The 576,716-nt window shown below is 43.6% G+C and overlaps 3 protein-coding genes across 14 annotated transcripts; 1 reads left to right on the top strand and 2 right to left on the bottom strand.

The window, feature by feature from the left end:
- Nucleotides 1-95,601: 95,601 nt before the first annotated feature.
- ARHGAP44 (Rho GTPase activating protein 44) lies at nt 95,602-287,298 on the bottom strand. 5 transcript variants are annotated; one of them, XM_082373281.1, is made up of 22 exons: nt 287,225-287,298; nt 279,399-286,909; nt 205,987-206,026; nt 205,509-205,613; nt 196,958-197,034; nt 190,159-190,270; nt 187,948-188,024; nt 181,566-181,683; nt 171,721-171,789; nt 169,418-169,499; nt 168,859-168,986; nt 163,033-163,144; nt 162,538-162,619; nt 158,824-158,904; nt 155,795-155,908; nt 155,096-155,187; nt 152,933-153,113; nt 146,321-146,338; nt 145,410-145,631; nt 143,767-143,912; nt 140,046-140,426; nt 132,587-134,016 (listed from the first exon to the last, which is right to left on the bottom strand). In XM_082373281.1, the coding sequence occupies exons 2-22, from the start codon at nt 279,449-279,451 to the stop codon at nt 133,880-133,882; spliced, it is 2,427 nt and encodes an 808-aa protein (XP_082229407.1). In that variant the 5' UTR covers nt 279,452-286,909; nt 287,225-287,298; the 3' UTR covers nt 132,587-133,879. The 5 variants fall into 5 exon arrangements, with proteins under 5 accessions (XP_082229409.1, XP_082229407.1, XP_082229406.1 ...); XM_082373284.1 differs by adding an exon at nt 136,228-136,276 and having other exon boundaries at nt 133,928-134,016; nt 279,399-287,251; XM_082373283.1 differs by lacking the exon at nt 132,587-134,016 and adding an exon at nt 95,602-97,834 and having other exon boundaries at nt 279,399-287,251.
- On the top strand, nt 104,657-132,613 carry ELAC2 (elaC ribonuclease Z 2). Its single transcript, XM_082373279.1, has 24 exons — nt 104,657-104,980; nt 105,543-105,593; nt 105,722-105,792; nt 106,533-106,597; nt 107,822-107,879; nt 108,691-108,759; nt 110,078-110,185; nt 111,432-111,490; nt 123,315-123,373; nt 123,462-123,534; nt 124,111-124,223; nt 124,425-124,520; nt 125,319-125,457; nt 125,537-125,622; nt 126,841-126,959; nt 127,943-128,039; nt 129,107-129,245; nt 129,497-129,535; nt 129,709-129,818; nt 130,071-130,170; nt 130,283-130,403; nt 130,547-130,625; nt 131,090-131,234; nt 131,571-132,613. Exons 1-24 carry the CDS (start codon nt 104,748-104,750, stop codon nt 131,787-131,789), a joined length of 2,448 nt encoding a protein of 815 aa, XP_082229405.1. The 5' UTR covers nt 104,657-104,747; the 3' UTR covers nt 131,790-132,613.
- Nucleotides 287,299-295,813: 8,515 nt separating the features above from the next.
- MYOCD (myocardin) lies at nt 295,814-546,573 on the bottom strand. Of its 8 annotated transcripts, XM_082373275.1 has the most exons (15): nt 385,328-385,396; nt 380,249-380,392; nt 351,719-351,784; nt 341,389-341,444; nt 339,860-339,935; nt 337,262-337,423; nt 323,984-324,156; nt 320,870-320,995; nt 317,387-317,631; nt 315,555-315,708; nt 307,346-308,287; nt 305,104-305,247; nt 303,944-304,072; nt 301,184-301,241; nt 295,814-299,083 (listed from the first exon to the last, which is right to left on the bottom strand). In XM_082373275.1, the coding sequence occupies exons 5-15, from the start codon at nt 339,873-339,875 to the stop codon at nt 298,512-298,514; spliced, it is 2,721 nt and encodes a 906-aa protein (XP_082229401.1). In that variant the 5' UTR covers nt 339,876-339,935; nt 341,389-341,444; nt 351,719-351,784; nt 380,249-380,392; nt 385,328-385,396; the 3' UTR covers nt 295,814-298,511. The 8 variants fall into 8 exon arrangements, with proteins under 8 accessions (XP_082229401.1, XP_082229398.1, XP_082229396.1 ...); XM_082373272.1 differs by lacking the exons at nt 380,249-380,392; nt 385,328-385,396 and adding an exon at nt 546,534-546,573; XM_082373270.1 differs by lacking the exon at nt 380,249-380,392 and having other exon boundaries at nt 385,328-385,827.
- Nucleotides 546,574-576,716: the final 30,143 nt, after the last annotated feature.

The raw sequence follows: 576,716 nt of genomic DNA, 5'->3' as shown, positions 1-576,716 counted from the left end.
TAGTGTTCAAGTTTCTGTGGAAATTGGAAACTGGGAGATCAATTTGATGGGTTTTGTCTATCTTACTGGGATGTCCCACTTAATTTTGTTCTCCAAAATTTTACAGAGCACCTGATATCCTAATGTTGCATTGGCCAGTGTACCCTAAGAACATGTTGTGCACACACACATACACTAAAATTCATAACTACTGTGAAAATGAAGACCAACAAGCAACATTTTTATAGAACCCAAGAGAATTCACCACTGTTGGAATTTAAGAAGCTAACCATTTATGTGCTAAACGTACAGCAGAAAATTCCTTAAAGTAGATGGAAAATATTTACTAAGTACCGGAGTAGGCTGAATAATGCCTCTCAAAGATACCAGGTCCTAGTCCCTGGAACCTGTAAATGTTACCTGATATGAAAAAAGGGTCTTTGCAGGTGTGATTAAGTAAAGGATCATGAGTTAGCGAGGTTATCCTGGATTATCTGGATGGACCCTAAATGCAGTGACAAGTGTCCTTATAAGACAGAGGCAGAGGGAGATTTGACACAGCAGAAGAGGCGAAAGCAGTGTGACCACAGAGACAGACAGGAGTGATGCTGCCCCATGCCATGGAATGCCAGTAACCTCCAGAAGCTGGAAGAGGCTAGAAATGGATTCTCTCCTAGAGCATCTGGAGGGAATACAGCCCTGTTGACACCTTGATTTTGGCCAAGTGAAACAGATTTCCGACTTCTGGCCTCCAAAACCATGGAAGACAAGTGAAACAGATTTCCGACTTCTGGCCTCCAAAACCGTGGAAGACTATAATTCTGTTATTTTAAGCCACCAAGTGTGGGGAAATTTGTTTAAAGCAGCCACAGGAAACTAATATAGGTACAGTAAAGTAGCTCTTTTACACTAGGACTCTTCCCTGAAATTGGTCCGCCTAAAAACGTCCTCTGGTAGAGCTGTAAAGTGGATCTCTTTTCTCTCTTTCCCTTTCAGTGTCACCTTCACCCACTTTTTAAAAGAAAGATGTACCTCTCCTCCATCCTGAATCTTACTGTACTACAGTGACCCAGAGTGTGAAAATACCCCAGGGGACAGACCATTCTAAATGTCAGTGTCTGAGACACTTCTTTTAATCAAGCCACCATAAACTCACTCAGGATGAGTTGTTTCCCACATTTGTAACACTTCTATTAAGGTCAAAGCATGGTGCTTTGGCCTATGTTGAGACATTCTAAATCCAGACATATTGTAGATGGAGGCAGCAGGAGGGATGGATATTGGTACTTAATGATGTTACCTCTTCTACTCCCTGACTGTAGTCCTATAGTTATCACTCCTTAGGGAGAGTTTGGTGAGAGCAAAGCAAAGAAGCTGTCAGTGTGAAATACTGTAGGCAGTGGAATTTTACCTTCACAAGGCCACAAACTGAGGGCAAGGATCCATGCCTTATCTCTTTATCTCTCCGTCATACTATTAGGACAGTCGGGATTTATACACGTGCATACACACACACGTACATCAGGGGAAAAACCGTCTGCTGCAGGCACATCTTCTCTGCATTTTCACCATTCTCAGGAAACACAAAAAGCTGAGTGAGTGTCAGGTGCATATTTTGTACCATTTTAAGTAGGAGGAAGGAAAAACTTTCAGTTTTTTCCAACAGATCATGTTGTAGCTTTGAGTAAACTGAGAATAGATCAGAAGTAAGATAGAATTTTATATCTTGATTATTTACTCAGCCCACGGAAGAAATAATTTCGTTAACTTTTACCAATTGGCTGCTGTAAATCTATATTTATTTTTTACTTGGCAACGTGTCTTTTGCTAACTGTTTTCCAACACCTGCTCATTTCTTCCTTTTGACTACACACTTCTCAGGTCTGTATTAGCATAATTGGAATATAACATAACGCTTCACAACAACCATTAATGTGCCTGTTATAAGCTCACTTGCTAGCTAACTAGTGGCCTCAGATCTTCTCTTCTTTATTTGCAGTTTATTTCCACAAGTACATTAAACTCCTCCTTCAAAGTGAGAACAACTACTAATGAATGGACATGTAGGCAAAACGTTCCAACATGCAATCTAAATGTTGCATCCATTGGGGCCCTACAGTTTAGAAAACACCTTTGTTTAATCTGAATTACTTCCTCCTCCTCAAATTTTATATATTACTCTAATTCTGTCAAATCATTTTCAACCATGAAATGAACTTGATAATATGTATGTGTTATGTGTATAAATTCTCAAGTGTCTGACTGTCATTTAAAAAGATATTTTGAGATAACATGAAAAATTAAACTTTGAGATGAATAGACCACTCATTGTTCACAGCCTACTATAAGAAAATACAGAAATGTGAGATTTCAAATTTCACGTTTTAGTTCAGCTTTAATTTTAGCTTTAATAAAATGTGACTGTCAGTACAAGAGTACCTAGTAAAATTAATACCATTTGATAAGACTCAGTAAAGACTTTCTGGTGTACCTCCTGGAAACTAAGAAGATTAATGATAAATGACTGGGTTAACAAATTTTAAGTCAGAAAATTTTACTTTATATGATTAATAATTATTTATCAAAATGTGCAATATGTTTATGTTATTTGATCTATTACCTTGTAATAACTGTGATGATTACTTAATCCAGAATAAACATTTAACATGTAAAGCCTTACAGTCAGAAGAAGGAAAAAATTAATTCAATTTACATATGTGTATAATGTGTATATGTGTATATATATATATTCACAAATTTTTTTGCAAAGAGATATGTTGGAGTGATTGATAAAACTTTCATACATAAAAATATATCATACTGGCCTGAATTTCTGGTTTCAGGTCCAACATGTAAGGAGCTTAGAAGTCATCACTCTGTCTTCACAACAATTTAAAAGCTGAACAAACTGAAAAAAATCATGACCTCTTCTTAAATTTGTCACAGAAGTGAGGTCACTCACTTATCCTTTCTCTCATGTTCTTTCTTTATGTAGATCCAAGTTTCTGACCTATATCATTTTCATTTGGGGCAAACCACTGGCCCCAAAATTGGAGAGACAGACAAGCAAATACAGAGTCACAACTAACCAGAGCAGAAAGCATGAGAACCAGTGCTGGGCTAGGAAAGCCTAACCTGTAAGTGGTGAATAGCTGGAGGGCTTAGTGTGGGCAAGTCTAGAGCAAAACCTCCCAAGTGATCCAGTCATGGGGGGATGGGGGAGACTCATGCATGAGTATGAAATACTGCAAAGTATTCTATGCTTCTTAACAAGGCCTGCCTTCAAGAGAAACTATTTTACCAGAGCCTCAACTATTGGGGCTTTTTCAGAGCCTAATTGGCTTAGGGAAGAACTCCCTCTAACCTTCCTTGCGGGAAAAGAGAAAATCCCAACTCCAGCCCATGCTAGCCATCTTGTCCCACCTAAGAGGAGAAGATATCTGAAAAGCACATGTGAAGTTCACAGTCCTGAGGCATAGGCTCACTAAACAATGCTTCAATGAGTACTACAGAACTAAAGACTGCTTCCCTCCCCTGCACACATTGCTACCGCATTACTGAAGGCTGCTTACCACAGTTCCTTTTAGCTGTTATAATACATCGCATCCAGCTATCAGGAAAATATTGGGTACACTAAAAGATAAAAAAAAAAAAAAACAGTTTAAAGAGACAGAGCAAGCATCAGAACCAGATTCATATGACAAGGGTGATGAAATTATCAGACCAGGAATTTAAAACAACTGTGATTAATATGCTAAGAGCTCTAATGGATAAAGTAGACAACATGGAAGAACAAAGGAGGAGGGTGGACAATGTAAGCAGGGAGATGGACATGTTAAGGAGGAATCAAAAAGAAATACTAAAGATCAAAAACACTAACAGAAACAAGAATGCCTTTCATGGGCTTATTAGTAGACTTGGGCATGGCTGAGGAAAGATTTCTGAGCTTGAGAATATGTCAATAGAAACTTCCAAAATTAAAATGCAAAGAGAAAAAGACTGAAAAAAAACCCAGAATATCAAAGAACTGTGGGACAGGTATGCAAGATATGACATATGCATAATGGGAATACCAGGGGGAAAAAAAAAAAGAAGAAGAAACATTTGAAGCAATAATGACTGAGCATTTTCCCCAAATTAATGTCAGACACCAAACCACAGATACAGGAAACTCAGAGAACATTAAGCAAGATAAATACAAGGAGAGAAAAAAAAAAACTACACCTAGGCATATCCTATTCAAACTGTGAAAAATCAAAAATAAAGAAAGAATCCTGAAAGAAGTCAGAGGGGGAAAATTTAAAACCTCACCTACAGAGTAGGAAAGATAAGAATTAACCTCTGACTTATTCTCAGAAACCATGTAAGCAAGAAGGAAGCAGAATGAAATATTTAAAGTTTTGAGAGAAAAAAGAAAAACGAACTAACCAGGATTCTATATCCTGAGAAATTATCCTTCTAAAGTGAAGGAGACATAGACTTTTTTGGACAAACAAAAACTGAGCGATTAGGTTGCCACTAGACCTGCCTTTCAAGAAACGTTAAAAGAAATTTTTTAGAGAGAAGGAAAATGATATAGGTCAGAAACTTGGATCTACATAAAGAAAGAAAGAACATGAGAGAAAGGATAAGTGAAGGCAAAATGGAAACTTATTTTTCTTATTCTTAATTGATCTAACAGGTAACAATTTGCTGTTTGTTCAAAATAATAGCAACAATGTAGTTAATTATTATAACTTACATAAAAGTAGAAATAACGACAAGAATGATACAAGGGACAAGATGAAGAAATTAGGAATATTCCATTATAATATGGCACTTGAACTATTCATGAAGTGGTATGGTGTTATTTGAAAATGGGCTTGGATTAGTTGTAAATGTATATTGCAAACTCTAGGGCAAACACAAAGTAAAAAAAAAAAGTGTAATTGATACGCTAAGAAAGAAGAGAAAATTGAATCATATTCAATTAAAACCACAAAAGGCAGAAAAAGAGGGGAAGACAAAAATAGGGAAAAAGGACAAGGGCAATGGATAGAAAACAGTAATAAACATGTTAGATATTAATCCAGTAATATCAAAAATCACTTTAAAAGTAAATTGTTTCAATATACCAATTAAAAGACAAATTAAAAGTCAGTGGATGAAAAAACAAGACCCAACTGTATGTTGTCTACAAGAACCCCATTTTAAATATAAAGATACATAAAGATTAAAGGTAAAGGGATGGAGAAAGATATGCCATGCTAACACGAACCAGAAGGAAGTTGAAGTAACTATATTAATTTCAAATAGAGCAGACTTCAGAGCAAGGAAAATTATCGGGATTAAAGAGGGGCATTTCATAATGATAAAAGGGCCAATTATCCAAGAAGACATAACAATCCTTAATTGTTCATTTGACAGAGCATCAAAACACATGAGGCAAAAACTGATATTGTTGTAAGAAGAAATAGATGTATCCACTCTTACAGTTGAAAACTTCAACATGACTCTATCAGGAGCAGACAGGTCCAGTAGCCAGAAAATCAATAAAGACATAGTTGAACTCAACAGTATCATCAATCAACCGGATATAATGGATATCTATCAACTACTTCATCCAACAACAATAGAATACACAGTCTTCTCAAGCTTACCTGGAACATTTACCAAGATAGACCCCATTCTGGGCCATAAAATACCCCTTCACAAATTTAAAAGCATAGAAGTCATTCACTGTATACACTCAGACCACAATGGAATTAAACTAGAAATCAATAGCAGAAAGATAGCTAGAAAATCCCAAAATACTTGGAGATAAACAACATACTTCTAAATAACACATGGGTCAAAGAAGAAATCTCAAGAGAAATTTAAAAATATTTTGAACAAAATAAAAATGAGAGTACATCTTATCAAAATTTGTGGGATGCAGTGAAAGCAGTGCCCAGAGGGAAATTTATAGCATTGAATGCATATATTAGAGAAGAAGAAAGCTCCAAAATCAATCGTCTAAATTTACACCTTAGAAAACCAATAAAAGAAGAGCAAATTAATTTCAAAGCAAGCAGAAGAAAAGAAATTGTTAAAAAAAAAAAAAAAAAGCAGAAATCAATACAACTGGAAACAGAAAATCAATAGAGAAAATCAACAAAATCAAAAGTTGGTTCTTTGAGAAAAATCAGTAAAATTGATATGCTTCTAGTCAAGCTAAGAAAATAGAGAAGACACACATTACTAATATCAAAATTAAGAGACAGCACAACAGATCACCTGCACATTAAGAGGATAATAAGGAATACTATAAACAACTGTATTCCTACAAATTTGCTAGCCTAAATGAAATGGACCAATTATTAGAAAAACACAATCTACCAGAACTCACAGAAGAAGAAATAGACCATCTTAGCAGACCAATATCTATTACAGAAATTTAATCAGCAGTTAACAACCTTCCAAACCATCAAGCACAAAGCTGAGATGGGTTCCTGGTGAATTCAACTAAATATTTAAGAAAGAGGTTACACCAATTTTCTGTGATCTCTTCCAGCAGGTAGAAACACGGGAAACACTTTCTAACTCATTATATGAGTACGGCATCACCTTAATATCAAAACGAGACAAAGGCATTACAAGAAAACTACAGACCCATATCTGTTATGAAAATAGATACAAAAATCCTCCACAAAATATTAGTAAATCAAATCCACCAATGTATAAAAACAATTATGTACCATAACTAAATGGGATTTATCCTAGGTATGCAAGGCTGGTTCAGCATTCAAAAATCAATTAATGTAATCCATCACATCCACAGGCTAAAAATTAAAAATCACATGATCATATCAATAAATGCAGAAAAGCAGTTTACAAAATCCAACACACATTCGTGATAAAAACTCTCAGCACAGTAAGAATAAAGGGAGACTTCCTCAACTGGATAAAGAACAACTACAAAAAAAACCTACAGCTAATGTCATACTTGATGGTGAGAAACAAAGATTTCCCACTAAGATCAGGAACAAGGCAAATATGCCCTCTCTCACCACTCCTTGTCATATTGTACTAGAAGTTCTGGCTAATGTAAAAAAACAAGAAAACCAAATTAAATGCATACTCATTGAGAAGAAAAAATAAAACTATCTTTGTTCACAAATGACAAAATCATCTATGTAGAAGATATGAAAGAATTGACAAACACAAAAAAATCTCCTGAACTAATAAGCAATTATAGCAAGGTTGTAGGATTTAAGGTTAATATTCAGAAGTCAGTGGCTTTCCTAACATAACAGAAATGAATAAATGGAATTTCAAATTAAATACACATTACCATTTACATTAACATCCCATAAAATGAAATACCTAGGTATAAATCTAACAAAATATGTATAAGAGCTATAGGAAGAAAGCTATAAAACTCCAATACAATAAATCAAAGGACTAAGTAAACATAAAGATATTCTATGTTCATGGGTAGGAAGACTAAATATTGTCAAGATGACAGTTCTTCCCATCTTGATCTACAGATTCAATGCATTTTCAGTAAAAATTCCAGCAAGTTATTTCATGGATATCAACAGATTAATTCTAAAGTTTATGCAGAGAGGAGAAAAAAAACAAACAGAACAGAAACCACAGTATTATAAGAGAAGAACAAAATTGGGTAATTGACACTACTCGACTTTAAGACTTCCTATTAAGCTACAGTACTCAAGACAGTGTGGTACTGTGAAAGAATAGATAAATAAATCAATGAGCAGAATAGAGAGCCTAGAAAAGGACCCACATAAATATGGTCTGCTGATCTTTGATAAAAGAGCAAAGGTAATACAATGGAGAAAAGAGAACGGAGAAGGTTTAGGAATTCTTATTGAGCCCAAATAACAGATGTCCTGAAGTAATAGAAAAAAAAATGAAAACAAAACATTCTATTGAGGACTTCCATGGTGGTGCAGTGGTTAAGAATCTGCCTGCCAATGCAGGGGACGGGGGTTCGAGCCCTGGACCAGGAAGATCCCACATGCCGTGGAGCAACTAAGTCCATGCGCCACAACTACTGAGCCTGCGCTCTAGAGCCCATGCAACACAACTACTGAAGCCCGCGCGCTCTAGGGCCCACGTGCCACAACTAGTGAGCCCAAGTGCTGCAACTACTGAAGCCCACAAGCCTAGAGCCCGTGCTTCACAAGAGGAGACACTGCAATGAGCAGCCGCACACCACAACAAAGAGTAGCCCTCACTTGCTGCAACTAGAGAAAGCCCGTGCACAGCAATGAAGACCCAACGCAGCCAAAAATAAATACATAAATAAATAAATTTTTAAAAAGATAAAATCTTTAAAAATAAGTAAATAAAATAAAATTAAAAAGGTGCTTGGGGCGGGGATTTAAAAAAAAAGAAATGCACATATTTATGCAAAAGCAAAAATGTGACTGGCAGCATATATACCAAGTCATCTGGTTGCATGGAATGATAGGTATTGTTTATTCTCTTGCACTACATGTATTTTTTTTTTTATGAATATGCACTGCTTTTGCAATAAGGCCAAAAAAATAAGAAATAAAAAAGCTAGCAGCTAAGAAACAGAATTCAAAGAAATAATTTCTATAACCAGCATAATCAGTGTGGTCCGGGGATATCTTAAAGAGCAAGCTGGGGGGAATGTGGGGACCTCCCCCATTCACCAGACCACAAGGAGAGTTCAAATATTATGAATCCTAATTCATAAGCATTGTTTCCACAATAAAATATACAGTCACAGACACCAGGACTCCCCACAGGGTGGCAGAGCATCTCATCTGCAGGCATCAGACACACCAACTGGACACATTCTCATCTCCACATGTTCCCAGAATGGCTCAGCATGTATCCCTCACCAACCTACCATCTTCCTCCAGTTTGGGAAGAGTATTTCTTGCTCTTTAATTTCACCCTCTTATTCATTTTTTTTTTTTTCATTTGTTTATTTGGTCTCTAAGTTGAGGAGGTGGGGAGAGACCCAGCAGAGTTCTCTAAGAATACCATTCCAATAAGACTTACATTTGATGACACCAACCATTTATTCTAGCCATTTAAATCCACAAAGTGAAGTCTTCATATTTGTATATAGGTTCTTATCATCCTTTTCATGTTAAATGTTTCTCTATAGAAGCAAGAGTCCTCAAGCTATTTATGAAAAAGGTCAGTAATCATTTTTCCAAGGGTGGGGGGAAAAGAGTTAAACAAGACTTCAAGATTTCCCTCTCAAGGAAGAATGGCAGTGTCATTAACATGTAAACAAATTGAAAGTGAAAACTGGATTGCAGAAAAAGATGGAATCAGTTCAGTTGAGGAGAGTAAGGTAGGGGGTACTTTCAAATGGACTTAAAAAAAAAGACAAACGGGAATAAAAATGGAACAAAGGAAAAATAACAAGACCTTCCATAGAGTTGAGTTTACTTGCTGTATAAATCCATAAAAGTGGATGAAAACCTCAAAACAATGCATAGGAACAAAGACCCAGAAGCAGAAGTTGAACACTGAGGAAAGTCTATAACTGGGTAGCAAAAGGAGAAAGGAGATTCAGGGACACCAAATGAAGCCTGATCAGAGAAAAGACACAGGACAAGAGCGGACTGGAGTATTGCTCTAGATCCACAATCATGAATGAATGATATGCAAAAGGATGTTCTCTGGTCAAATATGTGAGGGAAACACTGGGGTAAACCTAGTCAAGAAAATTTATTGACACCAAAACCTTATAGAGCCTTCGACACATGGATTTTTCTGGGGCTCTAGAGTATGTTGCAGTGTTTCCCAAACTTAGAGGACAGAGAACCCTTATTGAGAGTGAAACCTATTTATTTCTCATGGAATGAATGTCCTGAGATACAGAGTTTGGGAAACACTGGTGTAAATGTATGGCAAACAAAGGACGAAAGAATTTTAAGAGGATGTGAATGGTCATCATATAATTACACATAGAAGTGCATGGCTTAATTACTCAATGATTTAGAAGTCTCATTTCTGTCCAAACACAGCCAGAGTTCTTTGAAAGACTAGGATCTTCTCTTACTACAGTGTCTAAGAGTTATGTCTACAGTGAGAATCTGAGCCTTTAAAATATTACCTGAGGGTGTATTTGAGGAACACTGATCACAATGTAATAACTGAAGTTCTCCATTTTGCTTCCTATTGTGGCTGTTGCCCATTGTGACTAAGACATGTAGCATCTACTGGAATATAGTAGTAGCGTTTATGTGATGTTTTAGTGTTCCTAAGCCCTTTTCTCATGCAGGGAAGAAGAAAGATGAAAGGAAGAAGATAGGGAAAGTTGGGGAGGTGAGAAAGGAAGGAAAGAAGGAAGGAGGAAGGAAGGGAAGGAGAGAGGAAGGAAGGAAAGAAGGAAGAAAGGAAAGAAGGAAGGAAGGAAGGGAGGGAGGGATGGAGGGAGACTAGATTTTTTTCTAACTATGGCCTGCATCCAAAGAATAATTTATCCCCATTCAAGCCTTTGTCAGTTTCATAAAATCCCTTGAAAAGCTGGAAACAATCACTGAAGCTGAAAATATCTACATATCTTATTTCAGTGTTTTTCATTCTAGATCCCACTTAATTCTGAGGCAAGAGAAAATGTGGAGAGAGGTGAGCTCTGCTGATAATAGGGTCTCATCTCACCTCCAGAGCCAAAAGGCTGTGGGGTTTTCCCCCTGAGATTTCCCTCACAAAGAATTTGAAAAGAATAAATCTCTCTGGGGCAGACAAGTTAGCAAGTCCCCGTTGTGGTAATGAGTGGCAGGGAGCATTGATCTGAGGTAGGATATTGGCTGTCAAACTGCCACCCAGGCCAGCAGAGAACCCCAGACTGTCTTTGATATGGAAATACAGAGGGTGAGGTTCCTGTTGAATGGGCTCCTGCAGCCTCTGCACAGACAAAGGACAGACACAAACTCAATAAAGTCCTATTCTTGTTTGTGGCAGCAGCTTGGAATTCGGCTTCCTGTAGGCCAGATCCTTTGGAGTCTACTGACATCTATGGGCTGTGACTTAGCTATGCTCTTTCCTTTTCTTTACAGAGCCATTGTGACAGTGCTCCTATTTTTTTTTAAGGTTTTTTATATGTAGTTTTTTGAAGACAATGGAGTAAACCTACTGTTTGTTCAAATGTGGTGCCCCTGCCTTTCTGTCCCCCAGAGACAGGTGAGGAGGAAAGAATTCTCATCAAAAGCTGTACCCAGCATTGGCCTTTCCATGAGTATCTCCTTCTCCATCCTGCTTTGCTTCGGTCACTTATAGAGAGGGTGAGTTTATATGTACAAAGAATTCTTGGCATACAGAGAGCATGTCGTTTGGGAATACATCATCATCAGTGTCCTTCATCTACTTATTATCCAAGGTTGACTAATACTGTATCATCAACATTATTGCAAGAACCGACAGGTTCTCTTTTGGGACCTGGCACAGCCCTTGAAGTAAAATCTAGAGAGCCTTTCCAAACTTCAGTGAGGGCTAATTCTCTCAATTTTCCATTTTGAAACACATGGCGGTCCTATTCTCTCCGCTCTTTCCATCCCATGTCCACCGTCTTTGTTCCCTTCCTCTCCAACTCCTGCTGCATCTGTAACAAGGTCCCCAATCAACCCCACCAACTCCAGTCATCAACTCAGGCCATCCAGTCATTCTCTGTCCCAACCTCCATTTCCACTCCAGTCTATAGAATCACACTGGTCTTATTTTAGAGTAGACAGCTGCACCGTCTGGACACACCCTTCTCTGACTTGAGATCCCAACATTTATCTGGGAAGGCAGAACACTCCATCCCTTTTTAGAGCGGTTTACCACATGGCAACATTTAACTCCACAATGAGGAAGGAGGTTTTCTTTCTCAATCAAGCAGCTTTGCTTCTTCACTGAGGGTAGTCCCAAATCTTTCGTTCAAGGTGAAGAGAAAATTAGCAAATCACAAATAAAAATATGAACAGTAGCATGTTCCAGTGGGCTAGGCTTTAGCCAAGAACTCCGGTGGCCCACAGCCTCTAATTCAGTGCTTAGTGATGGTCAAGGACGTGTACACCAAATGGGAAGACACCTTTCCATCCTGGGGCAATCCGAAATCACAAATCACAAACACTGGAAGGTTGTAAAAAGACACACTCTTGGTTTGAAGTCCACCTAAACAAGAGGAACCATGGAACACATCATTTCCTCCTTACTTGTAAGCATGATGTAGTAGAAAGATCATGGACCCAAAGTCCGATATACCCCAAAGATCTGATAAAGCTGAGTTTGAAACCTGGTTCTGCTACTAAGTATATGAATGAGCCTAATCAAGTCACTTATTTTAACTGAGCCTTACATTCATCAGCTGCAAAATATAAAGGCAAAGGATTTGAACCATCCAAATATTTACATTTCTTACCTAAGCTACACCCTTTATAGGTCTACTAGCCATCATAAATATATCATAAAAGGAGGTTTTCATAAAAGAAAAGAAGGCTAATAACCATTTGATAGTAAGAAAGTCCCAGCCATCTTGGGACCCCCTACTGCAGTCCCTGACGGGTCCTCTTCTGCCCCACTGATATTCTACATCAGTGGTTCCCAAATCTGGCTGATGACCAGCATTAAAAGGAGAACTCATAATTATATGTCCCTGAGCCCTACCCCCTTATTATTCTGATTGGGGCTAGAATTGGGACAGGAATCTACATTTTCGATGAGTACCCCTAAGGTGATGTTGATGATCAACTAGGTGTGGGAATTACTAACCTCCCTATAGGACAATCTGGGGATCGCTTCAAGATCAGGGAGTGATTAATGCATTTACCCGAGATCTTTCCCTTAACCCCCAAGCTGCTAAAACAAGAAAACCCTCCACGACTGTCACACATTTTTGTGTATATGTCAGGAAAAACAGGCTCCATTTATGGGTTCTCTGAGATCAACAGTGCCATAGAACTGTATAGGGCTCCCTCCTTGTCCTCTGAAATTTGACTTCTAACCAGAGCTGAAAGTGAACCACTGTCACTCAGGTGGGTTGGCTGAATTCTCAGTCCAGGCCTGATGGCGTTCTGAATTCTTAGAGGAACGTTGGGTGTCCCTTACCTTAAAGACCACATCCAGGCTTGCTATCCAAGAATTCACCAGGTATTCCATTCCCACCCAGGCACAGGGTAGATGTGGCTAAATTATTTGCCAGACACTTTCCAGGTGAAGTTAGATTCAAAACATAATCCAGCCCAAACAAGTTTGGGGTATCTGCTCTAGAAATAAGCTTTTCATTGAAGAAACACATAACACATCAGCATTCCAGCTAAGTGATGAGCATTAGTCTTAAAGGACCTTGTTTGGATTTGAAACACAGGAGCCCAAAGATTAGAATACAGCACCCAAGAATGTATTTGTGACTTGTAAATTGTGTTATTTTCCATTTTTAAACAATTGTATTGAAGTATAGTTGATTTACAATGTTGTGTTAATTTCTGCTGTACAGCAAAGTGATTCAGTTATACATATATATACATTCTTTTTCATGTTCTTTTCCACTATGGTTTATCACAGGATATGGAATATAGTTCCCTGTGCTCTACAGTAGGACCTTGTTTGTCCATCCTACATATACTAGTTTGCCTCTGCTAATCCCAAACTCCCAATTCATCCCTCCCCCATCCCCCTCCCCCTCCCCCTTGGCAACCACAAGTCTGTTCTCTTTGTCTGTGAGTCTGCTTCTGTTTTGTAGATAGGTTCACTTGTGTCGTATTTTAGATTCCACATAAATTGTATTCTTACACCCAGTCTCGCTCCAGGATTTCCACCAAAGTCCCTAGAGATTAATTAATCTGTAATGGAAATCTACCTTTTCTATTCTTTCACACCACATTGCCTTCCCTCTCCCCCAAATAAATAATTAAAAGATGTTAAGTCCTATAGGAAGTTTTTAAATGAAGAGTTGTTTCAGCCTGGAGGTTAAAGGAGAGGATAAATGTACCCAGTGTGAAAGTTCTCCACCTAGAAAACTCAAAGCAGAAGTGACTTGGTGTTGGATTCAGGCCCCAGACTTTGCCCCAGGCCCCTCGGCTTCATCCCCCTTCTCTCTTCTGGTCAGAGGAGAAGTGACCGCCTCCACAAAGCCCCTGGGTGAACAAAGGACCCTTATGAGAGAAGAGTCTCAGCTGCCCCTCACCCCAGCCTCACCCCAGTCTCCTGTCCCGTAGCCCTGAGTTTCAGGTCAGGGTTATTTCATCCTCAGGAATAACTGAAGCCTGCAGCTAATGAACACTAACTCTTTAGCAGCCATTTTTTAAAATCCACCATTAATATAGAGTGACACTGAATTCCCTGGTAATCGGATTAGGGTATATTGCTCAAACTGTCATTCAGAACCGAAGCCCCTTTATCTCTTTGCTGATATGAAGCTAAGCTTCTTGACTCACTTTGCTGCTGTCTCTTCGGAGTCATCAAGAATCTGACTTTTTTAAGCCAATGATTTTATTTGCTTAATCTGGGGTGAAGAGATTAGGGATTTAGAGAAGATTTTTCAACATCCCTGCCATCCCTAGTGAGAAGGCAGATCCCTTCCTCCTGCACTCTTTCTCTCTTTGCCACCAGTACACACACGCCAACCAGAGCAATGCAGACACCTGACACACACAGCACAACACCGAGGTACAACACACTACACAACACACAAAATACAGATGCTGCACACATACACAATTTAGGAGAAGAAAGAGGAATTTAATCCTGCTGCTTGTTTCATCAAAACAAGCATTTCCTTGGATCCAACGGAGCAATTCTCAAAGTTTAGGAGGCCATTGAGATCCCCTGCCTAAAATGATGCACTTTTGTTGCACGACCTGTGAACAATGAGGGTGCTTATACCTATACACTCTGTCAGAGGCAAGCTTAAACCACAGCCTGGCAGCTTTCAGATGGGGACGCCAAGGGATTAGAATGGGAGAAAATGCAAAACTTTATATTATTAAGGTCTGTGCAGTAACACGCGGCAAATTCCCTGATATCCACGGATCCTTCAGTCACCATTTTGCATTAGAGTATGTAGGTGCTCAACCCAAACCAAGCTCTATAGCTCCACTCAGCCTCCTTCCAGGGACAAGATAAGACACCACAGCAGGAAAAAAAAACTCTCTCCCAACTCGAGGTCCAAAAGTACAATTGTTTATTCAAAGAGGTGTTTTTGAGTAGCGGGACCAGGGTGATCAGGCCTTGGTAAAGCATATTTTAAAAATGAGAATGTGAGTCAGATGAACTCAGATCCCCCGATGTGACCTGGCACAAGTCCCTTGTTCTCTCCACAACTGAGTTTCTTTATCTTTAATATGGGGACAATGACAGATTTGTGTCTGCTTTGCCTTCCTTATGGAGTTGTCTGTGGGTCAAATGGGATAACGCATACAGAGCTCTGCACACTAATAAAGACTGGTCATCAGTAACTCACACAATCATTGTAGTTATCGGAAGAGTCTAGAAAAGCAACGGTTAACTAGATGCCTGATGGCTACCTTCAAAATGTAATCGGTTATGTAGAAGAGACGATAGCTTTGTCTTGTGTGTGCTCAGGGAAGAACTACACAATATTCAAATTACAGGGAGGTGGATTTGGACTCAGTTCATCGCAACTCAATTCCATAGACACCTATTGAGAACATCGTGTGTGCCCGGCATTCTGCCAGGTACTCACCTGCTTCCCAGGACCATGTAGGAAGGGAAATTGTGGTGAGGAGAGCTGGCTTTGAGTTCGATGTAAATGATGTGTAGGACTTCCCCAGGAATACACAGGGTACGCAGTGTGCCACAGAGGGGAACGGTGTGGGTGAAAGTGCGTGGGTGAGAAAGTGAGAGCTGCGTGTGGAGAACAGTGACTGCCCTCGGTGAAACATGGAGGAGGGGGTGCTCGGCAATGGCCGGAGGACGACTTGCCAGATAAGCTGAGGTCACGTGTGAAAGGCTTTGGACATCACGCTAAGCATTCATTCTATGGGCAGTGGAAGCTACCGGAAGTTTTTAGACAATGGAGCAAAGATTAAATCTGTATTTTAGAAATTATCTGTCACCTATCACTCGCCCCTGATAAGCATTGAGGATACAAACGTGAGGAAGATACTGGGCCTTCAGAGGCAGAGGCAGACACAGTTTCTGCTCTGCAACCCCACTCCCAACCGTGAAGGGTTTTCCCAGAAAACCTCAGGTTAGAAAAATTTGAGGTATGGAAACTTAAAACCTGCAAATAGAGCAGCGGGATCACAGACACTAGCTCGTGAAAGTGCTCCTAAAAATGTTCTCGTGCACAATTATAAAGGTTTCCCACTCAATACGAAGGGTACTGATGATATTTCTCTGAAATTGGTAACGTTTAGTTTTCATTCATATTTTGTGCTTCCTAACACGTCAGTTGAGATGCGTGTAAATCCACTTTGCTTCGTTCTGATACACTGAGCTGCACCTTCCCTTCAGCACCAGTTCTGCATCTAAACGTTCAGTAACTTCAAATTTATGGCTCGGAGTGGTAGGGTCCCTCCTTCTTTGACTCTACCTGTCTCTAGGACCCAGAGTAGAGAAGTTAGAAATCCAGATATATAAACATGTGTTACTCAATGTCAGATACTCTTTCTCCACCCCTCCTTTCCCAGTGTGCAGGGTTATATCACCCAGGCACTGCCCTGGATAATGTCATGCACTGTGAACTCATCAGACATCATGCATCTCCCAGTGCTTTGTGTCTCAAAGAAGTGAGAAAATAATTCTCAATTCCTGGCTTGCTTTCCCTCAACTGCTTTTATCTCTCCTAAGCTTCCTTGCCAAAATCTCAGTGTCACTCTGCTGTCTACTTTATCTCCTGCACTTGTGTGTGAGGGAAAACTAATCTTTATATGCTAGAATTTCAAATTAGCAGACATTGGGACTCATAGTGACAATGCAATGTGATAAAAGTGCTTTAGAGACTGTTTTATGGTGTCCATAGCTCTACGAACAGGTGTTCAGGAAGCAGAATGAGCAGTAGACATGGTATCTTATCCATAAGGATGTTTTGAACTGCCAGAAACAAAATACTTGACTAAAAGTGGCTCCAATAATATTATCTCCCATAATAAGATGTCCAGAAGAAGGTGGCTGCAGGGTTAGTGCAGTGGGCCAACCATGTCTTTAAGGACCCAGGCTCCTCCCATCTTTCTCCTCCATCAGCATATGGACCTGGTCCTTAGGCTTACCTGCTCATGATCCAAGATGGCTGCTACAGCTCCAGACATCATATCTTCACCCAAAGATATTCAAAGACAATAAGAAAGCCTGTTCCTCTTTGTTCGTCTCTGTTAATTGGCTTCCCAGAAACTTCCCTGCATATTTCCCTTTGATCCCACTGACCTACATTAGATCATATGCCCAAACCCAAGTTGCAAATAAGACTGTAGAAACAAATGTCTGGTATGACCAGCTTTTATGTTAAGGGGAACCTCCATCATGAGCAGGCAACCAACAGGAGGGTGGCCAATTCCTCCAGGTTTGTCAGAACTTTCCTGGTTTTAAAACTGGAAGCTCCACATCCTGGGAAACCCCTCAGTCCTGGGAAAACTGGATGGTGTCACCCATCTGTCATGGTGGATGCCTGTAGGGTGTTGGTGGAGAGGAACAGGTGGTAGGGATATGCCTATAGCATCAGAAAGGACCTCAGGTACTGCAGGTGGCATTTGAGAGGGGAAAGAGGGGCTATTGCATGAGCTATTCTGAGTAGAATGGACGGGTCATGATTAACATTTAGATGTGAAGCAAGAAGGAGAGCAAGGGGTCACTGGTGACTCTGGGGGGTCCTGTCTCAAGTAACAAGAATGCCCACTTATTATCTCACAGTTCTGTGAGTGAGAAGTCTGGGCACACAGTGGCTCAGCTGAGTCTTCTGCTGAGGGTCTCACAAGGCTGAAATCAAAGGGTCCATACTTTTTCAAGTTGTTGGCAGAATTATGTTCCTTGTGGTTGTAGGACTGAGGTTCCAATTTTCTTGGCACATGGCTTTCTTTATCTTCAAGCAAAAACACTACATTCTACCTTTTCCTGCCTCGAATTCCTTGTTTTCCCTTACATTACCAGCTGGAGTAGGATTTCTGCTTTTAAGGTCTTGTGTGATTAGATTAGGCCTGTTGAACAATCCAGGATAATCTCCCAATGTTAAAGTCATCTGATTAGAAACCTTAATCACATCTGCAAAGTCTGTTTTGCCATGTGCAGCATATTTATCAGAATAACACCAGGGGGTGAAAGTCATGGGGGCCAAAATTCTGCCTACAGATGGTTAGGTAGAAAAACTAGGAGATCATTGGTGACATTTTGCCACAACAAAGAAGAAAAAGTTTTCTAACAATAGAAATAAGCCTTGAGGTAGATGGTCTGTCTTACGAAGCACTGAGCCCTCCACCTAGGAAAGAATTTAGAGCCACTTGAAATGCTCTTAAAGAAATTCCTACACTGAGGAAGGATCGGAATGGATGATTCCTAAGATTCCATCTAACTCTAAGATCCTACAAGTCCAGTTTTCCAAATTACTGTAGTCCTGCCAAATAGAGAAAAATATAGTAAGTTTGATTAATGAAAAGATAGAATTTTTCAGAAAATGATCAAACCATTCAAATACAGGTGTTTTTAGTTTCTCTGCAATGACTTGCAGTAAAACTTGAAAGCAAGGACTTGCAGAAACTGACCTTTCCTTTCCCATTTCATGGAGTTATTGGCTCTGAGAAAAAGCTTGGAGACACTTAGAGATCCCCAATATTGCCTGTCTTAGCCTAGACCTTGGGTGATTGGGAAATATTATGAAACACTCCCTTGGAAGAGGCTGTTAGGATATCTCACTGATTTGTAGTTTTAGGGACCTTTCCCCTTTAGGTGATAGGCAGAGTGCTGAAAGTGGAAACAGACTCTGTGGCCCACCCTGAGACCAGGCTCTTACTGATGGTAAATGCAAGAAGCGGTTGCAGGCTGGACGGAGCTTCGAAGAGCAGGAGATGACGGATCATGAAAATCTGCTTTGAAGAAAGAGAATTCCAGTGGCTCTAAAACCCTGTGAGAGTGGGAATTTAAATAGAATATCTTCTTTACCTATTAAGAGAGCACTAATACCAAAACTAGGCCCAGGAGAGGATGAAGAACAGCATGTCTTAGACAATGTAGGATGAAATGCAATAACCTTGATCATCTGGTGCCCAGATCAGACAGCAATGCGAAGTAAATTCTGATAGGAAAACTCTCGGGGGTTGGTCATGAGGGTGGGTAAATTTTGGCTCTTCATTTACCTAGAAAGGTGAACAGAAGAATGTAGGCTCTCCTCCCTGCACAGTTTTGGAGAGCATAATATTTCATCTGGCAAACCTGGAAAAGCAAGACTATTTAGAGTGAGTCAGAATGTACACAGCCAGCCTCTGAACAAAAGCCCAAGACGTCACCCATTCCTGAATGCAGTAGAGACAGTCAGGTAATAAGAAGTAAGCTGTAGAAAATGCTAAACTGAAGGAGGAAAGCTTGAGGCAATTGGGAGAGGAAGTGGTCATAATAGCTACAACGTATACATCATGCACTCACTATGCACCCAGCAGACACTCCACTCTGTGTCCATGATCTCATGTCACTCACACAACAAGGCTATGAGTAAATAACCTGTTCCATGTTCAACGGCGCTAGCAGGTGGCAAAGCCAGGACACGATCCACAACATGACTGTAGAACTTACTCTCTGAAGCATGATGTCACTCTAACGCAACTTAGAGAGAGCACACGATTCAGAAAGCGGATGCCCAGAAATGTTTTTAGCTTTGTCACAACTGTCTATTCGAGACCATGAGAATCACAGGATCTTCATGTCCAACAGGAGCACTGTGGTCACTCTTGCTCTGATCCCCTAGCCCAGGGGTCCCAAACCCCCAGGCCACGGACTGGTACCGGTCCACAGCCTGTTAGGAACTGGGCCACACAGCAGGAGGTGAGTGGCGGGAGAGTGAGTGAAGTTTCATCTGCTGCTCCCCATCGCTCCCAATTGCTTACATTACCTTACCGCCTGAACCTTTCCCCCCCCGCCCACCACCCCCCCAGTCTGTAGAAAAATTGTCTTCCACGAAACCGGCCCCTGGTGCCAAAAAGGTTGGGGACCACTGCCCTAGCCCATATGAGTTGTCGTCTATGACACCAATACCAAGTGACCCTCCTTACCTGCCTATGTCTGAAACTGAACCTGTTTCCTCACAGACAGCTCATTCCATTACCGGCCATTTATAATTGTTAGAAAATTCTTCCACGAATCAAGCTAACATAAGCCTTCCTTTTAATTTCTACTCCCCATTTTTCAAACTCCAGAGCTGTATAGAAAAAGTCCAGCATTTCTCTGTATATAAAATGCATGACTGAGTGGAAGTCAGGCATCATTACCCCAAGTCCTCAGTTCTCCAGAAAAAAATATTGTCAATTTCTTCAACCATATTGAAAGAAATGAAGACCACCAATGTCACCATTGCCACAATCATCAATGCCACAATTGCTGCTGCTACCACTAAACCTTCAAGGATGAAGAAAAAAAAAGCACCTAGATATATGAAAATATTTAATAGGGCAAAGGAAAGTACCCAATCTAAAGATTCATAATAATTTTTCCATTACAAAAGATTAGTATAAGAAGAAATGGAAAATAAATATATGAATAAATGGAAGCTCAAAAGGTTTGACAAGACATTCACCAAAGAAGATATATGAATAGTAAATATGCACAAAAGCATTAATCATTAATTTTATGAATGAGTTCTTTCAAATGGTCAAAAAATAGTGAACTCATGTCAATTAAACTGTTTAAGAGCATAGAAAAACATAGAAAACTTATCAACTCATTTTCTAAAATGAGAATGAGTCTGATAACATAAACCTGGTAAAGTATAAAAATAAAATGTTCATTTTACATATATAATTACTATCTCAGAGAGTTTCGATTCCCTCTTGTAGAATTTTGTTCAATTCCTTTCAAATTTAGAGACTGAGAAATATAGAAAACAGAATAAAAATAAATTTTAAAAGTATTTGAGTCATTCTGTTTTTACCACATTCTGTCTTAACTATTACACCATTTGTCCTGGGGAGAGGCCTTATACATTCCTTATAATTCTTGTTCTGGATGCATCTTAGGAAGCCCCAGTCTCCTTGGTGTTTTTTTCCGTCTCAGTATTTTTCTACTTTTACACATTCATGCCAGCCTCACTTTTCCATCTGTCCTTTGTATTATGCCTCTCCTTACAGCTCTTGTACGTGTTCTTTTAAAAATGTGAATTAGGGACTTCTCTGGTGGTACAGTGGTTAAGAATCCACCTGCCAATGCAGGGGACATGGGTTCGATCCCTGGTCCAGGAAGATCCCACATGCCGCGGAGCAACTAAGCCCGTGCGCCACAACTACTGAGCCTGCGAGCCACAACTACTGAGACCGCATGCCACAACTACTGAGCCCGCGCGCCTAGAGCCCGTGCTCCGCAACAAGAGAAGCCACCGCAGTGAGAAACCTGTGCACCGCAATGAAGAGTAGTCCCTGCTCACTGCAACTAGAGAAAGCCCGCGCACAGCAACGAAGACCCAGTGCAGCCAAAAATAAATAAATAAAAAATAAATAAATTTCTAAAAAAAAAAAATTTCATGATGCTGTGCCTTGGCATGGATATTAAAAAAAAAAATGTAAGTCAAGAGATTTTTTTTTTAAATGTGAATTAATCAGAAAGTCTAGCCACATTGATTTTTATGGATGTCTCCCCTTTTCTTCTTCATCAAAAAATCATTCATAATTATATCGTCAGAATTTAATTTTTGAGAGTATTTCATCCTTTGTGGATTAAAGGGGCAGTAGAGTCCCTTATAATGATTTCAGGTTTTGGAATAATGGCTCTTTTTTCTGTAAAGTTTTTGAAATATGAAGACCATGGGGCTAGGATGCGTGTTTTACTGGGTCTAGGCTTCCCTTTGGTGCCTGTGAGATGACATACTTTCTTTCTTCCAAAGCTTTCAATTCTGCTTAACCAAGAATTCCACCCAAGTTGATCAAAAATAGCAGTTTTCACTATAACTTTTCAAGAAGAGGGGTTTCCCAAATCTCGATTTTTTTAAAGAAAGTCTTCCCACTTCATATTTTTCGTGTATGAAGCAGGCCTCAGCTGGAATCCATTTCTCTTACACTAGTACTGAGAGTGTTAAACAAGACAATTCTAAGTTGGAGAACTCACTAGTCCTCAGGAAGATCTCGTACAAAACTAACAAAGCTCAAAAGGCTGTTTGCCATGTGCCAGTTTCAGTGCCTCATAGACATGTGTGATGGAGAGACACATGAGCACACAGTTCCTCCCCCCAACCCCGGGGCTCCAGTGAGCAGCAGGGTCATCGTGGAGGATGGGAGACCCCCGTGACAAGTCTTAAACACGAAGACAATGGACGAAGCACCAACCAGTCTCTGGGGTCACAGAGAGCCCGGGAGGTTAAAGGCCTAAGTTGTGAAATTGCATCCCATCCTTGCTGGAGAGAAGCTGCAGAAAACAGCAGGACGGCTGCCAAAGTAATGAGAGCAGGACATCCAGACCCCTGAGCCCAAGAGTGTGACTCTCCCGCTGCAGCAGCCTCCGAGCTAAATGACAAGTGGGGGACTTCCCTGGTGGCACAGTGGATAAGACTCCGCCCTCCCAGTGCAGGGGGCCTGGGTTCGATCCCTGGTCAGGGAACTATATCCCACATGCATGTTGCAACTAAGGAGCCCACGAGCTGCAACTAAGGAGCCTGCCTGCCGCAACTAAGACCCCACACAACCAAATAAATAATTTAAAAATAAATAAATAAATATTAAAAGAAAATAAATGACAAGTGGGTACTGGCATCATGAGTTTGATTTTTTTTTCCCTTGCCTCCTTCCTTCCCCCTGCCGGCTTCCAAACAAGTTGCTAAGCCCTTAGTGGGGTCTCTTTTAAAAAGTTTTTTTAAGGTACAAGGGAAAAAAAAGATAAAGTGACACGTCTGTGTACCCACTATCCAGAATTAGTAAATGTTAACTTTTTGCCACGTTTGCTTCCGAACTTTTTTAAAACATTAGGAAAAAAACATTATAGAGAGAGCATCCTTTGTTCCCATTTCCAATGCTTTTCCTTACCCTTTCCAGAGAAAATTACACAGATACATATAAGCATATATATACATGCACAGATATGTATGTATGAACAATATTATGCTTTGTGGGTTTTTTAAATCTACATAAATGTCCATATAACACATTCCTGTCTCTCTCCCTCACTTTCTCTCATATATATATATATGTATGTGTATATATGTGTGTGTATATATGTACATATATGGATAAACTATAGATAGATACATAGATAGATAGATAGATAGGGAGATGGATGGATGGGCAGACGGAGGGAGACACATAAATACATGCATACATAGGTAAACAATACATGTAATGCTTTCTGGTTTTACTGAAACGTGAATAAATGTATCCTATGGAACACGTACCTTCTTTTTCTCTCAGCATTGTGTTTCCGGGATGTGTAGATAATGTGGATACGTCCCACCCTGGTTCACTCACTGCTCTTCCTTTGTGGAACCCGGAGCATGAGTTACCACGGTATATCCAACCACCCCCTATTGACAGGCATTTGTGCTGTTTCCAGGCTTTCGGATTACAAACAGTGCCGTCAGGAGCTCGTCTTCCAGGACCCGTCTGGGGGAGTGAGGCATCTGGGGGAGTGAAGCGCCTGGGGGAGTGAAGGCTCTAGACCTAGAAGTGGAATTGCTCATCCAGAGAGGAGGTCAGCACACCAGATAGGAAATATTTTAGGTTTTGAGCTCTCTGTCACAGTTACTCAGCTCCGCCCCTGTGGCACGAAAGAGCCGTGGACAAAGCGAGTGAGTGCCCTCGTGCTCCAAGGAAACTGCCACCTCTGTTCCCAGCGAGAGCACCGTCAGCATCGCCCCCGATGGCCAAACAGCTCCCCAAAGCGGTGCACACATAGCCTTCCCCGCTGTCCTGCTTCCTTATGTTTTCCCTTCATAGTTTCTTGCCTTGGAGATGTTTGCAGAGCTGCAAATAGACGTTGCTTGGGTCAACAGACCCTCATGTGTTTTAGGAGCTGGAATTCATTGAAAAGATTGCAAATGCTTGGGGTTCAGAGAGAAGAGGGGTGTGTGTAGGGGGGTGGTGCGGGCAGGGGGAGCTTTGAAGTCCACCAGAACAGAAGAGGAGAGATTTTGCTCAGACTGTGGTGGGTCGCTCCTTGAGCAGGGGGCACCCTCTCAGTCCTCGGGGGCAGGACCACAGAGGGGTGGCTGGGAGGCTGCCCGAGAAGGTTCCCACCCTCCAGAAAGCACAGCACTGGCAGAGGTGCCGGACTTCAGAAACCCTGTGGACATAAGGCTGAACATCCCAGCCATCACTGGGGAGGGGATAGGAAGAGAGGGCCACACGCCACCCGCCAGCCCCAATGATCTGGACAGTTGACCGTCCAGGATTATTATACAACCTGGAGGAGGAGAGAATGAAGAATGCCCAGTTTTAAAATGTCCTTGGAAAATTATTTTCAAGGTAAAGAGAGAACTCATATTTGCACACCCGAATTTCACCCACTGCAAGGGAATTTAACTAGGAATCTTCTCCCCTGTGTCTTTTGTTTATACAAATGTTAAAAAATCCTTCAAGGCTGTGTTCCTTCCTCACCTTCTCCAGAAAGCCATCTTTAAGGATGCCGGCTACAGTTCTAACTTCTTTTTTTTTTTTTTAAGTCATTTATTTATTTATTTATGGCTGTGTTGGGTCTTCGTTTCTGTGCGAGTGCTTTCTCTAGTTGCGGCAAGTGGGGGCCACTCTTCATCGCGGTGCGCGGGCCTCTCATTATCGCGGCCTCTCTTGTTGCGGAGCACAGGCTCCAGACGCGCAGGCTCAGTAATTGTGGCCAACGGGCCCAGTTGCTCCACGGCATGTGGGATCTTCCCAGACCAGGGCTCGAACCCGTCTCCTGCATTGGCAGGCAGATTCTCAACCACTGCGCCACCAGGGAAGCCCAGTTCTAACTTCTTTTGCTGAACATTCATCAAGTATAGAATAATAGGATGGTTAAGAAGGGGAACTCCAGAGTTACCCAGGTCTGCATTACAATTCTTCTTCCTCCATGTACTGTTAAAAAACAAAATTCAAGTGAGTAAATTTTAAACATCGTGTTGGCTTTATTCAATAATTCATGAATCAGACAGCATCCTACCGAGCAGATAGAAAGAAGCTCTGAGGAGCTGTACAAAATGAAACACTTTTACGGGCAGAAGGGAGCAGGACAAGGAAGTTGTACTCAGCAAAAAGTGGGTTGGTTATCGCAAGGTCACTTTCCTTTAGGGGATGCAGGGGTCCACCAGGCAAATGGCCTCACTAGTGCTTATCAGGGGATTCCTGACTCCCTGGTTTAAGATTCCATTTCCGGGAGAACCAAAACTGTAATTAAGTCACGGTTTAGTGATGTGGGGCTTAGCATAAGTGACTCCATTTGTGACCTGTTGTCTTGTTTCTAACAATACCTTCTGGAAGGTGGACAACTTAACCTCTCTGAGCCTCTGTTTCCTCATCTTTAAAAACTGGGAGAACAATAGAATCTATCTCATAGGATATGATAATTAAATGAGAAATGTCAAATATTTAGAACATAGCTATTCCCCCCCACAAAATGATTTATTTATTCTTGGACATTATTGCACTTATTATCTGTAGCACGTATTTCAGTATTTTATTGCGTATTGCTGTGAGAGCAGTTACCTCATTGTATTATAATTACGTGTGTGTATTTGTTCTTTCCCTTCACACGATGAATAACTCCAGGGCGAAATTTTGTTTTATTCATCTTTCTATTTCTAGTGCATGGTACATAGTAGAGAGTCATTAAATGCTTGCTAAGTAAGTGACTTTATGAAAAAGTTGACTAATGTTGCCTTGTGCTTTTGGCTCATGCATCAATCAAATGTAAGGGTAAAAAAAGATTTTTCAGAATCCTAAGGTGTCAGAAAGTTTACCTCCAACAAACCTATTCTTAGAAAATTACTCGCAAAGCAAGAGAATAAACCAAGAGAGAAAAAGATGTGGAATCTATAATGAATCCAATCCAGAAGAAGAGTAAAGAGAATTCTCGAGATGAGAGCATTAAGCTGAAATCACAACCAGTTCAGGGGGAGAGTGAGTCTGAGGAGGGGGGCAGAGTAGGAGAAATTGATGGAATAATTCTTATGATTGAGAACTGGAGAAATTTTGGTAATATAATAAAGGCAATTAATGGGATAGAAAAAAAGGAGACCCCATTTGAACTTGAACTTACAGAAAGATTCTCCTTTGAGTATTGAGGTTATCATATTCTACACATATTAATGGAAATGTAATCATAGCACATTGCTTGGTTCTGCAAAGAATAGTAATTATATTATCCAGAAGAAGATAAACGCTGTGGATGAGTTTTCAACTTCTGGAATCAATTCTAGCCAAATCATGGGAGGCAACCTTGCTTACATAACAAAATGCAAACATTATAAACCTTGATAATGGAAACATAAAGCTTTTGTGCATAAAGTTTAGGAGGTAGACAGGAGCACTGGTAAAGTATGGGGAAGGCAAATTACCAGTGCAGAATGGAGATGTCTTATGGTTGCTAGAAAAAGAACTGGGAATAAGAGGATAATGTTTGAATATGCAGATGTGACTAAAGAAGGAGCTGGGTGAAGATATTAATACACTACACTTGGGGGATATGATTGGTGATGATAAAAGTGACAAAAATTCTTATCTATCAAGCAGAAAGACAACAGTCAACAATTGGAGTGGACTCCAGAATTGGTAACATAAATGTACTCTTTATCTGTATAGAGACAACACCCAAAAGAACAGATACACACACACGCATGCACGCACGCACACACACACACACGGACATATCTGTTAATAAAGGAAGAAATTAAGGTCAACCATAAAATACAACGCTTTTTAAAAATTAAAGTAGAGAACGTAAACAATATGCTGACATCATGAGTTTTGCTGGGATCCTTCCTACTTGGGTGAAAGCTACTCTTCTTCAAAATCTGGGAGTGGGGGGCAAGGGTGGGCAGAGCCAGGATTGAAAATGAGAGCACAGGAGGCAGGCGGACAGACCAAGTCAGGCGAAAGCTGCCCCTTCATGGGGAGAGGCTCGCAGCCGGATGGACCACAAGTTGAATCACGGATAAACTTTGGAATGGACGGTAACCAGGAATGAGAGGTCTAGCATTTTGTAATTTCTGAAGAATTCCAGTTAAATTCCCTTTCGCTTCAGTAAACAAGATGAAAACCGCTGCCCGCCATGTGTGTGGTCTCCGTGGCACACAGGAGTCAAGGTCACAGCCAGGACATGAAAAGGGAAGCCCAGCAGCTGCTGGCGTCCCAGGTGCTGAGAGCAGAGGGCAGTACGCCCTCTACTGGCTTCCTGGGGGGACTGCCACTCGGAGGCTTAGAGGCTGAGCCCCCAGCTTGGAGATGGGCACCTGAAGCCAGGAAAACTTGTGGACAGCAAGTTTTTCGGCTAGTAGCAAACAAGATAACGCCTTTCTCTACCAGGAAATTCCATTAGGGAAGGGGAAACAAAAAGCTGAAACCATCTTCACAGCCAACTAGAAATTTTGCAGAGAAATGATTTTTTTTTTAAATGATTGTAAAACTTGGTTAGAATCATCATCATCGTAACCTCTTTTATTTGCCGGGTGACAGGCAGTTTGCAAACACTTTGACATCATCTCATCATACCCTTAGGAAGTACTGTTTTCCTCCTTTGCAGAAAACACAGGCATCCCGAAAGCATAACAGCATTGCACAACTAAGGTCCCGCATCAACTCCAGGCATGACCTTTAGTTTTGTCCCCTCTGTACCATCCAACCCAAAGGCCCTAAGAACAGCCCAATAAATCAGGAAATGTTCGTGACCGCCCCTCAGATTCACAGCGGTTCCTGCCTGTGTAAACACAGAACCTCCCCAATGGGCTGAAACCCAAGGGTTCACCCCGTTTACTCCACCCTCGGGGAGTCTCACTAGGAAGAAGAAACGAGGCCAAGGTCTTCGGGATTTATGGATTATTCACATGCTCCCACATGCGACCCACACCTTCCCTGCTTTATGGCATCACAGGAGAGTTCATAAAAGAAGCAGGCTTTACTTCTCAGCAGAGTTGCATGTTTTGCAATTACAAATAGTAAAGGGGACCTTGCATGAGTGAATGGGCTGGCTGCACTTTTTCCCAGTACCCACAAGTTAAACTTTTGACACCCAAGTCACCCTGCTGTTTCAACCAGGAAAGCCTGGTTGGAGCTGGTGAGACAAGAACGTCAGTAGCAGATGAAGCAAAGCCCTCTTGTCTTAGCCCAGCGAGATGGTGAGCCCCTTAGCACCTTGTCAAACACTAAATTTAATCCCGGTTTTATTTTCGAATCGCTTTTTAAAAATACACTAACCATTAAGCAACCGGGGGAAAGGTCCTTTTAAAATGATTTATTACGTGTTAACAGCTAAAGAAAACCTAAACAATGTCTCCATAAAGACCCACGATCACGTTTTTAATTAAGAGCCACAACTTTTAATGGAAAGCATAATATGCCCATTCATTTCAGGGTGCTGGTGGCAGCTGGGACATCCAGCATTGGACTCGGGGGAGAACAGCAGCTTCCATTCCCACCTCAAGGTCTTCTGCTAAAGAAAATAACGATAAAGTCAGATCCCTTTAAACCTTGAGTCTGGGAATTTCAACCCAGAAAAAGGACACATTTTGTTCCACTACAGAGACGTTTATTACTGTTTCTTAAGTGCCCACAATAGCTCACTCAGTGCTCTGAGTAACTCAGACACCCCCGGAGTTTTAATATGTGTCTAGGTGGTTCTAAATGTGACCCGGGACATTCCTGCGCGTGCTCTGGGGAGGCTGTGCCCTTTGAGAAACAAATCGTCACTCTCTCTTTCTGAAACTGGCCCCTTAAATGCTTTTTCTTCTCCAGCTCTTTAATTTAAGATTAAAATTTCATATTTCTACCATATGATCCTGCAATCCCACTCCCGGTCATATACCCGGAGGAAACATGATCCAAAGAGATACATGCACCCCAATGTTCATTGCAGCACTGTTTACAATAGCCAAGACATTGAAGCAACCTAAATGTCCATCAACAGAGGAATGGATAAAGAAGATACGGTACATATATACAATGGAATATTACTCAGCCATAAAAAAGAATGAAATAATGCCATTTGCAGCAACATGGATGGACCTAGAGATTGTCATACTGAGTAAAGTAGGTCAAACAGAGAAAGAGAAATATCGTATGATATCACTTATATGCGGAAACTTAAAAAAAATGATACAAATGAACTTAATTACAAAACAGAAACAGACTCACAGACTTAGAGAATGAACCTATGGCTACCAGGGGAGAAGGCTGGCGGGGAGGGATAGTTAGGGAGTTTGGGATTGACATGTACACACTGCTATATTTAAAATGGATAACCAACAAGGACCTACTTATAGCACAGGGATCTCTTCTCAATATTATGTAACAACCTAAATGGGAAAAGAATTTCAAAAAGAATAGACACATGTATATGTTAAACTGAATCACTTTGCTGTACACCTGAAACCAACACAACATTGTTAATCAACTGTACTTCAATATAAAATAAAAAGTTTAAAAAAAATTAAAATTTCATGATCGAAGAGAACAGAGCTGTGTCTGTGTGTATGGTCCTGCAGGGAAGTGTCAATTGTACCACCAGCATCGATGGGCTGCTTCCCACTTGCCAGGTTCTGCAAGGCTCTGTGATTAGACCTCGACAGCATTATCTCACTTGATCCTGGTGACAGGGCAGTGAAAGGTTTATCACCCCCATTTGCAGGTGGGAAAACTGAAGCTTGGAGAGGGTGAGGAATTTGGTCGCTAAGCAGCATTACACACCACGGGCTGCGCATGGGTGGGGTGGGGCTGGACCAATGTACGAGACCCAGTCCTTACACTCAAAGAGTTTTAGGTCTTGTTGGAAAGGTAGGACTTGAGCACATCGAAACAGAACCAGCCATGCCAGACTGCAGCTGTAGGAACCCAATGGCAGCTAAAGGGACACAGAGCCCAGCCGCCCCTGGGTACCCATGGGGGCTTAGTTCCAGGATCCCTGCAGACCCCCAAATCCACAAGTGCTCACGTCTCATATAAAATGGTGTAGTACTTGCATATAGCCTACACACATCCTCCTGTATACTTTATTTTTTAATTTTTTATTTTTATACTATTTGTAAAGGTTACTTTCCATTTACAGTTATTACAAAATATTGGCTATGTTCCCCGGGTTGTACAATACATCCTTGAGCATATCTTACAGCCAATAGTTTGTACCTCTTACTCTCCTACCCTCATATTGCTCCTCCCCCACCACTGGTAACCACTAGTTTGTTCTCTATATCTGCGAGTCTGCTTCTTTTATATTATATTCACTAGTTTGTTGAATTTTTTAGATTCTACATATAAATGATATCATAGAGTATTTATCTTTCTCTAACATTTCATTTAGCATAATGCCCTCCAAGTCCATCCATGTTGCTGCAAATGGCAAAATGTCATTCTTTTTTATGGCTGAGTAGTATTCCATAGTGTGTTTGTACGCATGTGTGTATGCCACATCTTTATCCATTCAAGTGTTGATGTACAGTTAGGTTGTTTCCGTGTCTTGGCTATTGTAAATAATGCTGCTATGAACACTGGGGTGCGTATATCTTCTCGAATTAGTGTTTCGGGGTTGTTTTTTTTTTTGGATATATACCCAGGAGTGAAATTACTGGGTCATATCATAGTTCTATTTCTAGTTTTTTGAGAAACCTCCATACTGTTTTCCACAGTGGCTGCACCAATTTACATTCCCACAAACAGTGTACAAGTGTTCCCTTTTCTCCATGTCCTCACCAACATTTGTCACTAGTAGACTTTCTGATGATGGCCATTCTGACAGGTGTGAAGTGATATCTCATTGTGGTTCTGATTTGCATTTCCCTTATGGTTAGTGATATTGAACATCTTTTCATGTGCCTGTTGGCCATCTGCACTTTAAATCACCTCTAGATTACTTGTAATACCTCATACAATGTAATGCATATTTTGTACATATGTACATAGTTGTAAATACAGTGTAAATGCTATGGAAATAGTTGCCTGTGTGTGGCAAATTTAAGTTTTGCTTTTGGGAACTTTCTGGAATTTTTTTTTGAATATTTTTGATTTTCGATTGGTTGAATCTGCAAATGCAGAACCCACGAACATGGAGGGCTAATTGTATTGCTGAAGAAGTTCAGAGAAGGGAACACCTGCTCTCGGGTTTAAGATAGAGGGGAATTCAATCTTGACCTTTAAGGATACTCTGAATTTAAAAAAATAGAGTGGGGGCAGGTGGAGAAAAGGGAAAAGTGAATTCTTGTAGAATTCTTATATGTCAGTGTTTGCCTAACTTGGTTCTTTGTGCCACCTTGAGGATTTTTGCCACCTGGACACCCCAGGTACCAAATTCCTGCCTGGATAATCTACTACTATTTCTCAATATTTTTCTTAAAACACATTACTTTTTAAACAAAAGATTTAAAAGATTTTAAAGGAAACTTTATATCGATGCTGCAATTTGAAAAGTAGAATCATTTAGCTGAAAGTAAAGAAGTAGCCCACAACAGTACATGGGATAAAAACAAAATAATGCTCTTAAGTTTAAAAATTGTAAAATAACAATAGAATAATACTAGCACTGAGAAACCTCAATATATTTTTTTAAACCTGAAAAGCAGTCCCTGTTAGATTCCTGTCCTATGTTTTCAGAAGGCTTGGCTGGGTGACTAGTATCAGAACAGACCTAGGCTTTCCTCAGTTCACAGCAGCTTTGTTCCAGAGGCCAGGGCACACTGAAAACAGCCCGCCTTTGCTCACCTGCCCATTTTCATGCAGTCACTCTTGGGGAATCTTTCCCAAGCCATCCTCCCCAGCAGATACCTGCGATGCCCACAGAGGGAAGTTGGGGGAAACCTATTGGATGTGGGGAAGTATAGAATGGCGATTCATCCTATCATTACTTCCAAATATACTGTGACAGCAAGTTAAGTTACAGAAGGTTTAAAATGTTGATGGTGTTCTGAATAAAGTGGATATCCAAGGCTTTGTCTACCTAAACCTGAGCTTAAAAACTTCAGTGGAATCATGCACTTCAAGTGCAAGCTATATTGCTTTTTCTAAAACACATTAAAATTAATGCATAGAAATTCATACTAGAATATTCTAGATCATCATTGGTTTGTGGATCACATTTTAGGCAAATACTAGAAACAAAGTTCCAGAGGAGAATCCTCCAGCTGGTCCTGCCCCAAAGAACCCATCTGGCCTTCCCACCACCTGCTCCAAATTCTTCTTCTTGGGATGCCTGAGACTGGCTTTGCCATTTGGTCCCAGACTAACTGCATCCAATACGGCATCTGTCTTTGAATCCAATAGCCCTCAAGAAGCATCTTTGCCATGTCAACACTGCCCTAGTCTTAATGCCTGAAATGTAGACAGTGTTCCTCGCTGCAGGCAGCCTGAAGGCCTCAGAGACAAAAATATATTTGAAAGCAAAAGGAGTGGGAACAGGGGTATTTTTTTTTTTTTTGACGTATAGTTGATTTACAACATTATGGTAGTTTCAGGTATACAGCAAAGTGATTCAGTGTTTTATATATATATATATTTCTTTTTAGATTATTTTCCATTATAGGTGATTATAAGATATTGAATATAGTTCCCTGTGCTATACATTAAGTCTTTGTTGCTTATCTATTTTATGTAGTTTGTTAATCCCATACTCGTAATTTATCCTTCCCCCACTCCCTTTCCCCTTTGGTAACCATAAGTTTGTTTCCTATGTCAGTGAGTCTGTTCCTGTTTTGTATATAGACTCATTTGTATTATTTTTTAGATTCCACATATAAGTGATATACAATATTTGTCTTTCTCTAACTTACTTCACTAAGTATAATATTCTCTAGGTCCATCCATGTTGCTGCAAATGGCATTATTTCATTGTTTTTATGGCTGAGTAATATTCCAATGTGTGTGTGTGTGTGTGTGTGTGTGTGTGTGTGTATACCACATCTTCTTAAGCCAATCTGTTGATGGGCACTTGTGTTGCTTCTGTGTCTTGGTTATTATAAATAGTGCTGCTATGAACATTGGAGTGCATGTATCTTTTTGAATTAGATTTTTCGTCTTTTCTGGATTATTATCCAGGGGTGGGATTGCTGGATAATATGGTAGTTCTATTTTTAGCTTTTTAAGGAACCTCCATACTGTTTTCCATAGTGGCTATACCAACTTACATTCCCATCAACAGTGTAGAAGGGGGAACAGAGGTATTTGATCATCATTAGGATAAAATGCCTATCCGGCTACTTTCATCCTTCCCCGTTCAACCTAACTGACACATTAAATCTCCACCACATTAAGCAAAGTTTCGACCCCTATCCTAGGCCCATGTTTCAGTTTCCTTGGTCTGCTTGATCCAAGAAGGGCCTAATGAAGGCTCCAGTGGCAGCTGTCGTATAAGGGCTCTGGAAGAAAGTGAGCTGGTCGGGTGAGCAAGTGCTTCTCCCTGACGATGCCCACTCACACCCTTCCTGACACCATCCTGCCCGCTGCTGACTTTGAACTTGGTAGGTTAAGTCCTTGCAGAGCTCTGCATCGGCTACAGCTGCCTTGCCCCACCCTGTATCCCAGGGCTCTCCCACCTCCCATCTCCCTGCTAGGGAACAGCCTATTCAGAGTATGGAAGGCAAGTTCTGTAAACCCACTGTGCTCTAGAGCATTTGTCTGAAGTCCGATGCTAGTTTGGAATTTTCAGATACTGTCCTCCGACGTATCTTTAGAAGGAACTTTGGTGGTTTAATCTCATCCAATGCTGTGGGGTTTGTTTGTTTGTTTGTTTGTTTTGCCGCACGGCTTGTGGGATCTTAATTCCTCTACCAGGGATTGAACACAGGCCTGGTAGTGAAAGCACGGAGTCCTAACCACTGGACTGCCAAGGCATTCCCTCCACTGCTATGTTTTTAAACCAAATTAAGTAAACAACTATATGCCAGTTACTGCTCTGGGTGCTGAAAATACCATCCATAGCCAAAATAGTGTCTACTGTGCAGTAATTCATCATCTTAGGGGAAAAAAGGCATTTTTATGTTATTTACTTGTTTATTTGTCTAAACTACAAAGTGCCCTCAGAACAAAAAAGCAAGAGAAATTACATGTGTTTGGAAGATTCAAGTCCACCCCATGGACTTGAGGGTCCACCCCATGGCTAATGGTCCCTCTCCACAGGGAGCAAGGGGCCATGTGACCCTGGCTTCAAGGGTCACAGACCAGGAAGGGGCACACATTACATGAGAGGACGCACCCATGTTGAAACCAGAAATTATGGGTTGTTAACAGAAGGAGAGAAAGCAGTATAAACCTGAAGCTGAAGGATTGTGATGGAGGGAAGGACCACAGTGAGGCTAGTGATGGCTGTGACGGGTCGTGTGCAGGCAGAGCCCCAGAGATGAGGTCAAGAGAAAGGCAAAGATAATTATGCACCCGGTGAGAGAGGGAGAGAATTCAGGAGGGAGAGGGAGGGAAGAAGAAATTTGGAGAAAGTGGCCATCTCGTCCTGGTAGCCGTCAGCTCCTTGCTCATAGTTACCATGAATCCCACTATCACAGCCGCTCTGTCCCAAGGGACACGTGAATTTATTTAAGATATACTTTGCCTTTTCTTTCAGTAGCTTGTACCCAAAAGAACACTGCTTAGAACATAAGTCAGAGAGGTGACATTTAAACCAGATATGAAAGAGGAATAGCAGTTGGACAGGAAGGAAAAAGAGTAGCACATTCAGCCTAAGAAAACATTCATGTGCACAGAGGTCTAAAGAAATTTCTGTCCTGAGTGGTTTGCAAAGTATGACTTTCGGTCCTGGGAGGGGTACGGTCGTGGAGATCTCACAAGGTGCTTTGCACAGCTCTCCTTTGTCTGTCTGCCTGCCCAGCTGGTTCCAGAAGACAAGCTGCACTAGGGTGGGATTCTAGGCTCAGGACGGGAACCAGGGGATGATTGCACAGACAGCTGTCTGGAGCAAAGTTGTCTCAGAGTCCAAACAAAACCTTGTACACGAATGTTCACAGCAGCGGTATTCACAAGAGCAAAAGGTGGAAACAGCCCAAATGTCCATCAGTGGATGAGTGGATAAACAAAATGTGATCTGTCCATGCAATGGAATATTTCTCAGCCTTTAAAAGTAATGAAGTGCTTATACATGCTATAATATGGATGAACCTTGAAAACGTTATGCTAAGTGAAGACAGCCAGACACAAAAGGCCTCTTGTTACATAATTCCATGTATATACCCAGAATAGGCAAAACCATAGAGGCAGAAAGCAGATTAGGGGCTGCCAGGGGGTAAAGGGAGGGGAAAATAGAGTAACTACTAATGGTTAAGGGTTTCCATTTGGGACAATGATAAAGGTCTGGCACCAGATAGTGGTGGTAGTTGCTCACCATCGTGAATGGCATGCTTGAATATAGTTAAAATGGTAACTATTATGTGTATTTTATCACAGGTTTTAAAATGCAAAAGATAGTTTTTAAAGTGGGCAAGGGGGCTTCCCTGGTGGCGCAGTGGTTGAGAATCTGCCTGCCAGTGCAGGGGACACGGGTTCGAGCCCTGGTCTGGGAAGATCCCACATGCCGCGGAGCAACTAGGCCCGTGAGCCACAATTACTGAGCCTGCGCGTCTGGAGCCTGTGCTCCGCAACAAGAGAGGCTGCGACGGTGAGAGGCCCGCGCAACGCGATGAAGAGTGGCCCCCGCTCGCCACAACTGGAGAAAGCCCTCGCACAGAAACGAAGACCCAACACAGCCATAAATAAATAAATAAATAAATAAATTAATTAATTAAAATCTCTTTAAAAAAAAAAAAAAAAACCTAGGTAAAGCAGGCAAGGGGAGAACTAGACCTCACTGTGGATTCGGGGGAAAGCCCTCGGGAGCACGCAGACAGCAGAGCCACAGGGAAGGGGGTTGTGCTCCCTGATTTTCTAACCAGACCAACCTGTTTCCTGCAGCAGCTAAGCTCTGCTAAGAAGTTGTGTCACACTGGTGGAGGGACGGGTGAGCTTTGAAAGACTCAGACTTGGGTTCAATCTTCACTCTGCCCCTCTTGAGATATTTGACCTTTGACCTTTCAAAGATATCCACGCTCTCTTTGAGCCCTTAACCAATCACACAGGACGCCCCCAGCCCCCCCAGGCCAAAGGCCTCCATCAGGGCACAGACCTTCTCTTCCTCCCCCTGTGAATCCTTCCCCCTCCTCGGCCTGCCTTGGAGTCTCTCCAGACTCAAGTGCCAAGGCTACCCCCTTCCCAGGGCACGGTCAGCGTGAAGAAGAGCCTTTGCTGTCCCGTTTGGTTGGCCTTCATCACAGCCCTTAGACGTGATCTGGGCCTGAGATACCTACCTGAGGGCCACGGGCATCCTCCTCAAAGACCTCTCACCACTCCGAGTCAGGTTGGATTCTGTGAGTTCGTCTTCCTTAGAGTGCCCTCTCCTCTCTCCAAAACCAAGAAGGCAGTCTTTCAGCTCAAGATCTACGGGGCCTCCCCGAGACTCCTCTGAAATAAAAATAGAGAAGTTCAGAAAGCACTGAGACTGGAGCAATTAAAATAACAGGAGGGGAAAACCATCAGTGTCATCCGATTTCCAGACGATGTAGAAGGGATGCCAGAGTGTTGACAGGTGAAGCAGACAAACAACGCACAGCTGAAAGCGGGGGCGTGGAGCCCGAAGTGAGGGGTTCAGAGCAGATGGGAGACCCCCGAGTGGGGAAGGGTGGTGTAAAATGTGATGCCCAAAACAGAGGGGCTCATGAAGGTCTGTGTGTGACGGAGCTGTTAGCACCAGTACCCGCACCCCGTAGGCAGAGCTCAGGCAGCTGATGTTATTCCCCCAGATACAAACAAACAAAAAACAAGCAAACAAACAACAAAAAAAGCCTGAACATCTCTTTTTCTAAAAAACCAAAAATACTTGTTAAAAATATTACATGTAGTAAAAGTGTCTTTAGAAAAACCGATTTCTTTAAAATTTCTTTAAGCCCCCCAAATTTGCCTCACTCCCCTCGCAGGGGATGCTAGAATTGCAGATTCCCTCAAAGGGGGATTGATTTTAAAAGAAACCAACCTACATTTTAGGAAATGAGCTTTATGTAGGTTGGTCCCTTATCCCCAGCCTGTACCTAAGCTGTTTCTTCTACTTGGAGTTCAGGCAAGTCCAAGCACCTCTGACACAATTTAGGGGCTGCTGGTCAGAGTGGATTATCATCAAGCCCAAGGAGGGTCTCAGGTTGAAATAAATCAAAGGGAAAAGTGTCAGGGAGACAGTGTGACCTGGTGACAGAACTTCCTGACCAGCGGAGAGAAATTGTATGGCAAGGTGCTATTGGTAGTCCTGTCCTTCAGACTCATGCCTGGTTTTCAGAGACAAAGTAAATCTCCACGCTCTGTTTTCATGGAAAGCTCCCAGTACTCCCGTGCGGGAAGCACAGTTTTGCCACCCTCTGTAAAAAATTAATAAACTGAAACCTCACTTAAATAGAGCTGAGAGACCAGCAGGGGGAGCTCTCATGCCCTGTAAGGATGGCAAAGCCCAATAGGAAGAAGAAAGACTCCTCTTCCTTCCTGGCCAGGACTCAGCCAATGACAAGCCACCAACTCTGTTTACTGTCACCTCCCAACTTCCGTTCCCCTCTATAAAAGTGTTCTCCATCCCTTGCTGTGTGGGGACTTACATGTGGTTCACCATGGTTGCAGACCCCAAATGGCAATTCTCTGCTGATCCCAAATAAACCCATCTTTGCTGGAGAAATATCTGGCATTTTATTTGTTAGGGGAAACACTGACTGAAACCTCCTGTCCTGGCCAGGCATGATAGTAACCACTTGCATGAGTTCCTTTACGACAGGAGGTCCTGGTAAAGAACTGGAACTAACAAGCTACCACCAACCAGAAGAATTCGGGAAAGGTCAAAAGGAGAGAGGAGATGCCAGCCCATATGTCCTACCAACCTCCCAGAATCCTTCTCACTGGAATCCATCTTGGCTGAGTGATGCATGTGCCACCAGGAAGGACCCTGAGTCAGAATGATTGGCCAGAGACAACCCGGAAGCTAACCCCATCACCATAAAACCCGAGACTGTGAGCCATGTGGCAGAGCAGTTCTCCTGGGTTCCCTTACCCTGCCGCTCTCCGCCCAGGCGCCCCTTCCCAGTAAAGTCTCTTGCTTTGTCACCACATGTGTCTCCTTGGACAATTCATTTCTTTATTTTTATTTTTATTTATATTTCTTTTTGGCTGCGTTGGGTCTTCGTTGCTGCGCGTGGGCTTTCTCTAGTTGTGGTGAGCAGGGGCTACTCTTCATTGCGGTACGCGGGCTTCTCATTGTGGTGGCTTCTCTTGTTGTGGAGCACGGGCTCTAGGCGCGCGGGCTTCAGTAGTTATGGCTGGTGGGCTCTAGAGAGCAGGCTCAGTAGTTGTGGCGCACGGGCTTAGTTGCTCCGCAGCATGTGGGATCTTCCCGGACCAGGGATTGAACCCGTGTCCCCTGCATTGGCAGGCGGATTCTTTTTCTTTTTCTTTTTTTAGAAGGGAAGTAGTAAAACTATATTTATTCCTGGACAACATGATCACGTAGACAGAAAATTCTAAGGAACATACAAATAGCCACTACAATAAATGAGTTTAGCCAGACCAATTTACAATAATCAATTGTATTTTTACATACTAGCAGCCACAGTTGGAAAAAGAAGTGAAAAAACAATATGTACCACTAACAATAGCATCAAACAGCATCACGTTTGAATATTGCTGATGGGAATGTAATAACCCCCAATTCTACTCTCAGGTATTTGCACAAAAGAATTGAAAACATATGCCCATATGCAAATAGTGTAAAAGACATTTATACTTATATTGGCAGTAAAAAAAAAAAATTAAAAATAAACCTAAGCGATATAGACGTATATAAAAATAGAAAGTGAAAATATTGACAGGCAGATTCTTAACCACTGTGCCACCAGGGAAGTCCCCATGTCCTTGTTCTATATTCTTTTAGGCAGTTAGAGGGAAAGTCAAAGTTTCTTCCTAAGTCTTTTCGCCCTTGATTGTTTTCAACTTGAAATAATTCACAAGACAAAGAGACATTTTGGAGTGGCAAACTTTTCCCATAAAGAGATTTTTCTGGATTTTTATTTTATATTGGGGTATAGTTGATTTACAATGTTGTGTTAGTTTCAGGTGTACAGCAAAGTGATTTATTTTTATATATACGTATATATTCTTTTTCAGACTCTTTTCCCATATAGATTATTACAGAGTATTGAGTAGAGTTCCCTGTGCTATACAGCAGGTCCTTGTTGATTATCTAGTTTATATATAGTAGTGTGTATATGCTAATCCCAACCTCCTAATTTATTCCTCCCCGCTATTTTTCCCTTTGGTAACCATAAGTTTGTTTTCTAAGTCTGTGAGTCTGTTTCTGTTTTGCAAATATGTTCATTTGTATCATTTTTTTAGATTCCACCTGTAAGTGATATCATATGATATTCGTTTTTCTCTGACTTACTTCACGTATGATAATCTCTATGTCCATCCATGTTGCTGCAAATGGCATTATTTCATTCTTCTTTATGGCTGAGAAATATTCCATTATATATATATAATATATATATATATATATAAATATTCCATTATATATATATATATAATATATATATATCACATATTCTTTATCAATTCATCTGCCAATGGACACTTTGGTTGCTTCCATGTCCTGGCTATTGTCAATAGTGCTGCTATGAATGTTGGGGTGCCTGCGTCTTTTCAAATTAGATTTTTCTCTGGCCATGTGCCCAGGAGTGGGATTGTTGCAGCAGGTCTTGAGGAACAAACTGTTGTGTGTGATCAACTCTGGTGAGCCAGTGAAAGCTGGTACAAGCTGGCTCTAGCCTTCTTCAGCATATTTGGAACAGGTTATTGGGCTATTGGTTGTTGATGTGGCAACAGGAAGCAAGATAACTTGACCTGTCCTGGTGAGATAGCAATCTGAGCGGAAGAAGTTAATGATGCCATCAGCTGGCAGGCATTCAAGGAGGGCAAGGCTTCCAGATCATGCTCTAGAGGTTGAGAAAATCCATGGAGAGTGAGCTGGGATGGTAACTTCTCTCCATCTTGAGATATTTAGAAAAGGACAGTTGATTTCAGAACATCCATCTCAAGATACAAAAGGACCCTGAGGTACAGAGCCAATATGTTCAGACCACTAAAATCCAGGTTTAAAAATCCATCTTTCCTGTTGCTCAAAAACTCACTGACTAAAATTATAAGTGAACCAGAATTCTTCCTCAGTAAAATTAGTGAGTTTTCATAACTGAGAGGGGCATCTTCTGGGAAGCAGAGCTGGGGAATCTGATCCTGCATCTCATCTAAAATGCTTTCCCACTGCACTGTTCTTACCTGCTTTGACCTACCCTCTCACTAGGACACTGTTAGGGACTGGATTGCATCTGCTGGAGATTCATCTGTTGATATCCTATCCCTCAGTTCCCCAGAATGTGACCTTATTTGGAAATAGGATCTTTATATAAGTACTCAAGTTACAGTGAGGTCATCAGTATGGGCCCTAATCCAATACAATTTGTGTCCTTATAAAAGGGGGAAATTTGGAAACAGACATGCACATGGGAGTGATGGCAGAGATTGGGGTGATACTTCTACAGCTAAGAAACACCAAAGATTGCTAGAAAACCACCAGAAGCTAGGAGAGAGGCATGGAAAACATTCTCCCTCATGGCTCCCAGAAGGAACCAACTCTGCTGACACCTTGATCTTGGATTTTTGACCTCCAGAAATGTGAGACAATAAATTTCTGTTACAAGCCACCCAATTTCTGGTCCTTTGTTATAGCACCCCTACCAAACGAATAGAGATACCAGAGCCTGAACGTAGGATCTAAGAGTAGCCAGGACAGCCTGCCACCTAGTAGATATCCACAGAGATTTTATGAATAAATAAGTGAACCCATGAATGGAAAGCTGAGGCTCTTGGTGACTCAAGTCACAGAATGTATATAAATAATCTGTAGTGACTATATGTGTCTTTTCCTTTGAGGAACAACCTCTTTCCTACTTATTGTGTTTCCAACAGTTGGAAATCATGGTACCCACTGCCCTCGCACAGGGCAGGTGTGTGACCTAGGCTGGTCGGTCAAAGAGTCATTGACTCAAAGGATTAGTTCAGCGCTAAGCATGTGATTCAATCCAAGCCAACAAGACTTTTTTTTTTTTTTTAAACTGGGGCAGGCTGCCCTGATGTTCCTTTAATTATTATTTATTTATTTAGTTTTTTGCTGCGTTGGGTCTTCGTTGCTGCACACGGGCATTCTCTAGTTGCTGTGCGCTGGGGCTACTCTTCATTGCGATGCACGGGCTTTAGTAGTTGTGGCGCGTGGGCTCTAAAGCGCAGGCTCAGTAGTTGTGGCACACGGGCTTAGTTGCTCTGTGGCCTGTGGGATCTTCCTGGACCAGGGCTTGAACCTGTGTCTCCTGCATTGGCAGGCGGATTCTTAACCACTGCGCCACCAGGGAAGCCCCTAGCAAGACTTCTTTGTTGGTGATTAATAAGAAAGTCTACTTCTTATCTTGGGAATCTTGGCATGGAGAAGATGGGCAGTTGAAGCTGAGATAGCCGCCTCTCCCAGATGCATGTAGGTCCTTGGTTCCTTCAACTACATGAAGAGGGCAACTGGCCAGCCCACACTGGGAAGCATTTCTCAGGAGAGAGAAAAAGAGAGAGAGAGGAAAATCACCACAACACTGGAGCCTCTGGTCTTCACTGTGCCCAGGCCACATCAACCACTGCTTCCTGCTTATGAAAGTCAATAAATTCCCTTTTCTGCTTAAGCTAGCTTAAGTTATGTTCCTGTCACTTGCAGGCAAAAGAATACTGGGGAATTCAATGTAATTGCACTTAAGAACAGCTGTCAATAGACTGTGCATATCTAGAATGATCCATTTACTGGTAAATCCCTTCAGAGGGGCACAACGTACCTGAGTTACGAACTCGTTTTTCCTTCCAACTATTCCCACTCCACATGTGGTTCAAATGATGTACACATTCCATGGTCCTGTGCCACACACTTGGTTATAACCTCTACTGTCATTTAACAGAATGCCACGCATTGAGATTCATGCAAATTTGTGGCCAGAGTTAAGTGGTTCCAGAAAATGGAAGAAAACCCAACTGCTGGTGCCACTATAATCCTGCTTTGTCCTTCTTCCCAGGCAACACCTGCACCTCTTCTAAATAGACACGAGGAAATACTGATTTGAAGATGCCCGCATGTCTCAAAGCGGCCCTGCTTGGAGAGGACTTCAGGGGCCACCTCGAGAGACAGGGTATGTTGGGATACTGTGTCCCCACCTCCTGTTCAACCAGGAAAGCTCTTCTTTGCATTACTTTATATATTGGAATATATAATTACTTCATATACTGGAATATACTAAAATGTATTAAAAGGAACAACTGATAAAAGAAAATTGCCTAAGACCCTCTAGGGCAGTAGACCCTGAGCAAATCTTTATTGCCTTAATAAACGAACGTGTAGGCTTCGAGGGCTGAGGTTCAGGCCCCCAGCTCAACACTTCTGCCCCATCCCGCCAGCAGAGTAGCTCTGACACGGGTCTGACACCCGTGGGGCAGCAGGTGGTTAAGGGCAGGGCATGCTTCGTGAACCCCATCTCCGCTGTGCACTAGTTATGTGACCTTGGACTAGTTACTCACTCATGTACTTCAGCTTCCTAAGCAATCAGGTGGGAGAAAATAGGAGTGCCCCCATCATGAGATCATCCTTGAGGACTGATTCCTCTAAACATATAAAACGTTGACACCAGTGCCTGGCACACACACGAAACCTGAGGGAAATCCTAGGCATTCAGGGTCTTGGCCAGCTCACAATGCTCCAAAAGCCCCTCCGCACAAGGAATGTGCTGGGGAAAGGACAGTAAGGCTGGAGCACTGGGGAAACCAGCAGGAATGTCCATCCCACACATCTGTGATTTTGTACCGGGGGACAGAGTAACTTGTTCCTCCGTGCACACTTTCCATTAACAAAAAGAAAAAAAATAAAAACTCTGGCACCATGCGGTATATCCGTCCCCTGGGTTTTGTCCAGGGAATGGCTAGCAGTGACTAATCTAATATCAGAGGGGCTTGACAGCCCAGGACTTAATATATGAAGTGTTTAGTACGTTCCTGACGAAAATCGGCTCCAGTGTATGGACACACATTCATTCATGCCTTATGGTTCCCAGCTGCAACACGGCGGCCATAAACACTCGTTGTTGGAAGGCTGGGGGAGACTAGGAGTGGATTTCCAGGAAGGACTGTTTCTTCAGGGGAGCGGGCCAGAGAGCAAGGCTCCCACAAGACCAGGGGCCCCCCCTGGCTGGGGCAGGAGGAAGGCTGGGGAGGGGGTCTTGCTCCTCACCAAGGTCACCATCTCTGCAATTCTGTGGCAGACCATAGAGGGCTGGGGCAGGTGATTTCTTTCTCTCCAATTTGCAGATAGGAATGCAAAGACCTAGGACTTCGTGGAGTGAATTTGCTTAAAAAAAAGTGTCGGCCATTTAGCAGAAGTCAGAAAACAAAATGAACAAATGTGTTTTTGTTGTTGTTGTTTTGTTTTTTTAAATAAATTTATTTATTTATTTATTTATTTATTATTTATTTTTGGCTGCGTTGGGTCTTCGTTGCTGCACGTGGGCTTCCTCTAGTTGCGGTGAGCGGGGGCTACTCTTCGTTGCAGTGCACGGGCTTCGCATTGCGGTGGCTTCTCTTGTTGCGGAGCACAGGCTCTAGGCACTTGGGCTTCAGTAGTTTTGGCACACAGGCTCAGTAGTTGTGGCTCGCAGGCTGTAGAGCGCAGGCTCAGTAGTTGTGGCACACGGGCTTAGTTGTTCTGCAGCATGTGGGATCTTCCCTGACCAGGGCTCGAACCCGTGCCCCCTGCATTGGCAGGCGGATTCTCAACCACTGCGCCACCAGGGAAGCCCCAGAAGGGATTTTTGTTCAAACCCCAAAGAACCTGCTGTTGCTTTTAAATGACGTTAGGGAGGCAGAGGAGGGTTCATCACGTTACGAACTTAATCTCCTCTGAACCCCATCTCTCACCTCCTGGGGAGAATTATCTTTACTCACGTGATATTGCTGCTGCCTGAAGTTTGATTTAAAGAATGGAATGTCATCCAGAAACATCAGTTTATTTATAGCTTCTTTACATAAAAGTCTATAAATTAAGGAAGAATTAAGGAGGAAAGGAGAGATCTGGGTGGGGGCACTCAGGGTGAGCTGTGATGTCAAGTGTTGAGTCTTTGATGATTTACTGCTCATAAAACAAGAAAAGAACAGAGCCAGTAGGGGCATCAGTGCCTGGGCTGTGAGGCACTTGGGAGCCCAGGACCGCTTTTGACTAGACACAGGTTTTCCCAGTTCCATCCTCCTGTTCAAGGGTGATATCAATGGACACACCTATTTTAGAGATGGGAAAACGGAGGCCTGGGAATGACCATGGGAACTGCGAGCTGGAGGTCTCCTTGGCTGTAAATACATGGGCTAAAACCAGGACTTTAAACCACCAGTAATTTAGTAGTCGTGTATAAGGAGCATTAAAAAGACTACCTAAAAGCTGGGAGAGGAGGGTCAGAAGTCCTGAGAGGTGATGTGGAAGGAAAGAGATGCTACACTGCCTCTGCCCCTAGAGCTGACCTCAGGGTTAGTGTGCCCTAGGGTGGACCAAAGAGAGTACCCGTATCCTAAATCACAGTGCACCAGCCCTCCTGGCATGAAGGCTCCGAGGGATCCCCAGAGCCACGTGATCCAGGACGGCGGAGGCCAGGGAGTCCCGTTGGGCAGCCCTTGACGAGATTTCTTCCCAGCCCGTATCCTGTCCTGTTAACACTACCTCATCGCAAGGTAGAAGATGCCCAGTCAGCGTGGAGGAACCAGACGGGCAGACGGGTGTGGGCGGATGTAGGAACGTCTTCTATGAAACATCAAGAACTTTTTCAAGCCAGAAATAAGAACCGAGCTTTGAAGGCCTTCGCTCTGATGTGGTAAAGTTATTTTCTCGCCAAATGAAAGTTAGAGGCATCTCAAGAGCTCCGTCCCTTTTTTCGTTTTGAGTAAAGCTGAACTCTGTGCAAGTCAAATCCACGACGGGGAGGGATGCCCAGGGAGTGCACTGGGTCTCCGTGGTGAGGAGAGTTTGGCTGGTGCTCCAGCGTTCGAGTTCGGTTTGGGTTTCTCTGGTCCCCAGTTTGCTCCCGTGCCCAGGAGGCGGCTCAGACGAGTGACCAGAGCTGCTTGCTACCTCCTGCTAAGGCCTTTCCAAACACATGCGCTGGCCACATGGCAGCCAATTCTCCTGGAAATGGGGTGCAAGTCTAGGAAATGGTTCACACAACTGCCCCCCTAGTTCTTTCTTAAGGCAATCTAAGTGGCAGGGTCATAGTTGAGCTGCCGGGAAATCAGTATCACATGGTGTCGTAAGTGTGTCTCATGTAAACTTCCCCAAGCAATTAGCACACAAGGATACACAAGGATGCACATTGTGCACACACACACACACACACACACACACACACACACACACACACACACACACAGAGCCCTTTGTGGACTTCTTTGGATTCTTGGCTACCCTTTAAAGGGAAGAGTGGGTGCTAAATTGGATCTTAGCTTCCCTGACATTTATTCTTGGTAAATGCCCCATGGTGCATAAATATGCACACTGGCTTGAAGGAGAAAGCCCACTAGGAAGGAGATGGGTGGGTAGCTGAGCCGGCAGATGTGAACGCTAGTTCAGCTTTGCCTCGCTGATGCTCTCCAATATGTCTTTCTTCTGTTGGACGGCTGTCCCCAGAGCCCACATAGAGCCTCGAGAAGCGCATGAGGACTGACCTGGTTCTAGCCCTGGTCGGCCCAGCGCCCCAGGAGGGCTTGAGATGATGCTCTCTGAGAGCCCTTCCAACTCTGATGTTTTAGGAGTCTGCAACTACCTAAGATTTGTGAAACTGGCATAGGGTTTTTATGCACATAAAAAGAAACAGAGCTTTTAGCTCAACAATTCCACTCCTAGGAATTTATCCTGAAGAGATAATCTAACATGTGTGCAAAGCTGTAGGTACAGGAATGTTCACCACAGTGTTATTTATGGCAGCAAAACGGGAAACCTCAGTGTTCGGCAATAAAGGAATGGTGAACTCAGCATTTCCCAGAGTTTGTTCTGTGATATTAATGGGTATGACTGGGGGAAAAAAAAAGAAGGAGGAGGTTGTGACATTCATGGTCAACAATTTTAAAGAAACATCATCTTAATCAAAGAAAAAGATTTCTTCCATGTGGAATTTCATTGGCCCTTTATGCAGAAGATATTAAGTACTCGATAAAATCTGTTGAATGATTGACAATCTTCTGAATGATTGAACAGAAAGTGAATATTTACAGTCAGGAAAAAAGCTATTGGTTTCACTTTTTTAAAGCCGTGGAACATTATATCTTCCAGGATGGTAGAGTGGTCATTTATAGTACCTAAGGAGAGTGTACCCTCTAGATTATGTTTATTTCTGTATTTATTTTAAGCCTTTTTTTCCAGGAAAAGATTTAAAGTGGGTGAGCTGGGGGTTACACCTTATAAAGTTCCTGGAGGGGAAGAGACCCCGCCTCGGGCACTCCTTCGATGCAAGACCCAGGCCTGGAGAACAGACGCACAACAAATTATATTGTTTATGCACCCCCTCCAATAAACCCCTTCTGTTTCCTATAAAAATGATTAGTTCAGATGGAAATGTATATTTGTTTGGAATTCCAGATCTCAGAGTCTTCAACTAGCACCTACTGACACTGCCACTTTTCACAGGCAGTCTGTACATTCTAAATAAGACGAGGGGTATTTATATTATTTACGACCACAAGCCTACACTTCCAGGCTCTTCTCCAGAATCGTATTCCTGATGAGCCGGGCTGGACCACATGTGAGTTAGAAAGACTTCTTTGTGCTCCTGGCCCAAGACTTAATCTAAAAGTAAACATAGTATCTAGCAGAATCAAGAATTTATAAACATCTTAACAGACTGGAACATAAGACCCCAAGCAAAAAAAAGTTACTGGCCACAGTAATACTAGCTAACATTTATTGAGTGCTTTGGGTATGCCAGCATTGTTGTAGACAGCTTTATATGAATTAACTCAGAATTCTTACAGAAATCCTATGAGGTGGGAACCATAGTCATCCCCCATTTCACAAGTGAAAAAACTAAGGAACAGAGAGGTGAAGAAACTTACCTAAGGTCACCCAGCTAATGATAGAACTGAGGTTTAGACCCAGCAATCTGTCTACAGACTCCATGGGCTTAGCCAGCCCATGATGCTCTTAAGTGACCCTAGATTAATACTTTTTAAATAAAAAAATAAACATAAAGTGAATGATGGAAAAAAAGCCACTGAATGGTGGATAATCAGCTGTGTTGACTTTATAAAAGCCCTCAAGTTGTGCTGTAAATTTGCTGTATTTCTACAGGGCAATGTAAAAAATTATTGGGACTTCCCTGGCGGTCCAGTGGTTAAGACTCCACGATTCCACTGTGGGGGGCACAGGTTCGAGCCCTGGTCTGGGAACAAAGATCCCGCATGCCGCACTGCACGGCCAAAAATAAATAAATAAAAAATAAATAAATAAAAAGCCTGCTGTACTAGGTCAGAATAAGCTGACAGACACATTGAGGACCAGGGGCTGTCCAGGCCCAAAGAGCCAGCCACGGGGGCCACCATTCAGATCACAAAATAGAACATTAGCCACAGCTCAGAAGCCTGTCTGATTATTGTATTACCTCCCAGATAATTACTGTTTTGATCTTTTTTTTTTTTTTTAATTTATTTATTTATTTATTTATTTTTGGCTGTGTCGGGTCTTCGTTTCTGTGCCAGGGCTTTCTCTAGTTGTGGCAAGTGGGGGCCACTCTTCATCGTGGTGCGCGTGCCTCTCACTATCGTGGCCTCTCTTGTTGCGTAGCACAGGCTCCAGACGCGCAGGCTCAGCAGTTGTGGCTCACGGGCCTAGTTGCTCCGCGGCATGTGGGATCTTCCCAGACCAGGGCTCGAACCCGTGTCCCCTGCATTGGCAGGCAGACTCTCAACCACTGCGCCACCAGGGAAGCCCTGTTTTGATCTTTATCACCATAAATTAGCTTTGCCTGGTTCTGAACTTTATTTAAGTGGAATCGTAAAGTCTCCTTTTGGTGAAGCTTTCTTCACTTGCCGTTATTAACTGTGAAGTTCATCTATACTGTCGAGTGTGTGGCAGTGGTTATTTCTCTTCATTTCATTCCCAAGGAGAGGAAATGTTTGTGTACAGCCCATGAACTAAGAGCAGTCCCTTTCTTTTTCTCTTCTTCTTCTGGGACCCCTATAATTCGAATGTTGGTGCGTTTAATGTTGTCCCAGAGGTCTCTGAGACTGTCCTCAATTCTTTTCATTCTTTTTTCTTTATTCTGCTCTGCAGTAGTTATTTCCACTATTTTATCCTCCAGGTCACTTATCCGTGGTCACAAAGCACCGAGCTGATCTCCCTCTGCTATGCAGCTGCTTCCCACTAGCTATCTGTTTTACATTTGGTAGTGTATATATGTCCATGCCACTCTCTCACTTCGTCCCAGCTTACCCTTCCCCATCCCCGTGTCCTCAAGCCCATTCTCTACATCTGAGTCATTATTCCTGTCCTGCCCCTGGGTTCTTTATAACCAGTTTTGTTTTGTTTTTTTAGATTCCATATATATATGTGTTAGCATACGGTATTTGTTTTTCTCTTTCTGACTTACTTCACTCTGTATGACAGACTCTAGGTCCATCCACCTCACTACAAATAACTCAATTTCGTTTCTTTTTATGGCTGAGCAATATTCCATTGTATATATGTGCCACATCTTCTTTATCCATTCATCTGTCAATGGGCACTTAGGTTGCTTCCAGGTCCTGGCTATTGTAAATAGAGCTGCAATGAACATTGTGGTACATGACTCTTTTTGAATTATGGTTTTCTCAGGGTATATGCCCAGTAGTGGGATTGCTGGGTTGTATGGTAGTTCTATTTTTAGTTTTTAAAGGAACCTCCATACTGTTCTCCATAGTGGCTGTACAAATTTACATTCCCACCAACAGTGCAAGAGCGTTCCCTTTTCTCCACACCCTCTCCAGCATTTATTGTTTGTAGGTTTTTTGGTGATGGCCATTCTGACTGGTGTGAGGTGATACCTCACTGTAGTTTTGATTTGCATTTCTCTAATGATTAGTGATGGTGAGCATCCTTTCATGTGTTTGTTGGCCATCTCTATGTCTTCTTTGGAGAAATGTCGGTTTAGGTCTTCTGCCCATTTTTGGACTGGGTTGTTTGTTTTTTGATATTGAGCTACATGAGCTGCTTGTAAATTTTGGAGATTAATCCTTTGTCAGTTGCTTCATTTGCAAATATTTTCTCCCATTCTGAGGGTTGTCTTTTCATCTTGTTTACGGTTTCCTTTGCTGTGCAAAAGATTTTAAGTTTCATTAGGTCCCATTTGTTTATTTTTCTTTTTATTTCCATTTCTCTAGGAGGTGGGTCAAAAAGGATCTTGCTGTGATTTATGTCATAGAGTGTTCTGCCTATGTTTTCTTTCCTCTAAGAGTTTTATAGTGTCTGGCCTTACATTTAGGTCTTTAATCCATTTTGAGTTTATTTTTGTGTATGGTGTTAGGGAGTGTTCTAATTTCATTCTTTTACATGTAGCGGTCCAGTTTTCCCAGCACCACTTATTGAGGAGACTATCTATTCTCCATTGTATGTTCTTGCCTCCTTTATCAAAAATAAGGTGACCATATGTGTGTGGGTTTATCTCTGGGCTTTCTATCCTGTTCCATTGATCTATATTTCTGTTTTTGTACCAGTTTCATACTGTCTTGATTACTGTAGCTTTGTAGTATAGTCTGAAGTCTGGGAGCCTGATTCCTCCAGCTCTGTTTTTCTTTCTCAAGATTGCTTTGGCTATTCGGGGTTGTAGCGTGAAAGTAGCCACAGACAACCCACAAACGAATAAGCATGGCTGTGCTTCTAGAATCTTATTTATGGACACTGAGACTTGAATTTCATACAATTTTCACATTACAAAATGTTACCCTTTAAAAACATTTCTTTCAACCATTAAAAAATTATACAAACTGCTCTTTCTCTTTCAAATTTTTCATCATTAGTATATAGGAATGCAAGAGATTTCTGGCATTAATTTTGTATCCTGCTACTTTACCAAATTCATTGATTAGCTCTAGTAGTTTTCTGGTAGCATCTTTAGGATTCTCTATGTATAGTATCATGTCATCTGCAAACAGTGACAGCTTTACTTTTTCTTTTCTGATTTGGATTCCTTTTATTTCTTTTTCTTCTCTGATTGCTGTGGCTAAAACTTCCAAAACTATGTTGAATAATAGTGGTGAGAGTGGACAACCTTGTCTTGTTCTTGATCTTAGTGGAAATGGTTTCAGTTTTTTACCACTGAGAACGATGTTGGCTGTGGGTTTGTCATATATGGCCTTTATTATGTTGAGGTAAGTTCCCTCTATGCCTACTTTCTGGAGGGTTTTTATCATAAATGGGTGTTGAATTTTGTCAAAAGCTTTTTCTGCATCTATTGAGATGATCATATGGTTTTTCTCCTTCAGTTTGTTAATATGGTTTATCACATGGATTGATTTGCATATATTGAAGAATCCTTGCATTCCTGGGATAAACCCCACTTGATCATGGTGTATGATGCTTTTAATATGCTGTTGGATTCTGTTTGCTAGTATTTTGTTGAGGGTTTTTGCATCTGTGTTCATCAGTGATATTGGCCTGTAGTTTTCTTTCTTTGTGACATCTTTGTCTGGTTTTGGTATCAGGGTGATGGTGGCCTCATAGAATGAGTTTGGGAGTGTTCCTCCCTCAGCTATATTTTGGAAGAGTTTGAGAAGAATAGGTTTTAGCTCTTCTCTAAATGTTTGATAGAATTCACCTGGGAAGCCATCTGGTCCTGGGCTTTTGTTTGGTGGAAGATTTTTAATCACAGTCTCAATTTCAGTGCTTGTGATTGGTCTGTTTATATTTTCTGTTTCTTCCTGGTTCAGTCTCCCAAGGTTGTGCTTTTCTAAGAATTTGTCCATTTCTTCCGGTTGTCCATTTTATTGGCATAGAGTTGCTTGTAGTAATCTCTCATGATCGTTTCTATTTCTGCAGTGTCAGTTGTTACTTCTCCTTTTTCATTTCTAATTCTATTGATTTGAGTCTTCTCCCTTTTTTTCTTGATGAGTCTGGCTAATGGTTTATCAATTTTGTTTATCTTCTCAAAGAACCAGCTTCTAGTTTTATTGCTTTTTGCTATTGTTTCCTTCATTTCTTTTTCATTTATTTCTGATCTGATTTTTATGATTTCTTTTCTTCTGCTAACTTTGGGGTTTTCTGTTCTTCTTTATCTAATTGCTTTAGGTGTAAGTTTAGGTTGTTTATTTGAGATGTTTCTTGTTTTTTGAGGTAGGATTGTATTGCTATAAACTTCCCTCTTAGAACTGGTTTTGCTGCATCCCATAGGTTCTGGGTCATCATGTTTTCATTGTCATTTGTTTCTAGGTATTTTTTGATTTCCCCTTTGATTTCTTCAGTGATCTCTTGGTTATTTAGTAGTGTATTGTTTAGCCTCCATGTGTTTGTACTTTTTACAGTTTTTTTCCTGTAGTTGATATCTAGTCTCATAGCATTGTGGTCGGAAAAGATACTTGATACAATTTCAATTTTCTTAAATTTACCAAGACTTCATTTGTGACCCAAGATATGATCTATCCTGGAGAATGTTCCATGAGCACTTGAGAAGAAAGTGTATTCTGTTGTTTTTGGATGGAATGTCCTATAAATATCAATTAAGTCCATCTTGTTTAATGTATCATTTAAAGCTTGTGTTTCCTTAGTTATTTTCATTTTGGATGATCTGTCCATTGGTGAAAGTGTGGTGTTAAAGTCCCCTACTATGACTGTGTTACTGTCAATTTCCCCTTTCATGCTGTTAGCATTTGCCTCATGTATTGAGGTGCTCCTATGTTGGGTGCATAAATATTTACAATTGTTATATCTTCTTCTTGGATTGATCCCTTGATCTTTGTGTAGTGTCCTTCATTGTCTCTTGTAATAGTCTTCATTTTAAAGTCTATTTTGTCTGATATGAGAATTGCTTCTCTAGCTTTCTTTTGATTTCCATTTGCATGGAGTATCTTTTTCCATCCCCTCACTTTCGGTCTGTATGTGTCCCTAGGTCTGAAGTGGGTCTCTTGTAGACAGCATATATACAGGTCTTGTTTTTGTAACCATTTAGCCAGTCTATATCTTTTTGTTGGAGCATTTAATCCATTTACATTTAAGGTAGTTATTGATATGTATGTTCCTATTACCACTTCCTTCATTGTTTTGGGTTTGTTATTGTAGGTCTTTTCCTTCTCTTGTGCTTCCTGCCTAGAGAAGTTCCTTTAGCATTTGTTGTAAAGCTGGTTTGGTGGTGCTGAATTCTCTTAGCTTTTGCTTGTCTGTAAAGGTTTGAATTTCTCCATCGAATCTGAATGAGATCCTTGCTGGGTAGAGTAATCTTGGTTGTAGCGTCTTCCCTTTCACCACTTTGAATATGTCCTGCCACTCCCTTCTGGCTTGCAGAGCTTCCGCTGAAAGATCAGCTGTTAACCTTATGGGGATTCCCTTGTCTGTTATTTATTGTTTTTCCCTTTCTGCTTTTAATATTTTTTCTTTGTATTTAATTTTTGATAGTTTGATTAATATGTGTCTTGGCATGTTTCTCCTTGGATTTATCCTGTATGGGACTCTCCACGCTTCCTGGACTTGATTGACTATTTCCTTTCCCATATTAGGGAAGTTTTCAACTATAATCTCTTCAAATATTTCAGTCCCTTTCTTTTTCTCTTCTTCTTCTGGGACCCCTATAATTCGAATGTTGGTGCGTTTAATGTTGTCCCAGAGGTCTCTGAGACTGTCCTCAATTCTTTTCATTCTTTTTTCTTTATTCTGCTCTGCAGTAGTTATTTCCACTATTTTATCCTCCAGGTCACTTATCCGTTATTCTGCCTCGGTTATTCTGCTATTGATCCCTTCTAGAGAATTTTTAATTTCATTTATTGTGTTGTTCATCATTGGTTGTTTGCTCTTTAGTTCTTCTAGGTCCTTGTTAAACGTTTCTTGTATTTTCTCCATTCTATTTCCAAGATTTTGGATCCTCTTTACTATCATTATTCTGAATTCTTTTTCAGGTAGACTGCCTATTTCCTCTTCATTTGTTAGGTCTGGTGGGTTTTTACCTTGCTCCTTCATCTGCTGTGTGTTTCTCTGTCTTCTCATTTTGCTTAACTTACTGTGTTTGGGGTCTCCTTTTCGCAGGCTGCAGGTTCGTAGTTCCCGTTGTTTTTGGTGTCTGCCCCCAGTGGCTAAGGTTGGTTCAGTGGGTTCTGTAGGCTTCCTGGTGGAGGGGACTGGTGCCTGTGTTCTGGTGGATGAGGCTGGATCTTGTTTTTCTGGTGGCCAGGACCATGTCTGGTGGCGTGTTTTGGGGTGTCTGTGACCTTATTATGATTTTAGGCAGCCTCTCTGCTAATGGGTGGGGTTGTGTTCCTGTCTTGCTAGTTGTTTGACATAGGGTGTCCAGCACTGTAACTTGCTGGTCATTGAGTGGAGCTGGGTCTTAGCATTGAGATATGGAGATCTCTGGGAGAGCTTTCGCCTTTTGATATTACATGGAGCCTGGAGGTGTCTGGTGGACCAATGTCCTGAACTCGGCTCTCCCACCTCAGAGGCACAGGCCTGACACCCAGCTGGAGCATGAAGACCCTGTGAGCCACACGGCTCAGAAGAAAAGTGAGAAAAAAAGAAAGAAAGTAAGAAAAAAATAAAATAAAATAAAGTTATTAAAATAAAAAATAAAAAATTATTAAAAATTAAAAAATTAAAAAATAATAAAGAAAAGAAAGAAAGAAGAGAGCAACCAAACCAAAAAACAAATCCACCAATGATAACAAGCGCTAAAAAGTATACAAAAAAAAAAAAAACAGACAGAACCCTAGGACAAATGGTAAAAGCAAAGCTATACAGACAAAATCACCAAAGAAGCATACACATACACACTCACAAAACGAGAAAAAGGAAAAAAAAAATATATATATCTGTATATATATAAAAAAAAAAGGAAGAGAGCAACCAAATCAATAAACAAATCTACCAGTGATAATAAGCTCTAAGTACCAAACTAAGATAAACATAAAACCAGAAACAATTTAGATGCAGAAAGCAACCCCCAAGTCTACAGTTGCTCCCGAAGTCCACGTCCTCAATTTGGGATGATTCGTTGTCTATTCAGGTATTCCACAGATGCAGGTACCTCATGTTGGTTGTGGAGATTTAATCCGCTGCTCCTGAGGCTGCTGGGAGAGATTTCCCCTTCTCTTCTCTGTTCGCACAGCTCCTGGGGTTCAGCTTTGGATTTGGACCCACCTCTGCATGTAGGTCGCCCTCTGACGTCTGTTCCCCGCCCAGACAGGAGGGGGTTAAAGGGGGCTCTGGCTCACTCAGGCCGGGGGGAGGGAGGGGTACGGATGCGGGGCGAGCCTGCGGCGGCAGAGGCCGGCGTGATGTTGCACCAGCCTGAGGCGCGCCGTGCGTTCTCCCGGGGAAGTTGTCCCTGGATCACAGGGCTCTGGCAGTGGCGGGCTGCACAGGCTCCCGGGAGGGGAGGTGTGGACAGTGACCTGTGCTCGCACACAGGCTTCTTGGTGGCAGCAGCAGCAGCCTTAGCGTCTCCTGCCCGTCTCTGGGGTCCGCGCTGGTAGCTGCGGCTCGCGCCCGTCTCTGGGGCTCGTTTAGGCGGTGCTCTGAATCCCCTCTCCTCGTGCACCCCGAAACAATGGTCTCTTGCCTCTTCGGCAGCTCCAGACATTTTCCTGGACTCCCTCCCAGCTAGCTGTGGCGCACTAGCCCCATTCAGGCTGTGTTCACACCGCCAACCCCAGTCCTCTCCCTGGGATCTGACCTCTGAAGCCTGAGCCTCAGCTCCCAGCCCCGACTCAGCCCGGTGGGTGAGCAGACAAGCCTCTTGGGCTGGTGAGTTCTGGCCGGCACTGATCCTCTGTGCAGGAATCTCTCCGCTTTGCCCTCTGCACCCCTGTTGCTGCGCTCTCCTCCGTGGCTCCGAAGCTTCCCCCCCACCACCCCCCATCTCCGCCAGTGAAGGGGCTTCCTAGTATGTGGAAACTTTTCCTCCTTCACAGCTCCCTCCCCAGGGTGCAGGTCCCGTCCCTATTCTTTTGTTTCTGTTTTTTCTTTTTTCTTTTGCCCTTCCCAGGTATGTGGGGAGTTTCTTGTCTTTTGGGAAGTCTGAGGTCTTCTGCCAGCATTCAGTAGGTGTTCTGTAGGAGTTGTTCCACATGTAGCTGTATTTCTGATGTATTTGTTGGGAGGAAGGTGATCTCCACGTCTTACTCTTCCGCCATCCTGAAGGTCTCTCCAAACAGTTTTCTAAAGCTGGTGCTCCAGTTTACACTGTTACCAGCAACATAAGTGGTAAATTTGTTATAAATCAGGTGATTGAATATGAATGATTCTGTTTCTGGACTCTATTCCATTTCCTTGATCAGTGTGCCTATCCTTATACTGCATTAGAAAAGCACAGTCTTAATTACTACAGTTTTTTTCATAAGTCATAAAGTATAATCATCTTTATTCTTCTTCTACCTTGGCTATTCTTAGCCCTTTCTATTTCCATATAAATTTTAGAATCAGCTTATCAATTTCCACAGAAATAAAGTCTGCTGGGATTTCGATAGGGATGGCATTAAATATATAGATTGATTTCAAGAAAGAAAATAACGTAACAAGATTGAATCTTCCAATCTATGAACATGGCATTTCCTTCCATTTATGGCCAGTAAGTATGTATAGTTTTTTGTGTAGAAGTCTTGAATATCTTTCTTTGGGCATTTCCTAGGTATTTGGTTTTTTAAATATTCTTTTGAACTGCAACTCCCCACAAATCCTCCAAACCAATGAAGCAGCTCTAATCACTGGCCCCTGAGAATCTCTGAAACGTCCTTTCCAAGCCCAGCCCCAGTCTTCTGAGATGTCCTCTTTGCTTTTCCTACCTACTAGGATTTCAATTATATTTGAAAAAAAAATTCCATCTTTTGCTTGAAATCCTCTCAGACCTCTCCAATCCTGCAGTGATGCTGCATTGCCATCAATTAGTGGCTCCTATTATCTTATTGCTTATTTACTAATTAATGATCCTGTGCTACTTGGCCTTTTCTTGGGAGTAAATTGCTAGAAAACTTTTCAATATCAACACACAACTTTTGAAGTCTTGTCTCCCCCCAAAAGTACACATTCAATGAAGATAAATACGCATTATCTTTTACTTTTAGTATCCCTTAAATATTTTTCCAGAGTAGTGTGTTCAGAAGGAACTTAAAGTTAGCTCCCTGTATGATTGAATCATAAATTTATTTTCCCGAACATAGTTTAGCTGAAGATTGATGTGAAATGGTTAGCTATTTCCTATTCTTTTTATAATTGGCTCATACATCATGCACATAGTAATTCGTGGATTTAAACTTGTCTTATGCTTTAAAGCTAAACTTTTCAGTGAATTAAGAGAAACATATTTTTTGTTTTCTCTTCTTTCTTTTTGATGAAAGAGGTAGGCAGCTGGTTCAAAAAGAGATTTGAGGGTAAAAAACCACTTTATCCTTTTAGCCTTTTTAAAAAGTCCCATTGAATGAGGCCATGAAATTATAGAAGATGCAAATCTGTTATACATAATTTGAAGTAGTTGACATGCAAGACCCCCCTGTGCGGATTCAGAAATTATTTTTCCAAAATGTCAGGCAGCATTTTTTGGCTCATAAACAGCAACAGTGGCCTGTATGACCCAAATAATTTGTTTCTTCAATTGGGAAATCCTTAGATGTAGCCAGGCAAGTTCAGAAAAGAGAAAGGCAGAAATACAGAGAGAAATAAGAGGGAAATGGCTAGATTGAGACTGGATTCTATTTTACTTCTATGCTGACTTCCATGAATTGGGATCAGGCCAAATGATGAGGGAATAAAAATTAGAAAGATTGAGCTTTAGACAAAGAGGATTTTGTGGAGAGTCTATACACAGATCATTTGGGGCTTATGTTTTGTTTAAAAAAAAAAAAAAATCACATCACAACCACCAGCCCTATCCCTCAAAATGTTCCCAGCAGCTGGCAACTAGAGATAAGGCAGAGGTATTTCACAGTCTAATACTAATCATATTTGAGCACTTCAAGTAAGATTGGACAGTCTCTTTTTTTCTTTCGTACTATTTATTTTTTAAGTTCAAATCAAGGACTTGTATATATGAAAGATCCTCTCGCGTCTAAAACACAAAACAGAGGGAGAGAGAAGTGGGGATGCAGCATGAGGTGGGGGGTAGGAGTTAGAGAAAAGACCTGTGTCTCCAACAGAACCTACTCGTTAACATTGGAATTCTTATAAAATTCCAGGCTGCCCAGCTGATACCCACATGAGGGTGGAGGCTGATACCGAGGCTGTCAGACCTCTGGGGTGAGGGAGTGGAGTTCAAAGACCAGCAGCATCCTAGGATGTTCTAGGATGTCACAAAGAGGAGGACCGGAGGGGGAGGAGACCCATTCTGAATCATGATGAGCAGCTTTCTTTCTCTGCCAGCCCTGCAGATCCAGGCTCCTCTCAGTAAGCCATCCTGTAATTCTACATAATCTATGCTTCATTTGCTTGGAGGATGATTGGAAAACAAACAAACAAACAAATAAAAAAACTGTAGTCTATGCCAGAAAGGCTCATTCCTGATTATAGATTAACTCCCTTTTCTTGAAACCATTTCTTCCTGGTCTTGTTCTAGCTGTAGGTCTCATATATTTTCCCTCATGTATGTTAAACCAGGTATGAGTCAATGGCTTCAGGTTAAAAACAAACGCGCATCATTAAATTAGGTTAACCTGCAGATAACCAGCTATTGGTCATCTTTAAAGCCGTTCTGTCCCACTATTCTAGGACTTTTTCTTTCAAATTATCTCATGAAATCCCATCATTCCCCAATCCCAAATCCACATGGGATCAGAGGACGGAAAAGCCCTCATCTGCTAATCCCATTCACTGTCACACAGATAAACATCATGCATCTATACTGTTGCCTACAGTGTTCCCTTTAGGGATCTAAAGTACTTTAACTTGTGTCTCTGCTTGTTGAACTCCTGGTTTGTTATCCAAGAGCAGTGCAAACTGTTGCCTTCTCAGAAAATTCCCCTAAACTTCCTAGGAAGAAAAATCTTTCTCCACTGTGCTTTCTTAGCCTTCTTCATATACCACAATCGTGATACTTGACAAATAATCAAATATTTATAAAACAATTTGAAACCATGTATCTCAGATTGGGACTTGAACCCACGAGGCCGGGACTCAAACCCAGCCAAAACCCACAGTCTTTTAACTGAGATCACACACCTGGTTTCAGGACTTAATGAAGCTCAGGTTCTTGATGTCTCATCGCAGAAAGAATTCAGTGAGAGACAAAGTGATGGGTAAGAAGTGGATTTATTTAGAGAGAAACACACACTCCACAGACAGAGTGTGGGCCATCTCAAAAGGCGAGAGCAGCCTCAAAATACGGTTAGTTATTATGGGCTGGGTAATTTTTTTTTTTTTTTTGGCTGCATTGGGTCTTCGTTGCTGCACGCGGGCTTTCTCTAGTTGTGGTGAGCGGGAGCTACTCTTCGTTGTGGTGCGTGGGCTTCTCACTGTGGTGGCTTCTCTTGTTGTGGAGCACAGCTTCTAGGTGCGTGGGCTTCAGTAGTTGCAGGACGCATGCTCAGTAGTTGTGGCACACGGGCTTAGTTGCTCTGCGGCGTGTGGGATCTTCGAGGACCAGGGATTGAACCCGTGTCCCCTGCATTGGCAGGCAGATTCTTAACCACTGAGCCACCAGGGAAATCCTGGGCTGGGTAATTTCATACGCTAATGAGTGGGAGGATTATTCCAACTATTTTGGGAAGGGGTAGGGATTTCCAGGAATTGGGCCACTGCCCACTTTTTGATCTTTGATGTTTGGCCTGGAAATGTCATGGCGCTGGTGGGTGTGTCACTTAGCTTGCCGATGTGTTACAATGAGCATACTGAGGCTCATGGTCTAGTGGAAGTCGACTTGTCGACTTGGACCTATTTGGTTCTAATCATTTTATGTCGTGTCCTCGGGCTATGTCATTCTTTTAAAGTTTGTGCCCTGCCCCCTTCCCTGCTGTTTCAAATTCAGTGGTCACTCCTACCAGATAGTGAGCACAATAGGGGGAAAAACTACTTCAGTGACATTACTGTATCCATAAACTCTAGCTGTGGCCGGCGCATGATGGATTTGCAATAAAATATTGAACGAATAGATGGGTGGGTGGATGGATGGATGGATTGTTGCTTAGATGGAGCTAGAGGAAGATTGGTGTATTGATCTCCTATTGTTGTTGGGTAATAAAGTCTGATTCCATTTTTTGATGTTTGCTGACAGTATTTAAGCTTCACCCCACACAATTCTCTTTCTGCCCCACACCTGGGAAAGCTGATAAGAATTGGTATCATTGGGACGACGATAAGACCATGCACAGGAACCTTCACCCTGTCCCCACTTTATAACTACCACAAAACCTCCAAGCCAGTCTCCTTTTCCCACTTTCTCAAGCTATTTTTGGACCTAATTGGGAGCCATCCTGAAAGCCTCCTTTATGTGAGTAACAGTTTTTTCAGATCCTTTTGGTGTTTGTGTGGCATCATCAATCTCAACATCTGAACCAAATTTGGGGTAGGGGTCCACCCTGTCTCTGAAGGGTGGCTATAGCATGCCGCAACAAACTACCGCAAACTTAGTGACACAGCTCAGGATATTATCTATAGCCCCTGAGGAGGAACTTAAAGGTCCTTGACTTTCTTTAATGACTGAACTAGTATTATTTTGTCCTGTTTGACTGCTTTCCTTTGCTTTTGCATTTTTTGTTCCATTTCTCTGATGAAATTTATTCTTTGGCTAAAGTTTTTCTACAGACAAAAGGCAGGCGGAGGACGTGGTGGGGGGTGGAGGTGGGGTCTGTCTGGGGAAGGCCCCATAGGGCTCTGCTCTGTTGTAGAGACCTGCCGCCGAATGATATTCTGGGAGGGGAGAAGGACAGGATGGGTAGAGAAATGAAAAAACTGAGCAAATTCAAAGAAAGTTAATATCTCGTTGTTTTTACATAAAGGCCATAGAGTCTTTCAGTTCCTCATTTTGTCCCCAGTCTTTTGCCAGTGAAAGCTATATTTACTTTATCTTTGTTTTGCCCCAGTAAATAGCGTGACTATGAATATTTAACAGGGCACAACGGTTCACCTTCTCTACTCTGCTGGCCCCATTAGACCATCCAAGATATTTAAAGTATAAAAAGTGATAAAAACATTAAGTCATCACAATTATTACTGTTATTATCATTATTAGAACCAGAACAACATAACAGAGTAGAAGGAAACTTGGACCAGGCCAAGAAACCAACCACACCAATAATTCATTGGGTGACCTTGGGCACATCAGACCTCTCTCTGCCCAGTGTTCTCCACATTCAAGTGAGGAGTTAGGCCACGTGATTTCTTACAGTTCTTTCTGCTCCAAAATGTTCGTCTTCATCGCTGAATCATTTTTTCTGCATATGTGGTAGCCCATGTAAAAGGCTGCTTCTCGAGCTTGTGGCCTGAATGCATCTGATGTCCTGTCTATTTTTAGCTCTGGTGGTCTTTTTGATGTGTTTGCCTCAGCAGAAGCACATGTTAGCGGCAGTTGCTTTATCCTGGGCCTGGTTGCCTGATGAAAAGAACGCATCAAGCATGTGCAGATCTCCGTAACCACCATTTTATTGCACCGACTGCTCGTGTTCACAGAGGCAGATGTGGTCACTCCCAAAGAATATTTCTAGAGACGTCAGAATAATTTGCAAAGAAGGGGAGCTAGGGTTTGATTTCTACCCCTGCTAGGACTGCTTAGAAGATTGTCATCTTGGCCCACCCTGGAATCCTGGGCCAAGACTGAAGAATGTGTGTTTTGTTTTGTTTTGTTTGGCCGTGAGGCATGTGGGATCTTAGTTCCCCGACCAGGTATCGAACCCGTGGCCCCTGCATTGGAAGCGCAGAGTCTTAACCACCGGGCGGCCAGTAGTCCTGAAGAATGTAGGGAATGATGCTACCTAACCCACTTCCCTTCATCTCGTTTAATCCCTCCATAGCCCTGCGGGGGGTGTATAAACTTGTACATGCCACAGAGGTGAATGAGAGAAGGGTGTGATGCGGGAGGGGAGGAAGACGAAAACACATGGCCAGCTTCCACTGTTCCCTGCCCACCACCACCTGACACATTGTCTGAGTCCACTGGGTGAACTCGGTTCCATTATTTAGTGTTTCTACTGTGCTATCCACAAATTTAATGAGCCTAAAATCCACCTTCAAACTTGGCATAAGTAAAAATGCCCGATAGGGTAGAGCCCTGTGTGTCATTTTTAGAGACAATCTCCCAGATTGATGCTGATCTTTGTTCTTCATCTTTTAGACTCAGGTACTCAATAAGGTACCATTCTTCCTAATTGTATTGTCATTCAATCTACAGTTTTTTATGTACATGGAGACACTATGAATACACAGCTCAAATACCTTAACTCAAATTCAGTGAATTAGTTAAGCAGGGATTGGGGGGGTAGAGGGAGTTGGGTGAAGGTAATTAAGAGGTACAAATATTCACTTATAAGTTCTGGGGATGTAATGTACAATATAATGACTAGTTAATAATATATAGTGTATATTTGAAAATTGTTAAGAGAGTAGATTTTTTGTTTTTAATTTTTTTGGAGTATAGTTGATTTACAGTGTTGTGTTAGTTTCAGGTGTTTTGTTTGTTTGTCTCTTTGTTTGTTTTCGCTAAGAGAGTAGATCTTAAAAGTTCTCATCCCAAGGAAGAAAACATAACTATGTTAGGTGATGAACGTTAACTAAACTTATTGTGGTAATCACTTTGCAATATATACATGTATCTAATCATTATGTTGCACACCTTACACTTACACACTGTTATATGTCAATTATATCTGAATAAAACTGGGGAGGGGTGGGATAGGGAGGGTAGGAGGGAGCCGAAAGAGGGAGGAGATATGGGGATATAGTGTATATGTATAGCTGATTCATTTTGTTATAGAGCAGAAACTAACACACCATTGTAAAGCAATTATACTCCAATAAAGATGTTAAAAAATAAAAAAATAAAATAAAACTGGGGGTGGCGGGGAAGGGAAGCCAGAACAAAAAAAAATGCAAATTAAAAAATAATGCACTAGGATTGCTGTACTTTCTTGATAGAACTAGTCTAGTAATCCCATCAAAAAATGAATGGGTCTAATCTGGCATCACACTCATAACAAACAACTTTATCTGTATTTTATTGTATTTTATCTGTATGTGCTCATAATGCCATCGAAAGTCAGGCAGGAAGGTCTGATCAAAAGCCAGACACAGAGCTGGTTTAACAGCCTGGCCTCAGGCATTTTTAGGCAATGATGGTGAGCTGGCTCACAGGTCTGGTTAGAGTCTGAAGTCTCTTTTGAGAACCCGTTTCCTGCAGTCCTCCAATGTGTACAGGTAGTAGTTCCGACCCAGACACCCCTAGGAATTTCAGGAGAATAAGCTAAAGTTTCAGAACAGGATCAACCTTAAAACCTTACTAGGCACTGCATCAGGAAATTTATATACAAGAACTGAGGGTTAAGCTCTTCAACCTAAAGGTGGGGAAGATGGCAGTGGAATTTCTCAGAGATTTATTTGGTATGAAATGCTTTGCACAGATGTAAACATTGATAAAATTCACATGTTAACGATCTGACTCTCCAATTCAGTTTGCTTGAATCTTCTCAAGATGCCTTCAGTTCCAGGCAGGGAGAGAGAATTGCCTGCAGCTTAGCACATGAGAAGCGTGGCTCCTAGGACAGCCCTGGGTGTAGCTAGCTTCTTAATGATGTTAACCAGAGTAGGCTGCTGGGATCTTAGAGGATCAAAAGGAATTTAAGAAAATTGTACATGAGCCCAGAAGAAAGTCCATAAAATCACTTCCTTGTGTCTGTGGGTTCCACCCATTAAATAGCCTGCCAAACCCAAATACCTGAGAAGGAAGCAGGGTAGAGAGAGAGGAAAAAGGAGAAGCTGACTCTGGAGGGCAAATGAATCAATCCCCCGAATTCTGGATTCATTAGCATATAATAGAGGCCAAGGGGCTACATCCTGCCTGTGTATGACTTTAGGGAGAAATTTAAATAATCTTCTTCTACCCCTAGCTAATATTCTTCCTCGGTGTTATAAGAAATCCACCCAGCCTAGAAACCTGCGGCTGACTAAGGGTCTAGGAGAAGAAAAAGATAAGGATGGAAAGAGAAAAATGGAGAAACTGAGCTAATCCAAAGAAAATTAACACCTCCTGAAAGCAGTAGTTTCCTTCTGTTCCTCATTTTGTCCCCCATCTCTTCCCAGTGAAAGCTGTATTTACTTTCTTCATTTTGCTTTGCCCCAGTACATACCTTGACTAGGAATACTAACCAGGCACAATTTGTTTCCCTTCTGCTGACCTCATTAAACCATATAAGATAAGCTCTAATTTGTAGCCAGGCTTCAAATTGAATTTAATCACGAAGCCCACCTCCTTTCAGTTCCAGTTCACTGCAAAACAGGCTATTTGGCAAGTGAAGCGGTGGGCTCCAGTGTGCCTCTGTGCCTCTGCATAAGCCACGCTCAGCGTTAGCCTGCCTTTTCTCCCTTACCGCCTAGTCTCGTCACTCACCCAGCCCTGTCTCCTTCCCACCCATAACAAGCCAGCAACCCTCACCTCCCTGCACAAGCACTTCTCTAGGTCCTCATTTACGTTTGTACGTTCTTCTGCTGTGGGGCTCCTTACCCGTCTGGATTTCTCAACTACGAGTGACTCAATGGCAAGATGCCCATCTTCTTCATCTTTTTATTATTAGCACCAGTAAATGATGGTTGAATGGATGGTCTTTCATCAGAGGAAGGCCAGCCCCATTCTTTACCCCATTACAAACCCTGCCCCTCATCCTTTGCTTTTCAGTGTCCCTCCATAATGGACGGGAAGGATCATGGCAATGAACTGCACCATCACATGTGCACACGTGTGGTTCCATAGGTGGTTTATACACAGAGCATAGGTGCACTTACCTTCCGTTGTCTGTTGATTTATTTGTTTCTTTCCTCTTCATCCAATGAGTAACACCCTGTCCAAAATGACTATAGTAAGAATTGAGGCATATTAAGTGAGAGCTTTGGTGCATGCTCAACAAGTGATTGTTGAATGAATTAATTGAATCACAGAATGAATGAATAAAAGCAATATGATCAGGAGCAAGTTTGCAAGATGTTGGAGTAATTTCCTGCAGTCGTCTCTAGAGTGCATGTGCTGGATGGGGCACAAATGCAGAATAAATGTTAGTCATCACCATCATCACCATCATACCATCATCACCATCATCATCATCATCAACATTGTCATCAACAGTGCCTGGTATTTCTATTTAGCAATGAATCTCATGCCATTAAAGCCTGATGTCCACCATTATGGCTAATATTCAAGGTTCTGGGAGTTCCAGCCAACTGCAATCAGCCAAACAATAATAGACTCTGTATGTGCCAGGTACTGGGCTTTGTGCCTTATGGACAATATTTCATTTAATCCTCAGAAGATCCCTATAAAGTAGGTATCATTATCCCTTTTTACAACTGAGGAAACAGCCTTAGAAATTGGGTAAAATGCAGAAGGTTTGAATTAGTAGGCAGTACAGTATGAATTTACCCAGGTCTGTCTGTCTGAAACAGTGATGCTTTTTAAGCACTGCACTATATTGATCTATAATAAGAAAAAGAAGTCAAAATTCTAAATATTGACAAATATTTCTTGCAAATAAAATGATCATCTCTTTGCAAAGCCCAAGATATCCAACCTAGAAACTATTGCAGTATCTCAAGATATAATGGTATTTAAAGACCTCCCCCCTTTCCCCTTTGGTAGCCATAAGTTTATTTTCTATGTCTGTGAGTCTATTTTGTAAATAAGTTCATTTGTATCATTTTTTTAGATTCCACATATAAGTGATATCATATGAGATTTGAAAAAAAAAGATCTCATTCACAACAACTATTTTTTTTAATAATATTTATTTATTTTTGGCTGCATTAGGTCTTAGTTGCGGCACACGGGCTCTCTGGTTGTGGCGAGTGGGCTTAGTTGCCCCCCGGCATGCGGGATCCCAGTTCCCCGACCAGGGATCGAAGCTGTGTCCCCTGCACTGGAAGGTGGATTCTTAGCCACTGGACCACCAGGGAAGTCCACAACAACCATTTTTTTTTTTTTAAGATTTATTTATTTATTGATTAATTGATTGATTGCTATGTTGGGTCTTCGTTTCTGTGCTAGGGCTTTCTCTAGTTGCGGCAAGCGGGGGCCACTCTTCATCGCGGTGCGCGGGCCTCTCACTATCGTGGCCTCTCTTGTTGCAGAGCACAGGCTCCAGACGCGCAGGCTCAGTAGTTGTGGCTCACGGGCCTAGTTGCTCCGTGGCATGTGGGATCTTCCCAGACCAGGGCTCGAACCCATGTCCCCTGCATTGGCAGGCAGATTCTCAACCACTGCACCACAACCATTTTTTTAAAAATTAAAATATTACATCATGTGCCCCAGTCCAGGGAATTTGCTTTCTAGTGTGGTTCCCAGTGCAGTTCACCCCTGCTCCCCACCGCAGCAGCCAGGGCCAAGTTTTTGGCAAAGTGGGAGTGAAATTCGTAAGTAATGTTCAAGGCCTATAGAAAGAAAACAACTGATAAACTTTAACAAGACACGTACAAGAATGAGAATAAATGAAAAGGTATACCATATTCCTTGATGGGAAGATTTAATATTGATAAAATATCAAATTTTCACAAATTTAGTTTCATATTAACAATGCCAGTAAAAACTCTGACAGGACTATTGTCTGAAATTTCACAAAATGGTTTTAACATTCGTATTGGAGAACAAGCAAATTAGAAAAGCCAAAAATATTTTGGAAGAGAAAAGTTACAAGAAGGACTTACCACACAAATATTAACATGTAATACATAGTATAATAATTAAATCAATATGTTATTTGTACCAAATTAGAAAGACAGAGTAATAAAATAGAATAGGAAACATAACAGCAGACCCAAGTATATATATAAATGTAATATTTGATAAAGGTGAAATTTAAAATCAGTTAAAAAAAAAAGAATAATAATTCAACAAACGGTTTGAGGAAAGCTGGCTAACCATTTAGAAAGTAAACGTAAATACCAAACTCATACTACACCCTAATAAATTCCAGATGTACTAAAGTTTTAGGCGCTTAAAAAAAGTAAACTATAAAACACAGTAAATATTTATATATAATTTTTAGCAGGGTAGATCTAAGTGTCTTATCAAAAATAGAAATCTAAGAAAAAAACCGAGAGACTTGACTAAATGCAATTTTATAATGTTTGTAAGTAAACCAAAAAGAATTGACAAGCAAACGACAAACCAAAACAAGTTTTGTAAGTTCTATGGAGGAGCTTAATTCCTCGACATATAAAGATTTTGTATGAATCAATTAGAAAGGGATAAATGATTCAATTAAAAGCTCAGCAAAAGCAGGTGGCAAGAGAAATACAAGTGGTTATAAACCCAAATAAACTCTGGAAATCCAAGAACTGCAAACCAAAACCTCTTTGAGATAATGCTGCTTTGATAAAAAATTATTATCAAATTGGCAATAATTTTAAAAATTATTTGTTAGATTAGAGTAAGAGGTACTTGTGTACCCTGCTCGGGAGGAGTATAAATTTATGCAACCTGTCTGGAAGTTAATTTTGTCATAGGTATGAAAGTGACCTAAAAACTGTGCAGTCTGCTTTGGAAGTAATAGTAAGAAAGTAACCACACAGGACAATCAACAGTTAGCTCTTAGAAAGTTAACTGAATCATGGTGACAAACCAGAAATGATTTGAATTTCAACTTTAGAGAAGTGGTTTAAAAAAGTGATTGAACATGTACAAAGAGGAATACTATGCAGTCATTAAAAAGGCTACTCTTACAGTCATATTTTATGACATGAAAGATGTTCACAGTCAGTGAGAAAAGCTCACAGGACTGTATCTATGAGAGGCACTGTCCAGCAGAGCCTTCTGTGTGGATGGAAATGTGTTTTATCTGCACTGCCCAATGGCCCCATGCAGCTTATGAGTACTGGAAATGTGGCTAGGGTAACTGAGAAACTGAATTTTTTAAATATTTGTTTTAATTAATTCTAATTTGAGCGGCCACATGTGGCTATTGGCTGCCATAATTGATGGTCAGATCTATAGATCGTATTTTTATCTACATATATATGTGCATATATATTATGCACATATACATATATATATGTGCATAACATATATTATGTAGATATTTTTATCTACATAATATAGGAAAGATGTACACCAAAATGTAAACAATGGTTATCCCTGAAGACTGGCACTCTGGGTGTTTTATTTGTTTAAATATGTTTAAATTTGTTTTAATATGTGGGCAAGGAGAGTTATTTCCCAAATAGGAGTACGAAGTGCTATGAACTGGTTTGAAAACACTTTTCTATGCAGAGAGTGGTGTAAACTCTTAACCTCTTATGTGGGTCCCGGATGCGTTTGCCTGGCCACCCAGACCGGATCATGTTTAATTGGATCCCCCAGTTTTTTTCCCAAGGACCTTTCCAGATGTCACTGCCCCATATCCCAGCACACCAAGGATCACTTCCGCAGAGTCACAGCCCTGGGCTTTGGTCAATGTTACTTTCCTAACAGTTTTCTTAACTGATGGGCAGAGAGTAAGAAAAACTTGTGTGAATGATGGGGCGGGAGGCCTGGTTTTAATAGAAGTTGTGGGATCAGCCATGCACGCTTCCACTCAGCACTTCTTAGCTCATCCACTGTCAGAGCTTTTCATCACATCATGGGCCCCAATCCTGGGAGATTTGCTTCTCATTATGGCTCCCAGCCATAATGTTCCCCATCCCAGGAGTCAGGCCCAGGCATGCCTCCAGGATGAAAAATTATCCAAGCTGCTGGTACAGTGGGAGAACTAATTCTCCCACTATGGGCACTTCAATACACTTAAGAAGTCCTCTGGTACTGAAGGAATCACCACAACTGTAGCAGATGCCCATACCTGGGGCTCCTCCAGAACTGTTGAGGGCTGTCACAGAATACTCATTTTGTCTTCATTTATCACTGTTTCACCCCAAGACCAGCATGGAACAATCAGGCATGAATATAACCTTCCTCCTCTCTCCTAACTGTTGCATTTATCAGTCACAGTACGCTTCTCTGCTGAGTCCAGTGAGGCCTCAGCGTCCTTCTCAACACAGGACAGCCATCGCCCATCATACCAAAAGAAAGCTATTTGACCCCCAAAATTAAAGTCTGTCATATGATTGTTCAGTGAGAGCAGAGCCCATATTGAAGCCAGACTCTATATTTTTGGACAGTTGAGAGCAAACAGCAATTTGCTGTTGTCTTATATTTATAGACTGCTGTAAGTTTATAAAGCACTCTTGTGACAGCTGAATATCTCAATAACCCTATGAAGTTAGAAAAGGCTGGTGTTACTTTCCTGACCTGAGAAACAGGCCCTTGTTCACTAGGTAATGTAGTAATATTGATTGTTACGATCGCTAGGTTGGTACGTTGTGATGAAGGGGCGTAATCCTAGATCACGTGGCTCTAAACACAGGGCTCTTTCTGCAACATTGAGCTGCTGCTTCACTCAGACGGCAGTAGGAAAGCCCCCAAGAAACCCAGGGCTGTCCACATCCAAGAGTAAACCAGGGGAGTGGTGAAGAGTTGGTCAGCCTCTAGCACTGGGTTCAAAACTTGCCTTCACCACTTAGTATTTGTGTGACCCTGGGAAATTCCTCAAACTCTATAAGCATCAGTTACCCCAGCTGTAAAGCATGGATAATCACATTCTCTCCCTCACAGAGTTGTTGTGAAAATGAAATACTATTTAACACACTCCTGGGTATACAGTAGGCACTCAGTAGGAAAGTTCTTATCACCAGTCCAGTTTCTACATGTGCCCACGAGAACAGCCCCTGGAAAGTGACCTGTCTTCCAGGAGAGGAAGATGATCTTTGCATCTCGAATCACCAAGTAGATTCCATAAAAGACTGATAAATCACCCAGAAGAGAAGGACTGGGGATTTGATCATAGATGAAGAAGAAAGTCACTTCTTAGACTAGAGTCATGTTGAGATGGATAAGTTTGCCTTACGGCCTTGGGGAGATCAAGGCTGAGACCCCAGGAGTGAAAGGGGATCCAGCATGCTCGGAGATGTGTGTGATGTACAGTTACCACCCCAGGTAGGGTACTTTTGGATTATTTTCAGCTCTCATTGGATGATTGCAACGAACCATTGCTTTCTCTTTAGGCCCCTGCATCACACTAGGAAGAATGAAATTTCTCCCAGAAAATTTGACTTTTGACAGTATGCCATCCCACACCCACAAGTGGTCATAGCAATCTTAGGGTTAGCCAAAACATTTTTTTTTCCAGAGGGAGGTGGGCAGGCTTGAGATTGGGAAGAAAGTGGGAACTCTAACTTTTTAATCTTATAATGATGACGTTTCTAGGAATATTTTGTGGTACAAAGTAGAGATTATTTATTGACACTAGTTACTGTCTGATTGCATTCTCCATCATTTCTACATTGGCTGAGGATAATTTCTTGCTGGGAGAGGCAATTCACCACTACCACGGGCTCTGAGTGTCCCTTCATGCTCTAGCTGAGTCTGCCAAAAATGCAAGATCCTGACCACTCTCTGCCTGGTCCATTTCTCAAAATTGTGTTTGCAGCAAGCAAGATTGAGTGATGAAGTACCAAGCCCTCCTGGCCAGAGAGAGGGCATTCTTACCACTCACACCAAGCTCAGTGTTCCTCTTCTTTAGTGCAACCCACTGTTTGTGAAGGCATCCATCTAGGTTCATCTGTATCACTCCCCGGGGGACTTGGGAGCCATAGGGAATGGACATGACAGGAAACTCAAGCTGCCTGCTGTGCTATAATTATATTGTCTCTGACCCAGGAATCTCGTGTCTTCTGCCAACATCCATGAAATAATAATAGCTTAGCTTAATAGCCTACAAGTAGGATAGACTCCCAGATCCTTTATAGTTCTTGGCACTTATATATTAACAAAATTTAGCATTTTGTTGTATTCTATCCTGTACAGTTTGCTAACTGTGGGATATTGTAGTAGACAGGGTGATCATGGTGCCTCCAAGCCCACAGCCTCTTCTAAGTGGGACTGTGTCATGAAGATACAGCTTGATACAGGCCAGGTGACTATTCCCACACCTGGTGACAGCTAATTGGACCTGGAGTGGGCACTGGAATTAAAGAACAGCCAGTTTATGAGCTGGCCAGTAATCTGTGATGTGAACTGGCACAAAAATATGAGCTGGGCCAGATTCAGTGGATCAAGAAATGTACAGTTAGCAGTGAGAGCTGATCTGAGGTATCATTACAGTCATTAGCTGAAGCTATGAGGAAGCAGACAGTAAGAATGAACAAAAGCTCTGAGACAGAGAAAAGATATAAAGAATCGAGAGAAGGAATAAACCAGTTAGTAATTAGGAAGAACCAGACATGAGAATATCAGCTGAATTATGATTGATGGTGGAACACATAACAAAGATTCATCAGCTCCAGCTGTGGAAGCCCATTGACCATCTTGGATTCGAAATCACCCACCACTTCCTGCTCTTCTCGAGGCCCCCCTTGTCTGGGTCTTCCTGGGGTTCTATGCTTGTGCATACTATTAATAAACCCCCAATACTTGAGGTAACTGAAGTCCCCAGTGAAACAAACATGCATTCACCCATTCCTTGGCACGGTCTTTGTGCATACAATGGAGGCGTGGCTTGAGGAGATCGGGGTTGAATCAGCAAACTGCCTTCACTGCTCAGCAGAGCTCTCCTAGGATAGATCCCATCCCCCACCTGACACCTGCCTGAATGCCGAACCTGGGGCCCCATCAACAGGGGTCCCCCAAGGAACCAACAAACCCTATAAGCCTTCTAGACTCTTTTATTATTTCACGGTAAACCCTGGACCACTCTCAGACATAAAATAACATGGCATCAATTTAACATAAAAGAAACATAGTATATCTTCGTGATAGTGTGTTAAGTCAGTGTTAGAATACAAACACGGACAGTAATTAAAATGAAAAACTAATGATACCTCTCAATACTTGTTTTTCAAATTAACAAAGTTACATACACACACAACTTACATACAGTAAGTTGTGTGTGTGTGTATACAATTCTATGAGATTGTGTAAAGATTTGGGTAAACAACACTACAGTGATGATACAGAATAATTACGTCATCTCAAAGCCATTCATTCCCTCACCTCAACAGGAACCGCTGGTGACCACTGATTCATTCTTTGTTACTATAATTTTGTCTTTTTTAGAATGTCATGTAAATGGAATTATTTATTTATTTATTTATTTTTAAAATAAATTTATTCATTTATTTATTTTTGGCCGTGTTGGGTCTTTGTTGCTGCACGCAGGCTTTCTCTAGTTGCAGCGAGCAGGGGCTACTCTTCATTGCAGTGTGCGGGCTTCTCACTGCGGTGGCTTCTCTTGTTGTGGAGCACAGGCTCTAGGCACGTGGGCTTCAGTAGTTGTGGCGCGTGGGCTTCCGTAGTTGTGGTGCATGGGCTCAGTAGTTGTGCTTGCAGGCTCTAGAGCGCAGGCTCAGTAGTTGTGGCTCACGGGCTTAGTTGCTCTGCGGCATGTGGGATCTTCCCGGACTAGGGCTCGAACCCGTGTCCCCTGCATTGGCAGGCGGATTCTTAACCACTGCGCCACCAGGGAAGCCCCTGGAATTATTTATAACATTACTTTTTGAGGTTGGATTCTTTCACTCAGCACAAAGCCTTTTATTTTATTTTATTTTTTTTAATTGAAGTATAGTTGATTTACAATGTTGTGTTAGTTTCAGGTGTACAGCAAAGTGATTCAGTTTTATATATATATAAAAGAATATGTTTATACATATATATACAAAGAATCTGATATATATGTTTCTCCTTTTTCAGATTCTTTTCTATTATAGGTTATTACAAGATATTGAATATAGTTCCCTGTGCTACACGGTGAGCAAAAAGCCTTTTAAATGAGTGCATGCTGTTGTATGTACCGACAGTTTGGAGACTTCATTGGTGAGTAGTATTCCATTTTATGGACGTACCACAGCTTGTTAATTCCTCCACCTCACAAGGACATCCTTCCCGGTGCCACCTGGGGTGATTTTTTTTATACAAACAAATTATATATTTATAAAATTATAAATATATATGATTAACGTTTTTAAGATTATCGAACAGTAAAATTGACGGTTTTTCTTTAGATGTACAGTTCTGTGAATTTTAACACATGCATAGATTTGTAGGGCTACCATCACACTCAATACAGAACAGTGTATCACCCCAACAAAATCCCAGTGCTATTTCTTCTTCTTTTTTTCTTTAACATGGCTTCTTCTAGGTTTTGGGGTTTTTTTAAATTTATTTATTCATTTATTTATTTATTTTTGGCTGCGTTGGGTCTTCGTTGCTGCGCGTGGGCTTTCTCTAGTTGCGGCAAGCGGGGGCTACTCTTCGTTGCGGTGCGCGGGCTTCTCATTGCAGTGGCTTCTCTTGTTGCAGAGCACGGGCTCTAGGCACGCGGGCTTCAGTAGTTGCGGCACACGGGCTCAGTAGTTGTGTCTTGCGGGCTCTAGAGCGCAGGCTCAGTAGTTGTGGCGCACGGGCTTAGTTGCGCCATGGCATGTGGGATCTTCCCTGACCAGGGATCGAACCCGTGTCCCCTGCACTGGCAGGCCGATTTTTAAGCACTGCGCCACCAGGGAAGTCCCTCCTATAGGTTTTAAAATTTTTTTTTAATTGAGGTATAGTTGATGTACAACATTATATAAGTTTCAGGTTCATAGTGGTTCACAATTGTTAAAGGTTATACTCTATTTATAGTTATTATTCAGGGTAATGTTTCCTGTCATCTGCCATCTCCCATCAACTCAAGGAAGGGGAAAGCAATACGGAAATCTCAAGTGTCTGATTCTCAGGGTCATGCTGCTTCCGTGGTGCTCCTCTTCCCAGACATCACTGCTTCCGCAGCGAGGGGCAACATGTTGTATATCCTTTTGCACTTTATCCCTTTTTCTTCTGGACTCTACGTTTGTTCCTATATATATATATATATATATATATATATAAATGACTCCTATACTGGCTTGCCCTATTTCTATGTTACTTCCCACATTTTGGATCACATAGTCTAAAGAAAAGGACAGTATGGATCCAAGTAGTAGCAGCATAGGACACATTACTCATAGCCACAGTACCATTCCCTGACTGTTTTTTCACATTCTCATTTTCCTTCTTTCCAAGCTTCTGTCCTACATTTCACATCGTCTATGACAAACCACATCAGCGCGATCCAGTCCAAACCACACATCATTCTAGGGCAAATTAATAACAGCCTCAAGTAAAATAATAGCAGCGCTGAGCAAATAGTTAAGTTTAAAATGAGTTTAAGTCATTCCAGTGGAGAAAGTCAGTATGCCATCATGTGAAATCAAACCCAGGAGGAGTCCGTGAGGAATCAGAGCAAATGATTTTAAGATCATTTTCTCAGAAATGTGGACAAATCTTCCCGGTCAAGCATAGCCCGTCCCAGTCCATAATGCAGGTAACATCTGTCGAGAGTGAAATTACCTTCCAATCGCCACCGTTACCATTTCAGGGTTGACGCCAAACACGTCTCGCGCTATTTTGTAACCAGCTCAGTTCGAGATTTCCATTATTTTGCAGACTTCCCAGCCCTTAGTGGGTGAGCCGTTTTCAAGGGATGTGGTGTGCGCTTATCTCAATGTCTCCAAAGCTGTAAATTTCTCCGAGAAGTCCGTTTACTCCTCCAAATGAGTTGTTAGAAGGCTTGACTGATTGTAGAAGCAAATCGACCTTTAATGGGCCGCTGCATAATTACAAAACAAAACCAGTTACACACATGAAACACACCCGCGTTTAAAGGAGTGAGTGGAATGATTCTTCCAAACCCATACCAGCTCCTCAGTGTTTTAATTAGGTTGAAACATTCTGGTTTGGTGTCAGCTTTCTCATTGCAAGGTATCCTGCCTCTGTAAAACTCTCTGTTTTACAAAGTTTTCTTTTCCCTAAGAAACAGTACTTATTTTTATGATGAAGATGACAAGGCAGCATGCTATAGTAATATTCCATTCAAAGGCAATTTTTGAGGGTTAGTGACGGAGAATTAGCCTCTGGAAACAAACTACCTGGATTCAGATCCTGGCTGGACCACTAAGTAGCTGTGTGACCTTGAACAAGTGATTTGATCTCTCTGGGCCTCAGTTTCCTCAACTCCAAAATAGGGATAATACTATTTGCCTCATAGGATTTGGGTAAGGATTAAGTGAGTCATTCATGGGAATCCCTTAGCTTGGTACCTGGCATGTGGGAAGCATTTGGTAAATGTTAGCTGCAGCCCGCACAGAGCATTCTTTCCTGGTTTTAGCACAAAGGATCCCATAGAACCATCTTCCCCTTAAAGTGTCTTGTTGATTTCCCCCTCTATCCTGTGGAGGTTCATGGGCCCCAGAATAAGAAGAGAACGCCAGAGATGGGCTGCAGCCACTGGATTTGATAATGTTGAGATTCCCCAAGGATGGGTTTGGAACTCTGCCATGGCTGGTTTCCAGGCGGGCCCACTGCAGGAACATCCTGTGTTGCTCTGGCCAGATATCAGGGTGCTGCCCACTCCTTGGAACCTGACCTCTTGCACACTCCATGTTGTAATTAACCTTGGATCAGCAAAGCAATATCTGCTCTCCAAATGCAGTCATATTTTATGCAAGCAGTGACAAGCCAATTAAGTTAATTTTTATAACACCTATCTGTATAATGAAACTAAGGTTGGACGATTCCAGCTGCTTCTCCTTCAAGTGCCTCCCCGTGATGATTAAAAAATAATTAAATTGCACCAAAGACAGGAACGAGAAGTTAATTCAAAGACGGAGGTGCAGTCTTTTTTTTTTTTTTTTTAATTAATTTTATTTTTGGCTGCGTTGGGTCTTCGTTGCTGCACGCGGGCTTTCTCTAGTTGTGGTGAGCGGGGGCTACTCTTCGTTGTGGTGCACGGGCTTCTCATTGCGGTGGCTTCTCGTTGCGGAGCATGGGCTCTAGGCACACGGGCTTCAGTAGTCGTAGCACATGAGCTTCAGTAGTTGTGGTTTGTGGGCTCTGGAGCACAGGCTCAGTAGTTGTGGCACATGGGCTTAGTTGCTCCGCGGCATGTGGAATCTTCCCAGACCAGGGCTCGAACCTGTGTCCCCTGCATTGGCAGGTGGATTCTTAACCACTGTGCCACCAGGGAAATCCCGGAGGTGCCGTCTTAATGAAACATATCGAATCATGTTCACTGCAAGGCTCCACAACCAGATCCCTCCTCCAAATATAGGTGAACGGCCACGAACACTGGGTCTTTCTTGAGAGCATTTAGAAAACATTAACACCTCCCATTTGCTCCGCCCAGCAAACATTCTAGAAATCTCTTTTTGCCTTTTAATGAGATAAAGGAAACTCTTGTATTTATTTGGGCAGTCAGTTGGCTGAAACAAATTCCAAATCTGGACCAGAAATATTACTTTTTTTTTGTTGGGGGGGGAGCTACGTCATCAAAACTGTCATTTCTCTGGTGGTATCACAGACACCCAAACAGGAAAGCTCTATTTCCATTTTTATGGAGCGAATTGTCCTATCTTCATACAGGAAAGATTAAATAAAACGTCATGGTTGGGGAAATTTAGAACTTTACTTTGATTTAGCTAGTTCAGCGTTTACTTGTATTGCATTCCAGGCACTGGTTTCCTGGCAGAAGGGGCCAAGGATGCTTTCCCTGGCTGGCTAGGGTCCCCGAGGCCATGGCTGTAGGCAGTAGGATGACTTGTTAGCTAGGCACGTGGGCAACTAGAACAGGTGCGACGAATGTAGTCAGTGGAGAATCCCATGGCCCCAGCCACAGTCTGCCAAGTCACTTTGCTGCCTGGGTAAATGAGACTAAAGTCACTTGCAAAGGGAGGGATTGGGAATGAGCAAAGTTCTATTTTAGCCAAAATGAGAGCCAACAACCAATCCCCCTCAAAATTGGAAGACCGGGTTTCTGGATCATTCAACCCCTGAGCAATATGTGTCCTTGGACAGAATGCTTTGCTTCTTTGAGCTTCTGTCTCCCTGTTAATAAAAGAAGGAAGTAGGACCCAACCTCAAACTATGGTTCCTTTTCATGCTATCGTTCTATGGACCTAAGACATCACCTTAGTTTTTGTAAGGTTAAAATGAGGTGAAAGGGCAGGTATTATCAAGCCTGTTTTACAGGTGAAAAACCTACTCGTCATAGATCTTCCAGAATTTTGTTCAAGTTCCTCAGTCTCCTCTGAACCTCGGATTTCAGACTAAACACCAGATACTGTGATTCCTCATCAGGCGCCCAATTGTGATGCTTAGAGCAATGCATCCACCAACAGTCTCCAAGTTCTTTCCCTACAAGGAAACCCCTGCCTAGATTTGATCACAAGATCTGCGGGTCAACGAGGGCAGTGTTACTCCGTAGAGCGAAGTGAGTGGGGTGTGCTTTATTTGCTTTGTTTTCCCCTTGTGGGAAGCTCCCTACCATAGGGGAAGGGATTCTGTTAAGGGCCACATCCACATAAAAAGCGATTTAATGTAGTCGATCCAGATGGGACATCGCTACAGTAACAGATCCTGTGGCTTTCATCATTAACACCTCAACAGGCTCTCGCGGTCTTCCTCTCAGGAAGCAATTACACACACGTGCACCCCGACTCGAAATTTTATCCTGGCTTCGGGTGGCTCGGGGCACAACCGAAACCTGGCGGAAAGGGGTTTCCTTCTCATTTATTTGGAATGGGGGATTTGTGAGCTGGTGTCCCGTGAAAGGTGAAGACATTTTAGAAAGGGCTTTGGTGCCTGAAGAGGGATGGGTGAGAGGGAGAGGAAAGAGGCTGTTCAGTGGGGAAACCCCGATATCTAAATGGGATTCTGTAAATCCAGGCTGAGAAAGGCCATTGTTTTGAGGGTTGGGATGCAAAACAGCATCGCATCCTTAGGGGACCCTCTGCTCCTCCTCGGTCGGTCCGGCCCTTTCTCTTTAGAAATTTCCTGTTTCAAAAGGGCCGTGAACTGGTTTCCAGGCTCAGAGGATCAGGCCTGGGTGCTGTGTTGATTGAGTGCTGAGAAATCACACGCATATGTTCTGGGGAAGGGAGCACATGTCGGGAAGAATCTCACATTGGAAATCAAGCCTGGGTGGGCATCTCCTCAACACCCTCCCTGCATTGCACCATGTCCTGGTCACAGCAAAGAACACGCACCTCTCACAGCCACCAGCTCGTCCACACCACACACAAGTCAAACAGCTATTTTCATTATCCCCATTTTACAGATGAAGGAACTGAGGCCCAGAGAGGGAAAGTGGCTCATGGCCTATGTGTTACACAGATTCTAAGCAGCACAGTCATGACCTGAACCAGGTGTTTTGAATTCAAGCATCTCTACAGGCAGACCTTGTTTTATTGCCCTTCACAGATACTTCGTTTTTTCATAAATTGAACGTTTGTGGCAACCCTGCGCTGTCAATGAGGGTTAGCATTTTTTAGCAATAAAGCATTTTTAAATTAGGGCATGTACATTGTTTTTTATAGACATAATGCTATTATTGCACATCTAATAGACTACAGTAAACATAACTTTTATATGCGCTGGGAAACCAAAACATTCGTGTCACTTGCTTTATTGTGATATTCGATTTTTTGCAGTGGTCTGGAACTGACCCCAAAATCTCTCTGAGGTCTGCTTGCACCGGAGCATTCACCCATATATCGTTCTCTCCCTTCACCCCACCACCCCCTTCCCCTGACTCTCCAGAAGCCTGCACCTTCTGAGGCAGGAGTTCAAGACATTCAGGTATCTTTAGAACCAACAGTACTGAGTAGATTCGGCACCATCCCTGCGTCAGAGGTCAAGATAACCTGATCTGTGAGGGATGAAATGAGGGGCTTAATCATTCATCTTTGCTTCCCTGTGAAAAGCACGCCTTCCTTTCTGCCGTCCCTATCCCGCTAAGCTGCTCGGTGTGTCGACTCTTTTACATTTTAGCCTTTTCCTCCACATGGTGCATGGCAGGGTCCAGGTGGTTAGAGTTGATTCACTAAGCAACCGCCGAGCAGGGGGACCTGGGGAGGAAGAGCTTGGTCAACCCCAGGGTTCACATCCCGGCTTCCCCAGGTGGTAACCTTGGATTCTGAGCAAGCGGCTTCCTCTCCCTGCTCCTGTGTCCTCATCTGTAAAAGGCAGGTAAGAATAGTACCTGCCTCCAAGGGTTGAATGAGAGAGATGCCCCTCTGGCATACAGTAAGAGCTCAGTAAGGTTTGCTGTTACTATTACTGAAAGTGGGGTCGGGCTGCTCGCCGCTCTAAAACCAATGAAGAGGCAAGGTTGGTGGAAAGTTTGCTTTATCTTGGAGGCTGGCAATGGGGGTTTGGGGGGGAAGGGAGGGTGGACTCCTGTCCAAAGGCCGACTCCCCCCCACCACCTGACAACCGGTAGAGCAAGAACTTTCATAGGCAGAGGGAGGGGGCTGCGTGCAGAAACAGCACAGGCAGCTCTGACCATCGTCTTGAAATCAGTCCTGCGGTGGTCTGACCAGCGTCATCTTGATTGTTTTAGGAACAGTTAATCTTCAGTTCCAGGGTCAGTTTGTTCCCATTTCCTTGAGGCCAGTTCTCGGAATCGTGGCAGCTCATGTCATGGCTACAGCCTGGTCGTCATGTAGTTAACTTCTTCCACCTGGGGGCGGTTTCAGTGTCTATAAGGCAGCTCCCAGGACATGGCTCAGAATATTATCTATAGCCCTTGAGGAGGAATTAAAGGTCCTTGACTTTGCTTATGGACTAAACTATTATTATTTAGTCTTGTTGGACTGTTTTCCTTTGCTTCTGCATTTTCTCACTTCTCTGATTCAATTTATTCTTTGGCTAACGTTTTTCCACAGACAAAAGGCAGGCAAGGCTGTAGGGGGAAGGACCATAGCGTCCTGCTCCGTTTCATTACTATTAGATTTTGTACAGTGCCTCGCTCAGAGACGAAGAAGGCAGAAGTCCTGCCTTCGGGGAGTTTACAGTCTGGTGGCTGGAATAACACACACTGCAGGACACTGAGCTTGGTAGAGAAGAGCGATTCTCTAAATTGAGCCTGCATCTGAGTCCTCAGAGGGGGGGTGTTAAAACACAGGGCCCTCCTGTGTGTTGGTTTTGATTTGTATGCTGGGCTCGCCCCGCAAGTGTCTGTTTCAGAAGGTCTGGGGTGGGGCCTGAGCACTTCTATTTCTAACAAGATCCCAGGTGATGCTGCCGCAGCTCCGGGGGCACCACTTTGAGAACCACTGGTGTGGCGACCAAAGCCGGCCCTGGGAGCACACAGCCTGATCCGCCCGCCCGCCAGAGCTGTGTGATCTTGAGCTGAACTCCTGGGCTGGGAGGATTCACAGGGAGAATGAATGCAAGTGAGCCGTCAGGCGAAGGAAAGAGGGCCCTCGCTGCTGGTCCGCGCTGGACTTTGCTAGCTGGGCAAGACGTAGCAGAAAGAATAAGAGATGCTGATCCCAGCTGGGGTGGAGGCCTCGGCGAGGAAGTCAATTTGAGAAGGATCAAACGCATCTGGAAGTCATAGTGATAGTAACATAGATGCTTTGAGCCCTTGAGTAACAAACCCCGGGATACTGAGTCCGGGAGCAATTACAGGCCTATTTAAGTATATTTTGATTGACTTCCACCGTCTGGACCTTGAAATATGAGTGATGGCAGAAAGCCAGAAGGCCCCCAGTTCTTTCCACCATAATCTGCATATAAAGCCTTCCAAGTTGTGTGGCTTCACATGACATCAGGGTGGGATTTATCATCCCTGCCGCCAAGCACTACGAACAGTGGCACCACAGCAAGGAAATTATTTTTTTTTTTAATTAAGAAACAGGTTGCTTCTATTACCCAAGACTGTTCACCGTTGGCACTGTGATCCATTCATTTCACTCATTCATTGTTACCATTCAACACTTCACGTATTTGCAGTTTGAATATGTTGATGTAAAATGTGGCAGACATTTCCTGAACACACCAAAAATTTGACAGCCAGCTCCCAGGAGAGTCATTGCAAATCGCTCAGCGTACTTGCTCACAACCGAACCCAGGGCCCTGCGTTCACGCTGTGTCTCAGTGGTTACAATCCGCCCCTTCGTGGACATTCGCCTGGATCCTGAAGCCACAGAAAAAGGAGCAATTTGACATCTGGCAGCTCCTGCAAAAAGCAGAGATGTAGGCTGGGAAGCGGGGCGGGGTGTTCAGACCCACATGAGAAGGAATAGGGGCTTGGGTTGCATACGTTCTGAGCTAACCAGATAGAGCCAAGTCAGCACAGCCTTGGGGGCTTCCTGATGCTGGACCTGGGGAGCCCTGAGGCTCACACCTGCCTCTGGGACCGCAGAGCCGAGAGGGGAGGAGCTCGGACGTGACTGGAAGAAATGAGGAGTCTGGGCTTTGCTCCAGCCCACAGCCGTCAGGTCACCGCAGGAATGGTCAGCCTGACCGTGCCCCGCTTCAGGAGCAAACCGGGGTTTCTCAAACACTGTTTCCCGAAGTGCCCATGAGCAAGAGGCTCTTGGAGTGCCTGTCATTTCAAAATATCAGTATCACTGTCTGTTTCCTTGAGACCTCAAACCAGATGTCTGAAGGCAGCTACTGGCAAGTTCCTCTGTTTCCGAACTCTTTCCCAGCTTCTTCCTTCCACAGCTGTCATCCATCTCCAGTCTAACTTCTCCTTCAACCCTTATGAAAATGAGCAGTTAGGTGGATATATTCTGTCTGGTCTCTCCTCCTCACGTCCTGCAGAGCCCACAACGTAAAATGGGCAGGGCTGAGCAAAGGCATGAGCTCCGGACGCAGCACCTGCAAACCCTGACATGCGCTGGATCACTTGGGGCTCTTGTGAAAACACAGATTCTGATTCAGTGGGTCTGGGATGAGGCCTGAGCTGCTGCTTTTTGCGTAAGCTCTCAGGTGATGCTGAGGCTGCTGGTCTGCGAACCGAATGACACAGTTGAATGAATGACACAGTTGAATGAATGACACAGTTGTAGCGGATCACAGGAAAATATTGAAACCAGATCAGAGATGCAGTGCTATTCTACATCATCCCCTGGGATACCAGGGGCAAAAGTTAACGTGTGTCTCTCATCTCAGTGATGGTTTAATGCAAATGGATTTTATTTGTGCAGTAGCTGCCCGTGATCATGTTAAACTTCACGGTTATGGATGCCACTTCGGGGCATTTCTCGGTTATACTGAGAGCAGAAGGGAATTATGCAACATGACATCTGACATAGTGGGGTGGAAACTTCACTGGCCTTGGAATCAGAAGTTGACGACATGAATGTCAACTTTGCCCCATCACTAGTGGGCACCGAGTGTGCTGCTAACCGCTCGACAAATGGAAAGAAACAATAACCGTCTTACTTAACCTAACAGGGCTGCTTGGAAGGTTAAACTAGGTAAAATCTGGAAAATTTCAACGCAATTTCAAATGGTAAAGTATTGACAACGCCCTTTGGGCTCCAGGAGGATTAGCAAATGTGGGATGTAAAATAGCCTTCTTAAAAAGAAGGCGGCAAACATTTTCAGTCACACATGGTGCCACTCTATCCTAAATTGCATCTTAATACACTACCCCCATTTAATTATCCCTCTTACAGGATAATAATGGCTCTTTCAGCCAAAGAAGATATTGTATTATCCTAACGGCATTCACATAAAACATAAAGAGATCAAACAGTCCGGCTCATTTTCTTAATACCATAACAGTGAGATTTATACAAGTCTGTTTAATTCAAGCTTGGCCATCTTTCCAGCTGAAACGTCCCCGGAGAGCAGCCCTTCTGAAAAATGGTTCCTTTCGGCCTCATGTGAATTCCTTTCTAATGTCAACCCTTAAGGAAGTAATTACTGAAAGTATCCCAGCCAGCAACACATCCAAGTGTTCCTCTTTGTTTGGGAGGATGTCACATTCTTGGAAACCTTCAGGAGGACCAGAAAGGACAACTCGAAGGTGTTCATTTTTGGAATTGGCCGTCGGAAAAAGAAGTCCAGCTTCCTAAGACTGAAGTCCCGTCAGATATAAAGTCTCTATGAAAATAACCCCTGGGTCAGCATTTGCCAAAGGGCCCAAGCTTCTGCGTCCAATTTGTATCATATTTAGACAAGTGATGACACAGTCCTGGGCCTGTGTATTATACAATTAGAGAAATGTGATTTTCATTATGTTATTAAAGTGCTAGTTGTTGCTACTCAGGCCACGCTCTCTGCAGACGATCTTCCCAGCAGCACGGTTATTGCTGCCGCCACCATTGCCGAAATTTCCAGATCTCGGTGCCACATTCGTCCTGCTCTTATAGAGTCCTGTAGGGGTGAACAGGAAGTCCTCCTCAGCCCCCTGGGTTGGTTTTGATTAGACTCAACTTCTGGGAGAAACTGGACTCCTGCAAAGCCCAGCCAAGTAAACAGAACTCTCCCTCTCAGTTGTCATTAACCCTTTTCTAGGCAGGCAACACTTCACGCAAATTTAAACCAGATGGGTGAAAGAGTCTCTGCAAGAGGGAGGGAAGTCTTTTTTGCAGGCTCCACATGGAAAACCAATAGGGGTGTGTTTCATGCATTCGTCACCTGTTTCAGGAAATCTGTACTGAGTATCGTGTGAAGCTGGAATTGGCTGGAGTTTCAGACCTAGTGGGGAAGGCGGTCTTCACGAACCGTGGATATAGACGACTCCGTTGATCATCCCAACAGCCTTTGGGACCAGGACATTGAAGGTCAGACTGGGTCAACCACAAATCAAAACTTTGATAATATCAGTTGAATCACTTAGCCACTCTTTATTGTGTATATGCAGTGCAGAAGGGTCAACAGGCTTCAGACAGGGTTCAACCCCAGGATTTTAGAACGAGGTCAGGAAATGTCACCTTTCCAAACTGAAGCTAATACGAAGCAACATGAAATTGAAGCAATTTGCCACCTGCAGGGGAGTAAACCGGCTTTTGGCAATGCGTTGCAGATGAGCCTGGGGTGTGCCCTAAACCTCCACCTAGGATGGAGACCTAGGAGGTCTTCACAGTTGTTCAAGAACAATAAACTGTAAGGAACACAGGACAGCTGTTATTGTGAAACTCTCAGAACTGATGCGAGGGGCCGCCCTAACCGTGCCCCTGGCAGATGGAGAAACATCTCAAAATTGAGACGGTCAATTCATCTAGGTATCCCACCTTGAAGGAAATAACTCCTAGAAACAACCAGTGCCCTTTGATTCATTCTGTACTTGGCAAGCAAACTACCCCCACTGACTGATCCCAGGTACCTCACCCCAAATGGTTCCCACGATGAACTAATAAGTTAACATTCCAATAGGTGAGCCTTGCCTATTCTGAGGAACAAATTTATACTAATTAAGTCTGAATGTCCCTGGGTAGATTCATTCAACTGAAACCTGAGCCAGCGAGGACCATACCCCAAATCAGACAACTTCGTTCATTCATTCATTCATTCATTCTCTCACGCACGTACTCCATGAACTTACAGCAGTGCCATCTCTGTACTGGATACTGCATGAGGCATAAGGGATGCCAAGGGATCTCAATGTTCCTGCTCTGAAGAAGCTTCCATCGTATTACAGACTGTTTTTTAACCTATGGGTTGTGATCAGGTAGAGAGGTATAAAATCGATTTAGTTGGTTACAAATAGCCCTTAAAAATAAATATAATAGAACAAAAAATGAATAGAATAGAAAAAAAGTGAATAGAACAACAATGAATAGAATAGAAACTATTACTTTATGTTGCTGTTTGTCCTTTTTACAGCACCAGCAACCAATTATCTGACTCTGTCTACCAACTGGTGCCCAACAATTCAATTCAATTCTGACACTAAGTACCTGGAATTAGTGCAAACCCCACAGGTTAAGGGTTCAGCTCACGGACTGCCGCCACCTCTGATGCCAACCACAAATGGAGTCTTCAGGCACCTGCACTTTAAATGACCAACTACAAATTTGGGAGCTCCCATGACACCCCTAGGGTTCGATAAATTGTTCGAATGATTCACAGAACCTGGAAAAGTGTGAAGCTTACCATTGCAGTTTATTATGAAGGATAGAAATGAATAGTCAGATGAAGAGGTCTGGAGGGTCCCATGCAGGAGCCTCCATCCCCATGGCGTTGGTGTGCACCACCATCCCAGTACCTGGGTATGTTCACCAACCACGAAGTTCCTCAAAACTAGTAGTTCTGAGGGTTTTTATCCCATTATGTAGGCACATTTGATTAAACCATTGGCCATCGATGATTGACTCAGTTCATAACCCCCCTGCCCCCTCTCCCCTCTCTGGAGGCCAGAGGGTGGGGCTGAAAGTTCTAACCTTCATCAAATGGTTGGGTCCTCTGGTGACCAGCCCCCATCCTGAAGCTATGCAGGGTCCTGCCAAGAGTCACCTCATCGATATAAACTCAGGTATGGTTGAAAGGGGCTCCTTATAAATAACAAAAGACACTCCTATCACTCAGGAAATTTTAGGAGCTCTGTTTCTGGAACCAGGGGAAAAGACCGAATGTATTTCTTATTATATCATAGTTGCACACAGTAGGGATTAGTGTTTCCTGTGGAAGTTTTGTCCTCAGTCACTCGTATATGTGTATGTGCCTGTCCTTCTACCGGATCTTGATATAAAAGGTATTTCTTAGTATGGATTGTGGTGAAAAAGTTAAAAAATTCTAGCATTGAGACATGCCTGCCTCCCCGATTGCCCTGTGAATTCTGACCCATAAACGGTGCCAGCGTTTCAGGAGGGCTGACGGTTGATGTTTCTCTGATCCTTCAATTTCCCTTTCTGGACCTTCACTCCCCCTGTTCCTTCTACAACGTGTAGGGTCTGATTCCTATAATGAATCCTGTATTCTGTAAATTTTTTTTTTAAAGCTTGAAAAACACTTTACTAGAAGAAACATTAGAGAGTATTTATAATGATTTGCGTCCATGTCTAGGGGGTTCTACTAAAACATGTAAAACACACAATGAAAGCCCAGACAAGAAGTGACATTAACAGGCAGGAAAGGCTTCTTAGAAGAAATAACCTCAAATTAGGTCTTGAATGATGAGCAGACCTCCAACAGTGTCAAAGAAAAAAAATATTCATGACACTTGTTAAAAATGGTGAGGAGGGATTGATTCAAGGGGAACGGTCGTGATAGGCCTAGGGACCACCGCAACGGGGTTTTGCAGTGGAGGAGAGAGACTGGACTCAGCTCTGAACACAGCAAGGAAAAGTGGGAATTTATAGCTGAGGAGCTGGGGTCGCGGGGTGGGAGGGGGAGAGAGGTCAGTGGATGGAAAATTACTAAGCAGAAGTATCAGCAGTAGCGGGGATTCCGGTAAACTGACCTAACAGGGTTCTCTCTGAAGGAAGGCCAGGGTGATCAGACATCCCCTGGGGGATGCTGGAGGTTGAGGAACTTGGGCGTGAAGCCTGCTCAGATATGGAGCATGGAGGATTCTGGCTAAACTGACTAAGCGGGATTCTTGCTAAAACTGGACAATGCAGAGATGAACCCAGAAGTCCAAAAGTCAAGGCCTCACTGATAAAGACCTCAGAGGAGCCTGAGCAGAGAGTTTGGTCAAGAAGAGAATCTCTGTCACTACACAAGAGCTCTCAGCTGGCACAACAAATCTGCTTTTCTCTTCTCGCCCTATTTCTTAACCTGATCACCTAATTCCAACCCTGAGTACCTATTCTTCATGAATCACCTGAAAATTCAGCCAAATATTGGCCAAGCTAATAGAAAATCAGTCACTTTAGGGACTTCCCTGGTGGTGCAGTGGTTAAGAATCCGCCTGCCACTGCAGGGGACACGGGTTCAAGCCCTGGTCCGGGAAGATCCCACATGCTGCGGAGCAACTAAGCCCTTGAGCCACAACTACTGAGCCCCTGCGCCACAACTACTGAAGCCTGTGCGCCTAGATCCCATGTTCTGCAACAAGAGAAGCCACCGCAAGAAGCTCACGCACTGCAATGAAGACCCAACACAGCCAAAAATAAATAAAATTAGGGCTTCCCTGGTGGTGCATTGGTTAAGAATCTGCCTGCCAACGCAGGGGACGTGGGTTCAAGCCCTGGTCTGGAAAGATCCCACATGCTGCAGAGCAACTAAACCCGTGAGCCACAACTACTGAGCCTGCGCTCTAGACCCCACGAGCCACAACTACTGAAGCCCACATGCCACAACTACTGAAACCCGCATGCCTAGAACCCGTGCTCCACAACAAGAGAAGCCACCGCAATGAGAAGCCCGTGTACCGCAATGAAGAGTAGCCCTTGCTCGCCGCAACTAGAGAAAGCCCACACACAACAACAAAGACCCAATGCAGCCAAAAATAAATAAAAATAAAATAAATAATTTTATTTTTAGAATTATTTATTTATTTATTTATTTATTTATTTATTTTAAAAAAGAAAAAAGAAAATCAGTCACTTTAGCTGTACACCTGCATTGGTATTTTCATACAGGTGAAATTGACCCAGGAAGATGCCCCCAAACCCCAAACACCAAGGGCCTATCCAAGTCTGAGATTGGACCAGGACCACAAAGAACCTGTTCCCCAATATTAAAGTCTTTAAAAAGGGATCCTCATTTCTTTGGCGACAGCAAGTCCGTTGACCATAAGGAGAGAAAACCAGATGTCTTAGATTGGGTTCTCTGGAAACAGACTTTGAGATGTGATTTGTGTGCAGAAGGCTTCTTAGGAAGAGCTCTCGGGAGGGACGCCTGTCAGGAAGTGGATGAGGCGGGAACACTCAGGATGCAGTGTGGGTGCAACTGAGGCCTCGGCTGGTCTAGTGGGGAGCTCTGCATTTAGGTGGCTGACCTCATTTCATTGACCTTGGGCTGAACCTTAGGAGGGCGTGTAATCTCGGCTGAAACAGATCCCTATAGCACAGATGTGGGCAATGCTCAGTGAAGGACATAGCTACGACCATCACCCCCATGAACAATATTCCCAGGAGCTAGGAGATGGGTGCATAGGCCTTGCGAAGGGCATCTGGACACTGCACCCCAGGATCTAACACAGATCTATGTTCAGGTTAACTCTGTGTTCCTATTAAGGTTTGGCTCCAAATCTGAGTGTAGCTTCCTGGTGAGTTGGCCCGGAACACTTATGAGTTGCAGGACACATTTTGCCAAGGCTGCACCAAATTCAGCCCATGTGACTCCCCTGCTATAAGTACACAGAATTCAAAAGAGAATGAAGAAGAGAAACATCACCTCTGAGCAGGGAGATAGAGCAAAGCCCGCTGGCAAAAGAGATCTATCAGAGGCCAGTCCAGAAGGAGGAAAGCAGGCCTCCAGAATGACCAGCTCCAAGGAGAGCATATGAAAAACCACCTGTCATTTTTGGATGCCCAGAGACAGTTTCCTCTTGCTATGGTAACATCATCCCAGTTTTCCTTTGGAGGACCATTATTCCTTTGCCACCATCTGTCTCTAAGGTTCAGATGGACCAACCCTTTCCCTTCACTCTGTATGTGGGCAAGTCAACCAGTCTTGGCAAAGGAGAGTGAAGCATCCCTAACCCCTGGCAGTTTTTTTCTGCTGGAGTTGCTAAGATGATAAGACCATCAGCCTGGAGCTGTGGATGCCCATCTGCTCTCCCCTGGATAGAGCCCATCTGAGAATGAAGCCAATAAAGAGAAGCAGGCAGCTCAGAGGTAGAGAGCAGGGACAGGTTCCTGGTGACACCTTGAGAGCATCTGGATCCAGCAGAACCTGAAGATCTCTTTCCAAATCTACCACTGGACTTTTCAGTCAGTTGAGCTAGTACTTGTTCTTTTCTGATTAATTCTTTAGGTTGTTTTTTGTCACTTACAATGAAAAAAAAAGTGGGGTGGCATGTTCTGATCCCCTTCACAAGCACAGAGGAAACTGTCTGGTCCCAAGGGCGGGGCTCAGCAAATCTGGAGGTGGGCTCTGGAGAGGCAGTGGAGGATGTGCCATAGCTTCCTTCACTTCCCAGAGTTAATCCCTGCTCTTCCAAACAGCTGGGCAACCTGGGACAGCTCCTTATACTTCTCGTGTCTCAGTTTCCTCAGCGGTAAAACAGGAATAAAAATGGCACTCCCCTCCTGTGCTCACCGTGAGGATTAAGTGAGTTAGGGTCTATGAAGGGCTTAAGAAAGTGCCTGGCACATAGTAAATGCAGAATTAATGTTTGCTAGAATTAGTTTTATTGGAGCCTCTTTGGCATGTGGAGTAGAAGTGGAAAAGCAGATGTGCTGGGCAGGTGAGCAGGGGCCCCTGATGGAGGGCCTGCTCTGGAAAGCTCGGCTGTAGGCCTGGAAGTCCTTTCTGTGCGTGTGAGTGTGGTGGCTCGATAATGTCCCCCAAAGATGTCCAGAACCTGTAAATATGTCACTTCGTGTGGCAAAGGGACTTTGCAGATGCAATTAAGTTGAAGACCTAGAGACGGGGAGATTAGCCTGGATTATCCATAAATCACCAGGCTCCTAATAAGAGGGAGAGTGGGTCAGAGAAGGAGACGGGAGGATGGAATTAGAGGTCAGAGGGAAGCAAGCACAAGAGCCAAGGCTGCAGGCAGCATCTAGAAGCCAGCGGAGGCAAGGAAACCCGTGCCCCCTAGAGCCGGCAGAAGGAACGCAGCTCAGCCAACCCACTTTATTTTTTTATTTTTTTTTATTTTTGGCTGTGTTGGGTCTTCGTTGCTGCACGCAGACTTCCTCTAGTTGTGGCGAGCGGGGGCTACTCTTTGTTGCAGTGTGTGGGCTTCTCACTGCAGTGGCTTCTCTTGTTGCGGAGCACGGACTCTAGGCGCGCGGGCTCAGTAGTTGTGGCGCGTGGGCTCAGTAGTTGTGGCTCGCGGGCTTTAGAGCGCAGGCTCAGTAGCTGTGGCGCACGGGCTTAGTTGCTCCACGGCATGTGGGATCTTCCCGGACCAGGGCTCGAACCCGTGTCCCCTGCGTTGGCAGGCGGATGCTTAACCACTGCGCCACCAGGGAAATCCCTCAGCCACTTTAGACTTCTGACCTCCAGAACTGTAAGAGAATAAATGTGTGTTGCTTTAAGGCACTAAGGTTGTGGCAGTTTGTCACAGCAGCTGCAGGAAGCTGACACAGGGAGCAAACGGAGAAATGAGGCTTAAGACACGTGCCATAGGCTGCCTGGGGCCAAGAGGAGGTGTGCCCGTGAAGGTGCCCCAAGGGCCATCAGGGGAGATGGAAACGTGCTATATTCCTTTTTTTAAAAGCTGTTTATTTTTATTGAAGTAGAGTTGATGTACAATGTTATATAAGTTACAGGTGTACAATATAGGGATTCACAATTTTTAAAGGTTATACTCCATTTATAGTTATTATAAAATATTGGCTACATTCCCCATGTTGTACAACATAACCTTGTAGCTTATTTTATACATAATGTTTCGTACCTCTTGATCCCCTCCCCCCTATATTGCCCCTCCCCCTTCCCTCTCCCCACTGTAATTATTTTGTGCAGAAATGTTCCATATTCTTTTTTTTTTTTTTTTAATTTTTGGCTGCATTGGGTCTTCGTTGCTGCGCGCGGGCTTTCTCTAGTTGCGGTGAGTGGGGGCTACTCTTCGTTGCGGTGCGCGGACTCTCATTGCAGTGGCTTCTCTTGCTGTGGAGCGTGGGCTCTGGGTGTGTGGGCTTCAGTAGTTGTGGCACATGGGCTCAGTAGTTGTGGCGCACGGGCTTAGCTGCTCCGCGGCATGTGGGTCTTCCCAGACCAGGGCTCGAACCCGTGTCCCCTGCATTGGCAGGCGGATGCTTAACCACTGCGCCACCAGGGAAGCCCCGGAAATGTTCCATATTCTGACTGCAGTGCAGCCTCAGGGGTGGACCTTTGTGAAAACTCCTCAAACTTTGCTCAAAGTGGATAAAGTGGATGTATTTCTGTATGAAAATTATACCTCGATTGACTTGAAAGCAAGCGTTTTCAAAAAGAAACGTTCCTTCAGTTTCTCAGTGTCTCTAATTCTTCCTACTAAGGAGGAAAGCAAGACCACTGGATTCTGATCTTTACTGGGGAATCGTGTCCAATGTCCACACTTTACAGGTGTGGAAACAAAGGCTCAGGGACAGAAAGTGACTTGCGCCACGTCACACCTCGGTTCTGCCCCAGCAGGGACAGAGGTGAGCCAGGATTTTACTTCCCACCCAGGGCTCTGCTTCTCCCTGTCCTCTAACGCTGGGACACCCAGGAAGGGCAGGGCAGTGCTGTCCCCGCAGTGACGTGCTGCCTTCTTTCCTGCAAACCCAGAACCTTCCTGGTCCCCATGTTCTGTCCCCAGATGCTGAGACATCCCACTCGCCTATTTCCAAGGGGAATGAGGATCAAACCAACAGTTTCCTTCTCCACCCACTGCCCAGCAGCTAGCTGAGGGCATAGCAGTTACAAAGATGAAACCGGTTTCCCCTCATGGAATTCCACTTTCCCAAGTCAGGGAGCGCCCGCCTCCCGACCTGGTCACATTCCTGAGTGCCCTACCCTTTACCCACCGACCCAGTTCCTGGCTGCAGAGGGATCCCACCAGCCCATCATCACGTATATTTGGCCACCACTCCAGCTGGAAAGTCCTAGCCTCTAGGAGAGTGACGTGGTTCCTGCCCCAAGCCTTGGGACGATTTTCTCTGTCATCTGTCACCTCCTACTTTGCAGGGCCTGCTTTGCAGAGAATTCAAAGTCCTTTCACGTTTATTATTACACTTCCTGCAACAAGAGCCTCAAGAGGCAGAGAATGGCTAAGGCGCCTTTTTTTTTTTTTGCTTTTTTTTGCTCTGACCTCTGTGAGCACATTCAAAGCCCTCAGCCCAGCAGCTAGCATGCGGTGAGGGCCCAGTGGCTTTGCCCGATGATGTTTGGCTGTGTCCAGAGAGTAGCTCAGCAGAAAGCTGCAGACTGTCTCGTGGAGACCAGAAGTGGTGGGTGGACCAATGTTGCCTGTTCATAGAATTCGAGAGCCAATGTGTCTTTTTCACGGGGGTCAGAAATTCTTAGAATTGAAAGAGGATCTTAGCTATTGTTTAATCAAACTTTAGGTGCATCCAAAAGGGACACAAGGAAAGAAACAGAGTATGTCCCTTAGCACCAATCCGAGCGGCCACCATTAAGACGCTCTTCTGAGCAAATTCTAGTACAGTGACAAAAGTGTGCAGGGAGACAGGTAGTGTGCACGTCATATTGTCCTCTGATACCATTAGTCTTTGCTATGACCCTCTCCACCTCCCCAGCTGGCTTCAGATGCCAGCTCTTTGTCTTTTCACTTCTAAGCAGAAAATCACTGTCGAGTGTCCAACATGAAAAGTTGCTGCTCAGAATCTCTAAACTATTTCTGACACAGCAAAGGATGGAGGGAGGAATCACTGGCACCAAGAAACACAGTGTTTTTTCATTTGTTTTTGGAGCTGGTGAGTGAAAGCAAGAGCCCAACCATGAGTTCCCCCATCAGAGCAGAAAGTCTGAGGTCTGTTCTCGAAGTTTCTGTGTGGTCCCAGACCAGCATCTTCGGCATCACCTGGGAACTGGTTAGGAAGACAGTTGCTTGGGCCCCACCCCAAACCTGTGGAAGCAAACTCTGAGGGAGGTGCCCAGCCATCTACGTCCTAACAAGCCCTCCGAGGATTCCAGTGCAACTCAAGGTTTGAGAACTCCAGGGGACAGACTTGTCTTCCCCCTTCCTGAGTTAGAAGCCCCTTTGAGAATCTGACTCAGGCCAGCAGCTCTCCCCAAGAGAAATACACAAGCAAAGACTTTTGGGGGTAGGGGTAGGGTGCTCTTCAAGGTGACCACGAAGGTCACTCAAGAAGAGCATCGGGGACCATGGCTGAGAATGACGTACAGCCATCCCTTCATCTCCCAGGGGTTTGTTTCTGCATCCCTGTGGATCCCAAAATCCATGGATGCTCAAGTTCCTTATATAAAATGGCATGGTATTTGCCTATAACCTACATACCTCTTTTCATATACTTTAAATCATCTTTAGATAACTTATAATACCTAATACAATGTAAATGCTATGTAAATAGTTGCCAGTGTGCAGCGTATTCAAGTTTTGTCTTTTGGAACTTTGTGGAATTTTTTTCCCTTGACTATTTTCTATCTTCAGTTGGCAGAGCCAGCGGCAGGCAGAACCCAACTGTATCCTTCACGTTCATTCAGGGGCTTTGGGTCTGGACTGCAGACAGGTCAGGTGTTACTCTGTTTTACTCGGGGGACTGATCTCACCCCGCAAAGTTCCCGGCAGCAAAGCAGGGACGTGAGCCTGGCTCGCCGCTCCAGGGCCCCAAAGCACCCTCTCAACACTGCGCCCCACCCCCTTCAGTTTAACCGATTTCCAAAAGGAGAAGGAGGAGAACGGCCATCCGCGTGGCACTCTGAACCTTTTCATAACAATAGGCTTTTGGAAATCAAAACCCCAATTTAAGAAGGAAGGAAGAAGCGGGTCTCTGCTCCTGGGAAAGCAAAGGGTGCAGCAGCCCACGCTCACCGCTAGATGGCGGTCGTGGAAGCAAATGCTCATATCGGGGGACCTTCCGGGGGGGACCCCTTTCGGCTTGCGTGCATCTCCCTTTTGACCCACAAAGTGTTTGTACATATTTTTGGGAAATTTCACGTAAAAATATAGTGCACCAGGCTCACTTGCCAAACAGTCCCAGGATCTGGCATCACCTGGGCGTGCATCTCTCGGGGAACCATGGCTTGGCTCTGAGCAGAGGTGCCCCCCCAGGTGGAGCACGGGGCGCCGGGTTTGCCCGTCCTCTCCTCGTCCTGCTGGTCACTCACTCATGTCACCTCCTGGCCTCTGCAGGCTAAGAGTCTGCCACCCCAATAGCCCCCAAGCCACGTAAAGTGGTGTCTGGTGAGGTATATAGGTGTCTTTTAGACCATTACTGATTCAGAGCAGCACCATGCAAGTTGAGAAGTGCCTGCATACATTCTTCTGTTCTATTACTTTACGCTTTACTCTGGTCTTACCGTCTGCAAGCCCATTTTACTTCTGCCCAAAGCTGGGCGAGGCGCCTCTAATACGTGCCCACGGCGCACGAAAGATTCCCTACCTTAGAGTTTACCATATTATCACGGGCCCAGATTTTTACTGTCTCTTCCATTAATTTGTAAATTCTCTGTGGGCAGGGGCCAAGATAATTGGGTACCTGGCTCTTCAAAGGAATTCAATAAACAAAGAAGCAAAGAAAGAAGGAAGGGAGGGGAAGGGTGTTCTCAAACGTCCTTGGTTCTCAAGCCCAAGTGGGCATCAGAATCCCCTGGAGGACTGGTTACAGCCCCAGCAGCTGGGCCCTACCCGCAGAGTTTCCGATTCAGTAGGGCTGGGCAGGGCCTGAGAATCTGCGTTTATAACAACTTCTTGGGTGATGCTCAGCTATTGGCCCAGGACCCACATTTTTGAGAACGTCTGCTCTCGGTGACTCTTTTTCAAAACACCAGCTTCTAGAAATAGTTTACAGGTTTTTAATAATTCTCTCACCCCTGTCTTTTTATTGTAGAATATAGCAGGTACTCCATAAATAGTGGGTCCGTGACACATACATGAGTGGCTTTTACTCCCCCTTCCTGCAGTGCTCTGGAGGAAGAGGGCTGCTATGATGATTTCCTGCCCCCCCACCCCCCAAGCAGGGGAGAGAGTTCCTATTTGTAGTGAGGAAGGCCTCTCACCCTTCGGCCTTGAGCAACAACTTGCTGGATACAAAAGGTATGAAAAATGAGGGAGAGAAGGAGTAGAGGACTCTTCAGTGATACAGATCAGATTAGGATGCTATCAGGTATCAGGCATCTCCCACTGCTCTCCCCAGGTCACATGGTGAAGTGAAAGTGTGGCCAATCAAGCATCAAATTGTTGCTCTCTGAGCCTGGGCTGTGAGGCCTCAGGGTCCTTCTTAGAACTCCGTCAGCCGCTCTGAGTTGGTGCACAAGATGCAGATTGCTTTCTGCCTGATATCCTGGAAAGAAGCTGCTTTAGAGGAGATTCCAGAAACCACTGCCCTTCTTAAATCCTCTCATGTATCCAGGGAGATGGAGAAATCCATGGTGTTCTGGGGGGCGGGGGGATGGCAAACAGAACACAGTGTCACCAAAAGCCTTGGTTATCTTCAGGTCGTTGGTCACAGGGATGCAGTTGGCAAAGGAATTTTGTGGAGTAATGTATGTCAAGTGAAGCCCCCTGAGGACAAAGCCCAGGCTGGTAGGAGCTCTTCCGCCTCCCGGGAGGCTCAGCTGCAAACCAGATGGAGGAGGGGGGGGGGGGTTGTGTCTCAGCATTTTTCCTCCCCCACCCCAACCGGCGGGGGAAAAACGAGGGTACGCTGCCACCAAGTGGTCATGGCTGGTAACACGCCGTGGCTAAGGAAATAATGAAAACCAGGAAATGTCTAAAGAATGGATGCATGAGAGGATAAACACTATGATTATTTTATTTTCGTCTTTTCCAGTGAACTGAAACACACATTCCCATTTTTGCATAGAAAACACTGGGAGAAAGAAGTATCCAAGGAGGAAGTCAAACCCTTTAAAGATCCCGGGCCAGATATTGCTTGACCAAGAAAAGTGTAGATGGATAGGGAATTCAGTTCAAGCCCCTTGGATCCATCCAGATGTTCAACCAGCTGGTCACACCGAGTCCCCTCCAGTCAATTACTTTTCTTGATGTTTCTAATCAACAGTATTATATATGTGATGCTATAAACTTTTATACTTAATATTAGCTCATAACTCAGGATCCGAAACCAGATGTTTTGGGTGAGAAAGAAATTGATGACTTATCAGTAGATTGAACCCAGGCCACTGGCTGCTTTCCAGGCATTTTACCAGCTGAGCTGCAAAGCAGAGAGGTTGCTACCAGCTCCCTTCAGTAATGGAGAGAGGAAAAGAGAGAGAGAGAGAATGAAAATGCATATGAACATAAAGCAGCATTCAAGATCTTTTATGATTTATTTTCTCATAAAATAAGAGCTTGTAGTGTTAAGTCAATCCTCAGAACACATCCTCCTCCTCTTTATAACATCATGAATGTTGGGTGCTGGGGATGGAGGGGGGAAGAAAGTAAAATACGTGGCCAAGAGAAGGGGACGCCGCTGACCATCACCAATCAGGTGGGATAAGGTCTTCAAATTGTAATTGACTTTTCCTCCCAGGGGTTCCTCTCCGCCCTGGGATCCAAACAGCCATGCCCACAGACAGGAGGAATTAGGCCGAGTAGAGGGCAGAGAACAAAGAATTCTCTGGGGCTATGGTTTCAGGCTCCTGAAGGAGAGGAGGAATTCCTGCCCCACCGACCTTCTTGAAAAATACCCCCCAATCTGTGGATCGGGGAGCAGGACTTCAGGTGGGTATCAGGGAAGGAGTTTCTGTGGCTGACTTCCTGGGTTAGAGCCCTGGGTGGGTAGCAGACCCCAGACAGGGCATGGCTGCATGCGGCATCTGGCCATTTGGGGCCAGAGTGACTCCAAATGAGATAACCCATGAGGAGCACTGAGCAGATACAGAGCATGTGCTCAGAGAACTGCAGCTGTTACTGCTTTTGTGAGGATGCTCATATTTCAGATGCCTTTAGAATCACCAAAGCCAGCTCCCCGTGGGATGCTTCCTCAGCAAGGGACAGCCGACAGAGGTCCCCCTCCCTCTCCCCCTCTCCTTCCCCCTTTCTACCTTTTCTCCCCACATCAGACAAGACTACTTTTAACTCAGTTTCCTCAATGAGCCAATCTAAATCAGTATGTTACGGTGAATTTTATATGTCAACTTGGCTAGGCCATGGTACCCAGATATTTGGTCAAACGTTATTCAAGATGTTTCTGTATATTTTTTACATGAGGTTAATGTTTAAGTCAGTAGACTTTGAGTAGATTACCCTCAGTAACGTGGGTGGGCCTCATCTAATCAGGTGAAGGCACGGAAGACTCACCATCCCAGAGAAAGGAGGAATTTTGCCAGCAGATGACCTTTGGACTCAACTACAACTCTGCTGGGTCTCCAGCCTCCTGGTTCACCCTGCAGATTTTGTTTTCAACTCTTTTTTTTCTTTCTTTCTTTTCTTTTTCTTTTCTTTTTTTTTTTCATTTGGTCTCACAGCACAGCTTGCAGGATCTTAGTTCCCCGACTGGTAACCAAGGGTTGAATCCACGCCCTCAGCAGTGAAAGCACGGAGCTACAAACACATGAACCAATTTCTTAAAATAAATCCTTCTTTCAACACACACATGCACACACACGCACCCTGTTGGTTCTCTGGAGAACCCTGACGAATAGACAATGATTCCACAAGAACATTATAGAATCCACATAAATATGAGGAAATCAGGGCCCTACCCCTACACTGGTGGATTGAAAAGCAGAATACTGGGTATCTACTGGTGAAGCACTGGGAGAGTAAATCTCTCTATTAGTTATGACCTTTGTAATCTTGGGCAAATTAATCCCTTTCTGCCTCAGTTTTCTCATCTGTGAAATGGGATACTAATAGGCTAGACATGGCAGGACCCTGGTGAAGATTAGATGATTTACACATTTAAATTCATGGAGGCGTGCCCGTCACAGTCTGCACTCACTGAACTACTGTGTGTGGTTCTCTGCATACACCCCCATCTTTCGTATCTCCCTGCTGTTCCCCCTGGCTGGAATAACTTTCCTCATCTTGCCATTCTGGAAATCTCCTGTTCATTTTTCAAACTCCCAAGCATGCCACATGTTCTGTGAGAAGGCTCCTCTGACACCATCCTCTGTACCCAGAAAATAACTATCACTAACACACATGCTTATGCTCTCAGCAAAAAAATCAACTGTGCAAAAAAATTTATATATATATTTACTATATTTCTTCTACGTTTGCATATTTCTATTTTAAGCTACCATGCTGGGTTGGCAGAAAATTCAGACCTCAGGGTTTCTGAGTCCCCAGGCTCCTGAGGGGCCATGTCAGCTTCCTGGAGGTGGCGTGCATCAATGTGTTAGGCTGCCATACCAAAATACCACAGACAGGGGGGCTTAAACAACAGAAAGTTATTTTCTCACAGTTCTGGAGGCTGGGAGAGTGAGATCAAGGTTTGGTTTCTTGCAAGGCCTCTCTGCTTGGCTTGCAGACAATCAGCTTCTCCCTGTGTCCTCACCCGGCTTCTCCTCTGTCCTGGAGCATCCCTGGGGTCTCTTTTGTGTCCTAATCATCTTCTCCTACAAGGACACCAGTCAGATTGGATTAGGGCCCACCCTGATGGCTCATTTTGACTTAATTACCTATTTAAAGGCCCTAACTCCAATTACGATCACATTCTGAGTACTGGGAGCTAGACTTCAACGTGTGAATTTTGGGGGAACACAATTCAGTCCATAACATGGGGTATAGCGGCAGCTCACACATTATCAAGGCAAATGGGGGTGAGGGGAACATCTGGTCCTCAGTCATCGGGCCACGGGGCTCTTCGATGCTCACCATCTTGATCAGAAATACCCTCGGTCCACAATGCCCAGATGCCCAGGCAGCTAGTCTGCCTGGAGTCCTGCAGCCGTCAGGGGCTCTGCCAGGGAAAGGGGCACACGTCTCCCTGTGCCTCAGCCCACATTTGCCTTTCCTTCAGCCCAAGGGACTCTCCCTAGTTTCACAGAGAATCCTTTCTCCCTTCACCTTTTTGCCAGAGACATTGGTCTCTGTCCAACAAATTTATCCAACAAATCCTCTCTTCCCAGAAGCCGATGCTTTTGAAACGAAAGCAAGGGAGACTCCAGGGCTACTTTTGCCTTCATCCTGGCCACAGCCCCCTCCTGCGACTTTCAAGGGGGCTCGCCAGCTGCTTGAAGCGGCGGGCAAGGTCAGACCCAAAAAACAATCTCAAAATAATATGCCTCGCTTTGTTCGACATGCATAAAAACAGCCCAGACTGTTGGATGGATGGAGGGGTGGACAGAGGACAGATGTGTGAAAAAGCATGTACAGCAAATGTTAACAGCGGGATCTAAGCAGTGCGTGTTCAAAGAACGTTTGACATTTTTCATTATCAATTGGTGTGCGTGTAGGGAGGGGAAATACGACAGTTCACATTTGCCAGCCTTCCGCCTGTAAGCTCCTCGGTGAAATATGGGGGGGCGGGGGGTTGTTCGTTTTGTTTTTGTTTTTGTTTGTTTGTTTTTTATTGGCAACAATGTGCTCGGCACTCGGTAGCGCTAGAAATAAGCTCTAAAAGGAGCGGACCCTGACGGAAGGAGCCACCTCCTTGGAGGCTCCGCAATTCTCTTGGCTGCAGCGCCACTGCGCCCTCTAGTGGCGAAGGCGCTCTCACTCCTCGGGACGTTTCCCTGAGACCCGGCCCTGGGCTGGGACCAGTCTGAGGGCGCACCCGCCAGGCTCTGACCCGGGGACCTGGAGGAAGGGCCGCAGGGCAGGTAGATGGTGGGAGCCAACCAGAATATGCTCCACGGAGGATGTGGGATGGATCTAAACGTGCGCTGAGGGACCTCCCTGGTGGTCCAGTGGCTAAAACTCCGCGCTCCCAATGCAGGGGTCCCGGGTTACATCCCTGGTCAGGGAGCTAGATCCCACATGCCTCAACTAAGAGCCCGCATGCTGCAACTAAAAGATCCCAAACGCGGCAACAAGGACCTGGCACAGCCAAATAAATAAATAAATATTTTTAAAAATAAATAAACGTGCGCTGAGGATCTAGAAGGCTTAAGTGTTCCAGCCTGCTGTCAATTGAGAGCACCTACCGACTGGGGGAGGGGCTAGCGCCCCTCAACTGGGAAGAATATTCCAATCAGGTGGATAGGGAGTTGCCTCACGGCCTCTCTACCTCCGGGCAAGCGTCTGTGCAGGACCCCAACCCCTCATTTCAGACTCTGGTTCAGAGCTACCAGCTGGGATCATAGGAAAAGAGGGACCTTAACGTTCTCCCTTTGAAGGTCGAGGGGCAGCAGACACAGGAAAGCTGAGGGGTCCTGAGTAGAAGGGGGCTGGGGGAGGAGAGGCTGGAGTGAGCTGTTTGGGGCTGAACTGTGTCCGTCCCCCAAATTCATGTGTTGAAGTCCTGACTCCCAGTACCTCAGAATGTGACTGAATTTGAAGATAGGGCCTTTGAAGATGTGAGTCAGTTAAAATGAGGCCGTGGCAGTAGGCCCTAGTCCAGTCTGGACACACAGAGAAACACCAGGGATGCACAGCGCAAAAGCCATGTGAGGGCGCAGGGAGAAGGTGGATGTCTGCAGGCCACGGAGAGAGGCCTCAGGAAAACCCAGCCCTGCTGACACCTTGGTCCCAGACGTCCAGCCTCCAGAACTGTGAGAAAATTAATTTCTGTTGTTTAAGCCCCCCAGTCTGTGGTGGTATGTTATGCCTGAGCAAACTAATACTAGGCAGACCCTCTGTGCCCTCAGCAAACATTTCCTGTGCCCCGTCTAATGTCTAATTTAGATACTGCTTTAATGCTCAGTATCTAAAGATGAATGAAGGGGCTTCCCTGGCGGTCCAGTGGTTAAGACTCCGTGCTCCCAATGTAGGGGGCACAGGTTTGATCCCTAGTTGGGGAACTAAGATCCGGCATGCCACACAGCGTGGCCAAAACCAAACAGAAACAAAACAAACAACAAAAACATAATAAGATGGGATGAAGCCCGGGAGGCATTAACTGCGGCAGAGCTGCAGTCTCTCAGAGCCTGATGCAGCCTGAGCCACCTTTTTTTTTTTCTTTTAACATTCCTGGAATATTAAAAAAAAATACATCAGAGATTTAAAAAATGGTGGTACCTGAGTGGGTGTTGGCTGTGACTCGCTTTGACTTCCAAGCCTGAAGTCTCACTTTCAGTGAAACTTGGAAACTGACCACCATGTAAAAACCTTGGCCTGAATACTGAATGAGAAACATCTACGGGGAGGGAGAGGCTTTGTGGAGGTGAAGCGAGGCACCCTGGCTCGCAGCCCGAACGTGGAAGTGAGGCCATGGTGGATATTAAACCCACCATGGAGCTGCCCTAGTAGCCACTGCGAGGAAGGGATGAGCCATCCCCAATGAGCACAGCTGTGGGCAAGAAAATGATTGAAATGGTTTTCAAGACACTGGGTTTGAAGGTAGTTTGCACCCACAGCAGCAGACAAGAGACTCAAAGCAAGAGGAAGTGGTTGGATTCTGTTAATTGCCGGTGTCACTGAGTTCTGAAAGCCCATTTTCTCCGTTGCCTCTCTCCCTGCTGCCCTGATGTCAGGCTCCCTCCACTCCAGCAAGTCTGGGGTCACTTTTCTGTCTCTGACTCTCTGATGTACCCTTTTGAACGTACCAGACTCCTCCCTCTGATAACACCGTCTTTGGTGTCCTGATTGAATTTTGGGCCCTGTTTAATTGCAAGGCCACAGTCTGATTTAAGTTACTGGGTTCTTCCTAAATTCCTAATATTAATTGCCTGCCATAAGCCGGGCCCAGTCCTAGGAGCTAATGATACAGGAGAGAACCAGACCAAGAGAGCCCTGTACTCAAGGAATTTAATTCAAGTATAACCTCAGACTAGCTTTTGTCTTCATATACCAGGCATAAAATGTGACCCAGAGCATCAGTGCAGAAAGGCATACTGTGCCCTGAAAACAACCTGATAAGCACCCAGGCCTTCCCTAATTTCTTCATCCAGATCTCAGAATTTTATACAAGTACTTTATATAAGTGACTCACCCTATATGTAAAGGTATAAACATTCTGGGATTACCTGACAGATGTGAGTCTAGGGAACTAGTAAAACAGAACCAACATTTATTTTTTTGTGTGGAATTTAATTTTTTTTTTAAAAAGGATCAAAGTAGTCACCAAGAGGAAAAAAATCAATATTTTATTGCACTTCTGAACTTTATTTTTTAAGTTTAGTCTTGTTTCTGTCTTTACTCCAGCTTTATTGAGCTATGGTTGACATATGACATTGTGTAAGTTTAAGGTTTACAGTGTAATGACTTGATATAAGTACGTATTGCAAAATGATTACCACCATAAGGTTAATTAATATACCCATCACCACACATAGTTACCTTTTTGTGTGTGTGTGTGGTCAGAACTTTTAAGATCTACTCTCTTAGTAACTGTCAAGCATACTATACAGTATTGCTGACTATAGTCACTATGTTGTACATGACATCCCCAGAGCTTAGTCATCTTATAACCAGAAGTTTGTACAATTTGACCACCTTTACCTATTTTCTCCATGCTCCCAGCCCCTGGTAATCACTAATTTACTCTGTTTCTATGAGTTTTTTTGTTTGTTTGTTTTTTAGATTTTCTATATAAGTGAGATGGTATAGTATTTGTCTTTCTCTTACTTATTTCATTTAGCATAATGCCCTCAAGTTTCATCCATGATGTTGCAAATCTTTATGTGATATGGCTAATTTGCATTGTATACGTATACCACATTTTCTTATCCATTCATCCATTAATAGATGCTTAGGTTGTTTCCATGTCTTGGCTATTGTAAATAATGCCGTAATTAACATGGGGTGCAGATAACTCTTTGGGATAGTGATTTCATTTCCTTCATATATATACCCAGAAGTGGAATTTCTGGATCATATGGTAGATCTATTTTTTTTTTAAATTATTTTTTGAGGAAACTCTATATTATTTTCCATAGTGGCTGCACCACTTTACATTCCCACCAACAGTGCACCAGGGTTCCCTTTTCTCCACATCCTGGCCAACACTTGTTATCTCTTAAATTTTTGATAATAACCATTCTGACAAGTGTGAGGTGATATCCCATGGTGGTTTTCATTTTCATTTCCCTAATGATTAGTGATATTGAGCACCTGTTTATGTACCTGCTGGGCATTTGTATGTCTTCTTTGGAAAGATGTCTATTCAGGTCTGTCACTCATCTTAAAATCGTATTATTTGGCTTTTTGCTATTAAGTTGTATGAGTTCCTTATGTATGTTGGATATTAACTCCTTATCAGATGATTTGCACATATATTCTCTCATTCCGTAGGCTGCCTTTTCATTTTGTTGATCAAATATTTATTTTGAATATTTATGGGGATGGTAGTATCATCATCGTTTCAGGGCTTAAGCCCGTGAAATGTGTAAAGTCACAGAAATGCAGTTTTCCTGATCCTTTTGGGGAAGGTTACTTCAAGTGCAAAATATGCTTTTTACACAGTTGGGTGGTAATCTTCCAGAGAACCAGTTTCATATTTGAGTGAAACTTCCAAGTAAAGGATCATCCCCACTTAAGGAAGCTCCCTGTATTTCTAGTGGTTTAATTGAGATCTCTCACGGACAAATCCTCATTCGCTTTGTAAGGGGATAGTAGGTCTTTTTCTGGTTTTCAAAAGGCCTGTATTGGGCCATCTGCCCCAGGACATCCCTGGTAAACATTTCTTTAACCACCGTAGCTTATTTAAATATATTTTATGCGGGTTGAAACATTTTATTTCCTTTTCAATTTTACTACCATTTATTGAGCGGCTGTTCCGTGGCAGTGCCACTCAAAGAGCTGTCAATATGTTATTAGGTGATTTACAAAAAATGGGTGGAAGACCTAAATAGACATTTCTACAAAGAAGACATACAGATGGCCAAGAGGCACATGAAAAGCTGCTCAACGTCACTAATTATTAGAGAAATGCAAATCAAAACTACGAGGTATCACCTCACACCGGTTAGAATGGGCAGCATCAGAAAATCTGCAAACAACAAATGCTGAAGAGGGTGTGGAGAAAAGGGAACTCTCCTACACTGTTGGTGGGAATGTAAGTTGATAACAGCCACTATGGAGGTTCCTTAAAAAACTAAAAATCAGAATTACCATATAACCCAGCAATCCCACTACTGGGCATATACCCACAGAAAACCATAATTCAAAAAGACACATGCACCCCAATGTTCATTGCAGCACTATTTACAATAGCCAGGTCATGGAAGCAACCTAAATGCCCATTGACAGACGAATGGATAAAGAAGTTGTGGTACACATATACAATGGAATATTACTCAGCCATAAAAAGTAACAAAATTGGGTCATTGTAGAGACGTAGATGGACCTAGAGACTGTCATACAGAGTGAAGTAAGTCAGAAAGAGAAAAACATATATTAACGCATATATTTGGAATCTAGAAAAATGGTACAAATGAACACGTTTGCAGGGCAGAAATAGAGACACAGATGTAGAGAACAAAGGTATGGACACCAAGGGGGGAAGGGGGGATGGGATGAATTGGGAGATTGGGACTGACATATATACACTAACATATATAAAATAGATAACTAATGAGAACCTGCTGTATAGCACAGGTAACTCCACTTTGCTGTCCAGTAGGAACTAACACAACACTGTAAAACAACTATACCCCAATTAAAAAAAAATTAAAGGAGGATGTTCAGCTTATAAATCATTAAAATAATTTTGATAATAAAACGTATATTATTAGGTGATTTGATTCTAAAAAACCTTATGAAGTGAATACTGTGACTATCCCCACTTGACAGATAAGGAAACAAGCTCAGAGAGGTCAAGATCACTCAACTAATAAGAGACCCAGGACTCGCTTGTTCTCTTAACCCCTATTCTTGCTTTTCTTTCCACAAGCCAGTAAAAACATCTGAAACGTGTATTCATGCGAATTACAATGGAAATAAAATTAGCAAAACTTCTGTGGTAAAGCTCTAGTTTATCTCCTCACATTTAATCCTAAAAACAACCACAAAGGGGTGACTTGTCTAAGGGGACACCTCGGAGTCGGTGGGGACGGGTCGACCACCCCCCAGCCAACTCCACTCCGAGGACCAGGTCTCTGGCTGGCATTGCCGTTTCCGGTCCTGCCCTCCCAGAAGTCCCGCCCAGGCGAGGAAAGATTTCCGGAAAGAATTGACGCGGGGAAGCCGGAAAGAGACCAGGGGCGGGGCCGTTCAGGGCGCTCTAGCACTCCTCCTCTCTATGGCCACCGCCAATTGACACGTCCGGAGCGGCGAGGCTCCTCCCTATTGGACGCGCGGCCTCGCGTAGGCGGGCGGCCTGGCTGGCGGCGCGCTGACTGGCTGGGGCGCCACGCGGGCGGAGGGGCGGCGCGTGGGGCACGCGGACCGAGACCGCCGGTTGCGCACAGGAGCTGGAGGAGGGGTCGCATGTGGGCTCTCCGCTCGCTGCTGGGGTTGCGGTGCGCGGCCGGGCGCGCCATGTCGCAGGGGCCGACTCGCCGGCCACGGCCGCCCAAGGACCCGCTGCGGCACCTGCGCACGCGGGAGAAGCGCGGCCCGTCGTGGGGGCCCGGGGGCCCGAACACCGTGTACCTGCAGGTGGTGGCGGCCGGCGGCCGGGATGCAGGCGCTGCGCTCTACGTCTTCTCCGAGTTCAACCGGTCAGTGCGCCGCGCCGGGGTCCGGCCGGCCCAGCGGGTCCCCTGGCCAAGCCCTGCCCCGCCCCGCGGCCGCAGTGCTGAGCGCCCAGAGCATCGGGGCCCCTTCCTGGGCTTGGTACCCCTCCCATCCCCCCCTTCCCAGTGTGGATGCGGGAGCCTAGATCCCTTACATCCCCGTCCGTGTGGCTCCGGGAGGCCCCGCTGACCTTTAGACAGACTTGGGTATAAGCGTTCCCTTCCCAAGCCTCGGCCCCGAGCCCCCTCCCGTGCACCCCAGGACCAGGGCCTCCTAGTCCGTGTTGGGGGTGGGCAGGTCTGCGGAGGAGGTGATGGGGAAAGGACGCATCTCGCCCCAGTTCGAGCCTACTCAGGCCCCAGCTCCCTCCCTGCCTCTGCTGAGGAGGGTTCAAACCCCAGCGTCCCAACAGCAGAAATGCGGTTGGTAGCACAGCACGTGTTTTTAGTTGTTTTCCCCTGTGGTGTACAACAAAGCATATAAACGGTGGCAGAGGTTTTACAGAACCGAATCTAATGACTCTCTGGTGTAATGTTCGTCCTCTAGGTATCTCTTCAACTGCGGGGAAGGCATCCAGCGACTGATGCAGGAGCACAAGTGAGCCAGCCATTTTCCTGCGGGGTGGGGAATGACTCTGCGGCTCTGAGGCAGGAGGGTTGTTACAGCAGGAGAATGGGTCCCTGGTCCTTCTGTTTTGTCCTGCTCCAACGCTTTCTTTTTCTTAGGCTGAAGGTGTCTCGTTTGGACAACATATTCCTGACCCGAATGCACTGGTCTAATGTTGGAGGGCTGTGTGGTGAGTATATTCTTTCCCAGGTCAGGGGCTGGGGGGAGGTGTCTGGGATTTTAACCTGCCTGGCCCTTTTTTTTGCCTGACTTCGGAGTCCAGGGGCTCTGGAATTCTTTTTATGCCAGCCCCGTCAGCTGCAGCAGGGAGAATCAAAAGCTGACTCAGAAGAGTAGATTTTAACGTAGACGCTGCCCTCAGGTGTTCACCATCCACCTCATTTATTGAGTTGCTGGACCGGAGGTATGGGACGAACTGGAGAGCGTGGTGATGGTGATTACAGTCAATATATCACTATTCACCATTGAGACGGTCCGCTCGCTGCACACAGATGCCCAGGGTCCAGATTACCCCCTTGCTTACGCCCGTCAATTAGAAGGATCGAGATTGTTCTGCCGCCAGATTCTATGAGGTTCGTGGAGCGGGTAGGAGGGAGTGGAGGCTGAACCAGTCTCATTCCCAGAGCTGAGACTCAGGTGAGGCCAGGAAGCACCCAGGGTGCAGCATCTGTGGCCTGCCTCTGACTTGGCATGATTTTGCACCCGAGGTGCCTCGCCCTGGTATCAAGTCCTGCCCGTTCCAGAGGCATCTGAGTGATGGTCGGCGTCCCTCGCAGCTCTAGCCAGCGTCATTTCTGCTCTGCATGTGCGCAGCAAGCAGAAACCTAGCAAACTGAGGAAGGAGTGCGCCTCCTGGCCGCGACCGCGGGTCAGGGTGATGAGAGATGTGATCTGATTCGTCCCTTTTAGGAATGATTCTTACCTTAAAGGAAACCGGGGTTCCAAAGTGTGTGCTGTCTGGACCTCCACAACTGGTGAGTCTCTTCTGACTCAGCTGTCAAAGCTAAGCCCTCCAGTTCAGTGTGAGTAACAAGGGTTTCCAATTTTACAAATCAGCCTTCTGTCCTCCAGAGTTAATTGACAGTGGCATAAACACTTTGCCTTTCGAGTTAAAGACACCTGAGTCCATAAACCTTATTAACTCTATGACCTTGATTGAGTTACCTTCCCTTCTGCAGCCTCAGTGTCTTCACCTGTGAAATGGTTTGCAGTTGTTAAGGATTAAACGAGGTAACACGCAAAACACTCACTCTTTATCAGGTGTTTCACACCATGTGGACACAACAGATGTCAGCTTTTATCCTTATTTATTAAATTTCGGACATCTTCGTCCTCCCTTCCCAGCCAGCTTAGGACACTGTCGAGAGGTTGTGTACACATTGTTAGCATAAGGGTTCACTTCCCAGGTGCTAGGGTAAAAGGCCAGCCCTGTAAAGTCTGTCCCCAGAGTAATGCTGCATGGCCATCCCTCTGTCTTCTTCTCGTTGGTCTGTCCCTACACCTTCTACTGCCATTGCTTCCCATGTCCAATCCTGCCCCACTGTGACCGTCCAGCACCGCGGCCAGAGGGACCCCTCCCAAGCGGAACTGCAGGCGGGTCACTTCATCCTAAAACCCTTCAAGGGTCTTTGTTGTAACACCGTCCAAATGCCTTCACGTGGCCCACAGGTCCTGTCGGCCCAGGCCCTCGCCTGCCCCGGCATCTGTGCCCTGGTCACCAGGCGGGGCTGCAGGCCGGCTTTTAGCTCTTCCCGGAAGCCCCTTCCTGTCTCGGGCCTTCGTCCACGCACCAGTTCCCCTCTTGCCCCGCCTGTGTCCTTCCTTCAGGGCTCATCTCAAAGGGTGTTTGCTCAGGAGCCACCCCTGACTCTCCAGATGGGTCGGATCCCAGCTCCCTGCGTTTTTCACATCTGCAGGTCCCTCAGCACCACGGCTGCTGGTTGTCATTTGTATTGTTTTTGTCTCCTCCCCTGGATTCTAAGTTCCGTGATGGCAGGGACCCCATCTTTTCACTGCTGACCCCTTGGCATCTAACATATGGTGGACACTCAGTAAATATTTGTATGAAGGAAGTTCAAAATGCTCTCTGAACTGAGTTTTATGTCGGTACCTTTGATGCCTCTCGTGTACTTGAACGTGTTGCTGTGTCCTCCATCTGTGCAGCCATAACTGCTCACCTCCTTATTTTTCTTTCTTAGGAAAAGTACCTGGACGCTATCAAAATATTTTCTGGTCCACTGAAAGGAATAGACCTGGGTATGTCCTTGATGATGACTCATTGCCATTTCTGTCTCACGTGTCCCCGTCTCTCAAATCAGAATGCATAAAAGCTGACGAAATTAAACCTTAAAATCAAGTGCTTCATCCACGCGAGATGAATTTTTAAAATATCGCTTGCTGCACTGTCTATGCCCTCACCTCCCGCTCCTCCCCAAACACGGGCAGGGGAGGCAGGAGTGAGTTAAAAGCTGCTGCGTGCTACATGTGTGCTGGGGGGGGGGGGGGTGTCTCTCTTGGGGCCCCGAGGCTCTGCCCTGGCCCTACAGGTGGTTCTCGTCATCGAATGGCCTTGGATCCCTTGTAGGGAGAAGGGCTGTGAGCGGCTCTGGCTGGGCTGGGAGGCGCGTGGCCGCTTGATGGGGGGAGGCCTGGCCGATGTGCCGGCAGAGCCCAGTGCATCTCTGGCTTGTTCTTCTGTAGAAACACTAGTATTTTATTTCAGAACGTGTCCCGGGTCTCCAAGTTGAGAGGATCGGCTCTGGCCTCGCAGTGCTGAGCGTTTGCCTGTGTCTCTCACGTTTAAGTCTCGGCTTCGTGTTTATTTTAGCGGGTTATCGCCTATGATCGTCGTGTGTCTTCTCCTGCGGCTGACCTAAATATTAGTGGCTGATGAAAATATGTTTTCGCCGTTTCCCTAAACACTTTCGTTTCCTCAGAAATTCTGGCTTTAGCGCAGACTCGCGCCAGAATTCCAGAGCAGGCTGGTTGCTCATGGGCAGCGATGTGGACTTGACGTTCACGCCTCGTTTGCTGCTGCAGTCACTGTCCTGTGGCCTTTTCCCCGCAGCCGTGCGACCCCACTCCGCGCCGGAATACCAGGACGAGACCATGACGGTCTTCCAGATCCCCATCCACAGTGAGTGTGAAGCTGCGACTCCCAGGAGTGGGAGGACGGGGGTCCGGGGTCAGGAAGGCAGGTGGCAACAGAAACTGCCTGATCGCGGGCCTGTGTACCCAGTTTTGTGTTCTGAGCACAATTAGGAAGTTTAGCCAAGGAGTTCCTGCCCTTAAGGAGCTTATGACCTTGAGGACAGACGCGTTTACCTCGCATGTAACGATCGTGATTGCACTTTGGGGTGTCAGGTAATCAGGCTCTGCCCTCAGATCTGCCCATTTATTGCCAGGGGTCATTGCCACAGGTGTGGGTGCCCTCCTGGGACACAAGGACTTGGAGAGGTGGGCACAGACGAGCCTTGTTCATAAACGGCAGCGGCAGCCCGGCGGGAGTGCGGTTGGGGGTCAGAAGGGCTCGAGGACCTCCTCAGGTCCCGGGGCCCGAGGAGTGGTCCTGACTTGGAGACAGGCAGTCTGCACGCGAGTCACTGCCGCGTCCGCACCGCCCTGGCGTCCGCTTAACGCCCTGTGTCGGGTCTCCCGACTGTGAGCGACATGCAGGGCCGGCTCCTCGCCCGTTACCTGGTCTGAGCTTGCCGCGTGCAGACGGGGCGCAGACGAGCCCCCACCCCTGGCCGGAGGAGCCCGGGACCCGCCGGGAGACGGGCCTGCGCCGGCCCGGCCTGGCTCACTCTCCTCGCGTGCCCTCCCCCGGCCGCGCCCCCAGCCTGGTGTGTCCCTGGCCGCTTCCCCGCTCCAGCACGTGGCCCCGCACCCTCCACACGTGCGAGTGATCAGTGCTGAGCCCGCCCGGCGAGGCCTGAAGACCGGGCAGCTCAGAGGGCCGGGCGGGGCGGGGGTCGCTGAGACCAGCAGCCGTGTGCCCGCCTCTTAGGGCAGGGGTTTCTCCCGTTCGCCACACCGCGGCCTGCGGGATCTTAGTTCCCCGACCGGGAATCGAACCCGGGGCCCCTGCAGTGAAAGCGTGGAGCCCTAACCGCTGGACCGCCGGGGAAGTGTGTTTTTGACCTTGAGACGGAACTGACTGCCCGGTTATGCCGCTCCTCGTGGGATGGGGAACCTTGGGCCAAGGCCTGTACGGAGCGCGACGGCGGCGGATAAGCCAGCGGAGTGCGCGGTGCTTTCTGCTTGGCACGCACCCTGAGTCCCCGCCGCAGTCAGGCCGGGACCCGGGCAGAAACCTCAAGATGAGGAGGATGGGCGTGCGGGCCAGAGCCAGGCGGGGAGGTGGCCAGTAGAGGACAGGCTGGCATAGGGGGCCACCTGGCTGTGAGCCTGCCCTCGGCGTGTGTCACTTGCTTGTTTCCCTTCCCGACCAGGCGAACAGGTGAACGGGGAGCACCAGCCAGCGCAGAGTCCAGGGAGGCTGAGTCCAGAGCCGTCTCCAGACGCGGGACCAGCGGAAGGGGAGCAGCACCTGGCGGCCGGTAATGGTGCTTGGACGGCGGCGCGCTGGGGGGGCTGCTGGCACTGCTGGGGCTGGTGCGGGCGGGAGTCTGTCTGAATCCGCTGGCTCCTTTGTCATAAGGAAGTTCTGGGTGCAAAACAGACGCTTTTTCTTATCGCGTTAGGATTCAGCTGTGGGGCAGGTGAGAAGGTTGTCTTTAAAAGTGGCCACACGAAGCTGTAGGGGCCAGTCCGCAGCCCTGGGGAGCCCCAGGCTTTGGGTTCAGTTTAACCAGAGGAAGAGCAGGACCTGGCAAAGGATTGATTAGGAGGCTTTGTGTTTCTCTCTTTTTTTTTGGTATAAAGTTACATTGTTTATTTCATCATACAGTATAGATCATTAAGTCTTTACAATTCATTACAGTCTTTGGATTTTTTTTTTTGAATTCCCATTTCACTTGTAGTAAGTCAGTATCATCCCCAAATCAAAATCACTTCCTTATATGTGCACCCATCATATGTGCAGAACCCCACACACACAGAAGGTGTTTCAGCACAGCGTCAGCACTGCAGAGAAGGCACGATGAACTTTTTGTCTCTCGTTAAGGCAGCAGTAACGCAAGTTAATTTTTCCTGAGTGCAGAACCTAACAGCTAAGCAGACAGAACAGTCATATCAACGAGCGGATTTGCACCTTTTCTTCCAGAATGACAGCCTACTGGGAAACTGGATTAAGATTCCAGGATGAGACGTATCACAGGAATTGGGCTGCTTGAGGGTGCTGTTGTCCAGGGATGGGCAGGGTTGATAAGTTCCTGTCTCTGCCCCGAGGCCGTGTCTGTCTGAGGACCGACAAGGGGCTGGCCCTCCCTGCTGTCCTTTTTGGGTGGCTCGGGTGAGGGCTGACACCCACGTCGTTTCTGCAGGCCTTGTAGCTTTTGTGTTATTTCCCATATTCTTAACTTGTTTGTAAAGCACGCTACAACTTATTTTTCCCTCTCATCTCCACTTCTAGGTAAAATGTGTCATTTTTTTTAAACATTTCACTTGCCATTTTCTGGTTGGCATTTTGCATTTTTGTTTACTCAGATCTCAACACGAGTAGGAAAAAGAAAAGATGTGCTTGAGAAAAAATACCAGTGTTTCTTTGACCTTTGTATCCGAACAGTTCCATCCATTTAAGTTTGTGTGAAGTCAGATTAGGTATCCGACGATCACCGATCACCGATTTGTGGCACCTGGAGACATTGCCATTTACCTCGTGGGGTCGGATTTGTTTCTCCTTAGGTGCTGGCCAGAAAACGCACGGCAGGGACCCCTCCTTGGTCGTAGCTTTTGTCTGTAAGGTAAGCACCTTGCTGGACGCTCTACATGAACATGTGTCTGGTGACCTAAGGGTTTCCAGTAATTTGAAGGTAGCAGCTCCTACCATCACCTGTGTTCAGAGGAAACAGTTGCCCTGGTTCCCAGTAAACCACCTATGCTTGTATGTACTTCCAGATTCTCTTCCAGCCAGAGTCAGTCGACAGAGACATGTTTCATATTTGGCTGTGAGCCTCCCTCTTGAACTTCAGAAATAGTTGATAAGTTTCTGAAGTTAAAGACTACTTTTTTTTTTTTTAGGAATTTCTTTTTGTTTGAAGTACAGTTGATTTACAGTGTTGTGTTAATTACTGCTGTACAGCCAAGTGACTCAGTTATACACATATATACAGTCTTTTTTATATTCTTTTCCATTATGGTTTATCACAGGATATCGAAGACAGTTCCCTGTGCTACGCAGTAGGACCTGGTTGTTTATCCATCCTATATATGATAGTTTGCATCTGCTAACCCCAAACTCCCAATCCATCCCTCCCCCGCCCCCTGCCAACCACAAGTCTGTGCTCTGTGTCTGTGAGTCTGTTTCATAGATGAGTTCATTTGTGTCATATTTTAGATTCCACATATTAGTGATAGCATATGGTATTTGTCTTTCTCTTTCTGACTTCACTTAGTATGATCATCTCTAGTTGGCATCCAAGTTACTGCAAATGGCATTATTTCATTCTTTTTTATGGCTGAGGAGTATTCCATTGTATCTATGTACCACATCTTTATTCATTCATCTGTTAATGGACATTTAGGTGGTTTCTATGTCTTGGCTGTTGTGAATAGTGCTATGATCATAGGGGTGCATGTATCTTTTTGAATTAGACTTTTGTCTGGATATACGCCCAGGAGTGGGATTGCTGGATTGTATGGTAATTCTATTTTTGGTTTTCTGAGGAAGCTCCATACTGTTTTCCATAGCGGCTACACCAATTTACATTCCCACCAACAGTGTAGGAGGATTCCCTTTTCTCCACACCCTCTCCAGCATTTATTTGTAGACTTTTGAATGACGGCCATTCTGACTGGTGTGAGGTGGTAACTCATTGTAGTTTTGATTTGCATTTCTCTAATAATTAGCAATGTTGAGCATCTTTTCATGTGCCTGTTGGCCATCTGTATGTCTTCTTTGGAGAAATATCTCTTTAGGTCTTCTGCCCATTTTTGGATTGGGTTGTTTGTTTTTTTTTGGTGTTGAGTTGTGTGAGCTGTTTGTATATTTTGGAAATTAGCCCTCGTTAGTTGCATTGTTTGCAAATATTTTCTTCCATTCTACAGGTAGTTTTTTCATTTTGTTTATGGTTTCCTTTGCTGTGCACAAGCTTGTAAGTTTGATTAAGTCCCATTTGTTTGTTTTTATTTCTGTTGCCTTGGGAGACTGACCAAGAAAACATTGGTAGGGTTTATGTCAGAGAATGTTTTGACTATGTTCTCTTCTATGAGTTTTATGGTGTTATGTCTTATGTTTAAGTCTTTAAGACATTTTGAGTTTACTTTTGTGTATGGTGAGAAGGTGTGTTCTAACTTCATTGATTTACATGTGGCTGTCCAACTTTCCCAACACCACTTGGTGAAGAGACTGTTTCCCATTGTATATTCTTGCCTCCTTTGTTGAAGATTAATTGGTGGTATGTGTGTGGGTTTATTTCTGGGCTCTCTGGTTCCATTGATCCATATGTCTGTTTTTGTGGCAGTACCATGCTGTTTTGCTTACTGTAGCTTTGTAGTATCGTCTGAAGTCTGGGGGCAGGTTATGCTTCCTGCTTTGTTCTTTTTCTTCAGGATTGCTTTGGCAATTCTGGGTCTTTTGTGGTTCCATATGAATTTTAGGATTGTTCTACTTCTTTGAAAAATGTCATGGGTAATTTGATAGGGATCACATTAAATCTGTAGATTGCTTTGGGTAGTATGGCCATTTTAACAATATTAATTTGTCCTATTCAAGAGAATGGGATCTTTCCATTTCTTTAAATCATCTTCAATTTCCTTTATTAATGTTTTATAGTTCTCAGCATCTGTCTTTCACCTCCTTGGCAAGGTTTATTCCTAAGTATTTTATTTTTTGGGTTGTGATTTTAAAAGGTATTATTTTTTTACATTCCCTTTCTGATATATCATTGTTGATGTAAAGAAATGCAACTGATTTCTGTAAATCTTGTATCCTGCTACCTTGCTGAATTGGTTTATCAGTTCTGGTAGTTTCTGTGTGTAGTCTTTAGGGTTTTCAATATATAGTATCATATCATTTGCAAATAATGACAGTTTTGCCTCTTCCCTTCCAATTTGGATACCTTTAATTTCTTTTTCTTCTCTGATTACTGTGGCTAGGACTTCCAATACTATGTTGAATAGAAGAGGTGAGAGTGGAACATCCTTGTTCCAGATTTTAGCAGGAAGGCTTTCAGCTTTTCACCATTGAGTATTATGTTGGCTGTGGGTTTGTCATAAATAGCTTTTATTACCTTGAGATATGGTCCTTCTATACGCACTTTGATAAGAGTTTTTATCATGAATGGATGTTGAATTTTGTCGAATGCTTTTTCTGCATCTGTTGAGATGATCATGTGGTTTTTGTCTTTTGTTGACATGGTGTATCACATTGATTTGAGTATGTTGAACCATCCTTGTGAACTTGGGATGAATCCCACTTGGTCGTGGTGTGTGATCTTTTTTGTGTATCATTGGGTTCAGCTAATATTTTGTTGAATTTTTGCATCTATATTCATCAAAGACGTTGGCCTGTAATTTTCTTTTTTGGTGTTGTCTTTGTCTGGTTTTGGTATCAGGATGATGATGGCTTCATAGAATGTCTTTGGGAGTGTTCCCTCTTCTTCAATTTTTGGAAGAGTTTGAGAAGGATTAAAGGACTACTTTTTCACAAAAAGCTTTGTTTCCCTTCAAATGAATCAGGCCTTTATTGAGACTCCTTTACCTCTTTTAGTTTATATCATCTTACTGTAGTTGTTATACTGCAGGCGTTGGACTAGTTTTTTTTTTATTGGAGTATAGTTGCTTTACAATATTGTGTTTGTACTGTACAGCAAAGTGAATCAGCTATACGTATACATATATCCCCTATTTTTTTGGATTTCCTTCTGATTTATGTCACCACAGAATTGAGTAGAGTTCCCTGAGCTATACAATAGGTTCTCATTAGTTATCTATTTTATACATAGTATCAATAGTGTATACATGTCAATCTCAATCTCCCAATTCATCCCCCCCCGCCCCCCCCCCCAGCTTGGTAGCCATACATTTCTTCTCTACATCTGTGTGTCTATTTCTGCTTTGTAAATAAGATGGTCTACACCAGTTTTTTCAGATTCCACATGTATGCTTTAATATATGATATTTGTTTTTCTCTTTCTGACTTACTTCACTCTGTTTGACAGTTTTCTAGATCCATCCATATCTCTACAGATGACCCAATTTTGTTCCTTTTTATGGCTGAGTAATAGTCCATTGTATATATGTACCACATCTTCTTTATCCATTCATCTGTTGATGGACACTTAGGTTGCTTCCATGTCCTGGCTATTGTAAATAGAGCTGCAGTGAACATTGTGGTGCATGTCTCTTTTTGAATTATGGTTTTCTCAGGGTATATGCCCAGTAGTGGGATTGCTGGGTCATATGGTAGTTATATTTTTAGTCTTTTAAGGAACCTCCATACTGTTCTCCATAGTGGCTGTATCAATTTACATTCCCACCAACAGTGCAGGAGGGTTCCCTTTTCTCCACACCCTCTCCAGCCTTCATCGTTTGTTGACTGTTTGACAGTGGCCATTCTGACCAGTGTAAGGTGATAACCTCGTTGTTTTGGTTTGCATTTCTCTAATATTTTGTGATGTTGGACATCTTTTCATGTGGTTTTTTGTAAACGGGGTAAGTAAAACTCACCTTTTGAAATTGGCTTCTCAGGTGTCTGCCCTCTTCTGAATTCTTTTGCGATGCCCTACCTGGGGCATTTCTGGAGGGCAGATGTCTTTCCTTGACAGCCCCACAGGCCTTGTGAGTATTCAGTGCCCATCAGCATGGGTTTCAAAGTTGTTGTTACGGAAAAGAGCCACAAGGCGGCAGCACTTCTCCATGCCCCACTCTTGTTTTTTTTTTTTTCTTTTAATTTAATTTTTATTTTATATTGGAGCAGAGTTGATTTCCAAGGTTGTGTTTGTTTTAGGCATACAGAAACTTGATTCAGTTATACATTGACATATATGTATTCTTTCTCGGTTTCTTTTCCCAATATAAGTTCTTACAGTGTGTTCAGTAGCGTTCCCTGTGCTATTCAGTAGGTCCTTTTTGAATATCGACTGAATATAACCAACCTCCTAAATTATCCCTCCCCCATCTTTCCTTTTCGATAACCGTAAGTTTGTTTTCTTAGTCTGTGAGTCTGTTTCTCTTTTGTAAATTAGTTGGATTGTATGAATGTATAGATTCCACCTGTAATTGATATCTTATATTTGTCTTTCTCTCTCTGACTTACTTCACTGAATATGATAATCTCTCGGTCCATCTGTGTGGCTGGAAATGGCATTAGTTCGTTCTTTTTTTATGGGCGAGTAGTATTCCAGTGCATATATGTACCACATATGCTTCATTTATCTGTCGTTGGTCGATTCGGGTACTTCTGTGTCTTGGCTATTGTAAATAGTGCTGCCCTGAAAATAGGGGTGCTCATGTCCTTTCGAATTAGGATTTTCTCCGGATCTAAGCCCAGGACTGGGATTGCTGGATCATATGCTAATTCTACGCTTAGTTTTTTAAGGAACCTCTATACTGTTCTCCATAGCGGCTGTACCAATTTACATCCCCACCAACAGTGTAGGAGGGTTCTCTTTTCCCCATGCCCTCGCCAGCATTTATTCTTTGTAGACTTTTTTTTGACGATGACACCATTCTGACCGGTGTGAGGTGATACCTCATTGTAATTTTGATTTGCATTTCTTTAATACTGAGCGATGTTGAGTATCTTTCCATGTGCCTTTTTTTTTTTTTTTTAATACAGTGTGTGCATAATTTACCTCTTGAAATTGGCCTGTTGAAAGTCAGCCCTGTTTGAATTCTTTTCCGATGATTTACCCCAGGGCATTTCTTGAGGGCAGGTGTCATTCACAGCCCCGCAGGCCTTGTGAAGATCAAGTGCCCCTCAGCACTGGTTTTAAAGTTGTTGTTACGGGAAACGGCCACAAGGCGGCAGCATTTCTCTGTGACCGGCTCTGGTTGACCGGCTCTGGTTCCCCGGCAACCAGAGCCTGAGGCAAAGTGCTGTTCCCGGGTTGCCCGTTAGAGGGGAATGGGCCAGAAGAAACGCCCCAGGCTTGTGTCTCGTGAATTCTTCCCCTCACCCCTTACGGCCCTTCCCGCCTTCAGCCAGTCCCCACTCCGGCGTCACCACTCTGCCGAGGGTGCTGTCTTCTGTAGGTAGGTGGGGCGACCCTAAGGAGGTGTGGAGCCCAGGGGACTCTCGGAGCTCTTCCAGCCCACGGGCTCCACCATCCTTTGGGCGCACCTGCTTGGTTTCGCTGTAGGAGGGCCCGCCTGGGTCTGGAGAGGGTGGGCACATGCCCAGGGCACCAGGCAGGCCAGGTCCCAGGCGGGGCTCGTTTGCTGGCATGTCCTCCCTGGCTCCCTTAGCCCTTGACAGTCCAGCCTTGGGCCCCAAGCCTGCTCGGGCTCCAGGGATGTGACACCAGCTCAGGGCACCGAAGCCTGAGGGGAACAGATTTGGCTTTTTTTTTTTTTTTTCTTTTTTTCTATTTTAAACTTTATTTTTTATTGGCGCGTAGGTGATTTACAGCATTGCGGGTTTTGTTACCGCTGCTGTTTTTTCCTCCGTGTACAGGAACTTGATTTCCTTATACGTAGACCTATGTGTGTGCTTTTTCGGGTTCTCTTCCCATATCGGTTATTCCAGAATGTTGAGTAGGGTTCCTTGTGCTGTAGCCTGGGTCCTTGTTGATTATTTTATAAATAGTAGTGTGTATATGTTAACCTCAACCTGCTTATGTCTCCCTGCCCACCACCTTTCCCTTTCGGTAACCACAGGTTTCTCTTCTAAGTCCGTGAGGCTGTGTCTGTTTTGTAAAGTTCATGTGTATCCACTTTTAGATTCCACCCGTGAGTGGTGTCATATGATGCTTGTCTTTCCCTGTCTCACTACCTTCACTTAGTACAATCACCTCTACCTCCTTCCCTGTGGCTGGAAATGGCATTTCATTTTTTCTTTTTAATGGCTGAATAATATTCCATTGTGTCTATGGACCCCATGTTTGTTTGTTTTAAATTACAGCAGAAATATTTCTGAGGATTTGGGGATTGCTTTTTTTTAAATTAATTTTTATTGGAGTATGTTTGCTTCCCAATGTGTGTTAGCCTCCAGTGCACAACAAAGTGAATCAGCCATACACGTACAGATATCCCCTCCTTTTTGGACTTCCCTCCCATTTAGGTTACCACAGTGCATTAGGTAGAGTTCCCTGTGCTATATGGTATGTTCCCATCAGGTGTCTATTTTATAAATAGTATCAATAATGTGTATATGTCAATCCCAGTCTCCCAGTTCCTCCCACCCCACCCGCTTCCCCTTTGGTAGCCATACATTTGTTCTCTACGTCTGTGTCTCTATTTCTGCTTTGCAAATAAGATAACCTATACCTTTTTTCTAGATTCCACATACATGCGTTATTATACGACATTTGCTTTTCTCTTTCTGCCTTATTTCACTGTGTATGACACTCTGTAGGTCCATCCACGTCCCTACAAATTACCCAATTTCGTTCCTTTTTATGGCTGAGTAACATTCCATTGTATATATGTACCGCATCTTCTTTATCCATTCCTCTGTTGATGGACATTTAGGTTGCTTCCATGTCTTGGCTATTGTAAATAGAGCTGCTATGAGCATTGGGGTGCATATATTTTTTTGAATTATGGTTTTCTCTGGGTATATGCCCAGTAATGGGTAGTTCTATTTTTAGTTTTTTAAGGAAACTCCATGCTGTTTTCCATAGTGGCTGAATCAGTTTGCATTCCCACCAATAGTTTATTGAAGGTTCCCTTTTCTCCACACCCTCTCCAGCATTTATTGTTTGTAGGTTTTTTGATTATGGCCATTCTGACCAGTGTGAGGTGATACCTCATTGTAGTTTTGATTTGCATTATTCTGATAATTAGTGATGTCGAGCATCTTTTGATGTGCTCGTTGGCCATCTATGTCTTCTTTGGAGAAATGTCTGTTTAGGTCTTCCCATTTTTTGATTGGGTTGTTTGTTTTTTTGATATTGAGCTGTTTGAGCTGCTTGTATATTTTGGAGATTAATCCTTTGTCAGTTACTTTGTTTGCAAATATTTTGTCCCATTCTGAGGGTTATCCCTTCGTCTTGTTTATGGTTTCCTTTGCTGTGCAAAAGCTTTTAAGTTTAATTAGGTTCCATTTGTTTATTTTTGTTTTAATTTTACTCTAGGAGATGGGTCAAAAAAGATGTTGTTGTGATTTATGTCAAAGAGCATTATGTCTGCGTTTTCCTCTAAGAGTTTTATAGTGTCTGGCCTTACATTTAGGTCTTTAATCCATTTTGAGTTTATTTTTGTGTATGGTGTTAGGGAGTGTTCCAGTTTCATTCTTTTATATGTAGCTGTCCAGTTTTCCCAGCACCACTTATTAAAGAGGCTGTCTTTTCTCCATTGTATATATATTTTTTTAATTTTAAAAAATTTATTTATTTAATTTATTTTTGGCTGCGTTGGGTCTTCATTCCTGCGCACGGGCTTTCTCTAGTTGTGACGAGTGGCGGCTACTCTTTGTTGCAGTGCGTGGGCTTCTCATTGCGGTGGCTTCTCTTGTTGCGGAGCACGGGCTCTAGGCACGCAGGCTTCAGTAGTTGTGGCTCGCAGGCTCTATAGCGCAGTTCAGTAGTTGTGGCGCACGGGCTTAGTTGCTCCGCGGCATGTGGGTTCTTCCCGGATCAGGGCTCAAACCTGTGTCCCCTGCATTGCCAGGCGGATTCTTAACCACTGCACCACCAGGGAAGTCCTCTGCATTGTATGTTTTTGCCTGATTTGTCATAGATTAGGTGACCGTAGCTGCGTGGGTTTATCTCTGGGCTTTCTATCCTGTTCCATTGATATATATGTTTTTGTGCCAGTACCACATTTTCTTGATTACTGTAGCTTTGTAGTATAGTCTGAAGTCAGGGAGGCTGATTCCTCCAGTTCTGTTTTTCTTTCTCAAGATTGCTTTGGCTATTCAGGGTCCTCTGTGTTTCCATACAAATTGTAAAATTTTTTGTTCTAGTTCTGTGAAAAATGCCATTGGTAGTTTGATAGGGATTTCACTGAATCTGTAGATTGCTTTGGGTAGTATAGTCATTTTCACAATACTGATTCTTCCAATCCAAGCACATGGTATATCTCTATATGTGTTTGTGTCATCTTTGATTTTTTTCATCAGTATCTTAAAGTTTTCTGCATACAGGTCTTTTGCCTCCTTAGGTAGGTTTATTCCTAGGTATTTTATTCTTTTTGTTGCAGTGGTAAGTGGGATTGTTTCCTTAATTTCCTTTTCTGGTCTTTTGTTGTTAGTGTATAGGATTGCAAGAGATTTCTGTGTATTAATTTGTATCCTGCAACTTTACTAAATTCATTGATTGGCTTTAGTAGTTTGCTGGTGGCATCTTTAGGATTTTCTATGTATAGTATCATGTCACCTGCAAACAGTGACAGTTTTACTTCTTCTTTGCCAATTTGGATTTCTTTTATTTCTTTTTCTTCTCTGAATGCTGTGGCTAGGACTTCCAAAGTTATGTTGAATAATAATGACAAGAGTGGGCACCCTTGTGTTTTTCCTGATTTTAGAGGAAATCGTTACAGTGTTTTCACCATTGAGAATAATGTTTGCTGTGGGTTTGTCACATATGGCCTTTATTATGTTGAGGTAGTTTCCCTCTATGCCCACCTTTTGGAGAGTTTTTATTATACATGGGTGTTGAATTTTGTTGAAAGCTTTTTCTGCATCTATTGAGATGATCATATGTTTTTTTTTCTTCAGTTTGTTAATATGGTGTATCACATTGATTGATTTTCATATATTGAAGAATCCTTGCATCCCTGGGATAAATCCCACTTGATCGTGGTGTATGATCTTTTTTGTGTGTTGATGGATTCAATTTGCTAATATTTTGTTGAGAATTTTTGCATCTATATTCATCAAAGATACTGGCCTGTAATTTTCTTTTTGGTGTTGTCTTTGTCTGGATTTGGTATCGGGTGATGGTGGCTTCATAGAATGTCTTTGGGAGTGTTCCCTCATCTTCGATTTTTTGGAAGAGTTTGAGAAGGATCAAAAGACTACTTTTTCACAAAAAGCTTCATTTCCCTTCAAATGAATCAGGCCTTTATTAAGGCTCCTTCAACTCTGTTTTAGTTTATATCATCTTACTGTAGTCATTAAGCTGGTGACATTGGACTAATTTTTTTTTCTCTCTAATTTTATTACAACAAAGTTTAACAGTCCAGAAAAGTCACATGACCTTGGTGGGTCGACACTGGACTATTATTGATTGATTGATTGATTGCTGTGTTGGGTCTTCGTTTCTGTGCGAGGGCTTTCTCTAGTTGCGGCAAGTGGGGACCACTCTTCATCGCGGTGCGCGGGCCTCTCACTATCGCGGCCTCTCTTGTTGCGGAGCACAGGCTCCAGACGCGCAAGCTCAGTAATTGTGGCTCACGGGCCTAGTTGCTCCGTGGCATGTGGGATCTTCCCAGACCAGGGCTCGAACCCGTGTCCCTTGCATTGGCAGGCAGATTCTCAACCACTGTGCCACCAGGGAAGCCCCTGGACTAATTTTAATGTTGGCTAGCATTCACAAAGGCCTAGATTGGTAAACTGAAGTTGGTCAAATTCTATGAAAATGTTATTACAATCACATGTTTTTCAGATCTAATTGCCTACTTTCAATAGGACTTTGCATTAAAATTTTATTATACTAGAACCTGCAGCAGTTGTCTAATCTCCGGTAAAACTACATTGCTTTTTCGTGAGCTTTGATTTTTTCTTTTTTTTTAAAGCAATATATTTGATTTAAAGTCGACTTGGTAAAGTTGATTTTAAAATATATTTGTAATTTTCATCCATTTGTAAAAATTTTTAACACCAGCAAGTGAACAGTTACGAAAGGTTAGTAGTAATATTAGTTGTTAGTTGTAAGATCATTGCCAGTATAGCTTCCATCAACTTACTTAGATAGTAAAAAAGTAATATCTATATCTATAAAAATAGTTTATATCTATTTTACTTAGATATAAAAAGTACTTAACTTTTATAAAAGTTAAGTACTGTTGCCCGTAGGCTTGTTACTTCTGTGTGTCTGTATTTTTAGGCAGCAGAATAATTTTTCAGAGCAGTTTACGTGGTAATCGTTTGAGTGGCCCTGCATCAATCCTTCCTGAACAGATTACGTCGACCATGGTGTGTTCTGTGTGATCAGGGAGCTGTTTGGGGGCAGCTGTCCTGGGAGCCGAGGCGCCGACACCAAGTCGCCGCAGGCTGTGTCCTGGCCTCTGGCTCCTCCCATCTGTTGCTGCTCCTCCCACTGTGTCATCCTGCAGCCCCTTTTCCCTTTCCTGGAAATTTGCTGCTTCTCGGCTAAGGGTTCAGAAGGCGGTAAAGCAAAGCTAGTTCAAGTTCTGGGAGGTGGGAGAAATGGGCTCTGGGTGTGAGGGTCTGAGAAGCTCTTGTCTGATAGGAGCCTGGGCTTCAGGCAGCCGTCTGCTGCCCTGGGGCCTGTGAGCTGGCGTTGGGTTTTCAGACGGGAATAACTTTCTCCACGGGTTGAATTGAGCTTGTAGTGGAGGCACAGGTTTTACCGGCCTTAGGCCTGACATTCCTGTTAAACATTAGAAACATTTTGCTTCCATCCAGTTTCATCTGGGTCTGTGGTCACCACAGTGCCTGTTAATGTCGTTATCTGAAGGTGTCATCTAAGTTCTGTCATCTTTGTATTATGTGCTCACATTAAGCTGTCATCATTCCTCTAGGATAACGTTTTCCAAGATAGAAAATCCTAGAATCCTAATAAGGCTTTCGGCTCCAAACTGGAGACTTGGCCCTAAGAGTAGTTTCCTAAATTCAGGAAGTTAAAAGGAAATGCAAATAGCTTCTGAAGATCTAAGGAAGAAAATGAAATTCAAATATAAGTCAACCCTGAAAGACTTATTAACATTTTATGCCATTTCTGACTTTTTCCTGTTATTAGGTAGGAAATATGTGGATTTCTAAAACGTTGGGACATGAGTTTTTAAGTACAGAATGATTATGAGGTTTTGTGTTAGGATTATTGATTTCCCTTTTAACATAATAAGAGAATACTGGGAACTTTTTATTGTAACTTCGTATAAAAGCAACAGCACAGTTTTGCCAAATACATGAAAAGTAGAGGAGAAAAACCATCCACACGCTCTACCCTGTCCTTGTCACTGGAATGCCATGTCACTTGGTGGTTACGTGATCATTTCTGCTAGAACGTGTTCCGGTGACACTCCTTTGGCTGTTACTTGACCCGCGCAGGATAATAAAAGCAACAGTGTTTTCTCCTCCAGGTACTTGGAGGACACGTCTTATTTGATATGGAAATGGATTGCATTTTATTAGATGTGTAAGGAGTTAATGGGAAATAAAACACCTTGGTTTTAAATCATTCAGCTTTTAGTGCTAAACTCAACTGATTTCAAAACGAATGACGAAAACCAAGCTTCTTCATCAGTCACGGGAATTACATGGAGATCTCTTCCTTACAGCTCCACATGAAGAAGGGAAACTTCTTAGTACTCAAAGCGAAGGAGCTGGGCCTCCCAGTGTGAGTGGCGGGGACAGCTGGGGGGCCTCGCCGGGCGCGCTGAGCTCCCAGGGCCCCGCCCTCACCAAGGCCTCGCCTCTCGTTTCAGCGGAACAGCTGCCATTGCGCCCATCATTGCTGCTGTCAAGGACGGGAAAAGCATCACATTCGAAGGAAGAGAGGTGAGGTGCTCTGTTGCTGCAGTCTCAACAGTGACAGGCAGGGACCGGGACGCTGGACCGAGTCACTGCCTGAGTCAGGCCCTGCAGACACCACTTTTTGAGGGGACTGAACAGCTTGGATTTCAGCACTTAGCTGAGCGATAAAATAGGGTCTCTTGTCTAGGCTTGTCCTGCACATCAGAGCTGGCCGTGTCGGGCCATTTCTGGGGTTGTCTCTTTAGGATTTGGGGGTCTCCTTATAGGATGGATGCTTTCCCTTGTACTTGAGCTCAGGGTGGACCCCATAAGGGTGGAATTCGGATGTGTGGCCCAAGGGAATGACGTTGTCACAAGATGTAAGGACGTCAGGACCACACGACCTGAGAGAACCATGCGTGCCACACCGGGCCGTCTGGCCACTTCAGGTGTGAAATGCCCTCTGCCAGCCGGCGGCTGCCTGTCTGCGTGTCAGCGGAGAGGGCGAGAAGAGTGCAGGTGGTGATCTTATGTCGGCGCTTCTCTGGAGGGTGATGCGGTGTTAGCAGGTGACTCGAGGGCCTGCCCTGGGAGCACGTCCTGACCTCAGTGACTTCACAGATTCTGCCTGAAGAGATCTGCACCGCCCCAGACCCCAGGATCGCTTTCGTCGTGGTAGAATGTCCAGACGAAGGATTCATTCAGCCCCTCTGTGAGAATGCCACCTTCAGGAGGTAAGGAGGGGTCTCAGGGCGGAGAGGTGAGAGCCGACACGGCTCAGGAAGGCCGGCCTGGCACTGACCAGTCCTGCCCCTGCCGAGGCCTGGGCCACCACGGCTCCGCACAGCGCCTTCCCTGGCTGCCCGGCCCCGGATCCGCGTGTCCTGAGTTTGCACCACGTGACCCAGCAGAGCCCCTTGCTTCCTTCCTCCCAGTTTCCAAGGAAGAGCCGAAGCCCCCGTGGCCCTGGTGGTCCACATGACCCCGGAGCATGTGCTCCTGGACAGCAGATACCAGCAGTGGATGGGGAGGTAGGAGCCCCGGTGCACGCCAGCTGCGGTTCTGCCGCCGCCCCTGCCCCCCGCCTGAGCTCTCCCTGGGGTTCCTGCCCTCCTTGGATTCTGGGGGCGTTCCCGCTGTGAAGACCGTCCCCGCTTGCCTGGGGCTGGTTTCCTCAGCTCTGAACAAATCCTGCCTCTGGACCATCCCGTGCATGTTTGCTAAAGAAGAATCTTGCAAGGATAAAGCCGCAGCTTCAGTTTACTGAGCGTCCGCGACACGTCAGGCAGCGCGTTAAACACGCTTCATTTCCCTCTCCTGATCTTGCCGACAACCCACATTCAGCGACCGGGAGGACGGGTCCCACTCTCCTGGTTTCGTTGGCCGAGGCCGGTGCCGGGTGGAAGGACTTGCTGGGGTTGGATCCGGGCGCGTGGTGACGTGTGGTGATACCGCCCTCCCCCGCCGGCCCCGGCAGTCCCTCCTCGGCGCCCTGGTCCTCTGCCCCCCAGGGTCTGAGTGCTGATGCCCATCACTGTTTTCCTCTTTCTCCCCCCGTGCTCCCTGTGTTTCCAAGTCCCCAGCACTGTACCTGCTCCTGGTTTTCCTGGTGTCCTTCCCACATGCCCAGGGCCTCTGACTTTGCAGAGACGCCGGGCTCTGAGGAGGAGGAGCAGGGCTGTGTCTGGCCACGTAGGGTGACCTCGGTGGACAGGTCACTCACCCTCTTGAACACTCCCAGCACCCGGCCGCCCCGTCCCCAGTGCCGCCCCGGGGGTGGGAGTGTTCCCAGAAGGACGCCGTGCTGACCGTGTGTCCGTCCGTCTTAGGTTCGGGCCCGACACCCAGCACCTGGTCCTGAACGAGCACTGTGAGTCGGTCCACAACCTCCGCAGCCACAAGATCCAGACGCAGCTCAGCCTCATCCACCCCGGCATCTTCCCTCCGCTCGCCAGCCTCCGCCCTCAGGTAGCGGCCCAGCTCGGCCGGCCCGTTGCCCAGCCCCCAGCCAGCTGCCCCCCGCGGACCGTGGCTCCGTCTCTTACAGGAAGGAGGGCTTGCCCCCTGCGTGCCCCTGGTCCGCGGCCAGTGTCTCCTCAAGTACCAGCTCCGGCCCCGGCGCGAGTGGCAGAGGTCGGTGTGGTCTCAGTCGGCGGGGGCGGGGCGCGTCGGGCTCGTTCTGGGAGGGGCCGGGGGCGGGGGGTGTCAGGCTCGTTCTGGGAGGGGCCGGGGGGTCAATGGCGCAGGCTCCGCAGCCGCATGGTCTCCGTGTCGGACCCGGGAAGAGCCACAGACGATAGGTGGCGGACGGTGCCTGCGTCCCATTTTAAGCTGATCTGGGGGAGGCGGGGACTGACGGCTGTCCTTTCCCGAAAGTTGCCTCTGCTAACAGCTGTGTCTGTTCGTTGTTTTGGAACGTGGAAAATGAGTGAGCGTAGGGTGAAGAAAATCAGTCAGCCGTAATCCCATCACCCTGACACAGCGATGGTTAACATTTTGTGTTTTCTATCTTTGAGTACGTGGGGATGGGTTAAAATACACGTCTACACCGTGGGTTTAGGGCCTGACGCGCTGCCAGTCTTTTCCTGCGTCACGATAGTCTTCGTAAGGAGACTGTCGCCGGTGTTCCAGATACGGGTGTTGGTGCGTTGGAGGCATTTCCAGTTTTTTGCTGTTGTAGCGAAACAAGTGCCTTATATAAAAGTCCTTGAGGAGAACCGTGTTCCCTTAGGGTGATTGTGAGAGCGGGGTTAGCGGGTCGGCGTGGCACTGCCCGAGGCACCTGGTGAAAGGCGCTGCAGCGTTCACCTTAGCCAGTCACCCCAGAGGTGCTTACGGCCCTGCATCTTTAACTTTTAAAATCTCACCCTTGAATAACTGGAAGTGTCCTGTGCACGCCGTGGTGTCTGTGTCCGGGCAGACCCCGTTCTGGACCACTGCTGGGCACCAGGCACTGTCGCGGTGAATAGTTGGGGCCCTTGAAGGGCCCCCTTCCCTCCCCCTCCCCGGCCCTGGAGGATGCCCAATGCTAGTGGGTGTAGTGAGCAGAGGTCAGGGGCTGCGTAGAGTGCCCGCACCGTCCCGTCCGTCCCCCCCCCCCCCCCAAATGTCAGGAGTGCCAGGGCTGCCCCGTCCCGCTTTGAGCTGAGAGGTTCTGAGGAGCCGGAGCTGTGAGACGCCCTGAGCTGGGAAAAGGTCTGCCGGGCAGGAGAGTGGAGCCGCCCCAGGCCCCAGTCACTTAGATTTGAAAGCATTTTCTGCAGGCGGTCCCCAGGGATTGAGCTGGATGGGCAGGGTGTTTGTCTGGGGCCACACGCTCCCCTGATGCCCCGAGATGCCTTCTTCTTGCAGGGATGCCATCGTAACTTGCGACCCTGAGGAATTCATTGCTGAGGCCCTGGAGCTGCCTAATTTCCAGGAGAGCGTGCAGGAGTACAGGAAGACTGTGCAGGACGGCCCGGCCCCGGCGGGTGAGCCAGACCAGGGCCCAGCCCCAGTGTCTCCTGGCCTCTGCCCTCCTGCAGCTGTTCGCACAGCACTGAGTGGAGGGTCCGCGTGGCCCCGTCGAGCCCCGGGTACCTGTTGAAGCCATTGCTTCTCTGGCATCCGCTTAAGACCACCAGTGCCGGCCCCCGCCCGGACCGCTTGGTTAGGTTGGAGGTTAGGTGACGGTGCCCAGGCTCTCCTGGCGAGGCCCACGCTGAGCTGAGTGCAGCGGTTCTGGGGCCTCCCGTGAGGCCCTGGACAGAGCTGGCAGCCTAGTCCTGGCTTTGCCGGGAAGGGTCCACGGAAGATTCCGGCCATGTCACTCACCTTGCTGGGCTCTCACCGCCCTGACAGGAAGAGCACTCTGGGGAACTCCGTACCCTCTTTCCAGTACTTGGTTTTCCCAGTGGTGTTTTCAGCTCACGAATGAGGCGGAGAAACAAGGCTGGACCAGAGGGCGGGTTCAGGTTTAATCCAGCTGGCACCTGTCTGGTATTTCAGGAAGATGACCTCCTGGCTGCACGTGCCGTGGGCTTGAGATGGGTTTCTGGTTTGCACGTTAAAGGTCCATTTAGATCATACTCGTGAACGTGCACCCGGGGCCTGTCAGGCCAAGCGGGGCCCATCTTCAGAATCTAGGCGGCTCTGCCTCTTCTCTGGGAGCTGGCCCTCGGAACCCCTGCAAAGTGCAGCAGGGCCTGGCCGGGGGTCTGCAGCCTCGGGAGATAAATGCTGACTTGTAGCATGAAAAGGTGGCCTTTGCTGTTTAACACTTAGAGCAACTCTGCTGCAGAAAGGCCTGTGGAATTCCTTTGCTCTCCTTCCCAGGCAGCGCTGGGGCCCCTTGCCCCAGGCCCATGTGTAAGGAGGTCGGACCACCAGCCCCTCCTGTGGAGCTGGACTTACTCCAGTGCTGGCTCACTTCTGACCTGAAGAAGTGAACAGCTTGACGTGTGTCTTTCCATAGAGAAGAGAGGCCAGTATCCAGAAGTGGTCTTCCTCGGAACGGGGTCCGCGATCCCTATGAAGATCCGGAATGTCAGCTCCACTCTCATCAACATCAGGTATTAATCCTTGGCATGGGAGGCGCCCGTAATCGGGAGCCCGGGGTTTTCTCAGCAGATCCTGTTCCACCCGCCAGGCTAACCTGGAGGTACAGCCTGTACGTCCCTGGAGGCCCATCTTGGCTGGGGCCCGGGGGGAGGGGTCAGGCGGTTACGGCCTCCGTAGCTCGCTGGACTGGAGGGAGGCACCCGTAGTTACGTCTTCGGCTGAAAACCGCTGACGTGTATGCCGTCGCCCTGCCGAGGGGCGGTCTCGCTGAGTTTCCACATCCCTCCTGTGAACCCGTGACTGGCCACCTCCCGCAGCCCCATCATCAGTGCACCTGCCCCAGGCTGCTCATGGCTGGCGGTGGGGCAGACCCAGGCCAGGACTGGCATCCGCCTCTGTGTCACAGGGCCTCTCACTGGTGCCGCTGGGGTGCGGAGCGGCTTCGGGGCTCCTGCGTTCGCTTTGTGAGCCGCCTGGGTTTGCCTGGTGGTGTAGGTCCGCAGGGAGGTGGACCCGGGCTGTCTGCGGGAAGCCAGGCTCGTTTTTAAGTTTTGCTTTGTCATCCGGGTGCTGGTGGTGGATGGCTAACAGCCGAATAACGCGTTAAACGTACTTGGCAGTCGTAAGGGGCACCCCGACAACAGAAGCGCACGGGTCTGGGACGTGTTTCTCTTGTGACGGAGGAGCTGGCGGGAAGCGGCCCCGGCCTTTCCCGGAGGGCGTTGGTGCAGCCGCTGTCCCCGGGCCGCGCCAGCTAAAGCAGAGCCTCCAGGTCTCCTGGCGGCCACAGCGGCTGTCGCCACGTTCCTTCTAAGTAGAGTCTTGTGGATTTCATGTCCTCACCCTCTCCTTCCGCAGAAACTCTCTCGGGTGCCCAGCATCTGTGTAGCTCTAGGTACGCTCCGTGCACTTAACTTCACAGAGCGTCGCGACAGTATTTCGTGTCACAAGGACGGACGTGTGAGACAACCATCCCCTTGACAGCAGCTCCCGCGGGAGGAGCTGAGCGGTCCCGGGAGACGGGCACCCAGCCTCGTCCTGCCCTCCTCCCTGAGGGCAAACCTATCTCCTCCCGTAGCTCCGACGCGTCCCTGCTGCTGGACTGCGGGGAGGGCACTTTCGGGCAGCTGTGCCGCCACTATGGAGACGAAGTAGACCAGCTCCTGGGCACCCTCGCCGCCGTGTTCGTGTCCCACCTGCACGCGGACCACCACACGGTGAGCGGGCCGCCTCCCTCTTCCCGGCCGCGCACCTCCGCCCGGGCCTGGGCTCTTCTGCAAGCCCGGCGCCACGTGCGTCTCCCCTCGCCACACAGCTGCTCGGAGCCGCCCTCGCCCGGAGGCGGGCGGCTGGGTCCGCTGGGGGCAGGGGGGCGGTGGCCACCAGAGCGCCGGGCACCCAGGGGCCCCAGCGCGGGAAGGAGGTCGGGTGTGGACCTGGCTGATCCGTGTCCCCTCCTCCTTCCCAGGGCTTGTTGAACATCCTGCTGCAGAGGGAGCGGGCTCTGGTGAGTCGCGCAGGACGGGACTGCCCTGCCCTTTTGCCCTTCTTTGGAATGAGCACGCGCGCGCAGACACACGCACACATGCACGCGCGCGCACAGCCATGCCTCGGGCCACGGCACGCCGTTTTCCCTGCAACGCGCGCCGTGCGCTTGGCGCTCTGCTCTCCCCGTTGCAGGTGTCGCTGGGGAAGCCGTGCCACCCTCTGCTCGTGGTGGCCCCCACCCAGCTCCGGGCCTGGCTCCAGCAGTACCACACCCAGTGCCAGCCGCTGCTGCACCACGTCAGGTGAGCGCGCCAGGCAGGCTTAGACCGCGGGGGCAGGGTGAGGCGGTTCCCACGTCCTCTGCCCTCTTCACGTCTGTTCCCGTTTCTGGATCTTTGCCACACTTCAGCCAGACACAGTTCCAGGGCCGAGCGCCCTCGCTCCCTGCCTCAATGAGGGAATTGAATTGTTTCTTTATCATAGCGATTTCGGGGTCCTCTCCAGTCAGTGACTTGAACTTCAGATTAAGTGTTTGTATTTTTATCTTCTCACAGTATTATTCCTGCCAAATGCCTTCAGAAAGGAGCTGAGGTCTCCAACCCCACAGTGGAAAGGCTGATTAGTTTGCTGCTGGAAACCTGTGGCTTGGAGGAGGTATGGGGGGGGCCCGGGCGCGGGAGGGCCGGTGGGGGGACAGCAGCGTGTGACGTGGGGAGGAGGGGGCGAGGCGGTAGCTGGGCCACGAGCCCATCACCCGCTCCCTCAGTTTCAGACCTGTCTGGTCCGGCACTGCAAGCACGCCTTCGGCTGCGCGCTGGTGCACACGTCCGGCTGGAAGGTGGTCTACTCGGGGGACACCATGCCCTGCGAGGCTCTGGTCCAGATGGGTGAGTACGGGCAGCCACCTCTGGTCCCCCCGACGATTCTGGTGGCTGTCCTGACTCTCAGCCTTGTCCCAGGGCCCGGGGGCAAGTGCTGTGGCCACCCCAGGCCGAGCGGTATGCTCAGAGGGCCTGTGCTTACGCTCTAGGGAAGGACGCCACCCTCCTGATCCACGAGGCCACCTTGGAAGATGGTCTGGAAGAGGAAGCCGTGGAAAAGACACACAGGTAGCGGAGCCCCCTGAGCTTGCGTCAGCCGGTCCCTCCCGCTCCTCCCCGGTGATGCTGGGCTGGTCTGCTTCTCTCCAGGGGCCCTGGGGGCTTCTGACCCCAGGCAGTTGTCTCCGGAGCCTCTGCCTTTATTTCTGCAGCGCCCTCCAGGCAAGGTTCTGGGGGAGGCGCGGCTCGGGAAAGAACTGGAAATAACGCTGAATAAGCGGGAAGCCGGGAAAAGGGGGCCGGGGGTGGATCTTGCGCTATTTAAGGGAAGAGTGTGTTGCCCCAAGTCGGCAGCCCCTGCTTTTCTCAGAGGCCCTCGCTGGAGGAGGTCTGACAGCACAGAGCCTGGGCTTCCCTGGGGGCAGTGGGAAGACCGCCTCTGGGCAGGAAGTCCTGGTGCCGGAGCAGGCAGAGTCTGGGCGGGGGTCTGCGTGACTCGTTCCCTCCAGCCTTGTGTCGCCCCGTCTCTGCAGCACCACCTCCCAGGCCATCGGCGTGGGGATGCGCATGAACGCAGGGTTCGTCATGCTGAACCACTTCAGCCAGCGCTACGCCAAGATCCCGCTCTTCAGCCCTGACTTCAATGAGAAAGTCGGCATCGCCTTCGACCACATGAAGGTCCGGGACCGCCGGGGCGGCTGGGGGCGGGGGGGTGCTGAGACGCCCTCCATCTGCGAGCAGATGGCCAGGCTCGGGCCACCGCCCAGCACGACTGGCACGGGGCCTTCTGCACACAGTCCATTGAGAGCCTCTTGGAGGCCCAGTCGGTCCCCAGAGTGACATCATTTGAGCTTCTGCACAAGCCTGGGAGGCAGTGTTCTCTTGAGTGGTCAAGCTGGGCCTGTCCCACCCCTGGGCCTGACATGACAGCTGCGTCTGCTGACGGGGGTGTGGCCGGCACCTGGGAGCGGTGACAGCCTCACCCCAGCCTCTCTGCTTCGTCTCGCTTCGTAGGTCAGCCTGGGGGACCTCCCGACGGTGCCCAAGCTGATGGCGCCACTGAAGGCCCTGTTCGCCGGGGACCTGGAGGAGATGGAGGAGCGCAGGGAGCGGCGGGAGCTGCGGCAGGTGCGGGCGGCCCTGCTCGCCGGGGAGGATGCGGAGCCCCTGCGGAAGCGGGCCCCCGCCGAGCAGCCCCCCAGCCCGCAGAGCAAGAAGGTCAGGGCCCAGTAGCGACGCGGGGCCTGCGCAGCCGCTGCGCGGTGGAGGAGGCCGACGTCGTCTCCGTGCACGCCGCGTCTTCAGTCTGTCAGGCGGAGTCGGGGTGCACCCCCCCCCCCCCCCCGCTGCGGCCCAGCCGTCCCCTCTGTACCCAGAGGCAGCGGGGCCCCAGGAGCGCGTGGCTGTGGACGCAAAGCCTCCAGGAAAAGCATCTCCAAGAACGGAACACAGTGAAGGTCGCGTTTGGAACCTGAGTGCTTTGTCCCTGTGCCGCCGCTGGGGACCCAGGGTGCTCGGAAACAGCATGATCGTGGCGGGGACCTGTCCCCAGGGAGCCACCACGCCTCAGCAGCCTGGTGTTTTGGCAGAAGTTGTGCAGACCCACAGCCAGGGTAGGCCAGGCCCGGCTACGCAGGGGCTCCGGGGAAACGCAAGCCTTCCCGTTGTTCCAGCGAAAGAGGAGCCCTGTTGCTTTCTTGCCCCGTGACAAGAGCCACTCACCGCCCTACAGAGTGCTGAGAAATACCGCGTCAGGTGGCTCCGGTGCCCGCCTTTTGAGGATGAACAACACTGAGGTTAGTGTTTAGTGTTTGTTTGAAAAGTGAATTTTCAAAGAAAGATGCCTCTAGTATTTGCATATTCTTCCAGGAGACTAGAGAAGGAGCTTTAAAGTTTCAGGTGCTGGGAGACGCAGACCAAGGACTGGACTTGCCTTGCCGTGACCTCGGGGTCCCTCCCGAGGCAGCACCTGGCATCACCTCCCGTGGCCCCTTGAGCTTGTTATTAAAACAAGATAGGCCACACTCAGGGATAATAAATCTATTTTAATAACATTACCATTGACAACTATTTGTACATGTATTTAAAGGTAAAACTAACTTTCAACCCCCCGGGCTTCATTACAAATTGGGTACTGAACTGCCCTGCCAGCAAGCGAGCAAAGCTGTTAACGTCAAAAGTTTGCAAATCCCCCTGTCGGAGGAGGGTTATTTTACACTTTTGGTTGGGAAAAATAACTAAGCATTTAAGTTTCTCATTGTACACCTGTACATGGGTTTGGATTGAATGGCTCAAATTAAACAAATATAGATTTCATATATACAAATATTATATCCTGTATAGGTATGTCTATTTTAAAAGGATAAAACTGTAAGGTTGGGCTTTGCATGCATGACCCGAATCTAATTTCTCACTCCCTTCATCCCAGCTGTGACCAGGCACCCCCGGCTCTCCTCCCCGAGGGCAGGTGGGGCTTCATGGGGAGGGTGAGCAAAGCTCTCCCCGCCGCAGGGCCGAGGGCGCAGGCCTGGGGTCTCCGCGGGCTGGTTTCCCCTTCCTGTCTGAGCTTTGGGTAACAGGATTATTGCTATTCACTTGGGACCTCCAGAAAGAGGCGACCCCACATCTTCGTGCCCTGGATGCCCCTGGGCGGCTGCAATTACTGAGCGACACCTAGTGTTGGCGGGTGGGGGGGGAAGGGGGTGGCCTGAGGAGCTACCTTTGGGCCCTCCAGACATGCTCAAGGTCATTTTTTAAATTCAGAAATAGAAAACCTTAAGATAGGAAAGGGAGCTTCAGTCCACGGCGTGGAGAAGTAAAACTGTTTGTTTGTTAGATGTCGTTTTTTAGCCATTTCCTGTACAGCCCACGGATGAAGGTTCGCCCTGGCCGGCCCTCCCCTGCGAAGCAGCAGGCCGGTCAGGGCCCCGGGCTTCTTGGCTCCTGTAAGCGAGCCCCCCACCCTGTCCCCGCTCGGTACCATCAGGCTGGTCGCGCAGGACTCGCCGTGGCCGTCAGCTCAGGCGACAGGCAGCCCAGGGCGGACCGGCCGCTGGGCCCTCCACGCCCCACCCCACGGAGGACGTTTCTGAGACCCAGGCCCTTGGGTGGACGGGGCTGTCACTTGGCGTGGAGGCTGAAAGGGGGTCAAAATAGGCACAAAGTCGAAAGGCAAGATCAAACAAAAGGCCAGAGTCCCCACCCGGAGGGAACGCACAAAATCTGTGTGGCCGACACCTGCCACACGGGTGTCCGCCACGCTCCAACCTCGCGGTGGCCGTGACGGCACGGAGCCGTAGGTGCACGCGTGTCGGCGGCGCTGCTCAGAGGGCCGTGCTCTCCGACTCCTCCGAGTCCCTCTTCTCAGCCACCGAGTGCCGCCGCACGTGCTCCCGGGGACCGAGGCGCAGCGCCGAGCCCAGCTCCACGTGGATGGAGGGGACGTCGAAGTGGACCAGATCTGGAAGGCGGCAGAGAGAGGCGCTGAGGGAGCTGCCCGCCCCCGAGGCGCGGCTGGCAGGCAGGACGGCGCGAGGAGCAGGCAGGGGTTCGGTCACAGAAGGGCCAGCGCGTCTGGGGGCCACCGTGGCATCCACCACATTGCAAGGTCAGGGCAGGGCCAGCCTGCTTTGCCTGTGGACCCAGACGTCCAGATCCAGCCCGTGGGCCAGCTTGCCAAGCCGGGCCACGTGACACTTACACCCTTGAGCTTGACTCCATAAAAAAAGGATGTTCTGGCTGGGTCTCGGTGACACCTTCTGGGGAATTTCAGGGCTGCCTGTAGTTCCCTAAAGTCTGCGGGGCTAGGGTTACAGGCTGGGGAGACAGCCTTCCCCCAAGTGCGTGAATGAATGCGGGGGGACCTCGCTCAAGACCACGATTGGTACCCTTGGGGTGGCTGGTGGAGGCAGGGCGGGGTCCCCCTCAGGACCCCAGAAGTAAGGGAAGCAAACTGCTCCCTGACTGTGGGCACCCCGCCACCCGGCACTAGGGAAACCACTCACCTCCAGTTACACCCCTACTGGGGGCACTGAAGGGTCACTTCCTGGGAGACGCTCAGGAGGAAGGTCCCTGAGGCAACAGGCTCGGCGTCTGTCCAGACCTCAGCTGGCAACTCAGTGCAGCCCAGGCCGCGGGGCCTGGAGGGACGGCTGCCCCCAGGCGGGCGCCGGACAGCTGCTCCCTGACTCCTCGGGGGCCGCAGGGGGCTAAGGGGACCCTGGCATCCTTTGCTCAGGCCTGTTACTCCCTCCCGGGCCTGCTCAGCCTCTGGCCTCCACACAGCCTCTCCGTCCCCAGGCAGCGTGCTGTCCCCGGACCGAGGACATGCAGCTGGACGGGGAGCAGCCCTGGGCCAGACGGGGTGGGGCACCCCGTGTTTCTGTAAAGCAAACATTCCGCCCAAGGAGGACCACCACAAGTGGACAGACAGACGTTCAGACACTGTCCTCAAAGACACACAAACATGGAAGCTCTGGGACAAAGGTCCTTCTCTCTCCACCCACCCCCGAAACGGTCCCCCTGCCTGACCGAGCAGAGCCTAGGGGTCTGCCGGTGCCTCACCGCCGGCCTAGACTGTGAGGGGCAGCACAAGCCCTCAGGCTTGGATTTTGGATTCAAAGTTCCGTCCCTGTCGCCAGGGCAGGGGAGCGTAACCCCGGGCGGTTTCCTACCCTGCTTGGGCCTCAGCAGTCGCTGGGGGGATACAGGCGGGAAGGTGCCTGCAGGTGAAGCAGGTGAAGGACGTGCAGCCCCGAGGTGAGCTGCCCAGCTGCCATCCTGGCCGCTCCCTTGGACACTTGAGCCAGAAGGCGACTCAGGTAGCCTAAGCTTGGGGCGGGGAGAAGGCCCACTGGCTGCCGGGAAAGGGAGGCCTGTCTCTGTGTCAGAGGCCCCAGAAGGGCCTGTCCTGGGGCCCGTGTGGGCGCCGGACGCCCTGGAGCTGTGTCTGTCAGGGGTCTGCTGCCCGCAGCTCAGCAGCTTCCCTGGGGGGGACCCTCCCCTGCTTTGCTCTGGCTGCCCCTTTCTGAGTGAGGCCAAGACACTTGCTTCCTCCGGCTTCCTTCCTGTTCTTGCCTTCGTTTTCCTTTTGAGCATCTACTTACAGGAGGAGGAGACCAGGCAGAAACTGGTACAAAGGCTCTCAGAGTATTTCACTGAGTTGGACAGAAAGGCCCTGGCTGGCTCTATACACTGGGGACACACTGAGCTCAGGAGAAATTCTAGAACGAACACTACGGACACTCCCGGATTTGCCAACCGTCCTAGCCGGAGCTCAGGCTCCAGGCCCCGCGCTGGGGGATGCGGCCATGGCAGCGGGCGGGTCCTCTCCCCGGGGCTCTTCCCTGAACCAGGGGTGCACATGCATCTCCCCGACACCGGGCACCTGTCTGTAGCAGGTCAGCCAGTGACACAAGGACACACGGGATGAGGGACAGGGCTGTCACCCTCTCAATCTAAAGCAAAATGGGCGGGGGGAGCAGCTGGGATTAGGTGACTCTGGCCAGAGAAGGGGAGGGAGGCCTGTTTCTCCCCCATCTCCTCCTCAGCAAAGAAAGGAGGCGGCCAGTGAGCCCCAAGGCCGCGGAGACTGCCGTGCAGGTCGGGGCGCATGCAGAGCGCGGGGCCGCGGCCCGGCTGCGAGCGGAGGGGCGAGGCCGGGGCCGCTTACCCTGGAATCCCCCTCACGTGTCCACAACTGCGTCCCCCGCGTCACACAGCTGCGAGGACACAGCGACAGGATTCAGAGAAAGGAATAAATACGATGAGACGAATGCAACACGGACCACGCCCAGCATCACGGTCAGACGGACCACAATAAACCATCACCGACCACGGCGCTCAGACCCCCGCCCGCCCTGCGGGACGACGGGCCGGGCTGCCGCCGCCGGAGGACATCGGGACAGGACAGACGGGGCACGAGATGACTGCTAAAGGACAGCAGCTCTGAGCCAGGCAGGAGGGAAGGGGGCCGTCACACCTCCCCAGGCCCCCCCGCCCCAGGGCAGCGGCCTGGGCCCCTCCCATCCATCAAGGGCTCCTCTAGAGCCACCAGCGGGAAGTGGTGCTCACTGGTGAGAACTTTTCCTTAGCTTTTTATAAGCCTCACGGTGGGTGGCGCAGCTGGACCTGCACCGCTCGTCACAGCAAACATAAAGCAGCCGCGTCACCGGACGGCCGCTCCGCGCAGTGTACCTCTGCCCCACCGCGCATGCGCGCCGGGCAGCCCCCCCAACCCCGGCGCAGCGAGGCACTAGGCCCGCAGGCTCACCTCCACCTGACGGAGGGGAAACGGCGCGCCTGGAGAGGGACGCGGCGGTCACAGCGCGACCCGTTACAAGTCCCAGCGCACCCCGGGCCCAGGGCCAGACTGCTCTCTCAAGTGTGTGTGTGTGTATGTGTGCGTATGTGGTGTGTATGTGGTGTATGTGGTGTGTGTGTATATGGTGTATGTAGGGTGTGTGGTGTGTATGTGGTGTGTGTATGTGGTGTGTATGTGATGTATGTGGTGTGTATGTGGTGTGTGTGTGTATATGGTGTATGTGGGGGGGGTGTGTGGTATGCATGTGTGTGTGGTGTGTGTATGTGGGGTGTGTGTGTGTGTATGTGGTGTGTATGTGGTGTATGTGGTGTGTATGTGATGTGTGTATGTGGTGTATGTGGTGTGTATGTGATGTGTGTATGTGGTGTGTGTGTATATGGTGTATGTGGGGTGTGTGTGTGGTGTGTGTGTGGTGTGTATGTGGTGTATGTGGTGTGTATGTGATGTGTGTATGTGGTGTGTGTGTATATGGTGTATGTGGGGTGTGTGTGGTGTGTATGTGGTGTGTGTGTATATGGTGTATGTGGGGTGTGTGTGGTGTGTATGTGGTGTATGTGGTGTGTATGTGATGTGTGTGTATATGGTGTATGTGGGGTGTGTGTGGTGTGTGTGTGGGGTGCATGTGTGTATGTGGTGTGTGTGTGTGGTGTATGTGGTGTGTATGTGGTGTATGTGATGTGTGTATGTGGTGTGTGTGTATATGGTGTATGTGGGGTGTGTGTGGTGTGTGTGGGTATATGTGTGTATGTGGTGTGTGTGTGGTGTGCATGTGTGTGTGTGGTGTATGTGGTGTGTATGTGGTGTATGTGGTGTATGTGGTGTGTATGTGATGTGTGTATGTGGTGTGTGTGTATATGGTGTATGTGGGGTGTGTGTGGTGTGTGTGGGGGGTGCATGTGTGTGTGTGGTGTGTGTGTGGTGTGCATGTGTGTGTGTGGTGTATGTGGTGTGTATGTGGTGTGTATGTGATGTGTGTATGTGGGGTGTGTGTATATGGTGTATGTGGGGTGTGTGTGGTGTGTGTGTGGTGTGCATGTGTGTGTGTGGTGTATGTGGTGTGTATGTGATGTGTGTATGTGGTGTGTGTGTATATGGTGTATGTGTGGTGTATGTGGTGTGTATGTGATGTGTGTATGTGGTGTGTGTGTATATGGTGTATGTGGGGTGTATGTGGTGTGTATGTGATGTGTGTATGTGGTGTGTGTGTATATGGTGTATGTGTGGTGTATGTGGTGTGTATGTGATGTGTGTATGTGGTGTGTGTGTATATGGTGTATGTGGGGTGTGTGTGGTGTGTGTGGGGGGTGCATGTGTGTGTGTGGTGTATGTGGTGTGTATGTGATGTGTGTATGTGGTGTGTGTGTGTATATGGTGTATGTGGGGTGTGTGTGTGGTGTGTGTGTGGTATGCATGTGTGTGTGTGTGTGTATGTGGGGGGTGTGTATGTGTATGTGTGCGTATGTGGTGTGTATGTGGTGTATGTGGTGTGTATGTGATGTGTGTATGTGGTGTGTGTGTGTATATGGTGTATGTGGGGTGTGTGTGTGGTGTGTGTATGTGGGGGGTGTGTATGTGTATGTGTGCGTATGTGGTGTGTGTGTGGTGTATGTGGTGTGTATGTGATGTGTGTATGTGGTGTGTGTGTATATGGTGTATGTGTGGTGTATGTGGTGTGTATGTGATGTGTGTATGTGGTGTGTGTGTATATGGTGTATGTGTGGTGTATGTGGTGTGTATGTGATGTGTGTATGTGGTGTGTGTGGTGTGTATGTGATGTGTGTATGTGGGGTGTGTGTGTATATGGTGTATGTGGGGTGTGTGTGTGGTGTGTGTGTGGTATGCATGTGTGTGTGGTGTGTGTATGTGGGGGGTGTGTATGTGTATGTGTGCGTATGTGGTGTGTATGTGGTGTATGTGGTGTGTATGTGATGTGTGTATGTGGTGTGTGTGTATATGGTGTATGTGGGGTGTGTGTGGTGTGTGTGGGGGGTGCATGTGTGTGTGTGGTGTATGTGGTGTGTATGTGATGTGTGTATGTGGTGTGTGTGTATATGGTGTATGTGGGGTGTGTGTGTGGTGTGTGTGTGGTATGCATGTGTGTGTGGTGTGTGTATGTGGGGGGTGTGTATGTGTATGTGTGCGTATGTGGTGTGTATGTGGTGTATGTGGTGTGTATGTGATGTGTGTATGTGGTGTGTGTGTATATGGTGTATGTGGGGGGGGTGTGGTGTGTGGGGGGGGTGCATGTGTGTGTGTGGTGTATGTGGTGTGTATGTGATGTGTGTATGTGGTGTGTGTGTGTATATGGTGTATGTGGGGTGTGTGTGTGGTGTGTGTGTGGTATGCATGTGTGTGTGGTGTGTGTATGTGGGGGGTGTGTATGTGTATGTGTGCGTATGTGGTGTGTATGTGGTGTATGTGGTGTGTATGTGATGTGTGTATGTGGTGTGTGTGTATATGGTGTATGTGGGGTGTGTGTGGTGTGTATGGGGGGTGCATGTGTGTGTGTGGTGTATGTGGTGTGTATGTGATGTGTGTATGTGGTGTGTGTGTGTATATGGTGTATGTGGGGTGTGTGTGTGGTGTGTGTGGTGTACGTGTGCGTGTGGTGTATGTGGTGTATGTGGTGTGTATGTGGTGTGTGTGTGTGTGTTATGCTTACACACTTTCCTGGAGGAAAATAGCTCGTCTTTGACTTTAAATTTAAAGCAAAACTAAATTCCGTCCTCCTCGTGGGCTTCTCCGACCAGGAGGCCCGCATCTTTTCTGAAACTGACCCCTTTCTAAATACGTGTTGCTAGAAAAGCAGCTTTCTAACAAGGCTTCTTTAGCGCAGAGGGAACACACAGCCTCTGCTCCGCCGGCACAGTCCAGCCCCTCCCGCAGCGGCCCCTCCAAGGCCGCAGGGCGCTCAGCCCCCAGATGGAGAGCAGGATCGGCACCCCGGGCTGGCGGGTGTCCAGCTGGGAGCAATCCCCCAGGGAGCCCCTCCCCGCAGGACACCTGGCCACCAGGGCTCTCCACGGGCTCACGGGGGCGTCTAAGGAGACCAGCCCGGATGCCACGCGCCTGGCGCAGCAGGGTCCCTGCCCCGCACAGTCCCCAGAGGTCGCTCTGCGCGGCCGCCGCACTAAAGCTCACGGAGACGCTGCACGCACGGCGGTTACCTGTGGACATGCTCTCCCCGGGGGACACGCCGTCCAGCGCGGGGTGCTCAGCGGACTGCGGGCTGGAGGCTGCGAGGCCGACGGCGGGCGGCTCAGGCGGCGGCAGGGTGGGCCTCTGCCGGGGCTTCGGGGTGGGCCGCGACTTGCTGAGAGCACCCACGAAGCCGGAGGGGGAGGCCAGCGGGGGCGCCGCGGCCGCCGGAGAGAGCTGGCCCGAGGCCAGGGAGTACCCCGGGGGGCAGCTCAGTCCGTAGGGTGACGGGGTGCTGGGGGGCGTGGGGGACAGGCTGAGCGGGGACGGCTGGCCGGCGGGCGGCTCAGGCAGGGGCCCCGGCTGGCCAAAGGGGACCTTGGGCGGAATGGGTGCCAGCTTCTTGGAAACTGAAAGAGGAAGCAGAGGACACGGGGTTCAGTGACACCCATCATCCCTGTGGCTGCCAGCAAGCCCCCCCTCGCCCCCCACCTCCAGCTCCTGCCACGCGGAGAGCAGCCAACACCGTTTCTTAAAATTCACCTAGAACTGCATATCTGCCCATCTGTTCACTAATTTCTCCTCCTCTCCTCTAGATTCCTGCTATGATCAGCACACACATCCCCAGCCAAGCGGGAGAACACATTTCCCATACCCAGGCCGTGGCTGAGTTCCCAGGGTCCTCACATCACTTCAAAGTGGTGCACCTATCAGGGGGGCTCCGAGGAGGGAGGAGTCTGGGATGCAGCATCCAGGACGGGACGACTAGAGATCGGTTTGCGGCAGTGGACCCTGGACAGAGCAACTGTCCTCGGGGCAGGAAGCTCTGACTTTTGGCTGAACCTGCCCAATGGCTCCAGGATTCCGTAACAGTGACCTATGACCAAGTCCTCTGGCCACGGAGGCCCAGAGCCTCCATCACGCTGCCTGTCTTTCCCTGTGCTTCCCCTCGGTCCTGTGGGCTTGCCTCAGGGGTGTTTTCCCTTCAAGAACCCTGGGTGTAGACGTGTACGAACCTGCACTGTTTGTTCTAAGTGCATCACTGCCCCAACCCCTCTGCACTGCCTTCATTCCCCTCTTTTTATTTACTTAGTCATGCTAAAGGATGACAAACACGTTATGCCTTTAAATGGAAAGAAACTGGCAAGGACGACAAATTCTAATATTTAGAAGATCCCTTGGTGGACAAATGTCCCTTGGTGGACAAATGATCCCTTCATTCCCCTCTTTTTATTTACTTAGTCATGCTAAAGGATGACAAACACATTATGCCTTTAAATGGAAAGGAACTGGCAAGGATGACAAATTCTAATATTTAGAAGATCCTTTGGCGGACAAATGTCTCGAGAAAGCGATCACTAATCTATCAGATTGAGGGCTGGCTGTGGGTAGCACTTACTCTCGAGGAAACTGTCTTTTTAAGCCCTCAAGAAGGCATCGTTCTTCCCCCTACTCCCCAGCGCCCCCGACGGAACAGAATCTATTCCAACGATGCCGCGTGTACCTCCCTGGCTCCTTGGTGCGCGGTGTGGACAAGTAAGGGTCCCACTCTCCTGAGTCCCATCTACTTGAGTTCAAATTCCTATCCCGTCTCACCTGCTGCAAGCTGGGGGATTTAATTTAAACCTCTTGTATGGGGCTTCCCTGGTGGCGCAGTTGTTGAGAATCTGTTTGCCAATGCAGGGGACACAGGCTCGAGCCCTGGTCCGGGAGGATCCCACATGCCGTGGGGCAACTCAGCCCACGCGCCACAACTACTGAGCCTGTGCTCTAGAGCCCGCAAGCCACAACTACTGAGTCCGCATGCCACAACTACTGAAGCCTGCGCGCCTAGAGCCTGTGCTCTGCAACAAGAGAAGCCACCGCAATGAGAAGCCCACGCACTGCAACGAAGAGTAGCCCCCGCTCGCTGCAACTAGAGAAAAGCCCGTGCGCAGCAACGAAGACCCAACACAGCCTAAATAAATAAATAAATAAAATAAACCTCTTACGTGCACTTGAAAGAATCACATTTTCTCCACAGTACTGTAATAATTACATGGGATCATGTATGTCAAGCACCACACAGTCATGACTTAAAACCACTTTTCAGCCCTACTGGCTGATGCAGGCATTACGTGCTTCTCATCCAGTGGAGACTCTAGGGGTCAGTGCTTGAACACGTCTTCCCCCGAGGGAGCCGGAAGACGGAGGATGCAGTGACATCGCCGTGATGTCTGTGGTGACATTTACCACCCCAGGTAGGGACAGGCCTAGGTCATGATGTAAGGCTGTAGGCACATCGTCAAAAGACTGAGGGGGTACAAAACAAAACTCAGTGTGCCATTTGTGGGCAATGGTGTGCCTTTCAAATGATGGTGCTGAGCTGCTGAATTGTCACCTGGGAAACCCCTGCCTGGGTCCAATGGGCTGTGAAGAACGAGAGGGCCAATGTCCCACTGGCTGTGGGAAGCCGCGTGGCCTGGAACAGGAGCCCCGACCCCACTGGACAGAAGAACAGCTTAGCCATCACCCTGCCCTGCGCAGCTGGGGGAGGGTGAAAAGCCGTGTAAACTAAGACAGCCAGAGAATTCTATCAGGACCGCAAGGGAAACGTGTTATTGCTGGATAAAGCCCTGGCATGCTCAGATCCCTCCACTGCCACTTTGGCCAACCTCCTGTGTTGCAAGGTGCCCTCACATGACCCTCGGTGTCCTGAGCTCACCACAGGTGGTCCAGCGGCAACACCCTTGTACTGCGGTTCCACGTTCACCCGTCTGCAGAGGCCACGTCTGCTGCTCTGTTAGAGCCTCGGGGCTCTCTACATATAGCAGAGGCTCAACAAACATTTGTAGGGCGTATAAGGGATGAATGGGGATGAGCAGGATGGAAGGGCTGGGTGAGGGCAGGCTCGGATGATGGGCTCACACAGCAGCCCGCAGCCAGGATGGCTGGGAGGGGCCCTGTGTGAGGATAAGGAGAACCAGCCCGGTCCCACGTCCCGGAGCTAAAGGCACACCTAGAAGCCGGACAGGCCTGCACTGAGAACAAATTAGACAGTGTGCTATTTTAAGCACCTTACAGACTTCGTGATGACAGAAGGTGAAAAAAAAGGTGGTTCTGATTAATACACGTTCCATGCAGCCCCCATTTATGAAATATCACCATGGAGCATGTCTCCATGTTTTGGGGAATCATTTCAGGGAGAATAACGGAGGCTTCTGTAGTGGGTTTCAGTGGCAGAAATCTGGGGTGGGCAGCTCATGGGCCAGTGGACAGATGCTCAGGCCTCCACTAAAGAAACATCAAAGGGCAGGCCTCCTGCAGGACAGTCTCAATTCCACCTCTGTGTCCCCTTCTACAAATAACCCAGGGGTAGGCAGCTGGGCTGGACCCCAGCTGGGGCAGGGGGCTCCTGGGGAAGACTCCACACTGCATTTTAAATGGTGGTGGGAAGCCTGGCAGAGTCGATGAAGACACGTGTCATCCTGGGCGATGATTCTGCACAAAGGTCCTGGTGGACGGGAAGCGGTGCCCCGTGTCTGCCCCCGCCACACCCCCGAGCCCACTGTTCAAATGAATAAACCGAGGAATAACGATGCAATGATCCCTCTTGGGGTTGGCTAACTTCCCAAAGCTCTCACGCGCAGTAATTTTTCATGAAATCAGTTTCTAAATCTCCGTGCGAATGGAGGGAAATGTTTCCAGACGGTGTGACAGCTCTCTGGCTTGAGACCCCCAAGCCCCACGAGCCCGGCGGCAGTGACATACCTTTCCGGAGGGTGTGAGGACTCTGGTCTGCGGGCAGCTGGCTGGGGCTGACGCCTGGCTGCATCCCTGCACTGGGCGTCCCCTGGCTGGAACCTGGACTTCCTTTCTGCCCAGATCCTGGAGAAAGTTCCTTGCTTTTAGAAGTGCTGAAACACAAGCACACAGGACAAAAGAAAGCCCCTGAACTCATGTAACTTCAACATCAGCACTGTGAACTGAATACATGTTCCTCTAGGCAGGTATGGTCCTCTCAGCCCTTCTGAAAGCCTTCAAAGATGCCCACAGAGGTGACCGACCTCTCTTGGGGCTCTGAGGGCCTGGGTTCCACCCTCATCCCCGTGTGGCACCCGTGGCCAGCTCCCTCTCCTGGCCTCTGCCCTCTCTCCAGCAGGAGACCATCCCAGCAAATCTCCTATTTGTCCATTTCCTCTGCCAGCCATCAGCCGCTGCTTCCTGCTGAACTCCCTCTCCCCTCCCACATCCCTCAAAAGAAACTGAAGCCCATGAGTCCACGGCCAGAGCTGGCGACCCCTCGTCCTCTCCAGTGGAGCCATCAGCAACCACGCCATCCAGGGTCACTACCTTCCCCACCAACTCTGTCACTTCTCCATTTCTCAGGGAAAATACCTTCTACTCATTAAAAAAAAAAAAGAACCCTGCAATCCCTTCACTTAGGGGTGTGTGTGTGTGTGTGTGTGTGTGTGTGCGCGCGCGCGCACACGCGTACATGCAAAGACTGGGTTGAGAGGTTTGGCTTCCCGGAGTCTCCAAAATTTTTCCAGCGGTGGCCATGGAGGAATACCACACACCCTAACAGAAAGCACAGTGCCTCTGAGTGAAGGAGCTTTCCTGCTTCTCTGAACTGCTGCTTTAGGACAGACAGAAACAAACGGCAAAGCAGTCTCCTTGTGCAATCCCCACTCCTAGAATCTCCTCTGACCACGTCCCTTTCAAGGAAGGGCCAGGGATGGCCTCCTTCCCCTGCGCCCCTGGGTATGAACAACCACACGCCGTGACGTGTGCCTTGACGGCTTAGATTGTATTTTTCATCTTTGGAGCGACAAGGGCTGCCCTGCACGAAAGTTCATGGAACTAGCGCTGGAATGAGCGTGCTCCCCGTCTTTTTTCTTCCTCTGCAAGAACGAGATGCAGTCACACCACAGGCTGCAAAGGTCACCCAGGCCCAGCATGACCACGGCACCTCCATTCTTTACCTGATTTGCACCCATTTTAGCAGTAAAATGGTCCCTATGTGTCTAAAGGTAGAGGAGAGGAAGGGAGAAACACTGAAATTCTAAATTGCACAACAGGGAAAAGCTGTAATAGCGTAGGAGGGGGACACAGTGGCTGGGACTCAGCGTCCTCGCCTGGCCGTAGCAAGCTGCCACCTTTTACACGTGTGCCCGGGATGCTGGTCTGGGAAAGCCTGGGCGCCATCTGATGGTCTGTGAATGACTTACCTGCTGCAGAAGCCAAACCAGGATGCTTAGAAAAGGGGGGAAATGACCAATTCCAAGAGGCTTTGAGTGGATGCAGCAAACCCAGACCACCCCCTCCCAGTGTGCACCGCAGGCCAGACTGACCCAGGCCGGGGCGGGGGGGGGGGGGGTTGGTGCGGGGGAGGACGACAGCGCCCTGCTTACCTGATCCGCTCAGCCCCGGGCTGGAGGCCGAGGCCGGATGGAGAGAGCGCGGGCACCGCGGGGCCGTCGGGGGCCTGCTCCGGGAGGGGCGACGGCAAGGGCGGGGCGAGCTCCGCGGATGGGGCCGGGGGCTGCATGGTGGGCGGGGCGCAGGACGCCTTCCGGCCGGCCGAGGAGCCTCTTCGAGCCACCCACGACGTGTCCATGACCCTCACGCCCATGCTGGCCAGGGACAGAGACACCCAGGCTTAGCCGCGCGCGCCGGGCGCCGGGGTTCCCTCCCCCACCAAGCGCCCCCAGCGCAGCCCGAGCATCTGCTGGACCAGGGAAGCGAGGCAGCCGCCAGCCGTGCTCCACGGACAGAGGCGCTTGAGCGTCACGGCAGCTCCGGGCGGGGCTCCCACCAGCGGCCCGGGCACCGCGGGCCTTAGGACCACCGCCCGCCCAACAAGCTCCCCAGAATCCAAGCTTCCCTCAGAGCAGAGCGCGGCCTCACTGGGGGGCACCCACTCCTCCCAAGTGGGAGGTGGAGGCGGGCGGGACAGCGAGGGAGGGACAGCACCGGACTACACCAGGGCACCGGCCAGTAGGGGACATCTAAACGTCCATCTTTCTTCTTTTTGTCACTCGGGGGTGGAGGGCACGGGACCGACTCAGGATTCCCGCGCCAGCCCCAGGGTGCTGGCTGAGCTACAACCTCTGCAGGGTCTACACAGCAGGGAAGGCTGATCACGCCCCTGGTCAGTCCCCACCCCGACTCCACTTTAACGAGGGGAAGACAGTCAGCTTTGAGTAAATCGGCCAAAGCAACCAGCCACACACATTCGCCCCCTTGCAGAGCTCCCTACGGCATAGCTCGCTTAGTGGTCAGAGACTGAGCGTGGCCTCGTAGCTACCCAAGGATACCGTACCTTTGGATTTTCCTAAGGCTGCAGGGACAGAAACATACAGATATTAGTGTCGAAAAAACTGCGCCCTCCTTGGGACACACAGCTTGTCTCTGTCAAGGTCTGTCTTGTCTCTTGCGTCTGTCAAGGCTAAGCCTGGGGCTTTTACTGTGCCATGAAACTGTTTCCGTTTAGCTGGTCTCTCTAGTTAAAGTGACTTTTCTGTTTGTACGGGTGAAAATCATCCTACCAAGCTTGCAGGGGAATAAAGAGAGAAGCCGAAGAGCTGACACTGGTCAGGAATAAGGGAGGAAAAAGATCCGTGGAAGCAGCAGTCCACTCTCTTCTCAGTTAATGGTTTAGAAGGTGGCTAATCCCTTCCTCTGGCCTAGGAGGTAACTGGTTCCAGGGTACGCAGTCGAGGCCTCCACTGACTAAGGCCAGAGCCAATCCTTCCAGTGTGAAGGGAGACACGGACATCCACGCAGGGAGGACACCAGCCAGCACCGGCCTCCCCTGCGTATGTACACAGAGGGCCGTACTCACACCCACGCTGGTCAGAAGCAAAGAGCTATTACATCACGACATTCTAGCCACCTCACAGAGGGGCAGCAAGATCCAAAGAAAAGGTCCACGTTTGGGGATCGGTTGTAGCAGGTGGGATGTGGGTCCTTTAAGGAAATGTGCGGGGACGGACCCTCAGTGAGAAACACAGAGGAGAACGATGCTACAGCCGTGCACGTAGGGGACGGACGGCTTCTGACACGCTTTCCCCTGGGGGCGGGGACCCAGAGACCCCTTCCTGTCGAGTGTCACTGTTAATAGTTCTCATCTCCAAGGCATCTTGGGGGCGGTCAGTCTCTCTCCAGGACCCACCTTGCAAGTCATCTTGCCTCTGAGGACCCTCCACCAATAAACAAGCACCTTCTATACGAGATCCAATCACCCCTGGAGGCCACTCAAAACTCTGGGACAGGGTCCAATTGCGTCCCCCAGTATTTAAAGTGGGCTGCAGGGGAGTATCAAACTATGCCCCTTGGGCTTCCAAGTTTATCAGGCTGAAAAAGAGCAAAAAGCTTAATATTCCACTTGCGGAAGCAAACTGATACCACTTAGTTGCAACGTTGGCGAGGAGGGCAGGATTTTTCCCGTGGTGATCAACAGAAGCCCTAGGGGATGGAGGTCTCACGCTGTGCTCTCTTCCTTACCCTATTCTCTCTCACTTAGAAAGACCTTCCCCATTTGGGATGAGAGGCGTGGGCTTTGGGATCAGGGCTGGTGGGGGACACCTTCTATTTCCAAACACATCTTCCAGCACTGTTGACCCCAGATACCAGGTTCCCTGGTGATCTCCTGGTTTACCCAGGGGAGGGCACGGTCGGGGGGAGGACCAACGAGACCCGCTAAATATCATCGGCAAAGCATCAGCAACCAAGAGTCGAGAGGTGAAATGCACACCCCTGCTTTTATAAAGAGACAGCTGTGCCGACTGTAATCACCACTCTCCCAGCTGAAGTGACTTTCATATGGGAAGCAGCGTCCTCTGTGTCCAGGAAACACGCATCAAAGGTTCACTGACATTTTCAAAAGGCAATAAAAATCTTTTTTTTTTTTCAAGTCTTTGTATAGACATACACTTTTATTTCACTTGGGTAAATATCTAGGGATAGAATGGTTGGATCACATGGTGGGTAAATGTTTAACTTTTGCAGAAACTGCCAAACTGTTTTCCAAAGTGGTTGTTCTATTTTACACTCCCGCCAGTATTCTATGAGCGTTCTAGTTCCTTCATACAAAAGGCAATAAAAATCTTTACAGAGCGAATCAATCACAGTGGCAACAGCAATACTCTCAGAGGCCTCAAAGCATATTACCTTCAGAAGCAAATAAAGATTTGCTTGGAAGATTGGTAGATTTAACTGTCCGAACGTCTAGCTAGAACTTCACCCAAAGACAAAAATTACAAAATTGCTTGGCACGCTGCTGAGAGGGGGGAGCTATTCAGAGGAGGAAGAATACAACCAGAGGTTATGTAAGCAGGTCACAAGTCTCCGCTCATTGTTTTATCACATAAAGAAGCAATAGTCACCAGAATCAAAGAACTGTGTGTTATTTAAAAATAACCGGGACTTCCCTGGTGGCGCAGCGGTTAAGAATCCGCCTGCCAATGCAGGGGACACGGGTTCGAGCCCTGGTCCGGGAAGATCTCACATGCCGCGGAGGAACTAAGCCCGTGCGCCACAACTAGTGAGCCCACGAGCCACAACTACTGAGCCCACGTGCCACAACTACTGAAGCCCACGCACCTAGAGCCCGTGCTCCACAACAAGAGAAGCCACCGCAGTGAGAAGCCCCTGCCCCGCAACGAACAGTAGCCCCCGCTCGCCACAACTAGAGAAAGCCCGCGCACAGCAACGAAGACCCAACGCAGCCTAAATAAATAAATAAATAAATAATAAAATAAAATAAAAATGACCAAGTTCAATCAATCAGAAACAACCAACTCCCTTAGAAGTCACTGCACAGATACCTACATCTCGTATGGATGTCAAAGATTTCCCATGGCCACTGCTTCCGGTGAAAACGAGAGGAACTTGGTTTTCGGATCCCTTTATGGCTGAATCAAGGGAGAAGCGAGAAACCAGAGGCCAGGAAGAACCTCCGAGAAGCAAAGGGTTTGGAAGTCAATAAGCAGAAGGCAGGGGCACGTGGCAGAGTCCAGGAGGGGACCTGGGCAGAGCCTCCCTTCTGGACTTCCTGGGTGTTCTAAGGAGGGAGCAAGGTGATGGGAGGCGAGGGCCTGCAGCATCTGGGGAGCTGACCCTGAGACACATGGCTCCCGTTCCTCCTTTAGGGTAAGGTGACAAGGGGCAGGGAATTCAGGCTTCTCATACCTGCTCACCCTCAGGATTAACGCAGGGCAGGGCAGGGCAGCTGGCAAATCCTCACCTTGGCAAGGCAGCCCCGGCTGAAGTCTACTTTACCCTGTTTCACTCCTCCCAGTCTACAGGAACCTCATATTTGCAGGGAACTTACCCTAAGCTACACTTCGTATTTTCCATGAGAGACTGTATCATGGAACAGGTCTCCTTGATTCAGGAAATGGAGTGGCATTCCTGTTTTAAAGTCTGTAACCTGGCAGGCCACACAGGGAAAAGATAAGATCTAGGACCTTAAAAATTAGGAGACAAAGGCCTGCCCCAGAAAAAAAGAAATCTGAAAGTTGGAGATTCCAGCATAAGAACAGGTATCTACAGAGAGAACACATGTATTACTGAGAACAGAAGTTTGCTGTGGACCATTCCAGGTGACGAGCCGTCAGGGGTTAGTGGTTGTTTTTTGTTTTTCTTTTGGCCCCTGTAGGGTAGACATCTGTCATGCTGTTTTTATTTTATTCATTTTTGGCTGTGCTGTGCGGCACGCAGGATCTTAGTTCCCTGACCAGGGACTGAACGCGTGCCCCCTGCAGTGGAAGTGCGGAGTCCTAACCACTGGACCGCCAGGGAAGTCCCCTGTCATGCTGTTTTTGAATCCTGGTCAGGAACAGTCCTAAGCAGAGATGTCAGCCAACGTATGGCTTTGAGGAATTCAAGTCTACAGAGATCAGAAAGGTTTAGATTTTTGTTCTAGAGATCAGTTACACTTGGGAAAGACCCACCAAGAGAAAGGAGGAAAGAAAACCTGGTATCTCCCCAAAAACCCACAGAAGCTTTGGGAGTTCCTGCACCGTTTAAGGTGAACTTGGAGGTCAGGCAGCAGTGGCAGGATGGGTGCCAAGGTGAATGATAAATAAGAAGGATCCTAAAAATCCTGGCTTAGCCTTGTCTGCAGTCCCCCAGGAAGGCCAAAATCCGGTATTTGCAGCTCCTCTAGGGATAATTCCTCTCCTAAATACATAACAACAAAGTTTCTTCACCTCCCCAGTACAAATAAAACCTGGAGTCACCTGGCAACATTTCACAGACCTGGTCTCAGCATCCACAGATGTGTAAATCCTGGAAATGTGGAAGCAGAGGCAGGGCCTGGGCCAAGAATGCACCTCCCAAAGCCCCAGCTGACCAATCCAACCCCAAAATATAAGTCAAAGTTTCCCCTGGTACCCAGAACTCTCTAGGTAAGCTTGTTTTACCCCAGGTTCAGGCTCTCTCTGAAGTAAAATTCCCGCATCCCCCATCCACGACGTAACCCCTTTCAGAGTGGCTGTCTTTTGGAGGCTCTCCATCCTTCCACTAGGTCTGCAGAGGACCTCAATATCCACAACTGAAAAAAACAAGTCCCTTGGAACACGAGTCCTGTCTCATGACAACAGGCTTTATGATCTAATAAATTTGGGAAATGATGCCACAGCGCCTTGTGAAGATGCATGGCACGTCACAGCGTGTAAAAGACCCTAAGAAGTCATACACTCAAGAAAGGGTTTCGACGTGTTGAATCCTGTGTTTCAGGGACACATGAGACCCCAGATTTCCCTCTCCTTGCCTCGTGCCCCAACATAACCTAGCATCAGTGGAACTAGTGTTCCATAGAGCACTGTTCAGATCGCTCCCGAACTTCTCAATTACATGTGCTTATTCCAGATTACAGAACGTCCAGGCTAAGGTCCGGGGGCAGGGCCGCTGGTGAGGCAAGACCCCTGCAGAGCAGTTACCAGCACAGGCTGAGGATGAGTCACGCACTAAACTGAGCTCTGAGGGAGGCCGCCAGCCTTGGTGTAAATATCCTCGTGGATTCGGGGGCTGCTGTCGGCTGGCCCTGGTGGAGGCCCCCTCAGGATCAGAACGCAAGTGAACTGGCTAGAGGCACGTCAGGTTTCAGGAGTGGAAAGCGCAGCTGCACCGAGCTGCACGGGGGCAGAAAATCACTGGTATCCTTTTTTTTTTTTTTTAAGCTTGTTCTGATTATCTTTAGTTGCATAACAAACCGCCCTCGAAATTTAGTAGCTTATTAATCCAGGCCACAAATCCACAATTTTGGGAGAGTTTGGCAGGGACAGCTTGACTAGTCTACACAGCACTAGCTGAGGTGGTTTGACTTGTGTAGTTCTAGCCTCTGTAAACCCCTAAAAACCCTCTGGTGGTAAGGCCCCAGCAGCATCTGTAAAGCTGCCTGCAGCCCCTGGGGTCCCAGTGGGATGGCAGTCTGTCCACGGAAATCCCAATGACCTTGGCTTTTTATACTCAGAAGACCATACTGTAGGGGCCAGTGGATGTTGAACGCCCTGAGATTCCACAGTGATAACTTTCTCATAGAGGTCACCTGCATGGCTTTTCAGAGGGGACTGGGAATCAGACGAGGTCTGGCAGGGTGGAGCCCACCTCTGATGCAGAAACACGTGGGACCAAAGGACCAGAACTGCCCCTCCAGGGCGTCCCCCCGGCGAGAGACACTTCACACAGGAGCTGAGTCGCTTAAAACTGAGTTTTAAAGGCAAATTCCAATGCATTTGCTAGCTCTCTCGCTCTCTCTCTGTATCTCTGTCTCTCCCCACCATGAGGCAAAGATCAGATTCTAAGTATGCTTTTTTTTTTTTTTTTTTATAGATTGGCGAAATCTCCCCCTACTCCCTTTAACTTCTAAGAATTTCCAGCTTTTCTTTCCCCACCAGACAGAATACAATGAACAACAGCGCAGAGCAGAGAAACGCCCCGCACCCGCCTCTCACAGGAAGGGTCTCTGCTGGGGAAGGGAACGAGCAGGGACACTGGTCCTTGTGAACACTCCCCATCATCACAGGACACAGGTGTGGGTCTCCAGGGTCGACTCCCACTCAGAAGAGAAGAGGGGTGGAAAGTAAGACTCACGTACCTCCACAGTTCTGGGTTTTTCAACCTTTCCTCTGTAGGACACATTAGCCGATGACTCAAGCCCACGTATGTGGGTGCCAGGGCTGAGCTGACACCTCCCGTGAATCAGCTGTGCTCGTTAGGAAACCTGTTTACGCCCATTTGACTTCTTATGGGAATCACATCATGCAATTACATATTATGTGAACTGATTTAATATGGGTGCAAGAGGGTCATTCCTATGCGAATTAAGCTGGGCGCATTTATGAGTCTCATAACAACTGCATCAAAGTAGGTGTAGGTGTCGATCATAAAAGATGGGAAAACAACTCTTAGAGACTTACAAGGATTTTACACTCAGACTGCTTCAAAGTTTAGGTTTTCAATCTGTTTCAAAGAGACTGAAACTGGGGATGTTAAACTCCACACTGCAGGTGCTACTGATGCAAGAATGTTGCTGAGGGGTGCAGACGAGCAGACCCATCATCAGAATAAAACCGCTGAAGATTTGAGAACTGATGCACATTTGTAAATTTTGAGTGAAAATAAAGTGTTCAGTATCTTTTTTTTTCAGTTTCCCCTTTTGACCCACTTTTTTTTCTTTTGATGAGAACTAATCAATACTGATCACAACCGTCAGCTCGGAAGGCTGCACTTACTTCCGGCCTGAAGGGTGGGAAGCAAGCCTCGCACCCCGAATAGCACAGATGGAAGCATCAAGAATGAACTGACATGCTAACAGACACAACCCACTTAAACTGCTGCTGGTAAGTGCAGCCTTCCTGCCATCCCATCTGAATCAATCCCTCCATCCCACAACCCCCAACACTGAGAAAGGGATGCTAGTTCATACCCATCCTTTTTGTAAAACTCCAGCATCATGTTATCCGTGGCAACGCTGAGGGGCCGGCGGGCCTGCTCGGGCTGGCGCCGGTCGGCAGGGTCCATGTCTGGGGAGGGCATTGAGCTGTAGTTGGCATTGTGGTTCACGTGCACCGGACTCCCGTAATTGCCCGTGATGTTGAACTCTATCTCTGCGGGGAAGACAGAATGGGTGCACATGGTCTGTGGGTCGGCCACACCCTTCCTGGGCAGGAGGGAGATAGCAGAGGTGGCCACTTCTTTATGTGTCACCCCTGAAAATCTTGTCCCATGGTTCAGTGTTAGATCATCTATTGATATTAATTCATCTTAATATAATTCATCCTATTACCAGGTGAATACATGTGCTCACCTAGCGGGTAATACGATGGGCATTTAATAAAGCATTTTTCATTTGTGATTCACAAAACAAATTTAGCCAAATAGGAACAGATGGGTACTTTTTTCTTGAAAAAGGCAAAATAATCTATCTCAAACCTTGTCTTTAAAAGTGAAATGCCAGAGCATTCTAAATCATATCAGGAAAAAGAGCAATGCCCACTCTCAACACTGTTATCTGACACTACTGAAGAAGTGCTAGCCAATGGAATTAGTCAAGAAAAGAAAATAACAGGCAATATTATTATCTGTAGATGATGATGATGTCTTTCTGGAAAACCAAAGAGAAAAATAAATTTTAAAGGATTAGAAATAGAAAGAGATCTCACTAAGACTGTGTGCTATCAAATGGATTCTAGTCTCATCCTTTCCTGGTCACAGCCTATTTATGTGCAATGATAATGAATGAGCACAGAACTTACAGAATTATGCCTTTAACTCCTACCTCCTATATTTCTTTATCCTGATTTCCTATCCTCACCCGACTGTGTCATCAATTGAACTCTTATTTCAGAGCTGTCACGGTCAAAACACATGAAGCCAAAAGACAATCAAACTTTAATGTTAGATCAACACTAAGTGATTACTTCTGATGAACAGAGCAGAGAATTATTAATATTATATCCCCACATGAGTTAATAGTTTGTTGTTGCACAGCCGAAAGCATACCCTTAATATTTACTAAACATAAGGTACAGTACTTTTTTAAAAAGCAAACACTGAATTTAATGTAACAACTGCTGTCTGTCTCTTCAAAGCTGTCACCACTGCAAGTCATTCCCTTATCCAATGGTGCTTCCACGCTAAGAACATTTATGAAACTCCATCTTAGGGAGCTGTCTTGAGAGCTTCATTTTGAACAAGGTACAGAAAAGAATCTTGTTGCCTCTGAGCCCCATCGTTACATGTTGAGGGCAACTCCAAGGACACAGCCTAGCGCAGTGAATGGATGGCGCCCAGGTGATCCCCAAGCCCGGAATAAAAGTTCATGTTCATCTCCAAGCCACTCTCTCACTTTGTCCCAGCTTACCCTTCCCCCTCCCCGTGTCCTCAAGTCCATTCTCTAGTACCACCAAATGTAAAATAGATAGCTAGTGGGAAGCAGCTGCATAGCACAGGGAGATCAGCTCGGTGCTTTGTGACCACCTAGAGGGGTGGGAGAGGGAGGGTGGGAGAGAGGGAGACGTAAGAGGGAAGAGATATGGGGATATATGTATATGTATAGCTGATTCACTTTGTTATAAAGCAGAAACTAACACACCATTGTAAAGCAATTATACTCCAATAAAGATGTTAAAAAAAAAATATGGAAAGGAGGCATGACTATTGCCAAAAAAAAAAAAAAACAAAGTTCATGTTCACCTCAACTCCAGGTTCATCCTCTGCATCTACAGAGCACAACATCTCTCTTTTTTTTTTTCTGCTTCAGCATTTCATGATTGACAGATTTAAAGAAACTATGGTGTAGATGTTAGACCAATAAAATCTGAGGGTATGGTTAGCACAGCACCTTCAGGCCAGAATGTCCCTTGACCAGGGATGAGAGTAAGAAGTTGCCATGACTTGACCCCATTCCTGAGTGGTGTGTGTGTGTGTGCGTGTGTGCACGTGTGCTTGTGTGTAGGAGGATTAAAAACAAACCAAATATACACACACCTGTGGCCAGTGGTACTCAGAGGTTTCAAAGGTTCGGAACTCACAGCGACACTCCCATTTCCACAGAAGCCCACTCCCACACCCGGATGCTGCCACGTACCCCCGGGGAAGAACCAGTCTGCGTGCTGGATGATGGGCTCGATGATCCCGACGATCTGCAGCGAGACCGTGGTCATCATTTCCGTGATGTTCCTGTGAGCACAGGACAGAGCGGGGCAGGGCGGGGTGAGCGGCCAAGGCAGGGAAGGGGCCCCGGACCAGAAGTCTGAGAGCAAGCATCCTCTCAGGAAGGACACTTCACCTTTCTGAACCTCTCTCCCCCTCTACGGAATGGAGATACCCCAGGAGTCCTCCCTACAGGAGACGAGCAAGTAACATACTCAAAATCGCCAAGTATGAGGCACCTTTCGGTGTGAGGTATGATTCTCATAACTGCCAGATTCTTCCTTTTCCCAGCTCTGTTCTCCCTTTTGAGACAGCCCTCTGTCCCTCACGTGCTGGGATGTGTGCTGTTCACAGGGGGCCAGGGAGGCCTGGAAGAGCTTGCCGTGCCTAGTGCTGACTCAGAGGAGCTCAGAGAAGACCCTGACTGCAGGCCCAGCTCTGAGACTACCAACGGGAAAGATCTGAAGAACGCTGGGTCTCCTCCTGAGCCTAAAGAAGGAGCAGGCCAAGACAGACATATGACCTGACACACACATGAGGCTGGTGTTTATCCGGGGCCCTGGCCATCCCGCCCAGGCCCCAGCAGCCCCCTGCCCGCAACGTGACCCACACACCCCTTCCTCCCTGGACTCACCCTTCCGCTTGTGGCCACAGCAAGTTGGGTCCTAATACAATTGCCATGTTACTGGGAGTCATCTTGTTGACATCTTGATATTCTGAGAGTTTGGATAAAAACTTGATCAAGTATCTGAAAGGAAGTGAGAAGGGCCAGGTTTAACAAGGGCTCAAAACCAGCCGTGGTCCCCCAGCACCGGGTGGAAACTTCTCTTACTGATAACAAGATTCATACATCCTACAATATAATCAAGACGTGTCACGTGGCAGGACACGAGAACGCTCCAAAAACAGACGGACTCAGCTGTCACTCGGCTAGCTGTCAACATTTGCTTCGATTAACCCTGGCCAGAAAAATTCTCCATCTTTCCTTTTGACCCACTACACAATGACTGAAAGTCCTTCCTTCTTTTCAAACCTCTGTCACCTGCCATCCTCCCTGTGTGCAGAAGTGACAAGCAGTGTGTAGGTGTCATTGGTGGGGACATTTACATGCTAGGGGTGGCGCCCCCTGGGGTTAACCACAGTGGGGCTCTGAGAGCCAATGAAGAAAAAGTTAAACCTAGACTTAGCACGTGGCCCAGCAATTCCACTCCTAGAGAAATATGTCCACACGCAAATGTGGACACAAATGTTCCCAGCAGCATTATTCACCACAGCCAAAAAGGGGAGATCACCCACAGGTCCATTAAGGGATGAACAGATGAATCAAATGCAGTCCATCCAGACAACAGAATACTATTCAGCCCTAATAAGGAATGAAGTACTGACACATGCTACCACACGGATGGACCTCAGAAGCGTGATGCCAAGGGAAAGAAGCCAGACACTTTCTTCCCATGTTGAATGGTTCCATCTCTATGAAATGCCCAGCACAGGCAAATAGACACAGGACGTAGATGAGTGTCTGCCAAGGACTGGCTGGGCAGAAACGGGGAATGACTGCTACTGGGCACAGAGTTTCTCTTTGGGGTGATGAAAACGTTCTAAAATTAGACAGTGGGGGATAGCTTCACAGCTCTACAGATTTACAGAAAGCCACTCGATTGTACACTTTAAAAGGGTACAATGGTATATGAATTGTATTTCAACAAAGCTATTATTTAAAAAAAAAATCAGTAAGTGAGCTGTGCACAAATGAAGCACAAAAAGAGCTCTCACAAACCACACCAAACCTGCCAGGCCCCACGGAGGCCCCGGACTCTCAGTTACACAGGTGGCGGGTCCAGTCCCGTTCTGCCTGGACGACAGTGAAGCGGCTCCTTCAGGAACTGCTGGCTTTCCTTCTGCCCATGGAGCAGAAAGGCCACAGAGGCCCCTAAAGCTGCCACTGGGCCACCTCTACCCACAGCGTCTCCTGCAGCGTCTCCTGCCACTGGGCCACCTCTACCCACAGCGTCTCCTGCCACTGGGCCACCTCTACCCACAGCGTCTCCTGCCACTGGGCCACCTCTACCCACAGCGTCTCCTGCCACTGGGCCACCTCTACCCACAGCGTCTCCTGCCACTGGGCCACCTCTACCCACAGCGTCTCCTGCCACTGGGCCACCTCTACCCACAGCGTCTCCTGCAGCATCTCCTGCCACTGGGCCACCTCTACCCACAGCGTCTCCTGCAGCGTCTCCTGCCACTGGGCCACCTCTACCCACAGCGTCTCCCGCCATGTCATACCCTCCAAGAGGCCACACATGCCTGGACCAGGATGTGGGACCTGAGCTGAGTCAATCCACGGGCTGGCCAGTGGCCTAGCAGCACTTGAAGAGTCATACCGATCTGATTCTTGCTCTTGGGATTTTTTTTTCAATTTTGCATATATATAAATTCACCAATTTAAGCATTTTAAGTGTATAATTCAGTAGCGTTAAATACTTTCACACTGTGATGCAACCATCACCACTATCCATCTCCAGAATTTTTCATCACCCCAAAGTAAAACTCTGCACCCATTAAATGACAGACCACCTGCTGCCCCACCCCCTCAAAGCCCCTGGCAACCACCATTCTACTTTCTGTCTCTATGAACTGACTACTCTACGTACCTCTTATGAGTAGGACTGTTCAGTATTCGTCCTTTTGTGTTTGGCTTCCCTCAGTTAGCATAAAGCCTTCAAGGTTCATCCATGCTGTAGCAAGAATTAGAATGTCCTTCCTTTTGAAGGCTGAATATTGCATTGTATCTGTACTTTGTTTATGCATTTATCCATCACTGGACATTTGGGCTGTTCCCACCTCTTGGCTATTGTGAATCACGCTGCCATTAACATAGGTGTACAAAATCAAGCCCCTACTTTCAAAATCTTTTGGGAATACATCCAGAGGTGGAATTGCTGGGTCGTACAGTAATTCTATGTTTAAGTCATGAAAAGTTACTCCTGGGATTTTTAACAGGAAAACAGAAATAATCAGGCAGATGGCAGCAGGAGCTGAAGCTGAAAATCTGCATCTAAGGAAGTACCCAGGAGAGGGGGAGGACCAGGGGCAATGCTGGCACAGACGAAGTGATGAGGAAGCAGAAGGTGGGAAGGGGCAAAGCCCGGGAGGGAAAAGATCTGCAGGAGCAGCAGGAAGTGAAATCCTGGTGGTAGCAAGAAAAGTAAGAGACAGACTCGTGGAAAATCGCTGGTGAAAGGTGGAAACCACAGAATATCTCCCAGCCTCTTCTTCCTGCAGCCTAGCTCCAGGACACACCTGCCAAGTCCAGCTTCTCCACAGTGTCCACGGGCACCTATCTTTACGATAAACCCCCGATATCTGGAAACAGCCTGCATTCATCTTTGCTCCTTGCAAATCAAAGAACTTAACTGCATTAGCCAACAGCTGGTCAGGTAGCCTGCAAAGTCTCACAGCCCCTTTTAGTCTGTTTCGTCATGTGCAAAATGGTAATTCACAGCCTCCCAGGGCTGCTTGAGGTTGAAAAGAGACCCTGCATGTTAACCATGCTTTGGACACCATATAACACCATGCCTGCCAGTGACCATGCCTTTTGGCCCGGAAACGCGTGTCTGAGGCTTAAATAAGCTTGACCCAGTGTCTCCAGGGTCCACTCACCGGATGTTGTTGTAATTGGCCTTGGGCAATTTTTCACAAGCATTCCACAGAGCCTGGAGCCTCTTGTCCTGCTCCTGGATGCTGGGAAATTAACAGGAAAAGCCATTGGTTGAGCACAAATCGATGAAGTCCCACCAGGATTCATATTCACCAGCCACAGAAATATTTGAGAAAAAGAAACTAGTCGTTGTTAATGATCATATCAGTAAACTATTATCATTCAAATGTTTGGTTCTTATTATTTCCCCCTCCAAGGTCTCTTTCTGTCTTGCCTGGGCTATTTGAACAAGACTTCCCCTACACAGGTCACACGGCCCAGGTGAATGGGTGCTGGGGCAGCAGGTGAGGGAGGAAGGCAGAGGCCAGACACCTGCTCTGGAGCGGGTGGGGCTGTGGTGTCATCAGGAGGGCGATTCTGTCACAGCAAAAGGACACCAGAAACAGGTCAACCCCACTTTCACACCATGGTGGCAACTGACTGGCCAGTTCCACGGGTATTAGTTAATGCACATTAAGTGTCTTGTCATCTGGCACATAACAGATGCTCAATAAACACCTTCTGAACAAGTAAATTACATGAACTCATACAGACATAAGGACGTCTGACCCTTGAAGACATAACTCAGAGATGGATAATTTCCATGACCAAAGGATTCTCTACTCTACAAAAAGATTTGCTCTAAGGGTTTCTTTATTGATAAACCCTATAAGGATTAAAAGAAATTACTTATAGGACTACATTTTTAAATTTACTTTTCATGAAAACCTACATCAAGGCTGACACGGTTAGGAAGGCCTTATGTTCAAAGAACCTTTTCTCGGGAAAAACTAAAAAGCAAACGCCAACAGGGAGGCCCAGCTCTGACCCCTTGACCCGGGGCCCAAGGCAGGGCAGTGGCCATCGCTGGGTCCCCAGGAGTCCTCCCTCCCATCCTGACCCAGGCAAGAAAAACTCCCTTTTCCACTCCTCAACCCTTGAAAGGGCAGATACTGCCAAGACCTTCCCTTCGATAAAAATCAGCACCCACGTACTGAGGGTCTCCCGTGTGTCGGGCAGAGTCCCAAGGGCTGGGAAGCAGGATGCAATCAGAGGAGACCGTTGCCTCCCCCGCCCGCCCCACCAGCCCAGCTCACAATCTAACCAGCTACACAAACACAGCCTCGAACCCGCAGATCAGTTCTCCGCAGAGAAGGAACACCGGGGATGGGACAGATCCTGACTGCCAGCTGCCTGACATCCGGGTGCCCGGAAGGCGGGCCCGAAGAGTCAGAAGGAGCCCACCAGGCAAAGGTTTCGGGGGAACAGTCGCATGGGAGGGGATGGTCAGCACGAAGAGGGAGAAGTCCTGGGAGTGACGGGAGCCTCGGGCCTTCCTGCCGCCTCTGGGCTGCTCGGCGGGGTTCCTGCATGGAAACACTCAGCACACGTGACCAGCGAAGTCCCAGGCCACCTTGCCTGGCAGACCCCTCACTAGCGCTCCCGCTGCTTCCTGCCAGCCCCCACCCCGACTCCTGGATGGCCCAGCACGTGGCAGAGCTTCCCTGAAGGCCGAGCCCCCGTCACGGTGAGTGTGGCTCTTTGGTGAGATTCAGCTTCACCAAAGGTCAATGGTTATCAACCCAGTAGCCTTGGGAGCTTTGAAACAAAGAGAATTAAACCAGAATCTCTGAAAAGGAGGGTCAGGCATTGAACCTAGGCATCTTTTAAAGCTTCACAGGAAACTGATGCACACAGAGGGTTGAAGTCGGCTGTCCTGGGCAAAACTACCCTCGTTAGAGACTGTGGCCCTGATGGCTGCCACCACCATGCCCAGAAACTTCATGCACAACACGCATCTCCTCCAGGGGCAGAAAGAAGCCTTTGCTTTCCCTTGGTTCAAAGACCTGAGCTCTCTGAGGCATCCGCTCACCCCTATTTCCCAATGGAGCCCAGCTTTGTAAATCATCGGGAACGGTCCCTCTCTGACCCCGAAGCACCGGGCTGCCCTCTCCTCCTCCAGCTTGGTGTCACCAAGACCACCCATATATTCAGTAAATAAAAGGGGCAGTGTCCATCAAGACATGTCCTCACTCATCATCATCCCCAGGACCCCCGTGTCATTCTAGAGAGGCGTGGAGTGCCGTTAAGCACGTGGGTTCCGGAGCCGGACTCCTTGGAGTCAAATCCTCATCCTGTCATTTATTAGACGGCAAGTAACCTGCCACGAACACCTGCTCTGTGACTCGACTTCCTCATCTATAAAATAGGGAAAACAGCACAACCCCCTTCATAGGGTTGTTGTGAAAATCAGATGAGTTAAAAACATATAATGAGCTTAGAACGATGACAAGCCTCTAATAAACACTCAACAAATGGCATCACCTGTGATTATTAGTATCATCGTGGGCTCTCAAACTCACTTTCCACCACGAGATGCAGGAATACCAGGAAGTCAGCCAGCCTTTTAAAATGCATCATCTCTATTCTACCTTGATAAAAAACCAGAGGTGTGCACGGTAACCGGAGCGAGCTTTTTCTAACTCTGCACACGCCAGCCTGGCTTCACCTCCAGGTCAGCTGGGTTCTCTTGCAGCCCCAGTTCTTAAAGAAGCTCATACACACTCCAGCATCCTTTTGGAGCAGCTCAGCTGCCTGCTTTTCACTACTAAATCCCATGACTAGAGACCCCCAGAAATCATCCTTTCATGGGCACTGAGCTCAGTCCTCCCATGAAATGTTCCTCGCCCTCCTGTATCTTTTTCTCCTGGACCATCTCCACCCTCATCTCTCCCAGCCTCTCTCTGGTGCCCATTCTCCTGTGTCCTCCCTAGCCGTGTCCATTTACTCAGTAAAAACCGATTCCTCCAAACAGTAGCAAAATCAGCTCTTACTTAGGGCCAAAGAAAATACATAATACAATCCTAATCACGAATCAAGTGCGGAAGGAAGCCAGGAATCCCATGCTTTGGAGCTACACAGGTGACATGGCTGGGGCGTCACCTGCTGGGCACCAGCCCCCCGATCTCCATACCCCCATCTTCCCGATGCACGACCAGGGTCTGGGCCTCGTTCCTGCCACCTCCCTGCTGAGGCCCCCCTCCAGGCTCACCTTCAGGAAGGTGGGATGGTGTCCACTGCCCGGACATTGTATTTTGATATTAGTTATTCGTTAGTTGTTGTTAATATTTTTTGCCTATTACAGAGGAGGGTAAAGACCCCTGTCACCACTCCCTTGTCCTGCTCTTTTCTCCAGAAGGAATCACCCCCACCCACCAGTGTGAGCCTTTCCAGAACCTTCTTTTATGCAGTTACACATTTATAGAGGCACTCCTAAAATTGTATTGTTTTGAGTGTGTTGGGTGTTTTTTGTATTTCTTCTTTTTAAGACAACAGACTATCCTGTGGGTCCTTGTTAACTTTAGTTCACTCAAAATTAAATCTTCGTATCTTTACACGTGAGCAGGAATAGCTCTACCCATTTTTCGAAGTGCTGCCGGGCATGTGAGAGTGTAGCTATACCGTATTTTATTCGGTCATCCCCTTCTGCTATTCAAGGTGACCACGCGACCAACACCCTGGTACACACCTCTCCGGGCACACGTACAAGCCTTTCCCCGTGACACATACCAAGAAAGGGATTCGCTGGATCCCAGGTGGCATGCTTTCACAATTTCAATAAAGACTTCCAAAAAAAACCACAACCCAGAAGACACCCCGAAACGTGCTGTACTCACTTGGAAGCCTGAATCCACTCATCATAGAGCTCAAAAGTCATCAGAGGTTCTGGCAGCTCCCGGAGGTAAGATTTCAAAGCTCCTGGACATGAACACCATACGGTCCGTGAGCCACTGGGACACGGCAGAGACACACGCTACCAGCCAGCGTCACCATGGGGGCCACGTCCGGGGACGGTTCCCTGACCCACGTGACAAGGTCACACAGTGGCTGCCGCGTGACCGGATCCGAGGCCCTGGCGCGGCCGTGGGCCCTGGGCTGGTGGTCACACTGGCCTCCCCCCCTCATGTTTCCCACCCTCGCCCCTTGCCCCGGCAGGTGGGGGATGGGAAGGCCTCCCTTCAAGGGCCACAGCCACCAGGGCTCAGGCGGGGTCCTGAGCGGACACGCCTGGAGCATGCCGGGAAGCCCGTGGCTCGAGTGGCCCCGACACGTGGCCGCACACCCTGCACGCCCGCCCCTTCCCCCGGAGCCCCTCCAGTCGCGAGGCCCACCTGCAATGGCGTGGGGGTCTGCTGAGCACTCCTGCACATCCACCACGCAGCAATCCAGCGCAGCCTTGAGCTTCTTTAGCTTGGACGCAGATGGGGCTACTCGGAAGAGGCCCTGCCGACAGGACAGAGGGTCACGGGACAGCCTGAACCTCCAAGGCACGAAAGCAAAACGGACAGGCAGGGATTTCCCTGGTGGCCCAGCGGTTAGGAATCTGCCTGCCAGTGCAGGGGACACGGGTTCGAGCCCTGGACCGGGAAGATCCCACATGCCGCGGAGCAACTAAGCCCGTGCGCCACAACTACTGAGCCTGCGCTCTAGAGCCCGTGGGCCACAACTACTGAGCCCGTGAGCCACAACTATTGAAGCCCACGTGCCTAGAGCCCGTGCTCCACAAGAGAAGCCACCGCAATGAGAAGCCTGCGCACCACAACAAAGAGTGGCCCCCGCTCAATGCAAGTAGAGAAAGCCCGCGCGCAGCAACAAAGACCCAATGCAGCCAACTGATAAATAAATAAATAAATAAAGTAATTAATTAATTAATTTAAAAAACCTGACAGGCAGCCGACCCACCCCGTTCCTCCATGATCTCCTAGGTGCATGCTTCCCATCACCGTTTATCGATATTGGAGCAGCAGGACCCAAGCCTCGCCCACAGCTGTGTCCCCAGCGCCTAGTACGGGGTGACCCAGTGTTCTGGTTCAGTACCTCTCTGTTGGATAAATGAACCCTGGGCACTTCGACTTCCTGTTCTTGTGTATTTAAGATATATTTTGGAAAAACAAAAACACTAATTTGAAAAGATACATGCACCCCCAAGTCCACAGCAGCGTTATTTACAATTGTCAAGATAGGGAAGCAAACTAAGTGTCCATCAACAGATGAACAGATAAAGAAGATGTGGTGTATATATACAATGGAATATTACTCAGCTGTAAAAAGGAATGAAACTGTGTCATTTGCAGCAACATAGATGGACTCGGAGGGTATTATGCTAAGTGAAATAAGTCAAACAGAAAAAGACAAATACTGTATGATATCACTTATATGTGGGATCTAAAAAATACAACAAACTACTGAAGATAACAAAAAAGAAGCAGACTCACACATACAGAGAACAAACTAGTAGTTACCAATGGGGAGGGGCAATACAGGGGTAGAGGATTGAGAGGTACAAACTATTAGGTATAAAATAAGCTACAAGGATATACTATACAACACAGGGCATACAGTCCATATTTTATAGAGACTATAAATGGAGTATAACCTTTAAAAATTGTGAATCACTATATTGTATACATGTAACTTATATAATATTGTACAGCAACTATACTTCAATTTAAAAAAAAGGATATATTTTGGAGAAAACTTTGACTGAGACCTGGTCAGAGTTGGAGGTCTAGGAGGTGGATGCATGCACAGAGGTCTACAGTGTGTGTGTGCACCTGTGTCTCTGTGTGTGTCCATGTCTTTGTGTGTCTGTGTCTTTGTATGTGTGTGTCTGTGTCTTTGTGTGTCTGCGTCTTTGTGTGTGCGTCTGTGTCTTTGTGTGTCTGTGTGTCCATTTCTTTGCGTGTCTTTGTGTGTGTGTGTCTCTGTGTGTGTCTGTGTGTCCGTTTCTTTGTGTGTCTTTGTGTGTGTCTCTGTGTGTGTCCGTGTCTTTGTGTCTGTGTCTTTGTGTGTGTGGCTGTGTCTTTGTGTGTCTGTGTCTTTGTGTATGTGTCTGTGTGTCTCTGTGTCCATTTCTTTGTGTGTCTTTGTGTGTGTGTCTCTCTGTGTCTTTGTGTCTGTGTGTGTCCATGTCTTTGTGTCTGTCTTTGTGTGTGTGTGTCTTTGTGTGTGTATGTCTCTATGTCTGCGTATCTCAGGAGGCACAGGGCTACACCTTGAGGAACTCATCAAGGCCATACCCTCAGGGGATGGGCAGACTGAGGGTGGTTTACAAGGGAGCAACGCCTCCGTCTCCTGCAGCCCCTTCGTGTTTTATTCTTAAAGTTACCTTTGAGTCATTGTCACCTCTTCCACGTGAACCACTGCAAAAGTGAGCTACTACCGTATAAAGGGAGAAGGAAGCCAGGGGCGTGTGGAAGGGGAGATGCAAGCAGGTCAGAGTTGGAGGAGAGCCCCCAAGTCACGGGGAAGGTAGATGTGGGTTGAAGACCCGCTGGTTTGTTTCACCTGCTCAGCTCCTTGAATTCTATGATGCAACCCAGACACTGAGACGCTGGCAGGGTCCCCCTTGCTCCTTTAACTGTTTATGGCCACTCAGATTTCCAAGTTCCTTCAGAAGAAAACGTTCCTCATCCGGAACACTGAGTTTTCTGCCTGCTAAGACTGCTAGCCTCCTTCTCAGGATAGGGTATGTCAGATAAATCGATGTCCAAAGCTCTATGGCACCCCTGTGAGGAAGCCTCATGAGCACGTTTGGACCAGTGCATACGTAAGGCTGCTACAGCCCAAAAGCAGGCTGCACATGCACTGAAGAAGCGGGCGAGACCCTCGTCAAGCCACGCCTCAGCCCTGGGGGGAGAGCAACCACACCCGGTGATGGACGGAGTCAAAGCGAAGGGGGCAGAGTTTTCAAAGAGAAGTTTTTAGATCTCTGACCGTGTCACTGAGATGGCTGCTTCGTGCAGTGACAAACACCGGGGGTGCAGGAGTGGGAGGGTTGTTAAAATAGCTTGTGAGCCCAGTTTTCGGGGCGTGAGAGGAAAATCTGCATGGAAATGTTGAAGACGTGGCAGAAAACTCAGGACTGGAGCCCACAGCAGGAGGAGAACCCTGAGTCCTCACTAAGTTCGGGTGAAGCTCTCAGAGAGGGTGATGGTGCTGCAGCAAAGACCAGAGCGAGTGGAGGGCGGGGCCGGGCGGTGCAGATTCCCCCCGATGCTGCCCTGATGCTGCCGGGAGGGGCGGGGGGGACCCAGGAGTCCAGGGAAGAGCTGGTTTCAAGGACGACTATGTTAGCAACTTCACAGGCAGTGATGGCCAAGGAGGCTGGACTAAGTCATGGGAAGTAGCAGTGGGGATCCCTGGGGACCACTGAGGACAGCTTCAGCCCAGTGGTGGGGGCAGAAGAGACCAAAAAAAGAAGAGGAGTGAGTGAGTGAATGGTGGTGAGGATGCAGGAGCAACAGATGATGAGAGCTACTTTAGGAAACTGAGTAGCACAAGCCACTACGGAGAACAGGGTGGAGGTTCCTTAAAAAACTCAAAATAGAGTTGCCATATGATCCAGCAATCCCAGTCCTGGGCATATATCCAGAGAAAACTCTAACAAAGATACATGACCCCCTATGTTCACAGCAGCACTATTCACAACAGCCAAGACATGGGAGCAACCTAAGTGTCCATCAACAGATGAATGGATAAAGAAGATGTGGTCTATATATACAATGGAATACTACTCAGCCATAAAAAAAAATGAAATAATGCCATTCGCAGCAACATGGATGGACATAGAGATTATCATTCTAAGTGAAGTAAGTCAGACAGAGAAAGACAAATATCATAGGATATCACTTATATGTGGAATCTTAAAAAATGATACAAATGAACTTATTTACGAAACAGAAACAGACTCACAGACTTGGAAAACAAACTTATGGTTACCAAAGGGGAACGGGAGTCGGGGAGGGATAAATTAGGAGTTTGGGATTAGCAGATACAAACTACAATACATAAAAGAGATAAACAACAAGGTCTACCATATAGCACAGGGAACTATATTCAATATCCTGCAATAAATCATAACGGAAAAGAATATGAAAAATATATATGTATAACTGAATCACTTTGCTGTACACTTGAAACTAACACAATGTGTTGATTTATAAATCAATGATACTTCAATAAAAAATACGTAAAATAAAAAATTTTAAAAAAGAAATTGGGTAGCATAAAACACAAAACCAAAGTGCAAGGGAAGGAATATGAGGCTGTGGTTGGATTGAGAGAAGAGATTTTTTCTAGGCTTGGGGCAACCTGAGCCTACTTGTTATTAAAGGAGAAGAGCTGAAGCAAAGCTGGGGGGTGGGGCGGACAACGCAAGTGAGAGTGAGGCCTGGTGAGAGGCGGAAAGGTCCAGAAAGAGCAGGTGGGAGAGTCAGGAGACAACACGGGAGAAGTCGGAGGACCTGATCTTCCAGACCCTGTTCACACTGAGTAGGCATGTGAAGGCAGCAATTAATTCTTTTCACTTTTTTATAGAATAATATTGTACAGTTACATTTAGAAACATTCCTTATCTTTCAGAGACACACACACTGAAGTCCTGAAGATGCAATGAGAGAATGCCTGGGATAGGCTTCAAAACGTCCAGGCAGGGGCTGGGGCGGAAGGTGAAGGTAGAGATGGACCTGACTGACCATAAGCCAGGCGATGAGGTGCAGTATCTTCTCTTCTGTCTTTCAGTTTTTCCATAATTAAAAACAAATGATGGGGAAAGAATAGGCCAAGTTTACCTTCCTCCATGAAACCATCCCTCAGGGGCTGAAAAGACCTTACCATCTTTTCATTGGTAATATACATGAAAATGCCTGGCACTTAAAATGGGGTCAAAAAACCCATTTATTCCCATCCGTTCCAAATAGCTGAATCTAAAACACGCCTGGCTTATAGGGGGTAGCAGACATACAGTTTCATCGTTCATCAGCTTCCCCTGCTTCTGCCCCCTCCCTCTCTGCTCCCCCTGGACCTAGTGATACTTAGAGTCCTTATGGACTGTTTTGAATGAATCAGGTTTATGTGACAGATGCTAGACTCCTCTCCCCTCATAAGTTCATAAGCCCCCATCTCACTCTTTTATACTTTGGTCAGTAATAAATGCCCTAAATAAATATTGATTGGCTGATCAGATCAAATGAAGATGGAGTAATGATTTTTAAGTTGCCTGTATAAGAAGCCAAAGATGAGGTCTATCTCCCAGGAAAACATTTACACAACAAGAAAAACAAAAGTCACCGATGTCTCTTTACATGTGGCTCATATGAAATGCTTTCTAATGTCTGTATCAATCATATTTTCAGGATCTCTATAAAAAGGTTAGGATCAAAAATGTTAAAAGGTCTATTTTTTCAATTAGAGAAAGAGGAGGTGGAGGATCAGAGGGGGAAGGAGGGGGAGGGGGAGGAGGAGGGGGAGAAGGGAGAGGGGATGATGAGGGGGAGGAGGAGAGGAGGAGGAGGACAGGGAGGAGGGGGAGGAGGAGGGGGAGGAGAGGAGGGGGAGAAGGAGAGGAGGGGGAGGAGGAGAGGAGGGGGAGGAGGAGAGGAGGGGGAAGAGGGGAGGAGGGGGAGGAGGAGGGGGGAGGAGGAGGAGGGGGAGGAGAGGAGGGGAGGAGAGGAGGGGGAGAAGGAGAGGAGGGGGAGAAGGAGAGGAGGGGGAGGAGGAGGGGAGGAAGGGGGAGGGGGAGGAGGGGAGGAGGAGGGGGAGGAGGACAGGGAGGGGGAGGGGGAGGAGGACAGGGAGGGGGGAGGGGGAGAAGGAGAGGAGGGGGGAGAAGGAGAGGAGGGGGGAGAAGGAGAGGAGGGGGGAGAAGGAGAGGAGGGGGAGGAGAATGCCCCAATCACGTTAAAAATGCAGAAAGAAGGGCCAGAGCGGGGCTGTAAGATCCTCATGTCCCGCAATCCCCCACTGTCCCCGGACAGCGAAGGCTCATGGGAGAAAGCAGGACCAGTTTGAGGAGGGGCAGCTGTACCGCGTCTTCACGGGTCTGGGTTTGTGGGGCTGGGCGAGGATGGTAACAGAGGGATGAGGAGACCCCAGAGGCCCCATGTCGCGGACGAGGAGACCTGCTCAAGGCAGAGCTCGGCTGCGCCCAGACCCACCTCCTCCTGCATCCCACACTCCAGCAGCATCGTCACACACGCCTCGATGGGGAAGGCAATCTCCCGGCCGCTGATCAGGAGGTGCTCCTCCAGGGCCTTCCCGAAGGAAGGTTTCTCCACCCAGGCCTCTGTGGGGGGGAGCGGAGCAAGAGAGGGGTCAGTGGAGGTCACCCATGTGGGCATCTTCCCTTCCTCTGCTCACAATGATTCTCCTAAGGCTACCAAAGACACGGAGCCCAGCTGAGTCTCCATTCTTGTGGTTTTGGGGGATGATGGGGGGGGGGGGGTGGAATGGACGGCCAGCCCATGTGAGCAGAGCTGGTGGGCTTCCTGTCACCCACGCATGCCCACGCACACCCGGCTCACCCCCGTGGGGCAGTGTGTGTGAGTGTGCTTGGCTTCACTGCCGCTGGGGCAAGGCGCCTGCTGGGGGAGGTCCTGGGGCTCATCTAAACGTGGCCCTGCTCGGGGGGCAGCAGGTGACCCAAGCACAGGGCACCAGGCTTCTCTGGGAAGCAGGTTCCCCAGCCTCCCCGGGCCAGGCGAGCTCTGCACTCACCCTGCTGTGCTTTTATCTGAGGCAACACAGCCTGCAGGAGCGTCAGTGACTTCCTGTGGTACTCGGCCTGCACTTCTATGAGCTGAGGAAACACAAGAGCGAGCATTACCCTTTGCTGAAGGGTGGGGAGCACAGGCTGCCGTGCCACTGGGGTGCCCTGCTCTCTCCTCCATCCACCCGCGATGATGGGCATGTGTCTCCTTAGCCTCTGTAGCAGGGGAGTGACCACACATGGAAGTCTGGAAAGCAGGGGAATCGGGGAGGAAGACAGGACACCCCAGAGCTGAGCCTGCCCTCACCGTCGCCCCACCTAGTGAGCACCCCGCCCCCAGTTCTCCCGGCAAAAGGCACCGAAGAGGTGCAACAATGAATGACTATAAATGGAGAACACATTCAGAAATCCGTGTGCCTATGAGATGGTGCTAAATGCCACGAGCCTCCATATATCTTGATTTCTGCCAAAACAGTTCAAGACATAACTGGTCGGAAAACATGCTTGCTCCACAATCCTCTTCAAGTATCTTGGGAGGTAAAATTGCTTTGGTTATCGTGATGCAGGCCAAAGAACAAAGTCCTTCAAGATGTTCTACTTTGCCCATCTCACTACTAAAAAAGCTGCTGAAATGGTGATAAGAGCAGAGGAAAACCTGTGAACAATAGTCACTTCATGTATTTTCTGAATCTCTACCTCCTCCTCCTCCTCCAAAAAAAATCGCGCATGTGTGAGGGAAAAGGTGGGAGTCACTCTGCTGAGAAGTCTGGTGTGAAGAGTAGCTACTGTTATCCCCAAGGAAAACGAAAAGGGAATTTAAAAAAAATCAGAATGTTGCAATAAATGGTACCCAAATGGCAATCAGGTAAGCTAATAACGCCTGGAATGTCAAACAATGTCATTCGTTTTAGAAACTCTAAAATGAAATATTATCTTCACAAGTAAAACTGATGGAACATACTTGAAAATTACTGTGCGCGGGCTTTCTCTAGTTGCGGCGAGTGCGGGCTTTTCATTGCGGTGGCTTCTCTTGCTGCGGAGCACAGGCTCTAGGCACGTGGGCTTCAGTAGTTGTGGCACGCGGGCTCAGTAGTTGTGGCTCGTGGGCTCAGTAGTTGTGGCTCGTGGGCTCAGTAGTTGCAGCTCAAGGGCTTAGTCGCTCCACGGCATGTGGGATCTTCCCGGACCAGGGCTCAAACCTGTGTCCCCTGCATTAGCAGGCGATTCTTAACCACTGCGCCACCAGGGAAGCCAAATCCCACTATTTTAAAATAAACTTTCCAAGTTGGAAGAAATGCCTATCAGCTCAAGAAACTCTGGCCTTCTCAGCCACTGATGCCCGTGCAGGGAGAGTGCTGACGGCCCACAGCTCCGCCCCACGCTTAGCAACACATTTAAGCTTCTCAGAATTCCTCCTCCTCTTTCTTCCCTTTACCTTCCTTCCTCTTCTGTTACTTCCTTGACGATAAAGAGATGCTTTGAGATTTGAGTTTCATTCCCAACTTTAAAAGCAGGTGAGCTTATTAACTGGATTCTTCATTTGTATTTTCTCTTCTCATGTTTTTTTTTTTTTTTTTTTTTCCAGTTGCTTTGTATTTTCCCTGGTAAATAGCCAGGGTCCTAATTATCTGGGCCCCATCATTGAAGTACGGATGACTCAGACCCTGTTTCTCTACTCTCTAAATCTGCTCTCATAGATGAAAGACAGGCAAACAGGCCTCATCAATCCTCGTTTACCTACTTGCCACCGTCTTGGGCAAAAATCTAGATTAAAAAACAAATACGCGCCAGGTGGGGTTCTCTTCTTCTTCTTCTTCTTCCCAAGTTCCTTACTGATGATAGGTTCAGGTTTCTCAACCTTGGCTCTGCTGACATTTTGGGGCTGGATTATCCTCTGTTGTGAGAGTCGTCCTGTGCATTGCAGGATATTTAGCAACAAACTTGACCTCCACCTCCTGGATGCCTGTAACACCTCCCCTCAATGGTGACAGCCAAAAATGTCTCCAGACATGGCCAAACCGCTGCTGGAAGAGGAGACAGAATCACCCCTGGTTGAGAACCACTGCCATAGATCACTGAGTTGCAGTCATCTTCATGGATGAAGCTGAATTTTATTCTTGGGCTTTTGGAGAAATCCATACAAGGAGAACCAGAAGGCAGGATTTATTCACAGGTGGAACAGTCAAAGCCCCATCCATTCTCAGGACGTGCTCGATCCAGGGGTCCTCAGTTTGAGGCCAGCGTTCCTCCCTGTCCGCACCGTGATGCCTGTAAACAGACTTCAGGCAGCCTCACCTTTCTGGATCCTTACCGTTTGAAAGTAGTTTGCATAGTCAATTTCTTTGGCCACAAAACTGTACATGTCAGCCGACAGCTGGTCCTGTAGGGTGTAAAACACAAGGTAGAGAGTGGGTCACGCAGGAGTCTAGGCACCACAGAAGAAAGAGCCTTAACCGTGGTTGATCTCATTTTTCATAATACTTGGCAGATTACAAACTTTGCCCGTGGACGTTCCCATGTCTCCCAACCACGGCTCTAGAGGATGAATAAGCGGGAAAAGAACACCTATGCCAGTGTTTTCCCAGGGCGTTTATTTAACACGTGGGCTACAGCGAGAGTTAGGAAAGCTGGTATGGGGGAGTGATGTGCAAATTACTTCCCTACATCTCTGTGGCAGGCACCACCGTCTGAGGCAGCCCCGCCAGGTACAAACTGTGCTTCTGCTTTCCTCGTCTTGCCGTTGCTTCCCTTTGGTGAGGCTACCTGCCTTGCTCTCCTTCATTCTCAATGCTGATTGGCTGATCACCAGCATGTGGGAAAGAAACAGAAACACACCAAGTCGTGGGAAGCTGGGTAAGACAGGTGGGCAGGGGAAGGACTGCTGATTCCAAACTTGGCAAAACCTGGACTCGTCCAACATCACACACAAATCTCATAGTGTGAACAGTCCTCCACCACTGAGCTTCCCATGGGACCGAGAACAATGGCTGAATGCTGTGTCTGGTTCTGGAAAGTGTTCCCTCCAAGGAAGACAGCTGTCTGTTTCACAGAAACACTCCCTGCAAGGTGCGATAAAAGTGCATCTTGAGAGGATGTAGACTTTGTCAATAACCGTATCTTTGAGCATGTCACATCTCTAAACTTGTGTGTGCAAGTCACGTGATCTCTGACATCCCTCCCTATTTGGTAGCCTTGAGGTAGATCTTCAGAAGAGATGCTTAGTTAAGGAGAAAAGAGTCTATAATGTTCAAGCTGAAGTAACATGAAAATACCACCCCAATGCTTATAGCAGCACTATTTCCAATTGCCAAGATATAGAAGCAACCTAAGTGTCCACTGATAGACCAATGGATAAAGAAGATGTGGTGTATATACAACGGAATACTACCCAGCCATGAAAAAAGAATGAAATCTCGCCATTTGTAACAATGAACAGACCTAGAGGGCATTATGCTAAGTGAAATAAGTCAGACAGAGAAAGACAAATACTGCATGATCTCATAGGTGGAATCTAAAAAACAAAACGAAACGAAAACAGACTCATAGAGAACAAACAGTAGTTGCCAGAAGGGAAGGGGTTGAGGGGTGGGAAAAATAGGTGAGGGGGATTAAGAGGTGTAAACTTCCAGTTACATAATAAATAAGCCATGGGATGTAATATACAGCACAAGGAAGATGGTCAATAATATTGCAATAACTTTGTATGGGGACAGATTGTTACTAGACTTATTGTGGTGATCATTCCATAATGCATGCAAATGTCCAATCATCATGTAGCACACCTGAAACGAACATGATATTGTATGTCAACTATATCTCAGTAAAAAGGAAGAAAAAAAAAAAAACAGCACAAGAAAGCTGACCCAGATGCCGAAGGAATTAAAGCAGGCAACTACGTGATTCAGGAAGAGCATTCTGCACCGACTGCAATAACCTCAGCAGCCTCTCCAGCTGCCGATTAAGCTGTTCTCGGTGAGCACGGGGATGGGAGGAGTAATCTGCTTCCTTTTCCAGTATCCTTGACAGGCAAACAGCCTTAAAGCGTTCTTGTACACAAGACGATAGAACCAAGATCCCGATTTCAGATGAGTAGCTACCAAGAGTTCAAGGTAACTTTCCCAAAGAATAAAAGGGGCTCTAGGACCACCCACCTCAGCTCCCTTCCACCAGAGTATCCCTACCATGAATGCCTAATCTGTCAAAGGTGCAAGAGAAAGTGGTTTTGTTGGACCTCAACCTTGTCTGCCATCCCCCCAGCAGCCTTGGTCTGGAAACGTCCATCACCAGCCTGACAGGCCTAAGGGAGATATTTCAAGTCAGGGAAAAACAAAGGGTGGAGTGATAAAAATGGCTCGGCAGACAGAGGAAAGGAAGGGAGCCTCGGAAGGGACTAAATGCCATATCAAATCACCTTCAACGACTCAGCAGATGATCTTAGAAAAGTCGGGCCAACTGTGTGTGCCCTCAGGAACACGAGAGGATTTTCTAAAGGTACAATCACATTACCGTCTTAGGAAGTTAACAATATAGACTCCAAGTAAGCCACACAAGTGAGAAATAAAAGTGGAAACTCGAAATCAAATTTCTATTCATCTAAATAAATAAAATAAATATTGGGACTTCCCTGGCGGTCCAATGGTTAAGACTCTGTGCTTCCAATGCAGGGGGCCCGGGTTCGATCCCTGGTTGGGGAACTGAGATTCCACATGCTGCGCAGCACGGCCAAAAAATAAAAATAAATAAATATTAATCTAAGTTATTTATAATTATTAATAAATGTTATTAATTAAATTTATTTTATTCATAAATATCAAGAGAATAATATTTTTAAAAATAAATTCCCATTAATCTAAATCATTAGTGAATTTTCTTTATAAAGGGGGAAAAAAACCTTCCATTAATAATCACCAGAATTTTATGTATTTAAAAAATCACTTGTTTTCTGATTTTGCAACAGATCCATACTCAAAATAATACGAAGTAAGAAAACAAATTCACCTGTAATCCCACCACACAGAGATAACCGTGCAGAGATAACCACTATAAATACTGACACTTGCTCATTTTGTACTTATTTTAATCAGTCATATGATTGCCTGGTTTACAAAAAATGGGATGAGACTGCTCGGTAGCTCATTACTGCCCCCAGAGAAACATGCTTTCTATTGGCCATGACATTTACTGTATGAATGGACTCTGTTTCTGTTGCCGGTTAGCGTGTTTCTAATTTATCACGATTATAACAACACTTGAAAAAGCATCTGTTTATACAGTTTTCCACCCATCTCTTGATTATTTCTTTGGATAAATTCTGCAGTTAAAATTAATTCTGATTGTATAATTCCTTAGAGTTAACTTTAAAAATATTAGAAAGATAATTATGAGTTGGGAAATTAGATCTTATGCATTATACTGCTGAAAGATCAGAAAGATCACCATTTATACTACGAGGAGTAATCCATGAGTTTTGTTCGTTTTCTATAATAACCATTTAATTCTGTTTAATCACAATCAAATTCAGAGAGGAAATTTAAATAATGTGTTTTTAATTTGTATTTTTTGATCAAGAGCTTAACTTTCTTCTACCTTTATTACCTATTTGTGTCATCCACTGTCAATTCCTTGTGACCCTGAGTACCTGTTTTCCTATGAGAGTCTTCATCTATTTCTCATTTATAAGATTTCTAAGAGTTTTTTAGATTGACGAGACCATCACTTTTATCAAATACTGCTAGTATCTTCCCCAATTTCCTGTTTGAAACTGTAACTTTTTTTTTTTTGGTACTGCATTTTTCTAGGGCTTCTGTAAATAGTAGTATCTATGAAATTTTTCTCTTTACAACTTCCTCCTTTGGTAATCTGCTTGGTGCTTCTCAACCAACAATATAAATATCCATATATATATATTCAGTAGAGAATATGACATTTAAATCTTTAATAAATTAGGAATTTATTTTGGTACTTGTATCAGATACAGATTTCTTTTTTCAGAGAACTAACCAAATGTCTGAGAATTACTCATGAATAGATTGTCCCTATGGATTAGAAATCTCACAGATGAAACTTCTCATATACTTGGATTTTGGATTTTCTTCTGGCTGGGAGGCCTTTCTTTTTTTTTTTCCACTGATGTATTTATTTCTTAAATAGTACCTATTTTAACTATGTAATTCTATAATACATTTTAGGAGATAATAATTCAAAGCTCCAATAATTCTCCCACCATAACTTTACAAACCTTTTACTACCCTTTGAAATATTTATCGCAATTTACCACAACCAAAAATACTACAGTTGTAATCAAAATAATTTTGGGAAATTCAATTTGTATAGTATTAACTCTTCTCATCTAAAAACACCTCTCAGTTTTATAAAGCCTTCTTTGATTTCCTTAGTAATATTTTATAATTACCCTATATTACAAAATGCTATGGTAGGATTTTAGATATTTCTGTTGTTAAAAAAAAATCCCCAAGATATTTATAAATACTGGTCTCTTAAGTACTTTTTCTTGGTAAAAAGTGAAACCTTGATTTTTACTGTTGACTTCTGGTTTCCTATTTGGCACGTAGGAGCTCAGTCCTAACAAACGTAAAGAGCTGCAAAAAACTAAAAAATCAACAACTCTTTTTAGATCCATCAGAGAAGTGAGGGTACAGGGCAAACCACTGCCCCCAAACCAGAGAGATAGACAGGTGAATACGAGAATCACAACTCACTGGAGAAGAAATCCTGGGGCAGAAACCTCCCTAGTTTCAGGAAACCCTGAACTGTAATTGACAAACCGCAGGAGGCTCAGGGCGGACAAGTCTGAGAATTAAAAACTCCAGGGAATGGGGGAGACCTCACGCTTTTGCTGAGTTACGTTCTCACAGTGAACATCAGAGAAAAACCCTCTTTGGCTTTTGCCAAGGGGAAGAGGAAAGGTACCATTTTGAAATGTACTAGAGCATTCTACTCTTAACAAGACCTACCCTTAGGAGAAACTTTTTTTTTTTTTTGGCCGCGCCGTGCGGCTTGTGGGATCTTAGTTCCTCAACCAGGGATTGAACCCGGTTCAACCCCATCTCCCTGTTCATCCTAATCACAGAGCTACAGAATGCTTCCCCGGCTCCCACACCTGACTACTACATGACTAAAGGCCTACTTACCTCAGTTCCCTTTACCCAGTACACATTGTGTCCACCTTTCGATAAAACTTGCAAGGCAGGGCTTCCCTGGTGGCGCAGTGGTTGAGAATCTGCCTGCCAATGCAGGGGACACGGGTTCGAGCCCTGGTCCTGGAAGATCCCACATGCCGCGGAGCAACTAGGCCCGTGAGCCACAACTACTGAGCCTGCGCATCTGGAGCCTGTGCTCCGCGACAAGAGAGGCCGCGATAGTGAAGAGGCCCGCGCACCGCGATGAAGAGTGGCCCCCGCTTGCTGCAACTAGAGAAAGCCCTCGCACAGAAAACCAAGACCCAACACAGCCAAAAATAAATATAAAATAAATTAATTAATTAATTAAAAAAAAAAAAAACAACTTGCAAGGCATACTAAAAGGCAAAAACACAGTTTGGAGAAACTGAACAAGCATCAGAACCAGAGTCAGACGTGTCAAGAATGTTGGAGTTATCAGGCTAGGAATTTTTAAAAATATGATTAACATGCTAAGGGCTTTAATGGAAAAAGTAGGCAGCACACAAGAACAGATGGATCGTGTAAGTAGAGACATGGAAATTCTAAGAAGGAATAAAAAAAACGCTGCACCCGCCCACCTGCCCCAGGTACCAGCAGGTTCTGTCTTATGGAACCCACCTTGACTTGGTTTTCCTGATCTAAAGTTCTCTGGGTCTAAAGACAAATATCGTATATTAACACATATATGTGGAATCTAAAAAAATGATATAGATGATCTTATTTGCAAAGCAGAAATAGAGACACAGACGTAGAGAACAAGAGTTCTGATACCAAGGGGGAGGGGAGAGTGGGATGAACTGGGAGATGGGGATTGACATATATACACTATTGATACTATGTATAAAATAGATAACTAATGAAAATCTACTGTAAAGCACAGGGAACTCTACTCAATACTCTGCAGTGACCTAAATGGGAAGGAAATCCAAAAAAGCTATACGTATCTATGTATATGTATAGCTGATTCGCTTTGCTGTACAGTAGAAACTAACACAACACTGTAAAGCAACTACACTCCAATAAAAATTAAAAAAAAAAAAAAAAGCTCTCTGGGTCTAAAGATCTGGGGAGCTCTGCTTGGGCCTCGCTGTGCCTAAACACAGGGAAACCAGACTGCCACCTTGCTCACCTTCAGTCCACAAACTTTCCTTTTGCTGGGCTGCCACAGTGTGGGAGACCCAGCTGAGAGAATACAAAATCATGAAGATAGAAGGGGAAATGACCCAATTAGGGCAAACCAGAAAGGGAAGGGAGGAGGACCACGGTGGATGTTTAGAACAGCTGGGAGCCAATGAAGCAGAAATAAAAGAGTAGTCAGAAGAGAACTTTAAAGAAAACATCAGTGCCTGCTCTCAAGGGGATCTGCTCAGCACACAAATAAAGCTGCCGAGAGCACAATGCGTGGTTTTATCCACTGGATATGATCATTCTACAGTTCATATAATGAAACAGAGGCCACAGACCAGCCAAGATAGCTATGAAAGAGAGTGGGAGTTATTTTACTGAATATTATAATTGCTATGAAGTCATTAGAAGAGACATTGCACAGTATTATCCCAGGAACAGACAAGCAGATGAATGGAATACAGAGCCCAGAAATAAATTTGAGGAATCAGATGATAGGATTTCACTTCAGGGGGAGGTGGCTTATCTAATAAATGAATTACCTCTTCATATGGGGGGAAAAAACCCAAATCTCTCCTGCACACCACATACAAAAATAAATTTCAGGTATATTAACATGCACAAAATAGGTGTATATGATGCATTAAAGACATTAAAACAAAATTAAAGAGGAAAAATTTCTTAACCTTGAGGTGGAAGGTGCCTGATGGACCACCTGGGGTCTTCTCCCATACAAAGGAAATACAGGTATATGATCAAGTTCTTAATGGCAGACATCAGTATAAACAAAAAAGACAACGGCAGACTGGAAAAAGTATCTGCAGCACAGCAGATAGAAGAAAGTTTAATATCTCTAATTATACAGAGAACTTACACAAATTGCTATTAAAAACAATAGAAATACTGGTCCGATAGCCAATACAAATAGACAATTTGACAAACTAAGAATGTCTAGAAATATAGGAAGAATGTCCAATAAATACACAAAGATATACTTAGGACCACTAACATCCTGGGAAATTAAAGTTACAATAACATAGGGATAGCTTTTTTTCCCTCACTGGACGGGCAAAAACTGAAAACAGGAAAAACATACCTTACAGAGAAAGATAAAGTGAAATGTCCAATTCTGTATATTAGTGGTGGGAATATAAATTGCAATTTCCTTTTAAGAGAGGTAAACTGGAGCTTCCCTGGTGGCACAGTGGTTAAGAAACTGCCTGTCAATGCAGGGGACACAGGTTCGAGCCCTGGTCCGGGCAGATCCCACATGCCTCGAAGCAACTAAGCCCGTGTGCCACAACTACTGAGCCTGCACTCTAGAGCCTGCGAACCACAACTACTGAGCCTGTGAGCCACAACTACTGAGCCTGTGCTCTAGAGCCCTTGAGCCACAACTACTGAGCCCACGAGCCACAAGTACTGAAGCCCGCACGCCTAGAGCCCGTGCTCTGCAACAAGAGAAGCCACCGCAATGAGAAGCCCGCACACTGCAACAAAGAGTAGCTCCCGCTCGCCGCAACTAGAGAAAGCCTGCGTGCAGTAACGAAGACTCAATGCAACCAAAAATAAATAAATAAAATAAATTTAAAAAAAAAAAGAGAGAAGTAAACTGTCAATATCTATTAAAACTTAACAAGTATACGTAGTCTTCTACCTAAAAATATCACTTTTGGGAATCTATCCTATAGGGGAAAAAAGTTACCAGTGTATAAGAATATACATAAAACGATGTTGATTATATCATTTTTGTTGATGGCAAAAAACAAAGAAACAAAACACATTAGTTTGAATTATCTATCACTAGGAAAAATAGCTAAATATATCATGGTAGATACCTCCCTACTAAGGAATATTGTGCACATTATTGAGAAGACTAAGTTGGATCTACAGCTACTAACCTGGAGAAACGTCCAGGATGTATTGCTAATTGAGAGAAGTGATAGACCAATAGAAACAACATGACTGTTTTATAAACACACACATACACACAAACACAAAACAAGTACCTAGAAAAATGCTAAATATGAGGGCATATTTGTATGATTATAAAAAAGAAAAAAGGGTGGGAGGCTATGTAACAGGTCCTAACACTTACTTCCTTATCCGTATAACTTTTATGGCCACTTGGCACGTCACAGAGCACATTGTTCACAACAATTCTTAATAAATATTGTTGAGAAAGGCAAACTGGTCACCTCCTTTGCAAACGGAGGGGTTGGTTGGTGCGTTGCTGGGTAGAAAGGGAAAGAATTATTGGTGTTTTCTTAATATATTTTCAAATTTTTTCCACTGGTTTTGGTGAACATGCAATACTTTTGTAATCTCTGAAAAGGAATTTTAATATATTTTTTTGGTAAAAACAGCCTATGTAAGAAGCTACCCAAGACTGAGTGAAGCTATTAAACTTTTACTCTGATGCGTTTGGATATTTGCATTCAGCAGCTCCCCTCACCACTTTTTTTTTTTTTCATTTCTGGCCACTCCGTGAGGCTTGTGGGATCCCAGTTCCCCAACCAGGGATTGAACCCAGGCCATGGCAGTGAAAGCACTGAATCCTAACCACTAGGGTATCAGGGAACTCCCCAGCAGCCCCTCTTACCATCACCCTGCTGTGTCTAGTGAAGAAGGAATTTTGTAAGAAACAAGATTTAACTGAAGGACATGCACCCATGGTAAATGGGTAGAGAAGACACAGAGTAAAAGGGAAATCAACATGAGAGAAGAGTGATTCTTCACGAATAGCACCAGCTAGATCTTTGCCATAGACACAGGAATTCAAATGACAAACCAGCTTTACTCACAATGAGTCTTGGGTCTGAAGTACTGGTCTAACTTTGCTTGGCTGCACAGAACTGGAGGCTGAGAGATAACAAGTCCTTTCGAGATAGTTTTGATGTTTCTAACTCCAGAGAGAAATTCTATCTGACTCTGAATGTCACCTGAATGCAAGGTCAGAATCACCTGTACAGGGTGGTCATAAAAGCAGAAGCTGATGGACAAGGTAAGACTCGATAAAGCCACAAAGAACAAAGATGTATGCGTGCAAAGTGGCCGCTCTCCTGTAAAACTCTACGTTAGGAAGACAACAGATACCAGCATAATTCCAGAAACGTGGTATTTTTGTTCCTTAGATCCAAACCAAAACTGGCACATCTGCACGTATACAGATGTACACATACACAGAGCATCAAGAATGGCGTATTGCTAAGAAAGCCCCGTAAAACGTTTGTGGGGAAAGTAGATGAGAAACATTTGAACAAGCGTGATGGGTGATGAGGGGGCACCTATCACTCCCGAGGGCAGAGGCACACTTTGTAGAATGAGGTCCTCCTCTCCTGGCAAGTGGAAGGTTTTCTTTGCTGCAAGTATCTCCTTGGCTAGCATTTCAACTTCATAGATACATGTATGTCTCCCGCAAAGCAAAGGACTGATAAAGTGACTCAGGAAACAGTAAAAGGCAAACAAGAAAATAATGTAATATCAACAGGGAGTCAAGGCTCATCTATTGTCTAAACTCTCAACTGTTCTGGGTGGCCTAGAATCTATGATGTGGGGCTCAGATGACTTACAAAATCTTCGTGGAGAAACCGAGGCCATTTCCTCTTTGCCTACCACGCAGGAATATCAGTGATCACCCACTGCTGTCCCCCCACATCCAGGTCACCATGAAAGCCCCAACTCTTAGGGCTCATGCAGGGCTCTTTGGAGGTGTCAGCAGGCAAGCTTGGGGACACTGATTCAACCAGAGGCTCACTATTAGGGTTTTCATAGACCTCCAGCCCACAAAAAGGGACTCCCTTAGGGCTTCCCCATCTTTCTCAGTGGAGAGGAGCAAAGAGCTGGGTACCCTGCAAATCTCCACTCTGTTGGCAGCCTCCTCCATCTCCTCCCTGAGGGCATCCGCTTTGGCACCTGCAGGCTGTAAGCTGCTGGACAAACCCGAAGACTTGGAAGTCTGCTGCCACCTGATGGGAAAGAGGAGACAAAGAGGAGAGAGGTGTGAGACAGGTAGAGAAAGCCCTGGGGACACTGTGGGAAGCAGAGAAATAGCTGGTTATGAGTATCACCCAGGGAACGACACAGCCTCATTCCAAAGGAGAGATAATGAAAAGGTACCCAGTACCAGACCAGGAGAAAGGGGGCTCCAGTGTCCAAGTGGCAGGACTGAAGGAGGCTGAGGATAGCGGCCACTTCAGACAGAGCAAGGATCCCCCAATTTGCCATCATCCTCCCTTCTGAACACTCAGGCCAAATGACTTCACCACTGCTTCCTCTGAAGCACGGTCCATGCCATTCCCATTAGCTTCCTGCCTTTCCTGTGGGCTGTGAGTTTCGAAACATTCACCTACTTGGCTGAAGCCAATCATGGGTGCTAAGTGAGAGGACAAGTGGGTAAGATTAAAACAAATGTGAAAGCAAAAGTCTCCACTGGTAAGCACTAAGCAACCTGTGATCAACATTTCGACACCTCATTTATATTTTCTTAAACATTTATCTCTCTGCAGAGAATACTGGCCTTCTGAGGGAGCCCCTTGGGAAGCTTTAATGGGGAAGCACAAATATTTCTGGTTGCTAAGTCATTATCAAGGAATTACCAAAAGCAGGCCCTGAAAGAAGGTTCTAATTATGCTAAGACGCTAGTAGCTATAGCAGGAACAGCAGCGGACCTCTCCCCCTGAGGCTGTAAACTCAACAGCCTATAGGGCCCAGCAAGTAGGAAAAATAAGTCAAATGGGTCATTATCTTAAAATCTCATCCACCCAATCCTTTATTTCCTACTTGTGACAGGGACACGAGATATAAAGCTGTGTCTCAGCTCTAAGAAAAACAATCGCGTCATCAGGATGACAAAGGCTGCCAATGCCTGGCTGCAGTCTTGGGAAGTCAGGAGGAACAGGGAGGGGACGGGGACGTGGTGGGGGTTCATTGGAGGGTGATCAGGGCTGATGGGGCCCAGGCAGGGGTGGGTGTGGCCCACAGGTTGCTGGATGTTTCAACTGACAAGCTGCAAACTGTCAAGTGAACTCATCAGATGAAACGTGACAAGAGACTAAATAGCATCCTCTAAAACCACGCAGGCCAACAGTGTACGGACCAAACCAAAGAGGCCTGTGGGCTCCATCTGGCTCTTGGACTGTCCATCCAATGGAGAGGCAGAAAGTGCAATGTTACCCTCATTTTGAGAATCAAGAATTGAATCACTAAGTGCCTTCTCTGTACAATTCTTCTTTCCTCTTGTGTTACGTGCAGGAAAAAATTAGAGAGTGGGGCATTATAATACCAAAAAAGGGGACATTAGTTCTCTTTGCTATTAGCACAAAGTAGCGAAACGAAGGATTCTCTGTCACTTAAAAAGCGCACGCATGTGAAAATTACTTAAAAAGGCTTTAGGACATCAAGCTGGCTTGAAGCTCCAGAGATGGACACATGTGTCCTGAGAAAGATTCCTCATCCAAGATAAGAATTCAAGGCAAATTAGAAAGGATATATTCTATTCTAAAATGTTAAAAAAAAAAATCTAAGCTAACAGATAAGGATTAGTAAAAATTCCTGGGCAATTCTTTCTTATAATGGTTTGCCTTACAGAAATATTTAATTAATACCTCCCAGGCTTAGTCAAATAAAATGTGAAATGTCATGGCTGTAATTTAGATCTCAGATAATGAATACACTTCCATGGCTGATTATGGTAGATTATGGAGCTACAACCACCATCCCATTCATGCTACCTGAAGGAAAAAAAAACTAACCAATATATAAGTGTAAAAAATAAACAAAGTGGCCACAAACACTAAGCTGATTTTTAGGGTTTTATAGATCTGGATTAGATTTGTTTTTTTTTTAAATCCAAATTACACTTAATATATGTATATTAAAATGAAGACATTCTCCAAAGTTCTTTCTTTTCTTCCCTATTCCCCTTTATTCCCCCCCCCACCCCCAATTCTGTCCTGGTAGTTTAAAAACATATACCTTTCCCCTCCATTTATAAGGAATTTTACTTGTAATGGATAAGTAATCTACTTTGATATTATAAAATAGTGATAAAATGCCCCCCAAATGGTCCCTTTGTGGAGACTGAATAGCAAAATATCAAGGGAAACTTGGAAACATTTGTATAGGTAGCAACTAATTGGGAAAAGTGCCACTAATCATGAATTTCGACAAACAATAAACGCTGGAGAGGGTGTGGAGACAAGGGAATCCTTGTACACTATTGGTGGGAATGTAAATTGGTATAACCACTATGGAGAACAGTATGGAGGTTCCTTAAAAAACTTAAAATAGAGCTACCATATGATCCAGCAATCCCACTCCTGGGCATGTATCCAGAGAGAACCATAATCTGAAAGGACACATGCACCCCAGTGTTCATTGCAGCACTATTCACAGCAGCCAAGACATGGAAGCAACCTAAATGCCCATCGACAGAGGAATGGATAAAGCAGATGTGGTACATATATACAATGGAATATTACTCAGCCATAAGAAAGAATGAAATAATGCCATTTACAGCAACATGGATGGACCTAGAGATTATCCTACTAAGTGAAGTAAGTCAGACAGAGAAAGACAAATATCATGTGATATCACTCATATGTGGAATCTAATTTTTAAAAAAGATACAAATGAACTTATTTACAAAAAGGAAACAGACTTACAGGAATCAAAAACAAATTTATGGTTATCAAAGGGGAAACATGGTGGGGAGGGATAAATCAGGAGCTTGGGATGAACATACACACACTACTATATATAAGATAGATAACCAACAAGGACCTATTGTGTAGCACAGGGAACTCTACTCAATATTCTGTGATAACCTATATGAAAAAAGAATCTAAAAAACAATGAATATATGTGTATGTATAACTGAATCACTTTGCTGTACACCTGAAACTAACACAACATTGTAAATCAAGTATACTCCAATAAAATTAAAATATTTTTAAACATCATGAATTTCGAGGAAGGATGATCTTCTCATTCAGAGGCTCTATAAGTAAACTCAACAATTGTTCTGCTCTGTTAAGAGAAGAAATAAGGTTTCTTGTCCAAGAAGAGTTTGAGCTTTGAAGTTTGAAGAAAAGAAAGTTCATTTCTTCCCACTAAGGTAGCTGAGGTGACCCCATCATTCTCTGGGAAAGATGCCACCAGTCTATAATTTGGGGATGATGAAGACAGAATACAAGCTTTAAGGAAAGGCTAGTGGAAAGAAAAAGGCCAGAAATAAGGGTAAGATGTTTCAGAGACCAGGAGAAGGGTATAGAAGGCAAACTCAAGATCAGTTCAGGGTGACAGGAAGTCCGGAAGAAGTTTTGGAAGGAAACAGGAAAGGTGCTTTTGTGGGACATTTATTGTTTCATCTGCCCAGTCTTCTCCGCTCCTCTGCCTCTGGCATCCTCTACTTTTCGAGGTCCTGGCTCAGAAGGAGGATGTTACAAGGAACAGATCCTAATGTCTGCAGACTGGCCAAATGGGGAAGCGGGGTGGGGCAGAGGTGGGGGCAGTGAGAACCCAACTGCTCCTCCAAGAGTAGCTGGTGACGTTTGCATTTCAGTAGCACAGCATCTGGTCTTCCGCTCACTGCTCCATGTTGGGAAACAGTGCTCATGCTGGCTCAGGGGGAGGGTTAGAGAAAAAGGCAAGAAGTTGGGGGTGAGTTGGCTTCAGAAACAACCAAAGTTGTCAAGGGTCTAAGTTAAAGGTTAGAAGCATAAAAACTTGGAGGGGGTAGTAGATTATTTCCTTACCAAATCTCAATACACAAGAGACGATGAGATGAAGACATGAAGAAGTTTGTTAAATCATGGAAGAGAGGTCCCTGATGACACTTCTCTGTGGTTTCAGAATCTACACACCACTTGGTGTCACCATTAAAAACATAAGACAAAACTAGGTTGACCATGGCCGTCACCAGGCAGAAACTCTCTCTCCCCTAAGGGGGCTGAATGAAAATACGTAAGCGGACAAGGCAATGACAAGCTTTGGTGCTCACATCCAGCCCTCTGAGCAGAAGCTCTGGGCTGGGAACGCAGGTGTTCCTTAGAGAAGCAGAGAAGAGATCTCAGAGCTAAAACCCAGGTCCTCACAGAAGGAAATGACTCCGCAAACCCAGGAGCCCGGTGTCCACCGTCACCCGGACGGTGGGACAAGCAGCATACCCGCCATCACCTTATGTGACTCCGGGATGTGGGACTTGAACACTGGGGCTACAGGACGCGTTTACGTGGTGCACGGACACTGTAGGAAGTCATACCGCACCATTATGCCTGATGCAACCTTCTCTCTGTTCCTCCAAGGGCCCTAGGGGGAGGGCCTCAGATCTGGGTCAGAGTAACTCCAACAACTTTCTAATTCCTCGTCCTCTTCCCTTTTCAGCAGCTGGAGACAAGCTTCAGGATCACAGCCTTCCACAGGCAACAGGACCTAAAATTTAACAGCACGGGTACTGCTTTCATCCTGTCCACGTGTACATTTACCTGGTACTTGTAGCTAAGGGCACTGCCTTTCACTTTACGGTAGTGCTGTTAAGATTTCTCTTTTAAATAGACTCATTTTGAAAAAATGTATCGACATTTCACAAGGTGTGTTGGCACAGATGTCACAGATCATTCAGGTGGACTGAAGTTTGGGAAACACTAGGTGAATTAAAGAAACGCTGACGGATACACACTACCATATATACGGTGGATAAACAACATGGACCTACTGTAGAGCACAGGGAACTATGTTCAGTATCTTGTAATAAACTATAATGGAAAAGAATCTGAAAAAAATTGATAGATATAAATGTATAATTGAATTACTTTGCTGTACACCCAAAACACTGTAAATCAACTATACTGCAATAAAAAAAGAAGAAGAAAGAAACTCTGTTTCTCTGCTAATCTAGCCTGATTTATTTCTGGTCTTGGGGACTGTGCTATACTTTCTGTTGATCCAAACGCAGAATTCTGGTGCCTCAACTAGTTATAGTAGCAGCTTCCTTTTGGAAAGCTCTTGGGAAGTGCTGTGACAAACAGGATCTCATCTGACACTCCAAACAACCTCCCAGGTCAGCCCCCAAAAAATGCAAATGTTGCTACTGTCTGTGTACAGGTGAGGAGACTACTATTCTGGAAGGTTCAGTGACTTGACCAAGGTCACAGGTCTAGAGAACAGGCAACCTGGATCTTGGACCTCATCATTCACTCCTGGCTTGGGACTCGTTATCCTATAGTTCACAGCCGAAGTATTTCCAGTTTTGTCTTTGTTTTTGTTTCTTTTTCTCAAGAAAATTAAAATAAGATGTGGAGATTCTTAAACTTGACCTACAAAGGACTGAAGGTGGAACCAAAAGGTTCCTTCCGTATTATTATTCACGAGTCTGCACTGCTTCAACGTGCACACGTACGCACACATGCCACTGTAAGAAATAAAAAGGCGTTTACACACAACCATGACTTATGACGGCCACAGTCAAAGCCACTGCAGGGCCACAGCACGCCCCTGCTGGAACAGGAACTTTCCGGTAGATTCTGGGAGGCGGGAGCAGGGGAAGAGTAGCACTGTCGGAGCTGCACTTCTCCCATAATGGTCTCAGGGTTACAGAATGGCTGCAGAAGAGACAGTCACACCGTCGACCACAGGAAAAGGAGACCGGGTCCCCAGAATCAGAAATCCTCCTCTCGTGGTAAACAGGACGACACATCACGCTACCTGCCTCTCTGATCTCTGCCCCTACCACTCCCCACTTTGTCCCTTCCGCCCCTGCCATGCTGGTCTTCATTCTGTGTCCTGAATACGTCAACCTCATTCCCATCGCAGGACCTTTGCATCTGCTGTTCCTGCTGTCATGGGCAGTTCTGCACCAGATCTTTGCATGGTTGCCTCCTTCTTATGAGATCCAGTGTCATCTCCTCAGAAAAGCCTTCTCTCATTCACCCTATCTAATGCTGCAGCCTGCTTCTCCACATCTCCTGCCAAAATTACACTGTGCTCTCTTCTTGATAGGACTTATTGCTTCTGAAACAGCCTCACGTGTGTGTTCTCTTGCCTAGATCTAACTCCCAAACCAGGTGGTAGCCTCCATGAGAGCATGGTCCCAGGACCTCCAGCGCCTGACACATGGTGGGTATAAGAAACACTCGATGAATGAAAATGCTCACACACAAAACCCTACCCCTCAAACATGATCACAGCTCCTTCAAAGAGGCAGAAATGAAAGCAAAGAAATCCCACCACACCTCGTTCGTGAAGAGTCCATGTCCAGCACCAGCTTTGCTAAATGTTTCCTCTGTTTTTGGATATTTGGGATTTCCACCTGTGGGTACAGGAGAAAAAAAACAGTTGATTTGAAGCCCAAGACAGATTCTTTTTTTTTTTAAATTTTTTAAAATTGAAGTATAGTTGATTTAAAATGTTTCAGGTGTACAGCAAATTGATTCAGTTATACATACATATATATATATATATATATATATATATATATATATATATATATATATATATATATATATATTATTTTTCAGGTTCTTTTCCATTATAGGTTATTACAAGATACTGAATATAGTTCCCTGTGCTATACAGTAGGTCCTTCTTGGTTATCTCTTTTATATATGGTAGTGTGTACCTGCTAATTCCCAACTCCTAATTTATCCCTCCCTTCCCTTTCCCCTTTGGTAACCATAAGTTTGTTTTCTATGCCTGCGAGAAAAGACAGATTCTTAAAGAATTAATGATATCTTCCCAACAAGTTTGCTCGAGGTCTCCCAATCCTCATTTTCAGAGGAAATTCTTGGATCCCTTTCCTGAGCTAAACTCTGCTCTTTCTTCACTGGAATCTCGTGGAGCCCAGACGCAAAGCGAGTCTCAGCACCCAGCTCAGACCTGCCCCCTTGAGTTTGCCTGCTGCTTTGGCTGGGACCCCAGAGGACCTTTATAAAGAGCAAGAGGGCCTCTCAGGAATGCTCTAGGCTGTACCAGGATGGCATCTGAGAAGTCGAGAGCTGGCCCATATCAAAGCACCGTATCTAGAACGTTCTCCTTGAATACTTCTAAGCACTTCGGTAATTATTTACCCATTCATCTGTCCCAGAAATTGCACCAGGGGATGGGGAGGTGCTGGGAGTGGTCTAGAAAGGAAACCAGACATGGTCCAGGGCAAGGCTGCCCGATACGGTAGCCTTGAGCCACCGGTGGCTATGCCATTTCAAATACAAGGGAGCGTGGACCTCCCTGGCAGTCCCGTGGTTAAGACTCCACACTTCCACTGCAGGGGGTGCAGGTTCAATCCCCGGTCGGGGAACCAAGATCCCACATGCCGCTGGGCGCGGCCAAAAATAAATACATAAATAAATTCAAGAGAACAAAAATTAAACAGAATTAAAACTTTAGTTGCTTCGTTGCACTAAACACGTTTCAAGAGCTCTGTAGTCACAGGTGGTTAGTGGCCACCAAACAGTGCAGACGTGGAACATCTCCATCACTACGGCACCGTAGACACTTGTACGATCGATTAAAGGGGACTGGGAGGAGGTCCAGGCTTCAGGACAAATAACATCCCCCAGTGATTTTCTTTCTTGATAAAATTTCAGTTGGTTGAAGCTGGCAAAACTGTCACAGAGGCATTAAGGCTTCTTTTTAAGAAGACAGTTTTCTTTAGGGTCCTTTAAAGTAGAAAGAGAAGGGCCCTATGTAAACAGAAACAGTGAGGGGGCCTTAGAGACTCTCTTGGACACGGGTCCCCAACCCTTGTGAGTAGGGGCTGCTGTTCATTTTTTTTTTTTTTAAGTTTTTAATTGAAGTATAGTTGATTTACAGTGTTGTGTGAATTTCTGCTGTACAGCAAAGTGATTCAGTTATACATATATATACATTCTTTTTTTTCATATTCTTTTCCAGTATGGTTTATCACTGGATACTGAATATAGTTCCCTGTGCTGTACAGTAGGACCCTGTTGTTTACCCATTCTGTATATAATAGTTTGCATCTGCTAACCCCAAACTCCCAATCCATCCCTCCCCCTCCCCCTTGGCAACCACAAGTCTGTTCTCTATGTCTGTGAGTCTGTTCCTGTTTCGTAGCTACGTTCATTTGTGTCATATTTTAGATCCCACTGCTCATTTCACTGAAGACTTGAGATGGGTGGATGGCAGGGGTGGAGATGGAGCGGAGACCCTGCGGGGGACGCGGTGATGCCACCAGCCTTGCAGCTTCACCCATGGGGATGCCAGCAGAGGAGAGGGTGGGTGGGAGAAGGGGGCAGCCCGCAGCTCAAAGGGCTACCAGGCTGGGGAACCCCAGGCAGTCGGGTAGGAGCGATCCCCGGTGAAACACTGTGCCACAAAGCGGGGTGAGGGGTAGAAATAGCCATGAGGCCGAAGCAGAAGGACCCCAGCGCCCACCACTCCGCCCTCCCCGCTCACGCGGGCCCAGCCTCACTCCTGCTTCTGACCTCGGCCAGCAGAAACAGGGGCTCGATCACATCTCTCTCGACCTGCAATTCAAAATGAATCAGCTCCTGGGCCAGCTTGTCCTCCGCCTCGCCACAGAGTTTCAGCATCTTCCTGTGACAGAAGGGAAGAAAACCCATCCTGAGTACCCTGCAGAGAAAGATGTGACCCATCACCCCACGGCCAGGTAAACACGCACGAGATGGTGTTAATAAAGTAGCTGACTGCTGTGCCGTCCCATTGACCAACTGGCTGCATGTGGTTTCATTTCTGACACTGTCTACTTTCTGAAGAATGCTGAGTACCTACTGTGTGCCTGGGCTAAAAGGGGATTTGTGGGGAAAGTAAGAGAGATGTGGAGAGAACAGATTCACATATGCCAAATCCACAGGCTTAGAAAGAGCCAGATGCTTCTCCCTCCTGAGACCACTGGAGAAACCAGCTAAAGTCAATGTGCCAACAAACCAACATACCTTCAAACCATACCAAAACCTCAATGTCAGTGGGCTCTAACAGAAAGAAAACTCCTTCTCCCAAGCCATGAAAACTTATTTAATATAGGATGAGCGGACGATTTTCCAATGAAAAACTGGAATGGAAAACCATGTAAAAGTTTATTAATAATGAGCGAATTACATAAGACCTGAATGAGTAGAAAGTTATGCCATATTCCTAGATGGGAGAATACAATATTTCAAAGATGTTCATTTTCCCTGAAGGGCATACAAGTAGCCCTCCCTTTTCACGGTACCATGTTACCTGAAACTCATGTAAAAAGTTTTTACAAATTAACAAAAGTATAGAAAGCGGTAATACCATTCTAAAGTTAGTATGTACTTTTCCTGTCCATATATATTTTTTAAATTAATTAATTAATTAATTTTTATTTTTGGCTGCCTTGGGTCTTCGTTGCTACGCATGGGCTTTCTCTAGTTGCAGCGAGCGGGGTCTACTCTTCGTTGTGGTGCACAGACTTCTCATTGCGGTGGCTTCTCTTGTTGTAGAGCACGGGTTTTAGGCATGCGGGCTTCAGTAGTTGTGGCACATGGGCTCAGAAGTTGTGGCTCACAGGCTCTAGAGCGCAGGCTCAGTAGTTGTGGCACACGGGTTTAGCTGCTCCGCGGCATGTGGGATCTTCCAGGACCAGGGCTCGAACCCGTGTCCCCTGCATTGGCAGGTGGATTCTTAACCACTGTGCCACCAGGGAAGTCCCCCTGTCCACACTTTTACACTTTTATTACATATGTATGTGTTCACATGCAATACATAATACAGCTGCTTCAGCCAGCTAAATTGCTTGCTTTTTACATTCATCATTAGGTTTCAGCTAATTCTGCATGTATATCTAGATGGATAAGCCCCAAACATAATGATGAATGTAAAAAGCAAGTAATAGAAGAATAGGTTCAGTGTCAAACCATGGATGTAAAAGTTTTTAACTGGGTCATTTAGGGTCCCTCGTCCATGAAGTGTCTATTCGTATTTTTTGGTTATTTTTGTATTACGATCTTTTTATTTGTAGGAGTTCTTTATATACTTACAGGTATGTGTGTGGGTGTAGAGTAGATTTAAATTCTTTTTCAGATCTGCTGCAAATGTCAACTCCCAGGTTGTGGGTTTATCTCTGTATCTTTTTAATGGTGCCTTTTCTCTGATTTTTCTGGTTCTTAGCTCCCTATTTCAACGGCTGCTTCTTTTTAGAATTGTTAAGCATTCACTACTGACTCTCAACCATGGGAAAGGAGAATTAGCTCTATTTACATTTCCCCTTCCTCCATTTATTTCTACCAGTAGATATTTAGTATTTACACTACCTTTTGACTCCATCTGCTATTCGGAGCAAAGCTGGGTTGTGGACGATGATTACTGGTCCTTCCTGCACGTTTATTTGTTCTCTTGGGAGTTAATAATTGCCTTATTTCGGCTTGCTTGTTTAGTTTTCTGTGTACCTGACTGCACCCCAAATCCTCTGCCACTCTTCTTATTTGTCTCTTAAGCTACTGAACCACCCCGATGTGAATTCGTATTTCATCTTCTTGAATCAGTCTCTCCCAGACCCATGTCCATCTGCATTGAGTTTTCCTTCTCTCTCCAGGCACGGCGGTCTTCCTGAAATCTCCATTCACCATTTGCTGGATTCTCTCTCTCCCTGTCCTGGGCTGGAGATCCTGTTTCCTACTCCCCTACCCCTGCCTGTCTCGGTCACTGCCTCACTGTGGGCCCACCACACATCGGCTTTCTGAGAAAGTGTGTGGGAAGTCCATTTTTTGAGACCCTGCGTGTCACAACTTCTCTTTATCCTCAGGCTGAATGAAAGTTAGACAGAAGACTATATTCTATGCTTCAGATTCCCCCAGAATTTTGAAGGCATTGTTCAATAATCTTCTAGCTTCGGGCTTCCCAGATGGCTCAGTGGTTAAGAATCCACCTGCCAATGCAGGGGACACGGGTTCAAGCCCTGGTCTGGGAAGATCCCACATGCCGCGGAGCAGCTAAGCCCACGCGCCACAACTACTGAGCCTGCGCTCTAGAGCCCGCGAGCCACAACTACTGAAGCCTGAGCGCCACAACTACTGAAGCCCGTGCACCTAGAGCCCGTGCTCCACAACAAGAGAAGCCACCACAATGAGAAGCCCGCACACTGCAACGAAGAGTAGCCCCCGCTCGCCACAACTAGAGAAAGCCCGTGAGCAGCAATGAAGACCCAACACAGCCAATCAATCAATCAATCAATCAATTTATTTAAAAAAATAATAATAATCTTCCGGCTTCCACTATTACTTTTGGTAAGGCCGGAAGAATTCAGATTCCTGACCCCTCGTATATGACAATGTTTTCTCTAGAAGGTGTAGAATCTTTTATTTGTCACTAGTACTCACTACTGGTAAGTCCTGGAATAGGTTTAATTTTTCCTATTGTATTAGGAGATCGGTGGGCCCTTTCAATATAGAAACTCACATCCTTCACTTCTGGAAAATATCTTTGGATTATTTTTTTAACTATAATTATGATTTCTTCCTCTCCTCTTCTTGCAATTCCTGTTATTCAGGCCTAAGACTTCCTGGATTGGCGCTCTATTCTTCTAACCTCTCTATTTTCCATGTCCTTGTCTTTTGCTCTCTTTTCTGGATGATTTCAACTTTATCTTCCAAACCTTCTACTGAGAAGGTCATATTTTTCATTTCTGTGAGTTTGCTTTTGATCTCTGAATATTTCTTTCCTGTAAGTACTTCTTAATTAACGTCCTCTGAATATTTCTTTCTTGTATTTCTTAATTAACGTCCTGTTTTTTATTTCATGGACACATTCTCTTCTCTTATCTCTCGAAAATCTAACTACCTTACTGACTGCTACCCCTACACTCCACTGGGCCCGGTGCCCCCAGTCTCGGGATGCTCTGTTTTACCCTCCCCAGAGATAAAGCTCCAGACTTTTGCTGGGCTTGGGGGCAAGGGGATGAGAGTGTCCCAGCGGTGTGGATAAAAGCTGGGTCTGAGTGATCCAAATAGCACCTGAGTAGCTTTCAACCCCCATTTGTGATTTTCATCACCACCTCCCTGCAACGACCCACTGTTCCTGAGATCCCTGGGGCCACCAATTCCTGAGCCGTGTCAGCGTTTCATGGTATAAACATCTCAGCTCTCTGCACATCTACTTCTGGCTTGGGAGTCAGCTTTCTGGGACGTGCTGAGTCAGGTCCCAGTCAATCATATACTTTACAAAACCCTCTTGTCTTCTCTCCTGTTTTTTCCTGCCTTTGTGGGTTTATGTCTTTTCAGAAAAAACCCCCCTGGATTATAGCCCGTTTTGGAAGGGAACAAAAATTAGATAAGTGTGTTCACTCTGGCATCTTTACCTGGTGTCCTCCATCCCTTACTTTCAACCTTGCTATGTCACGTTTCAGGCAAGTCTCTCAGAAAGAACATACTGATACAACGGGATTCCACGTTTACCCACCTGAGAATCTGTATATTATAAACAGTTGAGTTTATTCCATTTGCTGTGTAAGATTTACAGGCATAGAGGCAGTAATTGTTATTACCTTCATTTTTCTGTTTTCTACTTGTTATGCTTTTCTTTGCTGACCTTTTTTTCTCTTTTAGTCCGTTCTGTGGGCTTTTTTTTCTATTTTGTTTATTCCTCTCTCCATCCTCCACCTAGTTTTGAAGTTACACGTTCTATTACTTTTCTTCTTGTGGTCGTTCTTACCTTTCTAACATGCACACTTCACTTTAAATTTAAATGCAATATCTCTATCCTCCTTTCATACAAGAGCTTGAAACACTGATGCCCTTTCCAAAGCTCCCTATCATTATTTTCTAGTATTTTAGTTTTCCTTTGCTTTAACTGCCCCCCACCCCCCAGATTATTATTATATGGCTATTTCTTAATTCAATGTTTATTTATATTTCTTTACACTGAAGGGTAGCAGGATACACCTCCCCAAAGTATGCCACTTCGGCATAAGGATTAGTTTGAACTGAAGGCAATGGAGAAGAAGCAGACACAAAAAAAGCTCTCCACCCTTCCCCTATTTGCCTAAAAGCCGGACATGAATTTGTCAAGGTGTCCCCCTCCCCTCTCCACCAGGAAAGATAGATGTTGATCACCAGAGATAATTCTAGACCCTTATCAGCCCAGAGACGGCACTAGTGGACTCTACATTACAAACCTCACCAACTAACCCTTATCTTCTACTAGTCCTTCCTTTACTTACCTTCCTACAATTCGTTGCCATAGAAACTAACATTTTTTCCTCTGTCTTGTTTGTCACTTCTCTAAAAATCACTGTTCTTTGGTTTAAAATGCTATATAAGCCCAAGTTCCAGCCACCCCTTTGAGTTACTCATCACCGAGTTCTGCCATGTGTACGCACTGCACGTTAATCAAATGTGTATGCTATTCTCTTATTAATCTGTTTTTTGTCAATTTAATTTGCAGGGCCCTGTGAAGGAACCTAAGATGGGAAGAGAGAAAAAGTCCCTTACACCACATTCACTATTTTTTTTTTTTAAAGGTTTTTTGTTTTCTGGTTCTTTTTTTTTTTATAGCCACACTGCACAGCTTGTGGGATCTTAGTTCCCCCACCAGGGACTGAACCCGGGCCCTCAGAGTAAAAGCATTGAGTCCTAACCACTGGATGGCCAGGGAATTCCCACACTACTTTTTTTTTTTTCCACACTTTTTTTTTTTTTTTTTTAGATTTTTTTTTTTTTTGATGTGGACCATGTTTAAAGTCTTTATTGAATCTGTTACAATATTGTTTCTGTTTTCTGTTTTGGTCTCTTGGCTGCGAGGCATGTGGGATCTTAGCTCCCTGACCAGGGATCGAACCCATGCCCCCTGCATTGGAAGGTGGAGTCTTAACCACTGGACCACCAGGGAAGTCCCACTACTGTTTTTTTAAAATGCTATCTTGTTACCTGCATTTCATTCTTTCCTTCTGGACATAATCTACTTCACACATCCTTAACTAGTTTTTCAGTGAGAACATGCAAGTAGTAACTTCTCTAAATCTGTGCCTGAAAATATGTTTATTTTCCCCTTATTCTTGAATAAAGATTTAGTCTATCACTGAATCTAGATATCTTACATTTTCACTCACTACTTGAAGATACTCCTCCATTATTTCCTGGCATTTATTGTGGCTCCTGAATAGTCTGTTATCAGTCTAATTGCTCTTTTATACACAATCATCTCTTTCTCTGGTTGACTTTAAATTTCTTTTTTATTAATAGTGTGTAGTTTTATGACGATGTGTCCAGGGATGGATTTCTTTTGGTTGATCTCAATCAGGACTTTTGGTGCTTCTTAAATCTAAAGACTCATGTCTGTATTCAAATCTAGAAAAGGAAAATTCAACCATAAACTTCCCCTTCTATTTTCTTCTTCAGGAGCGACTACTACACATAATGCTGTTATCTTTACATCCTGCCATCTGAGTCTCTCCATTTAATGCTGCCTGTAGCCTTACCTCTTGTACTTTATTCTGTAAATTCTAAACTCCAGATCTCTTTTAAGTTCACCAATTTCCATATCTGTGCGCAACTTCCAGTTTCTCTCAAGTAAGTTTTTAAATTATAATAAATATAATTTGAATTCTTAAAAGTTCTATTTGGTTTTTCTTTGATCCTGCCTCTTCTTTTTTTACCCCTAGTGTGTTTTGTCTTTATTAAATTTTTAAATTTCATTTTAAACATAATTACTGTCCATTTCCCTTCAGGTTGTCCATTATTTTTAGTTTTTAGGGTCTGATTCTCCCACCGACTGTGCCTGCTGACCCTCTCTCATGATGATTCTATATTTAGTTTGTTTTTATTGTGAGCTCGAAATCAGCAAGGGTTGTTCTTCTGGGAATCCTATAAGTTCTGACATCTGACACGGAGAGATTTCATATTTGCTTCTGCTGGAGCCCAAGGGATTTCAAGCGTCCTTCAACAGCCTTCCCCGCACCCCCCTCCGGGCCACACTGCGGCACGCGGGATGCAGGATCTTAGTTCCCCTACCAGGGATGGAACCCGTGTCCCCTGCGGTGCAAGTGCAGAGTCCTAACCACTGGACCGCCAGGGAAGTCCCAACAGTTTCATGTTAATTTCTCCCCTTGGGAGCTGCCGCCTGCACAGACACTATGACTCCTGGACCTGGGGGCTCAATGTCTCACTGGCAACCTTTCCTTCTTCCCCGTCCAGTCTCCAGCCAGACCACAGGTGCCCTCACTACCTCCGTGAAGGCCGTTAGTCCCCTTGTAAGGATGGGGACTCACCTAGATTCAGCACAAACCCATACACGGAACTGCCTTACCCAAGAAGCGTGTCATCTCCCAGCACAGCTGATCCTTCCACCAGACACTGAGCCAGTGTGGTCAAAGGCAACTTTTTCTGAAAAGGAAGAAAACATGGTAATAAAAACTACTTCAACAGCCACCCACTTACACTAAAATAGCAAGGAGTCAAATCCTTGCCTAGATATTACATTAGCTAAGAAACAAACTGACTTTAAAATATGAATAAAACCTAAAAATTCAGAGGATACAATGGTGGGTTAGACTCAGAGATGTCAAAATTCAGAAAATTAAAACGATTAAATTTGCTAAGTTGGAAAATAAGGCTAAGGTTTACATGCTGCATTTTTAATTTTATTTTATTTTATTTTCATTTTGTTTCATTTCATTTCATTTTTTGGCTGCGCTGTGCAGCTTGCTGGAATTTAGTTCCCCAACCGGGGATTGAACCTGGACCACAGCAGTGAAAGCGTGAAGTCCTAACCACTGGACTGTCAGGGAATTCCCTACATGCTGCATTTTAAAATAAAGTAGAATAGCAGAGGGAAAAAAGAGAAGATTTCAAACTTATGCTAAAGATTTGAGCCATGCCTTAATTTCTAAAAATCATCTCTCTCGAGAAGTATACTAGCCCCATTTTATAAATAAGGCACCTTATGGTCAAGGAAGAGAGAGAAAAATGTTCACACAGAATTACAATGCAAACAAAATAATCATCAAAATAAGGCATACTCCAAAGAAGATATAAAATGGCCAATGGGCACATGAAAAGATGCTTAACATCATTAGTCATTAAGGAAACCCAAATCAAAGCTGCAATGAGATACCACCTCACACCCACTAGGATGGCTATCATAATATTAATAATTTATATTTTAAATACAAAAAATAAATATTGGTGAGCATGTGGAGATATTGGAACCTTCATGCTTTGCCAGTAGAGATGTAAAATGGTCCAGCACTGTAGAAAAGTTTGGCAGCATTTCAAGAAGTTAAACAAAATTACCATATGGCCCAGCGATTCCACTCTTGGGTATGTACTCAAAGTAATTTGAAACAGATGGCTGAACAAAAACATGTGCATGATGTGAAGAGCAGCCCAATTCACAATAGCCAGAAGGTGGAAACAGCAAAAACGTCCATCAACGGATGAATGAATAAACACAATGTGGTCTATCCACGCAACGGAATATTATGCAGCCATAAAAACGGAATGAACTCCTGACACAGATTACAACATGGGTGAACCTTGAAGGCATCACAATAAGTGAGATAAGCCAGGCACAAATGGGCACATAACGTACAGTTCTATTTATATAAGATATCCAGAATAAACAAATCCATAGGGACAGAAGGTAGATTCGTGGTTGCCAAGAGCTGGGGGGAGGGGGAAAGGAGAATGACTGATTAATGAGTACGGGATTTCCTTTCGGGGTGATGGAAATGTTCTGGAAGTAGATCATGGTGGTAGCTGCACAATATTGTGACTGTACTAAACGTCCCTGAATTGTACCCTTTAAAATAGCTAAAGTGGTAAGCTTTATGTTATGTGGGAAGAGAGGGAGGGAGGGAAGGAAAGAAGGAGGGAGGGAGGTGGGCAGGCAGAAGGACCACAGCATGATCCATCTTCCCTCCTTAAGTGTCAACAAGCCCTCTCCTTCCTGAGCTGAAACCACCCAGCACACATGGAGAACAACAAGGTAAGAAGAGCTAGATATCTGGGACGTCCCTGTCGGTCCAGTGGTTAGGACTCTGCGCTTCCACTCCAGGGGACACGGGTTCGATCCCTGGTCAGGGTACTAAGATCCCACGTGCCACACAGCGCGGCCAAAAAATTCAAAAAAGAACAGCTAGATATCCTCGGGTCTTCCAGTCCCCACTGCCACACAGACAGATCTTCAAACAGAAAGTGATGGAGCTCCTCCCAGCCCAGAATCTCCTGTCTTAGCACCCAGAGACCCTCGGCTGTAACTCGCTTACTCCCCAGCATGAATGGGGTGCCTACCTGGGAACCACACCCATGGTGACCGAGACCAGATACTGCTCTCATGGAACGTACATCCCAGGGCAGGGAGACAGACACTAAACACACACACTTTGAAGGAGACCCTTGCGAGAGTTGGAAGTGCCATGGGAACAGCAGAAAGCAGGACGATGGGCAGAGTGGGCAGCTGTGGGGGGGGGGTGAGGAGAAAAGACTGCCCCCCACCCCCGATGGGGGACATTTAAGAAGCAACCTGAAGGGAGAGAAAGTCAGCCGTACCTCCAGATGACCTGGGAAGGAACATTCCGGGCAGAGGAAGTGCAGGTGCAAAGGCCCGGAGGTGGGCTAGCTAGCCGGCTCAGGATCCCCAGCAGACCAGCGTGGCTGGAGCACAGTGTGTGATGGGGGAGAGGTTGGGGCAGGGGGCGGAGGCGAGATGGTGCGGGGCCTCGCCAGCCAGAGGCAGGCACTGGGGTTTCATTCTAGGGGCACTTGGGGACCATTGAGGGCTTGTTTAAGAACAACATGATTGGATTAAAATAACTCAGTCCTGAGACAGGCAACTGGAGGACTTGAGAGAGGTACCAAGCTGGAGGTAGAGTTTTAGGAATCTGGTTTGAACATCCCCAGGAGACCCATGGGCTCTAGGTATCTCCGGGGAAGGTCACAGGAGGTAGACCAACCCCCAAGAGTGGTATGGAAGTTCCTAGGGTTTCTGGGGTTAGTCCACGTGCAGGGGAGCCCAGGACACCAGGTGTCCTCAACGGGTCTAAAACACAACCCCCTCCCTGCCCTTAGACACGTCCACTCCACAGAGGTCAGATCCCTTTCACTCGAGGAATAATCTTGCTACCCCATCATTTCACATAAAATGGGACATTCTTCTTGGTAAAAACGAGACCAGGCAACTAAGTACTAATATATCCAAATTCAAACACCAATTTCTAGTTGTCCTACAAAGCTATTAGGTCCAGGTTTCTAGAGACTTAATTAAAGGCAGAGGAACAGTATCTTCGGAGAGCATCTGCTCCTACCATCACCTTTCAAAAAAAAGTTACTTAAAGCACATTTTAGAAAAATGTCTAAAATGGTTAAAAAAGAAAAGGAGTTGTGCAGGTATAACATTTGTCACGCTCAGAGAAAAAGAATGGATTAAGGTATTAGAGTTCTTGACCAGGGGTAATCTTTGTCCCCCCCCCGGGACGTTTGGCAAAGTCTGGAGGTGTATGTGATTGTCACGATGTGGGGAACATCCCTGGTATCTATCTAGTGGGTAGAGGCCAGGGATGCAGCTACACATCCTACAATGCATCAGAAAGCCCCCTGAAACAAATAGCCCCCCTATAATCAAAGGCGGGCGAATAGAAGAAGTTAATGGACTGCAATTCACTACAGACTACAAATTATTTCTATTTCTAAAGAAATGCTCTGAGACAAAGGAAAAGCTGAGAGCTCGGTAGGCGCAGGGTACTGTGCTGATTTATTTAACCTAATGCCTACCCGTGACTGAGGTATTCTTCGCTCTCTCCTCCACACTCTGCTCACCCCCACTTCACGTAGACGGATACTGAATCTCTGAAGGATTCAATTGCCCACATGTCCAGAAAAGCTGCCAAAATGTGTTTCTCTTGCAGACGAGGGTCTAGGCTGAGAGAATCACCCACTATTCCGGGGACCATTAGCGCCCAGGTAAAGAGACCTTACTTAGCAAGCTTCACCCTGACCAGTGGTTTTCCGGGCCAAAGAGAAGCTATCCCTGATTCTAGTGCGCCGAGAGATCCTTGAGAGCTGAGGGAAGGGGAGACAGAACGTCTCAGGGTTTGGAAGTAGTCGATCTGACTTGTCTGAGATGAGTGCCCTCTCTAAAATTATCTTCATCAGCAGCACAGCTTGTAGGATGACTCAAGAGACAGAAGGTCTTATTCTAATATCCACTCTGTTTCCTAAACATACACACACGCACGCACACACGCCCCTCCATCTCTGAAAATGGCTGTCTACTGTCCGCTAATGCAGGCAGACTTGCTCCTCGGGGCTCAGCAGTTCTCAGTGGTGATTTTGGACTAACGGCGGGGCCCTAGTGACAGCAGCAGCTTCTATTTCTTTACTATGTATTCATGTCAAGCACTGTGCTAGGCATTTACATGCATTCCCTCACTTAACTCTCAAACCCTACTGGGTAGGAATTCATTGTTATGACTATTTTCCAAGGGAAGAAACCAAGGCATATAGAGGTAATTGACTTGCCCACTGTCAGGCAAAATTAGGAAGCAGTAGAGCTGGGCTTCCACCTTGGAGAGTCAGATCCCAGCACTTAAATTCAGAGCCATCACGCTAAATCGCTTCCGTAAAGAATAGGAACGAGTCAAACTGGCACGGTGCACTGGGCAGGTTCTGTGCCTAAAATAGGCATGGGCCATCCAGTCGTGACACGTCTATTTTTAGCGCTGCCTACATGTGGCAGGCCCCGTTCTAGGCATTGAGAATGCAGCCGTGATGGGAAGACAAGATCCCTGCTCCCGTGTAGCTCACATATTGGTGATGGGAACAGACACAGGAGCAATTGAATGAGCAGGATGATTTTAGAGGCTAACACATGCTATGAAGAACATGAAACAGGGGGATGTGACTGGGGGAGGGAGGAAGCACACATATCAGGTGGTAAGAGAAGCTGCACCGAGATGGTGACATCTGAACTGAGAATCAAACAGTAAGAAGTTGCTGGTGTGACTATTCACAACAGCGAAGACATGGAAACAACCTAAATGTCCATCCACAGATGCATGGATAAAGAAGGTCTGGTGTGTGTGTGTGTGTATGTATATATATATATATATATATATATATATATATATATATATATATATATACAATGGAATACTATGCAGCCATAAAAAAGAAGGAAATCATGCCATTTCCAGCAACATGGATGGACCTAGAGATTGTCATACTAAGCGAAGTAAGTCAGAAAGAGAAAGACAAATACCATATGATACCACTTATATGTGGACTCTAAAATATGACACAAATGAACTTATCTACGAAACAGAAACAGACTCACACAGAGAACAGACTTGTGGTTGCCAAGTGGGAGGGATGGATTGGGAGGGATGGATGGGGAGGTTGGGGTTAGCAGATGCAAACGATTATATACAGGATGGATAAACAACAAGGTCCTAATGTAGAGCACAGGGAACTATATTCAATATCCTGTGATAAACCATAATGGAAAAGAAAATGAAGAAGAATGTATATACGTGTATAACTGAATCACTCTGCTGTACAGCAGAAATCAATACATCGTAAATCAACTATACTTAAATAAAATTAAAATAAAATAAAAGGAAGTTGCTGGCCTGAAATGCTGGGTAAGAATATTCCACGTGGAGGGGAGATCCCACACGGAGGCTCCGCATGGATATGAACAAGGCAAGTTCAATCGCAGGTCAGTGCAGTTGGAGGATGATGATGGGGGCAGAGGACAGTGGGTGGGGGCAAGAGCTGAGCTCAGAGATGCAAGTGGAAGATGTACCATTAGGGACCAAGGGCCAAGCTAAGAAGCTGGGATTTTGTGCTACAGTGGGAATCCTTTGGTGGGACTGAAGGATCTGATTCCATTTTAAACACTCACTCAGGCAGAGTGAGTGTTGTAGAGACCAGATGATGAAGGGGCTGGGGGGGTCGGAGTGGAGAGCAGAGACCCCGATGGGAACACTGTTGTGTTCAGGCAACAGATGATTGTTGCGTGGACCGGGCTGATGAACGCTAAAGCAAATGGAGATTCTTTGGAGGAAGGGCCAGCAGGACTTACTGAAATGCACGTGGGGAAAGAATGAAAAGTAAGGATAAAGGATGATGCCTGGGATGTAGACCCGAGCAAGTGGGTGGATTAAGAGTACCATCCCTTCTCTGCTAGGTCCTCCTCCTGTTAGAGCTTCAAGTGCTGCAGTTCCTGGGGGGTCTTGATTCAAGGCCCCTTGTCTTCTCACCTGTATTTTCTCCCTGGGTGATCTCATCAACTCCCATGGATTCAACAAGTCCTCAAGCCAGGGACCTGGAAACCCCTCTCCCTTCCTCATACCCCACATCCATTCAACTGCCAAGTCCTGGTACCCTACGTCCAACAATCCATCACATCTCTGACCTCTCTCCATCTTCACTGGCCCCATTGCGTCCCACCTTCACTGCACCCCTACCTGTCTAACTGGACCCTGACTTCCACCATAGTCCCACCCCATTTATCCATTCATTACACAATCAACAAATCTCATCATGTTACTTCTGATTAACACACTGGCCTCCCACAGATCTCGGGGAAAAAGTCCAGATGCTGACCATGGTGAGACCGGGTCCCCTGCCATCCCATCTCACGCCCTCTCCTTGTCATTCCCTAACCTCTAGTCACTCGGGTCACCTTCGTGTTGCTCAAAAATGCCAAACGCCTTCCCGTCTCTGGAAAACCCACACATGGCGCACCCTAACCTAAAAGCACTTTTATCAGTGTCAGTGCTGCCACCTTTAGCTTGTCCTTAAAGGTCACTTTGAATTTCTTTTCAGTTTGATCATTTATTCAGTCAGATGAGAATAAGGAAAGACTGCTCAGCTCAAGAAATCATGGGCAGGCACTTCCCTGGCAGTCCAGTGGTTAAGACTTCGCCCTCCAATGCAGGGGGTTTGATCCCTGGTCGGGGAGCTAGGATCCCACGTGCCTCGCGGCCAAAAACACCAAAACGTAAAACAGAAGCAATAGTGTAACATATTCAATAAAGACTTTAAAAATGGTCCACATCAAAAGAATCTTTAAAAAAAAGAAATCATGGACAAAATCAAGCACCTGTCATCTGTGCAGTGAAATCACTGATCTGTACATGCCTGAGCTTATTTCCACCGCAGACTTCTTCCACGTCCACTGCATAGCGGTCCGGTGCATATGGTAATCACTGCACCAGTGTGGCCTGTGCCTCCTGGCGCTCCCCGCGTGGCCCACATGCCCCCTCCTCTGGGGAAGTGTGAGTAACCAACTGCCTTTTCAGTGCCAATCATCCTCTGACCTGTCGGCCTTGCCATATCCCAAATTTGCTATTGATTCATGATATTTTAGAAAACTTGGAGAGCCAAAAGCCTCCTATATAATTCGCAAGACCCTCAATCCAATTAAAAGCTTATAAATCTGGGTAACTTGACCTTATCCTCGAGAAATAACGCTAGTAGTAATCAACCTACCAACACCAAAGGTCAGTTTCAAGACTCTGGTGCCAACAGTAAGATGCTACTCTTGACACCAAAATATACAATTCCTGTTGACCAGTTATTTTATTTTATTATATCTTTGGCCGAGAGACATGTGGGATCTTAGTTCCCCGACCAGGGATCGAAGCTGTGGCCCCTGCAGCGGAAGCGTGGAGTCTTAACCACTGGACCGCCAGGGAAGTCCCTTGATCGCTTGTTTTAAAAACAGTGCTTTCTGGAACAAAAGGACGGAAGTGGGTCACAGGCAGGCCTGGCTACAGGCCCCACACCCGGACCAGCTTCTGGAGTCCCATATACGTGTTTGTTTGATGAAAGGGTTTCACGTCGAAAGCAGTATTGCAAACTCTGCCTTTAGACTGTCAGGCTCCCCTTGCTGAAAGTCCTGATATACACAGAATTATTTCCACAGGCACTTTCCAAAGCTGTAAACATTTCATTTCTACCACACGTGAGTGATTCCTGCTGGGAATATTAAGAAAGAAGAAACCAGGGCTGGGAAGAGAAAATGGAATGATTGGTAGAGCAAGCAGAGCCGTTCTGGTCCTGCAGCATGAGATGGTGGAAGTATCAGGGCACGTGCCATGATAACCAATACAAGTGAGGCCAACAGAACCTGGGGGGCTCAGGGCGACCACCGGGAAGAGAAGTCAACAAGAACTCCAGGTCAGAGAAAATCAAACAGACACCAAACACGTCGATCATAAACTCAAGGAGGAAAGAAACCACCTAGGTTGCATCTCCCCTGTAACAAAGCCAAGTGAACAGCTAAGAATAGCTTTTCAGCTCTGGTGGACTTGAGGTGGGTAGAGGGGTCAAAAGGAAGCGAATCTTCACGATTGTTCACCCCAAGGACTGCTCATTCGATGGAGTCACACGATGCAATGCCTTTAGTACTAATGCCCTTCTAGACAAAGACCCTGGAGCACTTTCATGTAGCAGGTTCTCTTTATTGCTTCATTACAGCAAAAACAATTTTCATAAGAGCCTTTATAGGCCACCTGTAACCTCCAAAACCACAGTGTAATTTTCTTCCATGTGATCTTAAGATACTATGGAGGCAAACGGAAGTTGTGAACAAACAGCAGGGGTAAGAGAAAGGCGACGCCTCCCTAACGGTGGGATCTCAGCGCGCCCCTGCTCTCCTCAGGAGTTGCCCCTGTCTGGGGAGGACAAGGACGGGGACCAAATCTTGCTTGGTGAGGGGAGGGGATGCTTCAGGCAGGGTTAAAGGGCACGGAGGGGTGGGAGGCGCTGCCACACCACAAGACAATTCTCAGATACCGCCTGGTCCATCAGCAGGCAAGTTTCACATCCCCCAGGGCTGGGAGGGCACTTACCGAGCGCTTGTCGGCCTCCGCCCCTTGCTGGCCCTGCAGACATGCCGTGAGCTTCTTGTGTGTGCTGTGGGAGACCTGCTTCACCAGCTCCAGCCGCTTCTCCACCTATGGACAGAGCAGTGGGTGGGGGTCCTGGGTGAGGGGAGGTCAGAAGTGGGGTCACAGATCTGGACAATCAAGGGACAAGACTGACCCATGTTTCTGCAGAGACAACATCCAATGCAGGAGAAAAGGAGGGGATCACAGACTCAGGGACTCTCTGCTAACCGTGCAATCAAATGCCTTCAAATGTCTCCTGAAAAACCTCACCCAGACTGGTGCTCACAATGCAAGGGGCTATCATAAAGGATAAAAGCTGTGTCTCTAAATAGACCAGATGAGGAGCAGTGGAGCAGCTTGAACAGCATCAGGAAGGGCTCGGCTGTAAAAGGGAATATGTCTTTGGCATCTATGAGCTACAGGCCAGCGACAACCTTACCTGAAGAAGGTCTTCGCTCAGGACTTCAGTCTTCTCTGCCCTAAAGAGAAAATGGAGAGAAATATCAGTTAAAAAAAAAAAAAAAAAACTAGGAATATAGTCTCATAATTACTCTCCACTCTCTCCCCACTTATAGAGAGATTAGAAAAACAGACATTAATAGCAGCTATTTTTTAAAAATTTTGTGGAAGTATAGTTGATTTACAATGTTGTGTTAATTCCTGCTGTACAGCAAAGTGACTCAGTTATACATATATATTCAATATATTCTTCTTCATCTTCTTTTCCATTATGTTTATCCCAGGATATTGAACATAGTTCCCTGTGCTATATAGTAGGACCTTGTTCTTTATCCATCCTATATACACAAGTTTGCATCAACAGCAGCTATTTCTATCAAGAGAAAATATAGACAGTACTGGAATTTACTAGGAACCTCAAGGAACCAGCATTCCAGCAAAAACATGGTAAACAAGATGGTCTGAGGAGTCTCCTGCTACAGCATGGAAATTGGATGAAGCACAACAAACACACTTCTTCTGTCTCCAGATTTTTTTTTTTTCCAAGTAACAGAATTAAGTAGTTTCCTCCACCCATCACCCTTGGTCTCCCCCAAACAAGCAAAAGTAGCTTGAATATCTGAGCAGAGATTGATCAACAGCAAACACAGAGACAGCATTGAGTCCTGGTGACAAATGCAAATGCCACCACTGAGATCTGGTCACCAGTGTGAGCCCCCCTACCCCACCCAGAAAGTGGGGGGCTGGAACCGGGGGTTAACACATTCAGGGAAAGACCTTGGACGTCAGCTGGAGTGTCCCAACCTGTTAGCAACCCCTGTCTCACATCAGAGGAGAATGCAAATCTTCTTGGAGCAAAGCGCAAAGAGATACACTCAAAAACACAACAGATAAATGAAAATATAAACTAACCCACAGAAAGGAAAGAAAAAGAACACAAGGGACTTCCCTGGGTGGCACAGTGGTTAAGAATCCACCTGCCAATGTAGGGGACACGGGTTCGATCCCTGGTCTGGGAAGATCCCACATGCCATGGAGCAACTAAGCCCGTGTGCCACAACTACTGAGCCTGCGCTCTAGAGCCTGCCAGCCACAACTACTGAAGCCCGTGTGCTACAACTACTGAAGCCCACGTGCCTAGAGCCCGTGCTCCGCAACAAGAGAAGCCACCACATGAGAAGCCTGTGCACCACAATTAAGAGTAGCCCCCACTCACCGCAACTAGAGAAAGCCCGCGCGCAGCAACAAAGACCCAATGCAGCCAAAAATAAATAAATAAATTTAATTAATTGATTTTAAAAAAGAACACAAAGCAATAAAAAACAGAAAGAACAAACATAAAACAAAAAATTAAATGGCAGACTTAAGCCTTAACATAGTCATAACTATATTAAATGTAAATGGCCTAAATATGCCAATTAAAAGATAGATTGACAGAGTGAATTGAAAACATTCAATCTATGAGAATCTCACTTCAAATATGACATAGGCAGGCTGAAGGTAAAAGGGTAGGAAAAGATATCACACAAACATTTATCAAAAGTAAGCAGAAGTGGCTGTATTAATGTTAGATAAAGTAAATTCAGAATAAAGTAAATGACCAGAAACATAGAGGAGCATAATATAATGATAAAAGGATCAATCCACCAAGAAGATGTAGCAATCTTAAATGTGTATGCACTAAACAAAGCTGCAAAAATATGTGAAGCAAAAACTGACAGAACTGAAAGGAAAAATAGACAGATCCACATAAAGACTTCAATATCCCCTCTCTCAACAACTGACAGACCAGCTAGATAAAAAACAAATCAGCAAGAATAAGTGAGAACACAACAATTCAATTAACCAAAAGAATTTAATTGACATTTATAGAACACTCCAACAAACATAAGCAGTATACACATTCTTTTCCAGTACATATACCAAGATGGGCAACATCTGGGTCCATAAAATAATTTGATGATGTTGGTGGTGGGGGTGGTGGTTTTTTGCCACACTGTGCAGCCTGCAGGATCTCAGTTCCCCAACCAGGGATCAAACCCGTGCCCCCTGCAGTGGAAACACAGAGTCCTAACCACTGGACCGCCAGGGAATTCCCTAAAATAACTAATGTGAAAGAACTGAAATCATATACAGTGTATTCTCTTATCACTAACAGAAAGATAAGAAGAAAATATCCAGACACCCAGACACCAAACAGCAAGCTTCTATTTATTATTTATTTATTTATTTAATTTATTTTTGGCTGCGCCGGGTCTTAGTTGCGGCATGCGGGATCTTCGTTAAGGCATGCGGGATCTTCCGTTGCGGCTCTCGGGCTTCTCTCTAGTTGTGGCACACAGGTTTTCTCTCCTCTAGTTGAGGCGCACAAGCTCAGTAGTTGTGGCGCGCATGGGCTTCATTGCCGCACAGCATGTGGGATCTCAGTTTCCTGACCAGGGACCGAACCCACATCCCCTGCATTGTAAGGCAGATCCTTTACCACTGGACAACCAGGAAAGTACCAAATGCTTCTAAATAATCCATGGAACAGAGGAAGTCTCAAGGGGAAAAAAAAATGAACTGAACAAAAATGAAAATGCAATATATCAAAATGGTGGACACAGCCAAAGCAGTGCTGGGAGGAAATTTTATAGCACTAAAATCATATATCAGAAAAGAGAAACATTTTCAAATGAGAATCTTAGCTCCTATTGTGGCAATCTATAAAAAGAAGACCAAGAATAAGCCCAAAGCAAGCAGAAGGAAAGCAAGCACAAAGGGCATAATAAATTTAAAACAAAAATAAAACCGGAGAAAAGTAATGAGACAAAGAGCTGCTTCTTTAAGAAGATAAATACAATTGAAAAAACCTCTAGCACAATTGAAAAGAAGGAAAAAGGGAAGACAAATTACCAAGAATAGGAAAGAGGAAATATCACTACAAAATCCTGTAGATTTCAAAAGAACGTCTTTGAACAACTAATACACATATGTACATTTGACAATTTACATGAAATGGACTACTGTACTTAAAAACCATAAATTACAATACACTCAATATGAAACAAATAACTGGAATAGCCCTGTAACTGTTAAGAAATTGAATCTGTACTATTAAAAGTCTCAAAAAAAATATTCAGACCCAGAAGACTTCACAAGAGAATTTTACCAAATGTTTAAAGAAGAATTAGCCCCAATTCTACATAATCTCTTCCAGAATACAGAAGAGGAGGAAACACTTCCCAATTCATTTTATGAAGCTAGCATTCCTTTGATGCCAAAACCAGACAAAGAACAGTATCAAAGAAAGCTCACTATGGACCAATATTCCTCATGATATAGACGCAAAAATCCTTAACAAAATATTACCAAATATAATTCAACAACCTATAAAAACAATTTTTCACCATGACCAACTTAGGTTTAGTCCAGGGATATTATTCCAGGGGTTTTTTAATCAATCAATGTAATTTACCACATTAACAGATCAAAGAAAAAAAACTACATGATCACATTAATCGATGTAGAAACAGCATTTGACAAAATTCAACACCCATTCTTGGTAAAAACTCTCAGAACACGCAGAAGAGATAGAACTTCCTCAAATTGATAAATAACATCTGCAAAAAAAAAAAAAACCCTGTAATTAACATTATGCTTAATGGTGAAAGACTAGATGCTTTCCTCCCTAAGACTGGGATCAAGGCAAGTATGTCTGTACTCAACATTCATTCAACATAGTGCTGGAAGTTTGAATCAGTGCAATAAGGCAAGAAAAGGAAATAAAAAACATATAGATATGAAAGGAACAAATAAAAATGTCCCTATTTCCAGATGACATGCTTGTCTATGTAGAAAATGCCAAGGAATCTACAAAAAAAAAATTCCTAGAGCTAATAAATGAGTTCAGCAAGGTTGCAGGACATAAGATAAACATACAAAAATAAATTTTATTTCTATACACTAGTAATGAACACATTAATACTGAGACTAAAAATAAAATACTATTAACAACTGCTTTAAAAAATAAAATACTTAGGTATCAATTTATAAATATATGCACAGAATGTGTCGTTGAAAACTACAAAATAATAAAAGAAATCAAAGATCTAAATAAAGGGAGAAATACTGTGTCTGTGGATTGGAAGACTCAACCTAATAAAGATGTCAGTACTCAGAAAATTAGTCATGATTAAATGCAATCCCAATCAAAATTTCAACAGGATTTGTTGTAGCTACAAACCGATTCTAAAATTGATATGAAACTGCAAAGGAAGCAGAAGACCTAAAACAATTTTTAGAAAGAATAAATTTGTAGTACTCACTACCCAGTTTTAAGACTTACTATAAAACTAAGTAATCAAAAGAATATGGTAGTGAAAGGGCAGAAAAACAGATCAGTGGGACAGAATAAGGAAAATGCACCTAGACAGATGTAAGCAACTGATTTCTGACAAAGATGCAAAGGAGGAAGAAGAGTCTTTCTAACAAATTGTGCTGGTACAATTGGATATTCATATGCAAAACTATGAACTTTGACCCATGCTTCACATCATGTACAAAAATTCACTCATAATGGTTCACGGGCCTAAATACAAAACATGAGACTATAAAACTTTTGAAGAAAACATGAGAAAATATCTTTGACCTTCGGTGAGGCAATGAGTTCTTAGAAATAACATCAAAACGATGATCCGCAAAACAAACAAAAAAAGGGATACATTAGACTTCATCTAAATGAAAAGCTTCGGGGCTTCCCTGGTGGTGCAGTGGTTAAGAATCCGCCTGCCAATGCAGGTGACACAGGTTCGAGCCCTGGTCTGAGAAGATCCCACATGCTGTGGAGCAACTAAGCCTGTGTGCCACACTACTGAGCCTGTACTCTAGAGCTTGCGAGCCACAACTACTGAGCTCGCGTGCCACAACTACTGAAGCCTGTGCGCCTAGAGCCTGTGCTCCACAACAAGAGAAGCCACCACAATGAGAAGCCTGCGCACCGCAACGAAGAGTAGCCCCCGCTCGCTGCAACTAGAGAAAGCCCACACACAGCAACAAAGACCCAACGCAGCCAAAAATAAAAATAAAAAATAAATAAAATTTTAAAAAATAAAATAAAAAAGACTGACCCGAGGAAGGAGGTGGGCTAACAGGTGACGCTAATTTTAGGAAGCCTGGTATTTTGGGCCTCATCTTTGTAAATGAAAGAGCATTGTTCACTATCAAGACAATGAATGCTACTATTTTCAGAGGATGAGTCATTTTACAGGATGATAGGCACCGTGTAGGTGACATCTGGGTACAAGTTATGTCTTTTCATTTTATTTTTCACACCAATAGACTAAAGCAAAACAGAGCCTTGGCAAATGGATCTAAAAATTGTGCACTGTTCTCCTGATGGGCTTTAGAAGAACAATCACTGCCACCCACAAAAATCTTGATTGTCACCGGTGTCATACATTAGCTTGTCAGGTCACAGCAGCATTTCCCAGAATGTGTTCCATGAAAAAACAGACTCATTAGACACCCTGAAGAAAAAGGTTCTGTGGACAAATAAGTTAGGAAACACTGAAGGCTATATTCTCCATTAACAGAGTTTCATTAAAATATTAAACACTCTGAGAAGTCCTGCAGGAAATTTAAATGGCTTAATTTTGGCTAACTCGTCATTTCCCAAATCTATAAAAATATATTTCACATAACACCAGTTAACGACTACACCCTGAGTGCTGAATATAGTTTAGGAAACATGAAGATGAAGGTAATATTCACTACAGGACATCTTGGAGACCTTCCCTGACATGCTACCTTGGAGTTCTGGCCTCATCACAGAAAGACACTTGGTTGGATTGAGAGCCCAGCAATGAGGACTCTCAGCTGTCATTACAGAAGTCACGGAAGGAAACAGTGAGGCTGCCTTTAACGCAGAGATAGTCTCATTACAAAACATTTCAGACAATAGGTCACCAAGTTACAACATCCAAGAAGTTGTCAAACACTCTCAATTTGTCTATCACTAATATTTTCAGCACCTGTTGCTCTCTTTCTTTTTTTTTTTTTAAACATCTTTATTGAAGTATAATTGCCTTACAATGGTGTGTTAGCTTCTGCTTTATAACAAAGTGAATCAGTTATACATATACAATATGTTCCCATATCTCTTCCCTCTTGCATCTCCCTCCCTCCCACCCTCCCCATCCCACCCCTCTAGGTGGTCACAAAGCACCGAGCTGATCTCCCTGTGCTATGTGGCTGCTTCCCACTAGCTATCTATTTTACATTTGGTAGTGTATATATGTCCATGACACTCTCTCACCCTGTCACATCTCACCCCACCTCCTCCCCATATCCTCAAGTCCATTCTCTAGTAGGTCTTTGTCTTTATTCCCGTCTTGCCACTAGGTTCTTCACGGCTTTTTTTTCCCTTAGATTCCGTATATATGTGTTAGCATACTGTATTTGTTTTTCTCTTTCTGACTTACTTCACTCTGTATGACAGACTCTAACTCCATCCACCTCATTACAAATACCTCCATTTCATTTCTTTTTATGGCTGAGTAATATTCCATTGTATATATGTGCCACATCTTCTTTATCCATTCATCTGTCGATGGACATTTAGGTTGCTTCCATGTCCTGGCTATTGTAAATAGAGCTGCAATGAACATTTTGGTACATGACTCTTTTTGAACTATGGTTTTCTCAGGGTATATGCCCAGTAGTGGGATTGCTGGATCGTATGGTAGTTCTATTTGTAGTTTTTTAAGGAACCTCCATACTGTTCTCCATAGTGGCTGTATCAATTTACATTCCCACCAACAGTGCAAGAGAGTTCCCTTTCCTCCACACCCTCTCCAGCATTTATTGTTTCTAGATTTTTTGATGATGGCCATTCTGACCGGTGTGAGATGATATCTCATTGTAGTTTTGATTTGCATTTCTCTAATGATTAATGATGTTGAGCATTCTTTCATGTGTCTGTAGGCCATCTGTATATCTTCTTTGGAGAAATGTCTATTTAGGTCTTCTGCCCATTTTTGGATTGGGTTGTTCGTTTTTTTGTTATTGAGCTGCATGAGCTGCTTGTAAATCTTGGAGATTAACCCTTTGTCAGTTGCATCATTTGCAAATATTTTCTCCCATTCTGATGGTTGTCTTTTGGTCTTGTTTATGGTTTCCTTTGCTGTGCAAAAGCTTTTAAGTTTCATTAGGTCCCATTTGTTTATTTGTGTTCTTATTTCCATTTCTCTGGGAGCTGGGTCAAAAAGAATCTTGCTGTGATGTATGTCATAGAGTGTTCTGCCTATGTTTTCCTCTAAGAGTTTGATAGTGTCTGGTCTTACACTTAGGTCTTTAATCCATTTTGAGTTTATTTTTGTGCATGGTGTCAGGGAGTGTTCTAATTTCATACTTTTACATGTATCTGTCCAATTTTCCGAGCACCACTTATTGAAGAGGCTGTCTTTTCTCCACTGTATATGCTTGCCTTCTTTATCAAAGATAAGGTGACCATATGTGCGTGGGTTTATCTCTGGGCTTTCTATCCTGTTCCATTGATCTATATTTCTGTTTTTGTGCCAGTACCAAACTGTCTTGATTATTGTAGCTTTGTAATATTGTCTGAAGTCAGGGAGCCTGATTCCCCCAGCTCCATTTTTCGTTTTCAAGATTGCTTTGGCTATTCGGGGTCTTTCGTGTTTCCATACAAATTGTGAAATTTTTTGTTCTAGTTCTGTGAAAAATGCCAGTGGTAGTCTGATAGGGATTGCATTGAATCTGTAGATTGCTTTGGGTAGTAGAGTCATTTTCACAATGTTGATTCTTCCAATCCAGGAACATGGTATATCTTTCCATCTATTTGTATCATCTTTAATTTCTTTCATCAGTGTCTTATAATTTTCTGTATACAGGTCTTTTGTCTCCTTAGGTAGGTTTATTCCTAGATATTTTATTCTTTTTGTTGCAACACCCAAGAAGTTGTCAAACACTCTCAATTTGTCTATCACTAATATTTTCAGCACCTGTTGCTCTCTTTCTATTTGCAGAGTCTCAGGCTGGGTCCCATGGAGCAGCCACGAGATCCTTCTAACCGATGTCCCCGTCTCCAGCATCTTCCCATTCATCATTCACACTGCCTTTAGATATTCTTCCTAAAATGTCCCTTTTACCTAATGCCAAAGAGGTGCTCTGCTAAGTGCTTTACCAGCTTTGTACCACTGTTTAAAAATGTACCTGAGATTTGTTTCAATCAGGTAGATAAGACGTGCAGACGTGGAACTGTCGTGAAGAAACTTACACTTACAGGTTCCTAGAATCAGGAGGCAGGGACACGCAGGGATACACCAGGGCAGGTCAGGAGGCAGAGAGAGCTAGGGGACAGTGTGGGCAACAGTCTTTACTGTGGTTTCCACAAGAAGGATGGGGTGACAAAGCAAGCAAGCTGAGGTGTAAAGTGGGATCATCTGAGTAATTTTGGTGGGCTCTGGGCTATGCGGGGAGGGCCCTAATAGTCCAGTACTTGGCCCTGGAGTTTTTTAGGGGCAGGAGGATACTGTCCAGACTACAGGAGCCTGAAAAGAGGTGGGTGGAGGTATGGATTCAGAATTGGTTGAATCAAAGATTCAAGCGCATCAAAGATACGCTTTCAGGCAAACTGTTTGCTCTCTCTAGGAATTAGCCAGGCCTCAGAGGGGCAGTCTCTCCCAAGTCAGTGAGGCTTCAGATGCCCGAGCATCTGGAATACAGAAAACATAGTGAATACAATCACTCATTCCTTAAAAAAAAAAAAACCCTGGAAGGTGTTATTATCCCCATTTTTTTAAACAAGAAAATGAGGTTACTCTGAATTAAGTCATCACCTTGGTGCAAGATATCAAAATATAGTCCTGGAGCTACTACATCAGCATCACTTTCAAACTTGTTAGAAATGTAAATTCTCCAGCCCCAACCAGACCTACTGAGTCAGAAATTCTGGGAGTGAGCTCTAAAATCTGTTTTAAGATGCTCTCCAGGTGACTCCAATGCATGTTAAGAAACACTGGTGGGCTTCCCCGGTGGCGCAGTGGCTGAGAATCCGCCTGCCAATGCAGGGGACACGGGTTCGAGCCCTGGTCTGGGAAGATCCCACATGCCGCAGAGCGGCTGGGCCCGTGAGCCACAATTACTGAGCCTGCGTGTCTGGAGCCTGTGCTCCGCAACAAGAGAGGCCGCGATACTGAGAGGCCCGCGCACCACGATGAAGAGTGGCCCCCACTTGCCGCAACTAGAGAAAAGCCCTCGCACAGAAACGAAGACCCAACACAGCCATAAATAAATAAATAAATAAATAAACAAACAAATTAAAAAAAAAAAAAAGAAACACTGTTGTATGGAAAAAAATCTAAAAATCTCTGCTTTGGAAAATCCTACTGAGTCAACAAATTTCTCTCTTCAAGGTCCTCCGAACTGTCCCCACTGTTCTATGCCCAGGCATCTCCCACTCTTCATTCTGGCCCCTTCCAAGAGGAGGAAGCTGTCAAGCTGCAACAATCGGACCAGCAGCAGAATTTATCAGCAATAATTGATGCTAGACTATAACGGAGCAATTCCAAAGTTCTGAGTGAAAATTCATTTCAATCCAAAAAAAAAAAATTATGATAACTTATCAGTCAAGTATAGAGGCAAAATAAAATCATTTTTAGAAATAGAAAAGGATGTTACCTCTCTTTCTGAGAAACCCCCTTGAGGATGCACTCCAGAAAAAATAAGGATAAAACTTTAATCCAGTAAGAAATGACAGAAATAAACCTGAGACCAGCCAAGAGGAAATCCCAGGATGTCAGACCCGCAGGAGGCTCGGAGAGCAATAAATACAAATCGGAACTCAGTGGCCTCTAAGATGAAGAGAGCAAACAAAATAATAGATGAAATGAGTAAGTTGGAAGGTATGAAGGCATATGATCCTCCCAATAGAAGAAAACAAGATAATCCCAAAGAAATTCCAGGAAAAGTGCCCAAGAAAGATAGGATTCAAATATGAATCAAAAAACAAACAAATATGAATCAAAGTAAAGTGATGCATGATTGAATCATCTGTAGAATGTAAGAAAAGAATATTTATTTAACCTTGGCACTAGGCAAAGTCTCCTTTATCTGGGCAGATATCTTTATGCTGGAACCACAGAGCATGAAATATTATTGACATATTACTTGGCTCTGCAATGAACAACATTTAAGTAACTATAAAAGAAGTACTTAGTTGACTGTTGAACTTTTAGAATCAACCCATGAACAAAACACAGAAGACATAATTACGATGATTACAGGAGAGAATGAATGTAAATTTTATCAATCTTCAAGATGTGAAAAAGAGAAAGAGAAAAAAGAGGAAGGAAAAATGGGAAAGAAAGGAAAGAAGGAGGGAGAAGCAAACAGTTGAGAGAGAGAGGTGAATAATGCTCACTAAAGCCAGCCAAGAGAAACTGTACCATCTGTGGCAACTGCAGGGAGGTTTAAACATAAGAAGTAAAATGCTCTTTGTTACAACAATTGAAAAAATAGGTATGGAGGGGAAGGCAAGTGGTATAATAGAATCAACACCCCATCTCCCTAACAGGAAGCAAATTGTGTGTTTGTGGGTATATGAGAGAGAACCCACAGGACAAGCATATTATTTAAAGATGGGGAGCTAAATTACAGAGGAATTGAATACAGAAGTCATTAAACGTAATTGTCCTCAGAGAGCAGGGCTGGGAGTGGAATCAGGGTAAGACGGCTGATACCTTTTCATTATAAGTCCTTCTCTACAACTTGATTTTTTTAAAAACCACAGCCACCTATTATTTTGATTTTTAAGGGAAAAGGTTGCTGAAGGCATGGAAAATAGGTGTGCCCACCACAGCTGTTGGAAGCATGAAATGGTACGATCTTTCTTGAAGGCAATTTGGCAATATATTTTAAAAGACTGAAAATATAGAAAACCTTTCTCAAAGTAACTTAAATGGAGGAACTCATCCTGAAGAAATAATTGAGGATGTAGATGAAGATTTAACTGTAAGAAAGGTCATCAGAGCATTGCCCTATGGAGGTCTACGTTTATACTTAATCTTTTGTTTCCAGCCCTTCAGTATATGGATATATTGGAAAAAAATCCAAAGATTTTCCCTCAAATCCAAAGGGGATTGTTTAAATGGATGGACTTTCATATAAGTATTAAAAATGATGACATATATTTGACATGTAAAGGTATTGATAAATTAAGCGAGAAGGAACAAGCTATAAACCAGTACGCACAGTAAAAAACATACATATATGGATACTCAGAAGCAAAAAAAATATGCTAAGGTATATGTCAAAGTGTTGTCAGCCCTCTGTTCTTCCCTTGTGTTGAATATTCTAATTCTTCTATTGATACAAGAGACAGTATAAGTATTGTAAAATGTAGTGCAAAGGTGGTTACCAGGGGCTGGCGGGGAGTTACTGTTTCATGGGTACAGCTTCAGCTTTGCAAGGTGAGGAATTCTATGGATGGATGGTGGTGATGGTAGCACAAAAGTGTGAATGTGATTAATGCCACTGAATTGCATACATAAAAATGGTTAAGATGGTAAATTTATGTTGTATTTTTACTACATTTAAAAAACAAAAATAAATTTTAAAAATATTTAAGGCAGTGAAACTATGTTGTGTGATACTATAATGATGGATATGTTTATATATACATTTGTCCAAATCCACAGAATGGACAGCACCAAGAGTGAACCCGAGGTAAACTATGAACTTTGGGTGTCATTATGATGTGTCAGTGTAGGTTCATTCTTGGTAACAAATGTAACATTCTGGTGAGTGATGTTGATAATGAGGGAGAATATCCATGTGTAGGGGAGGGAGTTTATGAGAAATCTCTGTACCTTTCTCTCAATTTTGTTGTAAACCTAAAACTGCTCTAAAAACAAAGTCTTTAAAATACAAAATAATTGTATTACAAAATAATTAAACTGGAATATTTTATGTCACATGTGATAAATTTATGAACACAGCAAGTTATAAACACCATATTTTAATATTGCGAAGGTCAACCAAATGAGTACATTTCTAAGAGGAGCTTTAAAGGTATTGCAAATATTTTAGATTCTCTCCCATGTTACTTTTTCCCTCGTCCCAAAACAGGAATATTCCTGCTGGTTCCAAAATATCCAGGCATTATTTTTTAATCTCTAATCCAAACCCTACCAATTCCTCATTGCTTCCTTTGAGTCTTTCCAACAGTATCAATCATTTCCAAGGACGTTTTCGAGCCCCACGGTTAATTAGTACTTCCCTCTCGAAAATAAGATGTTTAAATCTCAAATGTCTTGATACTTATTATACTAAATCTTTAAATATGTATTTCTCGTGCCCTCCAAATAATTTTATGCTGGTTTAAGGTAAGAATATATACTTTAAAAATAATGCATAGATGTGCATAAGACTATACATAATATATTAATATGATTATTCATAATATTTAAATTAGTAATGTTAATTATATAATATTCTTATGCATTTTTATGTATTATTTTAAATGTTTTTTTTTTTAATTTCTCACAATTTTTCGAACATTGACCAGGGTTGCGAAGAATGGGCTTTCCCCATGATTTTGGAAGTGATTTTAGGATGCAAATACAGTGGTCTTGGTGATATCTGATCTCTGGAGTTGTTATGGGCTAAATTATGTTCCCCCCAAAACTCCTATGTGGAAGTCCTAACCTCCCTTACCCTAGAATGTGACTGTATTTAGAGACAGGGCCTTTAGAGAGGTTGATAAAGTTAAAATGAGGTCATTAGGGTGGGCCCTTAGCCAGTATGACTGGTGACCTCATAAGAAGAGGAGATCAAGACCAGACACACAAAGAGACGACCATGTGAGGACACAGGGAGAAGACGGCCATCTGCAAGCCAAAGAGAGAGGCCTCAGAAGGAACCAACCCCGTGGACACCTTGATCTCAGACTTCCAGCCTCTGAAATTATGAGAAAATAAATTTCCACTGTTAAGCCCCCCAGCGGTGGCACTTTGTTTGGCGGCCCCTGCAGACCCACACGTGACTGCATTCTGCATCTTCCACCTCCACCTACCTCGTGGTCACTTGTGAAATCTGAGCGCTGTGGACCTTTGTGGTTTTAAGGATGGATTATAGCATGATCTCGGGGCCACAGAACAGAGTAAAAAGCATTGCACGACTATCACAGTGTCCTGTGCTCATGATTTGGGGTCCGTGTTTGTCAGAGATCAGGGTCTGGTGACCAGCAGAATAGGACCTGATGTGTTTCCTGAAAGTGAAGGGATTAAATGGCTCAGGATGAACAGATTCCAATCCATCCTTGGGAGCAATTTTCATGGTATCTGTCATTGCAGAAGGGTTCTCTGGGGTGGAGTTTAAGTGTGATTCTCTCTGAAGTTAAGGCCTGGACTCAATGACTTGCCAAGGTCCTTTTCTGGTCTATGGTTTGGGCACAGTTTTAAAAAGAAACCTGTGATCCCAGACCAACGGAAAGTGGCTTGGAAGTACAGGTCTCTGAGGGGCAAGTCTGTGACACTGAAAATGACAGAATACCCTGGTGCCCAGCTCCAGTGCGACTTGCAGATTTTACACGGGGAGGCTAGCCCCAGGGTCCAGTGGGCAGGATTTTGGACACAATTCACTATAGCGAGAGGACCAGGACCACAAACATGGGCTTTCTCATTACTAGCCTCCTGCCCTTGGCAGTTCTGGCAGGACAGGGCTCAGAGAGACCAACAAAATGTTATCTTGCTGAAACAGGTGCTATTCCAGAAGTGTCCCCATCCAGACAAAACACTGATGTCAGGGCTTCTGGCCTCTCTTTTGGTGTCCTTCTCTATCCCCCAGGCACCCCCTCTCCACCACTCTCTCAGTTCGGTCTTAGAACTGTTACATGTCATACTCCCTAGTGGGCGAGAGGAACACATTTTAGACCCTGTTCCCACACTCCTTCTCAAGTGCGGCTCAATTCATCTCCAAGCCACCCTGTGAAGGCTCCCAGGTAGGGAGGCAGCCATAAATGAAGCCAGGAAGACCACGGTCCAGGCTGACGCTGTGGGCTGCAGAAGCAAGGGCTCCGATGATGCTCTCAAGGTTAGGGTTTGGGGGGAAAACTTTTCCAAGCAAAGTAGTGCAAACCTCAGTTTGTCTGGCATTGAAACTATCAAGGCGAACAATGAAACACAGATGTTAAAAATCAGCTTTCTAGCAATGGTACGGCAAGGACCCAGGAGGAGAGGAGAACCCCTATTTGATTTATAAAGGAACTTCCTTCCCCTGAAATCATAACTGAACCTAATCTCCTCTATTTACACATCAGTAGAAGATAATTATGTCCCCCACCAAGCTGTTTCTCCCCTGATCCACGAGAAGAAACACTTAGAACATGTTTATTTTTCCAATGACCCTCTCCCACCGCCAACTCTCACCCCCACTCCTGAGTTTGGTCGCAATTTGACTTGAGGCTATTACTGGCTTTTTCCTTTAGAGTTTGTCTGCTTTGTTGCAATAATCACCACTTAGCATACACAACAGATTCCTGGCAAAAAATCACCTCATTTGTTTAGGCTAAACTACCTACTGGTCGCAGGATTCACTGCTCACTTCTCTTTTCTGTCCTCTTCTAGTTTCTGGAGCTCCCCATCAGATTGGCCATTTTGCCAGTTTTCTCCTGCTAAATTATACAAATAAGTAAATAAATAAATAAACTCTAAGGCCTCCATGCCCTTAAAAAGTGATGTTACATAAGTAATAAACAGATGCTATAGGAGTATAACTCCAAAGCCTTTATGTGTTAACCTTACAAATTGGGTAACCGGGTTTGATATAGGATTTCTGATCATAACCTTTTTGTCCATAAGTCTACAGATATTGTTTAATGGTCTTCTTCCTTCGGAGCTGCTGATAAGAAGTCTGATATTAGTCTAGTTCTTCTGGTTCTCTCTGTCCAGATGTGCAAAATTTCTCTTTATCTGTAGAATTCTAGAATTTCACCAGGAAACGTCTATACACATAGCTTGAAACATTCATCCACCCTGCCTGACTTGTCAACTCAGAGAACTTTCCTTCTACTTTTACTTAACAGTTGCTCTTCTGTCTGGTTCTTTTTCTCCTCCGGGTTCATGTTAAGTCTCTTGAATCTGACCTCCAAGTTTCTTATCTTTTCCCTCATGTTTTTCACCTCTAAATGCCTTTGCTCTGTGGCCTGAGAAATCTGTTTCTCTTGATCTTCTAGAATAGAGAGTCATTATGTTCTTAGCAGTGACTATTTTTTACATACATCTGGAAAACAGTTCCTTATAATGTGGAAACAATGTTTTCAGTTCCATGAAGTCTTTTATTTATCTATTTTATTTACTACACTGGTATTTTCTTGAGAGTTCACTGCATTTTGTTAAAGTCCTCTTCCATCTCTTTCTTCAACTCTACCTCGACAGGAGCTATTTCTTCTAGTTTCAAGTTCGCGCTCCTAACTTCTTGTTACCATGACCTTGGAAGTGAGCTGTGATGGTTCCCCGCCTACTCACAGGTACATGTCCCTCAGCCCCTGCGCAGGTTAGGCTACTGGTGTTGAGTCGGTAGGACAAAAGCAGATGGGGGGAGATACAGCTCCCTGCAGGCTGGTGTTGAAGGGTTAGAGGAGGTACCACAATGGTACTGGATGGCAATGCTCATCGTTTCTGAATCACGAAGTTAAGAAGTAATTCAGCCTCCCAAGTCAGTCCTCGCTGAACCTTTTGCGGTCAAAAGTATAAAATAGGAAACTCAAATCAAAACTACAATGAAGTACCACCTCACACCAGTCAGAAGGGCCATCATTAAAATGTCTACAAGTAACAAATGCTGGAGAGGGTGTGGAGAAAAGGGAACCCTCCTACACTGTCGGTGGGAATGCAAGTTGGTGCAGCCACTATGGAAAACAGTAAGGAGGTTCCTCAGAAAACTAAAACTAGAATGACCATACAATCCAGCAATGCCACTGCTGGGCATATATCCAGACAAAACTATAATTCAAAAAGATACATGCGCCCCTATGTTCACAGCAGCACTATTCACAATAGCCAAGACATGGAAACAACCTAAATGTCTGTCGACAGATAAATGGATAAAGAAGATGTGATACATACAATGCAATACTACTAAGGCAGAAAAAAGAATTAAATAATGCCATTTGCAGCAACAGGAATGCAACCAGAGATGATCATACTAAGCGAAATAAGTCAGAGAGAAAGACAAATACCACATGATATTACTTATATGTGGAATCTAAAATATGACACAAATAAACCTATCTATGAAACAGAATCACGGACATAGAGAACAGACTGGTGGTTGCCAAGGGGAAGGGGGTTTGGGGGATGGATGGAGTGGGAGGTTGGGGTCAGCACATGCAAACTAGTATATACAGGATGGATAGACAACAAGGTCCTACTGTATAGCACAGGGAATCATATTCAATATCCTATGATAAACCATAATGGAAAAGAATATTTTAAAATGTATACATATGTAAACTGAATCACTTTTTTGTACAGCAGTAATTAACACAACATTGTAAATCAACTATACCTCAACTAAAAAAAAATTTTTTTTAAGTATCAAATAGCTCCTGCAAGACAAATAAGTGCTTACACTAAGGATTGAGGAGGGATCAGCCTACACCACTCTGGCCTCTCAATTCACAGCAGTTCCCCCCCACCAAAAAAAAGCCACCCAAATGCACACACAAAAAATTGAGCCCAGCGCTGTCTCTCATCTCTGGATATCTTAGGTAAATTCTTGGCTTCAGACTCAACCTCTAAAGTTTTGCCACTATAGCAGAAAGTAGTTTTCAAAACGGCAGGATTTCCAGTCCTACATGCCCTGCCAGGGCACTTCCACTGCTCCATCAGGAAGTGAAGTTTATTTCCATCCTCTTGAACCTGGGAGGGCCTTTGTGGCTGCAAAGAAATAACCTCCCAGGCTAGGTCATAAGGATGCTCCGTCCTAAAACCCAGCCACCGTGTTGCGAAGAAGCCCAAGCCACACAGAGTGGCCATGTGTGGGTATCTGGCCAACAGCTCCAGCTAAGGTTCCAGTTCATGGTCAGCAAAGACCTCCAGAAAGGTGAGCAAGCCTTCAGATGACAAAGCCTCAGCACCAGAACCATAACAGCCAACATCGAGCGCAACAGAAATGAGCTGTCCCCTCTGAGCCCCGCCCAAGAGCACATTCATGAGGAAAACGTCATTGTTACTTTAAGGCCACTAGTTTTTGGGGTGGTTTGTTATACCACATTACTAGATAACCAGAATGGTCACCATGGCCCACCATGCTATTCCACACAAGAAATCAAGGACCTGGGCTCAGACCAGCTTCTCCCTAGAATCCTCCAGCATTTATATTTTGATGCAGAATTTCCATCGTTCTCAACAAGGATTCACGTTATCTCCAGCTTTCTTGGTCTTAGGGATGGCTTTGAGAAGATTCTAGAACCATCCACTTCTTTGGTACTAAAATGACTGTCAGTGAGAGGTAAAATGGGAGGAAACTGGCATAAAATAATAATTCTATTTTATGCAAGTATAGCAGAGGAAGACATGTAAATGTTATGTCAGTTCTCGGGTTGAGATGCAAATATTTTGAGTTGGCTCAGTGAATGACATTAGATTTTACAAATTTTAGGGGAAACTACCTGTACATGACAAGCATGAATTCACTCAACTAGGTCAAGGAGTTTTAGAAACGTGGGTAACAGCATCAGCAAGCAGAGGTCCTCGCTTCTCTCTGGGCTGTTGATTCTCCAGGGAAGCTTCTTAGCCTCTCCAAGTTCCCTCATCCGTTATGCAAGGAAATTGGGCTCAGTGATCTTTAAGAAGATCCTGTGAGCTCGGCCATCTAATGAATATTCATAGGTCGATACCAAGAACATGCTGTCCACCCAACCCCGTCATTTCACGTATGGAAGAACTGAAGACAGCCTGAGAGGTTAGCAAGCAAGTGAGAGATTAAGAGACAAGAGAGGAAGAAACAGAATCCCCACCATCGGAACAATATGCTACCATGAAACTCTGCTTGTGGGGATCAGCCCAGATGTTCTCAGTATACAGCTGCACCCTATGCCCTGAAGAGCAATAAAAGCGTGATTCATTCATGCCCTGCCCATGGGATCTCTGCCACCACCCTCACCAGGAGAAGCCACGCAATGATGAGGCAGAGAAATGTTTGACCACCAACATTATTCCCACTACCCAATCACAGGTCTGTGCCACCTGCTTCCCCTGCTACACCCGCTTCCTCCCACTTCAGCTGAAACAAGCTGCTTCCCCGCGTGGCCCTGAGTGGCCAGCCGTGACTCCTGCTTCCAAGGGGCTGTGAGTAATAAAAAGCTTCTTCCTTCCTGGCAATTATTTGCATGACTATGCGTCTCACTCCACCTCCTCAGAACAAGTCCCAGGTACATTTTAGAGCAGAGGGTGGCAGACAGGACCCCACAAGAACAGGGGGACATCTCAGGAAGCACTGCGAGAGAAGAACAGAGGAGAGTCAAGGGACGATCGTTAGGACCTGGGTGCCAGCCCAACACGTGGGCAGTAAAGCAGCCTGGAAAGTTTCCGAGATGATGAGGACAGGTGTCTCCTGGGTCCAAGCAGACCCCCTGGGGTAAGAGCTTCATGCCAGGAAGAGGGCAGATCCCTTCCTGTAGAACGCATGAAAAGCTCCTGTACTCATCTCCTAGGGCTGCAATAACAAACTGCCACAGAGGGGCGGCTTCCACAACAGAAGTGTATTGCCTCGCAGCTCTGGAGGCCAGAAATCTGCAATCAAGGGGCTGGCTGGGGGCTTCCTTCCCAGGGCCGAGAGGGAGACTCTCTTCTAGGTTGTGGTTGCCTCGGGCATTCCTCGGCTCGTAGACGATGTTCCTTCTGTACGTGGATGTCTGTCCAAATTTTCCCTTCTTATAAGGACACACACGGGCCCACTGGATTAGGACCCACCCTAATGACCTCATCTTAACTCGATCATCCGTAAAGACTATTTCTATGTAAGGTCACCTTCGCAGGTGCTGGGGGTTAGGACTTCAACATCTTCTGGGGGGAACACAATTCAACCCATAAGAGCTCCGCATCCATTTCACTGGTGTTCTTTTTCTTTAGTTCATCCAATTCACACCTCTTTGCTACTTTCAAAGTAAAACCCAGAAGGCCAATGAAAGGGTTCAGATCACCAATTCTGATCACGCAATTCCTGTGGGGTGTGTGTGGTCACCACAACACCAATTTTCAGACAGTAGCTGGGTGTCCTACAGTTCAATTCAGTTCTGACACCATCTAACTGAAGACAGCGTCCAATCCCACAGTTTAAGGGCTCAGTCTCACAAGATTGTCCCCCCTCCCTGACACATACACTTCAGACGCCAGTCTCAAGTCCTGGTTGTCACTTGGCCTTCTGATTGGCTATAGATTGAAGGTTCCAAAGAACCCCCTCCTTGGGTTCGATTAATTTGCTAGAGTGTCTTACAGAACTCAAAGAAACATTTTCCTTACTAGATTACTGGTTTACTATAAAAGGATATAACTCAGGATCAGCCTCTAATCACAGGGTTGGTTTCCCTGACCACCAACCCGATCCTCAGGTGCCATCCAAAAGTCACCTCATTAACATAACTAAAAAGCTAAAAAGACACCATTATAGCTCTCACCACTTCGGAAATGCCAAGGGTTTTAAAAGTTCTGTGCCAGAAAGAGGACCAAGACCAAATACATATTTCTTATTATAAATCACAACATCACAGGCTGAGAGCTTCAACTATGGAAAAGGGGTCTAGGAGGGTTCCTTTATCTGGCCTGATGCTAGAGCCATGAAAGGAATCCTTGCACACTTGCAGGATCCCCGCTGAAATAGTCACACCCCCGCCAGCGACCCACTGACTCTCCTCGTCCTCCCTCCTGGGCACCAAAGTGGTGGTGAGTGAGGGGGCTCTGGCTGGGGTACTTCACAGATCATCACAACTACCAGAGGGCAGGGCAGGTAAAGGAAGGGGATGAGATATGGCCGCTGTACACACAGCTCCTCTACTTGGCTGACCTGGGTGATTTTAGAATAGCAGACGTGGTCAGCACTTTCCATTCATAAGATTCCTGTGCCCACACACCATGGGCTAATACACAGCCGAAGGCTTACTACACACTTGGCATAAGTCTTACTCCTGTTCCTCCTTCCAAGCTCGAGCAAATGCTGGCTTCTCAAAATATATACAAGTGAGAACCTATGGGGTCCTGAGCACAAGTAATACCAGTGGCAAAAGGACAAACAGGGCAAGTGACAGCAACCTTCCAACCCACTAGCACAGACTAAATGCATCTTCCTTGCCAGCAACCCTAGCCTGAAAAGCAGATCTGCCCCAAATCGGACATAATCTTTAGCAACATCTGATGATATCTGATGAATAAATTTACAAGTCCCTTTTGGCATGGGGCAGGATATAAACAAATAAATAACATGAACAACCAATGCAAGTAAAGCTTGTTAGCAGACAGAGTATCCTTTTACAGGAAACATGGTCTCGCACGAGTCATTTCCTAGAAAACGCAGCTAGCTCCAAGCCATTTTGCCATTATAGAATATTCTCCAGGACAGTTGCATTGGAAAGCCTTTTTTTTTTTTTTTCCTCCACAAGAATATAAATCCACCTGTACTCAAAGAGTAGACACTCAATGGCAAGTATCCATTTCCCACCTGTCTTAGTCTGTTCAGGTGACTATAACAGAACACCTTAGATAGCGTGGCTTACAGAGAACAGAAATTCATTTCTCACAGTTCTGGAGACTGGGAAGTCCACGATCAAGGCACCAGCAGATACGCAGTCTGGTGAGGACCCGCTTTCTGGTTGACAGCCCACGTTTTCTCCCTGTGTCTTCATGTGGTGGAAGGGACAAGGGAGGTTTCTGGGGTCTCTCTTATAAGGGTACTCCCATTCACAAGGGCTCCACCCTCATGACATAATCACCTCCAAATACCCTCACGTTGGGGGATTAGGATTGTTAAAAAGAAACAGGCTAGGGGCTTCCCTGGTGGCGCAGTGGTTGAAGAGTCCGCCTGCCAAGGCAGGGGACACGGGTTCGAGCCCTGGTCTGGGAGGATCTCACGTGCCGCGGAGCGGCTGGGCCCGTGAGCCAAAACTACTGAGCCTGCACGTCTGGAGCCTGTGCTCCGCAACAAGAGAGGCCGTGATAGTGAGAGGCCCGCGCACCGCGATGAAGAGTGGACCCCGCTCGCCACAACTAGAGAAAGCCCTCGCACAGAAACGAAGACCCAACACAGACAAAAATAAATAAATAAATTTGAAAAAAAAAAAAAGAATGGAGCTTTCAGTTTAGTATTAAAAAAAAAAAAAAAAAAAAAAGAAACAGGCTAAAAATGGAGTCACTTGTGCTAAATCCCACGTCAGCAAACTGAGACTCAACACCTAACTGCAGTTTTGGCCTCTCGCAGGAAAATGACCTTTAACTAGTGACCAGCACTAGTGAGATTCTGCCTGATGGAACCCCTACCTTCCTCGAAAGGAAGGCGACCTTGCCTGAAACAATCCACTCTAGGCTAGAAACTTCCTTTGTCCATCCCCTCCTGCCTATAAAAGTCTTTCACTTTGCACAGCTTCCTTTTTGCTCCTTTCTATGTGCTAAGATGGGATGCAGCCTGATTCATGAATCATTAGAGCAAATTAGATCTTCAAATTTACGCAGCTGAATTCTGCTTTTTTAACAGGATTTACTGTATGAATTGTGTGTGTGGAGGGACACAAATATTCAGTCTCCAGCACCATGTGTGTAAGAGGAGAGGGGGACAATTATTCTATCTTATCTGGGCCGTGGCCAATTTCAACACTTCCTGGTTCCCCAGTGGTCACATGGGGCTGTGGATCAGTCACGGCCAGTTTTCGGCCGAATTACAGACGGCCTTGAGCTCTGGTTGGAAGGAACACCATGAGCTGGGGCATTCACTAAACGGCATGTGTCCGGCTTTTTGACAAAATATTCCTTTTTAACACTCTAATCTGAATATTAATATTTAATCTGTCCTGAACTGTAGGTTCTCCAAATCCTCCTCAAATTCATCAGCAGCTCATGAACCCAAGTGGTCTATTTACGGTCTGATCAGTGCAGAACCTAGTGAAAGGATAAACTTTCCTTTTCAGATGGCGGCTGGATTCACATTTAATTAAGCTCCTGAGTCCTGTGCGAGGTGACTTAGTATTTCAAGGTAGTTCATTCCTTATCCTTTCAAATGCGGGGGGAGTGATGTCTAAAATACCACCATGAAGCATCCAATCCTTTGGTGGCTTAAGACGCTATCCTCTATTAGATGTCGTTAGTCACTGCAGGCCTCCTCAGGGAGGATTCAACCAGGTCCTCGCCTAAGAACAAGCTTCCAAAGGAAGCGGCAGCAAGTGGGGAAAAAGGCCTCTGCTCTAGGACTCAGAAATGGCTTTGCCATCAATTAGCTGCAGAGCAATGAGGTTTACAGAAGTGAGGCGACTTTTTTTTTCAATAAAGTCTGGCAAGAGGTGGGGGAAGAGTTTTCTTGGAAAAAAGTATCATCATTATACTTCTAGTGACATGTTATTTTCAGAACACGGATTACAGAAAGTAAATCTCAAAGTCTGGGAAGGCACAGTGACAACGCAGAAAATGCACAGAGAATGCAGAGTCATGGGCAGTGTCTTTATTCATTAAAAACCACCAAAACTGGGCTTCCCTGGTGGCGCAGTGGTTGAGAATCTGCCTGCCAATGCAGGGGACACGGGTTCGAGCCCTGGTCTGGGAAGATCCCACATGCCGCGGAGCGACTAGGCCCGTGAGCCACAACTACTGAGCCTGCGCGTCTGGAGCCTGTGCTCCGCAACAAGAGAGGCCACGACAGTGAGAGGCCCGCGCACCGCGATGAAGAGTGGCCCCCGCTTGCCACAACTAGAGAAAGCCCTCGCACAGAAACGAAGACCCGACACAGCCAAAAATAAATAAATAAATAAATAAACTTGAAAAAAGGCCACAAGCAAAAATTTTTTTTAAAAAACCCACCAAAACAAACATTTATTAAGTCCCCACTAAGTACCCTGCAGTATGTTAAAACCTGACATTCATTTAACTTTCCCAACAACCCCTGAGGTCGGGACTATTAATAACATCATTTTATTGATGGGGAAATTGAGGTTTAGCAAGTGTACATAATGCGCCCAAGGTCACAAAGCTTGGAGAAGCATCTTATGAATATAGTCTGAGCTCAGAGCCCACTTTCGCAACCTCTATATCATCACAGCTTTTAAAAATGTTTAGAGATCCTGGCAATCCTTGAAATGCCTTACAAATGAAAACTCCGATTATGGAAGATAGTGAGGCAGGGAAGGCAAAAATAAACTTTGCCTACTTCACAACTGCTTAGGGCTTAGCTTTCGATAGAGTTCTAAATATAGTCTTACTGCTTTTCAAAAAACAGCAGAAAACCATCGCTCCTCAGGCTACCTATAGGGAAGCAGAGACAAAGGACATTTCCCCACCAGGCCCAGTAGACTTCTGGTTTCATCTGCCCTAACACCTCTGGAAGCAGCCACCCCACGGACAATGTGACAACTCCCATCCCTGCAGCCAGAAATGATTGGGCTGGGGGAGGCGGTGTAGTGAAGACAGACAGCTAATTAGATGCTCCCGGGATTTTATAATAAGAGAGGACAGTCAGCTGGGGCTGGACCTGTCAGGGCCAGTGGCTTGGATGGGCTGTCTATAAGGAAACTTGCAGGAACAGAACTGGTGAGGGCAGAGAAAGACAGGACAGCCTGGGGGACGTGGCCCCTTGGCTCCCAGTGGCAGCACATCTCTCACTGCCGTGACAGGTACCTAGTTATCCTTCAGGGTCAGCATCACGAGGGTGCCTGCTGCTGGGTGCTTATAATCAACTGCCCTTTCCTTAATGCAGCTTGAGGGTTTTCTGTCTCGTGTTTTGCATTTTGCAGTCTAGGGCTTTGCCCCAACACAAACAAGTAGGGCCTCTTCATCCACACACCCCAGCCCAGGCATTCCACTACTCCTTCTGTTATTACGTTTCTTTAAGAGCAGCTTTCCCTTAGTGCCAGGGCCCCACTGGACACTTCATCACACAGGGTCGCTCAACTCTTCAACATCGATGGACCACTTCACTGCTGTAGACAAAGAGACCCCCAATTTTAGACAAATTTTAATAAGCAGTCCAAGTATGTGTGGGAATTTAGAAGGCACAAAATCAGATTGGCCGATTGTCCAATCAATGGTGTGGGAGCAACTGGATATCCATTTGGAAGTGTTCCATTCCTTGGACCACATAGAAAAATACACAGGAAGTGGACGACATCGGTCATTGTAAAAGAAAAAAAAAAAGTAAGATGATGAAAAAAATCAAGACAGTGTATAATCTTAAGGCGAGAAAGGTCTTCCCAGGCAGGATTCTAAAGTCAGAAGTCATAATGTCAAAAGATTCTGTGACCAATTTCTTAAACTGCTATGGGAGAAAAGTCATAATAATAAATGACAAACGACAGCCTAGAAGAAAACACCTGCAATATACATAACAAAGCACCCACTCCTCTTTGCAAAGGTTTCCAGGGCATTTACAAAGCGTAGGGTGAAACGTGAAGCCTTTCTCCCATCTACCTGTAGCCTGAATCTTCCCTCCAGAGGAACCCCTGAAACCTACCCTTTCTATCCTTATTCTACACAGTGAGCGTTCCACACTGTGGATTCAAAATAACTGGGAAAAATAAATTCCAGAAAGTTCCAGAAAGTAAACTTGAATTGACCGCACACAGGAAACTATCTACATAGTATTTACATTGTATTTACAACTATTTACATAGCTTTTACATTGTATTCGGTATTATAATCTATAGATGATTTAAAGTATGTGGGAGGGGACTTCCCTGGCGGTCCAGTGGTTAAGACTTCACCTTCCCGCGCAGGGGGCGTGGGTTCGATCCCTGGTCAGGGAGCTAAGATCCCACATGTCTCTTGGCCAAAAAACCAAAACATAAAACAGAAGCAATATTGTAACAAAAATTCAATAAAGACTTCTTAAAAAAATACAAAGTATGTGAGAGGATGTATGTAGGTTATAAGCAAATACTATGCCATTTCATAAAGGGGACTTGAGCATCCACAGATTTTGGTATATGAGGGGTCGTGGGACCCATCCCCCCTGGAAATCAAGGGACAACTATACATCTATATACATATATATATACATGTAAGTTCACAGACACCCTTTTTCTTTTTTACATAATTGGGCTCATACTGTCTGTACTGTGTGTGATTTGATGTTTTCCACATAACACGTCTCAGAGATCTTTCTAAGCATCTACATATACGTCTACCCAACTTTATCAGCTGTGTTAGATACCACTCACTGCATCAGCATTTATTTAACCCTTCTCCAACTGAGAGATATTTGTTTCCAGTGATTCTGTTATAAATGTGCCCATCAACATCCTGTACATTCATCTTTGTGTATATGTGTCATAACAGTGTCAAACTGGAAAAAGTTTACAAAACTATATACAATATTACCCTAACTTGGTTTTAATAACAACCACACACATATATACAGAGAAAGCAAATTAGAACAAACATACCACAAGTATGACTAGTGGATACAACCTGACAATTGGACTGAGTGACATAGTTCTGTTAGACTCTTCTGTGGTTGATCATTTTTCTGTGGTGAACACTAATACTTTAATCATCAGAGAAAGTAAGTTTCGGGATGAGTTAATAAATTCTGAATGGAGACAGAAGGTATGGCTCTCGATTTCAATCACTGACAATGATTTCAGTCACTCAGACGCCTTTCCCCACTTAAGCTGTGGGTTTTCAGCTGTGTTCTAGAGGGTGGAGGCTACTAAAGAATGGTCTCTGGGTGAGAACAGGATTCTTGTGTATTTTTACACGTCGCGAAACTGAAGGACAGAAGAGCTCTGATGGATTACCTGGTATTAGTGCGTCTGTTACAGGAAGTCAAAACGTGGGAAGCACGGCTGCTTTTACAAGTGGGGATGAGGAGGCTGTGATTTGGGGGCAAAGTCAGTGATTACAGCTGAGGGTCCTCGGAGGACCAGAATGGAGGTCCGCGAGTTAGCCTGCAATACCTGGAGATGGCGCTACAGGCATTCTCAGAATTGGTCTCCCAGGAACCATGTCCCTCACCCCAAAGGAAAATAAGATTATCAGGAAGTAGCTGTATTGGGTAAGACCGTGGAGTCCTTAAGGGCCATTATACTAGTCATGTGGACATAATTAAACGAGCAACTAACTGATCGAACAAATATACCAACCTCAAGAGTGAACAATCAGAGCTGCCTTCCAACACTGGTCCTTCACCTCCAAACTCAACTTCCATCCTCCCACTCACGTTTCTCTAGAAATGTCTAGCCTCCCTGGCCCCTCCCGGGCTTTGCAGATGACGAAATGTGCTCACATGCTGGGAGGTACTGACTGCAGCACGACTGCACGCGTGTGATGACGGCCAGTCACCGCTGAACTTGTGGCCAATAACGCAAGATGGCGGTCATGGCACGGTAAGACGTTGTACCTAGCATCTCAAAAACAGGTTCCGGTGATGTGGCTTGTCAATGACAGTGTTTGCACAGGCCATTTTGCTGCAGTGTAACGTGGCTGGAGTCTCAGAGGTCGGGAAGCCCCGCTCTGGGGCTTCTGCAAGCAGGCTGGGCCCTGCTTGGACAAGGCGAAGAGGACCCTGGAGTCCTGAGATGCAAGGCTCACCCACCCAACATCCCTCCGTGTACCATCCTGGGGAGGGCTTCATTAGCTCTAACTCCCACCAAGCCTGCCTTAACCACCCTCCAGCCCCCCAGCCATTAGCTGCCTAAATTCCCATTCAGGGATACCGTGTGCTCTGGGGAGAGAACACTGCAGACCAGACCACTACCAACACGCGCCAACTTCACCCACATCCCTGCTCACAAGGAGCTAACCCACCTCATTCCCTCGCTTGCTGAGGCTGCGGAAACCATTTACAACCTCCGCCTCTGGTTGGAGACCGCATGGTGCCGGCGCCTGCCCGTCTGCTCACCAACATGCCACGCAGCATGTGCTTCTCAACACAGCCTCTCATCCTTGCTGCCCTCCACCCTGGCCCCTGACCGGCCAAGTCAGAGGGCAGCCCTGAGAAGCCCCAAAGGGAGAGGGAAGCACGATCGGTACAGACCCGACACAATCAGGGTAAAAGGAACCAGGAGTCAGAGTCGGGGGGATGGCATGTGCTGGGGTCACTGGGCTAAGAGGTGGGTGAGAAGCCAGGCAGAGACAGAGGACAAGTCCGCCAGGAGAGCAAGGCAGGCGGCAGGGCGCTCAGGCAGTTGAGTCGGGAACCAGGAGATGTGCAGGGACTGAGGGTCCCCGACAGGTGCAGCAGAGCCGCCCGAGAGCGGGAAACCCAGGTGACGCTCTGCGCATCGCGGGGGGTCTTCTACACAGTGGATTCGGGGAATTGGAACAGCTGACACGAGGGACTGCAGGGCCCGGGGTAAAGCAATTCCCGGGGCGGGGGGGCACCCTGCTCTTGCCCTGGGGCTTCCAGCTCCCTTGTCCCCTGCACCCCCCCTTCCTCACTTTCACATTTCCGTCCTCTGTAACCGTCAAACGTTTCTCACGAACGGCTCAACTCCACTTTCCCAACGCTCGTTCTATCTTTCCTGTCCTCGCCTCCAGCAGCCTGTGTTTTAACTCCTCCCCCTCCCCTGGGCAGATCCATTGTTTTATCTTAGGCCCTTTGATGCTTAATACACGGGCATGAACATAGGTGGTGCCTCGAAATATCCACTGCATGAAATGACGTGCCCCACACCCAGAATGTCCTTCCCCGCGTGCTACACATTTATTTTTCCCTTAAAAAGGACTCCAAGGGACGTCCCTGGCGGCCCAGTGGGTAAGACTCCGTGCTTCCCCTGAAGGGGCCGCGGGTTCGATCCCTGGTCGGGGAACTAAGATCCCGAATGCCAAATGCCGAGCGGCCAAAAAAAAAAAAAAGACCCCAATTTTTGTAATTATAAACGGTGACAGATGTTAACTATACTTTTACCTATATATTGTGGTGATCATTTCACAATATATACAAATATCAAATCATTACATTGTACACCTGAAACTCAATGTTATACGGTAATTACACTTCAATAAAAAATAAAGGAAATCACAACGGAAATTATTAAATATTTAGAACTAAATGATAATTAAAGTATAATTTATCAGTGTTGTGGAGTAGAGGTAAATATTCCTTAGAGAGAAATATTTAATAATTATTAAATATATAAGAAATATAAGAAATATTCCTTAGAGAGCACTGACTACATTTATTACAAGCAAAATGCCATTAGAAGAAAAGAGATAAATGTTTAACTTGAGGCTAGGAAAGAGAGTAAACCCAAAGGAAAAAAAAGGGAAAAAAAAAAATGTTAAGGACAGAAATGAGTATATAAGAATAGAAAACAGAATTGATCAATAAAACAAAAAATAATGGAATATGCAAGCATCTTCCAAGACAGTTAAGCAGTAGAGAGATTTAGCAAATTCAAAACATTTACAGCAAAAAAAAAAAAGAGGCAATATGACTACATATACTGTAGAGATTTTTTTAACTCTTCAGAATGTTAAAACAAACATCGATGTAATGAGATATTAAATCACCAAAACTGCCTGAGAAATGAACCAAAAAACCTCACCTGACCATATGCAATCAATTAAAGAAAAACAGCAGAATGAAACCAAATAGCATAGACAAAATATACATATGAATGTATCATATATAAATGTACATATAAACATATATAAATGTATTATTTATAAATATATATATATATTAAGAAAAAAGATAATATAAGCAATAGAGGGAATTAACCAAAGCTAATATGGGTTCTTTAAAAAGATGCGAAACAGACAAGCCCCTGGGAAAACTAATCAAGAAAAACCAAGCAAAGGCACAAATGACAAATACTGTGAATGAAAAAGAAGCGTTTTTACGTCCATGCCACTTTCTCACTTCGTCCCAGCTTACCCTACCAAATGTAAAATAGATAGCCAGTGAAGCAGCCACATAGCACAGGGAGATCAGCTCGGTGTTTTGTGACCACCTAGAGGGCGGGATAGGGAAGGTGGGAGGGAGACGCAAGAGGGAGGAGAAATGGGGATATATGTAAATGTATAGCTGATTCACTTTGTTATACAGCAGAAACTAACACACCATTGTAAAGCACTTATACTACAATAAAGATGTTAAAAAAAAAGAAGCGTTTTTTAAAAATGTCCAGAAACATATAAACTGCACAAACCGAAAAAAATAAAAAGTCTTTATAAGTAAGGACTTACTGGTGAAATAAATTTAACCAGAATTTAAAACCTATTCTCCACATGATCACCGCCCCCTAAGATAAAGCAAACAATTCACATGTTTCAGATGATCTTGCAGGCAAGCTGCACACCCCATCAGGGAACAGGTTATTTCCATCCTATCTCCTCAGACTACTCCAAAGAACAGAGGAATCGGGGTCAATGCCTTCTACACCCTTGAAGCCAGAATCAAATACAGACAGCAACAAAGAAACTGATGAGACAAGCTCATCTTTATAACCACAGATTTTCAGCAGGCATAGTCCACTCCTCCTAAAAGATTACACTCCCTAACCCCCCTCTGACTTAGATGGTCCCTATTCTGGGCCAACGAAACGCAGACAAAAGCATGCGCAACCTGGTTTCTGGAAAGTTTTCTCCCACAGACTTCATCTATTTAGAAAGTAATTCCCTTCTTCTGTTTAGAACAGCGGTCCCCAGCCTTTTCAGCACCAGGGACCAGTTTCGTGGAAGACAATTTTTCCACGGATGCAGGGGATGGGGGGTGCGGGGGAGGTTCAGGCTGTAGCCGGGGGTTGAGGACCCCTGGTTTAGAATGTAAGAAGAGTCACCTGGGTGGGAGAGCCGTGGGGAAGAGAGTTCTGGGGTGAAACTTTAGGTCCTCCCTACCTTCTAGCCCTCTCTGTAAGAGATAAATAAGCTTCTGCCTTTGTCGAGGCTTCTTTTTTGTTTAAAGCTCAACCATCTAGGACTTTTCTGTTATATGCAACCCAAAGCTGATTCCAACAGCCAGTTGAGCAGGAGAGATCCGGGAGGTGGGGAAGCTACCAGCCTTGCCCCCGTAGCTGAGAAAACCCCTGACAGGAGGGACCTGAGGACGAGAGGGCTTTGCTTCCTGTGATGCTGGCGAAGCAGTTCAGGCTCTCCCTGTGCGGATGCTTGAGCACAGAAACAAGACAGCTGGGAGGGACCCTACAAATGGACACAGCCAACCCTCTCATTTTACCCGTGAGCAGAGTGGAAATGACTCACAAAAGCTGATGCACTGGTACAATTCTGATTCCAATTCCCACGTGTGTGGCGGCTCCTTTCATTCCACCAAGCAACTTTCTGCAATACCAGCTGCGCTTCCTACAATTCAACTCAACTCTGACACTGTCTACCTGGAGATGGCATCAGATCCCCCAGGTTCAGGGCTCAGTCCCATGAGACTGCACCACCCACCTCCCACCCCCCACTTCAGATGCCAGTCGCCAGTCCAGGTAGTCACCTGTGCTTCTCACTGACCTGCTACAGGTCTGAGGTTCCCACGACCCCCTCCTCAGGTTTGGCTGAGGAGGGGGCTCACAGAATTCAGAGAAACATTATGCAGCTGACCCTTGAACAATGCAGGAGATTGGGTCCAGGATCCGCCCAAGACCAGAATCTGAGGATGCTCAAGTCCCATAGTCGGCCTTCCGACGTGCAGCTCTGCACCCAAGCCTTCAACCAATCACAGGTGCAGATCATGTAATACTAGAGTATTTATTGAAAAATGTCCACATGTAAGTGGACCCACACAGTTCAAACTCATGTTGTTCAAGGGTCAACTGTACTTACGAGATTACTGGTTTAGAGTATATAACTCAGGAACAGCAGAGTGGAAGCAATGCACAGGGAAAGGGACGGGGAAAGGGCCCAGAGCTTCTTCCGTGATCTCTCCAAGGGCGCCATCTTCCCAGCACCTCCAAGTGTTCACCACCCCAGAAGCTCTCCAAACCCAATCCTTCTGGGGCTTTGTGGAGGCTTCGTTACATTGTCACGACTAATTAAATCAATGGCCATAGGTAATCGATTCAACCTCCAGCCCCACTCCTCTCCCTGGAGGTCAAGGGGATGGGATTGAAAGTTCTAACCCTCCAGCCAGCCCCATGCTTTGGTGCTTTCCAAAAGTCTTCTCATTTATGTAAGCTCAGGTGTGGTTGAAAAGGGTTTGTTCTAAATATCCAGACACCTTTGCTGCTCTTATCACTTGGGAAATTCCAAGAGTTTTAGGAGTTCTAAATATATATTTAGGAGCTCTAGGGACAAAGACTAAATATATATTTCCTATCACAAATCAAAACTCACAAGTGTTCAAAGCCAAAGTGGGAAGTAAAATCCAGTTCTTCTGATTTCCACCCAGGTCCCAAGCTGTCTGTTATATGCATGATTCTCAAAGATTAGAAGCTTCTAACTTCAGCCAAATGTTCATTCATTCACCAAATGCTTACTGAGCAAAAATGCTATGGACCAGGAACTGGCCTGGGCCCTAGGAACACAAGGATAAGTCCCGATGTCTCCAGGCAGACAGCAGGTGGAGGTGAGGCTGATGGGATTAAGGCAGGTAAATGAGGTGAGACATTCGGGAGCCCCTGGGCCCTCCCTCCACTCCTACCCATGGTTGAAGCCAGCAGAGGGATGATGGTCAGAGCCCGGGAAAGCCCCTCACATTCTTGGACCCCTCCACGGACATGTGGGCTCAGAGAAAGGTAGTCTTACCCACCACAAATGAGAAGGCAAAGGATCCCGTACAGGTCAGTGAAACTGAGTAAGGCAATTGCAATTTCTAAAAAAACGGAAAACGGTGCTCTACTCCTTGCCTCTGGCTTATTTTAAAGTTAGATGCCGTCAATGTGTAACACGCGCAGTGAAAAGCAATTGGCTCCGTATAATTTTGTCGGTATGAAAGCCTGACTCGGGCCAGGCTCCGTATCCATCAGTTCTGCATTGGGTCTTGGGCAACTCGCTTCAACCATCTAAGCCTTCCTCATGTCCTTGACTTTAAAACGGGGCTGGTTGGAACATGCTCTCTTGAGCTTTCTTGACTCCAAAATTGGATCATTTTATATTTATAGTTGATTTATCCCTTGACAAGTCATTATATGTCTGTGACATTCCACTTTGGCAATGCTTACCAACTTCCCTCCTAGCAGGCAAAAGTGAATCTGGCGCCTTGAGTGAAGCATAAGGACAATCCGAATGCTCTTTTATGGGCAATGTTTTTCGGTCTTGGATAAAACGAACATTTCAGTGACAGACAAAGTGACTCATCACAGAGTCCTACGCTCACAGCAACCTATCATGGACAAGCTTGTCACCCTCAGTCACGCAGTGTCAAATGCTGCCTGGAAAAAAAGGAAGCAAAGGTATACAGGAGAAGATGCTATGTATCGTTTATAATAAGTGCCGTCATATTTCTGGACATGGCAGGAATTAATATTTTCGAAAGCCAATAATTAGCAGATACTGTTAAATGTTTATCATCAGACCCTTTTAGGGCCTGGGTTTGGGCAATTCTTTTTTTTTCTTAACTGAAGTATAGTTGATTTACAATGTTGTGTTTAATTTCTGCTGTACGGTAAAGTGAGTCAGTTATACACATATATATTCTTTTTCATATTCCTTTCCATGATGGTTTATCACAGGATATTGAATATAGATAGTTCCCTGTACTCTACAGTAGGACCTTGTTGTTTATTCATTCTGTATATAATAGTTTGCATCTACTAACCCCCAACTCCCGGTCCATCCCTCTCCCCCACCCCCAGGAACCACAAGTCTGTTCTCTATGTCTGTGACTTTGTTTCTTAATGATGAGCAAATGCAGGGCTCATTGGGGCCAGACAAGGGGAAAACACAAGGGCCTAAACACAAAAAAGAACCAAAATCGAAAGGAAAGACTAAGTTCCTTAACAAACATCAGAAGCCAGAGAGAGCAGGTTCCAGGTAGCAACCAGGATTCAAACCAGAAACAGAAAATCAGATTCATGTGAACAAGCCAAGCCAGGGTTAGAAACAGTACACAGAGTGTCAAGCATCGTGGGCACCAAGCACAGACACAGACTGGTACGGGGTCAGGGTGGGAAGGCAGGCGATGAACAGAACGGAGAGGAAGGCACAGGGGCAGGGGAACCGCCAGGTCACACAGCTCTGTTCACCCCAATGATTTTGAAAGGACTCTGTAAAGTGCATGAGACAGACTGTGAAAAGTCCACACACAGAAACCTCAGGAAAAGTTCTCTGACCTGCAAACCCTAGAAACAACAACTCATTCTCATGACAACAGAAAAGCTATATTTTTAATGCTCTCTGCAGCTAGACTCTGAATGTTCTTTTATGGGCTAGAATCTGAATGGAGAATGTAGCCAACATTTATTTTGATAAAACAACATGCATTTTGTGTTCCTTCTAGAAACATAGGATACTGCCCAGTAAGAACTGTCTCTGTCCTCATGGATCTTAGAATCTAGTAGAGATGGTGAAGCAAATCAGGATTTCAGAGGCATCTAAGTGCCCTGATACAGGTTTGACGAACATTCCCAGAGAACTTGGTAATCAATTTCCAGAAGTAGCTTCTGACTTTAAAAAATAAAATACAAAAAAAAAAAACAGGGGAAGGCTTTGGTATGAATTACAGGAAAAATGTATCAGCAAGAATACTTGAAGGATATTCACGTTTCATACCCAACCAACAAATTCAATAAAAAGTGAGAAATGAGTGCGTTGGTGCTGACAAGGTGACTGAAGCAGCACAGAGCGTTTCCATGCAGTGAAAACAAATCATTTCAAAGGCTAGAAATCGACACCAAAAAAAGGCAGTACAGGAAGTCCCTGGGAAGACGGCCACTTGAAAAATGGCACTTCTACCCTTTGATTCAAAGTTACTATTAATATAACATTTAACAGAAAGATTTCTAGGCTATACTTCACCAAAGAACATGAATAAGAGTTTCCCCATTTTCCATTCTATTCTTATTGCAAATAGCAGGGAACAAGAAGCGGGATGATATCTGACTTTATTCAAGATCACCTTCTGCCATAAAGAAGAATGAAATCATGCCATCTGCAGGAACATGGATGGACCCAGAGATTAACATATTAAGTAAAGTAAGTCAGACAAAGACAAATATCATACAATATCACTTATATGTGGAATCTTAAAAAAAAGAAACAAATAAACTTATTTACAAAATAGAAATAGACTCACAGACATAGAAAACAAACTTATGGTTACCAAAGGGGAAAGGGTGGGGAGATAAATTAGGAGTTTGGGATTAACATATACACGCTACTATGTATAAAACAGGTAGACAACAAAGACTTACTTAAAGCACAGGGAACTATACTCAATATTTTGTAATAACCTATAAGGAAAAAGAATCTGAAAAAATATACACACACACACATATATATAACTATATATATGTATAATCGAATCACTTTGCTGTACACCTTAAACTAACACGATATTGTAAATCAACTATACTTCAGTAAAAAATAAATAAAAAAATAACAACAACAACATGCTGGGAAAACTGTCTTTGGAACAATGCAACTTCCACATTCTATGGACATCATCCCCCCACTCATCACTCATTGTCTAATTCCCATTTTTTTTTCCTAGTGTGTCCAAACATACTTTGTAGCAAATCAGCCTGTACTGTTTCCCTAAGCATTATTTTAAAGAACTTTACATATCCAATGGGATAAATCAAATTGTGCCGCGGTGTGCTGAGCTAAAGCTGGATAAGAAAGATGTAGTTCAGGACGGGGTAAAGCCCAGGTAACACAGCAGGCCACTTCAATGACGACTTCGTCAACTCGGTATTACTTAGTGGGTAAACCTGAAACAACCTACAAAGACCGCGATAGAGAATTCTCAGCTCCATTCGAGCACCATACAAGTTCTCCCCTGAAGGAGAGAAGACCCTGTGAAATTACTTTGTAGCACAAGCAACACCATGATGAATTTCACCTGCATAGCTAAAGAAACTAAAGAAACAAACCATAAAAGTGTTCCCCACTTGAAATCATTTGAAGTAGTCTACAATCTAGCCCTTTCACGCATTCTATCTCTGTCTCTTTTACTCATATATGTACCTCCAAGAATGGCATTAGGAGAGATGCCATGGCATTTGAAGGTGTCTCCGGTTTGTCAAGGTAACCAGAAACTCTGCAAAAAAATTTTTTTCATATTGTTCTAAATCTACTCTAAGGCCTTGCTTGCTCTGTTTTCCTGTCCTCCGGGATGGATATTCAGGGTTTAGTCAAGGTCACATGCTACCCATACTGGCTACACCTGTGGTTCTCAAAGTATGGTCCCAGCCCTGCAGCATCAGTGGCACCTGGAAACTTGCTGGATGCATTTTATTGAGTCCCACTCTAGACCTCTTGAATCAGAAACTCTGGAGGTGGAGACCAGTTTTACTTAACAAGCCCTCCAGGCGATTCTGATGCACACGTTAGTTGGTGGGCCAATGAACCAGGAACCAATCAGTGTTCTCAACCTCGCCAGTATATTTGAGTCACCTGGGGAGATTTAAAAATCCCAGTGGCCAGGCTGCAGCACATACCAATGACGTCTCAGGCCTTTGGGGGTGGGATGTGGGCATCAGTATCTGCAGCTCCGCATATGATTTCCCACGTTCAGCCAAAGCTCAGCATCGCGTTACCCCAGAGACCTTGCAGAGTTACTTTTATTTCCCTGGAGTGGTTATGCTGTTTCAAACTTCTTTCATTTGTTCACACTACAACCAGACGTTCCTCGGTATCCATGGGGGATTGGTTCCAGGACCCCCGTGTGCACCAAAATCCGCGGAGGCTCAAGTCCCTTATATAAAATGGCCTATTACAGTCAGCCCTTCGCATCTGTAGATCAAAAGGCGATTGGTTGAATTGGCGGATGCAGAACAGAGGATACGGAGGGCTGGCTGTATTCTGCATCCCTGGGATGTTCTTTCTCCAAGGTGTTCACATAGCTGTATGCGCTTGTAAAATTCGCAAAGAAACTTTTTTTTAAAGAAGCCCCCACCCCAAATCATGTAAGCTTCATAGATAAAGTAGCTCTACCCTCAATTGTCTCCATGTTAAAAATGAAAAAATTGCAGCTCAGAGAGGGTAATTAGCATGCCCGAGATCACATGAGCTTGGAAGTGGCAGTGAAAACAGAGCCCAAGGTGTCCCTGCAAAGACCACGTTTTGAAGAACCTCAAGTCACTGGCAATCCCATTCCCTGGTCCTGGGTCCTCACTCCCAAAAGGTGAATTTCCTCCCAGCTGTGCTTTCTTTCCTACCCTCAAGCCAGACTGCTGCTGCCTCAGGACGCGCCTTTGTGCAGACTGGAGAGGGCACCCCTTCCTCAAGGAAAACTAGCCAAGGCTACCCTGTATCTGCACCGTGTGAAGAACTCTGCCTGGAGGACCCTGGGGACTCAGCTGAACACGCGGCTGCGGGACAGCACCCGCCACCCACACACCTGGAGGGGACCACGCCAGGGTCGGAGTCCTGCTCGGGGGATGCTCGGGGTCCGGCCAGGTCTGGGCACCGCCGAGCACCAAGGTGATCCCCTTACCTGAGGCCCCTTGGGCAGGTGACACCAGTTGCCTTCACGGTGGCCCTGAAGGGTCCCTAATCTTCTCCCCAGGGGAACAGCACCTCTTTTCTACCTCCTCGACCCAGATAAGCCACCCAGCACCACCTGCCACTCACCTTGCTGTGCTCTCCCAGGCCAGACACTGCTTGTTGCTACCCTCATGGAAGGGGGAGGGGTGGCCTCGGCCACAAGTTGGTGCCCCAAGAAACGGGGCGGAGGGTCAAAGAAAGCAACTAAAGGACTGTTGAGATGAAAGCGTGGCCAACTAGTGACCAACAAAAGTGCCTTCTTTGACCTTGGCTCCCTAGGTCAGCATCAAGAGATCCAGAAGGTCATTGGTACATTGGTTGTGCACCTAATTTGCCATTCCTTTGAAATCTAAGATAAGATAAAAACCAAGACATGGCAGAGCCATTCTGACAAAGCTAAGAACACAGTCCGAAGATGTTTTGGCCACAATAAACTGCCTGCCCAGTATAACCACATGCACGCTACTGGGCTGAAAAAGTGAGGGGCATTTGTACCAGGTTGCACAAAACAAAGAGGTACGTTAGTAAAACGTATCCATTTTCAAAGATTGGGATATAGAATAAAATATGTTTACTATTATTAAACTTCCTGATGACAGAAAAATCTCAATACTGAAAATCTAAATCATAAAAGAATGATTAAGAAATCTAGATTTAGTGACTACATCCACAGCACGTGACAAGAAGGCAAAATATATGCTGGTCTTTCACTCAAGAACAATAAACGTTGGGGAGATATACTGGGAACTGGAGTTGGGTATATCTGAAATTTTTACAATTGAGAAAAATCAATGTTTGAGGGTGAATGCTGGTTGTTATTTCTTGCCCTTTTTAAGTTAGCCTTGATCTGGATCACAGAACAAAACTAACATATTATTTATCTGTAAGTGTGAGTGCTTGACCTCTGTTTTGTTTTGGGGTTAACCTCTTAACTGTATTTGGAAATAAATATGACCTGTGTGAAGATGAGCTATAATTTGGAAACAGAAGAGGAGCCAGGAGGAAAGTAAAAAATAACATCCTCTCAATTTCAAGTACTGAATTCTTCCTTCTTGAACAAAAAACACTTTAAGCCTAGGGTCATTGATAAAATACCTCTACTAAATCTTTGCAGGTTTCCGTTCATCTGGTTTGAAAAACTCTAAAATGGAATATAATCCAGCCCAGAATCTACAAATAATTCCCAGCAAGTTGAGACATGGAAATTAGAAGAAGTGTCTAGGACCAAATTTCATCAGTGTAAGTAAAAGCACGTGGTCAACCACTGCACTTCATTTTGTTAAGAACGAATCTTGTTTGTACTAACTCAAGGAGAGAAAACTGTTTTCCATAAAGCTCACAGGACATGGTAAAGAAGGATTCAAAGGGTGATGAGGAGGAAACCAGATCTGGCTCAAAGATGCAGGAACACGCAAGAAGCACATGCTGCAAAGACGCACAACAATTGTCATCAATTTCAAGATAGGAAGATCCCACTTTTACAAAGGTGAGCCCCTGGCAAGAAATAAGATACACTGGGACCAGACCATGACGCCTGGCGAAGTGTTAACTGACATGCCAACTTTTCAACCACTGAATAAACAGCCTAGCAGGGGATCTTTTTGCTGCTATCTCTCCACTAGTAAAATTCTCACAGAACACAATCAAAGAAGGTTTGGTAGAGATGAAATCAGCAACCTGGTATATATAAAACTAGTTAAAACAGATAAACAATAATGTCCTACTGTACAGCACAGGGGACTATATTCAATATCCTGTAATGGAAAAGAATCTGAAAAAGAATGTATGTATACGTATAACGGAATCACGTTGCTGTACACCTGAAACTAACACATCGTAAAAAACAAAAAATTTAAAAAATTGGAGTTGGGAAGGAGATGACATTTCCCATTCCCTCCTGGGCCCAAACCACAAACTCAGAAGGAGTTTTCCCAGTGAGGCTACCTCACCCCAAATATAGGACTAATTCACTTTACAATAAGGAGAGCCTGAGTACTATTAAAGTTGGAGACCAGTGATTTCTAGCACAGGAAGGACACAACAGTCAACCGCTGATATATTCAAAAGAAAGCTGGCCACTTGGAAAATACAGGAAATTGCTAAAAGAAAAAACAACATCTGAAATATTCAAAACTTTCGCTAACTTTTAGATGTATTTTCTTTCAGACTTTTGATACGTATACACAGGTATTTTAAGAGGACTGTGAATGTGCAAACATCACTGTGTATCCTACTTGTTTGCTCACTTAACATTTTCCAGGGAAACACATCTTTCCAGGTCTTGAGAAATTCTGTAAACACATCACTTTTAAAGACAGTGATACCTCTAGGGATTACTCTTAAATAAGGCATACAAAAGGATCCTTTTTTTTTTTTTTTTTTTTTTTTGGCTGTGTTGGGTCTTCTTTGCTGCGGGCGGGCTTTCTCTAGTTGCGGCGAGCGGGGGCTACTCTTCGTTGCGGTGCATGGGCTTCTCATTGCGGTGGCTTCTCTTGTTGCAGAGCATGGGCTCTAGGTGCATGGGCTTCAGTAGTTGCGGCACGTGGGCTCAGTAATTGTGGCACGCCGGCTCAGTAGTTGTGGCTCACGGGCTCAGTAGTTGTGGCACACGGGCTTAACTGCTCCGCGATGTGGAATCTTCCGGGACCAGGGCTTGAACGCGTGTCCCCTGCAGTGGCAGCCAGATTCTTAACCACTGCGCCACCAGGGAAGTCCCAAGGATCCATGTGCTTTTTACAAGATGTTATTTAAATATTTATTATGATGAGGAAATGAACAATAAAGAAATAGTTCACGGGTTTACCTATTACAAAAGAGAGATGGAAAGGGAGGAAAACTGATGAAGAGGAGCCAAAAGCAGACAGCCGTGAGGTGATGGAGAAGTGGAAAAAAGTCTGTGAGTGGGAGAAGGATGCTGGGAAACTGCAAGGAGGGATTCTGGATGGGGCAAATTCATCATCTTCAAATACAAGGTTACACATCTGATTACTCACACCAGCCATCAACAGGGCAGGGCCCACAGAGCACAGTTCTATAAAGCACCTCTCTACCCCTCACCTCTACAGGTGCCCTCAATATATAATAAGTGATTTATCCACGTACCACTCATCCTACCAATGCCAGCATCCCACACATCTCCTCGTATTACCCAATCACTGTCAGCCTTGCCAAAGCCATTTACATCCATCAGCTCTGCCATCTGCCAACATCTATAGGACTAGTGACCTGATTAAAAAAATGAGAGTGATTAGCCTCTCAGTCTGACCCTTGTTCTGACTCTTCTTAGGCTAGCTCCTAGTGACCGCTGCTTCCTTTTCTAAATCTCTACAAGACAACACAGTCATCATGCATCCTAGCATCTTGCTTGGGATTTGAGTCAGACACACCCATCAACTCTACTTAAAAATCAACCCTCTTTCCTTAAAGAAAACAAAACAAAACACCCTAGCATGACTTTGTTCAGCTCTGTTCTGCAAGCATTTCTGTCCTGATCCACAGGTTCTTAAAAGATACCGGCCATTCCCACTTCTGGTTATATACTCAAGAGAACGGAAACCAGGATCTCGAAGAGGTATCTGTACACCCCTGTTCATAGCAGCATTATTCACAATAGCCAAGTGGTGGAAGCAACCCAGTGTCCATCCACAGATCAACAGATAGACAAAATGTGGTCTATACGTAAAATATTACCCAGCCTTAAAAAGGAAATCCTGTCACACGCTACAACATGGATGCACTTTGAGGGCATTACGGTAAGTGAAACGCTAGGCCCGACACCAAAAGGCAAATACTGTACGATTGCATGGATATGAGGTAACTAAAGTAGTTAAGTTCATAGAGACAGACAGCAGAATGGTGGTTACCAAGGGTTGGGGGAGAGGAAAATGGGAGGTGTTGAATGGGAACAGAGTTTCAGTTCTGCAAAATGAAAAAAAAAACCTGCAGATCGCTTGCAAAATAAAATATACTAAACATTATTGAACTATACGCTTAAAAATGGTTAATATGGTAAATTCTATGTTATGTGGGGGTTTTTTACAATTAAAAATTTTTTTTCAATTATTTTAAAAATAAATTTACCAGTCATTGTTTGGCAACTGGACCAGGCCAGGTGGCAACGATAAAAAAAAAAGAGGTAATGTTCTCTTATAATATCTGAGGCTTTAACCAAATCACTAAAGCTCATTTTACCCTTTTAATAAATCAGATCACTCTTCTCAGTGGATAGAAGACAAAAAGTAATTGAGAAGTCTAGTCTTCTCCTTTTTATTCACCAACTTATATCATCAAGCCCAAGGAGTTGGCTTATGTTTTCTGCACTTTATTATGAAGCCCAGAAACTGGTATTTCTTGTTCTTCATCATGTTTGAACATGACCGAAAATATCCTACACACACACACACACACACACACACACACACACACACACACACACCTTTCTTTTCTTGTTCTTAAGGGTTTTGGTAAGCCTCTACCAAAAGGTTTTTTTTTCCTTCCAGTTTTATTGAGCTATAGTTGACATACAGCACTGTACAAGTTTAAGGTGCACAGCATAATGATTTGACTTACATACATCATGAAGTGATTACAGTAAGTTTAGTGAACATATTATCTCAGATACAAAAGAAAAGAAAAAAAATTTTCCCCTGTGATGAGAACTCTTAGGGTTTAACGCTCTGAACAACTTTCACACGAAACAGACAGCTGGGGCTTCCCTGGTGGTGCAGTGGTTAAGAATCCGCCTGCCAATGCCGGGGACACGGGTTCGAGCCCTGGACCAGGAAGATCCCACCTGCGGCGGAGCAACTAAGCCCGTGCACCACAACTACTAAGCCTGCGCTCTAGACCCCGCAAGCCACAACTACTGAGCCCGCGTGCTGCAACTACTGAGCCCACGTGCCTAGAGCTCATGCTCTGCAACAAGAAGCCACTGCAATGAGAAGGCCACGCACCGCAACGAAGAGGAACCCCCGCTCGCCGCAACTAGAGAAAGCCCATGAGCAGCAACGAAGACCCAACGCAGCCCAAAAAATAATAATAAAAACAAAATAAAATAAAAGTGTATTAAAACAGGCAGCTGTGTTAATTATCTTTATCATGTTGGACATTGCACCCCTAGTACGTATTCATCTTATAACTGGAAGTTTGTGTCTTTTGACCACCTTCGTTTAATTCCCCCTCCCCCGCTCCCGCCTCTGGTAACCACAAATCCGATCTCTTTTTCTGTGAGTTTGTTTGGTTTTGGAGTTAAATGACCTACAACACTTTGTTAATTCCTGGTGCACAATATAGCAATTCGGTATTTCTATACATTACAAAATGATCACCACTCATTTCAGTTTTTCCAATTTTTTCATACTGATTGGCACCATTTGGTCATTTACAGGTTAGCTGAAAATCTTTCCCCTGGTTTGATAAGTCCTTTCTAAATTAAACTTGTCAGAAGACGAGAGCCTGAAGCCACAAAGGTTTCTATGGGATGTTCTCTTTTCTCTGGATCACACTGAATCAATCTCTCTCTCTCTCTCTCACGCACACAAGATTATCTGGGATGAAGAAAAATGCATTTAATTTTTCAGACCTTTCCAACCCTCTTAGCAAGCCTGGCTTTCAGGCGCCTTAGTAATCAAAAACTTGAAATCATTAAAAGCAATTAAACCTTCAACGATTAGAATAAACTATATTTATAAAACCTAATACACTAAATATTATGATAGGAAAAAACAAAATTATGTATCATGTATTTATATGATTATTAAAAAAGGGACACTATAGCATTATAAAAGAAACAAACAAACAAGAATGTATTTGAAGTTTCCCCAAATTGTCTATTTCCCACTGATCTCACCTGGTTCTCCAACACCCAAATGTTATACCTCTTCTGAGGAAATCATTTTCACTAGAAAACAAATTCCATGAGGGAAAAGACTATATTGTATCCTCAACGCCAACCCAGCGATGGAGACAGCAGACATTTTACTAGTTGGATGAATAAGTGAAATTCACAATCTGGTGCAGAATTTTAGTTTCACACAGCTAGCTGTCCAATGCTGCAGAATTTCACAGCAGCTCTATTCCTCATGCAGAGAATGTGAACCTCATCTCTACATTTGGTATGGTTTGTAGGAGCATACTGTCAATTAGACATTTGGAAGAACAGGTGAGGAAGAGATCAAGGTAGGAAGGTGAGTAGCTGAGAGGCAGGAACAAGAAGAGAGAGCAGTGGGGAGGGGATGGAACAGCCCCCGGCATTTAGTAAGTGCTTCCAATTTTAAAAAGTAGGTGGGGAGGCTGAGAATTCAAAGAAGAGGATGAACAGGACCAGATGATGATTCAAAGGCCCAGGAGGCCACTGAGAAAGTATGACTTACGTACATCTCAGCCCAGATGGAATCTGAACTGTGACACTTCTTTCTTAATGCAGGCATCCAGAACATCTGCCCAATGTCCCAGAAACTCAAGATACATATTAGACCCTTCTCCTAAAGTAACTCCTGACAGCCTACCCCTTAAGGACACATATTCCCTTTCTTCCACCAGCTTCAACCACAGTTCTTGAACAACCTCGTAGCTTTTGTCTTTGTAAGTCCCTGATTCTTTTTTTGTTCTTTTTTAATTTTTTTAAATTAATTAATTAATTTATTTATTTATTTTTGGCTGCTTTGGGTCTTCGTTTCTGTGCGAGGGCTTTCTCTAGTTGCGGCGAGCGGGGGCCACTCTTCATCGCGGTGCGTGGGCCTCTCACTATCGCGGCCTCTCTTGTTGCGGAGCACAAGCTCCAGACGCACAGGCTCAGTAGTTGTGGCGCACGGGCCTAGTTGCTCTGTGGCATGTGGGATCTTCCCAGACCAGGGCTCGAACCTGTGTCCCCTGCACTGGCAGGCAGATTCTCAATCACTGCGCCACCAGGGAAGCCCCTAAGTCCCTGATTCTTTCTCTTCCCCGGAATACTCTCTTTTTTATCCAAATCTGTGTCCCCTGAATTGCAATTCTTAAGACCCCAGATAAAGCTCTTTGCTCTCCGCAGCCTTGATACTGATTACTGTTTGACTTTACTGATAAAAATTTGTCCTTATCGCTTTACCTTAGCAAAATTAAGGAAAAAATGACAGCAGGAAGTGAACAGGCAGCCCGGGCTCTGACCACTGGGCTTGGTCACCGACTGACTGTGACCTCAAGATGCTTTCCTGAATCTGTAAAAGGAAACACCAGCCTCTACCTCACAAGATTTGCTGAAGCATGAAGTAAGACATGGTATGAATGTAGGCCATGTCCGGAATATCAGAAATGCTGAACAAGTAGTGCCTAAAAAAGCAAACAGAACTAAACCTCTGGAAGGACTCATTAAAACTGGACAAGGGGACAAAAAACCAAAGCCAGGGGAATGTAACACACTGAAAGAAAAATAACTGCAAAGTCAGAAGATGTGTTCCCAAACGAAATCAACTTTACCCTCACTTCTTTTCTCTGATACATGGGATAATGTCCCTTTAAACAACCTGGCCAAACCTCTTTCCTAAAGCAGGCGGTTGCTAAGTGTTGCCAAGGGATACAGGCTAAGCTTGTGTGTAAATTAATCATTGTGTGTAAATTAAGCAAAACACCAGATGAGAGCTGTCTGGAATAGGTCTCCATCCAAAGGAAAAAAATATAACAAATTTCATAGATTTTTCTTCTTGTTTAGCTGCTGGAAAAAAGAATTTACAGGACACCTAATTTGATTCCTCCGTTATACAGGAGGCAAGTCTTAAGCCTCCAGAGGCAAAGTGACTTGCCCAAGGTCCCAAGGCAATCAGTGATGAGACTGTACCTAGAAGGTAATCTAACCACACCCTGTCAATTTCTCATAGTAACAGTATAAAGGAAAATGTAACATCGACCCAGGAAATATCCCCAATAAGGACAAGAAATCTGAGTTACAAGACATTAAGTTCAAAACAATCTGAAACGTAAAGATTTAAGAATCTGAGAAATCAATCTTCGCCCACCCCCTAAATGAATCAAGAGAGACAGAGATGAGAGTCTGAGCCCAGAGCAGTAAGAGAATCAGGGAAATGGAAGGCATCTCTTGTCTCTAGCACCTGACAGCATATAAGATGATCTTCCTGACAGAGCATCTCAAGACAGAAAATAAGTTCCTTGGCCAAAGAGAATTTAGCAATCAGAGCAAAAAGACTCATCACTCTTTTAGGCAAAGAAGGAAAGCATTCAAATAAATACTTATGAAAAGACTTCTATCTCCTTGAAATCCCAAACCCCCAGAGCTCACACAACCAGTACTTCTTTGCTGCCATGTAGTGGCAGGAGGCCTAAACTGCAGGGTAAGTTCTTAATTGAAGGCTGGCATATTTGACTTTATTCATTTATTCTAATATTTATTGAGTGCCAACTATGTTACAGGCACACTTTTGGACACCAAGATAGTCAGTGAACAAACAGACCAAAATCTCTGCCTTTGAGGATCTTACATTATAGTGGGGGGAGAAAGAAAATAAACATAATATCTATATATGTATAGTAAGTAGGTGGTAAATGCTAAGGGGGAAGGATCCTGAATACTAAGGCACTGGGATTGCGATTTTAGGTATGTGGTCAAGAGAGGCTCTATCAGGAAAGTGACATTTGGGCAAAGACTTCGTAAAGGTAGGGAAATGCCTTAATTAAGGTGAAAATATGTTTGGTATGATTATTACATGAAAAGGTCAGTTTGGTCAAAGGTGAGTGTGAGCTAATCAAATGATCACCATCAACAATTAGAGCTTATGGGCTTCCCTGGTGGTGCGGTGGTTAGGAATCCGCCTGCCAATGCAGGGGACATGGGTTCGATCCCTTGTCCGGGAAGATCCCATATGTCGCGGAGCAACTAAGCCTGTGCTCCACAACTACTGAGCCTGCACTCCAGAGCCCACGAACTACAACTACTGAGCGCATGCGCCACAACTACTGAAGCCCGTGTGCCTAGAGCCCGTGTTCTGCAACAAGAGAAGCCACCGCAATGAGAAGCCCTCACACCACAAAGAAGAGTAGCCCCTGCTCGCCACAACTAGGGAAAGCCCGCGCACAGCAACGAAGACCCAACACAGCCAAAAATAAATAAATAAAATAAATTTATAAAGATAAAACAAAAGAAAAACAATTAGAGCTTATAATAAAACCAAGGCACTATGTTTGAGGCTTAAAATCCAGGTTTGGGAGAGGTGACCCGGAGAGGGTCCTAGACACCTATATACATGGGGAAAAATAACTGTGCAATGTGGCTTGTGCTAAGGGTCAAAAAAGTGAAACAGACAATAAATGCTATAGAAAGTCAAAACTAGGAGGGCTGCTGGAAGGCTGGGAGCATCAGAGAGGATTTCAGGAGTGATCTGGGGTGTACTGTGGGTCTTAGAGGATAAAGTTTAGATAAGCAGAGGAAAAGAAAGTTGGTTAATCAAGAACAGTGAGAGGAAACACGCTCAGATGGAAACAGGAATGAGGGACCAGCTTGATTAGCTGAGCAGGGTGACAGGTTAGGATGCACAGGTAGTGTGGGCCCCAAGAACCAACAGTTTTCATGTGACTTCTGCCTTCCAAGGAGCACTTGACACCTGCCTTATACAAAGTGTTCCAGAAAATAGAAACAAAAGTTGCCCAACTTATTTAATGAGACTAAACTTTGTGAAATGAATTCCTAAGCTACACAAGAACTATAAGAAAACAGAGTTCCTGCCAATTTCCTTATGAATGTGATACAAAAATCCAAAATAAAATACTCGCTAAACAAGTCCAACTGTATATTTTAAAAATACATAATTAAGTCGTGTTTATCCCAGTAAGTCCAGGATGATTCAACATAAAAATTGTTTATTGATTTCATGTACATTTATATATAGTCAAGGAGAAAACTTATGATTATCTCGATGGATGCAGAAACAGCATTTAATACAATTCAACTTCTATTTGTGATTTTAAAATAAATAAATAAAAATACCTCATTGCAAATGAGGATAAGAAGGAACCTGATAAACTTGTTAGAGTACCTATACATGAAACAAAAACCTAGAACAAAATGATAAACAGGAAACCTGTATGATACTATCAGCGCTATTTAACACGGTCTGGAATTTCTGAAACACCTAGGAAAAGAAAAAATAAGTATAAAAAAAATTTTAAAGCTATCATTATTTGTAGATAATATGATGCTCTATTAGGTTAAACTGTTTGAAATTACAGTTTTATAGGCAAAAATGGTCAAACATCAGCAATGTCATATAGTTCAATGTAAGTTTAGCAACTTGGTTCAAAGTAAGGTTAGTAGGTAACCAACTATGAGAATTAATAAGAGACTTCATCAAGGTTGCCAATATAGGATAACTTGCCCCCCCAATCAATCTCATTACAGCAGCAAAATCCAACTATAAAATATAGGATAATAATATACCAATCACAAGAGCATTATGAACCGTGAAATATAAAGAAATCAACCAATACATTCTCTACAGTGAAAAATATTAAACTCTAATAAATACAGATTATGATGTGATTAAAAGAAAAACAGTAATTAGAAGCACTAGCCTATATGTTCACACTGCATCATGCATCGATCTGAAAAGCGGTGCTACATACAGAACAAAATGAGATCTAGAGTACAATTCATGTAAATTAAAACACCCAAAATTACAGTACATATTTTATAAGAACGCACACAGATGAAAGACAATACATTCAAACTGTTTTTATGGGCAAAGAGAAAAAAAAAAAAGATTAAAAAGACAACAGGCTTACACAGACCAGAGGATGTGTGCCATGATCTGAGAAGCTAACTTAACCCTCTGTGCTGAAGGTCCAATAAAGAAAAGGAATGAAGTTTGGATCACGTGGTATGTAAGGAGGACTTAGTAAACAAGTTTCAAGGTAGTGACTGGGTGTTGACAGCTGGGGAGAAGAGAATGTTCTCAAGATGACACTTAGGAAGGCTCACCTGACACTGGTGGCTACAGTGGGTTGAGGCTGGGAGAGGACAGCGGTAGGAACACCGGTGATAAATCTATTCCCATGGCAGGGACCCTTGAGTCCTCTTTGGAAGAAATGGAAAAACGAAAGGATCAACTTGGAGGGACCATATCAAGAAAGAATCAAGAGAATCTTAGAACGGAACAGGGATTGTGGGCGTGGAAAAGACAAAGATGACTCCAAACTTTCTCGTCTTGGTGTCTGGCACCAAGGACGGAAACAGAAAACTCTGGAGACGGAGCCAGGAGGATAAGTTGGATTTCAGAAATAGAAAATTCAGCACAATGGGCTGCTGTAGCCAAAATGGCCAATAAAATGTAAGGGCACTGGGGAATTTAAATGAAGTGACCTCCTTAGGTGAAGTCACGGTCCAATTAAACTGGCAACAAAGCTGGCTCTGGTTACTGTACCCAAAAAACAGGAAAAAGACACAAAGAGGAAGAAGACCAGAGAAGAGGAAATCAAATGATTAAGTCAAATGGCTGAGATGGCTTCCTTACCAGACTCCTTCAAAGAGCTGGTAAAGAAACAATCTAAGAGGGATTATAAATGAATTATAAAGAAGCAGATTTGTCAAAAATAAGAGAGATCTGTTGAACCAGAAAAGTGTTTATCAATAATATACTTTAGGACTTCCCTGGTGACGCAGTGGTTAAGAATCCGCCTTCCAGGACAGGAATAAAGACGCAGACGTGGAGAATGGACTTGAGAACATGGGGAGGGGGAAGGGTAAGCTGGGACGAAGTGAGAGAGTGGCATGGGCATATATACACTACCAAATGTAAAACAGATAGCTAGTGGGAAGCAGCCACGTAGCACAGGGAGATCAGCTCAGTGCTTTGTGACCACCTAGAGGGGTGGGATAGGGAGGATGGGAGGGAGACGCAAGAGAGAGGAGACATGGGGATATATGTATATGTATAGCTGATTCACTCTGTTATAAAGCAGAAACTAACACACCACTGTAAAGCAATTATACTCCAATAAAGATGTTAAAAAAAAAAAGAGTCCGCCTGCCAATGCAGGGGACACAGGTTCGAGCCCTGGTCCAGGAAGATCCCACATGCCACAGAGCAACTAAGCCCGTGCACCACAACTACTGAGCCTGCACTCTAGAGCCCATGAGCCACAACTACTGAAGCCCACGTGCCACAACTACTGAAGCCCGCGTGCCTAGAGCTAGCCTGTGCTCCGCAACGAGAAGCCACTGCAATGAGAAGCCCGCGCACCACAGCGAGGAGTAGCCCCTGCTCGCCGCAACTAGAGAAAGCCCGCGTGCAGCAATGAAGACCCAATGCAGCCAAAAATAAATAAATAATTAAAAAAAATAATAATATACTTTCGAATGAACACAAAGAATGATGCTAAAGAACAGCGCATGCAGCCACAAGATGCATTACTCCCATTGGCATTGGCTGCAGGTAGAAAATCTAGAAACCTAACACTCCCAAAGCCACATAATCAATGTTTATTGAGTGCCTTCTACATATCATGCACTGTGACAGACCCTGAGGATGCAATGATGGGCTCAAACAGACATGGTCCCTGTGATGGTTAATTTTATGTGGCTACCTGGCTTCGCTATAGCACCAAGTTTTGGGTCAAACATCAGTCTAGATGTTGCTGTGAAGGTATTTTTTAGATGTGAATAACATTTAAATCAGTAGACTTGAAGCAGAGCAGATTACCCTCTAAGTCCATTTGGGCAGCTATAACAGAATAGATTAACGAGGTGGCTTATAAACAACAGAAATTTATCTCTCAAAGTTCTGGAGGCTGGGAAGTCCAAGATCAAGGTGTTGGTATAGTCCATGTCTGGTGAGGGCCCACTTCCTGGTTCAGCTGTCTTTTCACTGTGTCCTCACATGGCAGAAGAGGAGAAGGATCTCTCTGGGGTCTCTTTTTATAAAAGGGCACTCATCCCATTCATGAGGGCTCCACCCTCATGACCTAATCACCTCCCAAAGGCCCCAATTTCAAAGACCACCACATTGGAAAATAGGTTTCAACAAAAGAACTTTGGGAGGACACAAACATCCAGTCCCCAGCACCCTCCATACTGTGAGTGGACCACCTCCAATCAGTTGAGGGCCTTTACAGAAAACACTGAGGACTGCTAAGAAAGAATGAATTCTGCCCCCAGACCGTCTTCAGACTCCAGATGGCAACATCAACTTTTCCCTGGTTCTCCAGCCTACTCGCCTCCCCACAGATTTCAGACTTACCAGATCCCATAATCACGTGAGCCAATTCCTTAAAATAAATCTCTCTCTTGTCTACATATATACATCCTATTGGTTTTGTTTCTCTGGAGAACTCCGATGAACACAGTTCCTCGTGTCATTAAAAAATAGTAATCAAAGACTCTATAAGTGAACATATATTTTAAAACTAAGATTAGCCTACAAAAGGGAAAGAAATCCCATTCTATAGGAACATGAAATAAGAGAATCTGACCTAAACTGGGGTCAAGTGCTCTGGGAAATCTTCACCAAAAGGGATACTTCAGCCAAGATTCTGGAAGAAGAGGAGATACGCAGGCAATGGCAGTCAGGGTGGCAGAGAGTGACTCAGGCAGAAGACAGAGCAGTGCAGAAGCAAAAGGAAGCAGGTAGGAAAGGAGGTCAGGTAGGTACATCAAGGCCAGACTGTGAAGAACCTTACATGGGGTTCATTATCCTCAGAGCAATGGGAAAGCACTGAAAGGAACCAGTTTGGGGATAACATCAGATCTGCCTTGTGAAGACTCAGGCTACTATGTAAGAAACAGAATAGAAGAGGGCCAGAGTGCATAACTGAATTGGAAGGAAAAGGTGATGCTACGGTCTGAATGTCTGTGTCCCCCTAAAATTCATATGTTGAAATCCTAACTCTCAGAGATGATGATATTAGGAGGTGGAGGCTTCATGCATGACATAAATGTTCTTATAAAAGAAGCTCCAGAGAGACCCCCTAGCTCCTTCCACTATGTGAGGACACAGCGAGAAGATGCCAGCTCTGAACCAGGAAGAGGGTTCCCACCAGAACCAGACCATGCTGCTACCTTGATCTTGGACTTCCAGCCTCCATAACTATGAGAAATAAATTTCTATGGTTTATAAGATCTCCAGTCTATGGTATTTTGTTACAGTAGTCAGAACAGACTAAGACAGGTGGGGGTCAGCGTTTCTAACTCATCCAACTGGATGGGTGTCGACCGCAGACACAACAATAGGAAGCCTGGGTAGAAGATCTTGAGTTAGGCCTTGGAAATGTTGAGTTTAAGGCATGTTTGAAATCTCACTGGAGGCCCCCATGACTTCCTTTCTGGATACTAGCCTCCTAAGAGGTTTCCCTGCTTCCACTCTTGCCTCTCAACTATGTACTGTGCACACAGCAGGAAGAGCAATCTTTTTAAAATGTCAGTAAAACCATATTACTTTTTCACAGAAAATTTCAAACTCTTTTCCATGGTGTATTAAGGACCTGGGGCTCTACCAAAGGCAGCTCCAAGAGGGCTTATGAGCATTCAGTCACCTGCACAGAGTGGTCACTGAAGCCAAGGGCATGAAGGAAATTGCATAGGCAGGACTGTAGAATGATGCGTGAGGAAGTCCATTATTTCCTGCAATGGAGACAGATAAGGAAAGACCAGAAAAACAGGAAGAATCCCGGAAGAATACAGTATCACTGAGGCCAAGGGAGAGAAAAAACCACTTCAAGAAAAGGTGATCAGGGACTTCCCTGGTGGCGCAGTGGTTAAGAATCCGCCTGCCAATGCAGGCGACACTGGTTCGAGCCCTGGTCCAGGAAGATTCCACATGCCGCGGAGCAGCTAAGCCCACGCGCCACAACTACTGAAGCCCGCGCACCCAGAGCCCGTGCTCCACAACAAGAGAAGCCACCACAATGAGAAGCCCACTCACCTCAGCGAAGAGTAGCCCCCGCTCGCCGCAACTAGAGAAAGCCCGCACGCAGCAACGAAGACCCAATGCAGCCAAAAATAAATAAATAAATTTAAAAAAAAAAAAAAGAAAAGGTGATCAACCAAGGCTGCTGAAACGTTAAATAGTAAAGACTCAGAGATGTCCAGCGGATTTAGCAATATGGAGTCTGGTGCCTTTTTGGTACCTTACTGAGTTCAGGCAGAGTGATGTGGGTAAGGAATAGGACCAGAAGCCAGGCGGGGGGAATATAGAGTGAAGAGGAGGCAACGACATTTGCAGCAACACGGATGCCACTAGAGATGATCATACTAAGTGAAATAAGTCAGAAAGAGAAAGACAAATACCATATGATACCACTTATATGTGGAATCTACAATATGGCACAAATGAACCTATCAACAAAACGGAAACAGACTCATAGACGTAGAGAACAGACTTGTGGTTGCCAAAGGGAAGGGGGGGAAGGAGAGGGATGGACTGGGAGTTTGGGGTTGGTAGATGCAAACTATTACATGTAGAATGGATAAATAACAAGGTCCTACTGTAGAGCACAGGGAACTATATCCAATGTCCTGGGGCAAGCCATAATGGGAAAGAATATAAAAAAATAACGCATATATGTGTATAACTGAGTCACTTTGCTGTACAGCAGAAATTAACACAACATTGTAAATCAGCTACACTTCAATAAAAATAAAATGCAAAAAAAAAAGAGGAGGCAAAGAAATGGAGGCTGTGAATACAGACACCTTTCCAAAAAGTCTGGCTATAAAAGAGGAGAGGTAAGTCAGGGTGTGGGAGTGTCAAGGGAGGTTTTGTTGCCGAGATGGAAAGGACTGAACACCTTCACATCTTGATGGAATGAACTGTTTGAAAAAGTAGTTGAATATACATGAGAAAGAAGGGAGACCTGATAACATAATAAGGTTCAGGAGGAGATGAGACCCACAGCACAGATGGAAGGATAGAAAGAAGAGAAAAAGGATTCCTCCTCTATTGGAAAAGGTGAGAAGGAAGAGAGAATACAGAGAGAGGTGGTCTTTGGACTTCACAGTGGAAAGTTAAGGCCATCCCATCCATCTGGCAGAGCTTCAGTTTTCTATAGGAAGTAGAAGGTGAGGGTAGTCGTGGTGAGGGAAAGGGCTGGGGATGAGGAAGTTTGAGGAAAGTTGGAAAGGGAAGTACTATTGTTTTGGTGAAGGACAGAACGAGCTGACCTGACAAACAGTAGGATTCAGAGGCAGCAACGGGGGCCCATTCAAGTTGGATGGTAAAGAATTCATAAGAGTACCAACCTGCCTTGTTGAGTCACTTCCAACGGCAGGGTTTACCGCCTCAGATACAGACACAAAGTTCATGGGGAGGGACTTCCCTGGTGGCGCAGTGGTTAAGAATTCACCTGCCAGTGCAGGGGACACGGGTTCGAGCCCTGGTCCAGGAAGATCCCACATGCCGCAGAGCAACTAAGCCCATGTGCCACAACTACTGAGCCTGCGCTCTAGAGCCCGTGAGCCAGAACTGCTGAGCCCGCGAGCCACAACTACTGAAGTCCACGCACCTAGAGCCCGTGCTCTGCAACAAGAGAAGCCACTGCAATGAGAAGCCCGCGCACCGCAACGAAGAGTAGCCCCCGCTCGCTGCAACTAGAGAAAGCCCCTGCACAGCAACGAAGACCCAACGCAGCCAAAAATAAATTAAAAAAAAAAAAAATCTCATGGGGAAATACTTCAAGAGGGTTCAATGGTTTGCAAGGTGATTAGAAGTATTAAAGGAACCTGAGATTCTCATGCCCTCCCAAGAAACCAGCTGTTGCTGATCTCCAATGTCAAGAGTGCCAAACAGAACATTACTCTATAATTAGAGAGTCTACACTAAGTTGGTATTTAACCACAGCAGATTTCTGAGTTACGAGACTACGTGGATGAAAGAAGCTAGAAAAGCAGAATCTATCTGTGCAGCGCAGCAGAGAAGGAAAAAGGTCTCCCCAGTACTATCACCATCTTGCTATTTTAAGAAAACAGGATAGATCCAACATTTCTTGTTGGCCTGGCCATCAACTTGTGCAGAACAACTGCCTCTTTCGCAGACTTAACATTTAATTACCTAAGTCCAGCCTCAGCGTCAGATATGTGCCTTGGGAAGAGAAAGATGATGGAGTCCCCAGGCAAGGAGGGCAGCCGGGGAACCAAACGTCATTATCCAGGGTATCTTCTTTCTGGCTCTACTGCTGGACACAGTTGTCTTTGTTCAGCTCTCATCACTTCTACTCAGGGCCTCAAGTGATGAGACGATTCTATCCTGGTTTGTAAATGACTTGCATTCTAGACTTTGGTTTCCTTCTGAATAATTTCTGAATAATTAACAGTAATGGTTTATTAAACAGAGTACGGCCTTACTGGTGCTCCACAGACCTGCTGGCACTGAACTCCCTGAGGCACAGAAGTTTGAACCCAGGTACCTGAAGGGGTGTCACCACTCTCCCTCCCAGGCCAAGGCAAGTCAATGGCAACCTACTGCAGGGTCGGCCAACTATGGCCAGTAGGCAAATCCAGCTCGTCGCCTGTTTTTGTATGGCCCACAATCTAAGAATGATTTTTAAGTTTTAAATTCATTTTTTTTAAGTATAGTTGCTATACAATGTTGTGTAAATCCTAATGAAATAGTCTCCACCTATTATAACCAGTAACTTTTTTCATCTTTAGTTGTGGTTTTTAAAATGTGTTACTAAATAGAGTAGTTACAAAAGAATATTTAAAACATTAAAAAGATGGGTAAAATACAACAGAAATATAGTCCAGAGACAGACCCACATGTACTATCAACTGATTTATGACGAGGAGAACACTGCAATGTAATGGGGAAAGGATGGGCTTTTTAATAAATGGTGCTGGAGAAATGGGCTATTCATCTAGAAAAAAGATGAAATTGACCCCTATGTTACAACATACTCAAATACCTGTTTAAGGTGAATTTTAGACCTAAATGTAAAAGGTAAAATGATAAACCTCTAGAAGAAAATATAGAAGAATATTTTCTTCTATGGGGTAGGCAATGATTTCTTCAACAAGGTACAAAAACTACTAACCATAAAAGAAAACTTGGATTTTATCAAAATTAAAAACCTCTGTTCCTCAAAAGACATCAAGAAAGTGAAAAGGCCAACAAATGGCAGAAAGTACTGGTAATAATATAACAAAGGACTTCTCTCCAAAATATATAAAGAACCCCTACAAATCAATAATGAAGATACACAAAATCTAATTTAAGTATGAGCAAAAGATTGTATATACACTTCACAAAAGGAGAGATCTGAATAGCCAATAAACTCATGAAAAGGTGTTCAACATCTTTAGTTGTTAGGGAAAATGCAAATTAAAGCCACACAGCCACTGGAGTGACAAAGATCAAAAGGACAGACAATGCCAAGTATTGTCACAAGTATGGAGGAAATAGACTCTTACACATAACTGATGGGAGTGAAAATGACACAAGCACTTTAGAAAACCGTTTGACAGTTTCTTATAAAATTGACCAGCAATTACACTCCAGGGTATGTATCCAAAGAAACAAGCCTATGTTCACAAAAAGACTTGCACAAGAATGTTCAGAGCACATTTAAAAAAAAAAAAAAAAAAAAAAAAACCTAAAAACTGGAAAAAGCCCAAATGTCCACTAGTAGGTGAATGGATAAACAAATTGTGGGTATATCTGAATATACTAAATACTAAAGAGGAGAGAAAATGAATAAGCTACTGATACTTATTACAACGTGAATGAATTTTGCAAATGATATGTTGAGAGAAGCAGCCAGACACAAAAGAACACATCCAATCATTCCAACGCCATTTGTTGAAAAGTCAATCCTTTTTTCATTGAATTGTCTCTGCATCTTTGTCCAAAATCAATTGACCATATTTGTGTGAGTCCTTTTCTGAACGCTCTATTCTGTTCAGCTGATCTAAGTGATGTCTCTGTCATTACCACTCTGTGTTGATCACAGTAGCTTTACAGTAATTATTAAAATTGGGTAGTATGATCCCTCCAACAATATTCCTCTTTTTCAAAAGTGTTTCTGATACTCTAGTTCCATTGCCTTTCCCTGCAAATTTTAGTGTCAGCTTCTCTGTATCTACAAAAATATCTTGCTGAAATTTCGATTGGAATTGCATTTAACCTATAGATTAATATAAGGAGAATTGACATCATAACTAGATTGAGTCTTGCAATCTTGAATATGATCTGTCTCCCTATTTAGGTCTTCTTTATTTCATCATTGTTTTCAAGTTTTCAGCATACTGACCCTGCACATATTTTCTTAGATTTATTCCTGTTTTCTAAATTTTATTTCCAAATGTTCACCGCAAGTTATTAAAAATACAATTGACTTTTTTTTTTATTAAACACATATATATTTTTAAAATTTATATATTTTATTTATTATTTCTTTTTGGCTGTGTTGGGTCTTCGTTGCTGCACGCGGGCTTTCTCTAGTTGTGGCGAGCGGGGGCTACTCTTCGTTGAGGTGCGCGAGCTTCTCATTGCGGTAGCTTCTCTTGTTGCGGAGCACGGGCTCTAGGCGCACGGGCTTCAGTAGTTGTGGCTCACGGGCTCTAGAGCGCAGGCTCAGTAGTTGTGGCGCACAGGCTTAGTTGCTCCGTGGCATGTGGGATCTTCCCGGACCAGGGCTCGAACCCGTGTCCCCTGCATTGGCAGGCGGATTCTTAACCACTATGCCACCAGGGAAGCCCCTACAATTGACTTTTGTATGTTCATTTTGCATCCTGAGCCTTTGATAAGTTCACTTATTAGTTCTAAGAGCTTTTTCATAGATTCTTTAGTATTTTATCCATATGTAATCAGGTCATCTATAAATGGGGCAGTTTTATTTATTCCTTTCCAATCTGTGTATCTTTTATTTTTCTTGCCTGTTTGCACTGGTGAGGCTCTCCAGTACAAGGATGAATAGAAGTAACAGAACATCCTTGCCTTGGTTCCAGGGTTAAGGGAAAAGCATTCAGTCTTTCACCATTAAATATGATGTTAGCTTCAGAGTTTTCTTAGATACCCTTTATCAGACTCAAGTTCCTATTATTTCTAGTTAGATATTTTATCATGAGGGAATTTTAAATTTTGTCATGTGCTTTTGCTACACCAGTTAATATGAGCATTTGGTTTTTCTTCTTCATTTAATATAGAAGGTTACATTGATTGATTTGTGAATGTTAGACCAATCATACATTCCTGGGATAAACCCCACTTGGTCACAGGGCATGATTCTTTTTATTTGTTGCTATATTTGATCTGCTGTTGGTCTACAGTTTCTTTTGCCTGTAATGCGTATGTCTGGCTTTGTTATCAGGGTAAGGCTGGCCTCACAAACTAGGTGGAAAGCGTTCTCCTCTCTTTCCTCTTCTGAAAGAAATTGTGTAGAATTGATGTTATTTCTTTCAGTGTTTTGTAGAAATCACCAATGAAACCATCTGGACCTGGCATTTTGTTTTTGGAAAGAATGCAATTTCTTTATAGATATAAGACAATTCCAGTTATATTGACTCTTCTTTGGTGAGTTTTGGTAATTTGTGGTTTTCAAGGAATTGGTACATTTTATCTACGTTGTCCAATTTAGGTGCAGAGTTGTTTGCAGTATTTTTTAATCCTTTTAATAACTTGTCAGAGCTGCAGTGATATCTTCTTTTTTATTCCTGAGATTAGTCATCTGTGTCTTCTCACCTTTTTCCTTAGTTTCGCGAGATCAACTTTATTAATCTTTTCAGAACATCAGCTTTTGGTTTCATGTATCTGCTCTACTGTTTTGCTGTTTTCTATTTCATTGATTCTCATTCACCTCTTTATCACTTCTTTCTGTTTGGTTTGGGTTTATTTTTTATTTTTCTATTTTCTTAAGGTGAGAGCTTAGATTATTGATTTGAGACTGTTTTTCTTTTCTAATGTAAGCATTTAATGCTATTAATGTCCCTCTAAGTTTTAGCTGTATCTTATAAATTTTGATGCTATAGTTTCAGTTTCATTCAAAATATTTTTTAATTTCCCATGAACTATCCTCTTTGGCCCATGGATAACTTATAAGCATATTGTGTAACACTGGGATCTTCTAGCTATCTTTCCATCATTGATTTCTAGTTGAATTCCATTATGGCCAGAGAACACACTTTGCATGATTTCAAATGTTTAAATTTAAGATTTATTTTATGACCCACGATATGGTCAACCTTGGTAAATGTTTCAGGGGCACTTGAAAAGAATATGCACCATCTTGCTGTTGGGGGAAGTGTTCTATAAATGCCAAATAGATTCAGTTAGTTTATACTGTTATTAATTCTTCTATATCCTTGTTGATATTCTACTAATGCTATCAATACCAGAGAAGAGCTTTTGAGTCCTCACCTATAACTGTGGATTTGTCTACTTCTCTTTTCAATCTATCACTTCTTGCTGCATGTATTTTGAACTTCTGTTCTCATTTAGGATTATTATGTCTTTTTGATTAGTTGAACCTCTTATTGTCATGTAATATTGATATCTTTCCTCATCACTGTAATTTTCCTGGATCTGAAGTTTACCGTATTTGATATGAATATGTTCACCCTTTTCTTTTGAATGGAGCAAACTTGACAAACTCTTAATAATTCTAATTATTTGTTTGCAGGGTTTTGGGGTTTCTTACATAGATAATCATATCTGAAAGTAATGACAGTTTAGAGTTTCTTTCCATTTTTCATACCTTTTTATCACACTCAAGAACTTTTTATGACTTATTCTCCTTAGAATGGCAGGGATGGGCATGTGCCATTGCTACTCTAACATAATCCCTCATCATATTCTACTCAGATTTAAAGCTTCCTTCTATTTTACTCTAAAGCTTCTGCAGCAGTTTTAGCAAAGCATCTCTCTCCCTGGTCCTTTGTGGGTTTATAAGCATGAAAACAAAGTACCTCAGTTGCTGCTAGCAGCTATATTGTGACCATGAAAACAGCCAGTCTGAGGAAAAGGCCAAGACACAGATGAAGGCAAAGCAAAGGGAAATGGCAAGAAAGACAGCAGGGGCCCAGATCACAGGGCCCTGGACTCTCCCTACCTTTGGACGCCCTGTCACCTGAAACAGTCTCCTTATTGTTTAAGTCTCTCTGGATTGACAGCTGTTACTATAATTAAAAGCATTCTAGGTGATACAAATGATCAACAGTTTTCTTTACTACAGAACTTGAGAGCCTTAAATAGAAATATAGACTGTAAGTTCCTAAGAAGAATCTACACTGTGCCACATTCCTCACAATCCGAGGATTTTTTTCCCACAGAACAAAACTTGATAAAGAAGGAAAAGGACATTCTTCTGTCCATGTATTCAAAAACATCATATGCCCTGTGCTGCAGGAAGCCAGAGAGAAGAGATTCCAGGCAAGAATACAAATAAGGAGGACACCGCAATAGTCAAGGGTAGGGACATAGATGGCAATGAAGAATCAGAGATGAAATAGCAGATATAGTGATAGATAAACTATAATTCAGAGAGAGATTTGTAGGAACTGACTGGATATGGAGGGGTGAGGAATGACCTCAAAATACCAGGAAACATGCTCTCTAGGTCACTGCTAAGGTCACAGATCCCTGGCAAAGTGACCAAGGTAGAGTCTTTGATGTCATTGATTAGGGTCTGGTCAACCATCCGGATGGACTGAACGGCCACCATCCCTTCTTGGTCCTTTGGGCAGAAGCCTCTAATTTTCCTTTTGGGAACTGCTTCTCCCCACTTGCAGTCTGTGTGGGCATGCAATCTAGTCAACTCTCTACCCTGCCACTGTCCCCAAGGGTTGGCCAGGTCACATGACCCAAACCAAGCCAATCAGACTCTCTTCTGCAATGGAATCCTGAGTGGCCCAATGACAGAAAACAACTGGGAAGTAACCCTTTTTTTTTTTTTTTTAACTTTTTAAATTTATTTTTTTATTGAAATATAGTTGGTTTACAATGTTGCATTAGTTTCTGGTGTACAGCAAAGTGATTCAATTATACACATATATATAATTTTATATATATATATGTGTGAGTATATATATATGTATATTCTTTTTCAGATTCTTTTCCCATATACATTATTAAAATATTGAGTATAGTTCCCTGTGCTATACAGTAGCTCCTTGTTGGTTATCTACTTTATATATAGTAACGTGTATATGTTACACCCAAATTCCTAATATATCCCTGCCCCCCACTTCCCTTCGGTAACCATAAGTTTGTTGTCTATGTCTGTGCGTTTGTTTCTGTTTGATACATAAGTTCATTCGCAGGGAAGTAACCCTTTCGAAGGTGGCCTCTGAAGAGCTTTCCTGTCGCCCTGCACCTGGTCACTCCTTTGATTTTCTGAGCCACCCCCATCCTTCCCAAATCTCCATTTTGGCTTAAATTAGCTCCTTCTACTGTTGCAACCAGAGAACCCTAACAGGTCACAGGGAACCACTGGTCCTCAGCTCCAAGTCACGCAGACAATTTCAAAATGTGATGTGTCTTGGAAATTAGCCACCCTCAAAGGCTACTAGCCGATCACTTCCTAAGAGCAGACTATTTTATTCTGTAAAATGAGATCTGACATCTGTCCTTTCCAGAGCATGACGATAAGAAGTTTCCCATGTTTGAAACTAAGGTTCAGGAGAACTTCAAACATATTTCTAATCAGACCTTTCAGGGCCCCAAACTTAAAACATCAGTATGAGAATTTCCAGCTACATTTTACATTTGCCCTCTTTGTTTTGAGTCCTGGAAGAGTTTTGTTTTGTTTTTTTTTAATGTTCATTTTAAAGAATTTGGAAATTTTTAGAAAGCAGCAAGAAACCAAATCACTCCTAATCCTACCCAAAGGTAAACACTACATGCTAAACTGTCCAGTCCTTCCAGATTTCCTTCCAGTGTGTTCTATGTGCTTTTTTTAAAAAATAGTGTACAATCTCAACTATGTATGCACTTCTGTACCCTGTTTCCTTATTTCTTAGCAGACTAAGAAACATTTCTCCGAAGCCCTTAAATTTTTTTGAATGTTAGGAAAACATTAAGATTGTTACAACTGCAGAGATGTGCCAGAATTTACTTAACCATCCCACTAACGTTAGACATTGAAAGTTTTCCACTTTTTCCCCGCCTGCAGAATCATTAAAGTACAACGATAAAGAACACTGGTGTCAGAGCCAGCAGATCTGGGAGCAAATCTTAACAACTGTCCTTCTCTTACCAACCATGCACCCAGCAGCAACACGTACTCACCTGCTCAGAGATTTGTGCAGACAACTGAGGACAGATCAGAACCTACTCTGAAGTGTCGCTGTGAGGATGAAACAGGAATATCTGTAAAGTCCATGAAAGTGTCTGTTGGAGGACACACTCAACCAAGAGCAGCTATGAAAACTCAGCCAAGAGCAGCCATCACAACAGTGCCCATAAGCAAACAGCTAAAAGCTCTGCCCGCTTTTCATACTCCTTATTTTATAATGGTCCCTGTTTGGTTTATGCGTTATGTAGGAGTCTGTAGGGGCTTTTGCAGATACAGAAACTGCTTTTCTTTCAACATAGAGCTTAAAAAAACAAAAAAAAAAGTACTTTCAAAGGGCACTCTTCTTACCCTTTCTGGTGAAACTGCAGTCAGGAAACAAAGTGAAGAATTTTCTGTCGGCAGATTTTCATTGTATGCTCTTTGTGGTTGGCTACCTACAAGACACTCGATCACCTTAAATGAACGTGACAGTTTTATTTTTATTCATGTCAAGAGCGGTTCATTAGCATTTCCAGAACCACCTAAACTGAAGTAACTGGAGGGACCCTGAGGCTGCTAAGATCCACCCTCAGGAGACAGCGGACCAGGGGGAGCATTTGCCTGTACTTGACCTACTTAGGACGCAGCCCAGATATGGTCTGCCCCTTTCTTAGTCTGCTACTTCTGCAAAATGGAGCTACAAAGAGCACCCAATGCCTATCCATGTTGCCATGAGCCAATAAAAATAATGCCTATAAAGGACACAGCCCAGCAGTCCTTGGCGACAGGGGACAGAGCTGTGGCTTTTGTGGTTCTGCTCTTCCGAATCCATGAGGGACTGCATTTCCCTGCCCCAGCTCAAGTGGCATGGGGTGTGTGATTTGCTCTGGCCAATGAATGTGAGCAGAAGTGACATGTGTCACTTCCAGGAGGAACCTCAGGAGCCAATGTATGATTCACCACATCTTCATTCACTCACCCACTACTATCACAGAGGTGCACGTGGAACAGAGCCTGGGTCCTTGACTGGCCAGAGCCTAAGCCACCGAGATCTTGAGGGTTTTTGTTACAGCAGCATAACATGGACCACCCTGAGGAATACAGTAACTAGTAGTCACAGTGAGTTTTAAATGAGTGAGGCCACCAGTATTATTAATATCTCAAGATGTTTCACGTTTGCCACTAAACATAGAAAAACTGGGTTTGATTTGGGAAAACAAGACAAATGGGTATCAATTTCAACTTGTAATTTTCAGGTACTTAAGAATATAAATAAGGCTCGAACGAGTGTCTCATGTCAAAGAGGCTTTCAGCACAGCAGGGGATCATGATAATAACTGTAATGTATTGAGTGCTTACAGGGGTTAGGCTGAGGATATTCTATTTATTATCTTATTTAATCCTGTCAATCAGCCCATACATTAGGTGTCATTCCAGTGTGACAGGATGAGAAATTCTGTTCTCATGGTTCCTCTCCCCACTGTAAAAAGGCTTTAAAATTTTTATATATATATGCATACATACACACACACACACAAATTCTGACATGAGAGATGGTAGGTATCAGCAAGAGAAAACTTTGTTATCCTAAAGATGCTCCTCTCTGAAGGACCTGACAGATTCCTGGACACCGTGAAAATCTACAGCCACCCTCCTATGATGGAGACAAAGAATGACCTTTCTCATAGCTGCACACAGAAGGAGAGAGCAGCCAGAGGGGACCGGAGTGAGCAAGGGTACAAGGAGGATTTCAAAGACAGGCAGTGGGAGAGGAGAGAGATATACTCCCGGTTATTCATCTGTGGCAGAGGCTCCCTTCCACCAGTCATATCTAGGGGAGCTTTGTGACTAGTTCAAGCCAATGAGATGTGAACAAAGGTGACATCTGTCAATTCCAGGTCAAGGTATGTAAGAGACAGGATGCCATCTCTACATCCTCTCTTCACCTTTAGTAGAGATTGAAAGCCACATATTGAGATGGGGGGTGAATCACTGAATCATGCATGGAGAAAGTCTCCTGACTCCCATGACATGTCACATGAGCTTAAAACAAACTATTGGTACGTTAAGCCACTGAGGTTCCAAAGCTCAGGTGTTACCATGGCAGAGCCTAACATCCTAATATTGAGACAACATGGAAGACTCGAGACTAGGAAAAGAACAAAATAAACCCAAGGAAATCAGGGGGAAGGAATTTAAAACTTAAAGAAGCAGAATTTACTACAAATAGGGAAAAAAAATGCACCAATCAAGAGCTAACAAGAAAGAAATTTTTTTAAAAAATAGATTAAACCTAAAAGCTGATTCTATAGGGTGTGGGGGGAAGGAAAGCCTCTAGCAAAGCTAGTCCAGGTGAGAAAAGAGAGAAATACAAATTAGGCTGACAAAGGAGATACACGTATATACTCAGAAAAGATTCTACTAAATTTTAAAATCATCACAAAATTAATGCTTTTCTATAAAACAGGTTACTAAAAATGACTCAGGAAAAGATAGAAAACATAAATAGTCCAATGATCACTGAAGAAATTGGGAAAGCTGTCAAAGAACTACCTCCAAAAACTGTCCTGGAAAAGTCGTTTTGAACCTTCAAAGAACAAGTAATTCCTTACCTCACCATTGCACAGAAAAAGAAGAAAACGGACAGTTCATTTTACAATGTTATTAAAATGTGACAAGTTTAGCAGAAGAAAAAAATTCAGATGCTCTCGTATATGAATACTGAATGCCAAAATCCTAAATAAAACAACTAAATCTAGCATTGTATAAGAATAATTAGCAAACCATAGTCAAATAAGATCAATTGCAGGAAGGCAAGGAGAGCTCAATATTAGAAAATCTATTGAGGCTCAAGAATGTAAAACACAAGGTCCTCGTGTGTAGGAACTGTAGGAACTATCATTGGTGTATCCCCAGCACAGAAAACAGTGCCTGGAACATAGTAAGTGCTCAATAAATATCTGTGGCATAAATTATTGAGTGAGTATATGAATAACTTAAGGGAGAAAAACATATGATTATCTCTAAAGACCATAATAATATAGTTAATCAAATTTAACTTTAATGCCAAAGAAAAACTCAAAGTAAAATACATTTATGCAGCATGCAACATGATTAAAAAATAAAATCTCTCAAACCAATTATCACGCATTTCCAAAGAGGATAAGGAGAAGACAGGGAAGCCCACATTTTGCCATTTATTCACCAACATTTTAACACTGTTCTACAAGTCCTAGACAGTGCAATTAGACAAGAAAATAAAATAAATATAATACTGAAGAGGAAGAAGCAAAATTACTATTTGTAGAAAATATTTATGATTGCTACCTGGAAAATTCAAGAGTCAATTTTTTTAAAGTACTTAAAAATAATGAGAAAGTTTATGAAGGTGATTGTTTAAGATATACAAAAATCAATAACTTTCCTACATTCCAGCAATAAAGAGTAAGAAAACATAACAAAAGATTCCAAGCATTAAGTCTACAGTAATGACAATGACAAATTACCTAAAGCACAGAAGCAAAATTATGCAGGATGCAAGTAGACAAAAACTAGTTTATAGGATCATAAACAGACTTGAATAAACATACCCTTTTCCCAGATGGGAAGAATTATCATACTAAATATTGCAAAATTGTCAGTTTCCCCAAATTAATGCATACATTTTAAAAAATACTAACAAAGAATAAACCAATGAGTGAAGCCAAAGGAATATAATCAACTTTTTTTTTTTTTTAAGTAAGAAAGCAATTTGTAAATTAGCTGTGATTAAGGCACAACAAGATCTTTAGGCAAATCTGTTGAGTCCTAACTGCCAAGCCAAGGAGCTGCCCCAGATGAAGCTGAGATGAGGGGCCCAGACCAACTCCACTGCACCCCCCGCCCAAAGCCTGGGATGCACCTATCCACCCCTGCTCACCTGGGCAGTAGAGCCCACCTTAAATCCCTGCCAGCTGGCAGGTCAAGAGAACAAACTAGAATCCCAGAAACAGATACAAGTAGATGAAATCTTTTAGTACATAATAATGATGACATTTCAATACAGTGGGTATGAGTTACATCATTCAATTTTATATCACGATAACTGTTTAAAAAAAAAAAGAAAAACTAAATGTGACACCTACGTGATGTCCCACACCAAAATTAAAGAATTTGACGAATTAAAGATTTGATGGCAAAATAAAATTATATAAATGGTAATGAAAATGTATAAATATTTATGTCATCTTAGGCTGAGAAAAGTGTTCCAAAGCATAACATTTAAAGCACAAACCATAAATTGATAGACTTGAGATCATGAAATATTATAAATGACATAAAACAAAATATAAAAGGCAGAAAAAGCTACAGGGAGATATGCATGGCATAAGACAAAGCTTGTGTATGCTTATTAACAATTACCTAAAAGTCAGTAAGAAAGCAGTTATGAACATGACTTTAAAGAAGTGGGGCAAAGGACTATGCAGGCAACTCAGGAAAGTCCATGAATGTCCAGCAGACGTAACAAATGCTCAACCTCACTAGAAATCTGAGAGGAGAAAAGAGAAGGTTTTGGTTTTATTCAGGTAATTAACAAAGTTATAATATTAGCTGCTGATAGAGTTGGGGAGAAGAAATTAACAATTCTTCTGAGGATGAAAATAGAATATGTGTGTGTGTTCATATATATAAAACGTACATTCTCAGTCTTAAAAACTTACATATTCTTTGGCCCAGCAATTCTATTTCTAAGACTTCATCCTAGGAAAGTAAACCCATAGGATATATTTGCTACATGATTACCAAAGGAAATCAGCGGACTCTAATGGAATATTACATAGTTGAAAAATTATGCTGGAGACACACAATTATTGACATGGGATGATATTCAAGATGAAGGGGGAGGGGCTTCCCTGGTGGCGCAGTGGTTAAGAATCTGCCTGCCAATGCAGGGGACACAGGCTCGAGCCCTGGTCCGGGAAGATCCCACATGCCGCGGAGCAACTAAGCCTGTGTGCCGCAACTACTGAGCCTGCGCTCTAGAGCCCGCGAGTCACAACTACTGAGCACATGCGCCACAACTACTGAAGCCTGTGCGCTTAGAGCCCGTGCTCTGCAACAAGAGAAGCCACCGCAATGAGAAGCCCACGCACCCCAACGAACAGGAGCCCCCACTCGCCGCAACTAGAGAAAGCCTGCGCGCAGCAATGAAGACCCAACACAGCTAAAAATAAATTAATTAATTTTTTTAAAAAAAGACAAAGGAGGGCTTCCCTGGTGGCGCAGTGGTTGAGAATCCGCCTGCCAATGCAGGGACACGGGTTCGAGCCCTGGTCTGGGAAGATCCCACATGCCGCGGAGCAACTAGGCCCGTGAGCCACAACTACTGAGCCTGCGCGTCTGGAGCCTGTGCTCCGAAACAAGAGAGGCCGCGATAGTGAGAGGCACGTGCACCGCGATGAAGAGTGGTCCCCGCTTGCCACAACTGGAGAAAGCCCTCGCACAGAAACGAAGACCCAACACAGCCATAAATAAATAAATAAATAAATAACAAGACTTTCTCTCTATAAAAAAAAAAAAAAGACAAAGGAGGAAAAATCAGGTTGCAAAACAGTACACACCAAATGGTCTCTAGCTCTTTAAGAACAGATATACACCTATGAAAAAACTTGGAAGACCATATCCAAAATATTCACTGCGGTCTCCAGGTAGTGAGATTATTGGTGATTTTTTTTTTTTTTTTGCCTTTTTGCCCACCCATGAGTTTAAAACTTTTCTATGATAAACAAGTATCACTTATGCAACCAAAAAGAAAGTTAAAAAAAAGTAGATTGAATTCTGTGGGAAAATAAACATATATCCTAAAAATAAACTCTGAAGTTGGAAAATGAAAGCAAAAACATCTGCTTCCTGGACAGAAAGGATAGTTTAAAATTGCTCGACAGCCACACACTTCCCACAGGCTGTGGGGTGCCAGGTGCCAGCTTGCTGGGACGCCCTGCACCCAACGGGAGAGCCCTAACTCTCCCCGGCTCCCCCCAGCCCGCCCCCCAGCTTCTCTCCAACCTACAACTAACTTCACACGGAGCTGAAGCCTCAGTGTATTATCTGCTGTTGTTATCAAAATAGCATTTGAAATATATGTTGTCATTATCAGTATAGCATTTGAATCTCTTGATTGTTAATAAAAGAGCTCCTTACTTATCCCCTCTAAAAGGAACCACCATAAATTAAATGACTGTTTTGCTCACATGGCTACGGATTCACTCTTTCTAGAGAAAAAAAATTGCTCCTTATCACCCATCATGAAAAACGCTAATGACTACTGATACATTTCTCTGCTGGATGGACACTGGGAGGGCAAGTCGTTAATTGCTGTCGAAAGGAACGGCTCCTTCGCAATGACTTGCAGGTCTGGGAGAACAGAATTCTGCAGGAAATCCTGACGACTGGGGGCAGCCCAGCCGAAGGCTGCAAGCTGGCAGGGCCGTACAGCAAGGAGCTTAGAAGACAGGAGCAGAGAATATTCTCTCCGGATTCGCTAGCCCGTTCATCAGTTTGTGAGTACATTCTGTTCTCTGTCACACAGACACACCACAGCAGGTGGCCAGACACGGGCTTCCATAAAACTGATGAAAAACCTCGCTTTGAGACCTCATAAACGTGCACCTTGGGGGCCAGGATTGGGTCTGCCCAGCCCTGCTGGACTAACAGGGAAATAGAGGTGGGAGCCAAGGAGGCCAATGACTAATTTGGAATGACCTTTCCATGATGCCCTATGGATTGGATCATGGCTCTCAGGAGGCCTGCTGATGGGCGAGGCAGGGTCTCAGAGACGCCTTCAAGGAAAAGATCCTTGCTGGCTTCGGCTGCTTTGGCCCGAGCAAAAGATGCCTGCAGCACCAGTGCTCCTAGAGGCTGCTGCGTCCTCCGCATCTATCTGGGTACCGCTGGCGACGGCAGGGACATCCTGAGAGCTGCACAGCAGCAGAGATGCTCAGCCCGGCTCTGCAGCAGAAGCCCAGCCCAATCACGGCGGCAGGCCGAGCAGTCTAGGAACGGAAGACGGGGGCTGTGCACACCAAACCTGGCCTTCCACTCACCAACTCACAGACTTGAGAACCAAAGAATCCAACCCCACCGGCCCTGCTCCCGCCCTTCCACGCCTCTCTCTCACACTTCCAGAGCTCCTTGCCTACCCTCGGGCTTCTTGAATGTCCCCCGTTTTGCACGAGAGCACAGAGCCCATTGACGGCCGTCATCAGGCAGCGGCCCTGGTAGTCTAAGACGCCCCTTACACTTGGGAGGCCAGCGTTTTTGGAGAACTGAATGGGCAAGAAGCAGAAAACGACAAGGAACCTCACCGACCATTTCTTGGGCACTTGGTGTAAGCCAGGCTCCCTTTAGCTCTTAACCGTCTTCTGAGGCAAGGGCTACTGTGACCCCCCCCACTGTGCAGATTGAAGAAAACCCTCCTCCTCACCAGGTCCAAGTGCCAGTTTTACTTCCATTTTCTCGGTCACTTAGCAGGTCTCTAAATCTCAGCTCAGGGAGACCAACCAACCAATTCCACCCAACACAAACCAAACACCACTTGCAAGAAACATACTCTATGCCTTTCAGGATGCCTCTCACCCCAGCAACCAATAGACTCTCCTGAAGGCATAAAAAAAAAAAAAAAGGGCTTCCCTGGTGGCACAGTGGTTGAGAATCTGCCTGCCAATGCAGGGGACACGGGTTCGAGCCCTGGTCTGGGAAGATCCCACATGCCGCGGAGCAACTGGGCCCGTGAGCCACAACTACTGAGCCTGCGCGTCTGGAGCCTGTGCTCCGCAACGAGAGAGGCCGCGATAGTGAGAGGCCCGCGCACTGCGATGAAGACTGGCCCCCGCTTGCCACAACTAGAGAAAGCCCTCGCACAGAAACAAAGACCCAACACAGCCAAAAATAAATAAAGTCAGAAAACATCTTTAAAAAAACCCAAAAAACTAGCTTTTCCATTAAAAAAAAAAAAAAAAAAAGGCAATGTAAGTCGAGCATGAACTAGTTCCTCCCTTAAATCTTGCTGTCCTTCCAAAGCCCAGCCGTGCAGCTGTGCTCACGCCTCTGTATGCCCCTTCCCACCACAACATGAAAGAGGCACGGTGTCAGGAGCCTCTTGCATCTTTGTCTGTGATGCAGGGATCTCTTGCTCACTCATGCCTTCAGCTGCCAAAGAATTTCAGAGAACAAGACTATACACCAGGCATTAGGACAGCTGTCCCTGCCTGCGAGGAACTTAAAGTCTAGTGGGAAAGGTAAACAAGACGAGACAAAAACAATGCATGCCTTGTGGACACAGATTCCAGGAGAAAAACAGGGATTTTGTTTACCCTGCACTGCAAGAGCCCCTGAACCAGCGCAGAGCCTGGCACACAGCGGGCATCCAGTAAGCATTTACTGAATAAAGGAAAGAATGAACGAGTGCCACGTGCATACAACCCAGTAACAGTTACAGCATGTGCCCAAAGATCCTTGTAGCTACTATTTATGGAGCATGCCCTAGTACTGAGCACGGTGTTGGGTGCTTTTCAGGGGTAAGCTCATGTCCTCATTGCCACAATTACCACATTACTGTTACCGAGTCCACGCTTGTGCTGCTTGCCGCATGACAGGCCAATAAATTGAGAGACGAGTTGATGGGGCAGGGAATAATGACTTTATTCCGAAAGTCAGCAGACCCAGAAGATGGTGGACTCGTGCCCCAAAGAACTGTCTAGCCTGAGTTAGAATTCAGGCTCCTTTTATACTAAAAGGGGAGGGGGGTAAAGCCAAACACTTCCTGGTTCCCATCAGCCTCCAGAGGGGAGGTGTTCATTTCTTCCTCCCTGTGGTCATTCACAGGTGGGCCTGGTCAGGATGTTTCCTGTGAGCTAAACAAAGGTATTTTAGCTTAATGCTCATGACCTGGGAGGCAGGGTTCCCAGAGATGGCCCATTATGTGTAATTTAAGCTTATAGGCAACACCCCTTTAGTGATTGACTTGTAATAGAACACAAAGGGTCTTCCCTATTACATTACCACAGTGCAACTCTTGTTATGCCCATTTTGCAGATGAGGAAACCAAGGTGCAGATTTCAGCTCAAGATCCCGTAGTCAGTAACCAACCAACCAGATCCATCCCACTCGAAAGCCGGAGCTAGCTGGAACCATGAGGCACACGGTGGTCCAGTCCTGAAGGGCCGGGGATGCTTCCCAGAGGATGAGCTGAAGTGAAAGGACAGAGAGGAGAGTCCAAAGCAGAAGGAATGTATGCAAAGACGGGAGAAGCAGACCAAGGAGGAGATGAAACTCTTCCCGGTCGCCGGCACCCTCTCCATGGAGAGGTGAGCACTTCAAGAGGAAATACTATTAGCTCCACAGGGTACGTGTAAGCACGGCAATTCCTACGTTGTTAAAGGGACTGGATCTGACCTCTGGAGGTTTTGTATTCAGAAGACCCCCAAAACCTGCAACTTATGGAAGGCGAGCTGGGTGAAGAGCCATGAGGAAGGGCAACCCTCCAGCCCACCTCTCAGCCTTCCCTCAAAGACAGGAATGTCCTCACTTCAAAGACACACAAGGACAAGAATCCAGCGGCTTGTTAAAGCCACTCCACTAGGTGGTCCGCCAACCCCACACCTGAATTCCAAGCGTCCAATCCTATTGCTTCCACCGATTCAAGAAATTAAGAAGCAATGTTAGGATCACGCCTCACTACATTCTCAATCAGACAAAGTAAAGGCTGCCCCTTTTATTTACCTGCATGGACCCGACAGTAAACTCTTTTAACCTTGTCAATAAACATGAACTGAGCACTAACTGCCTACAAGACACTGTGCTATATACAACGAGCATAGAGTGGCGATCTATACATTCTGTGGTACTGTATTTGTAAGAAGTCAAAAAAATGAAAACTAAAAGCATTTCAAAGAGTGATGAGTGCTGTAACAAAAACGAACAGGAGGATGGGCTGGAGCGTGAAGGGGGGAGGGGGGCCTCTCGAAGGCCTTTGAGCTAAGACCTGGATGATGAGGAAGAGGCAATATGGGAAGAGCAGACCCTCAGCTGGGCAGGGAAACTGGGAAACAGCTCGAACAAAGCCCCTAGATGGAAATGAGCTTGGTGTGTTTGGGGCAAGGAAGCCTATCGTGGCTGGAGCACAGTGGAGGAGGGGCGGGCAGGTGGGCGGGCAGAATAGAAGGAGTATGGAAAGACAAGGAGGGGGTCAAGTCGGACAGGGTCTTGTAGACCCCTGGAAAGATTTGGGGCGCTTGGTGCACTGAGACGCCCCTGGAGGCTTTCAAGCGGCAAAGCGGCACAAACTGGTTTTTGCTCTAAAAGTTTCACTCAGAACGTCACCAAAATGGATACAAGCTAGTGATACTCAAGAGTGGGCTGGCCCCCACGTTACGTGGTGCAGGACACCACAGACGCCATCTGATGAAGAGCCAGAACTCATCCACACGCCGGCATCCATCAGAGACGCCATAAACAAGGGGAAAGTACCTCTTAGTGACCAGCTGTTTGGACTTCCAAGAACGTGCTTTCAAGTTAGTAAGATCATCTGGTACCTATTCTGAAACCCAACTTCTTCCCTTTTCCCTTGGTCATTACATCCATGGATGAGGGTGGAAATCAGGTTTTATGCCCAAGGCTCGTAAATCTTACCACTTCAAAACAAGTCCTGAAGAGAGAAAGAGCTGTGTTTCAGGGGCGCCAGGGAGGAAGCGTGAACACCTTGTTACCATTTCGCTTCCAGCACCAAAGTGACACCCCAAGACCAAGTGAGAAGGGCAATCCAAGTCTACGGTCAGGGGCCTCTTGGTCACGTGGCTGGTCTGGTGCGATGACCTGATGACAGAGGCCAGCCAGCAGAATGATGCAGAAGTCAAGTCACTAAAGACATGTCAACTCAGCTGTCATCTGCTAAACAACCCAGACAGGAAAACACTGTTTCCGCGTCCAACATATCCAAAGGCAGCCTGCGTGAAGCTATATCTGTGGCAATACCATGCCAGAAATCTGGGCTAATCTGACTCTGCTATTCATAAATTCTCCCCCATGTGAAAGCACATGTGTTTGGGAAAGGAAAATGCATCTAAGTCAATTTTAGACATGGTTACTTGGAAACCATCTGGCGTCCCTGGAAGCATACGAAGCCATCACATCCCCTGCCCTCAAATGCCCACCGTAATTAGGGCAGTATGCTTACATGGGCATTCAGTGTCCCCAGTTAGGTCCCCACTCCCGCCCTACCAAATGCCAGTTCGGGCTCCATTTCCCACCCAAGAAAGGTACTGGGTTTCTTGGTAAACCTAGTGGAGGGCCCTCGATGTGTAGAGCTCGCACTTGAACTGCACCCAAGGCTGCGTTCTCTGCTTTCCGCCGCCGGCCTTAGTAGGGCACGCCTGCATTCCTTGACCACAGCAGCAACAGAAATCCCTCCCCAGGGACATAAGTTCCACGAAAAACCCCCTCTACCTAACCCCCCTGTGTGCAGAGCCTGTCGAGCTTTGGAAGAGACCCACCAGAACCCTTCTGTAACATCAACAGAGGCTGGCACCCCGCGGAGCATCTTCTGGAGACACTAGCCCAGATGTAGCCCATTTTCACCGCGATGACGGCCACAGCCGGCTGGGTCTCGCAGCGTCCTACGGCCTGGCTCTTCCTGACTGTGAGGCCTCGGTCCCCCTCCCCTACGTGGCTGTGATCTTCTGCTTAACTCATCTTCCAGAAGAGCTGGGCCTCCCTTTCCGCAGCCTCCCTCCCTCCCTGCGCTGAAACCTGTCTCAGAACCAAGCTGACAGCAGCGCCATTCCACCAGCACCTGCCCTGCCCCCGCTCCCCCCACCCCTACAGATGCTCTCTCCACCACCTAACGCCTCGACAAACCCGGCCAGGAGAGATATCCAGAATCTCATACGGTCAGAACCCCAGGAAACAAACAGGGCAGGAGGGGCAGGCTCAGCTCGGCCAAGCCGACCAGGCCCAACACTCCCCCGGACCCCCGAGGAGCCCCGAACTCGGCGCAGGGGAAAGCATCTTCTCAGAGCGACCGCGGTTCGGCGGCCTCCAGCGCCATAAGAGCGAACACCTGTTTCCAGGAAGCTCTGGGGCCAGAGGGAGAAGGGAGTCCCGGGGAAAGGCAGGGAGGACGAGGTGAAGGGGCAGCTGGGGACGCAGGTAAAGGATGCGTCACGCTTTGCGCTTGGCAACCGGAGCCCCGGAGCGGCGGGCAGAGCATGAGAAGGGGTCCGGGAAGTTCAGGGAGGAGGGCTTGCGCCCGCGAGCGGCGCCCCGAGGGGGCGAGGGCCGGCAGGGAGGGAAGGGCGGAGGGCGGGAGGCCGGCGCGCCCGCTCCATCACCTGCGCGCCCGGCGGATGCAGGCTCGCAGCGCGCCCCGGCCCGCGGCGGCCAGCGGGTGACCTACCTGCCCACCGTCTGGTTGGCCAGCTGGCGCATGCGGTTAAACTGCTTCTTCATCGTGGCCCCGCTGGCGCGCTAGCCCTGGAGCTGGGGAGGACGGAGCAGCCCGGAGCCCGCCGCAGGGTTACATGGCTCCCGCGCGGAGCCTCCCGGGCGACGGCGGCGGCACTGCGGAGCCTCCGGAGCCGTCTGGCCCCGAGCGCGCCTCCCTCCCGGGGGCTCCACCGCCTACTCCCCTTGCCGCCGCGGCGCCGGCTGCCGCATCCTCCTCCTCACGCGCGCTGCGGCGTCTTCATCCCGCCGCCCTGGGCGCCGCCGGGTCCGCCCCGACTGCTTGCCCCCAGCCCAGCTCCGGCGCGGGACCCGGGTCTCCGCAGGCTGGCTGGCCGGCGGCCGGGGGTCCCCGCTGCGCCTGTGCGGAGGGCGCCGTGCATTCTGGGACTTGTAGTTCCGCGCCCGGCGCCCACCTTTCCTCTGCCCGAAGTTACCATGTGCGGCGAGGCGCGGAGGTGGGCGGAGGCGGCGTCGCCGGCGGCTTTGCCCTTAGCATTCTCGGAAGGGAAAGGTTTTCCTGCTTTAGAAATAAAGTGGAACCGAGAATACAACGGCACATTAAGAGCATCTGTCTTCCATTGTCTCTTTTTTAAAATGAAATACAGGTGACGTACAATATCCTGTTAGTTTCAGGTGTACTACATAATGATGTGACATTTGCATACATTATGAAATGATCACCACCATAAGTCTAGTAACCATATGTACCCACACAAGTTTTACAATATTACTGACCATATCCTTTATGCTGTATATTACACCTCCGTGACTTATTATATAACTGGAGGTTTGAACCTCGTAATCCCCTTCACCTCTTTCGCCCGCAGCCCCTCCACCCTCGTCTCTTCTGGCAACCACCTGTGTGTATTTTAAGTGAACGGGAGGCGTCGCTGCTTTGAATTCGCAGGAGGAGGATTTACGCCAGCAGGAATGTGGCTCATAAAGTTGCACCTGATTAACATTGAGGGGCGGGGTTAAGCTTGGGGCACAGCAGTTGATGGTCAGATTTTGAACCAGGCATAGTGTGCATCCCAGAAATTTGATCCTCGCTTTTCACCAAACCTAGTAGGTAACCAGAAGCCAATATAATGATAGTGGCATCGTAATCACGGGCCGAATTTGACCAGGACAACTTTCTTGTGTGGCTTACATTCCAGCCTCATTTCCCTTCCACCGCTGGGTCATCAGCTGTGACCCGCCTGCAGCGTCCTACACAGGGTCCTACACAGGGGCAGCCCATTGACCTCAGCTGGCTCTTGAAAAGGGCTCGTTGACTTTCTGCAGCCTCTATCCTTAGGAAAACAAAGGTGATTGCAGTTAGGTTTTATCATGATCTACCAAGTAAGAGCAGTGTTGTTGCGTGGTAGGGTCTTTGGATCAAACCGATATGAGTTTATATTAGAATTCCAAATACCAATTATATAACCTTAGGGAAAAATGCACACCCTCCCTAAGCCTCAGTTTTCTCATCTCTAATAGAGAAATAATACTGCATGAGAAATAGCAAAGTTAGAGAACTATTTGCTAAATTACCAACAATCAAATAACATCTAAATTTCTATGTAGTACATTATGTCATCTTCATTTACTACAAGTATGATTATTGTGAGTGCAACAGAGAAAAATGCTATTCCTACAACAGAAGTACTAATGTGATAAATGAAAGAACTTTTTTGAAACGGGATATGTTGCATACGTTGATTATAGTTGCAAGATGTCCCAAATATGGTTCTAAGTATCTTGCTGGCCAGCTGAACAAAAAAAAGATGGTTTGAGGCATGTCTTGGCTGAATGAACATGAAATCTTTAATTAGTTGTGAATTTAGCCTCAGCTTATTAGGTCAGCAGCTCTAGCCAATTAATAAGTGAAAGCATTATTTGCTTTCAACCAACTGTGTTATGTCTATAATATCAACTTAATTTTTATACAAACTGAAGTTATTTCCGTTTTGAGATTATTTTTAAAAACCAAGGCACAGCACGTTTTCATATGTATAAATAATAGTGAGGCATTAAGGGCACAGGCTGACTTTTAGTAGCACTGTCTCTGGTAACGTCTAGAACCGCACTGTCCAATATAGTAGCCACCAACTACATATGGCTATTGAAATGAAAATTCAATAAAATTTAAAATGTAGTTCCTCAGTCACCCTAGCCACATTTTAAGGGCTTCATAGCCCCATGTGGCTAGGGGATGTTGTACTGGACAGCACAGAACTCTGGTAGACCGCTCCAATATCACGCCAGACCCTGCCTTCAATTCTGAGATATTTCAGTTCAGTTCTGCTTCTCCACAAAAGACAGCCTACCCTGCTAGAGTGTGGTCCAATAATAGTTTATTAACTGGTGGTTTCTTCACAAATTTCTGTTCTCCTATGAGCTTTTCCTCCATTCAGCCAGGGCTTTTTCTGCTTCCTACCCCAGGGAGAGGATGACAGTGCAGAAAAAAAGAGCAAGGAGCATCAAGACTACTCTTTTGATCTTTCAAAGCAGGCTTCAGAAACACATGCGAGAGAGCAGGGCTTTAAAAGAAAGGGGTTTGCAGTTTCAAGACTACGGGCTTTGGAATGTTAATAGTCTACGCCATTAATAGCAGAGTTTGAAGAATATCCTATCCTTCCTATTCTAGATAAAGAACCCACAAGCTGTGGGGTGTTGAAGAAGATGATAGGGGAGTGGGAGGGGAGAGAGGGAGATGAAAAGTAGACAATGAGTGTGAAGATTTTATTACTGTTCAAAATCGTCACTGCCTTCCCTATAGGAAGGGATTATACTTCCTCTTCTCTTTGAGGTCAGAATCGATCAGGTGATTTTCCTTGGACATAGAATGTGCACAGGAGTGATTTTTGTCACTTCAGAGGAGAAGTTTTCAGAGTCATTTAGAGACGCTACCCCCTTCTTTTTTCACTCTGCCATGAGACCAGCTATGAGCCAGGCAGGGGCAGCTATGGATCACAGTCGTGGTGACCCAACTGGAATGAAAAGCGACACCTTTGTTGTTGTCAGAGGTTTGGGGATTGTTTGTTCCTGCAGCGTCACTGAGTCTAAGCTGACTACTACAGGGGGAATCTCTGAGAAAGCGACTTTCCCCTTGCCCTTCCCGGGGTCAAAACTTAAGTTGGGTACGGGCAGGTTGGACGCAGACATATCATGTAGCTTTAGGTCATAGAGCAAAGGTCACAGAGAGCCTCCATGTGAGGGCCTGGAGCGCCCAAAACACAGTGCCGTGGTGGCTCCAGAGTTCCCTGCACCAAGCCACGTGCAACGAACGTGTGTGTGCCAGGAGGGCTTACAAAGGTACCAGAAAGAGCTGGACGTGATGCTGCTGGCGTCAGAGATGATGAGAGGGCAGCAATGGCTGAGGTGTGGAATCAAGAAGCCCCAAAGTACTCTGACATTTAATTGCTACCACCAGAAGAATGGACTGAATGTTTCAGTGAAGTGCACTTGAAGAAGACAATGAAAAGGAGGAGAAGGAGGAAGAGGAGGAGGAGGAGAGAGGAGGGGGAAGAGAAAGAAGAAAGAAAATTCTATTTTATACCTGACTTTGATCTATGGAAGGATAATACTTCCTGCTCCTATGGACCTTAAATGTGGCCACGTGACTTGCTTTGACCAACAAAACCGGGGTCTCTTACTTGCTTCAACAATGTGGTAGTACTATTTATCTGAGATCTGTTTCCTTTGAAATCTGATATTCCATGTGGGAGCCCCTGAATTAGAGCGGTTTTAGCATCTTAATCCTCAGTCCCAGCATTGGCTGGAGCTGCCCTGTCCAACTCAGGAGTCACTAAAGAAAAATGGTTATTTAAATTTAAGTTTAAATTAAGTTCAATAGAGTTAGAAATTTAGTTCCTCAGTGACACTAGCCAAATTTCAAATACCCCAAAACCACACATAGCTTGTGTCTGCCATATTAGCTAGTGTAAAATAGGGCATCAATGTCATCACTGAAAGTCCTATTGGACAGTACTGGCCTTTAGAACAGAATTCAAAATACAGCATCCAAATACCATACGGTATCACTTATATGTGAAACCTAAAATATGAGACAAATGAACTTACTTACAAAACCGAAACAGACTCACATAGAAAACACATTTATGGTTACCAAAGGGTAAAGGGGGTGGGGGAGGGATAAATTAGGAGTTTGGGATTAGCAGATACACACTATTATATATAAAATAGATAATCAACAAGGTCCTACTGTAGAGCACAGGGAACTATATTCAAAATCCTATGATAAACCATAATGGAAAAGAACATGAAAAAGAATATATATATATGTGTGTGTGTATATATATATATATATATATATATATATATATATAAAATCACTTTGCTGTACACCAGAAACTAACACAACATTGTAAATCCACTCTAGTTCAATTTAAAAAATTTAAAAAAAAACAAAACACAGTCCACCAGAAGAGAGAAAACAGAACAGGAAGTGACAAGCTCAGTGTAATTATGGCCGGTCATTTTATTTGACCTCTCCAGGGTATTCTTCCCTCACCTACTATATGGGGGTTTATAGCCCAAGATCTCTAACCCTTAAGTTTTGGGAAATCAACCAACTGGCCAATCTACTTGCTCAATAAATCGCTGTTGGCCTGGATATGCCTAAGCCTTCCAGGATTTAACATGTCCAAAGTTATATTCACTGTTAACGCTATAACTGAAGGATATTATTATCCTTTTCAGATTCCAATCACCTTTATACCAGCAAGTAAAAAACTTACACCATTAAAACATATCTGTTAGTCCAAAGTATCTTTAAACAGGATGATAGATGTTCCCATCTTGGGGCATATCAACTCCAATTTTTCAGCTCTCCTTGGATCTATATCTTTGCCAGAACCTTATCATGGACAGAGTGTATTTCCCTACCTAGTAACTTTGGACTTGGCTATGTGACGGCTTTGGTCAATGGCATGTGGGTGGAAGGGACACGTGCCACCTCCACCCAATGCATTAAGAGGCTTTCTTCACCTCTGTCAGTGCCATAAGATGAACTTCCCCAAGGGGACTATCTGTCTGTCACCTTGGGCTCCAGAACGAACAGTTGTTGAGGCAGGCCTGATAAGGACCACAGCTGAAATTAAGGGAGCAATTGATGAACTCATTCTAGGGCTGGCTACTTTAAAAGATAGATAAAATGAATAGAGCTCAAGAAAGGGAAAAAGAAGAAAAACTGAAAGGCACAACTTTAGGAATGAGAAAAAGGATTTAATCACAGATGCCAAAAAAATTATGAGAATACTTTTGCAATTTTATGTCTACTTGTTTCAAAGTAAGCTCTTTTTTCACTAGGAAAATATATATTACTACAGATGTTTTTAAAATAGGTAGCAATGGGGACTTCCATGGCAGTCCAGTGGTTAAGACTCCGTGTTCCCAATGCAGGGGGCACAGGTTCAATCGCTGGTCTGGAAACTAAGATCCGGCATGCTGCACAGTACAGCCAAAAAAAATAGGTAGCAAGACCCCTATGTTCATAGCAGCACTATTTACAATAGCCAAGACATGGAAACAACCTAAATGTCCATCAACAGATGAATGGATAAAGAAGATGTGGTACATATATACAATGGAATACTACTCAGCCATAAAAAAGAATGAAATAATGCCATTTGCAGCAACATGGATGGACCTAGAGATTATCATACTAAGTGAAGTAAGTCAGACAAAGACAAATACCATATGATATCACTTACATATGGAATCTAAAATATGACACAAATGAACTTACCTACAAAACAGAAACAGACTCACAGACGAAGAGAACAGACTTGTGGTTGCCAAGGGGGAGAGGGTAGGAGAGGGATGGATTGGGAGTTTGGGGTCAGCAGATGCAAACTATTATATACAGGACGGATAAACAACAAGGTCTTACTGTATAGCACAGGGAACTATATTCAATATCCTGTGATAAAAACATAATGGAAAAGAATACAAAAAAGAATGTATATATATATGTATAACTGAATCACTTTGCTGTACACCAGAAACTAACACAACAGTGTAAATCAACTATATTTCAATGAAATAAATTAAAAAAAATAAAAATAGATAAAATAGGTAGCAAGAATGAGTAGACCAAGAACACTGAAAAAATTGGAAAAGTTGTTACAAAACAACACTCCCCACAGTAGTCAGGCTCAGATAATTTCATTTATTTAAAATATATCTATTTCATTTATTTAAACTATAAATTTATTTTAAAGATTCAAGAAACAGATCATTCTTCTGCTATTTAAAGTGTTCCGGAGCACAGAAATAAAGGGAAAGTAACTCAGTTCATTTTATGAAATTGGCCTAACCCTGTAACCAAACCTGATGAATGTAGCACAAACATGAAACAAACACAAAAACAACAAACCAGTATCTTAAGAGTAGACATAAAAATTATGAATAAAATTAATCCACTAATAGAATGTTAATGAATAAAATCTAACACTATATGTGTTTACATATAAATGCAGGTACGTTTTCATGGTATTTATTGAGGAATGAATAGTGCAGATAAATTAAAAAATAAAAACCATGCCTATTCTTACTAACCAAGATAACATTATGAATTTATACATATATTTCAAAAAAGGGATCACAGTTGTTAGGTCAATATGTTCATTCCCATCTTCTGTTATTTTAAATATCTCTGTGATTAACATGGTGACTAAAACTTTGCACATATACTTTCTTAAGATCAAAATTAAAGAATTAGAATTTCTGCATCAAGATACACACCACTGTATAAAAAATAGATAAACAACAAGGACCTACTATATAGCACAGGGAACTATATTCAATATCTTGTAATAACCTATAATGGAAAAGAAACTGAAATATATATATATGTGTGTGTGTATATATGTATGTATGTGTATATATACATATATATATATAACTGAATCACTTTGCTGTACACCTGAAAATAACACAACATTGTAAATCAACTAGAGTTCAATTTAAAAAGAGAATTTCTGCATCAGAGTGTGTCATGTTTTCAAGTTTATTCTTGTATTGCCAAATTATCCTCTAGATTGAAAAATGTAAACATTTTGCAGGCCCACCTACCATGCATAAATGTTCTATTTTCCCCACACCCTGACCCATATGGGGTCCATATAGGACCCCATATTAATTAAAAGTACCCCATTAAAAGTGGGGTACCAATTTTAATAATCCTGCCAGTTGAAGAGCTAAGAAATAGCATTATAGTGCTATTTTAATTTGCAGGGTTTTTCTTTTTTACCACATTAAACATTTTTCTCACATGTTTCATGGCTATGAGTGTTTCTTCTTCAGTTAATTGCTCACTTCTTCATATCCTCAGCCTGGTTTTCTCTTATGGCGTTCCATATTTTCTTAGTGATATTAAAAAGCTCTTTTGTTATATTAACTATACTAATGCTATTGTATCTTATGGCAAATGTTTCCTCTAGTTTGGCCTTCCCCCTTTCAAAATCTCTAATGTTGATTTTTTTTTTTAAATTATTTATTTATTTATTTATTTATTTATGGCTGTGTTGGGTCTTCGTCTCTGTGCGAGGGCTTTCTCTAGTTGCGGCAAGCGGGGGCCACTCTTCATCACGGTGCGCGGGCCTATCACTGTTGCGGCCTCTCTTGTTGTGGAGCACAGGCTCCAGATGCGCAGGCTCAGTAGTTGTGGCTCACGGGCCTAGTTGCTCCGCGGCATGTGGGATCTTCCCAGACCAGGGCTCGAACCCGTGTCCCCTGCATTGGCAGGCAGATTCTCAACCACTGCGCCACCAGGGAAGCCCTCTAATGTTGATTTTTGTCTTTCAGGAATTTTACGTTTTTCATGGGGTCAAATCCATCAATCTTTTCCTTTGTTTAATGCTTAGAAAGTCTACCCTATCCTCAAAGGGTAGAAATATTCAACTGTATTTTCACCTAAGCCCTTTCATGTGTTAATTCTCTTTATTTAGAATAAATTTTAAATTCAACTTTGGGGACCAAAAAGTTAACTAGAGCCGGTAGTTTTGACTCATTTCTTCCTCCAAAATCATTCTGAAATAATTCAAATATATATGTGTGTATGTGTGTGTGTGTGTGTGTGTGTGTATATATATATATATATATATATATATATATATATATATATATATATATATATATATATATTTGAAAAATTCTATTTCACTGGTGGAAATTAGGGAAACGTCCTACTTGCTAGCTTGGCAGAAAATAGTACCAGTGATTGTGAGTCAGGGAAGCTGTCCAGGAGAACGTTACTATGTGTGGTAACCCGTTGGGGGAAATTAAACAGAGACCAACACCATCTCCGATAGACCACTGCCCCCACCATCTCGGCCACCAAATCCTGACTAACCAGACCTCTCTGAGAATGAACAAACGCACACACACACACACACAAAAAGACTGAGTAGTTCAATATAGTAGTAAAGATGATGATGATGCCGACAGTGATGATACCAAGTGAATATAATAATAATATATTGATAATATATATTATCAATAATATAATAATAATAAACCATATAGCTAAGCAATATTGTAAGTATCTCAACACTCATTATCTTGTTCAATCCTGAAAAGAACTCTGGGATGAGGGTTTTATTACACCCATCAAATAAATCAAAGCACAGAGGGTTTCTGTGAATAGTCAGTCATTCAAGTGCCATCACTGGGATGCAAACCCAGGTTTTTCTAGTTCAAATGCCTGTGCTTTTATTACAGGTTTTTACCTCCATAACACAGGGAGGCGAATCTGAGAATTCAGAGAAATGTCCTCCAGTGAAAAAGTTAAGCAGGAAGTAAGGGAAATATATTTTTTAAAGTCTAATTTGTATTCTTGGTGAGAACAGAGAGAACATTGCTTTAATATGACAGGAGCTGGTTGCCACGAAAATGAGCCATATTAAACAAGAAAGAGTTCTTGGATGAGAAACATATGACTTCCAAACTAATGAAATTCAACAGAGGCAGGAAATAGCAGATTTGGCACTGCCCGAAGCAAAATTGGTGCATTCCAACACGGGCTGGAAGAAAGCTCCCCAAAATTCAGAGGAAAAAAGTAGGTAATTCAATGAAATGAAAGGAAAAGGAAGAGAGACATGGAATCTTTTTCAGAACATTAAAATATATATATACATGTAATAGAATTTCCAGAGCAGATGATGAAGAAGAAAATAGCATAAAAGTTCTTGAAAAGATATTCTGCACAGCTGAAGAAAGGCCCAAATCAAAATTGAAATCATTCATCAAGTGCCAGAATATATTACTGCAGTGGGTAGAGGTGGGAGTCCTAGATGTATTTTGGTAAAACTTCTGAATTTCAAAGATAGACACATACTGTACTGTATATTTGAAATTTGCTAAGAGTAAATCTTAAAAGTTCTCATCATAAGAAAAAAAATTGTCATTTGTGTGGCATAGATGTTAACTAATTGTGGTGATCATTTCACAATATATACAAATATCGAATCATTATGTTGTATACCTGAAACTAATATAACGTTATATATCAATTATACCTCAATCTAAAATGACAACCACTGCCAAGGGGGAGGGGGGTGGGGGAGGGATGGAGTGGGGAGTTGGGGTTAGCAGATGTGAGCTATGATATATGGAACGGATAAACCTCAAGGTCCTACTGTATAGCACAAAGAACTATATTCAGTATCCTGTGATAAACCATAATGGAAAAGAATATAAAAAAAGAATGTATATATACATATATATATGTATAACTGAATCACTTTGCTGTAGAGTAGAAATTAACACAACATTGTAAATCAACTATACTCCAATAAATAAATTAAAACAACCGCCACCACCACCACAAAAAAACGAAGATGGATAGATACAAATGTATATAAGTACTGTTCCAAGAAAAGTTTCTCTCTGAAGAAAAGCCGATTCTCTCAATGTTTCCTATTGGCAACACTCAATCCAATAAAATTTGGAGCCATGTTTACAGAGTTCCAATGGAAACAGGTTGTAACTCAAGTGCGACTCAAAAATTCTACATCTGGTCTGACATTCACAAACAAGGGCAAAAGAAAGTCATTTTTAAACATGCAATGCCTGGAAAGGTTTATCAGCCACCCATTCTCTAAAAAAATTATTCTTCCCAAAAGAAATAAAAAATCAAAATAAAGAACAAGAGAGAACATTTTCTATAGGAACTTGGGGTAGGGAATGATTCCTTAAACATGACACCAAAAACTCTCACCTTAAAGGAAATATTGATAAATGGGATAACTTAACAATGAAAGACTTCGGTTTATCAGATAATACCATTAAGAGAATAAAAAAAGCAGTCCTCAGAGTGGGAGAAGTTACTTGCAAACCACATAATAGTCAAAGGACTCAACTCCAGGATATATAAAGAATTCTACAATACAATAGGAAAAAGGCAGAAAACCTAAAAGAAAAATGGACGGGGGATGTGAACAGTCACCTTACCACAGAGACAAATCCAAATGGCCAAAGGACATATGAAAAGTTGCCGAACCTCATTAGTCATCAAATATATGCCAATCGATTTTACAAGGGAATACCAAAACACCACCATAGCCTGGCTAAAATTGAAAAAGATTGGCAAAAACCAAGCGTTGGCGAGGATGTAGCTCACCTGAAGCTCATATATTTTGATGGGAGGACAAGCCCCTCAGAAAGCTGTTTTATATTATCAGCTAAGGCTTAGCAGTATGCAAAGCCCATGACCCAACAATTTCACATGTTCAACAAAAATGTGTACATATCTGTACCAAAAGGCATGCGCTAGGATGTTTGTATCAGCAACATTTTCAATAGTCAGAAATTGGAAACAACTGAAACATCCATCCACAGTAGAGTGGACAAATAAAGGTGATACAGCCGTGTATCCCTACCACCTTCTCTCTTGCGTGTACTACCAAACTCTCATTCGCTTTTAGGTTACCTCAAATATCTCTCCTCTTGACAATCAATCCTTTGAATTTCTGACTCTCTGCTTTGGTCCTGTGTGTCTTCTTCCTCACATGGGCATGCTTCTTGAAAGGCAGTGTCTGGATTTACCGTCTCCATTTCCTCACCGCCTTTCAATTCCTCGGTCTACATCCACCCGGCTTCACCACTGCACCCAAGATGCTCTCACCACCTCCTTATTATTAAATCAAACAACACTCTTCATTTCTTACCTTACTGAAACAGTAGCACTAGACACGATTGAAGACTCCCTCTTTCTTGACATTTTCTCCGTGCCTGGGATACCACCTTCTTCCGGTCTTCTTCCTGGTTTTCTAGCCACGCTCTTTCCTCGCCTTCACCAGTATCTTACGTGTTGGTGGTCCTCAGCATCCTCTTTTCTTCTCACTCCACACATTGTGTAGCTCATAGTCATCCCCATGATTTCAGTTAATTTCCGTATGCTGACTTCTCCCATCCCTAAATCTCTACACAAAGGACTCTGAGTTCCAGACCTCCCTCGTGAATGCTTTTGACTTGAGTGCCCTACAGGCAATAGTCGCTCAAAACTCAAATTCACAATTTTTCCTATAAAGTCACTCATTCTGGCCTTTTGCCTCTGTGAATGGAATGAACATACATTGGACAACCACCTACCCCTCCCAGATCCGAATCCTCTCCTTTGCTCTCCACATCCAGTGATCAAGACCCATACTTTCCATTCTATTTCAAATCTACCTTAATCTCTCTATTCCTACCACCGTTTTCTTAGTCGAGTCACCATCTGTTTGTTGGCTGGTTTATTACGGGTTCTTAGGTTACTACCTTCACTCTAACCCCTAGCCTTACCCCATCATTCCTCATGTACTAAATTCAACATGTTGAATCTCCCTTTAAGTTCTCATGCCTGTAGAGTAAGAAGGGCACCAATGATTTATCAAACGAATTCACAATTTACTCGGCTGCCCTTCCCTTATCTTTGTCACTCCATCCATTTCCACACTATAGCCAGAGTTCTCTTTCTAAAATGTAAATTTAGAAACTTAGGGGACAGATAAATTTGGAATTTGGGATTAACAGATACAGACTACTATATATAAAAATAGATAAACTACAAGGACCTACTGTATAGCACAGGGAACTATATTCAATATCTTGTAATAATCTATAATGGAAAAGAAATGTGAAAAAGAATAGAGATATATATGTATAACTGAATCACTTTGCTGTACACCTGAAACACTGTAAATCAAGTATACTTCAATAAAAAAATTATAGTAAAAATAATAAAAATTAAATAATAAAAATAATAAAACAATAAAAATTAAAACATAAAGTGTAAGGATTATTATAGCACTTCCTTGCTTAAAATGCTTCAATGATACCCTCGTGTTTCAAAGATAAGTTCACACTTATGGCAAATTCTCATTTATCTCCAGGCCTTTACACAGGCTGTTGCCTCTGCTTGGAATGCTTTCTTCCTCTGCTTTGGCCTGGCTAACTCCATTGTTGTAGCTATCCTGGCTTGGTGGTCTCCTCTGGAGAGCCCTTCTTGACCATCCTCCCCACCCAAGACTTCCTTAAATGCCCTTTCTCTACCACACACCACATGGGAGCAGTATGCACTTACCCGCATGTAAGCAACTTAGGCTACGTTGTCATTCCTTGTTTGTTTCCTCCACTAGGTGACAAACTTCTCATCAACAGGGGCTGTATAGAGTAATCTATAGTTTGTGCATCCTTTCCACCTTTTGGTAAAAGCACCTCAACCTTGCTTTAGAAAAGCTCACCTTCTCCACTGTCAGTCCACGAGATTCAAATGATCCCATGCCGCAGCTCAGGGCTAAACAGGAAATCCAGACCCTATGGATGAATTTGTATCTCATGCTCATGGCCACAGAGATTGGTTCATGGATGAGACCAATGAGAGACAGCTGTCAGATTTCTGCTGTGACTCTTAGGAATGAGAAATTCTCTTTTTGCTGGAAATGCTAATCTGGCAGGATGAACACCTGGGGCTTCTGGCCACTTGTGACCTTCTTGCTTCTACGCGGGGAGAACCCATGAGAAAGTAAGGCCAGAGCAGGGAAGGCAGAGCCATGGCATGGGGCAAGATCAATGCTAGTCTGAACTAGAGCTGAGGACCCCCATTCCAGGGCTCTTTCACAAAATCTCAGCTCCTCCATTTGGTTTATATATGCACTGATGAGAAAAATGATGGTCAGGAATAAATTTAGGGGAGAAAAGAAGATAAAAACTCAAGTCTTCCTTGGGGAGTCTCTACAGATTTTATAGATCACCTTGATGCCCAATTTGTTCTACATTACCATTCGGTTTGCTCAGCTGCGAAACTGATGAGAACATTGGGTTGGCTGACTTATCTGTGCGTGTGTTTTAACAGCATATATGTAACTGCAGACTCTGTTCCTTTTCACTGAAATCCTCATTTTATTAGTATCATCAGTGGTAAGTGCGGGTGAGATGTACAGTGTTTGAGATCAGGGACATCGGAGATAAATAAAGTGTGATTACTGGTTCTGTCAATTTTGAGACGCGTAAGCTTAAGCGATTAACTTAGCCTTTCCAAACTCTGTTTCTTCAATGTAAACTGGGGATAATCATGGTACCGCTTCATGGGACCATTGTGAGAATTGAGTGAAATAACAGCACAATGCCCGGTACATCACATAGTTTAGAAAAAAGCTTCCATCTCTTTCTAAAATAAACATTTTATTTAAAAATATACATATATTTTTAAAAAAGAACACATGCCAACTTTGGTATTTAGCCATTGCTTCTTTTCTCTTCCTGGTCACCCACATTTCTTTCTAGTTATGTATCGTTGAGCAAAGGAGGCCAACGTGAAAACTCCACCACACAGGGTCCCTGCAGAGAACATACGCTGGCTCTTTTGACTTCTTCACAATGTGTCTCTTTGCGTTTCGCCAAGGGAGGATTTCAAGTACCCAGTCACACATTGCCCTCTTTCCTCACTGCAGGCGCACTGGAGAGACCCCGGGGAGAGCAGTGTGGATTCCCTTCCTTTGGAAAACATTACAACAGCCTCCAGGATCCTCAACGTTACCCTCCCTTTCCCCATAAACCCTCGGGAGCTGTTAAAACATGTACAGGAAACTCACATGACCAGTGTCCATGAGGCTGAAGGTGATTAAAATAAGCACAAGAGACAATCAGGAGTTGGTCTTAATCCGTAGAATTCTAGAAGCCTAGAAGCCACCAACTCCTACAATCAGGAGGGAACTTATTCATATGTTATCAAACTCAATGAATCCTATTACAATTTCCCTGGAAGATGATGGAGAAATTTTTCTCAGACCTCTTCCTGTCTTAAAATCATCTCCTAATGTGTGGTCCCAGCCTAGACAGGGTTGCTCTGAAAATGTGGATTCCAGAATCGAACCCAGCTCCTCACCACACTTGAGCGGCTCTCAGACTTACAGGACTGTCTTGTTCCAGGACCTGGACTCTGTGTGTCTAGTAATATCATCTAATAAAGCATTAGCAGTTTCAGCATCTGAACCGCCCTGCTGGTTTCTACTGGATTTATAGGAAAATGAACACTCCAGACTCTTTTAATCCGAGTTCTCTCGTAGCTGATAGCAAACTGTGTGCATCTGTGGACTTCCCCTGTGAGGACCACAGCCAAGCCCTGAAGGGGGACCAAGCTGCCCTCACAACCCTGCAGCTTTTCTCCTAAACGATGGAGGCTCCCCGCGGACACCCCCTACCCTTAAGTGTCCCTTTGGTCCAGAGAGCTTGTTCTGAAGATCAACACTAGGGGGTGAGGCAAAAAAAAAAGTTTCCTTTACCCTTCCCTGATTTTCAAGAGGCTTCTGTATCTGGCAATGAAAACAAACCCTAAAGCTCTCACAGATGTTTTAAGTGGTGCAAGTATGGAATGATGTCTAAGTGACACATTGAGGCTGTTTGAGAAGAAAAAAAAAAATGTTAGCATGGGCACAGCTTTTACCTAAAAGGGGGCCCTCCCCTCTACCTTCTGGAAAAACGAAGATCCCTTTGTCACCATAGGTAAAGGGTTTCTGGTTGGGAGGACTGGGAGATTCCCAGTGTTCTTGCCACTCCCCAATCACTCAAAATCTGAACCATCTGTGCAGAGTCTACATGGTATTGTACATTTGGGGGTTTGCGTGCTTTGCACAGGTGAGACATCAAGTACTTAGCCACTGGATGAGTAAATTGGACGTGGGAGTTTTCGGCTAGGCCAGCATTGATTTCTAGAAGAGCTGATGGTGTCTGAACATTTTTGGAAAAGGACTGTCTTGAACGCTTGGGGTAGGTTTTTGAGTCTTTTTTTCAGATTGGAAATAAATGTTTCTGAATGGCAAAGGCCACCAGTTCACAGACCCTTGACTATTTAGGTGAAGACCCTCTTGCTTTCCTCATTTACCAGTGCAATCGTTTCATTGGAGAGAATCATTTCTCATCCAAAATTTTGCGATTTGCTTTTCATAATGCAGAGTCTTAGTTGAACTGAGAGGTTAGGACCTTCCCTTCCTTTCCTTTCCTTTCCGTTCCTTTCCTTTCCTTCCTTCTTTCTCCCTCCCTCCCTTCCTTCCTTCTTTCCTTCCTTCCTTCAACTTCCTTCCTTCTTTGCTTTCCTTTCCTTCCTTCTTCCTCCCTCCCTCCCTCCCTTCTTTCCTTCTACTTCCTTCCTTCTTTCCCCCCCCCCCTTTATAGTAGAGTGTGTGTCATCTCAATAATGCTGTTAGAAGCAGAGCTTCTAGTGAGCACTGGCTTAATGAAAGCATTTGCACAAAGGAATTTCCTGACTCCACTGGGTAAGTGTGAACCTACTGCACCAGCGTTGGGAAAAGCTGCAAATGTCTGCAGGTCTGCTTTACCAAGGGGGAGTCCCAGGGGTCTTAAGAGAACTACATGTGGCTAGTTTCAAGCTAACCTTGACCATGGCCATCTTCCTAAGTCTCTGTACATCTTTTAGTCATGCTCAATTTGTCACCAGAAAAGGAGACACAACTAAGAGTTTAAAAGAACTTAAAAAAAAAAAAAATCCTCTATAGGAGACAGGTGAATTAACACAGATGATCTGGGAGCAACTAACTTCATCAACCTTCTCCCAATTATCCTCAGTTTTATCTTGCAAATATCACATCTGATCTACGAAGAGACAGTGAATATGGTGGGTGGAGACTGTGGGAGGAGGTCAAAAACAACAGTCCAGGAGTCTGCTCTGGGTTGTGTGTTGGTCTGTAGCAGCGAATATCTTTTGTTAACTGTGAGGCGTATATGTCAGTGCCAGATAATATCCTAAAAATATCCCAGTGAAAATGCATAGTCTTACAAAGATAGGGGCCTCCTAACCAAGTCTAGCACTTCAGACAGAAACACCCAAAGGAAAAAATAATTGACACTCAGACCAAAGTCTCAGAGATTGCTGTGTGATTGTTTTCCAAAGGAAGGGGGACGAAAATAACATTAAAAAAATCACACAACGTGGCATATGAGAAATGGACGGACCAGCGAGCTTTATCAAGATCCGAATAAAACTTCAACGTCTGAGGAACACACAAATGTGAGGAATGTGTCACGAAGGTTTTCTTCTCCATTAGCTTCATTGTCAGAGAAGAGATTGGCAATTTTCCCCTCTAGATTTCTGGTTCTGATGACGGACATAAAAGCAGAGTGTACCGTGTGGCTCTTTTAAAGCACAATGCAGATGAAGGAATGTAAAACGACTGTCATCTTCCACTGATGCTCTCCCATGAGAGATGGTGGTACCCTTTCCAGCGACCAACGGTGATGCTCTGCTGTCTTTTCACATCACAGTCACTGTCAAGACGAGCTTGTTCATGGTAAGCAGGTGGTTGTGAGTCACTGGGCTGGAGCCATGAGTCATACACAGAGAGGCAACGTGTAATCTGGGTGATTAATCAGGAACTCGTAGTGAGAAAGGGCAAGATCATTTCACAGCAGATGGAGGCTTAAAGGCTTTTGGTATGGAACTCTAACACTGCCTTGAAGATACACACACATACACATATGTGTATGTATATGTACATATGTATGTGTATATATGGATACATATATACACACACACCTATAGACACACATACATATACATATGTATATATCTATACACACATGCGCGTGTGTGTGTATATATATATATATATATATATATATGCATATATATATATATATATATATCCCTCTCCTTCCCTCCCCACCCCCCAATAAGATCTGGCAGCTTTCAGAGTAGCAGTCACCAAAAACACTCTGTGTTCACACACGTTTACAAGTTAACAATGGAATGACTTCTAAATCTTTGGTTTTTTTCAAAAAGAGAACTTCTAAAATCACAACGTTTGGTTATTTTCTCCATAAGTGCACAGTGAACAATTTTTTTTTTTTTTTTACAAACGAAGAAAACAGTGCCTTAGTGATTTAAATAAAAAACAAAAACAGCGATAGCTACTTTCTACAGCATGCAACACTATGAAACGGTGAGCTGGAACCACAGTGAGCCTTAGGGAGACGATCCTGCAATTTAAGTTTTTCAATTCCCAGCAAAAGCGCAAGAGGTGATGAGGAATGCACACGAGACCGACGTCTTTTCTCCTTCCATCCTTTTCAACGTGCAATTGTGTTTTCTTTCAGAAACCCAGACCTGAAATACTCTCTCTTTGTAACTATGATTCGTATTTATCTTTACCATATAATGATTTCCGATTTCCCCAGAGCAACCCAAATCAGTGATTGCTATTAATCAAATGAGGGTAGAGACAGCTTTGTGACTGATGGGCCGAGTCATTGGTTTCTTCCTGAGGACATTCTTTTGACTTCCTTTTGTAGCAAATTACGCATATGGAGAATGAGTTCTCCAGGAGAACCTCGATTTTTTAGCTTTTTAACATATGGCTTTATTAGGGGTATGACAGCTGGTTAGACGGCAGAAGTTCTCTTCTCCCGATTGTGGGGCAGAAAAGGAAAGATCTCCAAAAGAGGAGCAAGAAAGGACTGATATCTTGAAAGAAAAGTAGAGCGGGAGAAAGGTAAGCAGAGGTGGACCACCTCCCACCAATAAGAAAACAAGAAAAGCAGCCTGACTTCTATAAATAATCGTCCTGTGATAGTAACCCATGGTATTTATTTCCATGACACGTGAAACGATGTTCTCTCGTCCTGTCTGAATTCTCTCTGATATGGCTTCCTGAGGCTAGAGAGAACCGTCTTCTGATCTGCCTACACGGTCCTCTCTAGTCTTTGACACTAAAGGGGGTTGTGCTGGAGAACAGTCTATGGCAGAAGGTTTTGCTTTTCTTCTTGCTTTAGGGTTCTTGCCTGTTTCACAACGCTTATCACCACGGAGACAGTGGGAATGATTCGGCTACTGGTTGAGAAGGAGGGAAATACTAGGTGGGGTTCTTTAGGCCAAAGGTGGGTCGGCTGTGGGTCAGAATTGGGGACACTGCAACGGGGCAGCTTTGTGGCTGAGGGACGCTGAGTTCATTTCACTCCCCTGGGAATGGATTGGTCCTGTCCCTCTGTTCTGCCTTAAGAACCTGACACTGGGCCTGACTTCTACTTTGAAAGCCAGGTGACAGAGAGACAGGAAGCAGCTTCCGTCATGGGTACGTCCTCCATCACCTCTGATGGACTGGCTTCCCTGTGCTCCCAAGAGAGCTTACATCTTCTTTCCACAGTATGTGTAATAAATTCATGAGAAAAGCTTACAAAGTGAGATTATGCCCCAACAATGCCTGAGAAAAAGTACAAGCTAGAAAAAAGACTGGTGTTTGAAAAGGCAGTGGAAGAATTTTTCTTTTTTTTTTTTTTGGCATTCTTGGTCTGAAAAAGCACATTTTTGAATGCACTGCTGAAATCCTGAACAGTCACTGAAGGTTGGTAAATATTACATCATCTATCTATATATAAAAGACTCCTATTTGCTCTTGTTCGTTGTCACAGAAGTCTCCATTGCTTCTTTTTAATTCTCTCCGGCTTCTCCTCCTCCTCCCCCTCCTCCCCCTCCTCCTTCTTTTGGATAACGTCAGTGTTTACGGTTGTGTGCTTTCCCCCACGGGGTCCCTACTGGTCTTCCTTAGCACACTGCGTCAGGCATCTACCACTGCTGTAAGTGGAGGTCCATGGGGGAATTCAAATTGAGATCCGTGACATCCAGGAAATCGATGTTGAAGATGCTGGGGCCGCCGGTGGGGAGGGAGCTGAAGCTCGGGGTGGAGCTGGGCGGCGTGATGTCCAGCCACTCCATGCTCTCCCACGGGGATTCCGTGAAGCTTAAGGGCAGCCCACTGCTGTCCACGGACGAGGGTGAATACTGAGTCTGCACGGGGGAGAGGGGGCCCGGCAGGAGCTCGTGCGCGTTGAAGAGGTCTTCCGCAGCCTTCCCGGAGAATCCATCCATCATCCCATCGAAGGGGGGCTCCTCGCTCCCGAGTTTCAGAAGGGCGACGTCGCCCACCTTCCCCAAGGGGCTCTGGGAGTTTAGTAAGACTTCAAGGTGCTCGTTGCTGTCGGCGCTGTAGTGATCGAAGGAGAGCTGGCCTCCTGCAGAAGCTGGTTCAAAGGAAGCCGGGGGCTTGGGGAGGGCAGCAGTGGGGCTTCGGGAAGACCCAGGTATCTTTGGGACTTTCTGAAGACATGAATGATCCTCTCTGGCGTCAGCTGGCATTTCTGTTGGTAAAACACAATGGGAATTGTTCAATCCCTTCCGATCGAGCGTGACACGTGCATGAATCTTTGGAATGAATGACTTACGTGTAGACACAGGAGATGGCCATGCTTCTCGGGTCACTGCTCATCACCCAGTCTCATCCCCAAACTGCTCTGTATATTCTCAGTTCTTCCCTTGGGTCTCTACTCAAACTCTCTCCTGCTGGAAATTCCACTCTGTGATTATTGAACGCTCAAAGCAGGTTCTTTTACCTGCTTCTTCACTGACACCTGGCTGTCCCCTGAGGACACTGCATCCTCCGTTACACCCTCACTGGGGGTTCCTTTGCTGCAGAGCCAGAAGATGGGTCATCAGGTCCTTTCCCATTGCCACGTTCTGATTGTCACTCCCCCTCATTCTTATTAACTCCTCAGTGGTTTTGAGGGTCATGCTGCTCCCCTTGCCCCCGCCCCCTCCCCCCACTCTCCCGGTCCTTCCTCCTCATCCACTGAAAACTCTACTTCCGGTTCATTGTTTTTTCCCCCCTTCAACTCTTGCCGTCCTCTGTGACTTCAGCATCCCCAGAAGTGACCCGTTGTCCAGCTGGCCTCTCCGTTCCTTGACACGCCATCCCTCCAACCCAGGTGATTCCGCCATTCCCACTCTGCTGGACACAGCCTGGACTTCGTTGTCCCCAGACACTGCATCCCCCTGAAAGCTCGATTTCCATCAATATCGCCAACTCTCTGTCCATCTCCTCCCATTCCTCTAGCTCACCTCGTAAGGACCCCACGACAACAACTTCTCAGCCAGCTGGGGTCACCCCAACCTACCAACTCGGCTATTTTATCACCATCCATCAGCCCCTTCTGGTTTTTACTTCTTGTTCCGTCTATACTCCTGAGCCACCATTGTAATTACTCTCTCATAAATATCCTCAATCCCCTTGTCCCTTTCTCCCATCACCATACTCCCTTGGCAAAAGCCCACATCTGGATGAATCTTATCATCTGTTTTCTCCGAGCCTGCCCTGGATCGGCTGGATGTTCAAGAGAAAAATTACACAATGAAGCTGCCCGGTTTCTCTTGAACTTCACGATGTCAAGCCTACGAGTGGCACTTAATACTGCCTAGGGATCCTACTGTGTTTCTCCAGAAAACTCAATTCACTTGTGATCAGTTCATCACTGTTCTTCTTTCCTGGAACCTCCCGTGCTCCCCTCTTGCACCCCGACTCTTTGCAGACCTTGCCAACGTACTTCACTAAAAATATAAGGGTGTCTGATAGGAACCCACTCATCTTTCCATTACGAAACTGACAACGATACATACACCTGTGCCCATCTTTTCCTCTTTCCCTCTTGTTACAATGGAAGAATCGCCTGTTTACTTGCTTTTTCCCCATCTCCCCTACCACACCGCAAACCCCCTGAAGGTGGAGACTTGGCCTGGTACAGCATTGAACCTGGTACGATGCCTGGCCACTTTCTCCCTGAAACTTTAAATGTTGTTACTTAAGGGCTCAGATCTGGAGTCTTTTCTTTCTATGCACACGTTCTCCTTACATGATCCTACTCATTTGTGTGGTTTCAAATTTTAGGCACATACTATGTAATTTTTTAAAAAGAAATAGATGAATGACTTAAAAGGAGGCAAAAAGAACACGTTGATCATTTTTTACTTGAATGCCATGGGAACATGAATGGGCCATCAGTGGGAGATTACCAATTAAATTTCATTTTGAGTAGGTAGCACAAAACTTGCCTTATCTGCTTTCTTCTTATAATTAAGAAGAGGGGGACATGGGGATTAGAACAGTAGGGAGACATGGTGTAGCAGGAGAAAACATTTAGGGAAACAGGGACTGAGCTGAAAGATGAAAACTGTTAAAATGACTGGTGAGAAATTTTCTGAGGACAACGGGACAAAGGCCATGGGGAACCGTCATCTATGCCTTCTACTCACATTATCTCTGCTTCACATGTGGACAGGAGGCTCAGAGGAAGTGACACTCGACCCTGAGGCGACTTTTTGGTCCAGCTTACAACGAGCATCTGACCTTGATCCTAAGGGTTCGCACACCAGAGTACATGCAGGTGCAGGGCATCCTGATGTCTTACCTCCACTTTCAATGAGGACATCCAGGAGTTCGTCCATCTGCTGACTCTGGGTCATTTGCTATTGCAAAGTAACCAAAGGAGAACAGAGAAGTTAAAAGATGGCAACCGCTTCTGTAGGAAATCATCAGAAGCAGCACAACAGGTTTTTGAACTAGCCTTGGCTAGGGTTTTTTTTTTTTTTTTTAATTGTGGTAAAATACACACAACATAAAATTTACCATCTCAACCATTTCAGAGTGTGCAGTTCAAGTGCATTAAGTTCATTCACATTGTTGTGCCACCGTCACCACTGTCCAGCTCCAGAACTTTTTTCATCTTGCAAAACTGAAACTCTGTCCCCATTAAACACTAACTCTCCATTGCATCCTCCCCCAGCCCCTGGCACCCACCGTTCTATTTTCTGTCCCTCTGAATTTGACGACTCTGAGTACCTCGGATGAGTGGATTGATACAGCATTTTTCCCTTTACAGCTGGATTATTTCACTTAGCATAATGTCTTCAAGGTGCATCCGTGCTGTATGTATCATATGTCAGAGTCTCCTTCCTTGTGAATGCTGAATAATATTCATTGCATGTACAGAATATGTATTTGGTTTATCCATACATCCATCAATGGTTTATCCATTCATCCATTCAACCAACTTGGGGTGCTTCCACCTTCTGGCCTTTGTGAATAATGCAGCTATGAATATGGGTGTAATTGACTAAAGGTTTTTGAGCCATGTGTGATTAAAGCTCAGTATGAATTTTGGACAGGAAAACTACTGAATAAAACAATCTATTACAACAAGAGAAGGGGAAAAGGAGGCAGAATGCTCCCCAGCCCAGAGTTCTTCAGAGTGAATTCAGTTGTTTGAGAAGTTTCCATCCCAGGAGATGGGCACCTTAACACATAGATAGTATAGCCATTTTTATCACTTTGAAGCGACTTGGGTATGACATAAAACAAGCCTCAACAAATTTAAGAGGACAGAAGTTAGTTCAAGCATCTCTTCTGATCACAATGGCATGAAACTAGAAATCAACCACAGAAAAAGAAATGAGAAAAAAATGCTTACATGGAGACTAAACTACATGCTACTAAAAAACCAATGGGTCAACGATGAAATTGAAGAGGACATTTAAAAATACCCAGAGACAAATGACAGTGAAAACACAACCGTACAAAATCTATGGGATGCTGCAAAAGCAGTTCTTAGAGGGAAATTCATAGTGATACATGCCTTCCTCAAAAAAACAAGAAAATTCTCAACTTACCACCTAAAAGAACTGGAAAAAGAACAAACAAAACCTAAAGTCAGCAGAAGGAAGGAAGAATTAAAGAACAATAGGAAAAAATCAATAAAACCAAAGGCTGGTTCTTTGGAAGGGTAAACAAAATTGACAAACCTCTGGCCAGGCTCACCAAGAAGAAAAGAGAGAGAAACCAAATAAACAAAATAAGAAATGAGGTGACTCGGATCTGCCTCCCATTTGGGCGCTGAGGATGTGACCCAAGAATGTGGTTCACATTTCTCTAGTTCCTCATTGTGATAGCTTGTGGAACCTATCAACATTTGTAGGGACTACACCTTCTCCTCTGGCTCATCTGAGTTGTGAAGCAGAGTCCGTTTATGGAAGTCCACTTTGCCTGGCTTTTTTTTTTTTTTCTTTTGAAACCAAGAAGGATCCGTTGATGTTTACAGATACCAGGGGACAGGAATGGGGAGCACAGAGGCATATACTGATCCCACTCTTCTGAGAGCCGGGTCCCAATAAACACAGGCATCAATGATCAACGTGGGTGAGAGCACTGCTTAGAGAACGAATCATTTGCATTAAATGCCTACAAGGTCTGGCAGGTAATGTAAATGAGCCAAACACAGAGCAAGAGAGAGAGGGGTAGAGGCTAGAACACACGTTCTGGTCCAAGGAGGCGACGATACTTTGTTTCAGGCAATGGTTGTCTGGCAGAGATGTGCCTCCAGTGTTGCCAGTTCTCTGATTTTTTTTCAGAAATGGGAAAGCCTGCGTTTTGCATAAAATTTCCCGATATTTAAAACACTCTCTCATCCAAATGAAACCTAACTGCAGGCTGATTTTGCTCTGCGGGATACCAGGGTGCAGCAACTGATGGAGATGGTATTTTCTGGGTTGAGCACACACGGAGGGCCATCTGATACTTTATCCACGTTCAGACCATTTGAAATGTAAGATCACTCATTGCTGTTTTGTTTTGTTTTGTTTTTTACTTATTATTTGAAAAATTTCCAAACATAAATGGAAGTGGAGGCTACCACAAACCTCCATGATTACCCAGCTTCTACAACCATTCATATTTTACTAGGATCACTGAGTTTTGAAGCTAGGAAGAAACTTAGAAATGACTGGCCCAGCAATTACTCTCATATATTTGAGTACCTATCCCATGTCTGGAAAGTGTGATAAATGCTGCATCATCTGAAATGATGGAGGCAGTAGATATCGCCTCCATTTTATGAAGAGAAGTTGAATACTTGCCCAACGGTAGTGGGAGAGGCAGCTGGCACCGAGCCCAGGCATCTGGGCGCCCAGCCAACCTCTTCTCTCTCTGCCTCAGGCAGCATCTGTACACACACAACACCTCCCCACAACGAGCATCTAGACATTTTGCTCATTCCAGCAGGGAGGTGACAGACACGCTCAACAACAGAATCTCCACGTGTGAAGAAGCTGCATCACGTAAAACCACGTCCACTGAGTCAGCCTACTCTTCCGTAAAGACCAAATCATGTGCTTACCTGCTTTACTGCATCTTCATAGGATGGAGGCTGGCTTATCTCTGAAACTGCTGAAGTTGACTTAGAAAAAGTTGGGGATGGAATTGAAAACTTTGGCCCTGACTTATCAGAAGAGTGTAAACCAGCCATCTGGGTGAGTAAAACGCAGAGAAAGACAATCAATCCATGCGTCGGAAACGGTACAGCTTCTGTTTTAGAAACTACAGGCTAAATTCTGCAAACATTGACTTAAGGGAAAACAAAAGCTGGGGCTTAAATATATGTTACATATGTATCACAGATACATATTAACAATGGTACACATCACTATGGACGCAAAGCTGGAGGCGTCTCAGGATGGGAACCTCGAAAATTCACTTCCCCCTCTAAGGTACACCCTGTCTGTTGGGAGAAAGCGAGATGAGAAAAGGAAATAAAGCAAAGGGTCCATCCAATCCGACATGAAGAGCTCCACCAACCCAGGAATTTCCAGAGTGATCTATCTCCCACCCCGTTTCATTCCTAAGTGGATGTATATGCAGACAGTTGCAGGCAGGTGTTGCCAGGGTATCTCTTCATGAGCCAGCCTTGGGGATTGTGAGTGCATTCTGGGCAGTGCCCGGGACCTTTCAGGGTCTCTGTCCCCTCAGGATGCCCTGCCCTGTGGCCTCCAGCACTTTTGTGTCATGGCCGTCTCACGTTTGTCTCCTTTTTACCATCTTCCCACGGCTCCTTGAATTCCCCGTGTCCCGCATCTTTTATATCCCCGATTGTCCCACCTGCTGACATGTATCATCTCTTCCCTTTTGCACCGTGACTCCAACTTTCTGCATCTCTCCAGTCCTTTCCGAGGACCCACTACTTCTTTCTCCACATTTTTTTCCCATGCGCCCTGACTCCAATCTTCAACTGCACTGAACCAGGTCTGTTTGCCATGATGTTTCACAAACATACCAAGGCCATGTTAGTCGGCATAATTTCTGGGATGAACCCTGGAAACAGTGCCTTGGAATACCCTCACTTGTGTCTGTACATCCATTTCTGTCCTTTTCAAGTGGACTTGTTTCTATCCAAAATGTCATTTCTTTCTGCTTTTGAACCTCAACATTTGGAGAACAGGGGCCACAGAGAGAGAAGAGGCAAAGTCAAGCCCCAGTTTAAACCTCTTCCCAGGTGCCTACCTTTTGCTGTACACCTGGGCTTTTGGGACAAGAGTTGCCCCCGGCACCATGACTGCTGTCTGCCTGGGCTCCAGAGAAAGAGGGATGAAGGCTGGAAGGCTGGGGAGAGAAGCTTGAAGGATGGCCCTCACGTGCCCCTGAGTTCTGTAGAAAGGAAGAAGGACAAATTAAATGGCCACCAGCAGCATATTTGAGGGTAACCTTTGCTCAGACAACTAGTCTCTGCCCTGGTGTCTCATCTTTCCAAACCTCCCTGAATTCCATCACCAAAGTCTCAGATCTGGCTTTGGACGTATCATTTCCTGTTCACAAACTTTCCATGGTTTCCACACATCTACATCGTAGGGTCTCCACATCTAACCAGGGTAAGTCTTTAAGACGCTCCACAGTCGAGTATGATTTCCCTCTGCGAGCTTAAATTCTACTAATCCCTCCAGGCCCTGTACATATTCCCTCCCTGTGTTTTTTCACATGGAATGATCTTTTCCTGACTCTCCTTCTCCAACTCCACTTCTCAAGTTCAACCCCTTTGCAAAGCCTTCCAGACTTTTCTAGCGCTTCATGATCAATACCCACTGCCATGCTTTGTGCAGCATTTAATGTCAAAAGTGCCCATCAGTGATGTTATCCTATATTGCTCTTTATCTTTTAATTTTTTTTATTATGGAATCATTCATGTCTTTACAAAGAGTGCTTTGTAAACCATCAATGACTGTACAAATGGTAGTTCTTCTTGATACTATCGATATCCTTCAATTGAGTATCTTCCGGTCCATGGCTGTATATTTCAAGAGCTATTTTTACCTTTGTGGCCTAGGACATGACGCGCTCAATACCTGTTGTCAATGAGGATGATATTCCATGTAAGTTTCAGCTCCTCCCAGAGTGCTGACTGAGGACTGAGCATCATTCACATGAATGTGCTGTTCTGGTGGGTTCATAAAAATGTATTCGCCTTACCTATGGCCACGCCTCATACTCCCAGGGTAGAGAATATTCAGTGGGAAAAGGCCATGCATTCTAGAATCTGATAAACCTAGGTTCCTGTGACCCTGGGCAACTGGCTTCACCTCCCTGGGCCTTATTTTCCTCAATAGCAAAGAGTGATAACTTGGAACTCGTAAGGTTGTTGTGACAATTAATGAGATGACTCATGTACACGCCTCTTACTACCTGGTACACGGCAGGCATCCAATTAATGTAAGTGTTTTTCCTATTCCCTTTCTAATAACACAGATTTCAGAACCTTCTGATAACATAATTGTCTTTCTCAAAGAGACTTTCCTAATAATTCTTTGTTTTCATGGATAAAAGGAAAGTCCTGGATGGTCACCTTGGTCTAGTCTTTGAACTGGTCACTATTCTAAGCCATCCCTACTCTCGCTCTGCACCAAACACACTGGTTTCTTTCTGGTCCTTGAACATTCCACACATGCTCCTACCACAGGGCCCTTGCACTTGCTGTTCCTCCTTCGCCTGCAATGCCTTTGCCTCAAGTATTTACAAGGTTTTCTCCTTTTATCTCCTTCAAACGTCCCGGGCCCTTCCCTTTAAAGTTGTAAACTTCCAAACTCTTAATCTCCCTTCTCTGCCTTTTTTCTGTAAAATGTATCATCTTCTAATGTGTTAAATACTTACTTATACCTTTTGTTTACTATCTGTCTTCCCATGAGAGTAGGGATTTTGTTTGGCCAGCTCAGCACTAATCCCCAGAAACTAGAACAGGGCCTGGCACACAGTAGGTAAATATCTGCACTATGCAGACCATTACATGGCCATGGTAACTCCCTCTTTGGCCCTCTTGATGAGTTGGTTTGGCCTATGGTAAGGCTTGATACCAAGGGGTCCTGGGAACAGCCCCACGAGCCAAAACCAGCCCCTGGCTTGTTTTTGTAAATAAAGTTCTACTGGAACACAGCCACATGCATTCGTTTACCAGCTGTCTATGGCTGCTTTTGTGATACAGGGGTAGAGTTGAGGAGCTGCGACAAAGACCGTACACCCCACAAAGCCAAAACCATTTATGATCTAGCCCTTTCCAGAACAGGTTCGCCACGCTAGTCTCGGAGGCGAGTTCGTTCTACCGTAAAGGCTTTGTGCATCATGGCATCTGGCAGTTGCTACTGGGTTTGTGGCAAACCCTCCCCACGAAAAGTTCCAACGTCAGCTCTCTAGCAGCTGCACGTCCACAGCCCGCTTCCAGGAAGACGGGTTCACCAGGCATGGGGCCAGGCGTCCTTACCTGTGCAGTACGCACCTGGCTGCCGACAGGTGAGGAGACCCTGTGCTCGTCTCCTTGGGCGCCCGAAGATGCGGGTAGGAAGTAATGGTTGTTTGGCGAGGGGGGCAAACTGATGTGCTGCGGGCTTTTCACGGCCCCGAGGGGCGAATGCTGCGGGGAGCACTGCGGGCTGAGGAATGTGGAAGGAAGTACGCTGGTCTGACCTGAGGGCTCCGCACAGGCAGTGCCCCCGAGGGGCGGGAGCTGAGCATCTTCACGAGCCGGCGGCTGGCCCTCCGAGCAGGCGCTCGGTCTTCTCACGGCTACCTGCGGGGATGCGAAAGGACAGCTGGGGGCGGCGTCTTCCTGCTTGACGGGGGCGGCCGGGAGGGGCGGCAGCTTCTTCTCGGGACAGCTGCCCCTCTTCTGCTTCTGCAGCTGCAGCCTCAGCTCCTCCACGTGCCTCTGCTCTTGCTGGAGTTTCCAGGTGAGCTCGTTGATCACCTTCTGCTTCTCCACCAGCATCTTGTCCTTCTCGGAGTCCAGCCCGTCCAGCTCGGGAGGGATGCAACAACCCCCGTTGAGACTGCCCACGAGGCTCTCCTCGGGGCACACGTGGACGGGGGACGGATGCAGGCCAAAGGACGGGGAGGCATCGTGGAAGGTGTCCGGCAGGGACCCCGCCACCGACAGGTCGGAAGAGGCAGGCGAGATTGGGGGGCTGGAGCTGGTGCTGCCGAAGTGGTAGAAGCCGTTGGACGAGGCGCCGGTGGGCGGGGAGGACTGGTAATTGGGCAGCGCGTTGCTGGGCGTCACAGGAAAAGTGACGGTCGTTATGTCACCGAAGTTGGGCACAGGGTTCCCAGAACAGTCCTGGAAGGGCCGAAGCCGGTCCATGAGGGCCGTCTTGGTGCCGGACACCGGCAAACCTCGTATTCGAAGCTGTTGTCTTAACTCAGAGACCTAAAGAAACCAGGCCGTCGTTAGTGCTGCTTAATGACCATCTTTTAAAAATGTATTTATTGTTACAGAAACTTCAAGACATCACAAATGGGATTTTATAATGTCCCCTTTCTTGTTTCCAATTTCCTCCCCTACACCAGATATTCTATCGGTTTTGCACAATTTTAATGATTTGAAAATATCGGCATACACCATGTTTTCATGGGTCCAGATTATAGAAATGTCCAGCTCAAATGAACCACGGCGGTTATCTGGTCTACTGCTCTCCAACCCCCAACCTGGTCCTTGTCCCCACTTTACAGGTGAGAAAACTGATACCTGCCTGGGTTTGGACATCAACCCTCAACCCACAACACCAAAGCAGGCTGACACCCCAGGACCTCTGCATCCTAGAGGATGCCCTGTCCGCCACCTCTTTGCCACCACTGGCAAGAGCATTACAGCACAGCTGGGCCCCGGCCCGGGCTTCCTGATCCAGCAGGTCTGAATTGGGGGCTGAGAATCTGGGTTTCTAGCAAGTTCCCAGAGGATGCAGATGCCACTGGTCCCAGGACCAGGTTCTCAGCCTTGCAGTTCTGCATTACCACGGATGTCCCAATTTTACTGACTGGCTTGGTTAACAGTCATATACTGAGAGAAGTATGTGCGGAGGTGAGACCATCATTCAAATCCTGGCCCCGCCTCTTCCCAGCTCAGTGATCTTTCTGTAAAATGGGGATGACAGTACCTCCCTTATACATTTTTGCGAGGATTAAAATGGCCTAAAATTTGTAAAGGGCTTGGAGTAGTGCCTCACAAATTGTTAGTGCAGTGTGTTTGCTATTATTATTATGTTGATTCACATGTAATTATTTCAACCCTGCAATTTTATATATATATATATATATATATATATATATATATAAATAAATAAGATTGCAGGGTTGAAATAATTACATGTGTTTATAAATCACAGATACGTAAAAATATGATAGACATGTGATAGACATGATGGAACACTTTAGATCCATTAAAACTGATGCTATTTGTTGATACAGAATAATGAGTAATTATTTATGGTATATGATTAAGTGAGAAACGTTTGAATTGCTTGATTCAATTTCTATAAGAATTATATAAATATGTATATATATATATATATACTTAAACCTATGCTTGCAAGATGAAAATGTCTAGATAAAAATATGCTAAAATGTTAACAATGGTTCTCCTTATCTGTATTTCCGAAATAGCCCACATCAGCATATTACTTTTGTGATAAAATGGGAAACATATTAAATACCTAAATGTCAATAATTCCATAAAACAGCCAGAAATCTATAGGGAAATATCCTTCTGATATTTTGCAGGGAAAGATCTTTTGAGCCTCAAAGCAAAGAGAGTAATAATAAAAATACTGACCACAAAAATTGAAAACTATAAGTCAAAAATACTGGAAGAAAATGCAAATGCAAATAGCCATCTCATTAAAAAAATAATTGCAGGGCAAGTAATAAAGTGTTAGTAAGCTCAATGTATCAAAAGAAAAAGACTGACACCCAATATAAAACTGGGTAATGGACATGATCCAACCCTTCACAAACAAAAGATAAAATTAAAAGAAAAATGGCCAATAACATATGTGTACCATCATTAGTATTCCAAGAAATGCAAATAAAATAAGTATGTACATAGCTTTGTATTCATCAAATTGACAAAGAAATGAATAATAACACTGTGTCAGTGAAGTAGCAGAAAAAATAATTGAATAAAGATGTTAAGAAAAAAAAGCTTTTTAATACCTTGCTATTCCAAGTGTGGTCTTTGAACCAGCAGCATCAGACAGCATCTGGCGCTTATGGGAGAAATGCAGAATCTCAGGCCCCTCCCCACACCTATCCAATCAGAATCTGCATTTCACCACGAGCCCCAGGTGGTTCACTGGGCACATTCAGGCTTGAGAAGTGCTGCCCTAACACATTACCTCTGGGAATAGATTGGCACAAATGTTCAGGACAGGAATGGGGCCATATGGATCAAGAGTTCTTAAAAATAGTTATATATTTTGGTTTAGGAGTTCCACTCCCATGTATTTAGCCTGGGGACATAATTAGAGAAATTAATAAATGTGTGTACAAATTATATTTTTAATAGCAAAAATTTGGAAGCAAGTTCAAAGTCCAATAGAGGGATGTCAATGAGGTGGAGAAATGATATGCCAGTATTAAAAAGAAAAATCTTATTGAATATTAAACATTATGAAAAAGTCCATGATAAATAAAATAAAAAAGTATGCCCGAAGTGTATGCTCACATAATTATTTTAAAATAATTATTTTAAAACCAAACATGTTCATACCTATTTTAAGTCTAGAAGGATATAGAATCTGTGAGTTAATTGTCTTTTAAAATACTTGGGACTTCCCTGGTGGTCCAGTGGTTAAAACTGCGCCTTCCAATGCAGGGGGCACGGGTTCGATCCCTGGTCAGGGAACTAAGATTCCACATGCTATGTGGTGCAGCCAAAAAAAAAAAGCTCTTCACTTTTTTATACACAATCATATTTCAATAGTGAATATATATTACATTAAGAGTTATTTTAAAAGTTATCTCAAAAAGGATTTGAATAACTTACCGTACCACAAGCAATAAAATACGCTCTCGGCCCCCTAGCCTGGCTAGCATTTTTTTACCATTTTCTTTTAGATTTGCTGGTTTGAAAAAGTGCAAAATGGCAACTCATTACTGTTTTAATTTAGAGTTACTTAAAATTAATGAGTTCTACATTTATTTTTAGAATCTGCTCTGGCACTGAATAATTTAAACAACATTATTAAATAATGCAGCTCATATTCTAAAATAAAATGAATACTTGTTCAGTCCAGTTTGCTATAAATTTCAGAATATTACGCTGTGTAGGCTTGCTTGGGACAAAGATTTGTATAAAACTCTTTCTTACATTCCCTGGTGTTTTATTTTTTTAAGTAATTAATTATTTAATTTTTTGGCCATGCCATGCGGCATGTGGGATTCTAGTTCCCCGACCAGGGATCGAACCTGCACTCCCTGCATTTGAAGCACAGAGTCTTAACCACTGTACCACCAGGGAAGTCCCTCCCTGGCGTTTTAATCATTGATAAAACTTTAAACCATTTATTACAAAAACTTTCAAACATACACAAAAGTAAATAGAAAAGTGTAGTGAACCCACAAACCCATTAACCAGCTTTGACAATTTATCAGCCCACATTTGTTTCATTTATACGCCAATCTTGTTTGATTTATACCCCAAACTACTTCTTCCCCTACATTTCCTGAATTATGTGGAAGCAAATTATATATATATGTATAGATATTTTTTTATAATAATAAGTTTATTCAGTCCCATGTAATTAATTCTGGTTCTGTTGATCTTTTTTTTTTTTATTAGTCATCAATTTTATACACATCAGTGTATACATGTCAATCCCAATCGCCCAATTCAGCACACCACCATCCCCACCCCACCGCAGTTTTCCCCCCTTGGTGTCCATATGTCTGTTCTCTACATCTGTGTCTCAACTTCTGCCCTGCAAACCGGCTCATCTGTAAATTATATATTTTAATCTGTAAATATTTTGGTATCTTTGTCTAAAAAGTAAGTACTTAAAAAATATAGATATAAGATCATTATCACACCTAAAATATGAATAATTATTTCTTAATATCCATCAAATATTTTCCCAATTTTTTAAACTTCCCATTTACTTTCTCTCTCCTCCCCCGACCCCCCATGCTCTCTGGCTCTCTGACTCTCCAGTTTGTTAGAAGCGGGATACAAAAAAATCCATATACTGTCAAATTACCACTTATAACTTTTCAATGAGAAATCAAACTTCTTTCTCCGTGCTTTTCCCCTTTCACTTCTATGTAGCAAAACATAAGCATTTTTCTGGAAAACATCACCTCCGTTGCCTTACCTTTCTGATTACTTTTTTTGAGGGTTACCTTCATTAAGTCCTCTTATTTCTTCCTTTCCCTAAATGTGGTTCCATCATTCACTTCCTTTATTCCTCTTCTCTCCTTCCTTTCCACCTTCTCCATCCTTCCCTCCCACTCTTTCCATTTTGTTCTCCTTCTATCTCACTTGCTGCTCTACTTCCAACCCTCCCCATTATGCAAACGATTCCGAGATTTCTGTTCCTATCCCTGACAGCACAGGTGAGCTGAGCGAGGCTGATACTTGTCTGACTGATGGAAACTGGCTAGACTTTTTCTCTTGGTTGTCCTGCTGGTACTTGCTTGTGCTCAACTTTTCTAAACTGAATGAACTTGCCAACATACCTTTAAACCATCTCCTCAGTCTACCCTCCCAATTTCTGCTGCTGCTGTAACTCTCCCTGGTGACACCTCTCCCCATACACCAGTAGTCAAGCCCAGTTCAGGTTTCTCCCATCTATCCCCCGCCCGCTTTCCACTCTCAAGAATGACAATAGCAAAGCCTTTGACATCAGTCACTTGAGTTCAAGCCCCAGTTTTGTCATGTAGAAGCTGGTTAACTTGTATTTCATTTAACCTCTTTAAGATCCTGATTTATTATGTTTACATTTAAAACTTATCTTGTAGGGCAAAAATTGAAGCAAATCTCAAAGTAAACAAAACTGATAAACTTTTAGCCAGACTCATCAAGAAAAAAAAGGAAGAGGGAGAGGGCTCAAATCAATAAAATTAGAAACGAAAAAGAAGTTAACAGTGGACACCACAGAAATACAAAGGATCCTAAGAGACTACTACAAGCAACTATATGCCAATAAAATGGACAACCTAGAAGAAATGAACAAATTCTTAGAAAGGTACAATCTCCCAAGACTGAACCGGGAAGAAACAGAAAATATGAACAGACCAATCACAAGTACTGAAATTGAAACTGTGATTTAAAAACTCCCAACAGGGGCTTCCCTGGTGGCGCAGTGGTTGAGAGTCTGCCTGCCAATGCAGGGGACACAGGTTCGAGCCCTGGTCTGGGAAGATCCCACATGCCGCGGAGCAGCTGGGCCCGTGAGCCACAACTACTGAGCCTGCGCGTCTGGAGCCTGTGCTCCACAGCAAGAGAGGCCGCGATAGTGAGAGGCCCGCGCACCGCGATGAAGAGTGGCCCCCGCTTGCCACAACTAGAGAAAGCCCTCGCACAGAAACGAAGACCCAATGCAGCCATAAATAAATAAATAAATACTTTAAAAAAAAAAAAAACTCCCAACAAACAAAAGCCCAGGACCAGATGGCTTCACAGGTGAATTCCATCAAACACTTAGAGAAGAGCTAACACCCATCCTTCTGAAACTATTCTGAAAAATTGCAGAGGAAGGAACACTCCCAAACTCATTCTAAAGCAAACCTCTGAAAGACGGCCGACCGATAGTTTATACTCAAAAAATGGTAGTTCCCACTGTCACCACCACCATCTCCTTATACCTCTGCTAATTATTGTAACTATAACCAGCCAATGATTCTGAGCATGTGCACGTCAAGGAAACCACCTCTCGGGGCTCTGATAGGTGGCACATCATATCTGGACTATGTTTTCTTTGGGGCCAAGACATCTCCAGTCCTATGTGATCCGAGCTCCCATCCAGAGATAGACTACTTAAAAAAAAATCTTTGTAGACGACATATGACATAAAATTTACCATTTAATAATTTTTAAGTGTACAGTTCAGTGGCATTAAGTACCTTCACAATGTTGTGCAAATATCACCACCACCCATCTCCAGAACTTTTTCATCATCTCAAATTGAACCTCTGTACTCCTGAAACACTCACCCTTTATTCCCCTCTCCCCTGGGAACCAACATTCTACTTTCTACCTCTATGAATTTGAGGACTCCAGGGACCTCACAGAAGTGGATGCACACAATATTTGTCCCTCTGTGTCTGGTTTACTTCACTTAGCATAAAGTTTTCCAGGTGAGAGAAGCTACTTTTATCTCTATGGATTGATGATCTGTGGGGGCGTGGAGGGTGAGGGACCACCGCTCTGGAGAGCATCGTCATAAACCTGACATCCTCGTCTAGGTTTATAGCTGCCAAACTGAAACAAACTCGACGAGACCTAAGCATTTTAATTCCAAGTGTGAGGAATAGAGAAACCTTTGATATCAAAGCCCAAGATACATTTCATTTACCAGTGTTGACATTTGGTGGCCACTGAATTTCCTCTAATTTGAAAGAGTCCCAATCCTACTTTTCCCCCAAAGGAGATAATGACTGAGGGCTGAGCATGGGAAGGAGGATGACCAAGGAGGACGGAGGGCTGGGGAAGGGCCATCAGACTGGCCCAGTGAGGACCACGGGGGCCTTTAGGAATTTAGTGTTTTTGGGAAAAGTGATAAGATCCTCTTGGGGGGAAGAGTAATCGGTGGGGTGGAAACCAGGTAAAGAGGTGCAATCACTGAGCTGGAGTAGGCATTGGAGGGAGGTGTGCCCACGCATTGGAGACCCGGAAGGGCCCTGCCTCCATCCTTTTCTGTCCTTTTGTAAATGCCGGACGGACGAATCTGCCAATCCTGAGGACTGCTCTGAAACACACCAGGTTCAGCTCAAAGGCCAGCGTCCTTTCAGTGAACTGAGACCCATGAGTGTGACCCAGAGTCAACTGCTAGCACACATATATCATTTAACAAGCTGTTGCTACACTTCAGGGCAGAAGTTCTCAGAATTGGGGATTTCATAATAGAACAGCACCTTGTCTTAAATTATATTATCGACATAGGGTTCCCAACACTTTACCTTGTTAAGTAAGGACTATTCTCCTTATTTAATAGCATCCTGATGGAAGAAAAAGAAATAAAACACCAGAAACACTCAACTTCTATCCACTGCTGCCATCATTTCCTGATGGAAAGGACATTTTGACATTCAAAACATTGCGGGGAAATAAATACTTCGAATAAAGGTTAGTCAGATATATTGAACACAGTTAGATTCATGAAAAGCTCTTGACGTGGCTCTTGTTTTTCTTATTTCAAGAGACTGGTAAAAGTTCATCGTGAAATTGGCCATTGGAAACTTGTATCAATCTCAAAGCCACCTTCTGCGCTAAGGGCTATCATGTATACGATTCTATGTGACTCTTACAATGACTCATTCATGCAAAGGAGGAAACTGAGATGCAGAAACATTAAGAGACCAGCTTAAGGTTGCACAGCCAGTGGAAGAGCTGAGCTGGGAACCCACAGTCTTCTGTTCTACTGGGTGTCCAACCACAGTGGTTAAAAAAAAAGAAAGAAAGAAAATCATGTCAAACCGTATACCTTCAGATCATCTAGGTTGGATGGGAGAGGGCCTGGCTTGAGAGAAGAGACACCAGTTTGTCCAGAAAAACTGTTTTTGGCAGGAGACAAAGGGGTATTGCTCAGTGGTGCTGAAGAAGGGTTTGGATTTCTGACCACCTGCTCATTTGGTTCCCTGAAAAACAAACAGAAAAGAGGCACTTACAATACAATCAAATACAGTCAAATATACATCTGGGGGTATGATACTGTGATTTAGAATAGGAAATATATATTTGGTCTTCATCCTGGTTTCTGGCATAGCTCCTAAAACCCTTGGGATTTCCTAAGTCATGAGAGCACAGAACTGTCTTTTGTTATCCTAATGAGGTGACTCTTGGAAGCCACCTAAGGATGGAGGGTGGTGGCCTGGAGAACCAATCATGTGATTAGAGGGTTGGAACTTTTAGTCCCACTCCTGACCTCTGGGTAGGAGAGAGGGCTGGAGGTTGAACTGATCGGCAATGGCCAATGATCTAATCAACCGTGCCTATGTAATGACGTCTCTATAAAAACCCAAAAGGATGGGGTTTGGAGAGCTTCCGGGTTGGGTAGCACGTGGAGATTTGGGGAGACTGGTGCACCTGGAGGGGCCATAGATGCTATGCCTGCCTCCCATGTACCCTGCCCCAAGCATCTCGTCCATCTGGCTGTTCCCATGGGGAGTTAACATGCTTTTACAATAAACCGGTTATCTAGTAAGTACAGTGTTTCTCTGAGTTCCTGAGCCACTCTAGCAAATTAATCGAACCCAAGGAGGGGATTGTTGGAACCTGCCATCTGTAGCCGATCTGTCAGAAGCACAGGTGACAACTTGGACTTGTGACTGGTGTCCGAAGGGGGAGGGGGCAGTCCTGTGGGACTGAGCCCTCAACCTGCGGGCTCTGACACGATCTCTGGGGAGACAGCATCGGAATTGAGTTGAATTGTAGAACACCCAGCTGGTGTCAGAGAGTTGCTTGGCAGCGTGGGGAAAACTGGGTGACCAGAACCCTTAGGGGGTGGCTTGCGTTTAGACTGGATCACAAGCTAATTGCCCAGAAGGATCAGGCGTGTAATAATCAATGCATCAGCAATAATAATCAGTGCAATGTAACAAATGTAATAATAAATCAGTAGAAGTGGCAGGGTGAGGAAGAACTGCAGAGTGGGCCAGAAGGCAAGTGGCAAGCACTCCTCAAGCTAGTTTTGGGGAGACAAGAGGGAATGGTGGAGACTGTGGCCGCAGGAGAGACCCGTCCATCTGTGATTCAGCAGATGCCCTGTCCTGGGGAGGAAAGAGCATGCGCACCAAGCTTGATAGCGTACCGCACGTGGCGTAATCGCCAGCATGACCCGAGGCTGAACAGAGACAGGCGGGGGAATCTACATCCCAACTCTATGGTTGAGGAGAAAGACCCTTTACAAGGTGACCTAGCTGTGAGATCACACACTGGGCTCAGGAGTCCATCTTTGAGGCTGTCACCCAGTCACTCAGCCCTGAGCCAACTCCTGAAACGTAACCGGTATTGGACTGGCTCCCAGTTCCAATGCTACATTCCTAGATGGTTCCTCCCCTCCGTTCTGCCATTAATCTAGCGCTAATACTTTCCCCAAAGAGGCCTCTTATCAGGGGCACTGATGTACCTGCTTCCTCCCGGCCTTCTGTCCCTGAAAAAGTGGGCGTGGTTTCTAAAGAGTCACATTCTAAACACACCGGACCAGGATGCGGTGCGGGACTCGCTGGGTCCCCAGGGGCTGGCCCGGGGGCCTCGGCCAGAGAAGCCACTGCCAGCGTCTGCCCCCGGGCGCCAGCCTGGGCTTGCCTGACTTACTTGAGCTGAGCTTGGTGGAGCCCGGGGTAGCTGAAGCGGTGCTGTTGCTGTTGGCTGAGGATCTGCAGCTGTAAGAACAGCTGTTGCTGCTGGAGCAGCCGGGCGTAGGCGGAATCCATGGGCGGAGGGGACTTCTCTGCCTTCTGGTCCGGGGGGATGTACTGGTGATATTTGAGCTTCTTCACCTTTGGCTTGGGGTCCTTGGGCTTTTTGTGGCGGTTCTTACTGTCGTTCAAGGACTTGGACTGCAAAGCAGATGGAGAAACGGCATGTGCTTTAGGTGATGGATGGGAATGGCTTGGCATCAGGAATATATCTCTAGGAGGTTCCATGGGATGGATGTTCCTGAACCCCCGACACACAATACAGCAAAGGCAGGATGCACAAAGAAATCCTGGACGTTAAGGTACCTAACGGACAAATCCACTGCAAATGCATCGCAAAGGAAGGACACCCCTGAGGCTGGGAGTCCTGAGTCTTACAAGTGGCTCCAGGAGAATTTCCTTCCCGGAGGAGAGGGAGAGGTAAACTTGTGTTTCATGAGGACACCTTCTTAACCTAAAACCACCTGACGGCCTAACGAAGGAGATATTCTGCTCTTGGGATGGATTCATAAGAAAGCTCTTTCATCTGTATACATGTAATCACCTTTAGTGAAGCCCTTAGTAAGCTGACTTATTAATGACATAAACTCAGATGAAGTTCAGCTTGCCTCTGAAAATCCAGAATGTGGATTTTTGTTACCTCAAATGTAAGATCAATTCCCCTTCCCATCAAACACTGATATAAGATCAGGAAGTGACATCCTCTGAACTAAAGATTCTTTATTGACTACGGGAAGGGTTAGTCACCCACTGGGACCTTTCCAGAAGTTACCCATCATGGAGCATGATTTGGGCCCTTGAAAAAAGTTAAGGACACAGGCTCTGAAGTGAAGACACAGTTTTGAACATGGTACAATCATCCAACTTCATGACATCTCAATTACCTCACTTGCAAGTTGGGAAAAACATTCTCTACTTTCGATCTCAGTAATCAGTGGAAGGATGGTGAAACATATTGTTGAAATAATAACAGATTTCAAAGGAGAGTGTGATTATAACCCGCTCCTAAAATCCAAAGGCCTCCATAGATTGGAAATCAATAGATCCATACTGGAATCGGTTAAAAAACATACATTTCCAAACCATGACTTTATTACAGAAGATTGAAAGGAACATGGATATGACCATGGAAGAGTCTTGAGGATCTGGGGACAAGTGGGAGGGAAGGTGTGGTACCAGCAGTGTCCAGAAGAGGGGGCTCCTGAATAGCTGGCGGGCATGTTGTGACTGGGCAGCTTCCCCGTTTTAACCACAAAAGTTTTCTCTGACTCAGCGCATCCCTCCACCGAAGCCTTTTTTGTGTTTTCCCAGGGAGGCTTCTTCTTGGAGACCAACGAGCAATGAACTCAAGTATTCCCGTGGGCTGGGGGCTCTCCTCCCTGCTCATTCATCGGGTAGCGCTCCAGGTAACGAATGAGTCTTCTGCACTTGGGAGAGTTTCTGCAGGGCTCCTACAGTCAGCTCTGCCCTGCTTGGCTCTGGCGCAGCCTCCGCTCCCACTCCTCCTAGGACCTGCTTGTCTGGGGGAGCTGCAGCCCTGGGTCTAGCAGTTAAGTCAGGGGCTGAGGCATTTTCTCTACCTGTCGCCTTAACACAGGGACTCCGAACATTTAAAAAGGTACGAAAATCGGACCATTTTCTCTGGATAGTGAGGGGCAAAGGCCGCCGAACCCATGGAACTCCGAATCCCTGGAACTGTACACTTTCATATTTTTGACACCAGAGGATACTAAGGCTGTGGGTTTGCTTTTGTTTTCTTTCTAGAACTGCACGGCCAATAGAAGGGGAGCACCGTCATCTTTCTAAAGCAGACCTGGATCCCAAATCCAGTGGTTTAAGACTTGGGCGTGAATGCATAAAACAAGTTAGTGGGCTTCCCTGGTGGCGCAGTGCTTGAGAGTCTGCCTGCCAATGCAGGGGACGCGGGTTTGAGCCCTGGTCTGGGAAGATCCCACGTGCCGCGGAGCAACTGGGCCCATGAGCCACAATTACTGAGCCTGCGCGTCTGGAGCCTGTGTTCGGCAACGAGAGGCCGCGATGGTGAGAGGCCCGCGCACCGCGATGAAGAGCGGCCCCCACTTGCCACAACTGGAGAAAGCCCTGGCACAGAAACGAAGACCCAACACAGCCATACATACATACATACATACATAAATAAAAAGAATGTAAGCAGACAAGAATAGCATTAAAAAAATAAAAAATAAAAAGAAGAGCTGTTGGCCTTCACGTAAACAGCCAGTCCTGCTGGACCAGGTGGGTATCAACCCTGCTCCTCATTGAAACTGACTGTCCTTCCTCACGGCAACTATGATACTCCCTTCGTACCAAGAGGCTGAGCGCTTTGCTCATTTGCATTAGGCAGAATTGAAACACTTTGGTAGAAATACTGATGCAATTTCTCTTTGCACACAACGTTAGAAATCACTGAATCATCCCCTCCACTTGCAGTGAACAAAATTCATCAATAGCCACTTATTTTCAACGCCGTTGAGCTGAGTAGATTATAGGCTGGGTTTAAGCCACTGCAGTTTGGGGAGCTTTACTGGGAATCAGAAATACCTGCCATCCATTTATAAGATGAAAACCACTTCTGTGTACATGCAGTGGAGGGGGCAGTGGGTGGGCACCGTTACTTTAGCATCGATTCTAACTCAATTTACAACCTTTTCAAAAAATGTTTCTTAAGAATCTTCTCAGCATGAAGCGGTGGCTTTAGAGCTGAGAAAACATGCCCCCAAATCAATCAGAAGTTATTTGGGATAAAACATTACGAAGAAAGTCAAATGACTACCAGGCAGTTAATTGAGGAGAAAGTACTCTGTGAACTATTAGATATAATGCTGAGAAACTTAAACCAAAACTATGTGATCATGCTTGTAGTTATGTGTCTCTTGTGAGTGTAACCCTCTGCTTTGTCTTTACTTCCATAGGGAGACTGCCTTGAATGCTATAGGGTTTGCTGCAGGCAAGGCCTTCGGGTTTGCTTTCCTTGCATAAAATCCAGCCGCCCTACACCTGTTTTACGCCACATACAAATCCTGTGTGCACTGCAGTCAGCTGTGTCTATCTCTAGGCCGAGCTGATGAAGCCTTTTAAGTCAGGAATAGGCTGGCTGAGCTGTGATCCCAAAGAAGGGCAAACATTGCCCAGCAGGGGTCTTCGTCTGCAGGGAAGACCCCTGCTGGGCAAGAGAATCTTGGTCCATATACACTGATGGCCCACGTCTCAACTCCTGTCTTGCGATGCTCCCAGTGGATTGAACACGTCCGTGGGGCCGTGTGACTCTCCCCCTGTTGACAGACCTAACTCAGCACTCCCTGCCCCGAGCTGGCCCTGTGAGCTGAGGGCTCAGACGGGCGTGGAGGCCGGCCCACCGTACCTTGACAGCAGCGTGTACAGGGACCGGGTTGCCCAGGGGGCCGAGCCCCTGCTTCCCCGGGTCTGACTGGTTGCCGGGCTGGGGGGGCGAGTCATTCCTTTCATTTTCTGAGCCAGAAATAAGATCCTAAAAATCCAAAGTTTAGCATTATTAGGATGCAGCAGTAAAAACTGTGTGACGTGGAAATGTTGCGGTAGAGCCTCCCACTCCCACCCCCGAGGTCTGCCGTGTTAATCCTAGCTTCTTATCTCAGGAACATCAGATTCTGTCCTCCAGCGGGAGGAGTCGTGTATATAACTTGTCATCCAGTTGAGGACACTTTTAAGAGAGAAAGCAGGCATGATTAATAATTATTCCAGCAGACAGGTATAGGACTGGCCTGTTCTAGACAAACTGGGACATCTGGTCACCCTGGGTGAGGGTTCCACCTACCTGCGGCTAGGTCTACCTGTTGGAATTGACAGTGGGATTGAAAAAGAGAGGAAGTGGGAGGAGTGGGTGTAGGAACTTTGGGGGAAAGTAGGACAACAAAAAAGTTAGATGAAAAGGGGGTTAGCAGATGGAGGGAAAGTGTGTAGGTATGTGTATGTGTGTGTACGCATCTGGGTCTCTGTGTATTTGTGTGCATGTGTGTCTCTACGTGTGTCTGTGTGTATGCCTGTGTAATGTATGTGTGCATATATGTATGTATATGTATCCCTTTGCACGTGTGTCTGTGTGTATACGTGTGTCTGTGTCTGTCTGTGTATATGTATGTGCATGTGTGTATATATGTGTGTATGTGTGTGTGTGTGTGTGTGTATGTGTGTACTATCAGGAAAACCTTTATGAGAGGCACGTTCCCATATGCAGAGGACTCTGAAGTGGACCAAGCGCCCTCTCTCTTTCCCCTACAATCCTGTGCCATGACCTTGAAAAAGGGGCAGGGGCTGCTCCACGATCTCCCCGAGCTGCTCAGCCCTTCCCTGAGCCCCAGCACCTATCAAAGGTCTGTAGCATCCTTTTCTCTCGGAGCCTGTGCACTCATCTGTCACATGAGGTTGCCGGATGAACTGACATAAGATGATTTTTGCATTTTGCCTGGCATTGCTCAGTGTTTGTTCCCTTTTTCCCCTGCTCCGAGGGTTAAAAAGAAAAGAATGCGTCTTCTCCCCAAAGCATCTTTAAATCAGAAGCTGAGGAATTTACTGTCAGAGTAATAAGATACAAATGGTCTGATGTACTGTTTGATGTTATCAAAGAAGTCGGGCTGCAGAGACCAGCTGCGGGATGCAGGGGAAGGAAAAATGCTTTGATTATAAACTCCTGCACAATAAACGTACGGCTCTTTCGGCTCTGCTTTTTCTGTCTCCCGTCTCCCTCCTGTTCCACACTTCCTCCTGGGCAGCCTTGGCTTTGTTCTGATGGAGTGAAGAAGGGCCTGACAACGACCGGTAACAGCACAGTTTCAGGAAACAGGGTCGCGGTAAATAATTCCTGAAACTGTCCCTGATCCCTGCATGCTTTACAGTGTAAAAATGTTTTCAAATACACTATCTAATACGGTTTAAAAAGTACAAACGTCCAGCTATACAATAAGTCCTGGGGGTGTAATGTACAGCATGGTGACCATAGTTAACAATACTGTATTGTCTCTCTGAAAGTTGCTGAGAGAGTAGATCTTAAAGACAGTAGATCTCATCACAAGAAAGAAAATTTGTAACCATGTGTGGGGATGGGATCCTGGTGATCATTTCACAATACATACAATGATATATTGTATCTATCGTACATATGGTGAAATACACGTGTAGTTCACAATACACGTGTATTTCACGATGTACGATACAATATCAAGCAATTATTCTGTACACCTGATATTGTATATATTGTATACATTGTGTATTTCACGATATATACAACATCGATTATGTTGTACACCTGAAACTAATATAATGTTATATGTCAATTATACCTCAATTAAAAAAATTAGAAGTACACAAAGATATAAAATATCTATATAATAAAAATAAGATATGAGATATCTCTATATAATTAAAATATATAAAATAATATGTGTTAATAAAATATACATCATATATATAAAATATCTGATTTCAAGTCATCGAATAATTCCTGTGAGGCCAAGAGGAGTAAACTCTTCCTGAAGGGTAGGGGCTGAGGTCGAAGGGTTCTCTCCAGAAACAGGATGTGGTGGAAGATTGACATCTCGTTGTCCCACGAGTGCAACCCCTCCCCCTCACACTCATCTCCTCTGGGGGCTCTGGGAATACTATCCTGCCAGGCCAAGGAAAGGTCCCATCAAGCCTGGGTGTGGCTTATAGAGGGGGAGCTCCAGGTGTTGGTGGGGGGCCCTGCATGCTCCTGGGGCCACACAGCTACTCAGCCTCACTTCCTTCTCTGTAACATCTAACAGAAAACGCTTGCAGAGTGCCTAGCACTGGCCCTGGTACACAGTGGGTGCTTAATAATGGCAGTAGCTGTTGTTAGCCATCATTATACTGCTCTTTATAAATGTGCTTTTAACAGTATGTGCAATATCCATTTCTCACATCTCAACAATCTGTGGAATTGTCCAGAAAAAGGGGAATGCTATGTTTGGTCTGGGGCTGGAGGTGGCCCTTGCTCCATGGGTTCGGCAGGTAGACGCCTGCTAAGGGTAGAACTGGCTCGGGGCTCCGGCTTTGTAGCCAATCAGCGCCTCCTGTTCCCCGCTCCCCAGGGTCCTACAGTGGTAACTCAGTGCCTGGAAAGACCGTGGGCTTTGAAACCAGCCCTGCTGAGGCCCTTTCTCTCCAGGAGACTGTTGGTCGGTCATCTCATCTTGGGGAGCCTCATTTCTACCTTGTCTCTAAAAGTGGAGATAAAAGAGATCTACTTGACAGAGTAGATACTGAAAACATAAGTCAAAAGGGCACATTTCTGGGGATTCTCTTTCGGCGTTATCTGGAAGCTTTTGCCCTTACACACAGAACCCTGGACCGAATAGGGTGAGAAGCAGCAATCAAGATGACGTGCCATGAAGAGACATCTCTGGGGTCTCTAAGCAAAACAACCTCAGCACTGCTGATTTCAAGACTGAAGAGGTGACAGGCTGAGATGTGCTTTGTTTACCTGGATTTTCCCCCGAGGACCCGCCAAAGGGGTCTCTGTAGCGTTCACGTCTGGGGGGGATCCTGCTGAGCCCTGGAGGTCTTCACCTCGAGTCTGATCCGGAGAAAGCCCATCGCTGCTGTCCTCCTCAAAGGCAAATGCATCCGCTGATTTGGAGAAACTCACCTGGTTACCTGAGGGAGTGAAAGCCAAGAAGAACTGGGTCAGTGGCAGTGCTTCAGTGTGTCATCCCTATTAGGAGCACTCACCTACCTCCTTAGATGTTTCCAGTTCAAGGTAGGAGTGAAGATATTTAAAATGACTTGCTTTCCCCTCTATTTACTCCATACAGGGGAACTTGTGTTTATAAAAGTGACACATTTGGCAGGGACGAATGAGTGACATATTAAAGGTCTATCATCATTTATTAAACTTCATTTTCAGATTGATCCATTCCTGCACATTTTGTATGTGAGTCCCTATCTTTCTGAAGCTAAATCAGGGAAGATGAAGGAAAGAACAGGGGTCATCGGGTGCAGGAGGAGAAGGGCCCTGTCTCCCTGGGGCTTTACGACGAGAGGTGAAATTGAAATGACTGCGGGCCATTTGCATCGTGTTCAAACATAAAACGGGGCGACCGGCACAAAACGTTTCGCAAACTTTGCCATTAAGGAGAAGCCAGGGAGCTCCTAAGTTTAAATTCCTAAGTGTCAGAAGAGCTAATGTCACCAGAATGCCCCAAAGCCCCACTCAACGGACGCATATCTGTTTATAAAAGCCATAAACGTGTCTCAGAAACTGGAGCGTGATCTTTATTTATTTATTTTTATTATTTGGATTCTGTTGTTATTCCTCTTATCTTTGTGTGTATTTTGGAAATCCCCAGCAACTCAGACGTGCTCAGATTCTTCCCCAGCAGCCTGCGTGGTCTTGGGAGGGAAATCCAGACATTGGCTTGGGGAGTGGGGTTACCAGACCAGGTGGGACTATCGTGACATCCTTATATGTCCCTTATGTGGTTTTTTTTTTTTATCATTTTGATCATTTATAGTACTGTGATTTTATTTATTTATTTATTTTTGGCTGCGTTGGGTCTTCGCTGCTGCATGCGGGCTTTCTCTAGTTGCAGCGAGCGGAGGCTACTCTTCGTCGCGGTGTGCGGGCTTCTCACTGCGGTGGCTTCTCTCGTTGTGGAGCATGGGCTCTAGGTACGTGGGCTCAGTAGTTGTGGCTCGCGGGCTCTAGAGCACAGGCTCAGTAGTTGTGGTGCACGGGTTTAGCTGCTCCGTGGCATGTGGGATCTTCCCGGACCAGGGCTCGAACCTGTGTTCCCTGCATTGGCAGGCGGATTCTTAACCACTGTGCCACCACGGAAGTCCCTCCCTTATGTTTTTAATTGCCAGATCTCCTCTGGCTTATTATCCAAATGCACAGTACAAAATGTGCTGAGGCCACACGCTCTTGTGACCCTCTTGCAGGCACGGCTCTTCGAAAGGAATTTATGTATTATCAGCAAGTTTTCCAGCCCGGTATTCTGCAGTTACACTGACAAGAACTTTTGACTCAGGCTCGGGGCAGATAAGAGAGAGGAGCTCTCACTGTGGAGATTGGAAAGGCAACGAGGAGCTGGAAGTAATGGAACGAATGTGGTTTGGGGCTTGTCATCACCACCACTGCTGGCATCTGTCATGGACCCTCACTCAGACACGCAAGTGTCAAATCAGGAGAGAGGCCGGACAAGGACAGGGCAGGTGGGAACTCCAGTCGCTGGCCCGCTGGGCAGCCTGCCAACCTGGAAAGGCTTGGGGACCAGTGTTGCTGCTCCTTGGTTTCAAGGATTATTTATAAAGGTCATTATTACTTTTCTGTGATTATAGAAGTAATGTTTACTTATAAAAATTCATACCATATGAAATGTACATAACAAGGTACATAATAATCCCACTTCCGTTAATGATTTATTCCCTCTTCTAGACTTAATTCTATCCATATAGCAAGACACGCACATATTTAAAAAGCATTTCAAACGGACAGGACTGAGTGAAAGATACTGTTCTGAAACTTGCTTTTTTCACCCTCCAGTGTATCTTGGAGATCTTTACATGTGAACGCATAGAGATCTTCCTCAATTTTTTGGTTAACAGCTACACAGTATTTCATTATATGAATGGGAACTTTTGTTTTTCAACTTTTATTTCCCAAGGGGCCCTTATCTTTAACTATAAAAATTTTGAAATAATAGAAAGGTACAGAGAATAATATAAAACATGTGACTCACCTGAAATAAATATATGCCAGTATTTTCCTATATTTGCATCAGAAAGCTATTCATTTTCTAACAGAAAGGGCTTTCATCGGGTATTTGACAAATGTCAACTTTTCCTTTGCAATCAGGGGTCACTCTTCTCTCCCATCTGGTCTCTCCCACCTCCCTCCCTCTCTATTTTAAGGTCCAGAGCTAGCTCACACCCTTCCCTTCTTTCCTTACAGCAAACCCCACCCCGGCTCTGCAAAGAAGCCTCAATCTGTCATTTTCACTCAATGTGAAGGAATTTATATACCATTTCCCTTTCTCCAGGGGATCGTGTGCCTGAGATCTTCCCAGGAAGGTCCTTCCAGGAGCCTCCATGAATACACTTCCATTGTAAACTCAACCTGCTAATTTCTTTACTTTAGAAACCACGTTTTCATTGAAATTTCAAGTCCCACTTCTAGTTGTGGAATTAAAGGCTTTGTCCCTGCTGAAAAGATGACATGTATTATTCAGGGCCAGGTGGGCATGGGATCTGGGGGGGGAGTGGGTGTTAAGCCCTCTCCACCTCAGAAGTCACAGCATTTCATTGGGATTTACTTGGCGTAGACCGTGAGGCAAGACCAACTCAGAGAGCCCTGCGTGTGACCGTACCAGCCCCTGGGGGCAGCCAGCCTGCTCTGCCCAACAGGACCCTCCGTGGGAGAGCTGTAGCATCTTACACTCCCTCCCCACTTCCTTCATTCTGAACGGCACGGATCTTCTCTGTGTGATCTGACACTTTGTGTGACAAAGAAGACGCCCCCGCCCCCTGCCACCTCCACCCGCATCGAGGATCACATCCCAAACGCGTGCAATTGAGAGGGAATTAACCAAACTGCAAAGTTGTTCAAGCATTCTGACACGCGTGGAAATGTTACAAGAAGGGCGGGGATGGGAGATAGTGAGAAAATTTCTCTCTTGATCCCCCAACTATCCCCCTTCAATAGTTTCAAAGGGAAAGATAACAAATGATAAAAACAGTGGTTTGCATCAGCAGTTCACTTAGTAGTGGAAGCAATAACAGAAACAATCAACTTGTATTAGGCCTTAGAACGGTCCAGGAAGTCACATGAGGAAGGACCATATTCTCTCGTCTCTGTTTTGCAGACGAGGACATTGCAAGATCCAGGCCCCCCAGTTCTTTAGAGACCGAGCTAAGACACAGGCCCAGCCTTTGCATGCTCAGAGCCTCCAGCAGAGGGGGAGGCAAAATCAATTTCCCTCCCGGGAGGTCAACAGATATATGTTGTTTAGGGAACATCGCAAGACTCACTGGGTTGGTGGCAGTGGGGAGGGGTAGCGTAGAAATCGGCCAACGTCGATTTCTTTTTCGGCACACACGTACTAAGGATGGCTCCATCCTCCACAACATCTTTAACTTGAGCTTTTGAGATCTGAAGGACTGAACATGACATCTTGACTGTGAGAAGAAAGAAGGCAGGCGATCACTTCGATCTCATTGCCACTGTCTCAGAAAAGGGATTGGGAGGATTGTGAAGCCCTGTTGTTGTGGCCATAAATCAGCGTGTCCTTTTCACTCTGGCACCTGCCTGGAATGATGTGGAAAAGTCTAGAAGTAGAGTGTTTGGAATAAAGGAGTTGGTAACCAGTCCCATTTTCCCCAGAATTGGATGGAACACTCCTCAACTATTTTGTTCACTTCCAGCCTTCCCACTCAGAGAGGAGTAGAGAGAAGCAGAAGTATAATCAGATACAGTATGGTGAAGATATGGAAACCACGAGAAGGATGCTATCTGTCTATCTGCAAGGGACACAACCGGAGAACTTGTCAAGGACTAGCCTGCCTGGTGAGTGCTGTTGGTGGCTAGCAGACAAAGCGGGTGGAGATGTGGGTTGTCCCGGCAGACTCACTCCCAGACGAGGTGGGATGGAGCTGAGCCTGAAATGACGGTGGACAGGATAACAGAAGGGAGGAGGGCACCTGGCAAGAGTTGCGGGGCGCAGAAGGGAAGTTACAGGGTGGTGATGAGCAGAGTTGGGGTGGGAAGGATGAAGAAGTAACTCTCCCAGCCGCCGGAGTGGATTACTTTAGGATCCAGTTCCTGGAGACACACAGCTTCGAGGAGTCTACTTTACAAGTGACATCAATCATTTAAAGAGGTTCCTCTGCTTAAGTCAAGGAAGAAGCCATGAGTACATGCAACTGTATACACGAAGAAGCCGTAAGTACATGCAACTGTATACACGAAGAAGCCGTGAGTACATGCAACTGTACACACGAAGAAGCTGTGAGTACATGCAACCCCATACATGAAGAAGCCATGAATACACGCAACCACGTACAGGGTAGTTGTTTACACCTGCATGAACAAACACAGGGTGAAGACCAAGGCCCCCAAAATGACTCCCATCTAGTTTCTAAAAAGCACGTTGTACCAGGTCAGAATAAGCCGTGTCAGAATAACAGACACACTGAGGACCACTCAGAGGCTGTCCACACTCGAAGAGTCGACCACGGGGGCCCCTGCCTGTCCCCCAGCACCACAAAGGGCTTGGATTTCTGACTGCGAGGCCAGAAGGTGAGTGACAGGACAGATAGATGAGCCCACACTAGGCTCAGCCCCTGCTGATGAGGACGGTGACAGCAAGAGGCCCCCGAGAGCGTGGCAGTGGCTTCCTTTGGAGCTGAGGTACGTGGTGTTCAGTGTGGTCAGTGTGGGCCAGACAGGTGGGTTTGTTTCTTGGTTCTACCACTTCGGTGGTGGAGTGACTGTTGATGAATTACTCAACTTCTTAGAGCCTCAATTTCCCCATCTATCAAATGGGAAACATCACCATAGTCACCTCTCGGGGTTTTGAGGATTAAAGTAACGCATGTAAAAGCACTGAGCTTTACATGTTTTATATGTTATTCACATGGTCCCTGACGTACACGTGTCCAGTCATTTCTAGCTGCTGTTGTTGTTATTATTGTTTTTGGTAGCAGTGTCTGCTTGTCTCAAGTGCACCACGATCAAAAATAAAACAAAGACCACCCAAGAGGCAGTTTATCCTGTGGTCAGCTTTGCAAAGGTCAGCCCAACTCCGGAGCCAGAAACACTGAGAGGTTCATCCCGGGAAAGCAAAGACAGACCTTCCCCAGAGCAGACAGAGTGTCACAGGAAAGGCTGCGCGCTGCCCCCTCTCCTGCCTGCTTCAAGGCGGGCTCAGTGGAGAGGGACAAAGGTCACCTTATCTGGCTGCTTCAGGAACAAGCAAAGTCTGTCAGCTCCGTGCCGTGACCCTGGGCCCCTGCTCCAATCCCCAGGGCGCGGGGCTCACTGGAAGCTGCTGGAGTGTAGGCCGCTGGCTATTGTCCCTGGAGACACGTCAGGCGCTGTGATGACAAGGACCTGCTTCTGGAAGCCCTGACTCACCCCCAGGCTATGTCCACGGGGCTGTCTCTGGGCACCGGCCCCTTGGGGATCTTGGCCTGGCCACTCGGCGCTTTCCCCCTCTTTCTCGGAAGTGATTAGATGAATGAGTCAGTTGGACTTTACTCTGCATAAACATTTGAAATTCCAAGATGAAAATGCGATCGCTAGAGTCCTGGTTACCTTTCCGCCGGGACCCACACCAGGGGCTGGAAAGCATGGGGTGGGAACGTGAGAACAAACTTCGCTCGCTTATCTGTTTGCAAGCCTGAGCGGTGCTCGCGTGACAGCTATTTTAATTCATTATCAGACTTCCTAATGTCCTCCTGGAAGAGACTGAAGCCAAATCCACTTCCTAAGGGAGGAGGTGGTCGGGTGACAGTAGCTATAGTTTAAAAGTGGCTCTTGCCTAAAGAGATTTCAGTACACTGAAGACACCATAGTCTGGAGGGGATGGATTATGTTGTCCAACAAAGACCGAACCCACTGCCCTTGAAGGGGATCAGATGCCTTTAGGATGGAAACAGATGAAAGTGGAATTTGGAGGAACAGCATTATTTTTCCTCAGATCCCAGGCACTTTAGAAACTGGCTTTAAGTCTCTAGATAGACCCTGATGCTAGGAACACATGAGTTGTGAAAAACAATTCAGCTGCATAAACACTTGTCCTGTATCAGCTTTCAAGGCTAATTCTCCAGGGACAAATTCTTAGGTGGGCAAAGATACATTAGCACTGTCTCAGAGCACCCGAACTTTCCTCCCTGTCACCGCCCCCCTCAAAGCTACCGGCATTTCTATTTCTCTTTTCCAACCCCCTTTCCAGAACCTTCCTCAGAAAAGTACTTATCACGTATGCCTCCGTGTGTTTCTTTCCCCCAAGGATTATTCACACTTTGGAAATAATTTCTCATTATGGAATGATAGATTTTGTCCATGAGAAAGTTATGCCAAAGCAAACGACACTACCATCTGCCTTAGGGCCGTGGTTATTGTCTATTTGTCTTAGAAATGCATGATCGGAGAGTGGCCAGACTTCCAGAGTCTCTGAAGAATAACTGGATACTTAGTAAACAAGAATTTTTGTTCTGTTTAGTTATAAAGTCTGAGCCTTGGGCTTATAGATGAGCAAAGACTAGCGTAGGATCTTTTAGAAAAATGTACATGACACTTGTAAATGGATGACTTCTGGGCCATCCCTGGCGGACAGAAATGTTGCTTTCCTGTGTTGAAGGGTTACGGTGATAAAAAGAACTGCTTTATCTTTGGTAATGGCGCTGTATACTCTGAATCACAGGTTCAATTTAAAAAAAAAATAAAGAGCCGAAAAGCAGACTCAGGCATTCAGGTGGGAAGCCTGGTTCAGTTCAAGGAAAAGATGAGGACACTTCAGGGGGAGGAGCTTGTCCACTAGAGCAGGATGCTGGGACCCTTCCACTGTTTGAAGAGCTGGGAAAGCCAGCTGCGGTTCTCTTTTACCCAAGCAGAAGCCAGCTTCCTTGGTACCTAAGGGATGCTCTTGGCAAGTGAAGAAGACACCCAGATGACCAGAGAGAGGATTAACAAGCTTGGAGTAGGGCTCTCAAAACTGAGGGATGCTAGGTGACAATGACCACGTGTAAGCAGAACAAAGCCAGGCTCAACTCCAGTGTATAGTTTCCGTTCTCGTAAATCATCACTCCCACATAATGTTATACTTGTTGTATTTGGAGTTCTGGCCTGAGAGAGAGTAGCTGTTAGAGGTTTTCTAAGAAGGAGAAACAGGGAAACAGGTTTATGTTCTGAGATGTAGCCACGAGGCGCCCCAAGCCTCCTTCTGTGTCAGTAAAGTCAGAAGGCCCCCTCTTCATCCACATTGCGTCACTCTGGTCACACAAGCCTGTGTTTCCTCCCCCTGGAATCTGTAAAATTCTACCTGACTCAGAAAATAAACTTGCAGGCTGGAAGACGGATGGCTAGCTGGCACCCCAAAAAGGAGAGGTAAGTTTGGGGGGCAACGATTTGCTACAGTCATTCAGCTGAGTGCAAGAGTGGGGACATCAGGGAAGGAGAAGAAAAATCCCGGAGTAGGGGCTGGTTCCCTGTCTACAGTATCCTTCCCTCCCTGCATTGAGAGAGCTTCTGGATTATTGTATCTTTGGGATGGAGAAGCGTTGGTCTTGAATAAAACCGGGAGGGAGGAAGACAATGAGTATTTCGCTCAGGGCTTGGCAGAAACACAGACGCACAGCTGCAGAGGGAGCTGGAAAATGTAAACACATCTGGAAAGGCACGTGCACAGAGGAGGAAAAATACACAGATGCCGGGAGAAGGATACACAGAAAACCACAGCCCTGAGTCACCACTTCACCGAGGGTGGATGATGTGACCCCAAGAAGTGACAGATAGGTGAGCGGTCGGCATCATCACCGCCACTGGAAGGGCTACTCAGAGCGCTGTCTCTGCAACTGGTCACTGAGCAACGCCCTCTGCCTCTATGACACTTCATAGGATGCCACTGCCTTGCCCGTAGAGATTCACGCACATTGAAAGATTACCGCTAGAGAGGCTGAGGCACGGACGTTCCTTGGATGAGGTCAACCTATATCCTCCATCTCTTTCACTAGCTACGCCTTCTCTTTACTCTTCACAGATCCCTCCTTCTGTCTTACATATTCCTACATGAGAGCTTCCTAGCCCTCTTCGCTTCTTATACATCCTTCATACCCCAGCTCCCCCCCCTTCATACCCCGTCTACTGGGCACTCCTGATTCTCTGTACCCTGCACAACTTCTATTTTTACAGCATCTATCGCCTTTTATTAGGATATATAATTATTTATGGGTTTTGCGTATTGTCTGTGTCTCCTGCACTATAATATAAGCTCTGTTAGAGCAGAAATTTTTGTAGGTTTGTCTGACACACAGAAGATGCTCCATAAATATTAAATGAAGAACTAAATAAATGAAAGGGCAATCTTATCGAGTCCGTCAGTTTAAGTTACCATACACACTAAAGTCTCCCAAGTCTACAGCTCTAGACCAATACTTTCTTCTGAAGTCTAGTTTGATAGAACCTACTGCTATTGAATCCCTGCCCTTGGGGTACCTGTAGACCTATCAGCTGCAACAGCTGAAACGGGAATTCATCACCTCTCCCCAGATCTGCTCCTCCACTCATCCCAATCTTGATACGTGGCTGCCATTTACTCAGTTGACCAAGGGGGAAACCTCAGTGTCATTTTTGACTCTTCCTTTTGTTCACATCGACATATTCTACTGGTCATCTAAGGATGCAACGTCAGTTACCTCTCAGATGCTCTTTTTTTTATACCCACAGCCCGACTCTTGTTCAGACTCTTAACTAAAAGCTGTTCATCAGATTTTATGTTCCCCCTTCTGAAGTATAGAGATATTGCTGTGAAATCGCTGTTCAGCCAGGGAATACCACCCCTGCCAGCCATGTGTACTGTTTTCACAATGGGATGTGAGTGGAAGTGATGTGTTCATTTCCAGGTTGAGGCTTTTTAAATGTGTGGGTGGACCTTTTCATTTTTTCTTCCCTCCTCACTGGCTAGATCCAGAGGATGATGAGACTGCAGGGCACAGGTTGGCAAAATTAGGGCCTGTGAGCCTGCTGTCTGTTTTTGTAAATAAAGTTTTATTGGAACACAGCCATGGCCATTTGTTTACATATTGCTTATGGCTTCTTTCCCACTACAGCAGCTGAGCTGAGTAGCTGTGACAGCTTAGAGACCTCAGCTTACTCTTTAAGAAAAAGTTTGCCACCCTGGCTCTGGGGGATGGTGGAGCAGCAAGACCAAAGAAGCTTGTGTGCCTGAAGGGTTTGCTATCGAGGAAAACCCTTTCTGGACTGTTTATGAACAAGAAATAAACGTCTATTATTAAGCAGCTGAAATTTTGTGGTTTGTTTAGCAGCCTCTGTTATCCCAACTAACAACAAAAGAGATGTAAAGTCTCAAATAAAATACTAGCAACTTCTAGGGAAAAAAAATCCAAGTAGGATTTATTTCCAGAAATGCAAGGATGATTAGGAAAGACGGCAATACCACATTGCTAGATCAAAGAAAGAAACCCATATGATCATCTTTTCATGCATGTTGAAAGCATTTAAAAAACTCATCATCCACCTTGCAAGCTATTCTTAGTGGAACAGAATAGAGAAACACTTCCTTAGAATATCTACCTCTAGCACAAGTTAGTGTCATATTTAGAGGTGAATGACCAGAAGAATTCCCACTGAAGACTGAATCAACAAATGTTATCAATGGGCTTCCCTTGTGGCACAGTGGTTAAGAATCTGCCTGCCAATGCAGGGTACACGGGTTCGAGCCCTGGTCCGGGAGGATCCCACATGCCACAGAGCAACTAAGCCTGTGTGCCACAACTACTGAAGTCTGCGTGCCTAGAGCCCGTGCTCCACAACAAGAGAAGCCACTGCAATGAGAAGCCCACACACCACAACGAAGAGTAGCCCCTGCTCGCCGCAACCAGAGAAAAGCCTACGCGCAGCAACGAAGCCCCAACGCAGCCAAAAATAAAATAAATAAAAATTAAAAAAAAATGTTATCATCAACATAACAAATATATAACATTATATAATATTGCTTTTGAAGCACTGGCAATGTACCAATAATAATAATTGTCCACTATGTAATATATCAATAATTTTAAAATTATATAATGAAATATTGCATAATGCAAAATAATATAAATTATATGTGCTTTATATAATTCATACATATAATTTTATATGTAAGATATATATCTACATGATATAAGTATTTTATATATGATAAAATATATATAATTAGATTTGTATAGTATATTATTATAACATATATCATTTACAAATACAAATATTTAATTTATAAATAAAATACATAAAATTATATTGAATTTATATTATGAATATACTGCATGTAACTTTTAAAATGACGTTAATTGTGTAATTTATTAATAATTCCATGATGTTGCTTTTCAACAACCAGCCAGTGCTCCAAGGCAGAAAGAAAAAACAAACAGGAGGCACATCTTCATTATCTGTAGATGATGTGATTGCCCATGCAAACAATTAAAGATAAAACGAGATACTATCGGAACAATTAAGAAAATCTTCAAAGATGCCCAGTTACAAAACAATGTGCAAAATTAAGAGGTTTCCAATATGTAAGTAATAACTGATGTGAATTTATTTTAAAAAACCTTACCAAGGGAAATAAAAGAAGACTTGTAGAGATGAAAAGAGATACTATCTTTCTGCCTCAGAAGAATTAATATATTTTAAACCTATGAATTCACCATAAACTAACCTATACATTCACTGCAATCCCAAACAAAATTCTAACAGGATTGAAGTTGGAATATAATAAACTGATTCTAAATTTCACCCACCATATACTTGGTGAGAGTAGCCAAGAAACATTAGAAAAACCAGAACAATGTAAAGAAACTTGTGAAGACAGATATTAAGACAAATTATAAAATACACCACTAAAATTGTGGAAAAAAGAAAATTAGACCTGTCTCTTAAACCGTGCACTGAAATAATTTAATATGCAGTAAAGACTGAAATATAAAAATGAAGTATAGGGCTTCCCTGGTGGCGCAGTGGTTGAGACTCTGCCTGCCAATGCAGGGGACACGGGTTCAAGGCCTGGTCTGGGAAGATCCCACATGCCGTGGAGCAACTAGGCCCGTGAGGCACAATTACTGAGCCTGCGCGTCTGAAGTCTGTGCTCCGCAACAAGAGAGGCCGCGATAATGAGAGGCCCGCGCACCGTGATGAAGAGTGGCCCCCACTTGCCGCAACTAGAGAAAGCCCTCGCACAGAAATGAAGACCCAACACAGCCATAAATAAATAAATAAATAAATAAATAAATAAATAAATAAATAAATAAATAAAAGAATAAAGATGTTAATCTGAGATCACAAAACAATCTTTAAACAAAAAAAAAAAATGAAGTATATACATGTCAGAAGACAGTATAGGTGAATAACTCTATTCTTGAGGTAGGAAGTGTTTTCGATAAGCAATAACAAATTCAGAAACTACAAAGTAAAAGATTAAGAGATTGCACTATACAGAAATTAAAAACTGCTATAGGTAAAATACACTACACACAAAATCAAAAGGCAAAGGACAGAAACGAACAAACAAACAAAAAAAGCCAACAATAAAAGGCAAAGGACATGGTGGTAAAAGGATGTGTAATACCTGTGACAGATGGAGGATTAGCTTTTTTTTTTTTAATATATATATATATAGCTTTTATAGTGAGGGAAGAAAATGCCCAGTAGAAAAAAGGAATAGCCACGAATTGCCAATGACACAAAATCACATGGAAAAACATCATCTCTCTATAAACCAAAGAAGGCAATTTAAAATGAGATCTTTTGCCTATCATATAAAAATCAAAGATAAATTTGCATGCATGGAATAAATATAATGTTTTAATAAATGATAAGAGATACGCGATAGAGATCTTTTCTGTCTTAGATCTCATCCAAGTAAAGACGGGGATGGTGCACTGTTGGCTGGGCTAGTCCAAGTTCAAAAGGCACAGGATATTTAGGTGTGGACGGAGAGAGTAAAGAAGAGAGAAAACCACGGTGGGATATTTAATGCGCAGTGATGAGAATACTGTCGCTCCTAGAGTTGATTCTTCCATATTTACAAGTTCCAAATACAAAACTCATGTGGCCTCTGACTGGTTGGGTGCAAGATTTTAGAATGTGGATAAGTTTAACTATGAACTTAGCATTTAATAAAACATCTTTAGGCATAATATTGGACAATGTGTCAAAACATTTAAATGTGCATTGCTTATTATATATCAGTAATTCTTAGAGCGTTTGTAGGCTTCATTGGAAGAGCGTAATTTGCCCGTGGGAATGCCAGGATTCCCTTTCTTCCTTCTACCATGGTTTTCCCAGATTCCACCTCAACACCTCTGTGAATGAATTCAGGACCCTCCGGCTGTTTGGATCCATGTGGCCTCAATGGTTCCAAAGGTCTACAAAATGATTTTACGCAGCTGACGAGAGAATGAACGTTTGTGTCTCCTCCTTAAGTATCTGTACTTCAACCCTGTAGCACGCATGTGTGTTGTCAAAGAGTTTTCACGTGCTTCAAGAACTGAACCTCACTCCCAAGAGCCGATGAGTTGGGCTGGTTGGGTATTCATCTTGGAGAAGTGAAGGGACCTGGGGAAGCCCCAAGCCACAGCACCCGAACTGGGCTTAGCGTCCAGGTCTTCCCATTCAGGTCCAGCGCTCTTTCCACTCTGCCAGTCTACGCCCCTTTAAAAGAGGAAGGGCGGAGAATGCCATGACTCCAAAGTGATGGAACCTTGCAGGGAAGATGTTTTGAGGTTTAAAATCAAGTCAGCTCCCCAACCTGCTTGACCAGACCCAGGCTGGTCTATGTTAACCTGACTTTGGAGGGTGAGCGGGTCTCAGTTTCTTCCTCACTCCCCGGACCTCTGGTTATGGGGAACACTCTGGAACAGCGACCCATGGATTGACTCTTGTCTAGTGAGAGGTCTTCGCCCCCAGGGCCCCAGCATTTCAGAGCCATGGCGGCCCTCAGACCTCAGCACGGAGGGAAGCGTGCCATTCATTTGTGCTACCTACCTTTTAGGGCCTCTTTCACAGCGGAATCCACAGGGAATATGTTCTTCTCCACCAGCTCCAGGGGTCCCGGCCGGAGAGCGATTTTTTCATTGAGGTCATCTGCAAGTCGGGCTCTTTTCAGCTTCATCTGAGTAGTTGGAACGGATCTCTCTGCAGTGGAGGCTAAGGGGTTAAAATCAAAAGGGTCAGCTCTAGAATTTGATGTCATTTTTGTGGGGGTTTTTTTTGCTTTTTTTTTTGCTTTTGTAACCCAAACACTCTGACACATTGTACTCCACCATCCTAATAATTTTTCAATGCAATCATCCTCATTTCACATGGATTAGTAGTGAAGACTAGATGCTTCCAAATAAAGGCAAATAGAGAAGCACAGAAGAGTTAGAGCAACTTGCTTTGTGAGGATTTTGGGAAAAAAAAAATGTGCAATTTGGCGATTCTGTAAGTAAGTAGTCCATGGGGCCTGTATTGCTTGCTGACACTAAACTATAGCATTTGCATGCAAATCCTGTCTATATATTGCCCAGCCCAGGCTGAGCTGGCAGTAAATATTATCTATTTTTATAATTAATTGTAGTGGCGTGACTTCTCAAGAGTTTTAGACTTGTTGAGGTTGTGATACTAACTGATTCAAATGTCCAGGTCCAGTTGTAAAAGAAAAACAATTTTGGGGGGGAATAGTTATTTAATTAAACAGGGATTTTAAAAAATTGAATTTATCCAACAGGCAGTTTCTCATCTTTGGGAGGGTGGGAAAGGTCACTGAGAAGCCCTCAATCACCGCTCTATTCCTCTTTGGGTGAGGCCCTGACTTATTTCTGTGCGGGAACGTGGAAGAGGATCTTGTGAGCCACTGGTTGCTGTAACGCAGGACCGGGAGTTAGGGTTCCTTTCCTCTCAACTCTGCAAATTTAGAAGTTGAGACCTTTACGGACGTCCTGGTCCTATTGTTCTATTAATATCCATCTGCTAACCCAGGCTTAGTGTCTGGCCGCTGCTCTAGAAATCTCCACACAGGGGAGGACTAGGGATGTCTCATGGTTGCAACAGGTCAGACTTGCGTAGAAGCTACATCTGCAAAGCACTCGATGTGGGATGGAGAAAACATCAATATTCCAAACCGAAAAATGGAAGTTTCTAAGCCCAAATCCTCTCCCAACTACCCGTCAGGCCAGTGCAAGGGCTTCTGCCACACCGCCTGCCTCAGGGATCCTTCTGACCCATCCTGCACAGCCATACAGGATTCATCCTGTATGATGAAACACTCCTTTCTTGCATCCCCTCCAAGATGGTCCTCTCCATCCGTCTCTCAGTCCGGTTTTGCAGGCTCGCCACAAACCGAATCCACCCCCTACATGACCTGAGATGGTTGATGCCCAAACTACCACTCCAGCGAGCCTGGTCCTTTGCCTTCTGTCCCCCGCCCCCCATCTTCCTGAGTTCACCTTTGTACCTTTGCTTACTCTGTTTCCCCGCCCTAACAAAGTCTTCCTAACTCCTGTTCTTACAGCTTCTTTCTGCTTCGACTACCGCCAGCAGTTACAAGCATTGGTCCTTAATCTTATATTGCTAATTCCAAAATCAGACCATGAACCCTTGGAGGGCAAGGGTCGTTTTGTATCTAGCAGATCCTTGGTGCTCCAGGGGGCCAACTTCCAATTTCTGTGGGGGGGAAGGGTGGGTTTCATGGGAACCAACAGAGACTAAACTTGGGGTTTCTGTGGTTCATAGCCTGGTATTTTAATTCAAGACTGGACTGATACAACAGATAATGCTTTCTTGATTATAATATTATACATACGTATTGTTGTAAGGGTGGAAAACGCTAAAACATTATGCAAAAGAAGGGAAAGCATTAGGAAACTCCCCACTTAGGGTCAACTGTTTTTAATAACTGGGCATCTTTCTTAATTACTTATACAGTATTTATTGGTAAGTCAGTATTTTTTCATCATAGAATCTGACTGTAAATACAATTTATGTATATATTTTTGCCTCCCTGATTTTGACTGTAAATATAGTTTTGTTTTCTGGTCTCCTCACTAAACATCATTTTGTAAGCCTTTTCTCATTAAACCATGATTCTTTTAAAGCCTCATTTGTGGTAGCTGCAAGTTATTCAATCACACGGATGGTGCATAATTTATTCAGTCTGTCTACTATTTTTTGACGTTCCACTGATTTCAGTGTGTCACTATTTAAAGTAATTACATGATAAACATCATTGTACATAAATCTTTGTATGTCTGATTATTATTTTTTTGACACAATACTAGACATTTATTACTGGTATGAAGGATGGACATTTTAAAGGAAGTTGATATATGTTGGACACTCCCTATGTGCTCAGAGAAAGTTGGGAGGTGGCACAGCTCAGAATGAATGCCAAGTCTGGTACTTCTTGGCCACTATATGGCTTCCCAATTTGACCGTCTACATGGCCTCAAATGACTAGATGAGAGCTCAAAACCACCACTTTGGAATGGCAGGGGACCCTTTCTAAGGGGAGTTAGCAATTGTGCAGAGACAAAGAACCCTGGAAAATGGCCCACGTTCCATTCCCACTGATGGGCCCCAGTTTATGACTTTGGGCAACCTTACCTTGGAGTATGTGCATTTTCACCACGTCTGCACGGTCGGACCTGTTTCTGACCTTGTGCTTCAGGGTGTCTTCAGCCTGTCAGACACAAACACAGAATGAATTCTGCTATCAACCTCATACAGTTTATTCACCTAGTTTTAACTTTAAAAGAGACCCCTTTTCTCTCAAAGGGAAAAAGTCTCTTTTTGTTTGTTTTTTGTTTTTTGTTTGACAAACGCAACATGCAAATATCTCTGTTCTCCTACGTCTTGATGAAGGAGGGCTCACAAAAACCTCTAATAATTTTAGGATGGAAAAATGAGATAAAGAGGTCAAAAGCTTGGGTCCACCTCAGCGCTCCAAACTTAAAGGCCAGGCAGGTACCTAATCATAAAATATTAATAAAACTGTGATGATACTACACTGCTTTTGCATGAGAGGCAATCCTGTTCCATTGCCTCTTAAAAGAGTCACAAATTAACTAGAGTCAGAGATGAAATGTAACCTCAATCCATCCAGTATAACATGACAACATGTGCCCTCCTCCTGTTTTGCCCTTGATCTCTCTCTCTCAAGACGTGAAAATGTAAATCCTGCAGGCTGAGACCCACTGTAAGTTGGGAGGACACTTAGAGATGAGTTATTTACTGAGTCTCATGGCTTTCTTGATGATGGAGTTGTCTGTAGGGATGGCGTTGGCTGTGGCAGGGCCACAACTGGACCTCAGGGCCCTGATTTCTAGTTCTGGGTTTTTATCCCACTATAGTGAATCTCTTAATTGGCCCCCGAGAGGAGTCTGGAGATCACTCCAGTTCTGATGAAAGACGATTATTCTCCAGGCAGTAGGAACCCCAGCCTCTCACGAGTGACTCTGAAGAGTCCCAGAGAGCTCTGCTCCGTCTTCCAGCCCCTCCCCTCACTAGTTGCCAGGCTACGACATCCCAGGAGAAAGATACCTAATGGCCTTTCCTTCTACATACACTGCTGATACTTGCTCAATAGCACTTATTGTATTGATAAATTCAAGTTGCAGAGATTTGCTCTGAAGGTACAGAATATACACCGATTTTCCCCCCTCAAATGCTAAAAGAAAGAGAAATAAACAGAATTCCTTTTGCCTTTAAATAGCTGTGAATAAGCTCTGTATCTGCAGGCCCTACCCTACCACTGAATTGGATTTAAAATAATCTGATTGTTGCTGAGAAAAGCCTGTCATGAAAGAGAGGGCAGCTTGCCCACACACCTTACCTCCCTGTTTCATGTCTCTCTGACTCCCACCGCATCCTTGCAGGGATACCCCCCGACATCAGAAAGATGGGGGACATTTTCTTAAAGCTCATAAATAGCAGCTTCAAAGCCAATATTGTTGATCCCATTTCCACAGTTTTCAGTTTCTAGGAGGAAGATTCCACATGGCGTGCGGGGAGGGGACCAGCAAATTGGTTGAGTTTGTAGGAGAAATTCTACCCGCTTTCCCCCAAGCTTAGCATTCAGAGGTCCAGAGCCTGGAGTCTGAGTTCAGGAAGGTGGGAAGTTCGCAAACAGTTACCTTGCCACTATCCAAACGTTTTCTTTGCTCATGGAATTCAGGTGGGCTTTTCAGGGCTGAAACAGAAAGACACAGACGTGAGCAGAGGGGGCTTGGGGCCGGGAGCGGCGTCGCGGTGCTTGCCGGTGTGCTTGCCGAGCGGTGCACAGTGGAGGTGTGATGGAGATGTGATGGCCTTCATCAGGCCACAAGCAATGGAAGAGGAGAGGCCTGGAGGTCACCAGCTTCCCTGCAGCCGGAGAATCCAGAGGAAGGCGGACGTCAGCCTCAAACAAGAGGAGCAGCAAAGACAGAATACGCGACAGGAAGAGAAGTGGCAGAGACAGGGCATTCCAAGATCCTGAGGAGGGACAGGCCTGCGGGAGGAGACCAGGCAATGCTCTAGCTTTAGGGGAGACTGGGGTGACTACCACCCTCTTTGACTTTGCTCTGCCCTTGAGTGCGCAAGTCTGGGTGGAGACTGCAGTCTGTGGAGGAACCGTGTCCCACGTTGCAGGAGGGGACTTGTCCTTTGGCTCAGGGAGTTGGCTGGTGGGGTGGGAACATGCGACCAAAGGGCAGTGAGTGAGAAGCACAGAATCAGACTCTGAGGGCTGGAAGGGACCTTGGAGATGGTGAAATACAGCTCCAAGCCTGAGCGGAATGGGGAAACGGAGGCCCAGGGAACGGGACTGCCTCGCCCGGGGTCACACAGGTAGGGCTAGGGGCCTAGGTCTTCTGACAACCTAACTTCTTTCAGGGTGTGATGCTCAAAACACTAACAACCAGTAGACAGGGCACTGGTCCCTCACAGCTCACAGCAGCTGGAAGCAACCTGGACCGAACGCCAGCCTCCCTTCTTTCCAAGACCCACTGCTTCTCCTCCTCCCAGCTCCCAGCAACTCCTCACGATGATGCACTGAACTTTTGACTTTGCAAAGCAGTAGAACATCGTTCGGCAAAATTCTACCTTTTTACTGGTCTTTCTGATCCCCTGGAACAACTGCAACCAGAAGCCATAAAGGATCACCTTTCATCAGAAGTGATGAGGTGGATCAGAGGTTAGAGAATTGCATCAAGTATTTTTCTGGATAGTAAGTAGGTCTGGACCAGTGGGCGAATCACGTGATCCAGATTTCTAATATTCACTCCCACAGATGTCAACTCTCAAGCTGCAGGCAAGAAAATATTCTTCCAAACTTTGGCTGGCATAAAAAAATCGGATTTCTAGCCAGATGGGCACTTGGGGCTGTGTGTGTGTGTGTGTGTGCGCGCACGCGCACGTGTGTGAGTGTGTGTGCCTCATTCAGCCTTAAGACCACGCCAGATTTGAGCCCAGCTCTCAGATGGGCTTGCTGGACAGCAGGCAGACTCCACTGTGGTCCTGGCAACTGATCGACCACGTTACCCTCTATTGAGGACGTTGCTTGGGAAGCTACTAAGGCATCTCTAAGTCTTCCTGTCTCACCCCGACATCTGCAATGTTGACCAAAGGAACGCACAGAATAGTCCCAGCTGGCTGCCTTGTGCCAAGGAGAATGCACAAGCACTATTCTCCTCAATCTGACCAGAGACTGAAAGGCTTCCTTTCTTATAGGAAAAAAAGAAACAATTGTTGCTTGACTATCATATTTCCCATTGATCTAACACCCCCAGTTTCTCTTTGCTGCTTTTCACTCTTAAAATGAGCCTCTCTGCCAACCCTGCCCTTTTCAATGGCCTCTTTCCCCCTCCCTGTCTCCTCACTCAGTGGCTCTGAGGAATCACCTGGGAAACCGTGCAGGCCTGCCACGTTGCTCATGCATTTTCTCTGATTTGGGTCTGGCCCTCATCCTGAGTCAGGAGGCTTGCCATTACTTGCACTTGATCACAGTTGCAATTTATATTGATGGAGTTTTGAAACCATCTCCCATTTCCCCAGGCGACCAGATGCTACGAATCTGCTTGAAGTCCAGTGGGCCCTGGTGAGTCTGTACAATCTGAACCCATAGGTCTGCACCTCTGTCCGACAGTCTGGTGGTCACCTAAGTAGGTATCATATGTTGGTGTGGCTTAATCTCTTCCATAATCCAGAAAAGGAATTGATTTCAGTGTGGCCTTATTAAGTGGTTAAAAAGAGCAACACAGCCTGTGCCTTAAGAAGCAACCCTAAGGGAACAGCATGAATCTATCTTGAGATTGCTCTTACATTCCAAACTCAATTGGTTTTAATTGGGCTTAGGACTTAGGGGCAATTCATCTGGTTCTCTTATCCCTGAGGCTTTTCAATTCTTATTTGCGGAACTTATTAATTCTTCTACGAAACACTGCATTTCCTGTATCTTAGCTTGCAGAGCTATAAATCATCACTCCTTGGTGTTAACTATTCCCCTGTGAAATGATTGTACAGTCCAGTTCTCCAAGGCCAGGAGCACAAAGGTCTTCTGGGACCTTCCGCCACAGGGTGGGAGAGGCTACGCCCATTTAGCCAGGACTTTGGAAGGAAGCTAAAAAATCCACATACTGTGTTTTACCCCACGCTCTTCTTTTCAGGGCTTAAGGGGTGTTATGTGGGGCACCACTTGGCCTGCCATGGGCCCTGTGATTGACGTTTGCCTTTTCTGTGATTCCAGAGAATGCGGGTTTTAGCCACCTCCCCTGAGGGCCAGCGAAAGCCATAATGCACCCCCTATCCCAGTTGACTTTTTGGAAAAAAGGACCTCCTTTGCTGCCAGCCCTGGGAGTATCCAATGGCAAAATTTTGTATTTAAGGGATGTTGACATTTAGGATTGAAAAGGAATTTGGATTTCTAAATTAAAAAAAAAAAATAAGTCAATGTGATCTCAAATTAAAATATGGTTGTAAATTCAGTCAACCCCACATCTAACTCACTCTGCCTGGAGGAAGATGAATCGCTTCTCACAGGGGAATTCATGTTCTCGCCGCGGAGTTTAGTTAGGGGCTGTTCCTATTTCTGTCCCCGCGGCTCCAGCTAATTTGGGTCAGCTGTGTGTATAAACATTTGCTTACTTAGAGCTCAGGAAAAGATCCCAAGATAAGAACAGGCCTCCTGCGGTCCCCTGCTGCTAACCTCCTGCTTCCTACAGGAGCCCAGCAAAAGGAGAAAATAGGCTGCAAGGCCGTGGACAGTCCGTCAGGGAGAGGGGCCTGGCTCTCACAGAGGAGGGGCCCGGGGCTGGTAGCAGCTCTGGTGGCGGAGGCAGGGCCTGCCTTCTCTCCCAGGGTCCCTCATGTCCAGGCTTGCAGGGGGAGAACCCAGCTCCACTGCTATACGGATGAGGACCAAGAGGCAGCATCAAAGAGCCCGCATCTTAGGCAACAGATGGAGCAATCGTTCTCGAAGTGTGGCCCCTGCACCAGCATCTTCAGCAGCAGCTGGAAACTTGTTAATAACACCAATTTCCAGGCCTACAGAATCCAACGCTCAGGTGGGACGTAGAGGGACGCAGGGGTCTGTGTTGGAACACGCCCTCTGGGAGATCCTGGCGCCCCGGCGTTCACAAGGCCAGTGGGTGCTGATCTAGAGTCCTTGGGAAACTGAGAGTTCAAAAAGCGGGGAATGATGTCTAGGACCGATTTCTCAGTATTTCAAAAAGCTGAAGAAAGAGGGTGTGTTTGCCCAGAGAAAGGCTGCTTAGTTCAGTGAAACTGCCACTTCTCATACTTGCTGTCTCGAATCAGAATAACTTGGGTTAGAACTGGTCGTTCTCATCAAGAAGCACCGGCTGGTAAGCTTATATGCCGCTAATTAAAGACAGATATATGGATTAACAATTCACATATGTAGGGTTCTTTGGGAGGAAGACAAAACTGATTCAAACGCAAGACCCATGGCAGTAATGGGTATAGTTTCAAAAGTGACTAAAATTTTGGGAGCCTTCCCTTCGGGCTCTGTCCTTGCTTTGCCATCTATTTTTGGTACAGCCTTGAACAAGTCTGACAGGTTTCCTGTGTTCTCCGTTTCCCACTTACAAAATGGATCTCGTAGTCCTCTCTTGGCTCTGCTTTTAAGGACAAGTTGGACCATGAATATTTTTTTTCCCCAAACAAATGGGATCCACGCTATGGGTGTGTGATAATGCTTTGGAAATTGTCTTAACTCTTTAGGTTGGCAACAGATTGCCTATTCAGTACCCAAAGGATAGCCTTAGGGGTCTGAAAAGAGTGCATTCTCCCAACGGAGCTTTGTAATATTTAAGGCCTGGCTTGCACACTTGGAGAATTTAATGCATCACACATGAATACTTTGGAGTTTCTCAGAAGGGTTCAAAGACAAATTCAAAGGGTGCCTGTCATCACTGGTTTACTAGTTTCTAAGGAGCGAGGAACTAGAAAATCGAAGGAAAGAGGGAGGGAAATAAAGAAGTGAGGATTTTAGACCCAAATGGGCTTGGCATGAAAATCCAGGGCGCCTCTTTGTTCCTATCTCTGAATTTGAGGTGTTAGAAGGAAGGGGAGAGGGACAGATGAAACCCTTGTGCCGTGTTCTGCTCAAACAGCCAACAGTGTGTGGTACGTAGGGTGCTGTGGGGAGAAGCCAAGTCAGATGAAGGCACTGAGGAAGGGAAGGAAGACTTTGCCCCGTCAACGTCTCAAAACTATCAGGAAGCTGCATGTGCTGTGGGTAGAGGAATTGCCCCGTCATTCTTCTTGCTATTCAGGAGGAGGATCACAGAATTCAGGGATTTACCAAGGCTTTGCAGTAAGTATGTGTCTGCTGAGGCTTGGATTAGTCTGCAAAACAAATAAAGGCAGCACCATTCACAGATAGCTCATCGTATCTTTCCATTCATTGACATCGATCAGACCATGGGACCCGGCTGCCCAGACGCTTCTTTCTGGCCAGCGGTGCTTTCTCTGAGTCTCTGGGGAGAAGTCGCAGCCTCTCTGGGCCCCTGGGCCTCTGTAATCCACTTCAGGTCTCTAATCTCGTTTTCTATAATCCCGGAGAATAAACTCAATGTTCCCTCCTCTCTCCCCTGGGTTCATATAGATCAGCCCCACTGTAGTAGCAGAAGGAAAGGGAGAGAAAGTCATCTATTTCCTTCAATTCTCCCAGAAACCCACTCCGTGTAGTGGTGGGACATTGTCCAATATTATTAATGGGGATAACTAAGCAGGAGCGATTTGGGGAACCTTCTGGACTGTAGGCTCTTTGAAACAGAATTCATGTCTGACTCCTCTGTGTTCCATAAGGCCTTCCTCCCAGCAGATGGTAGAAATATTTACTGAATTGCTCTATGACCGTTTTTTTTTTTTTTGCATTGAAAACTCAGAGCTGATCGTCTTTCTGCACTAAGGCTTCTGAAATGGTTGGAATAAAATGGTATTTAAGATTCAACCCAGGAGAGTGATGCCCAGAGAAAAGAAGATAGTGGAGAAAATCTGCCTGAGAAATAATGAACAGATCTGAGCCCCATCCATAGGTCTCCAGAGGAGGAGCCTGGGCTCTGTCTCAAAGGCAAGAGAAAATAAGAGAACCTTGATGTCCTCTTGCAGCCTTGAGCCTGGCAGGGAGGGGCGGCAAAGCCATCCCTTTGAACTCTAGTTGATGGTGACAAGTAGGCAATTTGAAATCTCCGTTTTGAGATTCAGAGGTAGGATTTTGGAGAGGAGTCCAAACAATATATTCTTAAAGTAATATTTCTACGTAAATGTTGAGAGGATATTTCACTCAGATTTCACGACTCTTTTGAAAATGTGAATTCCACCACTGATACTATAAATGTGAAAGCAATCTTAGAAGCCAACCTGGGCCCATGCTTCTGGCCTGAGAACCCTTTCCCACTGTTTAAAGTTGTTCGAGGGGCCGTGTGCTGATCTCAGAGCCCTGCCTTCCTTGACTAAATTCAAGGAAAAATGCCTTTAAGTGCGTTCAAAGCACTGGAAGGGGAAAATCCTAAACCTATAATATATACAAGGTAAGATATGAGTACATGCTTAAGAGAGGTGATGAAGGGCGATTATAAAAGAGACTTTGATTCTCTGATTGCTGTGGCCTGTTGGTTACTCATCAGCAACTTTGAAACCTGCAGGATGCAAGCCCATGAAGGAGGAAGAAATTAAATTCAATCCATGTGGACCAGTTTCACTAGTCTACTGAAAGTCACACATGGTCCCACTGGAGTCAGTGGGGGAGAAACCTTCTACTTAATCATCAATTTGGTGTGCATTTGAAATGAGACCAGCCATAGAGCAAACTCAGTGGAATTTTCCATTCACTCTTGGTCATGGTGAGACATAGATTATGACGTAGAACCCAAAGCCATTTCATTAAAACCATGGGCTTTTCCTTGGCATTTTCACATATACATGTTTTTATTTTCCCAAATTCCAAATGAATTTTTCTGGCCACAAAATGCTTGATGATAGAAACTTAAGGAAGTGCTTTTAAAGTTCCAGTGATTCCTTTTGAATATTTGAGTCAAGAGCCCTATACCAGGATCAGGAGACACGGGTTCTGGCCTCAGCTCTGCCGCACTAGGAGTGGACTGCACTTTTTTTTGCAATGGACAATGCCCTTGGGATTTAATCTAATGTACAACTCATGACTAATTCTGTCCAAGGAGAGCAGGTGTTTCCGTTGACCAGCTAAAAACTGCAGAGCCATCCAATAATACCATAAGGACAATGAACAATTCACTTGGCCATAAGCTTTCCATTTAGGCAATTTATGACAAGCCTGAAAATTCAGAGGGAACACTGCAATTATTTCCAATGTATGGATAACGTGAGGTTGTGTTACTAGTTTTATTGTGCGTGCATTTAAAGTCTCACGGTTCAGGTCTGTAAGTAGGACCACACTGGGCCCTGGCTTTGGGATGTTTGAAAAGCCTCTTAGGCCTCTCCAATCGCGGTTTCATGGAGGTTAAAGACAATGAGACTTGGACTAGGGAAGGGATTTTTTTTTTTTTTTTTTTAAAGGAGGACTTTTTTCTTTGATTCCGGAAGGGTTCTTTTTTTTTTTTTAAACTTTGGGTTTATTTATTTATTTATTTATGGCTGTGTTGGGTCTTTGTTTCTGTGCGAGGGCTTTCTCTAGTTGCGGCGAGTGGGGGCCACTCTTCATCGTGGTGCACGGGCCTCTCACTATCGCGGCCTCTCTTGTTGTGGAGCACAGGCTCCAGACACGCAGGCTCAGCAATTGTGGCTCACGGGCCTAGTTGCTCCGCGGCATGTGGGATCTTCGCAGACCAGGGCTCGAACCCGTGTCCCCTGCATTGGCAGGCAGATTCTCAACCACTGCGCCACCAGGGAAGCCCAGGGAAGGGATTTTCAAACTCTGTTTGAAGAGGACCAGCGCTCTGGGGAGGATAATCAGGGTCATCTAGGAGGGATGAGGGGAGCCGAGTGAATGGGACAGAGGCCCCCGACCCTGTTCCAGCCAGTGTATATATATATTTTTTTTTCATAAATTTAAAATTTTTATTTATTTATTTATTTTTGGCTGCATTGGGTCTTCGTTGCTGTGCACGGGTTTTCTCTAGTTGCGGCGAGCGGGGGCTACTCTTCGTTGAGGTGCGCGGGCTTCGCATTGCTGTGGCTTCTCCTGCTACACAGCACGGGCTCTAGGCATGCGGGCTTCAGGAGTTGTGGCTCCCGGGCTCAGTAGTTGTGGCTCGCGGGCTCAGTAGTTGCAGCTCGCGGGCTCTAGAGCACAGGCTCAGTAGTTGTGGTGCACGGGCTTAGTTGCTCTGCGGCATGTGGGATCTTCCCAGACCAGGGCTCGAACCCGTGTCCCCTGCCTTGGCAGGCGGATTCTCAACCACTGCACCATCAGGGGTATATATATATATATATATATATATATATATATACACAGACACAATATCTTTAACTATTAAAAAACACTGAAAATCACAAAATTAGATGATCTCCAATGACTACTGGCTTTGCTTCCCTCCATTCTACCCCCTTCCTTCCTCCTTTCCGCTTTCCTTCCACTTCAAAAAATTCAAATGATAGAAGGAAGACATAAAGAGCCCTCTAGTAGAACATAACTAGTTTCACCCTGACTCATACTATCTGTGTCTCTTGTCACCTTTTCCCCTGAAATCTCGAGTCTCCGCGAAGGACGGTCTTGCTCACTGTGGCCCCCCACAGCACCTGGCATACCACCCTGCAGAGAGTCAAGTTCATCATGAAATGTGTTGAGTTTGGTTGAGTTGAAAGGACCCTGAGACTGTGGGCTCCTGTTCCCTCTTCTGGAGCGGCTGCTTTTACACACGTACCCCCGGGGGCGCTGAGTAAACAGACTGCATGTTTCATGTCTGGGTTGAAGAGGCTACCATCTCGGCCCCCAGCCTCTCAGCAGGTGCAGAGGCTCGTCTGGGTCTGGCTTCCCCAGAAGCACTAAGTCACCGAGGTCTAGGGGCTGGGCCTGCAGGGTGCATCTGCTGCGGCTCTGACATTTTTCCACAGCAGAATCGACACCCTTGGGAAGCCTGGAGAGAAGATGGCTAAAGAGTAAGGAAAACTGACAATGCTTAATCAACCCTTCTCATTTTGCTGAATTAAAAAGAAATATCATTGCATTACTCTTAGGACTTTCCCCCAGCAATTATCTTAATCATACAATGGGCTATGGATGCAAAATTTCTGTCAAGCAGTATTTCGTTAATATGTACACTATTTGATTCTGATAATCCTGGAGAACAAAATATTGTATCTTCATTGGACTCGACTCTACAAATGGACGTTCAATTTGCATGACTTACATAAGAGTGTTATGTAAAAAGGTACCATCGGGTTCATTCCTATTTTTATTAGGTGTTTCACTGATTCCCTGAAATTTAACCCCAGCAACCTAAAAACAAAAGTTTATTCTCATCCAAAAGCCAGCTGCAAGACCCAGGCTTGGATTATATAAGCACGTAGTTAAACTTTAAATCAGCTGTGAACAGCTCGAGGGGATGCAAAGGTACCAGGCCTCTCTACTCCAATTGCCTTTCCAGAATTAAGGGAAAGAAACACCCGTGAAGGAACAGATTATTTTAATCCCACTGAAACTGATGTGCTCATCTTATATTTGAGGGCACGTGGTAGAGACTGTGGTCTACTGAGAGGACCCTGGTGGATCTACACTTGTCTACACTCCATTCTTAGTGAATCGTTCTTCTAGACGTGGTTAAACAAATTCGATTCTATGCATTTGCAACAGGATTCTGAAAAAGACTGGCCTGCTCACATTTGAGTGCGAACGTATTTATCTGTCTTGAAGTCTGCAGACTCTTGGTCTTTCCTGTGTTTTAGCACCTGCCCTGCTGGGCTGACTGAGATGAAACAGGCCACACAGACTTGTACCTTTGGTTTCTCATCCTAACTGTACATTTTACTGAAGCAGCCTTTCAACTGCAGGGTGAGATCTTTCTTCTGCGCTTTAGCAAACCTCTAAAAAAGTTGTTCTGCCATAAGGTCACCTGCTGTTTATTCTTTGTAGGGCTTAGCCATGAACAAAGAACTTCACCTGAATTACCAAAGGAAAGGGACTTAAATATTCTTAGTTCTGTTCTGGTTCTGAAGCACGGACTACACTTAAAATGTTTGGACCTTGGATCACAGGGCACCAAGGTTACTACCTGCAGGACATTCAATTAAGGGCACATGCTTGCTTGTTGCATGCTTAACCCTGAAGCCACAGTCATGACAAGGACCTGGATTTCTGCAGGAGTCATTACGGATCTTGACTTTTAAATTTTGCTGGGGTGAGAAGTTAGAAAGTGTCACCTAAAGGAGCTTACATGGTGATTCCATTTATCTAGGACTTTTCCTGTTTCTATAGCTAACCAAAAGTTAGCTTCAATTGCTAAACTGGCAGGAAATTTCAAACATATCTTCTAAAAGATATGATAATCCTTCTTCTTTGACCCAAATGATGGCCAGTAATTCAATGTTATACCGTTTACACTAGAATGGTATTGCCGCTCATTATTCCAGAAAGGAAGCACTGGACAATATTCAATTACTTGTGGACTCAAGTACCCAAACAGAAGTAAAACCGAGGAGGTGAGAAAAAGATGATGTGATTGATGCTTCCGGAAAGAAGAGTGATTAGATCCAATTCTAAAAGTAGGAGAGAGGGATGGATGCCCATAGAATTGTGTTTGTCCTGTAAACAAACCACCACATTGGAATTTTAGGTACAACCTATATGATTACAGGGAAGCCCTTACAGGTGAGTAGCATTTGGGGCTAAGCCTCCAAGGTCTGGGATTCCTGCTGACACAGAGTCTGTGAGGATCTGGGGAGACTGATCCATGGAATTAGACTATGACCTCTGAGGTGCTTTCCAGCTCCCAAGCTGCACGGTCCCATGGTACAGATCAGTCAATAAGAGATGCAGCTACTCACGTGGTATGATGCCTTGGTTAGCCAGTTGTTCTTGGGTCCTTCTCTGTTGAAGCCGTAACTGTAAAACTTAGAAAAGCAAGTGTTAGTTTGTGAGTTGGGCTAAGACTGATTGCAATCACTTCTATTTGCCTTGTACTTTTTTTTTTTTTTTTTTGCATCACTCTTCTTGCGTTATTTCTAGAACAGTTCTGAAAGTCTGCGTGAAGGACACTTGCGTTTTTGTTGTAGACGTGTAGAAGGAAGGATGAGAGAAGCTGAGGGGGTTGCAGGGTTTTGCAGCAAGTGGGTAACAACCAGAGACTAGAAGACTTGTCTCCTCTGTGAAGTGAATGTTACTTTCACAGCACCATGCTCTGTCTTCCCCTGCTATATCACCTGGGAGGTGAATACCATCAAACACTGCTGGGAACTTGGCCATGATTTCAAAAGAGGAGATGGAGTAAAGAAAGCTTGGCCTCTCCAGTCTCACCTGGGTTCAAATCCCGTCTCTAGCCCCTTCCTATGTGGGTAACTCTGGGCAAGTTGTTCAACCTCTCTGACCCTCAGTGTTTTCATTTGTAACTGGGAACAATGCCTGCCTTACAGGATTGCTATATAGTTTGATTAAACTGTGTATGAAGACTGCTTAGCTGAGCGCCTGGCACATAAGTCATCAATACCTGGTAGTATTATGAGAGTTTGGAATCCACCTGGAAATTCAGAGAAGGGCTATTGGAGTCATGCTTTACTTAGAAAAATTAAAACACTGTAATCTGTCCAAACTATAAATTATAAAACTTTGTTACTATCCCTAGCACAGACTATATATATTATACATATTTATACATATAAGTACTTATATATATGACATATATATATGACATATATATATATATATATATATATATATATATATATATATATTATGAGTATAGTATTTATGATTTTTTCATCCTCTTTACCCCTTTCCTCCTAAAAAAATACCCATCTTTGGACATTTACATTTTCTCAGGGAGATTATGAGTTCACCATCTTGGTTCCTGGGTTTAAGTTGCTCAGGATAAGAATAGAAAGAGCAGAAATTTTCAACGAGAGGGATTGGTTTAATCACCTTATAATGAAAAGAGAGAATAAGCATTGCTTTTATGAATATAAAATTAGAATGGAGAGGAGAGAAGCAAAAATGAAAAGGATATATGGGCTGATGTTCAAGTTTATTTAGTATTTCAGAGTGAGGCTTCAGAGCAAATGCAGTCATAAGATATACTGAGAAAGTAACGGAGAAAGACAATTTAAAAAAGTGTTGCTGTGGGTTTTGAATTGGCTTCTCACCAAACTTCTTTGGGAGAGACCAATGTTGCTGAAATACTTTTAATTACTTTTGGTGGCTAGACTGTGCTCCACTGAATAGCCTCATATGACTCCATCTTAGGACTGGACAACAAAGAGGACTAAATTATTTTACTTTGTGGATAAACGAAAACGACATGAGCGTTTATTATTCAAGCCCTCCTTCAGACCAACCCTCTTACTGATAAAAACCGTAAACTCTGAACATAATGTGAAAAGTAACTACCTGAGGATTCTGAATAGTGACAAAATCAGGCAAACTGTAGGGAGGAGCTGAAACTTGGAGAGGTGACTTACATGGGGGTGAGTTTCTCCTTTTGGGGTGGAAGGGCTTTGCCTTGAGGGTGGCCTGTAGTCATGAAGTGGCAAGTCATAGGTAGTTAAAACTCCAATAGAAAACCTGCTCATCTTTCTGGCCAGAGGAATCAGGAAAAGGTGCCCAGACAACCAAGGCTGCCCACCAGGGAGTAAGGGGGAAATCAGCAAGGGAAGGAGCTGGAGAAGGAAGGGGTTCCCTAATTCCATGTGTGAATCTCTGCAAGTTTCAGGTTGATCCACTAATGATGTTTCCATGGGACAGATTCAAAGCAGCACAGCAAAGGTTTAAAATTAAACTGGAATTTGAACATCTGTGCACACAGGCAAGAGAGAGCTTAAAGTGGGACTCTACCTGGGTTAACTGTGCGCTAAAACAAAAACATCAGCATTCTCCTGAGGACCGTAGGAGTCTATGTATAAGACTCACAATGTCCAGGATGCAATGCACAATTACTCCACACACAAAGAATTAGGAAAACGTGACCCACTCTACATGGAAAAGACAGTAATGAGACGCTAACCTTGAGGTGACCCAGATGTTGGAATTATCAGACGAGGACTTTAGTTATTTTCAACTATGCTCAATGAAGTAAAAGAAAGCATACTTGAAATGAATGTAAAGACAGGAAGTCGCACCAAGAAAACAGAACACATAAAAAGGAATCAAATGGAAATACGAAACTTAACAGTAGAATATCTGAAATAAAAAATTCACCGAAAGGCCTGAAAAAAGAATGAATATCAGAGTAATGAATCGGTATACTTGAACACAGAGCAAACTGAAGAGGAGAGAGGGAAATGATGGAAAAAGTGGACAGAGCCTCCGGTACCTGTGCCACAATATCAGAAAGTCTAATATCAGCTAATGAGAGTCCTAGAAAGAGAGCAGAAAAATAAATAATTGCCAAAACTCCCTAAATTCGGTGAAAAACAGAAATTTACAGATTCAGAAAGCTCAACAAACCCCAAACCAGATATAGTCACAGAAAACAACACTTAGATACATCATAATCCGATGGCTGAAAACCAACGAGAAGGAGAAAATCTTGAAAGTAGCCAGGAAAAACAACACATTACATAAAGGGAAACATTGATTTAAATAACCACAGACTTCTCAGCAGGAATCGTGGAGTCCAGAAAATAAAACAAAATGAAAACAAAACATGAAACTGTCAACCCAGAATAGAAAATATCCTCTAGGAATGAAGGTGAAATAAAGGTATGCTCAGGTAAAGGGGAAACAGGATAATTTGTTGCCAGCAGACTTTACTACAATAAGGAAGTAAATTCCTTATTACTTACTACTATGCTTAAGGAAATTCTTCAGGCTGAAGGGGAATGGTATCAGAAGGAAACCTGGATATTCAAGAATGATGAAAGCATATCAGAAATGGTAACTAGCTGGGTAAATTTTAAAGATTTTTTTTCTTCTTAAGTTTAAGAAATATATATGTCATATGTGTGTGTGTGTGTGTATATATATATATATATATATATATATACTGTTTAGAGAAAAGTCATATCATTGTCTTGTGATGTTCTTAAGGCATGTAGACGTAATACAGGTAACAATTATAACATAAAGGGCCCTTTATGACAGCAAGGTTTCTATACTTTACATGCAGTGATATAATATTAACTATAGGTAGACTGTGAAAGGTTAATTATGTATATTCTCATCCTTAGAGCAACTAATAAATAAAAATGCCAAGAGGTATAATTTAAAAGAATAAATAGATTAAAATGGAATGTTAAAAAATATTCAAATAATCCAAAACAAAGCAAGAAATGGGGAAAATAGAAACAAAAAGTAGAGGGACAAACAGGAAATGAGTAATAAAGTGGTAATCAATAATTACATTAAATATTAATGGGTGAAACACTCAAAAGGCAGATTATCAGGAGGGATTTTTTAAAAAGCAATATTCAATTATATGCTGTCTACAAGAGACACACTTTATACATAAAGACTCAGATTGGTTAAAAACAAATAGATGGAAAAAAGATACACCCTACAAACAGTAATCATAAGAAGGTGGAATGGCTATACCAGTTAATATATACTTTAAGTCAAAGAGTATTAACAGAAATAAAGAAGGGACATTTCATAATTATAAAAAAGACAATTCATCAGGAAGGCCTAGCAATTATAAATGGATAGGCATCTAATGAGAGCTTCAAATTACATGAAGCAAAAATTGACAGAATTAAAGGGATAGACAATTTCAAAATCATGGTAGATTTTTAAGATCCCTCTCAACATTTGGTAGAACTAGATAGAAAATTACTAATGACATAGAGGATGTGAACAACAATATCAACCATGTTGATTTAATTTATATTTATAGAGCTTTACACCCACTAACTACAGAATAAACATTCTTCTCAAGTGCACATAGTACATTCATCAAGATATACTAGACCATAAAACAAGTTTCAATAAACGTAAAAAAAAAACTGAACTCATATAAAGTATTTCTCTGATCACATTGGAATTAATTAGAAATGGGAACCAACGTGCTATTTAGGAAAATACTAGGTGATAACTTCTAAATAATTCATAGGTCAAAAAAGAAATCACAAGGGAAATTACAGATATTTTGAACGGAATGATAATGAATATACAACATATTACAATTTATGGGATGCAGATAAAGCAATGCTTAGAGGGAAACTTAGAGTCTTAAGTGCTTCTGTTAGATTAGGAGAAAGATTTAAATTATCAATGACCTAAGTTTCTACCACAGTGAGCTAAAAAAGAAGTATACTCAAAGTAAGTAGAAGAGAAATAAAGATCAGAGCAGAAATCTTCAAAACAGAAAGCAGACAAGTACCAGAGAAAATTAACAAAGCCAAAGGCTGGTTCTTTGCCAAGACAACAAAACTGACAAAGCCTTCACTAGACTGATTAAAAAAAAAAAAGAGAGAGAAAGGATAAATTTTACCAATATCAGGAATTAAAAAATGAGTTATTACCACCCTAGACCCTCGACATTAGAAAGGATAATAGGAAAATATCATTAACAAATTTGTGCCAATAAACTTGACAATTTAGATAAAATTTCTTGAAAACTACAACTTACCAAAATTGATACAAGAAGAACCATAAATCTGAATATGCTATATTTAATAAATAAATTACACTGATTACCAAAAAATTCCCCCCTCAAAAAAACCTCCAAGCCCAGATTGTTTTACTAGTAAATTCTATCAAAATATTGTGATTGGAATAAGTGATTTTGCAAGTTCTCTGTCAAATAACTTCCATATTCTATATATTACACCAAAAGTAAGTAAGAATCCTCAATTATTTTGTATTTATCATAGATCTTAATCCAATAAAGGAAAAAGTTTTGAGAGATATCCCATTACTAGTGTCAACCATTTTGAAGCCTGCTTCAGTTCTCTAGATATAAAGCTATTTTGACTTAGATTGACTGCATTAAAGTAATAGAAGTGAATGAAAGAGAAAAATATGAAAACACTTTTGAACAAAAAAAATTGGAAGAATTTGGTGATATGAAGGAAGAGAGAAATATATATATATATCCCCACATGTGGAATCTGATGTATGGTTTGAGGCTAGACTATAACTTTAATTTATTCCAAAGAGTTGGCAAACTACGTATGTCTCTGCCATTTATTAAAGAATTTTCCTTTGCTCACTGATTTGTAATGTTGCTTTCATCATTTATTAGAGTTCTAATATAAGCCATGATCTGTTTCTAGGTGCTAAGTTCTAATTTATACTAATTTACACTTCTTATCCTTTTCTCTCCTCTTAGCAGCAAAAGTAGTATATGTTTTCTGTTTCAAGATGGCAGACGGAGTACACAACTGATTGCTATAAATAACAGAAATGAGAGTTTAAAAAATCTATACCTTCGCAGGGAAAGAAAAAGGGGATTCCTCAGTGTATTGGAACTGTAAGTAATCTCTGAGACATAAAATGAATATGGAATTGATTGGACTGGAAAACTCATCCCAAGACATACACAAGTGAGTGACGGAAAGCCATGCCAAGAATCCTCCTTGCCTTGGAGCAGGAGGGCGTCTAAGGCTCAATGTAACAGCATTGTTAATTGGGGTACCAAAGCTAGAGGTCTGCCCCTACTATGTCCTGTACCCCTCCATACACTGGATCGGGCATTGGTTATGTGGGATGAAACTGTCTCCAGGTGGGAGCAGTAAACAAGTCATCTTGGGAGACACAGTGGTGGGCTTCAGACTGTGAAGCAACGTGTCTTTTCCCCACAGACTGTGCTCACCTGTGCCTCAGACAGTCTAACAGGTATCCACAGGGCATACGTGAGGGTACAATCAAGAATCACCTAACCTGGGAGGAATGTCAGCACCATGAAAGAAAGGCTCCAAACTTCAACAAAACAGTGTGAACAAACGGAGCAGGTATTTCTCAGAGACAGGCAAGATAATTTTCATTAATTAAAAATAAAATAAAATAACCACTTCATACCCATTAGTATGGCTACTGTTAAAAAAAATGGGAATTAACAAGTGTTGATGAGGATGTGACGAAATCGCACTGCTGCTGAGAATGTAGAATAGTTTAGCTACTATAGAAACCAGTATGGTGGCTCCTCAAAAAATTAAAATAGAACTACCATATGATCCACCAATCCCACTTCTGAGTATATGTCCAAAAGAAGTGAAAGCAGAAACTAGAAGAGATACTTGTACACCCATGTTCATAGCAGCATTATTCACCGTAACCAAAAGGTGGAAATAACCCAAGTGTCCACCAGTGAATGAATGGACAAACAAAATGTTGTGTAGACATACAGTAGGATATTATTCAGCCTTAACAAGGAAAGAGATTCTGACACATGCTACAATGTCGACGTACCTTGAGGACATTATGCTGAGTAAAACAGTCACTAAAGGACAAATACTGCATGATTCCACTGATATGAAGTCCCTAGAGTAGTCAAATTCATAGAGACAGAGAAAACAATGGTGATTGCCAGGGGAGGAGGGGACCAGGGCACGGGGAGTTATTGTTTTAATGAGTATTGAGTTTCGGTTTTGCAAGATGAAAAAGATCTGAAGATGGATGGTGATGATGGTTGTACAACCATGTGAATGTATTTAATACCACTGACTGCACACTTAAAAATGATTAAAATGTAAATTTCATGTGTGTTTTACTACAATCAAAAAAATAAAATTAAAAAATAAACCAAAGGTCAAAGTATAACTTAGTTCATTAAAATAAACACACTCAAGTGGATGGCTGAATGAATACAGTTAAAAATAAATCAGTAAACTGTAAGTTTGAGCCATTCTCTTAGAATGTAACATAGAGGGATAAAGGGTGGATAGCAAAAGCAATATGAACTCAATGTAGAAACACTGCAAGATGCAGAAAGGCTTCCCGGAAAAAAAATACTCATCCCTGAACTAGAGATAACTATTATTAATATTTGATTCATGTACTTGAGGTCCTTTTTCCTATATGTTTATGTGGGATCATATAGTAAGTTTTCCTTCATTAGCTGCTCTTTTTAGTAATGTATCACAAATATATTCCTATGCCACTGAATACCCTTCAAAAGAGACAATTTTATAAGCTGCATAGTATTTCATTTTCTGATTATTCCGTAAGTGACTGAACGAAATGCCTGTTATTGAATAATGAGTTTGTTTGCCATATCTTACCATGTAAAACAGAAGCACACATTCTTTGTAGTTAATTTGGGGCCACATCCTCAAGCTATTACTTTGGGATACACTCTTAGAAGTGGAATTGTTTGCAGGCTGTTGGTCCATAAAGCAAAGAGCTCTCTTGAGGGGTTATTCTGATGTTCTTCTCACTCGCTAAGTAAAGCATGGCAGAGTTGTCCAGCACCCTTGGCTTTGCTGCTCTTATCACTCGGAAGCTGCTGTAAGCCTTCTCTCCAGTGAAGCCGGTGGCCTGGTTGCCAGTTCAGTGCTCCAAGCCTACAGGGAGAGGCCAGACAGCCAAGGTCAGGATGATCTTGGCAGTGGCATTTGTCCCTGGGAGGCTTCTTCTCCAGGTTTGGCAAAGCTCCGATGCTATAGAGGTGGAGACTGAATGACCACATCCCTTTCCATGCCTGCTTCCTGCTGAATGTGGGAGACCCCCGATACTGGGGCAGAAACCGTGCCACTACTGGCCTTTCCGTCTGGGCACAGCTGTCCTCAGCTGTTGTCTGGCCTCCATCCTTGTCTCTCTGTGCTTTACTGACCAGCACTGCCCTCCCTGCTTTCAGCCTGCTGTGGCCATTTGTGTCCCCAGAGCTCTTGGCAAATCTCCACTGCTCCACTGTAGCTAAAAATACTCTGAGCAGAGAGTTGCTTTTCAGCCCAAGCCTTCCCCCACTCCCAGTTCCAACCACCTACAAATTACGGGTATCCATGCAGCTTCCTCTGTGCTCCCTCTGAGGCCATATGGTTATCTTTGGGAGGTGAAAGGGAGCGAGTTCTTGGTGTCTTTTCCATGTCATCCCAATATGTTCCCTTACGGTTCTGGCATTTGGGTGTCAGCCTGTCTTAGCTTTCAGAAACAAAGCAATTGTTTTTCTCTACTTTTGTGTTCGTTTGGGCATCGTTGCCAGAATTGAGAGTCACATGTTTGCACCCAGGTTGCTTCTTTTTTTTTTAAATTAAGTTTCTTTATTAAAAAAATCAAAATCATTACAATGTTATACTTAAGGACAAAAAGAGACAATAAAAACCAATGGGATATTTCCCCTGAATGTTAAAATAAAACGTGATAATTATTGTGACCAATTACACAATAGTCGTTAGGCAATATTTATATCATTCTAGAAATTTCCATAACTTGCCTAGGAACCAATAAGAAGATTTGAGAAAATATTAAGGTTAAAACAAAAAGGAATCCTCAGTACATGCTGTTCTTTACTACACAGTATTTACATTAGTGATTTTTATCTAATCATAAAAATATCAGCTCTACTATATTAAATTCTCTTCAAGACTGACAATTAGTCCAATTTGGTTTTCTTGGTACAAACACAGGTATTTGTTCTAATCAAGTTGCTTCTTTATTCGTAAGTTCCGGGCTCTCAATTCTGATTTTCTCATCTGTCTGGGGCTTTTCTTGCCCCCGTACTACACTATTTGAACTATTCTAGATTTATGATAGATTTTCATGCCTGATAGGGAGGATCTTACATCACTCTTCTTTTATAAATGTGTCTTGACTACTCTAGCCTGCTTTTCCCCCAAAATGAATTTCAGGATGTGAGTAGCAAGTTCCATCATCACCCCAAGAACCTACCTCCCCAGAAGCAGGAGGAATATGTCCCTTTAATACTCTATAATCACAAGTGTGAACCCTATCCAGGCAGGGAGGCATCACCCTGTTTAAGATTATTAAACAATATATAGAAACCTCTGGATCAAGTACAGTGCAGGACCAGGACTAGGTTCCCTGCATGCAGCTGGGGCTGAGACTGGGTACCCAACCCAAGAAATGGGAGCTAGAAGTACTATTTGCAACAGCCAAGACATGGAAACAACCTAAATGTCCATCGACAGGTGAATGGATAAAGATGTGGTATATACAGACAATGGAATATTATTCAGCCATAAAAAAGAATGAAATAATGCCATTTACAGCAACATGGATGGACCTAGAGATTATCATACTAAGTGAAGTAAGTCAGAAAGACAAATACCATATGATATCACTTATATGTGGGATCTAAAATATGACACAAATGAATCCATCTACAAAAGAGAGATAGACTCCCAGACAGAGAGCAGACTTGTGGTTGCCAAGGGGGAGGTGGGTAGGGGACAGAAGGATTGGGGGTTTGGGGTTAGCAGATGCAAACTATTATATATAGAATGAATTAACAAGGTCCTACTGTAGAGCACAGGGAACTAGATTCAATATCCTGTGATAAATCATAATGGAAAAGAATCTGAAAAAGAATGTATATGTATGTCTAACTGAATCACTTGCCTGTACAGCAGAAATCAATGCAACATTGTAAATCAACTATACTTCAATAAAGTACATAAATAAAAAAAAATGATGGGAGCTGAATATCTCTATACACCACTGGGTTGCAACCAGAACACGTCAGTTGCCTGTGCTCAGCAGAGGAAGCAGGGCCAGTCAGGATGGGAAGGACCAGGTACAACTGTGCACGTCTCTTAAGAGTTTCAGGTTAAAGAGGAGGGAAATATAGGGATTGATGGACACTGTGACATTTCTCTTGTCACATAGACAACCACCTCCGCTACATGCCCAGACAGACCTTTCCTGACACAAAAGGGAAGCAATATGATGGAGCAAGGGTGGGAATGGAAAACAGAGACTCAACTTTGATTCAACCAAGCCGCGTGACCTTGAGTAAGTCACTCTGTCTACGAGTCCTAGCCTTCTCCTCTGTGTATAGCAACAGTGTCAATAACAAATCAGAGTTAACCAATTTCACAGGATTATTGGGATGGAGTTAACGAGTTAACCACTTTCTAAACTATACAAGGCTGTCAAATACCTTTCTGTTTTATACTGCTAATAGCTGCTTCAGGAGAAAGCCCAACTGCTGGGTTCTGCTTACAGAATTTGAAGAGAAGGAGCTTTAACTTGTAGTGGGAGCACTAAAGTATACGTTTTAAAAAGTCATTGCTGCCTTTAAATACTGGCCAAGTTCAGGGCTAGCAGTTGCTGGGGGCAGGTGATGCAAATTGTAAAGGAGGGATTTGTAGGAAGAAGGGACCAGAGATACAGAGATTATACAGTACGGAGAGTGAAGTGGGAAAGGCAGAGGACAGAAAAAGGAGTGAATAGTAGAAGCTGAATCAGTAACTCAACACAGATCAATTCTTCCATCTTCCTGTTCACTATTTCTCCCTGTCTCTCTGGCATTGGTAGAATTGAAGAGTGCCAGTCTCTCGGACAGAAGTTTTTATATAAATCATCTCATTGAAACCTCCCATTAATCCTGTAGTTGTATGAATTCTGATCCCTATGTTATAACTCATAAGGCCCAGAGGGTGTAAATAGCTCATCCAAGGCCACAGACTTATGAAGCCAGGACAGCAAACTTCAAACCCATGACTTTGGACTTTAAAGTTTTGCCTCATGGGTGCAAATTCCGAATGGAACCATTTGGATGATAAAATGGTAACTTCTGCCATGTTAAACCTTATGTTTTAATGCATTTCTTCCATTGGAAGGGTTCCTTTCAAATGAAGAATCAGGAGCCACTAGAAAACGAGGCATGTTTTACGCTCCCTGCCTCTTCGGTAACCCAACGTAAGGGACCCTCAGCTCAGCACTACTGTCCGTAGTGTTTCCATAGCAACAGTCATGTAGAGTACCATTCTCGCCAACACAGGTGATGGGCTCAGCGGAGTCTCCAGTTAGGATGAGGCTCCTGAATGATCCCAGACTCTGACGGCATCACACAGAGTTGTTGCCATGGTTTTGGTGAGAAGTATTGCTTTTCTGAGGATTGCAAAACACTTTATGTTCCAACCCCATGCTTGCTCATTCCTGACAGAGTGGAAAATGCGTCTCCTTGGCTGAAATGTTCCTCTTGAGTCCAGCCCAAAGATGACATTTTTAGGAAAGTTTGAGAAGAATCCTGGGTCTGTTACTGAGTCACGATAGAGTAGAAATGGATCTTTTCTATTTAAAGAGTTTTGTGCTACTGTTTGAAAATGTCACATTGCTAGGGAACAGTGGAAATGGAAAACTTTCCATTTGCCATCAACAAAGAAAGATCATTACTGAATGTGAAACAGAGGAGTTGAAGAGAAGTTCTGTTACCTGTCTGACCAAAATAGAAGGAGGCTGATGGGAATTTGATTTAATAATATCGGTCTGAATAAGCTTGGTGCCCTAAAAAGGGATCACTTATCTGGAATACAGCACATGTAATTCTAGAACCCCCTCTGCTCCTACGTAGTTGTTCCTTTAGACTGGTCCCAGAATCTCTCTGGATCTCAGATTAATATAAAGCAACAGAAGAGATTAGATTAGCTTAGATCAGGATTTTCCCAATTTATCTTATATCAAGAGTCACCTGGGACCTGGAAAAAAACATTTCTTTGGGATCTTTCCTTGGAGACTACAGTCCAGTAGTTTTGGTGTATATTGGAAGTATATTTTAACAAACATTCCAGGAAATTCTGAGGAAAAAAGTAGGTTTGAGAAATAGAAATAAGCAAATATATTATGCGAAGAAATGAGACCATGTTTTTATACTGCTTTGTGCCTTGCTTTTTCACTGGTAATATATTGTCACTTTTTGTGTGGGTGTGTATATGTAGACTCTCATTTTTAATGGCCACATAGTGTTTTGTCATGTTTTACTATCTGTTTAACAAACCCCCTTTTATTATACATTTAATTTTTTTTTCCAGAAATGAGGTATCACTTTGTACTCCTACTGGGACTTGGGGAGGGTTTGCATTTCACTACACCCTTATTAACAGTGTTATTAAAGAGGAGAAAAGCTTTGCTAATTTGACAAGTAATGATGGTATCCGTTATTCTTTCTAATTAGTCAGACACATTTTCATAGATTTGTTGATTATTAGTATCTTTTCTTTTGTGAGTGGCCTGATAATATTCTTTGCAAAGTTTTCCATTGGGATTATATTTTCTTATAGGTTTGGGAGAGCTATTTATACCTGAAGCACATTAAACATAGTCATATATGTTGTAAATTTCCCCTGGTTTTTTGTTTCCAATCAATTTTGTTTGTGATGATTTTTTGGCATTTAACACTTCTATATGCAGTCCTTTTAAAAACTCTTTTATGATTTGTATCTTTGGTGTATACTTAGAAAAATCTCCATCTCCAGATTATATATTCACTTAAATGTTCTTATATTTTTATGGTTTTGGTTTTTGTATCTGACTTTGCAATGCACCTGGAATTAATTTTAGTATATAGTATTAAAAAAGGCTTTCATTATTTTTTCAAATTGTTAACTAATTATTCTAACATAATTAATTTCTAATTAAATGGATTTTAGATATAGATTCTATCATATAATACTTATATATATACTTCTATACCCTTGAATCCGTTTCTACCCTTTCTTTATTTTCTGACCTCGATACTTTGTTTTGTTTGTTGGCAGGCTGGGTTTATCCTTGACTTAAATATACATTTTGTACGGTGTGGGAGTCTAATCTGAAATACCCTCAGCCCTCCAGTTACACAATCCTTGTTTAGATGATCAAAACCAAGCCCTCAGAATGATTTCTAAGTAATTACAAGGTTTCAAGGGACCAAACGGTAGAAAGTAACTTCTATTGACACCAGCAACAGAGGTGACATATCAAGTTAAGATAGTGCCATGTATTCATGGAAATGTTTATATACGACAGGTAGGAAAAGTTTAATCCGATGAAATCTGAGTCTGAATCAGTTCTGAATGTACTGAGGATTTTAGGGAAAAAGGGAGCAGACAAAAGAAGAGAAAGCAAGGATGGGATAAAGGTAAAAAGAGGAAGTAACAAAAAGAAAGACAGTAGGAAAAAGGTTTCGTTTAGTTTTCACTGTAAGAAGAATATTTGTGTGTGTATGAATATTCCAGTGAAGGCTATTAGTTCATATGTATGTATTGGAAAATAAAAGATGGGTTATATCAAGGGTGAGTTTCTGCTCCAGGAAGGAAACCAGAGATGGGCCTAGTGTCTTGGTACAACTATGGATTTGTAAGGCTTCCACTCAGATCATGAGCTGCCTCCCTGGGCCCAGCGTGGAGGTGATTCTAATTCTGAATGAGGCGGAGGGAGAGGGGAAGGATGGAAGGAAGGGAGGGAGGGAGGGCGGGAGGAAGGGAGGGGAAAGAAAGAGAAAAAAAGAGAAAAGGAAAAAAACCTGCCTTTACACTTACACACTGTAAGAATTACAGAATGAATCTGGCTCTTTGCTCCATGTCTTAGATAATTTGGAAGCAGCAAAATGGGGACCAGAATTCTTCATGGGAGCCATCTATACCTATCCAATAAGCTGGATTATCACCCATTCATACTTCAGTTTGGGCTGTATTGACAAAGCTGGCAGGTCCAAGTGAAACCCAGATATCTTTCCTCCAACCACTGATGGTGGAGAACAGCTGCCTTTTCCCCTAAACAATAACACTAGGTGTCTTGGTGTTTCCCAACTCTTCGGCAGTTGTGAATTCCTGTTTATTACTTTCTATCTAGAATATGACATGGGCCCATGAAGTTGTATCCTACAAAGAAGTTGCTGGGATCTGTGTGCTAAGCTTCTATTTGGTCCATTTAAATAAACCACCACTGTGATGAGTATCATCCTTACCCATCACACCTCCCGTGTTGCCATGGAGACACTGCCTTCCTAAGACCATCATATTATTCATACTTGATTGGTTTTCTGTTCTACCCTCCCTCTACTCAACTGTTCTCTTTTTTTCCTACCAAATCCTCCATTTTTCCTAAACAAATTTCTCTCAGCCTCGTTTCGCCTGCGGTCTCTATGCAGCTCACTTGCCATCACCTCTACGGCCTCTGAGAATGGTCACATTTTCTAAGGCGGTGGTCCCCAACCTTTTTGGCACCAGGGACCAGTTTCGCGGAAGACACTTTTTCCACAGACAGGGGGTGAGGGATGGTTCAGGTGGCAATGCGAGCGATGGCAAGCGGCAAGTGAAGCTTCGCTCGCTCGCCCACCACTCACATCCTACTGTGCGGCCCGGGTCCTAACAGGCCGTGCACCGGTACCAGTCTGCGGCCCGGGTACTGGGGACCCCTGCTCTAAAGGAACCCCAGAATGCATGGTCTAACAAGATACTGTTTCTGAATTATAATTTGTATTTAAACGTAACCAAAGTCATAAACTAATTTGTGTTTATTTTACATTGAGTGAGTCATTTTTGTGGGAGGGAATAAATGAAAAAACACCTCAGAGAAGGTAAATGATAAACAGAAGACATGTACTCACTAAACCAACCACATATTCATCATCTAGAGAATCGTCTTTCTCCTAATGTTGCACAAATTCCAGTCCAACAATGGCTCTGCTTTGACTACGAGGTAAGGTGAAAATCAATCCCCCAATTTTGCTGAGCGAACCCAAAGGTCTTCTTCCAACAACACTTCAAAATAATAATACAAAAAGGTCATCTCTCTGGGCTCCAGCCTCCTTACCCATGAAGGACAGGACAGATTAAGTTAGAATTAGGTGCTCTCAAACTTGAAAAAAACAAAATAAAAAAAACTGGAAACTTTTTTTTTTTTTCAAGCTGAAATCCTACATGGAAGGAAAAACAAAACAAACAACAACAACAACAACAAAAAGCAGTACCAGGGAGCACAGTAAAAGTAAAACCTCTCATGAAATGTCAGAGCTCTGTGGAGTAGAGTTTGAAAGATCATTGGGTTGGGTCGTCCCTAAATCCCTTCCAACTTAAATGTTATTTTTGTGATTTCGACCTAAAAAATCTCAAACCTCCAAGGAGACATTGCTTAGAAACAGATGGAGTGATTTTTATCCAGGAACGAGGGTCTGAGGGGTGGATAACGGTGCCACCGTTGCATCAATAGAACCCTGTTCCTCCAGCCCAACTTGGTCCTTTGAACCCTCCTTGAGGGGGGAGTAAAGCCTCGCGAGAGGCGGGAAAGCTTCCGATTCAGAGGACCACGCCAAGGTTCCTTAGCAACAGCAGCTGAGGGACGCCTCTCCCATCAGCAGCTGGTGGTGGGCTCTCACTGCTTCTTCAGCACCTTATTACAATGAGCTCTTGGCTCCTGGTACAATCCTCTGTACCCTGCCTAGCAGCCAGCATCCCTTGGCAACCGCAAGCGCGATCGTTCTGTCAGGCCGGTACCACTGCTTGTATTCTCATTGCTCTATACTTTGTTTCATGTCCTGCATATACAATATGCCCTCTGTCTAAATGTGAATCCTTTTTATCATCTGAATATTGGATGACAGATGCCAAAGTCCAGAATCTCATAGAAAACCAAAGTGAATTGTATTAAAAAAAAAATAATAACCTGCATCTATGGTGAATTTCTGCTTTGCACACAGGCAAAATACTTATAAATAGTGGTTAGAAGATCACCCGGAGCTCTGCCTGCTGAAATACAACAGCGGATGTCCCCTGCAGGTCACACGAGAGTTCAGGGGACCAGGCCCTGCTCCTCCCATGAAACTGCTGTGTGACCTCGGTCAAACATACGTCACCTCTGCAGGCCTCGGCTTCCTACTGAGAGTGTTAACATTTCATGACCCTTGGCTTCATCTTTGACCAGGATCTTTCTTTGCATGTTTCCAAATTCAAGCCTCTGAGATGTTTCTTAATCTCAAGAGTTTTCCCCATGAGATGATGATACGTCTTGTAATAGTTCTTAGCATTATGTTCGAAGTGCAGGAAAAAGACTGCAAGATAGCAGAGCAGTACACCATCGAGGGTTCCAAGAAGTCAGATGTGAAATGCAGGGTCTTAAAGTGAACCTCCAGAGGCAAATGTGACCCAAAACAGCTATTATTTTTACAAAGGCACCAGAATTTTTAGGACCCCCCCCATGAATCTACCAATTCAGTCTCTCAAAAAGTATTTAGCAGTCCCTTGCTATTGGCTGAGGCATCTCCAGATACTGAGGATGACACACAGTAATTTAAGGCATGAATAATCTAATGAAGAAGAGAAGATGCCCACACATGAGTCAGATAAATAAAGCGTCAAGCAACACATGATTAAAGAATACATATTCACAGAAGGGTACCGAGGATAAAAGGATGGAACCTTTACATTTGCAAGGGAGAATCTTATAGGAGAGATGGTTGATAAAGGGAATTCTTGATCAAGGGAAAAGCATGCCTAAAAATTGGAATGTGGAATCAACATGGTACCTCCTGGCCAGAGCCAGCTTCATGAGCATATATGACCTGTGCCACAAGCATCCCACGCTCAGAAGGGCCCCGTGCTTAGTTTAACGCTGTGCTGCCACCGCCTGAAATTGTGATCATTTTGAACAAAGGACCCCACATTATAATGCTGCGTTGGGCCCTCACCAGATACGTAGTGTGCCCCAGAACACCAACTTTTCAAGGAGAGGGACTCCTATCGTGGGGTGGTAAGAGATAATACTGGAAAAGGAAGTGGGGATTCATGGACAGAAGGCCTTGAAACCTACGCTGAAGTGTTCAGACTTTATCCTGTAGAAAGATGGCAGTACTGGCACTTTTTTTTTTTAATTAATTAATATATTTTTGGCTGCGTTGGGTCTTTGTTTCTGTGCTTGGGCTTTCTCTAGTTGCAGCGAGCGGGGGCTACTCTTCATTGTGGTGCGTGGGCTTCTCATTGCGGTGGCTTCCCTTGTTGTGGAGCACGGGCTCTAGGGGCACAGCTTCAGTAGTTGCGGCACGCGGGCTCAGTAGTTGTGGCTCGCAGGCTCTAGAGCTCAGGCTCAGTAGTTGTGGCTCACGGGCTTAGTTGCTCCGCGGCATGTGGGATCGTCCTGGACCGGGGATTGAACCCGTGTCCCCTGCATTGGCAGGCGGATTCTGGGAACCACTGCGCCACCTGGGAAGTCCAGTACTGGCACTTTTTGAGCAGCAGAGTTATATGGTAACATTGAGATTTTAGGATACCTAATCTCGTGCTAACACAAATTGCGGAGATGGGGCTGGCGTGAAGACTCTTATCAGGCTCCGTGGGTAAAGCAAGAAAGGTCAGTTGGACATGGTGAGAATGGAGAGGAGAGGGAAGATTTGAGAAACAAGTGGAAAAGAAGAATCACTATGTCTTGATAATAAATTAAAGATGGAGAGAAAGAGAGAGAGAGAAAGAGAGTTAGAGACAGGTGAATCAAATTTACATGACAATTTCTTTCATCAGACTGGCAAAGAAGAAATAAAACCACAAAAACTAAAGAGCTGTTACTATAATTATTGGTAGCAAAACTGGTAGGGCTGTCAGGAGCTTTGAGGCCATGCTTTCATCTGGGAACTTGACAGTAAGGTGAGTGTATTAACATCATTCATCCTTCATTTCACTCTTTCAATATTTATTGATCTCTTACTAAACATCTAGATACCGTTTTAGACATTAAAGATCCAGCTGCAAATAAAGCGGCCACGGACTCTGCCTATGAAAATTTTACAGCCTAGGAGGGAAAAGACATTAAACAAATAATTACAGTTGTGGGTACATTATGAAAGGGAAGCTTCACATCGTTTGGGAATTAGAGAGGCTTTTCTGGTCTTTTCTCCCAGGAAACTTAGGCAAATAAATAAATGGAGTTGTTAAGCCCATGGCACTTAATTTGCTTCCTTTCAGTTCTACTCAACTACAGCCCATTTTGTGTGTGTGCATCCGTGCACATGCATGGGTAAATTCCATTTCCGAAAGACTTGGCTTCCCTGATGAGAAAGGGGGAGATACTGACAATAAAGTCCCTGGCAGAGTGAGGAATAAAAGAGAAAATGAGAAGCAAGTCATACCTGCCTTTCATTCTCTTCTGAATGGTTCTCCACTGGACTTACAAGGAAATGCCTTTCTGATCTGCTATGGAGGTGGTTTTTGTGTAGCTAAGATGTTCCCACAGGATGGCCTCGCTTCCTGATCTCAGTTTTCCCCCAAGGATGGGCATCCCCCCAGCCAGATTGGGCTTTTCCCTAGGAATTTTGGAAATTGGACTGGGCGAGAGCTGTCTACTTGGGAGCTGTCAGCAGTGGCCATTTTCAACCACGTGAACTGGGAAAATGGTGAAGCTGGCCAATAGGGATGGGGAGAGCCAGGGAGAGTGGCCTGAAGGTATGCCAATCCCCAATTCCAGCTCATTCTCCTCCAAGTATCAACCACATTCCTGTTGCCGAGTTCCATGAGACAGCCCAGGATGCTTATAATAAGTGCTCTTTTTTTGTTTAAGCTTGTTCAAGATTTAAGTCTCTACTGGTTGCAAACCAAGAAGCTCCCTACTGATTAGCATTGAAGAGGGGCAGCCGGTGGTGGAGGAAAGCTACCAGCACAAGCAAGCAAAGCTTTGAGATCTATTTTAAAATCCTGGTCCACTAGTCAAAAACTCCTAGGGGTGCAGACCTAGGGTCTGTAGAGGTGGCCAAACATACACCCCAGAGCATGATGCTGGCAGACCCAGGAAGCCAAGTTAAGCATGTCATGGGAAGCATCCTGGACGGTTGTTAATGTTGAGTCCTCTCTAGCCGATGCCAGGTAAAGACCACAAGCCCTGGACACGACAGAGGAATAGTCGGCTGAAAGCTCTCCCCTCAGAAGGGGCATTCGTATCTGTCCATAATTTTGGCCTTGAACTTCTTTTTGTTGAGCTCTACCCTGAGTTTGGCTGGATCAACCTTCATGTACGACCCCCGACTTTGACATCATTGCCTTCAAGGACACCGTCAGGCACAGGGCAGTGGAGGATTTCCTGGCAAGTAACAAGCAGGACCACCACTGGAGGTTTCAGGGACGCTCAGAGCTGGAAGCTGATGTTGTCGGACACAGATTGTAGAAATAACTGCCCTCTTCTTGCCCAACGGGTGGCCCACTCACAGAATTCTTTCCTTTCCCTGGCATTTTCCGACTCTGGGACAAACCCCCTCCCCAGGAGCAGCTTGCGTCACTCGTGGGTCTGATGTTTTCTTCCTTGGGGTACACGGGCATCAACCCGCCTGGTACAGAGGAGACAGGGGGATGAGAACTGAGAGAATGTGGCCTTTTAGGCCAGGCTGTCTACACTGTTCCTGCCCCAAGCCTGGCCGTGTTTCCCAAACAAGGCTGAAAGCCAGCGATTATTTCTGTGTGTCCTGCTGACATCTGAGCACGCCCTGCTCCTTGCCTTCAGAGTCCAGGTACCAATAATAACCGTTCCCTTGACCAAGCGTTGCCCTGTGTGCAGCCAAGTGGTCACAGTGACCAGGAAGGACAGAAGCTGACCGTGTACCCATCCGTCGCTGGGGGCATCCAGAGAAGAGGCAGAGAAAATGACGATCAGGTGACTAACGCGCCCTTTGTGGTCTGATGGAGAAGGGGAGCCTGGGCGGCCGGACTGGCGTTAGTGGTCTTCACAGATGAGCAGACACGCAGGGAGAGGCTGGGACCAGGCACCACTGTTCTTTCTTGATCTCACGAGATGTCCCAACTGCGCTTCCTTCGAGGAGATTGAGACACACGAATTCAGGCCAGCTTCCAGCGTTGGGCACGTGTTGGGTAAAAACCAGGGGAATATTCACATCCAAAGAGCACCAGCTCAGGATGACCACGCGGTTATTTCAATGATCAAGCCTCACGCACAGTCTCAAGTTTGAGAAAGATGTCTGTTCACACAAACACTGCGAAGCGATCCTTTCCCTAAGCACCACACTCTCAGTTTGTCAAAACAGTTGAAGAAGACTAATTCATGCCTCAAAAGGAATTCTCTCTCACGCAGCCAGCTGCCAGGTTTGTGAGCTGAAGGCTTTTATGTTACAACATCTCAGGACACTACAGGCAGGAGGAACGCAGGCCTCGAGCGGACGTGCCGTGGGGCTGACGATGCCACCAAGGGGACAGAAGGTGCAATTTGCCTGCTCTCGGGGAGGACGGGATGAGAAAGCCAGCTCTGGCCAGCCCAGGTGCCTGTGAGAAGCAGTACAGAGTAGGAGTTGCAGACGTAGGCTCTGAAGCCAGGGGTGCATACGTTCAAGTCCTAGCTTTTCCATTTACTAGTCGTGGAGTCTTGTGAAACGTCCTTCGGGGCTGGGTTCTCCAGTTTCTCCATCTGTGAATGTGGGGGGACGGAGGGGGACCCAGGGTACCACCCCACAGGACTGCTGTGAGGATTCAGTTCGTACACGTGAGGCACTAGGAGCAGCGCCCAGCAAACAGGGAGCACCCAATCATTCCTGGGGTGCTCTACTGGGACTGCGGTGCGTCTCCCCAGAGCCATCCCCGCGTGGGGAGGGCCAGCCAGCGTCAGGCCACGCTGTCACCAGAACTGCCCGCTGAGCCCTGACCACTCGGCTGCAGGGAAAGTTTTTCCTCCGTCACAAATAGGTCCCTGAAGCGTGGAACAGAAACTCGGCAACTGACATAAACAATTTCAAACAATCATTTTAGAAGACAAATGGCTCCATGTGGGCATCAAGATTCCTCCAGAGGCTTTCCCCACTTGTTTATGTGTTCCATGGCCTAGAGCCACGAGTGAATTAGGTGGACAGCATGCCACCCCGGGGGGCGGGGGGCGGGCAGGAGGGGCCTGGGGAACCAGAACCTGCTGTTTGACCTGCTTTCCTTGAAAGCTGGTGCTGGGGCGGGGGGTGGTCCTGGAGGAAAGGGACTTGGATTTTCACCTCCCAGGGTCCACCCTTCATTGGGAGGGGTCACGAGATCCAGGTTCAGCCCTGCTCCGCCATGTTTCTGCGTGTGAATTTCAGTGGGTCACGAGCCCTTTCGGAACCTCATTTTCCCACCCCTGTGAGGAAGGTATCATTAGACCCATTTCACAGGGTCACTGCCGTGATCAAACTAAGACTCTGTGAGCCGGGATAAATGACTACACAAACATTCAAGAGGTGAACGCAGGCATCCAGGGAATACCTGGATGAGAACTGGTAAGAAAGGCGAATTAGAACTTGGAACCAAGGGTGTGCTTTACGAGGGCAAGGAAAAGGAATTCTCTCCAAATTAAGGGGAAATTTTTCATTCCACATCGCTGTAGTCCTGGAATAGAGACTGAAGTTCTTTTGAGATCCTAAGTGAAGCCTGGGGTATACTGTGCTAGCACTGAAAGCACATAGTGCCTCTTCTGATTATAAAACATATTTCCATTTCATTAGCTATTCTTTGAAAGTACCATATATAACATGCATGTTATATTACATTTCAGTGTCTTCAAACATTCTCCCTTTGTTGAGCATTTCGAGTTTTTCCTTCAATTTTTCTGTAGCATGTGTAACACTACAAAGAATATAGATCTTTGACTCGTCATATGAAGTATATAGTATATACATAATATACAATAGACATATATATATATATTATATGCTCACACCATTATATAATCATGATATATATAACAGTGATTGATATATATAAATATATATAATATATAATAGTGTGAGTATATATATATATATATATGTACACATATACTGTACCTTTAAAGTTTGAGAAAATAGTAAATGTAGGTATATTAAAATTTTTTTTAAGCGTTAGAAAATAATCTTGGCTCTACTGTTTTTACAAGGTTTTGAAACAACCAAACATAACATTTAAGAACATTTTCCGTCCCTGGGACATTCCATGGTGCTGGGTTCTAGTCTATGTGCTAAGACCAGAACCTTCTGCAGAGACTGGTACTCTACTAAAGCCAAAGGCTGCTTTGCCATTTCTATGCCTATTCTGTTCTCCTCTCCCAGCTAATACTGTGTCGAACTTGCTGAATTTCACCTCTCCCTCTAATCTAGCCCTTTGAACCTTGAAGCCAGTGCAGATGGCTACTACGTGCAAAGAACGCCCAAAGCAGAGGGACCATTTATTTTGCTGAGAGCCACTGGCCTTGAAAAAGCCAGGCATCGGCCCATCCTTGCACCATCGATGTCTTCCCAGGCTGCATGTTCCTCAGAGGATCACATGGAGAACTTGAATCTGGGAGCCCAGAACTCTGGTTCTAACTCTAATGAGTAAGCTTGGGCAGATTTCTTAATGTCCCAGACCCTCAATCTCCTCATCTGCACGACCAGTTTTGTAATCCCACAGAGTTGTTATGAAAATATAAGCATATCAACTTGAGAGTTTAATGCACCATAAAAATAAAAGGTATTATAATTTAGCAGACTGCTGTCTGATCCTCAAACACTGTTCCCTCTGGAGAGAGCTCTTTGCCTTGGTTTCAGTTTTAGAAAGAACGATATTTCCGATTATAAGGGTGGAGGAGTTGGGCTCTCAGTGGAGCCCGAAGAACAGCCATGAGCCACGCTAATCCTTACAGCCAACTGGTAACCTTGCAAGGTCCCAGACAAGGCCTGGGGCTCTCATCGGAAACACATAAAGACCTGAGCCGGACAACACCTACCCCTGTCTGGAGAATGCAAATGATAATAATGCCTTTCTCAAAATTTTCTTTGAAAGTGAAGGAGTAAGTGATAGTACGTATATAAATCACTTTATAGAATACAGTGTAAATTCTATAATGATAATGAGTATCTGCAACATTCTCAACCACCACCTGGGGTAAAAAGAAACGAGAAGAACTAGCAGCAAATCTCACGAGGTAACCACAAGGTGGTTGTAAATTTAGAAACAATATGATATTTTATAATAATATTGAAGTAATTTTAAATATTGCAGATTAACCTCCTATAGCATATTGATATAAATAACGATATAATCATGAATATTGATCTGTGAATAAAACCATTACCATTAATGGAGTACACAAGTACATCCCTGCACTAGGTCAAATACCTTTTTTGTCATTTCACTGAAGCCTCACAAAATTTCCACAGGGCAGGCAATTGTGTTCCCACCTTCACAGACGAAAAAGTGGAGAGCTTGAAGGATATGCTCAAGTTCATACGACCAGGAAAGGTGGAGCCAGAATTTGACCCCAGGTCAGCGAGACTGAAGGGCTTGTATCACAATATACACATTAGAATTTTCCAACATAAATTAATCGGAGGGGTTGCCAACGTTCAGTCTCAGCTGCGGACCAAGTTTTCTTGGTTGTAGTCTGAATGTGAATGTGCTCTCGGATTGGTGGGAATTTATAACAACTTAAACCTCCTAGGTGTTCAGCCAACCTGTTTCAGCTGCTCCTCAGTTCAGGAATCTTTCATCTCCTATGACTGCATGGCTTAAAACTGAATACGCAAGCAATGTCCACTGCTAATTCATGTATTACCAAAGTTATTCCTGCTTACTATAGAAGATACAGGAGACACTGAATAGATCATCAAAATAAGGAATATAGGAATATAAGAAAGAATAGAAGAAAAATTAAAAATACTCATTTTCTCACCACCCAAAGATAATCACTGAGAATGGATCCTTCTAGGCTTTGTTCTAGGCTTGAATGCTTTTGGTATATTTGTGGTGTGTTTTGATCCCTAACTTGCTGAGCTTAAAATATTTCAGCTATCAAAGTATTTTTATCAGCTATCAAAGAAGCAACTGAGTGTCCATCAACAGATGGATGAAGATGAATAGATAAAGAAGATGTGGTTTATTTATACAATGGAATATTACTCAGCCATAAAAAAGAATGAAATTTTGCCATTTGTAGCAACATAGATGGACTTGGAGGGAATTATGCTAAATGAAGTATGTCGGTCAGAAAAAGACAAATACTGTATGATACCACTGATACGTGTTATCTAAAAAATACAACAAACTAGTGAATGTAACAAAAAAGAAGCAGACTCACAGAACAAACTTGTGGTTACCAGTGGGAGGGGGGAGGGGCAATAAACGGGTGGAGGAGTGGAGGTACAAACAACTGGGTATAAAATAGGCTCAAGGATATATTGCACAACATGGGGAATATAGCCAATATTTTGTAGTAACTGCAAATGGAAAGTAACTTTTAAAAACTGTATAAAAAGTTTAAAAATACAAAAACATTATCTTTTTTTTCACTGCCTTTTGATCAAGAAATGAGCATGATATTTAGAATTTACTGGCATTTCTGTGTGTGTTTGGGGAGAGTGCTAAATTTAAAACTGTCTTCTAATATTTTATGTCATGTCACTTATTTATTGTATAACTGAAAGTTTGTGCCCTTTTACCAACCTCTCCATATTTCCCCCACCTCCCAGTTCCTGGCAACAAACACTTGACTCTCTGTTATCTGATATTTCTTACATGTTTAGTGTCTTAGGGCAAGTCTGTTCTTGTTGCTGTTGGTTTTCAAAAATCTCTTGAAATTTTTTAATCAGATAAACTGAGATTAAAATACTCAAGTTTCATTAAAAGTCCTGGGATTTGGGAGAGATGCCATATATAATTTACAGGTTAATTAGTATTAGAAACAAGTAGCTTAGTAAATCGCTATTTAGAAAATCACGGACAACAATGGCAATTGGGTATAAACCTGAAGTTGTAGCCCAAGACTACACTGGAATGTAGAATTAAAACCACTGGGCCAGCTGTGTGCGTATGGGATGGGTGGTGGAGAGGGAGGGTGGGAGAAGCGAGGTTTAGCTTGTGATAGAGATGGTCATCATGGCACAGATGGGATCAGACCTAGTCTCTGCCGTTTACCAGTTATGTTACTCCGACTAAGTTGTTTAACATCTTGAGCCTCAGTTTCCTCATCTATAAAATGGAATAAGCATACCTGTCTCATAGCATTTTTTGTAAGGATTAAATGAGATACTGAAAATGTCATAGATAACAGGTTCTCAGTAACTTCTGGTCCTCTTCTCTTCTCCTTTGACGAAGCATCAATCATATTTGGTAAAACGGTCACATTTGGTCCCCAAATAGCAGATCACACAGAGGTAGCCAAAGGTTTCCAAAGGTATCAGGTACTTGTGGCTCCTTTTCCTTTTCATTCTTGACTGGAAAGGTGTGAAAAGCTCACTGAACACCAGTCCGCATTGGATAAGTATCCAAGATGACTCTGAGTTAGTTCTATCACAGGGTCAAATATTCACTGCCATGTGGAAAAAAGGACTACGGTTAAGCTTGGTGCATTGTTAAGTGCTCCAGAAATACAAGCTACCATAGTGGTTCATAAAGATTCCTATCCATGATTCCCACACTTGGATATTTCCTCTAAAGGATGAGTATCCTACAAAACAATCCAGAGGAAGAAAAAGTTCATGAAGATTTTCATAGTAGTGTTATTTATAACATAAAAATTATAACTGGCTTAATATTCCAATACAAGTGGAATTATTATGTACTCACTTGGTGGAATAGGACACGGTCCTTAAAACAAGAATTATGCTACTATGCAGCAGCTTGAACAACTGCTTATGATCTCATGCTGACTGATAAAAGGGCTGAGTTTAACTTAGGCATACGCTCTGACCATAGCTTTGTAACGTTCTTTACGCGTCTGCACAAGGGCAGGAAGGGAACACAAAATAGCAAAGACATTTGAAGTATTGAGGAAATGATTGTTCAATGAATGTTGAATAGCATTTTCTTGGAGTTAGCCTGTTTTGAAGCCTCACTGCCCTGTCTGGAGCTTGAGTATCAAAAAGTTCCACGTGGAACTTTCCCTCAGACCAAGAAACCAGCCCAACCAGTCATGACGACAACAAAGTCGAATGACTTCCTGAAAGGAGAGTGTTTCCCCGAAGTAGGAAAGTCAAAACAGCTTATGGGGTATTTTCCAGTCATTATCTGTGAAATAGGGATATTCCTGGGGGCTATTGGACTATATTTTATGAGAAAGAACTGATGACTTTGCACTACTTAAGAGTCCAAGGGGAAAGAGATGCAGATTGAAGGATGGATAACTTGTTTGAGTGGCAGTTCAAATTGAGATGTTAGGCAAGACATGCTAAGAATTTGAGAGGCTGTGTATTCACTGATCATTGCTGCACATACCAAGTGATGGTTAAGGTCCTATACGGGGGAACCCAGTAAATATATTTTACAATATTACAGTGGCTTAATCCACTGTTTCTACTGCTTTCTCTAATGATCTAAGGTGGCTGAATACAGCAAATGTCAACTGGTGTGATTGAAATGTGAGAGAACTACTCTAGTGGTATCTACAGAGAAGTAGGAGAATTCATCTTCCTTCAACCAACAGGAGAAAACAATGAAATTATTCTTCCTTCATTGGTTTCTGAGGGCACTTTGCTGTGCTCTGTAAAAAATGAAAGTCAGGAATCAGCCTTATTTATTCTGAATTTCTGGGAATAAATGACACATTATAAAAAATTTGGAGACCCTTGTATTTTCCTCTAAGAATGATAATGCAAATGTAGTTAGGTAAAGCTTGACTTATCAGCTGTTCTGGATGATATCAGAATAGAAATTAGTGCAAATTACTGACTTAAACAAACACTGTCTGCTTAATAAAGTTGAACAAATACTAAAATCATAAGGCTGCAAAAAACTATTATTTGGCTAATGGGTGGTTTTGTTTTCTTTTTTTAAATCCTATTTATGTCTATCAAAACCGCTACTTCATGCTTCTCTCTTGTGCAATTCACATGCCACCAGGTCAAGTAATCCCTTCCCATGTGGAGAATGGAGACGTCCTTCTGCAGAAGAAAGCCTTGATAATTCTACAAAACTCTTTCCCTCACAAATGGCAGGGATCATTTTACCAGTATGGAAACAGATGCCCAGTGAGCTGCGCTGACTTTCCCAAGATCATGGAGTCAGAGAGTGGGCGTAATGGGTTCCCCCCACAGTTCTGCCCACAGGAGAGCGGGCATGAGACTGGAAAGACTGATACCTGGGAAATACACCTGCCAGCTTCACTTTCCTGATCTGGGCAGAGATTCAAGATAGCTCGTCACCATCTGCTAGAGGACCAGTGAGTTCGTGCTAGTAAGATGGAAATAAAGGAGATGAGAGACCACTTCGTGTTCTAACATCTCCTGTTCGGGTCTGGCTTTTTTGAGGTATGTAAAATCCTCAAAGTGCTGGGTTGAGCACTTCTGCTTCTGCCAGGCACTTGTTATTCTCCAGTTCAACCCAATTAGATCAGAATCCATTCAATTTGGCTCAGTCCTATTCGACAAACTCCTACTGTGTCTGTCATATACTGTAGCAGATAAAAGATGAATGCCACTCTTCATGGTCTTAAAAAACTTACGTTTTCAATTTTTTCAAAGACCCCAGATACACATAATTGGATTCATCATCACCCCTGGTCCAAGTCACACTGTCATCATTGGCCCATGAATGAACATTATTTAATTCATTTGCTGAATAATCAATGTGCATGTCACCACTGTTCAACCTAAGACCACCACCAATAACCTTTCTCCTACTCAGGCTCCACGCCTAGCTCTTCCCCTTGCCTCTCCTACTGCAGAGGTAACTACTTTTCTGAATTTTGTATTTATATTCACTCACTCTTTTTTTGTTCTAGTCTTAAGCACCACTCCCTCAATATGCCTAAAATATATATAAAAACATAGACTGGTTTCTTTTGTTTCTGAATAGTCTTTGGGGGGAAAATAAAATGTATCTATTCAAGGCATTGTTAATGGTGCCTTATCTATGCCAATCACTGTGCGAGGTGCCGGGGAATAAAGCAGTGAAAACGAACAAACAGACAAAAATTCCTGCCCTCATGGACAAATAACCAAATGATCAAGTAAAATGTTTAGTGTTCTCCATAGTAATAGGAGCTATGGATAACAATAAGGCAGGTTAGGTGCAGGGGGAGAGTTTGGGGCTCTTGCTGCAGTAATTAAGATGCTGGGGAAGGCCACCTGGTATACGAGGTGAATGCTATGGTCTCAGTAGATGCGCTGGCCCCTGAATGTTCCACTAGCTTTAAAAAAAAAGATTTAAAATTCCCATTTGGGACTTAAACCACACTCATCTTTTAAGATCCCGCTAACTGTGCTCTCATGTGGACTTCTAGAAGGCTTGCAGGAACCACGCACAGGGTATTAGAGGGTCAGCTCTAACATTCCACGTGAGGACGTGTGATGGGTCTTTTCTGCTTCCCAATCGAACCCCCAGCTCCTAACACGGTCTCCATTACAAGGGAAACATGGAAGAAATATTCCTGCATGTTTGTTGAATGAATGAATAAATACGTAACTCTCGTATAGCATTTTTTCAGCACCTTTCAGGCTGCCTGTGAGGTCCTTGGGAACATGGGTTATAATCCTCTGATGGATATTCCTGGGGTGGGGCATTGGTGCCAATACATAACAGAGGTTTGAGCAGTGAGAGGGGGACCCAGCACGGGAGGAAGCAGCCAGGAAGGAAAAGCATCAGTGTGCTCACCTGGCTGGGTGCGGAGGGCCTGCCAGCTTCCTAGATACAGAGATGAACCCCATTCGAGAAATCACTGTCGGAAACCGTGAGTTCTTCTGTCCATGAAGAATTCTCCACAATGTGTTTGTCCAGCTAAACTGGCCCTCTGAGATGCTGTGTGAATAAAGGTGAAGCATGTCTCGGAATCCCTGCCTTTCAGAAGCTCATAATAGACATGAGAAATAGTAAAGGCTTCAGAAATCCTGCAATTAAAAATCCAACTTAATTTTTCACTATACTTTGCTTCCCTCTTTTTTAAATTTCCTGCTGAACAACTTTAACATACTGTGGAGTTAGTCTTCTGTGGGCCTCCCTGGGGAAAACACAGGTATTATGGCTGAATAATCTATATTAAAGGAAAAGTGCTACAGAACAAAGTCTGTAGGAGAGAGGCATGTGGAGGGGTTATAGTTAGGAATGCCTTATTGGAAGCTGCTGTCACAGGCAGAATAATGTCCCCTCCTCAAAGATGTCTACATCCTAATCCCTGAAACCAATGAATATGTTACCTTACATGGTCCTATGGACTGAATTGTGTCCTCCACACACCAGATTCACATGTTGAAGCTCTAACTCCCATATGTGATAGTATCTGGAGACGCGGGCCTTTGGAAATGATTAGGTTTAAATGAGGTCTTGATGGTGGGGCCTTCATGATGAGATTAGTATCCTTGTGAGAAGAGATCAGAGAGCTCGCTGTCTGTCTCTCTTTCTCTGTGTCATGTGAGGACACAGCGAGAAGGTGGCCGTCTGCAAGCCAGGAAGAGAGCTCTCACCAGAACCTTTCCATGATGGCACCCTGAACTTGGACTTCCAGCCCCCAGAACTGTGAGAAGATAAATTTCTGTTGTTTTGCTACCCAGTCTATGGTATTTTGTTACAGTAGCCCATGCTGACTAAAACGCATGGCACAGGGGAATTAAGGCTGCTAATCAACTGACCTTTTAAAATAGGGGGATTATCCTGTATACTTTATGTTTATTAGCTTATAGTTAGCTCTGAGTGCAGGGGTAAAATCTCACTAATTTTTGAATTCCCGGTATCTGTCATAGTACCTGGCATATAGTAGGCTCTGCCTTTGTGGTTACAGGAAAATGTTGTAACCATGGGCAAATGAGAGATATTTTGACAGCACATTAAGTAAACAAGTAGTAAATTTTTATATCACTGAAATAATTTTATTTCAAAATTCATCTTTGTTTTAACATTAGAATATATACCAATATTCTACTGGTCATTTCAATAGCAAAATGGAATTCGGGAATAGATATTTGTGCTCCAGTAAATGTCACACCCAAAAGTTGTCAAGGAAATTTAGAAAAGAAGACTGAACATATGAAGCAATTGAAATGATTGTCTTAGAATAATCATATCTTAGAATAATCTTAGAATAATAATGGGTTAATTCTAAAGATGGCAGGTGTGAATTATTCATTTATCCACGTGAGAAAAATTTATTGAGCATCTACTCTATGTCTGGTTCTCTGAGGATACGACAGCTAAAAAATGTCATAGTAACACTTTTATGAAGTTTATAGTCTTCAGAAGTTTACAGAAGTACTCAGGGCCATTCATTTGAGGAAAATATCAAATCTTAGGGCTGGAGGCAACTGCAGAGATGAACCAGTCAAATCCTCTGTTTTGTAGATGACAAAAATGAGATCTGAAAAGGTCAATTAAATTAGGTAAATACATATAGTTTTATAGCCTAGTTGCCACAGAAAATGCAGAGTGCCTAGTTCAGGTGAAAGTATGCTCCCAATATAGGCTAAAAAATTAATCATTGTTTATCTGAAATTCAAATTTAATTAGGCATCCTGTATTTTTATTTGCGAAATCTGACAACCCTAAATTTTCGGGGGATGGAGGTAAGGTCATGGCAGGAACCAGAGTCTGCCTTTGTATGAGCTGTTTGGGAAGAAGAGAAAAAAGAGAAAGAAGCAAAAGAAACACAATAGTTCTTAGAAGGGAAACCCACTAATGAACCCCTCTCTCTCCTTTTGATCCTTTGTACATGGTGGGTGGGGGTGTGTGTGTGTGTGTATACACACGTATGGGTACTTGTGTCTTATTGACGCAAGGATTATGGTATTGAGGAAAATTACTGACAGTGATACTGATTACAGATACTGACATAAGAGTGAAAAGATGAAAAACAATAAAAATGTGGTTAGTTTAAAAGCAACACTAATGACTGCATTTAAATAAACTGCCTCTGATTTATGCCCAACTGGCACACAGCCCAATCACAATTTTGCTTATTCCCAATCTTTGCATTTTCAGAGAACCATAACATGTTTCTAAAGGGTCTGAGAAATCACCTAGTCCAACCTTGACATTTACAGATGAAGTAACCAAGACTCAGAAGAAGTGACAAACCCAGGACTACCCTGCCTAAGAATTTAAATAATAGAACAATATTTTTTGAGGGCTTACTAAGTGCCAGTCATTTTTCTAAATGCTCTACTTGTAGTATCACATTTAATCATCACAACAATCCTATAATCATTCTCATCATTCAAACGAAGCAAATTGAGGCAGATAAAGTTATGTAATTTAGCTAAGGTTCGAGGTTATACAGCCGATAAGGAGAAGTACCTGCTAAAAACCCAGAGAGTTTGGCACCAGATCTGCACATTCAATCGTGAAACCCTGCAGCCTCTCCAGTAAGATGAGTTTATATCACTAAACACGTTCATCCATGTAAACTTTCATGTTTATTGCTCCAGTAGCACGGCTTTGCAGTTAATAACAAGGTCACTGGAATACAGCTTATAGAAAGTCAGTTGGAAGCTGTTACCATACATGTCAGTTTCAGAGTCAAAACAGTTACCTGCTCCCTTACAAACAAACCAGCCCTACACACAGGCCCCTTGGTATGATCAATTTCGTTTTCTTTATTTTTTTTTTTGAAACTTTTAAAATGAAATACACCAGAGCCTACTATCAAAGCAAACATTAGCCCTGAGATAGAGTTTTATGAGTTCACCTTTTGAGTAGTTTGTGAAAGAAAAGAAGACGAAAAAAAGAAAACAAGAGAGAAAGAGAGAGAGAGAAATCAAAACAGAGAAGAAGCCTTCTTTATTCATTGTTAGCCATAAAATAAATGGAGGACTCTTAGGAAGAGGCCCTCTTGTTCGCATGCTGCCAGCCAGACTTATGTGCTCCCACAGCTAGGGCTGTAACTATCTCCAGCAAGAATAATCCCCGTCCTCAACATTACATTTACTTAGTTTTACATTCAACTTGTCTTCTTCTCTATCTTTCAGGAGATTATCAACCCCTTGCATTCAGAGGACCAAATCACTTTGTCCATTTCCAGACCCCGTTTCCCTGTTTATCAAAGGTAGAGGATTAAGCCTGCCTATGTCTGCTTGGATAGCGTGTCTTCCCAAAGCAATCCTTCCTGTGACACAGAAGCCTGTCCCAGTTTAAAAAAAAAAACGAAAGTGAGGCTGCCATCGGGATTCTCGGAAGCTCCAGGGTCTAGGTCTGCAGGGTCCACCTGGGAGACACCAGGACTCCGCCGACCCGCCAAAGCAGGAATTAGGAGCACTGTCTTCCTGGCCTCTGCACTGCGGCTGAAGGAAGCATTCGTTCGATAAGTTTCACAATTCTACTATCAAGTACATCACCAAGTCCATCCAGAGACAGACCAGCTCCTCCCCTGCCCCTGCAGGAAACTGGCAAGGGTGCCTTTGAAATGAGCATAGCTTCTTGCAAAACAAATCCACATCCTCTCTCCTTCAGAAAGGTGGCAGTGTTGCCCTGCGGTTTTGACCAAATTGCAAAGCGGTGGCCATGTCTCTCGTGGATTAACAGACCAACCACCTCACCTCACCACGGAAAGGAAAGGATGGATTAATCCACTGCAGAACCTAGTGCCTGGCAGACCTGCCCCGGATCTGCGGGGCACTGAGTCTTGCAGCTGCCTCCGTTCTCAAGTTTTCATCTCGCTTTGACGGTACAGAGCCATAGAAAATCTCCAGTGGACCCCACAGACATCTAAAAGCCAGGAGCGTCTAAGCAAGTCCCAGAGGACCCTACTTTCCAGCATCCACTCTTCTCATTTTTTGGTAACATCCGTCCAAGTGAAATGCTGCGTGGTCCCACTTAGAAGGGCTATGGAAAACTTAGCAAACTATGCCAGCATCCTTCTAACACCTGTTATGGGAAATGTTCACATCACAGTTTATATAAAGTGACCCATCTTCTAAGCGGACGTTGTACCATTTATTGAGCAGTTTGTTACCACTTTTATAAAACCGATATTCTACACAGAGCTATTGAGAAAGAACCAAAGAAGTCTCCCCGTCTCAGTGTGGAGACCCACACACATCAACACCTTCCAGGGGCGAGTTGCCACCCTATGTGTGAGGCAGTTAAAGGCCCGTCTCCTCTCCACTCACCTTCACTCAGCGTCCTCTGAGAAGTTCCTCTATCGCCACTAACACAGAAATTTGGGGGGAAAGTCTCCATTTATAAACATCAGATGGTTTGGGAAAAAATATTTGTGGCACTGGACTTCTTTTTTTCCTACAGTGATGTCATTTTAAATACTTGGTGTGCTCCAAATTTGCTATTTTTACTTCCCCCAAGTGACTTTTTTTGGGAAATACATTTGTTTGGATTAGCTCCATTTGAAGTGACTCCTGTATCTAATACAACAGCATCAGGTTCATGGTCTCAGCAATTCTGACTGATACTGTGCAGCTCTCCAACTTGAAATCCCCTATTTGCTCATTTTCAAGGTTATTCCTGTTGGATGGACCCCTCCAGAATTTCTACTCGCAAATATAGAGACAGAAGTAAAAGGACTGGCCTTTTCACAAACAAAAACCACACTCTATGACTCAAAGCATTTACAACAGAAGACATTAAAGGCCCCCCAAGGCACATAAAATTCTTCACTTGCCAAATGTGCTTTTGGGGAACAGAGTTGAAGTAGCCAAGGCGCTGGCTTTGAAACATTTATTGGAAAGCAGTGTGGAGTTGAGACGTGCAGAAGAGGAAAAGTTGAAGAAGGAATGCCAAGTGCCTTAGCCCTACCTGATCTGAACTTGCTCCTAATCAGCAAAGAGTGCTCAGACCCCAGGAGTGTCATGTTGAGTCTCAGCGAGCCGCTGGTCCCTTGGCCAGATGGCCCCTGACTTCCACCAGGAACGGGCTCCCGGGAGCCCAGTTGACCGCAGTTAACAACCCAGAATTCATCCAACTCTCCGCGAGCTCCCCCGGGTAGGAGTACAGTGGCAGCCAGTGACCGAAACCAGTGTCCCCAGAAAAGTGGCGGCCTCGCCGCGCGGGGCTACTCCACTCTCAGCTGGCGGGACCCTGCGCCTCCTCGGGGTCTGGCGGGGCGCCGCGGCATCCCAGGCGTGCGCGGCTGATGTCATAGGCTGCCCGCGCTCCTCGAGCATCCCCACCACGCCTTTATGAAGGTCCCCAGTTTGCTATCTGATCCTTTTTTACTACTGACAGGAGCTCAGCCAATCAGGAGTGGCGAGCGGGGCCCGGGACTCGGAGCAGCCGGAGGAGTCCCGGGAGCCGGTCTGAACTCTTGGCTGCGGGCGGCGCGGGGGCGGGCAGCAGGGATGCGGAGGGCGCGCGCGGGGGGCGGAGCCTGGAGCCGGGAGCCGCGGGGAGGGGAGGGGCGCCGCGCTGCGTCTGGCGCGCAGGTGGGCGGGCCAGGTGGGAGGGTGGGGACCCCGGGGGGGGAGGGGCGTGGCCCACCCCGGGAGGGGACTTGCGCGCCCGCGCACCCGGGGCGCACCGCGCTTGGCAGGCAGGCTGGCTGGACCCCTGGCAAATAACCGAGGCTTCCAACGCACCAGGGTGCGCACATTCTCCGTTTGCGCAGGCAGAGACAGAGCGTACATGTCGCAGTTCCCGTATGAAACCTGGATACACGTCCACGGAAAAAACGGAACGCCTTTCGTTTTTCTGGGATATGCTCTTTTTGGACAAACCTGACTCAGGCTGCCTGCAGGTGCAGCCAGGACACAGTGCTCTCCCTCCTGGGGGAGATACACGAGTTGGAAGCCCTTTGGGGGCGCTCAGTGGAGTGGGACTCAGGGAGGGAGGGTGTCTGGAGCAGAGGGATGTCCGAGCCGGGTTTGGGCTCAGCTTGTAAAGGCTAAAAGACTTTTCCCACGAGCGAGTCCCGAATCCAACACCAAGTGATTGCGCATCCAGAACGTGCCAGGTGTGATAGGCTCGTCTGTAAATAAAACAAAGACCTGCTCTCGAGAAGCTTGCTTAATCGTTGCCAGCACAGAAAATAACACCGAACTATATACACACAGAGTGCTGGGTTGAATTTATTTGCAACCTTCTATGCACGTGGGCGTCGAAGTATCATCTACTACATGCACGCCTGCTTATGTCTGAGAGCGCTAAAGCCTTCAAAGATCCGTGGGTGACAGATGAAGACCTGATATGACCACAGCTCCTGGGACAGCTTCTAATGCTCTGAGTTTGGGCCTTGCCCAAATTCTCGGATCCTTGAGTTCACCCTTTGGAACTGACCAGTCGTTGGTATAAATGAGGTCTTCCGGACTAGACCATTTAATTCCTGATACGTCAGAAAGGCGGAGCAATCCCATCCTTGTTCCTCTTGGGGACAGAGTCCTGTCCCCAGAGGCCTGTTTACGGGGCATGAGATGTGCATGAGTATCTCAGTCATTACGAAACATACTCATACACAAGGCATCTCTTTCCTAGTCCCACTGGAATAAATTATCACAATTTGAGTGGTTTAAAGCGACAAGAATTTATTATCTTGCAGTTCTGGAGGTCAGAAGTCCTAAGTGGGTCTCACTAGGCTGACATCACAGTATTATCAGGACTGCTTTCCCTTGTGGAAGATTTAGGGGAGAATAGTTTCCTTGCCCTTTCCAGCTTCTAGAGGGCGCCCATGATTTTTGTCTCTGGCTTCTTCCTTCACGTTCAAAGCCAGCATGATGGGTCAAGTTCTTCTCACGTGATATGGCCCTGCCCTTTCGTCTCTGCCTCCCTCCTCATTTTAAGGACCTTGTCATTATACTGGGCCCACCTGGATAAACCCTGTTGTTAAGGTCAGCTGATTATCGACCTTCATTCCACCTGCATCTTTAACCCTTCTTTGCCATGTGATGTAACATACAGATTCCTGGGGTTTAAGATGTGAACATAGCGGGTAGGGGCATTATGATATCTGTGACACAGAGTGACCCCTCTTCCTACCAGCCTGTTCTTGTCCTCAGTTGAACCCCAGGCTCCTGATCTTCAATGAAAAGAGGTCAAGTGGAGGGAGGTTTGGGAATAGAGACGCCCAGGAGCCTGGAAGAACCCTGGCCAGCTTTCGGATACCTGTGGCAGGGAGGTACTTGACAGGGAGGAGACCGGTGGGAGAAGGAATATTGCTAAATTATCTGAGCAGAGAAAAAACTATTCTGAGCCACATTAAAAAAAAAAAGCCAAACAGATTATTATCCTGAGGGCTGTGGAGCGATACATGGCAACTTGGCGGAGAATTCTTCTTGCAGTGAAAGTCGGGATAAGGGTCTGCCTGACCCAGATGAGTTGGACAGGAGTGGATTGTTTTCCCTCTGCAGGCCTGAGAGCGTGTGTGTGTGTGCGTGTGCGTGTGCGTGTGTGTGTGTGGGGGGGGGGGTTCTTTTTTGAGTAAGTTTGGGAAATGCTGGTAACCGTAGCCTTCCTCAAGTTTCCCATCGGAGTGTGGAGCTGCTGACATCAGCCCTCTGGGATTTATACCCCCTATGGCGTGGAATATCTATGGATATAAATATGCTCGTATAGAAGCTCATCCTTCCCCCCTCTATGCAAGCATTTTTTTATGAAAAAAAATGTTTTTGGTGGAATTTAAAGAGGATGTTCCCGAGGGAAACAGATGTCCCAAGCTGCTGTGCTTTGGGAGCAGCGGGACGAACGCAGCAACGGCAGGCCCCCAGGCTCTGTCCTGCAATTTGATCACACTGGCAGCACTTCTCGGGGGCCTCGCTATCCCCCTGAGGTCTACAGTGAGCCCGGGATGCGATGTGATGTAAGGGAGAGACTTGAGCTGCTGGGAAGCTCTCCATTTGAATCTAAGCTACCCCTGTGACCTCGAGTAAGTGACTGAAGTCTTCTGAGACGCTGAGCATCTTCGTGTAAAATGGAGTGAGAAATGCTCACTTCCCAGAAGTGTTGGGGCACTGAAACAAAACAGTACATCTGGAAGAATAATAATTACCCGGAACAATTCTTCCTGCGTGTTTTACGTCCTTCTCTTTACCCTCCCCCCTTCTGCATCCATTCTTGATGATACCAGGTAATCCCAAATCCTTTTCCCTGGTTGTGGCTTTCCTTTCCTTTGCCCTCAGGTACCTAAGGCTGTGTAAGAACTTACCACGGATCTAGCAGCTTGCAACAGCCCACACGTTTCTTTTTTTTCCAATTTACTTATTTATTTATGGCTGCGTTGGGTCTTCGTTGCTGCGCGCGGGCTTTCTCTAGTTGCGGCGAGCAGGGGCTACTCTTTGTTGTGGTGTGCAGGCTTCTCATTGCTGTGGCTTCTCTTGTTGTGGAGCACGGGCTCTAGGCACGCAGCCTTCAGTAGTTGTGGCTCGTGGGCTCTAGAGCGCAGGCTCAGTAGTTGTGGTGCACGGGCTTAGTTGCTCCGTGGCATGTGAGATCTTCCTGGACCGGGGCTCAAACCCGTGTCCCCTGCATTGGCAGGCGGATTCTTAACCACTGCGCCACCAGGGAAGCCCTCACACGTTTCTTGTCTCCAGTTTCCACGGGTCAGGATTCAGGGCCTGGCTCTGCTGGCCCACTGCTCAGGACCTCACAGGCTGTAATCCAGGTGTTGGCTGGGGCTGTGGTCTCATCAGAGGCTCAGCGTCCTTTTCTAAACTCACTGGTTGTTGGTAGAATCCAGTTCCTTGCAGCTCTAGAACTCATCGTGGCTTGCTTCTTCAAGGCCAGCAGGAGAATCTCACTCTCAGGGAAGATTCTTTTAAAGGCCTCACCTGATTAGGCCAGACACATCCAGGATAAACTCCCTTTTGATTAACTCAAAGTCATACTAATTAGGAACCTTAATTATACCTGCAAAACCTCTTTACTTTGACCATAGAACAGAATCTAATCATGGCAGTGTCATCTGTCACATCACCCACCCCTCCCAGCTACAGATGAATGGATAAAGAAGATGTGGTCTATATATACAATGGAATATTATTCAACCATAAAAAAGAATGAAGCATTTCATTCTTCATTTCATTCATGCAGCTACAAATGGCAACTAGAGATGATCATACTAAGCGAACTAAGTCGGAAAGAGAAAGACAAATACCATATGATATCACTTATGTGTGGAATCTAAAACATGACACAAATAGACATATCTATGAAACAGAAACAGACTCACAGACATGGAAAACAAACTTATGGTTACTAAAGGGGAAAGGGGATGGGGGAGGGATGGATTGGGAGGCTGGGGTTAGCAGATGCAAACTAGTGTATATAGGATGGATAAACAACAAGGTCCTACTGCATAGTACAGGGGACTATATTAATATCCTGGGACAAACCATAATGGAAAATTTTTTTTTAAATAAAAACTGAGTGCTAAATTAGAAATGTGGTGGGTAATGTAGCGTATCACCTCTGATTGACAACTGACTAGAGCATGAAGATTCAGTTCTTTCTCGTGGGACCCTGAAGTCAACTGACTGGAAATGGCAACTCAGAAATGCCTCCTAGTTACATCCTGGTTTCCTCTTCCCACCTGGAACTCTCGAGAATTCTCAGCTCCTCCCAGCACCCATAGCACCAGTGCAAGTCCCTTAAGTTTAAGCTTCATGGCCTTCACAGTAAATCCATCTCTGGGGCCAGTGGAACATGTGTGCGGGCTCAGGGAGATTCATGCAGTCCCGCTTGGCGACCCCTGCGATGAAATTTGTGCTCTAATCTCCAAGGGGCTCCATCTAGATCCTGGGATGGAGGGGGTGAAATCTGGACTACCAATGACCTACTTAAGGAATACAGCCTCCACCTATCAATTTCAGTGTCAATTTCCTGTCAATTTCAGCCTATCAGTCTCAATTCCAGAAATGTTTATAAAGCACAGACCTTGTTCTAGCACTGTAAGGGTTATAAAGATAAAGCAGATATGATCCTGGACCTCCAGGGGACAAGAATAGAGTGGCAGGGCCTCCACAAACTCCCAATAAACCAGAAATCCAATGTCATTATTACACTAGTAATGTAATGAGATCTCAGATGGAACTTGTGTGACCCAGCCTATTAATATAGCCTGTTTTCTTTCATGAACCTGAGTACAAAAGAACTTTTGCCTGCTTTAAACAAAGACTTTAAGTTAAACAAATGTAAAGAAAGTAGTTTCAGTGGAAAGTATCTGTCACAGCTCCTTCTTCTTCCCCTGCTTGCCAGCAATACCTCTCACTTTTCCCTTCTCTCTTTCACTTCTCTATCCTAGCTCCTGCCCAGGAAAAGGGAATCCAATTTGATAATTCAGAGTTAGAGCCACTGAGGTGGGCCACATTTGCTGGAGGACAGGGTCACTATGTTAAAAAAGTCATGCATCTGTCATCACCTCCTCTTCAGCTTCTTCCTTGCTGCTCTCACTTTAAGAGGGTGGGAGGAGCATAGATCCGAAATAAAGAATGTGCATCTGCCCCTATGTTTGCAGCAGCTCTATTCACAATAGCCAAGACACTGAAGCAACCTAAATATCCATCAACAGATGAATGGATAAAGAAGATGTGATACATATATACATGGAATATTACTCAGCCATAAAAAAGAACGAAATAATGCCATTGGCAGCAACATGGATGGAACTAGAGATTATCATACTAAGTGAAGTAGGACAGAAAGAGGACAAATGCCATATGATATCACTTATATGTGGAATCTAAAATATGGGGTAGGGATGGAGTGGGAAGTTGGGGTTAGCAGATGTAAGTTATTATGTATAGAATGGATAAACATCAAGGTTCTACTGTATAACACAGAGAACTGTATTCACTATCCTATGATGAACCATAATGGAAAAGAATATAAAAAAGGAATGTGTATATATGTATAACTGAATCACTTTGCTGTCCAGTAGAAATTAACACAACACTGTAAATCAACTATACTGCAACTTAAAAAAAAATGTGCATTTAACAGTGTTTGAATCAATCTATACCAGTCGTCCCAGCTCCATTACGAGTATTGCTTAATCTGGTTTGCACTGAATTTATGCAATGATGGTGTCCCTGGGTCCAGGGTATATGCAAGAGCCTGTCACACTGCTGTGACTTGCTTGCCATGGAGAGTATGGAATTTGGAAGTGTGAGGCCCACAGCTGGACTCATGGTTGTCATTCAGTATTGGATGGGTACCATTTGCATGGTGCAAATTCTTCAATTCCCCTTTGTTTTGTCTATTTTTTTTTTTAATTTATTTTGGCTGCATTGGGTCTTCGTTGCTGCACACGGGCTTTCTCTAGTTGTGGTGAGCGGGGGCTACTCTTCATTGCAGTGTGTGGGCTTCTCGTTGCGGTGGCTTCTCTTGTTGCGGAGCACGGGCTCTAGGCATGCAGGCTTCAGTAGTTGTGGCTCATGGGCTCTAGAGCGCAGGCTCAGTAGTTGTGGCGCACGGGCTTAGTTGCTCTGCGGCATGTGGGATCTTCCCAGACCAGGGCTCGAACCCATGTCCCCTGCAGTAGCAGGTGGATTCTTAACCGCTGCGCCACCAGGGAAGCCCTGTTTTGTCTATTCTGTGAGGGTACTAGGACGACAAATAATTACCTACTTGTCCAATAGACACTTGTCAGTTTTTGTCTTTCTAGATTCTCTCAGGGATGAGGCATTGTTGGTCCTTTCCCACATATCCAAATGCCTTCTCCACTGGGGTTTCCCCAAAGCTCTTCAAAACAACAGGTACAACACCTAACTTATACTTCCACTCACCAAGTTTCCCTACAAACCTACTCTTTCTCCTACAGTTCCTGTTGAGTGAACAGGACAGTAGCCCCCGAGTTTCTGGCTTGGGAGATGGCCCACCATCCCTTCATTCACCCCATCACCAATCTGTCACCGTGCTTTTTCCGTTCTCCACCTAAATACCTTTTGAACCTACCCCTTAATTTGCTCCTAATGCCTCTTCCTTACTTCAGGACCCCCTTGGTTTTTTCCTGGATTATTACCAGTGTCTCTTGAGTGGTTGCCCTTCTCTTTCCCTGCTCCAACCCATCTTCCATGTTGTCATCAAAATGGTACTTCTAAATCATAAGCAGGATCAGTCTGCTTCCTGCCTACATCTTTCTTTGGCTCCCTACTGCTGAAGGATAACGTCCACACCCCTAAGTACGACATGGAGAACTCCACGTAATTTGGCCCCATTAACTCCTACTTCATTTCCTGCCTTTCTTCCCGTTTCATCCTCTGTATACTTGCAATAACAAAGAATTTTAAAAACACTGAGGCTTTTCTCTCTCTTCCTTTCCTGTTTCTTTCTTTTTTTAAATATTTATTTATTTATTTAGGCTGCACCGGGTCTTAGTTGCAGCACGCGGACTTCTTAGTTGCGGCATGTACGTGGGATCTAGTTTCCAGACCAGGGATCGAACTCAGGCCCCCTGCACTGGGAGCGCAGAGTCTTACCCACTGGACCACCAGGGAAGTCCCCCTTCCTTTCCTGTTTCTTTTACCTAGAATTCCTTCTTCCTTTCTCTGTCTAGAGACATCCTACTTATACTTCAAAACCCAATTCAAACTTCACCTTATTCAGAAAACCTTTGACAGGCCCAGGCAGAATTAATCACACCCTCCTTGCTTTGCTGCTTTCATATCTTGCTTATACTTTGTTATTGCATTGATCAAGGAGTATTATGGATTACTTTTGACATGAACATCCCTCCACTAGTTTCTAGGTATTGGGGGACAGAAATGTCCTTTTCATTTATCTGTAGCCCATTATCTATTTTTCCTTTCGTCCTATTTTGCTAATTTCCTGTATTAATCCTCTCATAATAAGCTGCCCTTTGACATACTTTGTATTTGAATTATTGTCTACAGAATAGTGTTTCTGGTTTTTGATCTTCTCTTCTTCAAATATATTATACATTTCTTGAGGGCTTTGGCTACATCTTAGATGCTTTATCTCTACCAAGGCGTCTTAAATGGTGGTTTTCAAATAGTTGTTATAACAGGGGTTGGTTGGATGACGCCTGGGGTGTAAGGACTGTTTGGTTCTGATTCACTCCATTCAGGGCCCGATGCAAACTTATACACTTTCCAGAGATGACGAAACCGCTTCTGGTTCATAAAGTGTGATCCGATGTGGGAGTGTGCTTTCTCTTCCAAATCTTTTTTTTTTTTTTTTTTTGCAACTGGTCACATTCTGTTTCCTAACTCTTCCCTTTGCTTCAGTCGCCTGCCATCTCCCCCGCTCCCCAGAAAACAGAATGGAGGCCCATAAATCCCTGACCTGCTTCAGATGACCTTACAAATCACGCATGCCTAGTCTCATTAACCCTGGACGCCTATTATGGCCAAGGAATGGAGAAGCACCGCCCCAGCAGGGAGGGGCGGGGCAGGGCCAGCGGTGCTGCTTCCTGGACCCCAATCACTCAACAACTTTCCAAACCTCACCTTTATCTCACCCCACGTTTCCAGGGCTGTGAGTCAGGGAGGAGAGCTTTTAGTTCTAGGGGACGTGGTCTAGAAAGGCTATTTCTTTCCCCTTGGAAACACCATACAGAAAGTTAGAACAGGTTAACTGAAACTGACATCTGACTATTATAATTAGTACATTCCAAGTGAGAATGTCTGAAAAGGGAAAATTCCAAGTACTGTTCCAACCAGCTATGACAACAGGAAAGAAAATTCATGGTGGGAGGCTTGTTAACCAGGAATACCCTCAGCTTGTCTCAGTAAAAGGAAACTTGAAAAAAAAAAAATCGTTCATTTCAGCAAATAGCCAATGGACCTTCAGACCCACTAAATGCTTCTGCCACAAAATTCCTCCTTATGGATATGATTTGAACAGATATGCCAGTTTGATAGAAATGGATTCCTGAAACTCTCAGACTGAAACCTACACAATGTTCAGGCAGGGGTTGCAATCCTTAGTAGTTCTCTTTTTATAAGATTTGTTTTTATTAAGACTTAATTTTTTTAGAGCAGTTTGAGGTTTGTAGCAAAATTGAGAGGAAGGCACAGAGAGTTCCTGTATCTCCCTCCCCCCAACACGTACGCAACCTCCCCCATTATCAGCATCCCACCCGAGGAATGCATTTGTGACAACTGATGACCCTACACTGAATCATCATTATAACCCGGAGTCCACAGTTCACATTAGGGTTCAGTCTTGCTGTTGTACCTTCTCTGGGTTCGGACAACTGTGTAATGACACGGAGCCACCATTACAGTATCATACAGAGTAGTTTCACTGCCCTGAAAAGATCCTCTGTGCTCCACTTTTTCATCCCTCCCTGCCCTAAGATCTTCCTGTCTTATAATCGCACTATTTTCATGCTTCTTTTCCCCAAGGTCACATGTACTTTTAACTTTTTAAAGCCCTGGAGTGTGTACTTTCCTTTGTAGCCATTCTGGGAGTTCTTTGAGACACTTTTTGACAGCTGAAGTAACTGACGCAGGAGAGAGGGTCACTGATTCATGGGAAGTTGTCCCTCTAGGTAGAGGCAAGACCAGGTCTTGGGTCTCAAGGCCTCTGTGTGGCTGTTCTTCTCACGAGCTCACGCAGCCTCTAATTTGACAGGTGACTCAGAAGCCCACTCTGGTTTCCCTCTCTGGGTATACACGTGCCCAGGCTTCAACAGGTGTTTTCTTTATTCCCCTGGGTGGTCAGTATTCGTGTCAGGGAAAATTTAAACATCTCTTCATTGCTTCCTGGCTCATGCAGGATTTTCTTACAGTACGTTGCCAATTTCTGTTTTTCTTCTGGAAAACTCTTTATTACGAACTGACCTTGGTACTGACCCATTTCCCAAAAAAAAAAAAAAAAATCCATAAAAGCCAGGATTTTGTTACATTAGCATTTAAAGCTAAAGAATGGTAACTGTGTGTCAAAGGCTTTCATGACATGAAGCTGGGGGTATCTTCCAGTGTGTCTGAAAGAAAATTTATTAAAAATGACCAAAGATGAATCCCAGAAGATCCAATAAAATGTACATGTCTGCAGAGGGCTGGGTTTGGAAAGGTTATTGAAACATGGAGCCGTTGGGGGTGTAATTTTCCCCTTTGTGGTCAGGTGCAGCAGTGGCATAAAGGCTAGTCATGGCAAAATATGTGGGTTCTGGAGCCAGATGCCTGAATGTAATTGCTTGGTCCCACCTTCTACTACCTGTGTGACCTTGGGCAAGTTACTTAACCTCTCTGTTCTCTGTGCCTCGGTGTCCTCATCTGTAAGATGGTGGTCTAATCCAAAAATTTACAGAGAGGACCTGATAGGTAAATAGATACACATAAAGCACTCAGGACAGAGCCTGGCACGTGGGAAGTTCCCCCAAAAGGAGAGCTCCCCCCCAAAGATGGCGGTGGTGATGGTGATGCTGACAGTCACGCATATCCACTGACCAACCCATTTATGGGCAAAGCTGAGGTGCAGAGAAGCACCTCACATACTTTTTTTTTTTTTTACTTTTTGGCTGCACCAGCCGGCATGCAGGATCTTAGTTCCCCGACCAGGAATCAAACCCTCGCCCCCTGCAGTGGAAGCGTGGACTCTTAACCACTGGACCTCCAGGGACGTCCCGCACCTCACATACTTTAAAGTGCTCTACAAATGCTACATATTAGAGTCTGTGAATGCTGATCATTTGGGAAATAACTATTTTCTGTGGTGGAAATAGCCAGAGTCATTTCAAAGCAGTGAGAAAGTCAACATCCTTTAAACACCCTCCAGTTTCATCAGGCCAGGCTGTCCCTGCATGAAATCAGTGCTTCATAGCTGATTGTGGTCCTGCAAGTGGGGGAGCCATTGCCAGGGATGCTGCAGTCAGACCCCTGAGCTGCAGGTTTGGACTGGCTGGCATCTGAGTTGTTTCTAAAGATTCCACTGGAAATACAAACGTGGAATGATCCATGCTTAAGTGAATCATAATAATGGAAACAATATTCAATTTTGAGGCATTTAGACTTTGGAAGTTTTATTCTTGCCCTATTTGAAAAGAAAAAAAAAAAACCCTGCAAACTAATATCTGCTTGGGTGGAAATTTGTGAAGCTAGAACTCAGAACTCTAAAGGCTTTGTGTCCTCGTTTTTTTGTTGTTATTGCTCTATTTGGGTTTGCTGATGGGTGATTTGAAGCTGGACACACACTGCACCTGCCAGAGAATAGAGCCAAGTGTTAAATACCGATCGATACATCTGTCATCCAAAAGTTTTCTGAATCTGGGCTATAACATACATATTTATGTGTATAAACACAATTATGTGTATAATACACATGTATGCAACAATATTAGCTGACATGAAGTAAATGCTTACTCTATACTAGGGATCTGAATGGTTTTATTATCTCACTTAATACTCACAATGGCCTTAGGAAGTAGGTACACTTTTTATTCCCATCTTGCAGGTAGGGAAACTGGGGTTCAGAGAGAGTACTATCCTCAGACCCAGATGCCGTATCTCAGGGGCCCCCCTATGCTTTGGACTGCCTTCCTTGAAATTTTCTAGGTTTTCTGAGAACTTTGGAGGCCAGCAGAGTCATTTGGGCTAGGTGCTCTGAGCCCAAGTCGGATAGGGTGGGCCCCACTCCCTGGTCTCTGTTTCTCCCCTTTGGGGTGTTCTCTAACCCTCTAGCCTGCGGTGGGGTTGACCAGATGCCCAATGAACTCCAGAACTGCAGCCTAATGAGTCATCTCAGATCCTTGTGACCTGCCCTGGTGCCAGGAGGGCAGCCTGGTGAGCTGATAACTTCCTCTCACTGGTGTGTTATCAGGCTGCCAGAATGGTGCTGCCATGCTGATTTTGAGTTATTCACATTGTTTATACAGACAGGAGCCCTGTCTTTGGGAAAAATATTTTCCCAAAGCCCCTGCTCTAAGCAGCCCTGCTTAGAGGTGAAGCGATTTGACCAAGATCATCCAGCTGCTTAGTGGTAGGGCTGTGATTTGACCTCAGATGTGTCTGAAGTGCTTCACATATTTGTTCTTTATTTTTAAAGATTCTAGGGGTTGTGATGCTTATATATACATTTTGCAGAAAAGATCGACTATCCCTCGACTATCCTAAGTCATTTATTTGCAGATGAGCAAAAAAACCTTTCCACAGTTTTCTTTGATCTGTGACCAGCTACAGGCTAGGCCTACCTTCCATAAGAATATGAATTTGGTAGTCTACCTACATTTATTTATGGGACATCAGAACTTCTCAGGAGTGAATAATGGTTTGGGATTGGTATTATGGCACCAGCCTTTAAGCTGCTCATCACAGATATAGTCTGTGATTAAAGAGACACTGATGGATTTTTAGAGACATTGATGGATTTTAGCTCTTTAGTTGGAAATGATACCTCATCCAGGATCACAGCAAAAGCATTTCTGATATCTGACAAAAGCATCATCCAAAAGAGAGAGAGAGAAAGGGAAAAAAAATCCTACAAACATTCATGACTCTGGAATTTAAAAATTACTGACGTTATTTGTTTATTAAAGATTATAACTCACTTCAACATCACAAAGAATGAAACCCCTTTAACCAGATAATAAGCACAGCATGTTCTTTATGATAATGCCAACAATAAAACTAGAAGACTTTACAATTTGTTATTTATCGGGTCGACTGGACACATCCTTTTTCTACATGCCAGGCTCGGAAAATTCTTTATTTTCTCTCTCCTTCTTATAAATAAAGACTGCATAGAGCTGACACATTTATCTCAATGCACTTTGCACTATAAAAGCCACATTAGTTGGTATTGGTGCCGAGGTTCCAGAGTTCGCAACTTTGAGGGTGTACGTACATTCTTATTTCCCATCAGCGTTGGAGAAGGGTCTCCCTTTAGCTCATGGCAATGGCAGAACTTGCTTCTAAAATGTTTTTCCAGCATATTTCCTGAATCCATTTATTTTTCTTTATCTTCAGCCACCATGCTAGACCACCCCAACATGCATTTTAAAAAATTTAGATGGTGTAATAACCTCGTAAATATTCTCCCAACTTCCAGTCTCGCCCCTGGAAAGTCCACTCTCTACACGGAAGCCAGATTGATCTTTTTAACATAAATCAGTTTAAAGTCCTCCTTTGCTCAAAACTCGCCAGTGGCTTCCCAATGCCCTCAGGGTTAAACCACACACCTCATCATGGCCACTCCGGATAGCATCTGCTATCTTCTTTTTTCATCTCCCATCTTCCTCCTTCTTCCTCTGTCCTACCCTCCACTCTGGGGAAGGGGTCACAGGGGTGGGGCGGTGCCCGGGAGGTTGACCAATATGGCCAGGGTTGATAGGTTCCTTTGCCCTCTGACTTCCCGGTGTGTCCAGCCAATGGGGAGCTCCGGCAGGGATTCCACGGAGGTGGGAGAGTGAGGTCAGGGCGTTGGCTTCCCCGGGTCCCCTGACCCCAGCAGCATCCCCTGTGAAGACCACAGCTCTCACTAGGCAGTCTTGTCTGTTCTGCTCCCTTCCTGTGGGCCCTGCTGACCACTCCGCTCTCTTCTTTCAGCACTACAAGTGGCCAAGGCGTCGCTCTGCCTGGAACACACTCTCCCAGATCTTTACAGGCCCAGGCTCCAATCACGTAGGAATCAGCTTCGCAGAAAGACCTTCTCTGACCTTCCTCCTTGAAGCAGCCCACTCTTCCCAGCCACTTTCTATCAGTTTCTCTGTTTTGCTTTTTTCCAGTCCCTTATCATGGACTGAAATGATCATATTTAGTTATCTGTTTTTTTGTTTGTGTGTCTGTTTTGTCTCCACTACGGACACCTGGGCAGGAATCTTGTCTCTCTGGTGCTCCTTGGCAACCCCAGTGCCTAGGACTGCACCTTGCACACTGTCGGTGCTCAATAAATGGTTGCTAAGCGTTTGCTGAATGAATCCAATGGGACCATCTCACTTTACAGTTGGAAAAGCTGAGATCTGTGGAAATGGATCTTGTCCAGGGCCCCTCATGGGAACTGAACCAAGATTTTTATGACTCAGGGCTGCCTTTCCAGTTCTCAAGTTCCTGTCTCATTTTAATCCTGTCTTCCCTGTAGAAAGGGGCCTCTCTTCTTTACCTTCTCTTTACTGGCTATGATCTTTAATATAATGAGTAATTCTCCTAAAGCATGGATGTTCTAACCTGTATCTCCCCCCATCTTCCTTTACTCTCTCTTGCTCTCTTTCTTTCCTATGTCCTATCTCCATGCCTTCTTGTAGCTATGAACCACTAATTAAGAGCTAATGTTTAGATACTTGGAAAAAACCATGCTAGGACTGGAGAGCAACTGGGGGAGATCAAGACCTGGGAGACTTTGGAGAAAGTCAGGGACTTCCCTGGTGGTCCAGCAGTTAAGACTCCGAGCTCCCAATGCAGGGGGCCCAGGTTCCCTGGTCAGGGAATGAGATCTCACATGCATGCCGCAACTAAAAGATCCCGCATGCTGCAATGAAGATCCCAAGTGCCGCAACTAAAGACCTGGTGCAGCCAAATAAATAAATAAATAAACATTAAAAAAAAAAAAAAAAGAAAGTCAGAGCATCTGTCTCACACATAGTGATAATAATAGTTACTGCTACTTAATGGATTAGCACTCAGTCTGGACCATACATAGTATGAGGCACTTGGCATATAATCCCTATAAGTCCTTACATCTTCCTCATAGTAATCCCGTGACCTATACATCTTCCTGTTCTTTTACGGGCAGGAGCTGAAATTCAAGGAGGTTAGGAGACGGCTTAAGACACAGGTCCCACTCACCTTAAAACCCTGCACACTACCTTCTCCAAATCTAATGAGGCTCCTGGTAAGTCAGGACAGGGAGCTGCAGGTAACCTGGCCTTCGAAGAGAGGGGGTGAGACAGAAGTAAGAGCCTGATTGGGAGTTCAGCCAGAGCTTGGAAAAATCAGATGTCAGTGGAGGAATGAAGCCCAAGGAGTAGAGAGCATGCGGAGCCACTTTAAGGCTAAGGGGTCGAAATTAGATCTTGAGCCCAAAGTTAGAGATGGGGGTCCATGCAAGGCTCATCACAGAGATGGTGCTTTCTGGCCCTTTGACTTTCTAGTGCCTTCTTTGCAGCTTTAAGACTATTCTTTGGAAAGGACATGGAGAAAAACCACTGATATTCAAGGAGAGTCTTTCTCTCTGACTCAGTAATAGAGGAGATACTGGCTGGACCCTCTCTAGGGCAGAGATAAGTTGCCCTTGAAACACGGTGACTAGCTCTCAGGCCTCATAAAGCAGCAACAAGGACAGAGTTAGGGAGAAGTATTCAGAAGTTAGAAGTGTCTGGCAAAAAAGGAGGAGGCCAGCTGAGGGCCGTGTGGCCCTCAACTGCCAAACAGAAGACTTCAGATCATTGAGTGTCAATTCTTACTTGCAGCGCAAGGTTCGGTACTAAATGTATTTCCTTGACTGCAGTCACCTGCAAATGCCCACTCTCTGCCCCAGAAGAGTTTCTCTCCATTTCACAAAAGGAGTGAATGGACGGAACGGATGGTGAGGCCGCTCCATGAAGGAGGCCGGAGGCAGGTAGGGGCAGCGTCTAGCCATGAGATAGTAATCTCCATGCTTCAAGCACCCCAAAGAAACGTCTTCATGTATTACCATGCCCGGGCTCTTGCACAATTGACACTAACAAAGAATACTTCTGCACTTTACTAAGTCTACTTTTGAGCCAACCCATGTTTTCATCATAATATTTACTTCTGGGTAAATAGGCTAAATTCTCCGATTCTGATACAAAACAGAAAGATCAGAGAATGAAAATAAATAGACATGGCTGTTTAAAGATCATGTAAAATGTTTTCTAGCAGCATAAATATTTGATTGTAAAACTTTCAATATGTTGTGTCTATTAACCAGTAATGTACAATATTTAAATAATTCAGCCAGCCCAAGTAGGCCAGGGTCATTTTGGGAGGATAGAGTGAAGGCCCAACCTGGCAAGATGCCCACTTGCAGTCATAACACAGCCCGAGACTGGCCCCAGACACTATCAATTCCAGCTGGAGCTCTTCGGTCAGGCCAAGCCACAGACAAGAACAGAGGGTTGAATGAAACACTCGGGGACATGGAAAACTTCCCTATCACTTTCCATTGCTAATTTGGTTTGCTCAGAAGCTTCTGTGTGTCATTTATATTTGGACCTTCAGATGTTCAACCAGTTGGTACTCTTCGGCATGATTCTTTGATTTGTGTGTGTGTGTTTGGAGGTTGGGGATGGGGGGAATATTTCTAAAAGGCCATCCAGGACTTCGGTGGAATTACTCTGAAATTCCACACATTGTCACTGATATCCCTGACTCTCTACCTGTATAATCTGGCAAAGAGCATTTGATTTACAGTCAGGAGGCCTGAGTTTGGGAGGCCTTTTTAACCATCTAAATTCAGGCAGTTCTCTGAATCTCTTTGGGCCTCACCTTCATCATCTGTGAAATGGGACTAAGATGTTTCCTGGCTGTTCCACTGTGTGGTTGGGAGGGTGAAACATGAAAATGAGAGAGAACAATGAAAAGTATGGAAGTTCTCTAAAGGACAGTCCTCACTTAAGGGATCATTGCATTCACATGAGAGTGTATACCTTACTGTATGCGCTCCCCCCTCTGACACCGAGCCTAGCACATTGTAAATCTCTTTATAAGTTTGCTGATAGAATAAATAAGCATTGTTGGTAGCCTACACGGTCCTCTCCTCACTCAGTTCTGCAAGAAGTGTGCTTAGAACTTCCAAGAATGAAGAGCCGCAGCTGATCAAGATTACAATGGGCCCTCAGCGTTCTCAAGGGATACACCCTGCAGTCTTGAGAATCCTCAAGTTCCTGAATAAAACTGAAGACGAGAAGGACAAAGCTGCAGTGAGATGCTGAGATGCTGAGACGCTGGCTGGCAGTCGGCGCCCACCCCCGGCTTGGCGACTCTCTTCTGAGTGCCAGCCTCCCAGGTGATGGAATTCCCAGGACAAAGGCAAATTTCTAGACAGCGTGGACTCTGCAGTGGCTCATCAACAGTACAAACCAGAAATCTGAACTCAACAAATGACAAGGATCTGCTGACTTGCTATTGTAAATAATTGGGAAGAAAGTAATTTCATAAAGCAGTACGAATAATGCATCAATTCTAATTCTCTGTGTTCCTTTGCTTCCGCCAGAGAATCCCTGAGACAGCTCTCAGGTACATCGACGTAACGCGATTGCTTCATCTCACACTTTCTGAACATTTCCCCCCTGACTTATGAAGTCCTGTGAAGACACGCACGTTGGGAGGCCTGTAAGCTAAGTAGTTCTAACAGACTGTGTATTCTTTTAGAACAGACTTTATTACATTATGTGCACCTTTTTTAAAATTCATTACCTCACACTAAATGTTTAGAGTGCCTACTATGTGCAAAACTATGTGAAATACTACCTACTAGGGGATATAAAGTATAAGACATTAATTTCTACCTTTAAAGACCTCACCATCCTTTCTGGGGGGCGGGGGCCATAAAAGGCGTGTGTACACCAGAACATAAGCTTGAATGTAGGTGTCTTGTTGGTATTGTTGATACCGTCGGTACAGTGCTGAGCACATGGTCGGCAGTCAGGAAATATTTACTGAATAATGAATGTATGTATGAATCACCCACTGTATTTTACTGAATCCAAGATGCCCATTTTTCTATCTTTTACTATCACCAAAATACAATGCCTCTTAAAAATCAATGGAATGCAAAGGGGAAAGGGAGGAGGGATAAATTAGGAGTTTGGGATTAACATATACACACTACTATATATAAAATAGATAAACCACAAGGACCTACTGTATAGCACAGGGAACTATGCTCAATATTTTGTGATAACCTATAAGGGAAAAGAATCTGAAAAGGAATGTCTATCTATCTATCTATCTCTGAATCACTTTGCTGTACACCTGAAACTAACACATTTGTAAATCAACTATACTTCAATTAAAAAAAAGAAAAATAATCAATGAAATGTCACACTGTACTTTCTCTTTCTTGGTAGTTCATAAAATAATGTTTTACCTTATAATCAACGCTTTTGAATTCAACGATATATGATGAATAATGATACAAGGGAGGATTTATTTAAGTATTAGAATACAGCCCCTGATTCTTTCGACATCATAAGAGGAAAGCTTCTTTGTAGTAGGAGCTAGACTACATTTGAAGAGAAGAAAGGGAGATCTAGTTGGGGCTGGGAGGTGAAAGCAGGGAAGGATGACATGGAAATAAGTGGACGGAGATTACAAATGTGAACAAGGAAAGACACACAGAGAGACGTGATTAAAATATGTTTCAGGGCTACTGAAAAGGTAGACACTCCTGGAATGGAGAGTTCATATAGAGAAGTGGTACAGCATAAGCCTATAAGCAAAGGTGGGATCATGGCAGATTTTAAAGGGCTTTGAATAACAAGCTGGAAAGTTTGGATTTCATCTTGTATATAAATTTTGAGCCAAAGAACACTAAAAATAGTGTTCTAAGAGGATTAATCTGTGCAGGGTGGATTGAAGTTTGTAAAAAAAAACTGGAGACAGGGAAAGCAGATAGTGGATTATTTTTGTAATCCAGCAGAAATTTAAGGACAGACTGTGCTAGGGTCATAGAAATGGGGATGGAGAACAAAGGTGAGATATCAGAGAAATTTTGAAGGAATTGGTCAGTGATTTCTCTTGTTTTACATAATCATCATTTATTTAACTCTTTCTATGTGCCAGGCAGCATTGTGCTAAATACTTTTAAGCATCATCTCACTTAGTATTCAAACAGAACTTATTATTTTCTCCATATCACTTATTATTTCCTCTATTTTATAGCTGAGGAAACAGTAACTGGTACATAACCTTGTGTCATTAAATGCTTCTTGCCTTGAATTCTTCTTTGTTTAATGGTAGTATTCCCCTGCATTTTAAAAAAATATTTTTCTATAAAATTATTTATTTTTTATTTATTTTTGGCTGCATTGGGTCTTTGTTGCTGCGCACGGGCATTCTCTAGTTGTGGTGAGCAGCGGCTACTCTTCGTTGCGGTGCGTGGGCTTCTCACTGCGGTGGCTTCTCTTGTTGTGGAGCACAGGCTCTAGGCGTGCAGGCTCAGTAGTTGTGGCACGTGGGCTCAGTAGTTGTGGCTCACGGGCTCTAGAGTGCAGGCTCAGTAGTTGTGGCACACGGGCTTAGTTGCTCCGCGGCATGTGGGATCTTCCTGGACCAGGGCTCGAACCCGTGTCCCCTGCATTGGCAGGTGGATTCTTAACCACTGCGCCACCAGGGAAGCCCCAAACTAGAGTATAATTTAACCTCTGCTACTCTCAGTAATAACTCTCAATACATAATCAAGAATATTAAATATAGAGGAAAATAATCAGACTTAAAAATTTTTTATCATTATACAGTATTTTTGGCAAGAATTGGTCTTACATTTGCATCCAGTGTCAAAATCATTTTAACAAAAAAATGTAAAACTTTAAATCTTACTGTCCTTATTACTCACCATCATCTATTTGTACTTTTCTCTCTTTGAGCTAACATTATGTCTTTGGATTTTATATACTTATCTGCTTTTGTGAAATCACTTTCTCTGATTAACTTTGTAGGAATGGGTGTACTGGTGTAGTTTTAAAGTGTGTAAGTCTAAGAACATTTCCCATCGTTGCAATATTTTTTCATCTGAAATCTGTAAACTGGACTTCTGCTTTTCAGTGTTGCAAAGGAGAAGTTTGATGTAGAACTGACTTCTTCTTCTGTGAGTAATTTTACAAAAATACATGGATTCTTATGGGTTCCTCCCCTCCCACACCTGAATTAGAAGAAAACGCAAACAAGATATGTCTTGATGTATGTCTTAGTTTATTCTTAGGTATGCTACTTGGTGAAAAGACTCATGTCTTTTGTTAGTTCAGGAAGGATTTTCCTTTAATTCTTTTGTTCATTGATCCTTTGAATACTCTGATCTCTTTCTGGAATTTTTGTTCCACATAAATACTAGACTTTCTGGATCATGCCTAATACTTTACCACGTTTATCATTTATACTCCACGTTATGTGGAAACTTCTTGATCTTGTACTGTAATTAAATTATGCAGTTTTTATATAGACTCCATTTGATATGTGCCGCCTTCACTGAATTTTAAAATGTATCTGTCATTTTTCAGTTGCTAATAAATATTTTCTGATGTCAGATTGTTTCCTTTACAGGATCAGCTTCATAAGTGTAAAATCTTCCTGAAGAACATTGAAAATACATATTAGAGGTTAGGTTGCCTATGATTATTTCAATAACCGTCACTGAAATGGGGGGGTATTTCCTTTATCAGATCAGTTCCCTTTTTGGAGATCGTGGAATATTTTCATACATCTACCACTTTTCCTCCATGACCATTCAGGTGATTTGTCCAGTACGGAGAGTTGAGATGGGTTCTATCAAGGATTTTGTGTATTGGTATTAAAATATTTCGGGTCCAGGTGAAGGGAAAAGGGAAACATTTAGATTCACAGATCTTTAGTTTGCCAGATTAGAGACCCAGTAGCTGGTGGGGAGTAAGGAGGGACTTCAAACCAGAGGCAACTGTGGAAGAAGGAATGTGGCCCGGACAAGACGACATCCCTACACCATTCCACTCTTTGCGGGACAACACAATGTCCCAGTCTTTGCAGGTGTGCTGGAGCCAGCTTGGACTGTTTGTGAGGTTTGATTGCACGCATCTCTTCCCAACTCCATTTTCGGTGACATCACAGTGCTAACTTGAAATAGTTGGTGGTGGGAATATTTACAGCACAGACATTGGCAAACACTACAAGTCATGGCGCCCCACATCCCTGACAAATGGTGGTTAAACATTTACCAGCAAATGACTGCTTCTAGAAAACATATTTAGTTTTCCATTTTCCTGGGTCCAATGTCTAACTCTGCCTTGAGAAAACTTGTGATGAAGATGAAGCTTGATTTTGGTGTTTTTACATATTCCTCTGTTATGGGCTGAATTATATCTTCTCAAAATACATATGTTGAAGCCTTAACACTCGGTACCTCAGGATGTGATTGCCTTGGGAAATGGGATCTTTAAAGAGGTGACTGAGTTAAAACAAGGCTGTCGCAGGGAGCCCTAATCTAATCTGACTAGAGTCCTTATAAGAGGGGGAGATTAGGACACAGAGAGACACCAGGGAGGTGCACACACAGAAGAAAGGCTAAGTGAAGACACAGCAAAAAGACAGTTGTCTCCAAGCCAAGAAGAGAGGCTTCAGAAGAAACCAACCCCACTGACAATTTGATCCTGGACTTCTAGACTCCAGAACTGGGAGGAAATAAATTTCTATTGTTTGAGCCACCCAGTCTGTGGAATTTTGTTATGGCAGCCTAAGCTGACTCATGCATTCCCTCGCATGATCCCAAACCATCTCATATCCCCCCTTCCCTTTACCCCATGAGAATGTCAACCAGGCCTTTCTAGTTCCTTACAAACAGCAAAGAATTATGGAATGAAGCTTGAGCTTCCTACTTGCCAGTTTACATGTTTAATCGACTTTGTTAAAGATTCCCACCCAAGGGTCAGCTCAGTCCTCCTTTTATTGTGCAAAGCCACTGACCTCTTCCTTCCACTTGTCATTCTACACCTGCCCCTAGAGTTTCTGTCTACATAGAGAGTCAGGCAGGGCAGTGAACGGAACAGTGAGAAGCATCACATACGGCTGAGAATGCAACCAAAGATCAAGGTGATGGGTTCAAAGGTGATGAAGGACAGAGTTATCTTGATGTAAGAAAAAAAGAACTTTTTTTTTTTGGCTGAGAAGAACTTCCTTCTTCCAAAATACACTATCTTAGAGGACTAAGAAATGGTGGACTATTCACAGATGAAATTCTGAAATTGGCATCTTTAATTCCAAAGATGTGCCCAGTTGACCCACCTCCTCATCTTATTCCCACCTAAATCTGTGTCCCTAAGCAAAAAACACCTTACGGTGATGCTACTTCAATGTCTCATAAAGAATTATGGATGGACCTAGAGATTGTCATACTGAGTGAAGTACGTCAGACAGAGAAAAAATACATATGATCTCCCTCATATGTGGAGTCTAAAGAAATGGTACAAATGAACCTATTTACAAAACAGAGTCACAGATGTAGAAAACAAACTTATGGCTACCAAGGGAGAAAGGGGCAAGGATACAATGGGAGACGGATTGACATATATACACTACTACATATAAAATAGATAATAAGAACCTACGGTATAGCACAGGGAACTCTACTCAATACTCTGTAATGACCTATATGGGAATAAAATCTAAAGAAGAGTGGCTACATGTATAACTGACTCACTATGCTGTACAGCAGAAACTAACACAACACTGTAAATCAACTATACTCCAATAAAAATTAATTAAAATAAAAAAGAATTATAATTCAGGCTTCTTGATTATATATTTCTTTAAATTGTTTTTAACATCTTTATCAGAGTATGATTGCTTTACAATGGTGTGTTAGTTTCTGCTTTATAACAAAGTGAATCAGCTATACATATACATATATTCCCATATCTCCTCCCTCTTCCGTCTCCCTCCCACCCTCCCTATCCCACCCCTCTAGGTGGACACAAAGCACCGAGCTGATCTCCCTGTGCTGTGCGGCTGCTTCCCACTAGCTATCTATTTTACATTTGGTAGTGTATATATGACCGTGCCACTCTCTCACTTCGCACCAGCTTACCCTTCCCCCTCCCCGTGTCCTCAAGTCCACTCCCTACGTCTGCGTCTTTATTCCTGTCCTGCCCCTAGGTTCTTCAGAACCACTTTTTTTTTTCTTTTTCATTTTTTAGATTCCATATATATGTGTTAGCATACTGTATTTGTTTTTCTCTTTCTGACTTACTTCACTCTGTATGACAGACTCTAGGTCCATTCACCTCACTACAAATAACTCAATTTCGTTTCTTTTTATGGCTGAGTTATATTCCATTGTATATATGTGCCACATCTTCTTTATCCATTCATCTGTCGATGGACACTTAGGTTGCTTCCATGTCCTGACTATTGTAAATAGAGCTGCAATGAACATTGTGCTACATGACTCTTTCTGAATTACGGTTTTCTCAGGGTATATGCCTAGTAGTGGGATTGCTGGGTCGTATGGTAGTTCTATTTTTAGTTTTTTAAGGAACCTCCATACTGTTCTCCATAGTGGCTGTATCAATTTACATTCCCACCAACAGTGCAAGAGGGTTCCCTTTTCTCCACACCCTCTCCAGCATTTACTGTTTCTGGATTTTTTGATGATGGTCATTCTGACTGGTGTGAGGTGATACCTCACTGTAGTTTTGATTTGCATTTCTCTAATGATTCGTGATGTTGAACATCCTTTCATGTGTTTGTTGGCAATCTGTATATCTTCTTTGGAGAAACGTCTATTTAGGTCTTCTGCCCATTTTTGGATTGGGTTGTTGGTTTTTTTGATATTGAGCTGCTTGTAAATTTTGGAGATTAATCCTTTGTCAGTTGCTTCATTTGCAAATATTTTCTCCCATTCTGAGGGTTGTCTTTTCATCGTTTATGGTTTCCTTTGCTGTGCAAAAGCTTTTAAGTTTCATTAGGTCCCATTTGTTTATTTTTGTTTTTATTTCTATTTCTCTAGGAGGTGGGTCAAAAAGGATTTTGCTGTGATTTATGTCATAGAGTGTTCTCCCTATGTTTTCCTCTAAGAGTTTTATAGTGTCTGGCCTTACATTTAGGTCTTTAATCCATTTTGAGTTTATTTTTGTGTATGGTGTTAGGGAGTGTTCTAATTTCATTCATTTACATGTAGCTGTCCAGTTTTCCCAGCACCACTTATTGAAGAGGCTGTCTTTTCTCAATTGTATATTCTTGCCTCCTTTATCAAAAATAAGGTGACCATATGTGCATGGGTTTATCTCTGGGCTTTCTATCCTGTTCCATTGATCTATATTTCTGTTTTTGTGCCAGTACCATACTGTCTTGATTACTGTAGCTTTGTAGTATAGTCTGAAGTCAGGGAGCCTGATTCCTCCAGCTCCGTTTTTCTTTCTCAAGATTGCTTTGGCTAGTCAGGGTCTTTTGTGTTTCCATACAAGTTGTGAAAATTTTTGTTCTAGTTCAGTGAAAAATGCCATTGGTAGTTTGATAGGGATTGCATTGAATCTGTAGATAGCTTTGGGTAGTAGAGTCATTTTCACAATGTTGATTCTTCCAATCCAAGAACATGGTATATCTCTCCATCTATTTGTATCATCTTTAATTTCTTTCATCAGTGTCTTATAGTTTTCTGCATACAGGTCTTTTGTTTCTCTAGGTAGGTTTATTCCTAGGTATTTTATTCTTTTTGTTGCAATGGTAAGTGGCAGTGTTTCCTTAATTTCTCTTTCAGATTTTTCATCATTAGTGTATAGGAATGCAAGAGATGTCTATGCATTAATTTTGTATCCTGCTACTTTACCAAATTCATTGATTAGCTCTAGTAGTTTTCTGGTAGCATCTTTAGGATTCTCTATGTATAGTATCATGTCATCTGCAAACAGTGACAGCTTTACTTCTTCTTTTCCGATTTGTATTCCTTTTATTTCTTTTCTTCTCTGATTGCTGTGGCTAAAACTTCCAAAACTATGTTGAATAATAGTGGTGAGCGTGGACAACCTTGTCTTGTTCCTGATCTTAGAGGAAATGATTTCAGTTTTTCACCATTGAGAACGATGTTGGCTGTGGGTTTGTCATATATGGCCTTTATTATGTTGAGTAAGTTCCCTCTATGCCTACTTTCTGGAGGGTTTTTATCATAAATGGGTGTTGAATTTTGTTGAAAGATTTTTCTGCATCTATTGAGACGATCATATGGTTTTTCTCCTTCAATTTGTTAATATGGTGTATCACATTGATTGATTTGCATATATTGAAGAATCCTTGCATTCCTGGGATAAACCCCACTTGATCATGGTGTATGATACTTTTAATGTGCTGTTGGATTCTGTTTGCTAGTATTTTGTTGAGGATTTTTGCATCTATGTTCATCAGTGATATTGGCCCGTAGTTTTCTTGCTTTGTGACATCTTTGTCTTGTCTTGGTATTAGGGTGATGGTGGCCTCGTAGAATGAGTTTGGGAGTGTTCCTCCCTCTGGTATATTTTGGAAGAGTTTGAGAAGGATAGGTGTTAGCTCTTCTCTAAATGTTTGATAGAATTCACCTGTGAAGCCATCAGGTCCTGGGCTTTTGTTTGGTGGAAGATTTTTAATCACAGTCTCAGTTTCAGTGCTTGTGATTTGTCTGTTTATATCTTCTATTTCTTCCTGGTTCAGTCTCTGAAGGTTGTGCTTTTCTAAGAATGTGTCCATTTCTTCCAGGTTGTCCATTTTATTGGCATATAGTTGCTTGTAGTAATCTCTCATGATCCTTTGTATTTCTGCAGTGTCAGTGGTTACTTCTCCTTTTTCATTTCTAATCCTATTGATTTGAGTCTTCTCCCTTTTTTTCTTGATGAGTCTGGCTAATGGTTTATCAATTTTGTTTATCTTCTCAAAGAACCAGCTTTTAGTTTTACTGATCTTTGCTATTATTTTCTTCATTTCTTTTTCATTTATTTCTGATTTGATCTTTATGATTTCTTTCCTTCTGCTAACTTTGGGTTTTTTTTTTTTGTTCTTTCTCTAATTGCTTTAGGTGTAAGGTTAGCTTGTTTATTTGGGATGTTTCTTGTTTCTTGAGGTAGGATGGTATTGCTATAAACTTCCCTCTTAGAACTGCTTTGGCTGCATCCCTTAGGTTTTGGGTTGTTGTGTTTTCATCGTCATTTGTTTCTAAGTATTTTTTGATTTCTTCAGTGAACTCTTGGTTATTTAGTAGTGTATTGCTTAGCCTCCATGTGTTTGTATTTTTCACAGATTTTTTTCCTGTATTTGATATCTAGTCTCATAGCGTTGTGGTCGGAAAAGATACTTGATACGATTTCAATTTTCTTAAATTTACCAAGGTTTGATTTGTGACCCAAGATATGATCTATCCTGGAGAATGTTCCATGAGCACTTGAGAAGAAAGTGTACTCTGTTGTTTTTGGATGGAATGTCCTATAAATATCAATTAAGTCCATCTTGTTTAACGTATCATTCAAAGCTTGTGTTTCCTTATTTATTTTCATTTTGGATGATTGGTCCTTTGGTGAAAGTGGGGTGTTACAGTCCCCTACTATGCCTGTGTTACTGTTGATTTTCCCTTTTATGGCTGTTAGCATTTGCCTTATGTACTGAGGTGCTCCTATGTTCGATGCATAAATATTTACAATTGTTATATCTTATTCTTGGATTTATCTCTTGATCATTATGTAGTGTCCTTCTTTGTCTCTTGTAATAGTCTTTATTTTGAAGTCCATTTTGTCTGATATGAGAATTGCTACTCCAGCTTTCTTTTGATTTCCATTTGCATGGAATATCTTTTTCCATCCCCTCACTTTCAGTCTGTATGTGTCCCTAGGTATGAAGTGGATCTCTTGTAGACTGCATATATACAGGTCTTGTTTTTGTATCCATTTAGCCAGTCTATGTCTTTTGGTTGGAACATTTAATCCATTTACATTTAAGGTAGTTATTGATATGTATGTTCCTATCACTACATTTTCTTAATTGTTTTGGCTTTGTTATTGCAGGTCTTTTCCTTCTCTTGTGTTTCCTGCCTAGAGAAGTTCCTTTAGCATTTGTTGTAAAGCTGGTTTGGTGGTGCTGAATTCTCTTAGCTTTTGCTTGTCTGTAAAGGTTTCAATTTCTCTGTTGAATCTGAATGAGATCCTTGCTGGGTAGAGTAATATTGGTTGTAGCTTCTTCCCTTTCACCACTTTGAATATGTCCTGCCACTCCCTTCTGGCTTGCAGAGCTTCTGCTGAAAGATCAGCTGTTAACCTTATAGGGATTCCCTTGTCTGTTATTTATTGTTTTTCCCTTGCTGCTTTTAATATTTTTTCTTTGTATTTAATTTTTGATAGTTTGATTAATATGTGTCTTGGCGTGTTTCTCCTTGGATTTATCCTGTATGGGACTCTCTGTGCTTCCTGGACTTGATTGACTATTTCCTTTCCCATATTAGGGAAGTTTTCAACTATAATCTCTTCAAATATTTCAGTCCCTTTCTTTTTCTTTTTTTTTTAAATTTGAGAGACAGCTTTTTTTTTTTTAATTGATTAATTAATTTATTTATTTTTGGCTGTGTTGGGTCTTCGTTTCTGTGCGAAGGCTTTCTCTAGTTGTGGCAAGCGGGGGCCACTCTTCATCGCGGTGCACGGGCCTCTCACTATCGCGGCCTCTCTTGTTGCGGAGCACAGGCTCCAGACGCGCAGGCTCAGTAGTTGTGGCTCACGGGCCTAGTTGCTCCGCGGCATGTGGGATCTTCCCAGACCAGGGCTCGAACCCGTGTCCCCTGCATTAGCAGGCAGATTCTCAACCACTGCGCCACCAGGGAAGCCCCCCTTTCTTTTTCTATTCTTCTTCTGGGACCCTTATAATTCAAATGTTGGTGCATTTAATGTTGTCCCAGAGGTCTCTGAGACTGTCCTCAATTCTTTTCATTCTTTTTTCTTTATTCTGCTCTGTGGTAGTTATTTCCACTATTTTATCTTCCAGGTCACTTATCCGTTCTTCTGCCTCAGTTATTATGTTATTGATTCCTTCTAGAGAATTTTTAATTTCATTTATTTTGTTGTTCATCATTGTTTGTTTGCTCTTTAGTTCTTCTACGTCCTTGTTAAACGTTTCTTGTATTTTCTCCATTCTATTGCCAAGATTTTGGAACGTCTTTACTATCATTACTCTGAATTCTTTTTCAGGTAGACTGCCTATTTCCTCTTCATTTGTTTGGTCTGGTGGGTTTTTACCTTGCTCCTTCATCTGCTGTGTGTTTCTCTGTCTTCTCAGTTTGCTTAACTTACTGTGTTTGGGATCTCCTTTTCGCAGGCTGCAGGTTCGTAGTTCCCATTGTTTTTGGTGTCTGCCCCCAGTGGCTAAGGTTGGTTCAGTGGGTTGTGTAGGCTTCCTGGTGGAGGGGTCTGGTGCCTGTGTTCTGGAGGACAAGGCTGGATCTTGTTTTTCTGGTGGGCAGGACCGTGTCCGGTGGTGTGTTTTGGGGTGTCTGTGAACTTAGTATGATTTTAGGCAGCCTCTCTGCTAATGGGTGGGGTTGTATTCCTGTCTTGCTAGTTGTTTGGCATAGAGTGTCCAGCACTGTAGCTTGCTGGTCATTGAGTGGAGCTGGGTCTTAGTGTTGAGACAGAGATCTCTGGGAGAGCTTGAGCCATTTGATATTACGTGGAGCCAGGAGGTCTCTGGTGGACCAATGTCCTGAACTTGGCTCTCCCACCTCAGACGCACAGGCCTGACACCCGGCCAGAGCACCAAGACCCTGTCAGCCACACGGCCAGGTACGTGGGGAGTTTCTTGCCTTTTGGGAATTCTGAGGTCTTCTGCCAGTGTTCAGTAGGTGTTCTGTAGGAGTTGTTCCACATGTAGATGTATTTCTGATGTATCTGTGGGGAGGAAGGTGATCTCCATGTCTTAGTCCTCTGCCATCTTGAAGGTCTCTCCTGAAGCTCTTTTATAGAAAGACAGACTCCATGCTGAGCAGAAACTGTGCAGCTTGGGGGGCGATGGTCCTGGTGACGGCTATTCCTATAGCCTCCCTCCCCCTTTCCCACAGAAGCTTGTTACCCAGCCCTCACTAGCTGTGAAGCCCTCAGAGTGGGCTTCCTTGGGGCAGCCATTTTGGCTTTTAGTATCTTGATTATATTTAGAAAGTCGGAAAACAATTGATTTTGAAATGATTGATGAATTATGATTATGTAAAAAACATTTGTACTAAAAGACTCTTTAATATGGCTAAATAAATATTTGTCTCACTAAGTTATACTTGGTTCAGTTTGTGATCACCAGTATTATCCGAAGTCACATACTGTTTGGGAGAAGGAGTCATGGCGATTCATAACACTCCATAGTAGGATAACATGTAGGAAAGTCATCCCTTCAACAAATCCTTACTGAAGAAGCCCAATCATCTGCTAGTCACTTAGGACACAAAGATGAATGACATACAGCCTCTGTCCTCAAGCAGGTACAAGGCATATGAATACACCCTTTCAGTAAAGTAGGTTCTAACAGAGGCACTACCATTACACACTGTGTATGCTTGGAAAAGTCATTTGATTTTCTTGAGTCTCAATTTCTCTTATCTACAAAATGGGATCATTGAGTCCTGTCAGACCATTCCTGAGTTTTTCCTGAGTATCAGCTAGGATCCAGTAAGTGAGAATTAAAGACTATGTTAATGGTAAACTCCAGGCCTTCTCAGACCTCAGCTTAAAGACAGAAACATGGTGCTCATTGGTTTGGCTCTTCCAGGCAGAATGGCCCTACTGTGCACACTGGACAATTTCAGTTAACCTTGGGCTACTGGAGTCTGTGCACTCAGAAGCAGATGCTCTAGGGTTTTCTCACTTCTGGCCTCTTCCCCTCCCCATGTTCTCTGCCCAGCTGTGTCATAACTTATGCCCTCGACGTCTAATTGTGGTACAGAAGAGCACGGGTTTTGAGTCCAAAGGGCTGGGAGGATAGATCTTGCTTTTCTTTGTATGGCAATTTATTAATTTCCCTTTCATCTATTGCAGATGCTTGGGAGAAAGAAAACAGACCCACCAGTAAATCACTAAATCAATAACTTTAACAATAAATCATGAAGCCAGATTCATCCACAAGGACTACAGCACGAGGGTCCCTCCACCTTCAACAAGACCATTTGTTTGCATTAATCAAGTCTTCTCTACATGCCGGCTATCTCTGTGAGTTCCCACCATAGCTGAATTTTGCATTCGAGGGAAAGCCAAGAGAGGTTAAACAAGGTGCCCCACATCACACGGGTCTGCCTGATTCCAGGCTTCAGCTCCGTCCCCTTGACTCAAACTGCCTCACTACTGTCTCCAAGATCCTCGTTACTTTTCAGAGGTAGGGTATTCCCAGAAGCCCAGTTTCTGGGCTAAAATAGAACAGTGCCCACCCACCATTTTCTGTCCTTCATGCTTCGGCTGCATACTTTGAGTCATATGCAAATATCTCTTTACCTCAATTCCTGGCTACTCCTGACTCTGGAATTCGGATCAGGAGGAGAGTTAATATTGAAAAGAGACGATGTTAAGGGCTCTAGAGATGACTAATTCCAATTCTCTATCGACTTGCCTTGGGACCATGGCTGAGACACTTCCTAACCAGACTGAAGTAAGAAATGTGTCTGTGAAATGAGGAGGGTTGATTTGGGTTTCAAGTTCTAGAGTGGGAGACACTCAGCCCTAGCCCAGGTGGCCCACATCCACCCAGTGTCTTTCCACTGACAGCTCTGTGTCCTGGACACAGTCCTCCTGCTGGTGGCAGGAGAAAGGTCGGGCTGGCATACTTCTCAGTTCCCTTTTGCTTGTTAGTTGGCAAATCCTCATAGAATAAAAACGCCTTTCCGTGTAACTCTAATCAAAACACACTTTGAAAGGGGTGTCTGTTGCCAAAACTTTATATTTATCCCAAGAAAAATGAGAAACTATTTTTGGATTATCTGCCCATGAGTCTCCCGCCTTTCTGCAGATAAACAGGAATTACTTGCATGCAAACCCCTGTGCTGCTCAGAACATGTGTCTGAGCACATGGTCTCAGACAGTCCTCCCTCCCAGGATTCTGCCCGTGAAAACGGAGGTTCTGGGCTGCTGCTCCTCCCCGGCAGCTCCACGCTGTGATTAGGTAAAGGGTGTAGGATGTACGGCTCTAGGTCTGAGCTCTGGCTTGGTTACTTCCCAGCTCTGTAGCTTCGGGCAAGTTTTTAAACCTCTCTGAGCCTCAGTTTGCTCATCTGTAAAATGGGGATGGGGAACACCTAATTGCAAGGTGGCTGTGGGGATTAAATGCAATAAAGCCTTGTTATATGGAGGGGGAGTATTCAATAACTGCTTTGTCCCTTCTCTTCCCAGATCTGTATTTGGCCCTGAAGGAAGAGATCTTAATCTACACTGAAGGAGATGGTGGAGAAATGAGGGAAAACACACACATTTGCCTTCATCCTCCATGTCTTTCGGCCAGGCAGACTTAGCTCTAGAGAGGGAAGCAGCTATGGACAGGCTGCTTTAGAGCAGGAGACGAACGCCAGTGGCCTTAGGAGCCAGGCAGGTAACAGAGATGCAGAGAGCAGGCAGGAAGTGATGGGACATGCCGTTCAGCAGGGATGCACATGCTAACCTCAGGCCTTTGGATCGGACAATTTCACAACACCACGCCAGCTCAGCAAACACTTGGGTGGGTGGAACGGCGCCCTTGGAGCTCCAGTCTGTAACTCCTACTCCAGAGGGACATATTGTTCCATTCCTTCAAAAGCCATCTCACAAAATCCACCTCCCCTGGAAATCTGTTCTTCCTTCCTTTACTCGTGGTCCCTGGCCTTTTCTAGCCCAGCCACTCATTTGCAAGCAGTTACTGAGCACCTATTTTGCACAAATCATTGTGGAAGAGACACATGAAAAAGCACGCAAGAGTGGATGCAGTCATCCGAATTTAAAGCGAAGCGTCTAGAAACGAGAAGAGCATTTCAGTGAGCTGTTGCATATATGTATTGTAACAGCGTTGCAATTTGCTAGGGAAACAGATAGTACAGAAGTTGCTTCTGTCTGGCCTGGGAGAGGGGGCGGGCGCAGGAGAGAGGGACACTTAACTGTGGAGGTGTCACAGGAGCCCTAATGGGTTTTGACAGGCGGCACGCAGGGAGGTGGGTACATCCCATTATAGGTCTGTGGTTATGGGTTTTGTTCGTCTCTCGCGTGTATGTTTATGCCCTCTTTCCTGTTGGAATTTTGGAAGCTGCCTGAAGGAGGGGACTGCATCCCCTATGTGGTTTTCCCAATTTCCTTGACATTCCATAACACCTATCTTAGTTTCTTGTTACTGAAGCATCCTTTTCTGGTTGTTGAGAGAAGGAGATGCTGGATTCCTCTGTCGGTGAGAAGCGAACAGTCGGAGGCACTTGGGGAACACAGATAAAGGTAGTGAGATTGGTGTTGGGCCTGAACGAGCCATGGATTCCTGAGACTGTGGCTGACAGGTGATGTCTCGCCCCTGATAATGGCCATCAGGACTTCCTCCTCAGCTGAAAGGAGAGGAAAGGCAGGCACACTGGTCCCTAATTGTCCCTAATCACGGATGTTCAGAGACAACCCAGAGGGAAGACCTCCCGCGTTAGGGATTTTACCAGGAAGCAGTGGATCAGGTTATCAGCAGCCAAAGGATAAAGAGTGTTGATTTAGCTGTAGGGGGGTCGGACCCAGGCTGATTTGGCAAAACCAATGACACTGGGTCTCATCCCTTTTACCGAGGCTCCCAGTCTTGTCTGTTTCAGGATTTCAGGAAAGATGGAGATGAAACAGGGAAAGATAAGAACGTTTCCCAAACACCTGTTGTTTGCTAGACTAAATTCTTTACCTACATTAGCTCATTTACTCCTCACAGAGACCCACGATCAAATCAACGATAGGCATTGTTGTTCTTATTTTACTTTGGAGGAAAACCGAGATACGGGGACTGCATGCCCTGCCTGGGATCACGCTTTGAGAAGGCTGCAGGGCTGAGCTTCAGTCCCAAGTTTGCCCATCATATAAGCTTCCTGCTCTACCCAGCTGTCTCCGTGACCTGAGTCAGGATCCTCAGGAAACAGACTCTGACAGTGTTAGGTGTGGATGTAGAAGGCTTGTTGGGAATAATTCTTACAAGAGTGAGGAAAGCAGAGTCAAGCAAGGAAAGAAGTTAAGCTGTGATGTGATTGCCATGGAAACCCCGGCAGATCCCAGTAGAACCAGGACCAGGGTGAAGCAAGTCTTGCCTTGGGGCAAAATGTAAGGGGTGCCAGAAAACGCAGTCATCACGATACATAATATTTTAATGCAACGTGAAAAAAATTTAAGCTAATGTTAAAAAGTCCATCATGAACACACTATCAAAATTTTAAAGAGAGTCAAAATCCAACCCTACACTTGTGTGACTGCCCTCACTCTCCTCACCCCAGTCAAGGTCAGTCTTTATTGAAAAATTTGATAGTTCTCCTGGATTCTTGTTTTGCAGTATTAAAAAAAATACTGCATTAAAATTGTATCTGTCTTGTTTACTGAGACTTTTGGTGCCCCCTTAAATTTTGTAGCTGAGGTGAGCACCTCGATCTCCTCATCCTACTCCTGGCTCTGAATCCCAGGAGCTCTGGAGCTGGGATGGTCCTTCAGAGTCGTTCTGCCTTCAGGCAATGAGGCTGGGGCTCCTTATCCCCATCCTCATGGACCAGTCATTGAGTGTATGTGCCCCTGGGGAGGGGATCTAACCTTGGGTAATTCTCTTCGGCTGAGAGCAAATCTCTAAGCGGGATTCAGCTGAGACGCATCAGCCCCCAACACTCCAAGCAGCTGGGGGCTCTGGGTGTCACATTACTGTATCCACTACACCCCTCAAAGCAACTTACCTCGAATCCAGGGCTTTCCTTACTGTGTCCTCTGAACTAGAGGCAAAGCTCATTATTAGACTAGAACTCTTAGGGAAGGAAAGTTATTTAGAGTGGATTATCTAGAAAAAAACCTTTCCAATGTAGTACGGTCTTGTCAAGGAAGATGTTCAGGGTTGGAAATAATCATAAATCTATTCAAGAAGTTATTGTGTGCTGCCATTTCCAAATGCAAATATCACCACTGCTAAGGCTAGAACATAATGCCTCACAGAGTTTACTGGCTTAGCTGAAACTTCTAGTTTTCAACAGTGATGAGATCAGAAGTGTCCAACTCAATTCAGCATCCACCTCCAACCACATGCACATCCCCACTGATAACTAACTCAATTGCACTAGATTTTCTCTGCGTTCTCTCAAAGGTAGGTTTCTGTTGGACCCCTGGGTGCTCAGCTCAAAGTTCAGACATGTTCATCTTGCTACATTCTTTCTGGGACTCCACCAGCTTAGAACAAAGATGTGGAGATAAACTGGTCAGACACAGGCCAGGCGTGCTCTGAGCAGGAGGCAAGGTCAGTGGGATGGAGAACTCCTTGGCTGGACCACCAGAGATGGCCTCACCAGGAACATCACGCCCCGTGGGGACAGGACACAAGGTCACATAGGTCAGGAGACTTAGGCAGGGCTCATAGCTGGGTGAGGGGTGACCAGCTGAGCTGGGCACTTGGAAATGCTTTATCAAGAGCCCAAGGTGGGAGCAGAGGGGTGGAACGTACAAAGCAGGGATGTGGGCAGCTGGGCCCTGAACGGGATTTGGGATGGGAGTTCCATGGTGTCTTAGTCCATTCCTGCTATTATAAAAGGATACCACAGACTGGGTGGCTCATAAACAACAGAAATTTATTTCTCCCAGTTCTGGAGGCTGGGATGTCCAAGATGAAGGTGTCGACAGATTTCATGTTTGGTGAGGGCCCACTTTCTGGTTCATAAACAACTGTCTTTACATGGGAGGTGGGGTGAAGGAACTCCCTGGAGTCTCTTTTATCAGGGCACTAATCCCATTCACAAGGGCTCCACCCTTATGACCTAATCACCTCCCAAAGGCCCCACCTCCAAATACCATCACACTGAAGGTGAGGTTTCAGTGAATTTCGAGGGGATATAAACAGTCAGCCTGGGGTCAGGAGAGCTCAGCTTTCCCAATCCCTCAGTTGCACCTGCAGTCACACTGTTGTCAAGGCAAAGACCCTGGAGTCTGACTTCTTGGGTTCAAATCCCACTTCCTCTACCTGTTAGGTGAGTTACTTAACTTCTCTATGCGTCACTTCTTCAGAGAGAATAATAATATGGGTCTTGTAGATTTACAATGGTTAAAACAACCAATATGAATGAAGCACCTAGAAGAGTACCTGGCACAAAGGAAGTGCTGGTTATTTTTTCCAGCCGTGTTCTCTCTTCTTTATCCTCTCCTCTCCTCTGTTTACCACTCCCCCTTTCTGTCTTTCCTTCCTTCTCTTTCTCTTTTCCTTAGCTGATTCTCATGTGAAGCTGACATAATATGCTTTGATTTATTACTCAAAACGTGACCTCCATTGTGCTTAATTTAAAATCAGGTAAGGGAAAGGTCCTATATCAGAATGGTCCTTTTCATTGTTTCTTTTTGGTAGTTTATGGTCCTCAAGTGAGATTTTCCCATGGTCGTGTGGCTCCAAATAGAAAACCTGTTTCCCACCCTTGACCTCTGTTCTCATTACCTCATCATTAAGTCTCTATTAGCTTTTTCTGGACCCTAATGTTACTGAGATTAGACTTAATGTGGCGTGGCCAAGTATACAAGGACCCACTCGGGCCATGATAAAGGCTTCTCCATTTCATGAGAAATCTTGAATTCCTTTTGAGATGATTTTAGGAGGGTACAGAGATGTTCTTTTTTTAAAAAGTTATTTTTGCCTGTGGAACACACCATTGCCACAAATAATGAGCCTCATCCAAACGCCACGCTAGACAGGCAAACTCGCAGCTTGTGAGACAGTAACTCTTTCCTCTCCTAATTTTTCACTCTTTCATGGCTTATCAACATGGAAGAGAAAGTTCATCAGCTCTTGGGAGTAAGTTTAGAGATAAGCAAATTTAAAACATGCAAGCCAACACTGCAAAGTTTAAAAATTAGCAAAACCTCAGGAAGGAGCCAAACTGACAGTTTTTTAAACCTAGTTACTGTGGAGAGTGGGGATCAGCAATTGATAGAGAGCCATGTAAAGTAGTTGAGGCAAAAACAACTTGTGGAAAATGGTGCTAGATTCAGATAAGCCTGAGACTTGACATTGTTTTCTTTCTCGAAAAAGGAAGAAGCATGAAACAGCCCCCATCAAAGAGAAGACACTATTTGTTATTCAGGAACCAAACAGGACCCATTTACAGAATAGAGTTGCAGCTCTAGAATTTGTCCAGAGAAAACAGAAATGGATGGATCAAAGTTCAGTTAACCAGCATGGCTTATTTTAAAGCCTAAACATTCAGCAATATTAGGCACTGCAATTAATACTAGCCCTGAGTTAAGGAAATGACTAACATATTAGGGAACAAAAGTGGATCTGTGGATAATGCGAAACCGGCAATGAAAGGAAAGCCTCCATCTATCTGTCCATCCATCCACGCATCCACCATCGACCCAACCATCCATCCATCTGCCTATCTGTCCATCCACCATCCACCCATCCACCCACCCATCCATTTGCCCGTCTGCCCACCCACCCATCCATCCATCAATCCATCAACCCATCCACTAACCCACCCATCTTCCCACCATTCATCCATCCATCCATCCATCCATCCATCCATCCATCCAACCAACCACCCACCTACCCATCCAGTGGGAACTCACTGGGATGTACTAGTTGTAGTACTAGCTGGTACCTACATGAAAAGTCAATCTGAGCTTCAGAGAATTCACAGACAAATGGAAAGAAAAACATGAAAACAAACAACAGGATATGATGAAATAAGGTGCAGGCAGCACCACCCAGGCAAAGAAAGCCTGTATCTGCTTAGACGTCTCAGAAAGTTTTACAGAGAAGACAGGCTTTGTTCTGGAATATTAAGGCTGAGCCAGAGTTTACCAGGTAGACAACGCGGCTCTCTCTACCTGGACGCCTCCTCTCTCTGTCCCCTGGCAGACTCGGAGGCAGGAGACAACCTTGCGTGTTTAGCCTTGGTGGGAGGGGTTTGCATTGCTAAGGTATAAAATAGGGCTAGAGACCTCTTTGAGAATCTGATATGTGTCCTGCTCCCAATGCAAATACACATATACACACAACTGGACACGCAGTTTCAGGAGGTCCCTGAACCTATCTGTGTGCGTCAGGCCTGTGCCTCTGGGCATAGGGGTGAAGAGGAGGAAGAAAAGAATAAGATGGAGACACTTTCCTGTCAATTACATCAAAATCTGCCTACTGAAGACAGTGTGACATAGTGGACCCCCAAACAAACATAAAGCAAAAAACTTGAACACAGAAACAGAGAGTAGAAAAGTGCTTGCCAGGGGCTGCTGGGTGGGGAATAGGGAGAGGTTGGTAGAAGGGTACACACTTTCAGTTATAAGATGAATAAGGTCTGAGGATCTAATACATAACATGGTGACTATAGTTGATAACACTGTATTGTGTAACTGAAATTTGCTAAGAGAGTAGAACTTAAATGTATCCCCCCACCACTACCACCAAAAAAAGATAAATATGTAAGGTGATGGATGGGTTAATTAACTCAGTAGGCGGGATCCTTTCACAATGTATGGATATATCAAATTGTCACGTTGCACACTTTGAATGTCTTACAATCTAGTCAATTATATCTCAGGCTGGGAAAATACACTAAAAAGACCCCATCAGTGCCATGTTACTGGAGTTTGTTGTAGATAACGGTTTCAGTCAATGGTTTCATGACCAACATGTTGTTTTTTTTTTCCTTCCATAGTGTGTAGATAACGGACACAGTTAGTCTCAAATAAGTCTTTGATGTTCATCATTATATATTTTGGTGTGAAAGAAGCAAAGTATAATGTGTTAAAACGGAAAGAAATATCTAAAGCCGAAAGACCCACTAAGTATTTTCAGTCAACAGCTCAGAACCTAGAGCAGGCATCCAGGGAAGCAGTTCCTGTGGAAAGGTGTCTGAACACAGCCCGATCCTGGTGGTAGCACCTGCCCTGTAGACATCTGTTGTGTAGGAACATTGAAAAAGCTTCCAACGCAGGACTGCCTCCAAAGCTGTCTTGTCATGGGAGTGGGGAAGACGAAACTTGAAATCAACAGACTTTGAACAAATTGTGGGCACTGTGCTTGCTATGGAAGTAACCTTCAAGACAGGTTTTACCACCTCCATTTCCCCTGTAACTTCCACCCAGACTGGCACCCCTTAAGCCATCCTGAGTAGAATTATGCAGACCTGGGAATCTGGATGCGAATCTTGCAAGCACAGTGGATGGGTTCTCTAGAAGCTAATGGTTTTCTCATTTTCCCTCAAAAGTGAATTTAGGATACCACATCTTTATTAGAGTAAAACACAGGTTATCTTTTCATATCCATTTCTGGAGAAAGCCCAGGAGATACTTCTTACCTACTGTTTTAAGGATTAGACACTTACCATTTATTATAGGTCATGGAAAATGGCATTCTTTTCAAATTTCTGGATTATTTTTTATGTCCAAGGGTGAGTCAACATTCGTAAAGACTTCTGTAGTCTACAATGCTGAGTTTAGGCAAGTTGGTGCCTCTGGAAGATATGAAAAGACTCACTGCAGTCTCTATATATGGAAGAGACTGGCGGGGGGGATACCTTTCCAAAGTAGAAACTCTCTGCCTGCTTTGTGGCTCCTAATTGCCATGTGACCAAACTGGCCAATGAGATGCAATGCAGGTGTTGTGTGGGACTCCTAAAAGAGAAGGGACTACACTTCCCCCCCCGCCCTTTCCTCTCTGCTTTTACTTGGAATGCAGTCATGATGAATAGTGACCTGGCAGCTATCTAGGACCATGAGGTAAACTGGAGAATGGAAGCCACACATTCAAGGTGGCAGAGGAAACAGTTAGGAGCCTGGGACCCGGATGACACTGTGGTCCCACTATATTAGTCCTAAACCTCCTCTTTGACTCTTTTTATGATTCAACCACTATTATGGTTTTTCAGTTTTAGCAGCAAAACCCATTTTTCACTGAGACGCCATTCATCTTGCTTTGTCAGCAGAGGTCTGTCTCCATGCCTAGGAGAACAATCATCTCAAATCTCAATTTTGTTGAAGTAATCATCCACGGCTGATTTTCTTGATTGGCAGCTGTCCAAGCATATCAGGCATTCCATCGGGCTATGGCATCAGAAGATCGTGGGTCATCAGCCTGATGGAAAGTTACAGTTGGCATAGTTGGGCAATGGTTCTGACGCTGCTCCTCTAAGATCTAAGAGAATCTCCAAAGCTCTGCCTTTGATCCACCATTTGTCAGAATCTTCTCTTTCTACCCGGCCTATTGAATAATGGATCCAGACAGGCTTGACTCTTCCCTCTGTTGTAAATATCCTAGACATGGGAGGCACAACCCATTTTTCTTTCAATTATCACCTGACTCTTAGGGCTATTTGACTTTTGTGCGTCAAAAAACAAACACAGAACATGAGGATGAAGCCAGGACTGCCCCAAACGCAAGAAAAAAAAGAAAATCTTTCTCTTCCCCTGAATGTTTTTCTAGTGACTCCTTTTGGAATGTTATTTTGAACTTACAAAGGTTCTTTTAAAAAAAGCTTTGTGTATTTCTTTTAAGCATCCCTTGAGAAAGTCAGACTTAAACTTAGCCAAAGCACTGGCTTTTTAAAAGCACTTTCTTAAAATAGATGATGTAAATCTTGGTGGGAAATCTTTAGGTGCCCCGAATGGACGGAAATAGAAATGTTAATGGAAATGCCATTTGTGAAGACAGTGGTGCGACTCCATTCAGATGGACCCAATCAGAAAAGAGTGGAGTTTTGCAAACTATTCCAGTGTGAGTCTGAGCCCGGGGAGGGGGGAGTGGGGTGATAGGAAGCCAGTGGAAGAAAGTAAGAGCTCAGGCCATAATAAAATTGTCTGCACCAGAGGGACTCCTGACTTGGTTTTTTTCTAACTCTTTTATGGATCAACTGCACCTTTCAAAGATTACAAATATTGTTAAATGAGTCACCCTGGTAGGTCTGCAGGGCTCGGCATGACGTCAGCTGGTTTGCTGTGTAGGTCAATAGAGAGTGAAGTCACAGAGGTCTGGGCTACAATGGAAACCCAGGGGCAAAGGCCTCTGCGCTGGGCTTCACAGATGCAGACCTGAAGCTCAGATGTTTAGAAACATGCCTGGTCCTATGGCTGTTCCTTAGCAAACCCAGGCAGTGCCAGCTTGGGGGCGTGGCTTGGTGACGGTGCTGTGAGGAGACAGTACAGCAGAGGGCTTTATCTCCCCCAATTCTATTCTAGATATCCCCCAAAGCCGTCCAGATAAAAGAAAATGGTATAATTGGATACAGACAGTTGAGAGTTTCTTATTCTTATTTTAAGAGTGTTTAAAGGTCTCTTTGGAAATGCAGTTCTGAAACACGTCTCCGGCCTTGCTTCCTCTTAATCACCTCTGCTCCTCAAACCTGAGGACTCTCCTTCAACCATAACCCCACACGATGTGTTCTGTATCCAACGGACTTCCCAGCCAAGAGGCTTTATACATAACACCACATGTTATACCTATTGCTAGACGCATTGACATCCTCAGGCTCTAACAGCACCAGGCAGATTTTTAGCCCGTTAATCAATGTTGTGGTTTAGAATCATAGGTCCCACCATAAGGCTGGGCATTTCTGCTGCTGCTGCACTCCAGTTAGGGGACCACGGCTCCCTATCTGCCCTGTTGCGGTATGTTATAATAATATTACTGTCCCCTTTCACTTGTAAAAGTGTCCAAATTTGCATGATTGATTAGATGGTCACCCTACTTGCAGGGGACAAGGGGGCCACCTGGCTTTGTGGTCCTGACTCTGCTCGGAGGTTGGAGGGGAGCAGGGGTGCGCTCAGGGCGCCTGGCATGGGCCACAGCTGCTGGTTCCACTCACAAAGGGGTGCTATCGTTAGACAGGTGGATAACCAAGTTCAACTCCCTCCGAATGGAGATTTCCCCCCCATGATGCCGATGATGTGGCCCCTCAGGCTGGGGTCATGACCTTGATTCAGGAGGCAGCCTACTCTCTGTGTGGTTCGGTGGATTCTAGAGTGTTCTTTATCAGACTGAGCTGAAATCTTCCTTCTCCAAGAGCACAAGAAGTCTGCTCTCCCTCCTAATGGAGAACGCTTCAGATATGATTATGGAAGGTCCGAGCATGGAAAGATGCTATCAGACTGGAGGGGCAAGGGAAGTCCTTTGCCCCCCGTTGTTTCCTGGTTCTCCCCTGAGGGAGCCCTGAGCCCCCCTCCTAACTGGCAGCTGCTGGTCTGGGCGCCCGGAGCTCACCATTAGCGTGAAATGGTCATGGGGCTGAGTCCAGTGCCTGATTTATCTGAGCTCCCAAGGCTCAGGGCAGACACATATTCAGGTTCAAACATCTTGAACCTCCAAGGGCAGGTGCTATTGCACCCCCAGTGCCTTGCATCCCTGGACTTAAAAATCCAGAGCTTTTTGATGGACTTCAAAGCAGCTCTCTACACAGCCTGGAACCTCTTCCTCATCTCACCCCAGATATGCCTTCAGGGTCTCATCTTCTGAAATCTCATGTTCCCCCTGCCCCCCAACCAGGCACACGGTTCCTGTTTTCTGCTTTCTTCTCCTGTCCTGTAGTTTGGGCGATGACTTCTTGCATGACATTGGCCCTTCAATATTCAGCAAATATTTTCTAAGTGTCCCTTCTGTGTGAGCTTTTGAGGCTATTTGGTGAACAGGACAGGCATACTCTTACCCTCATGGGGCTTTAATTCAGGGAATGGGCTCAAGTCAAGCCTGGGTAAACTCTCTCTGGATGCAGCCTCATCAAGGCTGATAGTGTTGAGAGACGGGACAGGGCTCACCTTTAATGAAAAGTTGCAAGAACTTTTGTTTTCCAACTTCCCCCCCCCCTCAATGTTACTGAGATAATTGACATATAACATTGTCTAAGTTTAAGGTGTACAATGTATTGATGTGAAACACTTATATGTTGCAAAATGATCACCTACGTAGCATTAGTCCCATGGGGTCATGTAGTTCCATTTCTTTTTTGTGGTGAGAACATTTAAGATCTTCCCTCTTAACAACTTTCCAGTATATAACACAGAATTATTAACTATCATCACCATGCTTTATATCAGCTCCCCAGAACTTATTCATCTTATAATAGGAAATCTGTACCTTTTGTCCATCATCTTCTCATTTCCCCCAACCCCTGATCCCAGGCAACCACCACTTTACTCTCTGTTTCCATGAGTTTGGCTTTTTTCAATTCTACATATAAGTGATATCATACAGTGTTTGTCTTTCTCAGTCTGACTTATTTCACTTAGCATAACGCCCTCAAGGTCCATTCATGCTGTTGCAAATGGCAGGATTTCCTCCTTGTTATGGCTGAATAATATTCCATTGTAAATAGTATACTACTTTTTCTTTATCCATTCATCCATCAATGGACATTTAGGTTGTTTCCATGTACTTGGTTATTGTGAATAACGCTGCAATGAACGTGGGGGTGAAGATCTCTCTTCGAGATAATGACTTTATCTCCTTTGGCTATATGCCCAGAGGTGGGATTGCTGAATCACATGGTAGTTCTATTTTTCATTTTTTGAGGAACTTCCATACTGTTTTCCATAGTGGCTACACCAATTTCCATTCCCATCAACAGTGTTCCCAGGGTCCCCTTTTCTCCACATCCATGCAAACACTTGTTATCTCTTGTCTTTTTGACGATAGCCATTCTAACAAGTGTGAGGGGACATCTCATTTGGCTTTGATTTTCCTTTCTCCAATGATTAGTGGTAGTGAGTATCTTTTCACTGTTTTTCAACTTTTAATCAATACTAATTATTAAAGACAATTTTGATAAAAGGAAAAAAGTTTTCAACCAATCACCCTCACAAAATCTGTTTTTGATTTATCTTAAACCCTTCTATCTATCTTTCTAATTCATTTCAGCAATACTGTGCACACACTCAGGTATTTTGCTTTTTGCACAGGGATATCGAAGTGTGGAAAGAGAATTGGCTCCCCAACTTCACTCAACCTTGTGTGCTCCCTGCCCTGGAGCTCAGGGCCCACTTGAGAGGCCTTTCAGCTCTTGGTCTTTTGGTTCCTCTAGACTTTTTGTCCCTGGTTGAGATTATTCGGCAGCTACACACCTCTGTCTAACTTGCCTAAGAAAAAGCAGAGATAAGGAGGGCTTTCATCCATTCGCTCAGATGCTCTGAGTGGGCCGTGAATAGCACTGTTTGGAAACCTACTTCTGATTATCACTGTCAAAGGTGTCAGCTGTCCAGAAAACTGCCGAGAGAAAATAACACTGAGATTAGCTAAATGCAGAGGGACACCAGGAACCCTTCTCAAGGACAGAGGTAGCTGAGAGCAAGCAGCACCTCGCTGCCAGGTGTGATCCAGAAAGTTTGTTCTTTGGATTTCTCTTTAGTGGCGCACACCATGAAGCCAGAGGGAGACGGCCGACTCAGCCCTGAGATCAGACACAGAGCCTCAAACTCCATTCACATCCTTCTCATCACGTAGATGAATCTCATGTTTTGTTCTAATGAACCACAGAAAGGGGAAACAATGCATATTTTAGGAACCTTGTGCCCCAAACACCAAATTGATATTGCACCATGATGGCATCCTTAGAACAAGTAGATAGACTCCCAAGGTCGTGCCTTTGGAGGTTGTACATGCGTTGGGATTTATGGTCCCATTTTCAGGACCTTTGCAATTTTTATTTCTCTCTTCCTGGAATGCTGTTCTCTCCCATCTTGGCAGACTCCCTCTCTCATTCCATTCGTGTCTCTGCTCGAGGGTCATCTCCACGCAAGATCTTCCCGACTTCTTTACTTGAAACTGCCTTCTCCCCCATCTCCCGGCCCATAACTCCCTCTGCTTTGCCGTCCCATGCGGTGGTCATGAGACACATGGCTATATGGCACTCGATATGTGACTAGTGTCACTGAATTTTTAATTGTCTTTAACTTAAATTTAAAAACTGATGGGGTGTAAATGATTTTCCTGTTAAACAACTTTATTGTTTGATGGGACTACCAATTCCACTTTAACCATTGAACATTGAGCACCCACACTGAAATATGCTGAAAGTGTCAAATATACTTCGGTTTCAAAGATTTTTTTTAATGAATTTTGGAGATTTAGTATGAGAAGACAATCATGTAAAGTAGCTCAATGTTTATATTCATTACATGTTGACCACAGTTTGGATATATTTGGTTTTCTAAAATATATTATGAAAATTAATTTCACCACTTTCTTTTTACTTTTTAAATGCGGCTAGTAGAAATTAAAAACTTATATTGGACAGCATTGCTTTATGTCTTTACCTTTTTACTACCTGACATTATATATCTTAATTAATTTAATAAAATTAATAAATAATAAATCCTATATTATATAACATATTATGGTATTATTTGTTTATTGTCTGTTTCCCTTTCTAGAAGCCTTACTAGCATCTTATATTTTCTTAAGTATTGGAGTGCCTTCCTGAGGCTGATGTAGGGGAAATATAGCATCTTCTTAAAAGCCCAAATGGAGGAAAATACACTGGATTTGGTCCCAAGTACATAAGTCCCCCATATACGAACCTTCAAGTTTCGAACTTTCAAAGATGCGAACGTGCATCTGGTTCCAGCAAGGAACCAGAACCTGTGCCATCAACGTCAGGCGTGAGTGAAATTGCAGCTTGCCCTCCATCTCTTACTGCTGACAATCCTTCAGTTCTACCATCTCCCACCTCCTCTCCCTCCTCCAGTCAGTAGCTCTTGCCTGTTCACTCAATGCCAGCCCCTGTATGCCAGCTGTTGTACTGTACTACTGTACTTTTCAAGGTACTGTACTGTAAGATTAAAAATGTTTTATTTTTTGCATTTTTTTAATGTATTATTTGTGTGAAAAGTATTATAAACCTGTACAGTACAATATAGCCAATTGTGTTAGCTGGGTACCTAGGCTAACGTTGTTGGACTTACGAACAAACTGGACTTACAAACCCGTTCTCTGAACGGAACTTGTTCGTATGTAGGGGACTTACTGTAGTGAACAAATACTGATGGGAACTAGGCATAAGTGTGGGTGAGTGACAAGTAGAAGGAAATTTAGAAGGAACCAGAAGATTCCTGGAACCTTTTGTCTAAAACTTTCATTTTATGTAGGGAGATCTGAGGTCAAGTACTCGACTTTCTTCAGGACCAAACCCATGGGAAGACGCTTCTTTTCCAAATTCAAATTATAAAAGCATAGTGAAATTACTTGGTAGACTGTAACAAAGAGGGATTATTCCTTAAAAAATGGTGGTAGTCTCCGCAATAACCCAAAGTCAACGGCAGCTGTGTGTGCACACCTGCCTGTATATTTCATAGTGTTCTGGTCTTGTTTTACCTCTAGATTCACACATATCACATTTAAAAAAACACGTGGAATGATAACTTAGCTAAATATGAGGGAAAAGATGTAATAATCTATTAATGGAGGCCGCTCTAAAGGCTGGCTGGAGCGAGGCTGGGCGATGCACTTGCTCAGTGCTCTCGCTGATACACTGTACACCGGGAAGCGCCTGTGTCTTTGATATGAGCATAGGGTGATGGGACTTACAAAAATCCATATCCTGCTTTCACTCCATCCGTTCATTCAATAGTTACATTTTGAGTGCCTGCCTCATGCCAGGCATTGGTCTATCTGCTGAGAATACTGCAGTGACGAAGCAAGCACGTCCAGTGACCCCTCTGTGGGTTCAAGTCAAGGTGAAGATAGACACCAAGGAGAGTGAAGGCAGTGGCCATCCTTTCAGTGTTGGAGCCCTGGGTTTTGGTCCTTCCAGAGACAGGCTCTGTCCGGCGTTTCTTGCACTTGGTTCCTGTGAGTTTCTGTGGCTTAGGGTCTGGGTGTGTCACTTGCCTGTAAAAGGGTGCTGACTAATACATGAGAAAGCCACCACCTAGCGGGCAAGTTTGTTGCGAAGATTAAATAAAATAATAAATGCAAAGTAACTAGTGCAACAACTGGCAAACAAAAGGCCCTCGAGAAATGGTAATGAGGGCGGTGACCCAAAAATCTCTCAGGGTCCTCCGAATCTTTCCCAACCTGGAGCGGCCGGTGCTAAGCATCTCAGAGGTACTGAGGTTGATCTGGGCTGCAAAAGGGCTGGGTTTCTCTAAGGAAACAGAATGAAATGTTCCGAGGAAGTGTGTCTTTCACCTGGAGTGAGCCAGGTTCACGGGGAACAGCTGTGACGTGTCTCCATCAAGCCCTCACGTCCCCTCAGTGTACCGTGTATCTCAGAAGCTTGGCTTGTGCCATTTTTTTTTCCTAAGAAGCAGACTATTTTTTTCCCCTCGCAAAATCGTGTGCAAAAGCCAAATTATAAAGCAGATAAAAGCGGTGTGGTTCTCTCCTACACTGTTGGTGGGAATGTAAGTCTGTGCAGCCACTATGGAAAACAGTATGAAGGTTCCTCAGAAAACTAAAAATAGAGCTACCATATGATCCAGCAACCCCGCTCCTGGGCATATATCTGGACGAAACTGTAATTCAAAAAGATACATTCACCCCTATGTTCACAGCAGCACTATTTACAATAGCCAAGACACGGAAACAACCTAAATGTCCATCAACGGATGAATGGATAAAGATGTGGTACATATATACAATGGAATATTACCCAGCCATAAAAAAGAGGGAAATAATGCCATTAGCAGCAACATGAATGCAACTAGAGATTGTCATACTAAGTGAAGTAAGTCAGAAAGAGAAAAACAAATACCATATGATATCACTTATATGTGGAATCTAAAATATGACACAAATGAACCTATCTATGAAACAGAAGCAGAATTAGGGACATAGAGAACAGACTGGTGGTTGCCAAGGGGGAGGGGGTTGGGGGAGGGATGGAACGGGAGGTTGGAGTCAGCAGATGTGAGCCATTATATATAGAATGGATAAACAACAAGGTCTTACTGTATAGCACAGAGAACTATATTCAATATCCTATGATAAACCATAATGGAAAAGAATATATAAAAAAAGAATGTACATATGTGTATAACTGAATCACTTTGCTGTACAGCAGAAATTAACACAACACTGTAAATCAACTATACTTCAATTAAAAAGAAAAGTGGTGTGGTTCCATGCTGCGGGGTCCTTTAGTTTTTCCTGCTCTTCCCACTCCTTGGAAATCTCCCTGGAGCTCTAGGACCACTCAGGATGCATTTGGAGAAAACTGTTAGAGGTGAGGGAAGATGGAATGATAGAAAGGCTTTAACTTGGGACAAGTGACTTGAATTAGTGTCCGAGGGCTTGAGTACAAGTGGAGGCATCGTGATGGAAACCAATGGAGATAAAGCAGGGCGTTCGCCCCTGCCCTTGACCTGCTCTGAACTCTCAGAGGCTAAGCTGGGGCAGAGGGGCCAAAGCCCTCCCAGGAGCCTGAAGCAGTTTTATTAATGGGATAAACAAGAGTGAAGGTTAGAAACTGAGCTTTATTATAATGAAATGGCAGAATGTGGTCTTTTATTTAGACGTCTCTTGCCTTTCTCTTTTCACTTTCTAAAACAACATGGAAGTTTCTATATTACCTTACGATTTATAAAAGCCCACACTCGTTCACTGTCTTTTGCTTTTGCGGATTTGTATATATTAACTTTACGTGGCCCTGGATCATTTAGACTGAACGTGAAATTTAATTCATCCTCCTTCTAAATAATTATATTTCTTTAGAGAATACATGAAATGATTCTTTTAATGCCTGAAGAAAAGGCCACACTTGGGTTTCTGCTCTTCTCTCTCACTCTCTCTTTTAAAAATAAAACCTTTTGGTTATGGGCAATTTCAAATATATACAAAAGTTGAGAGAAGAGTGTAATGAACTTTCCTTCAGTGAGTTACTCAGGGCTAACCTGTTTCATTTATATTCCTGCTTCCGGTCCTCTGGATGATTTTGAAGCAAATTTCAGACACACATCATCAGTTCATCCGTGTTGACAGCTGATTCTTGTTATTCGTGGTAGTGATGTTTTCTAAAGTCTTGTGAATACCGAAATAGCAAATACTCAACCATGGCTCTTGGAAACATACAGGGTTAGGTTCCTGAGAGCCTCTGGTCACAAACTTTTTGTCAACCGATTAATACATACCCTTGTTTTATGTGTATGTCTGTTTAAAGACACCTTAGTGACTATATATCATGGATTCATGAACACAGAACTCATGGCCAACAGAGCCGTAACTCATGCCTGAAGGAAACTTATCTTACACACTTATCTGTCTTCCGAAATGCACATCACAGCCTTCCCACGCTTAGGGACACCAGACAGCACTTCAGCATATGCTTGGGGACCCTTTTAAACAAAGTCACCAGCAAAAGGCACACAAATGCAAAACATGTGGCACTAAATGGATGGCAAAAGGGACACAAGGGCGGCTGTTGCCTTGCTGACCTCAGGTGGGGTGTTGGATGACTCAGTTTTCACCCCTCCGCTCATGTCCTCCAATGATTGTAAAAGCACCGTGAGCATCGATTTTGGGGAAACAAATAAATTTTAGCAGGAGGCAAATTCGCAAAGATGGAATCACAAATAATGAGGATCAACTCTATTTCAGTATATGTCTCTGAAAAATATAAACTCTTTCTAAAAAGCACAATCAAAGTCCCATGTCCCATTACTATATCTAAAAATTCTAACAGTAATTACTTTTAATTAATTAATTATTTATTTATTTTTTAAAATTGATGTATACGGGATTTCCCTGGTGGCGCAGTGGTTAAGAATCCGCCTGCCAATGCAGGGGACATGGGTTTGAGCCCTGGCCTGGGAAGATCCCACATGCCGTGGAGCAACTAAGCCCGTGCGCCACAACTACTGAGCCTGCGCTCTACAGCCCAAGAGCCACAACTACTGAGCCCGCGAGCCACAGCTACTGAAGCCCGCACGCCTAGAGCCCGTGCTCCACAACAAGAGAAGCCACCGCAATGAGAAGCCTGCGCACCACAACGAAGAGTAGCCCCTGCTTGCTGCAACTAGAGAAAGCCTGTGTGCAGCAACGAAGACCCAACACAGCCATAAATAAATAAATAAATAAATAAATAAATAAATAAATAAATGTATGTTTAACAATTGATGTATAGTTGATTTACAAGGTTGTGCTAATTTCTGCTGTACGGCAAAGTGACTCAGTTATACATATATATACATTCTTTTTAAAATATTCTTTTCTATTATGGTTTATCCCAGGAGATTGGATATAGTTCCCTGTGCTATACAGTAGGATCTTGTTGTTTATCCATTCTAAATGTAATAGTTTGCATCTACTAACCCCAAATTCCCCGTCCATCCCTCTTCTTCCCCCCTTCCCCCTTGGCAACCACAAGTCTGTTCTCTATGTCTGTGAGTCTGTTTCTAACAGTAATTACTTGAAATCATTAAATAACCAGTCTCTGTTCACATTTCCCTGTCTCATAATTTTTTTTTCATGTAGAGTTTATTTGAATCATCTTTCAAAGATGTTGTCAGCTTTGTCAACTGGCCTCAACTTTCCCACTTACTCCAGCAATATTTTAACGCTATTCACACGTTGTTCCACCAAACGCTCAAGTCAGTGGCTTTCAAGCTCACCTCTGGGTGCTTTTTCCTTTACTGCTCAGTTGCGTGCTGCACTGCGTGTCTGAAACTGCGGGTGGGCTCGGATCGGCACTACATTTAACAGAAAGTCCTCAGAGTTTTTTTCATGCAGAAAATGCCCTTCCTTATTTTGCAAAGTTGATGCAGACTTTTTGCTAATTTTTCTTTATGGGAGAATGGCAGTTCTATGGACATTTTGAAGGGGGGGATATGTATACAATGGAATATTACTCAGCCATAAGAAAGAATGAAATAATGCCATCTGTGGCAACATGCATGGACCTAGAGATCATCATACTTAGTGAAGTAAATCAGACAGAGACAAATATATGATACTGCTTATATGTGGAATCTAAAAAAATGATACAAATGAACTTATTTACAAAACAGAAATAGACTCACAGACATAGAAAACAAACTTATGGTTACCAAAGGGGAAGGAGGGGAGGGATAAATTAGGAGTTTGGGATTAAAATATACACACTACTATATATAAAATAGATAAACAACAAGGACCTACTGTACAGCACAGGGAACTATAAAGGAAGAAAATGTAAATGTAAATGTAAATAGATACAGATATATAGATAGTCAAAGTTTATCAATACTCAGTAGAATAACACAGGTGAACCAGACAAATTCAGTTTCTCTTCAGGAAAAGCATAACAAACAATGTTTAGGATGTCAAAAGACTCAACAAATACCACTGTCTAGAAGCCACTCAGAAAACTTTTCTGCTGTCAAAGCCTTTTGTTCTTCAAAAGTCACCATCTACCAGCTGAAGATTTTATATGCAGGTACCAAATAGTGTGAACTTTAACTTTAACTTGTACTTTTTCCATCAGCTTTTCGCTTGGAAGTTTCCTCCTTTGCCTTTGCAGAATCCTTTGCTTTATCCCCACTCTTGGGTGCTTTGGAGCTGGAAGCAGTTTTCTTGTCTTTGTCCTTTGCTGTGTTCTCTGAGGTTTCTGTAGTTGAGGGACAGTTGTCAAAGCCCCCTGAGAGGGCATCAATGGGGTCTTGGGCATCTATAGGTTTCTTTGATGCCTCAGGTTTCTTTGGAGGTGGCGTCGCTGATTTGCCCTCATCGTCATCATCCAAGAGATGTCGATATTCAGGTGGATTGGTGCCACCCCTTTCTCCCAGTTTGTCTCTGTGTTCAGCTTTCACCTTTTCCTTGACTTTATCCTCTAGGGGTTTGTTCCCATCTGGGTCAGGCTGTCTTTGCCCGAGACTGTCAGAAAGTTGATCCAGGGCATCGTCAAGTTCTTTGTCATCACTCTGCGGAGTGTCAGGGGGTGGACCTGCATAGTGGGTGGTTGGAGCTGGGGTTTGGGAAACTACTTCAGAGATGACAGCCGAAAGTTCAGCATCTTCAAATTGAAGAGACGAAGTGTTTGGGGGAACGGTGAAGTCCTTGGACAAAGCATTAAGGAGGAAGTCTTCACTCAAGGGTGGGAGCGGTTCCTTGGGCTCTTTTTTTTTTTTAAATTTATTTATTTATTTATTTTTGGCTGTGCTGGGTCTTCGCTTCTGTGCGAGGGATCTCCCTAGTTGCGGCGAGCGGGGGCCACTCTTCATCGCGGTGCGCGGGCCTCTCACTGTCACGGCCTCTCCTGTTGCGGAGCACAAGCTCCAGACGCGCAGGCTCAGCAGTTGTGGCTCACGGGCCTAGTTGCTCCGCGGCATGTAGGATCTTCCCAGACCAGGGCCCGAACCCGTGTCCCCTGCATCGGCAGGCAGACTTTCAACAACTGCGCCACCAGGGAAGCCCCCCTTGGGCTCTTTTATATCTATACTTACAGATATAGATATTTAGATATATAGATATTTAGATACAGATATAGATATTTAGATATCTCTATCTATATATATCTGATTTGCTGTACACCTGAAACTAACACAACATTGTAAATCAACTACACTTCAACAAAAATTTTTAAAAAATAAAATATTTAAAAAGCCACCTAGAAAAAAATAACCAAAACCAAAAACATGGCATCCTATACTGGAAAGATTTATTTTCAAAAGACCCACAGTGCTCTTCATTTTACAACTAGTAAATAAGCTTATACATTTAAAAGAGACAAAAGAAGGATCCACCATGTAGAGAACTGCTCAGTCCCCTAATTTCGAGATGCCATTGAGAATTCACGCGTTAGAAACACTTTTTTTTCTACAAAGATTTCTTGAGCATCTACTGTGTGCCAGGCTCTGTGTTAGACGCCAGAGTTATAAAGAGGAATAGGCATAGTCCCTATCCTAATGCTTGTTACTGCCTACACAACAAGAGAGTCACACCCATGGCCTTCGAGGACCAGTGAGATCCCTGCTGGGCCAACAATGGGAGCAGAGGATTCTAGGAGCAGAGGAAGGAGATTCGTTCTGCCTGGGGCTCCGGTATCTGGAAAGCATTGTGAACGAGGTAGTACTGAGGGTAAATGAATAGACAGTAGGAAGAAGGCAAATGATGTGCTTGGCCATTAGTGGGTAACCTGGTGCTTCTAGATCATAAAGACACGAGACTGAAACAGTAAGCTGGTGTGTGATAATGAAAGTCTTTAATGTAAAGACTTTGAGCTTTATCTCTTAGGCAGTAGAAATCCCTGGATATTCTTAAAAACAACATCATGGCATGATTAGAAGTCTAATGAAATAAGAAACAGCAACCAACTGAATCATTCTTAAACGATCAAGACTAGATTCAAACAAACTCCAAATCTAACCAGAATTTAAAAGTATTTCAGATACGAGACTAATAGCATATAAAATGTAAGGAATCCCATTTTTTTGATTAAGACAGAAAGAAGAGTGCACAAATGATTTTCATTCAAGTTCAGTCTTAAGCCTAACTTCTTATCTGGTGCTTTTACAGAGAAAAGGAAACCAGTCTCCCAGATTTAAATTTTGATACCCAAGGTAGATCTGACTTTGTAGCCAGGACACAAAGCCCCTTAGTGATGTTAGTATTTTTCTTCTGGTTCAAGATTCCATTTTCTTCCAGGTCAGTGAAAGAAAGCACTTCTGTCACACACTCACCATTATCTACTTTTTTTCTCTTGATTCCTGGTATATGCAGCATGTGGGAAAAAGACCATGGTTCCCTGATCCACCTTTGTCCTCATTAATGTGTCTTATTTAAATGTTTAGACTTCTGATTTTTAGTCCAGAAAAAAAGACGTTTTACTCTTTAAATTTATATATGCCACCCAATGCTCTGAAGTGCTAGAATATACCAGACTTTTCTTTCTCCCTTCCTTCCTTCCTTTCCTCCCTCCCTCCTTCTCTTCCTTCCTTCCTTCCTTATTACAATTATTAAGAATTTTGAAGATATTGGCAATAATTTTCAGACACCAGACTTTCTCCTAATAATCTAGAATCAGTCTAGGACCAACTTAGAATCTCTGGATCTTTATGAGTAATGGAGGATACTTCTAGGAACACTTTTCAGAGGCCTAGGAATGTTCCTCTCCAGCTAAGACATCTCCCAGCCACACCTCTATGTGTCTGTAAACACATGTTCCTCAGACACACCCTGGTCTTCATCAGCCTCCCTAATAAAGCAGTGCACACATTAAGGCCCATCTGGTCTGCCCTTAAAGCAAGTCTCTGCAGGCATCAGAGGAATCTTCTGCCCACTTCCATCTGTCAGTTCACTAACTGCTGACATTACCCGAGGCCTCAGAACCATGTCTACCAGAGTTGGGAAGAGATCTTAGAGACCATCTAACCCGTATGTGTTCACATTTTATTTTTGCAACAAACTCTTTTCTTCAAATTAGTATCTCAATATCAAATTTAAAACATCTTAAGAGAGCTCACTGCTTGATATAAAACACGTAAAAGTGGTGGGAAAACTTAAGTTTTCCTTCCCCCCGCCATGGGTCTGAAAGGCAAAACCCTTGGGCCCTGCAGAGCCTAGTTTGAAAACCAATGGCTAATTGAACTCTCTCCTTTCGTAAGTGATGAAACAAAGTTTCAGACACATGAGCCATCTGCCCAAGGTCACACCATTTAAAGAGAAGTCAGTATCCTAATTCTAGTCTGATTTACCCCAAAGCCTCAGGTCCTTCTCCACAGGGTCCTGCATGCTGCCCACCTTCCACTGCTGGAGGCTTATCCCCAGTGGTTTCTACCAAGGTAGAATTGTGGACGTTCATTTTGATGATCTATTTGCTTGGTAATAAGCCTTGTTATATTATTTTTTTCTCTTTCTTAAGAAGTACAACTCACAGTTTTGCTCGTGAAATACAAGTTGTTTTTTGTTTTTTTTGTTGGGGGGGCGGTTTGCATCTTGTACCTAAAGCAATGAAGTCTGGCCCAGGAGCACATATTCATCAGTGTGATGTAGACTTCTACCTGTATTTCTTTTGGTGAATTTTCTGCTCACACCATAGCTAGTGTTGACCATGTTTATGAATGTTTCATCCTCTCTGGCATGGTTGACTTTTTCATCTTGCTGGAGATGCTTCCACATAGCGTGATTATATAGTTTATCTTCTAAACTGGGACATTTTTGAGAGTAAAAGGGGATTCAACTAATTACTAACCTGGGACAACAGGTGTAAACCAGGACTGTCCTGGACAAACCAGGACATCCCACAGCCGGCATGAAGTTGAAGAAGTTTCAGTTGGGTAGAGCAATATGCTTTTTTTAAAAACATTTTTAAAATATTAAAAAATAGTTAATTTACAATGTTGTGTTATTTTCAGGTGTATAGCAAAGTGATTCAGTTACACATATCTATCTATTCTTTTTCAGATTCTTTTCCATTATAGGTTATTACAAGATATTGAATATAGTTCCCTGTGTTATACAGCAGTTCCTTGTTGTATATCTCCTTTATATATAGTAGTGTGTATCTGTTCATCCCAAACATGGAAACCACAGGAGAAATGATGGAGAAGTACAAACACCAAGAGAAAAAACAGGGAGTTTGAGGAACTGGTGTGATTGGCAACTTGCAACCAGAATAATGAGCTCTGAGGTTGGTTGATTGGAACCTACAGTCCATAGGACTGGGTAGCCCATATGGGCAGAGTAGGAAGGAGGAAAAGAGGAGAAAATCTCCAAAAGCAGGTTAGAGAGTAGAAGTGGCTGTAAGTAGGGAATTTGGTTACTGAGTTTTCTTCAATTGTCTATGCAGAATTGTCTACACCAGACTTTCTAGCAGGGTGAGTCCTAAATTCCTGCAACAATGACAGGAGACAGGAGGTACTCTGATACTCCTCGGAGACATACCTGAGTACATCCTGACAAGGATGAGCTCTGGAGTATTGTGATGGAGGAGAAGAATGTTGGCATCACCTCAGCACGTGACATCAGGGTTAGAGAGGACAGCTGCCCCCATTCCCAGTTGGTGCTGATCCCATAGCACTGTTGTCTGCCTGCAGCCACATCAGAGTTCTCAAACCAGGCTTGTGAGGGTCTCATCACTGCGAAGCTATGTGGTCCTGATGCTTACTTAGCAGAAAGGCAGCCATTTTGGGTTGCTTCATGTGTCATGGTCACCCAACAACTATTCATGTCACATCTGAGCCTCGGAAGGGTGGACGGCATTATTCAGAGTCACCAGCAAGTGATGACAGAGCTCAGACTTTATTTCAAGCCTCTGGAATCCTAGTGAAGCACTCTCTCTTCCATGAAGGGATGTCATATGACTCTCACGCATTTTCAACTTTTAAATTTCAGGATTGAAATTCGATGTTGAACATGGACAGTTTGCCACTAATCATGGACCTCTGAGTAAAATTCAGTCTTTCACAACATGGTGTTTTACAACCATGACAGGTAACAGGGATGACAAAAGTCGACATCGATGTCTTTTTACTTTAAATTGGTAATGATCTGTAAGGTTCATCCATTATGTGAAGGCAGCCTAGAATTAAATCCATGCTTAACACAAGGGAAATCGTTGTCCTGTAGCTGCTGATTTTCGCCTTGCAGTTCTAGGTGGGAGGGGTAATGAGATTTTGCTCCACCTATGGGATGTTATAGGAAAAGTCAACTTGCTAGTGTGTGACATGGGCCAATAGCATCATCTGGAAACACAAAAATTCAGGTCCCACTTCAGACCTTCTGAATCAGAATCTGTATTTGAACAATACCCCCCGGAAGATCTGTAAGCACATTACAGTTGAGAAGCACAAACTTGCAGGCTTGAGTTGCAGAAGAAGAATTTGTCAGCTATGAATGGGCCTTTGATGGCCAGCTTTGTCCTGCCCATAACTGATTTGTAGGGACTGGACGCAGAATCTCAGTGCACTCAGTAAAGTCATCTGGCTGTTTTTTAGGCAGCTTATCTCCAGTAAAGCATGGTGAGAAAACAAGGCAGGTGAACACTGGGTATTGGCACATCCATCTATGTAGATATGTTTCCTAGAATTAATTTTAACTTGTGAATTTTTCTTCTCCCTGCTGACTGGGTAGAATTTTGTTACACCTCTCACACCTCTATAACCAAAGACTTCCTAGCCCTAGCTAATTTCTCATTTGCATTGAAATTGTATTGAACAAGAATGAAACAACAAAAGGACTTGAAATGGTCCCTTGGAAAGCTCTAGAATCAAATTTAACCAGAGTTGGGAGAAATCACTTCAAACCTCTTCTCTCATCAAGTCCATTTCCTCCTTTGGTGTCACCATCTCTTCACAGGGACATGATTGGGTGACTAATTATGGATTTCCCCAGGCTTCCAGACTGGATTTTACAACTTGCTTAAGGATTGTTGACTTCTTGGTCATGGCTGACTGGTTCCCGTCCCTTTTGCCAAAAGACTAAAGCTTCCTGCTTCCCTATAATCTCTTGCATATGAATTTTTTGCTCTTGATGGAGTTACTAAGCTGATCAAATTGTCATCCTAAGTCAAACATCAACATCAAGGATTATTTCATGTTACAAGTATTCTTTTCTCAGAAGCAAGACAATCTTATCCCAGGTTCCCAGAAGGATTTGAATATTTGTATACTTATCTCATGTTGCCCAAACGTTTCTGGACCTCACCAGCCCAGGGCTGGTAACAAGACTGCATTTCTATCTGTGCCCAAATTGTAATCGTCTGAACTCAAGCAGAACAAAGCCTCCTCTCCTTTGTCCATCAGTTACTTTCAGGTGGTCCCCAAGAAGTTCCTCCCGGGTATGTCCAAACCAGGCAGTCAGCTGTGGTTGTCAAGCAGCCTCTTCTGTCCTAGTTTGTCCTGCTGCAAAGCTTAATTACTAACCCCAGCTTCCCTAATAACTAGACAAAAGCATTTGGGCTTATTAATGAATTTTTTTAAAAGATATTGGGGAGTGTGTGATAACTAGCACTATTTGAGCTTCAGCTCAGATAATGCCAAGTGCAAAGTACCACCCTCAGCGATATTATGGTCGGCCCTTGATTATGTGTGACAATAAAGTGGGAGGGGCAGTGAGTTGCCTTGTTTTCATCTTTTCCAGATCTACATGTATTCTTGAAGTGAATTCAGCCATGCATTCAACAAAGACAGCCTTGTTCTTCCATGCTGTCGGTAGAATTACAATTCTAGGGGTGCCTGCAACAGACCAAGGATCTGGATTGTTCTGAGAATGGGGAGCCATATGATGTTTTTTATTGACCAACAGAAGCTTAGCATGTATATGACACACTGTAGGCGCCTAGCATTTGCTGAGTGAGTAAGGAAATCCACTCAAGCACGCTCTCTGGATCCAGGGCAACCCAAGCCTCAAGAAGATGGATATGAGGAGCTGACTGACCATTCCTGGAACCAGGGGGTGGGTAGAAGAGAAGGAAACAGGGGACACCACTTTTCTTGTTTTGCCACCTCATTCCCATAATGAGCCTCTGACTTAGGAGTCTGGATATAAAAGTCATGCTTATTTTTCTTTCTCTCATACTGTTTTCTTATTTTACATATGATTCCTTCTGTTCTTACCAACCTCTGTGGTTTAAAATAGTGGGCTTCCAATCATGATGTGTGTGCAAGTTCATATCTTCATGCGTCCAATTCCCTATTGAAGAGCTCCACTTGGACTACCTTCCTTTGGTTCATCAAACTTGAAGCCAAAACTCACTCAATCATCCTCTCCAATGCAGCTCTTCCTTCTCAGTTTCTTACGTGGTTGGCAGGTGCACCCATACACCCAGCTGCCCAAGACTGAAAACACCTTTATCCTTTTTTTCTTCCTCTCTCTCACTGGTGGCATCCAACCAATCTTCAAAAACCACTGAGTCTAGTCTCTGAATCTGTCTCAAATCTGTTCACTTCTTTCCATTCCTTTACCTATCTCCTGGTATCACGGCCACGTATGGGTGTGCAGTTGCGAAGTGTGTGTTATACAAGTTGTGAACACGTGATTCGTGTTGTTATCTATTTAGAAGGTGCCCCTTGTGGTGTGCTAAGCTCAGCCCCTGCACAGATCACTGCAGGTATTTACCCCTTCTGTCCATCGGCCAGAGTGACTTTTCAAAAGATAAATCTAACCATCCTCCTCCTCTTTGCTTAGAAGACTTTACTGCCCTTAGCATTGATATGAGTTTGCTTGGGCGGCCATAACAAAATACCACAGCCTGGCGGGCTTCAACGACAGATTTTCTCACAGTTCTTCAGGCTGAAAGTCCAAGATCAAGGTATCAGCAGAGTTGCTTTCTTCTGAGACGTTCCTTGCTCCTTGGCTGGTAGATTGCTGTCTTCATCCTGTGTCTTCACACGGTCTTCCCGCTGTGTGTCCGAATCTCCTCTTATGAGGACACCAGTCACATTGGTTAGGACTTACCCTAATAACTCCAGTTTAATTTAATTACCTCTTTAAGTACCCTTTCTCCAAATACAGTCACATTTTGAGGTCCTGGAGATTAGGGATTCAACATATGAATTTGGGGAAGTGGTGCAGGGACATAGCTCAGCCCCAAACACCCTTGGGATAAAATCCAACCTGCTTAATATGGCTTTCAAGGCCTCTCAGGATGGGACCACTGCCTTCCCTCTGGCCCAGCTCTCACCCCTCCCTCTGGCACTCTCTACTCCACCCCGTCAGGCCCCCCCACCCCCGCTCCTGGGCCCTCTCCCATCTTCTGTGTGGCTTCTGCAGACGCTGTCACCTCTGCTTGGAATACCTATCTCCCCGTTCACCTGAGAAATGGCTACTCATCCTTCAAGCCTCACGTTAGATGCACCCCTTACATTGGCAAGCCCTTTGTGTGTCCAGGTGTCTAGATTCCAAGGTGTCTCTCTTTTGAGTTCCTGTGAAATCTTATATTTTCACCAATTACAGTACTTTTTGCACTCTTGCATAATTACCAGTTGGCTTGTCTGTAACCCCGAGCAGGCATGAGCCATTGTGTTCATGAGAAGGCCCTTGAAAACCACAAAGTCTCTGAGACACGCAGAAATGAATTTTGAAATATGGCCCATGTGAGTGGGAGGCCCATGGGGGTAGGGATCCGGGCAGATGGGTCTCTGGGCTTCTGAACACACTTTCATCTGCTGTTGCTTAATTTCCATGAGCTTAAAAGCTACTGGGGACTCAATTGTCATGTGGCATTTAGTCTTATAAGTCCAAATTACAGCTTGGAAACCATCCAGCAAATTCATTTCTGGGTAAGGCAAGCATATGAAAAGATTGCAGTATGTGATTCCATGTCTAAAATATTATAATAAGTATCAGTCACATTTGCATTCAAATGTTAGGCTATTTATTCCAAATATGGCAGTGCTGTGATTATGTGATAAACATGAAACAGGCAAAATGGTTATTTACATTTTGTCTTCAGTTTTCTAATAACAGTGTTTAAGTTTAGTGATCTTGTTTTTTATTTTCTCTCATTCAGCCGGCTGTCATTTTCTCTGAAAATCATGTAAATAACCAACCCAGCAGGAAATAATGTTTCCTGCTCTCTCTTTCTTTCTTTTTACTTGTATCGAGACTCTCATCTTTACCCTTCTGTCTTGAATGGACTGTGTTAAGCAAAGGCAAGATATGTTGGATCATAATTAAAGGAATATTTATTTAAATCTATCACCAGAAGAAAGAGACAAACTTTCTGGGGCCCCAAAGTTCCAAGGACCAGGCACACGATCAGGAAACCCCTGATTCCAACTCATAAGACCAGAGATTTGAGAATTGCACCTGCCCCATGATCCCCTTCAGAGATGTTTTAAACTTTAATTATTCTGTATCCTCTAAGTAATACATATTTTTAAAATTAGAAAATAAAAGTAGGCAAAAACAAACCACCAACTTAAAAACCATTTCAATAGGATTATGCTGTATTATAATCTGTTTTTTTTCTTATTATTCCATGTTCACAAGTATACTTCTATAATATCATTTTATTGTTAAATCTGTTTATCCTTCATTATATAATATGCATAGTCACTGTAAAAATTTATACACATAGAATCTGAAATTCTTTAGGTCTCTCACCCCAATCCAACTCCTTAGGTATATACCCTTTTTGAAAATGTATTGATGTTTTCAATAAACTTTTTACTTTGGAAAAATTTTGGATTTTCATAAAAACTGCCAAGATAGTATAGGGACTTCCCACATGCCCCTCACCCAGTTTTCCCATTGTTCACACCTTATACGACTGTGGTACTTTTGTCAAAATCAAGAAACTGATGTTGGTATATTATGCTTAAATAAATTCCAAACTTTATTTGAATTTCATCAGTTTTCCATTGATGTCCTCTTTCTGTTCCAGGATCCGGTCTAGGGCACCACACTGTACGTAGCTGTCATGTCTCCCAGGCACCCTCTGGTCTGTGACAGTTTCTCTGTCATTCTTTGTTTTTCGTGATCGTGACAGAATTGAGGAGTACAGGTCTGGGAGGACAGTCATTTTACGCCATTCATCAATATTCTTCCACGTATGTGTGTTAATGTGCTAATAAACATAGCAAGATATAGAATTTTGATACAAATATGACTTATACTATACTCCTGTTTTATAGTTTTAAAAATTGTGATGTCATCCTGTATCATCACTTAAAAAAAACAAAACAGCTTCATAGTATTCCATTGTGGAATCTAAATCTTCATTCTTAACCAGCCTCAGATGACAGATGTCTCCTTAACTTTCTATATTGAGATTCCCAACTCTGCTGCAATGACCATCCTTGATCTGAATTTCCAGGCATGTCCCTGATCATTTTCTAAGGATAAATATGAAAAGTTGCCAAAGACTTTTCTCTAAAAAAATGATCTAAATGGCCCATTAGGTCTCCAAAAAGTTTTTGTGTATTTACACTGCCAGCGTCCATGCATACATCTGCATATCACCCGGCAACGCTTTCCCTGACACGGAGAGCTGCTGTCCTTCAGCTCTGACAACTTGATAGAAGAAAAGTGGCTGATGACACGTGTGGCTGAATTTTCTTCATGTCTATTAGCCATATGTCTTTCTTCTTTTTATGGCCATGATCACATTAGGATAGGGGGAGGAGAAGAGGACAGGTCATCTCTTTTTTAATTCATTTATAAAAGTTTATTCTGTATTGAGGCTCATAACCTCTTAACCTGATATCTTGAAGTTATTTATCTTGTTACTGTTCTCCTTATTTTGCTGATAAATTTTAGAAAGGGACATTTCAATTTTTTTATTCAGTCAACAATCATGTTTCCCATGATAATTTCTGCTAAGTATTATAGTCATAAGGCCTTTCGCCATAATATCATTCTGTTGTTATTCACCTGTATTTTCTTCTGATATTTCAATGTCTCTATTTCTTTAAATATTTAACCTAGTTGGGGTTTATTTTGGTTTGAGATAGGGTTCTAACTTTGTTTTACCAAATGGTTAGCCAGCTGTCTCAATACCATTTAATGAACAACCCAGCCTTTCCCCACTGATTTGAAAGTCTATTTTAACACCTCTTATTTGGGGACTGAAGTAGACCACCTGTTAAGGACCCAGGAGAGGTTTCCAACACGGGAAACAGGAACAGACAATAGTTGGAAACCTTTCCAGTTTTGTTTCCAGTTAAATTGTCAGTGTTTGCCAAAAGATACAGTCCGAGCCAAATCCAAAGATACATTTCTATTCCTGCTTTGTCCAAACTTTGTATCTCTCTTATTCTGTTCCTTCCTCCCAGAAGTAGAGGTCACTGCCTTAGGGAGCAGCTCAGGACCTTAGGCAACTACTGTTTGCAAAACTGCACATGTGCTCTGGAATGAATTTTATTAAAAGCTTCCCCAAGCTTTATGGTAAACTTCCTACTTCTGCCATTTCTGTACATTTCTGCATAGAGAAAAAACTCTATCCCCCCCAACTGAAAAACCTACCACAAGTTACTAAGTACATAACAGCTTATAAGCTTAGTTGCAAATTCATTGATTTATTTGAAGAATTAAAATTTACCTGACAATCACTATCTAGAGACCAGGCATTAGACCAAAATTTTTAAATTTCACCCATTTCTAAGGAGTGGATGCCATTATTGGCCCCCATTTTACAGGTCAGAAATGGAGGCACAGAGAGGTTAAGTAATCTTCTGAATGTCACACAGCTCTAAGTGGTGGAGGAAGAATTCCAACTCCATCACAGCCTATGCTGACGGCCATCACCTTCATCCAAAACTGAAGGTTGATACGTTCCCATGGTAACAATACAGGGTTCCTTGTACAGCTTCTGATTTCTGGACTGAAAGATTTTAGTAACTACCAGTGACCACTTCCTGATCATCGTGATTTGCTTCACTCTTGAGGTGTGTTTTTTTCTAGGTTGTGAAATGCAATCCGCAAGGACTCCAAGTCTTGAGTTGGACTGCGGGCTCCATACATTGCATTGCTCAGCCATTCCTCCCATGGTACAAAAATAACGTCCATAGAGTTTCATTGGGTTCTGAGCCTTTATATCTGCTCTGTTTCCCCTGTGGATTATACCATGTACCGTGAATGACGGCAGCTGACCCAGAGCCAATGACTCCTCACATCTCTGTTTCTCCAGACCTCTCTGTGTCCCCTCCTGTCTGCTCACAGTGAGAGGTTTTGAGAGATTCATTACCTTTGCAGTTATTCATTTTCAGAAGATAGCAATTAGAATAGGATCTAGTCATCTCGTGCTCAAAGTACTTAAAGGGTCTTTTCCATTCACCCCCTGATCTTACAGATTAGGAGGCTGAAGTTGGGCAGAGTAAATGATGTGTCCAAGGGCCCACAGCTGTTTAGCAGCAGAGCGTGATGGATCCCTCAGATCTCCTGAACCCCTGACTTTCCTCTTTGTCCAACAGCTTGCTGCTGCCTTCAGCTGTACGACCAATCCTGCTTTTTGGTGATTTCTTTTTTTTTTTGCAGTCACTGGATAGCTGACTCAGGTTTCATGTAACCAAACACAGCTTGAAAGCGCTCTTCCCTGTCGCTTACAACAAAGTGCCCGTGGAAGAGTTTATGGTGGAGACGTATGTGCTTGACTTCAACCTTCTCATCTTTTCTTAGTAAAAAGACATGCAATATACAGTGTCGCACCCCCACCACGGAGGGATCAGAGCCTGGATAATTTGTAAGTACATCCCCTCACTCCTTTTAATGATCCGATGTCACAAATGCTCTTTCCAGTGCCTGCAAAACACAGTTCTTGCATTTCTGGTTGTCACTGCGTTTGATCAGTGCACTCTGCAAAATGTGCTTTTAATTTTCTACACAAAAATACTACGTGAAAACTGCAGTTGGCTCACTTGGCATCCATTCCCAGCCCCTTCTTTCTTGCCATGATCTACTCTGCAGTCTGCAAAACTGAATACTTATTCCTCAGCATCCTTTGTTGGCCATGTGAGATGAACCAAGTCTGTTGAGGGGTTTTCTGGGAAACAGTCCTGATGAGAAGGACGTATAGACGCAGAAGGTGGACTCTCTTCCTCTTTCTTTCTACCGGGAGTGTTGATGTGATGCCCAGAGGTGCAATAGCCATCTTGTAGCAATGAAGCAACAAACGTAAAAATAAAAACCAATAAGCTAAGGAAGGCAGAATGGAAAGCTAAGAAGGGCCTGTGTCTCAGATGACATCACTAAGCATCTCTAAGAACTAGAGATCCGTAACATATATTGATTGTTTTATTTTAAATACGAAAATATGCTTTTAAATAATACATTTTGAAAATAGGAAAATATAGAGAGAGCTGGTGAATAAAACTTAGTCATAGTTGCAGTACCTAATTTTCAAGTGCTGATATTTTAATAAATGTTTTCTCAATATGTCATTTCTCTGAACATTTTTAACCTATTAAAATAGCATTACCGTCTAAACTGCTTTGTAATTGGCTTTTTGTTTTTTATTTCATGATGAATTATGAGCATTTTCCCATGGCATTAAATACTCTTATATAACATGGTTTATAATAGCCCTGTGGTATTCTATTCTATGAATATGCCAATATTTCTTTAACCAATTCTTCATCGTTGGAATCTTTAGTTATTTGCTACTTTTTACCATTATTAATACTTACATTATAAGCAACCTTGTCCATTAATCTTTATGTTAATCTCCTTTCCCTTAGGGTCAGTTCCCCAAAGTGGAATCATTTGGTCAAAAGGAATGATGATCTTTATTACTTTTGATACTTATTGGCAATATTTCTGCCAAAAAGTGTATTAAGGTGGTTCCTGCCATGACTGTGTTTATAAGTTGGTACCCAGCTCAGAGCACTCCTCTAAAGTTTTGTCACTTTCATTTTATTTAAAGAGCTAATTACGAGGTCTCCCTTTTCTCCACATCCTCTCTAACGTCTGTTATTTGTAGACTTTTTGATGATGGCCATTCTGACCAGTGTGAGGTGATACCTCATGGTTGTTTTGATTTGCATTTCTCTAATTATTAGTGATGTTGAGCATCTTTTCATATGCCTCTTGGCCATCTGTATGTCTTCTTTGGAAAGGTGTCTATTCAGGTCTTCTACCCATTTTTTGATTGGGTTGTTTTTTGATATTGAGTTGCATGAGCTGTTTGTATATTTTGGATATTAACCCCTTGTTGGTCATATCACTGGCAAATATTTTCTCCCGTTCAGTAGGTTGTCTTTTCACTTTGTTGATGGTTTCCTTTTGCTGTGCAAAACCTTTTAAGTTTAATTAGGTCCCATTTGTTTATTTCTGCTTTTATTTCTTTTGGCTTAGGCAACTGATCCAAGAAAATATTGCTACGATTTATGTCAAAGAGTGTTCTGCCTGTGTTATCTTCTAGGAGTTTTATGGTTTCAGATCTTACATTTAGGTCTTTAATCCATTTTAAGTTTATTTTTGTATATGGTGTGATGGAATGTTCAAATCTGTTTTCCATGTAGCTGTCCAGTTTTCCCAGCACCACTTGTTGAAGAGATTGTCTTTTCTCCATCGTATATTCTTGCCTCCTTTGTCATAGATTAACTGACCATAGGTGTGTGGGTTTACTTCTGGGCTCTCTATTCTGTTTCATTGATCTATGTGTCACTTTTTGGGCTCATACCATGCTGTTTTGATTACTGTAGCTTTGTAGTACAGTCTGAAGTCTGGGAGGGTATTCCTACAGTTTTGTTCTCTTGTCTCATAATTCTTTTGGCAATTTGGGGTCTTCTGTGGTTCCATATAAATTTTAAGATTATTTGTTCTAGTTCTGTGAAAATGTCATTGGTATTTTGATAGGGATTGCATTAAATTTGTAGATTGCTTTGGGTAGTATGGTCATTTTAATATTATTCCAACCCAAGAGCATGGGATATCTGGTGGGAATAAAAATTGGTGCAGCCACTATGGAAAACTATGGAAAAGGATGGTGCTTACTTAAAAAACTAAAAACAGAGCTACTGTATGTTATAGCAATTCCACTCCTGTGTATATAGCCAGAAAAAATGAAAACATGAATTCGAAAGGATACATGTACCCCAATGTTCACAGCAGCACTATTTACAATAGCCAAGACATGAAAGCAAAGCATCTGCCTCACGACAGACAATTGGATTAAAAAGATGTCATATATATATGCAATGGAATATTATATTACTCGGCAATAAAAAATAATGAAATACTGCCATTTGCAACAATGTGGATGGACCTAGAGAATATTATATTTAGTGAAATAAGTTAGAGAAAGACAAATACTGTATGATATCACTTACATATGGACTCTAAAAAATAATACAAATGAATGTATATGCAAAACAGAAGCAGACTCACACATATAGGAAATAAACTTTTGGTTACCAAAGGGGAGAGGGAAATGAGGGGAGGGACAAATTAGGGTCATGGGATTAACAGATACAAACTACTATATTATAAAATAGATAAGCAACAAGGAAATACTGTATCACACAGGGAATTATACCCATTATCTTATAACAGCCTATAATGGAGTATGATCTGCAAAAGTACTGAATCACTAGGCTGTACACCCGAAACTAACACAACATTGGGGATCAACTATACTTCAATTTAAAAAATATTTTTGAAATGTATTTAGGGATTTGAAGAGTTTGCTTTAATTCCAAGTCCTCCTTTGATTCAGGGAAAGTTACCAATAAGAAAATCAATTAAAAAATATTTTTTTAAAAGAAAGTCTACTTAATAGGCCAAAAAGGAACCAATTCAAACCAAAACCCAGAATAATTAATTTGTTTAATTTTTATTTCCCCATTGCTTGAGAAGGGAGGCATTTTTTCATATTGGTTAGCTACTTATATCCTTTATGCAAATAATCTCTTTGGGCCTTTCTCCAATTATTTACTTATAGTACTCATATTTCTCTTAATGATTTATAAGAATTATTTATATTTTAAAGATAGCCATCATTTGTGTGTAAATGTTACAAATTTATTCCTATCCTGATTATATAATGTGCTTATATTCTCTCCTATATATGGTTTTGCTTTTACAATTAATTAATTAATTGTACAATTAATCTATCTGGAATTCATTTTGGAGTATTATATGTGCAGAGATCTAAGTCTGCTTTTTTCGGTTAGCTAGGTAATTCTTCAACATTTGTTGAAGAATTCTTACTGATTTCTGAAAGCAGTTTTTCTCTATTTGACTGTTCTGTCCATTTCTGCTGCAACATTTAACACTTTCACATTTTTCATTTGTAAATTATTAAAGCCTGGACATCCACTTCCAGGAAGATTGAGTAGACATACATTTTCCCATTCCTCCTAAGTACAACTATAAGTCCTGGAGATTTTATACAAGAGAATCATAAGAAGACTCTCAAAGGTGGAGAGAAGGTAGACTGGCTAGGGACCTCAAGATCCAAGGAAAGACATGGTGCTGAGTCCTCTGGGTTTTTCTTTTTTTCTTATATATCCCAGACTTAGAAGTGAAAAAAAACAGTAACCAAGAAACACCAACAAGTGCAGACAAAAAAAAAAAAAAAAAACCAAACCGAAATGCAAATCAAAACCGCAATGAGATGTCAGTGGAGGACATATGGGGAGCAGTAATGAGGTGCTCTACCCCTTTTTGCTGGGATAGTGTCAAGGAAGGTCTAATAAGAACCTTACCTCCCATCCCCACCCAGCAGTAACCAGGAGTCCCTCCCATGCCCCCCAGGTGTCAATGGAGGCTGAGTGGAGAAGCCAGACCTTCCAAGCTCACCCACCAGGCAGAAGTGAGGTGAGGTGCCGCCCCCATCACTCACCAGAGTGGTATTAGAAAAGAATTTAAATAAGATCCAGTATTCCAGCATGATACCCAAAATGTCCTGGTTTCAATTAAAACATCACTCATCATACTAAGAACACAGAAAGTTCCAATAAACAATAGAATACTTCAGCGAAGAAATGTCAGATATAAAGGAGAATCCAATGGAAATTTTAGAACTAAAACGTACAATAACCAAACTAAGATGAGCTGGACATCAGAATTAAAAGAAGAAAGAATCGGAGACTTTGAAGATAGAATAAGAGAAATTATCCAGTCTGAACAATAGAGAGAAAAGAGACTTTTAAAAAAAGAACACAGCCTCAGGGACATATAGGACTATAACAATATTTGTAACTACCCAAAACTGGAAACAACCAAATTTCCTTCCATAGGTAAATGGTTAAACAAACTCTGACACATCCATACCATGGAATACTACTCAGCAATAAAAAACAATGAACTCTTGTAACAGGCAACAACTTGGATGGATTTCAAGGGCACTATGCAGAGTGAAAAAAGCCAATCTCAAAAGGTCACATGATGTATGATTCAACTTCTATAACATTCTCAAAATGACAAAATTATACAGATGGAAACAGATTAGTGGTTGCCAGGAATTAGATATGGGGGAGAGGGTAGGAAGGTGAGGGGAGCACAAGGAAGATCTTTGTGATGATGAAAAAGTTCTGTGTCTTGATTGTTTTGTGGTGGTTACACAAATCTACGCATGTGATAAGATGACACGGAACTACATACACTCACATTGTACAATGTCAAATTCCTGGTTTTAGCATTGGGAAAAATTGGGTATAAGGTCCACAGGACCTCGCTGTACTATCTTTGCAAATTAATGTAAATAAAAAGTGAAAAAAATAGAAGTGAAAAAAAATCATTGCAGCTTGATTTTGATTTCTGGAGGTAAAGTCCCCAGTCATTAACGTTATTTTTTAAATATTTTCAAAATTGTATTTCTTTGAAATGAACATCAGAATTACCTTGTCAAGTTCCCAAAATGATGTCAGATTTTATTGGTATTGTATTTCAATTATTTGGGGGGAGAATGAAAAACTCCTATTCTGATAGCCACTAGATGGAAAAGGCCTGGGTCCTTGAGTCACTGCGTGGAAGGCCATGTGACAAATAACTGCATTATACAGTTTCATGATCAAACAACAAAATTCTATCAGGTTAAATCACTCAAATTTTGGAGGCTTTTTTTTTTTCTTGCATGTTTTAGTAGCTAGCCTATACCAATTAATAGAGCTTATAATAAAATTTTAAACTTGTTGAAATTCTAGCATCTTTATTCTTCACCTTTTTTTACGTTATCAGAATTTTCTTGAAAGTTACTGAGAAAAAATCAGATGTTTATTAAAATTTAAAAAATTTTTCTTTATGATTTTTATAGTTCATCTTTATGTTAAGGAATCCTTCAGTGACTCCAAATTGGCTATTTTCTTTCTGTCTTTGAATGAGTTTCATCTGTACCTTAAAGCTGCATAATTAGGGAGGACTTTTTTTTTAAATTCCTCTTGTGGGTTCAATGGATTCTTTTTGAATACTGCTCCCCTACTCTGTGGATCTCATCTGTTCCATTGGCTTTGGGTACCATCTAGATGCCAAAGGCACCTCTGGATGTTTCCCCCCACTCCCATCTAGATCTTCTATGTCCCATAACATGGGATATGTCACCACCATCTACCCAGTTGCCCTTTCCATCACAGGGGATTGGACTGACCCCTGACGTTTTCACCTCCCTCAACACCCACTTCCAACTAACTGATAAATTTTAATAATTCTAATTATAAATGTCCATTGACAGATGAATGGATAAAGAAGATGTGGTACATATATACAACGGAATATTACTCAACCATAAAAAAGAATGAAATATTGCCATTTGCAGCAACATGGATGGACCTAGAGATTATCATACTAAGTGAAGTAAGTCAGAGAAAGACAAATATCATATGATATCACTGATATGTGGAATTTAATTTAAAAATGATACAAATGAACTTATTTACAAAACAGAACAGACTTACAGATATCAAAAACAAACTTATGGTTACCAAAGGGGAAATGTGGAGGGTTGGGATAAATCAGGAGCTTGGGATGAACATACACACACTACTATATATAAAATAGATAACCAACAAGGACCTACTGTATAGCACAGGGAACTCTATACAATATTCTATGATAACCTATATAAGAATCTGAAAAAGAATGAATATATGTATATGTATAACTGAATCACTTTGTTGTACACCTGAAACTAACGCAATGCTGTAAATCAACTATACTCCAATAAAAACTAAAAGAAAAAAGCTTAACTGCTCCTCTGTCACCTGTTACCTAGAATACTGTTGCATCTGAATTGGTGTGGTGGTCTGTAAGATGTTTACAACTCTCTGGTTCTACCTCACCCTGGCAAACGGTGGGATTGTACCTCTCAGACCCTTGGACTCAGGCATGTCCTTTGGGCTGTTAAATGTCAGCAGAAGTGACATGGCACCCTCTGCCGTGTGAAAAGCGGGCGAGTGATCTGCCCTGCTTCCTTCTCCCCGCCATGGCAAGTAACCACCCTCCCTGGTGGAAACTCTCTCGGTCTGCATCCCTGCGTGAGGATGGTGTGCAACAGAATCCCCAAGCAATCCTTGAAAGATGTGTAGCCTGAGTGAGAGAAAAGCATTTTTATTTTTTAAGCCACTGAGATTCGGGGTTGTTTGTTACTGTTAGGCAACTAAGCCTATCCTGACAAATACGCTTGATCTCAACTTTCATTTCTGGTTGCTCCCAACCATTTCCCACCCAGGAGGCAGAGGGATCTTTTAAAATACACAAAATGCATTCGTCACTGCCCTTTCAATAATTTTCTATGGACTCAGGAAATCACAGCATCCTTACCATGGATGACCAGGCCCTGTCGGCCTCTCAGCTTTTTTCTCTTCTTACTTTCTTACTCTCTCTCACTCTTGCTCTCTGTTGCTTTCTTTCTGCTTCTGTTTCACACATACTGGACTTATTTTGGATCCTTGCATGCAACGTGCTTTGCTTCAATATCTTCACAACTGCCTTGACCATCCCACTTCACACGCCTAAGAGCTATTAATTTTCTTTTAAGTTCTCTCCTGAAAGATACTCCCTCTATGAAGATCTTTTGGACCCTAATTAAATGAGGGCTCCTATAGCACTCTGCCATTTTTCATGGTAAAACCTAGGGTACTTAAGATTAATTTTGCAAAACTTCCCCCTCTACTGTCAGCTTCCAGAGGCCAAGGGCTCTGCATCTCTTGGCACTATTTATTGCCTCTGACATAGAACTTGCACTTGAGAACTTAAATAAGTATTTGTTAAGTAAATTGAATGCATGAATCACAAAAATTCCCTTTGTTACAGCGTCTGTTAACAAAAGTGTGTTAGGTCAATGATACTTTTTTCCGAGGTTGCGTTATCTGGCACTTCTCTATTTTAAGTTCCGCTCACGTGTGCTGGTGCCCCTGCCACGTGCCCCACCAGACACACAACATTTTTTCTATCTTCTCCACTCACTGCCTTGCTCTTTACCTGACTAGTTCCTATTTATCCTTCAGGTCTCAGCTTAAGTGTCACTTCCTTCAAGAATATTTTTCTCACTCTGCAGACCACATCAGGCCCCGTCTTTCATGCTGTCATGACACTAGTCCTTTTCGTCGTGGTCCTTCTGAGTCATTGGTTTTGGGTTATTACTACTCTCACCCTGTTACAGCCAAGGCCGCTTCCATTTTTACTTCTGGGGGCTGACAGTTACAGCCTGGGCACCGTACACTAGGCACTCCTCAAAGTCATGGTTTACATGGATTATCTGCTTACAGACTCAAAACAGTGCTAGGAGAAGAGGGGAAAATGCACCTTGTAAGACGATGGATAATTTATGAATGGTGAACAACGGATAGATCTTGTTTTGGAAATCAAAGTTGCATTTTTACTTCAGAGCCTGTATTTTTTTAACCCCTAGATTTTCTTGGTTTATGTCTTCGGCTCAATCTGAGATTTTTTTCCTTTAATAAATGAATTTATTTCATCTACTTTTATTGATATGTTATCAGTGTTTGGCTTCATTTCTGTAATTTCACTCTGTATTCTGTTTTCATTTGTATGTTTCTATAAAAAAAATAGTCATCTCTTGGTATCTGCAGGGGATCGGTTCCAGGACGCCCATAGATACCAAAATCCATGGATGCTCAAGTCCCTTATATAAAATGGTGTAGTATTTGCATATAACCTATGCACATCCTCCCACGTATTTTCAATCATCTCTAGATTAGTTCTAATACCTAATATAAATGGTACATAAATAGTTGTAAATACAATGTAAATGCTATGTAAGTAGTTGTCTGGCACAGCAAATTCAAGTTTGCTCTCTGGAACTTTCAGAAAAATTTTTTTTGGAAAAAAATTTTTTTTTTTTTTTTTTTTAAAGATTTGATGAAAGTTCATAATAGTGCAGTTGACAAGAAAATTAGTTATTTCTGAGATATACATTTTAAAGTAAAGTAAAATTTTTTTAACATCTTTATTGGAGTATAATTGCTTTACAATGGTGTGTTAGTTTCTGCTTTATAACAAAGTGAATCAGCTATATGTACACATATATCCCCATATCCCCTCCCTCTACCCTCCCTATCCCACCCCTCTAGGTGGTCACAAAGCACCGAGCTGATCTCCCTGTGCTATGTGGCTGCTTCCCACTATCTATCTTACATTTGGTAGTGTATATATGTCCATGCCACTCTCTCACTTCGTCCCAGCTTACCCTTCCCCCTTCCCGTGTCCTCATGTCCATTCCCTACGTCTCTGACATTTTTTTAAAAATTAATTAATTTAATTTATTTTTGGCTGCACTGGGTCTTCGTTGCTGCACGTGGGCTTTCTCTAGTTGCGGCAAGAGGGGGCTACTCTTTGTTGCAGTGCGCGGGCTTCTCATTGCGGTGGCTTCTCTTGTTGTGGAGCACGGGCTCTAGGCACGCAGCCTTCAGCAGTTGTGGCTTGCAGGCTCTAGAGCGCAGGCTCAGTAGTTGTGGTGCACGGGCTTAGTTGCTCTGTGGCATGTGAGATCTTCCCGGACCAGGGATCAAGCGTGTGTCCCCTGCAATGGCAGGTGGATTCTTAACCACTGCGCCACCAGGGAAGCCCCTTTGAATATTTTTGATTTACATTTGGTTGAACACACAGATGCAGAACCCATGGATAGGAGGGCTGACTGCATTTATTGAGCACTTACTATGTACCAAGTATAATTTCAGGTGCTAGGGATATAGCAGTGAACAAAATAGAGTTCCTGCCTTCATGGAACTATCTTCTAGTAGGAAGAGGCAGATAATAATAATAATAGCAATAACAACAATAATAGCAACAGGTGAATTCACCTTACAATGAGTTTTTCAGAAAAAGATTGCTCTCCAAGTAGAACATTTTATTATGCTTTCTGTTTTTTCAGCATTAATAAAAATTTATATATTTCTTTTCCTGTGGCAGTAATTTTCAAAGTTTTTAAGTTGATTTAATGAAATCTCTTAGAAATTTCGATTCAGTTAACACTTTTTTTTCTGGAAGGGTTTATAGAGTTTATGTTTATTTCATTCTTGAGTATTTGAACATGTCTGTCTTGGCAGAAAACATTTGGTCTCATTTCTTATATCTGAGGAATTGTAGACCTATGTTGCTGTAGAGAATTTTGAACCCAGGTAGATTTTTTTCACCCCTAGAGGTAGCTTTTTTTAAATGTGTGTCTTCTTTGCTTATTTATTTTGGGGGAGGGCTGGAGAGCCCTACAGAGGGGGAGCTGGATGCTGTAGGAAACTCGCTGTAATTAACAAAGCACAACAAATTTAATAGATAAGTTTCAGCTGATGATTCTGCACCAGTTCTTCTTGGGACACAGTGTACCCTTTCAATCACAAGACACATAATTACCTTTGCTTTATAAAACGTCCCTCTCTTGTATATTTGAATATTTTAGATCTACTTCGTTTGTTTACTTTCCTTTTGAAGGTTCACCAATCACGTGCATGTTTATCCACTGTGCCTCATTTTCTCAGTCACTCTTCACTTCTTTTCACATATTTTGTTCGTTTCTTTTTTTTCTAAGACTGTCCTTCACATCTCAGCAATATTTATTTTGATTTCTGAAGATGCTGGGTTTTTGAACCGATTTTTCAAAAAGGTTTTGAAATGATTTTTCTTCTCTTCCACATTTTCCCTGGCGCTCTTCCAGCTCACATTATTTATTTTCTGTTGCTTTATCATGTCTTCCTTGATCCTTGTATCTCTTCTTTGAGCTCTGAGTTTCACAGATGCCATTAAAAATTCTTTGACTCTGTGGATAAATGTTTGTTTGTACTGTTGTTTGCTAAGTAATTCTTCTGATGTATATTCTCCATCTGGCTTTTGTTTGGCACATTTCTTTCTTCCTTCTCTCTAGTTACATCCATGCCTTGGCTCTTTTCTGATTACGACTTATCTCTACATGGGAGTTTTTTTTTTTTTTTTTCTTTCTGGGTCAAGCATTTGCTTAAAAAGTGAATGAGGAGGACGTTAAACAGGACATGAGGCACTTTCCCTTCACCTCTGGAGTGGGTCTCTGTTAAGAGCTTATTTTCTCCCTCTCACCAAGAAAGATTACAAATTCCGTGTGTGTTTCTATTTTGGGTGGAGATTGGTGTGTATTTCATTTCAGTAGATGGTGATTGGTACCTCTCTACCTGCCATACGGACCACTGGCTTTCCATAAAGATAATGTGTCTATGTAATATACGTTTCCGCCCCAGCTCCCCTGCCACTCTCTATCATGGAATGGGACTTGGGGATGCTCTCAGTGTCCAAACATTCTCCCACATGCAGACATTCCAGCATATCTGTCTTGCCTCTGACCCATAAATTTGGGAATGGAAACACACAAAGGAAGATAGGGGCAAGCAAAGGGAAGATGGAGCCATCCTCTATAAATTCTACATATGACCTAGAGTCATGATATCTGAAATCTACAGAATTAACCATCCGGAAGGCTTCTAAAATTCTCAACATGTCCCTGTGTCATAGGCATCAATTGCCTTAACCAGACAGAGAGGCCCCATCTCTCCAGTGGGTGACCAGACAGGGGGAGATACTGATAAAGGCTGCTGAAGATGCTGAGAGCTCATCCTCTTCAAAACATCTATGGGCTTCAAGGACCTGGGCCATGTCCTAAGGAGATGAAGACAAAAAGCAGGACCACAGCCACCAGCATGTCCAGTTCACTATCGTGCAGCAGAGAAGCCCAGACCGGGTTACCAATGCAGGGTCCTGGGGGCCATGCAGAGGCTGTCGTGGGGATGTGAGCGCCTTGGATGAACAGGGACTCCATTCATTGGTGGAGGGTCTGGACGTGTGACCCGCCTCCTCTCGGTTGGACTGGCCTGGGCTTGAAACCTTCCTTCTTGCTCTTTCTGCTCTTTCCCCATTTAACTCATTGGGTCTTCAACCAAACCTGGTGCCTGAGCTGCCATTTCTGCCTGGCTATCCACCCATCTCTTTGTCGGTGAGCCGTGCACCCCCTATGTTCGTGGGAGAAGCCCATTCCCACTGCAGTGCATGAGGGGCTCATCGGAGGCTCGTGGGCTGATGGGGTGGTTGCATCTTGATTCCTGGAGCCTGGGAAGTCCCACGCTCAGATATCAGGTCAGGTCCCGCGACGTGGTATGTGGTACCTTCATCCTCAGGTGTCTAAGACGCCGTGATTAGCAGTGAAGAAGGCTCGAAATCACGACCGAGAATGAATTCCTGGATTCCTCTGCTTTGGCTCTGAGGTGCCCTTGTGCATCTGTTTTTAGTGCATCTCATTTTGTAGAGATCTAAGGCAGATTGAAACCTTAAACAGGGATGCAAACAGCTCTAAGGTAAGAAGGAGGAAAAGAGGGAAAAGGATCGTCACAGGGCTCAGAAAAGAGGAGGGGGGAGGCAGGGGGGAGGCAGAGGGAGGGAGAAACAAGGCAGAGAGATTGAAATGGGATGGTGTCAGGGGGTGAGAAGAGGAAGAGATGCGGGGGGTAGAGGTGGAGATGGAAGGGTCTGTGGAGAGAAAGCAGGAGAGAAAGAAAGAGCAGGGACCCCTGGGTGGGCCTGAGCTGACCCTGATCATCTGGTGAAGAAGCTGTCAGCTTTCATCATGGCTCTAGTAATAGCCATCACCCCTGGAGCCATTTCCAACAAGTCTTTCCTGTTTTGAGAAACCAGCGAGTGTGGTTTTGTTTCCCAACCTTGGGATACAAATTTTCAAGTGCAGATTTATTTTCTCAAGGAAGTTCGAAGGTTTGCCCATCTAAGAAAGATCAAAGAGGTTTTATTTTGTTTTGTTTTGTTTTTTCGGGGCCTTGGTGCTGGCAGTTATTATACAAACTATGGTCAAAAAATTCCCTCGAGTCTCAAGGGCTGTGAGGATGCCTCACATTTATTCTCTGCGAGAGGAGGTCTGACTCATCCTATAATGCCTGTAGGCTACCTTCATATGTCAGCAGTTAATTTTAGGTGTTCAGGCCCTTTAGATACAAATTACATTCAGAATTTGGGAAACAAGTACGTCTTCATTGCGTTACAGCAATGGAGATGGACAGAACAGTAAGTAGGCTTTGGGGAATCAACCCGTTGACGGCAGCCGCCCTGGGTCCTCAGAAGCCCCTCTGAGCGGCGCCAGGTCTACAAGGAGCCCAGAGGGTGGGGTGGGAGCTGCGGGTGAGAATTCTCACAGTGAACTGCCAAGTCAGTATTTTCTAAGCATGCGCAGATTCATCACTCAGAACGAAAGAAATCCTAGCATTTGAGAGGGTTTTTTTTTCCCCTCTAAATAAGAAATGCAGATGCTGAGGTGGCAAAACAGGGAGCTGGGGAGACGTGTTTTGTTTTTCCCGTCAGGTTGCAGGGCATCTCCGTGTAGGAAACAGAAATAAATAGAGCAGAGAACACTTTCTACTCATTCCTTTCAATTTTTGGAAGTGCCTTGACAACACAGACATTTGTCAAATGCGAGGATAGTTTTTGGGTTTAGGAACCAATGCTCAGTTTTAATTAAACCTGTCCTTTCTAGATAAGCAACGACATAATTGCCATAAATAACATCATATTTCTTCTCAAATGCAATTGCTGGGGTTTTTTTGTCATTGTTGTTCGAAGGGAGTCTGCCCATTTAAAAAATAAAACAAATGAGTGCTGGCATCTGTAGTTCAGTCTGTGTAAAGCACAGCTGATAACACTAATGTGGTTTAGATAATAGTTATCATTTATTGTTTCAATATGTACTGTTTAAACATAACTATATTCATAAGGTTGGAAGGAAATATGGAAACAAAGAAGTAATCGGCAGGAGCCTGAAATCACGTTGAGAAGACAAAATAGTGATTAATTAATTGGTTAATTAATCAATTCTTTGGTTTATTAACTGAATGTTTACTGCCAGACACTGTGGTAAGTAATGCAAAAATAGACTTGATCTTTGACTTTGTGAAGGCTTCAGTCTAATGCCAGAGACAGGAATCAAATAACCACAGACACGGATATGAAATTAAACTGTGAGAAGTGCCTTGCCATGTGTTATGAGAGTATAAATTTGCAATGACTGCCTCATATTTGTATGAGGGTTTGTAAAGCATTATGGCCTGAGGGTAGTGTTTTAGCAGTTTCAGATGTGTCCAGATTAAGATGTGGTGAGTTAATTCCTTTGATTAAAAAACAAAACATTTATTATTAAAAATAATACATATGAGATTAGAAGTCTGATGGCTCATTTGAAAAGCTGGGCTCTGCGTTTGGAACAAAGGTTTGGAAGTAAGAAGGATCGGCATGCAGCAAAGGATCAGGTCACAGAACAAGAGGACCAGAGCCGCGAAGTGTTACGCAGGAAAGGAGGAAGAATTCACGCTCGATGGGGTCAGACTGTATGGAGCCTTGAGCGCCAGACTCAAAGCTTTGTGCACAAACTCTAAAGGTTGGGGGTTCCCCAAACTTGTTGATCTCACATCACCTGGATAATTTTTAAAAAATACAGATGCCCAGGTTTCAAGTTAACCCAGTCATTCTCACACTGGGGCAATTTTGTACCAGAAGACACTTGGGAATTGCTTAAAATTGAGTATATTCATAGCAAATCTGAGGTACAAGAGGGCCAAGAGATCAGGAAACAACGTCCATAGAAAAGATAGTTTAGGGGCTTCCCTGGTGGCGCAGTGATTAAGAATCCACCTGCCAAGGCAGGGGACATGGGTTTGAGCCCTGGTCCAGGAAGATCCCACATGCCGCGGAGCAACTAAGCCCGTGCGCCACAACTGCTGAGCCTGCGCTCTAGAGCCCGTGTGACACAACTATCGAAGCCCGCGAGCCTAGAGCCCGTGCTCCGCAACAAGAGAAGCCACCGCAATGAGAAGCCCGCGCACCGCAATGAAGAGTAGCCCCTGCTCACCACAACTAGAGAAAGCCTGCACGCAGCAATGAAGACCCAACGCAGCCAAAAATAAATAAATAAAATAATTTTTTTTTAAAAAAAGGAAAGATAGTTTATTACTCACAGTTCCCAAGAGGAGGGGGCATGCCATGCTGGGAGGGCCACTCAGGGAAGCACCAGGGTCAATCATGAGCCAAAAGGAGAGGGGGAACCATGGACACGAGACTTTATTGGGGTTTCCATGGGAAGGAACAGGTGAGGCAGGGTAAGCAGGTTTAGAATTGGCTAGCGTGAATCATTTCAGCAGGCTCTGGGGCAAGGGGTGTCCCTAGTTGTCTGGTACCTGGTTCTGGAATGCTTAGAGCAGGTGGATAGTGGCCTGAAGTGTGGGAATTCCATAAAAGAGGTAGTTGGAGTGTGGGCTCTGGTTTGGTGGAGTTGTAATTGAAAAGCACGCTTGTGGGTGAGTTGTTTATTATCTCTAAGAATTGGTTAACCCTGAGAGGAGCAATCCTTCTAGAGTTAAGCAAGACCCCAGATGACAAAGCATCAGAACTACAGAAAGTAAAAGATATGGTTACTACAGCAATGTCTGGAGACAGTTTTGGTTTTTACACCTGGGGAGAGGGTGGCTGGTACTGGCATCTGCCGAGTGGAGGCCAGCAGTGCTGCTAAACTTTCCACAATGCACAGGACAGTCCTCACCACTAGGGGCTGTGCAGCCCCTAGTGTCAACAGTTCCAAGGCCGAGACACCTTGGAAAACTGAAAAGTCCTCAAGGACAACCCTGGAAGCTCTTCATATAATTTTGAAACTCCCAAGGGGATTCAGAAAATTGTGATTTGAGAACCACTGGGACAGGCGGTGGGAAGCAATGAAGGGTTCTGAGCAAGGAAGTGACTCAGGGTAAAAGTTTTAGGGAAAAACCAGATGTATCTATTCAGTAAATATAGAAAAACATGGATGGGAAAGACTGACACTGACTTCAGTTGATGTTTGCAGTACCAGCTCTGAGGTTGGAGAAAAGGGAATGGGATCGGTAGCGGGGACAAAGGTAGCTTCAACTGTATCTTTAAAATTTTACCTCTTCATACAGCCACTATGGAAAACAGTACGGAGGTACTAAAAGTAGAGTTGCCATATGATCTAGCAATCCCACTCCTGGGCATATATCCAGACAAAACTCTAATTCAAAAAGACACATGTACCCCTATGTTCATAGTAGCACTGTTCACAATAGCCAAGACATGGAAACAACCTAAATGTCCATCGACAGATGAATGGATAAAGAAGATGTGGTGTATATACAATGGAATACTACTCAGCCATAAAAAAGAATAAAATAATTCCATTTGCAGCAACATGTATGGACCTAGAGATTATCATAATAAATGAAGTAAGTCAGAAAGAGAAAGGCAAATACCATATGATATTGCTTATATGTGGAATATAAAATATGACACAAATGAACTTATCTATGAAACAGAATAGGACACACAGATGTAAAGAACAGACTTCTGGTTGCCAGGGTGGAGGAGGGGTAGGGGAGGGATGGATTGGGAGTTTGGAGTTAGCAGATGCAAACTATTATATATAGGATGGATAAACAATAAGGTCCTACTCTGTATAGCACAGGGAGCTATATTCAATAAACCATAATGGAAAAGAATATGAAAAAGAATGTATATATATATGCATAACTGAATCACTTTGCTGTGCAGCAGAAATTAACACAACATTGTAAATCAACTATACATCATTAAAAAATAAATAAAAGTTTACCTCTTCATTAATGAAATCTAAAGCAGATTTGCAAAAATGTTCACATTGAATAAACTGGGGATTGGGTACATGGTTAATTGTTAAATTATTTTCAGTACCTTTCTGAATCTTTGAAAATTACTATAGTTAACAATTCTAAAAGTCATGCATACAGGGTATCTTGACTTGATGTAACAGGTGAGCTAAAAAAAGTTGAAGGACCAGTCCATGGAATTGGTGAAAGAAAAACATATTTTTTCATGAGGAAACTCACTCCATCTTTCAACAGTTCAGACTAGAAGAAAGATCCTGTGGTTTTTCGGCATTTCAATATCTGAAGAGGGCTATAATGGCCCCCAGCCTGATATTGCCCACCTGAGTCCTCTGCTGTTCATGTTCATCTTCATGATGCTTCTCAAATGCCTAGCAGTTCCTTGAGGCAGGAACCATGTCTCACTTCTCTTGTAACAATATCACTTAGCCCGGTACTTAGCACGTAGAAGACACACAACACATGTCATTGAATAGCTAATGACTTTGTAGGGTTTTTCCCCCCCCCTCTAATGTGGTAGAACTGCAGCCTGGGGTCTTGGATATTTTACCTAAGAAATGAGATGTTCTGGTGATTTTTCTCCCTGAAAATGTTGAATCCCATCAGAAGGCAACATTTCTCCATATTCCCACTATGAGAGATTCCAGTGAGTTGACTGTGACATTTTACACAAGAGATGTTTATTATGAAGGAACTAACCATCTGCCATTTAATCACACCCTATTGAGAGACACCTCTTATACCACCATCATTCTTCTCATGTGACATAAAGTATGAAAAGTGCTTCACTAACGTTTATATGAGTCCAAGGTGGCACTTGTGATTTTACTTTCATAACAGACATCAAAGCACTGACTGTGGTTGGAATTCCACATATTGTTTGAAGGATGATTTGATCTGTGTCTGCCTGCTGGAATATAAGCTGCTTGAGGTCAGGCCAAGTACATTTTGCTCACAATAACATCCACAGAGCTTATCACAGTGCCTGATACAATTTTTTGAGAGAAAGTAAAGTGAACAAACAAGGAAAGAGCAAAGGGCATAGAAAAAAATAGAAAGTATGAAACAAGATGTCAAGAATAATGCCTAAATAAACCATGTGACCATAAAAGCAAATAGGCCATCCTCTTTAATTACAATTCTTAAATTATCATTTTGTTTTAAAAATTCAATGCATGCTGTTTAATGCTATTATTAGTTGGTATTTCATGAGCATTTTCTTTTTTTAAAAAATAAATTTATTTATTTATTTATTTTTGGCTGCACTGGGTCTTCGTTGCTGTGTGCGGGCTTCTCATTCGGTGGCTTCTCTTGTTGTAGAGCATGGGCTCTAGCTGCGCGGGCTTCAGGAGTTGTGGCATGTGGGCTTCAGTAGTTGTGGCTTGAGGGGTCTAGAGTGCAGGCTCAGTAGTTGTGGCGCACGGGCTTAGTTGCTCCGCGGCATGTGGGATCTTCCCAGACCAGGGCTCAAACCTGTGACCCCTGCATTGGCAGGCAGATTCTTAACCACTGCGCCACCAGGTAAGTCCCATGAGCATTTTCTATGTGCCAAACACTACACTAATCATTTTAATTGTATTATCTCACTGAATCCTTAAAACAGCTCTAAGAAGTAGGTATTATTAGTCTGTTTCTTTAAAGGCAACACATCTTAACTGAAATTACTCAGAACAGCTAAGAGTAAAACCGATAAAGATTTACCCAAACTGACAAAGATGAGTGCAAATATTTATATTGAAGTAAAAATGAAAGATGCAATACTTTACACAGAAAAATAGGAATCATATTATATCCTATTATATTTCAAAAAGTATACTCCACCATGAAATACAGTTCATACACACAACTGAAAACATCACATCAAAGCATACAAAGAATATCAATTAAAAATATGAGAAAGAAATAGAAACACAGTAATATACTTTAATATATCATTCTTGGTCATTAATAGCTGTAGGAAGTCACAAATAATTAATATTATAATGACTTTAAGTATGAAAACTAATAATAGATACATACCAAATTTGAGCCCTAAAAAATGGAATCCACTTTATTTTAAAATGCTCATGACATATTAATACAAACTGATTCACATATTTATTTACAAAATCAAAACCCTTACAAAACCTTAGTATGTCTATCCCTCAGGGCAGAAATCTTATGATAGCATCATCTAAACATACTATGGTAAAAACAAAAAAAACAGAAAAAACCTACCCTATAAATGACTAATGCCAGTTTAAATAAAACAAATCCAATCTCATTAAATTAAGATAAAATATTATGTAAATAGCTTTTGTACTTTTGAGGGGAAAAACTATAACTCTGAACTACAATCATCCTTCAGTATCCATGGGGGATTGGATCCAGGACCCTCTGTGGATACCAAAATCCACGGATGCTCAAGTCTCCTAGTCAGCCCTCTGTATCCATATCTATGGTTCTGCATCCTCGGATTCAACCAACCGTGAATCAGGTAGAACTGTAGTATTTGTTGAAAAAATCCATGTATAAGTGGACCCATGCAGTTCAAACCTGTGTTGTTCAAGGGTCAATTTTACTTTGAAAATGTTGATAGGAAGGGTGCCTATAAAGAACCATGAAATGCTGCCAGAGTGACACTCAGGGGCATTTGCACGGTCTTAAATATGTTCATTGCTATTCAAGAAAAGATGAATACAAAATAATTAAGCATTCAACTAAGATATGCAAAAAGAATAGCAAAATAAGCTTTAGGAAAGCAGAAAGGAGAAAGTAATGAGGAAAGAAGCAAAAATTCATTAGGAAAGAGGGAAAAAATTAGAATTTATTTTAAAGGTCTGATATTTGGACCTTGTTAGTATTGTAACTGAGCCAATCATATAGACAAACTACACATCTAATTTTAAAAAGGAGAGAGAAAATGTAAATGTACAAAATTAGTTACAAGGCAATGATGCTGTGGACAGGAGAGAGTTTAAAAGCGTCGTAAGAGAATACTATTTACTGCTTTATGCTCGTCCGTTTGAAAATCTCAATGAAATGGACGATTTTCTAGGAAAATAGAGATGACAGAAATGGACTGAGGATGAAGCAGACACCTGAGCAGGAAAGAATAACCAGGGAAGGACTTCCCTGGTGGCGTAGTGGTTAAGAAACCGCCTGCAATGCTGGAGACACGGGTTCAAGTCCTGGTCCCGGAAGATCCCACATGCCGCGGAGCAACTAAGCCCACACGCCACACTACTGAGCCCGCATGCCACAACTACTGAAGCCCGTGCGCCTACAGCCCATGCTCCGCATCAAGAGAAGTCACCCGATGTGAAGCCTGTGCACCGCAACTAGAGAAAGCCTGCGTGCAGTAACAAAGACCCAGCGCAGCCAAAAATAATAATAATAATAAATAAATCTTAAAAAAAAAAAAAAGAATAACCAGGGAAGAAATTAGAAGTGTTGGTCAAAGGCTTACCTCCAAAAAAGGCTCTTGACTCACATGTTTTTATGAACAATTTTTTCCAACTTTTAAGAACAGATAATTCTCGGACTCTGCAAACTGAAAGGACAGAAGAAGATCCAAAGCTTCCTAATTAGTTTCGTAAAGCTATCTTAACCCTGGTTCTAAAACTTGACAACCACAGCACAAGAGAAGAAAAATACAAACTATGTACCCATTGTACAGTCAGAGAAAAAATATTAGGAATGTGAATCTGACATCAAAAAATAATGTTCTGCAGCCAAGTTGCATTTTTTCCCTAAAAAATGAAAGGATGTGTTAATTTTAGGAAAGCTACTATTAAAATATATTACATAAACAGGCCAGAGGAGGGGAAAATCTTCTAAGCATCATAAGAAAAAATGTATTAAAATCAAATACCAATATTAGCAAATCAAAAAACATAATTTTTGACATAAGAAAAAAGGATATATTTTAACCCAGTGAAGATTACACGCAATGATGAAACACCATAGGAGTTTTCATTGGAATCAGGTACACATCTGCCATCACCACAATTATCTCTCTTTTTTTTTTAATTGAAGTGTAGTTGACTCACAATGTCATGCCAATTGCTGTACAGCAAAGTGACTCAGTTATACACATATAGACATTCTTTTCCACTATTGTTTATCACAGCATATTGAATATAGTTCCCTGGGCTATACAATAGGACCTTGTTGTTTACCCATTCTATATATAGTAGTTTGCATCTACCAACCCCAAACTCCCAGTTCATCTCTCTCCCTCCCCACCATCACCACAATTACACAGTATTTTTTGGAAGTTCTATCCAAAGCAATAAAACAAACGACTGAAAAAAGAGACATCATTAGTGGCAACAAGACCAACTTGTCATTTCCAGATGACGAATGATTGTTCTCCTTGGAAAATCAAGAGCATCTACTAAAAATCTACTCAAACTAATAAATTACACAGAACGTTGGCAAAAACAAAATAAAGAAGCACCAACTACCACTACCACAAAGCCTCAATGACTCTTTTAAACATTTCAAAAAGCCAAGTAGCATTTTTTTTAAAAAAGAGACTTATTCAAATGAATAAAAAATACACAAAATAGCAAGGAATAAATTTAAAAAGAAACACTCAGGGTCTATGTGAAAAAATAAATAAATTTTATTCCTAGAAGGAAAGATATTATTTTATAAATGTAAGTCTTTCCCCAAATAATAGGTAAGTTTAAGGTATTTCCAATAAACTTCACCATGATGTTATTTTGTAACATGAAAAAGTGATTCTGAAGATTTTTCAAAAACATAAAGGAACAAGGATAGACAATTTTATTTAAAAGAGGAGCAATGCAGGGACATTGCTAAACTGTTTATAAAATTACAATCATCAGAACAATGTGGTAATATCATAGGATAAAGAGAGCCATGGAACAGAACAGAAAGCCCAAAAAAGTATATGATAGAAGTACACTTCCAAATAATTGGAGAAATGATGCATTAATTAGTAAATGTTACTAGAATACTTGGTTATTAGTTTTAAAGATCAGTTATATCCCTATAGCAAAATAACACTAATAAAAAATTTTCCAAATAGATCAGATATTTGAATAAAACATAAAATCATAACAGAGCTAAAAGAAAATATGAATGTTTAAGACAGAAGCAATTCTTAACTAAAACTATTTAAAGTAAGGAACAATAAATAGTTTGGGTATATAGAAATTAAAGACATCCAAACCTTTATAAAATTACATGGCACTACACAGGGAATAATAGAATATTTACGATAAGCAAAGGGTTAATATCCTCAACATGCACATCCCTTCTCCCTCTCTCTCCATATACATATATATGTATATATTATGTGTGTGTGTGTGTGTGTGTGTATATATATATATATATATATATGTATATATACATGTATATACCTCTATGGAGGGAGGGGGAGAGAGAGAAAATATATATATACACACACACATATATGTATTTATACACACTTACATATGTCAAAGAGTCACCCTAACATAAACATTGCCAGTTCACTAATGAGGAAAAAAGCAACTTTTTAATAAATATTATGAAAAATGTTAATAAATGTGAAAAAATTCAACCTACATAGTTATCAAAAGTACAAATGAAACAACCTATAGGTTATCACAGTACCAAAGATAAAGATATAGTATTTCTCTCTGTCTCCCAACGTGTGAGATGAGAATTCAAAAGCTACCAATGGAAAACTGGTAAAACAGCAGCGAAGAGCAGTTAGACAGTTGGACTGGAGACCATTTGGATCGTGACAATCCCTCCTCTTTCACTTTCTAGGTGTGAAAACTTGGCATGTTATTAGTTTTTCTGTGGTGTAATTTCCTCTTCTGAAACATGAGGAAAACAACCATCGTCACCTTTAGTACTACAGGGATAAAATGATTTAGCACACCTTAAGTACTTAGAATAGTGCAGGGTACACAGTCAGAGCTGAATAAATATAGATACTTTAAAAAATACCTTTTTATGTGTATAATCATTGATCCCATAATTTCACTCCAATGCCCTGAGAAAATAATCAGAGATGTGTATATTGGTTTGCATGACTGAATGATTATAACAGCTTTACTTATAATGCCAAGGAACTAAAAACAACTTCAATTTTGAACGTTTAGGGATTGGTGTAATACATTTTGACCCATCCAAAAGTTGATAAGAGGCAGACATCAGAATTATATACTCAAAGAATATTTAAGGACATGAAGCAATGCTCGCAATACTTTGAAAAAGCTAGATAAAAAATTATATGAGTTTTAATTTCTAAATATATATACATGTATATGTTCACAAATACTATGAGTGTAGAATTAAATGTTAATTGTGGTTATCTCTGGGTTGTGAGGTTAGGAACAAATTTAATCAATATTTTTCTGTAGTTTTTTTTTTTTTCTTCAATTTTCCAATGCACATAAATGATTTTTATAATCTGGGGGAAATGTCGCATCAGGAATATTGCCACACTGTCACTTAATCACTAATTCTCTATCATGAACTTCCCCGCACACCTCTGCTCTGACTTGCAGATTCCATTTTGCTGCCATGACTGATTCCTTTCCAACCCGGGAGGCCTCCCTGAGAACAGCCAGGGGCAGCTCCTTCAGGGTGCAGTTACTGCATATTCTTTGCAACCTTTTTTTCAGCCACCAGATCCATCAGCTGCTCTACTAAAAGTGCCACCTAAATGTCATTTAATCATCATACCCAATTCAACATACTGTTCACGTACCGTTGCCCATACACCGGGCACTGGGGACTGTGGGTTACAATTTGTAAGACACAGTCCCTGCTTCCAAGAGCGGCAAACACGTAGGAAAGACCTGCCCAAAGTTTCATTCAATGTCACATCACCGTTTTACAAAGATCACCCCCCGTTATCTACCTCCTAACTGATAACCTCAACTTCTGCAGCACCCAGGTTGCCAAATTTAGCAACTAAAAATACCACAGGGGACAAACATTGCATGGGGCACACTTAAACAGTTATTCAAATTTATTTGAAATTCAAGTTTAACAGGGCGTCCTGTATTTCATCTGGCAACTTGCTGGATTCTCATATCTAATCAGCAGAGTCTAAATTCGAACCTAATCTCTTGCTTTTAGTCTGATTGCCCTAAGAAACTGCTGCATTTGGGGTCTCATTTGCTTTTGCGTTTGTGTGTGTCTGAATATTTCAATGAGTTTGGTGCAGCTGAATTCTTGTTTTGCTCCTGGAGTGGTGTCAGGCGTCACCTCTGGTTAATGGCCCTCTGTGAATTAGTGGAGTAACCCCAGGGGCCCTCAGAGCACTCAGATGCGGATGCAGGTCAGAGGGAGCTCTGCGCTGCCTTGGGCCCCCGGAGATGGGCAGCACACCTTCCTGCTTCTGCTGGAAGAGCTCTTCAGCCCGACGGCCGTGTTGCGAACCCCACGGACAGCCGTGCTTTACCTGCAGACGCATTTGGTCTCCGTGCAACTCTGCAGGCACACGGTCTGACAAGACGCTCAAGGCTGTCAGGCCCTAACCCACACCCGCTCCACAGCCCACCTCTGGAACGAACAAAGAAATGCTTCCCGCTGAGCTGGGGTCTGGTTCCTGCAACAGGGCTTTGCCCTCCAGCATTCCCGGTTGGCCTCCAGCATGGGGGAGACCCTTATCCCAGGGCTCTAGGACGAACTGCTTCAGGATGGAGGGGCCTGAGGTGGGGTTAGGGCCCCCCACCCCCGCCTTCTAGGAAGCCCCCGCGTGAGTGGCAGACTCAGTTCCGAGGAATGGCATCTCAGGCGTCTGTTGAGCCCACACTGGCTGGTGCATCCCATTCCAGGCTGCAGGGATACAAAGTGAGGGATCCACATGGCTCCCTGTTCCACTCAGCCCGCGGCCGGAGGAAACGTCATCGCGAACCCTTAGATTTAGCTGGTCCCAGGGAGAGTAGCTAGCATGTTGGCAGAAATTGGCCCCTCCCTTTGTAATGCTCAGGAAGCATGAGATCCCGTGTGTATCAGACGACCTCAATATTCAGAGAGGTCTGGAGGTTATGCAGGAAAAGCCACGCCTCTTAAACTGCTTTGGCTTTGTGCCTAGAGCATAGACACACAGGGCACTGGGGTGGCAGGGGCGATTTCATCATCCTTGTACATTTCTCATCCTCCATCTCCTGGAGCCCGCCCTCCCCGCTCTGCTGTTCTCTACAATCTCTGGTGCAGCAGGCAGACAGACGGATACAGGTGTGTCTGATACACGTGGGAGTCGGGAGGTCTTGGTTGCGCCTTTTCAAGCCCTCCGCCAGGGACAGCCTTGGCATCCGTTTCCTGGCTGCCTGGCTGGCCTGCCAGGCTTCTTGGCTGGGAAAGTAGCATTTCGGGGTCACCCGGGAGGAAGGAGTGTAGAGCTGGTGGTCTGGTGCCAACCTGGCGTGCAGGTTCAGTGCCCGCTCACCTGGAGCGATGCGCGGCCGCCTGCCCGCCAGTCTCCCCGCCCCACCCCCTCCTTCCGGCGGCAGCGGAGGGGGTGTTTAAGCGTCTGCTATGCCTCCATAGACAGGGGGTGGGGGGCTCCCGGCCCTGCTCTGTCTCAGCCGCTGTTATCACCTCCGCATTCAAGTCCTATCGGGCAGGGCCTGTGCCTTTGAGCCTGGCGTGTAGTTTCCAGGGCGTGGGCGCTCGTCCAGGACACCGCTGTTGCTGCGGTACAAAGCAAGTGAGAAGCAGCAAGGCTCCTGGTCAGGAAGGCCCCTCTGTCTGTCCCTGCCTGTCTGTCTGAGGTCGGGGTTGGTGAGCAGCAAGACTAAGGGGTGTCCAGGCTGAGGAGGGCGGTGGATGGGGTCTCGCTAGAATTTCACAAGCTGAGCTTTGAGAGATTCAGAAAACAGCTGAATAAAACCCCTGAACCTAGCTCCGTGTTCATTAAAAGAGGGTTGATTCTGCTCCTACAAAAACAAACAGTTCCTCCAGGCTGGGGCTCGTTCGTGTTATTGTTCAGTGCCAGGATACTGTGACTTTTTGAGAAACGAATTATTTTAAGACCAGCCCCAGGAGGTGTGGCTGACTTCAGCTGCAAACATAAATTTAAAACGACGGAGTCCTTAGAAGATTTATGGTTTGGCTTTTTGCAGTTCTTTAAGATGCTGCATTTAATAAGTAATAGGGTCGGATCGGAGTTGTACGTACCTCGAAACTGAGTTCAACTGCTCTGACTTGAGCTCATACTGAACAAAGTAACACATTTTTGTTTGTGTGGCTCCAAAAAAAGTTCACTACTTTGAGGTTAACACCTATTAAGTTATCTTTCTCTCTCTCTCTCATTCCATGATTTCATAAGCATCTTCCTTGTGTTGTACTGGGCAGCAGGATACAAAGAGAAATAAGCTATGCCATCAATCAACCCTAGAGAAGCTTGTGAAGGGAGACAGACTCACAAACAACCGTGAGGAGTGAAGTATTACAAATGGGAGGTTGACACCACGTCTGGGGAACACTGGCACTTCTGGTGACTTAGTGGTCCAAACAGATATGAAGCCCCTTCCTTTAATATAAGCAATAGGAATGCTATATAAAATAGAAAAAGATATTTTTAATACATAGAAGAAGTGATAAGAAAGGGAAGAAAAAAAAAAAACAGGAAAAAATTAAAATCCAAGTGGTAAGAGTAACCGGAAACCCCAGGTCCAATGCAGACCAGGAATTTAATGCCCAGGTGGAAAAAGGGGACACACAGAGGATACAAGAGAGGCAGAACTAGGACCCTAGAGACCCGTGTCTCTGGGAGCGCCCTGTGGTCTAGGAGGGGCTCGCTGGCTCAGGGAGGTGGGGAGGAGGCTGGCCTTCAGTGGGATGCCTTGGATGGGAAAACTAAAAATTCTCCTATAAGAAGTTGGATGCTCTGCCCCATATACAGGTGCAAAGTCCAAATTTACAAAACCTGTGCAGAAAACACAAACCTGCAACCTGAAAAATGAACGGAGAAACTGGTTCAGCACCTGGTGAACTGGTGAATAATTTAGGACCTGGGGACCTCCTACTCCTTGTTCTGGATTCACTCCAGGCTTTGGCTTAGAGTCGGCCTGCTATTTAAGTTCTGCAGGAGTTGTAGGTGACTTTGACGTCCACGTGGAGGGCTGGCCCAATACCCCGGGACCTTCTCTGTGACCCTGTCATCCTCAGGCCAGCGAGGCCCCCATGTGCGTGGCTGCCCTCCGCTACAGCTCTGGCATCGTGGATTCAGGCTTCGCTCACCAACGGTGACCCCTCCCCTTAGAGCCTGTTTAGCTCCGTCACTCTCAGGACATCAGCTCTGTCCTCCCTAGACACCTTCCTCTCTACCAGCCTCCTTGTGTGTGTATGTGACTATTTTAGGGAGAAAGGATATTACTTTACTGATGTAAGTATAATATAGTATATATTGCAATGTAGTAGGAAATAAATTCTTGAAACGTGATAATGTTTGACTAATTCTGAATATTAAAGATGGTTAAAGAACTTGGGGGGAATTTTACTTTAATAAACAGAAAACAGTCACATAGTGATTTCTATTTTTGTAAATAAAGAAAAGGGATGGTATTATGCCTAGGGTTTGTTTTCTTCTTAGAAAACCCTAGGAATCAACACCTTTTTTTTTTTTGAAAAGGGCTATTTTTCATAGGGAACTCTACTCAATACTCTGTAATGACCTATATGGGAAAAGAATCCAATAAAGAGTGGATATATGTATAACTGATTCACTCTGCTGTACAGCAGAAACTAACACAACATTGTAAATCAACTATACTCCAATAAAAATTAATTTAAAAAAAAGTTTAGGGCTTCCCTGGTGGCGCAGTGGTTAAGAATCCACTTGCCATTGCAGGGGACACGGGTTCAAGCCCTGGTCCGGGAAGATCCCACATGCCGCGGAGCAACTAAGCCTGTGTGCCACAACTACTGAGCCTGCGCTCTAGAGCCCGTGTGCCACAACTACTGAGCCCAAGTGCCACAACTACTGAAACCCACAGGCCTAGAGCCCATGCTCTGCAACAAGAGAAGCCCCAGCAATGAGAAGCCCGCGCACCGCGACGAAGAGTAGCCCCCGCGCGCGGCAACTAGAGAAAGCCTGGGCACAGCAACGGAGACCCAACGCAGCCAAAAATAAATAAATAAAATAAAATAAATAAATTTATTTTAAAAAAAAGTTTAAAAAGGGCTATTTTTTAAAATAATATCATAGGGAGATGTCAACCAGGCAGGCAAACTGCTACAGCTCAGATAAATATGACTGAGAGATTACACGCCTGCCAACAACTGAAGTCCTGTGTGCCAGACCCTGCTAGATACGTTGTGTATACTCTTTATATGTATATGTCATATACTTTGTATATAACATATATGTATTAATTTATTGTGGCTGCTATAACAAATTACTGCAAACTTGGTGGCTTAAAACAGAAATTTATTCTCTTCCAGTTCTGGAGGCTCAATGTCTGAAGCCAGCATCACTGATCTGAAGGTATCAGCCAGGCCACTGTCCCTCCAGAGGCTCTAGGGATAATCTGTTCCTTGCCCCTTGCAGTGTCTGGCAGCTGCCGCCATTCCTTGGCTTGTGGCTGCATGACTCCAATCTCTTTCTCTGTCTTCACACCGCAGTCCCATCTTCTGTGGTGTAGTCTCCCTCTGCCATCTACTTCTAAGGATGCATGTGATGGCATTTAGGGTCCCATAAGATAATTCAGAATAATCTCCCCATCTCAAAAATCCTTAATTCAGTCACACCTGCAGAGTCCTTTTTTGCCACATAAAGTAACATTCACAGATTCCAGGGATTAGGACGTGGATATCTTGGTGGGCGCAGGGGCATTATTCAGCCTGTTGCACTCTATGTGAAATAATTCAAGATAGTGAAACTGAAGTCGACTGAAATATAGGTAACTTGTCCAAAGTCATACAAACTGCACTTATAGCTATGTGATCCCAAAACCTGGCTTCATTTTCTTACCCACAAAGGCCTCAAAATACAAGAAAAAATTAAAATAAGGGGATATCAAAAAATCTACAAACAATAAATGCTGGAGAGGGTGTGGAGAAAAGGGAACCACCCTCCTGCACTGCTGGTGGGAATGTAAATTGATACAGCCACTATGGAGAACAGTATGGAGGTTCCTTAAAAAACTAAAAATAGAACTACCATACAACCCAGCAATCCCAATACTGGGCATATACTCTGAGAGAACCATAATTCAAAAAGAGTCATGTACCACAATGTTCATTGCAGCTCTATTTACAATAGCCAGGACATGGAAGCAACCTAAGTGTCCATCGACAGATGAATGGATAAAGAAGATGTGGCACGTATATACAATGGAGTATTACTCAGCCATAAAAAGAAACGAAATTGAGTTACCTGTAGTGAGGTGGATGGACCTAGAGTCTGTCATACAGAGTGAAGTAAGTCAGAAGGAGAAAAACAAATACCGTATGCTAATACATATATATGGAATCTATCGTTCTGATGAACCTAGGGCAGGACAGGAATAAAGACACAGACGTAGAGAATGGACTTGAGGACACAGGGAGGGGGAAGGGTAAGCTGGGACGAAGTGAGAGAGTGGCATGGACATATATACACTACCAAATGTAAAATAGATAGGTAATGGGAAACAGCCACATAGCACAGGGAGATCAGCTCGGTGCTTTGTGACCACCTAGAGGGGTGGGATAGGGAGGGTGGGAGGGAGACGCAAGAGGGAGAAGATATGGGGATATATGTATATGTATAGCTGATTCACTTTGTTATAAAGCAGAAACTAACACACCATTGTAAAGCAGTTATACTCCAATAAAGATGTTACAAAAAAATAAGGGGACAAATGTCACTGTTGCTTTTCTTTGCTGTCAATCATTCTTCAAGTGTATTACAAATATTTTAATTGCCTTGAAGAAGAAACTGAAGGTTTTGTGTGAGGCACTTTCAGAAATGTCATCTTTCAGCAGCCTGCACACATAGGCCTGGCCTGCTCGTCAAAGTGGCCTCTCCCCAGATGAGTTATAGTAAATCTGAATTATCGAAGAAAAAAAAACCATCCAATTGCAGGAAGTACTTACACCATAAGATTTCCCTTTAAGGTTTCACAAACTTAGAAAATCAGTTTCACTCAGACTTAAAAAGATGGGAAGAGGAGGGAAGACTTATTTTTCTTGGTAAGAAGGTTTTCAGCACACCTTACAATTAACAAAGTGAAGTATTTTTTTCTCTCTTCTTTAAAATCACTGGTAGGAGTATTAATCACGTAAGTGATCTCTACCTCTACGCAAGTAGCATATCTCTATGTAGCTGTTAGTGAATTACAGCTAAGGGCTCTGCAAAAGTCTCTCTTGGTAAAATATAAGCAAATTGTGTTCCGATGAGGATGACGGTGATTTAATTGTTTACTGAATGCGCAGCATGTACTAGACATTGTTCCAAGGGTTTTAAAACAATTAAATCATGAGTAGCTATTATTATTTCCATTTTGCAATTAAGGAAACTGATGAGAAGTCATGTAACTTGCCCAGGGTCACATAAATGGGAAGTGATGGAGTTGGTATTGCATTCAAGGCTATCCGACTCCAGAGAATGCACTGTTGACGACTACACTATTGAAACCTAGCACAAAATATGCACAGTATAAAACATAATTTATATATTTTAGATAGGTAATTATTAGTATCATTTGTCCAAGAGTTTGATGACTACAGATATCCCTGTATCATCAGGTTTACGTAGGTACAAAACTTCCAACATTCTCGATGAAGTTAAGTGAGAAAAATGAAACTATACCCAACAACATCTTTACAAACCATGAACTCTCTTTTATCTAATTTTTCTTTTTTCACTTCCTATGCTTTGATATTTGGCCATGCAGTAGGTGTGTCAGAACATATTGGGGTCGCCATTTCTCAATCAGCCACCTCCTTCAGACAGCTGGGTCTAAGTGTTCCTACATACATGTAGCCCAAACCACCCATCATCTGAGACCTTGGCAGGCGTCGCTGGAGAACTTGGCCTCAGAAGGTGACATAGTTTTATAATAAAATCTATTTTTGTTGGAAAGCCGCTGGACCAGTACTCAGACCTCTTGCTTAGATGCTGACTCCCAGCTGTTAGGCATTTTGGCTGGGGTCCCAACCTGACCTTCTGGGCTTTGCCCTCCAGAGTGAAAGCAGTTGCCAGCACCAGTCCCCTCTTGGAGTTACCAACTTGAGTTTGTCTTGCCCTCTTCCTTAAGAACTCTTCTGAATGTCCATGTTCAATATTCAATACGTGTTGGTTATGACGGTTTTCTCTACAAGTAGAATTCTAATGTGGTCCACCATCTAAATCCCAATACCTTGGTTTCAGGTTGACATTTCTCTAGTGGCTACTGATGAACACCTTTTCATGTGCTTATTTCTCCCTGATGTATGTCCACTTTGGTGAAGTGTCTATTCAAATATTTTGACAATTTTTTAATTGGCGTGCATATTTTCTTACTACAGAGTACTGAGTGTTCTTTATAAAGTGGGATACAAATTCTTTGTCAGAATGTGATTTAAAATTCAAGTCTATAGCATTTATTTTTTCATTCTTTTAAACAGTGTCTTTCTCAGGGCAAGATTTTAAATTTTGATACATTTTAATCTATCTTTTTTTGTTTGTTTTATGGAGGATGGTTTTGGTATCATATCTAACAGCTCTCTGTCTAACCAAAGGTCATGAAGATTTTCTTCTAAAATTTTAATCGTTTTACATTTAAATCTAGCATGCATTTCAGTTAATCTTTTATAAGGTGTGAGGCTTAGATAGAGGTTTATCTTCTTGTATGTGAATGCCAAATTGTTTCAACACCATTTGTTGAAAAGACCATAAATGACCTAAAGTCACTCAAAATATAATAGAAAACCTGAATAGCTCCATAACTTTTAAGGAAATCGAATTAGGCGTTAAAAGAAAATTTTCTAAGAAAATTCTCCAGGCCCAGATGTTTTCACTGGAAAATTTTATCAAACATGTTTGAAAGAAATAACACCAATGCTATAATCTCTCTTCCCAATTAAATTTATGAGGTCCATCATTACTGATTCTAAGACCAGGCAGAAAAAGTACAAAAAGAAATAAAAAACTGGAGACTAAAATTCCTTATGAACATAGATGCAAAATTCTAAATAATTTTTAAAAAGCGAATTGTATCTAATAATGTATAAAAAGAAGAATGGACCACAACTGTGTGAAGTTTATCTTGGGAATGTAAGCCTAGTTCAGTATTCAAAAAATCAATCAACGTATCCACTAAAACAGCAGTCTAAAATAGAATGAATACCACGTGATCATATCAATTCATGCAGGGAAAAAACATCTGACAAAATTCAACATCCATTCATGATCTAAACTCCCAGCAAACTCGGAAGAAAAGGGAACCTCCTCAGTCTGATAAAGAGCATCTAAATAAAACTCCTGCAACTAACATCATAATTAATGATGAAACACTTAATGCTTCCTCCCAGAAGATTTGGAGGAAAGCAAGTGATGCCCTATTTAATATCAAACTGTACGTCTTAGCCAGTCCAGTAGAAAACAGTAAATAGGAACCACAGAAGCTTTACATCTCAAATGACATAGAGACATAATGAAAGCAAAAATAACTGGCCAGTTGGAGGAAATATTCTGAATGGAAAGGAAAAATGACGAGACTATATAAGGCATACAAATGTGTTCTGATTACTATTTTGGGGGGGGGGAAGGAAAATATTATAGTATTCCATATTTAAGAGGATATTGATAGAAGATGAGATTAAAGGAGGTAAATCATTTTCTGAGAGTTTCAGAAATGTAATGTAAGTTTCCAGGCAATAAAAGAAAGTCTAAAGAGCAAAGGGATTAAAAAGTATCACTGATGAGAATGTGAATAAAAGCTACTCGTTTTCAATTAGTATAAAGTAGTACAGAAGGAAAGGGTTAAGATTTCTGGTCGTTAAGATGAATGGAAAAGGTGCTTACTTGTGTCTAGGAACTTGTATTTTTATATCTAGCTTTAAACCTTCTAAAATGTAATGCCATGGTAACAGTAGTGTTATGTTTTGCTGTTTAAATAAACTGAAAAGTTCTATTTTTGATAGAAAAAACAATTATTGAGAGGAAAATCAGGCTTATCTATGTTTCTCACTTAAATACTCTTAGGGGATGTTCAGCTTTGGCACCAAAGCCGTTGAATATCGTGGTTAAGACTTGTTCTTGTTTTGGCTGGAATTCTGGCTCCAGTTATGGTGGTGTGACCTTGGCCAAGCTACCTAACCTCTTTGTGTTTGTTTCCAAAGCTGTAAAATACAGAAGATAATAATAAGACCTGTTTCACAGGTTGTTAGAGGACCTAATAGGTAACACCTGTAAGGTGCTTAGAACAGGGCTTGGCAAGAAGGAAGGATAGATTAAGTATCATTAACTTTCACTATTATTTACCACCTGGTGATAAATTATCTGAATTGAAGACACTTTCCCTAAGGGAAAAACAATCACAAAATTAAAAAACATACATTGAAAACCCTTTTAATGTGACAGTAAATATGCCATGGGTCCTATTTTTTTGTTTCTAGCAACTGTGCCCATGTACTCCAGGGAAGACAGATTTAGAAACGGGGAGAAATTAGGATGAGAATGCAGATTTTGAGGGAAACCAGGCATGGTCTGCTAGTTGAAGACAGAACTTCTTGTGCCCCAAACCTACAACCTCCCAGTTTTTTAGTTTTCTTCTAAGGTACGAAACTGAGCTAATAATCCAGCTCCCAGACACTGATGGGCAGTTCAGGGCTTTCATGAATTAGTTTTCTCTGTCCTCTTCCACACATTGCCTTTTATTTTCCCTTTGTGGACTCCCACTTTCCTCGGCTGCCTGGAGAAGCTCAGCCACTAGGCTTTGGGGACAAGTACTCACTCACTGCAACAGAGACGGGCTAGGTGTTCACCTTTTCTCTTTCCTTCCTGGGCACACAGCTAGGTGACTCGCTTATAATTAAGGTTTGCCCTGTGGCTGGGTTCTTGGATGTGGGTCCAAGCGATCGACACTCTTCTCAAACTAAAAACTGCTCCATGATCTTTCTTTTTCTTCCATCAGGTGGAGGTCTCAGGAGCTCTGGAAGTGGAGGAGCCATGAGATGGAAGAATTCTAGGTCCCTGAGAACCTGTGTGGGGTACAGCTGTCCTCCCCCACTGACTCACTTTATCTTAATTGTGTTCAGCCACCGAGCTATTAGAGGTCTTTCTATAGAGTTGCTCTATCTTAGCTATAGACACTCCTCTTCCCTGTCTTTCTGGGCACTTTTATTGAATATTTTCACACTGCAGAGTGTAATTTTCCCTTAACTACAGTGTGAGTTCTGACACCAGGGTTGTGCTAATTGGGGGTTATGCTGATTGGGGGTAGGCAAAGCCTTCTACAGGGTCCAGCCCAACTTCTGGGAACTTTAACATTTTGGGCCAGAGACCCAACTCAAAATTCTTTCTTTGTTCCTACCTGCCACTCTTACCTACACATCCTTTCCCTTTGAGAGCTGCACCTCTGGGATTTCATTATTTCAAGGCCCTCTGGACTAGGTGTCGTCTTAATATGCCCTTAGCGCAATCTAGTATTATTATTATTATTAATCTACTATCAATATAATTTTAACAATGAGCATGTAGAGAAGTAGCCAAGGGACAGTCAAGTGACTAGACAGGTATGCTCAAAAGAAAGGACTTTAAGACACCTTGTAATCTGATATAATTGGTTCATGAATCTTCTCACACATACATTAGTAAGACATTTCTACACTAGACACTGAAGTAAGTACAATGAATTATGTGATTTGGTTTTTTCTCCCTAAGTGTTCATCGTAGGGACTGGGAAAAGTCAAGAAAATTACATAACAGAAAACAGAAAATGATTAAAATACATGTTACTGATTATAAGGAGTCTGAGAACCATTAAAGCAATCAAACACAGAGAAGAGTTTGTAAAAGGCTTTGCCCTTGGATGTCTAGGAAGGATGGAAAAATAGTAGCGTGAAGAGTTAAAAGGGGCAAGAGTCCCCATTGGACAAGGAGATATTTTCCACTGCCCCTTTAATTCCGAAGTCCCACAGTTCTTTCCCTCTTTGGGGGTGCCCCAGTCAGAAAGTGGTGATTAGCCCTTCTCGTGGACGCTTTCTTGTTTCTCATCCCCAGGGGAATCATGGAAATGAATCATGGGTGAGATTTATAGCCTTTGAATTTACTGAGTGAAATCCAAGTGCTTATTCTAAGTTAAGGTCCCTCCCCACCTAAATAAGTGCAAAATTGAAATAATGGCCTTGAGCTTTAAGCTGGGAGAGATTTGGATTTGGTTACAAGCCTACCAGTTCTACAAGCAGTGAGACCATCTCCGTATCAGACCACATTCGAGATAACCAGCCTCAATTCTACCACAGAATCCGCCAGTACTGCTGAATCTTTCCCCAAACAGTATCTTCAAGCAGGATACCCCATCATGTGAGTACACTGTAAATAGCGTAAGTGGCTTATACTATGCGAGACATCTTTATAGTCTCCAAAAGCTACACTTTAGAAATACAAGAAATCACAAGGTCAGCTAACGTGTTAAAGGTCAGTTAACAATTTTGTTATTTAAGACAGTTTTTTTAAAAAAGACATTGCACAGAGATCTATGGGAGTAACTCAAGGGCCAATAGGGGAGTTTGGTGAGAAGAAAGGAAGATACACATCTGAGAACCAAAACAGTTCTGTTTTCATCTGTTTATGTAATGGTCCTCTATGTAAGGTCAACTTGGCGAATAGGGTTTAGATAATTATCTTTAGAAGTATTTTTTAAAGCATTTGAACCAGTGCTTAAAAGAAGGAAAATCTTTTCTAGATGACGGACCTGCTGTGTGTCAGCTACTTTATATTCATCATTTTCGATAACCATTACCACACCCTCACCAGTAACAACCACCTATTTTACAGATGAAGAAACTGAGGTGTAGAGATTAAACATTTTGATGGTCAGAATGCTTTATCAGCCAGAGCCAGAATCAGAATCCACGGCTTATGTATTCTTGAATCCAAAACTTAAGGATTAAGTCTATTAGTTCTTTCCTATATGTTTAGCAAAGATAAACTTGTTGGTTTAAAAGAAAAGAATTCCCCATGATGATGATGGTGTTAATGATGATGAAAATGGTATAATAAAAATAGCTACTCTTTACTGAACTTTTAGTTTTGTGACAGCATGGTTTCCCACATTTCCCTGGAAATAAGAATTTCTCTGCTTGGCAAATTACAGATTCTCAGGTTCCAACCCACGTCTATCAGAATTCTCAGGGGGGTAAATTTGGGAGGTTTGGGAACCACTGTGCTAGGCTGGCCATGTGTTAAGTGCTTTCCATCCATTATCATACCTGATCCCTGTAACAACTGTACGAGGGTTATTATTTAGCCCATCATACAGATGAGAAGCCTAAGGCAGAGAGAAGTTAAGTGAATGGCTCCTGCTGACAGCTGTGGACAGGGTTATCTCAGGTGCATTCAACTAGAATTCTAGGTCTGATGTTACACCCCCAATAGAAGGGGTTACTTGGCTTCCAGGGAAACTGAAATGAAATTCCCTGCGGCTTGGTGCCCTGTGCAGGACAGAGACCATTCCAACTTGGCCCTTTGCTCTATCCTTCCTGGTTCCTGAAGGGTCCACTCCCAAGTTTCCCTCTTTCCACTGGCTTCTTCCTCTTGAGTCATAAGACCAAGATTTAAAGAGCTTGCCCTTCAGGAGGGGAGAAGTGACTTGTAAATACGAAAGACTGTCATAAGTGCCACTGAAGAGGAGCAAAGACAAAAACTGCCACGAAACTTTGGAAGAGAGGCATAAGTCCTGCTTTGGAATATTCGAGATGGTGTGGCATGGGCCCATTCCCATGGGCCAATTGTGGGATATTGGTAGGTTTTCCACTGGCAGCAGTGGGTGAGGTCACCAAGAAAATATTTTGCCCCTTTTCTCTACTTTGCAAACCGGGTCTCTGGAACTTAGACCAAGTAGGGGAAAATAAATCTCCGCCCTAGTGATGGGCTAGCTGTCTATGTCATCTGTTTCAAAATAGGACAGAATTACAACCAGCTGGTCATGACTTTCCGATCCTGACCTCTGCAGAAGGGGTTGCAAATTCACCAGAAAGTCCACTGCTTGTCCAGGGCACCAGCCTGCATCTCCCTCGTGGGGTGACGTGGATGCTATGGGGCTTTTGCTTTTATTTTTAATTTCGTTAGTAACCACAAGCCTCACTGTTCCGGTATTTTGAATACAGCATTTTATAAGTTGAAAATAGAAGGAGAGTACAGAATGTGCAACATTTTCTAGTTCATTGTTCCATGTCCATAAAAAAAAAAAAAAAAAAAACACTCTAAAAAGGAAAATTCTACATTCCCCAAGGTAGCAGCTAGAATAGCACTGTTCTCTCTGCAATTTACAATGAAAGGTAAAAATTAGGCTCCTTTAGGCTTCTCATCTCTGATACACACCACAGCAGCCCGGACCATCCTCACCACTTCTAACATTTCACAGTTCTTAGATATGAAGAGACCACCTTGTGCCGATCGCCACCTGCTATGGACTGACTGTGTCCCCACAAAAAGATATGCTGAACTGCTAACCCCTGGTAGCTGTGAACATGAGCTTATTTGGAAACAGGGTCTTTGCAGATTTCCTCAAGTTCAGGTGAGGTTGTCAGAGCGAGCCCTAACCCAGTAGGGAGATGGCCTCGTGATGACACAGAGTCATAGGGAGAATTCCATGTGCAGACAAAGGCAGAGACTGGAGTCATGTGTCTACAAGTCGAGCATGCCAAGGATTGCTGGCCATCACCAGAAGCCAGGAGAAAGGCCTGGACCAGATTCTCCCCCAGAGCCCTGAGAAGGAATCAACGCTGCCTACACTCTGATTTTGGACTCCTGGTCTCCAGAACTCTGAGAGAATAAATTTCTGTTATTTTAAGCCACCCAGTTTGTGTGGTCTTTTGTAACGGCAGCCCTGTGGGTGTAATATACCATCTCTGTGAGAACTGCCCACGAAAGAACTCTGTGTAATGTTACACATAAAATTTAACAAAAATGCTGAACCTGACAACTGTTAGAAATATGAAAATGATTATCATGTGAAAGGGAGTATGAGATCTTGTAGAGTGGGTGCTAGGCTACTTGGATGGAGAAAAACAAGGTTTATCAGAGAGAAGTTTGTTTCATCTTCAGAAGGAACCTAGAGATGGTCTAATCCAGGAGAGGGGAGACGATATCCTACATGCCAAAATCAGCCCACGGTCTATCACTGTACAGAATGGTTGGTATATTTTTAAATCACTCTTGAATGTGGGCCCATCTGTCTGTCCCTTCCATCTAGACGAGGCCTCCAGATGGATGGACTCTTGGTCCCTAAAAGACTTTGTGCTGTAGACCCCCCCAACCCCCAAATCACATTTTACTGTGATGTGAGAAATAAATCTTAACTATGTTCAGCCACTGAGATGTTCTGTTCACTGTTGCCCAGTCCCAGCAAATACTCTTGTTCTCTGTGTAAGCCTGACGCTAGTTCTAATCCTAACCCTAATAAAAGAATTAACTTTTATTCTTTTATTAACTCTAATAAGAAAATATGCAGTGGAGACCACGTGTGGCCCATGAAGCTTCAGCTACTTACTATCTGGCCCTTTACAGAAAGTTTGCCAACCCTCGGTCTAGTCCAGTGACTTATTTTTATTATTTTTAGTGTGGAGCATTTACGTTTATTAAAAAAAACACACATAAAATAGAAACACAAAGAGGCTGTGGATGAAGCAGGCCCACAGACTTGAACTCTCCCACTGCAGAGCTGATGGAGCCCTGGGGGTCCTCTGAATAGTCACTACAGTGATAGAGGCAACGATCGATCAAGCGCTTACAATATTTCAGCAGTCCTGTGCAGAACACTTCACATACACTCTTGAATTTAATCTTCCAAATAATCACGAGAAGTGTGCTATTAGTATCTTCATCGTTATACATGAGGGAAGTGGAGCTTAGAAAGATTAAATAAGTTAACTGCCCTATATTTACATCTACTCAGTAGCAAAGACAGGATTCACATTGAGGTCCCTCTGGCTCCCAAACCCCACGATTAACTATGCCCACATCGTTCCTCCCAAATGCAGCTACTGTTACCGGCTCCCACCTCCTCATTGGGGGAGGGGGGGGGTCCAGGGAGGAGGAGAAGGGGTATGTCCAAGGCCACAGGCTAACCGGTCATAGGATGGGATCTCAGGTCCCCTGACTCCTGATACGACGTCCTTTCCGCCGTCCCTGCAGGCTTGTCGTCCTGCCTGAGTGTGGCTTGACAGGGACATTGACCAGATTGGCCCTGGGCCACAAGGGATGGGCAGGTGGAAGGGTCCAGGTCCTCACATTCTCATTCTCACACTCTTCAGTTTGTTGGGCTGCAGAACGAGATTACATAGATGGGCACTGCTGGACCACTGTCTCTTCCTCAGATTCCCCTTCTGCTGCCGGCTCACGGAAGCGGCACCTCCCTCAGCAAAAGCCCGTGCAGGGCTCACATCTCAGGAGAGGCCCAGAATGGGTTCTCATCTCCAGCAGCTGCAGCAAGGTTAACCAGGCATGTCCCCACGGCGACTTGGCCGGCCTTTCTCTGACTCTTCTCCTCATCCTCCCCTTCTGTCTCTTTCCCGTCCACTGGATTGGAAGCATGGATCCGTCTTCCAATTCCGACTCTTGCTCAAGAATCTGCCTCTCTGTGACAGTGCCTCAGCACTGCCTTGACTGACATCAGCTGATTCCTTCTTAACCCAGCCCCGAGGACCTACCCAGATTTTACCCAGAGGGTTGCATTTCCAGAAAACTCAGCCCAGCCTCACCCCTGGGAGTAGTAGCTGCTTTTTTCCCTGTGAAATGGTACATGGGAGGTACTGTGTGTGTTGATGGCATGGACCCATGATCACCAATGGCTTTAAGAGACAGGAGTTTGTAGTAGTGGTAATAATAATAATAACATAATTCATGAGCATGGTATATACATAGGGCCTTGTAAGGCAGGTACTATTATAATCTCTCTTTTGTAGATGCAGAAGCTGAGACACAGAAAGGTTAGGTAACTTGCTCAAGGACACAGAGCCAGGAAACCATGGAGTCAGACTTGGAACTTCTACAGCCTGTATTCTTATTGTTTCTCTAATCTACCTTGTGTAAAGATGGTGATCACTTTTGTGGACTGCCTACCGTACGCCAGGCCTTCCTCTTGGTGCTTTACAGTTGCAGTGGGAAATTACTGGGAGATATTTGCCCACTGGTCATTCCCTGTGTTTTCTCCCCATTAGGCAGCTAGGCCGTCTGTCTTTAGTGCTCCAGGGAAGGGAAAACCAGCAAAATGTAGATAACACAGGAGTCATATTTTTAGCTCTTGAGTCTCAAATCCCAGGCTTTCGGCATAAACCAAAGATTTGGAAGATTACATGAAAAGCTGGGAAACTCTTTCTCCAGGCCTGATAAGACTATTCAGATTTGGGGAGGAGGGGAGCTGGGGAAGCCAAGAAAGCTGATCTGATGGTGGGGACCCTGGGAAGCAGCCCTGAGTGCTTCCCACCTGCCCTGCAGCCCACGATCCCCCGGGTGGGGTGAGATGCAGCAGTCGGGCCCTGAAGATGGCAAATCAGATGGGTCCCCTGGCCTTCCTCAGATTCGGATGAGGACATCCTCATTTGACTGAGATTACTGCTCCATGACTAAGAAATATTGGGGTTCAGAAGAGAAATTAAGTAGATTTATAAAAAAAAAAAAAAAAAGGACCATTGCATTTCTTACACAGCTGAACTTGGGTCCATATGGACCCACCACACGTGCAAGATCTCGCTCTGCTGCAGTGACGCTACAGAATCCCTTTTTACTCTCCCCACGGTGTAGCATTTGATTATAGGGTGGAAACATTACTTCCGCAGGGGCCGCGGCGAATAAGTAGAGGACAAAGCACAGCAGGAGAAAAGTGGGAAATAAACAATGGAGCAGAAAGGAAATAGAAGAAGCAGTAAGAGGCAGGTAGAGTCTGCCTAGCAGAGCTCCCGAGTTACAACCATCCCAGAAAGAACATTCCGCTTTATCCCCCAGTACAAGTGAGCATTTCGTCAGGATATACTTACATTTTATTTGGCGGGCTAATCATTTCCTTGGTCCTTTTCCCCGAAGCTCTAGCTTGGGGCCGGACATTGTGAAAACGGAGCCAGCCTCCACGAAGGAGTTATTTCAACTGTGTCGTTGTGGTGAAAAAAAAATGGCATGTGGATCAGAGTTCTATCTTGGAAATTATGCTTTGTGACAAATATGTTACGAATGACTCCCCATAAAACCATGCCAGTATGTAGGCTATCACGGCGTTCAATTATTTTAACCTGCTGTGAACTCGCCTGTGATAAATCATGGGAAACTGGAGAGAACTCTCTTCAGTCACTGCACTGTTTCACGCGCTCAAGTCATTCACGGCTCTAAAAATACAATTTCTATCATCGGATTCCTAAAATTCCTGCAGTGCTTACGTTCTGATTTAAGTGGCATTAAAGCCGGGGCGATTAAGCTGAGAAGTCCAAGGCTACCAACTAACATCCCCTGGGTATCAGCGGTCTATCGGGGGGTGGGGGTGGGGGGGGTGGGGCCCATGGTTTAGCAGACGCGCAGCCAGAGCGCGGTCAGAGCGTGGCCTGTGGGTTTGGGAAAAGGCTTGGGATTCCCAGCCTGAAAAAGGATCTGTCAGTGAAAGTGTAGATAAGACTTTTGGTGGGAACAATCTAGAGTAAGGTGATCAGATCATTTCATGTCCAGTTTGGAACATTTTTGGAAGTGATGGGGCGGGGGGGGGGGGGGGAGGGGGGAGAGGGGAGGGGGCTGAGCCTTCATATTTATGCCCAGACTCAAGCGTAACCTACTGCTGTTTTGTTCAAACAGGCAAGGATTCTAATAATGGATTAATAATGGAGAATAAGGTTGCATCTATTTCACGTTTAAGGCTCCCTTCTCCACGCACCCTCTAGGGAAAGAAGTGGGTCCTTTAGCTACTTTTTCCTGTGGTCCTGACAGGCCCACACTGATTCTGTGGCCGGCAGAATTCTGCGGGAGGCTTGAACAGCTGCTGCTGACTCAACTGACCGCACGTCTATTTGCACGCAGGGAAGGAGAGGAGGGGGACAGGTGTGGATGTGCTGCTTTTATAAATAAAGGGTCATGACATTTGGGACATGAAGTTCGGTAGTGCTATAGCGAGAGAACACCTTGCTGGAAAAGAGAACCACCGATGTAAATGTACTGTGAATCCGCTGTTTTGGGCAGTAACCTCTCCAGGCTCAATTTCCTCTCCCAGTAAAATTAGGTAGCTGCGTTAGATCTGCAGTTCTCAGCCCAAGCTATGTATTAGAATCGTGTGGAGAACTCTAAAAGCATTACCAATGTCCTAGCCCACCTCAAGATTTTATTTAATTAGTCCGGGGTGGGGGGGGCGTTGCTGAGTGATTCTGATGTCAAGTCTGAGGTCTCCACAACCCTTATGCAGCAGCCTCTGTGACAGTCTGAGCTTTTTGGGAAAAGGAACAAGAGTAACCCATGACCACTGGCATTGGCCTGTTACAGTTGAGGCTGTTCTGATACAGTGTTTCCTAGGACACTCTGTGGAAGTTTTCTACCCTGCCACACAGCTGGGAACAGACCAGTAGTAAAATACATGATTTTGATACATTCACTCCTAGGAATACAAAGTGTATGGCTCTGGATAGGACAGGGGTTAGGTTGTGAGCAATTATCTGCATAGCTGACAACCCCAAAGTTGTGATGTGATTAAAAAAAAAAAAAAAAAATATATATATATATATATATATATATATATATATATATATATATATATATATGGGGGGGGCTCTTCCTAGGGTTCCAGTTTGATGCCCTGCATTGACCAGGGTCTGACTTTGACGTGCATATGAGTTTTTCCAGTTCAAAAACTTACTTCTCAATTGTTACACATCTCACATGCTTTGGGATACTGTCCGCGACATAAGTGCTTTGAGAAACGGTTGTGGACGTAAAAACGCTATTAATGAGAAAAATCCTTCTCACCAGCCGTACTCCAGGGATTTCTGGATTTGATTACCCACTTTTCGATGCTTGACAACTTGACTGGTATTTAATGCTTTCTCATTTTTCCTGATAGGGACCGCAAAGCACATTATGTTCTTTCTCCCAGCTGGCAACTCCACAAAGGCCAGCAGTAAACCCCCCCCCACTTGTGTAATAAACTGTTGTACAATCTACTGCTTATGAACAAGGTCCCTGAAAGTGTGCAACCTTTCTGCACATTAAACACAAAACAGATGGAGGGTTGAAAATAACTTTCCTCTTCAGGGGAGGGGAAAGTCGAAGGAGAGAGAGCAAGGCTCACAGTCAAGAGTCCTGAGCTACTAAGCTGGAGGCTGAACCCTTCAGGGGCAGACGCATTCTTTCGGGGATGCCCCAGACCTCGGGGACCTGCCGGGCGCGGGGAGGGACGGTGGGCTTCAGGGAGACGGTGTGTGTGGTGTCGGCGGGGCAGGTGTCGCCTGGGTAACATGGGCATCACTGATGCCTGAGAGCCTGTTTGGTAAACCTCACGTGTCAAATGATGACCTCTATTTCCCAAGCACCCCAGAAAATGGAGTAGCTGGAAATAGAAGTACTCTTGCTTTGTTGTTATTGTTGTTTATTTGCTTTTATTTGTCGGTTTTGTATGTATATACATATATATACACACAAAATAATAACAAATATATAAATTTACATATATTATATAAAATTCATGGGACAGAAGGAGGGATGGAGCAAAGAATTTATAAATGATCATGTACATATGCACACATGCACATATTAATCTATATTTTCTGCCATGTTTTAGGAGTAAAATAGTGGTGGCTTATAATACACATTTGTCATATAGTTCTTCATTGTCCATGATTTTATTTGTGGAAGTGACTGAGATTTGGTTATTGAATAGAACTGAAACGTCACTTCAGAGTAATAAAACAGTTTGTACAAACCTTCCGTTTGTACCCTGCCCCTGAAAGGCAGAAAACATGCTGACCCCGTGGGAAAGTGTGGGCTCTGAATCGCAGGCATTAACTTTCCTATAATATGCAATGAAATTTACCGAAGGTTTTTCTTAAAATACAGAATCCTTCGAAGTGCTGATGAGGCACCTTCTAAAGGAATGACATTTGGGGGAAAGAGGGACTTTCAACTAGTTTCATCGGTCAGGATCCAGTCAGGAAATCAGAGATCACACTAGGAATTTCAAACCGATGGGGTTTAATACAGAAATTGATTACTCAGGTGAGGAGGCGGCTGCCACAACTGAGCTGATGCAACCAGAGGAAGAAGAAGCAAGTTGCTGAGGGAAAGATGCTTGGGTCTCTGAGGAAGGGGCACGGCCAGGGCTGACGGCCGCTCAAGAGGCAGAAGAAGGTTCTGCGAGAGCAGCACAGACACGGGGAAGCCGGAAACTGCCTTCTCATCTCCGGACTCCGTTCTCTCTCTAGCGCCACCTATCGGCAGCATTGACAAGAGGCCAGCTCCCCAGGAAAGTGGGTGGAGGGAGGATGGGTTTGGAGCTGAGATATAAGAAGGGGATAATTAATTAGTCCATGGGGGTCAGGGGTTAGTTAGAGATTCCCAGGAGGTAGAATGGTGGGCAAAGTCCATGAAAAATCACTGACACAGGAGGACAAAGAATAGAATTAAGCTCTGTGGCCAGATTCCCCCAGCAGTGAGAAAAGAGCCCGAAAGAAGCCAGATGGAATACAGGAAAACAGATCACAGCAATTCCCAAGGAGATCTCATCCTCCTCCGGTTCTTCAACAGTTGTTCCCTAAGCGGGAGGGAATTTGTTCTTCTCCGCGGCCACTAGTTGCCGCATGTGAGTCCGTCAGAGTCTGGAGCCATCAACTGTACTTCGTATATGTATTAATCACGTGTTCTTTTTTCCCCCCCAAAGTTATTAATTTATTTAATCCTCCTATAACCCAGTGGGGGTAAATCAGGCCATTTTATTTATTTATTTTTCATTGAAGTATAGCTGCTGTACAGTATTATATAAGTTACAAGGTGCACAATATAGTGATTCACAAATGTTTAAAGGTTATACTCCATTTATAGTTATTAAGCAGTATTGGCTATATATTCCCCATGTGGTACAGTATATCTTTGTAGCTGATTTAATACGTAATACTTTGTACCTCTTACTCCCCTCCCCCTATGTTTTCCCTCCCCCTGCCCCCCATCTCCCCACTGGTGACCACAAGTTTGTTCTCTATATCTGTGTCTCTGGTTCTTTTTTGTTATCTTCACTAGTTTGCTGTATTTTTTAAATTCCACATATGAGCGATATCATACAGTATTTGTCTTTCTCTGTTCGACTTATTTCATTTAGCATAATTCCCTCTGAGTCAATTCATGTCACTGCAAATGGCAAAATTTCATTCTTTTTTTTATGGCGGAGCAGTATTCCACTGTATAAATACACCACGTCTTCTTTATCCATTCACCTGTTTATGGACACTCAGGTTGCTTCCACATCTTGGCACTTGTAAATAATGTTGCTATGAACATTGGGCTGCATGGATCTTTTCCCATTAGTTAAGCCAGAGCATTTTTAGTCATCTCAGGTGAAGTGAATGACAAGGGTCACCTCCTAATTAGCTGCAAGGCCAGGCGCTGCTCATAGGTCTCCTGACTTCCCGCTCGTTCTGTGCCAGAAAAATCTAAGAGTTTCTTGGTTTTAATCATGACTTTGAGAAGCTTTACAAGCACAGGAAACAGTATTCGGACCATATCAATGAGCTTAGCCGAAAGGACTGTTCTAGGACGTAACTCGGTCCTTCCCAGGGCAGTGCCCGTGCACCACTCTGATTCTCCTTTGCTTGGCACACGCTGTTATCTCTACGTGGAGCGCACCTCTCCTTTCTACCTCGCAGGTGAGGGAGTTGCATTTTAAGTGTATACTGTGTTAAGTCAGCAAGTAAGGAAAAATTTCATAGAGACACGATTGCCTTGAAACATTTCTTAACCCTCCTGGGAAGTACTGATCCGTCCTGACACATCCTCTCACTGGAAGACCAGCCCTGACAGTTTATCCCAGAGCTGGAAGAACCTCAGTTATTTTTTGTAGGGCCCCTGATAACAGGGTTGGCCTGCACGTATGGGAAAGGTTGGATAAAACGTTTGCATTTTTAACTCTGGAATCATTCTCGAGGCTGTGATATACCCACCCTGCGAGACCCAGGCAGGAGCTGAGCCCAAGAGAGAGGAGCAGTTTTGCACTGCTTGGTGGGCGCCACGGCAGGCTGACCGGCTTGCGGAATTCACGTTCTTTCTCCACTTCTCCCGTAGCATCACGCCCCTGACCCCACTCCACTGAGGTTCACGTGGTGGAATCCATGGAGATAAAGTACATGTCCACTGTCCTCGAATGAACTGTACTCACCGATCAAGACTCGGTGGCCCACTGACAAAGATTTACAGCATCTCGGGGTCAAAGACACGCCAGGTGAGCATTGGGTTAAGAGGCTAAGTTCAGCACCAGAAGGCGCTTAGCAACTGTGTGGCTTTGGACAAGTCATGTAAACTCTCTGAAGCTTAGAGTCTTCAGTGGAGAAGTGGCTCCCCAGTCCATAGGACGGTGTGGGAATCAAATAACAAATAGTACGCGACTAAGAACGAACCCTTTAAAAACTAGAACATTCGACAAATATAAGAGTTTAAGGTCTTTTCTTTCTCCATCAATCACAAAAGTTTCTTTGTAGGGTCACTCATCCACAAAAACATGACCTATCCAAAAATACACCTACCTCTCCAGTCTATGATAAGAGAAACAAACCAGACTGAAAGGGATGCTGTGCGTGATTCCGTTCATACGACATCTTGAAAAGGCAAAACTACAGGGATGGAAGACCCTCTATCAGCGGTTGCCAGGGCCTTGGGGAAGGGGCAGCAGCTGACAAAGGGGGCGCATAGGGGAATTTTTAAGGTGGGAGGACCATTATGCATGGTACTGCAGTGGTGACTAAACGACACTATACATCTGTCAAAATCCAACAAACTTGATGGCACAAAAAGTGAACTTTAACATATGAGAAGTAAAAGAAAATTTTTTTTTAAGCAACAAACAGGAGTCGGAGAGTCAACGTATAGCATAACCTCACTGAAGGGGCCGGGGAAGAGGAGTGGACGTAAGTAACTTTGGAAAACAGTCTTCTGGCTGAAAACTAGACGGCTAAGACAAAAGCAACTGTACACAGACACTGCACTCCAGCATGGGCATGTGGCTTCTCCTGGGAGTGCCGGTTAACAACTCCGAAACTGTGTTCCACGTATACTGGGCTGGGCAAATAAGTCAGTGGATGTTGGATGGCAGGGGCCAGTTTGCCCACTGTTGGAGAGGAACATTCTAGAAAAGCAAGGGAAGAGAGCTAGAATGAAGCCAGTTGTACTGCCATAGAGTTGGCGACATTGCTATGAACTCAAGGTTAGCTCGAGATAGATACAGATGGATGCATACAGAATTGATTCTAGATCTGTGTGCCTACATGGGTTAGTACGCTTACATGTATTTCTTTTTTTTTTCTTTTTCTGTTGGTAGTTTTTATTTCAACTGCTTTTAAGAAATCAAACAATCCATATCTTACATCCTGTGAAGACTCATTCTTGGCATTGCCATGGTAACAAGACTTTTAAAAGGGAGTTAACTGAAATTTAGCTGCATGTATTATTCTTTGTGATTCATATTTCATAAAAATGCAAATGTCACACTAACACATGTTTTACCTTAATGTTTTATATCACCATTTAGTCTTATGTGGAATATTTTTTTATTTTAAAATTTGACTCAACACTTTTTTTTTTAATTGAAGTATGGTTGATTTACAATGTTGTGTTAGTTTCAGCTGTATAGCAAAGTGATTCAGTGACACATATATAAATATCTCTTCTTAGCTCAGGGAACTATACTCAATATTTTGTAATAATCTATAAGGGCAAAGAATCTGAACACAATTACATGTATTTCTTTTTTTTTTTTTTTAATGGCTGTGCTGCGCGGCATGTGGGATCTTAGTTCCCCGACCAGGGATTGAACCCGTGCCCTTGGCAGTGAAAGCGCAGAGTCCTAACCACTGGACCGCCAGGGAATTTCCAATTACTACATGTATTTCTTAGGTCTGTCCACTGAGAGATCCTAGAAGCTGTAACACCTGAGTAGCCACGAGCACACCAAGTGCCCAGATCGCAGTTATTTTTCTCCAGTAAGTAACCAAGGCTCCTTGGAGGCAAACAGCAGATTCTAGGGTATCTTGTAGGGCCAGAAAATAAGAAAATACTCAAAGACCAAAGAATGGGGGCATGTCACAAGGACACAGGAGCCATATTGAAAGTGCTCCCAGTGGCCTAAGGTGGAACAATTTGGTAACAAAATAATGAAAGATTTGATTACAACCCTCCAAGTAAACTAACTATCCATGAGTCCATGCTGGTCTAAATAAGTGAATAAACAAGTAAACAAATAAATGAGAAGAGACAATGAGAAGAGACATCTCTTCCTTACAGAAGAATTACAATAATTTTTGCAGATACTGCCCCCTCGAGGGGGTAATGTGCTTCCAAAGAGTAGCCCATGCAAAGGGGGTAACTTATTAGTGGAGAAACCTCACAGACGCTTCCTTGGCCAGATGGCCAAAGTTGACATCACCAGCGATAAGTCTTGTTGATAACAAGCACCTCTGATATATGATGAGAAGAGCTCTCTGGCATCCTTCCCCAAAGCCCATAACCCCAGTCTAACTGTGAGAAAAAATCCAGACACACCCAAGTTGAGAAAAATCCTACAAAATACCTGAGAATATTCCTTAAAAGTATCACGGTCATAAAAAAACAAGGAAAGACTAAGAAATGTTTAGAGACAAGAGGAAATTGAGGAGACATCATAACTGAATGTAATATGGTATCCTAGAGCAGAAGAAGACCGTTAATGGAAAAATGAGTGAAATCTGAATAAAGTCTGGAGTTTAGTTCACAGTAAAGTCCCAGTGTTAGTTTCTTGGTTGTGACAAACATATCTTGGTATGTTACTTGGTAACATAAGATGTTACCAGTAAGGAAAACTGGCCAAGGGGCATAGAGAACTCTCTGTACCCTGTTTACGACTTTTCCGTACATCAAAAACTATTCTGAGTAAAAGAATGGATTAAAATATCATTTACAAAATATTCCCAAAGGTAGAATGTCTAGAGATAAATTTAACACAAGATGTGTTAGATCTCTACCTGGAAAACTATAAAACACTGTTAAGCAGGGAACTGTATTCAGTATCCCAAGATAAACCATAATGGAAAAGAATATAAAAAAGGATGTATGGACTTCCCTAGTGGCGCAGTGGTTAAGAATCCACCTGCCAATGTAGGGGACACGGGTTCGAGCCCTGGTCTGGGAAGATCCCACATGCCACAGAGCAACTAAGCCCACATGCCACAACTACTGAGCCCATTTGCCACAACTACTGTGTCTGAACGCCTAGAGCCCGTGCCCCACAACAACAGAAGCCACTGCAATGAAAAGCCCGTGTACCACAATGAAGAGTAGCCCCTGCTCGTCCCAACTAGAGAAAGCCCATGCGCAGCAACGAAGACCCAACGCAGCCAAAGATAGATAAATAAATAAATAAATAAAAATTTTTAAAAAGGATGTGTATATATGTATAACTGAATCACTTTGCTGTACAGAAATTAACACAACATTGTAATTCAACTATACTTCAATAAAAATAAAATAAAATAAATACTGCTAAGAGGCGTTAAACATAACCTAAGTAACCAGAAAGATATTGTATGTTTGGATCGAAAGGCTCAATATTGGTAACGTGGCAATTCTCCCAAACCTGATCGGTATCATCTGAAAAGCCTTTTTTTTTTTTTTTTGTAGAAATTAAGACAACTCTAAAATTTCTATGGGCATGCCATATTTCCAAAACAATTATGAAAAAGAAAAAAAGGAGAGTTGGAGCACTTACTCCACTCTTCAAGATTTTACTCTTGACTATAATCAAGACAGTGTGGTATTCGTAAAAGGACTGACAGATCACTGAACCAGAATAGATAGCCCACAAATAGGCCCATATACATAGTCAAATAATTTTTGACAAAAATGCCAAAGCAATTCAACGAAAAAAGGAAAGTCTCTTCAACAAAGGCTGGAACAATTAGAAATTTATATCGTAGAAAAGAACTTCAATCCCTATCGCACAACATACCACAAATTAATATGAGATAGATCACAGGTCTAAATGTAAAAAGTGGAACTCTAAAGCTTCTTTAAAAAAAAAAGCAAGGAAAAAAATCTTCTCAACCTAGAGATAGAAAGATTTCTTAGAGAGAACACAGAAAACACTAACCATTAAAGCATGATAAATTAGACTTCGCCAGAATTTAAACCTTCAACTCATCAAAGAAACGATTAAGAAAATTAATGGTCAAGCCACAGATTGGAAGAACATAGTCACAACACATATATTTCGTTAAGGGCTTGTATCCACAATATATAAAAACTTTTACAACTCAATAATAAAAGACAAATGACCTAATAAAAATGGGCAAAAGATGTGAACAGATACTGAACAAAAGAAAACATGAGAATGGAAAAAAGTGCATGAAAAAGTTCTCTCAAGACTGTTAGTGATTTGGAAAATGCTAATTAAAACCACAACAAGATTGTACTACACACCCACTAGAATGGCTAAAATGAAAATAATTGACCACACCAAATACCAAAGAGGATGTGGAGCAAGTGGGATTCTCATACATTGCTGGTGAGAGAGGAAAACTGTACACTCACTGAAAACTGTTTGGAAGTTTCTTAAAAACATACCTCTGTCCTATGACCCGGAAATCTCATTTCTAGGTATTTACCCAAAAAAATGAAAACATACGTCCACAAAAAGCCTCATACAAGGATATTCAAAGCAGCTCTATTCACAGTAGCCCTAGACTCGAAACCGCTCACACAGTCAGCTGAAGAACAGATCCATCAAAAAACGGAATATTACTCAGTAGTAAGAAGGAACCAACTATTGACGATATATGTGTATGAATTTTAAAAACAGTACACTGAGTAAAAAGCCAGATGAGTTCTTTCTGAGGATGAATGACTGGGAAGGGGTCCTGGAGATTTTCTGGAATAAAACAAACAACATCTTGAGAGGAGAAAGGGTCATCACTCAGGTGTATACATTTGTCAAAAGAGATTGAAATTATATGCACTTCACTGTATGTGAATTATACTTCATTTTCAAAAAGCTGACACAAATTTTAAGAGCTCTAGAAGAATGTAAAGACAGCAGAAATTCGATGACAAAAGACAACAAAGAGAATAGAGTAAAAAAAATAATAAAATAAAAACAGGAATTTCAGAAGATACATTGAGAGCCAAAACAGCATGAATACAAAATGAATAAATTTAGTAGAAAGAACTGAAATTGACATAGCTGAATACTTAATTACTAACACACAGGAAAGGACTGAAATAATGACCATGAAAGCAGAGAGGAAAGGCAAAGATAAGAAAGCAATCAGAAAGATAATGATAAATATGAGCTCACGTACCTCAGTTGCCCATAAACCAGACTTCATCACCAATAACTACAAGCCCTCCTCACTCCAATCTGTCTAGTCAGGGCACCTGGTATCCTGACCACCACAATTTTCCAACCTCACCAGGACCTCCAATTCAGGAGGCCCTCCAATGCACGTTTCTCACCCCTTTGATGGTCTACTTCCTTCTTACCCAGCTGAAATTCCATGGTGAATTCTTACAATTATTCCCTCGTGCAGGCCTTCCACCCCCTTGCCCTTCTCTGTCTTTACTGTTCTCATTTAGCGAAAGCAAGACCTTGGTGAAATTCAACGTTCTTTCTCTCCTGCTGCTGCACACAAGCTGAATACAGGTGGGAAAATCAACACAAACACACTGGCCTCAGTTTAAATGCACGATTATCACCCCTCAAGCAGACCTCAATGCTGCCTGCAATCACATATACTTCCCTAGACAATTCTCCTCCAATGCCCTGGTTTCATGCCCTATTCTCTCTACTCTCACCTTCAACACCTCCTGCCCCATCCTTATTCTTGGCAAGTTAGAGCCCTGGCTTCATACTTCACTAGGATCATTGAGAGACTGGAAGAGAACCTCCACTGAATTCCCACCACCACTTCCACTCACCTACCAGTGTCTGTACTCACGAGGTCAACTCTCCTATGTGGTCCTACACCAAGCCCATCATGGTCCTATCAAAAGCCAATGCCTGTACTTAGGTGCTCATACTTAGATCTCACTCCCTCTTGCCCAGTCAGGGAAGCTTATTCCAGCAGTTCACTCCTCTCTCCTCCATTTTCAGCCCTGTACTGTATCATTCCTACCAGTATATGAATATGTTATGTCTTAAAAAACCACATTTTCCCTTGACCCATCAGTTGTTGCCTAATTTTCTTGTTCTCATTTACAGCAAAACTCTCAAAAAGTTGTATATTCCCTACGTCTACAATCTGTCTCCTCCCATTTTCTCTTAACTCATTCTCATCAGCAAAGGAGTATATACTCTGTCCTGACCCTACAGGGGACTTTTTAAATTTAATTTTTATTTTATATTGGAGGGTAATTGATTTACAATGTTGCATTAGTTTCTGCTGTACAGAAAAGTGATTCAGTTATACATATACATATATCCATTCTTTTTCAGATTCTTTTCTCATATGGGTCATTACGGAATATTGAGTAGAGCTCCCTGTGCTATACAGTAAATCCTTGGGGTTTTTTTTAACATCTTTATTGGAGTATAATTGCTTTACAATGGTGTGCTAGTTTCTGCTTTATAACAAAGTGAATCAGCTATACAGTAAATCCTTGTTGATTATCTATTTTATATAGAGTAGTGTGTATATGTTAATCCCAAACTCCTAATTTATCCCTCCCCTAATTTTCCCCTTTGGTAACCATAAGTTTGTTTTGTTTTCGAAGTCTGTGAGTCTGTTTCCGTACAGTGGGCTTTTTATATAGACAGCTTGACTCCTCACCCCTGACTATGGGAAACTTCTGTATTTGAAGTTTTCTTTTGAGTATGCTTCTCAGTATGGATCCCACATTTGACACAAAGACACGTGCGTGAGAGTTTGTGATAAGGTTCTTCGATGATGACAGGAAGTTTCCATCACATACAAAGTATCTAATTCCTTTCATAAGCCCAGCTATATACCAGATGATCTCCATGATTTTAGAGAGTGCCGATCTCCAGTGTCTAATTTTATTTTGCTTTTGGGGGAAAGAAACCCTAGGAATATATTGCTTTAATTAAATATTAATGTTGGGGTTCAGAGAATGTCTTCTTTGTCAGAGGTGGTTTCCACGTAATGGAAAAAACTGGCCTTGGGTTTTAGAAGATGCGTATTCATTTTTGGTTTTTCCACTTATAAGCAGTTAAACTCAGTGCTACGGTCTGAATGTTTGTGTTTCCCCCAAAATTCACATGTTGAAATTCTAATGCCCAATGTGATGGCGTTAGGAGGTGGGGCCTCTGGGAGATGATTATTTCATGAGTGTGGAGCCCTCATGAATGAGATTAACACCCTTTTGAAAGAGACCCAAGAGAGCTCCCTAGCCCCTGCCATCACATAAGGATATAACAAGAAGTCTGCAACCCAGAAGCGGTCCCTCACCCAACCATCCTGGCACCCTGATCTCAGACTTCCAGCCTCCAGAACTATGACAAATTTCTCTTGCGTTTATAAACTACCTAGTCTGTGGTATTTTCTTACAGTGGCCTGAACAGACTAAGACACTTGGATGAGCCATTTCATCTTTCATCTTCAATGGAAGACCACTTGCTTACATATCTCACAGGGTTATTATGAGTGTCAATGCATGTAAACACTAATTAGAACTAGCAAAAGTTCTACTCAAGTATCATTCAACAAATTCCACAGCTAGTTTACCTTGGCGAATAAACACTCTTCATAGCAGCCTGATAAAATTTCTTAGCAGCACACTTGAGCCTTACAAACGCTCAAGGATGGACAGGTCATAAAATAATGTAGTAACCCCACGTGAAGAAACAGAATGTGGCATTGCTCTGCGTATCCCATGTCACCCTGAAAAGGGGTCTGGTGGAGGCAGAGTAAATTTCTTCTCTCTTACTACTCTCCTTTAGTTTTAGTTTTTGTTCTTGTTTTTTTAGTTTTAGTTTTCTTAGCATTAGTTTTTCATTGCTGCAAAACAAATGACCACACATTCTGTGGTGCATTTATTTCATGGTTTCTGTCAGGTGAGAATCTGGGCACAGTGCAGAAACCTTGGGTTTCAGAGATCACTGCCCACATTGATAAATATATTACATTTTATGACAGTGATCTTGTGCTAGCTGCTCTGTAGCAGGAGAAAATGTTTTGTTGAGCTGTGCCTGAGCCAAGGATTGAAGACCCCACAAAATGAACAAGAAGAGGAGTGGTATTAGGGTCTACCTGCTGTGATGGGTGAGGGTCCTCTGCTTTACTCAGACTTCACTTTGCTTGTGGCTTTATTTTCTTGCTCTCCCTACCATCTTAGCTCCATCTCATAGCCTCCTTACTGCAACCTCTTTTGACAACCAACAAAGTCATTTAATGAATTTTGTTCAATTTCCTGAGATAGTCTGTTGTGTAGCTCACTTAAAAAAATAATAGATGTGGTGGGAATGTAAACTGATACAGCCACTATGGAAAACAGTATGGAGGTTCCTAAAAAACTAAAAATAGAACTACCATATGACCCAGCAATCCCACTACTGGGCATATACCTGGAGAAAACCATAATCCAAAAAGAGTCATGTACCACAATGTTCACTGCAGCCCTATTCACAATAGCCAGGACATGGAAGCAACCTAAGTGTCCATCGACAGATGAATGCATAAAGAAGATGGGGCACATATACACAATGGAATATTACTCAGCCATAAAAAGAAACGAAATTGAGTTATCTGTAGTGAGGTGGATGGACCTAGAGTCTGTCATACAGAGTGAAGGAAGTCAGAAAGAGAAAAACAAATACCGTATGCTAACACATATATATGGAATCTAAAAAAAAAAAAAGGGTTCTGAAGAACCTAGGGGCAGGACAGGAATAAAGACACAGACGTAGAGAATGGACTTGAGGACATGGGGAGGGGGAAGGGTAAGCTGGGACGAAGTGAGAGTGGCATGGACATATATACACTACCAAATGTAAAATAGATAGCTAGTGGGAAGCAGCCGCATAGCACAGGGAGATCAGCTCGGTGCTTTGTGTCCGCCTAGAGGGGTGGGATAGGGAGGGTAGAGGGAGGGGATATGGGGATATATGTATACATATAGCTGATTCACTTTGTTATACAGCAGCAACTAACACAACATTGTAAAGCAATTATACTCCAATAAAGATGTTAAAAAAAAAATTAAAAAATAATATGTTTGGGCTTCCCTGGTGGCGCAGTGGTTGAGAATCTGCCTGCTAATGCAGGGGACACGGGTTCGAGCCCTGGTCTGGGAAGATCCCACATGCCGCGGAGCGACTAGGCCCGTGAGCCACAATTACTGAGCCTGCGCGTCTGGGGCCTGTGCTCCACAACAAGAGAGGCCGCGATAGTGAGAGGCCTGCACACCGTGATGAAGAGTGGCCCCCGCTTGCCGCAACTGGAGAAAGCCCACGCACAGAAACGAAGACCCAACACAGCCATAAATAAATTAATTAATAAATTAATTTAAAAAAAAATAATATGTTTCAGCAGAATTGACATTAATTTTCGAAATAAACCACCTTGGATTAGAGAATAATAATTCATTCCTCATTATATCCATCATGTTTTCATTTAGGCTTAAGTATGCAGAAATACAATCTCCGTTTATTTTATCTAAATTACATGTTTCCGGTAACAAATCTTGCTTGTTGAAAAATGAAAATAAATTAGCATTAACTTTCATATCCTTGAATCCTAATATCAATTTATAAAATGACTTTTTACTAATCTAAAAAAAAATAATAGACGTTAAGGAAGATGAATGACAGAATAAGAAAGACTAGTACACGTCTTACTGGGCACCCCAAAGAAGAGATTGAAGAATGGAGCACAGGCATTGTTTGAAGACACAATAGCTATGATTTTTTTTTTTTGGTAATGATAAAAAAATCAACTCAGAAATCCAGGAAACACAAAGTATCACCCCCAAGATGAGTAAGTTAAAGAAATAAATGTATAGCATACCAGTGAAACTGCAAAACGGGGGGCGGAGAGGTGCGGGGAACCAGAAAGAAAGACACCTGCATGCAAAGGAATGGCAATAAGAATGGCGACAGCCTTCTTGCCTTCTCAATACCAACTACGGAGGCCAGAAGACAAGGGGATAACATTTTTAAAGTGATGAGAAAAAATAACTATCAACCTAGAATTGGTTGCCAAGAAAAATTATCTTCAGGAAAGAGAATGGATGTAAAGATATTTATAGAGAAAAACAGAGTTTACAACCCAAAAGCTTTCACTTAAGGAACTTACAGAGGATATAGTTTCAATTTTTAAAATAGATTAAGGTTATTCAGATTTTATATTCTTCTTGTGTCAGTTTTAGTAATATGTTTTTCTAAGAATATTTCTATTTTATCTAAATTTTCTATCTAATTGGCGTAAGATCATTTACGCTACCGTATTTTGATCATTTTAATGCAACAACCAGAGAATGTGCATTCTTCACAAGCACCCATGGTTTATTTTCAGAAATTGACCATGTACTGGGCCATGAATCAATTATTTTAAAAATTTCAAAGATCAGGGCAAAAAAAAAAATGAGGGGGTGATAACTCATCTTTAATCATAATTATTATAATAGGCTCCATTTATTGAATAATCTACATATGATTTCCCCTTTACCCATTTCTTATTATCCCCTTTTAGGTAATTAAAAAAAATTTTTTTATTATCCCCATTTTAAATTGAGGAAACTGAAACTTAAAAAAGTGTCATTGGCCTAAGGTCATACAAGATGGTAAAGCTGGAGTTTCTCTCAAATGATAAATCACCTCCCATGCTTTTGTACCCCTAGTGTTCCATACATTAGGTGCTCAATTAAAACGGATTAAATGACCAAACAAACATTTTCCCCTTCATTAAGACTCCCGTCTTTCCTGGGTGTGAAGGAGAGAATTAAGCCAGTCTGTCTCTTCTTTTCCTCTCAACTCCCCTGCCACCTCCATGCCTAATAATGTTAAGGGCCAGAAAATAAAGAGTGAAAACATACCTAGACTCTGGGAAATTAATCACATGCAAAGAAGCGCTAAAGGAGAAACATTTGCATAAGACATCAAACACAAGTACCACGTAACATGAGTTGGGTGAGAAATACATTTACACTTATTTTAGCGTCTTGCAGCTATTTCTTCCCCTGTGTGCACTATTGTCTCTTTTTTTTTTTTCTTATTTAATTACGCTTCCATCTGCATCAGCCTTATGTATAAATTGAATTCCACTGGGAGAGCCCAGCTTCTGGTTAGGCTGCCTTGCGCTGGGTAAAGACAATGAAAAGTGATGTCCGGTCCCAGAGATGTGCAGACAAGGACCCAACCCCATCATCTGTAACTTCCAGGAATCCCCTCCCTTCTTCCTGCAGGGCCCCAGAGCTGGCCAGCGAGCTGGTCTAAGGACTGTACCGAATTCCACGGCCGGAAAGGAAACCACAAATATCAGAGCTGTGCTCTACAATTAGATGCCTCTCCATCACCTTTTGATCCCGGGATCCTGACACTGCCTGCAGCCCTGCCAGAGCCCCAGCGTCTGCTCTTAGCAATACTCCACTCCTCCCCCCAAGCCTCAGAATGACAACATTTTCGTTACAGTACTTTAATGCACTAGCAAATTCCTCAGTTGCGGTTAGTACACCAGACTATTTAGACATAGTCCACAAACTGTTTGGACTGCGGGGGAGGTTCTGGCGTTCGCCTTTTCAAAGGGGTTCAGATTGTTTCAGATGGCAGAAGACCTAACGTCTGCAGGAAGGTCTGCAAACGGCTTCGCTAATTAAAACATCATCCACAAAGCAACCTGCAAAATCGAGACGCTCAAAAAGCATGAATGGCGTTAGCTCGTTCGGTGGTTTTTAAGTAAAATCACATTGTATGATTTTGCCATGGGAAGAAAAAAATCCCGACGCACAGGAGATGTGCTGTGGCAGCGAGGGCAATTATTAGGAATTGCAGGGAATCGGTCTGCTCTGTTGGTCCCAGGCCCGAGAGGGATATAACTGTTTGTAGGTTTGTTGTATTCATCTTGCTCGGTTAAGAGGATTTTAGAAGGATGCTCCAAAGACCGTCCAGCCCTGGACTGAGGCAACTGAGTACTTGAAATACGGCTGGTAGGGAATGAGGAGTTTAATTTTTCACTTTATTAAACGTTAATTAATTGTAAATGTAAAAGACTATATTCAATTCAGCTACTGGAAAACTCTTATTTTGATAAAACTTGGGTATGTGAACCTACTTTTTCAACCGCAAATTTCAGAAATACAAATCAAGTATTTCTAGTGAAATTTAGCAGTCAGTTTGAGATGTGTGATAAATGTATAATACAGGCCAGGTTTTGAAGAGTCCACATGAAAAAAAATAGAAAATATCTCATCAAAATTTCTTTATATTAACTCCATGCTGAAGTGACAATATTTTGGATAAACTGAGTGAAATGAAATATGTAATTAAAATGGATTCCTTCTATTTCTTTTTCATTTTTTAAATGTGGCTACTAAAAAATGTTAAAATATAGATAAGGCTCACACTGTATTTTTGTTGGACCACACTGAGCTAAACCAGGCTGCTACTCCTGCCGGCTTCAAAGGACAAGCAGTGCGTACAGCGCCATTTTTTGGAATCAGATACCTATAGGCATCTTTAGATTCTATGAGGTGGGTCTCTAATACTCTTGGCAACTTCAAGCCTGTTGTCTGGCGTGATATAATGACATCCATGTCAAACCAAATTAAATTTACATTAATTCAGTCATACTAAAAACTCAATCCTGAGTCAGATGCTATAAGGGATTAGAGGTAATTCCCAAGAGTTTGCAGTCTTGTAAAGCAAGACCTATGACATACAACAAAGAGTGAGGAATCAGAAAGCAGTCCAATAAGACACGAAAATAAACTGCAGCGGGGTTACTAGATAAAATACAGGGAGCCCAGTAAAATAAATTCCAGATAAACAACAAATAATTTTTTAGTGTTAAGTATGTTGCATACAATAAAAGGGTGTCCTGTGTTTTTATTTGTTAACTCTGGCAATCCTAAGAGGCAAGGGCTGTAGAATATCAGAGAGCAGAGAAATATCTTCCCCCAGAAGAACCCAGTCTGTCCTACAAGGGTCTGAGGATGTACAGAGAACTGTCTACTTTCTCTAGTATATCAACAGTGCATATCTTGCCTTTGTCCTGCTGTCTTTACTTCTGGATAAGATCTGAGCTCTGCTCTTCCCTGTACAGTTTAGAGATTAAAGAACAGGGGGAGCAGTGTAGCTGATACCTTTGCATTTATGACTCTTTTCTTAGTCTACAGGCTCTCATGGGTAGACGCCATGCCTTACTGAGGGAATGAGTTTTTATGTAGCAGTCAGTCTGTAGGGCTTGGTGGATCATACCCACAGGCAGACTTAAACTCTCATACAACCTATCCTGAAACAAGGAAGAAAAGAAATTCGCAAACACTACTGGAAAATGCCCTGCTCCTCTCCTCACAATGGCCAGCAGATCTGGAAATGGCCAAAGGATTTTCTCTGCTGTGAAAACATCCCATTGGACAAGGTTTCAAGACCTAAGAACTCACTTGGATTCTTCATACTTCAACATCTTTTCCCATTTTAAGGCTGAAACAAGGAAGGTGGGCATAACACCCATGTTAAGTCAGAAGCAATCTGTCCTGTATGGACGGACACACACTGAGCCCAGGAACCCTCACACAGCTCTCCAAGTGCCAAGAGGAAGGGCAGGTCCCAAGTATCCCATTTATGACATTTATCTAGTAATGGAGATCTTCATCCTTGGGTTGCCAGTCCTGAGGTCCCAGGAGGACTAACTGCAGAGAGGTGTCAGATCGCATAATTTGCATAATATCAGAAATGCTTCCATGACCTCACAGATGGACTACTGTCCACCCTCAAATACCTTTTTCATTACCAATCCTGCTTTTTTTAAACTCCTGCTGAATTTGAGCAGGTGATGGCACTCAGAGCCTGTAGTACTCAGATACTTGAGCTGACTGCTTTATCTCATTTATGTGATACTTTCCCTTGGATTTGTCATGTTCAGGATGTGTCCAGGCATTTCAAAGAAGTGCTACAGAATCCTAAAAGAAGATTAGTTTCATTTAGAATTTTAGAATTTAATTTTTTTTTTTTTTTATAAATTTATTTATTCAGTTTTGGCTGTGTTGGGTCCTCGTTTCTGCGCGAGGGCTTTCTCTAGTTGCGGCGAGCGGGGGGGGGCCACTCTTCATCGCGGTGCGCGGGCCTCTCACTATCGCGGCCTCTCTTGTTGCGGAGCACAGGCTCCAGACGCGCAGGCTCAGTAGTCGTGGCTCACGGGACCAGTTGCTCCACGGCATGTGGGATCCTCCCAGACCAGGGCTCGAACCCGTGTCCCCTGTATTGGCAGGCAGATTCTCAACCACCGCGCCACCAGGGAAGCCCTAGAATTTAATTTTTAATTAGGATATATGAAGTGGTGGAGGGTAGGATCTTAAAACAAAATCCAACAATTCCAGATGAAACCATCCTATGTGTCTGATTTTCTGAGTCATTCTAATCGCTACTTTGGTGGCCCATTGTCACACCATGTGTCAGGCTCCAGGCTTTTAAATTTTGGTTTAGGAAATGCCCACAATGAGGAGGCTGCAAATCCAAAGGGATTAGGAAACACTGTTAAAGATTTCAAAGTCACACTTTTCCTCATGCATTTACCCCAAAGGAACATAAAACTTGGGTCTGTAGATACTTGAATATTAATACAGAAAACTTTTTAAAGATAAAAGGTGTATAAATATGTGGGTACATTTATATGAATTTTGACTCTATAAATCAATAATGATAATGTCTTAGTGAGTTTTAAAATACAGAAAGAATCGAGATAGAATGGAATCAACAATGGATAAGGGGTAAAGTACTTAAAAGTATTCTATGGGTTTTGCTTTGTTCAGTAAGAGAGTGAAAATATCAACTGATACTAGATGTTGATACATTACAAATATGTGATGTATTCTCATGGGTAACCACTAACTCTTATTTCCAAGGTAAGAGAAGGATGAAAATGGAATAATAAAAAGTAACCTGAAAGAACACAAGAAGAAAGAGTAAAAAAAGAGAAAACAGGACAAATAGAAAGCACATAGTAAGATGGGAGGGTTTTTTAAATTGAAATGTATTTGGCATATAACATTGGGTAAGTTTAAGGTGTACCTGTTGATTAGATACATTTATATATTGCAATACAATTGCCATTGTAATATCAGCTACACCTCTACACATCACATAATTACCATTTCTTTTTTGTGGTGGGAATATTTAAGACCTAGTCTCTCCACAAGCTCGATGTGTATAATATTGTTGTCTGTAACCACTATACTGCACTTCAGATCTCCGGAACTTACTTATCTACCAGTTGCAAGTTTGTACTCTCTTAACATCTCTCCCATTCACCCACCCACAACCCATGGTAACCACCAATCCACTCTCTGTTTTTACAAGTTTGGCTTTTCTGGATTCTACATATAAGTGATATCAAACAATATTTGTCTTTCTCTGTCTGACTTATCTTACTTAGCATAATGCCCTCAAGGTCCACCCATGTTGTTGCAAATGGCAGGCTTTCCTTCCTTCTCATGGTTCAATAAGATTCCATTGTGCATATATACCACATCTTCTATACCCATTAATCCGTTGACAGGCACTTAGGTTGTTTCTGTATCTTGGGTATTGTGAATAATGCTGCAGTAAATATGGGAATGCAGTTATCTCTTCGATATCCTGTTTTAATTTCCTTTGCATATATACTCGGAAGTGGAATTGCTGGTTTATATGGTAGTTCTGTTTTTAATTTTTTGTGGAACCTCCACATTGTTTCCTGTAACAGCTGAACCAATTTACATTCCCACCAACAGTGTACAAGAGTCCCCTTTTCTCCACATTCTCAACAATACCTGTGATCTCTTATCCTCTTGATGATAGCCATTCTAACAGATGTGAGGTAATATCTCATTTTGGTTTTGATTTGCATTTCTCTGATGATTAGTGATGAACAGTAAGATGGTAATTTTAAATTCAAGTGTTTCAGCAATCACATTAAATATAAATGTACTAAATGTTGCATTGAAAGTCAAAGACTGTCACACCAGATAAAAGCTAGATGATATTTAAACAAATCACATCCAAAAAGGATACAGAGAGATTTAAAGTAGAATAGAAAAAAATACGTCTGCAAAATACTAACCTAAAGAAAGCTGGTGTGCCTATATTAATCTCAGAACTTTCTTTTAGACAAAAAATATTATTAGAGATAAAGAGGGACAATTCATAATAAATGTTTCATTCACCAGAAAGATATAATTCTAAAGCTCTATGCACCTAATAAGATAATCCAAAATAGATACAGTAAATATTGGCAAGGCTCTAGGAGAAACAAATTCACAATCACGTGGGAGAATAAACACACCTGTCTCACTGACCTAGATCAAGCAGGTCAAGAGATAATAAGGATGTAGAATATTTGAACACCACCACCAGCAAAACCTGACCTAACAGATATATACAGGACACTATCTCCAGCAGCTGCAAGGTATACCTTCTTATAAAACACACATGGAGCATATATAAAAATTTACCATTTGCTGACCAATAATACATGTTTCATTCATTCATTTATTTATTTATTTATTTATTTATGGCTGTGTTGGGTCTTCATTGCTGCACACAGGCTTTCTCTAGTTGCAGCAAGTGGGGGCTACTCTTCATTGCGGTGCGTGGGCTTCTCATTGCGGTGGTTTCTCTTGTTGCGGAGCACGGGCTCTAGGCATGCGGGCTTTGGTAGTTGTGGCATGCGGGCGCAGTAGTTGTGGCTCACGGGCTTACTTGTTGCGGAGCACGGGCTCTAGGCATGCGGGCTTTGGTAGTTGTGGCACGCGGGCTCAGAGTTGTGGCTCACGGGCTTAGTTGCTCTGCGGCACGTGGGGTCTTCCCGGACCAAGGCTCGAACCCGTGTCCGCTGCATTGGCAGGCAGATTCTTAACCACTGCGCCACCAGGGAAGTCTGCATGTTTCATTTAAATGTTACTTCTCAGCTATCCCATCTATTTCTTACATAATAACTCATTAGATATACATTAGAACCTCTCAATCTACCTTCAATTCCTTGTAAATTTTCTCGTTATTTTTAAATGACTTTGATTCTGAATCCTAGGGGATTTCCTTAGTATCATCTTCTAATTCAGCAATTTTTCAGTTGTGTCGAGTCTTAGATTTAACTTGTCTATTGAGTTTTTGATTTCAAAGATTCTTTTTTTTTATTTCTAGAACTTCGAGAAGAGACTTGGGAGAAAGAATCTATCTGTGTTCAAAAGCCATATAAACATCTATGTGGATCAGAAACAGCGCCAAGCAGTCAAATGCAGCCTCTCAGGCATCACCAACTGCCATGAGAGAGTGGGCACAGATGGCTGTGTGGGATACAAGGGACAGAGAGCATCTCAAACAGCCTCTCAGAGCCTTTGGTGGTCCCAGAGTGGAATGGGAAGGCACTGAGCTTCACTGAATAAGAAGTGGTAGATATAAAGGGATCTCATCACCAGGAGGAAAGGCTGTGGCAGAAAGAGGAGAGATGGACTCTGTAGCTGGAACATGGGTGGGATCATAGGAACCTTATCAGACACACACGAGGACCAGATAGCAAAGTGCACTCCAGTGGATGCTGTCCTTAGGATGGATGAAGGATGTGGACTGGATGCTTCTCTAACCCAGCCCCACACTGGGTTCTAGGCAGTCCTCAACTTCAATGATGCCTGGACAGGAAAGGGTGTGAAATCCAGAACTGAGTGATTTATACTGAAATGGGTTTTCCAAAAATTGACTAAGTTCTGTTTCCTGCCAGCAGAAGAGATGAGGTATTGAGATAGAAATTACAGAAAAAATTAAGAATTATAGAAAAAAAAAAGGTTGCACATCTCCAGTTGAGTTTCGTGGATGTCCAATTTTTCCCGAGACTCAGAAGCAACTTAAGATGGAACGGACTTCGCATGTCACCAAGTTCCACTCCAGCATCTCGAAGACCAGGAATCTAAGGAATTTAGACTCAGTGAGAAGCATGAATGGACTAGTCCAAGGTCACGGCTGTGTTGTAACACGATAAGGACCCAGAATGGCACTCCTCTGAGAAACAGAGGCTGGGGTCCTGGTCCTATAAGTGTGGTCCTAGAACTGTGTTTCTTGAAGGCTCACTCCTTCCCTACACATCTTTGCCCTGATTTCCACTCAGGAAATACTTGTTAAGTTTTCTTCGGATAATCTTCATTGTCTTTATGCATTTCTAATTACTCTTTCATTTCACAATTTTCTTGGCTATTTTCTCATTTTCTTCCCAAAGAAGACATTTAGGTTCCCCCTAAATCTCATTCCTGTTTTTTTTTTTTTTTAAATTACATTGAACTTATAGATTATTGAGGAAAGAATTGATGTCTTCTCACTTTTAGGTCCTACTATACTCCAAACAGAATATGTTTCTTGAGGTTCTTAAATCTCGTTCTAAATTCTTCAGTAAACTTTTACGGTTTTTCTTCATCTGTACTTTTATTTTGAAGCTTATTCCCAGGCAGTTTATAGTTGAGGATTGTTTTAGTGATTAGGATCTTTTCCCACTGTACTTTCTAAATGCTTCTTGGTGATAAATTGTGAACGCTATTGCCTTTTTTTCCTCTATATTTATTTTATTTCTCTGTTTTGATACTTGAGACTTTATTTGTGGCTTAATACATAATACTTAAACGAACTAAAGTTCCATGTTCCCTGGAAAAGGGCATACTCTCTGTTTGTAGGATATATAGTTCAAAACGTATCCTTTAAATACAACTTATTCATTTTATTAATATTTTTCTACATCATCGCTTATTCTTTCATTACTTTGAGATAGGCATGTTTCTATAAATTTCTCCTTTTATTTTTAAGGGTGTGAGCTTTACATATATTTCATTCACTGATTTTGGAACATAAAAGTTAATTGGTGCTCTATTATCTTTTAGTTTTTACAATTAAAATGGTGGTCTTTGTTCATAGTCTCATTTGATGCTATATTAAATTCTATATAGCCTATTAAATTGTAACTTTTTTCTTTTTTCTTTTTGTGTCTGCTGTACTTTTTAATACGGATTCCTTTTAGGTATGTCTTTAGTCAATAGCAGACAACTGGACTTTGTTTCATTACATATCAATTTCAGGATCTCTTCTTTAATAAGTGAGTTTATCTCATTTATAATCACTCTTACAAGTACTATATTTGGTCTATGTCTACTTTCCTTTTTCTGTTTTTGCTTCATGAGTTCTCCTTTTACTCTCTTTTTTTCCTAACCAGGTCAGCCTTTTTTTTTTTCACTTTGCTTTTCTCTGATGAATTACCTCTGAGTTTTTCAAATACAGTATTTTCTTTAACCTACAGTTTAAAATTACTAGAATTAAGAAACGTACATTTTTGGTCACTCTAACTTAAGCAAAATGTTTAACACACTTCCATTTTCTTTTCCCCCATTCACATTATGGCCTCTGTTAATGTAATGTGGTTTTATAGATCAAGATTATTCATATCATTCATATTCATATTAAAATGTTTTATCTTCTTTTGTGAGGACAATTCTAGTTCGTGGCACTTTTAGGACAGGTTTACAATTATTTGGATGCCTCTTAATTTTAATTTGTTTCAGTGCATATTGCCAATCTTTTTTTATTATTTTCCCAGCTTCAAACATCTAATTTTGATTTTCTGTTGGCTGTAATTATTTCTTCAAGGAACATTTTTCCATGAAGCTTACGTGACTGATATTTTCCAAGTCCTTCTATTTGAGGATGTGTTTTTGTTACTGTCACACATAAAAGACAGCCTGACAAGCTATAAAATTCCTGATTCACAACCTTTTCTCTCAAAATTGCTTTGAGGTCTCCATCGTCTTCTGGCATTTAGGGTTGCACTAAAAAAGTGTGATACCAGCCTAGTTCTTACGTATTTATTCATGGATTACTTTTTTCCTTATTATTTCCTTATACAGAAGCTTGATAAATTTTCTTCATCGATGTAGTCGAAGAGTTTTCTAGACAATGTCTCAGTGTGAATTTGAGTGAAATACAGTGAACCTTATTCTGTAGAGAAAACTCTTTCTTGAACTCAAGAAATGTCCTATTATAACTTCAATTTTAACTCATACCATTTTCTATGTATTTTGGTGCAGGATAGATAAGGACAAACAGACAAAGCAAAATCTTTGTTTTCATGGAGCTAATTATTACTCTTGTGAGCAAGGCACTTATTAGAGGAGGAATACCATACCATACCATACCAGTACCATACCAGTACTAGTGTTGCGACTACCTAATGTGTATTGAACACTTGCTACATACTGGATTCTGTGTTAAGGTCTGTATATTTTTCATTTAATTCTCATGACAACAACGGAAAGAAGATTCTGTTATTAACCAGATTTACAGATGGGGAGACTGAGTATCCAAGAAGTCAAGTAAATTGCCTGAGCTGGGATTTGAACCCAGTGAAGAGAAGAGTAGGGAAGCATGCAGTCTGGCTGGAAGAAACAGCTGGCTCTGGGAAAAGGAAGAGGTCGGTGAATTTGAGGAAAAGAAAAGAACACCTGTGGCTGAAGAAGTGGGGGGTGAGCGGTAAAACGTAAGCCTAAGGAAGAAGGTAGGTGTCAGATCATAGCCTTTCTGGGAAATGTGCAAACTTGGCTGCCATGCCATTGTTTTGCTCTGTCCTGCCTTTGAGGCTAATTTTAATTCTAGTACTATTGTCTTTAATTTCTTGCAGACCCTGTACATCCCAGCTTCTACATCTTGAAAGCAATTCCATCTTCTCTTTCTTGAATTTCATTGCTCAAACTCAAGTCCCCTTTTATCTCAGCCTCTTCTCTCTTCGTGATACTGTGTAGAGATTATGGCTTCTTTAAGCAAGTCGAGAAATCCAAACAGTTGTCTGAATTTTTCACATGGATTCTACATGAGATAATCTTCAGACTCCCCCACCCCTTAGTCGTCTGAATGCTGTCCTTGTATGTTGTCCCAGAGTATTATTTTCAGACTTCTGAAGGAGGCATTTCTCTCTTCATATCCTTGAACGAGATGAAACCTGCCCAGACTCCATTCTCACCCGAAGACCAGGGGAGTGTTATGGACCCAGGTGTCCTTATCTATACAGTGTGTGATGGTAAATCCACTTCCAGTCACTACAGCGTGGAGAGTATTTTGATGCTCTAGCCTAATCCTGCTTCTGGGATGTCTTCACACATTTTTTTCTGTTCTTTAACGGGGGGCATCTTTTACCATTCCTGGTTGGTTCCTGGATTTTTTACCTGATGCAGGACTTGCAAAACAAAAATTCCCAAAATGTACAGTCCTTGAGCTTTACTTCCTAGTTTCATCCCCACTTGGATCAATTTCCTCTTAAAGATGGCACCGCTGGTAACAGACGGGGCCACGCCCATGCCTCCCTGTGCAGTCCAGATACTTCCCTGGGTTAAAAAAAGAAATCTTTACAGGGACACAGAATGATGGGCGTGAAATCAGAAAGAATAATTTTACGTGTGCCCCCTAGAGCACACTTAAAGGTGTCAGAGGGATGCTTGCTCTGCTTTTGTTTTTTTTTTTAATTTTTAAATTTATTAATTTATTTTTGGCTGTGTTGGGTCTTCGTCACTGCACGTGGGCTTTCTCTAGTTGCAGCAAGCGGAGGCTACTCTTCATTGCGGTGCAAGGGCTTCTCATTGTGGTGGCTTCTCTTGTTGTGGAGCACGGGCTCTAGGTGCACGGGCTTCAGTAGTTGTGGCACGCAGGCTCAGTAGTGGTGGCATGCAGGCTCAGTAGTTGTGGCATGCAGGCTCAGTAGTTGTGGCTCGCGGGCTTAGTTGTTCCGCAGCATGCGGGCTCTTCCATACCAGGGCTCGACCCATGTCCCCTGCATTGGCAGGCGGATTCTTAACCCCTGCACCACCAGGGCAGTCCCTCTTGCTCTGTTTTTTCATTAGTACAGGCCACAGGTTCCTGAGACAGGAGACAGAGGTGGGAGGGGAAAGGGGAATAAAAGCATCTTTGACTTTTTTGATAAAGATAAAACTGGGTTGCCATATGCTGACCTGGGTGGGGTTTTTACTCAGCCTGGCTCCACATGCTTTATAATTAGGTCAGTTGGTATCAGAATTTGGCATCTTTTCCTCTTGTTGATTTTAATTTTCAGTGTTACTGAATTATTACCTTTATCCGAGTAGTCACAGGAGACTGTTCACCTTCCACTATTTTTTATTGGTGACTTTATTTTAGTGAAAATTTGAATTTGACAGAAGCACAAAGAAAGCTTTTTGGATGGTCATACCTAACTTCTAATTCTTTGTATGATTAAATGGAACACCTCCCTCCTCCCCCACCAATAAAAAAGAAAGAAAGAAAGAAAAAAGAAGACTTTAAAGCAGCTTAAAGTCTCAATCAATGTAACTTGGATTGGTAGCCCCTCTTGATTGTTGTCTGGCCAAAGACAACATCAACAAGAGTATTTTTCCAGCCTACAAATTTGTCAATTGGTTGAGAAAATGTAGGAATAAGATTTTTTACTTTTTGCACATGTGGTTTATTCCTCCATTCTTTACTGCTATCTTTTGGATTCAAACACTCAGTTTGGAGTGACATAGCTCATCCTGTGTCTTTTCAGCCAGTGATGATCTCTACAGATTGATCAGTATTATTGAATCTCTTGTTTTATATGTAAGATGTTTTATAACATTTTCTATGTAACATTGCTTTTCTAACACCTGTTACTTCTCTGCCTTACGTTTCCTTTTTCACCCACCCCATTCTGGCTCCCTGGTTTAGTTGCTTTTTTGATCCCAGACGTCCATTTTGCAACTCCTGACTTTCTCTAAGACTTTTCAGTTGAAATCTGAAAGAATTAAGCAAGTGAGTCAGAAATCACTTCTTGTCAAGCACCATGCCAGAAAACTAGCAGTTTTGTGTTCAGTGGGAAAAAGCATTTACCCTTTCTTCACTTCTTGCCACTTGAAAGGAAATCCATCTCTTTCTCCTCTTTGAATTTAATTCCCCAATCTCTATACCAAAACAGAAAAAGAGCAGGAAGAACATACAAATGTTGGATATCCAGTCTCAGCCACATATCATATTTATCACCTTAATGTCCCCTTAATGTGTGTGTCTTGCCTTGCGAACTGAGCCATGACTCCACTAGTAAAAATTATATGACTCACGTCCAAGTCCACATTTAGCAAAATTTCTAAAGCTTTGTCAGTGTGCAAAGCAATGAATATGAAATGAGGTCTGCATTCTTTATTTGGATTAAGTTTAAAGCTTTTCAAATAACACCATCTGAAAATGTCAGCATGACAAAGCTGCCATTCTTACAGGAGGGAACGTACCCACAGGGCCGAGAGGAGAGATCCACTGTTTATCTTGCTATCTTTTAACTCTCTTCTACTTGCTGCCTCACGTATCTGCCCTCGGCATTTTTATGTATGAATGAAATACGGTTACAAATAAACACCAAGGGAAATTTTCAGATGGAGAACAATCTAGAGAAGGCTAAATGATAGTGATTACTGTGAGATAGTGTGGGTCAGGGGTCAAAAAACTCCGGCCCAAGGGCCAAATCTGGCCTGTTTTTGTAAATAAAGTTTTACTGGAATATAGCCACACCTGTTCATTTATTAATATATATTGTCTACGGCTGCTTTCCTATTACAATGGTCGGGTTGAGTAGTGGTGACAGAGACCGTATGACCCACACAGCCTAAGGTATTTACTATCTGTCCCTTTACAGAAAAAGCTTACCATCCTCTGGTGTAGGGGATTGTTGGTTTCTACCCAGAATCCACTCCCCTCTCTTTCTTTCCTAACAGGGTCTTGATGTGTCTACATTCTTACCTCTCCCCCACGCAGCTCAGGTGTTTCAAGGCATGCTTACCCTCCCTCGTCTCTGACTGGTCCACAGGTGGGCCCACCGAGCTTGCCAACTTCACTGGAACAAGAGCCCAGGTCTAAGCCAATAAGTCCATGGAAATCCCCCAACCACAAAGATTGTTTCAAAAACGGGTAGGGAATCCAACTGGAATCATGTGAGGAGGCCAGGGTTGTCCCAGATGGTATGCAGTGCTGTGGCCATTTTGCCACCAGGAGGAAAGCCAGGAGGAAACGTAGCCAGTACAGAGAAGGATGCAGCTGAGAGAAACAGAGCTGGAATCCATAGATTCAGATAACTTTGGAGACTGCCTTATTTCTGGACTTCCAATTACTTGAGCCAATTAATTTAATTATTTTTAAGCCAATCTGAGTGCTGGTTTTCCTGTTACCTGCAACACAGAGACTTCAAACCGATAGAAATATTCCATTTATCTCATGAAAAGTGTCATAGGAGTTTGTGTTCATCTTATTTCTTTGTAGCCCCAAACATGTCCCTCCATCTGGACAGAACCTCCTCCCACTTCTTTCTCTCAGTATCTCTTGGTCGCTGCCCCTTTGAGTCACTGCCCAGCAATTTGTTTAAAGGAGGAGACCCTGCCCCACTCCTTCAAAACTCAGGGTCCAAGGTGCTCACTCTTTGGTATACGCTTAGGTATCATAATTCTTGTCCTTACAACTCCTTGACTGGAGATCAGGACACCAGTGTGTGATGCCCCAGGCCTGCAGCTTCACTGGTTTTCTAGTTATTGCCCTCAGGAAAGTCCAACATTCTTCATACGGTTTTGCAAGATCCTCTGTGTTCTGTCCTTTGTCCACCTCCCCAGCCTCATCCTGAGCCATCTTCCCCTTCCCATCTACTTTCTAGTCACACTGTTTTTCTGGTACTTCCTCTAAGAAGCCACACTCTTGGGTCTCTAAACATTTAAGAAATACTGTTCTATTTGCCCGGGATCTTCTTCTTTCCAATTTTCACCTACATCACTCTTATTCGTCATTCTAATTTCAGCCCAATGGTTGCTCCCTCAAAGATGACTGACGTGACCCCCTAGACTACTGTAGCTCTGTCTACGACCAGCTTCCATCCGCTTCATCTTTCTGTCTGCATAGCATCCTCATCCTTATAGCTACTGACTCCAAACCCATATCCACAAGCACACTGGAAGCTCCAGGAAGGCTCAGTCCTAGCCTGTCTTGTTCCCCACCAGGTCCCTGGTCCTCAGCGCAGTGTCTGGCACAGGTCTGACCCTCAATATATATGGCTCATGACTAAATGAGTAGTTTTGGCTGTTTTAAAAAGGAAGTTATGGACACTACCCATGTTTGAAGGCAGAGTACACTTCTAATGACTCACGTCTAGTGACTTGAAGAGGTTGTTGGGTAAACAGTATTAAATTCTTACTCTGTTACTCTCCGTTTTCCAGAAAACATGCAGAACGTCAGCCTTATGGCAACCATTTATATCTTACAATATATCAGGCTCTCAACCAGGTCCTCAGAATCCACAAGCTCTAACTTCTAAAGTTCTTCAGAGTATATTTTATTAATCTTGCTCTTCTGAGGAAAAAACAGACTGAAAGAGAAGTAACTTAACTTGCTAGTTATGTGTGAATCTATTCACCACCACAGACCATCATGTTGATTTTCAAACCTAGAGAACAACTCTGCTTGAGTCTAATGAGTGAAGAGTCTTGGGTTACCTTGCCTCCTGGTCTGGACGCGTGCGCGCGCGTGCGTGTGTGTGTGTGTGTGTGTGTGTCTGAACATGCTGCTACGGACTGAATTATACCCTCTCAAATTTCCTATGTTGAAACTCTACCTCTCAATGTGCTGGTATTTTTGTTTTTTTTTTAATTTTTGTTGGAGTATAGTTGATTTACAATGTTGTGTTAGTTTCTGCTGTACAGCAGAGTGAATCAGTTATACATATACATATATCCACTCTTTTTTAGATTCTTTTCCCATATAGGTCATTACAGAGCACTGAGTAGAGTTCCCTGTGCTATACAGTAGGTCCTTGTTGGTTATATAGTTTATATATAGTAGTGTGTATATATCAATGCCAATCTCCCAATTTATCCCTCCCCCCAATCCCCCCTGGTAACCATAAGTTTGTTTTCAATGTGCTGGTATTTGGATTAGGGGCCTTTGGGAAGTAATGAGGTTGAGATGACGTCATGAGGATCAGACCATCAAGATGGGATTAGTGTCCTTTCAAGAAGAGACCAGAGGGCATGCTCTCTTTCTCTCTGTCTCTCTTTCTCTGCCATGTGAGGACACAGTGAGAGGGTGGCCATCTGGAAGCCAGGAAGAGAGTTCTCACCAGAGCTCTGACCATGCTGGCACCCTGGGCTTAGACTTCCAGTCTCTAGAACTATGAGAAAACCCAACTTTTCATCATCTGTCCTGGACAACAGCAAACACCTTCAAACTGATCACCCCCTTCACCCATCTCCTCTCCGATCAGATCACCACACAGCAGCCAGAGAGATCACAACAAATTATCAATCTGACCCTGAAACGTTTTCAGCATGGGGTTGACAAAGACTTTCCATCACTTTCAGAAAAAAAAAAAAATCCGGAGATTTCTCCCAATAAAATATCTGTACTAACATTCTGGAATGAACCTCAACACTCAAACTTTAAAAAACGGTTAAATGCAATCAGAAAATAGAGAATCGTTCACCTTTACATCAACATAATTTCATAATATGTTTGAGTTGAAAATGCGTACTGCTTAAAAATTTCATTGATCAGAGGTACAGTGGCTGTCTCAGTTTCAGCCTCAGCTTTATTGACTCCCAAGGTTCATATGTGTTAGAACATTCTCTTACGGGTCACCTAGATGTCAATTTGCCGGAGGAAAGGAGGAAAGGAGGAAAGGAGGAAAGGAGGGGCCCCCTGAGTGAGAGTTTATTCTAAGATAAAGAAAACCCAGGGAAACAGGCTCCTTTGAATAAGTTTGGTAAACGTCCAAGCCATTGTAGGAGCAGGGCCATTCTGAGTTTAGTAGAATCTCTTACTCTGCCAAACCAAGTGGACCATTAGTCCCATGTCTGAGTCCTTTGTTAAAGGGAGGACAATAAATGAAAACAGAATAAGTCAGTCCAATAAAACCTTTTAAGACAATACGGCACAAATGGTATTAGATCGGGTCTCTTGCAACTGACTGTAATACACGGTCTACTTTGTTACACACCCTGGGAAGTGCTGGCACCTTGAAGAGGGAGAAAGTCAATGCTTGTGCACAGTAAGATGGCAGGTACTGAGGTTGTGCTCGGGAGAAATAATGATGTTCAGCAGATGATGGGCAGAAGACAATGGAACCCAGTGGGAGACAGAAGTACCTGGTAGTCAGGGCAGGCAGAGATGGGGCTGGAAAGGAGAATGGGAGGGAAAGGCAAGCTGTAGGTGGTACCTAACGAGACAGGTGACTTATTTATGGAAATGCGTGAGAGACACCACCATAACATACTTGGGGTGGATTTTCTGGGGTCTGCAGTCTGTGTGGATAAAAGGAGGGCAGGAAGCAAGAGTTGGATATGAGTTAGAGAAAGGTCTTTACTCTTGGTCAGGTTACTGAAGAAGCAGTATGCATAGTGAATGGAGGACCAGGGGAAGAGATCCAAAAAGTAGATCTGGAGCACTGGAAAATTTCTTAATTCCCTTGAAAAATTAATTACTCACTCAGAATACTGATATCCTCAATGTGCAATGCTTTAATAACTTTAATAATAGAACTGATTTTTAAATAAAATAGCTAATCACAGACTCCAGGAAACTGGGACTTTTAAGTGGAGTAAGGTGGGAGGGAAAAGAGTAAAATCAAAAGGATGGACCTGAGGGAAGGTGAAGAGACTCTGAACTTCCAGGGAGAAGCATGGGAGAGGAGCCCACTGATGGAAGCAGAGGGCGGGCAGGGTGGTGCCTGCTCTGTAATTATAATCAAGATAACCATGGCAACCGAGGCACGGAGCAGGCACGCCTTCCCTCAGGTAGATTTGTGAGAAAGGAGTTTTACAGCAACGTCCAATATAATTTGGTTGCCTAAATATTCTGTGAAGTATTAGCAACGCTGAACTCTGTTCAACATTCTTGGGGAATTTTCATTCACATTAATAAAAATACAAGCTGCGACACGGGTGATGTGACAACCCAGGAAAGCCCACTGGATCTGAGCGCCTAGACTTCGTTTGGGCAGAGGATCTTTGAAAAATTAGTCAGGGATTTGGTGATGTACAGATTCAGCTGAAGTGACAGATTTATGTGGCTTAGGATGATCCTGGTTTTGAAATGTAACATGAAATGCCAGACAGTGAGTGTTCAGAGACCACCAGCATTGGAGAGGCCTCTCTACAGGGCTGACGCATTATTTACGTTCTGTCCGCTTTGCACATCGAGCAGTTTCATTTTCAAAGTGAAGACCGGGGTCCTTGATTTCTAAACTGGAATTCTAGGCTGACCTCAGAGACATGTGCTTTCCTAACACACCCGGCCGGCACTGGTTCTGGGGTTGAATTGGGGCAGAAGACACACCACACACTGTTTGCTTATCATCGTTTGACTTTGTTTTATTTACAAATCATAAGCACGGTCGGGCCGCCGAGCACATCTCTCGCTAAGGCTCTTGCCAGCCCAGAGCAGATGGAGACATAAATCAGGCCCCAAGTCTCTTCCTTTGCACAGTCACATGGGAGGGTCCTGGGTCCCTTTGTACCATGTAAATAGTTACTCTCTCCCCACGTGTGCCCAGGGCCTACCTCACTTTGGGGCTAGAAGGAGAGCAAGTCACGGCCGTGGAGGAATTCATGCCAGATGTGGCTCATCTTCCTTTCAGTTCCTTGATTCCTCCTGGAATACTGGGCCATTTGCTGTTTTCTGGTCATTTCCAATTTTACCACTTGAAATTTGTACTTGCTTTTCTTGGAGGTTTAAGTATTTTCTCTTCGTAGACATACCAGGACTTTGAGTTGTTTTAATTACATCATCCAGAATAGAAAATCTTATCTGCTGACTTTTATTCTAGTTACTAATGCCTTTCTTTTAAAATCAATTCTCTCAAGGTACAATTTACGTACAAGAAAACGTACCCATTTAGAGTGTAGTTTGATGAGTTTTGACAAACGCATACACCTGTGAAACTACGACCACAGTCAAGGTAAGGAATATGTCCATCACTCCTGGGAAGTTCCCTATATCTCTTTGCAGGCAACCACTGGTCTCTTTGTTGTCACTAGAGAGTACATTTATCTGTTCTAGAGTGTCTTATCAACAGAATCATACAGTGTATATTCTTTGGGTCTAGTTTCTTTCACTGAAATAGTGTTTAAGACTCTCCCATGTTTTTGTAGTTATCAGTAGTTCATTTTTAATCACTAAGTAGTATTCCATTGGGTGAATGGAACATAATTTGCTTTTTCTTTTACCAGTGGATGGACATTTGGATTACTTCCAGCTTTTGACTATTAGGGACAAACCTGCTAAGAATATTTGTATGTAAGTTTCTTTTAATGGACTTTTTCATTTACTTTGGGTAACTACCTAGGAGTGGAATTGCTGGGTCATATGGTGACTGTATATTTCACTTTATGAGAAACTGCCAAGCAGATCTCCAAAGCAGTCACACTGTCTTGCGCTCCCTCCAGCCAAATATGTGTCTCAGTTTCTACACATGCTCACCAACAACACCTGCTTGATAAGCTTGAGGCGAGATGTTTGGAAATACCAAAACTTGGATATAAATTAATGCCTCCTCACACGAAAAGATGCTCCACACTGCTAATCATTAGAGAAATGCAAATCAAAACTACAATGAGGTATCACCTCACACCGGTCAGAACGGCCATCATCAAAAAGTCTACAAACAACAAATGCTGGAGAGGGTGTGGAGAAAAGGGAACCCTCCTACACTGTTGGTGGGAATGTAAATTGGTGCAGCCACTGTGGAGAACAGTACGGAGGTTCCTTAAAAAACTAAACATAGAACTACCATGTGACCCAGCAATCCCACTCCTGGGCATGTATCCGGAGAAAGCTCTAATTAGAGTTTTCTAATGCACCAGACATTGTTCCAACCCCTTTTTATGTATTGATTCACTCTTCACAACAACCTTCAGAGAGGTTTAATTTTTCTTTCCCTTTTATATATGAGACTCCAAAACATCAAGTAACATGCTCAGAGTCACACATCTAGTGAGGGGCAAAGCCAGGATTTGAACTCAGGGTGTCTGTTTCTGGATCTCATGCTCTTAAACACTGTCCTGCTGATCTCAAACCAGGTACTTACCAACTCTAGAGAGTGTTTAAAAAGATGTTGATTCTTTACACGTAGTGTTTATAAAGAAAATAAGAGGCCACACTACAAGAGGCTAAACGTCTAAGGGGAAAATAGAGTGGATGAGATTCATTCAATCCTTCAGAAGAAGAAAAGAAATGCAGTAAATAAAAAACACAGAATAAAATGACAGGAATACACCCAGGCTTATTGATAATCACAATAAATACAACTGAGTAAAAGTCCCTTTTTAAAAGACTGAAGAGTGGAGCTAAAAATATCAAAATAAAATTTGGACATTTGCTTTTCAAAGAAAAACATATGAACACCAAAAGGAAATACATTGAAAAGTAAAGGTAGAAAAAAAGGCAGGGACTTTCTATTTCTTCTCGTATATATAAGAAAACTGTAATTTGATAATTCACAGAGGAGACTATCCAGATGGCCATGAAACAATTGGGAAAAAAAGTTCAAGTCTACTAACTCTAACAATTAGCCAAATACTAGTTAAATTAGAGCGAGGAAAGAGAGGAGAGAGGTAGGGAAAGAGGGAAGGCGAACAGAACAGAGAGGGGGGTGGGCCGGAGGAGAAGGTGGGAGCATAAAGGGGGACATGTCAGCACATTTTCATTTCAAGGTGGTTAAGGTTAAGCAGATGATTCTAATTTACATAAAATTATACCTTTCTTAATGAACACTCAGAAACAGGAAATATACATAACATAGTTATATACATAACGATGGTGAAATGACCAAGCAGAGCTAGAACTCATACGGTCTAAGGTTTAGCTCCATGTTCCTCCTGCACTACAGTAGTTCCAAAACTTAGCCAGAGAGAATAGTCGGGAACCTTCACTGAAGTTCCCAGTTGCATGACCTGTTCTTTTTCAGATGTTGAAAGCACAGAGGTGAAACACTCACTCACTTTTTGGTATCTGTCCAGTTCTGCCAAGAGAGCTGGCATCTATTTTTAAAGAGACTGGGGGACTTTGCTGGGGAGCCCTTGCCAGTTGGTGACGGAGAGCCAAAAGATTAAATATTTATCTTCCGAAAGGTTCCCACTTCAGGTACTGGTTAAACAATGAGATTCCTGAACTGGAAAGCTGGGACGAGGTCTTGCATTATGGAAAATTCACTCACTTCCACCTGGTAAAATCTGCCAGGCTGGTGGTGGCATCGGTGTGAACAGATCCAGAGACCAGTCTCCAATAAACAGGGGATCTGTACCACAAAACACTAGGCAAACAGCCATCAGAAGAGAACTATAAGAAATGGTCCGGAGCCATGTCTCCCAGCCATAGGTTTAGAAGAAACGTCCATATAAATTCTGTGTATCTGGTCTAAGCAGGATATTTATTAAAAGAAAGCTGCATGCTGTCACCCATATGGAGACGTGGTTTCTGAAGATACCAAGAGGGCAAGGAGGGAGATGAATATTTCATAATTTCTCAAGCTTTAAACTGAAATGTGAATAAAATCGAGTTGATCAGCCTTGTTTATCAAATCAGAAAATGTGAAATGGAATTAATGAATTTATTACGGTGCTTTATCTCTAATGATGGGATTATCAAAGTACCAAGGTAACGTCAAATTCTCTGACACAGAAACAGAGATTTGCTTATAAAGGAAGCAATTATAGAAAGGACTTGCTCACCCTGTAGGCATCTAAGCCATGTCCATAAGTATGAACACTCAGATAAGCCTGAATCCGCATCGACAACCAAAGATGTACAAGTGCTTTGCTTCAAAATGCAATGTTTTTCCTGAGCATTTATTTCATGCTGTGTCTCAAGGAATCCTCAATACGGGCAATTTAACTGCTTAACCTATCTGATATAATTGGGGCAGCTTTAAATGTAATACAACACATTGTAAACAGTTTTAGAAAAGTGCAATGCTGAAAAGAATCTGAAAAAGAATAGATATATATAATGTGTGTATATAACTGAATCACTTTGCTATACACCTGAAACTGACATTGTAAATCAACTATACTGCAACTTAAAAAATTACAATGTTTCATTTTATTCTTTTTGTTTGATGTAATCTTTTCTCCATCATTTTTCACAGAAGCACGCAAGAGTACTATTACTGGATTGTACAGTAAATGCATCTTAGATTTTTAGAAATGCCAAACTATTTTCCAGAGTGGTTGGACCCCATTACAGTCCTCCCAGCGATGTGTTGTCAGTGATGTCCAGTGTGATACATGCTTATTCCATCGTACCATTTCCAAATAGTAGAGCTTAAACCCAGCCTGCTATCAACGTAATTTTTATTCTTGACACTATAATATTTTTTGTTAGGTAAGCACATTCTACAAGTTGAATCCACAGATGTGTCCAGGAACCCTTTCTTATTCCCTTCTTTCTCGGGTAATTAGGTCTTGCAGTGCCTTTAGGATGCCCCCAGGACAAAAGCCATCACCTAGAGAACAGAGCCATGAAAGGTCAGCTAAAAAGACTGTGATGCTGTTTCAGTGCCCCACCCTGGTCTTGTCTCTGACTCCTTGCTTATCTTTGGATACTGCATCTACAGTCAGTTTTCATAACTCTGTGTCCTGTGTCTGGTTCTGAACTGAATTTTTTCAAGCTCCTGCACTCCCCCTCTGGGTTTCCTAGTGCTGACTTCTGTTGCTGCTGCTGCTTCTAGGGACACTTGGATATCTGAATTATAGACTTACGATAACCCGCCTGCAAGTTCCATTATCACTCTGGAATATCGTATGCTTCATTTTTTAAACCTTAAAAAAATTTTTTTAAACCATTATAGACCCGTAGGAAGTTGCTAAAAAAGTACAGAGAGTCCCATATACCTTTCACCAAGCTTCCCTCGATGGTGACGTCTGACTGAGGTACGGCAGACACAGAACAGCAAGCATCACTGCTCATCAACCCGTTCTGCAAGGATTAACCCACTGCAATCACTGGCCGACTGCACTCTGTGCTTCAGACACAGGAGATTAAGACAATAATGGATGCTCTGTGCTTTGGACAAGCAGGCCCCTTTAAATAGTTAGACGTATATTTCAGGAACAATTTTAATGCACCCAAATTCTTGCATCTTCCCATACATAGAAAAGCACTACAATCATTAACTTGAGATGGCTGTTCTTTGACTAGCAGTAACCTTTAGCTGTGATGTATGCCTGACTTCATGGTTTCCCCAGCATTCCCCCGCCCCGCAAAAATAAAAATCACATATAAACTGGCTTCTCCCCCGTACCTCTACTGGAACAGCTCCCTCTGAGCTGCTGAGAGGCTATCTCCCAGGCTACAGTCCTCAGTAAGACCCCAAATAAAACTCACAGCTCTTACACTGTGTACTTTTCTTTCAGCTGACAGTACACTATTGAAACCAGGAAACTGACTTTGGTATAATACTGTTAACTGGACTACAGATCTTACTCAGTTTTCACCAGTTTTTACATGTACTCGTGTGTGTGTTTCTATGCAATGAGATCCCATGTGCAGATTTGTGCAATCACTACCATAATCAGCACACAAAATGGTTTAATCACCACAAAGGAACTGTCTCAAGTTGCCCCTTCATAGTCCCACCCACCGGCTAACCTATCTCTTAGTAACCACATGTGTTCTCCATTTTTATAGTTCTGTCCTTTAGAGAATGTCGCATGAATGGAACACATGTAACCTTTTAAGAGTGGCATTTCTCACTAAGCACAGTGTCCTTGAGATCCAGCTAAATTGTTCCCTTTCTTTTTATCGCTGAGTAGTATTCCATTATATGAAGATACCAGAGTTTATTTAACCATTCACTTGTTGAAGGATATTCGTGTCGCTTTCCCTTTTTGGATTTTATGAATAAAGCTGCTATGAACATTTGCATACAGGTTCTTGAGTGAATATAAGTTTTTACTTCTCTGGGATAAATGTCCAGGAGCAAGATGGCTGGGTTGTGTGGTAAGTGAACGCTTACTCTGATAAGAAACTGCCAGACTACTTTCCATAGCAGCTGTCCCATCTGACATCGCCATCAGCAATGTGCGAGAGATCCAGGTCCTCCACACCTTTACCAGCATTTTGTGTTGTCACTACTTTTTCTTTTAGCTGTTGAAATAGGTGATATTTCATCATGGCTTTAATCCACATTTCCCTAGTGGATGGTGGTGCTGAGTACCTTTTCACGTGCTTTTTTTCCCCTTCTGTATATGCTCTTTGGTGAAATGTCTGTTCTTGTCTGTATGCGTTTGCTAGGGTTACCATAACAAAACACCACAGACTGGGTAGCTTCGACAATTTTGTCACAATTCTGGAGACTAGAAGTGTGAGATCAAGGTGTTGGCAGGTGTGGTTTCTCCTGGGGCCTCTGTCCTGGGCTGGCAGAAAGCTGCCTTCTCAGCATCCTTATGTAGTCTGCCCTTGTGTGTCCAGATTTCCTCTCTTTATGAGGACACACCAGTCAGATTGGAGCAGGACCCATCCTAATGGCCTCATTTTAAATTAATCACCTCTTTAAAGTCCCTACCTCAAATTACAGTCATATTCTGAGGTCCTGGGGGTCAGGACTTCTTCAACTTATCAATTTGTATGGGGTGGGGGGAGGACACAATTCCACCCATAATATCTTTAGCTTATTTTCTAATTCAATTGTTTCTTTCACTATTGAGTTTAAGAGTTCTTCATATACTATATTTGAGATAAAAGTCCTTTCTTGGATATACTGTGCAAATATTTTCCCCCAGTCTCTAGCTTGGCTTTGCATTTCCTTAGTAGGGTCTTTTTTTTTAATATTAAAAAATATTTTTTTTGATGTGGACCATTTTTAAAGTCTTTAATGAATTTGTTACACTATCACTTTTTTTTTTTAATGTTTTGGTTTTTTGGCTGCGAGGCATAGGGGATCTTAGCTCTCCAACCAGGAATCGAACCCTCACCCCCTGCACTGGAAGGCGAAGTCTTAACCACTGGACCGCCCGGGAAGCCCCAGTCAGAGCAAAAGTTTTAAATTTTGATGAAGTCCAATTTATCACATTTTTTTTTATGAATTGTGCTTTTGGTGTCAAGTCAAACAGTTCTTAGACATAGGTTTACCTTTATTATATCCTTTATCATTTTAAAAATTGCCATAAGAAACAGATATATTTAGTTATTTACTGCATTTGTTGTAAAAAAAAAAAAATCTTATACACTGCCTATTGTATCACTCAGGATCGCCCTATGAAATCTCAGGTGAAGGATGTCTGAACAGGGTTCCTCAAACTCTAATGCACATGTGAATCATCTGGCTTTTTTTTTTTTAATTTAATTTATTTATATTTGGCTGCATTGGGTCTTCGTTGCTGTGCGTGAGCTTTCTCTAGTTGCGGCGAGCAGGGGCTACTCTTGGTTACGATGCGCAGGCTTCTCATTGCAGTGGCTTCTCTTGTTGCGGAGCACGGGCCCTAGACGCGCAGGGTTCAGTAGTTGTGGCACACGGGCTTAGTTGCTCCGCGGCATATGGGATCTTCCCGGACCAGGGCTTGAACCCATGTCCCCTGCATTGGCGAGACGATTCTTAACCACTGAGCCACCAGGGAAGCCCTGGCATCTTTTTAAAATGCAAATTCTCTTCCTGTAGGTCTGGGGTTGACTTGATGTTTTTCATTTCTAACGATCTTCCCATTGATGCTGTTGCTGACATTTTGGGCAACAGAGTTTAGAATTCAGTGTTCCTCTGATATCCAGTAACAGGAACTAGGTAACAAACCGTGTCTTTTTTTTTTTTTTTTTAACCAGGGAAAAGAACACCTAAATTCAAAGTGTAACTAGGACACATGGGTTAACTTATGTTTGGCATTTTTGTGTTCGTATTTCCATGGTTCTAGTTTTCTATTTTTATTTCTAGTTTTTATTTCTGTACATGTATTCTTGTAAATTTTCTCAAAACCTTTCTAGAACAAGGTGAACTATAAATAAAAATAAATGATTAAATGTTAAAGAGATTTTCTTTGCCTTGTGTACCCAGGAATGAATTCTGTCCATTTTTTTTCCCCTCAACTTTCGAAACCAATGTTCCCTAGCTTATATTATAACTGAAGAAATATATTATTTTCTACAATATTAGGAATTGTGAGTATAAATGGTCTCTTTTTCCTAAATGACCTATGACTTTCATATTGACAATTACTTTCTCCCTGTTAAAAATTAGGTTCTGGGCTTCCCTGGTGGCGCAGTGGTTAAGAATCCACCTGCCAATGCAGGGGACACGGGTTCGAGCCCTGGTCCGGGAGGATCCCACATGCCACAGAGCAACTGGGCCCATGCGCCACAACTACTGAGCCTGCGCTCTAGAGCCCGTGCGCCACAACTACTGAGCCTGCGCTCTAGAGCCCGCGAGCCACAACTACTGAGCCTGCGTGCCGCAACTACTGAAGCCCGCGCACCTAGAGCCCGTGCTCTGCAACAAGAGAAGCCACCACAATGAGACGCCCACGCACCACGAGGAAGAGTAGCCCCCGCTCGCCACAACTAGAGAAAGCCCGCGCGCAGCAACAAAGACCCAACGCAGCCAAAAATAAAATAAATTAAAAAAAAAAATTAGGTTCTGGTGTGCTCCACTATGCTTATTAGGACAGAGTCTTCAATATGGTATTGTTTAATAAAGATTTATAAGCTGAATTACTTTTTACAAGTTTAATATCCTATTGTTAGCAACCCAGTTCAAAACGTATTTGGTTGGAGCCCTTGTGAATTCTTGGTAGAAATGTAAAATGGCATAGCCACTGTGCAAACACTATGGTGGTTCCCCCAAAAAATTAAAAATAGGTTTACCATATGATCCAGAAATTACACTTCCAGGTATATACGCAAAAAAAATTAAAAGCAGGTTCTCAAAGAGACATTCGTGCACCCATGTTCATAGCAGCATTATTCACAATAGCTAAAACATGGCAAAAAACCAAGTGTCCATTGACAGCTGGATGAATAAAGAAAAATGTGGTCTATACATACAACAGAGTATTATTCAGCCTTGAAAAGGAAAGAAATTCTGATACCAGCTACACCATGGATGCACCTTGAGGACAATATGCTCAGTGAAATAGGCCAGTCACAAAAAGACAAATATGGTATTATTCCACTTATATACGATACTTAGACTATTCAAATTCCTAGAGACAGAAAACAGGATGGTAGTTCCCAGGGGCTTAAGGGAGAAAGGAATGGAGAGTTGTTGCTTAATGGGAATAGAATTTCAGTTTTGCAAGATGAAAGGAGTTCTGGAGATGGATGGTAGTGATGGTTGCACAAAAATAGGAATCTCTTTAATACCACTGAAGTGTACACTAAAAAATGGCTAAGGTGATAAATCTTATGTATACTTTGCCACGACAAAAAAATGGGAAAAATGTATTAGGTGTTCAGCTTTTTGACTAAATGTAACATTCATCAGTTGCACAAAAGGTGCCTCGATTGTGACAATACTTGGCCTCTGTGCCCAATCTGCAAATTGCGTTTGCACTCTCTTGGTCTGGCCATGTAATTCAATATATTTCAACAATGATCTTACTTCTTTCTTTATTCTTTGCCAAATGACTTCCCATTAGAATGCTGAACCTATGTGAATCTCTTTCACTTCGTTTTGAATTGTTTAGTGGCAAGAGCCAATATATTTTTAAAAATTATTTTTAATTGAAGTATAGTTGATTTACAATGTTGTGTTAATTACTGCTGTATAGCTACATGATTCAGTTTTATATATATATATATACTTTTTTTTTTCTATTCTTTTCCATTATCATAGGATATTGACTATAGTTCTCTGTGCTATACAGTAGGACCTTGTTGTTTATCCATTCTATATATAATAGCTCACATCTGCTGACCCCAATGTTCCACTCCATCCCTCCCTCAACCCCCTCCCCCTTGGCAACCACAAGTCTGTTCTCTATGTCTGTGATTCTGACTTACTTCACTCAGTACGATAATCTCTAGTTGCATCCATGTTGCTGCAAATGGCATTATTTTGTTCTTTTTTATGGCTGAGTAGTATTCCATTGCTAATCCCAGCATTTGGCAGAGTAAGTCAAGCTTAGTTGCTGCTTAATACTGTTTAAATAAGCAAGTGAATGAGTATGCCTTTTAAAACCATAGAATGCAACTCATTTTGCCCTTCTATTTGATCTGATTCTTATTAAAAGTGTTATACTTTCAAATGAAATGAGTCTTATCACATATTTTAAAATGTCTTTCAGATTACAAATATATGCCTGTGATATATTTCTGAACCTGCTGGACTATATTGCATTTTCTCACACTGTTGGCCCTAGGATACATAGATATCTGAGACCATAGATACTTCCCCACGTTATAGTCACGAGCAGCTTGTCGTGTGCAAACTTTGTACTACTGTCACTGACTCTGCATTTTTATATGTGCTTTTTTTTTTTGTACAGAAAGCCCAGTCTTGAGTAATTTAGCAAGTGGTCTGTGGATAGGCCTTTTGAAATCACTGTGAACACCGGCAGAGACTCCTATTTTTTCACTTACACCACTTTACAGCTTTTCTAAATATTCAAATCAGTTAGCAGCAAGTCACTTCTGCATATTGGAAATATCACATATGCACGGAGGGCCTTCCATTTTTCTCCCTTGAAGTTCATCAGAGCAAGAAGCGTCCTTCGGCTTCCTTTTAGATGTGGCAATTATTCATTCACCTCTGATCCTGCAGCTGCAACTGAGGGATTGGTGAGTCTTGGCATATAACTTTCTTCTCGCTAAGAAATACAGGCCCCTTCTCATCCTACCCAGAGGATCTACACACAGCTCTCCTTCAATAAGGTGTCTCTGATCCACCATGACTCTCCCCTCAGGTACTGGGACAAGTTTCCTTCTTCCTGTAGGTAGTGCATAGTTGTTGTTTTTTTTAATTGGAGTATAGTTGATTTAAAATGTTGTGTTAGTTTCTGCTGTACAGCAAAGTGAATCAGTTATACATATGCACATATCCACTCTTTTTTGGATTCTTTTCCCTTATAGATCATTACAGAGTATTGAGTAGAGTTCCCTATTGCTGTACAGTAGGTCCTTATTAGTTATCTAGTTTATATATAGTAGTGTGTATATGTCAATCCCAATCTCCCAATTTATCCCTCCCTCCTCTTTCCCTCCATAGCCATAAGTTTGTTTTCTACATCCGTGACTCTATTCCTGTTTTGTAAATAAGTTCATTTTGTAGGTGACCCATAGAGCATGGAATGATGTCCGTCCTTCCCAGGTGGAACTGCAGAGGATGGGCAAAGCCCTTTATGTAGCATGTAGCTTCAAGGATGTGAGATTCCTTTTCAATGTGTCCCAAGCCAGTTTTTTTTTGTTTTTTTTTTTTACATCAGTGTCCTTGCACAAAGGCAGAACATTTTATTCCAAGTACTTTCACTTTCATACCAAGTAAGTGGGATTAACTAATGTTGATCTTCAGTGATATGACAAATGTTACTTTCCCCATAGTAGCTGCCAGGTCTCGCCAGAGTTCCATTTAGCTTGAATCTCTAAGTGGGCAATAGATTTTATGACCTCCCCCCTCCACTTCTGAGAGCCCTAAATTGAATAAACTGAGGTCTCTTGACCATAAAGGGCACCAAGAGTCTCACTGATGACCAAGGATGTCTGATTCTATTCTAGAATGAAGCTCATTTAGAACCAGCCACCTTGGCAATGACGTCAGGGAACTGGAAACATAGACTGGATTATACCCAATAAATTAAAAGAAAACAGAACCTTGGGAACTTACACATGGGGGAAAAAAAATAAAACATTTCAGTTGGTGTAGGGATATAAACCAGCAAGCTATCATTCCAAAGGGGACAAAGACTCATCAAATTATGCAGGACCGGTTTCCAATGTAGTTTCCCTAGTAGGATGAAAAGAAATCATAGACCACAATAGTCAGAAAGTTCTAGAATTCTCTGTGCTTCTCATTTGGAAGCAGAAGCTACTCTTTTGGACTGAGGTTCTCATACAGTCCAAACATGAAGGAGAAGCTTCACAGGGGATTCTCATGAATGGATGCAAGTTCTTAAGTTTAAAATGCAACTGTACGTATGGATCAAGTTGATGACTTAATCCCCTAGGTAATGATTTGCACAGGAGATTTCTATTAATACCGCTGACAAACAATGTTATAGAAATAACATTAATGCTAAGTAAGCACCAATATAACAAAACCCCTCCATGGTTTTCAGTTCCAGGGTAGTTTCTATGTAAGGAACTCAGACAGACAGTCCAAGGTCATAGTACCAGGAAGGTCAAAGTCAATTTAGAAAGTAATTCTGATGGATTCCAACTACCCACACTTTAAGCATTGACTCAATTGAAAAAAAACAAACTACATGAGAATTAAACTACATTAAGGTGGTAATTCTCAAATACAGATTGGTGGAGCAGTGTAATTGTCGGGGGGAGGGGGGCAGGGGGAGGCGGTGCAAACGAGAATCGGCCGAGGGGATTTCTTCCAAATGATACACATATTTCAGAATGCTCTGGCAATGGTTTTCAGGTACTTGTGGTAACAGAAACTCAACTCAAACCAATTTTAGGAATAAAAATAGATGTAGATAACGAGAGATAAAGATACAGATGGTACAAGTATAGATACAGATAATCTTACGTGCCTGGGAAGGAATTTCTCGTTACTCATAAATCAAAGGAAGGGCTGAGGGAACCAGCACCTGGATCTTGCAACTCTGGACTCTGAAGAGCCAGAAAAGAAAGAGACACTGGTCAAGCATATAGATCCTGGGGCCAGAGTGCCTGTTTCAGCAACAATGCCTGTTTCAGGTCCTGTCACTTAGTAACTGTGTGACCTTGGGCAGTTACTGAACCTTTCTGTCCCCAGCTTCTTCATCTTTGAAATGAAGGTGGCTGGGAATTCCTTGGCGGTCCAGTGGTTAGGACACGGCGCTTTCACTGCTGTGGGCCCACATTCAATCCCAGGTCGGGGAACTAAGATCCCGCAAGCCACAAGGCGTGGCCAAAAATAAATAAATAACAGAATAAAATAAAGATGGGTAACAACAGTAGTTACCTCAAAGGTTATTAAAGAGCAGTAAATGTATGTGCAACATGGAATTCTAATATTATTAACGGCATCTCTTTTCCTCGTAATTGCTTTTTTCCGCAGGTTGACCTCATTCTCTCCTGCAAAGATGGCTTCTCCACGGGGCAGATTCCTGAGCAGCTCCAGGTCAGAATTCCCAGAAGGGAAAGAGCGTCTCTCACTCACAGTTAATATGCAGGCCCAAGAGGACTCAGATTGGCTCTGCCTGAGTCACGTGCTCACCTCCTGAGCCAATCATGGCTGCTAGAAGGATGGGACACTGGACCAGGTCACGTGGCAAAGGTGGGGCTGGACTATAATTGGAAGAGCGATGGGAACCCTTGCTGGACACACAAAGCAACAGTTATCGCCAGTCCCTGAAGGTCCCTTCGGGGATGGGCACCCCTCCCCTCCACGTGAGACTCACCGCAGCGTGACTGTGCTGCTACAAAGAACTATGTTTACCTCGTGCACTTGAGTATTTACCACATGCAACATGCTGAATTCTTCTGTTTTTTTAATTGAAGGATAGTTGATTTATAATGTTAGTGTGCTGCATTCTTCTCCGATGCCTACAGTATCACTAGGAAGGAGATACTATTATTCACACTTAACTCATGCAAATGCATTGAGAATTTAAAAATTGTATGAGATTCTGTGGATTGCCCATCTTCCCTATGGAAGATTCCCTATCTTCCTAATTCTACAAGAGCAGCGGCTTTGTTTTGCAAACCTCTGTATCCACAGCGGCTGGGACAGAGCCTCAGCTGTAGTTCACGCTCAAAGATTCGTGGTGGAGTGAATGAACAAATGAATGAAGCTGTCCTGGGTCCCAGAGCTGGCGAGTGCGCGGTGGAGAGGGCGACCGAAGCCACAGCCCTCCGGCCCTGGGTCACGCTTTCCACCACAATTCCAGGGTTAGCAGGTTAGCAGGTTAGAGGTTAGCAGGTCGTACCGCTCAGGGGAACTGAGACAGAAAAATGGTTTCATCTGTTTTCTGTGGGACACCACTGCCAGCATAGGCACACCTCACCTGGGAGGTGACACACTGAGCGCCTTAACAGCCTCTGTCCACAGAGCGGAACACACTCGGCTCCTAAAGAGGAAGATCGTCCAGGCGAAGGGATGGGACACAGGGCAGAGACGCGGAGACGGCGAGACGGGGGAGGCGTGGCAGCGCGGGAAGGGGTCTCCTGAAAGACTGGCGAGTTCTTCCACACAGAGAGGAGTCGGCTGAGAGGCGGGGCAGGGGCAAGGGCGGGAGGAGACAGGCAGGGAGGACGTGGGAAGAGGAGGAAAGCAGGTCCCCCCCACGGCGCCCCCGGGGTCAGAGGAGGCCAGCCCTGCCCCTGCGGCCCCCGGAGCTGGGCTCAGCGTCTCTCTTCCCGCGGCCCGGGCCCCAGCCCTTCCCTCCGCGCCTCAGAGAGTGACGAAAGAACTTGATGGTCTTGTCTGGCAGCACATTTTGAGGACGATTTAGCTGGAAGGAGGCATCTGCCTTATGCCAAGTAACACATTCTCTGGGCTTAGAGGGAGCTGCTCGTACGAGGGTGCCCCAGGGGAGGGAAGAGCGAGGCCGCCCAGCCAGCTCTCTGCTGGGGATTAAGCCCTGGGGGCGGGGGGCGGGGGAGAGGAGGGGGGCGGGGGAGAGGAGGGGGGCGGGGGAGAGGAGGGGGGGCGGGGGAGAGGAGGGGGGGCGGGAATCACAGGCAGCTTGTAAGTTACACAACGAGCAGGTTAACTGTACACGAGATAACCGCAAACTCTCTTTACATCACCCCCTCAGGAAAGATGAACCCTGGATTCAGAACCAAAATGGTGATTAAGTCAAGCTGGTATTAAAACCCTATTGAGAGGGAAAGTGTATATATATTCTCATATACAATAAGGATGTATTATATGTAAGTGCATATACATACACATTCTCTCTATATGTTCTCTCTACATACATACATATTCTCTCTATATATATATTTAAACACGTTAGAATGTATATATCTATTCTCATTTTACGTAATGAAAATGTATACACACTCCTGCTGAATGAGGTTTTAATAATAATACATTTATAATTTATAAACACTGTATTTATATCATATAATTTATAGATTTAATATGTATTATTAAATAATAAGTGTACATATGCATTTACTCTCATTATATAAGCATTATATCTAGAGATACGCAAACACACACACACATATTCTCATTATGAGTTGAGATACCTCTGCTTCCTTCTCTGCCCATTTCATAGATGCCCTCCCTCCAAACAGAGCTTTCCGTTTCCAGAAAGAGGTAGAAGGGCAGGAAGGGGAGGATGAGGAAGGAAAAGTGGAGGAAAGCAGTACCGCTGATGAGAGGGAGAAGAAGATGGGCAGGGAGGGCCTTCCACAGCTTAGCTCATTTTAAACTCAACTTGGAGGTCGGCAGTAGAAGTTTGAGACGAAGGTCACACTGAAATCTCCTCAGAGAACACCTGTGAGGAAACCACTTTGTACATCATTAAATAACTGTTCTGCCTGCTTAAACAGCTTTGAACTAGCCAAAGGGCATAAGTGTTAAGCAATCTGGAGAAGCCCAGAGACCATGGTTCTACACAAAAGGAAGCAATAAAGCCTAATGGAGATGTGATTCTTTGCCACCTGCCCAACTATAAACTTCTGTTTCTTTAGAACTCACTTTCCCGTGTCAATGAAACATTTATTGCTAGGGTTCAAGAACCGAAGATAAAGGGGATTAAATGTGGAGACAAGCACAGGTACTTTCCTGCATGTTAGAGCCCTGTGGGTCCCAGAGGAGAGGAACCAGAGCAGGAGAGAGTCAGATGCTTGGAACGTGTGCATCTTCCGTCCTAAAAAGGAAATCGAATCTCAGGTAAGAGAAAAAGGGAGCCCAGGTGCCTTCCGAACCCCTTTCATATTTGAGGTGAAAAGACCCCAAGATACAGAGGGAGGAGGAGCCGGACCTGTAGCTCCTCTCCGCTCCTGCATCCTCAGCTTCTTTGCCCTGGACCTTGGATGGCTTAGCTGTCATCATTCACGCCCACCCTAACGCCTGCCATCTTAAAAGAGCCCTCCAGAAAAGAAAACCAAACACTCCCTAGACCCCATGCCCCGGCTCCTGATCCACATCCGCTCAAGGTCACTCCTGAATTTGACTTACAAAATCCGTCTTTGCTTTCTCACCTCCTGTTTCTTCTCGAATCTTCTTCTAAACCTGTCACCCTGCTTCCACCCCGACCTCCTACCATCAATTCTCAATGGCAGCCAGACCCATCTTTGGAATCAAGCATCTAATAATGTCACTCTCCTGCTCAAAATCCTTGAGTGGCTTCCTTCCAGGACACTCAGAATCCAATCCAGGATCTCCATCATGGCCTTCTGGGCCCCGTGTGATTTGCCTTTGCCCAACCTCATCTCTGGACTCTCTCCACGTCATTCCCAGGAGACCTTTCTGCTCTTCCCTGAACATTCCAAATGTCTTCTTGCTTCAGTCTCATATTTGTTGTTCCCTCCACCTGGAATCCTTTTTTCCAAGGTCATCCCATGACAATCAATGTCAGTCTCCATTCTCAGGTCACCTCAAAGAGGATTCCTTCACTGCTCCATCTAAAACAGCCATGCCCCTCATCCTTCCGGCTACTGGTTTCCACTGCCTTGTTCTACTGTACTTTTCCTTATAGCAGCTGTTACTACCTGACATCTTATTACTGAATTTCATCAGATCTAAAACATCATTAAATGGAAGGCACCAATGATTTACATACCACTAATAAATTAAAAAATTTAAAACCCAGGGGCAATAAGATGATGGCATTTGATGTCTCCACAGGAGTCATGAAGAATGTAAGAATCCATCACACCAGCCTCACAGGGCTTGGAAATTTTTTATCTATCTTGGAGGACTTGGCAATTTCTCCTGCCTTCAGTTGCACTGTTTGGCTTAAGATAGGTATAAGCTAATCGTGGACATGTTCTTTCCTTAGGTTCCGTAAAGCATAGTTGTCGTTTTGCGAGAAAAGATGGAATGGCACTCATTTCTCCGACAACAAATATTTGCTTCTCTAATACCAAATTTATGCCCCACTGCTGTGCCTTTGGGTCTATAAAAGAATTTGTTTCAAAGCCAAATCATAATGTAGTCTTTCTGAAGATGTTTTAAAAGATAATTAAATTCGACATGTGTAGCATCAGCAAACACATGCTGCTAACTCAACTGAATGGATGACAGCACAGGAGTTTCGGCCAAGTTTGCACACATGTAGGCTGTGAGAGCTTTGTCATGACTGTTGCCTGTCTGACAGCAGTTATACGATGTCACCTATTGTAAAATACATTCCAATTTCAGAGATGTTAAATGGGAAGTACCTTAGAATGAATAAACACAGGAAATACTACTTATTTGCCATGTCTTTCCCCCATGTAAGAAAGGCAATGACTTACATTATCCCTTTAATTTATCTCTGGATCCTGAGTACCTTGAGCAGAGGCTGGCACATAGTAGGTGCTCAGTAAAACCTTGTCAAATGAATGCATGAGTGAGTGAATGAATAACGACTCAGTGAACAAGCACTGGAAACAAAGGAAATTTCAAGCCAGAAACTTTGAGAAACTGCTTCTAGAAGGTTGACGAGTCTATACTGAAACTAAAGCCAATATGACATATAAACTCCTGCTGCATTTGTGAAAGAAAAGGGGAAAGACCATAAAACTGCTGAAAGCTTCATGACTGGGAGGGAGCGTGAAGGTGAAGGGTAACTGGGGTACGACCAAGGGCCACATCTGGGATACATTGCTGGGTCCTTGGGACTGAAGATGACCCTGAATGGGAAGCTTACCATGCTGTTTCTCTCTCTCTCCTCTTAACCCCAGCCCAGGAAAGAGAAAAGAAAAAAAAAAAAAGCATCCTTGCACTATCAGGCTGCCAGCGAGAGCCGAGAGCCTCTGCCTAGCGAAGGTCAGGGTCTCCGTCCCGGGTAACTGCTAAGCCCCAGCCCTCCAGCAAACACAACAATGCATCTCTCTCGACGAGAGGTACAGTTCCTAAGAAGCTTCCTCCAGTGCTGATACTCTTCGTTTTCTTCTCCAGGTTTCTAGATCTCTGAATTTGTAAAGTCAAAACCATCACAAACCGAAACTGTCAGAGACCTAAACTTTTCTCCTTCCACCGGGACCACAACTATGTAACCAGAATTCACATCCGTCTCTGAAAGAATCCATTTTAAAGTCCTATACAGGATAAGCCTACGTTCCCTTCAGGCTCCAGTCTTTACCAAGTTGACAAGAAATCCACCAGACATCTGAAAAGGATACCGCTGTTCAAGTTAAGAGAACTAATGGAATCGGGGTAATCAGAACGAATGTCTTCCTAAGAAGCATTGTTACTGCCAGACTCAGGACACAATTTTGGAAGATGTCTGGATATGTTACTAAGAGTTCAGTTTACTGAGCCTCCTGACTTCAAAGGACATCTAAGTAACATCCTCCCCTGCATTATTTATCAGAGTCTCACTAAAATTACAAGAGAAGACTTCACAGTAATGTTGGCAAACAAAATAAGTAGAGAATTTAATGCCAAGGTACAGGAAGAATTGGGTTTATTATAAGACAGATGGGGCTAGGTTGAGAAAAACTTGGGCAGGACGTTGTAGGGTATGGTTTACCTTTGGCTTTATGAAACCAAGTCTACCTGAAAACTATATTGGACTCTTGGACGTCCCACAAATGTGGCCCCTGACTCCGAGAGGGAAGAACTTGGCTAGCTAGACTGGGGCAGAGCTAGACTTTCTCAGGGCTGGAACTTACCTAATGTTTGCAGCCTCTTTAGGTAAAAGAAGACAAAATTAGACACAAATGAGATTTTGTTTAGAATGAGAAAATAAATCACAACAAATTACAAATTTAAAAAAAAATGAAAAATACAATAATCACAAAAATCCAAAACTGTACATAGTATTTTAATAATTAATTGCCTAACATGATTCTGTAATACTTTCCCTACATTTCTTGTCTGTACCTTCTTTGATCACCTTCTCAAATAATGAGAACTGTAAGTTTCTTTTAGCTTCCCAGGAACACTGGGAAATACCACGTAAATTGTTAGAATTATTATAAATTTGGGAAATATATATTTTTTTCATACATTGTAAGATTTCGAAGAACTTTCCATAGACCAGCTTTGATTCCATACATTTGTATCTTCAGGTTCTAGGTGACATGTCTTAGTATGAGGTGCTCTCTGGACCTGAACACTACTGTCTCGATCAAGGGCGAGCTGGCACTGTGGCCGACTGGAGTCCCCTAGAAGCCACTCCTACAGCTGGACAGCTAGCAGTGACTTAACTCACAGAAATGCATGCTGTGAAATTAAAATGAACTGAACTCCCCTTAGATCTCCAAATCCCTGAGGCCATGCCCTCGTTATTCTACAGGAGGTGAAGTATGACGGGAGAGCAGGAGTGAAAAAGATAGCTTGTCTTAAGTGATTGTCGAAATATCGAAAAACTTGGGCAGGACGTTTCAAAATATCATACTCGTGCAAATTTTATAAAAACATGAGATTGTCATCGAAATATCATACTCATACAAATTTTTTAAAAACATGCGAGAAGGTCCACAGCCTTCTAGGGCCCTCTCCAGGATGGTGGAAAGGGCCACTGCAAGTAGGGGCCTTGCAACTTAACCTTTGTAAGTTAAACTTGTCTTTGTAGCTAGAGAACTGGACCGCCGTTCTCTAGCCCCAGGACAATGTGCTACTGAGGCAGGAAGAAGATTGATCCCTCCGCCACCAATATCCCATCTCCCCAGCTCAAAAGAGAACTAGGACAACTGGCTTCTATGTATGTAGTAAGATCAACAACCAACAAGAGAAAACAGGCTGGGGTGAAATATAAAAACAAGAGATGAAAAATTATATGCAGAATTAAAGGGGGGCTGTACAGAAAGAAGGGAAAACAGACACAGCTGAGAAGACAGAATTAAACTCTATTGCCTCAACTAGCATCCTCCTATTTTCCGGTCAGGGCCTTGGTGGCTAATGCAGGAAAGCAGGGGTGAGTCCAGCGACCAGGATGGAAGGTGATTTAATTACAATCATGTTGCCTACAGACATCAAGGAGGCATGTCCCATTTATACCACTGTCTAAGTGGCCTTTTTTGTTCCGAGGCTGAGGACAGGCTTGATTTAGGAGCCAGGTCTCGGATTTGGTGTTTCTCAATCTCATTCACTGCCTAGTAGCTATAGGTCAAGATCCCCGGGCCCGACGGCAGGTCCCCTGGGCAGTGGACGTTGGAAGATGTCCTCGGAGAAGAAAGCCCACCTCCCACGTTCACACCTCATCTTCCTGACTTGGAAAACACCTCCAGTTAATGAGCAAATCTGGCATCTGTCAGCTTTTTGTAAGCAAGCATTTCACAAGGTTTACAGAAAAGTAAAGTAAACAGAGTTCTGAGTAACAAAAGAGTGGCGTTTATGCATTCTTTGATTCACTTTAAAGGATGGTATAAACTGACTTTTTAACCAAGCATTAGGCAAGATCTGGGCCCAAGCCATTCTATAATAAACAGTGACATGGCTATATTAAAATATTTACTTAGTGTGTTAAAGTGACTTATAGGAAGAGTGGCTACTACATAGAAGGCCTAAGTATTAAGGCGTCAGGTGCCACGGGCGGCATAAATATTCCATGCGCACTTGTTTATAGGAAAACCCCATCTGGATTTGGCTAAAACAGCAGGCACCCTGGTGACCCCAGTTTTGCTATTGGAAAATATAACACAAGTGTTCACTCATCTAGAATAACTACAGTGCTAAGTGCCAAATGACAGATGGGAGGGGATTGGCTTTTCTCAATAAAATCCAGGCACTCCATTGTGAAGGGCTTCATTGTCAGGGCTCCTCGGCATCTGTATACTCTCGGAGTCGATGGGCAGCTCGATGGGGCAAGGTGCTGGGTCAGGCTGACCACAACCTGCCTAGTTGGGATCACGGCGCCTAGGCACATCACTGCAAGCTGGACAGGCTTTGGAAGACTTGGCCTGGGAGAGCCCATGAACATCGACGCCATCCATCCCCACCCCACTCCCACTCTCCCCTCAACTCAGTTATGCTGAGTAGTGATCAGGCAGCCCAGTGGGATCAAAAGAAAATCCGGGTTTGGAGCATGGCTCTCCCACTTGAGTATAACTTTCAGGGTTAAAATGGGGGAGAGAGAAGGCAATGCATGTTGACAGGCATATTGGATGCTTTCCTAGGTTATCTCATTGATATCCTCATGTTCATACTATGGTGCGGGGATGACTTCCCCCTTTTACAGATTCACTTAAAGCAGAGAATGATTTCAGGGAATGAAAGGTCTTCCTGGGCTGGGCCTTGGTCATCTCTTCAGATGAACACATCAACCTTCTCGGAAGGTCGACTCCTGTGTAGTGGGAGCAGTAAAAACAGTAAGAGTACAGCTGTCCTCTGGGATGGATATTTCATCGGGGAGAAATCAAACGTCTCTGCAAGACAACATGCCTACCCAACAGCACAGAGCTCAAAAAGACAAAATCTCAAATCGAAACCTAACTGTGAACTGAAAACTGCAATCTCTATGTGACGGAATCAAGCAGCTCCCTCCTCCTCCCCTTTCACCCTACAGCAAACTTCCCCCAGTTGAGCTTGATTAATAGATTTCTTTCACTCATCCGCCTACCGGACAAAATTGTAATGAGCACCAATCATGCCCAGAGTCCTTTCTACACGGTGAGGACACAGCGATAAGCAAAGTCCCTGATTCCTCCGAATTGACCTCCTAGTGGGGGAACAGATAAATGTACGATTGCATAAACATTTAACAGAATTTCAGGTAGTGATAAGGAAAGAAACATGGAGCAGGAAATAGAAATAAGGAACAACTAGAAATGCCATTTTATGTAGGGTGGTCAGGTAAACCAAAGCTATTAGCTTAAAAGGCATAGAAATCGGGGGGTTGGGGGGAATCAATCTAATTAACCATCTCTGGCATCATAGCTCAAAGTTTAAACTATTCAATTGCACCATAATATGAAGAAAACCAGACTGAGAATGATTACTTAAGGCTCTGGTCTAAGCTTTAACATGAACTTGTTATGTAGTCCTGAGAAAGTAGTAGTATTTCATAGATGGGGAAATGGAGACCCAGAAAGGTAAGGTGATGTGCTCATGGCAGCAAAATTGGTGTGAACCTTGATGGTTTCTTTCCACTCTATATTTCTAGAATTGTGTAGTCCAATATGGAAGCCACTAGCCCCATGTGAGTAACTATATTCAAATTGACTCAAACAATTCAAATTCAGTTCCTCAGTTGCAAAAGAGGCTGACATCTGTCATGCTGGGGAGTGCAGACAATAAACGTTTACTCCACTCTAGAAAGTTCTACTGGAGAGTCCCGTTCTGGAGTTCTGTAGATTCTGTTAGCTCTTGAGAAGAAACAAGTGTTTGCGTATACATTTTCTATTTCTACCAGATGACTGGGCATCTTAGAGACAAATCATGTTGGGGGGTTTTTAACCCAAGAATTTTATGCCCAGTCAAGTTGTCTTTTATGTGTGGAAGCAACAAACAGCTTAAGAAGTCATACCACCTATAAAACCTTCTTGGACAAAAAAAAAGTTGAAGACATAGTCTAACGGCTTGAATGACAAAGAAAATTAAAGAGCCCAAGAGTTGGAAATCGGAGTACAAAAGACTGGATGGTGTGCACCAAAAGCAATTAATACAAAGACTCACCTAAATAAATGTGATTGCAAATTAAATACAACCTCCCCTAGGACACTCAAAACAAAATGTAAAGATGATTTAACACATAGTCTGGATTTTAAAATAAGAAAAATTAATAACGTTGCATGATGACACTCTGGGTTGACCCTGACAGTGAAGGGGTCATACTGACATAATCATGGTGAGAGACTAAATAGATGCAACTCTTGAATATGTATTAATAACCTTGAAAATTGTTAAACTCCTCCCACTTCGTTATTCCACTTATAGGAAACAATCCTAAGAACCCAATAAACAGTACCACCAAAAAAATTTTGTCTATTAAGATTTTCAGTGCAGCATAAAGTACAGAACTCATAAAAACAGAAAATATATTCAATAAGAGAGGAATAAATTCTAGTATACCCTTAAAATATAATTTCATGCAGCCATTAAAATCATGATTGAGAAAATATTTAATAACATGGAAAAATGTATATAATATGAGGGGAACAGTGATAATAGCTAACACTTATTCAATGTTTAGTTAAGTGTCAGTCACTTCTCTAAAGGCCTTAGGTCTTGGTATCATTTACCCCTCAAAAGACCTAAAAGCAGTTAGTATGAATATTATCTCCAGTGAACTACTGAGGAAACAGAGCCTTATAGCTGATTTGCCCCGTGCCCCATGAATCATTAAGTGACAGAGCTGGGTCATGATTGTAAGCCCATCTGATGCAAAGTCTGTGCTCCTGACAGCCTCCTCCCCAGGAGACTCTGAAAGCAGCATGCTCTCAGCCATGTTTAAAAAAAAAAAAAGTATATGCACATTTAGAAAAAATCCTGGCTAGAAATACACTGAAACCTTAACAGTGACTGCCTCTGAGTGACGGGGTTACAGATCACTTTCATTTTCTTCCTCAAATCAGTCTTTATCTTTACATCATCCCGGCACCGAACATTATTCAGTAATCAAGAAGAAAAATTTTCATGAAAAGGAGAGGCCGTCTCCATACACAGATTTGTACACCCAGGGGAAAAAAATAATAACTCAAAAGGCAAAGCTAAAAATGGAATTCCAAAGTGTTGCCTGGAAATTAGTGGGAGTTCAAAGGAGTTAAATAAAAGATGGAAAATTGGAGAAGGGCCATTGCTAAATCTTTAAGCTCTTCCAAAAGGTTTCTGTGTGCAGTTGTTGGTTCCTATCTCTCAGCCCTCAACTTAACTGATGAGCATTTACACAGTTACTGAGAAGTAAGAAGCCACTCAGAGGCTCCAAACTTAGGAGTCTGCTGCTTCCTGTTGTTATTTTGTTTTAATGGATTTGTTTATTGGCCTGACAGATGAATTTACTATCAGCAGGCCCTTTTCCCCCCCCCTTTTCAGTTTTATTATCATTATTTTTTTTTAAATCAGGCAACACTTTGTTGAACAATCCTGACCCTGAAGAATGCTTGCTGGCACACTGTCCAAGAAATCTAGCAGAAGTTTGTATGATTATCTTTATGAGTGAGTACAGTTTAGTCTAGTGCCTTTTTTGTTGAATAACACCATCACCCAGAGTCCCCCAACAAATAGGAGAGTTGGTCTTACCTTCAATTGGGTGTTCACCAACCATCACGGTCCAGAGAGGTCACGGAAGAGAACTTTACGCCATGCAGCAAAACCCCCGTCAAGTTCATATTTGTCAACCTCACGATCGCGCTTCAGCTTGTCGGTAATTTCTCTGGTAGCGACATCTGGAGGTCTGTTCCAATGCTGTCACCCACGGTCAGCATTCAGTTCCAGAGAGGCAAATTTGAGCTTCGAAACAATGTCATTTCAGTCTCCTCGCCTTTTTAGACCCAACTGAGCAACTTATGTGGGAGGAAGAATGGGGCCATGCAAAAAGCTCAGGAAGAAGAGTCACACAGAGTTGAATTTGAATCCTGCTCCATCATTTACTAGATAAAACCTGTAACAAGAGTTGAACTGCTTTGAGTCTCTCTTTTTTTTTTTTTTTTTTTAAGAAGTCAGAGGGTTAGCTTTAAGATACAATAGCTAACACACATATACAAAGCCGAGTATGACCCTGGCATATAATACGTGCTTAACAAACACGCTCTCTCCTCCCATCCTCATTACTCTCATAAATGCACCTGCCCTACAATGAGCTTCCTGGGACCTGAAGCACACGAGGGGTGGTTTCAGGCCATGGCTGTCTGTTTTTATTTCATTAGGCCTGAGAGAGCCTCTTTGAGATGAAAAACATTCCATCCTAAAGATGGAAGAAAGCAGAACTTCTGCTAACCTTTCCTCTTGACTCCAGTTTATTTCTATGCTATGTCATGCCCTAAACAATGAGGCTGTAAACCATGCATGGAAATCATCATCATCCGGACATTGAGATGGCCCACCACCACTCAGAGACAGCGCCCCGGAGGATTCTGGTCCCACTCTTCTCCCTTCTGCTCCTCATCCTGGGTCAAAGAATGGGAGAGGCTGTAGATCCTTAGTCCTTGTGGGTCGGGCCAACATGGGCCACCTTGTGAATTCAGTCTCACTCCCTCATTTCGCAGAAGGCAAGGTGCTCTGAAGTTATCCTATCTTTCTGACCTCTGTAGCCGACTGGATAGGTTGGGTTACATTGAGGTAACAAACATCCTGAAATTCTCAGTGGTCTAAAGCGACAGAAGTTTACTTCTTGGTTGTATGATGTGTCCATCGCAGATGGGCTAGAGGCTCTGTTTTAAGATCTCTCTCACTCCGGGATCCAGTCTAATGCAATATCCACTCTATGGGACATTGCTAATATCTGTGACAGAAAGAAAAGAGAAAGTCAGGTTGCTCCTTGCAAGTTACACCTGGAAGACAACACATCATCTTTTAGCGATGAAAATAAGACATAGAACCATGCTAGAATTTGAGAGGGCAGAAACACACACCACCATCATGTCTTAAAGAAGAAAGCACTTTTATACTACACCCATCACACACCTGTAAGACATGGTAATCAGGCAATATTAACCCCATTTAAAAAATGAATATATGTCCCTGAAAGAAAGAATTGGTAAGCTGGACTTCATTAAAATTTAAAATTTCAGCTATGCAAAAGACACTGTCAAGAGAATGAAAAGACAAACCATAGACTAGGAGAAAATATTTGCAAAAGACATATCTGAAAAAGGACTGTTACCCAAAATATACAAAGAACTCTTAAAACTCAACAATAAGAAAACAAACACAATTAAAAAATGGGCCAAAAAAAAAACTTACGGTTGCCAAAGGGAATGGTGGGGTGGGGGGAAAGAGATAAATTAGGAGTTTGGGATTAGCAGATACACACTTCTGTATACAAAATAGGTAAACAACAGGGACATATATAGCATGTATATGTATATACATATATACGTGTGTGTGTGTGTGTGTATATATATATACTCACACACACACGTATATATGTATAACATGTACAGCACAGGGAATTATACTCAATATCTTTTTTTTTTTTAATTAATTTATTTATTTATGGCTGTGTTGGGTCTTCATTGCAGTTGCAGGCTTCTCATTGCGGTGGCTTCTCCCATTGCAGAGAATGGGCCCTAGGCGCTTGGGCTTCAGTAGTTGTCGCACACGGGCCCAGCCGCTCCACGGCATGTGGGATCTTCCCGGACCAGGGCTCGAACCCCTGTCTCCTGCATTGGCAGGTGGACTCCCAACCACTGGGCCACCAGGGAAGTCCTACTCAATATCTTTTAATAACCTATAATGGAAAAGAATCTGAAAAAAATGTATATATATATGTGTATGTATATATATATATATGTGTGTGTGTATATATATATATATATATATATACATATATATATATATATATACACACACACACACACACACACACACAACTGAATCAGTTTGCTATACACTTGAAACTAACACAACATGGTAAATTGTAAGAAGGGGTGAGCTCATGCCCTCCTCCACCATCTTGCTGGCCAAATGGTGACACTGTAAAGAAACTCTACTTCCATTAAAAAAAAAAATGGGTCAAAGACCTTAACAGACAGCTCACCAAAGAAGATAAATAGATGGCAAATAAGCATATGAAAAGATACTCAGCATCATATGTCATTAGGGAATTGCAAATTAAAACAACGAGATACCACTGCACACTTACTAGAAAAGTCAAAATTCAAAACACTGACAACACCAAATGCTGAAGAGGATGTGGAGCAACAGGAACTCTCTTCATTGCTACTGGAAATGCAAACTGGAAAAGCCACTTTGGAAGACAGGTTTGCAGTTTTTGGTTTGTTTGTTTTTGTTTTTTTAATAATACTAAACATACTCTTACCATATATTCCAGCAATCACACTCCTTGGTGTTAACACAAATGAGCTGAAAACTTATGTTGACACAAAAAGCTGCACATGCATTTTATAGCAGCTTTATTCATAATTTCCAAACTTGGAAGCAACTACAATGTCATTCAGTAGGTGAACAGATAAATAAACTATGATACAGCCTGACAATGGAATATCAGTCAGCATTAAAAAGAAATGAGCTATCAAGCTATGAAAAGACATAGAGGAGCCTTAAATGCATATCACTAAGTGGAAGAAGTCAGTATGAAAAGGCTCCTACTGTCTGATTCCACCTATATGACATTCTGGAAAAGGCAAAATTATGGAGACAGTAAAAAAAAAAAAAAAGAAAATCAGTGGTTGCCAGAGGAGAGAAGGATCAATAAGGTGGAGCACAGACGATTTTTAGGGCAGTTAAACTATTCTGTGTGATACCATAATGATGGACACATGTCATTATAAAATTTTCCAAACCCACAGAATGTACAACACCATGAGTGAACCCTGAAGTAAACTATGGACTTTGGGTGAGAATGACGTGTCTGTGTAGGTTCATCAACTCTAACAAATGCATCACTCTGGTGGGGGGATGTTGATAACGCAGGAGGTGATGCGTGTGTGGGAGAGGGGGTTTATGGGAAATCTGTACCTTCTACTGATTTTTGCTGTGAACCTAATACTGCTGTAAAAAAAATCAAGTCTATTTTTAAAAAATGAATACATGTCATAGAGGTTAAGTGTCTTGGGTAAGGTCATGCAAAAGAGTGCCTTGCACACAGGAAATAATAAATATTTGTTGAACAAGTGAGGGAAGGCACGTGTGAACTAATGAAAAAGTAATATGATGAAAGCCAGGGTGCAAATCCAGGTGAGCTGATTCTTGATACAGGGTTCTTTCTGTTTCCAGCATACTGCTACCCAGCTCCTTGCCCACCCCTGCGCCCACCCAGGCTACTAGCAACTAAATTCCACCCCAGGAAGGTTTCTGGGTTTTACTTGTCTGTGTTTGTAAAATAACTGGGATTCCTGAGTTCTAGAACGGCAAATAGTAAACAGTCACCGTTGTAATGAAACACAAGCACGTGGACACATACCCACAGACACACAAAAACTGTCAACTTATCATAAGAGCAACAAGGGCGTAGGGCAAGGAAATATTAATCCACACAGTTCAGACTAAAACCTGTTACCAAGGACAAAGTTGCAACAGATGGTGGCCTGAGTCCACAGATGGTTATTATTTGTAATTTCGCTTCACTTTGGCAACGACACCGAGTTTCCAGAGGTGGTGTAAGTCCTGAAGAGATAACTGTAGCATCCAGGGTTAAACAGAGAGCCTCAAACACTAGAGAAATGAAAGAGACAGAGAGCATTTAACTGAAAATGCCTCTAGTACCAGGCGGAACAGAGAGGAGAAAAAAATTCCTCCTCTCTGAGAATCAGAAACAGCCCGTGAGCCAAATACATCTGTTGAATGTTGAAGGTGACAAAATGCAGCTCAGAGAGAGCATGCACTGAATCATTAAAAAAAGTTCCTAAGAAACTTAACAAGTACATCGAGACACTGCTAAAGTATGCGCTTTGATGGCTCATGGAAATATCCTGGGGAAGTGACTCAAATGGTTTGGAAGATGCAGCCTCTCTGCTTAGACGATTCACTCATCACTGAGACAGCAGGAAGTCAAAGTAACCGTAATTGGGAGTTTCTTGGGATCAGGTAGAATCCTCTAAGCTGTGCCTCACAAAGGCATCTAGACGTTCAGGTAATGGCGTGTGAGGGGGATGGATGAAAGAAAGGTGGATTATTTCCTTCTGATTTTCAAATTTATTTTTAATGGATAAAACAGTTCTGATCCAAAATTTTTTAAAGTACAAAGCAGTACACGGTGAAAAGTCCCCCTTGCAACTCCCTTTGTAGCCACTCAATTCTCCTTTTCAGAATCAGTGATCGATTCCTAGCACATTCTTCCACACATATATTTATGCAAACAAATCAATGTTTTACATTTTCCTTCTTTTAATTCAAATACCAACCTACTGTTCAAACTATTATGCACCTGAAATAGAGCTTGGAAGCAAGTCTTAAAATTAAACAGATATAAAAACACCAATGAAATGACTCTACCTCAGATTGCTATCATATCACTACAGAGAAAGAAGAAGGAATTTCACTAACTTACGGACCCAGTAAATTCTGACTCTACAGAATATACTGTAAAGAACTAAAAAGAACTGTAAAGAAATCTGACTTTTACTTATTTTGTTTGTTGTTCAGTAGTGGTAGAGGGTAGTTTTTCTAAAACGATTTTGAGTATATTGTAGAATAGAGAAAAATAAACAAATTGATGTAATTGGGAATCATGGGTTCTCTCATGTGAGAGAGGGAGATACGTATCTGAGAAAAGTGAGAAAGAAAACCCTGTGCCGAGACTAAAATGATATTACGGACTGAACACTTGTGTCCCCTGCCCCCATTTATATGTTAAAGCCCTAACATTCAATGTGATGGTGTTCAGAGGTGGGGCCTTTGGGAGGTAAGTAGGTTTAAATGAAGTCATGAGGGTGTGGCCTTCCTGATGAGATTAGTGTCCTTGTAAGAAGAGGAATAAAGAGCTGCGCTTGCCCTTTCTCCACCGTGTGAAGACACAGTGAGAAGGTGGCCATCCACAGAGCCCTAGCTGGGGGGCCGAACTGACCAGCACCGTGCTCTTGGACTTTCCAACCTTCAGAACTGTGAGAAATAAGTGTCTGCTGTTTAAGCCAGCCGGCTACGGTATTTTGTTATGGCAGCCTGAGCAGATTAAGACAAATGAGAACTATTAATATAAACTAGTTCCATTCACTGAAAAGGTCTGAAAATGTGGTCACTCCACAAGCAACAAGTACATCTTGGGAATGCCCAGATCTTGGTTTCTAAATTCTATTCCCCACTTTAAAAAAAAAAAAAAGAAAGAAAGAAAAAAGAAAAACCTCAGAATCTTGGGAAATGGCTCTTTCTGCGTCAAAAGCAAAGAAAATACAAAGTAGTCCTGTAACATCTTATTACTGTGTCAGGAAATGCTCAAAGATTGATCCAGACATGTCAACATACACACGAGCCTGCGTGAAGGGGCTTCCAACAGTTGGGTTTGAAGTAATCTGAGCATTAAAAAAATAATGATAGTGGATGATAACGTATTGAATTTTAAAAATCAATTAATGTATAATAGAGTTAAAAAAAAAAAAAAAAAAAAGAGGAAGGTGGAACCCTTCTCTCATAAGAACTCCTGACAATAAAGTTACATTAGTAGCTTTAGAAAATGACTATTTTGCCACCTCCAATGTACTCATTGGTTCAGGCAAGAATCAACAGAGACTGGAGCCAGTCAAGTCTAGTGACTTGTCCAAATCTAAGGTTGCATAACCCAAGTAAGTTTTGACAAGTCTCTGTGAAGAATAACCAGACTCCACTGAGTGAAATGTTGTGGGCATATGTACATGATCTCAAAGTACCACACCTCAGATGTCATATTAGTTTGCTCAGGCTGCCATAACTAAGTGCCACAGACCTGGGGGACTTCAACAACTGAAATGTATTTTCTCACTGTTCTGGAGGCTGGAAGTCCAAGATCAAGGTGCCAGCAGAGTCGGTTTTGCCTGAGGCCTCTCTCCTTGTCTTGAAGACGGCGGCCCTCTTGCTGCCTTTTCCCATGGGCTTCCCTCTGTGCCCACGTGGCTCTGGTGTCTCTTAATATGTTCACATTTCCTCTTCTTAAAAGGATACCAGTCACACTGGATTAGCTCCTACCCATACAACCTCATTTAACTTTAATTATCTTTTTAAAAACCCCGACTACAACTACGCTCACATTCTAAGGTGCTGGGGGGTTGGGGCTTTGACATATGAATTTGGGGAGAATACAATTCAGTCCATATCAGACGTGTTGCTAAATACAAAGGGAACTACAATGGAGAAGTCTGGCAGCCACTACCTTAACCAAATGAATAAACTTATCACTAAGAGCATCTCTGTAATATTCTTGATGTTTCACTGGAATGTAATTGTGAGGAAACAGATAAATCCAGATTATGAAAATTTCTACAAGACAACTGGCTGGTATTCTCCATAAAGATCATTGTCATGAAATACAAAAGGCAGGTAGACTAGATAAACAGAAGCTAAAGAAACATGACAACCAAATTCTACAAAAAAAAAAAAAAGAAAAAGAAGCCAAATCTCAAAAAAAAAAAAAAGCCATAAATTTTTTTTGTGATAACCAAGGAGATGTGAATAATATATTAGATGATACTATTGTTTCAATGCTAAATTTCTTAGGTGTGTGGTGCCGTGGCTTTGTATTTAGGGATGAATGTTATGCTTTCTATAGTTTATTTTTAAACAGTTTCCCCAAAGATGTCTGCAAATTAACAATTACTGAGTCTACAGACATCAAGAACAGACTTGTGGTTGCCAAAGGGGTTGTGGGGGAGTGAAATATTGGGAGTTTGGGGTTAGCAGATGCAAACTATAATACACAGAATTAATAAACAACAACATCCTACTGTATAGCACAGGGAACTATATTCAGTATCCTACTATAAAACATAATGGAAAAGAATATGAAAAAGAATATATTTATGTATAATGGAGTCACTTTCCTATACAACAGAAACTAACACAACACTGTAAATCAACTCTACTTCAATAAAATTTAAAAAAACAACTAGTGAGTATACTTGAAAATTATATATTTATCTGAATATTCTTATAACTTTTCTATTTAAAATTTTTCAAAATGTAAAGTTAGAGGGGATGATAGATAGATAGATAGATAGTATCTACATCATTGGAGGTAACTATCATATATAAAGAATATACTGGTCCTGTTTCACATCTGCATATTTTTTTCCATGTATATCCATTATTTAACCAGTTCTCTATTACTGAATATTAAGATTATCTTTAATCTTTTTTTTTATTAAAAAATATGCAAAAATAATCCTGTACATACATCTTTTGGGAAATGTGTGAGTATATATCTTCAGGATAAATTCCTAGGACAGGAATTGCTAAAGTTTTTTCTTGATGACCGTAAGCAGGCATTGAATTTCTAGGCAAAACAATTATTTCTTCAGTTTGCTGGTATGCTGAATCGAAGTAAAACAAGCCAGTTTAAAAAAGTAAGCCTCCTTAATTCACAGTGAAGAGCTGATTTCTTTACCTTAATGGTTTAATTCAAGGCTTGAATTATTCACTTTAAATGCAAAACATCTAACACAGTGTGTTGTACAAAATGGATACGCGCATTCATCAAATGTGTTTGAATGAATGAATGGAAGCTTCTAGACACCAGAAGCATTAACTGTGGAATTATAAAATAAACACGTCCTCCCTCCCCACATTCCAAAGAGGCTGCGAGAATCTTAATGGCATCTCACTATAACACACACACACACAAATTAGATGTCAAGGCACATCTCCTATGGACCTCATCCAAGTCACCAAAATGACTTCCTTATAATGGACTCCCAAGACAGAATTATAGCGTAGCAGTTGGGAATTTAAAGTTTATAAAACACTGTGAATTCTCTAGCGCCTTGCCTACTCCCTGCTGCTGCTGTTTTTCTCTCTGCTGGTCTGATTCCTCCATCACTTTGCTCCATATATCCGGGCTATTTACAGGGAATGGCAAACTTAGAGCTCACCATAGCCGTGGCCCATTGAGGACACAGGATTAAGGGACCTTGAGCCAAGTCACTTGGTCCCTCAAGGGTTCTATTTTATCATCTATAAAATAAAGGGGTTGGAAGCACTGAGATTTTTCCCCACATTCTGTAGCTCTTTGGAGAAATTATGTTATCAATCCACACCATGAGTTAATAATTAACAGCCACATATGAAAAGGGGACAAAACTTTCATTAAAATATCAACAAACACAGTGTAGCAGAATGACTGCACACATCAGAGGAAGAAAATTTTCATAAGTCAGGTTCCCAAATGAGCTTCTCTTTGCCCAGTTTTATTCATTCTGGTTCTTGTAGGTAAGTAGGTGGCACACAAGTCTTGAGCATAAACCTGCTCCCAATCTCAGAGGTCTGTTATACCATCGCAAAAGGCCACCAACAGCATGTACAAACCATTGTTTTTTGAGGATCTGCCATCTTCAAAGTGCTCTAGGTGCTGATACAGACTGGAAAACTCTAAATTCCACCTCCAACTACTGCATGTGATTCTCTCTGAATGAGCCATCTATAAAGTAAGAGATAACGATGCCTCACCTACCCGTTCCTCAAAGTTCATTCCCTTGGTGGAAACCATCTATTGTCCGTCAGCTCTTAGATAGCTGTTCCTAACACCGAGGTTATCCCCTCAGGCCAAGACAGGTTAGTTCAAGGAATCAAACATGACTGTTTTCATATTTTAAAAGTTAAAAATGGTTTCTAGCATAGAAGAACCAAAATGATAAAGAGAATGGGAAGTCATCTCTTCCCAGGAATATTTCAAGATACTAGCATGTTTAACCCAGAAAAGAGAGAGAAGGAACATGATGGTTGTCTACAAATATACAAAGAACTAACAGGTGGAAGGTACATGAGGCTGGTTCTTTGTGAATCTGGAGAGCAAAATTTTGAGAGGTAAAATGTTCAGAGTGAAAGATCTTGGTTCAGTTTGATGAAGGACTTTCTAAAAAGTAGAGATCTTTAAAAATGGAATACATTTTCTTTGACTTACTGAGTTCTGAAGAATGTGAAGAATTCAAGAAAACGTTTGATGGTAATTCTCAGGTGTGGTGTGGGATGGGAGATGAAGCCAGTAAATTTTAAAATATAGTAAATCCTATAACACAAGTAATATTTGACAAATCTCATGTATAAAATCCTTTAAGACAAGTAATATTTGACATATATCTTCCATGAAGTAATAATCAGACTTCAATAATATTTTCCATCTTCACAAAAGAGAGAAAAAAGAAATCGAATTTATTATAAGATTGTGCAGATTATGAAAAAGAAAGCAGAATGTAATGATCCAAGTAGAGAATTAAAAGTAATAAAATATGACTACAAAATTCATGGCCATACAGAAGCATAATACTGAAAGCAAAGTGGGAGAGTACGTCAAGAATTACAAAGATCCAGTGCTTGCGAAAAAATATAAATCTTGCATAGGAAACTGCAAAAGTATGACTCATGGAAAACTGAAGGGTAGTTTTTCCATGAATTAAAAATAACAAATTTCACTATAAAAGAATTAAAAACTAACGCAAATCAACAAACATGAACAAAACAACATGAACAAAATAATAAGGAAAGCATTAGTGCAATAAGATAAGAAAAGGAAATAAGATGTACACAGATTGGGGAGGAAGAAATAAAAGTGTCTTTGTTCACTGATGACATAATTGTCTATGTAGAAAATCCAAAAGAATTGACAAAAACCGTCTGGAACTAAGAAGTAATTATACAAAGGTGTAGAATCAAGTTTAATACACAGAAGTCAATTACTTTTCTATATACCAGCAATGAATACATGGAATTTGAAATTCAAAAACACAATACCATTTACATTAGCACCCCCAAAGATGAAATACTCAGTTATAAATTTAACAAAATATGTATAAGATCTATATGAGGAACATTACAAAACTGATGAAAACAATCAAAGAACAACTAAACAAATAGACAAACATTCCATGCTCATGGATAGGAAAAATCAATATGATTAATATGAGTTTCGCACAACTTGATCTATAGATTCAACACAATCCCAACCAACATCCAGCAAACTGTTTTATGGATATCAACAATCTGATTCCAAAGTTTATAAGGAGAGATAAAAGACCTAGAACAACCAACACAACATGGAAGGAAAAGAACCAAGTCAGAGGGCTGACACTAACTTGAGTTTAAGACTTACTATAAAGCAACAGTAATCAGGACAGATGTGGTATTGGCAAAAGTAGAGACAAAGAGATCAATGGAACAGAATGGAGAGCCCAGAAATAGAGTCACATAAATATAGTCAACAGATCTTTGACAAAGAAGTGATACATCCAGACAATGGATTATTATACAGCATTAAAAAGAAATGAGCTATCAAGCCATGAAAAGACACGAAGGAACCTTAAATGCATGTTACTAAGTGAAAGAAGTCAATGTGAAAAGGCTACATCTGTATGAGTCCAATAATATGACATTCTGTAAACGGCAGAATTACGGAGATCATAAAATGATCAGTGGTTGTCAGGCGTTTGGGAAGAGGGAGAGATGAATCAAAAGAGCACAGAAGATTTTTAGGTTAGTGAAACTCTTCTGTATGTTACTAGGAGGGCTACAAGTCATACACTTGTCCAAAACTGTAGGTTACACAACATCAAGAGTGAACCCTAATGTAAACTATAGTCTGGATTATAACGATAATTCAATGTAGGTTCATCATTTGTAACCAAGGTAGCACTCTGGTGGGGAATGTTGACAGTGGGGAAATGTCTATATGTGCCGGCAGTGGTGGGGGGGGGGGGTCTTGGGAATTCTCTGTGCTTTCCACTCAATTTTACTGTGAACCTAAAACTGCTCTTAAAGTCTATTACTTAAAAAAAATCTCCTACAGCAAATATGAGGCCAGCCTCTTATGTCAATGGGAAATAATGGCCGAGTTGAGCATTTAGCGCTCTTTAATTTATAATGTTATGAAGGTAAATTGTAGTTCTGTACTGCATTGTTCTTCCCCCCAGCTCTTCTGGAGTCTGGGTCTGGGGGTCTAGTCCTAAAGTATTTCAACACTTCGACTCCTGCAGGTTATTTGAAGTTCTTTTCCCTGTTATCTTGCATAATATAGACTGAGTCGTCAATATGATGATGGGGTCACCCATCATTGAGACAGAGAAAGAATCAAGATGGCAGGTTACCAGGGGAACATGGCCAAGGGCTAATGGGCAGTTCAAATTAAAATTCGTTTCTTAACTTAGTATTTACAACATATACAACATATATTCAATAGATGTTAAATGAGATTACTTTTCAATGATCTACTGTGACTGGGTTTTAGAATTAAACATTGAAAATCTGATTATTTAAATCTAAGTAACAAATATAATCATGAGTTATGGGGGGTTGGTGAATAGTACATTATGAAATTTTTTTTTAGCCAAAAAAACCCACTTAATATCCTGAAAAGCAAATATGCTGCATCTGACTTGAAATAATCTTGAAAAAGTTTAGAAGTTCAAGGTTTTAATATTGAACTTTATACACTGAAAGTCACCTTTCAGATTTTAAGCTAAACAATTAAATCTGGCAGTAATGAAAAACAGAAATGGTAGTCTTAAAATTTTTGCTTGAACAGAGGAAAGACTCTTCTCCCTATTGCTAATGGGTTAATTAGCAATCAGACACACACAGAAGCTTTGTTCTTTCACTGATTACATTTTCCTGATCAAGAGAATGGGCTACCATCACAAGGCCCTTGACTCATATGAGGCTTCCTCATTTCCTCATCACTGGGGCTCTGAGTAACTATAAATCACTTAGACTAGTATTTTGAGTGATCTGCTGTAAATGTTCATTAAAAACTCAAATGATGTCACAAGAATCTGTGGAAATTAAATTGTATTAAATACAGGGAAAAAAAAGTTTGTATATCCCTTGGTCAGGATTCTAAAGTTTTCTTCCTCTAGGCTATACACATTTCTTACTACATTTGTTTAAGAATAATGACAGTTAACACTTATATACTGTTTTCAGCATTTTACACACTAACTCATTTAATTTCATAGCAATGTTATGAAGCATATACTATTGACACCTCTGGGTTACAGACGTGGAAACAGATACCAAGAGGTTAATTAACTTGCTCAAGGTCATGCATTAGCCAACCTGGGTAGTTGGGCTCTTAGCCACTACGTTATTCTGCGTCTTAGGTAATTTATCTTCTTGATGTTTCAAAGGAGATTTTCTTCTTTCATTGTAAGGTTGTTTCGAGAACTAAGCAAATGCATCTATATAAAGCATTTTAAACAACTTTGGCACAAAGGAAGCACCTCCTAAATGCTAGTTGTTCATGTTCTTATTATTATCATTAACATTTGTGTATCTTCTAAAAAGCTACTGAATCTATTTGATTTGGATGTATCCGAATTCTCTTATTTTTAACAGGTTTCGTGTTGATACGCATGTATTTTACAAGTATACAATTTTCAAACAGCAGTTTTGTTTCCTTCTAAGCGTCTCCTTACCATTTTATTTTCTTGTTTAATTGTATTGCCTGGAGTTTCTAGAGCAATGTTCAGTAAAGGGGGTAAAAACGGGAATCTCATTTCTGTTCCTGACCTCAGACTCCAAAAAAATGGACTTATGTCTCCAATTTCCTCATTAAGCACATGGCTGGATTTCAGAGGGTGTGTGTGTGTGTGTGTGTGTGTGTGTGTGTGTGTGTGTGTAAAGTAGTGGTAAGAAAGTATCCCTCTACTGTTATTTTACTAAAGAGTTTTCATTAAAAATGTATGCTGATCTTATCAAATATATTTTAGGCATTAGTCGCTCTGATAATACGCTTTTTCTCCTTTGACCAGTTAAAATACTAATTCAGTGCAATGACTTATCTAATATATAATAGGAACAACCTTATTTTCCTAGAACGAAATGCACTTGGTTGTAATGTCATAGACTATGAATTTATTGGTGAATTATATTTAATATGTTATTAACATTTTTTTGCCTCAATATAATGGATTTTGTTCTCTAGAGTTCTGTGTGTGTGTGTGTGTGTGTGTGTGTGTGTGTGTGTGTACACCATGTTACCATGGCTTTGAAAAAGAAATTTGACAACTAAATGTTTTCTCTGTTCTACTATATTCTGTAACAATAACAGCACTGGCTCTTTTTACTCACAGGAAGTTACAAAGAATTTCCTCGTGAAACTGAGTTTGACACAACCTTTTAATTTTGAAAACTTTTAAATTCTGCCCATGATTATATAATAGGTTCTATTTGGGTTTTCTCTCTCTTCTGGGGTCAATTTTGGCTGTTCATATTTTCCAAGGGGGAAAAAAAAATCATTATTTATAACAGGTTTTCAAATTTTGCCTGAAGTTTTAAACGTAGCCTCTTCTGTATTAACATTGTCTTTATCTGTATTTGTTTCCCTCGACTCATTTCTAAATTTGCCTATTTGTGCTTTCTCCCTTTTTCCTTAATATAAATTTACCTCCTTATTTTTTAAATTAAAACCTGCCACAGATTGGTTTTATTTAATAGACCCAGGTTTCTTCCTCAACCCCACACTTTGAATGCCTAATTTACTTATTCTCGTTTTACTTTTTCTGATGTATGTAGACTGGGAATGTTTTTTTTCCACAAGAGTATTCTCTTCCCAGAGTTGTTTATTGTTATTTTACTTAAGAAATGTGCAATTCTGCTTTGAATTTCCTCATTGACTTAAAAAAGAAAAGAAAAACTCATAGGCTACTTTTATTACCAAGTACTTGGGATTTTTGTTTGCTTGACTCTATTTTTGCTATTTTATGCTTTATTGCAATGTAGTTAAGAGAATGAGGTCTGTATTATTTCTACTATTAGAATTTGTTGAGTTATTTTTTTAATGTCCTAATATATCATGACACTTGAGGGGGAATGTCTATTTTCTGTTTCATCAGGATCTGGATTTTGTTCTACATTTATTAGCGTGTCCTTGTTACGCTAATCAGATTCACTATACACTTACCTCTTTGTGTCCAAAGCTGTGTCATGTGTTGAAAAGGGTGAGGGAAGCTGCATGTCACTATGTGTTTCTGTCTACTGCTCCCTTTCTTTAGTTGTCGCCTTATGTATGCAGAGCCTGCCGGATTTGGATTTATGACAATTATTATTATAAAGTAGCACTCGGTTCTTTTACCTTTTTTACCTTACATTCAGTCTTGGTTTTAATACTTCCTTGCTTTTTAATTTTTTTTTTAATGCAGTATCTTTTACTTTATGATCTGTTTCTTCTTGTTAAAAAAAAAAAAAGAAGAAGGAAATCTTCCTTTCTGATAATTTCTAAGGTTTATACTCTTTCTCAGTTCCTATGATGGTTATAACATTAGACACTACACATATGTGCACTGTGCTTCCCTTAAATGTACTCTATTAAACATGCTCTTCAAAAAGGGAAAAATCAATGATCTTTTAAATAGGGAGGGGTCATTTTTCCCTGACTTCCACTCAATGACCATATGACCCAGAAGGAGGACACGACAATCTACTGTTCCCGTCATAATGGAATCATACTAGAATAGTATTTTGGATGTACATTCTTTCTATAACATGGCACCTAAAAGCAGGCAAACAACCCTGGACCACTATGCCTAGTGAAATAAGTCAGACAGAGAAAGACAAATACTGTTTGACATCACTTATATATGGAATCTAAAATATAATACAAATGAACTTATATACAAAACAGAAACAGACCCACAGATGTAGAAAACAAACTTATGGTTACCAAAGGGAAAAGGGACAGGGGGGAGGGACAAATTAGAAGTACGGGATTAACGGATACAAACTACTATACATAAAATAGATAAGCAATAAGGATTTACTGTATAGCACAGGGAATTATACGCAATATCTTGTAATAACCTATAATGGAATATAATTTGTAAAAAACACAAAACAAAACTAAATCATTATGCTGTACACCTGAAACTAAAGCAATATTGTGAATCAACTATACTTCAATTAAAAATTTTTTTAAGTTTAAAAAAAAGAAAGAAAAAAATTCATATTTTGAGACTGGTGAGAAAATCTGCTGCGATGACGGCAGACTGACTTCCAACAAGCCACCTTCCTTAGAGATTTTCAGAGCAATCTTGATTAGGGGCGATTCCAGTGGACATCACGGCCGCTTTGTCAACGTTGGTCTGTTTCCCACTCTCCTGGTGACACCCTTTACTTTCACAACCCAAGTCATGCCAATAAGGTACAAGGAGGGTTTTTCTGAGAGTTTCTGGGGGGAAAAAAATAAGTTCCTCACTCTTTGCAAGAGCTGAAGGGTATGACCTCCTCTCTCCAGATCCTCAGACTTGGATGAGGAAGCATATTATCTCCCCAATGTTGTTGGCAGGCATTTTGCAGCCATGCCTGGCAGTCCCCCTTAGCAGGAAGCTGATATCAAGGAAGGAAAAGCAAATGAGGAAAAGACACCAATCCTTGAGAACACAGTTGAGCCTTGAGGTCAAACCAGTCCTGCCCGTGTTCACAATGTGTGGCCTTGAAGTTATCTGAGTCGGTAAGTCTCATTTACTGAAGTCAGATTGAACTTGTCCTGATTTTCTGCAGTGAAATGCATCTTAAGACAATGGTTTATACTTGTGCTGACCTGGGAACCCAATCCAGTCATAAGATGTGGTGACATCCCTTTAACTCAGTCTTCACTTATCAACTTTAAAATAGGGCAGCCTCTATTGGTTTCTTGCTAAGGAAGACAAGGAAATTAGATCACTTATTATTTCTCACAGCTTCATTCCTCCTTCTCCCAATTTTTTTTTGGTCAGAATCGCTGAGAATTTTACATATATATGTGCATTTATATATGTATATAGGCATATTAACAGTGTTATCTTTTCTTTCAAGGTTAGTGATACCTATACTTTTCTCTGAAAGCATAATGCTCACTTTTCCCCCTCTTGGATCTCTATTTAAACAGAGTGGGTGCTCATACTAAAGCTTCTGTAGTCGTGCTTCATCTTCTTGATTTCCTTTTTTTCCCCTTTAATTGAACACTTAACATGGCTAAATTCCTCATAAAATAGATTGTTCAAAGATGACTTGTGTTAAGGTGGACAGATTTGGCAAACAAAAATACAAATCTCCCAGTGAAATTTGCATTTTAGATAAACAAGGAATAATATTTTAGGATAAGTATGTATGTCCCACTTTTTTTTTTTAGGATAAATATGTCCCACACAATATGTGGAACATATTTATCCTAAAATATTATTCCTTGTTTATCTCAAATTCAAATTTCACTGAGCATCCTATATTTTATCTGGAAACCTCACCTTGTATGAACTGTGTTCTGAGTCCTTGATTACGTGGACACTCCAGACAGTTGCCTTTTGTATCTGAATGACACCTTAGCTGGGCTTAAAAACTCTAGGGCCATTTTTATTTTCCCATTTAGAATCCTATAGATATGACTCCACTATCTCCTGATAGTGGCTTTTTTTTTTTTTTATGAAGAGTATGAGGCTGTACAAGGTTTTTTTCTTTTTTCCTTCATTAAGTGACTTGCTTTGTCCTGCTGGATACTTACAGAATTCTTTCTCTATCCCTGAAGCTCAAAGAATTCTTAGGCTATGTCTCATTTGTTTGTTCTAATTTTTGCCCTAGAACATAGTATGCCCTTTCATTTGCAGATTTAGTTCTTTTATTTCAATTCTTTTTTTCCTATAGCTATGAATATTTTCCTATTGTATTTTTCCATTCTCCATTTGCTAAATCATCACTATCTGTCTTGCATTTATTAACTAGTCTTCAAATCCTTTCACCTCTTTGCTTTTCTCCTTCCCATTTGGTGCTGTTATCTCAAGCCTTTTCTCCATTTTACTGACTCATTTTCAGCTTGATCTATTTTTCTTTTGTTTGTAATGTATTTCTTATTTTCTAATTATCTCCTTTCTCTGATGCCCCATTGTTTCCTTAGTTTTGCAGTTTCCCCTTTTCATCTCATCTTTTTTATCACATTGTACATCCCTTGCTTCATAGGTTTCCTGTCTACTCAAATCCTCTGAGAGAGGGAAGAATTTGTTGCAGAATTTTTGGTCATGTTTCCTGGGTAAATTGGAATAGATTCTTCATCGGCTTTTTGGGTGCTATGTTCCTTTTGTGGTCACAAGAGCAGGGAATCTCCCAGTGTTTTCCGTGGCGGCCACTGTGATTCATGTTCGTCTCCCTCATTCTTGACGAAGGAAGCTCTGTGGGCACTTGCGAGAATACAGAGTGTGCTTTCTCATTTCTTGTTTGGTGGCAGGGCTCAGTGGTGGAGGGGAGCAGGCTGGGGATTATGTGGTGCCATCAACAGCTACAATAGGTGACTTTAGTTTCTGTTATTTTTCATTATGAATTTGTAATGATTCCTATGCTTGAAACTGAGCAGGACCCTATGGGGCCCTCCCAGGTACCAAAGCCTTTTGGTGTCCCCCATTTCTTCTTTGTAGGAAAAAGGTTTCAGGCTCCTAGACCTTCTCTGAGATCCAAAGGGTAGATTCAAACAGTTAACTAATTAGAGGACTGAGGGGATGCAGAAACAGAGGAAAAGCAGTCAAGAAACAATAGTGGAGGAATGGGGAAGGGCCCTGGTTCCTCCCCTCAAGGGATATATACATAAAAACTGGATATACAACTCTGAGTCTAAGAAACTAAGGCCCCCCCACCCAGGTAGAGGGTGGTAACTTCAGGCTGAGCACAGCACGTGGACCCCAGACTGGTTGGAACCAGAAGGCTGATGACTGAGATTCCTGTAACACCGCCCTGTTACCTCCCCACCAACCAATCAGAGGAGGATTACACACGCTGCAGCCCTCCTCCCAAAATCTGGCCTATAAAAACTCTTCCCTGAAAACTGTCGGGGAGGATAGTTCAAGCTTTTTGAGCACAGCCTGCCCAATCTCCAAGATTATAGATACAAGACTATATTCATGCTTTGATTTGAATGCCACTGGGTATATTCTCTTTTTTAGTATTTTCAAAAATGTCTATTTTGCTTTTGTTGGATTGGGAGAGGAAAGTCCGCAAACACCATTTCTAAGAAGCCCCCTTTTCCCAGTAGTTACCAGAATTCATTTAAATTAAGCCATCCAAAGGACTTTTACCCACTTACTTAGAACATTTCCAATAAACAGATGAATTTTTAAAACCCGATTCACTCGGAGTAAATCTGTGATGAATATACGTGAAATAACTGAATGGTAAAGAAATGCTTTCATGGAGGAAAAGGACCACACAATCAAGGACCACTGAGAAAATTAAAACAGAAGCCAGGGCTTCCCTGGTGGCGCAGTGGTTGAGAATCCGCCTGCCAATGCAGGGGACACGGGTTCGAGCCCTGGTCTGGGAGGATCCCACATGCCACGGAGCAACTGGGCCCGTGAGCCACAACTACTGAGCCTGCACGTCTGGAGCCTGTGCTCCGCAACAAGAGAGGCCGCGATAGTGAGAGGCTCGCGCACCGCGATGAAGAGTGGCCCCCGCTCGCAGCAACTAGAGAAAGCCCTCGCACAGAAACGAAGACCCAACACAGCCATAAATAAATAAATAATTAAATTTAAAACAGAAGCCACCAAAGAAATTCATCACCAGTGAATCACTGATAGAGAAGAATAGTAATAAAGAGAGTAAAAATGATGACAAGGAAAACTTGCTGGCCTCTAAGATGATATTCAAATTAGTACTTCAATTATTCCACCACAGTGTGAATTTGGGAAAGTCCTTTAATATCTCTAAGCCTCAGTTTTCTCATCTGAAGACTGGGGATAAAAAAACATGCCTACATTATAGCCTTGTTTAGGATCAAATGAGATAATATATGCAGAGTTTTAACATTGTGCCTGGCACATACATACAGAGCCCAACAGATGTCAGCTAATTTTTCTTTTTTTTTTTTAAATTTATTTATTTGTTTTTATTTTTTTTGGCTGTGTTGGGTCTTCGTTTCTGTGCGAGGGCTTTCTCTAGTTGCCGCGAGCGGGGGCCACTCTTCATCGCGGTGCGCGGGCCTCTCACTATCACGGCCTCTCTTGTTGCGGAGCACAGGCTCCAGACGTGCAGGCTCAGTAGTTGTGGCTCACGGGTCTAGTTGCTCCGCGGCATGTGGGATCTTCCCAGACCAGGGCTCGAACCCCTGTCCCCTGCATTAGCAGGCAGATTCTCAACCACTGCGCCACCAGGGAAGCCCTGTCAGCTAATTTTTATTTTCATTCCAATTATGTCTTTGCAAAATCAAAAGGAAGAGATAAATATTGCCAATTGTGACACCTCTGTTCTTTTATCCTGAAATATGTGTTCAGGTTCTCCATGTGTGTACAGTACTCTTGTGTCAACCAGATTTTAAGCTTGTATTTAAGCCTCTAATTGGCCTAATACAGGGCCTTGGGCTTATACACAAAGGATGTGCTTGATTTCACCTACTCAATCAATAAACAAATGGATTTAGGATCACAAGACACAAAAGAGGAGGCATTTAGCTAAGACTGAATGGATATAACTGATGTGGCATACTCATAGTTGCATGAATTCTGAGACCAAAGAGAAATGACCATTTCTTTGGGCTCTAAGGCGAGAGAGATTCGGGGCACTTGAAAGAGCTGAACAATTTAGATGTGAACTTCAGCTGCAGTCAGACCTCCCTCGGGGCAATTAGACTGTTGACAACCAAAATACAGAAGTTTACAAACAGTCTCCATAAAATGAGGCGTCCTAATACAATATCCAGAGTTGCGTGGGGCGGTGGGGGGGGCGGGGAGTGCAAGGAAGAAAAGTTAACATAATTCTTGGAAAACGGAGCAAGGGAAGGGGGGGCATATTAGAGAAACCAGCACAACTAGAGTAAAAACAAATGTCACTTGTGGTTGCCAAGGGGCAGGGAGGGTGGAAAAGGGGAGGACTGGGAGTTTGCTATCAGCAGATGCCAAGTATTATACATGGGATGGATACACAACACGGCCCTACTTGTACAGCACAGGGAACTAGACTCGATATCCTGGGATAAACCATAATGGAAAAGAATATAAAAAAGAACATATATGTGTATAACTGAATCACTTTGCTGTAGAGCAGAAATGAACACAACATTGTAAATCAACTATACTTAAATAAAATTTTTTTAAAAGTCAACAATATTAACAACAATAACAACAGAAATAATAATAGGAAGTACTTACATAGCATTTACTATATACCAGATCCTGTTCTAAGATATATTGATAGACAGATATAAATATTCATTTAACCCTATAAAAATCCCTTGAGGAAGGTAAAATTATATAGAGATGAGGTAACTGAGACAGAGTTAAATGCTGAATTCACACAGCCAATGACCAAATAAACGTGGGCTCATGCTAGCTCTTATGTGGGAGTGTTACTGAGTCCAAGCTTGTACTGCTCACCACACGACAGGACAATAATCGCGAGACGAGTTGATGGCACAAGGAGTAATGACTTTATTTGGAAAGCCAGCAGCCCAAAAAGATGGTGGACTCGTGCCCCAAAGAACTGTCTTGCCTGAGTTAGAATTCAGGCTTCTTTTATACGAAAAGGGGAGGGGGTAAAGCCAAATACTTCCTGGTTCCCATCAGCCTCCGGAGAGGTGGTGTTAATTCCTTCCTCCCTGCGGTCACTCACAGGTGGGCCTGGTCAGGATGTTTCCCGTGAGCTAAACGAAGGTATTTTAGCTTAATGCTCGTGACCTGGGAGGCAGGGTTCCCAGAGATGGGCCGTTATGTGTAATTTAAGCTTACAGACCACATCCCTTTAGTGATTACCTTGATAACAGAACACAAAGATTCTTCCCTATGACAGGAGCAATATTATTATTAAAGGCTTACACTGTAACACAGGGAGGGATGACTGGCAGCTGATGGTCCAGGATGACTTTGGGAGGAAAAACAACTTTCTAATGAGGATTTCACGTATGCCGTCTGCCTTGGGGTGTGCTTTATCGCCTGCCTCTTTCCACAGTGTATGTAGAAAAAGATACAGCATATTGCACTGGTTAAGAGCAGAGACCCCACCTCCCACCCCAAAGCTACAACGCCCAGATTGGCTTCTGCGTCTTTCTGTTATTTGCTGTCTGACCTAGGCCTCTTCAGTTATTCAATTTTAAGGAATGTGTCTACCGTTCGTCCACCACGAGCCAGGAGCCCGGAAATCCCCATTGGTGATGCCCGACCCACATACTCCATTCCCAATCCATCAAATCTTGCACATTTTAGCTCCTGAACACCTGCCTCTCAGGTCTCTTCCCTTTGTAACAGAGAAGAACCTTTTGTATTCTATTACAAGTTAATCACTAAAGGGATGTCACCAAGAAGCTTAAATTATACATAATGAGCATTAAGCTAAAATACCTTTGTTTAGCTCACGGGAAACATCCTGACCAGGCCCAGCTCTGAATGGCTGCAGGAAGGAAGAAATTAACACCTCCCCTGGAGGCTGATGGGAACCAGGAAATGTTTGACTTTACTCCCTCCCCTTTTAGTATAAAAGAAGCCTGAATTCTGGGCTTCCCTGGTGGCGCAGTGGTTGAGAATCTGCCTGCCAATGCAGGAGACACGGGTTCGAGCGCTGGTCCAGGAAGATCCCACATGCCACAGAGCAACTAAGCCTGTGCACCACAACTACTGAGCCTGCGCTCTAGAGCCCGCGAGCCACAACTACTGAGCCTGTGAGCCACTACTACTGAAGCCCGTGTGCCTGAAGCCCATGCTCTGCAACAAAGAGAAGCCACCGCAATGAGAAGCCCGTGCACTGCAAGGAAGAGTAGCCCCCGCTCGCCGCAACCAGAGAAAGCCCGTGCACAGCAACGAAGACCCAACACAGCCAAAAATAAAATAAATAATTTTTTTTTAAATTAAAAAAAAAAAAAGCCTGCATTCTATCTCAGGCAAGATGGTTCTTTGGGGCATGAGTCCACCATCTTCTCAGTTTCCTGGCTTTCCAAAAAGTCGTTATTCCTTGTCCCAATAACTCATCTCTCAATTACTGGCCTGTCATGCGGTGAGCAGTACGAGCCTAGACTCAGTAACACCTTCTCACCTTCTTCACTGACACCCCTTTAGTCCAAGCGCTTTACCTGCTGCGTGACCTTGGGAAACTCCTTTCTCAGTGCCTTAGTTTCTTCATCTGTAAAATGGGGATAGTAACACCTCATAGAGCTTTGGAAGACTTAATATATTTTTTGACATCTTTATTGGAGTATAATTGCTTTACAATGGTGTGTTAGCTTCTGCTTTATAACAAAGTGAATCAGCTATATGTACACATATATCCCCATATCCCCTCCCTCTACCCTCCCTACCCCACCCCTCTAGGTGGTCACAAAGCACCAAGCTGATCTCCCTGCGCTATGCGGCTGCTTCCCACTAGCTATCTATTTTACATTTGGCCGTGTATATACGTCCATGCCACTCTCTCACTTCGTCCCAGCTTACCCTTCCCCCTCCCCATATCCTCAAGTCCATTATCTAGTAGGTCTGCCTCTTTATTCCCATTTTGCCCCTAGGTTCTTCGTGACCTTTTTTTTTTTTTTTTTTTTTTAGATTCCATATGTATGTGTTAGCATACGGTGTTTGTTTTTCTCTTTCTGACTTACTTCACTCTGTATGACAGGCTCTAGGTCCATCCACCTCACTACAAATAACTCAATTTCGTTTCTTTTTATGGCTGAGTAATACTGACAATATTTTAATGATGAAAACTATCAAAGCAGTGTCTGGCATAGGGTAAGATTTCAAAAAAAAAAAAAAAAACTAGCCTAAAGAAATGCTCTAAGGCTTCCCTGAATCCACCCTCCTCCTGTTCTAATCTCTCTTCTGCACCAAAGTCAGGATGAGCCTTTCCAGTATCAGTTTTGACCATGTGCCTGCCTGACTTTAACTTCCTTGGGTTTCTCCTTGGGCTCGGGGGATGGAAATCCCTGCCCGGTGAAGCTCGGCTTTCTCTCAAGTTCATCTCCCACCAGGCTCCCCCTTTGACTCCTGACTCATTACCCTCTGTGCTCTCCTATCAGTTTCCTCAATGCCCCGCCTTTCTTCCCAGCATGCACTTTGCACGTGGTGGTCCCTCCACCTAGAATGCTCTCTCCCACTCCCTTCCCCGGTCCTGGGGTTAACCCACCCACCTTCAATCTCCCTTCCCTTCTCGGGGAGGCTTCTCTGATGTCTGCCCGCCCCACCCTGGTCTAGTCAGTCTCTTTTGTCCTTACGCAATCTTAGGACCTCACTCTGCACTTACTCATTCATTAGGGGGTTTGGTTTTAAACATCGGTCTCTCCCTTTAGTCTGAAACTGTAACCCCCAGGGCGGAGTACTCACCATTGTATGTTTCATGAGTTTTCTCATAACCCAGATGAGACGTTCCAAGGGGTTCCAGTTCCTCCCCTCACTCCTCAATCCTCATGCCAACCTCTCTCTGCAACCATAACTCGTTATTCTAACCTCCGCTGTGAGGCTTTCAAACTTTCTAGAAACAGCATCCCATGTCCACCCAGGTGGGTCATATCCCCAGAGTCATGGCCTGTTCTCCAGTGGTACATCCCCCCAAGTCTGAATTGCATAATCCAGAAAACACTCCAAAGGGGTGGGAGCCGGAAATTCCACAGCCTTGACACTCCAGGCACCACACAACAGTCTGTCCTTATGTGTGTGTCAGGGAGGAGGGGGATGGGCAGGGAAGGAGGGAACTTTGGAAGGAGCATTTCAAGGTGGCGGGAGTGTTTCCAGTCCTTTCTCCCCCAAGGTGATGCACAGACTTTCTTTTAACCCTCGAACTGACCAGAAGGTAACTGTTTAATTGCACACGCACGCACACACACGCACCACCAGTACCCCTACGTGTCAGATATAGTCCAGTCTAAACCAGAAGTCACAAACTGAAGTCCCAGGGCCAAATCCAACACAGAATTTGACACACAAAAATTATCAAGTTTCAGATAAACATCTAGATTTCCTGCTGCTCTGGAAAAAACTGGTACTACCATTGGCTGGAGTGGAGTAATGGTGATCCCTTAGGACAAGGCAGGCTCTCTCATCATCTCCTGCAAGCAGCCCATGACGCTCGGTCACTCGACCGGCCTGGCGCCTGAGGTTTTCAGCGCTAGCCCAACTCTGAAAGGGGAGGAACATATTTTCCTACCTGTCTCTTAGCTCTCAACGCTGTGTCACCCAGGATGAAGTCCTTTGCTTGTTCTTTTCCTCACTCCCTTTCTATTACATCCCCAAGGACTCGCAGGAAATAAGAAATGGTCCACTGCTTAGTCACCTGTCTCTTAAGAGCAAGCCCTTTAGCTTCAAAAAAATGTAGCTGGTGTTTTTAAATGACTGCTTCCAAGGGCCAAATGAAATTCTAAAATTAGGTCCATCCTCCTCCCCAGATGATTCTGGTTGCACAACGGAACACAGGTTGGCAGAGAATGAGAGACGTTAGGAGGCCGATGTTATCAGGCAAGTAAGGGGTGGAGGGGCTGGACTCCAGCAGTGGCCACATTAAGGAGGGGACAAATGCTGTCAGTCGCGGACCAAAAAATGTCACCTGCCATTTCAGTGAACAAAGGATGTCACTGCCATCAGCCACTGTAGCCATACCCTGAGGAGAATTCAGGGTAGAGAAAAACAGGTTGCCTGCCACCAAGCCATCGGTCAAAGCAGTTGACCCCAACGGTCTACCCTGAGGGACTCTGGATGGAGAAAAACAGGATACTAGCCCTAGATGGTTAAGATGCCTATCAAAGGAATGATTTCAAAAAGCCCAGACTCTTGTATCTTCCCATATATGGAAAACCACTCAAATCATTTACTTAAGATGTCTGGTTTTTCTTTAATTAGCAGTAATCTTTTGATGTTCTGCTACCTAGCGTTTTGTTTCTTTTTTGCAAAAACTCCTATATATCCTAGCCCCTCAGAGCTATCTGAGAGGCTGTATCCCAGGCTTAAGTCCTCAGTAAGTCCACTGAATAGAACGTAATTCTCCATTTTTAGGTTGTGAATTTTTTTCCAGTCGACACAGTTTACCATCAAAATAACCAGCAGTGCTGTCATTCCTTTGTGAGGATGATACATCAATTTACTGTCATCACATTCTGTATTTACATCCCCCCCACAGAAGATCCTAATTATCATCTCTTCTCTCATCTCTTGGACACAAACACATGTTTTTTTTAGAATCTGTGTGTCTATAATATATGAAAACATTTATATAACGAAAACATTTACAGGTTCCAATTAAAGTTGAATGAAAACTATGACTTTGGCTTCTAACCGACTAGCTCTACAACCACAGCAAGCAAATCAAAATCCAATTTAGGGGCACGACAGTGACTCTAAGTTGTGATTGAATTAAACACAGGATCTAGCTTTTATGAGAAAAAAAATTCTACCCCGAAGTCTGACAGCAGTTTCAATGTTGGTCCCATCCTCCTTGGTAAGCACACCCAGTATGTGTGTAAGGCGACTTGCAAAGTTCTAGAGTGAACAATTTTCTACTGCAAATAAAATAGGCAGAGTGGGTGTAGTGGGCAATCAACATTTGTTGAAACAAAGGAAAGAAAAGAGAAAGAGAAGGGGGAGAGAAGCGGGGGTAGAGAAAGAGGGAAGGAAGGGAGGGAGGGAGGGAGGGAGGGAGGAAGGACTAAGAAATACACACAGGAGTCCTCCAGCTGTAAGTTCTGCTTCCTGAAGAAATGATAATCTTGAAAGCCAGTCTTTCTTGAGAAATAAAAAGGATTACCAACTGCCAAAATTTCCTCTGACCTGTTCAAAGCAGAGTTCGGAGATTCAATTTCACGTTTTGCTGCCACTTATAAGTAGATAAAACCCAATACCCCGTGAGAGAGGTCCCCCCTCTGCCCAGGGAGGATGTGGGGATAATCTGGGCACAGGTGGAAGAGTCGTGAAAGGGAAGAGAGGAACAGGAAGTCAGGAACAGGAGTTCAAAATCCTCATAAGGGCATTCACAGAAAAAAAGATGAATGATGGGGTTATCCCGTTGCGGGGCCCACTCCTCTTCTCTAGCCACACACTGGCAACGCTTTAAGCATCCTTCTAAATGCTTCATATTTGATTGGGTACCAGACCAACATGGAGCCTGTGAGCTGAGGTAGGCATCTATACAAATGGGTTGCAGTTAGACCTTGGGTTCTCCATACTTGGTATATGGTGTGAAGGGTATTAGAGGTCCTATGAGTTCTGATGGGGGATACAGAGGGACTGAAGGTTCCAGTAGTTTAGCAGAGGGATCCGAATTGAATGCGGAAACTTTATGACCAAAGGCCAGGACCCAGACATCAACAGTAAGTGCAGCGTGATGTTCCAACAGATAGGACTGGACCTATTTGAGTGGCCACTGGGATGTGAGTGCCCAGGGACCAGGTCGGTCAACCCGAGGCAGAGACCAGTGTGGACCCAGAGACAGTCATGGACCTGAGGCCTCTTAAAGCAGTGCCATGAGGACGCAAACTTTCCATTATCCTCGTATACGAGCATCTTGATCAGAGGAGAGGGATGAGGGTGGTTGTGAGGAGATGGGCAGGGAAAGCCTGAAAGTCTGGGCATTTCCCTAAGAAAGCCTGCTTTAAACCAAAGGAGGCAACTCAAATCCCCCAAACACAATCAGCAGCAACAGGAACTCAAGAAACAGCTGTAGATGCACCTACACAGCACGAGTTTGAATATATGAAATATAGATTATGAATGTTTGACCTTGCTATGAAAAACAAGTGAGATGATAATTAGTCCAGAAGCAGGAAACAGAAAAAAATGATAAAGCACTGTTTCCTTTCCCCATCAACAGGTGATAAGACGCAACATGCAAAAAAAAAACAAACGCTTGAGAGATGGAAAGAAATTCTCATATATTTCTTTGTTCTTAATGATATGAGCGTACTTCATTCATCCTCCTCACGGTCAGTATAGTGTTACAATATCAAATTAAGATGAGGACACAGAAGCTCTTGACCAGAAGCCAAAGGCTAAGGGGCAAGTCTGCATATTACCCAGGGTCCCAACAGGAAACACATAGGTCTGTTGGCAGGATTAAGGGGATGAGAAGGTGAGTCACCCAGGGGTCTGTGACAGTAGGAAACTCTTGCTTTTTACCTTGACCAAAGGGGCCAATGGGAGGAAACTGTGTAGGGGAGCCCGGACAGCTGGAGGTGTGGCAAAGGAGGGGAAGAGTCCCTGACCTCTCTCTCCTCCCTCCCGCCAGTTTCCTGCTGTGGCTCCCACTGGCCAAATCCAACTGGAAGTCCAAAGGAAGGGGAGCCCAGGTAACACAATCCATCAGGGTCAGTCTCCAAGGGCACAGAGCAAAGCAGAGTAGGACAGAGAATGAATCGGGGGCAGGGTGTGGAGGGAGGTACATGGAAAATACCCAGCACGGTCTGATACCCATAATCCTAAGCTGTGGCTGACATCCTCAGCTCAGGCTCTGCATTTCTGCGTGATTTTCTGAAACCAGAGAACAGCAGCCCAAGAGCTGCGCTTGGGTGGCCAATCGAACACCTGAAAAGAATCTGTTTTTTTCAATTTTCCAAAGAAATTAAGAAATTTCCATCATCTTCCCCAAGACTGTGATGTCAGACTGTTTTAGTCTCAGCTCAGCTACTTCAAACACTGTCACGTATTTCTATAAACTTGAGCCATGGGAGTTCTGCTTTCACGGTTTCAGTATACAATCTAGAGGCAAAGACTGTGTCGATATGTCACGGACGTCCTGGTCACGGGATGCCCCGCCACCCGGCCCGGACGAGGAGCCAGCGGGCCCTGCCAGACCCAGCTGACCTCATTTGGCAATGCTGGCTTTGGGGGATTTTATTTTAAAACCTGAATATTTATACAGTTTGCATTCTTCGGGAGGTGAGAGATTCTATGAAACTTCAAGAGCTCTCGTTTGCTTTATCTTTTTGCTAAGAGAAGCCAGGCGGCCTGGCTGAGGGGACCTAGCTGACTTGGCTTAGCTGAGCCATACCTGTTGTTATTAAACACAGAGCAGAATTATTTGAAGTCCAATTTCTACGTTAAACATAATAATTTTGCTCTGTTTGGATTCCCGAGCGCTCTGTGGACTCTGTAATTTATTTCATTGTTCTGATGCTGCACCTCCCCCCAGCCCCTTGAATTCCAGACTCTTCGCTAAGGGAGTCGTTGGGAAGGGGGAAGGGGCGGCTGTAGCAGGGAATGGGGTGGGAGGAAGATACGAGAACCATCACGGAGATTCCTGGTCCTCCCTGGAGGGGCTCATCAGCTTGTAGAATCAGGAGAGTAGAATTCAGGCAAGTGAGAGGTTATCCTTCCTTCCGGTCTCTTTCCATGGATAATTCATTTGAAATCTAGTAGCTTTGGCATAATTGCTTTCACAGCCTTTTCTACAGTTGCTGTAGGTGACCTGGAGGTGCTGGAGATATCCTGACCTGAAGTGGGATCGCAGGTCTCACCGGCCATGAGACCTCAGGCAGGTGGCTTACCTTCTCTGACCATCGTGCACATCCTGTTGCTGCACAGACTGGTACTGATGCAGAGCAATGAAAATCCCTGGCCTTTCCCTGGAGACAGTTTGAGAAGCACGGGTAAGGATGACGACATCCCCACACCTCTCAGATCATGTACGGGAGGCCTGGCCGCAGTGCCTGGCATATTGTAGGAGCTCAAGAAATGGCAGTTCCTTCCTTTCCTCTGTCCCCAAGAAGACTTATAAGGACCTTGCAGTCAATACCTGAGACCCCTGAACCCTGACCTTGCTCCAAGAGAACATGCAGGGAGGAAGCTTGCCAGAAAGCGGCATTAGAAGCCTTTGTTGGGGAGGAAAGATGTGCTTGTGAATCCTTGCCCCCAAACTTCTTGAGAACACAGTGGGGTCCAAAGAAGCAGCTCCCTCCTCTCCCCACCTAGGAGGAAGTCCCTCATGGGACCTACAGACGATAGCTTCAAATCAAGCTTCAATTTACAGAACATGGTCATATCCAAGGGTCTGAGAACTTTTCCCAACTGACTGCTGGATTCTCACTATAGATAGTCCACTCATTTGCACTGAACAATCTCTTCTAGGTCTCCTTTAAAAAAAAACACACAAAAAAACTAGTAGCGAAGAAGAAACAAGCGTTCAAAGGGGGCCACCAAAGTCCACTTTTATCACAACAGTGACCCTAGTATACACTTTTTACAAAAGATTTTACTTCCTTAGAGAAATTTTCAGCACAGAGCAAAACTAAGCGGAAGGTACAGAGATTTCCTATAACCCCCCTGCCCCCCACATGCAGAGTATCATACAGACCTTTGGTCTTTTCTTCCTTTGGACTCTGACACAGCTCAGTTATGAGATGTCAAAGCTACGGGCAAACTGCCTGTCCAGTGCAGCACAAAGTTCCCCCCAGACCATGTCTAATCTTGTGCAGAAAATAAAATGTTTAAATCCTATGACAACTTTGCTGATGGAGGGGAAGCTTGTCTTGAACCTGGTGGGTTCACGGCCTGTATCAGTACTGCCTCGTAGGTATTGCACAGCGACCGTAAATGCTGAAAAGACCTGGAAACTTTTGGAAAGCTCAGCGTGTCTGTGATCCCTGCTTTCCAATGACTGCTCGTGTACACCACTTCAGAGGGAAATAATGAGCATGAAATTGAATTATACAGGCGCCCGCCTAACCATCTCAACCAGAACTGTGTCCCTAATCTTTTATTTGGAAGATAAAGTGAAAAATCTAAAGCT

This window comes from Balaenoptera borealis, assembly GCF_965194805.1.
Source record: "Balaenoptera borealis genome assembly, chromosome: 20".
In the NCBI taxonomy this organism is placed as follows: Eukaryota; Metazoa; Chordata; class Mammalia; order Artiodactyla; family Balaenopteridae; genus Balaenoptera; species Balaenoptera borealis.
Note: the sequence above shows the minus strand (reverse complement) of the source record. Positions and strands in the feature narration are given on the sequence as shown.

Coding starts and splice junctions, on each gene's coding strand:
- ELAC2 (XM_082373279.1), top strand. CDS start 104,748: ATGTGGGCTCTCCGCTCGCTGCTGGGGTTGCGGTGCGCGGCCGGGCGC. Junction 106,598..107,821: donor TGTCTGGACCTCCACAACTG/GTGAGTCTCTTC, acceptor TTTCTTTCTTAG/GAAAAGTACCTGGACGCTAT. Junction 111,491..123,314: donor TCGTAGCTTTTGTCTGTAAG/GTAAGCACCTTG, acceptor TCTTCCTTACAG/CTCCACATGAAGAAGGGAAA.
- ARHGAP44 (XM_082373281.1), bottom strand. CDS start 279,451: ATGAAGAAGCAGTTTAACCGCATGCGCCAGCTGGCCAACCAGACGGTG. Junction 171,790..181,565: donor ACAGAGTGGAGATTTGCAGG/GTACCCAGCTCT, acceptor TACACCCTACAG/GACCAGCTGTCGGCTGACAT. Junction 134,017..140,045: donor CGGGGAGAGCATGTCCACAG/GTAACCGCCGTG, acceptor GCCGCCTTCCAG/ATCTGGTCCACTTCGACGTC.
- MYOCD (XM_082373270.1), bottom strand. CDS start 385,382: ATGACACTCCTGGGGTCTGAGCACTCTTTGCTGATTAGGAGCAAGTTC. Junction 317,632..320,869: donor CTGTACACGCTGCTGTCAAG/GTACGGTGGGCC, acceptor TCTGCTTTGCAG/TCCAAGTCCTTGAACGACAG. Junction 305,248..307,345: donor GCCAGGTGCGTACTGCACAG/GTAAGGACGCCT, acceptor TCCTTTCTACAG/AACTCAGGGGCACGTGAGGG.